The sequence below is a fragment of the Pleurodeles waltl genome, chromosome 2_2 (assembly GCF_031143425.1).
Source record: "Pleurodeles waltl isolate 20211129_DDA chromosome 2_2, aPleWal1.hap1.20221129, whole genome shotgun sequence".
NCBI lineage: Eukaryota > Metazoa > Chordata > Amphibia > Caudata > Salamandridae > Pleurodeles > Pleurodeles waltl.
In genome coordinates this window covers 518,677,432-519,254,147 of record NC_090439.1, presented here as the reverse complement: position 1 = coordinate 519,254,147, position 576,716 = coordinate 518,677,432, and the positions used below count along the sequence as shown (strand labels likewise).

General features: G+C 45.9%; 1 protein-coding gene across 1 annotated transcript; it reads right to left on the bottom strand.

The window, feature by feature from the left end:
• Positions 1 to 141,940: 141,940 nt before the first annotated feature.
• Positions 141,941 to 377,329, bottom strand: HRH4 (histamine receptor H4). The gene is made up of 3 exons (XM_069219203.1): positions 377,044 to 377,329; positions 284,379 to 284,545; positions 141,941 to 142,817 (listed from the first exon to the last, which is right to left on the bottom strand). The coding sequence occupies exons 1-3, from the start codon at positions 377,327 to 377,329 to the stop codon at positions 142,017 to 142,019; spliced, it is 1,254 nt and encodes a 417-aa protein (XP_069075304.1). The 3' UTR covers positions 141,941 to 142,016.
• Positions 377,330 to 576,716: the final 199,387 nt, after the last annotated feature.

Sequence of the window (576,716 nt, the reverse complement as noted above, 5' to 3'; positions counted from 1 at the left end):
ATTACAACATTGTTGCACAGCTCATGTGACATGGTAAGTGAATCTGGGTGCACTCAAGGCCTATATTGCCGAATTCCACTCATTCCCGTCATGCGTTAAAACAAATACGCAAACAGTTCAAATCTACAGTCTGAAACCACAGAAAAATAACGACTGGCCCCTGAGCATCCATCACTCGTCCACAGGCCTTTTCACGCACCATGGGAAAAAATCGATGTATGACCATTGTGCATCTAAAATATAGACGCAAACGCCTAAACCTCATACTTTTCTCCACAAATAAAAGACGATTGGACCCTGAGGATCTATCGCACGTTCACCGGCCTTTTCACGCACAATGAGGAACAATTTGACGCATTACCGTCATGCATCAAAAATGTACACACATACGCACGCACCATACTTTTCTCCCATGTTAAAAGACGCCTAGCCCCTGAATGTCTATTGCATATCCATGGGCCTTTTCACGCGCAATGGGATAAAAATTGGCGCATGACCGTCATGCATCAAAAAAAGACACATGAAAGGAAATGTAATGCACAGGCCCAGGAGGTGATGAAACAGGACATCCTGCCTGCATACACAGTACAGTGAGTCTGCTTTCACTTCACGGTCATATTGTCTGTGACTGTGTGAGGGTGTGTGGAGCTGGTGATGTTGGCGTTTTGCAGTATTTGGAGCATTTTTGTGCTATATCTTGTAGCTGTTGCGTTTTATTTGGCAGTTAATCTGACATTTGTTTTGTAAGTGTTCTGTATCTGTCACTGTATTTTGGGGTGTTTGTCTGGGGTAGTATAGTTTTTTGGGTATTTGGGGTAGTCTTAGGGCATTTGTTTGTCAACGGCATTTGCAGTCCATTATGTCAGGGAAAGGGAGGATGACCAGGATGTCGGCTGATGAGCTGGGGGTCTCATATGGCTGGTAAAACATTAACTCCCCATGATGCAGAGACTGGGCGGGTGTGACATAAAGGGTTTCCCCACAGAGGCCAGGAAGCTGCGGTAGGCAAGGTGCTCCACCACTTGACAATAGATTTTTGCCACAGAAAGAAATAACTATCAATTGAATCACAGCTGGGCTGACCTCATCACAATGGAGCAAGATCTGCTAGATCACCTGGGCATCGAGATTGGTGGAGCAGTTGGTAAGTATCCATTTTCAGTACAAAGTCCATTATTTGCGTGTGCATGACAGGTGCTGATACGGTTGAGTGCATCATGTCATGTTTAAGGATCTGGACATGTCGTATGCTGCCTGTATGACGAGCCCCATTGCCACCTTAGGGCTTACATTCTAATGTACAATAATGAAGTTGAGGCAGGGCAGATGTGCCATCTTCTATGCACAACCATTAAAAGTGTTGTGATGCATGCATAGGGCAAGTCGGTTTTCAGCAGCACAACATGAGGCCTGCACCATGCATCATGTATGGGAGCTGGCCCAAACCTGTTTGGGGGACAAATGTAAAAGCCTCTGGGAAAAATTAGAAATACCTAAATTCTATATCTCATGCACTTTGAATAGCTGTTGAGAGCAGGTCTCTTATGGGGGCATATACTTGTAGGTGATGGTCCCCCATGTACTCAGGAGAAGTTGTGATGATCTATTTTGTGCAACGCCTGCTGAGTACATAATTTTCCTACACATAAATAGATGCAGTTGGATGTTACCTGCATCATTCTGTGCCTTAATTCTCATTAGGCGCACACATGGCAGGGGCAAGGGATGCACGGAGGGCCACAAGGACTGTAGTGATGCACTTGGTGCTGCACCACTGTCATTCTATCTGCCACTTTGTGTCATTGGCCAAGGCCATGTAAGGGAGCTAGACTATGTACTGGGTCCAGACTACTAGCACTTTCCTCTTCCTGTACATTGTGTATCAGATACACCCCAAACTATGGGGGTCATTCTGACCTTGGCGGTCCATGACCGCCATGGCGGAGTGCGGCGGAAGCACCGCCAACAGGCTGGCGGTGCTTCCTGGGCGATTCTGACCGCGGCGGTAAAGCCGCGGTCGGAAAAGGGGAGCCGGCGGTTTCCCGCCGGTTTCCCGCTGGCCCAGGGAACCCGCCATGGCGGCGATGCTTGCAGCACCGCCATGGGGATTCCGACCCCCTTCCCGCCAGGCTGTTTCTGGCGGGGTCCACCGCCAGAACCAGGATGGTGGGAACGGGTGCCGTGGGGCCCCCTAACAGGGCCCCACAAAGATTTTCACTGTCTGCTGTGCAGACAGTGAAAATCGCGACGGGTGCCACTGCACCCGTCGCACCCCTTCAACTCCGCCGGCTCCATTCCGAGCCGGCTTCATTGTTGAAGGGGCTGTCCCGCTGGGCCGGCCGGCGGTCTTCTGGCGGTCGCCCGCCGGCCCAGCGGGAAAGCCGGAATGGCCGCCGCGGTCTTTTGACCGCGGAGCGGTCTTTCGGCGGGAACCGCTTGGCGGGCGGCGACCGCCGACCGCCGCGGTCAGAATGACCGCCTATGTCTATTACCACACACATGTGCTGATTTAGTACCACAGGCCTGCCGCATCTTACTGACAGTATGGGGCTGCTCTTCATCTGCTCCATCACTGGCACTTTATTCAGAAAACCTGTACCAACATATGTATCCTTGGACCACACAGCAAGTGTGTCTGTGTTGAGGCATATTGTTCTTATCCCTCCCTGGACAAATAATGGTATACCATGCCAACAATTCCTGGCCACACACTATCGGCAAATCATCTGTAATTTCAATCAGTCAATGTGCAGATAGGTACAACTATTTAAACATAAGTAAACTCCCATTGCATTATTGCTCATATGTGTGCCTTGTGAAGGCACATATATATTAGTAACTTACAAAGAAGGATGTATCACATCATTCCTCAACACTTTGGAATACCCACACAACCCCTGGACAGTTTTTTGTCAGTTTACAGTTACAATGAGGTAGATGTGTAGAATATGTGGGGTAGGCTCAAATGCTATGGGTGTCACAATGGGATGGGCGCTGCAACAACCAATGCATGCCCCTCAGATGCAGTACACAGTGTCATGCAGTCCCATGGAAATGTAGAGCTAACAAACACCTGCGTGGCAATGCCATGTATATATGGTGCTGTGCAAATCACCATAGAAGTGTCTGGGAAAGTGATGGTGTGTAAGTGCCTGGGTCTCCATTACGTGAGACTATGCCCTCATTATGACCATGGTGGTCTACTGACCGCCAGGGCCACAGTGGCAGTTTAACCACCAACAGGCTGGTGGTGAAGATGCCACATAAGACCACCGGCAGTACATAAGACACAGAAGACCGCCAGCAGTATTAGGAGCCGCCTTTCCCCCAGTGTTTCCGCAGCGGTAGCACCATCACGAAAACCCTGGGGGAAAGGCTGCCGGTGACAGGGAATCTCTTCCCTGTCACTGGCAGACGACTCCCCAACCCCCTGCAAGCAAAATCCCCCCTAAACTCCCTCCCCTTAGCCCCCGCCCTTCTCCAGGTAGATCACCCCCCTCAAGGTAGATCACTCCCCCACCACCCTTCCCCGCATACATGCACATGCACACAGACACCCACACGCACCCGCAAACACTCATTCACCAACACTGACATACACACATTCACTCACATGCATCCATACTCACATTCACCACACCACTCATACTCACATTCACCACAATTCATGCTCGCATTCATCACAACACTCATACTCGCATTCACCAAAACACTCATACTTCCATTCACACATGCATACACACTTACATTAACACATACACTCTCTTCTACATTCATACACACATACAACCGGGCATACACACATTCCTGCACACGCAGACAACACCCACTCACACATGTACACACACCACCCCCCACCCTCCAACCCGGCTCCTCTGTCGGACAATTAACTTACCAGGTCTGGGGAGGAGGTCATCAGCAGGGAACGGGTGCTTCCACCTTTGGCAGTGCCCTGCCAGCGAGACACCGCCAGGCTGTATTATTGCACATAATACAGTGGGCGGACTCCTTCTGGCGGGGCGGGCCGGTGGTGGAACCATCCCGGTGCATCTGCCTGTCTGCACGATTACTGCTGGAATTAGGCCAAAAATATTGTGGAAATCCTGCATTACCCATAATATGATAGGCGGGAGACCCGTCTTCTGTCGCCCGTGGCTTTGGCGGTCTTTAAAAAAGACCGCCAAAGTCACAATTAGGGCCTACGTGTGATTGATTGACCATAGATGTTTGTAAGTTGCTCTGATCTACCACTAGGATGACTTGCTCACCCAGTCTAACAAGTTGATAGTAAACAATGTTGTCCATTAACTGATATATACAAATATCACTAATCAATGTTTTCCATTCATGTCTTGCAGGTGGACCTCCACTCTTCAGCGTTGGTGTGCTGGCCCGATTTGAAGACCCTGATGCAGCCAGTGTCATCATGTGTGTCATGTGTGCCAATCCAGGGTTTGGTGTGAGTCAGTCTGATGTGTGGAACGCTATGACTAATGGATTTATCTGACCAATGATATATCATTGGAGTAAGGATGGTGACATCATGTCTGTTGGAATGTTGAGCATTGAGAATGGCATGCATGTAGCACAAGGGGCAACATGTGCTGGCATGGAATTGTTGGTATTAGGACATGGAATGGCTGTCATATATTCATTGATGTCTATCATGATAGGTGTCAGAGCAGCTGTATATGTAAATAGCATGCTTGTTGACAACAACTTTGTCACAGCACTATTGACAGCACTCTGTGCGGCACATTGCTTACACTTTCTCCGAAAATGCTACAGATGTAAGTTATATCTTTAGAGGTCTCTCTGGGCTTATGTAGGAGACACCTACACCACAGGTGCTATCGTATAGCTATTCTAGCCACATTATATACACTATATTTTAGCACTTTAGCCCAGTTACATTTTATTTAGCATCACTTTATTTTTCTAGCATTAGCCACATTTGCGGTATTGTTTCATTTTCTTATCTGTTTGTTTCTTCACCTAGGAAAGCATCATGTTCTTAGCATTGCACTTTGTGCTTTCCTCAAGGCTGCAGTTAGATAGGGTTGCTGGCAAAAGTGGTAAGCTGTGTGTCAAACATTCACAGAAATATACACATCTTCATGTGGGAACATTTTTCCTAGAAACATCCATTGTTTTATCATAAAAAACACTTTTCTGTCACATACATGTTAGAGGGAGATTTCAGCCAGATGGCCATGACTGCATGCTGATTGCTGATCGTCTTCACTACATCTGCTTGCTTAACTACCAGATCCCTGTCCTATAGGGAGACAGTGGGGGTCATTCTGACCCTGGCGGTAAATACCGCCAGGGCGGAGGTTGGCGGTAGCACCGCCAACAGGCTGGCGGTGCTCCGCCGGGCATTCTGACCGCGGCGGTACAGCCGCGGCCAGAAGCGGAAAGCCGGCGGTGTACCGCCGACTTTCCGCTGCCCATGGGAATCCGCCATGGCGGCGCAGCTTGCTGCGCCGCCATGGGGATTCTGACACCCCATACCGCCATCCGCCGGCGGTATGGGGTGCCGTGGGGCCCCTGGGGGCCCCTGCAGTGCCCATGCCAATGGCATGGGCACTGCAGGGGCCCCCGTAAGAGGGCCCCACAAAGAATTTCAGTGTCTGCTTTGCAGACACTGAAATTCGCGACGGGTGCAACTGCACCCGTCGCACCTTCCCACTCCGCCGGCTCCATTCCTCGTGGGAAGGGTGTTTCCCGCTGGGCTGGCGGGCGGACTTTCGGCGGTCGCCCGCCAGCCCAGTGGGAAACCCAGAATGACCGCTGCGGTCTTTTGACCGCGGTACGGTCTCCTGGCGGTTCCCGCTTGGCTGGCGGCTACCGCCGCCCGCCAAGCTTAGAATCAGGGCCAGTGTCTTTTTAGACAACAGGCTTCCCTGCTGAGGTATGGGGGGTGATGTATTTCCAGGGGGGAAAACTGAAGGGCGGATTAGGGTTTATTATGCTGTACTCTAACATAGCTTAGGTAGGAAAGATATATATCACTCCTAGTGATAGTATGGTGGGACTGTTTTTGTGTTTCACTCTCCTTGACACAATTTAACTTTTATTCTGTTTTATTATCCTAGTTATTGCAATACATGCCATTTTATCTATGATGCAGCTACTTCAATAATCTCTTATTGAACTATATTCTGCCTCAGTTTGTCTTTGAATGTGTGAGTCTAATGTAACCAAGAGAAAGGAGTTCTGATCGACCACGATTCCCCTGAGGATTCTTTCTTGTCATGGTTGCGGTTGCCACAATAATCCCTGCTCAACATTGAGTTGAGGCAGTTCTAGTTAGCCAGAAAACCCGGATTAGGCAGACAGGTTTGTACTCAGTACCCTACAATTCAGGTGATTCTGCCGCCCAAATCTAGTAGCCTCATTTGAATAATAAGCACTCACGTGACATGGCACCCAATGTTTGGTCAGGCACTAACTTTTGGATCCTCCTAAGTATAGCTGTCTCACTAAAGGCTAAAGACACCTCGGTACTTGTGACGGCCCGCTGCTACAGCGAGCGGATCCGTCGTGCTGAGAGAAAACTGCCACTGCCTCTTCCGACCCAGAAGAGCATGAAGCAACGACCAATCCCGTTGCTCTTCTGGGGGTAGAAGGGCAGGAGCAGTCGGTGCGCGCCTTTTTCCGGCGTAAAAGGGAGGACCCTGGGATGGACGGCGGTGACGGAGATTCAGGCAAGGAGAAGGAGACGAGGAGTGCTATCGGAGGTGATCGAAGAGAAGGAGACTTCGTGGCGGCGGAGTATCAACACGAAGACCTGCACGACGAGTCTGAGGCACAGAGGCACCCAGAGCAAGCTCCAGCCACGCTGGAAGGAAGGCGTGGCCACCGCAGGTGCGTGTAGTTACTAAAAGGAGGGAGGGGAGGGAAAAGAGAAGGGGAGGCGAGGGCAATGCAGGAAACAGAAAGAGCCTGAGAACAAATTTGTTGTTTTATTTTAGTTTATTGTTTTTGTTTTTCTTTTCCCCCTTTGTGTATACTGGGGTTTGCAAGGGGACAGGCCACTCAAAACCTGAGGGACCTCAGTACATGGTAGCAAGATATTGACGGGCAACCCAGCAAATTAAGGGGACAGGGAAGAGAGGCAAGAAACAGGAGGGGCTGCTCGGGATACAATGAAAACAGGAAGGAAAATAAGCCCATATTGAAACCCTATAAAAAGAAAAGCGTGGAAAAGGGTATAAAGAAAGGGAAAAAACTGATAGCTATAGAAAGGAAAACCCAAAGCGCCCCACAAGCGAGCATCGAGTGAAGAGAGGAAAAAAAAAGAGATCAACAGCACAGGGAACAGGAAAGGAGAAGGAGGGACAGACAGAGATACAGAAAATACGGAGAAAGACGGAAGAAAAGAAAGAGAGAGAAAAGAAAACAATAGGAAAGAAATAGGAGCATAGCCAAGGATCAAAACACTTACCAGTATTTCTCTCCTTCTTGTTCCCCCATGCGCCTCCTGGGAGCCCTGTAACGAGAAGACGAAGAGAAGAATAAAGAAATATGCAAACACCGATGTGGAAAACCTGAACTGTATGAGACAAAACTAAACAACTAATAAAATCCACCAGCACAACTGCCACTGACTACGTGTCCTCATTGTGCCAACCTGTCACAAGTCGTGTCAGAAGTGGGATCAGGACTTCGATGCAATGGAAGAAAAACCCACCCTTGCAGACATGATAGCTCAGCTGGCAGAAGGACAAAGACACCTCCAGCTGGTATGGGAAAAGCAATTAAAAGAGGCCAAGGAGGAAAGAGAAGCCTTGCAGACAACTCTGAAAAGCCAAGCCACTATCATGGCGACTAACCAATTGGTCCATGAAAACGCGTTAGGAAAACTAACTGAAACCATTGCTTATACCAAAGTCCACCCCAACGTCCCAAGTAGCGTGCTCCAAAAGTATCAGGAAAATGAGGACCCTGATTCACTTTTTACAAACTTTGAATGAGTGGGGAGTTCTGCCAATTGGCCCATGGAGAAATGGGTCCAATACATCGCACCCCCCCTTACAGGACATCTCCAGGCCACATACCAAGCCGTAAACACAGGGGGGGGTGACACCCTATAATGAAGTCAAGAAGGCGATATTGGAACGCATTGGGCTGGATCAAGAAAGCTATAGAGTAAGGTTTCAACAGACCAAATGGCAATCACAGGAAAACCCTTGGACTTTGTACTATCGGGTCCATCATGCAGGTGGGAAACGGCTACACCCTACGGAGACTACAAAAGAGGACATGTTTGACGCCATCATCCTCAAGCAATTCCTGGAAGCTCTCCCAACTACTACCGGCAATTGGGTCAGACAACATCCGGATCTGACCAACCGCACAGCCATAAAACTGGCATGTGCCTTCCACTGGGCACCTGAGTTCCGAGGGACTCATATAAATCCCCCCCCCCCGTCCTCTCGAATGGGCGTAGGGAAAAGTGTACAGCCTCGGCCATTAACTGCTCCTGGTCCGGAACGAGCATCCGCTCTGCATTCTTCTTCTCCGGGGGAAACCCTGACCGGACCACAGTGTTTTCATTGTTCCGAGTGGGGACAGATAGCCCGCCATTGCCCTTTGAAAAAGGAACCCGAGGAACCTATGGAGATAGGTATGATGAAGGGAAGGGTCCTCTGGTCTGGGGGTAAGAAACCACATACATTACCATCCTCGGTCTCAATGGGAAAGCATGAACAGCACTGATAGACTCAGGATGTAGTCAAAGGGTAGTGAACCTGGACCTTATACAACCAGATCAATGGCGACCTAGCACCCAAGTCCTCATAACCTGTGTTCATGGGGATCAAAAACTGTACCCCGTAGCTATGGTATCCATCAATTGGATGGGTTCTGAGGAACACCTCTCTGTGGGATTAATCCCTAATTTGGGAGAAGACATAATAATAGGCACCGACTATGAGGACTTAATGAATTTGTTGACGAAAACCAGTCAGGAACATCCCACTACTACTTGGTGGGAAGAAGCGCCTTTTGTCTCGTCTGAACTAGAAGCACCCAAAGATAGACAGAAACTCAGCAAGAAGAAAAAATGAGAACAGCCCCACCATTGTTTCAATGCTCACAAAGGCGTCTCTACTCACACTTTCCACATACCCATGACAGTGCTAACAGCAGCTGATAGTTTTCTTCAGGCCCAACGAGAAGACCCCACCTTGAAAAATGCCTGGCATCATGCGTTAGCCCTGGACGAACCGTCTGTAGGTCCCACCTTCTCCATCACCAATGATCTGTTGTATAGGACTTGTCCTAGCAACCCGAGAAAACCCCCTCAGTTAGTAGTTCCCCAAACTCATAGACAACAGGTTCTCCATTTGGCTCATGGGGATAGCGGGGAAGGACATCTGGGAAGGGAAAAAACAGAGGCCACCATACTCCACAGATTTTATTGGCCTGGAATATACGGGGACATCAGAAAACACTGTCAGGAGTGTCTGAAATGTCAGCTTATCAACCCCTCACCCAACCGCGTGGCTCCCTTGCAACCACTACCCATAATAGACATTCTATTTACACAGGTGGGTATGGACATTGTGGCACCATTAACTCCATCTGTCAAGGGACACCAATATTTATTGGCACTGGTCGACTGTGCGACCCGATACCCGGAAGCCATACCCATTGCCAGCATGAATACGAAAATCATAGCCCAGGCCATGATTGAGTTCTTCTCGAGAGTAGGGTTTCCTAAAGAGATACTCACTAATCAGGGAACCCCTTTTATGTCCCGCCTTATGACCAAAATATGTCACACTCTGGGGTACAACAGATACGTACCTCCGTATATCATCCCCAGATGGGTGGCTTAGTCAAACAGTCTAATAAAACCATAAAAACACTATTACAGAAGTATTAAGGAAGAGACTGTGAAAAGAAATTACCTTTAGTCCTATATGGCTTGCGTACCCATATACAATCCTCCACTGGGCACAGCCCCTTTGAGTGACTCTTTGGCCTGCAACCACGCACCCTTCTGGAAATGCTAGTTGAACAGTGGGAGGAATCGGAGGAGGAGGTGATGGATCTCCTCACAAACACTAAAGACCTCAGAGACAACCTACACAACCTATGGGAAGAGGCCCACAAAAGGTTAAGAGAGGCATAGACCAAACAGAAAGCCTATTATGACACCCATAGCACACCCCGAAGCCTAAGGGCGGGGGATAGGGTACTCGTATTGTTACCCACCAGTGAAAATAACGTCCTTGCGCATTGGCAGGGTCCCTATACGGTATTAGACAAAATCAACCCCACCACCTATAAGATTGAGATACTTCAGGGGACGGGTAGAGAACAAATTTATCATATTAACCTGTTAAAACAATGGAATGAGAGATCTAAGGCCCACTCCTCTTTTTATATTACCACTGAAACAGACCAAGACATATCCATATATCAAGGCCCAGATACCCGTCAGAAGGAGACTCCACTCCCCATGATGAACAGCTCCCTAACCCCAGAAAAAAACCAACAACTTCAACATCTAGTCCGGTCAGGTCTGGACGTGTTCTCCAAAGTACCCGCTCGCACCCCGTTGATGCAGCACCACATCCGCACCATAGGAACTAAAGTAGCCCACCAAAGACCATATAGGATACCTGAGGCTAAGCGACTGATAGTTGAACAAGAAGTGTAAAACATGTTAAATGCTGGTATAATTGGGCCCTCTTCCAGCCCCTGGTGTTCCCCAGTGGTCCTGGTCCCAAAACCCCATGGGAGCACCAGATTCTGTATTGACTTTAGACAGGTCAGCACATTATCCCATTTTGATTCCTATCCCATGCCTCGCATTGACGAACTGTTAGAACGACTAGGCCAGGCAACTTATATGTCCACCTTAGATTTGACCAAAGGTTATTGGCAGATTCTCCTTAGAGAAGAAGACAGAGAGAAAACTGCATTTGCTACTCCCTCCGGCCTATGTCAGTTTACAGTCCTACCGTTTGGTCTTCACGGGGCCCCTGCTACTTTTCAACGTCTCATTGATATGATTCTCAGACCCTTCCATAAGTATGCAGCTGCATAGCTGGATGATATTGTGGTGTATAGTTCCACTTGGGAAGAGCATCTTGTACATTTACGTCACATCATACAAGCCCTTTGTGAAGCCAAATTAATGGCAAATCCCGATAAATGTAAATTGGGTCACACTGTCATTAAATATCTGGGCTATGTCATAGGGGAAGGGAGAGTACGACCCCAAGTAGAGAAAATCCAAGCCATTACGCAGTTACCACTCCCACGTACCACGAAAGACGTCCGGGCCTTCTTAGGAATGGTGGGTTGCTACCGTCGATTTATCCCTCAGTTTTCCACACTCGCAAGTCCCCTCATAGATCTCTTACAAAAAACCAAACCCAATCGTCTTGACCACCTTTCTCTGATGGAGAGGCAAAGCTTTGAAACACTTAGGTACCTCCTAACCTCTGAACCGGTCCTCTGTTGTCCGTACTTCGCTAAACCATTTCTGGTTCAAACCGATGCCTCTGATGTGGGACTAGGTGCTGTACTGTCGCAGGCAGATGAGGTAGGTTCTTTGCACCCTATTGTGTGCCTCAGCCAAAAGCTGTTGCCTAGGGAACATCACTATCCCACTCTGGAGAAGGAGTGCCTGGCTATCAAATGGGCCATTGAACCCTGTGGTATTATTTGGCCGGGCGGCCTTTTACATTCATTACGGATCATGCCTCTCTGACCTGGCTTGCTCAACATAAAGACACTAATGCTTGAGTTCTCAGATGGTTCCTCTCACTACAACCTTTCTCCTTCCAGGTCTTGCATGCCCCTGGTTCTCGCATGCTCAATGCTGACTTCCTGTCCCGCTATCCTGCTTCAGAGTGGCACTATCAGCCACATGCTAGGGGGAGTGATGGGACGGCCCGCTGCTACAGAGAGCGAATCCGTAGTGCTGAGAGGAAACTGCCACTGCCTCTTCCGACCCGGAAGAGCATGAATCAACGACCAATCCTATTGCTCTTCCGGGTGCAGAAAGGCAGCAGCAGTCAGTGCGTGCCTTTTTCTGGCGTAAAAGGGAGGACCCTGGGATGGACGGCAGTGACGAAGAGGCAGGCAAGGAGTGTTACCGGAGGCAATCGAAGAGAAAGAGACTTTGTGGCGACGGAGTATCAACCCGAAGACCTGCACGACAAGTCCGAGGTGCGGTAGGCGCCCAGCGCAAGCTCCGGCCAAGCTTGAAGGGAAGCATGGCCATCACAGGTGCGTGTAGTTACTAAAAGGAGGGAGGGGAGGGAATAGAGAAGGGGAGGCGAGGGCAACGCGGGAAACAGAAAGAGCCTGAGAACAAATTTGTTGTTTTATTTTAGTTTATTGTTTTTGTTTTTCTTTTCCCCCTTTGTCTATTCTGGGGCTTACAAGGGGGTGGGCCACTCAAAACCCAAGAGACCTCAGTACATGGTAGCAAGATATTGACGGGCAACCCAGCAGATTAAGGGGACAGGGAAGAGAGGCAAGAAACGGGAGGGGCCCCTCGGGATACAAAGAAAACAGGAAGGAAAATAAGCCCATATTGAAACCCTATAAAAAGAAAAGCGAGGAAAAAGGTATAAAGAAAGGGAAAAACCGGATAGATATAGAAAGGAAAATCCAAAGCGCCCCACAAGGGAACAACGAGCGAAGAGAGGAAAAAAAAAGAGGATATCAACAGAACAGGGCACATGAAAGGAGAAGGAGGGACAGACAGAGATACAGAAAAGACGGAGAAAGACAGAAGAAAAGAAAGAGAGAGAAAAGAAAACAATAGGGAAGAAATAGGAACATAGCCAAGGATCAAAACACTTACCTGTATTTCTCTCCTTCTTGTTCCCCCAGGCGCCTCCTGGGAGCGCTGTAACGAGAAGACAAAGAGAAGAATAAAGAGATATGTAAACACCCATGTGGAAAACCTGAACTGTATGAGACAAAACTAAACAACTAATAAAATCCACCAGCACAACTGCCACTGACTACATGTCCTCATTGCGCCAACCTGCCACAGTACTATATACAGAGATGTCCATGGTATTCAGGACTTCCTCCTCAGCTAAGTAGGTAGTACCTATCTAACTCTGTAGGTTGTTCAAGCTTGCACCATAAAAGGATTAATCCCCATTTGCTGTCCTTATCTCTGAACTAATACCTTCACAATAACCTTGGCGAACCCACAACGGGTAGTAATCGCAGTAAACATGCGACCAGCCCTTACTGCACATTTATTGGCAAATGGCCTCACAGGCCAGGGGGGTATAGTCACATTTGTTGTTGAGGCTCATCCAGCCTACAGAACAGAAACATTTTATTCATGAGTCACTTTTCTAGCAGTTGTTGGGAACATAAATACATTTCATCACTACACACGTGCTAACATACTTGCACAATACAGAGCATGTGCATATTTAGAAATACCACTATCTTATTAAAGCCTTAATAATTGGCTTGATGGCGCCCTACCACATACAATATTACACGTTAGCTTAGGTCCTTTCAGCAATGAAGGCCCGACCTGACCTTTTTTTGGCCACATATACACTGCACCCTGATGAAGCGACGACATGTAGTTAAGCCAGGCATTAACCCTGCAACTGTACATTCAATCATGGGCAAAGTACCGACCAAGCGGGTGGAAACTCTGTTTAGGTTAGCTCAAAAAATAAATGCACTGGAAGCAGTTTTTCATTAGATGGGTTCTCAAGATAAACAGAAAATTCTCAATATGTGTTTGCCATCTGGGATGGTTCCTACAGTACTACAACACTTGGGGGATGGTATTTGCCATGCTCCATACTGCCGTACACAGTACACCAACACTTGTCAATCTTCTGGAAGTGTTAAAACAAATTCAAGATGAATATGGGGCTGCCTCGGCCCTGGACTTGGGGATGGAATTAATAGGCAATTTTGCCACTGTGTCTTCAGTTATAGTAAGCTTTAGAAATGGGTATGGTTGGCAGTCAGTTTGTACTCTGTCCAAGCTGGGACCATCATTATAGTCAGGGTACAGGAGAAATACACCTGGGTAACCCCTGCTAACCCCCTTGGTAGCTTGGCATGAGCAGAAAGGCTTAACCCCAGAAGCGATGTGTAAATATTTGTACCAACATACACAGTAATACAGTGAAACACTACAATGTAGACACCACATCAGTTTATAGAAATAGGTAATATTTATCTAAATCCAACAAGACCAAAATGACAAAAATCCAACATACACGAGTCAAGATATGAATTTTAAAAAGAATAAGAGTCTTAGGGCCATATGTATTAACACATTTTCCCATAGACATTGAATGGGTAAAAACATTTGATACATCTGGCCCTTAATCCTTACAAAACATTGAGAATGCTGTGGTTACACAAAGTACCTGGGTAGCATCAAAAATAAAGTCGCAAGGGCGAATGTGTGTCAGAAAACATTGGGTGTTCAAGTTAGGTACCACACTCGGGATCTAAATGATGATATACCTTGGCTGGGCATTGCAGTGGGTTTAAGATAACTCCAGCTCTTCTACATTAGTCTTTTCATAACCATTTTTTCAGAATACATCTGTATCTTGGCAAAAGATAATTACTGGCTTTCTTTCAGGCCTTTTCATTTTTCTTTCTTTATTATGAACTGCCTTTTTTTGGATGTAGCCTCACAAAATTACTTTGTGTTAGAAAAGCCTTTCGCGTACTTTGAATCTTGTCTCAAACACTTACCTTAGAAGTCAGTTCCTTTATTTGGAACCATATTCTGGAGTCCCTTGTTACTCTTTTTTGTGGAAACATTGCCACTATAATTGATGCAGTAAATCGTGAGCTTGGCCCCCTCTGCAATGAGAACAGGAATATGTAGGAGTGACTATTTAGTCCTTTCTTTCTTTTTGTGTCCGACACCATTGTATATCTCCTCCCCCTTATATTCTGATTGGACGCGGAGTGTTTGAGCGTCCTTTCTTTACCTTGGTTACTGCGTCCCTCTACCTACAGAGGTTTGGCGGCATTCGGAGAATCCGTAAAAGAGGTTTCTTCGCTTTAAGTAAACATGTTCTGTTACTTTCTCTGTGATTTTTGCAACCCCGACCTTTCAGGTACGCAGCTATAAGGATTTATGTGGCGAAGAGACGTCCATTGAGGTCGGCACCCTCCGGCACTAGATTGCCTTTATATTGTGTTTGAAACGGACAGGCGGGAACTTCTACCTGACTTGATTAAGAAGAAGGGGCCTCGTCGAGTTTGTTTTGCCCCTCGTATACGGTCATTTTCCTTGCCATTTTGCACCAGCAGTCCCCCATGTGATTTCTATCACTTGTTTATCTTTCTGTACAATGAGTTGGGGAGACAATTTTGGTCTATCCTTTACGACCTCGGCGTTCCCTTTGGCCACTGCTTGTCCATTTTCAATTTAATTTGAATTTGACCATACATTTACGCTTTTGACTATTATAATAATGGATACTGTTGGACTGTGATAGATTTGTTTCACTCCTGTGTGTGGAAGGCTTTAGAATTAGGAATCAACTGTATTATGTGGGTACATATCTGCTTCTCTTTCGCAGGCTCTTTTTAGAAACTATGGCAAATTGTCAGTGTACCCATCCCTGAAAAAGACTGTGCCTACAAATTGGGTGGTAAGCTTTTTTCCAATAATTATCTTCCTTTGAGATTGCTATGATGACTGCATAGTTCCAAAAGTTTTTTGATGTTACATTAATTGTATATATTTCCCCGAACATGGTGGACAGAGAATTTTTGTACTATTAAGTATAACACAAAAAAAAATATCTTTTTGGTTTTTTGACTTTAGGTATGGTTCATTTGTAGGAGCCCAATGAATAACTCTGTGAGTAGAGTCTCACTATGAGATACTCGTGCCAAAAGTATTATCACTATTGAACATTGTGTCTGTTTGTTTTGGTTGGAGAAGACTTTATTCAGTCCTGAAGAAGCACCATTAGATCTGTGAAGACATGGTAAGGCGCGAAACATGTTGACTTTCAGAGTGGTATTAGAAATAGTATTCTCAACCACATTTTTTAAGAGTAAAGGGTCATTAATTCCCTTATACTCGCCTTTTTGTTTTTTCTTCTCTCCACTGTCTTTTCTTGTTCTGCACAGAAGTTTGGCTTAGTGACTCCAATGAGGGTCCCGTCAGACATTGCAGCACCAGTCTGATGTGGAGCAAGCCCAATAATGAGACTTGAGGGCCCTTGCTTCTGAGGGAGCCATACTTGAACAACACCTTAGAGGTTATAGTTGGTGTCACTTTTTTGGAACAGTGTACCTTTTTGATAGAAACAATATGATAAGGGAGGACATACACTGGACCAGTTATCCTCCTTGTCCCCATTATTTTGTAAAGTGGGTACACTTGCCAGGTCGAATTGGCAGTTTAAAACTGCACACACAGACACTGCAGTGGCAGGTCTGAGTCACGTTTACCAGGCTACTCATGTGGGTGGCAAAACCAGTGCTGCAGGTCCACCAGTAGCATTTGATTTACAGGCTTTGTGCACCTCTGGTACACTTTACTAGGGACTTACTACTAAATCAAATATGCCAACTAAGAATAAGCCAATTACACGTACAAGTTACACAGGAACACTTACACTTTAGCACTGGTCGGCAGTGGTAAAGTACCCGGAGTATGAAAAACACCAAAAACAGAGTCCAGCACACAGTCAAAACATGGGAAGCAGAGGCAAAAAAGACAGGGGAGACCACGCCAAAGATGCCAGGTCTAACATTAGGTAACCTTAAAGGGGACACAGTTGTCCAGGACGTTCCTGCACTGGATCAAGAACGTGAGCCGCCAAAGATTATCGCTGAGGCCTACTCTAGTATCGGTCTAGATAGTTTGGGGGCCAGACCCATTAAACCTCAATTGCAGGATAGATCCAATACAGACTCTGCCAAGCAAGCGCCTGAGGGTTCTAAAAAGTGCTGGGATAAAAAAAAAAAACACCTAAAAAAGAAAGGGAAGAATCTTCACATTCAGAGACCCCTCAAAATAGATGTAATCTTAGAAATAGAGATAATTTAAAAATGCCTGACAGATGTCAATATACTGATACATGCCAATCTTGTTCCTTTCAGGACTCACTGGAAAAAAGCAGTGAGAGAGGTGGGTGAACAGATTATGTGAAACCGAGAAAGGACTCACACTACTCGTCTGAAGTTTCTGTTAAGAAAGAAGAGAAACTTCCCCAATAAAAAACCCAGTTTAAAAAGAAAAAAGTGGCAGCAATTGCAATACGACCTGCCACTCAGGAAGAGGGGTTTACTGAAGAAGAAGAAGAAGTGGGCGCTAGCACTGCTAGACAGTGCAGCAGAGATCACAATAGTTCGCCGGGATCTTCAAGACCATCTGGAGGTGAAAGCAACTGATGACTTCTTACAACTTGAGACTGCAGACATGCGTATCTCCACTCCCGACAGGGTGTATAAAGCAGCTATAGAATTAGAGGGAGACATTGAATGCACAATTGACGCTGTCTTTTCGGACCATGTTGTCACTATTTATGATATTTTACTGGCCAAAAAGGATTGACCACCAGACTTTGTCCGTGATCCCCCCTATGGAGAAGAGATTATTGACAAATCTTTTTTGCCCCTAGTTCCCAAAAAGCTTATAGGAATACATGCCATTGATTGGGTAGTGGTGCAGGCACCGACGTTATACCGCAAATATGTAGGGTGGGATAAAGATTCCCCCTATCAATTAATACCAATTAAATCCCAACTTCAACCGCAACCTCAACCCTAGTAGCCAATAAAGCATGAAGCAAAAACACCAGAAAGGGAAATCCTCACACAGTTAAAATGCCACAGTTTAATTGAACCATGTGTCTCACGAATGAACAATCCATTGTTCCCCAAATCTAAACCTGACCATTCATACAGAATAGGTTTAGACTACAGACATTTAAACAGCCACACTCGCACATTTGTTACACAAAATGCACACAGCACAGCACTTACGAGCAATATAGTGTGCAAAAAATACAAAATGACCATGGATATTTCCAACAAGGTTTTCTGCCAAAATACAGAATCTGAAAGTAGGGACCTAAAAAGTTTCAGCACTTTTGGCTCTCAGAAAAATTCTGTTGACTCCCATAGGTGTACAAGAACAGTCCAGGACTGTTTTCAGCTTGTGTTACATCTAATTTACACAACATTGGCCCTGAGGTGTTGTCATACTTGGATGATATCTACCTTATGGAGGACAACCCCATGCAACATATAAGACGGGTAGCCTGCATTGTTGTGGGATTTGCCAACTTTGACTACACATTCAATAAAATAAAATAAAATAGCCTTTCTTAGTGTCCTCTTCTTGGGATATGATGAAGGCAAGAGCCAAGCGCCCCAATTTCTAGAAAAATGCACACATTTACAGCCTCCAAACACAATAAAAAAGCTCCAGTCTTTATTGGGCTTTTAAAATTTTGGCAGAACCTATATTCCAGACTGTGCTCAATGCATTAAACCTTTATATGATTTGATACATCCTGATTTTTCTAGCAAATACTGTACTGTCAAAAGTGCACGCATTCGAAGAGCATTGCAACAATACATGTCTGCAGCAAAAAACCTACATACAAGGGACAACAAAAAACACCTGGTCATCAGAGTAATTGCTGGTGTCATTGGTTTCACCTACATAACGTTCAATGAGGGTGAGACCATCCCAATAGCATACAAATCACATTTGTACTCTACTGCAGAACAACGCTTTGCTCTCACTGAGAAAATTCTCACTGCTGTTCAGATGGCTGTCATCAAAGAGAGAACTCTGGCCCAGGGGAAATGTATCTTTGTTGTATCCCTCATCCTGGCCGTTGAGGCTGTTACCAAAGCTAGCATTTCTAACACTTAAGCATTACAGCCACGTTGGATCCATGTATTTTACCTGCCACTGATGTTGACTACATTTTTGCCTCAAATTCACAAACCCAAGAACTTTTGCAATACGAACTTGAATACCCAGTTCTAGCAAACACATTGCTTATTGAATAATTTCAAACAAATATGTATATTGATGTTTCAGCCCAACCAGCAATAGGCACAAAATATCAATACTCTACCTCTTGCGCAGTCGTGAGTGGCTAAGTAAAGGATGGTGAGTTCCATCTTCAACACACTTACACGCAGACCTTAGGGGACTGCACTGCACAATTAGCAGAGCTCAATGCTCTGGTAATGGCACTGGAACACGCGGATCCTGAGCAGCTGATGCTGGTTATATGTGATTCATACTATTGTGTTCAGTCCTTCAATTAATATATGCAGAATGGGTTCAGAGATTTGAAAGGAAACACCATTAAACACAGATTTTTGCAGGGGTAAGTAGCAGTTCTGAAGGAAATGCTACCCAATGTCCATGTTGTACATAGACTAGGACATCAGAGCGTTGGAATATACATTGCAGGCAACACCTTGGCTGATGAAGCAGCCAAAAAACAGTAGCTACAGCTTCTGTTCCTGCAAGAACTCATTCTAGGATGAATTTGGATGATGAAACGCATCTGTGAAAGATTCAGCTGGCTGTATGCCCTTACCAAAAACATATCCTGCCAAATATTCCTACCACATATCATGCCTCAAATACAGCCCTAGCAGTTAGACTAGGGGTGGGTAATTGTGTGATTTCAAGCAAAGATCAAAGACCAGAATTGATCAAAGCAGCAAATGAGGGGGTTGCTTCTGCCCATGCTGGTGTGGTGGCTACAATATCATTGTTACAAGCATTTTACTGTTGGCCAGGTCTCTACAAACAGACCAAGCAGTATGTCCTTTGTTGTTACGTCTACCAGTGAATAAAATGGTCCACTGACAAACGCCCACCAAAACCCCCCTTCTAATTTCCAACAAACCATTACAATGTGTGTACTTGGACCATTGTGTTCCCCTGACACCTGATAGTGCATACAAATACATTTTAGTCACTGTTGACTCATGCTCCAGATTTGTATGGGTTTCTATGGGTTTGGCTAAAATGCTCAGCTGATGCTCAAACTGTGATTAAAGATTTGCAAGTCTTTATCTGCATATATGCTGTTGTGGCTTTCCACTCAGACCAGAGCCCTGCTGTTGTCAAGGGCTTCCAAAGATGCTATGGCTTCATTAGGGGTGTAACTGCATTACGCATCTCCATTTCATCCCGAAGGAAATAATGTGTTGTGGAGTGAAGAAACCGGGATCTAAAGCAATCCTTAACAGCAAGAGTACTAGGCGCGGGTCGTAGTGGCTTACACACCTGTATGGAGTCCAGAGAGCACTTAATAATCTGCCCAGAAAAGTCCCTGGGAGCATACTCCATACGAATGTCTGTTCAGAACACAAATGTATGTTCCAGACCTTGATGGACCTGGCACAAAGGCGGCGGATACACCTTTTGACATAAATGAACATTTCACTGTCTCACAGGACTTATAACAGTTCCATGATAACAATGCATCTGCCAGTGTTGCCTCCTTGGGATTGAGGGATATACCAATAACATCTACCAACTAGATTCCAAAAGTTGGGGATCTAATGCGTGAAACGATTGCTGTGAAAAAGGAGTTTGGTCCTTCTTATCTTTCACCGCTTCCAGTCCTGGAAATACACGTTACCAGAACTGTCATTCTGCCATCGCTGTCTGGTTCTAAAGAAAATCACTTCATCTCCATTAACAATGTCAAGCTACACCATATGGCCGATCCTGCTCAGCAGACCAAGGGGACTCCTGTGTAGTACCTGAATCCCTCTCACTACAGACCAGGATGTTCCTCTACAGGTTTTAGGCAGGAACGCTGGCACCATTCTGAGCTTGGGGAGGGTGGAAAATGATCATTCATTGGTTCCTCTAACCTCTCCTCCTACAAGTAATACCAACAATATTGATTTAATTCTATTCAAATTCTACACAAAAGGATGGCATAGTCTACTATGAACCACCGAAGAGACTTCTGCAAGTTCTCTTCTTTCAAACACAGCTCAAATTTTTGCTTGAACTGCTGCTGGATATTTTGCTGACATCAATAATACTTTCACCGATTCATCTGTCTCTCCTGCATCAGAACTGTCAAGAGCATGTAAGCTGATAACTTGGCTTGATGTGAACTATTTCATTCTTCCATGGAACTATGGCTTTTATTAACTGTCCTTTGTATTGGCTTTGTCATTGTTTTCTTCTAACTGATACATGGTCATTACCTTCCTGAATGCTGTACAGTTGAACTGGTGAATGAGTTCTTAAAACCACATTTTTTCTCTCAAAGTCCGCAGAGACTTGTCCCTAGTGAACATTTCCGCTATACCAATTCCTGTTGGGATTGTTTGTGATAAAGTGTTATTAGATATATATGGCCCGACGGAGGCCATCCAAATTCCGTTTGTATTCACACTTTCTATGAACAATGTTATAACACCCTGAGTAGTTTCTTTTAATTGGGATGTGAAAACAGTTGATTCTATGATATCTGATCTGCAGTATGTCACTGTATTTAAAAATAAGGATCAAACAAAAAAAATTACGGAGACATGTTCTGTTATAATTATTATGGATATCATTTTATTCACAGATCAAGTACCCCAAAGACTATTTTTAATTATACACAGTGGGAACACTATCCGACTCCACCACTGGGGAATTCCAAAGCATACCCTGAAAAGTTTGCATATTTCTCTGGTCACAATGCTAAAAATCCTCAGTCGTATTATTTTAAATTGCCATTAATGGAAACTCAACATGTTTTGACAGTACAACATTGATTTATTCTGATTCCTTTGTTTCCTGATTAGTTATAGAAGGCTATTAATATTGGTTGAAGTCAATAGACTTGTAAAATGTGTAGGGAACAAAGTAATTGGCAAATAAGGTGAACAGAAGCTTTATTTAGAGCATGCCTGATACCTGTTCAAATAATATTTTTCAATTAAATTGTACAGCAAACAAGTTGTTTAGGCTTGGCAAAAATTAAGGAAATGATTGCGCCCTTTGTTCCTGCCACTGCTTAATTTTATAAATGGCAAACGTATATAAATGCATCTGAAGATAAGCTCAAAGAATGGGTCCAGAATGGAATATTTAACACTTAACTTTCAAGTCCTGGTGGGTGGTTATTCTGGACAGTAGACACCAATGGGTGCCATGCATGATTTGTAAACTCCACAGGGGTTTAAGAACAAGTAGGCCAGACCATCACCATTTGTCCTCAGAACTCTTGGGTATAGTGACGACAGATGTGATAGGGAAATTATGCCAGCAAAGGTTGAAAAGTTCCTCACTAGATGCTGTTAAAGAAAACCTCATTCTCCTGTTTAACTATAGAGATTTGCAGAATTTCCTGTTAGGCCATAAAAGACAACGCAGAAAACGCTTCTTATATGCAGTATGTAATGAACTTTGGAAACTTTCCCTACAAGAAACGGCTGCCTGGTTAAGGCAAATAGATCAGGAAACTTTTCAGAAAGGATTAGCTGTTGTGGATAATGGTATTAACACCTTATCTGACTGAATATACACTTTAAACAACATTGTTTCTTCTGCAATGGACATAGTACAGAGTGATATGTCATCTTTACCCCATGGACAAAGTCAGAAAAGGTCCATTCTGCAGTTAGGTTGGACACTACAAACATTGAAGGCAGATCGCATTCCCTGGCAACACATTAGCGCAAGGAAAATATTTTAAACATTTAATTTAACGTAACAGCAACAAATAATGGCTAAGAAGGAAGCGACTTATGTCATGCTAATCATCAAGAAATTAGAAAAGCTGCCTTTTACTGTGGGTGAAATACCATCTGCTGAATGGTTGATGCACAGGGTTATTAACCTGCCTATTTCAACACTTCAATTTACATCTGTTAGGATTCGCACTCTCACACTTCTTGTTGCTCCCTCAAAAAAGAAATCAGCATGTATTGAAAAAGATGAAACATGTCATGAGTGTGTTTACAGTACAGCACTTCCTTGTAACTTGTGAGCAAAATGATCTTCCGTCTCAAGACCGCATATTACATTGCATGTTTGTTTATATTGATAAAAGCAAGTGTTGTCCCATTTGTGAACTGTGTGCCAAGCAGTTTTTGGAGACATCTAGGCCCTCATTACAACATTGGCGGTAAAAGCCGCTTACCGCCGTGCAGAAGACCGCCAACACACCGCTGCGGCTGCGGAATTCTGCCACAGCTATTATGACCCACATCTCGGAATCCGACAAAATTCAGACACCCACACAAGTCCGCCACACCAAAGGTCAGTGATAAACTGGCGAAAACAAAACCGACACCGTCACGGCAACAGAAATACGCCCACACTATCACGACCCACGAATCCACGCGGCGGTCTTTCAACCGCGTATCCCATTGGCGGTACACACCGCCGCGCTCAAAATACACACACTTTCACAAAACACCGCCACATTGGACAATTCGAAATACACACACCTGATACACATACACACAGCACTCCCACACACCCAATACAATATAAAACACACACCTACATCACCCACAAACCCCTACAACCACAATTACAGAGAGAAGGCCAGAGAGAGGCACTACAAACTACTACCAAGCATCCACAGGCACACCAAACCATCACCCACACTACTTCCACGCACAAAACACCACACACCACTACATATCACCACACTAATCATCACATACACCACCCCACACATCACCTACACCACCCCATGGCACGGCAAAGACACCCCAGGTTCTCGGAGGAGGAGCTCAGGGTCATGGTGGAGGAAATCATCCGGGTAGAGCCACAGCTATCTGGAGCCCAGGTGCAGCACACCTCAATTGCAAGGAAGATGGAGCTATGGCGAAGAATAGTCGACAGGGTCAACGCAGTGGGACAACAACCAAGAAATCGGGACGACATCAGGAAGAGGTGGCATGACCTACGGGGGAAGGTGCGTTCCGTGGTCTCAAGACACCACATCGCGGTACAGCGGACTGGCGGTGGACCCCCACCTCCTCCCCCACAACTAACAACATGGGAGGAGCAGGTCTTGGAGATTCTGCATCCTGAGGGCCTCGCTGGAGTAGGTGGAGGAAAGGACTCTGGTAAGTCAAACCTTTAACTACTTCATCCCCCACCCTACCTGCATGCTATCACAGACCCCCACCCTTGCCCCCTCCCCTATCACTCCAACTCCTCACTAATGTACTAATAACACAAACCACACATCCCAACACCAAGACCTACATGCAACACCAAAGCATGGACACCCATCACTAAAGCATGCCCACTGTACATACCCATAACACCCCCTCAACCATCATCACACAAGCCCCCACACAGGAATTCTAGCACTGGGGTACAGGGTCACCCACCCATTGCACACCATGACACACACAGATGCAATAATCATGCTTTTACACCCCTGCATGACCACTACCCAACGTCACCAGACAGGAGGGTCCAGACATCTCCACCCCACCCACAGAAGAGGCCCACAGTGATGACAGCGGCTCTGTCCAACTGGATCCAGATGACCAGCCCAGACCATCGTGGGTCTCGGGACAGTCGGTTCCCCACACCCAGTCACAGGCCACCACAGACCTTCCACCCTCTGGTAACACCAGCACAGCACCCACTCAGCAGCCCCATTCCTCCGTCCCCAGGACACGTCAATCAGCTGTGTGTCCACCACTATAGGGAACCCAGGATAACCCACCACCCCAACAACAACAGGGACCTGGAGGCAGTGGTAGTGGGCACACGGTCAAGGGGACGGAGGCCCAGGAACACAGGGGAACTGGGAGGGCTGCTGTGCGACAGGGGGCGGACAGGCCTAGGGAACCCACTCTCCACGAGGCCCTCTCCTCCATCATGGGAGCATACCACCACTCCCAGGAGATGATGGCAACGGTCCTGGCCAAGTTTCAGGAGACCCAGCGCATGCAGGAGGAACAGTATTTGGGGTTCAGGGAGGAACTCAGAACCATCTGCTCCGCCCTGGGCACCATCGTAGGGGTGCTGAAGGAAATACTGAACACCAGGAGGGACACTGTGGCACTCCAAGGGGCCCCTGACACTATCATGGACGATGAACTGCCCGCCACCTCTGCCGGCGCTAGTGGACAGGAGGCACCGCCACAGGACCACCACACCAGCACCCCACCCCCTGCAGACAGAGAACCACCCGCAAGCGGTCCCTGAGATCCAGGAACAAGACAGAGCACGATGCCAAGACCGCCGCCAAGAAGTGAGACCACCCTGATTGTCATCCCACTGTCCCACTTTGTAACACTGTCCATATTGAAACTGCCCCAGCTCCACTTTCTATGCCCATATGGGCAATGCACCTGTGAGACTAATAGACTGGACCCTGCCATGGACATTCCTCCACCCTCACCCCTCACCATGTTACAACCCCCCTCCAATATTTAGCACTTAAATAAACACCCTTGAAGCACAACACAATCTGGAGTCAGTCTGTGATTTAGAAAATGTGCATTAGCAATGACAGTGACAAAATGCATTTTCAAATGTAATGTCAACATACCTATGTCACACATCTCAAGTCCATGAGGAATCTAAGCAGATGACACACGTTGTAAACCACACCTGTGAAACCGTAATGAAATGTACAACTCAGTTACCATATACTGGTTGAAATCGACAGACAGGATAGAGGTAGAAGTGTGAAAGTACTTGTAGTAGGCAGGAATGCGTTCTCACCTGTGTGTCACTGGAAATATTGCTGGATAACTGAGTCCCTGTTGTCAATGGCTTCTTCCTCTGCTTCCTCCTCATCACTGTCCACAGGCTCCACAGCTGCCACAACACCGTCATCTGGACCATCCTCCTGCAGAAAAGGCACCTGTCGTGGCAAAGCCAAGTTGTGAAGCATACAGCAGGCCACGATGATCTGGCACACCTTCTTTGGTGAGTAGAATAGAGATCCACCTGTCATATGCAGGCACCTTAACCTGGCCTTCAGGAGGCCGAAGGTGCGTTCGATCATCCTCCTACTCCGCCCATATGCCTCATTGTAGCATTCCTCTGCCCTGGTCCTGGGATTCCTCACTGGGGTCAGTACCCATGACAGGTTGGGGTAACCAGAGCCCCCTAATAGCCACACTCGGTGCCTCTGGAGTTGACCCATCCCATAAGGGATGCTGCTATTCCGCAGGATGTAGGCGTCATGCACCGAGCCAGGGAACATAGCATTTACCTGGGAGATGTACTGGTCTGCCAAACATACCATCTGTACATTCATCGAATGATAACTCTTCCGGTTCCTGTACACCTGTACACCTGTTCACTCCTGTTCACTCCTGTGGGGGGGGACCAGAGCTACATGGGTCCCATCAATGGCACCTATGATGTTAGGGATATGTCCAAGGGCATAGAAGTCACCTTTCACTGTAGGCACATCCTCCACCTGAGGGAAAACGATGTAGCTCCACATGTGTTTCAGTAGGGCAGACAACACTCTGGACTACACGTTTGAAAACATAGGCTGGGACATCCCTGATGCCATGGCCACTGTAGTCTGAAATGACCCACTTGCAAGGAAATGGAGCACTGATAGCACCTGCACTTGAGGGGGGATCCCTGTGGGATGGCGGATTGCTGACATCAGGTCTGGCTCCAACTGGGTACACAGTTCCTGGATTGTGGCACGGTCAAACCTGTAGGTGATGATCAAATGTCTTTCCTCCATTGTCGACAGGTCCACCAGCGGTCGGTACACCGGAAGATTCCGCCATCTCCTCACATGTCCCAGCAGACGGTGCCTAGGAATGACAACAGCAACCACAGAGTCAAACAACTCAGAGGTATGTACCCACAGTCTACACAGAACACCATTCATACACAAAATGTGGCCTGTATTTGTGTTGTGCGACAAGGCCTAGATCTGTGTGACGCAGTTGATAATTAGGGCATGTGGGCCCCTGAAATGGCGGCTGCCTGACCTCTAAAGTGGGACAATGGGATGTGAGGTAACTGTGCTGGCGTTGTACACCGTCGTGGTAGGCGGTCGAAGACCGCGGCGCAATGCTGCATTGGTTAACATTGGACACTATGGGTCCCAGGAGCCAATGACGATGTACGTCAGCGGTGATGGTACGCACCGCCGCGGACGTGACCTCCATTTTCTATCTGTTCACTCACTCGATACCTGATCTTCGACAGGAGAGGACCTACATTGCAAGTGCTGCTGTGAACTCGGTCTGGAAGAGACAATGGCTCATGCGTCTGGGGAAAGGGCCCCTGCCTTCACTGCAGAGGAGTTGGAGAAGCTCGTGGACGGGGTCCCCCCAAGACACGCTACTCTACGGTCCTCCAGACCAACAGGTAAGTACACAGGGAGCATGTTGTATGGGCTATGCCTGGGTGGAGAGGGCTGGTTGTAAGAAGGAACGGGGCACAGTTCTGCGTGCATGAAGGACTGTGAATGCATGTGCCACATGGCAAGGGTAGGGATGGGGGCCAATCACTTAAACGGTACAGTTGTTAATGACTTCTCTTCTTCCCCTGTACATGTCATGTAGGCCAGCGCCCACCAGAAGAAGGATATTTGGCGTGCCATAGCCAAGGACGTCCGAACCCTGGGGGTCCACCACAGACGGAGCACCCACTGACGTAAAAGATGGGTGGACATTCGCCGCTGGAGCAAGGAGACGGGGGAGGTGCAGCTGGGGATGGCCTCCCAACGTGGGAGGGGTGCCCGTGAAACCATGACCCCCCTGATGTTCAGGATCCTGGCGGTGGCTACCCTGAGTTGGATGGGCGCTTGAGGGCATCACAGCAGACACAAGGGGGTGAGTACACTATCATTCAGTGGACTTTGCGTGCAGTGAAGGTGTCTGGGTGGGGGAGGAGGGCTGTGGGTTTCCCTAGGCCAGGGCGAGTTCCGTAGGCTAGGCCCCTCCGTAATGCAGGCCATGTGGCACCCACACCTCTGTAGAGTGCCAAGTACAGGTATTAATGCCCCTGTGACATCTATGTGTGCAGATGTCGACCATAGCCATGTAAGCCATATCCCAGGAATTGCACCTGTAGAGCCTAACAGCACAACGTAGTGCAGGGGGCTGCTGTGTCTGTATTGTCCGCCAACGGTAGTGGTAAGCCATGGAGGCCCACACCACGGACTCAGAATACACCAGTGGGACGGAGGGCGAGGGGAGCACCACGGCGGTCACAGGATCTGCAACCAGCGACACGGACTCGTCCTCCGATGGGAGCTCCCTTGTGGTGGCGGCAAAATCTGTGCCCCCCCACTTCTACAGGTACATCCGCCACCCCCCCTACCAGCACCGCCCTCCCAGCAGCCCCTCAGCCTTCGCCCCATGCCCGCTCACCCAGGAGGGTGGGCATCACCTTTGCCCCAGGCACCTCAGCCCCTGCCCCAGCCACCTCTGCTGCCCTCAGTGAGGAGGCCATTGACCTCCTCAGGTCCCTCACTGTTGGCAGTCCACCATTTTGAATGCCATCCAGGGTGTAGAAAGGGAATTGCAACACACAAATGCATTCCTGGAGGGCATTCATTCTGGTCAGGTTGCCCTTCATCGAACCCTGCAAACTCTGGCCTCAGCACTGATGGCAGCCATTGTCCCTGTGTCTAGCCTCCCCCCTCCAACTTCCTCCACCCGACCCAATCCCCTGTACCTCAGCCTAACCCAAGCACACCTACAGACCAGCATGCACACACGTCAACACACAAGGGAAGCTCAGGCAAACATAAGCACCACACATCCCACAGGCACTCACGCAAGCATCACACACATACAGACACACCAACATCCACTGTGTCCCCCTCCTCCTCGTCTCCCTCCTCCCTCCCAGTCTTGTCTACACTCACACCTGCATGCACTACCACTACAGCCACTACGTCCTGCACCAGCACACTCACCACCACACCCCGCTCACGTGCACTCACCACCCCCACTCCCATTTACACGTCCCCTGTGTCCTCTCCCAGTGTGTCTGTGACGCCCCCTCCGAAGATATACAAACGCAGGCACACACCCACCCAACAGCCATCCACCTCACGACAGCCTCCAGCCCATGCACCTGCACCCAAATCCACAAAAGTTACACCTCCTACAACCACCACCTCTTCCTCCACTCCCAAACCCCATCCATCTACCCGTCCCAGTGTCTCCCCAAAACTTTTCCTGGCCCCCCTTAACCTATTTCCCAACCCCCCCGTCCAACTCATAGGTCCCGTACTAGCACCTCAGCCAAAAAATCTCCGGGACCAGTGGTGCCTGTTGTTACAGGTATGTGGAGTGCACCGGCCACCAGGACAGCCAGTGTGGCACGGAGCCACAGCACAGCCAGTCCCCCCGTGAAGCACCAGAAGTTGGACAGTGCCCGGCAGAAGAGGGGGAAGACTCCAGCCAGCAAAACCGGTCACCAGGGAGCCGGGGAGAGTGTCGACTCAGCTGTGACTCCTCCCAAGGTGGGGAAGAGGCAGAAGAAATCTCCAAAGTCTGGGAGGAGCAGCACGGCGGAGAGGACCGCCATCATGCCCGCTGGCCAGTAGGCCACCGCCAGCCCCATCGTCACTGGCCAGGAGGCAACCGCCAGAGTCACTGCCCAGGAGGCCAGCCCCATCGTCACTGGCCAGGAGGCCACCACCAGAGTCACTGCCCAGGAGGCCACCGCCAGAGTCACTGCCCAGGAGGCCAGCCCCATCATCACTGGCCAGGAGGCCACCGCCAGAGTCACTGCCCAGGAGGCCACTGCCAGCCCCATCGTCACTGGCCAGGAGGCCACCGCCATCCCCAGAGTCACTGCCCAGGAGGCCACCACCAGCCACAGTCCAGCTGGCCAGGAGTCCACCACCAGCCCCAGAGTCACTGGCCAGGAGGCCACCGCCAGCCCCAGAGTCACTGCCCAGGAGGCCACCGCCAGCCCCAGAGTCACTGCCCAGAAGGCCACAGCCAGCCCCAGCCCAGCTGGCCAGGAGGGCCCTGCAAGCCACAGCCCAGCTGACCCATGAAGGACCGCCAGCCGCAGCCCTGCTGGGCAATGAAGGGCCGCCTTGGCAAGCACCGCTGAACAGGCCAGGGACCGCTGAACAGGGCAAAGACCACCATGGAATGACCGCTGAACAGGTCTGACACTGGCAACGCAAGCACCGCTGAACAGGCCAGGGACCGCTGAACAAGGCAAAGACCGCCATGGAATGCACTGCTGAACAGGTCTGACACTGGCAACGCAAGCACCGCTGAACAGGCCAGGGACCGCTGAACAGGGCAAAGACCGCCATGGAATGCACCCCTAGCCCATTTGCGGCAGGGGCAGTGACGCAACTTCGACCGTCACTGGGTGTGTGCTGCACTCTGGGCACAATGCCCCCTCCAGAACCAGTGGAGACATGCATCCACTTGAGAGACTTTGGCTTTGCACTCCCCAGGATGGTACAGTGGGCAACCCACCCACTGTAGAGACTTTAGAGACTGTGGCTTTGCACTCCCCAGGATGGTACAGTGGGCAACCCACCCACTGTAGAGACTTGAGAGACTGTGGCTTTGAACTCCCAAGGATGGTACAGTGGGCAACCCACCCACTGCAGAGACTTGAGAGACTGTGGCTTTGCACTCCCCAGGATGGTACAGTGGGCAACCCACCCACAGCAGAGACTTGAGAGACTGTGGCTTTGCACTGCCCAGGATGGTACAGTGGGCAATCCACCCACTGCAGAGACTTGAGAGACTGTGGCTTTGCACTCCCCAGGATGGTACAGTGGGCAACCCACCCACTGCAGAGACTTGAGAGACTGTGGCTTTGCACTCCCCAGGAGACATCAATGGGCATGCAGCCCCCTCGTGGATCTGGCGTGGTGCACTCAATCTGGCTGAGGTGCCCCCCTTCCCTTCCCCCTGAGGTGCCTGTTGTATTTCTATCTGATGCCCCAGCAGTGTTCTCTCCGTTTTGATCAGGTATCTTGTGTGGGCCTCACCCATGCATTTTGGGCCCAGTGGTCCACGGACAATGAATGGTGCATCACCTGCACTTCTAATCATGGTGTATATTTTGTTGATAGTGTATATATGTATATATTTGCTTCCTGTATTTTGATATATTACAATGGTTCAACTCATTTCCTTTTGTCTTTGCATTCTTCCGGGGGGGTTGGGGGGTGTTACTGTAATGTATAGATATGCATTGGTGTGTGTGTTGTAGTGGGTGAGGGTCGGGTGGGGGTTGGGATGTTGGTTGTGTGTGTCCCTGTTTTTTGCTTCCCCCCTCCCCTATGTCGTAGGTGCAGTACTCACCGTGCTCTTCACCACTGCCGTTGATGATCCTCGTATAGGAGCAGGAAGACTATCGCTGGCAGAATATGGAGTTCCGGCTCCATGGTGTTGTCGTTCCTTGTGCAGTGTGTAGAGGTGAGCGTTTTCCATTTGAAATGGCTGTTTCCGCCGTGTTTTTATCCTCTGTGAATACGCCCCGGAAAAGGTGGCGGATTGGTAGGTTGTGATACTGTGGGTGGTACATTGTCTCCCGCCTGTCTGTTGGCAGTGACCGCCTCGCTTTTTGTCTGTACTGCCGTGGCGGTTGGAGTGTTAAAGTGGCTGTCTTTGTTGGCGGTTCCCGCCACGGTCATAATTCCAATTTGTTTACCGCCGGCCTGTTGGCGGTTTTACTGCTGCTTTAACACCGTCCGCCAGGGTTGTAATGACCACCCTAATTCCTTCATATGAATCACCAGAAGTGTTTGATGACTCATCAACAGCATGTGTCCGATGACTCATCACCAGCACAGCGTCCACACCCCTCATGATTGACAAGTCATCACCAACATGTGCCTGCTGACTCTTCACCAGCTCACCAGTCTATAAATAGAACTGCCAAGGTGTTTCCTGTGCTTGGCTTTTAGTCTTCCTTCACTCGCAGGTGTTCCCGCTTCAGCTGGAGTTCCGTGATTCTTTCGGGAGTTGTCTTTTCAGTGCGGGGCTTTATCGCAGCTTCCCTCTCTGGGGCGGATAACTTTTGCAGTGGCTGGAGAATTTAAAAGCAGTATTCCATCTTCCTAAAATAATCAAAACATTCCAGGAGAAGTCGATTCCTGAGTAATTCCCCTCTTGTATCCCTGTTTTCTGCCTTCTTGAGGTCAGTGGCCTTTTGGTGCATTTTGAAAGACATTCGTTGATGCTGAGAAACCTGTGATACAAGACTATTTTCCAAAGACAGCTTGAGAAGTAGCTTTTAAAAGCAGCATTGAAGTTCAGTGTTGTAAACTCCTGAACGATATCTATGTGAACTTAAAAGTTTATTCTGATTGTTTTGGAGCGAGTCTATTGTGTGAAAACAAATAACAAAGACAAATTCATAAGTTTGATTTTATAACTATTTAGTTGTGAGTTTCAAAAGCGTGCTTAATATTTCAGCAATCGAGCGCTAATAATTATTGTGACTTTGCTGAAAGACTCGGTGATTGTGCAACCGAATGATAATAATTATTGTTATTTTGCTGAAAGACTCAGTGATATTTGTAGTTCTTTTGTTTTTGATTTGTTTTTGGTCTTAGTATTCCTACACCAAGCCCTGAGGCAACTTTCCGAGAACAACAGTGACACTCCTTCAGGAACCAGTGTTTTGTTTCTCTTTCCTTCCCAAATCCCCGTTCCCTATCCCTTTCCCCCAGAGGCTATTCGCTCACTCCCTCTTCATTTCAGATACGAGAGAATAGTGTTTAGGTGTGAGGGTTTTATTCTCTTCTCTCCCGCGGAACCTGGAATTCAGGTGAGTGGACATGGTCTTGCCAGAAAGCCAAGCCCACGAAAATCAAGCCCAGGTCAACATGCAGAATCTTGCACGGGTTCTGACGCAGGTTCCCGCTGAGGTAGCGCAATTGAGGGAGGAAAATTATTCCCTTAAAGAACAACTTGAGAGATACAAGATTAGAGGGGAACCATGGTGAGGTACAATTCCTAGAACTGATAAATCCTTTCTAAAACCACCAACCTTTGTTCCTAATAAACCTACTAAACCTCAGGAAGCAACACACCTATGAAACTCATTGTAGTGACACCTACACCAGTTCCATTGGCTCCGCCCGAAAGATTCACCAGAGATAGTGGTAAATTTGATATATTCATGAACCAATGTTACTTGCAGTTTTTGGGCAGGTCCTCAACTTTTCCGGATGATGCCACAAAAGTTGCTTTTGTCCTTTCGTACCTTGGAGGGAATGCTGCTAATTGGTCTCTCCCCTTAGTCCAAAACGATGACCCTCTTTTGTATAATTTCCCAGAGTTTCAAGCCCAAATGAAGAAACTTTTTTCCTTCATGTAATCCATTGATAGTGAGTTATTGAATTTGAAACAAGGAAATAAAGACCTCTTAACATATGTAACCACTTTCAATAGAATAGAATCAGAAACCCATTGGCCAGAGAGTTAAAGAACCGCATTATTTTATTGGGGACTCCGAGATGGGTTGAAAGACGCTTTGTCTCAGATAGTAGAACTGCCCGAAGATTGTGGCAACTTTCTAGATTTAGGCCCTCATTATGACATTGGTGGTGAATCCCACTTACCGCCACGCTGACTGCTGCCAACATACCACCGCCGCCGTGAATATCCGTTCACCATATTATGACACACACACACCAATCCATCACTATTCATCCACAGACACAAATCCACCACACCAAAGGTCAGTGATAAACTGGCGGTATCAAAACCCACACCGTTAAGCCAACAGAAAAACGCCCATCATATTATGATCCACGAATCACCACGACGGACATTCAATCGAGGTAAACCATTGGCGGTACATACTGCTGCGCTCAAAATACACACACTCAAACAAAGCAACACCACATTGGAGAATTCAAACAACACACACCTGACACCCATACACACACCATTCCCACACACCCACACCACTATGAAACACACAGCCAGATTACCCACAACCCTTTATGCCTATGAACCATTGGAACGAGACAGACACCACGACCACAGACAAAACCAGAGCCACATACTACCTACACCTATATACCACCCACACACCCCACATCACACACTCAGACACATCACCTTCACACCCTTACCTACACAACTCACACAACACCCATGGCACCACAAAGACACCCCAGATAGATTCTCAGAGGAGGAGCTAAGGTTCATGGTGGAGGAAATCATCAGGGTAGAGACACAGCTATTTGGAGCACAGGTGCAGCAGATATTGATAGTTAGGAAGATGGAGCTATGGCGGAGAATCGTGGACAGGGTCAACTCCGTAGGATAGCGCCCAAGAACCAGGGATGACATCAGGAACAGGTGGAACGACCTACGGGGGAAGGTACGTTCCATAGCAGCAAGACTCCAACTTGCTGTACAGAGGACTAGCGGTGGACCCCCACCTACTCCCCCACAACTAACAAAATGGGAGGAGCAAGTCCTGGCAATCATGCATCCTGAGAGCCTGGCCAGGATAGGAGGAGGACTGGAGTCTGGTAAGTCAACTCTATACTACTACTAACCCCCTACCTACATGCCATCACATACTCCCACCCTCAACCTTACTCCCAGCACTCCACTACTTCCCACACAGCCTACTCATCCCAATGCCAAGCCCTGCATGCCATACCAATGCATGGACACCACTCACAGACCTCCATGGACACCTATCACTAAATCATGCACACTAGAGATAATCAGCTAGCCTACCACATACCAACTTACACAAGTGAAAGCTTTCAGGGCAAATAGAACCAAAGAGGGGAAGCCGCTGATGCACAATATGTCACACAAAGAAACAATAACAAAGAATTTACATCCCCACAGGTATCCCAGCCAATATCAGCGGAGAGGAGGTGCCAGCAATATCCAGTCCCCCAACTGAAGAGTCCACTGCTACAGGACCCCAGGGCACACCTTAAACCCATGACAATCAGGGACCTGCGGTCAGTGGCAGTGGGCAAACGGTTCAGGGCGCGGAGGCACAGGACAACAGGGAAACTGGGAGGAGTGCTGTGCACCGGTGGGGGGATGGTAGGACAGGCCCAGGCAACTGACTCCCCAGGAGGCACTTGCAGAGATCCTGGGAGCATACCAACATTCCCAGGACACAATGGGCCAGATCTTGGACAATTTACAGGAGAACAGGCGGCTGCAGGAGGGACAGTACCAAGGGATCAGGGAGGACTTGCAGGCCATCAACATCACCTTGGTCTCCATAGCAGGGGTGTTTGCAGACATGGTCAATATTATGGGGGAAGCAGTCTCACAACAGTGGGCCCCTGCCACTATCCAGACATCTGAACTGCCTTCCACCTCCACGGCCGCTAGTGGACAGGAGGCCCAGCCACAGGACCAACAGGCCACTAGAACCCCTACCCCTGCAGATGAACCACCCCGCCAATGTTCCCTTCGATCCAGGCAGAAGCCAGAGACTATTGCCAAGACCCCCGCCAGGAAATGAGACACTCCTGATTGTCGCTCTTGTGTCCCACTCTGTCACCCTGTCCACCTTGAACTGACATTGCTCCCATGCCTATGTCCCCATGGAGAATGCACCTGTGCTACAGACTGGAACTATACCCTGGAATTTCCTCCATCACCCCATCCCATTGCACTTGCCCCTCAATATCTTAGCACTTAAATAAACACCTTTGAAAAAAATAGAAGTATGGAGTATGCCACCTTTTTTAAGTATGTGAACGTTTAACCATGTACAAACATTGCAATTCAACTGTACAGTAAATGAGCACATATGAAACACCTGTAGTTGGCTGCAGTGATCACATGAGGAGCTATTGTGAGGCACCAACATCTGTAAAATGAATTGCCAAAGGGTACAGTAAGTGGGCATGGAAGTGGGAAATAACAGCATGACAATGCCAAACAATTTCAAAATAATAACAATGAAATGTGAAGTAACACTATCTTACCTGTGTGTCATTGGAAATATTGACTGATCACTGCCGTTCTGTTGTCCTCATCCTCATCCTCTGCCTCCTCATCCTCATTGTCCACAGGGTCTACTGCTGCCACACGGGCATCTCCAGCCTCCTCCTCCTGCAGAAAAGGTACATGGCGTCTCAAGGTAAGGTTGTGCAACATGCAGCATGCCACTATTATCTGGCAGATCTTCTTGGGTGAGTAGCACAGGGACCCACCTGTTAGATGGAGACACTGGAGCCTGGCCTTCAGAAGGCCAAAGGTTCTTTCTATGATCCTTCTGGTTCACCCATGTGCCTCATAACGTTCTTCTGTCCTTGTCCTGACATTCCTCACAGGGGTCAGTAGCCATGATAGGTCGGGTAACCAGAGTCTCCTTAAAGTCCTGAGGGACAACATTTAGCCACACACTGTTGCATATGGCCCACACCTTACCCCAACATCTACTGGGTGGGAACCAGGGTTTACCTATTAGCCACACCCTGTGCCTCTGTAGTTGGCCCATCACATTTGGGATGCTGCTATTCCTCAGGACAAAGGCGTCATGCACCGACCCAGGATAATTATCACTGACATGGGAGATGTACTGGTCCGCCAAGCACACTATCTATGCATTAATTGAGTGAAAACTCTTGCGATTTCTGTACACCTGTTCATTTTAATGGGGGGACAAATGCAATATGTGTTCCATCAATCGCACCAATTATGTTGGGGATATGTCCCATTGCATAGAGGTCAGCCTTCACTGTGGACAAATCTTCCACCGTGGGAAATACGATGTAGCTGCACATGTGTTTAATCAGGGCAGACAACACTCTGGTCAGCACTATAGAGAACATTGGCTGTGGCATTCCTGCTGCCAAGCCCACTGTCACTTGGAAAGAACCAGTTGCCAGGAAATGGAGATCTGATAGAACTTGCACAAGAGGGGGGATCCCAGTGGGATGACGGATAGCAGATATCAGGTCAGGCTCTAATTGGGCACACAGCTCTGTGATTGTGGCCCTGTCAAGTCCATAGGTGAGGATGATGAGCGTGTCCTCCATTGTTGCCAAGTCCACCAAGGGTCTGTTCATAGGGGTATGTCTCCATCTCCTATTTATCAGCAGCAGTAGCAATCTAAGGGACAAAAGAGTGAGGAGCCGGTCACAACCTGAACAATGGGGCTACAACAGTACGATGCATGCTGTCAAATTTTAATGGGTCAGTGAGAATTGTCCTGTACGTCCAAAATTAAACAGTGATGCAGTAATTATCCAGGACCTGCCCCCCCCTCAAATTGCATCTGCCTTTCCTGTGTGGAGGGACAGGTGGAAGTGAGGTAATTCTGCTGACATTGTCCGCCATTGCGGGAGGCAGTCGAGAACCGCTGTGCAAATCCTCATTGGCTATAATTCGGCCCTATGGGTTTCAGTGGACAATGGTGATGTACACCGGCAGGGACGGTATGCACCGCCGTGGATGTGACTGCCATTTTCTATCATATTCCTCACTTGCTACCTGAACTTCAATAGGAGAGGGCCTACACTGCATGTGCTGCTGTGACCTGTGTCTGGAAACTACCATGGCCTGTGTGACTAGTAAAAGGCCCCTGCTTTCACTTAAGCAGAGTTGAAGAGGCTGGGCCGCCAGACCAACAGGTGAGTACACTGTGGGCACGATGCATGTGGCATGAATGCATGGAGTGGGGTGTGAAGGCATCGTGTAAGGGGGGTGGGTGGATGTCCCCTGGGCAGCAGACAGGTTGTGTGCTGGGCCATGTGTGTGTAAATGATGATGTGAAGGGGTATGGTGGGCGATAGGTGTAACAGGCAGGACTGTCTGACTAATACTATTGTCCTTTGTGTTTTCCCTATGCAGGTCAGCGCCTATCAAAAGAAGGGTATATGGTTTATCTTATAGACTGGAAAAGCTACCCACTCGAAGAGCAATCGTGGACACCAGCAGCCCATGTCCAGGCCCCACAATTGGTGCGTTCCTATCATGCATGATACCCCTCCAAACTACGACCAGTGAAAAGGCCTTTGGGGGAGGTTCTGTTAGGACTCGCACTCACACACACACACTTCTTGCAGCTCCCTCACAAAATAAATCAGCATCTATGAAAAAAGATTAAACGTGTTATGAATGTGTTTACAGCACAGCACTTCCTTGGAACTTGTGAGGAAAATGATCCTCCGTCTGAAGACCGCATATTACATTGCATGTTTTTTTTATATTGGTAAAAGCAAGTGTTGTCATTTGTAAACTGTGTGCCAAGCGGTTTATGTAGATATTGAATTCCTTCATCTGAATCATCAGAAGTGTTTGATGACTCATCAACAGCATGTGTCTGATGACTCAGCACCGTCAAAGCATCCACACCCCTCATGAATGATGAGTCATCACCAGCATGTGCCTGATGACTCTTCACTAGCTCACCAGTCTATAAATAGAACTGCCAAGGTGTTTCTTGTGCTTGGCTTTGAGTTTTCCTTTCGCTCGCAGGTGTTCCTGGTTCAGCTGGAGTTCCATGATTCTTTTAGGAATCGTCTTTTCAGTGTGAGGCTTCATCTGAGCTTCCCTCTCTGGAGCGGACTACTTTCACAGTGGCTGGAGAATTTACAAGCAGTATTCCATCTTCCTGAAATAATCGAAACATTCCAGGAGAAGTCGGTTCCTGAGTAATTCCCCTCTCACCTCCCTGCTCTCATCCTTCTTGAGGTCAGTGACCTTTTGGTGCATTATGAAAGACATTCGTCAATGCTGAGAAACCCGTGATGCAAGACTATTTTCGAAAGACAGCTTGAGAAGTATTTTTAAAAGCAGCAGTTCAGTGTTGTGAAATCCTGAAAGCATCGCTCAATATCTATGTGAATTTAAACATTTATTCTGATTGCTTTGGAGCAAGTCTATTGTGTGAAAACAAATCACAAAAGATAAATTCATAAGTTTGATTTTATAACGATTTGGTTTTGAGTTAAAAAGTGTGCTTAATAGTTGAGCAATCAAGCGCTTATTATTGTGCCCAATCGAAGTATAATAATTATTGTTATTTTGCTGAAAGACTCTGTGATATTTGTAGTTCTTCTGTTTTTGATTTGTTTTTGGTCTTGGGGCAACGTTTTTAGAACAACATTGACACTCTTTAGTGAACCAGTGTTTTGTTTCCCTTCCCTTCCTAAATCCATGTTCCCTATCCCTTTCCTCCAGAGGCTATTCGCTCATTCCCTGTTCATTTCAGATAGAAGAGAATAGTGTTTAAGGGTGAGGAGTTTATTCTCTTCACTCCCGCGGAACCTGGAATTCAGGTGAGTGGACATGGTCTTGTCAACATCTTGCTTGAAACACATTCCAGTAGGCAGAAATGAAAGGCTGGGAGATAGTAACATACACGAGGTGTGGGAGCTTCCCTTTTCATACAAATGTTTCAATGGCATGAAGGAGGTCTTTCTTAGTGGCAGTGAATGCAAAGCGTCTGTCAGCCATTCAATGATTTGTAAACAGCTGTCCTTGCGCAGGCATGTAATGGCTCGGCAAAGAACTTGGCTTGTTAACTGAAGGGAGTTCCAGTCCCCTTGATTAGCCTGCATTCCAGGTGCTCTCAAATGGTAGCTGCTATAGCGCTATGTAATCCTAGCTATTACCTCAAACTATATAGTGGATTTCGCGCCTTAGGCAAATGGATCGACACGACATAGATTTGAGTGGATGCAAATGATGAATGTCATAATAAACACCAACAATCAAGTAATCAACAATCTAATCACTACACAATAACCACATCAGTTTATTAAGAATGATTAGGAATTTATTTCCCTATGTTAACTACGCTAAAGTCACGAAAACAACTCTTTAACAAAAAACGCTAAGCATATAGCATTAATAGTGGCTGAATACAACGTCTTATATATCTGAGTATAATCAAAGCAAGTAAGCAAATTATCTCAAGGATCATAACACTAATTAATAACATCAATATTTGCAACAGTGAGATAGTATACATTTGAGCAAAAGATAAAAAAATGTCAATATGAATCATGAGCATGTAACGTCATATTCCCTCACTAACCACTAATTAGCATTAACACGTTGGGCTTCATGTAAAAATAATTTAGAAACACAAATTTATGAAACCATACTAGCTCGGGTTATAATAAAAATTGCTATCATTATGCAGCAATTAATTTATAATTTGCAGCTGGTACCTGTAAAACAAAAGACACATATAACATAACAACATGCAGTCTACTTCAGCTAGGGGACATCATCAGGAAAGTTTCCTAGGGTCTGGTCTACATTGACAACTAAACCCACATCACCAATACGACTTGAAACTCCACTAAAACTCCATAAATACGAAACTTTGGATCAGAACAGAAGAACCCAGAATAAGAACAAGGGCCAAGATTGTACACCAAGAATAAGTGACAGAACATTATATTAATTCTTGAAAAGCTCACGATTGGTTAGTACGTGGGATGTTATACAATTCAGCCATTAAAACTACTGTTAGGTAACTAAACGTTCATTGACAACATCATTAACTAAACAAAATTATAACAATTTCTTCTTCTCTTCAGTCTTGTCTGTGGATCCATTGTTCCATCTCATCAAATTTCACTTCTCAGGAAGAAACGTCTCACAAAGTAACTTCTACTTCCATCCTCGAGGAAGAAAACACACGTTAGTGACAATTTTAAACAATAGAACAGTCAAACTCGAGCAATGACCTAATGAATCTGACTTTATAAGACATAATGCAAAGACCCAGTAGGGGTAGCTGTCTACACATTTATAAGCTATCAATCACACTCTTTTAAGGTAAGCATTGAGCAATGGAAATTAACTGCAATTTTAGCTGACGTTTTCCTAAATAGAGAACAAAATGAATGATGGTGACCATTTACAAAAGACACATGTTTTTCACATATTAGTTCATCAATGGTCAGTACATTATTGATTAATAAAAATCCTTTGTTAGAAATTTTCATTCCTGCATAGCTATTTGCTCCTTAACAGTGAGAGTGGTTGTGGAATATGAGCCGGAATAGCTTATGCTGTTTAAGTCCCCCAAATTGTCACCTGTTGCAGGAATGTCCTCTTCCCCCTACACAAAAAAGGGAAGTAGCAGAGATTTGCCCTCATATTGATACTTCAGATGTGAATGTTGACAAGTTGAGCAGACTTAAGGCTTTATTGTTTCATAAACAAGTGGGCCTTACATCTGCGTGCGAGAAATATGCGCTTTGAGTTGCAGGGTCATCTGCAGAGATTCAGGCCCAGATTTATACTTGCTTGGCGCAGAATTTGCATAATTTTTTTGCGTCATTTATACTTTGGCCCCAGACCCATCTAGCGCCAAAGTTTTTGAGTTAAAGTAATTTTTTGCTTGTGGGAAACTACCTTGCGTCAATGAGATGCAAGGTAGGCATTCACAGGCAAAAAAAAGACGATATGGCCATATCACCATATTTATTCTCCCATGCCAAAATCAAACACTGGGGAAGGGGGATTAAATAATGGGACTAAACGTTCTTAGCGCCATTATTTAACACCTGGGTCAGGGTAGTGCCCTTCCCTAGCCTCAGGGACACCTCACCCACACAAGGGGGACGCCAGAGGATGGGAGAACTCCATCCCAGGTAAGTAAGGTTAAGTACAGGTAAGTTTTTTTTTTTTTAAGTGCCATAGTGGGGCCTAATTTGGGCCCCCCTACATGGCACTGGGCCCAATGGCCATGCCCAGGGGACATATGCCCCCTGGGCATGGCCATTGGGTTGGTGGGCATGACTCCTATCTTTACTAAGACAGGAGTTATGTCCATGGCGGTTTTACGTAAAAAAATGATGCTAGTCTGGTTAGAGGCATTTTTATGCCTCTGTCCATAACAGCGTCATCCTTTGACGCACAACCTCCTGTTCCCCCTACAACACCCCCACCTGGCTAGAGTCCTTTTTTATGATGCTAACCAGGCCTTACCGACAGATAACGTCATTCCATAAATATGGCGCCCGGCCGGCGTCCTGGATTGGCACTAGCCGGCGGTATACTTTTTCACCTAAAACTGCAGTAGCGCAGTTTTGTTTGAAAAATAATAAACAGTCCCTTTTAAGTACAAACTTTCTGAGACACTTTGGGATGAATATTCAATGTGTCCAGTACTTCTGTAATCACACATTTCTTTAAAGCTGCTAGTTCTGGTTTCGTTCACACCTTCTCCTCTATATTTTGCTTAATACCTTCAGCCAGACACACAATATTTTTGAGTATTTTCATGAGATTTACGATTATTTTGGCTATAATAGGTGACTTCTTGCTGTTGCTACTTTTTCTACACAATGGCTGTCCCTTCACAACAAGGAGGATTGAAAGCGCAACTGTGTTGTGAAAGCATGATGCAGTATTTCGGAGCTCCACCCCTGGAGCAACTGGAGTGCGACTGGTCTCTGTCATTTTGATCGGTTTTGGATTGTGTGCAGCCCGTGTTTTGATGCCTTTGGTGCCATTTCAAATGTGCACTGAAAGTCTGTCTTTCTATACAGCGCTTACTTTTATTGGGTGCTGATCTGATGATTTTCTCGCTGAGAGCTCATTACCAGACATGCGCGTTGAGGGTGCGGTTGCTATGGGAAGCTGTCTATGAGTTGCCCTTTGTGGATAGTGCAACTCTCAACTCACCATTGGATACAACACAGAATGCTGCTGCCTCAGCTGGAGCTCAGGCTTTGGAACACGAGTGCTTAATGGTTTTCCTTGGCAACGATTTGGATATTTTACCACCAGTCGAAGTGGAATATTTCTTGGCTTCAATTGTCTTGGATATAATTGGCAATTTTAAAAGTGACACTGACTTTTGAATTTGGTTTAATTGAGGCCACGTTTGAAGTTTTAAATTGCCCTTTTTACTGCATGCTCAAGTGTCTTTTAACTTGTCATTATTGACATTCATGTCTATATGCTTTTATAAATAGATTTTATTTGGTTTTTATTTCATTTTAGTCTTTGAACCACCTTTGAACCAGCAAAGGGGGGGTGGGGGGGGTGCTGTATAGATATTTTAGCCATATTTTATACACATTGTTTTAGCAAACTAGGTCTGCCGTTGTGCACTTTAGCCCAGTTACATTTTACTAGGCATTGATTTTATTTAGCATTGCTTTATTTTTCTAGAATTAGCCACATTAGTGGTATTGTTTTATTTTCTTTTCTATTTGTTCCTTCACCTAGGAAAGCATCATGTTCTTAACACTGCAGTAGTGTCAAAATAAATCACAAAAGCAGGAAAGAGTGCAATTGCAACAGAAGATGGAATCAACAGGCCAGTAGAGACTCTAGGGAGACTAAGTGCAGCCTTAATGAGGAGGAGCACAACTTCCTGGTCAGAGAGGTAAAGGAGCACCAACATCAGCTATTCGTCACCTCCAAATTGTCAATTGGGAAGAGAGACACATTATGGCAGCAAACAGTAAACAAAATAAACAGTGTTGCAGAGATGAAGAGAACTGTCACTGAGGTCAAGAAGCGCTGGCATTATTGTAAGCGAAGAAGTTAGGAGAAACTTGCCAGGAACCGTAAGGCACCACTGCAGACTGAGGTGAAAGTCCTGCATCACAGGAGGACCTGGATGAGCTGGAGGAGACAGTTGCAGTGGTCATCCTGGAGGAACTGGTCACTGGAATCGCAGGACAGGACAGCAGACTACCAGGAACCACCATAAATGCTGGGAGGCATATCTGGAACTCCACTAATTGAAGAAGGGGGAGGCACATCGGACACACTCATTCCATGCCAAAGAGTTGCATCTGGAGACATAGGCCCTCATTTTGACTTTGTCTATCTTTTACAAAGACTGCCAAAGCTGTGGGCGCCAGAAGATCGCCAGTGCTGGTGGTCTTCAGCCTACCATATCATGAGTACTGAAAGATTTCCACCACATTTTGGACGGAAATCCTCCAGTAGTCGTGTTGGTGGTCGGGGGCATATGGGCGGTTTCACTACCGGCCCCACCCAGCCACAAGGACTCCACCAGCTATATTACGAGGAGTAATACAGCCTGGTGGTGTCCTGATGGTGGGGCGCTGCTGGCGATGGAAGTGCCGTTCACTGCAGGATGACCTCCTCGCCGGACAAGGTAAGCCGATTGTCTGAGAGGGGAGGGAGGTGGGAGGGTTGGGGGTGTTGTGTGTGCGTGTGTGAGTGGGTGCTGTCTGCATGTGTGCATGTATGTGTGTATGCGTGTGTGTATGGATGCGTGTGTGCATGGGTGTGTGTATGCGTGTTTGAATGCGTGTATGGATGTTGAAGTGAGTGCGTGTATGAATATTGAGGTGAGTGCCTGTATGAATGTTGAGGTGAATGTGTGTATGGATGCTTGTGAGTGTATGCATGTATGGATGCTTGTGAGTATGCTTGCATGGATGCTTGTGCATGAATGCGTGTATGTCAGTGTAAGTCAGTGTTGGTGTATGAGTGCATGCGAGGTGCATGACGGTGTCTGTGTATGTACATGCGGGGGTGGGGGTGCTGTACTAGAAGCGGGGTGGGGAAAACCGGCTCGATCTCTGGCCTGGCAGGTCCAACCGCCCTGGGGGTACAAGCGGGGATATGGCTTGTTGGCAGAGGCTAACAGTCCAGACTCATAACATGGCGGTCTCCCTCACCAGCCCGTCGGCGTGAAACCGCCAGGGTTATAATGAGGACCATAGTCTCTGAGTAAAGACGTACCATCATCACCAGAGCCACTTATGTACTGATGCTGTGTTTGTGCTATGCACATCAGCATATACACAATGTCAGCAGAGGCCAATCACTATGGCTATACTTCACCATGTAAATATGCACCACATTGCTTGGTAGGCATGTGCAAATAGTGTGGCTGTGCCATCACAACACCCATTGCATATAGGCTAACCACCTGTACCAACACAACGTACACACCAGAGACTAAGATGAAAGTCAATACCACCCCAGGGGGGGTGTCAGGGTGGTCTATCAGGCCAAAATGCTTCCCTAACTCAATGTCATATTGCCTATACTCATGTAAATGCCATCTCCCCCAAAATAGCTTGTATGTGTGCAGGAAAGGGACACCTCCCTGCACATGAACAAATCATCACTTCAAGGCAGCCACCCCGTCATCATGCTGCAATAATGCCTGTGTTGGTGCGGGGAGCACTAATCTCTGCAGGTGCAGGGGGAATCACAGGGCTGTACTGTATACAGGAAAATATGGCACAATGGTGCAAGGATGCCTGCGTTGGTGCTAGGCAGCTCTATGTAGTGCCAGCACAGGGGACAACATAGGGGTGCGCAATTGCATACGGCGCATCCCTGCATTGCGCAATTGACACAGCGGGGCCCTGCCACTCTGAGCATAACGTTGCACTCCGTCATATTCCATTACTAGTGAGGTTGACCCATGTGTGATGCACAATGCCACATATAAGTACAACCACAATTTTGGGTCAGTGACATGTCAGTGAGCCTCCAATTGCAAATACATGATGTCCCATGTCTACAGCCGATGCAACAGAATATTTATTTTACAGTAGATCATTGCAGAGGATGATGGCTTAGTTCCTGCCGACCTGCCTGCCCTGAATTTCCCTGATGACATGGATGACCAGCTGCCAAGCCTCAATGAACAGACCCTCCAGGATGTCCTAGGAGCACTCCATACACCACCTCCAGTTGCAGGGAGGACACACAGCATTGTGGGGTCTCCATAGGGACCACCCAGCCACCAACACACGCCACCAGCCAGTACTCACACAGCCCTGGACTCCAAGGACCCAGAAATCAGCTTTCAGAGAACAGTGGTAGGAGTCCAGCAGGAGCTGACAAAGCAGGTTTGAGTGGGGATACAGACCATGGCAGGCAGTCTAAAGGGAGTGCGGACTTGCCTCAGCCCAAATAAGGACAACTCAGATGCCATCAGAGGCGCCCACTACCCGCTACATGGCGTTCAGCATTCTCTGGTGGACATAGCTGCTGTCATGAAGGAGAGGCTATGGTAAATGCCCTCCCTCAATGCCAGCAGCATGCAATATACCCTGGACTCCATACAGCGGGAAGTGGCCTCCTTGAGAGAGAACTGTGATGTTGTTACGGTCTTGACGAATCAGCAGTTCCTCTTTGCAACAGTGATGCATTATGTGTCACCACAAATGGCAGATGCTAGGTCCTTTGACTCCACATCTATATCTCTTGAAGTGTGTGTGGCCCCCTCTACCTCTACAACAGCATCAGTTATAGCACAGGAGGCACCACACACATCAGAGGTTGAAGATGTGGAAGGAATAACATTCACAAGGAAAAGCACCCAGAAGCACCAGTCTGTGCCACATGGACAGTTTCTCCATAGTTCTGAGCTTGAGATCATGCCAGTGTTATGACAATATGAAATGTGCCCTCTTCACCTAACCACTATGGAAAGGTATGCTAGGTGCTGTCATTGTCTCTATCATACCAAATGTAAATGTTATGCACTCCTTACTAATGCACAGTACTCCTAACCATTTCTCATGACATGCCCCTCAACCCTGGACTCCGATTGTGCTACATATGGCAAACGTTCGCTCATAGGATCTATGAAATGGATATTGTATAGAAATCACTATAACTATTGCACCTGTAAATAAAGCACCTTCTACACATGTAGCATTTCTATGTTTACTGTGATCCATCTGCCCAGCTAAAAGTTTCCATTGTGTCAATCCATGTCAGTTTGTACAGAATATCAGTACATGAGTGCATGACTGTCAGACACTAAGCCACACACTAGGATCCAACCAAGAGGAAGCTTAATGGTGATGTTGTGGGCAACAACCAACTAACTGTGTTTACTAAATGCTTTGGGACCCCTATCCTTTGAAGTAGACATAAGGCATGTAGGTCTCATTATCCAATCAATTATTATTACCCAGATGAGAGTACCAGTACAACTGTTTTGTGTAGAACAAGAAAACCTAACATAATCAGTGATGGTCACCTGTCAGTGTTGCAGAATACAGTTCCAAAATTGGAGTTGTCAGATGTAGCACCCATTGAAATAGCAGGACCCCACCAATTACAGGTGAATTACCACATTTACCTGTTCAAGATAAAGATTTCATACACATTGTGAATGGCTGGAACACAGGATGGCAAATGTATGCACTAGTAGACATTGAGAAGCTGCCATTCTGACAGCTCCTTGGTCATGGGTATGCATATGGGAAACCTGGGAACTCAAGACAGTAAGCATACCCTAGGCCATTCCCCCAACTTGGCCTGTGCACTCATGACAAACCACAGACCCAATAAATTACAAAACTAATTAGGCTAAGATGAACAGTAGTTAATATCAAAACCATCAAACAAATGAAAACTTAAAACCTACCCTAATTTAAACTAACCTGTACTAGCTATCCTTAACTTATAACTACACCTATCTACCTATACTAAACTTATATTACACATGTAACACCACACTCTTAACATTGGTCGCCACCCCCCTTAGGAGATGAGATACAAGTAGGACAACATAAGCTATGACTACACATGTAATAACCTATCCTATGGCCTAAACATATATATATTTTCCTGGTATACCCCAACATAACCCCCACCCAACCCCCAACAATGAAAAAATGTCGGAAAAAAACCACCCCCACTATACTTCACCTAACCTATGCCTACCCTACACTAACCTAACACTAAACATCTAAAACCCCATATATACTATAAAAAACAGTAAAAGGGAGGGAAATGAACTGGGATGTTGTACCACAAGTTAATTGTTCATTTCTTGCTTTTTAAAACTTTTTCTTGATATACTTCAATAACTTGTGGTCCTCTGCAGCATTCTTCTCCAGTTTGGTGAGTCTTGCCAAAATCCTTCCAATGTCCCTCCTCAAGTCCTCCTCTAATTGACTGGGCACTACTGCTGCAGGTGGCTGTGGTGGTGGCTGTGTTGTCACTGTTGCAGCTGATGTTGAGGGCTGTGGTCCAGCTATGGCCCCCTGCACCCCTGACGGCTTGTCTCCAGTGTCCTGTTGTGGCTGTCTTGGAGGTTCCCCATGGGGAAAGGCACGCCATTCCCCTGATGCTTTGTCCCATCGGAATTTCCTGCCCATTCGGTGGTAGGCATCATCAACCTCCATTATGTGGCGGTATCATTCGGCCCTCTTATGGAAGCCTCACCTCTGTGACTCGGTCATGTGGGCCGCTGAAACATGAGAAAAAGCAAGCATCAGTATTAGCATTGGGTGTAGGTGGTACATACATTCTGGCCCTCATTACAACCCTGGTGGTTGGTGTAAAAGTGGCAGTAATACCGCCAACAGGCCGGAGGTAATTACAGCCAAATTATGACCATGGCGGTGTCATCTATGATTGACAGCCAATGTACCAAACCGATCGCCAGGGCGGAAACAACAGCCACCACGGCGGTAGCCGCCTACAGCCAGGCGGAAGTCAATGTCCCTCCCACCATATTATCATCTAGGTAACCGCCACCTTTTCTGGGGCGGTACCAATGACATCAAAAGCCTGACAGAAACAGAGCTCAGAAGGGAAAGGACTTACCCTTGGGGACACAGGGAACAACCATGCCACCATGGAGCCTGAGCTGTGGGTCTTCCCCATGGTCTTCTACGTGCTGCTCCACCACGAACACCAACAACAGCTTAGACGATGACGGTGAGTACAGCCACCTAGCACACAAGGGGGGCCAGGAAAATTACAGTGACACACACAAGCACAACACCCCCCCAACATCATAAACACAAATCAGCTGCATTACTAAAACATTTTTACCCCATACCTCAGATGAATAATACAAGGACAAAACGTTTTAGAAAAAGTGAATGTAATGAGAGAAACACATCAAGATAAATAAGTGAGGCAAGATGATAATATAAACATATGTGCATAAAAAGGGACACAGCCCAGTCCACAAAGTACGTTGTCCACATGGCCACAGGCCAAATTCCAAGGCCACACAAGGCACCTGCCTCAACACTGAGAGAACACTGCAGGGGCATCAGTTTGGAAACAGGCAGGCACCTCAGGGGGACGGGAGATGGGGGCCCCTCAGCCAGCAGATGGAACAAGACCACTGACTCTGAAGGGGGCAACATGCCCTGTGCTTGGTCCTGGGGAGTGCAAGGCCAAGGTCTCTCAAGTAGGTGACTTGCCCACATGCTCTGGAGGGGGCAGTATGCCCTGTGCTTGGTCCTGGGCAGTGCAGGCCACATCCTCTCAAGGGGGTGACTTGCCCACATGCTCTGGAGGGGGCAACATGCCCTGTGCTTTGTCCTGTTGAGGCTGGGGTAGGTGGGTGTCTTACCTACTGGTTCTGGAGGGGGCATAGTGCCCTGTGCACTTGATCCTGGTGAGTGCAAGGTCACAGTCTCCCAGGTGGGTGTCATACCCACTGGATTGGCAGGGGCAGGCTGCACAGCAGCCCATAGAGACAGGATTACATACTGTCCACCGGCGGTGATGGCTGCTCAGTGGTGGTGGTGGTGCTGCTGTAGCCGCTGGTGGGGGGAGCCCCCTGCCCATCTCCTGCAACCTCGGACGGCTGCTCAGTGGTGGTGGTGCTGGTGGGGGAGGCTCCTGCCTGTCCCCTGCAGCCTTGTACGGCTCCTCATTGGTGGTGCTGCTGGGGGGAGGCTCCTGCCCATTCCCTGCAGCCTCGGACGGCTGCTGAGTGGTGGTGGTGCTGCTGCTGCTGGGGGGAGGCTCCTGCCCATCCCCTGCAGCCTATGACGGCTGCTCAGTGGTGGTGGTGGTGCTGCCGCTGCTGCTGCTGGGGGGAGGCTTCTGACCATCCCCTGCAGCCTCGGAAGGCTGCTCAGTGGTGGTGCTGCTGCTTGGGGGAGGCTCCTGCCCAGCTCTTGCAGCCTTTGATGGCTTCTCAATGGTGGTGGTGGTGGTGCCGCTTCTGCTGGGGGGGAGGCTCCTGCCCATCCCCCGCAGCCTTGGATGGCTGCTCAATGGTGGTTGGTGGTGGGGGCTATGGCACAGTTCCAGCCCCGGGCCCCTTGCTCTTCTTGCCTGCTGGTGCGGGCTCCTTGCTCTTCCTGGCAGCAGCTGGGGCATGCTCTTTAGTCTTCCTGGTAGCAGCTGGGGCAGGCTCCTTTAACTTCTTACCAGCAGCTGGGGAAGGCTACTTAGTCTTCCTGGCAGTAGCTGGGGCAGGCTCCTTAGTCTTCTTGACAGCAGCTTGGGCAGGCTCCTTGATCCTTCCTGCAGCTGTGGCAGGCTCCTTTACCTTGAAGCTGCCTGGTGCAGGCTCCTTCACCCTCAGGACATGTGCCCTGGATCCTTTCCCACCACGAGTAGGTATAGTGACGACTGGGCCATGGACTGGATGGCTGAGGTGCTTGGCTGGCTTTTTGCCACCATGGGCAGACGTGCATGATGGGGGGGGTAGGGAATAGGTCATTGGTAGATAGGAAAAGTTTTTTAGGGACACTGGGGCGGGAAGAGGGAGAAGGTTTGGGAGTGAAGGAAGAGGGAGTGGTTGTTGGAGGTGTCTGTATGCTGATTTTGGGTGAAGGTGCATGGGCTGGATGTTGTTGTGAGGTGGATGGCTGTTGGGTATCTGAGTGCTTGTGTCTGTGTACCTTGGGGGGGCAGACACACTGGGAGAGGACACAGGGGACATGTGCATGGCTGTTGTGGAGGTGTCTGCCAGTGAGGTGTGTGTTCTGCCTGGTATGGTGGGGATGCTGGTAGTGGATGATGGTGTAGTGCATTCAGATGTGAGTTTAGATGGAACTGGGAGGGAGGTGGAGAAGGAGGAGGAGGGGACACAGTGGAAATTGTGGATGTAGGTATGTCTGCATCTGGCTGGTGTTTGTGTGAGCCTGAACCACTCTTGTGTGTTGTCTTGTGTGCATGCTCATCTGCCTGTGTGCTTGAGATAGGTTGGGGTTGAGGAGAATGGGATTGGGAAGAGGAAGTTGGAAGGGGGAGAGTGGAAACAGGGACAATGGCTGCCATCAGAGAGGAGCCCAGAAACTGCATTGATCTCTGTTGGGCCCCCAAGCCAGTGTGAATGCCCTCCAGGAATGTATTAGTCTGTTGCATCTGGGCTGCCAACCCCTGGATGACATTCACAATGGTTGACTGCCCTACAGAGATGGATCTCAGGAGGTCAATAGCCTCCTCACTCAGGGCAGTAGGGCTCACTGGGACAGGGCCTGAGGTGCCTGCGGTGAAGGAGATGCCCACCCTCCTGGGTGAGCGGGCACGGGCAACTCGATGAAGGGCTGCTGGGAGGGGGGTGCTGGTACGGGGGTGACAGCTGTACCTGTAGCTGGGGTGGTCCCATAGGTGTCTGCCACACCAGGGAGCTTCTATCGGAGGAGGTATCTGTGTCAGAACTGTCCCCTCCAGTCTCCGCCGTGGTGCTCCCCTCGCCCTCTGTCCCACTGGTGCCCCAGCGTTGGTGGACTCTGCCTCCTGGGTCCTGTGGGATGCAGCTCCCTCTGTCGCCGGTGCCTCTGCTCCTCCGCCAGATGATGCTAACATGGAGTGACAAAACAAAAATGGGGGGGGGGAAGAGACAAAGGATACACTTTTTCACTGGCTGCACCAACACCACCATTGGCGTACACAACACCCTCACACACAGGGAACAGGCCTTCGCACTATGCATTGCACTACCAGTGATATTGCTAGCCACCAAGGCATGAGGAGGGGCACACACCAGTAAATCCAGCACAACTGGGACCCATGCAGCCCTGACCGGTAGTAGATACCTACGAGCTAGGTAGCAGGACTATCCCTTCAAAACCCTGGCCACCAGAGTACCTACACTCCAATGTCAGGCCTGGCCTAGGGACACCCACTGACACACATCCACCACCCGGATATCACCCCACCAGGCGTTAGTAGTAATGATGGGCACTGTACTCACCCTCTCGTGGCTGCTGTGATGCCCTCAAGTGCCATCCAGCTCTGGATAGGCCACCACCAGTATGCGGGTCATCAGGGGGCTTAGGGCTCGACAGGCACCCCTTCCTTCTTGGGAGGCCATCCCCAGCTGGGCCTCCGCCGTCTTCCATGCCCAGCGTTTCAGGTTCTCCCACCGTTTCTGACAGTGGGTGCTCCGCCTGCCTTTGCCCCCCAGGGTATGCACGTCCTTGGCGATGGCACGCCATATATCCTTCTTTTGATGGGCACTGACCTGCAGAGGAAATACACACAGTAAAATAGTATTAGTCAGACAGTCCTGCCTGTAGCTGGGGTGGTCCCAGAGGTGTCTGCCACACCAGGGAGCTTCTATCGGAGGAGGTATCTGTGTCAGAACTGTCCCCTCCAGTCTCCGCCGTGGTGCTCCCCTCGCCCTCTGTCCCACTGGTGCCCTCAGCGTTGGTGGACTCTGCCTCCTGGGTCCTGTGGGATGCAGCTCCCTCTGTCGCCGGTGCCTCTGCTCCTCCGCCAGATGATGCTAGCGTGGAGTGACAAAACAAAAATGGGGGGGAAGAGACAAAGGATACACTTTTTTACTGGCAGCACCAACACCACAGTTGGCGTACACAACACCTTCACACACAGGGAACAGGCCTACGCACTATGCATTGCACTACCAGTGATATTGCTAGCCACCAAGGCATGGGGGGGGCACAAACCGGTAAATCCAGCACAACTGGGATCCACGCAGCCCTGACCGGTAGTAGATGCCTACGAGCTAGGTAACAGGACTATCCCTTCAAAACCCTGGCTACCAGAGTACCTACACTCCAATGTCAGGCCTGGCCTAGGGACACCCACTGACACACATCCACCACCCGGATATCACCCCACCAGGTGTTAGTAGTAATGATGGGCACTGTACTCACCCTCTCGTGGCTGCTGTGATGCCCTCAAGCGCCATCCAGCTCTGGATAGGCCACCGCCAGTATGCGGGCCATCAGGGGGGTCAGTGTTCGACAGGCACCCCTTCCTTCTTGGGAGGCCATCCCCAGCTGGGCCTCCGCCGTCTTCCATGCCCAGCCTTTCAGGTCCTCCCACCGTTTTTGACAATTGGTGCTCCACCTGCTGTAGACTCCCAGGGTATGCACGTCCTTGGCGATGGCACGCCATATAGCCTTCTTTTGATGGGAACTGACCTGCAGAGGAAATACACACAGTCAAATAGTATTAGTCAGACAGTCCTGCCTGTTACACTTATGGCCCACCATACACCTTCACATCACTATTTGCACACACACGGCCCAGCACACAGCCAATACACTGCCCAGAGGACATCCACCCACCCCCCTAACATGAGGCCTTCACATACACTACCCCATGCATTCATGCCACATGCATCGTGCCCACAGTGTGCTCACATGTTTGTCTGGAGGCCCATACAGCAGTCCATACTGGGGTAGGACCCCATCTACCAATCTCTCCAACTCCACCGAAGTGAAAGCAGGGGCCCTTTCCCCAGTCACACTGTCCATGGTAGGTTCCAGACACAGGTCACAGCAGCACATGCAGTGTAGGTACTCTCCTGTTGAAGATCAGGTAGCAAGTGAGGGATATGATAGAAAATGGTGGTCACGTCTGCGGTGGTGCATACCGTCACCGCTGGCGTAGATCACCATTGGCCACTGTACCCTATAGGGCCCAATGTTAGCCAATGAGGAGTTGCACGGCGGTTCCTAACCGCGTCCCGCAACAGCGCACAATGTCAGCGGAATTACCTCACTTCCACCTGTCCATCCACACAGGACAGGCAGATGCAATTTAAGGGGTGGGCGGCAAGCCCTGGATAATTGCTGCATCACTGTTTAAAGGATATTCAGGACAATTCACACTGACCTATTACAAATTACCAGCATGCAATGTTCTGTTGTAGCCCGATTTTTCAGTTTGTGACCAGCTTCTCACTCTTTTGCCCCATAGATTGCTACTGCTGTGGATGAATAGGAGATGGAGACATACCCCCGTGTACAGACCCCTGGTGGACTTGGCAACAGTGAAGGACAGACACATAATACTCACCTGTAGACTTGACAGGGCCACAATCACAGAGCTGTGAGCCCAATTGGAGCCTGACCTGATATCTGCTATCTGTCACCCCACTGGGATCCCCTCTTTTGTGCAAGTTCTATCTGTGCTCCATTTCCTGCCAACTGGTTCTTTCCAAGTGACAATGGGCTGGGCAGCAGGAATGTCACAGCCAATGTTCTCAGTAGTGCTGACAAGAGAGTTGTCTGCCCAGATTAAACACATGTGCAGCTACATCGTATTTCTGCAGGTGGAAGATTTGGCCACAGTGAAGGCCGAGTTCTATGCAATGGGACATAGCCCCAACATAATAGGGGCGATTGATGGAACACATATTGCATTTGTCCCCCATCAAAATGAAGAGCTGTACAGAAAGCGTAAGGGTTTCCACTCTATGAATGTACAGATGGTGTGCTTGGCTCCCACGTCAATGCTAAATATACTGGGTCGGTGAATGATGCCTTTGTCCTGAGGAATAGCAGCATTCACATTGTGATGGGCCAACTACAGAGGCACAGGGTGTGGCTAATAGGTGAGCCCTGGTCTCCACCTAGTATATGTTGGTGTATGGGTATGCTGTGGGCCATATGGGATAGTGTGTGGTTAAATGTTGTCCCTCAGTAGTTGCAGGTGACTCTGGTTACCCCAACCTATCTTGCTGCTAACCCCTGTGAGGAAAGGACAAGGGTAGAAGAATGTTACAATGAGGCACATGGGCGAACCAGAAGCATCAGTGAAAGGAGCTTTGGCCTCCTGAAGACCAGGTTTCGGGGCCTCCATCTAATAGGTGGATCCCTGTGCTAATCACCCAAGAAGGTCTGCCAGATAATAGTGGCATGCTGCATGTTGCACAACCTTGCCCTGAGACGCCATGTGTCATTTCGGCAGGAGGAGGAGGCTGGAGATGCCCTTGTGGCAGCAGTGGACCCTGTGGACAGTTAGGATGAGGAGGCAGAGGAGGAGGAGGAGGACAACAGAACAGCAGTCATCAGACAGTACTTCCAATGACACACAGGTAAGACAGTGTTACTTCACATTTCCTTGTAATTAATTTTAATATATGTGGCACAGTCATGCTGTTATTTCCCATTTCTATGCCCACATACTGTACCCTTTGGTTATTCATTTAACAGATGTTGGTGCCCCACAATAGATCCTGGTGTGATCACTGCAGCCAGCTACAGGTCATTAACATGTGATCATTTACTGTACACTTGAATTGCATTGTTTGAACCTGGTTACATGAATACATATTTGAAAAATTTGACATACTCCATACATCTATTTTTTCCAAGGCTGTTTATTGAAGTGCGAAGAAAAAGAGGGGCAAGTGAAATGGATGGGGTGATGATGGAGGAAAGCCCTGGGTATCATTCCAGTCTATTTGCAGCACAGATACATTGTTCAAGGGGACATAGGAAGGGGAGCAATGGCAGTTCAAGGTGGACAGGGTGGCTGAGTGGGACAAAAGGGTGACAATCATGAGAGTCTCATTTCCTGGCGAGGGTCTTGGCAAGTGTCTCTGGCTTCTGTCTGGATCACAGGGAACGTTTGCAGGGTTGTTCTCCTTCTGCAAGGGGAGGGGTGCTGGTGGCCTGTTGGTCCTGTGGCGGGTCCTCCTGTCCACTAGAGGCTGCGGAGGTGGAAGGCAGTTCAGAAGTCTGGCTAGTGGCAGTGGCCCGCTGTTGTGAGACTGCCTCCCTCGCAATATTGGCCATGTCTGCCAGCACCCCTGCTATGGAGACCAGGGTGTAGTTGATGGCTTACAAGTCCACCCTGATCCCCTGGTACTGTCCCTCCTGCAACCACCTGTTCTCCTGCACATTGTCTAGGATCTGGCCCATCGTGTCCTGGGAATGTTGATATGCTCCCAGGATCTCTGCAAGTGCCTCCTGGAGAGTCGGTTCCCTTGCCCTGTTCTCCCCCTGGCACAAAGCAGTCCTGTTGTCCTGTGCCTCTGTCCCCTGAGCCGTGTGCCCACTGCTACTGACCCAAGGTCCCTGATTGTCTTGGGTATGAGGTGTACCCTGGGGTCCCTGTAGAGGTGGACACAGTGCTGATTGATGTGTCCTGGGGACAGAGGTATGGGTACGCTGGATGGGTGGTGTTTCCTTATGGGGGAGGCTCTGTGGTGGTGTGTGATCGGGCCAGGAAAACCAGTTGTCCAGTGGTCCCTGATGGGCCAGGTTGGTCATCCAGATCCTGAAGTCCAGAGTTGCTGTCATCACTGTGGGCCTCTTCTGTGGGGGACTGGATATTGCTGGCACCTCCTCTCTGCTGACATTGGCTGGGGTACCTGTGGGGATGTAAATGATGTATTATGGTTTCTGTGTCTGACATATTCTGGATCCGTGGCTTGCCCTCTTTGGTTGCATTTGCCCTGGCAGATTTCACTTGTGTAAGTTGGTATATGGTGGGTTAGCTGATTCTTTCTAGTGTATATACTTTAATAATAGGTGTCCATGTAGGGCGGTGAGTGGTGTCCATGCATTGGTATCAAACATGTCAGAATCTTAACCCAATACTGTTGCAACTATTGGAAGTATGATTCCATGCACTCTTGGGGCTCCTTAGAGGACCCCCATCATTGCTACCACCAGTCTTACAGGGTTTTCTGGGCAGCCTACCTGCTGCCACCCCTCAGACAGGTTTCTGCCCTCCTGCTGCTTGATCTCATCAAGCCCAGGAAGGCAGAACAAAGGATTACCTTTGAGAGAGGGAGGTTAAAACCTCTCTGTTTGGAAATAAGTGTGACTGGCTTGGCAGGGGTAGCCTCCCCAAGCCACTGGATTGTTTTAAAGGACACATTTGGTGCCCTCCGTGCATAAACCAGTCAACACTGGTTCAGGGACCCCCAGTCGCTGGCTGGCATGAAACTGGACAATGGAAAAGAGAGTGACTACTCCCCTGTCCATCATCACTCTAGGGGTGGTGCCCAGAGCTCCTCCAGAAGGTCCTGGGTTCTGCCATCTTGGTTCTAAGGTTGGCAGGGAACTCTGGGAGCATCTGAGTGGCCAGGCCAGGCAGGTGACGTCAGAGCCCTCTCCTGATCAGTGCTTACCTGGTTAGGTGACCAATCCCCCTTTCAGGACTATTTAGGGTCTCTCTCTTGGGTGGGTTCTCAGATTCAGCTTGCAAGATTCCAGCAGGACTAGTCTGCAACCTTCACTTTAACTTCTGGCCTTGGTTCTGCGAATGGAACCTGCAGGACCCAACAAGCTGCTTCCAAGAAGAAAGGACTCTTTAGCAACATTGTTTCCAGGGCTCCTGCCAGCTTTGCAACAATTTCCTCGCTGTGCATCCTCAGAAGACTGCAGCTCTTCAGCCTGCACTAGAAGAAAAACAAATCTATCTTGGAGTGAAGGAATCACTTCCCTGCAACTGCAGGCACCTACAACAAGCGACAATCGTCTGCATGGATCCCCTCTCCTGCTGAGCTGCGTTGATCCTGCGTCACTGGTGGTAATCCCAAGTAGTCCTCTTGTTCCTCTCTGCGAGCTGTCCAAATTTGGTGGTGGTAACTCTTTGTCTTCCTACGCAGGACAGTACCCCCTTGCACCACGTCTCTTGCAGCTGCCAAGGCTTCTTTGCACATCCTCCAAGGGATCTTCAGGTGACATGTAGCTCCAGACCCCAGCGCTCCATCCTGCCAAGCACAGCCTCCTGCATGTTTCTCCTGCGGCGTGGGATCCACTTTTGTAGCGCTGCATGGAATTCTTCTGCCACTCCTGTGTCCCCATCCTGTGGGACTCCTGTGGGTGTTGCCTCTGCTGCTGTGGACTCTCTGTGATACTGAGGGTCCCCTGTGACTCCCCTTCCTGAGTTAAGCCTTCCTGGGCCTTGCTGGTCCCTGGCAGCACCTCTTTTCCACTAATCGTGAGTTTGCCTTTACTAAGGCATGTTGGTGGTAACCCTGCACCGATACCAGTTTGCAATCTTCCTTCTGGCGTGGGACACCTTCTACATCCATCTGGAGCTCTTCTCCGGCTCCTGGGCTACAGTGCTGACCTGTTCTGTAGTACTGTCAACCATCTCTTCCATCCAGAGCTGAATGACTCCACTGTGAATCTTCAACTTGGTCCCCTCTCTCCACAGGTCTTCGTTTCTTCAAGAACCCACCACTGGTTTTCTTGCAGTCTACTCAGGGTATCTTCTTTTTCTTCTTTTTCTCCTTTTTGGTGGTTTGGGGAAAAATCCAGTGTTTTACTCCTGCATTCCTGGTCACTGGGGGGTACTGTATTACTTACCTTTGTGGTTCTCAAGTACTCCCATCTCCCCTCTACACATTTCACTTACCTTGGTGGGTGTACCTTCTTCGCATTTAATTTTTTTAGTATATGGCTTGTGCTCCCCCTAGGCACACTATTGGTTATTACTGATTGCACTTGTTTCTAACATTTTCTATGCCTATTTCTGATTGCTAGTGTGCATATTTAGGGGCATATTTATACGTGTTTTGCGCTGACTTTGCATTTTTTTTTTACTCAAATTCAGTGCAAAACTAACTCCATATTTATACTTTGGTGCTAGACCCGTCTAGTGCCAAATTTATGGAGTTAAAGTCATTTTTTGGACGTGGAAATCTACTTTGCGTCAATGAGATGCAAAGTCGGCGTTCCCATGCAAAAAATGACTCTATGGCCTTAGCATCATATTTATCCCCCGTGCTAAAATCAAGCACAGATGGGAGGAGGAGTCAAAAAATGGTGCAACGCCTTTTTAAAGCCTCGGTCCTGTCAGGCGTTAGGGGACCTTGGGCCTTTTTCCATGGTGGAACACCATGGAAAAATCCAACAGGTGCCCTCCCCAGGCCTAAGGGACACCTCCACCCACACCAGAGGGACAGCGGAGGATGGGGGACCCCATTCCAGTTAAGTATAGGTAAGTACAGGTAAGTATTTTTGTTTTTTAAAGTGCCATTATGCGCCCTGAAATGGGCCCCCATAGATGGCACTGGGTGCAATGGCCATGCCCAGGGGACCCTGGTTTTCTGTGCTGGACATTGGGGTGGTGGGCATGACTCCTGTCTTTTCTAAGACAGGAGTTTTGTGTTATGGATGGTTTTGCGTCAGAAAATGACTCTTGGAAGGTCTTTTACTCTAACCTGCCTAATGTCATTTTTTGGTGCAAAACACCCTTCTTCCATACCACCAACACCACCCGACGAAAGTCAGATTTTTTTACGCTAGCCTACCCTTTGCACCGGCTTGCACCATTCCATAAATATGGTGCCCGGTTGGTGCATAGAAATGGTGCAAGCCGGTGCTAAACCTTTTGGTGCAAAACTGTGTTAGTGCAGTTTTCCAACAAAGTGTATTACTTACCTCCTAAGGGTGGGTCACCTGTCTAGTATTAGTAAAGTACCTTTATTTCTCTACAATTGAGTGTTTTCTTTCATGTGGGTTAGTGCTGTGTGATACAGTAGTATTGCATGAGCTTTGCATGTCTCCTAGATCAGCCTTGGCTTCTCATCCACAGCTACCTCTAAAGAGCCTGGCTTCTAGACACTGCCTACTCTTCACTAAGAGGGGATACCTGGAGCTGGTATAAGGTGTAAGTACCATAGATACCGACCACACACCAGACCAGCTTCCCACACACCCCCAGTCACAAAGATCTGGGTTTAATTCATTGTTAATTTAGCAAAACATGCCACCCCACTTTGGACCAAGCCATATGCAAAGCAGTTTTCACCCTGTCCCTCATTGGAATAGTCCCACCCAAACTGCCAAGCCAGGTCCTTCCTGGACAGAAAACAAGCATCCTGGGACCTGATTCAGAATATCGCTCTTCGTCAGCCAGGCTAGCTTGAATCCAGTGTCACAGTGAGTACGGGACCCATGGCAAGGCATACCCTTCCCACTTAGGGGAACAAAAGCAAAAAGAACAGATGATGGACTGAACGATGAACAAAGCAAACATTCACCCCCAGTTACAAAACTCTGGGTTTAGTCCATCTTTATTTTGCCCATCATGCCAACCCAGTTAGGACGAATCCATATGCAAATCAGTCTTCTTCCTGTCCCCAATGGGAAGTGCCCAGGATGAACTGCCGAGCCAGGTCCTCCTTGGACCGGAAAAAAGTATCCTGGAATCAGTTTGAGTGTATCACCCTTTATCAACTGTGCTAGCTTGAATCCAGTGGTGCAGTGAGTACGGGACCATGTCTGGGCATATCCTTCGCACTTAGGTTGACAAAAGCTATAATAACAAATGATGGATGAAATGCTGAATAATGCAAACATTCTCCCCGTCACAAACATCTGGGTTTAATCAATTGTTATTTTTAACACCATGCCACACCTGCTTAGACCCAGCCATATGCAAATCAGTCTTGACCTTGTCCCTCATGGGAACAATCCAGCCCAAACTGCCAAGCCAGGTCCTCCGTGGCCTAGAAACAAGCATCCTAGGACCGGTTTCTAGGTATCACCCTTCATCATCTGGCTAGCTTGAATCCAGTGGCACAGTGAGCACAAAACCCATATCTGCACATAACCTTCCCACTAAGGGCAACAAAATCAAAAAGAACAGATGGTGTGAGGAATGCTGAACAATGCAAACATTCACCCCAGTCTCAAAGATCTGGGATTAATCAATCATTGTTTTGCTCACCATGACACCCCAGTTTGGACCCAGCCATATACTTATCAATCTTGACCCTACCCTGCATGGGAACAGTCCAGCCCGAACTCTAAGCCAGGTCCTCTCTGCACCAGAAGCAAGCATCCTGGGATCAATTTCAGGATATCACTCCTTCATCAGCCTGACTAACTTGAATCCATTGGCGCAGTGAGCACGGGACCCATATTTGGACACCCCCTTCTCCCTTAGAGTGACAAAATCAAAAAGAACAGATGATGGACCGAATGTTGAACTATGCAAACATTCACCCAGAGATACAAAGAACTGGGAGTACTTTATTATCATTTTGCCCACCACGCCACCCCAGTTTGGACACAGCCATATGCAAATCAGCCTTGAACCTGCCCACTATGGGAACCGGTCAGCTCGAACTGACAAGCCAAATCCACCCTGGACCCGAAACAAGCATTCTGGGACCAGTTTCAGAGTATTACTTCTCCTCAGCCAAAGTACCTTGAATCCAGTGGTGCAGTGAGCACTGGACCCACATCTGGACATACTCTTCCCACTTAGGGCAACAAAAGCAAATAGCACAGATGATGGACAGAATGCTGAACAGTGATAACATTCACCCACCAGTATCAAAAATGTTGGTTTAATCCATGGTTATTTTGCCTTCCACACCACTCTAGTTTGGACCCAGCCATATGCAAATCAGTCTTGACCCCGTGCCCCTACGGGAACTGTTGAGGCTTAACTACCAAACCAGGACCTCTTTGGACCAGAAGCAAGCATCCTGAGACCAGTTTCAGGGTATCACACTTCATCAGCCAAACTAGCTTGAATCTAGTGGTGCATTGAGTACAGGATCAACGTTTAGGTATACACTTCTCACTTAGGGCAACAAAAGCAAAAATAACAGATGATGGATGGAATGCTGAACAATGCAAACATTCACCCCAGTCACAAAGTTCTGAATTTAATCCATCATTTATTTGCCCACCATGCCACCCCATTTGAACCCAGCCATATACAAATTAGTCTTGACCCTGTCCCTCATAGGAACAGTGTAGCCCAAACTGCCAAACCAGATCTTCCCTGAACCAGAAACAAACATCCTAGAACCAATTCTAAAGTATTACCCTTCATCAGCCAGGCTACCATGCATCCAATAGTCCAGTGATCACAGGACCCCTGTTTGGGCATACCCTTCCCACTTAGGGCAATAAAGGCCCAAAAAAAGAACAGATGATGGACAGACTGCTGAATAATGCAAACATTCATCCCCAGTCACAAAGATCTATGTTTAAGCCCAGTTTGGACCCAGCCATATTCAAATAAGTTTTGAGACTGTCCACATGGGAACAGTCCACCCCCAACTGCCAAGTTACATCCTCCCTGGACCGGAATCAAGCACCTTGGGATCGGTTTCAGAGCATCACCCAGCATCAGCTAGGCTAGCTTGAATCCAGTAGCTCAGAGAGCACGGGACCCACATCTGGGCATCAAAAACAAAAATAACAGATAATGGAGGGAATGCTGAACAGTGCAGACATTCACCCACCAATCTAACAATTCTTGGATTAATCCATCCTTATTTTGCACACCCTTTGGACCCAGCCATATGCAATTCAGTCTTTACTCTGTGTTCTGGGGAGGGAGGGGAACAGTCCACCCCAAACTGCCAAACCAGGTCCCCCCTGGACTGGAAAAAGCATCCTGGGACCAGTTTCAGGGAATCATCTTTCATCAGTCAGGATGGCTTGAATCCAATGGTGCAGTAAGCACGGCACCCACGTCTGGGCATACACTTCCCACTTATGGTGACATAAACAAAAGAACAGATGATGGACAGAATGTTTAACAATGCACACATGTACCACCAGTCACAAAGATCTGTATTTAATCTATTGTTATTTTGTCTACCATGCCACCCCAGTTTGAACCCAAACATAAGCAATTCAATTTTAACATTGTCTCACATGGGAACAGTCCAGCTCAACCTGCCAAGCCAAATCCTCCCTCGAAAGGAAACAAGTACCCAAAGACCGATTTCAGAGTATCAGCCTACATCATTGAGGCTAACATGAATCCAGTGGTGCAGTGAGCATAGGACTTACGTCTGGTCATTCCCTCCGACTTAGGGATAAAACAGATGATGGAAGGGATGCTGAACATTGCAAACATTCACCCCAGTCACAAAGATCCGGGTTTATTTTGTTCTAGACTGTTCCCTTGGGGAACAGGGGCAAGACTGATTTGCACATGGTTGGGTCCAAACTAGGGTGTTGTGGTGGGCAAAAAATAAAATGAGTATTCAAACCCAGATCTTTGTGACTGGGGGTGAATGTTTGCATTTCTCAGCATTCTGTCCAATATCGCTTCTTTTTGCTTTTGTCACCCTAAATGGGAAGGGAATGCCTAGACGTAGGTCCCATGCTCACTGATCCACTAGATTCAAGCTAGCCTGGTTGATGAAGAGTGATACTCTGAAACCTTTTCCAGAATGTTTGTTTTCAGGCTATGGAAAATTTGGCTCGGCATTTTGCGATGGACTGATCTTGTGGGGGACAGTGTTAAAACTAATTTGCATATTAATGGGTTGAAATTGGGGATGTGCAGTAGGCAAATAATTAATAGATTAAACCATGATCTTTTTGATTTGGGTGAGTGTTTGCATTGTTCAGCATTCTGTCCATTATCTGTTCTTTTTGCTTTTGTATTCCTAATTGGCAAGGGTATCCCAGATGTGGGTCCCATGCTCACTGAGCCACTGGGTTCAAGCTATACTGGCTAATTAAGGGTGATATTGTGAGACTCGTCCCAGCATGCTTGTTTCCATTCCAGGGAGGACCTGGCTTGACAGTTCAGGCTCAACTTGTTTCACATGGGGAGCAGGGTCAAAACTGATTTGCATCTGGCTGGATCTAAACTGGGGTGGTGTGGTGGACAAAAAACAATGGGTTAAACCAAGATCTTTGTGACTGCGGTTGAATGTTTGCATTGTTCAGCATTCTGTCCATCATCTGTTCTTTATGTTTTTGTCACCCTAAGTGGGAAGGGTATGCCCAAACGTGGGTCCTGTGTTCAATGTGCCACTGGATTCAAGGTAGTGTTACTGATTAAGAATGAGGGGCATATTTATACTCTGTTTGCACCGAATTAGTGTATTTTTTTTAAACTCTAATTCGGTGCAAAACTAACTCCATATTTATACTTTGGTGCTAGACCCCTCTAGCACCAAATTTATGGAGTTAAAGTCATTTCTTGAAAGTGGAGACCTACTTTGCCTTAATGAGATGCAAGGTAGGCGTTCCCGTGCAAAAAATGACTATATGGCCTTAATGCCATATTTAGGGGCATATTTATACTCTGCGGCATATTTATACTCTGTTTGCACCGAATTAGCGTCATTTTTTTTACTCTAACTCGGTGCAAATCTAACTCCATATTTATACTTTGGTGCTAGACCCATCTAGCACCAAGGCCCTGATTTTAAAAAGAATTTGCACTGCATTAACGTCATTTTATGACGCAAAAGTGGCGCAAACTTACAAAATATTGGCCCTTATTTATACTTTTTGCTGCAAAACTGCACTAACTCAGTTTTGCACCAAAAAGTTTAGCACCGGCTTGTACCATTTCTGTGCACCAGCCGGGCACCATATTTATGGAATGGTGCAAGCCGGTGCAAAGGGTAGGCTAGAGTTTTAAAAAATGACTTTAGTCGGGTGGGGCTGGCAGTATAGAAGAAGAGGGTTTAGCACCAAAAAATGGTTTTAGGCAGGTTAGAGTAAAACAAAAATGACTCTAACCAGATTAGCGTCAGTTTATGGTGCTAAACCTACCCTGCCACATGACTCCTGCCTTAGAAAAGGCAGGAGTCATGCCCACCACCCCAATGGCCAGCACAGAGGACAGGGGTCCCCTGGGCATGGCCATTGCACCCTGTGCCACGTATGGGGGCCCATTTCAGGGCCCCCTATGGCACTTTCAAAAATAAAATGCACTTACCTGTACTTACCTGGGATGGGGTCCCCCATCCTCGCAGTCCCTCTAGTGTGGGTGGGGATGCCCCTAGGGCCTAGGGAGGGCACCTCTGGGCTTATTCCATGGTGTTCCACCATGGAAATAGGGCCACAGGTCCCCTAATGCCTGCCCTGACCCAGGTCTTAAAAAATGGGGCAAAGCAAGCTTTGCCCCATTTTTTGACCCCTCCTCCCTCCCTTGCACCATTTTTACATGGGAGTATAAATATGGTGTTAAGGCCATAGAGTCATTTTTTTGCACGGGAACGCCTACCTTGCCTCTCATTAAGGCAAGGTAGGTTTCCACTTCCAAAAAATGACTTTAACTCCATAAATTTGGCGCTAGACGGGTCTAGCACCAAAGTATAAATATGGAGTTAGTTTTGCACTGAATTAGAGTTAAAAAAAAATGACGCTAATTCAGTGCAAACAGAGTATAAATATGCCCCTTAGCGTAAAAAAATTATGCTAATCTGGTCAGAATCATTTATTTTGACTCAAAACTGCCTAACGTCATTTTTTTTAAAGCTAGCCTACCCTTTGCACTGGCTTGCACCATTCCATAAATATGGTGCCCAGCTGGTGCTAAAAAATGGTGCAAGGCGGTGCAAAACTTTTTGGGGCAAAACTGCCTTAGCGCAGTTTTGCACCAAAAAGTATAAATAAGGCCCTGAGGCCCTGAAACTAGTCCCAGAAAGATGGATTTTGATATAAGAAGGATCTGGCTTGGCAGTTCAGGCTGGACTGTTCCCATGGGGACCAGGGTCAAAACTGATTTGTATATGGCTGGATCTAAACTGGGTTGAAGTGGTGGACAAAAAAAGCGATGGAATAAACACAGATCTTTTTGATTGGGGGTGAATGTTTGCATTGTTCAGCATTCTGTCCATCATCTGTTCTTTTTGATTTTGTCACCCTGAGGAGGAAGGATATGCCCAAATGTGGGTCCTGTGCTCAGTGTGCCACTGGATTCAAGCTAGCCTTGCTGATGAAGGGTGATACCCTGAAACCGGTCCCAGAATGCTTGATTCTGACCCAGGGAGAATCTGGCTTGGCAGTTCGAGCTGGACTGTTCCCATTGGGAACAGGGTAAACACTCATTTGGATATGGCTGGGTCCAAACTGGTGTGGTATGGTCGGAAAAAAAATAATGGAATAAACCCAGATCTTTATGACTGGAGTGAACGTGTGCTTTGTACAGCAATCCATCCATCATCTGTTCTTTTTGCTCTTACCAGCGCGCCAAGGATTTTCCCAGCATCGCAGTGAGGAACCAAGCCTGCGGTTCTAGAATTCGACGCATCACCTTGCAGCGTGGAAGGAAACAATGCATTGTTTGTGCCACCCCGGAAAATCTGACACAGCACCATATTTTTCGATGCTTCTCCTCCTCTGCATCCCCATACGTCATTATGTTTTACGCATCCCAAGTACTGTGTGGTACAAGGATACTACCACTGATTCTTAAGGATTAAGACTCATTTAAACCTTTAAAAAGTAATATCTTGACAGGTGCTTACTAGATTTTTGTTGTTTTGGTCTTATTTTATTCAGATGGTTATTCTCTATGTTCCTTAACTGGTGTGGAGGACTTTTTGTGGTATTTTTACTGTGTTACTGTATGAGTTGTTTCAAAAGTACTTTACACATTGCCTTCTAAGTTAAGCCTGCATGCTTTGTGGCAAGCCAACACATGGTGACCACAGGATAATTTGGAATGTGTTTGGACTTACTCTGAGTAGGCTTGTGGTCCCTGCTTGGACAAGGGTGAATACCTCTGCTAACTCGTGACCAAATTTCTAACAATCTTCCACACTGGCCTCAAGTTGCTTTGTCGTGAGGAGTAATTTACTGATGAAAGACTAGAGTGATGTCTTCTCATTCTCTAAGGTTGATCCCTGGTCCTCCGCTTCCGCCACTTGATTCAGCACATTCCAGAGGTCTTGTCTGAGCGATGTCACATCTATCCTCACTTCCCCTATCTTGGTCTCAAAAGCCTCCTTTAAGGGTTGAATTGCCTGTAGGTTGGGCAGGGTATCAAGTGACTCCATTGTGGTTGACCGGTAAGTTTGTCCTGAATTCTTCTGCTGCTCAAAGAGGGAGCTTAAAGCGGTTCATTTTGGTTTATGCATGCAACATGATTCCTCTGTCTTTGCCCATCACCGCTACCTGAGAGCGTAGACAACCATAGGTATTGCCTGTCCATGTGGGCACTCTGCCATGCCTCCTGGTGTAGAGAGGACCGGTTCGGTGCAGTACCAGGTCTGGCAAGTTGTCTCACTGACCCGCTTGCCCCAGCCATGGGTGCCAAGATCAGTTAGGCAGCAGTTGGCAAACCCAGGATATCGGGCAACAACACAAATCGGCTCCAGCAGATGTCTTTTTGGACCCTCAGGCGATCTTGCCTGGGTTAAGTCCCAGGACTACAACCACTCAACCCATCCAAAGTCTGTCTGGTGTAGCAGTGGGCCAGGTGCAGGGCAGCATGCACAATCTGTCTATTAGCTGTAATCGTCAAGGCCAGTTGATCTCTCGCAAGTCCCCTCCCCTTCAACCAGTGCAGATGGCGATATGCGTGTCCATATGGGCCCAGGAGATTTGTGCAGAGTCTCTGTATACTACATCTACAAAGGGGGGCTCCTCCATCAGATCTTTCCTATTTGGACCCCCCACCAGAGTGTCACCAGCAGCCCACGTGGGGCTCACACTCCCCATAATCTCCAGGTCAAGCTCTAGTCCAGGGCGGTGAGGGAGCCAGTGTGCACTATCTTGTGACAACACTAGTGGCTTAACTTAGCAGGATCTGTCCCTTTCACCGAGGCCTCCTGGCCTCAAACCAGCAATCTGGGCCCTCAGGTGGCCACCCTTGAAGCAAGAGAGAGACTATATCAGCAGGGAAAGGCAACTCATCCCCAGGGGCTACCCTCTGCCAGGGCAGACCCCTTACCACGCAGTACTTGGTCCTAGCGACCGGGGGCAGGAAAGGCCCTCTGGCCCAGCTTCCAATAGCCCCAAGGCCGTGTATTATCCCTTGTCCAGTAAGTGGGGGGAAGCAGCTCCAACCACAGCCTTCAGGCCTCTGCAGCAGCTCAGCAGGCCCATGAAAAAGGTGGCGGTCAACTGTATCATCAGTCACAGTCTGGCCCAGGCCCCTTGCCGGCCCCCAAGGCACTGCAGACACACTAAGCGAAGGCACCCACAAATGTCAGAGTCAGCACAAGCCTTGCAACTCTCAAGGGAGAGGATTGTCTGTACTTAGGCCATAACTGCAATGCCCAATGAGGAAACATAAGCTGGAAGTATGGGGAGTTCTCTCAAAAAGAGTCCACCATCTTGGCCAGGCTAGTCACACCCCTTCCACGCATGACCTTTACCACACAGTCTTTAACATCTAGGTAAGTACCAGGCAGGCAAACATATACTATAAATATTACCTTTACAAAGCATCTTCACACACAGGAAAGGATTTTTTTCCTTTTTAATGATAATATCGTTATTATAAAAAGTTTTAAGGTACGGGAAGAGGTAAAGGGTGGTAAGGGTGATTTTAGGGTTAAGGGGTGGGTACAGGTAAAGGGAGGTAAAGGCGATTTTAGGGTTTAGGGATGGGTAAAGGTAAATGGTAGTAGAGGTGGTTTTAGGGTTGGGTAGAGGTAATGGGTGCTATGGTTGATTGTAGGGTTTAGGGGTGGGTATAGAGGCAAAGGGAGATAGCAATGATTTTAAGGTCCAAGGTTGGGTAGAGATAAAGGATGGTAAGGGTGGTTTTAGGGTTTAGAGTTGGGTACAGGTAAAGGGAGGTAAGGATAATTTTAGGGTTCAAGGGTGGGTAGAGGTAGAAGGTGAGGTAAGGCTAATTTTAGAATTAAAGGGTGGGCAGAAGTCAAGGGAGGTCCAGGTAATTTGTGGAGTTTCTGTTGGGTAGAGGCAAAGGAAGGTAAGGGCAAAATATGGTTTAAGGAAAACAAGAGAGAGATTAGGGGCAGGGCAGGGGATTTGGGGGTGTAAGTCCCCCCAAAAAACATAGAGAAAGGATGGGTTGGGAATTACTCCAAAATAAAAAATATATCAAAAAATATAAAGCTAAATAACACTGGAATTCCCTAGCTATAAGTAAGTAACATAAGTATAAAATGCACTGCTATGATGCATGCCTAATGACTTCACATATTGCTACACTGATAGCATCTGAAATCTATGGCAGTGAAAGTGATACTTAGGTCAGTTAAGTATAACTGGCAAATTTCATTGTTTTCAACTGTGTTCGTTTTTTATTATTAAAAGGCATACATACAACTCCAATTTAAACTGTGTTTTGTTCTGTGAATATATACATATATATATATATATATATTCACAGTACAAAACATAGTTTAAATTGGAGTTTTATGTATGTCTTCTAACTATATATATGTATATTTATATATATATATATATATATATATATACACACACAGATACATATATCATACATACACACACACATATATACATATCTATATATATATATATATATATATATCTATCTATATATATATATATATGTATATATATATATATATATATATATATATATATATATAAAAATATATAGTTAGGACCTAGTTTCTATAGAAAGATTGTTTTTGTTTTGCCCATAACTTTGAGGCCACTTGATGAATCTCTGTGATATGTTCAAAACTGATACTTTGATAAGTTCAGCTTCTGCCTTGAAAGTTTCAGGGTGATTTGTCAAGCAGAAGCCGAGAAAAAGGTGGAGTCCCAAAACACGTTTTCCCTATTAATTTTTACTAGTGCATTCAGACACGCTTACAGCCCAAACCACTGGACGGAATTACACCAAATTTGTCATGAAGCTAGAATCTGCTATGCAGATCATGCTTTTTGTGATTTGTTGCAAATCTGGTAGTTTCTGATACATTTAAGGCCAAAAAATATAGCTATATAGGGACGCAGATCCTCAGTGGATCCAACTGTCCCAGTGCTGATATCTGATTGCCTGCCAACACCTCAGCCAGGAAGTGTTAGCAGCCATCTTGGGACTCAGCTTCAACAGAACTCCCAAAAAAAAGACAAAAAAATAAAAGGGGCCAGAGTTGGGTCACCCTGACCCATCTGCCCTGGTGCTTGGGTCCTGAGGGATCCCGTCAGGGCAAAAAAGCATTAAAAAAAAAAAATCTCAGAAAAAAGCTGCGGATGTACAAGCACATTTTTCAGAGATTTGTGAAAAAAAACGCCATCTCCCATTTTTTTTGTTAATTGCCTCCAAGTAGGCCAGGTTCTGGGGGCATCATAGAGGAGGGGGGTGCATGGAGTCCCCCTCCTTGGGCTTTAATAAGCTCTGGGGACTGCCAACTCTCAGGCGTGAATGTCCAAACAAGAGCAGTAGCCCGCGGCACCTCAGAAACCACCAACCCTGGGCCAAAAATATTTAGTAAGTCGGGAGGCCCAGGGACCACCACCTCCTCAGTTCTATCAACTTAATTAATGCTCAAGCCCTAGGCGAAGTCACAACAAACACTCTGATGTTTGACAGGGAGACCTTTAAAGTATATAGATATATATATATATATATATATATATATATATATATATATATAAAACTAATGCAAGACTATATTTATATATTTCTAGAAATCTATATATTTGCAACTTTAATTAAGGAAACTACATTGTGAAACAGCCCAATGTGTTCATCTACTCTAGACCTAGTGTGGGTAAACTTTATTTGTGTACGGCTCACCCACATATGAAGCAAAGTTGCACACAGCCCTTGAAAAAATTCCATCGGCTATCATCCACTAATATGTTTTTGGGTTTCCATTTATCGTACCCACCTCTCAACTCAGACCTGAATTCGGCTTAATAAATCTTTCCACGATAGCTGATCTCAAGTTTACAAAATACTGTGTGAGACAGAAAAACTTGATGGAAGCTCTGTGATCAACCAAAAAATCGTACCGTCAATGGCATCTAAAAAGTTGCACAGAATTCTTAATATGATGCATCTAATGGATGAATGGAACTATACAGTGTAGTGATTTTAAAGTTTGTTCTAGAAAAGTCATATTGGAGATGTCCTTTGGTAAGAATATTGAGGAACTGTCAAATTGCTCATGACAGAAAATGTTATCACCCACTCTAACCCTGTTTGTGTACCAGAACTATTTGAGAAAGAATCTTTAACAATCAATTAGAACTTAGTAGATGAGACTTAGGCCTGATTTAGAGTTTGGCAGATGGATTACTCTGTCACAAACATGACGGATATTCCATCCTTTGTATTATGATCTCCATAGGATATAACCCCCTCTGTCTAACTGTCAGGCCCTAAGGTTTCTACCTGTGCAACCTTTAAATCTTGGGCTGTATCACAAAAACAGTACATTTTCCTTGTTTGTACCTGGCACACCTTCGTGTGCCATGCACAAACAATATAATGCTCCATATTAGTATGGATGCTCTACCCCCAGGGCAGCCGTGAACTTGCGCTGCCCTTGGGGCAGTGCATGGAGGAGAAATACGGACCAGCTGTTTAAAAACTGCTCTTTGCTTCTCCGTGCAGGCGGCAACCTGCCTGCACTTTTAATGGGGATTAGAGATCCAGTTGCAGGCGGGTTCAGTAAGTGAATGGGATGTCTGACCCCCTTTCCCCTCTCTGGAGGGCTTCTATCAGGGGCCGCACTGAGTGTGCCACTTTTTAGGTGGTGCACTATCAGTATGCATCCTAACAGCTTCTTTGCCTATTACTCCACATCTATAAATCGTCACAGGAACAGAGGGAAAGAGAGTCCCTCATTTTCATTGAGCCACACCCCCATGCAAATGAGGTAACACCCTCTGGTGATAGTGCTGGCACTATATGTGTGCCAGAACTATCCCTATTACAGTAAGGGCTGAACAAGTGTCTGCAGCCTTTTCTGTAATACCAAAGTGCCCTGGCATCCCACAAAGTGGATTCACATGCCTGTTGCACACCCAGGGAACTTCAGTAATAGGACTCCAGGATGGAAATCGCAAAGTTTTATGCCTTGTAAATGCTGCAGAGGATGTGACTATGATCTCGAATCCCTGATGCATTTAATTTGCTTAGGTCTAGATCTATTGGATGTTTGAAAACTTGGCTGATTGCAGAAGACCCCTAACTTTTTGCCTTCATTTTTTACTTATACTGGTATTTTTCTGATTCTTATGGTGCCCTGGGTACTGCTACACAGTCCCAGGGCCTGTGCTCTGAATAAAATGCATATGCAAATTAGGCTAATTACAAAAGGCTGTACCGTCCTACCTATAAGTCCCTAGTATATGGTAGGGCATGTAGGTTTAGGGACCCCAGCATAGGTAGTACACCCATAGGGGCACTGCTGTGGTGCCCAGTGTCATTGTAAAGGCAGGCCTGCCATGCTGGCTGCTTTTAAATCAAAGTGAACCCCAAATTCGACTTTGGAATACAAAGTACTTACAAAGTGCTAAGCTACCTTATTTTTACATATACGTGACACCTAAGATGTTCCCTAGGTGCCCCCATCGCTAGGTGCAGTGTAACTATAAGCAGCAACTTTATAAAAAATGTTTTATCAGCCCTGGTGAAGGAAAATAGCTACATTCATTTTTCCCCATTTTAGTGAATGGGATCCCTAGGCTAATATGGGAAGACTTTATTTTAAAATAATCAACTCTTATTTTCCATAGAAAGGAGCTAAATATGGTATCAAATTAAAAGTTATAATAAATCCAACAACTTGCCACTGTTGAATTTTGTTGGAAAGTGGATTACTGCTGTGGGCAAGGAAGTGCCTAAACTTAGCAATAGGCCACTAACCCCCACTAGGTCCAGTTATGTCTCAATAAATTGACCCCAGCTCAACCCTTGGTAGCTTGGCAACAAGCAACCAGGCTTAATTTAGGAGACAAAGGTCCTGAGTGTAGGGGTCTATAGACCGCCACACTAGCAGTGGAGGTCTGGACTGCTGCCAATGCGATCGTCTGACCGCCACATTACAATCCTGGCGGTCGGTCTGCCACCTCCGCCAAGATCTCAGGTCTCAGCGGTCTGGAGGATAGTGGCGATCCTAATCCATCAATGCAGCACTGCCCTGGGGATTCCAACCCCCCCTTCTCCACCAGTGGTTTCATGGCATTAGCACTAGCACCGACCTAGCAGGAAACTCTTAATTACTCTGGCGGGGAGGTAGCCGCATAGGTGGTAGCCACCATATCTGGAATTTGGCAGACGGGCAATAGGGCTCAAAGTGTGCAAAGCATTCAATTATCACAAAACAGTAATAAAAAAAAACCAAAGGAAACAGTTTAAAAATCCCAAACCAATTTATAAAAATAGGAAATATTTGTATCTTTAATTTTACACCACAACAAATAAAAACGGAGAAGGGGAACTGGAGTTATGAATTTTTAAAGAATTCGTGTTTTTTAGCACATAGAAACTTAAAACACTGCTTGGGATATCTGGTTGCACCTCGACCAGGACAATCAAAGTTAAAGGCCGATCGCGATGAAGCCCTGCTTGGTTACAGTAAGCAGGAGGCCCCGGTCAAAAGTTTAACATCAGACTTAGGCCCTCACTGTGGCGGTCGGGTGGCCGACACCCTCCAGGTTGCTGCCAGCTGGCGTCCCTCCAAATTACGAGTCCACATACCACCAGTGTTTTCATGGAAAGGCTGGCAGAATGGGGGTGTCTGGGGCACCCTGGCCCTGCCCATGCACCTGGCATGGGGAGTGCACAGGCCCCCCATGCACAGCCCTGTCATGCATTCCACTGCTCGAATTACGGGCAGTGGAATGAGCGACGGGTGCTTCTGCACCCAACACACCGCCACATTGTCGTTGGCTTGATTACGAGCCGGCTGCAATGTTAAGCCACTGCGGTGAACTCCAAATAGGGCTAGCAGTGTTTGGACTACACAGGCAGTCTCTCGACGGTTTGATTTTGGCAGGCGTCCTCTGCCACTCGCCAAACTCATAATGAGGGTTTTAGTCTTTTTCTTGAAGATTTTCTTCAGTGGGATGAGGTCACCAATCCGATCTGACCTCACTGGAGCCCTCTTTGGATATGTGGGTGTGTGGGTCTGTGAGTGGGTGCAAGATGATGTCAGTGGGTCTGTGAGTGGGTGCATGAGTGTCTGAGTGGGTCTGTGAGTGAGTGTGTGAGTGGGAGAAATTGATTGAAACAGAGACAGAAAGAGAGAAAGAAAGTGAAAGAGAAAGCGATACCTTTTTTAAGGCTTTAATATCTCATATCCTTAAAATTAGATATTTGTTTTCAATTTAAAATAAAAAATGTATTTATTATTTAAAAAATGTTTTTTTTTTTATTAAAAAAGAAAAAGAGGGAAATGAATCTAGCTAGACTCGAGCCTCCACACCTCAAAATGAAGGTCTGCGACCTTCAGATTAACTATGTGGGTTTCTTTTTTTAAAGTTTTTTAGCCCTTTATGGGCTTTCTGGGACCATGAGGAATCCCTCAAGTGCTCCGCCACAATCCCTATATACATGTTTTTATTTGTATATTTTATTTAAAATAAATAAATACTCAAAAGCCCTTCTGGGCTGCCTGACACTGCGGAGGACGCCTTAAGTATTCCCTCACAGTGCCATTGCTTCAGCAAGCACGGAGCTGCTTTGACATCACCTCCATGCTTGCTGAAGCATTTCATCTCTTTCCCCTACATGCCTCCATGGGACAGGGATGAAAGCTTCGGATTTTGAAAGCGGGACCTGCTTGACCGTTCCCTCTGTCAAAACCAGAAGCATATGAAGTGACTTGGCTGCAACTGCAGAGCCAAGCCACAGCAAACAGCTATGCCCAGAGGGTGAGCACCCTGGGAAAAAACATGAGCTGGCACTTGGGGGTGGCAGTTACCAGGGCCATCAGTGGCTGCAAGAGTGGGGGCCGCATTGCCCCCCTCCAACGCAGGCATAGCTCTGGGGTGTGGTGGTCCCCAGGGCTTGGGAATGTGTGCGGTCCCCTGCTCCAAATACAGTATTGCCCCAGGGATGATGGTCTCTGGGGCAGCGGATGGCCACGTGGCCCCCCTGCACATAAATTGCATTTTGCCCCAGGGGTTGTGGTCCCCAAGGCAGGAGGAGGGGGGCAAGGGCACTGTGACCAAGACTCCTTGGGGAGTTGAAACGCGTTGGTGGTTGTTATTTTGGCATAAATAAATAGGCACTATTGAAACTTCATGGAATGCAGTGAATACTTTTGGTTATTTGTATTCCTCGAGATTGGTCCTCTCCGTCACTGGCACCGGCAGTGGAGTGCACCACCCAGCAACCTTTAGACCATCCTTGTAAGAATATATATATATATATATATATATATATACATAAATCACTCTGTTTTAGTCATGTGTAGTTTCTGTGGGGGCCACAGCCACAAACGGGAAACTGCACATATATTAAAAAGTGATCTCTCTAGCTCTCTCTCTCACTTTATACTCTATATATATCTATATATATCTATATATATATATATCTATATATATATATATATGCAAAAAAGAGAATAGAGAACTCTGGGTAGTTCCCAAGTTTAGGTGGAGAGCAGCTCTAGTAAGAAGCACCCTGCAACACCAGCGACACTCTAGATTTGCTCACCTCAAATGTCTGTTTATCTAGCAAAGTATTTAAGCATTGGATCAGCACAGTGCTATCCACGCCGAGCTAGATAGTGACAAAGGGGGTTATTCTAACTTTGGAGGAGGTGTTAATCCGTCCCAAAAGTGACGGAAAAGTGACGGATTTACCACCAGCCGTATTACGAGTCCATTATATCCTATGGAACTCGTAATACGGCTGGTGGTATATCCATCACTTTACCGTCACTTTTGGGACGGATTAACACTCCTCCAAAGTTAGAATAACCCCCAAAGTCTTTTGCCATTTATACAGCAAAGTCTTTAAGCGTAGGTTTGACACAGTATCAACCTTGCCGAGCTGTAAAATGACAAAAGCCATTTACCACTCCAGGCACAGTATCTTTTTTGCATAATTTATGCGTCACTCTAACCCTGAAAGGGATTTGTTTTGACTTATACTGGGTGCTCCCTTGTGTCTGGACAAAGCTAAACCTCTCTGATGAGCTCTAATGAGAGCGAAACACGTGTCAGGGGTTGCTTTTACTCATTTCAGGTTGGCTTGGATGGTATTTTATCAGTCCAAAGCTGTAATACTGTGCCTGGAGTGGTAAATGGCTTTTGTCATTTTACAGCTCGGCAAGGTTGATACATGAGCAGAGATTGTTTTACGCTACTGCAGCACATGCTGCATTCCCATGACATTTCTGCTGCTTTGCCTCAGTACCATCAATACCTATGAAAGGTTGTTCCAAATTTGGCCTATCAAGGAACATTTTTCTGCCAGGTTTCCGGAGATTTACACACCAGGAAAGCATATAGCCGTTGATGAGTCATTGATCTTTTGCAAAGGGTGACTACTATTCAGACAGTACATTGAGAGCAAAAGATCTAGCAAGGGCATCAAGCTGTACATGCTGTGTGAGACTTCTGCTAGCTATGTACACATCTTGAAAGTGTATACATGGAAGAACTCCATTCTATACCCTGTAGGTCCCAGCTAGGTGTCACAGGAAAGATTGTATAGGAGCTTGTCTAGTCACTCTTTCTCAAAGGTTATAACCTTTATGTTGACAATTTCTATACAGGAGTACAGCTGTTCAGTGAGCTCTACAAAGCTGACACTGTAAGCTGCAGTTCGATTTGTTGTTGCTGCAAAGGATTCCCACATATGCTTGGTTTTTTTCAAGAAGCTCTAATAATCCCAGAGTACTGTGTTGCTTTCCATTGCTGAATTCCAATTAACTGCTCGCAGTCAAGTTCTCCAATAGACGTGATGTGTATATGCTAACTACAATTCATGATGAGAGCACTTCCCCCATCATGGTTTGGGGTCAGATGGCTGAAGTTCACAAGCCCACCTGTATTCTTGATTGCAACAGGAACATGAGTGGAGTGGACAAGAACAACCAGGTTTTCAAGCCATACAATGCGAGTCGTAAAACTCGCACTTGGTACTATAAACTATTTACCCACCTGATCCAGATGGCAACATACAATGTCAATGTTATTTATTATCAGACAACCACAGAAATACTCACGTCTTTCCTTGGCTTTCAGTTGTCTGTGATTGAAATTCTTATGATACATAAGCATCAGCCTACACTTCATATGTTCTTAAGGACTTGGCAAGGCTGCAAGAGTAACAAGTTGCTGATTGCATTCCTAAAACACCCAAAAAGGATCGACCATATCATTGTTGTGAGGTGTGGTCGAAGCAGAGGAAGAGACAGGAGAGTCATGTTTTCTGTCCTCAGTGCTCATCTTAGCCAGCCCTGTGTTTTCCTACTTGGTTTATGTTGTATCTTACTAAAGCAAACTACTGGAAAATTGACTGAGGTGGAGCTGCCATAAGATAAAACTTTCAATGGCTGTGCATGGATACCTACGGTCCTTGGGACACTACTTCTCTAGGAATGCAGATGCAGATTTTTAGTTTCTCTACTTCAGGAAATCATGGACTTCCTTATGACCTGCTTGACACCTTTATCTGCTGTTTTGTTTGCCTACTGTTTGCCTAAGTGCATTATAGTCCCCACACTGCACATACTGGTAGACAGAATTATTGCCCCTTTGTCATGGAGTAACCTGTTTGTCAAAATGTTAAAGGTTTGACTGGATTTTGAGGTGCTTGTTAGTGAACCTATGTATACTGCACAAAGACCACCCTGGTTTCCCACGAGAACCAAAGTGTAATGAGTCAAAGAAAGGTCCCGTGGGACTTATTCACCAACATTTCTACTTGCTTTGAAAGTGTGAAAACCTAATTAGTAACTTGTATCAAAACCACTGTTATTGAAAAGGGATGCCGGGCACAATACATTGTATGATGATTGTTTTCACATCTTTATTATAAGATGTGAAAACAATCATCATGCAAGATATTGGGTCTGGTACCCTTCAAAAATAACACTGGGTATGATACAAGTTAGTAATTGAGTTTTCTCACTGTCAGTGCATAAAAGAAGTGTTTCTGAATGAGCCATACAGGAAACTTGTTTGGCCTATTACTTTAGGGAAGTTAGGCAGTATACCCCAGCATGTTTACCTTAGTTTCAACAGTAGATATGTTCACTCACTTCAAGGAATGAGCCTCAGGGGCATACTCGGACATCCCCAAGTTACATCCACAAATTGGACGGAGCTAGATTTAGTGCAGTAAATGCGCTGATTTTACATGAAAGAAATGTTTTCTTGAGCTTCAAGTAGCTAGGGACGTAAGGCATTAATATAGGTTCACTTGCCAATTATACAGAATTAGTCGGGATTCGGATGAGCACAGAGAGAGGAACGGGTAAGAAAAGCTTACAGTATGTGTGTTTACCCAGGGATATTGAATAGGTAGCAGGCAGATAGTAAAGGTGGCACAGATACACGCCATGATTTCATCTTCACCTATGGATTCCAATCCTTTGGTGTCGCACTTACCCTGATCCTGACTTACTATGGCACATGTGGGCCAATGCTTGACCTGCGTGCCATGTTCTTCCTCTGTAAGAATTTAGTAGATGATCAGTTAGCTTATATGATGAGTGCTTTACAGCCACAGCACTTCACACAACGGTTGATGGGGCATATGCTATGTTCTCTTGGACTACCCTGTGTGGCAAAAACTTCTGTTTTTCAAAGGTCATGACGTTCTCTTTAGTGAACTTTGAAAAATCTTCCAGCTTGTTTGCCTAAGTATCAAAGGCAGATATGCTTACTCAGTTCATGAAATGAGCCTCAGGGGCATACTCAACACCTCCTACTTGCATCCACAAACTAGACGGAGTTGGATTTTCCACAGCGAGTGAACTAAAGTGCATGAAAGACATGTCTTCCTGAGCCTCATGTGGCTATCCTGGGAGCCATTAGTAAAGGTTCATTATGCATGCGTTAATGTTCAGGAGGAAGGAGGTGGTTACTTGACAGGTGGTAAAATGTAGTCAAACTTATTTTGCCCTGTGGTGTATGAATGTGATGGGCCCTTGCATGGTGGTGGTAAGTTGATGTGAGTGCACTGATTGGTTGGATTGGGCCCGTGGTCAGAGGAATGAAAGTCTTGTGTGTGGTGCCTAAATGGCGTATAAATGGACCATCAAGCGGTTGGTGCTGTGAAAAGGCTTTATGACTCACCTTCAGGAGGCTTGGTTTCAATATTCAGATACTTTGATAAGTATGTATGCCTCAAAACCAGAATTTCTGGAGGTGCTAACATTAACCAGTATAAGAAGTAGATTAACTTTAACAAATGAGTACCAGAGTTATATCTGTGGCGGTAAGATGGCCCTTACTAAGAACTCCTTGTTTTCTTTTTTTGTCAGGATCAACTCATGAAAGCAGTACTGTTGACCCCTGTGTGATCCATCCCTGTCGTGGGCACTAGGCTCAGGCACACCAGTAGCACAGCGTTTTTATCAGGACAAGTTGGGGAATGTCGTTTGGTAGGGATCCCTGTATATTCCTATAGCTTACATCACAGAAATGCAAGGAAAAATAGCTTTTTAATTCAATGCAGGTTATTCTGGGTAAGAAAACTTTGGGGGATTCACACAAGTGACACCTCCCTGGACTCTCCTTCATCTGTAATCTTCAGATATGCCTGGATTTGATAGGTTTCCCTACATTGTTGCCGAACCCAGGACTAATTGAAACACATACCATAGTTATCATTATCGCCACAATGCATTTTGGGCCGTTCACTGCCACAGGCACCTGGACCACCCACACAAATGAAGCACCATTTTTCTCAGAAGATTTGGAGGAATGCTGGGTGGAAGGACATTTCACTGCCTGCAGATTCCTAGACATTTTCTCAAGGAAATGCAAGGAAAATGTGTATTTTAGGCAAAGTTTCAGATTTGCATGAAGTTCAGGGGCACAAAACCTAATGTGAGCCACACAAGTCAGGTCACCCTAGATACCCCTAGGTGTCTAGTTTTAACAAATGTACAGGTTTACCAGTTTTGCCTAGGAGCGGACTGAGCTAGGGTCCAAAATCTCAAGCTACCCACATTGGAAAAAAGAGTCAGTTTTCAGTGGAGAAATGTTCTGCGTCCATGTTGCGTTTTGGCCTGTTTCCTGTTGTGGACATTAGGTCTACCCACACAAGTGAGTTATCATTGTTATTGGAGGTCTGGGGGAATGCTGGGTTGAAGAAAGTTTGTGGCTCACCGAAGATTCCAGAACTTTACGTCACAGAAATGTGAGAAAAATGTGTTTTTAGTCAAAGTTTGAGGTTTGCAAGGGATTCTGGGTCAACAAACATAGTGCAAGCCACACAAGTCATTACACACTGGATACCCCTAGGTGTCTAGTTTTTAAAAATGTACTGGTTGGCTAGGTTTCACTAGGTGCCAGCTGAGCTAGAGTCCAAAATCTCAAGCTACCCACATTGGAAAAAAGGTCAGTTTTCGATGCAAAAATGTGCTGCATTTATGTTGCATTTTGGGCTGTTTCCTGTGGTGTGTCTACCCACACAAGTGATGTAGCATTTTTATTGAAAGACCTGGGAGACGTTTGTGGCTACTCACAGATTCCAGGACTTTCCATCACAGATTAAAGGAGAATGGCTATCTTAGATTAGCACCTGAGATCCCCATAGACCACTCACCCCTGGTTTCTGCTTTGCATGATGCAATCAGAACTGGCACTAGTGTTTCTTTTATTCCTGTCTTTGAGCTCCTCTACTTTTGACAGTCCTTGCCAGATAACTCAGAGCCAGTCAGTTAATTGTGCTATTACTATACCCACGTTGCACCCAGCATCCCAAAATGTTGGGTTGCGTTTCGTCTCTTGGAATGTGTCATGTTGTTTCCTTACCAGCTTTTACTCAATTCATTGAGGATTATGATATCTGTCTTTTTGAGGAGACATGGGAAATGGATTCACATTTTTAGTCTGGTTACTTGAACTTCATTATTCCAGCACTCCCTAGTAAGAGGGGCAGACCTTCTGGCTGCCTAATCACTTGGGTTTAAAAAACATGAAATTGCTGAATATCACAGCTATCCATTGCTTTTCCTGATATACTAGTCATCCAGTAATCATTTGGGTCAAATTCAGGAGTGATAATTATTAATATCGATCCAAGAGGGGTCAGGGTGGGCTTAGCCTCCAGTACGCCCCTCGTATTTCAAACGCTACTTACGCAGTGACCTCAGCATTTGAAAATCATTGTGGCAGGTGACTTTGATGTCACTTTCGAGCCTTTAGACTGGGATGATCTTGGTTTCACGTGCGAGGAGGATCGGGTGTGGTCTGTTCCTTCTCTAGGTATCCCTCCCATTAATAGGTGGTCACAAGTAGCTGTTCAGTTAAAAGCTTTGATCATAGAATTTGGGCTTAGAGCACTTAATGGTAGGACTAAATCAGATGTAAAGGATTGCCATACATATAATAAGGTTAATCATACAAGTAGAATTGATTATTGTCTAGTTGATGTGAGATTGCGGCCTTCTGTAATCAACATGATAGTCATTGAGAGGATAGAGAACCCACTTTCTGTCCAAATGCTTGCCTTGTGTAATCAATTGTCTATGTGTACCATTTCTATTACACCTCTAATGGACATCAGCATGACCAACGATAAACGCCACTTAGAGAGGCAACAGTTAGCAGCTTGGCCAGACATTTTAAGTTCTGTCAATGCTGTTTTGAGTTCTTTGCTGGTGCACTTAGTTGTGGGTCTCATAACTAACAATGTGCAACTGATCACATCTCATGTCTTCTGTTTTGAGAGCATCGCATCCCATTTTATCGTAGGCAGTGAATCTGGCAGCAGAAGACCTAAAAGGAAACATCTCTGGTTTAATAAGGAACGTTGGACTTTAAATAAATTATTGGTTAAAGCCATTAAATCCAAGTATATAATCTTCATCCGTATAGCTTTGAAGTCTTATAAGGCCACCATTTGTAAAGACAAACGCGAGCAGGAAGAACAGTGGTAGACTGTATTAAATGAAGCATAACTCGAGAAGAACTGTTTATAGTTCTTTCTTTGGCTGCGTGTGGTCCCATTAATGGTGTATTGAAGATAACAATGAATATTGCTGCAGCAGACGGTGCAGGCCACTTTAGTCAATTGCACTCTGCCAATTATTCTAGCATGGCATGTGAGCCTAACTTGGCTTTTCCTGCAACTAATAACCAAGTGCCTAATTCTCCAACTTCTCAAATGTTTACTCTTCCTGATGTCGTGCATTCACTAGGCGTGCTAAAGTGTGGTAGGGCGTATGGTCCAGATGGTGTTCCGGCTCATTTGTTCTTGACAGATATGGATGCCTGTTCTTGATACATTCTTATTATATCTAAGGCTATATCGGCGGGGATCAATTCTCGATTACTGGAAGGGTGCTGTTCTTGTACCTATTCATAAAAAGGGTGACAACTACAGGCCTATTAGCTTACTTGAGAATGCCAGAAAGTTTTCTGTCACTGTATTTTGGGGAAGATTCAGGATTGTATGTTTGAACACAATGGGCTGATTACAACTTTGGCGGAGGGGGTTAATCCATCCCAAATGTGACGGATATCCCTCCCACCGTTTTACGAGTTCCATAGGATATAATGGACTCATAATACGGCGGCGGGATATCCATCACATTTGGGACGGATTAACCCCCTCCGCCAAAGTTGTAATCAGGCCCAATATACTTAGTCCATTACAAGCCAGCTTTCGCTGGAAACTTTCTACTATTGATCAAGTTTTTAGGTTTTTGCTTTTATATTGCAAAATGATTTTAATTGGTAAGGGGAATCTTTATGTTGCTTTTGTAGGCTTAAAATCTGCATTTGATCTAGTACCTTGTAATAAGCTGTGGAAAGTTCTATCTGACATGGCAATGTCTATTCTCTCTTTACTAGTTTGTCTCCACGAGGGCAACTATGCACGTATTAGGTGGAGTGCAGTTTACTCATAAAATTCCAGTGTTAAGAGGAGTACAACAAGGATGTGTCCTTGCTTCAACTTTATTTTCATTGTACATCAATGATATTGCTCCTTTTTAGCACAGGTGCAAGCAGATGCACTATCCATAGGCGCATGTAAGGCCTGTTTTGCTATTTGCGGATGACACTCTCTTTATCTCCAAGACCCGAGTGTTTACAGAATTTCCTAATGCACTTTGAGGAGTTCTGCTCATCTCGGGGACTGAGGTCGATACTTCTAAAACTAAATTTACGTTGTTCAATCCCCACAGATCATTTAAAGGGAATATTGTACTTGGAGGCATCACACTTGAGAAGATGAACTTTGTCTTGGAAAGCACACATTGCCAAAGTGGCGTTGAAACGAAAACAGATCACAGGGGTCTTAATTAAGGACTTTGGTGTCTCGTACATCAAACCGATTCGCCCAGCACTCCAAATCTATGGGACCAAGGCAGTGAGTTCTGTCTTTTATGGTGTAGAGCTATGGCGTTATGCTAAAGCTCAAGAAATATCCATAGTTGAAAATACTTTTCTGAGGAAGTTTGTTTCTCTTCCACTAAGCACTCCGTTGTTCCATTTTTTCAAGAATTCAGGCATTAAGGGAATAGGCCCCAAAGCTTGCTTGCGCCCTCTTATGTATTGGAGACAGCCTTGGACTACTCAGGAGCTTGCCTTATACACTGCAGCCCTTCAGGCAGTGGTGGAAGCCAATCACTCTTTCAGCTTTCCTTGGCTTAAGTTTATCGAGGAGTCATTGTATTTGCTTGGTTTGTGTGAGTCCTGGGACTGTCGAGCCACTGCTTTCTTTCCTTCAAAGTACGATTTAAAAAAGCACTATTAGAGAGTGGTAGATTCTGAGGAGTTGCGTGTAGTGATACACTCTAAGTCGCCACATGATTTTGTCAATCTGAAAGACGTGTGCATATATGTGACATTTTGGGATGTAATTTTGGCCCCTGAGGACAGGAAGCTGTACTTCCAGTTTTGTGTAGGGATCTTACCATTAAGATCGTTACCCAACAATTGGTTGTCTGAGGGGGTAACCGCCTGTCCAGCCCGTAATGTTCTCATTGAAAATCTGCCCCATGTTTTGTTTATTTGTTTTGTCTACGCAATTCCTCGCAGGAAGTGCCTTGCTCCAGCTTGTAGATTGCTGGTCATTCATAGAAATGCTGTTGCTCTTCGTGTTCTTAAGTCGGACACCTATCAGGCTTTGGTTACTGATGTTGCTAAGTTTCTTGGAGCCATGTGGATTCATAGAACAAAAATGTGATCTTCACTCAGGTGATATTGCACTTGTATGTATAACTATTATGTAACTGAAGGATGTTTTTATGAAGAGTATCATGCATTAGTTTATTTTGCAAAATGTATCCCCAAGTAATTCTTTTTATTTATAACTTTTATTGTGCAGTCTTGTACTTTTATGGTCTTAGAGGCCAAAATAACGTTTTAAGAAAGAAAGAGAAAAATTTGTCCTTAAGTCAAAGTTTGAGGATTGCAAGGGATTCTGGGTCAAAAAATGTAGTGAGAAACACACAAGTCAGCACATCCTTGATACCCCATGGTGTATAGTTTAAAAAAATGTACAGGTTGGCTAGGTTTCTTTAGGTGCTGACTGTGCTAAGGTCCAAAATCTCGAGCTACCCACATTGGACAAAAAGGGTCCGTTTATGGTGGAAAAATGCACTGCTTCCATGTTGAGTTTTTGGCCCTTTTCCAGTTGTTGGCATTAGTCCTACCCACACAACATAGATCAAAATGACATTATTCATAAACACTGTGCTCACTATGCCAATCCTGAGTTAGTACTCTTTATCTCGGCTAGGCAAGAATAAGTTTGTCATCCTTCGCAAGATCAGGGCATGATACACAGTAGGTAGATTATAGCAGAATACACATAAATATCCATGTACCCCAACTACTGTGTATATTATGAAATTCTTATTAAAGCACCCAGTTACCCATACCAATGTGCAGCAAAAAGACATATATCAGTGAATACGTTGGGCATACCAAGTAATTTCTGTAAGTTGACTCAGTTCCTTAGCACAGGACTGAAGCAGCTTCATAAGAAGAGTAAATACAACACATATCCATCTCAATTATGCAGTTAATGCCAAAACATTTGGAGAAAGACACTAGATGTCCCCATAAGTGCAGCCATCAGAGCTCCCACTGAAAATGATGGCATTCATGTAAAGTAAAATAGTATGACGCAGGAGCGCCCACTGTAGGACCATGTGGGGAGACTTTGTTTGGTCCCCAGCAGTCCAAAAGAGGCACCTGCCCCCAAGGCACAATCTGGGAGCCTGTAGAAGACCTCTCCGGGTACTGGGGCGCAGTGCCCTCATTTTGCAACCCCCAAAGGGTCCCCAGGAAAGGAGTATTGGAGTCTCCACCCGGGCCTTGGCAACCAGATCTCCTGCTCCTAGTACTCACACGCAGTATTACAGTCCCTCGACTCACATGGCTAGTTCACAAATCTGAGCTGCTGATGAGGATGCACTGGGCTGTGGTGCTTTCCTTGTGGCCTCTAGTGGACCATCTTCTTGGCAAAGGAGAGACTTCTGCCATGGGAGAGTTTCTGACATGGATTTGTGGTCCGATGTCTTCTCTGCAGCGCGGCAGTCCTACCAAGTGTGGCACAACTACTCTCTCGACAAAAGGGCCTTGCTGCGGGGTTTCCTACAGGACAGGGGTCACTGCTATAGGAAGGATCCTTCAGCACTGTACCAGCCCCCGGTTGGATGCACGTTGCAACTCCCTCTTCAGGTGGGCGCCAGAGGAAAAACACTTGCCACAACTCCTGAATGAAGTTAAGAGCGCTCCGTTGTGCTATCTAGGAAGTCCCTGTCAGTGCTCACCACATGCTGTGTACAGCAGGGTAAAGAATAGAGACCTCACTAGGTGCAGGACACAGTGAACAAAAAGACTGAAATGTTCACTATGCGCTATTTGGGAGCAACTTGAGTGGGCAGACTCAGAGTCCTACGGCCACTTCTGGGATAGCCCAATCCCAGGAGAACACCTGAAGGCACCAAGGGTAGGCAGGCCAGCACATCAGGGCCAACAATGTTGGTTCCTCCTGGCAATCCAATAGTGCCTGGTGACCCCACAGGCAAGGAGCAACTGGCAACAAGCAGAAAAGAAATCCAGTGAGTCCTTTACACCACCCTTCTGACAGGAAATAGCAGGGCAACAACAGAAGAGCAGTCCACATGAGTCCTTTTGAGCATTGCAGCCATCCTTCTGACAGGGGTTCAGTCCGAGTTCCAAAAGTGCTCTAAAATCATGGGGTCAGAAAACTTTACTTTACTTCAAAATGTCTTTGTTTGCGATTGACTTCAAAGGAACCCTGTCAAGTATAACACAACCCATTTCAACCCAACCCCAGCTCCAGACATCAGTAGGGGGTATACCAGCCCATTGTTTGATGCAGTGACATAGCCTATACAAATGTAAGTGTGTCCTGTCTGCCTCTCCCCAGTCTAGGAAGACTATTAGTATGTATATAGATGCAGATGCCTCTTCTGTCACACTCAGCCCCTCCTGTGTTGTGGCTATCTGGAAAGTGTGCACATAGGGTAGCTGTCATTCTGCCCTAGACTTGGATTGGAGTCAGGCTGCAAAACACTAGAGTCAGGACCACAGACAAATGCCCACTTTCCAAAAGTGGCATTTTTAAAGTACTAATGCAAAATCCAACTACACCAGTAAGCAGGATTTCTCACTACCATTCCAAACATACCAAATATGCCCACGCTACTCTTTTCAGATCAGAATTTACCTCTAAGATACATATGAGGGAATTCCCAATGCTAACCTACCATATACATACACAGTACTCTGCTCATAGGGCTATCTAGGGCCTACCTTAGGGGTGACTTAGGTGTAGTAAAAAGGGAGTTTAGGCCTTTGCAAGTAGTTTGAATTGGCAAGTCAATGTGGCAGTAAAATGAGGATGCAGGCACTGCAGTGGCAGCCTTCAGACAACTTTGAAAGGCTGCTTCTGTGGGAGGTGCAATAAGTGCTGCAGGCCCACTAGTAACATTTAGACCCATATTTATACTTTTTGACGCAAAACTGCGCAAACTCAGTTTTGTGTAAAAAAAATTTGCGTGGGCTTGCAACATTTTTTAGCGCCATCCAGGTGTCATGTTTATATTATAACTCACACTGGCACTAAGAAATGGTTAGTCGAACATTTTGACGTAAACCCTTGCGCCCTGTCATAAGGCAAATTGATGTTAATGCTGCAAAACTGTCTCTAACTCATTTTTCGGAACGTGAACATGTCGCAAAAGGATATGCACCATTTTAACCCCGCATTTAAGTCAACTTTAGACGCAAAAGCAGGAAAGGTTGCAAAGCAGAGGGACGATGGAAGCAGCAGGCCAGGAGAGACCCCAAGGTGACCACATATGCCCAGGAACCAGCTAGGAGGAGACACAGAAGACCCAGGGGAAGGAAAAGAAAAAGTGCAAGTGTAGGTTTAGTGAGGACAAGCATGAGATCCTTGTGAAAGAGGTGAGGGTGCACTCACACCAGTTATTCATCACCTCCAAGTTGCCAATTTGCAAGAGAGACGATATGGCAGCAAATAGTAGACAAAATCAACAGTGTGGCAGAGGTGAGGCGAACTGTCACTGAGTGCAAGAAATGCTGGCATGATTGTAAGCAAAGAACTAAGGAGAAAATGGCCAGGAACAGAAAGGCAGCACTGCAAACTGGAGGTGGAAGTCTTGTACCACAGGATGACCTGGATGGGATGGAGGAAATGGTTGCAGCGGCCATCCCAGAAGAGCTGGTCACAGGAATCTAAGGAGAAGACAGTGCAGACTTTGAACAACCACCACAAATGCAGGGTAAGTTTCGTGAAGGAAATAACTGCAAATTTTACAAATGCTAGAATGAGGAGGCACATAGGACACACTCAATGAATGTGAAAGGAGTGCAGTAGAATAAACTGCCCATGAATCAAGTTGCACCATTCCAACATAAGCAACACATGTACACCCGCCTTGGTCGTGCTTTAGGAGGCTGGCCTAGTGTGTGGTGGGTACCCATGGTACTTACAACTTATAACAAGACCAGGTATCCCTTATTAGTATAGTGCAGTCAGTGTCTAGAAGCCAGGATCCCAAGAGGTAGCTGCATATGAGCAGCCAGGGCTTATCTAGGAGACATGCAAAGCTCATGCAATACCAATTTAGTCATACTTAGTACTTTCACACATAAATGAAGAAACACTCAGTGTTACAACAATAAAGGTAGTTTATTTTGGTGACACAAACACCAAAAATACCACAGAAATTATACCCCCCTAGGAGGTAAGTAATACACAAATTATATACACTAGTATGCAGAAATAGACATAACAACAATTAGAAAACAGTACAATTAGTGAAAATCCCAATAGTTAGAATTAGGCCTAGGGAGAGCACAAACCATATACTAAGAAAGTGGATTGCAAAATTCGGTCCCCCACCTAGGTAAGTGTAGTGTGTAGATTGGAGCTGGGAGTACTAGGAAAGCCCAAAGGTAAGTAGCACAACCCAACCCAGCGACCAGGAAAGCAGAAGTAAATACTGTAAATCCCCTGATCACACACAGAGAAGTGAAGAAGAATTATGCAAAACCCAGAAGAGATGCAAGACAGTGGATTCCTGGACAGGAAGACCTGTGGAAGAAGGGAAGGAACCACGTTCAAGAAGCACAGCAGAGTCCAGGAAGGGCGGAAGCCCCTACCCACCAGAATGAAGGTGCAAAAGGAGAACCAGCGGTGAAGAAGAAAAGTCAGCACTGCATCCAAGAAGACGCAGGATGCCAACAAGCCTTGGCAGCTGCAAAGGATGCAGTCCACGGGCATACTGCCCTGTGTGGGTAGGTAAGGGCTTACCTCCACACAAGTTGGACAGTTGGAAGAGAGGCCCATCATGACCATTTCAGTTTACCACCCGGGTTGCAGGATCCACACAGCTCAGTAGGAGAGGGGATCCATGCAGCAGGTCATTGTCGCAGTTGGTGCCTGCAGAAGCAGGGTAGTGACTCCTTCACCCCAAGGGAGATTCCTTCTTCCTCCTGATGCAGGCTGAAGATGGGCTGTTCTCAGAGGATGCACGACCAGGGAACTGTTGCAGTTGCTGGAAGGGGCCGGAGGTACAATGTTGCAGGAGGTGTCTTGCTTCTTTGTTGCAGCTTGTAGGGTTCTGAAGAGTCCAGATGCAGTTTCTACTGTCAGAAGTCGAAGTGGAGGTTGCAGATGATTCCTGCTGGAGTCTTGGAATCCAAATTTGAGGAACTACCCAAAGGAGAGACCCGAAATAGCCCTGAAAGGGGGATTGGTCATCTAGCTGAGTGACCACATATCAGGAGGAGGCTCTGAAGTCACCTTCTGGCACTGGCCACTCAGATGCTCCCAGAGTTCCCTGCCAACCTTAAGTCCAAGACAACCAAATCCAGGGACCCTCTGGAGGAGCTCTGAGCACCACCCCTGGGGTGGTGATGGACAGGGGAGTGGTCACTCCCGTTCCTTTGTCCAGTTTAGCACCAGAGCAGGGACTGGTGGTCCCTGAACCAGTGTAGACTAGTTTATGCAAGAAGGGCACAAAATGTGCCCTTCAAAGCATTTCCAGTGGCTTGGGGAGGCTACTCCTCCCAAGCCTGTAGCATCTAATTCCAAAGGGAGAGAGTGTAACAGCCCTCTCCCAAAGGAAATCCTTTGTTCTGCCTCCCTGGGCTTGAACTTCTCAAGCAACCGGAGGGCAGAAACCTGTCTGGGAGGTGGCAGCAGCTTGAGTTGCCTGGAAACCCTCAGAAGGGTGTAATGGCAATGCTGGGGGTCCTCTAAGGAGCCCACGGAGTGCATGGAATCCTACAACCAATGCTTGCAAAAGCCTTTGGGTATGATTCCAACAAGTTTGATACCAAATATGCCTATGTTCAGAGTTACCATTATCTAGCTGGACATAGGTGTCTATGTCAAGTACACGTGTACAATGGCATCATCGCACTCACAAAGTCTGGGAAAATGGGCCTGGAGTCTGTGGGACCACCTCAGCTAGTGCAGGGGTGCCCTCACACACACACAGGTACTTGGCACCCTGCCCTTTGGTCTGGAAGGCCTGCAATGGGGGTGACTTATAAGTGACCTGGTGTGGTGAAAAGTGGCAGTGAAAAGGTGCTTGCACCTTTCCACGCAGGTGGCAATGTCAGTCCTGCATAACCCTTTGCTTGGGCTCCCTATGGGTGGCAAAACATATGTTACAGCCCATAGAAGTCCCCTGGAACCCTTGTGTTGTCACCTATGCCTGGGCACATATTGCTTACATACATCAATCCAGAGACCCTAGCCCCATGGTGCATAGATGGCTGTGTTTAGGGTGAGATTGCTTTTGTACTGGAAGGACACCTTCCAACACAATTAAGTAGCCGACAAAGAGTCTATACAATTTAGATGTGTGCTGCCTAATGCATCACCCATTGAAAGATCCAAAACGGAGACACATAAGAGTATTCATCCTTATTGCGCATTGCTAAGGCCCACCCTTGGGGTGTGTGCAGAATTTGGCACTGCCTCTGGTGTGAGCAAATCTGTAAATCTGGGACTGCGTCTAAATGCAATGGGTGTTGCTGTGGGTGTGCCACAGCACCACCCATTGCAGTTTATTATGCTGCCCCAGATAATCGAGTCTACTTACATCTGAGTCAGAGCAAATTTGGCTAACCCCATGCCACGGGTGGTATTAGCAGGGTACAATGAGGAGAAATGTTGTCATATCCTCTTATTTTTGCTCTTTCTATGCATGCTGCACTCTGCAACACGCAGAGAAAGAGCGAATCACATTTGGAGCCAGTTTTTGTGCGCAAGAGTGTCCCTCCTGCACAACAACTATTCCCCCCTCTCAGTGCAGCCATCTGTGCAGCATGGCGCAAGTGTGGCTGCGTTGAAGCTCGGCTGGAAATTTAGCAACAACACAGGGGACAACACAGGGTTGCACTGTATATGATTAAATATGCGGCACCGTGCAATGTGAAAATGATGTAGTGCGGCTCTGCCACTTTTTCCACAGCATTGCACGCTGTCATTTTTAGTTACATATGGGCCTAAATGTGGCTTGACACCACCTTGTATAGATGGTGCTGGCCATAGTGCACCACAAGCCTCCTAAGATGTGGCCCTCTGGTGGTGCTTGTGGCTCTTAAAAATGGGTCATTATATCACCATCAAGCCTACTATGATATTTGATCATTGGACAGTCTAAAACATCCGGCATTGCATTCCACACTCATGACTGACTCACACCAAACCCTGGATTACTTCACAGGACACACCTTCTTACACTTACTGGATGCATCGGGTCTTCAAACCGCACCACTTCACCAATTGTGTTTGGGGGCTAGTCCACCGGTAAGACATGAATGGCAAACCTTGCTTAGTGTAAATTCAAAGTCATTGCAAGTGGAGAACAAAGTTCAGTGTAAACTAGTTCAGCAGAGTGAGCTAGTCATCCTAGTGAAGGACCAGAGCACCAGACAAACCACTATGATAACTCAATAACACATACACTCACATGAGGTAGAGCCACACATATAAACATTAGCAGTGGGCCAGAGACTCCTGTGGTGCTACACCCTGCAACATTTATATGTGGCATTGTCATGCAGCTGTCTGTGAGTACGACACCTCCATTACCAAATGGGACTGTTTGCTCATGTATTTTCCATCTGGGGGCCATGGTATGGTTGTTGCAGTGGAAGGATTATTGTCAGACTCATAGCATTTCTGCCTGCAACAGATGTAGTAAACATCTATGCCATCATCATAGATCACAGACACGCTACTACTTGGGTTTGTGTGGGTATTGCAAGGTGTTGAGGATTGGCATTATACACCCTGCAATGAACAAAGTTAAATGTGTGTGCCATCACAAGGCAGACACATGTTATGAATTGCTATGGCTGTGGACTCATGTGGAGTTGGTTTACCTGAAATGAAACATGTATGTATTGCAAATAGTTGGTGGCCTGCCATTGTTGCATTGTTTACCATTGTTAATCCATTGAGAGAAAAGTACATGGGCATAGGACTAACACTCAACACAGACACACTTGCTCTGTGGTCAGCAAATGCATTTGGTGTTGCAGGTTAGTGAGTGATGTGGCAGAGATGGAGCTGATGCAGTGCAGTCCCATACTGTCAGTGAGGAGCTGTAGGCCAGTGGAACAGACTCTGCACCTGTGTGCGGTGTGGGGGTAGAAGAGGCAATCTGTGATAGATCATGAACTGGAACATGCAACTGCCAGTAGTATCTTCCCAATTCATGTTCAAGCTCCCTTACATGGCCTTGCCTAATGACACGAAGGGGCCAATAGGACTACAGTGGTGCAGCACTTGGACTTTATTAATGAAAAATTAGCACTGCCTTTGCATCATTTTCAGATGCAAAAGCAATGCAAGCTTACAAATCATAAGTGTAATTTGTTATTTTGTGCCACTTATGCGTCAAACATTGATGCAAGGGTGGCACTAACATTTCATAAATGCAGCCCCTAGTGCTGCCCCACATGAAGTGTGCCCTTAGCACACTCCTGACAACACCATGTGTGGACCGTCTTTACAAAACGGCACACCATGGTTTTAGGGGGCATTGTGGTGCAAATACCTGACACTACCCTGGCACTTTGCAAGATCTCTAGTACATATGCTAGCCCTGCAAGGCACCCACAGGCTCTTTGTAATTGAAGTGCTGCTCTTTTGAATGTCTGCAATGATCATGTATTTAAAATTTTGTGACTAATGTGGCAAAGTTATCTCATTGAATCATTTGCGCCATATTAATTGCCCCATTAGGGCGGGAAGACCCCCCTTGCAAATATAATGCCTGGGGCAGGGCTCATGTGTGAACTGTTGACAAAGTTGTGCCATGAATGCATTGCACCACTATGTTGACACAATCCAGGGAAAAATGGTAGGGTGGCAGTGCCTTAGCGTTTCATACATAATACAATGCCGGTGCACAGGTGGAGCTATGGGCTCTGAAATATATGCCTTTGTGATGGTTCTGCAGGATTCATCAAACATCTGACCTGCATTGGTTTCATTGTTGGACATGGGAACTCCATTCCTGAACTGGTCCAAAGACTCTTCATACCGGTTGCATATAACATGTTTACAAGCATTGCATGCAGCACTCCAACATATCTGCTACTGTCATTCAAAAGCAATAAACAGTAAATAGTATGCAAATGGGAGACTTACCAAAAGTTCCACCAATTTCAATCCCCAAGTGATCCAGCAGATCCTGCTCCCTGGCCACCAGATCTGCCCAGCGATGCTTGATCTGGTCGCCATTCTGTCCTGTGTTGTAAATGTTGTCAGGTGGTGGAGCACCTTGCCCCACCGCAGCCACTTGGCCTCCGTTCAGTAGCCGAGGATCACCCGGCCACCCATTTGCAGCATCATTGGCAGGTCATCCTGCTCATCTTCCCTTTGCCAGACATGGCCACTGGTGAATGGAGTTCACCAAAACAAATACGAAAAATCAAAAGAAACTTAAAGCCACTTACTTAACCCAACTACCCCAACCCCAGACAGACACCCCACAGTACAATGACAAAACTGTACAATCACTACACAAAATACAACTTATTTGACCAAATCCACAAAAAAGACACAGAACACAGCACAATGGACACTACAAAATTGAAAGCACACTCAACAGTTGACCACTAGCTCCAATACACATCCACACATAGTCACAAAGGAACAGAATGTAAAGAGAAAATGAAACTACAACCACTGCACCATGCTTGTAGACAGGATTTCCTGTTACATCACTTCCTTGGAGTGGGCATCACGTTTTTCAGTTATGCTTTTTTTTATTTGCTGCATTGGGCTTATGGGTCATTTTCATAGACACATGCCGCATGTGCATTGTTTATATTGACGCATGATGATAATGCGGCGATTCCATCTGGTCCAGGTGTCAAAAAGCATGTGGACGTCCGATTGAGTTTCTGGGGCTAGGCATCATTCTGGTGATAGGACTTGTATTGTTCATGCATATGCATGAAAAATAACGACGCATGACAGTTATGTGTCAATTTCTCATAAGGGTGCATTAAGAGGAGTGTGAGCGTTGAATTCCTGCTAAGGGCCCATGTGTCATTTTCTTTACGTTGGTGGATGTTTTTGATGCATTTGCAGCATATTTTTTGCCTCATTTCTTGTTTGTGTTGTTTTGTGTATTGCCCTTGAGTGCACCCTGATTCACCAAACATATGACATGGGCTGTGCTGCAATGTGGTATATGGGGTCTGGCTACATGTAGAAGCCCATGCAGCAATGTGGTAAGGGTGAGTTTGGTTGGTTCCACCAATAAGTGTGTTTCAGAGTCGACTGCATGCAATAACTCTCTTTGTAAATATATGCATGTATACCTACAGTGTGTCCACATATATTTTGGCACATGTGTGCTCTATGTGTAGATATGTGTAGGCATCTGAATGAGTGGGTATACTACGTAGTAAACTCTGTGACAATAGTGTTTAGACATACCCATAACTGATGATATGTGAAGGCCTGACTCCAATACATGCTCAGGCATGTGTCACCCATTGCAATTTGGACTCAGAGTATGCAGTGTACTTAGACTGCTTTAACATCACATTTCCCCTGATACATTATGTCGCATTGTGTGTTGACTTTGAGTTGCAGGTGATGTTATGTATACCAGTGTTAGTAAAATATGTTATATGCCATGTGTGTAGAAACAGGTGTAAGTGCATTTTAGTAACACATTACGAGATTGGTGTCTCAAGGGGATATTCAAGGTCACATTACAATCTTAGAGCATTGGCAGATTTGGGCATTTAACTATTGCATATATATTCACATCAATGGCACCTATATATTTTGTATGTGAGAACACAAGTGAAGATAATTCATAAATGTCACAGGTGTTTTGCTACCTCTGCCATTATTGTACTGCTAGGTTGTTTTTGGTCCTGAATCCTGACACGTTACCATTCCAGGGCAATTATGGTGGTAAGTGTGCTGAGATATGTTGTATATGTGTGCCAGCCTCCAAATGGGTACTCAAATTTGTCTAGTTCAGGTTTGTCCTTACTGTCACATACTCTGCTGTACCATGGGGTACCAATGTTGCAGTGTGGCACCAATTACAGTCCTACTCTCCATCATCACTATGTGGGTATGCATGGCAACAGAAATACATGTTTTAATGGGAAGCTGCAGGTTTCTGGTGCTCTACTTTGTTCTTGCCCCTGTGCAGATACATCAGGCACCTGACTATTTCATATGTTGATGTAGTCAGGACAGTGGTCCGTGACTTAATAAAGCTGGGATCTTGGCCATTAATGATTGGAACCCAGCAGCCTATGCAGACTCCCCAGTGGTTCTACACATGCACACATGTGTTCATATAGATCAGGATGTGATGCTTTGCTAGGTGGCACTTGATGTCAGGCCTTCCCCTCTCAGGTACAGTGATCAGATGCTTGCACATGTAGGACACATCTCATTCATAGGACTCATTATCTGTTTCCATGTGCAGCATGTGTAGGGATTGTATAAGTGTACTGATCCCAACGATCAACTAATGGCATGGTACAGATGGTGTTGTACGTGAGAGGCTCATGTCATGGTGCCAGGTTAAGGCCAAATACCATGTTATGGTAATCCCAAAGATGTCTGGGTCATGTACATACCTGGCCAGCCTCAGTTTACATACGTGAAGGATAGACCTGCAGGCATTGATGTGCTGCACTGTCTGTTTAGGAGTATGTCTGTTCATTTCTCTATTTTTTCAGGCATTACTGTTAAGATATATATTGTGTCCTCCATTAATCACGGATATTTGGCAGCTACTGCTTTGGACGCATCTTCTACAACCACATTGTGTGGTGATGTAGGAACAGAATCCAACATATGACTTGGGTAATGCTGGGATATTGCCTCCTCCTACTACTGGCAACTTGTTTGTTCCTGTACCACTGGTGGTATTTGTGAGATCTAATGAGTGCCACGCACACATATCATACCCTATGGCAGAGCACCTGTGTAGTCTCCAGGTGGCATGGTGTGTTCTCTTTAGAACTATTAGTGGGAATCTCTGAGCTGTCCATCCACACCCTCCATGGAACATGGTTATACAGTTCTCCCAGCATCCCACAACCTAGCTGACCCTTACCATGACTGAATGGTAAGAAATCATCTCAGTGCTGTATTCCTCTTTTGTAACAACCTACCTACATGGCTAGGTGTACTCGGACTCAATGTGATGTTGGATATCTGATCGTATTGGACATAGCAACACATAGTAACGCACCCACACCAGATTGTGCTTTTGGAGTCCAAAACATGTATGGGATACATTTTTACAGTTAGTACCATGCAATTGTTGTGTATTGTGAGTGAGACTGAGTGCTGTGTTTTTGTATGTGATTTGTGATGTTGTCATACAGAGCATACTATTTAAAGCTTCATGCACAGGTCAGGCATTGTTGATGATTTGCTAACTGTTGCTACCTAGGAGATACAAACACACATCTGTCTCCGTATTTAGACATGTCGTTTCTGGAGACGTGTGAAGACAGCATATTTGTCTAACAAGTGTACATCCTTGGTACATAGTAAGTGTATTACACTCTGCTTACATTCCACCCAGACTATGCTTTGATCACACATTTTGGAATTAACTCACTGCTCTTGCCAACAGTTGTATTTGTATAGTGAACCTGCAGCCTTACCTGCATAGATTCTCATCGAAACCAATGTGCATTCCACAGACGTGTGTGTGCAATTAGTGAGGCCAAATTTGCCCTATGTCAAGGATGTGGCAGTGGCAGGACAGTATCTCATGTATTGACTGTGCAGGCTCTACTTCTTCCATTGGTTACTATCCCTAAGCAAATCATGATGACCATAGTTACCGATGAAGTCCCTCCCTTGTCACACATGTTCCAAGCAGCCATTGCAACTATCACACTGAGTTGTGCCAGTGTTCAGTTCCAACATTATTTAAGTTCAATTTTTTGACATCCCCTACCTAATGTGTGGGCCCCTTGCATACATCCTTTTAGGCCATGAGGTAGTTGGGTGTGATGGGCTATTAAACTGCAAGTTGGCAATGTGAATGTACAAAATACATAGTGGTCCATGGATTGTGTCCTTCAGTTGTCAAATGCCAGTAATAAGGCTGTGAGTGATATTTGTGATGGAGGCAGTATGATCTCTGACAGCACATATTATGTTGCTACAATACTTGTCACTTTAGTGTGTTTTACATGCTACCTGAGTTTAGAGTCACATTCCTATGGTATATTTAGTGGAGATTGAATAGACTAAGGTAGAATTGGTAGAACAATGAGAAGTGTTTATTTACAATATTTACATGGTTATTTCTGTGTTTTTTATTTATAAAAGTTGTCAACATATGTTGTCTCTGGTGTACTCCAGCAGCTGTGTTGCTCCCCCTCCAATTCGTCAGCGCCATCCTCCTCCTCCTTAGACAGGACAGCAACCTGGTCATACAATGGCACGTTCATTCGCACACAAATGATGTGCGGGATGGCACATGTGAAGATTATTTGACACACAATGGGTGGGGCTTAAAGGAGGCTGCCTCCTGCCAGATCCAGGCACCTGAATCTGGATTTAAGGATGCCAAATGTCCTTTCCACCACACTGTGTGTCTGACTGTGTCCCTCATTGTAGGCACGCCCTGCTGCTGTGTTAAGATTAGCAAATGGGGTTATCACTCACGGCTGTATGCCCGAACTCTGATCCGCTGAAAAAGTAGGAGATGAAAATTTTTGTCAAAGCTTGAAACACATTTCTTATGTAGCATGGCAGTTGTTAGTTGGAGTTGGTTGGTGAATCAGACCTGTATGTGGTATGGCGTTTTACTTGCACTTTGTTGTTGGACATGAAAATCTTGTGTATTGGTTCAGGACGCGGGACATATAATTAGGATTCCTAATTGATGCCAAGTATGTATATACCATGTGTTGTGTAGTGCATCTTTGTAGCAGTGTGCTATCACTAGAGGGGACCTGACACATTCTTGCACCACAATGGCATCAGATGTAGAGACAACATAGTAGCCCTACAAAACCTGGCTATCCCAGCTATTTTGCCATGTGGCGGTACAGATTCAGTGCAACACTTAGGTCATTTTAATGGGTAAATGACAGAGCGCAACGCAGCTCCTAAATTGACAGCGCCTTGCTACATCATTTTCACTATGCAGGAATACACCACGTGTAATATGTTACAAGGCAAACCTTTGTTGTCCCCTGCGACGGTGCCAAATATGCAGCCGTGCACCAACTCTGCCAACCTCGTACCAGGGTACTTGAATGGCTGCCCGGAGTGGTGCAGGAACAGACACCTTCCTATACATAAACTAGCTTCATGGGCAATATGCTGTTTCTAAGTGTGAAGCAATATGCAGCACACATATGTGGCACATTCATATGAGGACAAATCAAAATATGTCAACCTCCAAATTCCACCCCTGAGGAGGTATTTGATGTTGGCACTGCCTCAGGTTTTACGAAACACCTACATCTGGGGCAGCATCATCATGTTATGGGTCTTGCCATGGCACACCTACAGCAACATACATTGCACGCCACTTCCATGCAAAGTGCTGCGTGGGAACGTGCCCTATCTACAAGGTGGCATCAAGCTACAAAAGAGTGGTCAGCTGCCAACTTGTACCTACAGTGCAGGGCATGACAATGGCACTAGGGACTTTTACATATGGCCCTTAGTGATCTTGAGTGGCAGCTGATGTTTGTGACAACCAGGGCGTGTATCCCACTGTTTCAGGATGATCAACATTGCTACCGGTCGTTCACCTAGCTTCCAATACATGAATCAGCATTTATACTGTCAACACATGCACAGTGCAGGATACTGGATGGGGCACAACTACTTTACACATGTGTCCCTTAGCACAGTGTAAATAAGGTCATTAATGTCTGCTATACTCCTACAGGGTCCCACTATGGCATCCATGATCTGCACTGTTTGACAATGACTCTGCCCCATGGTGGGCAATGTATTGCCTACAGTACAGACATGATGATGTTGTGGGTCAGTAAGTGGTGCATGTGAGGTGGCACAGGTAGGTGTGGTACCATTTCTCACAAATCTAGCACATGGTATGTAATAGCCGGTAATTTGGTATTCCTATGTGTGTGATCAGGCAGATGTATGTGTACACTACAGGTACCTGCACATCTGTTTTACCCTGGCCATGTGTTTTGGGAGTGGTGTATGTCCTGTGTGTCCTACAGGGTTGATGTGTTGTGTGTATATTACTAGGTTTGTTGACTTACCCACGAGTAGGCCTTTGCCATATTGGCCATCCTGGAAGTGTTTGTTGATCTTGAAGTGCCTGAATATGTAGGCATCATGGACACTACCAGGATACTTGGCTACAATGTTCGTAAATAGCCCACGGTGGTCCACTATGGCCTGCAAATGTATGGAATCCCTATGTTTCTGGTTCCTTTATAAGTGTTCTGTTGCTGCAGGTGGGACAAGTCAGACATGGGTGCAGTCCATTGCACTGAACACACGCGGAAAACACAGCAATTTAGTAAAAGCCTTGTTTGGGCTCTGTAAGAAAACATGGCTGATTGCAGAGGCCCCCTGACATTTTGCTCCCATTTTTCGCTTTTTGCTGGTGTTTTCCTGACTCTGATGGTGCCCTGGGTACTGCTAACCTGTCCCAGGACCTGTGCTCTTTATAAAAATAGTATGCAAATTAGTCTAATTATAATTGGCTAAGTCCACCTACCTATAGGTCCCTAGTATATGGTAGGGCATATAGGTTTAGGGACCCCAGCATAGGCAGTGCACCCATAGGTGTACTGCTGAGGTGCCCAGTGTCATTTTAAAGGCAGGCCTGCCTTGCTGGCTGCTTTTAAATTAAAGTTACGTGCAAACTTGACATAGGAGTTAAAAGTTCTTCCAAAGTCTTAAACTACCTTATTTGTACATATAGGTCACCCCTAAGGTGTGCCCTATGTGCCCCTGTGGCTGGGTGCCATGTGACTATAAGCAGGGACCTTATAAAAGTAGTTTTATAAGCCCTGGAGAGGTAAAACATGCACATTTGTTTTTCCTTCATTGTAGAGAATGGCCTCCATAGGCTAGAATGGGAAGACTTATTTTAATTTATAAAGCCTCCTTATATGACAGATGACTCAAGTTTGCTATCAAATTAGTTGTTATAATGAATCCCATAACTTACAATTATTTAGACCCTGCACCTGATTGGAGAACCAGGACCCATTGCTTTTCACCCAAGAGCAAGGATAAAACTGGCAGAGCTGCACCCACACCTTAGTTCCCTACCAGATCCCAACAAGGAAGAATGTCAGAAGAAGAAGGACTGCCCTGGTGGACCCCTGGCATGCACCTGGACACTGTACTCTGAAGGACTGCACCAGCTACACACTAGGGTTTCACCACTAAAAGGACTTTACCTATCTTCTACTGCATCAAGAAGGGACTCCTTGTTTGCTACAGGTACAAAGGAGCTGCCCAGAGTCCCCTGCATCAAGCCCTGCAAGCAGAGACGAGCTGACCAGCGTCCAGGGGCCATTTTAGGATTCTGACCAGGTGCATTCTGGGAATTGTAGTCCCGCCTCCGAAGGAGCAACACAGAGCTTTTGGAACCTTGGATCAAGCTGTGGACACTTCAAGGACCCATAAAGGATCTCTGGAAGAAGATCCAGAAGTTTGGAGACGTTTGGAGCACCTCCATAAGTTGAAGAGGTGCATTGTGGGAGTTGTAGTCCCAGACCCCAAGAGGCAAACCAGAGCCACTGAACCCTTGGCTGGTGCTGTGGACCACTTTCCAGAATCAAGAAACACTTCTGAAAGTAAGTGTGACAGTGTTACCTCGTGGGTGGCCTGAACTCTGGACTTTGTTCCTTTCCAGTGTGACCTTTTTTAAACCCTTTGAACGCTAGTTGCTTCTATGCGTTAGAAAGCATTACTTCTTTAACAATTCATATCTCCGATTCCCCTTATCTAATTTTAACAGTTTTGGTGTCATTTTAAAGATAAAAATATAATCTATTCTTATAAATTAGTGTTGGATTTTCATAGTGTTTTGTGTTTCACTCATTTACTGTTTTGGGATTTTTAAATGCTTTACACATTTTTCTAAGTTAAGCCTTGTCGCTTGTTGCTAAGCTTTCAAGGGTTGAGCTGGGATTAAGTTATTAAAACCTAACTGAACTTAAGTAGAGGGTAGTGGCCTATTGCTAAGAGTAGGTACTTACCTGCCCTTACCAATAATCAATTTTCCAACAGTCTCTTGCTGCATTTCCTGGATAGTGGGGAAGCGGATGTGGCAGGGTGTCAGGGAGATGATTGCATCTAATGCCTTCGGCAGGAAGACCGAGAAAGGCAGCTGTGACACACAAGCAACCAGTGCACCTGCTGTCTGTAATGAGCCACTTGCCAGCATAGGCAGGACAGCCAGCAGCTTTGTGACAGGTGGTATGTTAAGTGGTGTCTGCAGCCTGGCTGTGATCTCTGGCTCAACGTGGCGCAGCAGGTGTAGCATGGCTTGCCGGTTGAGATGGTAAGTCCTGATGAGGTCTTGTTACCTGAGGCCAAGGAGGGTTGTCCTGTTCCGGAATATCCTCTCCTGCCTTGCCTTTGTGAGTGCTGTGGTGGTGCTTGTGGTTGCTCCGGTGGTGGTGAAGGGTGCTGCTGTGGTTGCTGTCCTCTGCGTTGTGTCCCAAGCTGGAGCAGTAACACTTCCATCTTGTCCTGTGGGTTGCCAATGTTGCTTCTGTGAATTTCAATTAAGTAGTGGTGTGTGGTCTCACAGGTCTGACCAGGCTTTAAAATTGGACGCTAATCGGGGTTTACGTCATCTTGGACGGGAACGCCTACCTTACATATCATTGTTGCAAAAGGATGCAAAGTGTTTTGGCGCATCCAAAAAATGAAGCCAACTCCGATATTTTTGCATTAAACGGTTCTAGCGCCAGAATATAAATATGGAGCACAGTTTGCACCAAATTTGCGCCAAATTAAATGGCGCAAAAAAGGCCCAAAAAATCTATAACTATGCCCCTTAATTTACAGGCCCTGGGTATATGGTATACCACTTTACAAGGGACTGAAAGGTAAATTAAATATGCCAAACAGATGTAAGCCAAACATACCAAGTTTTAGGGGAGAGAGCACATGCACTTTAGCACTGATTAGCAGCAGTAAAGTGACCGGAGTCCTAAAGTCAACAAAATGAAGATCAGAAAAAGAGGAGAAGAAAAGTTAAGCGTTTTGGGGATAACCCTGAAGAAAGGGTTATTTCCATCACTCCCCATTGATTCCAGAGCCTTCCATCATAGAAATGTGAGGAAGATGTGTTTTTGCTGTCAATGTTTGAGGTTTGCAGGGATTTTGAGTCAGTAAATGTGGTGAGATCCACACAAGTCAGCCCACCCTGGATACACACCGGTATCAGTTTTTCAAAAATGTGCAGGTGGCTAGGTTTCCGTAGGTGCTGACTGAGCTAGGGTCCAAAGTCTCGAGTTATGCACATTGGTAAAAAAGGGTTTGTTTTCAGTTGTAAAATGTGCTGTGTCTCTGTTACGTTTTGGGCTTTTTCCTGTCGTGAGCACTAGGTCTACCCACAGAAGTGAGGTACTATTTTTATTGGGAGACCTGGGCAATACCGGATGGAAAGAAGTTTGTAGCTTCCCATGGATGCCACAGGTTTTCATCACAGACATGTAGGGAAAATCGTTTTTTTGGGTGAAAGTTTGAGATTTGCAAGGGATTCTTGGTATAAAATACATGGTGAGAGCTATGCAGGTCAGCCCAGCTGGATACTCCTAGGTGTCTAGTTTTTCAAAATGTGCATGTTGGCTACGTTTCTCCAGGTTACCGCTGAGCTATGGTCCTAAATCTCGAGCTACCCACGTTGTAAAAAAGGGTCAGTTTTTGGCCAAAAAATGTGCTCCATCCATGTTGTATTTTAGGGCTGTTTCCTGTCAAGGGCACTAGGCCTACCCACACAAGTGAGGTACCATTTTCATCAGGAGACTTGTGGGAGCATAGAATATTAGAACATTTGTTTTTGCCTATTGTATTTTGCCTTTCAAATGTAAGCCAGTGCATAAGAAATATGACAGTTTGAAAAATACCTTCCAAATCATACACTAATACGAGTACACACAAATCCAGAAATGTAGAAATAACCACTGCCCCTAAATTTCATATCTTGTGCCCATTTTAGAAATACACAACTGTCCTTGATAACTTTTTTTCACTCTGACAATTTTGGTATAAGCACTGGTGTATATTCAGTATTCAATGAAAAACCATTGTAGAGTGCAGCTTAGTTGCTGGCTGGATTCTAGGAGAACCTAAATACCCTATATATCCCTGTAACTAGGATGGTCTAGCCGACATAATGGTATATTGCTTTTGTCAATTGACCATCATGAAAGAAAGTTAGATGAAACTGTTATTTCAAATGCTTGTTTTTTCCTACTCATTTTCAATATTTCTTTCTTTCAACAGTTATTTTCCTTATTGAAACCTTGAGGGATCTATACATATACCTGTTGCTGAATTCAGATTTTTGTTTACTTTTCAGAAATATATAGCTTTTCTGGATCACCCACAGGTTTTACACTGGTTTGAAACTGGAAGTAGATTGAGAGCACAAAAACTAGGGAAAATAGGCTACCTCTTAGGAAAATTCCCAAACTATGACACAAAATTAGGTTTTTGGATTCATCACTGCATGTTTCTGAAATCTAGAAAGATGTTGACTTTAGGACAGCAAACCGTCCGTGGATGCCATTTTTAGGGAAAAAGAAACACTTTTATTTGGATCACTTTTTCTAAATTTTTCTAAAAAAACACTTAATTTTGATGTATTTTGCCTATTATCTATGCCCTCTTCAAGAGATCTATAAACCCTGGGTACCTTTACAATGCCCAGGATGTTGGAAAAAAAGGATGCACATTTGGCATGGTTACCTTTTGTGGAAAAAAGTTATGGGGCCCTAAGAAAGAAATACCCCAAATAGCCAAAAAAGGGCTCAGCACTGTGGTGGAGAAGGCCCAGCAGCTAAGGTGTTAAAAGATGAAGGCTTTGCATTTAGGTTTGATTATTATGTATTACTGTATTTTGATGGTTACACTTTGGCTTATTGATATAGATCAAACTTCCTTTGAACTGAGCCCCCTGCGCAAGGACTCTGGGAGTGTAGGGGAATGGGAGGGCTGAGTGCTGGGGGCAGTGCTTATGACATAATTTCTGGGGCTTACCTGTGTAATCAACAATAAATGTGAGACTTGTAAAGGAACATATACCAAAAAAAAACACAGAAATTGACCAAAATACCACTTTCCTCATAATCAGGGTATTGTGAGCCCCTCATATTCCGGAGCCTCAATGCACCTGCTGCATTACCAATAGCTGCAGCCCGAGCAGCAGGCTCTCTCCTCTGAGTTTTTCACCCCTGCCCTACCATGCCTGATCATGACTTCAATTTTGCCTAACCTTTCTTTGTGAGTGTCATATAATGCACAATCAGCCCAAGGGTACTGGAGCATTTTACATGAGCACCAGTGATGACGCAGAAAAAGAGGGTCCAACATATATTCACATATTGTATAATCAAAATCGTATGATGTAGTGTGATTTTAGTAAAGAAAATAATGTACAAGGGAAATTGTGCCCTCGGGGTAGTTCGCCATCATTGTAAACGAGCTTTATTAATCATGAAGAGTTTAAAAATGTAGTAATCCGTCATTATTGCGAGTGTATGCCATGATTTCTTGTTTTGAAACTGTTTTGCTTAGCTTAAATTTAGTAGAGGCTTTGGCCTAGTTGCCTGGTCTCAAATTCTAACTGCGTGGCTTTTCCTTGACCTAATGAAACATATATTCTTGCTTGAAGTTGTATTTTTCCAGCAGAGATGACTAATACACTTATCTCTAAGGTTTCATACTAGGCCGGTTTCATCCCCTTTGATACAAGGTCAGTCTCTGCAGGTGCGGACAATGAAGGTACAGATAGTAAAATAATTGGCAACCCATGTTACAACTTGTGTTCCAAGGCTCCAAGGACAGTGTATGCATAAATGAGCGCTAGTAAAAGACAAATTTCATTGTACAATTTGAAGCCAACCTATGAACCCTCCAATGGAAGACCCTGCAGAATTTGGAATGTTTCTTACTTAAACCCACTGGACAAAGAAAAGTCAGCCATTTTCCTTGATGCCAATTTGAAGCCAGATGCCAGACTCCATTTTGGACGACACCCTGATGCCCTTTCTCTATCTGAGAGGAAGAGACTTTAAGAATTCTCACCCTAGAGACTTTAACTTTGATTTGCCCCGTCTTGCCCATGAAGAAACTTTGCCCCATTCTCCTTGCCGCTGCAAGGAAGCTTGCCCTTAACTTTGCCCCTTTTAAACCTGCCCCATGCTGATCGAACCGGTACCTCAGGGACGAAGACTTTTCTTGAATGCTGATTGTATTTGGTAAATATGAAAGGATAATTGTATTATGCATTGTCTTTTCCTTTTAGGTACCAACTGCTATTTTAATAGTGTCTGAGCTAGAAGTTTTCCAAATTTGTGTTGACTAAATTCGTTTTGCATGAAGCCCCACATGCCAATGCTAATTAGAGGTTAGTCGAGGTATTCATTCGATGCACCATTCAAATTAGAAATCTTGTGATGCTGACCAATGTATGAAATTAGTCAAATACAGTTAGTCATATTAGTGATTTACATTGCCATAACTGAGAGTATCATTATTCAGATTTTGCGTAGATTGCGTTTCTTCCGCCGTTATGGACAGCTAGTAATGTTCATATACATATATCATTTGGTTTTGAGACTCATATACATTGTGCTAGCTTTGTTAATATAGGGAAATAAATTCACTAACTTTGAATAAACTGGTGTGGTTATTTATGAATGAAAGGTCATGGTGCACCAAAATATCAACTATTATTGATTTCTGATGTGTTATTTTGATCTATTAATTGGGTATTGATTGTCGATTATAACAGTTATTGATTATTGATCTGAGTGACCCGACTATTCTAGGATGAGGAGAGCCCGACTCAGCTAAAAGATTCACCGACCTCCAACGTGTCCAGGTACAGGTAATTTATAAGGGCTGGACGCGTTATCAGTAGATGGTAGCAGAGATTGATGGTTTAGCCCTTTGGGACCCCATCCGAGCAATAGACGGAGTTAAATTAGAATTTTCTTTGATAAAACAAGTCGGAGGGATGATGATGCCCTAAGTCCCCAATGACTTTCCCAGAATCTCAGAGCTTGGAAATGGAGGACATGGAGGTGTGAGAATGGTTTCAGCGGTTCTAGTGACGGTATGAGTGAAGTTGGGGTTTTTGCGCTTGCACAGCTTATTGCCGCAGATTAATTGAGAAGTTTGTAAGGATTTTAGGGGGTTAAAAGATATTAGAGGAGTGTTACTCCAAAAGTGTGAGAGTAGGGAAGTCGAACTTCACATGTGTGTAGCGCTTTGTGCAGAAAAAATTGTCCATGTGGTTGTTGATGTTGAGACGGGCCCTGCGAGGTCAAGAGACTCCGGAGTATGTTGAAAAGTGTATGAGACACTTGTTTGATGTTGTGATCTGGTCGGTTTAATAGGTTGATCGGGCGTGGTCAACAAGTCGGTATGAATGTTGCGGAGTGGAAGAAAATTTAGACTTTGAGATTTGACGAATTCTAAAGTGCACTAGAATAGTTCATTGATCAGTTGAGAGTAAAGTTTGCATGTCAAATTTTGCTTGCGAAAGCGGGAAACCGAGAAAGATGGAATAACTGCTGAGGCTAGTGAAAAATCCCTAAGGTTTCTGAAGCAATTGTATTATCCTTCCTGTAGTAAACCGACAGATTTGTTTTCTTCTTTTGGTTAAGTGCTCGCGTTATATTGCAGGAATTAGTTTATGAGTGAAGCTGAATAAAAAGAGGACAAGCCGCGGGACTTTGTCATCCGCAGTGTGTGAGTGTGATGTCACTAGGAGCCGCGCTGGGATAGGTCGGTTGGTAAGAAGGGTTGCGCACAGATTGGACACAGTCCGCGAAGCGCAACTGCTAGGGGAAAGGCAAGCGAAGAGTATTCCGGGAATTAAAGTCACTTATTGATTACACATTTTAAGAAAATAAAAGACGGAAAGATGAAATTTTTCAAAGCATTTAAGAGTGCCATGAGGGGAGATGTTTACATTAAAGCAAATGTAGGAGAAGAAACACCGCCTGAGGGTACACCAGCTTACATTGTCATTGAAGAAAAGGGTGTAGCACCATGTCTTTGGTTAAAACAATGGTGCAAATTAACAGAGAAGCATGGAAGTGTAGCGTTCCCTATCCATGGGTCGTTTAATTTAAGGGTTTTAGAAAATCTGAGATTTGCGCTATACAACATGAAAGTACCTCCAAGACCAGCACAGTTTGAGGCACTAGCAATTTGGGACCTAATAGCTAGAAACCAACAACAAAAGAAGTTCGAGACCAGAATAAGAAAAGTAGAAAAGACCCTAGCGGATGCTAGATGGGACAGCACACAAAAGGTTTGGAGATCAGACGTATTGCAGGGGATTCACAAACAGTTAGGAGCGCACCTGCCTAACATCCCAGCAAATAATCTGCCCCGTTGCATCATGATAAATGTAGTTTCCTCAAAAAACGAACTCAGTTACTTTTAAATATTTCACCTCTAAGTAGGTGCAGCCTTTGCTGTGCATCTCTGGACACATGTGTTTCTGGGTTAATCCCTTCTTCAGCAGAGAACAAATTTGCGGGGTGCTGGAAATGCTGCCATTAATCATCCGGTTTCAATACCTCTTCACTGGCATGCAGTGCCTGCTCCAGAGCTCGTCAGCCCAGTGGCTCAAGGGAGCCTTTTTAAAGTCACAAACAGTTAGGAGCGCACCTGCCTAACATCCCAGCAAATAATCTGCCCCGTTGCATCATGATAAATGTAGTTTCCTCAAAAAACGAACTCAGTTACTTTTAAATATTTCACCTCTAAGTAGGTGCAGCCTTTGCTGTGCATCTCTGGACACATGTGTTTCTGGGTTAATCCCTTCTTCAGCAGAGAACAAATTTGCGGGGTGCTGGAAATGCTGCCATTAATCATCCGGTTTCAATACCTCTTCACTGGCATGCAGTGCCAGCTCCAGAGCTCGTCAGCCCAGTGGCTCAAGGGAGCCTTTTTAAAGTCACAAACAGTTAGGAGCGCACCTGCCTAACATCCCAGCAAATAATCTGCCCCGTTGCATCATGATAAATGTAGTTTCCTCAAAAAACGAACTCAGTTACTTTTAAATATTTCACCTCTAAGTAGGTGCAGCCTTTGCTGTGCATCTCTGGACACATGTGTTTCTGGGTTAATCCCTTCATCAGCAGAGAACAAATTTGCGGGGTGCTGGAAATGCTGCCATTAATCATCCGGTTTCAATACCTCTTCACTGGCATGCAGTGCCTGCTCCAGAGCTCGTCAGCCCAGTGGCTCAAGGGAGCCTTTTTAAAGTCACAAACAGTTAGGAGCGCACCTGCCTTACATCCCAGCAAATAATCTGCCCCGTTGCAACATGATAAATGTAGTTTCCTCAAAAAACGAACTCAGTTACTTTTAAATATTTCACCTCTAAGTAGGTGCAGCCTTTGCTGTGCATCTCTGGACACATGTGTTTCTGGGTTAATCCCTTCTTCAGCAGAGAACAAATTTGCGGGGTGCTGGAAATGCTGCCATTACTCATCCGGTTTCAATACCTCTTCACTGGCATGCAGTGCCTCCTCCAGAGCTCGTCAGCCCAGTGGCTCAAGGGAGCCTTTTTAAAGTCACAAACAGTTAGGAGCGCACCTGCCTAACATCCCAGCAAATAATCTGCCCCGTTGCATCATGATAAATGTAGTTTACTCAAAAAACGAACTCAGTTACTTTTAAATATTTCACCTCTAAGTAGGTGCAGCCTTTGCTGTGCATCTCTGGACACATGTGTTTCTGGGTTAATCCCTTCTTCAGCAGAGAACAAATTTGTGGGGTGCTGGAAATGCTGCCATTAATCATCCGGTTTCAATACCTCTTCACTGGCATGCAGTGCCTGCTCCAGAGCTCGTCAGCCCAGTGGCTCAAGGGAGCCTTTTTAAAGTCACAAACAGTTAGGAGCGCATCTGCCTAACATCCCAGCAAATAATCTGCCCCGTTGCATCATGATAAATGTAGTTTCCTCAAAAAACGAACTCAGTTACTTTTAAATATTTCACCTCTAAGTAGGTGCAGCCTTTGCTGTGCATCTCTGGACACATGTGTTTCTGGGTTAATCCCTTCTTCAGCAGAGAACAAATTTGCGGGGTGCTGGAAATGCTGCCATTAATCATCCGGTTTCAATACCTCTTCACTGGCATGCAGTGCCTGCTCCAGAGCTCCCTTGAGCCACTGGGCTGACGAGCTCTGGAGCAGGCACTGCTTGCAGCCCCGCCATGGGGATTCTCACCCCCTTCCCGCCAGCCTGTTCCTGGCGGTAAAACCCGCCAGGAACAGGATGGTGGGAATGGGTGTCGTGGGGCCCCTGGGGGCCCCTGCACTGCCCATGCCACTGGCATGGGCAGTGCAGGGGCCCCCTAACAGGGCCCCACCATGATTTTCACTGTCTGCTATGCAGACAGTGAAAATCGCGACGGGTGCTACTGCACCCGTCGCACCCCTGCAACTCCGCCGGCTCCATTCGGAGCTGGCTTCCTCGTTGCAGGGGCTTTCCCGATGGGCCGGCGGGCGATCTTCTGGAGATCGCCCGCCGGCCCAGAGGAAAAGTCAAAATGACCCCCGCGGTCATTTGACCGCGGTGCGGTCTTTGGGCGGTTTCCGCCCGGCGGGCGGTGCCCGCCGCCCGCCGGACTCGGAATGAGCCCCTATGTTTCCTTGGGAAATGGATGTGCGGATCAAGTCGCAAGGTTTTGCGCATTGAACTGTATATTGCTCAGGGATGAATGGAACTTGATAAATGAGCCAGAACTTGAACCAAGCGAAATCTTTGCTCTAAAGGTTGTAGATACAATGGATGAATTGAAGTCCTTACAAAATGATGTCAGTGAGGATGAGAAACTCTCATGGACCAAATCGCAATGTGTAAAGAGACTAGACAAATTATGGGTTTCAAGTGAAGGGAAATTTGTTCTGCCAAACAGTCTTTTGACACAATTAGCCAGATTCTACCATGGATAAGCCCATCTTGGGAGGGATGCCATGATTAGACTATTTAAAACTGATTGGTTTAACCCCAAATTCCGTCAAGTTGCTGAAGCAGTTTGCCATTGTTGCATCATTTGCCAACAGATGAACGCAGGGAAGGGAACCGTAGTAAATCTGAGCCACATTGGAAGAGCAGGGGGTCCCTTCAGCAGGATGCAAATGGACTTTATTGAGATGCCTGTGCATGGAGGCTTGAAGTATGTGTTGGTGGTTGTGTGCATTTTTAGTCACTGGATTGAAGCATACCCTACATGCAGAAATGACAGTCTCACAGTTGCAAAACTGCTCTTGAGAGAGCTAATACCACGTTTTGGATTCCCGATCTCATTAGAATCAGATAGGGGAAGTCACTTCAATAACGAAGTAATAAAATTGCTTTGTGCAGCGCTGAACATTGAGCAAAAGTTACACTGTAGCTACCGCCCTGAAGCCTCAGGTCTAGTGGAGCAAATGAATGGCACATTGAAATCGAGGATGGCGAAAATATGTGCATCAACAAACTTAAAATGGCCTGACGCATTGCCCTTGGTGCTAATGTCAATGAGAAACACCCCTGACAGAAAGACTGGATTGTCCCCGCACGAGATCCTCATGGGCAGAGCCATGAGACTTCCAGCAGTTCCTGCACATGCTCTTTTGAATATTACAGGTGATATGGTGTTAGACTACTGCAAAGGTCTAGCTGATGTGGTCCGCTCTTTCTCTCACCAGGTGGAGGCAACCACCTTGCCACCGATCCAAGGTCCAGGACACGCCCTGAAAGCAGGTGACTGGGTCGTGATAACGAAGCACGTGAGGAAGTCGTGTTTGGAACCCCGTTGGAAAGGACCTTTCCAAGTGATTCTGACAACTACCACCGCTGTGAAGTGTGCGAGAGTTCCCAACTGGATTCACGCCAGTCACACGAAGAGGGTGACGTGTCCCACAGAGGAGGAAGTTGAAGCGCTGAAATCACCGGTGTCTGATAACAAAGTGCCAAGCGCCGAGACAGAGCGGAGAGGAACTAGAAGCGAACAGGCAGAAATAGAGGAAGGAGAAATATTTTCTGATTCATTTGGGGAAGACCAAGGAGGAGCCTCAGAAAGCGACAAAGGTCCTGAAGGTGACAAAGAGCCTGAAGCAGGTAACGGTGACGAAGAGCTCGAAACAGGTGAAGAAGGAGGAGAGCCTGATCAGAGGAGGGCTTTCCCAGAAGCAGACGATACAGGAAAAGAAAAGGAGAACCTGATTGACTTCCCAGAGGGAGAAGACAAAGCAGGACAGAGCGAAGCAGTTCAAACTCCTCAAGAAGAGGTTGCAGGTCCATCAAGTGGACACAGTGCAAAAAGAAGACAAAGCATATCACCAGTAAAATTAAGAATCAGAGAAACGTTAAACGACAGTGAAGGGCCAAAGGTGAAAGAGAAAAGAAAGGAAGTGTCTGTCGCAATAGCAGCACCAAGTGAAGAGAAAGACTTGGCCAAGGAAGAAAGTTCCAGTGAGAGAGAGTCGAAGAGAGATGCAAAATTGAAAAGAAAAAGAATACAGAGCAAAAGATATTCTGGTCCAGAGTGGGCATACTTAGCCACTAACGATTGGTCAGATGAATTTGTATCCCTCAGTCTCGAAAACGAAGAGGCAGAACTTCACTTTGGCACTTGAGGAGTAAAACTCCATGAACTTTACCGAATAAAGACATTGATAACCTGATTGACTTTTCAACTGGCTAAGACATTGCTAACTTGATTGACTTTGAAACCGATTTTGAGACAACGCTGCTAACCGATAAGAGACTAAGCTGCTAAAAGAAAGCTGTGTGAACATTGAACTTGTTTAGCTTTGTATATATCTGCAAATCCGCTTTGATAAAGTGTCTTCAACTTTCTGATTCTATACCGATCATGACAGGTTACACTACACAAGGGCGTAAAATGAAGTGTTGTAAATACATGTGTATAGGTCTAATAACTGCATGTGTACTAATCATTGTAGCAATAGTTCTTGGAATGCATGGTAAGAATGAGAGTGAGACGAATGATGCTTCTACTTCTAAACCTATTATTATTACTGAACTAACAGCTCTGAAGAGACTCGAACAAGACGAGAGACATTTGCATGATAAGAAGGAACTTTCGTCTAACGTTTTCTATCGCTTGCTGAGTGAGTATGTTGAGACCATGGATGCGAAAGATTGTTATGTGTGCACACAAATACCTACCTCAGTAGTGGAAGGGGTGACATATCACAGCATGCCTCTCACTTACGGAATTACATGTAGTATAATAATGTCCAGATTTTATGGTCAACAGTACATTCATTATTTTTACTCTAATTATGATGTTACATTTGCATATGTCCCCATAATCGAGTACCTGAGCAAAATATCTAGAGATTATTATTTCAAGTTAATGAGAGATTTCTTTGAGCCTTTGTCACCTTTTCACACAGCTCACGCACATAGAGAGAACCTTACATGCTTGCTTTCACCGGTAGAGATAAACTTCTTAGACCGCACTGACGATAGGAGGAAAGAAATGAAGGAGGAATTAGAAAGGGAATTACACAAAAGGACATCTGTAGATAACTATGCTTTTGCCGCAATCAAGACACAAGGGAAAATAGCTTTAGAGACATTGCACGTAGGGAGATTTTGTATACATAGACATAAATCATATTATGACACAGTTTTTGTGGGAACGAGTGAATGTAAACATATGTTTTTGTTTCAACCTAAGTGGACGTTCATGCTGAATGGACAAGACCCAGTTAGTCCTGGGATATATTATATTTGTGGACTCAGCGCCTATTATCGTCTTCCTAAAGGATGATATGGGAGATAATATTTGGGAATAGTGTTCCCAAAGATTTATCAACTGGACGACTTAAAGAAATTTCCAAAGCTGTCTGAATCACATCATGTTCAGAAAAGAGAGACAGCTTCTGGTGTGGTAGGAGATATATTTGGAGCATTGATTCCTTCAGTGGGAGTCATATTGAATTCAATGAAAATACGAAAGTTGTGTACTATTGTGGACAACATGCTGACAAAGTTTTCAGGAGCTATAATCCTGATGGATGCTGAACTTGCTGTAGAAAGAGCTATGACTCTTCAAAATCGGCTTGCGTTAGACATTCTTTTAGCAAAGGATGGCGGCGTTTGCAAAATGCTTGGCACACGTCACTGTTGTACATATATACCAGACAGCAGTGGAAAAATTAGAACGATGCATACAAATTTAACTAATGAAAGTACAGATTTGAAGGAATTGAAAGAACCAGGAGTCTGGGAGAAAGTTGGGAAAGTATTTGCTTCTGTGGGAAATTGGCTCAGCAATGTTTGGAACGGATTGTTATTAAAAATAGTCAAGGGAATATTAATAATATTAATTTGTTTATTAGGCTCTTGGGGAATATGGAAAGCTATCAAAATATTGAAAACAAGGCGCAAAAGAAAAAGAGAAGAAAAGGAAAAAGCCAAAATGGTAGAAATATATAGAGAAAAATCTAAAGGGATTAAAAGAAAAAGGGAATTGACTGAAGTGCCAAATTACTATACAGAATTTTAAGGGAATAAAATTTGTGGGTCGATTTGATGTGATGACATAATTAGTCATCAGAGGAGGGATTGATGACGCAGAAAAAGAGGGTCCAACATATATTCACATATTGTATAATCAAAATCGTATGATGTAGTGTGATTTTAGTAAAGAAAATAATGTACGAGGGAAATTGTGCCCTCGGGGTAGTTCGCCATCATTGTAAACAAGCTTTATTAATCATGAATAGTTTAAAAATGTAGTAATCCGTCATAATTGCGAGTGTATGCCATGATTTCTTGTTTTGAAACTGTTTTGCTTAGCTTAAATTTAGTAGAGGCTCTGGCCTAGTTGCCTGGTCTCAAATTCTAACTGCGTGGCTTTTCCTTGAACTAATGAAACATATATTCTTGCTTGAAGTTGTATTTTTCCAGCAGAGATGACTAATACACTTATCTCCAAGGTTTCATACTAGGCCGGTTTCATCCCCTTTGATACAAGGTCAGTCTCTGCAGGTGCGGACAATGAAGGTACAGATAGTAAAATAATTGGCAACCCATGTTACAACTTGTGTTCCAAGGCTCCAAGGACAGTGTATGCATAAATGAGTGCTAGTAAAAGACAAATTTCATTGGACAATTTGAAGCCAACCTATGAACCCTCCAATGGAAGACCCTGCAGAATTTGGAATGTTTCTTACTTAAACCCACTGGACAAAGAAAAGTCAGCCATTTTCCTTGATGCCAATTTGAAGCCAGATGCCAGACTCCATTTTGGACGACACCCTGATGCCCTTTCTCTATCTGGAGAAAGAGACTTTAAGAATTCTCACCCTAGAGACTTTAACTTTGATTTGCCCCGTCTTGCCCATGAAGTAACTTTGCCCCATTCTCCTTGCCGCTGCAAGGAAGCTTGCCCTTAACTTTGCCCCTTTTAAACCTGCCCCATGCTGATCGAACCGATACCTGAGGGACTAAGACTTTTCTTGAATGCTGATTGTATTTGGTAAATATGAAAGGATAATTGTATTATGCATTGTCTTTTCCTTTTAGTTACCAACTGCTATTTTGATAGTGTGTGAGCTAGAAGTTTTCCAAATTTGTGTTGACTAAATTAGTTTTGCATGAAGCATCACATGCCAATGCTAATTAGAGGTTAGTCGAGGTATTCATTCGATGCACCATGCAAATTTGAAATCTTGTTCTGCTGACCAATGTATGAAATTAGTCAAATACAGTTAGTCATATTAGTGATTTGCATTGCCATAACTGAGTGTATCATTATTCTGATTTTGCGTAGATTGTGTTTCTTCCGCCGTTATGGACAGCTAGTAATGTTCATATACATATATCATTTGGTTTTGAGACTCATATACATTGTGCTAGCTTTGTTAATATAGGGAAATAAATTCACTAACTTTGAATAAACTGGTGTGGTTATTTATGACTAAAAGGTCATGGTGCGCCGAAATATCAACTGTTATTGATTTCTGATGTGTTATTTTGATCTGTTAATTGGGTATTGATTGTCGATTATAATAGTTATTGATTATTGATCTGAGTGGCCAGACTATTCTAGGATGAGGAGAGCCCGACTCGGCTAAAAGATTCACCGACCTCCAACGTGTCCAGGCACAGGTAATTTATAAGGGCTGGACGCGTTATCACCAGTTACATTACAGGAGGTTAGAATAAGTTATTTTGTGATTTACCTAGAATGACAGGATGTTAGGCTAATGCTGGAACTTGAACAGAAGCACCGTTAGACCTCAGGACCCAAGTGCATTTGCACCTTCTTGACTAACGACAGCTACTCCCTTGCAAAGTGGGCTGGCTACTCTGCCCTTTGTTAAAGCAGAGCCTGCCATGGTGCCAATCCTTCTCCCTCTCTTTTCCATCTCTCTGATGCCCAAACTAAAGTGTCTCTTCTGCTTAAATTTTCTATTCCCCTGGGCCCTTGCTATGAGGCTCAAAGCAACGCTCCAAAGCAAACAAGGAAGGATTGTAAAACAGCAATAATCGGGGTACAGTTGGCCCCTCATGAAGCTGAGCCCTGGTGCCCCTGCAGTAGAAATGATACCTACAGCTCTGAAAAGAAAGTTATTTCCACGAGTCCCAGGCCCGTGACACACAGCAGGCATTCTGCCACTTCGTATAAAATGAAAAAGAAAAAAAAAACACATCCCCCATTGCTCGGGTGCTGTTTCATGAACAGTGAGTATACTAGCAAATAGGCCTCACTTTCTTGTAGCACAACAGACACAACTGGGGTGCAATTTTTACCCCTCCCCCATTCCCGGTACCGCGGTTCCTGCTGCACTAATGGTAATGATGGCAATATATCTGCCCCTTTCCCCCGGCTCACTCTCAGAGAAAGCTGACTCCATCTATTTGTATTAAAAGAAAAATGAACCCCACATCTCTTTGACACTATTCATAGACTTGGTTCTCCTTTCCTCTTTCTCCTGGGCCACTAAGAATCAGAGCCTCAGAGAATGCACCCTTCCGAGCTACTTCCAGCCATTCCCCAGACTCACCCTATAACAGAAACAACACTAACCATAACTTAAAGGTTATGGCTGCCCTTGAGATACCTCCGAATGAAAGTGAAAGGTTATGTGGGCTCATGCGCTGTGAAGCTGAGTGACAGTACACTAAAGAAAAAGCACGCCTTCCCATCAGGGGGCCTGCCACCTGAAACAAATGTAAATGTGTGCAATGTGTTAATCACCAAATATAAAGGCTTCTTGAGAACTAGTATATCTTCAACTGATGGAGGAACTTGGAGCTCCACATTGGCATAGATTTCTTCTTATTTGAGGTAAAATGAGGATGTAACCAGCTTAGTTCAGAGGCGCATATTTCTATTGAACATTTAAAGATGTTTCCAAGAGCATTCTGACTATTGCTAAAATATATGGATACAAATAATAACTGACGTACTCACGGTGCTTTCCCTCACAGACTGAGACCTTATAGCCCTATAAACACACAAACCAATATTTCCCACTGTGCCAACTGGGGTTCAACTCTGTGACTCTCTGGTCACAAAGAGACATCTGGAGTGATTGCAATAGCCAACTGAGGTACCGCACAATAAAAAAGCACATTTTCCAATGATTAGTTTAACTTGCACTTATTTCATTTACCCTGTGCATGTTATTTTATTTGCCTTTATCTGGAAGTGAAAAACGAACAAAATACTTACAGAATATTTTACTAGTTTAGCCACAATTCTGACCCTGCCACCCTACTTACTGAACTTGACTGTGACCCTATGGCACCCAAGATCACAGTTCACATACATTTGGTCATCTTCATTTACAAGTAGTTGCAGACCATATGCGCCTCCTTGGAAATGCAGCCACGAAACACCAGGGAGGTAGGGTTACAGTTTGAAGACCTCTGGTATAGATAATGTCTAAAACTAAATGAAGTCTTAACATCTCTTTTAAGTTGAAATTCGAAATAAAAAAACATATTTATTTTCAGAAATGACACACTCAATATCATCTATATTTCCCGGAGAAAATTATTTATTAAGTATGAGGCTTAGGTGGACTACATAGTGTCTGTTGCTCAATATACACTATGCACAAGAGCATACAGGACAAGAACAGGATTATGCACTACAATCAATTTTCGTTATCTTTAGGTATTATAATATCAGGACCATTCAGTAGTAGTTCTTTAGGTATTATGAGATGAACAATTTGTTTCTGGTACGCATTATGGAGTATTTTTTGTTGTTGTTCAGAAATACCTTCCCATCCAAAAGTCACTTACTAATCCTTGTTATGTGCTTTCTCAATAGCTGTTGCATCCCTGCTTCGAATATAAATGAAAGGATCAATGGACAAGGGTTACTATGCAGTAGCTTAAAGCTAGGTACACTTTAAATTTGTCGCTAAAATATTTCAAAGACATTATTTATGCTACTCATAGTTTGGTTTTGAGATAGCATTTTTTTAAGTTGACACTCAAGAAGGAAAGATGAAGCGCGAAATTCACAAATACACACATTTATCCCTGCTATAGATTTGCTACTTATTTCGTTTTGTTATTGTCATGTAGGGGAAATAAACTAATTATATGTTTTTGAAACATATGTGAATCGCTCTATTATGTAATTCATATTTCAACATTTCTAGATCAACCTCACTATAGAATGAGTTTATTCCTAATGGTATAATTTAGTCATATTGTGGTTTACTTTTAAATCCGAGATTGGTAAAAATGTTTTTGGAATATTTGTAACTACAGTAGCCCTGTCCTACGTTGGACAATAAATGTAATATATTACCAAATGAAAGAGGATTTGTGCTTTGTCATCCTTCAGTCCATGCGGATGCCTTTGATTTAATAGTTATTGCTATTTCAGTTGTCAATTGCTGAAATGGAGGATAAAGATGAGAATTGTGAAGCTCTATTGGATTTCCATCTGGTATGACTGTCATTTAAAAAATATAACAGAGTCTCTGTTCTTGGTTTTATGTGAGTCGTGTAATTTCATATAAATGAAAATGAGGCATAAAATAAAATTGTGCATTTGCTTCGCAAAACATACTACCATTTAAATTCTATTCCCTCAGGTTAATATTGCTGAATCATTGGCAATCACATATGCTTTAAATGTCATGTTGTTCAAATTATGAAACTAACAGAAACAAAGATGTGGTACATCTTTTCAATATGTTTATCATGTAAATAACAGATGTGATTCACACCCACGTATATCCACAACTGCTCTTCCCCATGGCAGTATTGAGCTCCTCATGTATGGTAAGCTCAAACCTTCCCTCTTCTTTGAGGCAGGATTCTTCAGGTGTTCCAGGACAGAGAAAAGCTCCAGATCAGACTCCAGGTGATTTTCCCTCAATTCTGAGAGGTTGGCTGTCAGGTTGCACAATAGCTCTCTGGGATACTCTCTGGAACTCCCCCTTGTTGGCCAAAGAGTCTTTGAAACTGGAACAACAAGTGGGTCAACAGTTCTCACTTTAATACAGAAGCAGCATACAGGGGATGCCTATTTTCTGTCAGCAGATTTAGAACCGGTTTGGGTTAGTGCTTCTTTAATGTATCCTTTTGACGGTATCATCCAGAATCACCCTTTATCACGAGTGGTGCTCCTCATAGCATGGCTATCTCTAAGGTGGAGCCCCCGAAGCAAAGAAAACAGCCTGCACCTTGCCATCAGCAGCTACATTTGATAGTGATCAGGAAGTAAGACAAAAGGCTGACACTTTCAAAAGGACCATTCCTACTCTGAACAACAGGAAGGAACTACAGCCCCACCACTCTTCACCCCTACCATCCACTAAATGGTACTCAGGGAGACTAAGTAGCAGACTTCTGCTGCAAAAGGACCTTCTTGACTTTCTAGGAGGAGATGTCTCCTCTTTCCCCACTTCACCGTCTAGATCCCTCCCCTTCTGTCTGTGGAATGTCAGCAATACACTTCCAGTGTCTGTGAAAGTAACCTTACCTCCATCTTGTGCACAGGGACTGTAGTCTCTGGACACTATGAATAACATACTTGGTGTGCCCCTCCTGGTCCTGTAATATACCCACATTAACATGCAGGTTTAGGCCTTCATGCGCTTCATGCACATGCCACATTAGCATGCACATGGGGAAAGAAACTGAAAAACCAGAACACCAGATATTCGCAGTTCGACACTCAAGGCAAGGGACACAGTTGTACACCATGCAGGGGACATTCCATTCCCAACACACTGTGTCGCAATCAGAAACTTTTATAAAAAGGGTTCCTCTTATCTCAAGTGCATACTTATCCAATACACATTGTGAAGACACATTAAGCTTTCCTTTACAACTTCTAGGAGGTCCCGGGCTAGATCACAAAACATATTTACTAGCATTATTTCATTTCTTTCAAAATAGGTTAAGGTGGAGCTTGGTGCAATCATCTTTTATCATCAAATTATGAAAAAAGGTTGCTCGAGGTGGTAATGTAAGCCAAAAATACGCATATTTGTTTTGTAACATTTTGTCATGGTGGTGATGGGATCTGTATTTTTTTGTTCTGTTGTGTTTTGTGCAGAATTATCACATTATAAACTTTTGCAGAGATGGGGGTATGGAACTATACATTAACAAAAAAAGGTTTATGGTTTTAAACCCCAATAAAGTGGTGAGGCCGAACATTTTGGTGCAAGGTGTCCATTTGGAACAAATGCAAGAGTTTGTATATCTGGGGGTTTGTTTGGCAAATAAACTTTATTAGTCTGCACAGCTTAGAAAGAGTACCTTTAACCTCCAGTAAGAGGCTGGTGCTGCAATTAAAATGAGGAAGAAAACATAGGCTAGTCTATTAGCGCATGAGGTGGAGATTTACAATGTTAAACTAAAAAGTACAGTAAAGTATGGTTTAGAGTTAGGAGGACATGTGCGGACTGATGAACTTGTCAAGGTGGAAAATAAGTTAATCAAGAGCTTATTAAGCCTCCCTTCGAGTGCTCTTTTCCTCACCTTCTAGACGTGGGTATTTAGGCAATCAGTTATAGTCTGATGCCCAGACCTATGCCATACTGGCACAGCCTCTGGTCTACAGAGGATTTGGAATTGTACAGACTACCCCTAAAGGTATATCTGAGGTCAAATTGTTTTGAGAGGGTTTTACTGGCTTGGCTTTATGAAATATTTATCTTTTGAGAATGGCTTGATGTAATTCCCACGTTCATTGGTTAAAGAGCACTTCAAGGAATATCTATGGGTGTGGGAACTGAAGAAAGTCAAGTCAGGTAGTCTGACAGATACCTTTCTAGATAACAAAATAATCCCTGCTCATGAATAATTTCTTGCAAAGCAACTCTACTCAAAATGAAGGTACGATGTTTTGCCTGTAAACAGCTTTTGTAAAAAATCGGGTAAAAAGAATTGTAGCAAGCAAGTGCCCTTCTTGTAAATCAAAAGAGGAAACTCTCAAACAATGTGCTTTTTTAAAATGGTTATGCACACCCACATATAGAAAATGCTTAAGCCAGTATGTAAGCTTTTGGGTTTAGCAAATATGCAGTTGCATTAAAAGTTTTACAATTGGACACTACAGAAGTGTTTGTTGTTGTGGTGGCCAAATATGTTTATGTAGCCTTGCTCATTCGTAACCATAGTTGTTGCTTTAAGAACTAGCATAAGGCTCCCACCAGAATTCCTTAATTTGTTCTGGACTTTTCCAGTACTGTAATTCTGAAGTCCAAAAGAATTTAAATCTAATAGACAAGGGACCGGTGGTCAGAGGTGTAGTGGGGCTTAGCCACCTTTTTGCAGCACTTTACTGTTCCGGAAACATTATTTGCAATAATTACCATTTCATTTTTTTTATTGAGCATTTGCACTTTACAATGTGTGTTTGATGGCATTACATTGTAAATATGTTTTATCTATTGCATTTTGAAATTACTATTTGTTATCCCAGCTATAGCTGGTAAGTGTATGAATTGTTTTTTCGGTGGTTGTGTGTATTTTACATCCGAAACAAACTAATTGACTGACTAACTGATATTATTATGTTCTACTATGGTTGTGTAGTTGTGCTTATGTTTTGACTGTTTTCTTCTGTTGAGCACTATTGTTTTTAAATGGTGATATAATATATTTGTATGCTACTGTGTTATGTTCTGGTGTTCACTTTAGAGATGTCAACAAATGCTGATACACTTCCAGCTTATTATAGTACATTTTGTTCAAGCTTATGTGACAAGCAACAACTTACCGCTGCAAATTGGCACACACTATATTGGTATATATAACTGACCTATAAGCCCTAGTATGTGGTACAGAGTGAGCCCACAACTTGTAAAATAAATGTCACCAGTGGAATGCATCACTAATTGTTCCATCCATTACAGTGGCAGTGCAAATATGACTGCAGCTCTAGCATTTGTATCCTGCCGTAGCAGTTTTCAACATGCAAATTTAACCTGTCAAAATAACCCTTTTTCAGAGTTCAAAACCTTCCTCCTAAATATTATTAGGTCACACCCATTACTCATGAGGCAGTGTGCATGTTATTTAAAAGTAGGACATGTAAACATTTAGGCCCTCATTATGAGATCGCTGTGGCAACGGGCGCCAAAAGACCGTTGCCGTGGCTACCATCCGTCTGCTGTATCATGACCACAGCCGGATTTATGCTAGAAGGATAGCGTAAATCCGGCTGTGGCCATGCCAGCGGATGGCGGTAAGGTGGAGATGCTGCCAGCAGCAGCACCACGCCATTAGACAGCCGCCAGCCATATTATGAAAAATAATACGGCCTGGCGGTGTTCTGCTGGAGGATGCTTCTGCTGGCAGCAGTGCCCCATCCCTTCTCCTGCCGGAGGACCCCTGCACACAGGTAAGTGGGTGCTCTGACAGGGGAGGTGGCTGGGGGGTCTTGTGTGTGGGGGTGAAGGTGTGTGTGAATGTGTGTGCATGCGTGTCTGCGGGTGTGCGTTCCGTGTCGTATGTGTGTGCATGTATGGATGTGTGAGTGCATGTATGTTGTGAACTGTGAATGCTTGTCTGCGTGTATGTATGGAAATGTGTGCCGATGTGTGTGAATGGATGTATGCATGCGTGGATGAATGTAGGAATGGGTGTGTGTATGCGTGTGTGCATGTGTGAAGGGAGGGGTGTGAATGAAGGGGGGCTTTGGAGAGGAAGGGGTGGTGGGAGTGAATCTGGGGAGGGGAGTGGGGGTACGGAAGACCTCTATGAGTGACAGTGAAGGGATTCCCTGTAACTAATAGTGCCTACCGCCATGGTTTTCATGGCAGTAAGGAAGCCACGAAAACCATGGCGGTAGGCGGTGTCATTATCCCGAAGGCATTACAGTGACGGCCGCCGGGCTGGAGATTGATATCTCCAGCCTGGCGGCCGTTACCGTTGTGGTGGTCAGTGTGGTACATTGGCGGTTTGGCTTCAGCCAATGTCATAATATGGTGGAAAGTACCGCCAGCCTGTTGGCAGTACTTTCCACCATATTATCGCTGACTGCCAGGGTCATAATGAGGGCCTTAATGTTAAACATGTCCTCACTGTGAAAAAGTCCCCAAAGCTATTTTTACTGCAGCAAGGTTGGCTGTTTGATAATAAAGAATTGTGATAAAATATGGAATTTAATCATATTATCTTCAGCTGGGAAATAGTTGCAAATGTAATTCTTCGATTTTTTGAATTATTTTTTCCACACCCAATTCGCTGGTAATGACAGATTTATAATAAATGTTTTTGAAAAAGTTACTTTTAGAACGTTACCTTTTCCCTACTTGAGCCTCTGGAGGCCGATTTGTATAGCTCCAGCTGTGACCTGGATGTGGAATATCCCCCTTGATGAGTTGTGGGGAGGTATGTTTGTTCCTCTGATAGGATGACCATCGGACTGAGTCAAGGATTAATTAGCTTCAAAGAGGCTTACCCTGTCATAGGAAATTGTTAGTTGATACCTGCCCAGGACCCTTCTTTGTTTCTGCAGTCAGCAAGGTACCAATCCAAATGGGAGAGGAACTGCTACTCAAACTGGTGTAATTTGACATAGAGGTGTGGTTCCTCATTTCTCTGGCAGTTCATCTAAGGAGTGCACAGGAGCACAGCAAGGAGGAAGAAACATTTTGCCATCTTAGTCTTAGATATGGAGGGGTGCTATGGGAGTGTTCACAGTAGGGTACACTCCTGGGAACTAGGAATTGTTGAGGAGTGCAGCCCCCCACAAACATGTGCCAGGCATAATTGTGGCATCCCCAGTATCCTCCCAAAATCACTTTCTGGACCTTTGGACGAACAGAAGAGGACTAGACCTGCTGTCATTGACCTAAGAAGAGCCTATAAGACTGAACCTGCTGTTCCTCTTGCACCCAGGAAAGCAAAGTGAAATCCAAGCGCCATGAGGCTGACCTTCAGCCTTATAACACTGAAGGAATCTAAGCTTTTAAAAAAACGGAACAAGCCAAAAGGCAGAAAATCTCCACTGGGAGAATGTAGCAAAGGCATCCAAACGGGGAAGGTTTTCTCCATTCCGGGCATGCCCAACAAACGCTAATGATTTCACAAATATCTTGTCCAGTGGCTACCCTTGCATGCTAAAGATTTGTGACTTCCATTTCAGAGACTAGATAAAACAGCTGACTAGATTGAACCTGATTTCTGTATTTGAGTTGTGCTCCATCTCAGTCAGCTTTTACTTATGCCTGTGGACCTGTCAAGCACAACCAGATGAACACGATTGCCAGTTCATTCTTTTTGGTGCTATTTTTCTATTTAAAATATTTATTAGCATGTACTCTATTATTCTAGGTTGCTTTGAGTATTTTCTTGTGCTGTGCTTTAACTTTTACTGTTTTACTACTGCATGAATACTTATACACCAATTGCCTCTAAGTTAAGCCTGTCTGCTGTTGTCATAAATATGAGGATATTGATACCAGGCTTATTTAGTGACTTTAATGGTTCACTATGAGAACGATTGTGTTTATTACCTGACCCCCTTGACTCACCGTCTCGGCTAATACCCTAATTTCTTAAAACACCATCAGCCCTACCCTGTAGCAGAGACCTGTCTTTTAAATTAGCATTTGTGGTGCTTGCTTTATGTGACATGGCTACCTAAACTCCACTGGTAGAGGTGAGGCAGCTTCAGCTTTTTGGCAATGAGACCATCAGAATGAAATTGCGTATTACCTAAACACAAGATAGCCCAAGCATCTTAAAATCTAAACATTTTATGCTCAAATGTCTTTCTGTTTTTCGCTTAGTTGAGGCCCCAAGGTGTTACCCAATTATAATCTTTATTTTCTGCTGTACAAGCATACCCCTTTTCTCCTTTTTTCTCCTCTTCCTTTCTGTCTCCCTAAACTCATTGAAATAGCTGTTACAGCTTTACAAGTAAATTGCAAATTAGTAGTAGATATTTGTTTAGAGATCCCATTTGATAGATACCTTTGATCATTTGATTATATATATTAATAGCAAGTTTGTTATTTTTCATAATTGCACATCAGCTTCCTCTTGTTAAATAAAGCCTTTGAGAATTCTTTACATAAATCTCAGTGATTTGCATTGTCATAGAGGTTTATGTAAGGTTGTGATCACCATCTAGTGTCCTGTTATGCATGTTTTACCCAAATCAAAGGGCACATTTAATAAATGGGAAGTTGTGTGAAAGGTAAAGAACAGAAATGCTCCATATTTACAAAGATATGGAGTATTTCTGCTCTCTCCTTGTGCTGGGGCAGTCTGCGAAGTCTAGCAACAATGCAGGCACACTTGCAGCATGGTGCAAAGGTGCCTGCATTACAAGCGAGATTCTTTTTGTGCACCTTCCTACACAAAAACAACCCTTAGAGGAGTGTTCCTCTTTCGATGTATGCTGCAGTATGCAGCACATGTGGACACAGGAAATAACAAGGAGAAATAAAATGTTTTCTCCTTATTACACCTCACTGGGGAAGGCTCCGTATTTTGTTGCATTCCAGTTTTACAAGACTTTATAAATTTGTGAATACACAAACATCCATGGGTAGATGGAAGGGGAATGCTCATGCACCACCGATGGAATGACTCCCAAGTTCAAATGTAATGAAACAGCACAAGCAGCTGCCTTGCGCTATATTTCTTTACAGAGCCTCTCAAGGCCACACAAATCAGGCTTTGCGTGGTTTTGCAAATATTACTGAAATGGGTGACGCAAGGATAACGGAAAGGCTTCATTAATATGAGCACTAGTCTTTACTTTTGCATTTCAGTTCCTGAAACAATCTAATTGTACGTGAACTTGAAAAATAGGAGTCTTCACAACATTCCAAAATGAATTGAGGCAAATTGATGAGGAGTATGTGGAGCAGTACCTATGGTGTGTAATTTATAGAGATATATTTGCAAGTTGAAATCTAAACCAGAGTCTTAATTGAGGATTACTGAGAGATGGTTCAAATATGGGCAAGCAATAAAGCCTTCAAAATGTTGGCACAAATCTTGTAAAGTATTCCCGATTTCGGAGAGATGGTGCTAATTTGTGCATGGTGTGAAACTGCTATGTATTGAAGATTAGTGAGTGATGGTCCAAATTCAAACATTCTTTTAGCGTTTCAGAGTGATGAGTGTAATCTGAATGTGAATAAGAATTGCTAACAGATGCTGCAAATCTGGACGTTCATTTAAGATTACAGATTAAGTGGCAACATCTGCACATACACAAATGATTTCTGGTTGATGTGGCAGATCTGCACATGTACTGAGGATTTCTCAGTGTTGGTGAACATACGGACATGTAGCCAATGTTTCTGACTGATGATGCAATTATTAGCAAACACAGAGCATTAATAAGTGATTATATTAACCTAAATATGCAATAAAATGTGCTGTTTGATGGCGCCAATGAAAACATGCACTAAGTATTCGTGATTGATGGGACAAATCTGAAGGTCCAATAAGGATAATTTAGTTATTGTGAAAATCTGATCATGCACTAAGGATTATGGGGTAATGCTGCTTGACAAAAAAGTAAAATCATTGATGAACGGGGCTTATCTGAACATGCACCAACGGTTAATAAGTGATGCAGTACATCTAAATATGCACTGAGCACCAGTGATTCATTGGGCAAATCTGAACACACACGAAGGATTATTTGGTGGTAGAACAAATCTGATCATGCCCCGACTATTGAGAAATCTGAACATGCTTTATGGATGACATGATGTTGCAATCTACCAGTACATGAATTATGGGCCACGTCTGGACGTTTACTGATAATTAGAGAATGATGAGGCCTATTACATTATGTAAAAATATTTCTAAGAGAGAACCCTCTTTAAAAAATGTATGTATGTATGATGTATGATATGGCAGAAACATAGCTAAAAGATAGCACAGTGCTGTACATGGTCTAAGGCATTGTCACAGTCCTCGTCTGATTGGAGGGATAACTGATTTTATTAGCAAGTAAACTGTTACTGTATCAGGATGTGGTGTTCTTTAAAGAGATCTTTCTTTGATTCATTCTTAAATTGGAGCAGAATTGGAGCTGTTCCGATGGCTACAGTGATGTTGTGCTGGATTATGAGTGCATGGATGGAGATGTCATGTTGCCTTGTTTCTTTTTTTCTTTTTTTGCACTTCTTTGTCTCCAGTCTCATGGCACTCTGCATGCAGGTATACCAAGACCCACTGGAGATGTAAACTTGCAATCCAGACTGAACTATACAAAAAAGTGAACAAAACGTGATGGATGGAATACTTGAAAAAATCTCAGCCACTGGTTATTTTCTTGGGACTGCATTCCAGTCCATTGTTATTTTGCACACCATGCCATCTCAGTTTGGACCCACCCATATTAAAATCAGCCTCGGTCCTGCTCCACTGGGAACAGTCAGACCAAATTGCCAGGCCAGGCACTCCCTGAACCAGAATGCAAGCAACTCAGGACTGGTTTTGCCCTTTTTAGGGCTCATTAGCCTTGTGTAGCTTGATTCCATTGGCACAGTGAGTACTGCACCCACTTCTCGACATGATCAAGCAATCCTCGTTTTCTTGGTAAGATATGTTTATTGAGGATGGGACTGGTGTCTTTTGGTTCAAGAGACTTGGAATTGTGTGAAATTTTGGGTTCATATCAATCCAGGTTCATGTGGCAAAGCCACAACTGGACTAGTTGTTGCATGTTACTTATTGTTCTTGGCAGGAGGAGTTCTACTTTGTTTGGTTAAACTTCTGGTATGTGCTGAACTTATAGATTTCATTTCAGTGCAAGCAGTGTTTGAGGCAATGTATGTCAGGAGCGGAGGTGGTAAATTTTGATCTTAATATCTATAAGTAGAGCACCACGAAGCTCCAAGTAGAGGCTAAGGTAGACAAGGGATAAGATAGAACCATGAAAAAGTCTTCCCGATCTTTAGGGGACTAGAGGTGCCTATGTAAATGAAGTGGTGCTGGTTAGAAAGATAGGAGGAGAAGTAGTGAAGGACATTTCATGTGGATCCTATTCAAAACTTCATTGTATGGAAAAGGATGGGGTGGATAGCATTGTCAAAGTTAGCTGAGAACTCAAGTAATATCAGGATGTAGAGGTTATCTATATCTGTAGTCAGGAGAGCATCATCTGTAATTTGTAAGGTAACCGTCTCCATGCTGCAGCATGATCAGAAGCTTGAAGAATAGTCATGCAGGGAGTGGCTGGTATTGATGTAATTGTGATGCTGTGCATCAACTGCTTTTTTGATAATTTGCCCAATAAAGGTTAGTTGAGTTATTGTCCGGGTGCTGGCAAGGTCATCATGGTCTAATGTGAGTTTCTTCATAAGTGGGAGAAACTAGCGTTCTTAAGTGCATCTGGGAATATGCCTCGAGTGAAGGTTGCTTTCTTGATGGTGAGGAGGGGTGAGAAAGCTTCTCCAATGAGGGCTTTGATGAAAGATGAGCATAAGACATCATCTTCACAGCTAGTGGCTTTGCAGGAGTTGAGCAAGGTGGAGGCAAGGGGTTGATGAAGAAACATTGTGGTATGCAGTGGGAGGAGTGCTGTCAGAGGAGAACTAGGTTTGGTGTAGTTGATGTGCTGTTGCATCTTCTGTATTTTTTCATTGAGAAATGACTGATAGCATTACCTTGTCCATGGCATGTGGAATAAAAGGGTTAGGCTGGGGTTGATCCAGAGCTTGATTATTTTCTGAAAAGTGTTCTGCTTCTGTTGACAGCTTCATTGATATAGTACAAATTTGAATGCTGTGATGAGTTGTCTGTTCAAGTTCAAGTTTATTTTATTAGCATAGTTACTAAAAAACATTGCAATATAAATACACTCATAAAAAGCATATTCAAAATGCACGCTGCCATGAGCAGGGATGTAATCCCTAAAAGTGCCATTTGCCTTCTAAAATCAAGTTTATATGGCATAAAAGTACAATGTGCATGTGCAAAAAGACATTCATCGGCAACCATCTAAAATCTGAGTTAAGTATAATATCAGCCCATTGGCACAGCTTTACATGAGCTATGAGACATAGGCCCTCATTATGACTGCGGCTTTTTTTTGCCAAGGCCTCTGCAGCCGCCAGAAGACCACCAGCGGTCAGATATCTGGTGGCATTCATCACAGCAGTCGGTGGCGCCACGCCAGAAAAAGGCCACCCTCAGAATTACAACCAGTAATTCTGTGTGGGGGTATTCTGGTGGTGTGGGGGTGCTGGCGTTAGGAGCGCCGGTCCTGTCCCCTAATGGAGGAGCACCTCGGCGGATGAGGTAAGTGCTGTCCGCAAGGGGTGGGAGTGGGGGTGTGTGAATGGATGTGTGTGAGTGTGTGAGTGTCTGCATGCCATGAATGGGGGGGAGGAGGAGCGTCTGTACGTGTGTGAGGGTGTGCCTGTGTGTAAGTGTGTTTATGCATGTAGACAGGGTGGGGTTGTGTGCATGGGTGAATTTGGGGGTGGGGGATGAAGAGTGTATGTGTGCGTGTGTGATGTGTATGGGTATGTATGCGTGTCTATGGGGTGAAGTTTGTGAGTGCGTGTGAGAGCGAAGGTATGTCTGTGTGTGATTGTGTGTGTGTTATGCATGATGCACGTCTGCGGTGGTATTTGGGGGGGTTATCCTGGCGACAGGAACGCAAGTTCCTGTCACCGGGATACTTTACCGCCAGCATTTTGTGGCAATGAGACCACCAGGTAAATGCTAGCGGTGTCGCAAGTCAGAATGACCTCGGCGGTCATCCGACTCCCGCTGGGCTGCAGGTAACAATCTCAAGCCCGACGGGCCACGGCAAAGTGCCAGGATGGGCGGGGACGCAGAGGTTTGGCAGTGGCCAAACCACCACTGTCGTAATATGATGGTCGGCACCGCCGTTCCCGCAACAGTGAGACCGCCACAGCGGGCCCGGCAGTCAGGGTCATAATGAGGGCCATAGTGCCTGGCCTAAGACTGGCTCTAAATACAAGTGCAAAAGTGCCAAATGCAGATGGGTTCCTCAGGTGCAGAAGATGCCAAGTGCATACCTAAAGCTGCGACTCATAGGCTGGAGAAAAGGCCTCCACCAGTCAGCCAGGCACAACTCACTTACCGAAAGTACCAGTTTCAAAAGTGCACAAAGGGGCCAAGTGCAAGTCTTAAAGTTTAAAGACAAAGGAACATAATAAAGAAAAGTGGCACTGTACACAGTGTAGCGCCACTTTTCTTGCACCCTTAGCACCCCCCTAATGCCACCATGTGTGTGCCAAATTTAATATATGGCACACAATGGCAGTTGTTAGGGGACTAGGGTCAGATTTTTTTACACTAGCCTGGCGCTTTGCAGGATTAGCGTAAAAAATTCTGATGCTAATCCTGCAAAGCACCCAGAAGCTCATTGTAAGCAATGGAAGCCTCCTTTTAACGCATGCTCTTAGCAGGAATCAAAAGCGCCAAATCCGTTAGATTTCCTTGCACAATTTTTTTGCCCCCCAAATGGAGGAATGCCCCCTTTGCATACACTATGCCTGGTGCAGACATAATGTAGCGCAGAAGGTTGCAAAGAGGTGCAATGCATGCATTGTGCCACTTCGTAAATATGGTGTGGCTTTTTTGGCCTTCTAACACCACATTAGCATTAAAAAATGACATTAATTTGCCATTGAAATGGCGCTTGGGGCTCTTACATATGCCCCAAAATTCCTGCCCACTAGCCAGACTTAGCTCAATTGCAGAAAATGCCAGTTGCAGAGGTTAAAGAAAATCCAGAAGGGAAAAAACCTGAAAGGATGGATCACTGCTTACACCACTCCCTTTTAGAATTTTCTTGTGCACAAATGTTTTACTAATTAACATTTCAGTTCAATATGGCCGGGGCAAAGCAGGCCAGCACTGCCTATCTCCACGACCAAATCCATCTTTGGTTGGAGAGCGGATTTGGCAACTTTCTCCTTTCTACCAACAGCTTAGTGCAAGCGCATAACAAGTGTGGCGGATCTTCTGTACCATTGCCACACAGGTGACAGGCCTCCGTTGGGGATTCTCTCAGCCAAGGGTAAGGTACAGAATGCAAGGTAACAACCCCAAGCGATATTTTTAAAATTGCTCCTTTATGCATCTGGAAAAGGCAAGGCTGAGATATTTCTGAGGTTAGGTGCACTGTAAGTACTCATTGACATCTAGGCATGAACTATCCCAGAAAATACATCCTTGTCTTCCACAAATAACTGGGACTTTATTGATTTTTTCTATACTGGTTTTCTAAACATGGGCTTGCTAATGGAGGCTTCCCATAGATCGGACGGTCCAGTCTTGGTCAGCGATTCCTTAGGAAGGTCCTGGCTGGCGATGAGTCTCTTTGTTGCCGTTCTCGCCAAATCAATCAATCAGTGATTTCTAAACTGCCGTTAATCACCCGTAGGGTCCCAAGGCGCTGTTTGTGGGCATGCTGCTCAGCCGAAGAGTCAGGTCTTGATGCCCTTCCTGGACTGCTTCAGTGATGCGGTGTGCCTGAGTTGAAGAGGTAGTGTTCCATGTCCAGGCTGCGAGGTAGGAGAAGGATCTTCCTCCTGCTGTGCTTTCCTGGATCTTGGGAATGGCTATAAGGGCAAGCTAGGAAGAACGGAGTTGTCTGTTGGGTACGTAGAAGGCGAGGCGGTGGTTAAGGTATGCTGGTCGTATGTTGTGTAGTGCCTCGTAGGTGTGGAACAGGAGTTTGTATGTGATGCGCTTGTTGACTGGGAGCCAGTGTAGGTCTCTGAGGTCGGAGGAGATGTGGCTGTGTCGAGGGATGTCCAGGATGAGTTGGGCTGTTGCATTTTGGTAGCAATTGAGGGTGTCACGAGCAGTATTCCTAACTTTTTCCAAGCATATTATGAAGGTTTCTTGCCTCACCAGAGACTGTTTTTGCAGACCAAAATCCAGTCTGATCTGTGCTGGCGAGGTGCACCTTGGTAGGCTAAATATCACTCTATATGCTTTCATTAGGGTGCTGTCAAGGAATTTAGCATTCTTACCTCTCTGACGTTCACTGCCATACGTTATGGTTGGAAAAGGTGTGGCTTGCACAACTCTGAGAAAGGGTGACAGTGTTAGCCCCTACAATTTTGATTAGAGATTATTTAGTGACATTGCCAATGCCAGCCCTTTTCTTTTTATTACCTCCCTTTGGCTCACAAACACCTTCTTTATCAAGGGTCACCCCTAAATATTTGAATTCTGATGCTGTCTGGATTCACGACTTGCACCAGAACGAGGATGATGGACTTTTCCTTTAGCTACCAATCGTCATAGTGTGAGTTTTGTCAAGGTTGACATTCACTCCATTTCTGTTAGAATATTCTTATGTTCTGTTTAGAAGGTGCTGTAGGCCTTCGTGGGTGTGGCTGACTAAAACCACATTGTCAGCATAGGTGAAGCTTGACAACACTTAAGCCCCCCAACCTTGAGGCATGGGAGTTGCAGGTACTGAGTGCTGTCATAAGGTCAGCCATAAAAAGGTTGAATAAAGTAGGAACCAGAACTCACTCCTGCATCAGTCTCTTGCTTATTGGTATATGCTGTGAGAGGTGCGTTCCTTCTCCTACCTTCACTTGCACCCATGCACCTTCGCTTGCACCCATGCATCTGTATGAGGAGCAATTAGCAGATAAAGCCAGTTTGGTTAAGCTGTATTATTGCTTTCCCCTGTGTCCATGTCTGTAACTCTTCTTGCAGTGTTCCTGCTAAATATTTCACCTTGTTGTCGATGAGGATGGCTAATCAATAGTATTTTTGCAGGGATTTGTCCCCGGTTCTGCATATCAGAGATATTATCACTGCTTTCCAAGAGGACTGGATTAAGCCACAGAGCCTGATTTTGGTAAAAAGGGCTCTAGAGATTCAGCCCAGAATTCTGCATTTTGTTTAAAGATTGCCGGGGGGATGCTGTTGGGACACAGAGACCCTTCTCTCCTGCATTTTCCGATTTGCTGCCTGATTGGGCTTGATCTTGGTGACCTAGGGGAATACTCAGGTTCGATTGGTGTCTGATGAATCGGGCCTGAAAGAGATCCTTCCCTTAGGAAGGTTTCAAGAGAAGAGGTTATTGGTGGCTTGCTGGATGCTGACCCTTTGGGTTCTGAGGTGTCATGCTGGTTAAAGTAGTCCCCAAGGTATGTGGCCCAGGTCTCTTTGGATATAGAAGAAGAATCATGACCATGTAGAAGGAAAAATAGCTCATTGATCATCCCCCGGAAATGTGCTCTGTCTTTGTACTTAATGTCTGTGAGCAGCTTTGTCCAGATCTCCTGTTCTTGCTATCTGTTGGTGGCCCATTTCAGCCTCTTCAATATGTTTTTTGCTGTTGTAGTGATCTTTACAGAGTGGTGTCCTCGGAACTGTGATGGAGAGACCCTAAGTTATGATTTACTGATGTTTTACACTGCTTAAGTTTGATCCATTGAGCCTTTGCGATGCACCCTACATCACTGAGTATAGGGCGAGGTTTGATTATGAAGGGTGTGTCAAACATTGCTGCCAGATTGCCGGTTAAGGACTTCTACCTTCCTATTTCATTTTCTGCTAACACACTTTGTGCTTGTTGAAGTGCCATTGCAGACTGAGAAGTATGTCCTATAGTTGACTGTGTAAGTTTAATTATCTTGTAGTTGACGGTAAAGATGGAAACTGGAGTCTCCAGTGGTCCAAAGAGTGTAGGCGCAGTTACTAATATAGATGTCTCTAGTGGGTGGTGATCACCATTGCCTTTGTCTCCTAAATTGAAAGTGATGACTTGTTGAAACAGTGGGAGGGAGGCAAAGGTGTAATCTAATGTTGTGCTTGCGGTGGAGGAATAATAGGAAGCCGAGAGTAGATTATCTGCGCAAAACCTTCCAATACGGGCCCTTAGATTGAGATGCAGCAGCTCATCCACTAGGTTTATGGCAAGTTTTATCAGTCGATCCTGAGTGTTTACCCCTTGCACAGGTATGTTCCAAATTGAACTTTCGGCTATCACTGCGTCGTTTGAGGAGGAGCCTAGCAATTGTAGAATTAGAATGAAGATTTAAGATATAGATGATATTAGCAGTATCACTGTGGCTTAGATATGCCACAAGTTGATATCCAAACTGTTATAATTCTTTAGCTTTACATTTTGGGTGAATATAGGCATTAATGATTAGCATCTCAGTAGTGGTTTCATGAGGCAAACTGATGCTTTTGACCTCGTTAGTTACTGACGACGTAGAGTGTAGAAAAGATGCTGAGGCTGTACAAGCTGTTGAAACATATGTTGCCACGTCACCTTGCAGATGACCATATTTTGCCCCTTAACTGCTGGCGTGCAGAAGCACATATATCCCTACAGATTCTGCCAGCCAACGTTCCTGCAGAAGAATAATGTCAAAGGCATGTATGTACTGAAGAAAGTCCTAATCAGAGATTTTACTGGCAAGGTAATTAACATTCAATGAGCAAAGGTGCTAGGGAACTATACAGGGCATTGCCAGGCTGCAATCATTTACCAGAGCCTGTCATTGCCCCAAGGTTGGTTGATAATTGTTCTGGTGATCCATCTGAGGTCAGTATCTGGGTAATATGAATCAGTAACCTTCTGGCTGCTCTTATGCGCTATTGGGGTGACCTTTGTTCTCCTCGATGAGTGACCCTGCTTGCCTCTAAAGACTGAGCAGGTACACTTACTAGACCCAGCAGGCCCACTGCCCAGGCCAGATGATAGTAGAGGTGAGGGATAGCCTGGTTTATGGTAGAGGTTGATGTTAATCCCCCTACTTCTCAAATGAAGAACTTTCTGCATACATTTTATGTGCAATTGTAACTGTTCTGTTGGTTGTCTTGGTAGTGTCACACGCCAAGTGTATTTCAGAATGGATGAAGTATATTGACACAAGGTCCTTGAGGAAAAAACAGCTAAAGTTGGGGTGTGTGATAACATTAGTAAGATGTATCCTCTGTTCAATAGGTTGCAGTCCCCTCTGGAGTTTAAAAATGAGAATGTGAGTGGCAGGTTGCAAGTTGTTCATCTCCTGACACTTAGTGGTCACATTTTCCGAGGGGCCAGAGGGTTGTCTTTGACCCACTGGCAATGCTTGTTCCTGAACACCTGATCTCCACTCTCTTGCCGGAATATAGATGGAATTTGATGGAGCGTGATGCTGACAGAGAGTATAATCTGAAAGCCAGGTGGAAAGTCTGTAGCCCTTTAGTAGCGGTGGGCCCCCTCTCCGTGTCCCTTCCAGTTTGTCATTAGGTTGACTGTGTGGTTGGTTGTATGGTTATTTTCTTCTGAACATTCAACAGTCTCCTCAGGGAGAGGTATAACTTCATAGCTATCTTCCCTCTAAGAAGTTCTGAATGCCCTGTGTTATTGTCCCTGTAGTGCTGCAGTGGTGCAGTACTGCCTGCTGTCTAAGGGAAAAGGCAGTTTGCAATGCTCAAGTTAGTGGCTAAATTGTTGTGCATCCCACCCCCTGCTTTTAGGCTCCAGACTGCCCCGGCAGGATCCTATGCTGAGCTTTTCTTCTCAGCAGGCCTGTGTAGAACACCTACCACCGGGGTTTCATTCAAGTGGGTAGTGGCATAGGGGCCTGGGATGTTTCTATCTGTGATTTGCTATTGGGAGACAGCCTCTGTTAGGTGATGCCTGGCAATGGCTGAAGGCTTCTGTGGTTGAGTGACCTGGTCTCCAACTGTGCCTGTTTTTTTTATCTGACTTTTACTTAAAAAGGGGGTAGACATCCGTGTGGTTTAGAACAGGACTTTTGTTCTGTCCATTCCTACTTTGGGTCCTTCTTTATCTTGCATTCATTTTTGCTGCTGAGGCACCTTCCGGGAGCCTATTTGCTATGGTGATTGTGCCAAAACCATTCCTAAGGTCCGATTGGGCGTTGGCTGATGAATCGCTCCTTCGCTGACATTAGCCTGTATCTCCTGGCATGCCGTTGGGGATTTGTTGCTGGTAGCTGTTTATGATGATGGCTGACACTGCCTTCTGCACCTCCTGATTGGGCTTATGCTTTAATAGGAGGGCAATTCTGTCTATAGTAACTTTTTTAAGGTCATCATATAGGTTGCTAATGGTGAGAGAAGATAGTTTGTCTACAATAGGGCCACAGCCGCAATGGAATTGATCTTCAAGGTGGCCAGACTGTGCCTGCTTGACAAAGGAGTTCATGTCCACCAGCTTCCCATCAATGCCCACCACTAAGACTGCTAAGGTATTAAGAATTGTCAGCTGTACATCCATTTTATCTGATTGATATTGAAGAACCTCCACCAGCCCTTGCATGGTATTGAGAAGTGACAGCTATGAGCTGTTTCTGTCCAATCGGTCACCCTTACATGGTTCACACTTGTCCTGTGTGTTTGTGTCCGGTAAGTCCTCCTTACATGGTTCACACTGGCTGGTTGAGGTCGGAGTTGTTGCACCACCTTGAATGTCTCCTGCGCTGTCGGTACCCGGTGGTGAGACTTGTGCATAGAACGCTAGCATGTCCTCCCATTCTTGAGTGCCAAGATATGAAAACAGACCTCTATCATCATCAGGGGACCTTTGAGCTCCCTCTTGTTGCTCTGGCTGCACAGGAGAAGAGTGATACAGCTTATTGCAGTTTTTCATTGGCGAGGACAAGGTAGTTAAAGTTGCCTGGGCCTTGGAAGCCTTAGGGGCTAGCCTAGGTTAAAGTTAGAGACTCATTCATTAGACAGCTGTACAGCCTTATACTAAGTCTACATCACCATCTTGTGCATTACTTGCTTCAATGCCCTTGCACTAGGATGCCTGATTGAGGGAGGGTGAACTATGTTGTTGACCACCACCGCTGGACGAACCAGATCCCGGGTTGTTCTTAAAGGGCTGCAATGATGTCCACCTGTACCTTAAGCCCTGATTACCGTGATGCTAGCAGTTCCTGACTAGGAGTAAGGAGGCTCATAGCAGCAACTGGCCGGAGCCCCAGTCCGCCTTCTGCATTAACATCAGGTAAGTGGAGAGGCATTCCCTCTCTTGACTCACAGCTTCAAGTGGTTGAAGCGGGGGCTGCAAGCCTTGAATCCCACTGCTGCTTGAAAAAAGGGCCAAACCTGCATCTTTCAAAATTGAGAATTTCAAGTAAATTCTTGGCAGAAACAGGTTGAGCAACACTTGTTTGTTGCCTCCATGGCATTGCTGCTTGTTATGCTCTTCTTTCCTGACTCGATTTATATGAGTGAGGAGATTAACTGTGATTGTGGGCAGTTTTGAGCTAGCTGTGGCTCTCTCTTGCATTTCCTACCCTGAGACTTGGAGGGGGAGGCCCCTTTGATCGTCCAGACCTCCTTCAAGACTTGTGCTGTCTTGAGCTATTGGCCACTGAATTTGTAAGGATGTCAGCCTGTCATTGTTTCCTTATGGCTTGGACCGATGAGTTGTCCTTTAGTTGGATAGTGCCACCACACCCCACCCATGTAGGTTGATTCTTGGGGAGTCCAGGGCAGGAGTAAATGAGCATGCGGTCCTTTAGGAGTAGAAACAAGCCAGGCCGTCCTAGGAACTTAGGGCTTCAAACATTGCCCCTAAATTGGATGGTGCCATCTCACCCCCACTCGTGCTAGTGCACGAGCATGCACGTATGGTAAGTGGGTAGAACTGACAAGCCAGAAACAGTATGAGCAGAAATAATCAGAGGCAATGTTTGGAGAATCACATGGCCAGAGTCAATGTGGAAGGCAGTAGTAAGAGAGACACATTTGCAGGCAGAAGTCGGTTCAGGAGGAGGTGAAGCTGCAAGCCTCACCAAGACCCAGTTTGGCCACTTCTGCTCCCACCACACACTCCTTCCTGTGGCACAGACCCCTCTAACAAGTGACTTCCACTTTACGGTCCTGCTTTGCCAAGCAACTCTCACACACTTTCGGTGCTTGTCATGCACTCCTTGTCTTTACCTATTCTTTAGCAGATGAAGCCAGAAGTCCTGATGTGGCCAGTAGAGGTGAGAGCTAATTGTTGTTTGATTTATGCCAGCTGTAAGTTAATTGAACATGCTGCTGAGAAAGACTGTTGTGTCCCAAGTCTGCACCGGCTATTAGCTGAATTCTCCATGGCACTTCAATGCCCCCCCTGTGTGCGGACCCCTGCAGCTTAGGTGTGGCTTGGTGAAGGTGCTTGTGGAACTTGTGGAACTTGTGGTATTCGAGTTACTTAAGGCCCTTGTGGTGCATGTGGTGCAGGTTGAGCAAGTTGCAGGAATGGCAATTGCAGTGAAACAGGAGCATTTGTAATAGCAATGGTGCCAATAAAGAAAGAGAGATTGATAGTAGCAGACCAACGGCAAGTAGGCAGCGGGCATGTGGGAGAATGGGCAGGCAGAGGGCAGTTACATCAGTTCTACTCCTTACAGCCTCGTTGTGATGTCCTGCGATGTCTCCTTCTTCCCTTGAGTACGCTTTTCACAGGTTCTGCACAGGCACCTCCTCTTTCCGCTTCTGGGGCCGGGTGAGACAAGAGGCCCAGGGTGCTGAGGGTGCCTTCCCACTCTCCCAACCCTCCCCCACCTCATCCATGGCCTGCAGTCAGATCTGTGCACTGCCCTCCATCCTCCTTCAGCTTCCTCAGCTTCCTGCACCAGGTGCTGAGCTGATCATGCAGAACGCCAAGTCCTCTTGCACCTCATAGTGAGCCACTCACTTATTCGCCGCTCTGCAGGAGTTTGCATGGAAAGACACTGGCCACCCAAAGCAGTGCATGGTCCAGGCTCCACAGCAGAATAAAGACTCAAGCCCAGAAGGTAGACTGTCTTTTTGTTGTGGAGTGGCACTTTAGTAGCATGAAGTGATTAGGATCCTGTTTTTCTTCCATTTTATTTCTTATCTGTGGGTAGAGTGTTCTCTTTCAGAAAGGTCTTTGGAGTATAACGGTGCTGAAGGTTTTGGCTTGCACATTTGTGTTTAGTTGTGTATACATTCACATGGTTTAACAGAAATGTATTGAAGTTCTTTAAAAAGGTTTATGACATCAGATATGGAGATGACAGAGTGAGAGATGAGTTTGAGCTTTACCTTCCCTACTTTGAAAGATCTTATGACTTGTTTTTCTCTTTAAGAGTGATATCGAGTTGTTGCTTGAAAGCTGAGCAGGGTGATGGAGAGGTGGGTGCTCCAGTCTAGCATAGACTGTATAGTTAGTGATGTCACAAAGATGAGGTCAAAGGTGTGGTCTTTGAAGTGTGTTGATGGGGTGACATGCTGACCATGTTAAATGTGTTGTTGATGTTGAATTAAGGAATTAATGGATGAAGAGATTTCTAGAGCAGGCAAATACCCACAAAGGGTTCCCTACTGCTAGCCCTGGTCAGAAAGTAAAGTAAAATCAAAGTCAAATGTGCAGTCAAGGAGGCAATTAATTAGTTTTGAAAGCTATACAATGAAGCAAAAAATTATATTTTGACTCAACCTATGGAGTGGAAGAGAAGTCCAGTGTCTGAGAACAAGGTGGGAGGAGTGGCCACCTAGACAGGCCTGAATGATCTTAGGAAAAGTCAAAAAATTAAGAGAAGTAGATTGGAATAAGCCAGCAGGATAGTTCGCTGGAAGATAGTTTTACTCCAAACACTCATGTTTCTTACAAACATTTGTTGCAATAGTGCAATCATCAGTGTACCATAGAATGGAAGGCTGTTTCCACACTGAAACAGACTTCTTTGATGGGAAGAGTAGAGAAAAAGGTGGACATGATTCAAGAATTAAAATCATTTTCCAGCTCTTACATTGAGCATTAAAGGAAAAGTGGCAATTCTTGAGTAGGGTTTCCAAATTGCTGCTATTGATGGAAAATCATCAACACACTTGTGGCTTAGGGAGCACCAAAATGTGATTCAAAAAATGGCAAAACTAGGGTCTAGGAGATGGCTTCACAAATAGTAGGAGAGGTGATTTTGAAAGAAAATCTCATATTAATGCAGCAATGGAGGAGTAAGGAAACACCCAAATTAGGCAGGTTTTTGCATCACAGAGTGTTGTTTCCTATAAATGAGAATCCAGAGACTTTTAGCACAAAAGAGGTCAGAATTTTGCCAACGTTTCCACAAAAGTCAGAGTGGTGGCCGGGGGAGCAAAGGCAAAGTGTGACCATGTAGGTTATTAAAGACCTAGAGAAATGGAACAAATTAAGAATTACGCTTAAAAGAAAGGCATCATGAGAGGGTGAGTTAAGGAATATGAGTCATGAAATATAATTGCAACTCTATCTCCAAGATGGTTAAGGTGGTCAAAGTGGAGAATGTTATAGCCTGGGAGTATGCCTCTTGTTTGTTTCATACTTGAGTTGTCTAAGTGATTGAAGTCATGGAGGAGGGTGTTGTCCAGTCCATAGATGAGGTGGGAGATGAGTGGCCAGTGAGTGTGAAGTGGCATGTGAGGAACTCCATGGACTTCAGTGTTTCTTGTTTTTCTAAAGCCCAAAGCCAAGAGGACTTATGGATGACGGTGAGGTCTCTTTTCTTCTTATTATCGTAGTCTGAACACAAGATTTGATAGCATTTGAGAAAAAGAATGTCTAAAGTGTACAAGGATGTGTGGGTGGGTAATTTGTGAACAAAAGTGTATCAAAGTTTCGATTGGTGCGGAATTCAACAATGTTTGCTGAACAGTGTAATGTAAAGTGTGTACTGATGAGAATGATATAGAATGTGTATTCAGTAGTTTGTAGGTGTGTGCTTGTTGTTGGGAGATGTAAGAGGTGGTGGGGTCTTTGTTTTGTAAGGACGCTATGTGAGTGTGGATTCTAGGTCTGGGTGTGAATATTGTGATTGGCAATGCGGTGTGCTGGATAGGTCACATGATAATCTTGTACCTTGATGATAGCAATGGGGCAAGTGTACTGGCCCTACAAGACCAAAACAGACCTTCTCCAATAGACAGGGGCTTCATTTGTAAAACATATAAGTGGAGGGACACAATGATTTTTAGAATCCTACTGCTGGCATTGCTGATAGCGGGGTTGCCAAATACTGAGGCTTTGGCCATCTTCATTCTACACCATGCCTCTTTCTTCTACCATCCTCCTCTTCCAGTCTCTTTATCCTACTATTGAAGATTCATCTTCATCTACAAGTTCTCCTTTTGGCATTGTATTCCTTTGTTCTACTCCTCCTTCTTCACTTTTCTGCCTTTCCCTCTCTTTCTCTCAGTCAAGGTCTTATTGTGAAAAGTCACCTAAAGACAAAGGACCTGATTTAGATCTTGGCAGCCTTTTCGGGTTCACCGATGACATGGCTTGGCGGTATGACTGCCAAGATCTAAATCAGGCCAAACGTTCAACAGACATCTTACATCAGGAAGAGGTACTGAGCTGGGCTGCTGCTCATGCATTCAGGATGACTACTGGCTTCCCTCCTGGTGATGCTGGGCCACTGTTCAAACACTGAGGCCCATATTTATACTTTTTTAGCACCGGATGTGCTTCAATTTTTTACGCAAAACAGGCACAAACTTACAAAATACAATTGTATTTTGTAAGTTTACGCTGTTTTAGCATAAAAAAATGATGCAAATGTGGCTCTAAAAAAGTAGAAATATGTACCTGAGTGTGCACAAAGGCTCCTCTTCTGTTGCTACTCGGCCACTTGTTAAACATTCATCTTGTCTGATGGCACTTTTGCTGCTGCTGGGCCACTGCTCACAAACTGAATGTGCCCAGTATTTCTTCGCTTGCTGTTACCAGGCTGTTGCTCGTAAACTAAATGCATCCAGAAGCTCCCATGATGAGGCAACACATGCTCCCATCAGGCCCTCGTGTAAAAATCAGAGAGCCCTGCAGCTGTTCTTCTGCAGTGGCAAAGCCAATAGTTCAGTCTTTTTTTCCTTTTATTTGAACGTGAAAGCCAAACTTACTGGCTTTGCCAATAATTGTTTACAACAGTGCATGTATTTAATGAGTTCATAGTAGGATTTTAATAGTATCCATAATTTAGCTTAATTTACGTCTAAATGCAAGGTTAGGGCTATAGCCAATGAGCTTTGAAAGTCCAGTAAAACTGTGATGCCATTGTACAGAATATGCATTTTGACAAAGGAAATGTATAATCTGTGCTAGGTCTTATTTTATGTTAAGAAACAAACTTTTAATACAAGCCATTCCCCAAAAGTAGAAGTCTCCAGGTATCATTTAAATTCAGTTCCACTAGGTATTTTTGACTAATGGCTATCATCCATAAATAAATATAAATGTCTAAACATGTTTGAACTAAATAATAACCCATACATTTGTGAATCAATCAGATATTGAACACACAGCTCGGTTTGGGTTTGTCGATATTTTCAGTATGAATATCTAATAACAAATAGTGCAAGAGGGAAGAACACATTCAATTATAAACCCATGTGTTGTTTATTCACTTTTTGTTTCACTGATTCATGTTTGGAGAACCTCATGAGCCTATTAGCAACTCCTCCAATCCCAAGGTTATTGTTAAAACATGCAAACAACATATATGTTAGACACTAGTCTTAAACTGGATACTGAGATTAAAAATACATTATTTCAAAACGAATCTTTAGAAGTGAGAAAAACGTGACAGTAATAAGTGCACAAAAATGCCAGAGATGTAGTAATGACATGGCCATCCTCCTATTATTATGTATATGCAGACATGTTATATGATTTAGGCCTCTTACATTAATTTTTTATAACGCCATTGCATTTAAAAATAGTACCAAAAAGTCACAATAGTATAAGCATATGCAACTGGTGCCAATATTTAGTAAGAATTCATCACTGCTTCAATAACAATCTGGAAAAGGCGTTTTTGAAGCTACTGTGACACAAAGGGTAGAGAAATGGATTAATGAAAGAATTGAACCACAAAAGCCAAAAGGCAATTTCATACCAATAGGGCTCTATGCAAGCACCATGACAGGCAGATCTTATCACCATTAAGACTGAGTATGGTGTCCAGCAGACAGAAAATAGGCAGACTATGATGGAAAGAGACTTCGCAATTTGTATGTCCTTAGATGCTCTTATGTGTGATGAGCCATTTAGGTTGTTGGATTTAATATGGTTGATGTTGAGCACCCTTGATGGAGGATTTGTGTTACTCCTCTTTGAAGAACATAAAAAAGCTGACATTTTTTCCTTCAGGGATACACTGGGACATCTTGAAGTATTCAAGGGGGAAGGTAATTCTGTTATGTTTTCAGAGCCCTGTTGAAGTTTTACAAAGAATAAAGAGTCTGGTTGCGGAGTGGCGGGGTTTGGAAGAATTGTGTTCCTTGTTAGAGGTTGACAACCCCGTCTTTTTTTACTGCTTTCTTTAACTTTCCAACAAATGATTAAGTTAAAATAGCTGACAAGGACGGCTGGTATTATGAGAGAGCATAGTGAAAGTACAAGCAAAAAATTCCAGATGCTATTAAACTCATAAAAACAGGCATCTGTCGGAACAGTGCTTTCTCCAATAATGTACTCCCAGAAAATGATTGGCGGGCAGTACAAAGTGATGGAGCACATCCAAGCACAAAGTATTTTCTTCAGAGCTTTGTGTGACATTTGCTGTTGAATTCTGTACTCCACCTGAGGGGAGAAAAGGTTATTTTAAAAAAAGGAAGCAATATCTTTAAATTTTTATAACTGCTAAAATACATCTACTTACATTTTAAGGGTCTATGGTGAATCACATATATCCGTTATAGTTAAAATGTTGTTCAGATTAGCACTTAAGGCCTGCTTTAGATCTTGGCGGAGGAAGTACTCTGTTACAAACATAACAGATATTCCGTCTGTCTTCTGACGATCCCCATAGGATATAATTGAATCACTATAAGGCTGACCGGACATCCGTCACTTTTGTGAGGCGTATTCCCCTCACCGACATCCAAATCAGGCTCTATTTAGAATTTGGCAGAGGGGGTTACTCCCTCACAAATGTGGCAGATATTCCTTCTGCCGTATTATGATTCAATTACAGCCTATGGAGATCGTAATGCGGCGGATGAAATATCCATCACGTTTGTGACTGAGTCATCCACCAAACTCTAAAGCAGGCCCTAGCTTTTATAATGAATCTCAAGCAAAACCCAGGAAACATGATATTGCATACGTTTTGAAAGAAAGCGCCTTCTCACATTCTAATAAACCACACATGTTCATCTTCACCTGACTCCCACAGGCTTGGGGGCAGGCAGCGGCAGTTATCAACATCCTTGACAATGTACATTCGTTACAAATTACTACACGTCCCAAGTTTCTTGACCTCTTGGGAAAGAGAAGTTAGCATCAACAGTTACCTATAAAGTCTCAAGGAGTGCGAGTGCAAAGTTGACATTCACAGACTTAAAAGATACATCAAGCACGCAATTAGATGAGTCTATAAGTGATGAATTCTTGAAAGATACAGACATTGCGATATTTCGTATCACAGTGTTCCGAGATCTGTATAATATTCACTGGACACTTTTTTCTTTTACAGAAACTACCGGTCTCCAGCGCCACTAGCAAACTGGGTTTGAGAGAGGATGATACATGTGGCAATAGTAACTCATCCTAAGGCACCTTAGTAAATGTGCTGTAAAACGATGCATGACTTGTTCAATTTTCAAAATTATTTCTTTGCTCTGAGAGGGCAAGAATAAACTTCAATTGGCTACCAATCTTACGTTCAGATGAACAAACATTACAATTAAGAGGCATCAGAGGCAATTTCGTGTAGAAGGCCAAATTGATCACCGAAATGATCATTTTAAGTGTATGAAAGAGTAGTAACTCCCCAAGCATTTTGAAGACATAGAAACAGTTTTATCAAAAAAAGTTGTGCTTCTACCATTTTCGATGGCAGATAGGGAGACATATTTTGAAAAATGTACATAGACTGGCATTTTTTTAATTACAACGTCATTGTCACATGCTTTCTTTTATTTGTCTTTAGCATATTGTAATTTATTGGGTTATTCTCTCTAACCCACTTTCATGTCCTCATGTATTGCCACACTTGTATTATTTGTTTCTTGTAATCCAGTCCTGCCCTGTTTTGGAGCCCAATCTTATAAACTGGCTTGTTTATTTCTGTTTTAACCCCTTTAACATTTTTTTATTTGATTGTAGCAATTAGGAAGTGGGGGCCTAACATGTGAATGTACTTATTGTTCGTAGTGATATGTAGGTGCAGTGTTTTATTTCATTCTGTAAATGTTTTTAAATTCCTTCTATTTCAAAGTAAATGAATACAATAGACAATAAAAAAAATTATAATGCTTTTTAAACCTCTTAAAGTCGCATCCTAAAGTTGGTGGATGTTTAGCACCATATGCCATGCATAGAAGACAAATTGCTCTGATTGTAAAATGTCTGTTTTTCGTGAACGGCATAAAGGCCCGTTTGGCAGCTATATAGGTTATTTGAAAAAGTGTATTTAAAATGGGATTTTGAAAATGTATTTTAAAAGGGCTTCAGGACCACCCTGAACGGCCTTGCATTTTATGACCAGGTATTTGAATGTTATGCTTTATCTCCTGTGGCCCGGGGACTGCTTTAAGAATTAGATTTATGTGAATGAACTGGTCTCCAATTGTCCCAACAGCTATAGTCCTTTGATGGACTGGAGACTAAGGACTAGGAGAGAACTTTAAGAACGTGGGTTATTAGTAGGTATGAATGTGGGTCCTTTACAAGTAATATGTCTGCAGCCTTCTTTTGACTGGGAACCAAGTACCCCTTTGTAACAATTCACACAATCGGGGTGGCTACACAGAAATGTCCAAGAGCTAATCATGGTAAGTAGTGTGGGCTAGTGACACAGACCTCAAGCCTGCAACAAACAGTCAATAAATCATAGTCCAACCTATGTGCTACACGACAGCAAGCGAAAACACCTTTGATGACTTCCTCTAAATGTGTACACCATATTACACTAAGACAAGCCCTGAACTCTTAAAACCACACTGTACAACCAATGAAAAACAGAATATCATGGAGTGCATTTATTAAACGTCAGGCCTACTTTCCTACTTATTTTGCCAGAGTGTCAGCATAACAAAAGAAGCAGAAATATATAACCAACAGTCCATTCGACAATATTACACCAGTGCAAAATTGAACTACTTTCAGGAACACAATATAAGGTACAACCTTTGTCATTAATTATAAAGCCTTTTACCACTGAATATTGACTACTATGAGTCTTCTTCTATCTGAACTAACTGGCAAGCATCCTCAAGATCCAACAAAGGTCTCTATGCTCTATAGCAATAACCCAAGAGCACTAGCTCCAGAAAGACGTAACCCTTTTTTGAAAAGTCTCTCCAGGTCACTATTTTCACCACTTGGATTACATAGGATAGAATCTTTAACTTGAAGAGGGGGTTCCTGTAGGGGTCGCTGATCTCCAGGTAGCCCCAAACCACTTGTCAAAACATAGAAATACATATGCAAATTCTGTCACTGCATCCAACAGGATTCTGGGGTGGTCCTTTGCCCAGAGGCAATGTTTTATTCTTCCTCTTTTTTCATTGAGCTTCCTCTACTTTTTGTTTACTACAGAGGGTCTCTTTTGCTGTATTCATTGGGGATGAAAAGGGAGCCCCACAATACTGACAGTCCCTGCTGTTCTGCATTTGTGATGGCGCTAGTTAACTCAATCTAATCCTGTCCAGGGTCTGCGCTAGTGGAAATCTCCTCCTTGGGTGTGTGAGAGCAGAGTTTTGTCATAAATATTTTGTCTTTACATACTTATACCCATATATTAACGTGTGACTTAATTTGATCATAATATTCTGTTTATGAAAAATGTGACCTACTTAATGGCCGCCAACAAGTAAAAGGCCTACATTTGTTTTCCTATTCTAACCTAACATTAAGATTAAATTATTCTGTCTCTTAAAGAGCATGTTCTTTGCTAAAATAAATGCTGAAATAAAATGAGTATTTTGTGGCATTTGCTAGGCAGAAGCAAATACAAGGTCACTGTGCAATGTTATCTGTATTAAATGTTTCTAGTGTGTTCTGTTTTCTTGCTGCATTTCAGCAGCCTAACAGACTTCATTTATTGTATTCGCATATTTGCTTGTAGGTATGTTTCTAACTTATGGTCTTCTCTCGAGGAAAAATGGCGTGACAAGGAAATGTTTCCATATTCTGTAATCACTATCCTGTAATAGCGTAGTCAGAAGATGCCGAACAATGAGTCCACAGATGCAACAGGAGAAGAGGATGTACAAGTTACAAGCGTATTAGTTAAGTTTCGTCAATGGAACAACTGCAAATAGAAGAGCTTACAGCGAACATTTCATGTAATTTTGATATCTGTTAGTGTTCCGATTGAACATAATTTTCTCACCTTATGTTTTAAACCAATCATTAGGATTTAACAAGTTTAATTTAATGTTCATTCATCATTTTGGTTTGGCTTCATTCTTTTGATGCTTCCGTTCGTTATTCTGAGTTCCAGAGATCTTACTTCTTCTGATCTGTCACTTTGATATTTCGTGCTTTGCCAGTTAGTATACTGACATACTGGTGTTTTATTATTTTCTGAGTTTACTACGTCTGTTTGTTACTGAACAAATGCTTTGATGGTTTAGTTATCTTATAGTCCAAATTCTAAACCATACCCCTCATCTTATTCCTGTTTCAATGCTGATGTCTGATGTTGCTGTCCCCCTAATGAAGTAGACGTTGCTGAATACCTTAGTGATTGGGTAAATGTAAGAACTGTGTATTCTTATTTGTTTTTTGTTTTTCAGGTACCAACTGCTAATATTATAATACTGCTGCTATGTTGATAGTGCCTTAGCTAGATGTTTTCTAAACTTATGTTACTAAATTCTTTTACATGAAGTCCAACATGTTAGTGCTAACTTATAGTTAGGTAGATATTTCTCTCATACACATGAATGGTTATGATTCCATTTGTTTTGTTATTTCAATGTATTCTAGTTCTCTTACTCAGATTCTATTGCTATGGTTCTGTATAATAACCATTGAGGTATTATGTCTTATTGCATTGATTAAGGTCGGATTTATACGCCGACTAAATCAGCCTTTATTGTTTCCATACATGTATCATTTGAGTTTGAGAATTATTTTCGTGACTTTAGCATTTTTCATATAGAGAAATAAACCTTTAACTTCTTAACCACATGGGTGCCGCAGGTGAGCTGGTCTCGTCCTGCACCCAGCTCAAGGGGAGAGCGCTAGCGCTCCCCGTGGGCCCCCCACCCACACCCCTCCATCCGGGGTGAAAGGGTAATCGCTTCCCCTTTCACCCCAACCCCCTCTTGCCCCCCCAGTGACGTCTGATGAGGTCACCTCGGATCATGCTGGAAACTTGCTTCCAGCACGGTCCCAGAAGAGAAATGCTTTTGTATTTCTCTTCTGACTGGGAGGTGGGGGCGGGAGAGACAAGAGAGGAAAGGAAAGGCCTTTCCTTTCCTTTCTTGTCTCTCGCAGCATTTCTGCTGCCCGATCGCGATGCGATCGGGCAGAAGAAATGGCCACTAGACACCAGGGAATTTTTTGGGGGGCATATTTCAAATAAGGGGAGCAAATTATTTCTAGGCCATTTCTGCCGGGGGCAGAAAACCACTAGGCACAAGGGATAATTTCTTTTTTATTTTTTTTATTTTTTTATGTCTGGGGAGCGACCCCTTAGGCAATGGTCGCTCCCGGGGGAGGGGAGTAATTATTATAAGGCCATTTCTGCCCCCACTGGGAGCAGATCTGTCCCCGGGGGGGGGAGGGCATAGAACCACTAGACTCCGGGGCAAATTTTTTTTTGTTTATTTTTTTATGTTAGGGGAGCGACCCCTTAGGCAAGGGTCACTCCCGGGGGCCCAAAATATTCTTAGGCCATTTCTGCTCCCCCTGGGGGCAGATTGGCATAATATAATTAGGCCGATCTGCCCCTAGGGGGGCAAAAAACACTAGACACCAGGGATAATTTATTTTTTGTTTATTTTTATTGTTTTATGTTCAGGGAGCGACCCCTTAGGCAAGGGTGGCTCCCGGGGGGGCAAATTATTTTTAGGCCATTTCTGCACCCCCTGGGGGCAGACCGGTCTAATATAATTAGGCCGATCTGCCCCCCGACCACTAGACACCAGGGATTATTTATTTTATTCATACTTGCGCATAAGGGGAGCTGCCCCTTAGGCAAGGGCTGCTCCCCAGGGGGCCAAATTATTTTTAGGCCATTTCTGCCCCACCTGGGGACAGATCGGCCTAATTTAATTAGGCCGATCTGGCCCCAGGGGGGGCAGAAAACCAGTAGCACCAGGGATTTTTTTTTTTGTTTATTTCAATTTTTTTATGTGTGGAGAGCGACCCCTTAAGCAAGAGTTGCTCCCGGGGGGCCAAATTATTTTTAGGCCATTTCTGCCCCCCAGGGGCAGAAACCACAAGACACCAGGGAATTTTTATTTTTTTATACTAACGCATAAGGGGAGCGGCCCCTTTGGCAAGGGCCACTCCCCAGGGTGGGCAAAATATTTTTAGGCCTTTTCTGCCCCCCCCCAGGAGGCAGATTGGCCTAATATAATTAGGCGGATCTACCCCCAGGGGGAGAAGAAACCTCTAGACACTAGATATATATATATATTTTTATTTACTTTATGATTTTATGTTTGGGGAGCGATCCCTTAGACAAGGGTCGCTCCCATGGGGGGAAATTTTATTTAGGCCATTTCTGCCCCGCTTGGGGGCCGATCGGCCTTTTTTTGTTAGGCCAATCTGCCCCCAAAAAGGGGCAGAAACCTCTAGACACCATGGATGGTGTGTGTGTATGTGTGCGTTTTGTTTGGGGGGGTAGCCCCCTGGGCACGGGTCGATCCCCGTGGGGGCACATTACTGTTAGCCATAACTGCCCCCCTTGGGGGCAGATTGGCTTATTTTTGGAGGGCCCATCTGCCCCCAAGGAGGGCAGATAGCCCACCGGAGACCAGGGAAGATTTTGTTTTCAAAATAAGAGGTTGGAGGTATGGCCATACCGCCCCCCCAAATAAATGGGGCAAAATTTGTTCTGCCCACCAGTGGGCAGATTGGGCAATTACCCCCGATCCACACCCCTGGGGGACAGAAAGACTACTAGACGCCAGGGAATAAAAAAATACTAGAAAATAGTGGGGTGGTGGCTACCAACCAGTATGGGCCTGGGTTTGCCCCCACTCGAACTGAAGGGGCTAACAGTCTTTCAGCTCTCCCCCGCACACTAAAACATCTTATCCCATGGCAAGGAAGAGGACATTTGATTATTTTTGGTTTTTGTTTTACCTTTGGGCCATGAGAGCTTGGTAACTCTCAAAATCGTCCCACTTGGAATGGTGAGGGCTGCACTTTTCTTTACTTTGGGACGCTGCCATGTAGAAAAATTCACAAGACCTAGACACATCTGAAAACTAAACATCTAGTTGATTTCAGGGTGGTGTGCTTCACATGTACCCCACACAATTTTCTTACCCACAATGCCCTATAAACCTGCAACTTTGCTGGAAAGCATATATTTTTCCCACATTTTGTGATGGAACCTTCCGTAATCTGCAGGAAACCACAAAATTTCTACCACCCAGCATTGTCTCATGTATACAGATAAAAATTCTACTGCTCTTGTCAGCCTAAAAATGTTTTTTTCCAACTGCCCTTTTGGGCCCACTTTGGTTCCCCCTCAATTTCAACATGTTTTTGGCTCTTCCCTGTCACAAACACTTGGCCCACCTACACAAGTGAGGTATCATTTTTACTGGGAGACTGAGGGGAACGTTGGGTGGTAGGAAATTTGTCCCGGTGCGGTTATCCCACACAGAAATGTGGGAAAATTTTTATTTTTTAGCTAAATTTGAGGTTTGCTGAGGATCCCGGGTAAGAAAACATTGGGGGATCAATGCAAGTCACACCTCCCTGGACTCCCTTGGGTGTCTAGTTTTCAGAAATATCTGGGTTTGGTAGGTTTCCCTAGATGGCTGCTGAGCCCAGGACCAAAAACGCAGGTGCCCCCTCAAAAACAGGTAGTTTTGTATTTGATAATTGTGCTGTGTCGTGATAGTGTTTTGGAGCATTTCCTGTCGCGAGCACTAGGCCTAACCACACAATTGAGATATCATTTTTATCGGGAGACTTGGGGGAATACTGGTTTGAAGAAAATTTGTGGTTCCTCTCAGATTCCGTAACTTTCTGTCACCGAAATAAGAGGAAAAAGTGTTTTTTGGCCAACTTTTGAGGTTTGCAAAGGATTCTGGGTAACAGAACCTGGTTAAAGCCCCACATGTCATCCCATCTTTGATACCCCTAGGTGTCTAGTTTTTGAAAATGAGCAGGATTGCTAGGTTTCCCTAGGTGCCGGCTGAGCTAGAGGCCAAAATCCACAGGTGGGCACTTTGCAAAAAACAGCTCTGTTGTCTTTGGGAAAATGTAATGTGTCCACGTTGTGTTTTGGAGCATTTCCTGTTGCAGGCACTAGGCCTACCCACACAAGTGAGGTACCATTTTTATTGGGAGACTTGGGGGAATGCTGGGTGGAAGGAAATTTGTGGCTCCTCTTAGATTCCAGAACTTTCTGTCACCAAAATGAGAGGAAAAAGTGTTTTTTTGGCCAAATGTTGAGGTTTGCAAAGGATTCTGGGTAACAGAACCTGGTCAGAGCCCCACAAGTGACCCCATCTTGGATGACGGTAGGTGTCTAGTTTCCTAAAATGTGCAGGTTTGGTAGGTTTCCCTAGGTGCCGGCTGAGCTAGAGGCCAAAATCCACAGCTAGGCACTTTGCAAAAAACAGCTCTGTTTTCTTTGGGAAAATGTGATGTGTCCACGTTGTGTTTTGGGGCATTTCCTGTCGTGGGCGCTAAGCCTACCCACACAAGTGAGGTACCATTTTCATTGGGAGACTTAGGGTAACGCTAGGTGGAAGGACATTTGTGGCTCCTCTTAGATTCCAGAATTTTCTGTCACCGAAATGAGACAAAAAAGTTTTTTTTTTTGCCAAATTATGAGGTTTTCAAAAGATTCTGGGTAACATAATCTGGTGAGAGCCCCATAAGTCACCACATCTTAGATTCCCCTAGGTCTCTAGTTTTCAAAAATGCACAGGTTTGGTAGGTTTACCCAGGTGGCGGCTGAGCTAGAGGCCCAAATCCACAGGTAGGCATTTTGCAAAAACACCTCTGTGTTCTGTGGGAAAATGTGATGTGTCCATGTTGTGTTTTGGGGCATTTCCTGTCGCGGGCACTAGGCCTACCCACACAAATGAGGTACCATTTTTATTGGGAGACTTGGGGGAATGCTGGGTGGAAGGAAATTTGTGGCTCCTCTTAGATTCCAGAACTTTCTGTCACCAAAATGAGAGGAAAAAGTGTTTTTTTGGCCAAATGTTGAGGTTTGCAAAGGATTCTGGGTAACAGAACCTGGTCAGAGCCCCACAAGTGACCCCATCTTGGATGACGGTAGGTGTCTAGTTTCCTAAAATGTGCAGGTTTGGTAGGTTTCCCTAGGTGCCGGCTGAGCTAGAGGCCAAAATCCACAGCTAGGCACTTTGCAAAAAACAGCTCTGTTTTCTTTGGGAAAATGTGATGTGTCCACGTTGTGTTTTGGGGCATTTACTGTCGTGGGCGCTAAGCCTACCCACACAAGTGAGGTACCATTTTCATTGGGAGACTTAGGGGAACGCTAGGTGGAAGGACATTTGTGGCTCCTCTTAGATTCCAGAATTTTCTGTCACCGAAATGAGAGGAAAACGTTTTTTTTTTTGCCAAATTATGAGGTTTTCAAAAGATTCTGGGTAACATAATCTGGTGAGAGCCCCATAAGTCACCACATCTTGGATTCCCCTAGGTCTCTAGTTTTCAAAAATGCACAGGTTTGGTAGGTTTCCCCAGGTGCCGGCTGAGCTAGAGGCCCAAATCCACAGGTAGGCATTTTGCAAAAAACACCTCTGTGTTCTGTGGGAAAATGTGATGTGTCCATGTTGTGTTTTGGGGCATTTCCTGTCGCGGGCACTAGGCCTACCCACACAAATGAGGTATCATTTGTATCGGGAGACTTCAGGGACCGCTGGGTGGAAAGAAATTTGTGGCTCCTCTCCGATTCCAGAACTTTCTCTCACCGTAATGTTAGGAAAAAGTGTTTTTTTTGCCAAATTTTGAGATTTGCAAAGGATGCTGGGTAACAGAACCTGGTGAGAGCCCCACAAGTCACCACATCTTAGATTCCCCTAGGTCTCTAGTTTTCAAAAATGCACAGGTTTGGTAGGTTTACCCAGGTGGCGGCTGAGCTAGAGGCCCAAATCCACAGGTAGGCATTTTGCAAAAACACCTCTGTGTTCTGTGGGAAAATGTGATGTGTCCATGTTGTGTTTTGGGGCATTTCCTGTCGCGGGCACTAGGCCTACCCACACAAATGAGGTACCATTTTTATTGGGAGACTTGGGGGAATGCTGGGTGGAAGGAAATTTGTGGCTCCTCTTAGATTCCAGAACTTTCTGTCACCAAAATGAGAGGAAAAAGTGTTTTTTTGGCCAAATGTTGAGGTTTGCAAAGGATTCTGGGTAACAGAACCTGGTCAGAGCCCCACAAGTGACCCCATCTTGGATGACGGTAGGTGTCTAGTTTCCTAAAATGTGCAGGTTTGGTAGGTTTCCCTAGGTGCCGGCTGAGCTAGAGGCCAAAATCCACAGCTAGGCACTTTGCAAAAAACAGCTCTGTTTTCTTTGGGAAAATGTGATGTGTCCACGTTGTGTTTTGGGGCATTTACTGTCGTGGGCGCTAAGCCTACCCACACAAGTGAGGTACCATTTTCATTGGGAGACTTAGGGGAACGCTAGGTGGAAGGACATTTGTGGCTCCTCTTAGATTCCAGAATTTTCTGTCACCGAAATGAGAGGAAAACGTTTTTTTTTTTGCCAAATTATGAGGTTTTCAAAAGATTCTGGGTAACATAATCTGGTGAGAGCCCCATAAGTCACCACATCTTGGATTCCCCTAGGTCTCTAGTTTTCAAAAATGCACAGGTTTGGTAGGTTTCCCCAGGTGCCGGCTGAGCTAGAGGCCCAAATCCACAGGTAGGCATTTTGCAAAAAACACCTCTGTGTTCTGTGGGAAAATGTGATGTGTCCATGTTGTGTTTTGGGGCATTTCCTGTCGCGGGCACTAGGCCTACCCACACAAATGAGGTATCATTTGTATCGGGAGACTTCAGGGACCGCTGGGTGGAAAGAAATTTGTGGCTCCTCTCCGATTCCAGAACTTTCTCTCACCAAAATGTTAGGAAAAAGTGTTTTTTTTGCCAAATTTTGAGATTTGCAAAGGATGCTGGGTAACAGAACCTGGTGAGAGCCCCACAAGTCACCCCATCTTGGATTCCGCTAGGTTTCTAGTTTTCAAAAAGGCACAGGTTTGGTAGATTTCCCTAGGTGCTGGCTGAGCTACATGCCAAAATCCACAGGGTGACACTTTGCAAAAAACACCTCTATTTTCTTTGGGAAAATGTGATGTGTCCACGTTGTGTTTTGGGGCATTTCTTGTCGTGGGCTCTAGGCCTACTCACACAAGTGAGGTACCATTTTTATCGGGAGACTTGGGGTAACATAGAATAGCAAAACAAGTGTTATTGCCTCTTGTCTTTCTCCTCATTTTTTCCTTCCAAATATAAGACAGCGTGTAAAAAAGACGTCTATTTGAGGAATGCCCTGTAATTCACATGCTAGTTTGGGCACTCCAGAATTCAGACATGTGCAAATAACCACTGTTCCTCAACACCTTATCTTGTGCCCATTTTGGAAATACAAAGATTTTCTGGATACCTATTTCTCACTCTTCATATTTCAGCAAATGAATTGCTGTATACCCGGTATAGAATGAAAACCCACTGCAAGGTGCAGCTCATTTATTGGCTCTGGGTGCCTAGGGTTCTTGATGAACCTACAAGCCCTATATATCTGTTAAACCAGAAGAGTTTAGCAGACGTAACAGTATATTGCTTTGAAAAATCTGACATTGCAGGAAAAAGTTACAGAGTAAAACGTAGAGAACAATGGATGTTTTTTTCACCCCAATTTCAATATTTCTTTATTTCAGTTGTTATTTTCTGTAGGAATCCCCTTGTAGGATCTACACAAATTACCCATTTCTGAATTCAGAAATGTGTCTACTTTTCAGAAATGTTTAGGTTTCTGGGATCCAGCATTGGTTTCACACCCATTTCTGTCACTGACTGGAAGGAGGCAGAAAGCACAAAAAAATCATAAAAATGTGGTATGTCCCAGTAAAATGCCAAAATTGTGTTGAGAACTTGGGTTTTCTGATTCACGTCTGCCTGTTCCTGAAAGCTGGGAAGCTGGTGATTTTAGCACCGTAAACCCTTTGTTGATGGCATTTTCAGGGGAAAAAACACAAGCCTTCTTCTGCAGCCCTTTTTAAAAAAAAACAAAATTTTCACTGTATTTTGGCTAATTTCTTGGTCTCCTTCAGGGGAACCCACACAGTGTGGGTACCTCTAGAATCCCTAGGATGTTGGAAAAAAGGATGCAAATTTGGCGTGGGTAGCTTATGTGGACAAGAAGTTATGAGGGCTTAACCGCGCCATGCCCCAAATAGCCAGAAAAGGCATGGCACCTGAGGGGGAAAAGGCCTGGCAGCGAAGGGGTTAATAAACTGGTGTGATTATTGACGTTCAAATTGATTATTATGCGCTTAACTTGATTGTTTATGGTGTATATCCTATGAAATTTTCTTCAAAGCAGATTTAAATCGGTTCATCGACCCAGAGTATGAAATCCGCTATCTTGTCTGCTATGACTAAAATATAGCCAAGATTTCTGCTTTAACAGTTTTGGTAGCAAAGTTTGGTTAGTATCTTTTTAAATTACATAATTGGTTGTGTCATATGTAGTGTAAATTGATTTGTTGGTTTTGATTATTGCTTTTTTGGAGATGTTATCCATTTTAGATAAAATGAGTTCTTAAATGCCCAAAGAAATTTCCACTGGTCTTGGAGTCTGCTTAGGTTGATAGGGAATGTTCTTATCATTCTGTTGTTCGATTGAATGGGAGTAGATTATGCACTTTCACAGCTTTAGCTAATTTGCAGTTGACTGAGTTGTTTGTGAGAATTTAGGGGAGTTGGCGTACTCCAGAAGAAGATAATGTTAAAGAAAGAGTTGCCTTACTCTGATGTGTGAGAGTAGGGAAGTTGGTGAACTTTACATGTGTGTGGCGCTTAGTGCTCTGGAAAAATTGTCCACATGGTTGTTGGTAAGACAGACCTCACTGGGTAGGTCTAAGTCTCCAGAGTATATTAAAAGTGGATGAAGAAAGTTGTTTCTTTTGCAATTTGTCTACTTAGTAGACCAATAGGGTGTGGTTGGTAAGTCGAGTTTGTGAGTTAAGTTGAATATTTTGCATTTTCGACTGAGATTTGGCGAGTTCTATGTGCACCAGAACAGTATCCATTGAACTGTTGAGAGTGAAATTTGCATGTCAAATTTTGCTTGAGAATCTGGGGAATTGTGAAAGAAGAATAGCTGCAAGAGTGAAAGCCATCAGTGGAATTCCGTAAGGTTCCTGAAATGTTTGTAATACCCTACCTATAGTAAACAGACAAATTTGTTTTATTATTGGTTTTGAAGAAGTGCTTGCAATTAATTTTGCATTGGTTTTTTAGTGTTTTTGAGTTTAGGAGGACAATCCGCAAGACTTTGTCAGCCACTGTGTGTAAGTGTGACGTCATTTTTGTGCTGCGCTGGGGCAGGTTGGTTAGTGAGAAGGGTTGCGCACGGATCGGTGGACAACCGTGAAGCACAATTGGTTGAGAAGGAAGACGAAGAGGATTGTGGGATTGTAGTCACTTCTTTATTATTGATTTTTTAAATAAGATGTGTGAAAATTAACTTTTTCAAAGCTTCAAAAAGTGCTTTTACAGGAGATGAGTATATTTCGGCTAGGCAAGGAGAAATTTGTCCGCCAGATGGTACTCCAGCATATGTCGTAGTTGAAGAGAAAGGTACCGGAGCATCTCTTAGGTTAAAACATTGGTTTAAAGATATAAAGAAGGAAGGTTGTCTAGCGTTTCCTGAAAATGGTACATTTAATTTGAGAAGTTTGGAGAATTTGAGACAGGTGATGTATGGTCTAAGACCTACACCAAGACCAGCTCAGTTTGAAGCATTAGCAATGTGGGAGCTTGTACTTAAGCAGCAACAAACATTGAAATTTGAAAGAAAAGTGAGAAAAGCAGAGAAGTCCCTAGCAGAATCTAGATGGGACACTGAGCAGAGACTGTGGAGACTTGATACCTTACAAGGTGTTGGATTGTTTCCTGCAATGACTGAAGATATTGAGAAAGTTTCAAAGAAATCTAAAAAGAGTTCTTCTTCAGCAGTCGAAGAGCAGACATCAAAAGAACCTAAAAGGCCTTTGATTAATGATGAGGAACCAGATGATGATGAGTTTATTACACAGATTTTGAGAAATCATCCGCCACCTTATGTGGTTCAAGAAGGTTCGAGTACTACTGATACAAATCCTCCTGCACCGATACAAGTTGCAGTGACACAGAGTCTAGTATAGAGTAACCAACATGAATCAGAGTTCAGTTCAGACTGGCCCTTCAGTGCAAATACAGATGCAAAGTAGCTTCAATCAGTCGACAGACAATAGACAGCTGCCACAGATTAATGTTCCTGAGATTTATACAAATGTACCAATTGTGAACACACCTACTAATCTAGTAGTATCTTCTGGTCAGAATTCACAGGAGCCAAAATTGATTCAGACGGAGTCCACTCTGATGTTACTGCCTTGAATGCAAAATGCAGAATGCAGAAATAAAGAATTCTCAGAATGTAGAATCCATGAGCCCATATGCTATATCAGTATCAATTACATTTGGTCCACTTGTGCATTTATATGCTCAGGGTAAAAAGAGCGAGGTCAATCAGAGAGTTAAAAATCAGAATGAAAATCTTAGGTTAATGTCACCTATAAGACAGACTTTAAATGGATCAAGGTAATTGTTAAATGTAACTCCAATTAGAAATTCTGAAATGACTGGATTAGGTTACATTCCTGAGTTAAAAATGTTAACACCTCTACGTGTGAGCCCAAAGCAACAGCAATTACCGACTGTACAACTGGATAGTATTTCATTACAGGGTTTGTCTGCACAGCAATTAACAAGGTGGTTGGAAGAAATAAGGCCCTCATTATGACATTGGTGGTGAGTGATAAAGTGACGGTAATACCGCCAACAGGCTGGCGGTAATTACCACCAAATTATGACCATGGCGGTGATAACTCCCACAGACAGCCAATGTACCACACCAACCACCAGGGGGTTAACACCACTCACAATGGCGGTAGCCGTCAACAGCCAGGTGGAAGACAAAGTATCGCCCACCATATTATGACCCAGGAAACCGCCACGATTTCCGGGGCGGTACCAACGCCATTAAAAGCCTGGCAGAAACACTGCACAGAAGAGCAAAGACTCACCATCAGAGACAAAGGGAAGAACAATGCAGCCATGGGACCAGAACTGCAAGTCTTCCCGATGCTCATCTACGCCATGCTCCACCTGGAACACTAATGCCGAAGAAGACAACGAAGGTGAGTGAAGCCACCTAGCATACAAGGGAGGGAGGGAGGAAAACAAGAGTGACACACACATGCATGACACAGACCCGACACACACACACCATACACACTACTAGCTGCAGACGAAAAACAATGGCACACAACACACGGCATAATAATGCAAGGACAACAAGAATGCAGTAATGAGAATGTATTGATTGTGAACAGCTACCAAAAGAACCAATTGCACAAAAAACAGATATGTCTAAATGTACACAAAGGGCCAATGCCCATTCCAAAGTACTAAGGTCCCACATGGCCACAGGGCACAGTTCAAGGCCCAACTCGAATCCTGACTTAATCTGGATAGAACTCTGCAGGGGCATCAGTTTGCAAGTGGGCAGACACCACAGGGGGATAGGGAGTTGGGGGCACCTCAGAAGAATACAGGAACAAGCCCACTGGTTCTGGAGAGGGCTCCCTGCCCATTTCTCTCTGCAGTGAAGTGCAAGGCCACAGTCTGTGAAGTGGGTGACTTTCCCACTTTTTCTGGAGGGGGCTCCATGCCCATTTCTCTGTGCTGGGGAGTGCAAAGCTACAGTCTCTGGAGTGGGAGACTTTCTCACTGTTTCTGGAGGGGGCTTCATGCCCATTTCTCTGTGCTAGGGAGTGCAAGGCCACAGCCTCTCACGTGGGTGACTTTTCCACTATTTCTGGAGAGGGCTCCATGCCCATTTCTCTGTGCTGGGGAGTGCAAGGTCACAGTCTCTCAGGTGGGGAACATGCCCACTGCTTCAGGAGGGGCCCCTTGTACCGCAGTCCCTGGAGGGTGGCATACATGGCTTCTGCTGGTGGGGAGGGCTGCACTGTGTCATCTGGAGGTGAGGGCTGCACTGTGTTAGCAGGTGAAGGTGCCTCCTGGGCAGCCTCTGATGGAGGTGAGGGCTGCACTGTCTCAGTAGGTGAAGGTGCCTCCTGGGCAGCCTCTGCTGGAGGAGTAGGATGCACTTATTCAGCTGGCGTTGAGGGCTACATGACCACTGGTGGTGGTGGTGTCACACTGACAGCCTCTGCTGGAGGTGAGGGCTGCACTGTGTCAGCAGGTGAAGGTGCTTCCTGGGCAGCCTCAGCTGAAGGTGAGGACTGCACTGTTTCAGCAAGTGAAGGTACTTCCTGGGCAGCCTCTGCAGGAGGAGTAGGCTGCTCTTCCTCAGCTGGCGGTGAGGGCCCGTGACCAATGGTGGTGGTGGTGGTGTCACCCAGACAGCCTCCGCTGGAGTCGAGGGCTTCTTTCCCTTCATGGTAGGAGGTGTTGGATCTTTACCCTTCCTGGCAGGGGTTGAGAGCTTCTTCCCCTTCATGGCAGGATGTGCAGGCTCCTTAGTCTTCCTGGCAGGAGTTGAGGGCTTCTTTCACTTCATGGCAGGAGGTGTGGGACCCTTAACCTTCCTGGCTGGTTGAGTGGGATCCTTCACTGACTTCCTACCATGACTAGGTGGTTGGGCAAGGAAAAGCTTCTTAGGTAGGGATAGAGTGGAAGGGTGGGGGCGGAGGGATGGGAGTGGAGGTTGGAGGTGTATATCTGTTGGACTTGGGTGCAGGTGCATGGGTAGTGTGCTGATGTGAGGTGGATGGCTGATGGGTGTGCGAGTGCTTGCGTTTGTGACCTTTAAGAGGGGGGACAGACAGGGTGTGAGAGGACACAGGGGACGCGTGCATGGATGTTGTGGAGGGGTCTGCTAGTGAGGTGTGTATGCTGCTTGGTGTGGTGATGCTGGTGGTGGATGTTGATGCAGTGCACGCAGGTGTGAGTGTGGACATGACTGTGAGGGAAGTGGAGGAGGAGGAGGAGGAGGGGAGACAGTGGAGGCAGTGGATGTGGTTATGTCTGCAACTGTTTGGTGTTTGTGTGAGTGCTTGTGGGATGAAGGGTGGTGCCTGTGTTTGACTGTACCACTCCTGCGTGTTGTCTTATGTGCATACTCGTCTGTATGTGTGCATGGGAGGGGTTGGGGTTCAGGAACCTGGGACTGGGAAGAGGTAGTTGGAGGGAGGATGGTAGGAACAGGAACAATGGCTGCTATCAGAGAGGAGTCCAGACCCTGAATCGATCTCTGTTTGGCCGCCAATTCACCGTGGATGCCCTCCAGGAATGCATTGCAAAGGAGATGCCTTCCCTCCTGGGTGAGCTGGCACGGACAACTCGCTGAGGGGCTACTGGGAGGGCGGTGCTGGTACAGGGGTGGTGGCTGTACCTGCAGCTAGGGTGGTCACAGGGGTGTCCGCCACCACCAGGGAGCTTCCATAAGAGGAGGTATCTGAGTCTGTGTGGTCGCCTCCTGTCTCTGCTGTGGTGCTCCCCTCGCCCTCCATCTCACTGGTTCCCTCGACGTCGGTGGACTCTGCCTCCAGGATTCTGTGGGATGCAGCACCCTCTGTCGCCGGTGCCCCTACTACTCTGCCAGAAGAGGCTAATTCACACGTGGACATGATGACAGAAGAAAAAAGGGGAGGGAGAGAGAGAAAGGAAACACTGGGTCAATTACTGCACCAACACCACAGTTGGCATACACAGCACCGTCACACACAGGGATCAGGATTGAGCACTATGCATTGCACTGCCAGTGATTTGACTAGATGCCACAGCAAGATGAGGGCCACACACCACCAACTGCACCCCTCCTGGTACCCACAGAGCCCTGACTGACATGCAATGCTAACATACTAGGTTACCTGCATTTGCCATTCACCCATTAGCCATGAGCTCTATCACGCTGCAATGTCTGACCTGGCATTAAGGGACAACCACTAATTCACAGCCCCACCTAGATCCCATGCCATCTAGCAATTATTATAGTAATGCACACTGTACTCTCCCCCTTGTGGCCGCTGTCATGCCCACAAGTGCCCATCCAGCTCTGGGTAGGCCACCGCCAGTATGCGGGCCATCGGGGGGTCAGGTTCCGACTGGCACCCCTTCCTCGTTGGGAGGCCATCCCCAGCTGGGCCTCCGTGGTCTTTCATGCCCAGCTTCTCAGGTCCTCCCACCGTTTCTGCCTGCCAAAGACCCCAGGGTCTGCACGTCTTTGGCGATGGAGCGCCATAATCCCTTCTTTTGATGGGCGCTGACCTGCAGAGGTAATACAGACAGGAGGACACCATTACACATACAATCCAGCCTGTCACTCCATTTCTTGGCAACTGGATCTTTCCAAGTGACAGTGGGCGTGGCAGCAAGAATATCACAGCCAATGTTCCCAATCGTGTTGCCAAGAGTTTTGTCTACCCTGGTGAAACACATGTGCAGCTACATAGCTTTCCCCAGGTTGAAGATCTGGCCACGGTGAAGGTCGGGTTCTATGCAATGGTACATATCCCCAATATTGTTGGGGCGATTGAAGGGACACATGAAGGGGACATGAAGGCCAGATTCAGGTGCCTCTATCTGACAGGTGGATCCCTGTGCTACTGACCCAGGAAGGTCTGCCAGATAGTAGTGGCATGCTGCATGTTGCACAACCTGGCCCTCAAACAGCATGTAACTTTTCTGCAGGAGTAGGAGACTGGAGATGTCCTGTGGCAGCAGTGAACCCTGAAGACAGTGAGGATGAGGAGGCAGAGGATGAGGATGAGGACGACCGAACATCAGTTATACATCAATACTTCCAATTACACACAGGTGAGACAGTGAAACTGACCATTCCTCTGACTATTGAAGTTTTCTGTGTGGCTGTAGCATGATGGCATTATCTTCCATTGCATCTCAACTTACTGTCACCTATGGCTTGTCATTTTACAGATGTTGGTGCAATAGCAACTGTGTACTGATGTGATGACTACAGACAGCTACAGGTCATTATTTCTATGCTCTCACAGTGTTTAGATCATTTGCACTAGATGTGACTGTTTCCATAAATGCACATTTTCAACTCATAAAATACTAGTGTTCAAGTTGTGTTCAAGGGTGTCTATTGTAGTGCTATGAAACTGAGGGAAAAGTGCAATGGAATGGGGTGATGATGGAGGAAAGTCTAGGTTTTTTTTTCCAGTCTATTTGTAGCACAGGTCCAGTGTCCAAGGGGACATAGGAAGGGGAGCAAAGGCAGTTCAGAGTGGACAAGGTGATAGTGTGGGACACAAGGGGGACAATCAGGGGAGTCTCATTTCCTGGTGGTGGTCTTTGCAAGTGTCTCTGGCTTCTGTCTGGGTTGCAGGGAACTTTTGTGGGATGGTTTACCTTCTGCAGGGGGAGGGGTGCTGATGGCCTGTGGGTCCTGTGGTGTGGCCTCCTGCCCACTAGCTGCAGCGGAAGTGGAAGGGTGGTCAATGGATTGGCTAGTGGTAGGGGCCCAATGGTGTGCTGTTGCTTCCCTCATGATGTTGGCCATGTCTGCCAGCACCCCTGCTATGGAGATCAAGGTGGTGTTGATGGCCTGCAAGTCCTTCCTGATCCCCTGATACTGTTCCTCCTGCAGCTGTCTGTTCTCCTGCACATTGTCAAGAATCTGGCCCATCGTGTCCTAGGAATATTAGTAGGTTTCCAAGATCTCAGTGAGTGCCTCCTGGAGAGTCGGTTCCCTGGGCCTGTCCTCACCCTGGTGCACAGCGGTCCTTCCAGTGTGCCTCTGTCCCCTGAATGGTGGGCCCACTGCCACTGACCCCAGGCCCCTGATTGTCTGAGGGGCGTGGTGTGGACTGGGGTCCCTGTACAGGTGGGCACACTGCTGATTGACGTGTCCTGGGGACAGAGGTGTGGGTACGCTGGGTGGGCGCTGTGGTGTTGTATACTGACGGGGGAGGCTCTGTGGTGGACTGTGAGTGGGCTGGGGTGACCGACTGTCCAGTGGTCCTTGATGGGCCAGGTTGTTGGTCCAGATCCTGAAGTCCAGAGTTACTGTCATCACTGGGGGCTGTCACGACTCACGTGCTGCTTATGCCTGGAATCCGCAGATCGAGTGGCGTGGGTCTTGAATGTTCGGCCTTGGCCCAGGTAGGGGCAACTCTTTCTGGTAGCCACGGTGCTGTAGGCAATGGAAACGCCAAGAACAGACCGTGCCCTTCAGAAATAGCGCCAGAGAGAAAAAAAAAACCTGAAAAGGGGAAAAAACCTCCAAACAGATAGATTCCTGAAACAGGAACAAAAGAACAGGAATCAACAGAAGCAAAAATACAGGAAATACACTGAACCAACGAGAACCAGCACAGGAAGGCAAAGAAACAGGAGCGAGGACACCATCCAAACAGAAAGTGTTGCAGCGCAAGGAGAGAAAGAATCACAGCCCTTAAATACCAACAAACAGGAAGCGACCGACAGGAAGTACAAAGACACCATCTTAGATAGGGAAAAGATACAAAGAATAGAATGAACTATGAGCCATAGAAAGCAGGGAACAAGGAATGTTGGGAAAAGAAGGGAGATATGGGAAGGGAGAAAAAACATAAAGGAAGGCACAACCAGATAGCCAGGGAAAATCAGAAAAGAAAAGAAAAGAAAATAACAGGTGAGTGGGGGGTTCAGACCTGCCTGTACTCGCGGTGAAGAAAAGGAAAATGAGGTCCCATGCCAATTTTGGGGCCTCGGAGAATGCAGATTAGTCTGGGGGTGCGGCGTGTCTTGTGGCCATGTGCCGCGCCCCGAGCCGAATGTTCGGCTCAAGACGCGTGCGGCGGCGCGACAGTAGGTCCCCCCCGAAGGTCCAGGTTTGTGAGGAAACAAGCGGTGAAAATGGCGAATCAGAAGAGGTGCGTGAACAGAAGATGCACCTTCCCAAGAGCATTCACTGAGAGGATAACCCTTCCAATGAATCAGATACTGAAGTCGTTTGTGAAAGATACAAGAGTCACAAATTTCTTGTACCTCATATTCAGGTACATCATTCACTAACACAGGAGGAGGACAAGGAAACTGATGAGAGTAAGGATCAGGTACGTAAGGTTTGAGCTGGGAAACATGAAAGACCGGATGAATTTTCCAGTTACGAGGCAAGTGAAGACGGACAGTGACAGGATTAATCAGGTGAAGGATACGGAAAGGACCATAGTAACGGGGTGTGAACTTATTCTGAGAAAGGCGCAAAGGCAAGAATCTTGATGAAAGCCAGACTTTATCCTGAAAGTGATAGTCTGGAATGTCCCTACGTTTCTTGTCTGCTATTTTCTTCATATATCTCTTGGTGTTCAACAAGTTAGATCGAATCAATCTATGGATCTGTAGAAGTCGTCTGGAAAGGGAAGTAACAGCAGGCAGAGGAGAGGTAGACTGAGGAGAAGTAGGAAAAGAGGTAGGATGATAGCCATAAGAACAGAAAAAAGGAGTGACCTTGGAGGCACTATGGACAGTATTATTGTAGGAGAATTCAGCGATAGGAAGGTAAGTGTTCCAGTTGCTCTGAGTAGAATTACAAAAACATCGAAGGTACTGCTCTAATCCTTGGTTAAGATGCTCAGTCTGTCCACTGGATTGAGGATGGAAACCCGATGATAGTGCTATATTGATATTCAGTGTCCTACAAAAATGTTTCCAAAACCGGGAGATGTACTGAGGTCCTCTGTCAGATACAATTTTATGTGGAAGTCCATGGAGACGGAAAATATGATGGATAAATATCTGACTTAGTTCTTGGGACGCAGGTAACTTTTTCAGGGCAGTGAAGTGAGCCATCTTAGTAAAGGGATCGATTGTGACCATGATAACCCAGTTTCCTGCTGATGGAGGGAGCGAACATATGAAATCAGTAGAAATAGTGTGCCAGGGAGCTGGTGGACCAGGTAATGGTTGTAGTAATCCTGCAGGTCTGGTACGGGAATCTTTACTTGAGCACATATGGGACAAGCCTGAACGTATCTTTCGACATCCGACTTCCAGGTAGGCCACCAGAAAGATCGCAAGAGAAGTTCTTGCGTAGCCTTGATGCCTCTATGATCAGCAACCGGCGAATCATGGCACATTTGTAGTGCTTTTTCTCTTACTCCATTAGTAGGGAGGAACAACAGGTTCTGATAATAATAATATCCTTGCCTTTTACATATAAGGGGGTTTAATTTCTCTAATTCGTGATCAGACAGGTTGGAATATTCAAGTTGTACCTCATTCAGGAAAGACTGAGCTACTCCAATGATCTTACTAGGCTCAAGTAGATACTGTAATGGGGTAGGAGTACAATCTGGATAACGGCGATACAGAGCATCAGCCAGAATGTTTTGGGATCCAGGAATATAGGTGACGTAAAAATCATACTGACTGAAGAAAAAGGCCCAACGAGCCTGGTGACTATTCTGGCATAAAAAATTACGTAAACATTGTAGATTATGATGGTCTGTTCTCACCTCAAAAGGCTGCTTGGAACCGATAAGAAACTGTCTCCCCCCTAGGCAGGCTGTTTTCAGAGCTAATAACTCCCTTTCTAGTACTGAGTAATGTTGTTCCGACGTAGAGAGTACATGGGACAAATAGAAAACAGGATGTTCAAGACCGTCATCTTCTTGTTGTTGGAGTAAGACAGCTTCGATGGCTCTTTCGGAAGCATCGGTAACAACAATAAATTGTTTGTTGGTATCTGGGTGTCTCAGTATAGGAGCTTGAGTGAAAGCCCTCTTTAGACCTTGAAAAGCAGTTTCAGCCGCCCTAGTCCAAACAAAACCGTTCTTTAAATTTTCCTTCTTTAATGTTTGAGTTATGTGGCTGGTTTGTTTTGCAAAGTCTAAGATAAACTGCCGATAAAAATTTGCTAATCCTAGGAAACATTGTGTTTCCTTAATAGAAGAAGGAGAAGGCCAATCTAGGATGGCTTGTACCTTTTCTTGGTCCATAGCTATGCCAGTGGGACTTAAATGATAACCCAGATATTTGACTTCCGTCTTGTCAAACTCACACTTTTCTGGTTTACAAGATAGTTGATGTTCCCGGAGTCTTTGAAGGACTTGTTTCACGTGAGAGGAATGCAGTTCAGGACGTCTAGAATAAATAAGAATATCGTCTAAGTAGATGACAACCGTTTGGTTCAAAAGATCAGAAAACACAAAGTCCATAAATCTTTGGAAAATGGAGGGGGCATTAGTGAGACCAAAAAGCATAACTCTGTACTCGTAGTGACCAAATGGGGTCCTGAAAGCTGTTTTCCACTCGTCTCCTTCTTTAATACGTAAAAGGTGGTAGGCTCCCCGTAGATCCAGTTTGGTAAATCGTTGAGCCCCTCTGACTGCCTCTAGTATATCCTTGATGAGGGGCAAAGGATAACTGTCCTTTATAGTTATCTTATTCAGGCCTCGAAAATCCAGGCAAGGACGAAGATCCTTCGTCTTCTTGGGTACAAAAAAGAGGGGAGCCCCTGCCGGAGAGAACGATGTTACAATAAGACCGCTCTGTAAGTTTTCTTCCAGATACTCCTTTAGGACTTTCCTTTCGGGTTCTGTGAGTGAATACATCCTCCCAAAGGGAACGACAGTTCCAGGTTCCAAAGGAATAGCACAATCGTAATCTCGATGTGGGGGTAACACAGGTCTAGATGGTTTTTGGAACACATCTTGAAATTCTAAGTAGTGTTCAGGGACTCCTTGGATTGTATTGATGGAACATCCAGTAGTAATTTCAGTAGGCATCAATCTCTTAGGTGACCAATATGTGTCTGAAGCAAAGCAGTTCTCATGTCAAAACTGTGAAGACAAGGAAATAGTCTGGGTTTCCCAATTCACATAAGAATTATGTCTTATGAACCACGGAATTCCTAAAATGATGGTATGGTTGAGGAATGATATGAGATCAAAGGAGATGTGTTCTTGATGGTTACCAAAATTGTAAACTTAGTGTCAGGGTGGCAGTATCGACTGGACCAGAGGATATTAAGGATCCATCCACTGTGTGCACTTGTTCTGGAATTTCTTTGGGTCGTGTTGGTATTTGTTGAGTAGTGGCCCAAGTCTTATCCATGTATATGCCACTAGCACCACAATCAAGTAAAGCCATTGTTCTTTCTTGACGGCCGTCAGGTAGCTGTAACATTACAGGTAACATGAACAAGGTCATGACATTGTCCTTAAATGAACTGATGGAAGGTATAGCCGTTGATCCCGTCCCCTCCCTTCTTACAGAGGACGGGAAGTGGCGTTTCCCGATGGCCTTTGAGGACGCACGGGGCAGGTACAAAGCATGTGGCCAGCAGCACCACAGTACAGGCACAATCCTTTCTTACGTCTGTCTTCCCGCTCGCTAACGGAAAGTGGGCCTCGAGTGGTATCCACTTGCATAGGTTCACCCTCTATGTCTCTGGCAGGAGGACGAGGTTCCTCGGTACGATGCAGAAAAACCCGTGAAGTGCTTGGCTGGGAAGATCCTCTACTCTTTCTCTTCTCCAATCGTCGTTCTAGGAGACGGTATTCGATGGAAAGTGCTTGATCCATCAGACCACGAAGATCTTCAACTCGGGTGGAGTGTACTAACTCATCTTTTATTTCTTCTTTAAGTCCTCTACGGAATAAAGTCACCAGAGTTCGTTCCACCCAGGTGCTCTCCGCCGCTAGCTGTCGAAAGCGAGTAATATATTGAAGGACATCTTGTGAGCCCTGTTGGATGTCACATAAGGCTTCTTCCGCAGAGGCCTCCAATCCTGGACGACTAAACATTTGTTTAAACCGATTCACGAAGGCGGAATAGTCCGACAATACCGGGTCATTGGATGATACCATCGGGGTTGCCCAGGCCAAGGCAGGACCGGATAACGCACTGATAAGATATCCCACCTTTGTCCTGTCGTGGGAGAATTGGGTAGGTCGGAAGGCGAAATACACAGTTAATGCATCGAGGAATTCACGCAGTTTAGTTGGTTCACCGGAGAAACGAGGAGTAGAGGTGGAGACAGTCGGAACATCGCCACTGCGGAAAGCCAAAGCCTGTCGGAAAGCAGCATTCTCATTGCGTAATTGTTGCAGTTCTTGAGCCTGTTGCTGAATAGTTGCCAGAAGAGATTGATCAGGATCTGCAGCAGCCGCCACTGTATCATCCATGGTGTTAGATGACGTCAGGAGAATTTGGCGCTGCAATCTGTCACGACTCACGTGCTGCTTACGCCTGGAACCCGCAGATCGAGTGGCGTGGGTCTTGAATGTTCGGCCTTGGCCTAGGTAGGGGCGACTCTTTCTGATAGCCACGGTGCTGTAGGCAATGGAAACGCCAAGAACAGACCGTGCCCTTCAGAAATAGCGCCAGAGGGAAAAAAAAACTGAAAAGGGGAAAAAACCTCCAAACAGATAGATTCCTGATACAGGAACAAAAGAACAGGAATCAACAGAGGCAAAAATACAGGAAATACACTGAACCGGCGAGAACCAGCACAGGAAGGCAAAGAAACAGGAGCGAAGACACCATCCAAACAGAAAGTGTTGCAGCGCAAGGAGAGAAAGAATCACAGCCCTTAAATACCAACAAACACGAAGCGACCGACAGGAAGTACAAAGACACCATCTTAGGTAGGGAAAAGATACATAGAATAGAATGAACTAGGAGCCATAGAGAGCAGGGAACAAGGAATGTTGGGAAAAAAAGGGAGATATGGGAAGGGAGAAAAAACATAAAGGAAGGCACAACCAGATAGCCAGGGAAAAGCAGAAAAGAAAAGAACAGGTGAGTGGGGGGTTCAGACTTATCAAAAACCAACTAAAAGAGGGGTTTGGAAAAAGGGAGATTTGGATAGAAAAATCCTGGTCCTGTGTATAGAGCTCCCAATACATGTACAAAAACAAGGTATACACAGTTCCACAACGTAAGTATCATCAGGAAAACCACATTGGGTCCTGATCCAAGGAAAATATCGTAAAAAAGAGAGAAAAAAAAGAATCCTGTGCGTACAATTCCTAACCTCAAATTGAGTGAGGAAGTGAATAATTTTTTGGGGAGCGTAGACCTTGTTCTTTTCTCTCCCCGCTCTTTGGTTTTAATCATGACAGTGGTTGGATTATTTAATAAAATTTGCCTAACCTCTAGTTATTTTTAAATAGAATTTTTCCAATCCTATACCCTATTCTTTCTAAACCGGGCATATATCTCAAAAGATCTCCGGCAAAGAGCCCCCCTTGAGGGGCCCGTCAGGCATTGCAGCGCCGGCCTGACGTGGAGCAAAGCCCGAGGATGAAGCATGTCACCTTTGGTGAGTGAGGGCTCTTGTTCCAAAATAATTAATTTTCCAGGGACCTGGGTTCAGACTTGCCTGTACGCGCGGTGAAGAAAAGGAAAATGATGCCCCATGCCAATTTTGGGGCCTCGGAGAATGCAGATTAGTCTGGGGGTGTGGCGTGTCTTGTGGCCTCGTGCCGTGCCCCGAGCCGAATGTTCGGCTCGAGACGCACGCGGTGGCGCGACAGGGGCATCTTCTGTTGGGGGACTGGATAGTTGTGGCACCTCCTCTCCTCTGGGAATGGCTGTAGCACCTGTGGGGATGTAAGTGATGTATTATGCTTCATGTCTGTGACATATTGTGCATTCCTGGCTTCCCCTCTATTGTTGCTGTTGCCCTGCCACCTTTGTTTGTGAATGTTGATGTATTGTGGGATTGTTAGTTTCCCTATGCTGTGCATGCTTTAGTGATTGGTGCCCATGCAGGGTTGGGAGGGCTCTCCATGCATTGGTATAGCATGCAGGATTTGGCATTGGGGTCAGTCAGATGTGTAGGTGCATTGTGTGGGATGGAGTAGAGTGATGGGAGGAAGGGTGAGGGGGTGTGATGACATGCAGGTATGGGGCTGAAAAGTAGGAAATATTGACTTACCAGTGTCCAGTCCTCCGGCTACTCCAGTGAGTCCCTCAGGATGCAGTAATGCCAAGACTTGCTCTTCCTATGCTGTGAGCTGGGGGGGAGGAGGTGGGTGTCCACCGCCAGTCCTCTGTATGGCGAGCTGGTCCCTTGCTGCCACGGAATGTGCCTAACCTCGTAGGTCGTTCCACCTCTTCCTGATGTCATCACTTGTTCTTGGATGCTGTTCCACGGCGTTGACCCTATCCACGATTCTCTGCCAAACCGCCATCTTCCTGGCAATGGATATTTCCTGTACCTGGGCTCCAAACAGCTGTGGCTCTACCCTTGCTATTTCCTCCGCCATTACCCTTAACTCCTCATCAGTGAAACGGAGGTGCCTTAGTGGGGACATGGGTGTTCTGTGGTGTGTGTTGGTGAAAGTGTCTTGAGTAATGTGGTGGGGTGTGTGATATAGGGTTTGTGAGGGATGTATTGGTGTATGTAGTGTGTGTGTCTAGTTGTCTCTGTGCTGTTCGTGTCTATTTCCTGGCAGTAATTGTTGTTCGTAAAGGGTTGTGGGTAATGTGGGTGTGTGTTTTATGGTGCTGTGGGTGGGTGGGTGGGTGTGGTGTGTATATGAGTGGCCGTTTTGTGTTTTAGTATTGGCTGATGTAGTGTTGTTTTGTATGTGGGTGTCCATTCTGAGCTCGGCGGTATGTACCGCCAAAGGTTTACCGCCATTGAATGTCAACCGTGGTGACTCGTGGGTCATGATATGGTGGGCGTTGTTTTGTTGGCATAACAGTATGGGTGTTTGTACCGCCACTTTAGCACTGACCTTTGGGCTGATGGATTTGTGTATGTGTTTGTATTCAGTTGGATTCATGTGTGTGTGTCATAATATGGGGAACGGATATTCGCCACCGCTGCGTTATATTGGTGGCCGTCACTGTGGCGGTAAGCATGATTTACTGCCAACGTCATATTGAGGGCCTAAGTGTTTCAAACATTCCAGAGAGTCAGTTCAAAAGGGTTCCAGAGAGTCAGTTCCTAGGAAAAGGAGTATATAAACAAAACAAGATTGTCAATGGAAGCAGGTGAGCTTCTGGAAGGGATAATGGGAATAAACAGACTTGAATCTTATTTTGAAGCCCAGTTGAGATATTTGTGTCCATTAATTACAGAAGGAGTAGCTGAAGTGCATTAGCAATTACAAGGATTAGCAGATAAATATGAGATAGATGTTACGAAAACAAAAAGCCTGAAGAAAAATTATAGGCTAAGACCAGAAGCTGAAGATTTTGAACACATGAGATCTGCAGGGATACAAATTTAGGGAGCCTTATAAAAATAGGAAGGCAAATATGTCAAGAAAAGAGAAAGGCAGAGGAAGGGTTTAGATACTCCTCCTACAGATGTATCACAAATTAAATAGCCAGTTTTACCAATGAGAGATATTCCAGGAGGTAATTTTGTACATGTCCCTCGGAGCAGAAGTGATATCTTGTCATTTACAAATGACTACCCCAGGTTGAGGGAGAAACCAGTGGAACAGTACCAGCAGACAGATAGGTTTGTGAAACTTGAAAAATGCCTGTGGGAGGATTTGAACACTCTATTGCAGATTGAAGCAGTGGAGGATTGAAAAACCCACATTGTATTCAAATATAAGATTCCAAATTTGTAATTTATGATGATTTGCAGTATAGGATAAACACGTTGAGTTGAGATGGTGAGTCCAAACTTATTTATTGATGTCCATTCAAACAGAAGTCATATAGGTTTGGGCAATGAATCAAGGCTCAAAACAGAAGGTCATACAGGTTTGAGCAAAGAACCAAAAGCCGACACATGTTTCGTCCCCTATGGTAAGTTTACCTAGGGCTTTTTCAAGGCTGTAAGGTAAGTGTAATGATAGAGTCAGTGTTGAGGAGGCTATTGTAAGGAAAGCAGGTTTAATACGTATTAGTGCTTTTGTGTAATTAAGATAGAGAAAGTACCATGAAATACCCTGTAAATTCAGTGCTGTTATTGAAGAGGAAAGATATTCTGAATGGCACCCCAAGTGTAAGTGTGTATAGAGAGAGATATCCAAGAAAAATACTTGTGACCAAGTTACCAACTAGTGTTATCAGTAAGTCATGCACAGTAAGGTGCACAGTCAATTAGTGAATCCCTTCACTAAGTAGAGGTGAGTCATGCACAAGTAGACATGCAATCAGTTAGTAGGACAGATGCTGGCAGATTGTAGTTAGTGACAATGTTTGTTATAGGTGTAATATCACAGGGTAGTATGTTATTGTATAGTACCAATAGGTGTCAGAGAAAGAAAACAACTCATACCTAGCAAGAGTCATCAGTGTAGATCAATTTTTTGAAACACGTATTAACCGGTCAATGTTTTTAGTCTGTGTGGAAGTCATCGTATAGAGTATAGTATTAATAATGGTTCTCTTGGACTAATTATTATTACAGAGAGATACATCATACAAAGGTAAAAGACAAAGGCCCTCATTACAACCCTGGCAGTCGGTGATGAAGCAGCAGTAATGCAGCCAAAAGGTAGGCGGTAACAAAAAAGGAATTATGACCACTGCGGAAACCGCTCAGACAGACAGCAACTCTAACACACTGACTGCCACGGCGGTATCAACAAGCACCACAGCGGTAACTGCCAACAGCAAGGTGGAAGACAATGTACCGCCCACACTATTAGCCACCATTTCTGGGGCAGTACCAACGACATCAAAAGCACGGGGAAACAGAACACAGAAGTTAAAGGATTCACCTATGGAGACTCAGGGAACAACCACGATGCCATGGAGCCCGAGCTGTACATTTTTCCGATGCTCGTCTATCTTTTCCTGCATTCTGAGCAGCAATGCCGGCAAAGACGACCATGGTGAGTACTGCTGCCTAGCACACAAGGGAGGGGAGAGGAAAAAGAGAGTGACACCCACACATGCAACACCCCCACCCCCAACACCATACACACAACCAGATGCACAAACATAACATATCTGTCCCGTACCCCTCAGGAATAATGCAAGGACAAAATGATTGAAAGAAAGTGAGTGTAATACGATAAAATAACATGAATAAGTGCATCAAAATACAAAGGTATATACATATTTACAAATGTAGGGACACTGCCCAGTCCTTAATGTCCGTGGGCCACAGGGACACATCACATAGGCCCAGGCCCCACCTCATTCCTGCAACAACACAGAGACAACACTGCAGGGGCATCAGGTCGAAAATACACAGGAACCTCAGGGGGACAGGGTATGGGGGCACCTAAGCCAGAAGATGGCACAACTCCATTGGTCCTGGATGGGGCTACATGCCCTGTGCGCTGTCCTGGGGAATGCAAGGCCACAGTCTAACAAGTGGGTGGTCTGCCCATTGCTTGGTCCTGGGGAGTGCAAGGCCACAGTCTCTCTAGTGGGTGGTTTGCCCACTGCTTGGTCCTGGGGAGTACAAGGCCACAGTCTCTCAAGTGGGTGGTTTGCCCACTGCTTGGTCCTGGGGAGTGCAAGGCCACAGTGTCTCTAGTGGGTGGCTTCTCCACTGGTTCTGGAGGGGGCCTTCTTCCCAGTGTGCTTCATACTGGGTAGGATGGGGTGAATGGATGGCTTCTTCCACTGGTTCTGGAGGGGGACTTGAACCCAGTGTGCTTCATCCTGGGAAGGATGGGGTGAATGGATGGCTTCTTCCACTCGTTCTGGAGGGGGCATTGTGCCCTGTGATGCAGATCTTGGGGAGTGCAAGGTCACAGTTTTTCACCTGGGTGTAAGACCCACATGCATTGCTGAGGCCAGGACGCACAACATCCCATGGAGGCAGGGCTTCACATTGTCCACCGGCAGTGAAAGCTGCTCAAGGGTGGCAGTGGCGATGCTGGTGTCAGGGGGAGGATCCAGCTCATACCCTGCAGCTTCGGACGGCTGCCCACTGGGGCTGCTGCTGTTGGCAGTGGTGCTGGGGGCGATGCTGGCAGTGGTGGGGGAGGCTCCAGCCCATCCCCTGCAGCCTCGGACAGCTGCCCACTGGGGCTGCTGGCAGTGGTGCTGGTGGCGGTGCTGGCAGTGGTGGGGGAAGGCTCCAGCCTATCCCCTTCTGCCTCAGATGGCTGAACCACCATGGTTGGTGGTTGGGGCTCCGAATGAGTCCCAGCACTAGGCATCCTGTCCTTCCTGCCTGCTGGTGCAGGCCCCTTGCCCTTCCTGTAAGCAGCCAGGGATTGCCCCTTGCCCTTCCCTGTTGCAGCTGGTGGTGCCTCCTTTCCCTTCCTAGACACTGCTGGAGGTGCCTCCTTGCCCTTTCCTGTTGGTGCTGGTGGTGCCTCCTTACCCTTCCTTGATGCACCTGGTGCAGGCACCCTGTCAATGTTGCTGCCTGCTGCCCGGGATCCTCTCCCACCTGCAGTAGCTGTCAACACTACTGTTGTCTTGGACTGGGTGGCTGAGGTGCTCACCTGGGTTCTGACCACCCTAGCCCTACGAGAAGGGGGGGGGGGGGAGTGGTAGGGAAGAGGTCAACGGTGGAGAGGAAAAGCTTCTTAGGGATATTGGGGCGGGAAGAGGGTGAAGTTTTGGGAGTGGAGGAAGAGGAAGTGGTTGTAGGAGGTGCTGTCTGCTGTGTTTGGGTGCAGGGGCATGGGCTGGATGCTGTTGTGAGGTGGATGGCTGTTGGGTGTCTGAGTGCTTGCGTTTGTGTACTTTGGGAGGAAGGGTCACAGACACAGTGGGAGAGGACACAGGGGACGTGTGCATGGATGTGGGGACTGCCAGGGAGGGGCGTGTAGTGATAGGCATAATGGTGGTAGTGGATGAGGATGTAGTGCATGCAGGTGTGAATGTAGATGCTACTGGGAAGGGGGTGGGGGTGGAGGAGGAGGGGGACACAGTGGAGGCAGTGGATGTTGTTATATCTGCATCTGGATGGTGTTTGTGAGAGTGCCTGTGGGATGATGTTTGGTACCTGTGTTTGTCTGAACCACTCATGTGTGTTGTCGTGGGTGCACGCTGGTCTGCCTGTGTGCTTGGGATAGGATGGGGTTCAGGGAAATGGGATTGGACAGAGGAAGTTGGAGGGGGAAGCCAGAAACAGGGACAATGGCTACCATCAGGGAGGAGGCCAGAGCCTGGATTGATCTCTGTTGGGCCCCCATGCCAGAGTGAATGCCCTCCAGGAATGCATTTGTTTGTTGCAAATGGGCTGCCAGCCCTGGATGGCATTCACAATGGTTGACTGCCCAACACAGATGGATCACAGGAGGTCAATAGCCTTCTCACTCAGGGCAGCAGGGCTCACTGGGGCAGGGCCTGAGGTGCCTGGGGTGAAGGAGATGCCCACCCTCCTGGGTGAGCGGGCACGGGAAACACGCTGAGGGCGGTGCTGATACAGGGGTGGCGGCTGTACCTGTAGTTGGGATAGGCACAGAAGTGTCCACCACCACCAGGGAGCTTCCATCGGAGGAGGAATCACTATCAGAACTGTCCCCTCCAGTCTCCACTGTGGTGCTCCCCTCACCCTCCGTCCCACTGGTGCCTCCACCGTCGGTGGATTCAGCCTCTTGGGACCTGTGGGATGCAGCTCTCCCCATCTCCGGTGCCTCTGTTCCTTCGCCAGATGATGCTAATGCACATAAGGACAGGGTGGCAAAACAAAAAGGGGGGAAGAGACAAAGGATACACTTGGTCAATGGGGGCAGCAATACCACCATTGGCGTACATGACACACACACACACAGGGAACAGCCATACACACTAGGCAATGCACTAACTGTCACAATGCTAGTCACCAGCCTATGGACAGGGATACCTAATGCCAATTGCAGCATACCTGAGACCCACAGACACCTGCCCAGTAGTTGATACCTACTACCTTGGTTGGAGGAGGTGTACATCAGACCCTGCCCAATGTGGGCCCTACCCTACAATGTCCGTCCTGGCCTAGAGGCACCCACAGGCCCACATCCCCCACCCGGATACTACCCCACCACGCGCAAGTATTACATTGGGGCATTGTACTCATCCCCTTCTGGCTGCTGTGATGCCCCCAAGCGCCCATCCAGCTCTGGATAGGCCACCGCCAGTATACAGGATATCAGTGGGGGTCAGGGTTAGACGGTCACCCCTTCCTCATTGGAAGGCCATCCCCAGCTGGGCCTCTGCCGTCTTCTGTGCCCAGCATCTCGGGTCCTCCCATGGTTTGCGACAATGGGTGCTCCACCTGCTGTAGACCCTCGGGTCCACACGTCCTTGGCGATGGCACGCCAAATGCCCTTTTTTTGATGGGCGCTGGCCTGCAGAGAAATACACATAGGAAAAGTTATCAATCAGACCGTCCTGCTTGTTACACTCATGGCCCACCATTGCCCTCACATCCCCTTACACACAGACATTGCCCACCATACATGCAGCACGATGCCCAGGGCCCTTCCACCACCCCCACCACATGAGGCCCTCACACACAGCTCTCTATGCATCCATGCCCCATGCATCGTGGTCACAATGTATTCCCCTGTTGGTCTGGAGGCCCATACAGCATTCGGTACCCCATTCACCAGTCTCTCCAACTCTGCAGCAGTGAAGGTAGGGGCCCTTTCCCCAGTGACACGAGCCATGGTCATTTCCGGACAGAGGTCACAGCAGCACATGCAGTGTAGGTCCTCTCCCGTTGAAGGTAAGGAAGCAAGTGAGTGAACAGATAGAAAATGGCGGTCACGTCTGTGGCGGTGCGTACCGTCACCTCCAGCGTACATCACCATTGGCCACTGTAACCCATAGGGCCCAATGGTATCCAGTTGCACGGCGGTTCTCGACCACCTCCCGCAACAGCGCACAACATCAGCTGAATTACCTAATTTCCACCTGTCCCTCCATACAGGACAGGCCAATGCCATTTCAGCGGGGGGCAAGCCATGGCACCTAACTGCATCACAGTACACATAGGCACCATTTGGACCTATCCAACAATATACTGTTACAATCACAACATGCAATGCAGTGTAGTGTTTGGAAATATGGAAAACTGAACAGCTGCTCACCGTTTGCCCCCTAGATTGCAACCGCTGCGGATGAACAGGAGATGGAGACATCCCCCCTGGTGGCAGACAATGATCATATCAAACTTAATTGTGTCACAGCCTAGATTAGCACATACCTTGCCATTACCACCGTCCCATTACATAAATGCACTATGTACACTGAGGTGGTGGTTCCATTGTTCAAATTGTGACAGCCTACTCACTCTTGTGTCCCTTAGATACCTACCGCTGCGGATGAATAGGAGGAGGAGACAAACCCCTGTGTACAGACCCTTTGTGGACTTGGCTGCAATGGAGGACAGGCACATTATCCTCACCTATAGACTGGACAGGGCCACAATCACAGAGCTGTGTGCCCAATTGGAACCTGACCTGATATCTGCTATCCGTCAGCCCACCGGGATGCCCCCTCTGGTGCAAGTCCTATGAGTGCTCCATTTCCTGGCAACTGGCTCCTTCCAAGTGACAGTGGGCTTGGCAACAGGAATGTTTCAGCCAATGTTCTCAATAGTGCTGACCAGAGTGTTGTCTGCCCTGATTAAACACATGCGCAGCTACATCGTGTTCCCGTAGGTGGAGGATTTGGCCACAGTGAAAGCAGATTTTTATGCAATGGGACATATCCCCAACATTATTGAGGTAATAGATGGTCCACATATTGCATTTGTCCACCCCCCCGGAGAAATGAACAGGTGTTCAGAAATTGAAAGAGCTTTCACTCCATGAATGTGCAGATAGTGTGCCTGGTGGACCAGTACATCTCCCATGTCAGTGCAAAGTATCCTGGGTCTGTGCATGATACCTTTATCCTGAGGAATAGCAGCATCCCATATGTGATGGCTCAACTCCAGAGGCACCAGGTGTGGCTAATAGGTGAGCCCTGGTTCCCACCGAGTAGGTGTTGGTGTATGGGTATGGTGTGGGCCCTAAGGGTTAGTGTGTGTCTAACAGTTGTCCCTTGATATGTGAAGGTGACTCTGGTTATCCCAACCTCTCATAACTACTGATCCCTGTGAGGAATCCCAGAAAAAAATGCAGAGGAACCTTACAATGAGGTACATGGGCGAACAAGAAGAATAATAGAAAGGACATTCGGCCATCTGAAGGCCAGGTTTCGTTGCCTCCATCTAACGGGTGGATCCCTGTACTACTCACCCAAGAAGGTATGCCAGATCATAGTGGTATGCTGTGTGTTGCACAACCTTGCCTTACGTCGCCAAGTGCCTTTTGTGCAGGAGGATGAAGCTGGAGATGGGTGTGTGACATCAGTGGACCCTGTGGACAGTGAAGATGAGGAGGAAGAGGATGAGGACAACAGAAGTGCAATAATACGACAATACTTCCAATGACACACAAGTAAGACACTGTAATTTCACTTTACATTGACAGTTTTGTGTTTGACATTGTCACTGGCAGGCTGATTTCCCCACTTCTACGGCCACTTACTGTACCCTTTGGCATCTCTATTTTCAGATATTTGTGCCCCACTATCGCTCGTGGTGTGTTGACTGCAGCCAACTACAGGTCATTCCTATGAAAACATTACTGTACAGTTGTATTGCAGTGTTTAAATCTTGGTAAACAAATACATATTTCAATCATTTGACAGACTCCCTACTTGTATTTATTCAAATGGAGTTTATTTAAGTGCTAATAAGTAGAGGGGGATGTGCAATGGTCTGGGGTGATGGTGGAGGAATCTCCAGGATAGAGTGCAGTCTATTTGTATCGCAGGTGCATTGTCCAAGGGGGCATAGGAAGTGGAGCAATGGCAGTTCAAGGTGGACAGGGTAACAGAGTGGGACACAAGGGTTACAATCAAGAGAGTCTCATTTCCTGGCAGGGGTCTTGGCAATAGTCTCTGGCTTCTGCCTGGATCGCAGGGACCATTTGCGGGGTGCTTCTCCTTCTGCAGGGGATGGGGTGCTGGTGGCCTGTTGTTTTTGTGGCGGGCCTCCTGGACACTTGCAGCAGCGGAGGTGGAAGGCTGTTCATCGGTTTGGCGAGTGTCAGGGTCCTGCTAGTGTGCCTCTGCCTCCCTCATGGCGTTGGCTATGTCTGCCAGCACCCCTGCAATGGTGACTAGGGTGGTGTTGATGTCCTTCAAGTCCTCCCTAATCCCCAGAGAGTGTACCTCCTGCAGTCGCTGGGTCTCCTGCAACTTGTCCAGTATCTGGCCAATGGTCTCCTGGGAATGGTTGAATGCTCCCAGGATGTTGGTGAGTGCCTCCTGGAGAGTCATTGCCCTGGGCCTGTCCTCTCCCTGTCGCACAGCAGTCCTCCCAGCTTCCCTGTTGTCCTATGCCTCTGTCCCCTGAACCGTGTACCCACTGCTACTGACCCCAGGTCCCTGATCGCTCTGTGTTTGTGGGGTGACCTGGGGTTCCTCCAGTGGTGGACACACTGTTGATTGACGTGTCCTGGGGACAGAGGTATGGGCCCGCTGGGTGGGTACTGTGGTGGTGTTTCCTTAGGTGGGAGGCTCTGTGGTTGTATGCGACTGTGCCTGGGTTACTGACTGTCCAGAGATACCTGATGGGACAGGATGGTCATCCACATCCAGGAGTCCAGAGCTACAGATTAATTCTGTAATTTCCAGACAATCATGGTCTGTATCATCCAATTTGTCTGAACCAATGTTTTAAATCGGGAATAAGGTTGCTGGGTTAAGTACTGTACATCTCTTAATTGACAAATTTGGAGACCCCAAGATTGCTGTCTCATATCTAATCAATCTACAACTGGTTAGGTATTAAGTCTTGGACTGTGTAAGCAAGATCTCAATAGATTGAGGTACTGTTATAGTAAGGGGATAGCCCATTACTATACTTTCACTCTGAGCGATGCTCTGCTCATGTGCTGCAACGGACTACAAACAACCAGCTAAAGCTGCTGCGACCGGATCCAAAGTATATGAAAAATATGCTACTGGGCGATTTACACATGAGTCTGAATCAAAAGAGATAAAGAACATGCATCACGTTCATGACAAGGCAACAAGAAAGATTTTTTATAATCAGGCATACCTAAAGCTGCAGCTTGACACAAACTTTCTTTCAGACCAGTAAATGCTTTCATACAAGCTAAATCCAATAATAAAGGATCAAAAACATCTTTATGAGTCAGCTTCTGTAATGTCTTTGATACATTTGGGATCCACTGAGGACAGTAACAACCATTCCTAGAAACATCCTCATATCCTTTTGTGTGCTCAGTACTTCTATTTGCAATAGTGTAGCTACTCTCTCTCCAGATTCTCCTAGTTCCTTTCCCAATCATATGACCCAAATATTTTACCTCTTTTTGAGAATACTGCAATTTAGCAGGGGACACTTTATGGGCCATATGTATGAACACTTTTTCCCATAGACACAGAATGGGTAAAAACCTTTGCTACATCTGGCCCTATGTCCAATGTCTCTCAGGAAATTCAACAAATCAATTGTATCATAATTACACTCTTTTTTATCCTTGATGTGATCAAGTCATCAATGTATTGCACTAATGTCGATTTGTATGGCGTCACTAATGACTCCAAATTCTTTTTCAAGATCTGTTTGAAATCGGATGGTAATGCTGAAAACCCTTGTGGAATTCTACACCAACAGTACACCTTGCTCAAAAATTTTAAACAAAAGAGAAATCTGCTGTCCTCATGAAGAGGCATTGAAAAGAACGCTTGACATAGGTCTAACACAGTAAACCATTCAGCATCACATGGGATCTGAAACGTAATCACCGCTGGATTTGGCACAACTGGACAACACTTAATCATTATGTCATTATTTGTCTTAGATCCTGTACAAGAGGAGTTTTCCCACATGGTTTTCGTAAACCCATTATTGGTGAATTACATGGGCTACTCAACACTTCTTTCAAAATTCCTTTCTTCACAAACTGCTCTATCAAAGGTTTTACACCTTCGATTGCTTCAATTGTCATTGGATATTGTGGAGTCTGAGGGAAAGCTACCTTTGGCTTCACTGCTACTCTGACTGGTTCTACTCCTTTAATCAACCCAATGTCCTTTTCGGAAAGATCCCAATCTTTGGACTAACCAGTCTTATTCAAATCAACAGGAAGGTCTCTCACTTCAAAAACTGGAAAGAAACTAATCAAAGGAGCCTCTTCACTTTCTGGCTCATCAAAACTAATCAAAGAAAACTTCAGACACAGACTCATTGCTGACAGTAAGTGTCGGTCTTCTTCATCATCAATGTTTGTCTGAATTTCAATTCCCTCATCTGAACAGGTAATTCAACATCTTGTCTTTCACAATAAATCTCTTCCCAGTAGTGACACTGGACTTGAATCACAAATAATAAACTTGTGCAAACCTTTAAAATTACCAATTTTAACCAAAACTGCAACTCCAGCAATCTGAATTGTCTTTCCTGATAAAGGCAAATCTGGAACCTCTGATGTATTTCCAAATGTGAACATAAACTATTTGCACAGTAGCTCCACCTGATATTCACTTTCTGCTATTAGATCTGTAATACTTTATGTTTATGAATAGACTACTATATGACTTTGGCCCTCATTATGACATTGGCAGTAAGTACCGCTTACCGCCATGCTGACTGCCGCCAGCATACCACCGCCACAGCGGGTTACTGTCACCCATATTATGACCCACACATAGCAATCCTGTCACTATACAGCCACACACACAAGTCCGCCAGCCCAAAGGTCAGTGATAAATTGGCAGTGGCAAAACCCACACCATTACGCCAACAGAATGAAGTCCACAACATTATGACCCACGAATCACCACTGCTGACACTCAATGGCAGTAAACCATTGGCGCAATATATCGCCGGGATCAAAATACACAAAACCTAACAAAAAACACCACATTGGACAATTTGAATAACACACACCTGACACACATACATATACCACACCCACTTACCCACACCACTATAAAACACACACCCACATTACACACAACCCTTTACCATTACAAACTATTGGCACAAGACAGGCACCATGATCACAGACAAGAACAGAGCCACACACCACCATCACCTATACACCACTAACGTATCTCACAACACACACCCCAACACATCACACTACACACCCTCACCCACACGGCTCACACTACACCCATGGCACCACAACAACACCTCAGATTCTCAGAGGAGGAGCTAAGGGTCATGGTGGAGGAAATCATCCGGGTAGAGCCACAGCTATTTGGAGCTCAGGTGCAGCAAATATCCTTTGCTAGGAAGATGGAGATATGGCGGAGGATCATGGACAGGGTCAACGCCATGGGACAGTACTCCAGAACAAGGGATGACATCAGGAAGAGGTGGAACAACCTGCAGGAGACGGTACGTTCCATTGCACAAAGACACCAACTTGCTGTACAGAGGCCTGGCGGTGGACCCTCACAACTAACAACATGGGAGGAGCAAGTCTTGGCAATCATGCATCCTGAGGACCTGGCAGGAGTAGCAGGAGGACTGGACTCTGGTAAGTCAACTCTCTATTACTATCACCCCCCTATCTGCATGCCATCACATACACCTACCCTCACTCCCATCACTCCACCCCATCCCACACACCCCACCATCATATCTCATTCATCCCTATGCTAAGCCCTGCATGTCATACCAATGCATGGACACCACTCACAGACCTGCATGGGAACTTATCACTAAAGCATGTACACTAGAGAGAATGAGCTAGCCCACCATACACCAACGTACACAAGTGAAAGATGCCAGGCCAAAAACAAGCATAGAGGGCAACCCATTCATGCACAATATGTCACACACAGAAATAATAACACTGCATTTACATCCTCACATGTATCCCAGCTAATGTCACCGGAGAAGAGGTACCAGCAGCATCCAGTCCCCCACAGAAGAGGCCCACAGTGATGACAGTGACTCCGGACAGTCGGTAACCCAGCCACAGTCACACACCACCATAGAACCTCCCCCCTCAGGAAACACCACCACAGCACCCACCCAGCGTGCCCATACCTCTGTCCCCAGGACACATCAATCAGCAGTGTGTCCACCACTACAGGGACCCCAGGGCACACCACAATCCCAAGACAATCAGGGACCTAGGGACAGTGGGCACACCGTTCATGGGACAGAGGCACAGGACAACAGGGAAGCTGGGAGGACTGCTGTGCACCAGGGGGAGGACAGGCCCAGGGAACCGACTCTCCAGGAGGTACTTACCGAAATCCTGGGAGCATACCAACATTCCCAGGATACGCTGGGCCAGATCCTGGACAACGTGCAGGAGAACAGGCAGCTGCCGGAGGGACAGTACCAGGGGATCAGGGAGGACTTGAAGGCCGTTAACACCACTGTGATCACCAATGCATGGGTGCTGGCAGAAATGGCCTAGATTATGAGAGAGGCAGTGTCACACTAGCGGGCCCCTGCCACTAGCCAGACTAATGAACAGCCCTCCACCTCCGCTACCGGTAGTGGACAGGAGGCCCTGCCACAGGACTAACAGGCCCCCAGCACCCCTCCCCTGCAGAAGGAGAACCACCCCACAAACGTTCAATGAGATCCAGGCAGAAACCAGAGACTATTGTCAAGACCCCCACCAGAAAATGAGCCTCTCCTGATTGTCACTCTTGTATCCCACTCTGTCACCCTGTACAACTTGAACTGCCATTGCTCCACTTCCTATGCAACCTTGGACAATGCACCTGTGCTACAAATAGACTGGAACTATCCCCTGGACTTTCCTCCATCATCACCCCAGTCCATTGCACCTCCCCTTTTCTTCTTAGCACTGCAATAAACACAATTTGAAAAATACTATGGAGTTTGTCAAATGAATGAAGTATGTATTTGTTTAACAATGTTTGAACATTGCAATTCAACTGCACAGTAATGTCAACATAGGCTAGACCTGTAGTTGGCTGCAGTGACAACACCAGGAGCGATAGTGGGGCACTAACTTCTACAAAAAGAGTTGTGAAAGGGTACAGTGAGTGGGAATAGAAGTGGGAAATCACAGCCTGCCAGTGACAATGTGAAACAAAAAACTGACAATGAAATGTGAAGTAACAATGTCTTACATGTGTGTGCAGGAAGGTAGCCTCTTTCTAGCATTGTTGCCCCCACTTTTGGCCTGTTAAGAGTAAATGTCAGGGTGTTTTTACTGTCTCACTGAGATCCTGCTAGCCAGGACCCCAGTGCTCATAGTGAAAACCCTATTTGCCAGTGTGTTTCATATGTCTCACTGGGACCCTGAAAGCCAGGGCCCCAGTGCTCATAGTTTGTGGCCTGAATGTGTTCCCTGTGTGGTGCCTAACTGTGTCACTGAGGCTCTGCTAATCAGAACCTCAGTGCTTATGCTCTCTCTGCCTTTAAAATTGTCACTATAGGCTAGTGACCATTTTCACCAATTCTCATTGGCACACTGGAACACCCTTATAATTCCCTAGTATATGGTACCTAGGTACCCAGGGTATTGGGGTTCCAGGAGATCCCTATGGGCTGCAGCCTTTCTTTTGCCACCTATAGGGAGCTCAGACCAATATTCCACAGGACTGTGACTGCAGCCTGAGTGAAATAACGTCCACGTTATTTCACAGCCATTTTACACTGCACTTAAGTAACTTGTAAGTCACCTGTATGTCTAACCCTCACTTGGTGAAGGTTAGGTGCAAAGTTTCTAAGTGTGAGGGCATCCTGGCACTAGCCAAGGTGCCACCACATAGTTCAGGGCAATTTCCCCAGACTTTGTGAGTGCGGGTGTTGGAAAATGGGTTATTGGTAAGGGCAGGTAGGTACCTACACTTAGCAACAGGCCACTAACCTCCACTAAGGTCCAGTTAGGTCTCAGTAAATTAAACCCAGCTCAACCCTTGGTAGCTTGGCAACGAGCGTCAAGGCTTAACTTAGGAGACAGAGTGTAAAGCATTCAAATATCACAAAACAGTAATTAAATAAAACACAGGAAACAGTTTAAAAAACCAAAACCAATTTATAAAAATAGGTTATATTTTTATCTTTAAAATGACACCAAAACGAATAAAATAAGATAAGGGGAACCGGAGATATGAATTTTTAAAGATTTTTTTTTTTTAGCGCATAGAAACAAAAAGCGCCAATCGGGTCATCTGGTTGCACCTCGACCGGGGCAAAGTCAAAGTTTCAGGCCGACCGCGATGGAGCCCTGCTCGGCTACAGGCCGCGGGAGGCCTCGGTTAAAAGTTTACCTTCACACTTAGGGGGTCATTCTGACCTCGGCGGTAAAAGGTGCTTACCGCCGCGGTCGCGGTAAACCGCCACAGTCATTCTGACCCGCAACTGGCAAACCGCCAAACACCCGACATCAACAAAATTTCGCCACAGCAACGGCCAGCGAAAAACTGGCGATGACCAAACCTCCACCGTCACGCCAACAGAAATACGCCCATGCCATTCCGACCCACAAATCCCCGCAGCGGTCTTTCAACCGCGGTATTCCATTGGCGGTACACACCGCTGCGCTCAAAATACACACACCTCTACAAAACACAGCCACATTGGACAATTCAAAATACACACACCTGAGACACATACACACACCACTCCCACACACCCAATTAAATATAAAACACACACCCACATCACCCACAAACCCTTACGAGCACAATTGCGACTGAAGGACAGAGAGAGACAGCACAGAATAGAGTAGACCATCTCACAGATGCAAATCACAACATCACCCACACAATATCCACGCACAAAACAACATACACCACCACACTCACCACACTCTACAACACATACACCACCCCTCACCTCATCCACACCACCCCATGGCACCCCAAAGACACCCCAGGTTCTCTGACGCAGAACTCAGGGTCATGGTGGAGGAAATAGTTCGTGTAGAGCCCCAGCTCTTCGGGACACAGGTGCAGCACACCACCATTGCCAGGAAGATGGAGCTATGGCAAAGAATAGTGGACAGGGTCAACGCTGTGGGACAGCATTCACGAAATCGGGATGACATCAGGAAGCGGTGGAACGACCTGCATCGCAGGAGTAGGCGGAGGAATGGACTCTGGTAAGTCAAATCTTCACTACTTCATTCCCCCCACCCCACCTGCATGCCAAATCATACCCCCACCCCCATCACACCAACTCCTTGCAAATGGCTCACCATCACAACCCACCCATCCCAAAACCTAGCCCTGCATGCGTCCCCAAAGCATGGACACCCATCACCAAAGCATGCCCACTGCACATACCCATCTCCCCCACAAGCCACCGTCACAAAAGCCCCCACAAGGGAATGCCAGCACTGGGGTACACGGCCACCCTCCCATTACACGAAATGGCACACACAGAAGCAATAACCATACTCTTATACCCCTGCAGGACCCGAACGCCACCACACCGCCCAGGAGGGTCCAGAGATGTCCATCCCACCCCCAGAAGAGGCCCCCAGTGATGACAGCAGCTCTGTCTCCCTGGACCCAGATGACCAGCCCGGCACATCGGGGACCTCGGGACAGTCGGTTCCCCACAGACAGCCACAGGCTACAGCAGACCTAACCCCCTTTGGGAACACCAGCACAGCTCCCACCCAGCGGGCCCATGCCTCTGTCTCCAGGACACGTCAATCAGCGGTGTGTCCACCACATCAGGGCACCCAGGTTGACCCACCACCCCAACAACAACAGGGACCTGGGGGCAGTGGTAGTGGGCACACGGTCCAGGGGACAGATGCCCAGGGAAACAGGGGAACTGGGAGGGCTGCTGTGCGACAGGGGGGGGGACAGGCCCAGGGAACCGACTCTCCAAGAGGCCCTCTCCTCCATCATGGGAGCATACCACCGCTCCCAGGAGACGATGGCTACGGTACTGGCCAGGTTCCAGGAGATCCAGGTACTGCAGGAGGAACAGTACATGGGGTTCAGAGAGGAACTGAGAAACATTAGTTCCGCAATGGGGACCATTGTCGTGGCCCTTAACCAGATAGCCACCACATTGCGGGACCATGTGGCACCACAAAGGGCCCCTGTCACTAGCATGGACCCAGACCAGGCTACCACCTCCGCCGGCGCTAGTGGACAGGAAGCCCCCACACAACGACAGGCCACCAGAACCCCACCTCCTGCAGAAGAAGAACCACCCCGCAAGCGGTACCTGAGATCTCAGAAGAAGACAGAGTAGGATGCCAAGACCCCCGCCAGCAAACGATACCCCCTGATGTCATCCCACTGTCCCACATTGTCACCCTGTCCAAACTTAAACTGCCCCTGCTCCATCCTTCCACAGGCATATGGACAATGCACCTGTGAGACTGAAAACTGGACTCTGCCATGGATATTACTCCACCATCACCCATCACCGTTTTACAATCATGTCCCTAAATTTAGCACTTTAATAAAATCACTTATTGCACTTAAAAAATCTGGAGTCTGCTTGTATTTTGAACAAATGTATTAGACATAACGGTGCCAAAATGTTCAGTTACATTGTGAGGACAACATACCACTGTCACACAGCTGTAGTCCATGGGCAAACAAAGCAGAGGTCACGCAGTTGGGCCCACAGCTCTGAAAACGGAAGGGAAAGTCACAACTCAGTTAACAGGAACTGGGGGAAACACATACAGTAGAGAGGCAGGAGACTTTAAGTAAATGTAAAATGGCGGGGTTGATTCGTACCTGTGTGCTACTGAAAATACTGTTGTATCACTGTGTCCCTGTTGTCTGTGTCGTCCCCGCCGTCTTCCTCCTCTTCACTCTCCACAGGCTCCACAGCTTCTACAACACCACCATCTGGACCATCCTCCTGCAGGAAAGGCACCTGGCGTCGCAAAGCCAGGTTGTGAAGCATACAGCAGGCCACGATGATATGGCACACCTTCTTTGGTGAGTACATTAGGGATCCACCTGTCATATGCAGGCACCTAAACCTGGCCTTCAGAAGGCCGAAGGTCCGCTCGATCACCCTCCTAGTACGCCCATGGGCCTCATTGTACCGTTCCTCTGCCCTTGTCCTGGGATTCCTCACTGGGGTCAGTAGCCACGACAGGTTGGGTTAACCAGAGTCACCAATTAGCCACACACGGTGTCTCTGTAGCTGTTCCATCACATAAGGGATGCTGCTATTTCGCATGATGTACGCGTCATGCACTGACCCAGGGAACTTGGCATTTACATGGGAGATGTACTGGTCAGCCAAACAGACCACCTGGATATTCATCAAATGATAACTTTTTCTGTTCCTGTACACCTGCTCACTTTCACTGGGGGGAACCAAAGCCACATGGGTCCCATTAATGGCACCAATGATGTTGGGGATATGGCCAAGGGCATAGAAATCACCCTTCACTGTAGCCAAATCGCCCACCTCAGGGAAAACAATGTAGCTCCGCATGTATTTCATCAGGGCAGACAACACTCTGGACAAAACCTTAGAAAACATAGGCTGAGACATCCCTGATGATATGGCCACTGTTGTTTGGAATGATCCACTTGCCAAAAAATTGAGTACTGACAGAACCTGCACCAGAGGGGGAATCCCTGTGGGTTGGCGAATGGGGGACATCAGGTCTGGCTCCAGCTGGTCACACAGTTCCTGTATAGTGGCTCGGTCAAGTCTGTATGTCAGTATGACATGTCTTTCTCCCATTGTCGACAGGTCCACCAGCGGTCTGTACACGGGAACATTCCTCCATCTCCTCACAAGTCCCAGCGGACGCTGCCTAGGAAGGACAACATGGAGCACAGAGTCAAGCAACCCACAGGTACGTAACCACAGCTTGCACAGAACACGATTCGCTATGCATTGAATGGCTTGTATGAGTGGCAATGCAACACCTAGGCCTGTGTGACGCAGTAGAAATTAAGCCATGTGGGCCCTTGAAATGGCGGCTGCCTGACCTGTGAAGTGTGACAATGGGATGTGAGGTCAATGCGCTGGCGTGGCACACCGTGGCGGTAGGCGGTCGAAGACGGCGGCGCAAAGCAGCATTGGTTAACATTGAACCCTATGGGTCTCAGGAGCCAATGACGATGTGCGCCGGCGGTCGCGGTACGCACCGCCGCGGGCGTGACCGCCATTTTCTATCTGCTTAATCACTCGAAACCTGATCATCCACAGGAGAGGACCTATACTGCAAGTGCTGCTGTGACCTCGGTCTGGAAGAGACAATGGCTGCTGCGACTGGGGAAAGGGCCCATGCCTTCACATCTGAGGAATTGGAGAAACTTGTTGAAGGGGTCCTCCCCCAGTATGCGCTACTCTACGGTCCTCCAGACCAACAGGTAAGTACACAGGGAGCACGTTGTATGGGCTATGCCTGTGTTGAGTGGGGTGGATGTAAGATGGTGGGGAGGGGAGCGAATGAGGAATGCAACGCACACAGATGAGAGCATGTGCCATATGGCAAGGTTGGGGAGGGGGGGCCACTCACATCAACCATGCAGAAAAGTGGTGATATTTCTTTTCCCACCCTGTCCATGTCACATAGGTCAGCGCCCATCAGAAGATCGACATTTGGCGTGCCATCGCCAAGGACGTCCGGGCCCTGGAGTTCCACAACAGACGGGGCACCCACTGCCGCAAGAGGTGGGAGGACATCCGCCGCGGGAGCAGAAAGACCGCCGAGGCTCTGCTGGGGATGGCCTCCCAACCTAGGAGGGGTGCCACACTGCAATTGACCCCCCTGATGTCCCGGATCCTGGCGATGGCCTACCCCGATTTGGATGGGCGCGTGAGGACATCACAGCAGACACAAGGGGGTGAGTCTCAGCACATTCTGCTATATCAGCGCACAGTGGAGGTGTCTGGGTGGTGGAGGAGGGCTGTGGCTATCTCTAGGCCAGGGCGGTTTCTGTAGGCTAGGCCCCTCCGTTAGGCATGGCCATGTGCCCCCGCCCCCCACATCTGTAGGGTGCTAAGTACAGCTATCCATGGCCCTGGGTCACCTATGTGTGCAGTTGTCGTCCATAGGCTTGTAGGCCAAGTCACAATAATTGAGTAGTGTACACCGAGTGCGCGGCGTAGTGCAGGGGGCTTCTGTGTCTGTCCTCTCCGCCAACGGTGTCGCCAATGCATGCACTCAACATGTCATTTTTTCTCCCCCCCCCTTTTTTTTGGTCTTCCTGTTCATGTGTGCATTAGCATCATCAGGCGGAGGAGAAGTGGCATCGGAGCACGAGGGAGCTGCATCTCACATGGCCCCGGAGGGCCATGCAACCGACTCCGAGTTCACCAGTGAGACGGAGGGCGAGGGGAGCTCCACAACGGGGACCCGTGGAGACGTCAGCGACACAGACACGTCCTCGGAAGGGAGCTCCCTTGTGGTGGCGGCAACATCCGTGCCCACCGTTACAACAGGTACACCCACCACCCAGCGCACCAGCTCCGTCCTCCAAGCAGCCCCTCAGCGTTCGCCCCGTGCCCGCTCGGCCAGGAAGGCGGGCATCTCCTTCGCCCCAGGCACCTCAGGCCCTGCCCCAGTTACCCCTGCTGCCCTCAGTGAGGAGATCATTGACCTCCTCCAGACGCTCATTGTTGGGCAGTCTACCCTTTTGAATGCCATCCAGGGTGTAGAAAGGGAGGTGCACCAGAGCAATGCATACCTGGAGGGCATTCATTCGGGTCAGGCTGCCCATCAGCGATCGTTCAACGTTCTGGCCTCCGCACTGACGGCAGCCATTGTCCCTGTCTCCTGCCTCCCCCCTCCAATTTCCTCATCCCAGTCCCACTCCCCTGTTCCAGCCACACCTACAGACCAGCCTGCACACACATCAACACCCAAGGGCAGCTCATCCAGACATAAGCACCACAGATCACACAAGCATTCACACATGCAACATCCACATGCAGACATGCCAGCAGCCACTGCCTCCTCTGTGTCCCCCTCCTCCTCGTCTCCCTTCTCCCTCCCTGTGACGTCTCCACTCACACCTGCATGCACACCACCATCAGCCAGTACGTCCATCACCAGCACACCCACCAGAACACTCCGCACACGTGCAGTCACCACCCCCACTGCCATTTACACGTCCCCTGTGTCCTCTCCCAGTGTGTCTGTCACCCCCTCTTCCAAACCACACAAACGCAGGCAGCCACCCACCCAACAGCCATCCACCTCACGACAGCCTCCGTCACAAGCACCTGCACCCAAAGACACCACACTTGACTCTCCTACAACCACATCCTCTTCCTCCACTCCCATACCCACTGCACCTACCCTTCCCACTGCTCCTAAAAAGTTTTTCCTCTCCAAAATTAACCTCTTTGCATCACCTGACCCACCCCCTCCATCTCGTAAGAGTCCAAACAGCACCTCAGCCACCACAAGCCCTGCACCTACAAGGACCATAGTCCAGGGCTATTGGAGTCCACCAGCTTCTAGGGCAGCAACATCGGCCAGCAGCAAGGGGACAGCCAGCCCACCCCCTGGGAAAAAAACTAAAAAATGGAAGGGCCGACGCGAGAGGCCAGAGACGGCAGCCCCCAAAGGCACTACCCTGGCACCGTCACCTGGCACATCCACAAAGGGAGGCAAGGGCCCCAGAGAATCGGCGAAGGAGGGCAAGGACAGCAGGGCGGACAAGTCCGGCAGCAGGCGAGCTGCCCAGGAGGGCCCCACCAGCCCCATTTCGGGTGTGAAGGAGGACACCCACGGGCCCAGGACTCCAGCACAGGAGGGCCCCGCAAGCGAAAGGTCGGATGGGCCCTTCCTGTCAAGCACCGCTCCGCTGGGCCCTTCCTGTCAAGCACCGCTCCGCTGGGCCCTTCCTGTCAAGCACCGCTCCGCTGGGCCCTTCATCTCAAGCACCGCTCCGCTGGGCCCTTCTTGTCAAGCACCGCTCCGCTGGGCCCTTCATCTCAAGCACCGCTCTGCTGGGCCCTTCATCTCAAGCACCGCTGGCCCATTGGCAGGGCCGGATCTGTGTCGGCCAGGGCTTCACGAAGCACTCTGGGCACCATGCCTCCTCCAGAACCAGTGGAGTCTGTAATCCATTTGATGGACTGTGGCTTTGCACTCCCCAGGATGGATCAGTGGGCAAGCCACCTACTGTAGAGACTTGAGAGACTGTGGCTTTGCACTCCCCAGGATGGTACAGTGGGCAACCCACCCACTGTAGAGACTTGTGAGACTGTGGCTTTGCACTCCCCAGGATGGTACAGTGGGCATGGAGGCCCCTCGTGGATCTGGCATCGTGGACTCAACTGGCTGAGGTGCCCCCCCTTCCCTTCCCCCTGAGGTGCCTGTAGTTTTACTGTCTGATGCCCCTGCAGTGTTCTCTCCAATGGAATCGGGTCTCGTGTGTGGGCTTTGCCCATGTGTTTAGGCCCATTGGCCTACTAACAATGGATGATAGCCAATATGGGCCGGACTTCTGACCTATGTATATAATGTTCATGATGTAATATATTTTATTTATATATTTCATATTTCACTTAACTTCAATTATGCTATAATATACTTCATTTTTAATGATCATTTTATTTTGTCTTTGCATTCTTCCGGGGGGTTTAGGGGATGTCACTCTGACTTGTTGCTCTGCATTGATGTGTGTGTTGTAGTGGGTGAGGGTGGGGGTGGGTGTGTGGCGTATGTGTGTCCCCGTAATTTTTTGCCTCCCCCCTCCCCTGTGTCGTAGGTGCAGTACTCACCGTTGTCGCCTGCGCCGGCGTTCGTGCTCCTGGTAGAGGAGCAGGAAGACAATGGCTGGGAGGATGTGTATTTGCGGTTCCATGCTGTCCAGATTCCTCGTGGAGTGTGTAGAGGTGAGCGTTTTCCGTTAGAAAAGTCTGTTTCCGCCGTGCTTTTATCGGCGGGGCAACCGCCCCGGAAAAGGTGGCGGATTGGTGGGTCGTGATAGTGTGGGCGGTACATTGTCTCCCGCCTGTCTGTTGGCGGTGACCGCCGCACTGTTTGCTTGTCCCGCCATGGCGGTCGGAGTGTTAAAGTGGCGGGCTGTGTTGGCGGTTCCCGCCAGGGTCGGAATTCCATTTTTTGGACCGCCAGCCTGTTGGCGGGTTGGCCGCCGCTTTAACACCGACCGCCAGGGTTGGAATGAGGGCCTTAGTCTTTTTTTCGAAGATTTTCTTCAGCGGGACGAACCTGCCAGTCCAATCTGACCTCCTGGAGCCCTTCTCCAGATACGCGATGCTGGAATCCTCGGTGGAGATTTTTACCTTCGGACTTAGTCGTTTTTTCGAGGTGAAAATCCTTCGACCGGGGTAAACCTGGATCTTGTGCCGACGTCCATGGAGCCCTCCTCGGATACGCTGGCTGCTAGGTCCCGGTCAACTTTTTACCTTCGGACTTAGTCTCTTTTTCAGAGATTTTCTTTACCGGGATGAACCAGCAAATCAGGCCGGGTTGCGGTTGAGGCAAGCCGGCTAGAGTTGCCGCGGCGGGTCGGTCCCTCTATGGAGCTTTTTTTCAAAAGTTGTCCAAACTTCTCCAAACTTCTGGGGCTTCTCCCAGATGTCCTTTTAAGGTTCTTTTGGGGTCCACAGCTCACCCCAAGGGTCCAGAAGTTCTGAGATGGTCCTTGGGGGGTGCGGACTACAACTCCCAGAATGCACCTGGCGCAAACTCCTTTTTGGCCACTGTGCAGTGGTCAGCTGGTCGCTTTCTTCAGGAGTTGGTGCAGGGGACTCTGGATAGCAATTTTTCACCTGTAGCAAACAGGGAGTCCCTCCTTGAAACAGTTGAAGCCAGGCAAAGTCCTTATTGTGGTGAAGCCAAAGTGTGCAGCTGGTGCAGTCCTTCTGAGTGCAGGTTCCAGGTGCTGGCCAGGGGTCCAGCAGGGCAGTCCTTCTTCTTCTGTTGTTCTTCCTTGTTGGATGTGGTAGGGAACTGAGGTGTGGGTGCAGGTCTGCCAGTTTTATCCTTGCTCCTGGGTGAAAAGCAGGGGGGTCCCGGTTCTCCAATCAGGTGCAGGGTCCTTCCCCCTGTGATGACCACTTCCTGGGAAGTGTGGCAAAAATCAATCCCAGGAGGCAACATTCTCCAAAAATCCATCATGGCTGAATCTGATTTTTGGAGGTTACATCTGGCTGAGCCCACCCACTGGTGTGGCTAAAAACACACCCCTCTCCTGCCCTCTCCTAATCTAATCAAGGGGGCACCTAGTTGTCTGGGGTTGCAGGATGTGGGGGTGTTGCTGGTTGCTCCAAATGTCCTTCTCTGCCTTTGAAGACCAGTTTGGCAGCCCTCCCTTTCCTGCCTCACCATCTGCTGAGGGGAGATTCCCTCCCACAGGCACATTCCTTTGTGTGAAGCCAGGCCACTTCACACCTCATCAAGGCAGCTTGGCCAAGCTGCTGAGGCTGGCCAATCAGAGCACAACAGCAAAAACAATGCAGGGCTGAAATTGGCCACTTTTTCAGGTAAAGTTTAAAACTCTTTACCTGAACAAGTTATATTAAATCTCACAACTGGAAGTTGTGGGATTTATTACAACAATTAATTTGATACCAAACTCTTGGTATGCATCATTTAAGGAGACTTTAAAAATTAAAATAAAGTCTCCCCATTCTAGCCTTTGAAGGTCATTTACTACAATGAGGGAAAAACAAATTTGGGTGTTTTTACCTCACCAGGGCTTATAAAACTATTTTTATAAAGTCTCTGCTTATAGTTACATGGCACCCAGCCCTAGGGGCACTTAGGGCACACCTTAGGGGTGACTTATATGTAAAAATAAGGTAGTTTAAGACTTTGGAACTACTTTTAATTCCAAAGTCGAATTTGCATATAACTTTAATTTAAAAGCAGCCAGCAAGGCAGGCCTGCCTTTAAAATGACACTGGGCACCTCAGCAGTGCACCTATGGGTGCACCACCTATGTTGTGGTCCCTAAACCTACATGCCCTACCATATACTAGGGACTTATAGGTAGGTTAACTTAGCCAATTATAATTAGCCTAATTTGCATATCCATTTTACACAGAGCACAGGCCCTGGGACTGGTTAGCAGTACCCAGGGTACCATCAGAGTCAGGAAAACACCAGCAAAAAGTGGAAAATGGGGGCAAAAAGTTAGGGGGCCTCTGCAATCAGCCCTGTTTTCTCACAGCGGGGACACCATAACACGCGTGTACTACATATAGGTCAATACCTATATGCAGCTTCACAAAGGTAACTCCGAATATGGCCATGTAACATGTCTAAGATCATGGAATTGTTCCCCCATGCCAAATCTGGAATTGGGGTGCCAATCCCGTGCATCCCAGGGGCTCCAGCATGGACCCCGGGTACTGCCAAATCAGCTCTCTGGGGTTTTTACTACAGCTACCGCTGCTGCCAACCCACAGACAGGCTTCTGCCCTGCTGGGGTCTGGGCAGCCCAGTCCCAGGAAGGCAGAACAAAGGATTTCCTCTGAGAAAGGGCGTTACACCCTCTCCTTTTGGAAATAGGTGTTAAGGGCTGGGAAGGAGTAGCCTCCCCCAGCCTCTGGAAATGCTCTGAAGGGCACAGATGGTGCCCTCCTTGCAAAAGCAGTCTACACCAGTTCAGGGATCCCCTCGGCCCCTGCTCTCGTGCGAAACTGGACAAAGGAAAGGGGAGTGACCACTCCCCTGTCCCTCACCACCCCAGAGGTGGTGCCCAGAGTTCCTCCTTTGTGTCCCAGACCTCTGCCATCTTGAATGAAGAGGTGTGAGGGCACAATTGAGGCCTCTGAGTGGCCAGTGCAAGCAGGTGACATCAGAGACCCCTCCTGATAGGTGCTTACCTGACTAAGTGGCCAATCCTCCTCTGAGGTCTATTTAGGGTCTCTCCTGGGGGCTTCTCTTCAGATAACGAATGCAAGAGCTCACCAGGGTTCCTCTGCATCTCCCTCTTCGACTTTTGCCAAGGATCGACCGCTGACTGCTCCAGGACGCCTGCAAAACAGCAACAAATTAGCAAGAAGATTACCAGCGGCATTGTATTGCCTAATCCTGCCGGCTTTCTCGACTGTTTCCTGGTGGTGCATGCTCCTGGGGCTGTTTGCCTTCACCCTGCACTGGAAGCCAAGAAAAAATCTCCCATGGGTCAACAGAATCTTCCCCCTGCTAACGCAGGCACCAAACCTCTGCTTCACCGGTCCTCTGGGTCCCCTCTCATCGTGACGAGCGTGGTCCCTGGAACACAGGATCTGGATCCAAGTGACCCCAACAGTCCAGTGGTCCATCTGTCCAAATTTATTGGAGGTAAGTCCTTGCCTTCCCACGCCAGACAGTAATCCTGTGTACTGCGTGAACTGCAACTGCTAGGGCTTCTGTGCACTTTTGCAAGGAATCCTTCATGCACAGCACAGCCCAGGTCTCCAGCACTCCGTCCTGCATTGCTCAACTCACTGAGTTGACCACCGGCTTCGTGGGACCCCCCTTTGTAGTGTTGAGACAACCACTGTGCTCAGTTTTCTTGAACCCATATTCAAGTACTTTTGTGGGTTCTGCCTGCTTCTGCATGGGCTCTCTGTGTTGCTGAGCACCCCCTCTGTCTCCTCCTCCAAGGGGCGATCTCCTGGTCCTTACTGGGCCCAGGCAGCACCCATTTTCTTCAACTGTGACCTTTGCAGCTAGCAAGGCTTGTTTGCAGTCTTTGTGTGGAAACAACTTTGCATCCTCCAGCACGCCGTGGGACATCTTCTGTGCAAAGGAGAAGTTCCTGGCATCTTCCGTTGATGCAGAATCTTCAGCTTCTTCTACCCAGAGGCAGTCATTTTGCACCTTCATCTGGGGTTTAGTGGGCTCCTGCCCCCCCTGGACACTTTCCTGACTCATGGACTTGGTCCCCTACCTTTGCAGGTCCTCAGGTCCAAGAATCCATCTTCAGTGCTTTGCAGTCTTTTGTGGTCTTTGCAGAATCTCCTATCACAACTTTAGTGTGTTTCTGGGAAAGTAGGGCAAATTTACTTCTACTTTTCAGGGTCTTGGGGTGAGGTATCCCTTAGTGCTTTCTTACACTCCCAGCGACCCTCCACACTACACTAGGCCTGGGGTCCCTAAGTGGTTCGCATTCCGCTTTCTTAGTATATTGTTTGTGTTCCCCCTAGGCCTATTGCATCCTATTGTATTCTACAGTGTTTGCACTACTTTTCTAACTGTTTACTTAACTGATTTTGGTTTGTGTGTATATTTTGTGTATTTTACTTACCTCCTAAGGTAGTATATCCTCTGAGATATTTTCGGCACATTGTCACTAAAATAAAGCACCTTTATTTTCAGTAACTCTGAGTATTGTGATTCTTGTGATATAGTGCTATATTATATAAGTGGTATAGTAGGAGCTTTGCATGTCTTCTAGTTTAGCCTAAGCTGCTCTGCTATAGCTACCCCTATCAGCCTTAGCTGCTAGAACACTACAAAATTACATAAAAAGGGATAACTGGACCTGGCACAAGGTGTAAGCACCATCAGGTACCCACTATAAGTCAGGCCAGCCTCCTACAGTGTGTCATTGGAAGTATTGTCTAATGACTGCAGATCTGTTGTCCTCATCCTCTGCCTCCCCATCTTCACTGTCCACAGGGTCCACTGCTGCCACATGGCCATCTCCAACCTCCTCCTCCTGCAAAAAAGGCACATGGCGTCTCAAGGCAAGGTTATGTAACATGCAGCGTGCCACGATTATCTGGCAGACCTTCTTGGGTGAGTAGCACAAGGGTCCACCAGTTAGATGGAGGCACCGGAACCTGGAATTCAGGAGGCCAAAGGTGCGTTGAATAATCCTTCATGTTCGCCCATGTGCCTCAATGTAACGTTCCTCAGCCCTTGTCCTTGGACTCCTCACAGGGGTCAGTAGCCATGAGAGTTTGGGGTAACCTGAGTCACCTGCAAATATCGAGGGACAACTGTTAGTCACACACTATCCCTTATGGCCCACACCATACCCATATACCAACATCCACTGGGTGGGAACCAGGGCTCACCTAATAGCCACACAGGGTGCCTCTGTAGTTGGGCCATCACACTTGGGATGCTGCTATTCCTCAGGATAAAGGGATCATGCACAGACCCAGGATACTTAGCATTGACGTGGGAGGTGTACTGGTCCGCCAAATACACCATCTGCACATTCGAGTGAAAAGTTTTTTGATTTCTGAAGATTCGTTAATTTTGCCGGGAGGGGGACAAATGCAATATTTGTTCCATCAATTGCCCCCAATTATGTTGGAGATATGTTCCATTGCATAGAAGTCAGCATCTACTGTGGACAAATCCTCCACCTGGGGGAAAACGATGTAGCTGCACATGTGTTTAATCAGGGCACCCAACACTCTTGTCAGCTCTATTGAGAACATTGGCTCTGACATTCCTGCTGCCAAGCCCACTGTCACTTGGAAAGAACCAGTTGCCAAGAAATGGAGCACAGGTAGCACTTGCACAAGTGGGGGGGATCCCAGTGCGGTGATGGATAGAAGATATCAGGTCATGCTCCAATTGAGCACACAGCTCCATGATATTAGCCCTGTTAAGTCTGTACGAGAACCTGTCCTCCATTGTTACCAAGTCCACCAGGGGACTGTACATGGGGAATGTCTCCATCTCCTATTCATCCACAGCAGTTGCAATCTATGGGGCAAAATTGTGAGGAGCCGGTCACAAAATGTACATAGTAGCCACTACAGTTCAATGCATGATGTGTATTGTAAATGTATTACTAGCATTTGTCCGGTATGTACAATTGTGATCTGTGACGCAGTTATGTTCCATGCACTGCCCTTCGCCCCCTTGAAATGGCATCCGCTTGTTCTGTATGGAGGGGCAGGTGGAAGTGAGGTAATTACGCTGACGTTGTGCGCCATTGCGGGAGGTGGTTGGAAACCGTCGTGCAACTCCTCATTGGTCATAACTGGTCCCTATGGGTTACAGTGGCCGATGGTGATGTACACCGGTGGTGACGGTATGCACCGACGCAGACGTCACCACCATTTGCTATCTGTACACTCACTTGCTACCTGACCTTCAACAGGAGCGGACCTACACTGCATGTGCTGCTGTGACCTGTGTCTGGAACCTACCATGGCCCGTGTGACTGGGGAAAGGGCCCCTTCCTTCACCTCGGCGGAGGTGGAGAGTCTAGTGGATGGGGGCCTACTCCAGTACGAACTGCTGGATGGGTCTCCAGACCAACAGGTGAGTACACTGTGAGCACGATGCATGTGGCATGAATGCTTGGTGTGGTGTGTGTGAAGGCCTCATGTATGCTGGCCCATATCTGTGCGAAAGGGGATGGGAAGGGCTATGGTGGGCCATGAGTGTAACAGGCAGGATGGTCTAACAAATACCTTTCCCTGTCTGTATTTTCTCTGCAGGTCAGCACCCATCAAAAGAAGGGCATATGGCGTGCCATCGCAAAGGACATGCAGACCCTGGGGGTCTACGGCAGGTGGAGCACCACTGTCGGAAAAGGCAGGGGGACCTGAGACACTGGGCACAGAAGACGGCAGAGGCCCAGCTGGGGATGGCCTCCCAACGAGGAAGGGGTGCCTGTCGAAGCCTGAACCCGCGATGGCCTGCATACTGGTGGTGGCCTATCCGGAGCTGGATGGGCGCTTGAGGGCATGACAGCAGCCACAAGGGGGTGAGTACAGTGCCCATCATTACAACGTATGCATGGTAGGGTGGCATCCGGGTGGGGGATATGTGCCTGGCATCGCTGAGTAGGTCCCATGTTGGCCAGAATTCTGATGGGTAAATCGTTCAACCTAGCTAGTAGTCATCCACTACTAGGCAGGGCTGTGTGGGTCCCAGGTATGCTGCAGGTGGTGGTATGTGGCCCTTCCTATGACCTGGTGACTAGCATTGTTACTGGTAGTGCATTGCATAGTGCGTAGGACTGTTCCCTGTGTGTGAGGGTGGTATGTATGCCAACGGTGGTGTTGGTGCAGCCATTGACCAAGTGTATCCTTTGTCTCGCCCCCACCCTTTTTGTTTTGTCACCCTGTCCTTATGTGCATTAGCATCATCTGGTGGAGGAGCAGTGGCACCGGCAACGGAGGGAGCTGCATCCCACAGGACCCAGGAGGCTGAGTCCACCAACTCTGAGGGCACCAGTGGAACGGAGGGTGAGGGGAGCACCACAGCAGAGACTGGAGGGGACTGTTTGGACATGGATACCTCTTCAGATGGAAGCTCCCTGGTGGTGGCAGACACCTTTGTGACCACCCCAGCTACAGGTACAGCCGCCACTCCTCTTACCAGCACCACCCTCCTAGCAGCCCCTCATTGAGTTGCCCATGCCCGCTCACCCAGGAGGGTGGGCATCTTCTTCGCCCCAGGCACCTCAGGCCCTGCCCCAGTTAGCCCTGCTGCCCTGAGTGAGGAGGCTATTGACCTCGTGAGATCCATCCCTGTAGTGCAGTCAACCATTGTGAATGCCATCCAGGGGCTGGCAGCCCAAATGCAACAGACCAATGCATTTATGGAGGGCATTCACATGGGCTTAGTGGCCCAACAGAGATCAATCCAGGCTCTGGCCTCCTCTCTGATGGCAGCCATTGTCCTTGTTTCCACCCTCCCCCTCCAACTTCCTCAGCCCAATCCCATTCCCCTGAACCCCAACCTATCCCAAGCACACAGACAGACAAGCATGCACACAGGACAACACACAAGAGTGGCACAGGCAAACACAAGCACCACACTTCATCACACATTCACTCACACAAACACCATCCAGATGCAGACATACCAACATCCACTGCCTCCACTGTGGCCCCCCTCCTCCTCATCCTGCACCTCCCTCCCAGTTGCGTCTACACTCACACCTGCATGCACAACATCCTCATCCACTACCTCCATCACCAGCACACCTATCAGAAAACATGCCTCACTGGCAGTCACCACCCCGACATCCATGCACACGTCCCCTGTGTCCTCTCCAACTGTGTCTGTGCCCCCTCCCAAGGTACACAAACGCAAGCACTCAGACACACAAGAGCCATCCATCTCACAACAGCATCCAGCCCATGCACCTGCACCTAAACACAGCAGACAGACCCTCCTACAACCCCTTCCTCTTCCTCCTCTCCCAGACCTTCTCCCTCTTCCTGCCCCAATGTCCCTAAGCAGCTTTTCCTCCCCACCATTGACCCCTTCCCTACCCCTCCCCCCGTCCTTCAGGTCTGGCCAGGGTGTGTAAAACCCAGGCATGCACCTCAGCCACCCAGTCCACTGGCCCAGTAGTGTCCACAGCAACTCATGGTGGTAAAGGATCCCAGGTACCAGGCAGCCACATGTAAAGGGTCCCTGCCCCAAGTGCTGCCAGGAAGGGCAAGGAGCCCTCCCCAGCTGCTGCCTGTAAGGGCAAGGAGCAATCCCCAGCTGCTGCCAGGAAGGGCAAGGTGCAATCCCCAGCTGCTGCCAGGAAGGGCAAGGAGGAATCCCCAGATGCTGCCAGGAAGGGCAAGGGGCCTGCACGAGCAGGCAGAAAGGACAAGAGGCCTGGTGCTGGGACTCAGTCGGAGCCCCCACCACCAACATGGTGGTGCAGCCATCCGAGGCTGCAGGGGATGGGCTGGAGCCTCCACCCACCACCATCAGCATCAGCAGCACTGCCACCACTTGCAATGGGCAACCATCCAAGGCTGCAGGGGATGGGCTGGAGCTGCCCCCACCACCATCAGCAGCACTGCCACCACAAGCAGTGGGCAGCCATCCAAGGCTGCAGGGGATGGGCTAGAGCCTCCCCCCACCACCATCATCAGCAGCAGCACCACCACTGAGCAGAAGTAATTGCAGGTGGACAGTCAATAGTCCTGCCTCCACGGGCTGTTGTGCAGCCTGCCCGATGCATATTCAGTGGGTATTGCACCCACCTGAGAGACTGTGACCTTGCACTCCCCAGGATCAGAAGCACAGGGCACGATGCCCCCTCCAGAACCAGTGGGCATGGCACCCACCCACCCCATCCTCAGCAGGATCCAAAGCACAGGGCGCAATACCCCCACCAGAACCAGTGGGTATGGCACCCAAAAACCCCATCCTCAGCAGGATCCAAAGCACAGGGCACAATTCCCCTCAAGAACCAGTGGGTAAGCCACCCACCAACCCCATCCTCAGCAGGATCCAAAGCACAGGGCATGATGCCCCATTCAGAACCAGGGGGTAAGCCACCCACCAACCCCAGCTTCCCCAGGTTCAAGTGCACAGGGCACGATGCCCCCTACAGAGCATGTGGTCAAGTCACCCACTTGAGAGACTCTGGCCTTGCACTCCCCAGGACTAGGCACAGGGCATGTTGCCCCCTCCTGAGCATGTGGGTAAGTCACCCACTTGAGAGACTGTGGCCTTGCACTCCCCAGGACAAGGCACAGGGCGTGTTGCCTCATCCAGAGCATGTGGGCAAGTCACCCACTTGAGAGACTGTGGCCTTGCACTCCCCAAGACAAAGAGCACAGGGCATGTTGACCCCTCCAGAACCAGTGGGCAAGACACCCACTTGAGAGACTGTGGCCTTGCACTCCCCAAGACAGCGCACAGGGCATGTTGCCCCCTCCAGGACCAGTGGTGCTGTACCATCTGAAGGCTCAGGTGCCCCCCTGTTCTCCGTCCCTCTGAGGTGCCTGCCTATTTTTGAACTGATGCCCCTGTGCCCCTGCAGTGTTCTCTCCGTATTGTTGCAGGAGTCAAAAGGGGCCTTGGACTTTGTAGTGTGGCCCTGTGGCCCACGCAGATTGAGGAATGGGCTGTATCCCTTGTTTGTACATATGTATATACTTTTAGATTTAATTTTCTTATTTCTACTATATTAATATTATTACACTCACTTTCATGTATTCCTGTGGTCCCTGCATTATTCCTGAGGGGTACGGGGTAAATACATTATGTAAGTGCATCTGCTTATGAGTATGGTTTTGGGGGTAGGGGTGTTGCATGTGTGTCTCTCTCTTTTTCCTCCCCTGTGTGCTAGGCGGCTGTACTCACCGTGGTCGTCTTCGCCGGCGTTGGTGTTCGTGATGGAGCAGGATGTAGAAAATAATTGGAAAAATCTGCAGCTTGGGCTACATGGCAGCGTGGTTCTTCCTCGAGTCTCAAATGGTGAGTCGTTTCCCTTCTGTGCAGTGTTTCCGCCATACTTTTAATGTTGTTGGTACAGCCCCGGAAAAGGTGGCGGATTGGCCTGTCATAATACGGTGGGCAGGACATTGGCTTCCGTCTGGCTCTTGGCGGCTACCGCTGTGGTGCCTGTCGATTCTGCCCTGGCGGTCGGTGTGGTGAAGTGGCTGTCTGTCTGAGCTCTTTCCACCATGGTCATAATTTGGCGGTATTTACCACCAGCCTGTTGGCGGTATTACCGCTACTTTATCACCAACTGCCAGGGTTGTAATGAGGGCCTCAGTGCCCACAGCTGCCACAGGTGCATTGTCACCCCCCCTCCTCCTGCAGATAGGGCACATGGCATCTGAGGGCCAAATTGTGCAGCATGCACCACACAACAACAATCTTGCAGACCTTCTCAGGGGAGTAGCATAGGGATCCACCTGTCAGATGGAGGCACCTGAGCCTGGCCTTCAGGAGACTGAAGATCTGTTCAACAATCCTCCTGGTACGCCCATGATCATCATTGTACCTATTGTCAGCCCCTGTTCAAGGGGTCAAGAGCCAGGACATGTTTGGGTAGCTGGAGTCACCTGCAAGAAGTGAGGGACACACATTAGCCATGCACAATGGCATGGGGTATGACTCCCATAGGCATACACTGACATACATTGGGTGGGGACTTTGGCTCATCTATAAGCCACACTCTGTGTCTCTGTAGTAATGCCATCAGCTGTGGGACACTGATATTCCTCAGGACAAAGGCATCATGCACAGACTCAGGATACTTGGTAGTGACATGGGAGATGTACTGGTCAGCAAGGTGCACCATCTGGACATTGAGTAAGTGGAAACTCTTCATCTTCCTGTACACCTGTTCATTATCCCAGGGGAGACTAAGGCAATATGGGTGCTGTCACATGTGGTATGTGTCCCATTGCATAGAATCTAGCCTTCACAGTGGGAAAATCATCAATCTGGGGGAATGCGATGTAGCTGCACGTGTTTGAGCAAGGCAGCCAAAACCATTGCAAGCACAATCGAGAACATTGGATGTGACATTCCTGCAGCCAAGCCCACTGTCACCTGGAAAGAGCCTGCTGCCAGGAAATGGAGCACTGATAGTACCTGCACAAGAGGGGGTATTACTGTGATGCAACGGATAGCAAGTAGCAGATCAGGATGCAATTGTGCACGCTGCTCTGTGACTGTGGCCCTGTCCAGAAGATAGGTGAGTATGATGTGCCTGTCCTCCAGTGTAGCAAACCCACAAGGGGTCTGTACACGGGTTCTTGCCTCCTCCTCCTATTCCTCTGCAGTGGTTGGTACCTAAATGACCTAAAAGTAAGAGTACACAGAGCATGTATGTATACTGGACACTAGAAATGTCTAGGTGCATACAGTCAACACCAATGACGCACTTTTAAATCCATACATGAGTACTCGCAGTAGGAAATGGCAGTGTCTTCACTCCTCCTGCGTTATGCATATGGCGGAAGGCGGTCCGCACCACTGTGCAATTCCTCATTGGCTAACATAGGGCTCTATGGAGTACAGGAATCAATCATGATCAACGCCGGCGGTGGCGGTGTTCTCCACCGCGGACGTGACAGCCATTTTCTTCCTACTTCTTCACTTGATTCCTGACTTTCCACTGGACTACATCTCCACTGCATGTTCTGCTGTGACCTGTGTCTGGTACCTGCCATGGCCCGTGCTCTTGGGGAAAGGGCCCCAGCCTTCATGTCGGAGGAGTTGGAGAGGCTCGTGGATGGGGTCCTACCCCTGTATGGGCAATTGTATGGGCCTCCAGACCAACAGGTGAATACATGGGTACGTTGCATGCAACATGGATGCATGTAGATGTTTGTGTGTGCTGGCAGTGTGTCATTTGGAGGGGTATGGCTGCAGGCAATGTGAATGAAGAGGTACGGGTCATGTATGTGCTTGATATGTGGCAAATGCTGTATGTAGGCCATATGTGTGACAGGCTGGATTGTGTGATTCATGGTGTCCCTTTGTCTGTGTTTTCTCTGCAGGTCAGCACCCATCAGAAGAAGGGGTTGTGGCATGCCATCGCCAAGGACGTGTGGACCCTGGGGGTCCATAGCCGGTGAAGCACCCACTGCAGGAAACGATGGAAAGATCATGAGGCCCTGGGCCTGGAAGACTGCAGAGGCCCAGCTGGAGATGACCTCCCAATGAGGGAGAAGTGCCCGTTGAAGCCTGATCCCCTAATGGCCTGCATACTGGCGGTGGCCGAACCGCAGCTGGATGGGCGCTTGAGGGCAGCACAGCAGCCACAAGTGGGTGAGTACAGTGTGCGTGACATTCATCTTTGTTGCCTGGCATGGGATTTGGGTGCAGGGTTCTAGTCGGTGGATGCCCCAAATTGGCAGTTCAGACATTGCTGCGTGATTCAGATTAGGTATGTTGCTTATTTGTAATTGCTAAATAGCTGGCTTTCTATGGCAGACAGGGATTTGTTGGTCCCAGTAGGTGTGCAGATGGCAGTGTTTGGCTCCTACCTGCTGTAGTACCTAGCCAATGGTATGCCAGTGTGGTCCATACTTCCCATTCTTAGTCCCAGTTAGTGACACTGATGTGTATGTCATCTGTGCTGTTGGTAGTGTGATTGCCCCTGTGCTCCCTTTCTTCCTCCCCCTCTCTCTTTTTGTCACCCTGTCCATGTCTGCATTAGCATCACCTGGCACAGGAGCAGGGGCACCTGTGAGTGAGGGAGCTGCAACTCATGGGATCCAGAAGACAGAGTCCTCCGACGCCGAGGGGACCAGTCGGACGGAGGGAGAGGGGAGCATTACAGGGGAGACAGGAGCGGATACTACTGACTATGATTCTTCCTCCAATGGGATCTCCCTGGTGGTGGCGGACCCCTTTGGCCCAGCCCAGCTACTTCATCTTTCACCACCCTGTACCAGCACTGCCCTCCCAGTATCCCCTCATCCAGTTGCCCCTGCCTGCTCACCCAGGAGGGTGGGCGTCTCCTTTGCCCCAGGCACCTCAGGCCCTGCCCCATTCAGCCCTGCTGCCTTCAGTGAGTAGGGTATTGACCTCCTGAAATCCATCTCTGTATGGCAGTCAACCATAGTAAATGCCATCCAGGGGCTGGCATCCCAGATGCAGCTATGCAATGCCTTCCTAGAGGGCATTCACAGTGGCTTGTTGGCCCTAGAGAGATCGCTTCAGGCTCTGGCCTCCTCTCTGACGGCAGCCAGTGTCCTTGTTTCTTCCGTCCCCTCTCCAACTACCTCTTCCCAGTCCCTGTCTCCTCTCCCCCAGCCCATCCCACAAATACATTCTGACAAGCATGCACCCAAACCAACAGACAAGACTCACACAGACAAACACAGGCACCCCACTTCAGTCCACAAGCACACACACAGCCAACACACAGATGAACAAACAACCTCAGCCACTGCGTCCACTGTCTACCCCTCCTTCCTCCCAGTCACATCAGCACTCAGGCCTGCATGAACAGCAATAACAGTCTGAGATCCTGCCATCTGCACAGCCTTGTTCGCAGTCACACAACAGCAGACCCACAGACATGCACCCCACACACGATACACAGTCACCACCATCACCTCCTCATGCAGCACACCCACCTCATTTGCAGATGCCACCACAACATCCATCCACATGTCCTGTTTGACCTCCCCCACCCTGTCTGCCCCCGAAGACACACAAACGCTCCCACTCAGTCCCCACCTCACACACACACAGTGTCAATGCACCTGCACCCATGTCCAGCACACCTCCTCCTCCTATAACCACTCCCTCTACCTCCACTCCCACACCTCCTCCCACAACCATTGGTCCAAAGAAGCTTTTACTTTCCCGCCTTGACTTCTTCCCTCACCCACCCCTACCCTGCCCATAAGAGGAATGTCACACCCCCAGACCAGTACCTCCAGCATCACATCAAGCTCTGTTCCTCCCCCTAAGACTTCAGCTGCCACTAAGAGGCACAAAAGTGGTGCTGCGGCCCCCCACCCCAAGCCCACTCCTATGCCCCCTAAACGGAAGGGTAAAACTCGCCTCATCCAAAACCCAAGCCCAAGGACCCTCCTCCCAAAAGGAAGCCCCCCACCACCACCCCCAGCCCTCTGCCCCCTGAGGTGCCTGACGGTCATCTCCATAATGCCCCTGCCCAGAGGAGTCCCCTTGTTGTCAAGAGTCAAGTTGGGCCTTGGATGTTGCCCAGTGGCTAATAGCTGACTTTGGGCTGGCCAATGGCCCTTTGTATATAGTTCCCTTAATTGTTGTGGGTGCAGGTCCAGCTAAATACAGAGGTTGGACCTAGGTATGTGTGCTGGTTTTCTTTAATTCTGGATGATGTTGCTGTTGTTTACTCTGCAGATTGTTCTGGGTGTGTGGTGTATGTGTATGATGTGTGTTGTGCGTGTGTGTGTGTTTGCGTGTCACTCTCCCGTCCCTCCCTCCCTTGTGTGCTCAGCAGCTGTACTCACAGTTGTTATGTTTGTCGGCATTGGTGCTCCTGGACTGCCAAGGCGTTGTACAACATCGGAAAGACTTCCAGTTTTGGTTCCATGGCGGCTGCAGACTCCTTTGTGTCCATGGAGGTGAGTGTCTCCTCTTACATGATGTGTTTCTGCCAGACTTTTGGTGGCTTTGCTACTGCCCCAGAAATCCTGGTGTTGTGCTATGTCATAATATGGTGGGCAGATCCTTGTCTTCTACCTGCCTGGAGAATGCTACCGCTGTGTTCAGTGATCGTATCGCACTGGCCGTTGGGGTGGTACATTGGCTGTCTATGGAAGGGATCGCTGCCATGGTCATTATCTGTTGTCATTACCGCCAGCCTAGCGGCGATACTACCGCCATCGCCAGCATGGCGGTCACCTGACTGCCAATGTCATAATGACCACTAATGTTCCTAAAGAGGAACTCAGAGAGTGGCAAAAGCTCAAATGTGTCCTGAGGGATGATGAAGTCTGGATGACAGGCGAATGGAAGGTAGTTCTGCCAAACAGTCTACTGACTCAAATGGCTGGATACTATCATGGACAAGCTCACATAGGGAGAGATGCTATGGTCCGCAGTTTAAATCCAAAATTTACACACGTTGCTGAAGCAATTTGCCATAGATGCATTATTTGTCAACAGATGAATGTTAGCAAAGGGACAGTGGTTAATATGGTACAAATTGGCATGGCAGGAGGACCATTTAGCAGAATGCAGATGGATTTCATTGAGATGCCTGTGTGTGCTGATTTGAAGTATGTGTTGGTAATTGTGTGTATTTTCAGTCACTGGATTGAGGCTTATCCTACAAGGAGAAATGATAGTCTTACAGTAGCAAAGTTACTGCTTAGAGAGTTAATACCACGTTTTGGTTTTCCGGTCTCTTTGGAATCAAATAGGGGAAGCCACTTCAGCAATGAAGTGATTAAGTTTCTATGTTCAGCATTAAACATTGAGCAAAAGCTCCATTGTAGTTACCGCCCAGGTGCTTCAGGAGTCGTAGACCAGATGAATGGCACTCTCAAATCGAGATTAGCAAAAATGTGTGCATCAATGAATTTGAAATGGCCAGATGCTTTGCCGTTGGTTCTAATGTCAATGAGAAGCACTCCTGATAAGAAAACAGGACTGTCGCCCCCAAAAAATCCTCATGTGAAGGGCTATGAGATTACCAGCTGTACCTACAAATGCTCTTGTGAACATTACAGATGATATGGTGTTAGACTACTGCATGGGTCTAGCTGATGTGGTACAATCTTTCATCAGGTGGGAGCTACCACCCTTCAACCATCTCAAGGCCAAGGACACAACATGAAAGCTGGTGATTGGGTTGTTATTCGTAAGCATGTGAGGAAATCGTGCTTGGAGCCAAGGTGGAAAAGACCCTACCAGGTGATAATAATCAAAAATACAGCTGTGAAGTGTGCAAGGCTTACAAACTGGATTCATGCAAGTCATACTCAGAAAGTAAACAATCCAACAGAGCAAGAAACAAAGCTGTTGTGATTACCTGCACTTAAGATTATTCTAGGTCAAGAAAGAGAAAGAGAAGAGCTGGAGGCTGCATCTGGAATAGCTCCAGTTGAATTACTCACTCATGTGTCAGACAAAGTAGAAGGTTGCCTGGAAGAAGAGGGTGAATCTTACTCGAATGAAACAGTAAAAGAACTGGTCCAGGGAGAACAAGAGAGAGTACCGGTCGAGAGAAGACCTGCTCAGAGGAGGGTGTCCTTGGAAGCAGATGGTCTGACAAATGAGACTGAACAAGTGACTGACCCAATGGAAAGGGAGTTGAGACAGATCTAAGACAAAAGGGTTTGACTTCTCCTGAACCAGTTGCGGGAACATCAAAGGAGAAGAGTTCGAGTTCTATTCTGAAAACAGCATTAACGAGAAAGCTAGTGAAAGGTGATAACTGTCCAGAGAAAAGCTCAGAAGCAGGGAAGATCAATGTAGTACCACAAATTTGGGACAAAAACGGGTTGAATGGAGAGGAAGATCTAAGTGAAGGACAAACTAATGATGGTCGTAGACTGAAAATAAAAGGAGTTGCCAATAAGAGATATTCTGGTCCTAATTGGGCATATGCAACTACAAATGAATGGCAAGAAGAGTTTTTTTAATTTTTGTTTTGACAGAGACATTCCAGGATTATATTTTGGTACAAGACTTATTGAGAAAATTGAATTTTAAAAAACAAAGGTGAAAAGACTTTGTTGAAATAGTACCTGAAAAGACTTTGATAACCTAACGTGATAAGCTGCTAAACTGATTTTGACAATTTCTACTAAAATTTGACAAAGGATCTTGATAGCGTGAATGAACTTTTGAAAAAATAAAAAGAACAAAAATTAGGAGGGATCGAATTCGAAGATTGCAAAGTGAAGATTTTTAAAAATGTTGTCCTTTGTTTTTGATTTTTGCTGCATAGCCATATTTTGTTTTTGCTCGTACTATTTGATTCTTTACAGGCCTTGGGAAACTTTATTAATCAACACACTAAGAAGAGTTGTTTAAATTTATAGACATTGGTTTGGCAATTGTTTGTGTAATAGTATGTTTGTTATTGATTGTGAATGTGATTGTCTTTGATTCAAATGGAGCCACCCATACCATAGCTACACCTACAACTGATACTCCTTAAAAATCTATTCCTACTCATTCAGCAATAGATAGGTTTAAAATAGATGAGAGATACTCACAAGAAGAGAAAGAACTTTCTTCTAATGCCTTCTATCTCTTATTAAACATGGGCAATAAAGCTTTTTACACAAATCCAGCTCTTCTGGAAACAATCTCTAGGAAGGACCTGAGCGCTTTGGCATTAAAATATTTAGAAGACCTACGATGGGAGGCTGAATCAAAAAAGCCCACTGTCATTCATAATCAAATAATCCTGTCAACGGAGGCTATTCAGCCTTACCTGATGAACGTGATAAACCCCCGCCATCGTTTTGTGCTCACCAGACTGAGGCTGGATACATTCCATCAACTAGTAACCTTCCCAACCATGAATGATTGGAGCACCACCTTGAAGGCCTGCCCCTGTGACGCAAAGTCACTACAAACCACAATCCATGTGGTTTTATTTTGCAAACTGTATGCCAAGCAAAGAAAGCGCCTAGTAGCCCCTCTCTTAAGGATAATCAACCTCCCTCAGTGTCGTACTGCGTACGCAAGCCTCCAGGTTCTATCATCCATAGAGATGTGTGGAACCTTGGCCAATTTTTTATGCTCCGTACTAAGCACAAGAAAGCACATGGGGGTAGCAATATAACCTGAACTATTTTAGACCTTTATTATTGTAAACCATTAAGATTTTAGCCTATTTATTGTATTTATTTATTGTATATTGTATATTAAAATGTAAATTATTGTTACTTTTATGACTTGTTGAAAGTCGAATAAAGTCTTTGTACTACTACTATCTCTTATTGCGTGAGTATGTTAATGTATGGATGAAAAAGATTGTTATGTCTGTACGCAGATTCAAGCCTTCCATTGAGGAGGGAATTGCCTATCATATTTTACTGCTTACTTATGCCATAAGTTGTAGTCTTTTACTAACACGATTCTATAACCAAGAATATATTCAATATTTCTACTCAAACATAGACATTGTGTTTTCTTTTGTGCCTATCATTAAATATCTTAGTAAGTTAGCCAGGGATCACAATATAGAGATAGTAAAGGGCTTCTTTGAACCTACATTAACCTTTGGGACAGCATTTGCCCATTGGAACAATCTTACCTGTTTACTTACACCTGTAGAGAAGAGTTTTCTAGATAACACAGAGGATAGGAGAAGAGCAAGTAAAGCTAAGATAGATCAGGGATTAGTTTTACAAAGTCCTGGAACTGACCATGCATACACTGACATTACTAAACAAGGGAAGCTGACTTTAGATGCATTACATGTAGGTAAGATTTGTATATACAGGCAGCAGTCTAGTGTAGATAGAGTATATGTGGGAACGAGTGAATGTAGAAATGTGTTTTTGTTTAGGAGTAAATGGACCTTTATATTGAATGGTCAGGATCCTCCTGTGCCTGGTGTCTACTATATTTGTGGGAAAAATGCTTATTACCGTCTTCCTAGAGGATGGTATGGCACATGTTATTTGGGAATAGGCTTTATGAAAATGTACAAACTTGATGACTTGAGTAACTTTCCCAAATTTACTGAAATTCAAACCGAGACACAATCGGGAATCAATTTCTTGCATTCTGGGCGACATATTTGGAGCAATAATTCCTTCAGTGGGAGTTGTTCTGAGTTCAATAAAGAAATAGAAGTTGTCTACAGTTGTGGATCACATGTTAGCGGATCATTCAGGAGCTATATTACTCCTAGATACTGAAATGGCTGTGACAAGAGCTATGACTCTTTAGAACTGCCTTGCGTTAAACATTCGCTTAGCAAAAGAGGGCGATGTTTGTAAGTTTCTTGGTCCGCATCACTGTTGTTCGTGCATACCAGACAATAGCAAGTTAGAGGTTTGATTACCAATTTAACAAAAGATAAAACAGAACTAAAATAATTAACTGAAACTATTATTTTGGAAAAAGCTGGTCACTGCATTGCCTTAGTCGGGCCCGAAGGGGGGGGGCATTCCACAGGCGTTGTGGTGGGTTTTCCCAAGCAACACCCATGGATTCTGATGCTGCCCCCGATTTACTTAATCACAATAACCTGGAGAAGCGCCAAAAACCTTACGCCTCCAGAGGTGAGGCGTAGTGAGGATAAATACTTTTATTTGTCCTTGTTTTTTCCTCTTTCCATGTGTGCTGCATTCTGCAGCATACATAGAAAAAAGGAAAGTGCCTCTCAGGTTGCTTCTATGCAGGAAGGTGACCCTTCCTGCACAAAAACAATTATGCATGCAACAAGGGCACCCCTGCACCATAGTGCAAGGATGCCTGTGTTTGTTGGTAGGCTGCCAAAACAGTGCCAGCGCAAGGGGAAAGGACAGGAATACAGCGTACTACATAAATATGGTGCATTTCTGCCCTTTCACATTGGCGTAGAGTGTAAATGACTTGCAGCACTTCCCTACACCAAGACCCTGTAAATAAGGGGTCTCAGTTACCAAGAATACTCCCAAAATGGGTAGTTTAATATTGCATTGTTGGTCATTCTCAAATGCATGATAACCAGTTATCCACTGGGTGTTGAAGATTAGCTGCAGAAAACATTTCCAATAGCTTGTCCTTCTACCCTAGCCCGTTCCGCCACAGGGACTTAGGAGCAGCAAAAAGGGGAAGGAATGCAGATTGGTAGGGGCACTAAGAGAGAGAAAGCACATTATTTTCTGAAATAATGAACACTTTTGAAGTATTTCCAAACAGATTGAGGGAGAGAGTGTGTGTGTATTTTTATTTGTGTGTGTAAAATTCCTGGTGAAATCCAACATTACACTTCACCATACCTGACTAAAAGCCCCTGTACTCAACTATTATCATAAGCTACATTTGTTAGGGGGGTGTAACCCCCGCCCCATGCATAGCTACACCCCTGCATATTTTGTCGCTTCTTCCTGGTGAACTGCGACCTTCCTAAATTACTTGGATGTTTAATGATCCCATATACTTATTAATTCTGCTTTGTTAGAAACATATGTTTTATTTTATTTTTTTATTTGTCCACTAATTTAATTACAGAAATAAGGCAAACCAAACACATCGACATCTTTAAAATAGGCCCACCAGGTGAATCATAGCATTGAAAGGCACCCACAGTAATTTCAGTTTTGATTTATTTATGTGTTCATATCTTTTAGAAGAATACAACAAGAGGAAGGGATGAAGCTTCCACAGAGTGTATCATGGTGAGCAGTTACATCTCAGCACATCATTTGTCAAGAGAATTGAAAGTATGATTAGCAAATTAGCTTGCATTTGAGTTCCAACTCAACATTCTTTAACATACTGTAAATATACAGTAGCATTGTCTAACAATAGAAATATATACATAATGTGACAGTCAGTACAATTAATGTAGCAATGTTAATGTGATCTTGAGATTATAGCATTTTAGGGGACTTCAGCACATGACCTGGTGCCAGAGCCTCCCTGACAGATCAAGCCTCCACTTGTATGGCTAAATAGTCAGTCAGAGGAGACCAAAAATCCTTAGGCTATGAGAAATCCGGCATCATCTCTTAGTTCACTTCGAGCTGTCCCTGGAAAAAGGCAGCAACTCTCAGTTAACAATTAAGTTGAAGAGTGGGTCACTGGCCCAAACACGGTTGTATGACACAACCACGCATGCCGGAACCAGACCAGGAAAAGACCAGGCCCAAAACTACCCCACCCCTAAAAACCTCCCCCTAAAAACTCTGACCCATGCTTACATAAAAAACTACCCCGATCCTCCCACCTGGTCTCAGCCCTAAAACTTCCCCCACCCCTAAAATCTAAACTATCCGGACACCCCCACCCACCCTGAGCTCTAAAACCTTCCCTCACCCCTAATAACTAAACTACCCTTACCCCCACCCACCCTAAGCCCTAAAAAATAAACTACCTGACCCCCTACCCCTGCCCCTAAAAAATAAACTACCCCGACGCCTCTACCCGTCCTGAGCCCTAAAACCTTCCCACACCCCTACTAACTAAACTACCCTACCCCCACCCACCCTAAGCCCTAAAAAAACCTACCCCTAAAAAATACACTATCCCAACACCCCCACCTGCCCTGAGCCCTAAAACCTTCCCCCACATCTAATAAGTAAACTACCCCACCCCCTACCCACCCTAAGCCCTAAAAAATAAACTGCCCAGACCTGCATGCCCACCCCTAACAAATAAACTACCCTGACCCCACACCCACCATAAGCCCTAAATCCACCCCACCACTAAAAAACTACTCCCAAACCATGCCCCAGGCCCACTTATCTCACTGCATCCTCTCCCAATCCTTCCTCCTCCCCTCTCCTTCCTGCCCTTCCTTAAACCTTACCTACTCCTAAAAAATAAACTACCCCACCCCTAAAAAATAAACTACCCCACCTCACCCCTAAAAAGTAAACTACCCTGACCCCATATCCACCCTAAGCCCTAAAAAATATACTTCCCCACCCCACCCCTAAAAAATAAACTACCCCTAAAGCCCTAAATCCACCCCACCCCTAAAAACTATCCCCCAAACCCTGCCCCATCCCCACTTACCTCACCCGTCCCCTCCCGATCCACTAGACCATTCCCTACCTTTACTCTGCCTTAACCACGCATATGAGTGGTTTAGGCACATGCATCGTTAAGGCAAAGAAAAAGGCATTTGTTGTTTAGTCAAGCAGTGTTCCACTTGAGTGTGAAACATCCACGTTGTTTAGGACGTTTCCCCCAAACCCATGGCTGCTTAGTGCTTGTCCAGGAGCAGCAGCATCATGCCTACTCATCTGGCACCAGACAGGACATGCCTTGCATATCCCAAAATGACCACTATTGGGATCTCTGTGTGCAATGATCTGTAATTGAAGCAATAGTGTTAAAGACATAAAACCAAAACTGGGCTACTGAGGGGCAGTCCCATGCAAGGTATAAAAAATCTGTTATGCTTGCTGCACATCTGAGACATTGAGATTCCCCAGAGAGTCCCATTTGCTATAAGTGAATGGATGTACGCTGTATGTTATGTATAAACTTAATTTGAAGGTGTCTCAACATATAATTCAGTGACAGGGCACTGGACTGTGCATAGCAGTAGCACCATTATTTTGTAGTCAGAGGGGGTTCTAACTCTACTTCCCAAGTAGACTAAGCTTTCAGAACACATGGGAGCTGTGTTCTGCATTATGGCAAATAGCGGAATAATAGATATAGGAGGAGTCAAATTTATTATAAAGGTATTCAAAGAATGTAGCATTGGAAGGCCCAACGGGAAGGTGGCATGGATGGACTGGAAGTTAGCTCACAGCCTATGATATAGATAACAGAAAATCCAAAGTGGTCTGGTGCTAGTTGAAAGTAAATGGGTTGTTGGTTGACTGAGGTGTGAGCCCTGGTCAAGCAGCAACTGCAACCCCTGTCAGAATATAGCACAAGCAAACCCCAAATTAACCTGTACTTAACGCCCTTGTAAATTGACACGTAACAGTCAGGCTTAACATAGAGGCAATATATAAAGTATTTGTGAAACACTCTAACAGTAACACAGTAAAAGCGCACCACAAAAGTAGCCCACAATACTATGAGAAAAATGGAGTGATTTTTAATAAATGAAATGAAAAAGTCATAAAATCATTTAATAGAACTGGGGGTGTTGAATTTAAACATGTTTAGTATAAGTAGCGCCAAAATGCAAAAAAGCACCAATTATGGATATCTGGTCACGCTGGACTGGGACAAAGTCAAAATTATAGCCCAACAGTGATGCTCTGCGGGTCAGCTATAGGGACCCAGTTAGGCTCACTGGACAGAGTACCTTAAACTCACATCCTGGTCTGAGAAGCGTTGAGTGGATCTGAGTCAAAAATGCCTTGTGCAGTCTAAGAAATTTACCGGTTCTATGGAGCTGTAAGGTGGTGATGCGGAGTTCTGCATCATCATGGAGACTGCTATTGATGAGAGATATGAGGGCCTGCACCAAGGAAGCGTTACAGGGCATCGATTCCAAAGGTGGTGCGAACTGTGGTGGCGATGCAAGGTGTTTTGATGGGTCCAATCCATGCAGCAGCAGAGAAATACGTTGGTTCTCTTCCTGGTTTGCGCGGTGCAGCAGAGGAGATGTGTTAGTTACATTGGATCCACAGGGGCTGCCAAAGTACCTTAAGCCCACTCCCAAGTGTTCAGGAGTGGAGTAGAACCACTTTGCAGGGTGAAATCACAAATGGCCAGGTGCAGATGCAAGGTTGTTGGAAGTCGGTTATGTCTACCTTCTCATCCAGGCAACAGGGCAGCAGGTCAGCACAAAAAGCAGAGTGCAGTCCAAAATAGTGGCATTCCTTCAGCAGCACAGCAGTCCTTCTTCCTAGTGGAGTATCCACAGATCTAGGAGTGCACTGAACAATTGGTGTCTGAGGTCCAATATTTATTCCCATGGTTACTTTAAAGAAGGGGAGAAGCTTTCAGGGGTTTCCCTTGAAAATCCCCAGGCATTTGGCCTTCCCTGCCCTGGCTCCAGACTATCTTCAGGGGGTATGCAGCCCTTTGTGTGGAGGCAGAACACAGCCTATTCAGGTGTCAATGGGCCTGCGCCCAACTCCTCTCTCCCATCCTGCCAATGATGGCCCATCCAGGCACATATGAGTGGCGTGATGTGTGTGGCTGCCTAGGAGGACTCGACTGTCAGCTACACCTAGTCATGTGACCAGAGACATGTCTCAGGCACTTAATGGCTAAAGTAAGAAAATACCAACTTTCTAAAAGTGGCATTTTATTTCAAAATCCACCTTCACCATACATTAGGATTTCAAATTGCGATTCTAGAGATACCATACATGAACTGATCATCTCTTCCAATTTGGAAATTACACTTGAAAAACGGAATAACGCAACTCCAATCTAATCCTAAGGGAACTATAGGCCTTGCAGTAGTGAAAAACAAATGTAAGGGTTTTTCAACATTAGGACATGTAAAACGTAAAAGTACGATCCATATTATCCAGGGCGTACGCTAGGAGTGACATATGTATCAAAACAGAAGGGTTGGGCATGACAAAAGGTTTATTTTGCTAAGGCAGAAATGGCAGTTTAAAAGTACACACACAGACTCTGCAATGGAAGGTCTGAGACACGTTTAAAGTGCTATTTAAGTGGGTGGCACATCTAGTGCTGCAGGCCCACCAATAGCATCTAATTTGTGGGTCACGGTTACATTATTAGGGACTTACAAGTACATTAAATATGTCAATGGGGGATATACCAATATTACCCTCTTTAGAGGAGAAAGCACAAGCCCTCTAGCAGAGGTCAGCAGTGGTAAAGTGCTCAGAGTCCTAATGCCAGAGAAAAGGTGATCAGAAAAATGGAGGAGGAAGGCAAAAAGTTTGGAGGAAGACCACCCTAAGGCTGACAGGTCAAACACAAGTCATCTAGGATATGTTGTGCTGTAAGAAACTAGGTAGAAGTCATCAAACATGTGAAGTCATAAATGTGGTAATTGACAGCAAACACCATTATCATTCTTATGCTCGGCGATAAAAAGCGGCCTATTTGAACCACCCATGCAGCCTGTCCCAGGCCCACACTGTGCAGGCCACAGTATCAATCTCCACCTGGGCCATCTGACAGGCAGCTATAGGGCAGTGTGTTAGGGCCAGGGGCCATGGCATCCAACTTGATAGCAGTATGTGGCTTGAACGTGGAGCAGTGCAACCAGATGTGTGCATACTGCACCTGGGAAGCAGTAATAATACAAATCCATGTCAGAGAAACAAAGGCCCCCCCTGCCTGAAGTGGGGAGTCAGTATTTCCCACGGGACTCTAGGCTGTTTGCTGGCCCAGGCCAAGGCTGTAAGATTAGACCAGATCCATCTAAGGAAGTTTGCAATAAGAGGAATGGGGATCTCAACCCCCTCGCTGCCAGGCCTTTTCCCCCTCAGGTGCCAAGCCCTTTTTTGGATATTTGGGGTAGTTCACGGTTAGGCCCTCATAAATTTTTCTCCACATAAGCTACCCATGACAAATTTGCGTCCTTCTTTTCCAACATCCTAGGAATTCTAGAGGTCACCAGAATTTGTGGGTTGCTGTTAGAAATGGGGTCTCTGGTTGACAGTCAGGTTACCCCCTGTTCAAGCAAGGACCCTCACTCTAGTTAGGATAAAAGAGAATCACCCTCAGCTAACCCCCTTGGTAGCTTGGCAGAGCAGTAGGCTTAACCTCAGAGTGCTGGGCGTAAAGTATTTGTACCAACACACACAGTAACTTAATGAAAACACTACAAAATGACACAACACCAGTTTAGAAAAATAGGAAATATTTATCTAGACAAAACAAGACCAAAACGACAAAAATCCAACATACACAAGTCAAGTTATGATTTTTTAAAGGTTTAAAAATAAAAAGAGTCTTTAGGTAGTTGTAACACCACACTAGCGCTGCTAGCGTGAAAATGTACCTGGTTTGCGGCAAAAATAACCCCGCACGGGCGGTGTGCGTCGAAAATAACCCTGCACGGTTATATGTGTCGAAAACAACTCGGCACGGCGATGCGCGTCGAAACAGCCAGCCACGCGACGGTCCGAAAGTCCCGCGGCGCAGGTTGCGATCCCTCAGCCGTCGTCAGCGATGCTGCGCGTCGTTTCTCCTGCTCCGGGCGTCGATTCTCCGGTCGCGTTTCCTGCGGCGTCGTTTCTCAGCTGCGGAGCCGGCGTCGCGTCGTTTTCTCAGCCGCGATCGGATTCGCGTCGATCTTTTCCCCGCACGGCGCTCGGTGCGTGTATTTTTGTCCTTAGGCTGCCAGCCTCTCCTTTCAGGGTCCCAGGAACTGGAAGGGCACCACAGAGCAGAGTAGGGGTCTCTCCAGAGACTCCAGGTGCTGGCAGGAAGAAGTCTTTGCTATCCCTGAGACTTCAATAACAGGAGGCAAGCTCTACATCAAGCCCTTGGAGATTTCTTCTTCAAGATGGAAGGCACACAAAGTCCAGTCTTTGCCCTCTTACTCTGGCAGAAGCAGCACTGCAGGAAAGCTCCACAAAGCACAGTCACAGGCAGGGCAGCCCTTCCTCCTCAGCTAACAGCTCTTCTCCAGGCAGAGGTTCCTCTTGATTCCAGAAGTGTTTCTAAAGTTTGTAAGTTTGGGTGCCCTTCTTATACCCATTTTAGTCTTTGAAGTCACCTTTCTTCAAAGGGGACTCACACCTTCTTGTGAAATCCTGCCTTGCCCAGGCAAGGCCTCAGACACACACCAGGGGGTTGGAGACAGCATTGTCAGAGGCAGGCACAGTCCTTTCAGATGAGAGTGACCACTCCACCCCTCCCTCCTAGCAGAGATGGCTAATCAGGAAATGCAGATTACACCCCAGCTCCCTTTGTGTCACTGTCTGGTGTGAGGTGAAAAACAACCCAACTGTCAAACTGACCCAGACAGGGAATCCACAAACAAGGCAGAGTCACAGAATGGTTTAAGCAAGAAAATGCTCACTTTCTAAAAGTGGCATTTCCAAACTCACAATCTTAAAATCAACTTTACTAAAAGATGTATTTTTAAATTGTGAGTTCAGGGATCCCAAACTCCACATGTCCATCTACTCTCTAGGGGAATCTACACTTTAATCATATTTAAAGGTAGCCCCCATATTATCCTATGAGAGAGACAGACCTTGCAACAGTGAAAACGAAATTGGCAGTATTTCACTGTTAGGACATATAAACCACATTACTATATGTCCTACCTTATCCATACACTGCACCCTGCCCTTGGGGCTACCTAGGGCCTACCTTAGGGGTGCCTTACATGTAAGGAAAGGGAAGGTTTAGACCTGGCAAGTGGGTACACTTGCCAAGTCGAATTTACAGTGTAAAATTACACATACAGACACTGCAGTGGCAGGTCTGAGACATGATTACAGAGCTACTTATGTGGGTGGCACAACCAGTGCTGCAGGCCCACTAGTAGCATTTGATTTACAGGCCCTGGCACCTCTAGTGCACCTTACTAGGGACTTACTAGTAAATCAAATATGCCAATCATGGCTAAACCACTTACATACAATTTAAACAGGAGAGCATATGCACTTTAGCACTGGTTAGCAGTGGTAAAGTGCTCAGAGTTGAAAAGCCAACAGCAACATGTCAGAAAAATATAGGAGGCAGGAGGCAAAAAAGTCTGGGGATGACCCTGCATAAGCAAAAGTCCAACACGACCCCCTACCAGCCTAAAGCCAGGGGAGAACAATCAATACCTTGATGTACTTCCCTGATTGGGGCGATAGAACAGGGACCCAGGCCCACAACAGCAGGGGCATGTTCCAGTTCTACGCCTTCCTGACTCCAGTTGGATCCCTCTATCCATACTCTCAGGGCTCACTAAGCTAACCCATGGGGAACCCTTCTCCACATCTACAGACACCATCTGTGCAACACCTAACTTTACTTTGCTCACAGATGTATTGCAATGGGCAGATAGTACCACCCGGGCCAACACAGTGGTGTGGCCCACTCCACCCCCGGGGTGTGACTCTCGTCCTCCCCCCCCCAGGGGCAACTCTGTCCACCAGGACAGCAAGCCACAGTGGCCCCAGACAACTGTCAGGGATGAGAGCCCGACCTCAGGCCTCTCTAACCACTGTGACTGTGGAGAGTGGGGGGTGGTAGCCCCAGGTGCCTGGCACCCTTTGACCACTCTCTCTTCCACCAGGTCAGGGATGTTAACCTGACCCTGGTCCTCCCCTCTGGGGCTCTGTACCCTCCCTGCAGAAGCGGCACCCCCAGAGTCAAAAACTGTCAGGGTGCTTGTAGAAGCAGTCCTGCACAATTCTTCCATCAGTGCAGGGATGTTAACCTGCAACTGATCCTCCAACCTGGGGTCTGTACCTTCAGGTTGGACCAGGGCCAGGGGTGAGGCTTCCCTCCCCCTGCCCTCTCTTCTGGGGTCCTGAACCACCCAACTAGGAGTGGCCCCCCCAGAAGACAACATGGTAGGGGCACTGTTAGCAGTAGCCCCTTCCTCCAGGTCAGGGGGGACACCCTTAACCTGGCCTCCCAATCCAGGGTCTGTACCCACAGACTGGATCACTGCCTGGCAAACCAGGACTTCCTGGGGGGCATACCTACCCCCTACCAGGTCAGAGTTTACCCTCTGAACCTGGTCATCCAACCCAGGGTCACCACCCTGCGGTTGAACCACTGCCTGGCACACCAGGACTTCCTTGGGAGCACACTTACCCCCCATCAGGTCAGAGTTTACCCCCTGAACCTGATCATTCAACCCAGAGTCACCACCCTGCGGTTGAACCATTGCCTGGCACACCAGGACTTCCAGGGGGGCACACTTACCCCCCTCAAGGGACACACTGTCCCGAAGGGCCACACAAGAGTCTGGCTGGCGCAGGTCTCCTGACCTCTGCCCATCTGACAGAGTCTGGATTCCCCCCAACCTAGAAATGGTCTCACCAAGGTCATTCATGGGGGGCTCTGCTCTCAGAGCTGACCCCTGACCCTCCAGGTTCTCCACTGGGGTCCGCAACCCCCTCTCAACCCTCTGTCTGGACTTCTGCACCCCCTCACTAGGAGTGGTACTGCCAGACACCAGAACTGGTGGGACGCTGGCTACAGCCGCCCCCCCAAGTTCTCCTGACACTGTGGGGTCTCCCTCAACAGATGGCCCTATGGTACAGGCTAGGCTCCCCTCCTGGTGTTCCCGCAGGGAACCCTCCAGGACCTGGGACCGGATCTCGGGCACCTTGGGCCTCAACCCATCCCCATTCCCTCTCCTCTGAGACGGGACATGGGGTCCCTCACCCATCCCACTACACTGGGACCTACCTGGGACACTACAATCCTTCCCTACCTCACCTGGTTGGGAACTACCTAGACCACTCCTCTCAGGAGCACCCCCAAATGCCTCTTCAGACTCTCTGGTACTCACCCAGAAGTCTGCCTCCATTGTAAGCTCCCTGGGGTCAGAGAACTCACACTCCACCTGGTGTTGGCATAGCTCTGGAAAATAAGGACTAGACATATGCTCTCCAGCAATTACATCACTCAGCCCCTCACATGAATTAACCAAAGTACCCTTCACCCAACCATCCAGTGACTCTGCCTTGAAAAAGCACCCCACATCACCCTCCTGAGACTGGTGAGACAGTACCTGACTGTCCCTGACACTCAACCCACACTCTTCTGGGATGTTTTCACACTCCATAACCAGGACTTCTACCTGGGGGGAACCCCTCTCCCTGTCACTCTCACCTAGAGTCAGTAGAGTGTCCCTCCCATCAGTAGGAATATGACTCCCCATGCCAGTTCCCCAATCCACCTCAGGGACCCTGTGCATCACTGGAGCTACCTCATACCCCTGAACCTCCTGGCGTGTGTTAACTCCCTCCTTCAAGTAGGGCACCACCTCTCTGGGCATGTGCACTTCTTCAGCAGTACTGGATACAAGATTTTTGCTGCCACCATCTGAACTGGACTCAGCCCTCATGGCCTCCAGCTTCAGCTCTTCACAGCTCAGCTCTTGAGCTGCAATCCTTTCTTTTTCCAGGACTAAGGCTCTCTTCTCCTCAGCCCTCTCAAGCTCTGCATCTAGCTCTTCCAGACTCCGGATTCGAGCTAGGAGCCAATCATCTCTTTCTGTTCCCTCCTCAGGGCCACTGCCCTCCTCTTCGGAGTAGTCCTCCTCCTCAGAGTAGTTATCCTCCTCAGACTCATTTGGTGGTGTTGCCTGACAACGTTTCAATTCATACTGAAACAGGGCTGACTCAAGATCCTCCCTTCTGGATTTCTTGTTCACAGCCAGTCCCCTTTCCATGCAGAATGCTTTAAGCTGCCACTTTTTATACATAAATAGGTGCCAGAAATTGACTTCCATTCTGCAAAGGCTTCACAACCAAAAAACAAAGTCCAAAAATATTAGCAATACTTCCAGGAGGACATCAGAGAACAAAAAGCAGAATCACAAGACAAGTAGTATGTGGTCACGTAGTGGTCTGAACTCAAAACAGTAGTGTACACTTAATTACTGTATGTCAAGTACAAATACAAGTCCAAATCCCGACCGCTGGTCACCAATGTTAGAAATGGGGTCTCTGGTTGACAGTCAGGTTACCCCCTGTTCAAGCAAGGACCCTCACTCTAGTTAGGATAAAAGAGAATCACCCTCAGCTAACCCCCTTGGTAGCTTGGCAGAGCAGTAGGCTTAACCTCAGAGTGCTGGGCGTAAAGTATTTGTACCAACACACACAGTAACTTAATGAAAACACTACAAAATGACACAACACCAGTTTAGAAAAATAGGAAATATTTATCTAGACAAAACAAGACCAAAACGACAAAAATCCAACATACACAAGTCAAGTTATGATTTTTTAAAGGTTTAAAAATAAAAAGAGTCTTTAGGTAGTTGTAACACCACACTAGCGCTGCTAGCGTGAAAATGTACCTGGTTTGCGGCAAAAATAACCCCGCACGGGCGGTGTGCGTCGAAAATAACCCTGCACGGTTATATGCGTCGAAAACAACTCGGCACGGCGATGCGCGTCGAAACAGCCAGCCACGCGACGGTCCGAAAGTCCCGGGGCGCAGGTTGCGATCCCTCAGCCGTCGTCAGCGATGCTGCGCGTCGTTTCTCCTGCTCCGGGCGTCGATTCTCCGGTCGCGTTTCCTGCGGCGTCGTTTCTCAGCTGCGGAGCCGGCGTCGCGTCGTTTTCTCAGCCGCGATCGGATTCGCGTCGATCTTTTCCCCGCACGGCGCTCGGTGCGTGTATTTTTGTCCTTAGGCTGCCAGCCTCTCCTTTCAGGGTCCCAGGAACTGGAAGGGCACCACAGAGCAGAGTAGGGGTCTCTCCAGAGACTCCAGGTGCTGGCAGGAAGAAGTCTTTGCTATCCCTGAGACTTCAATAACAGGAGGCAAGCTCTACATCAAGCCCTTGGAGATTTCTTCTTCAAGATGGAAGGCACACAAAGTCCAGTCTTTGCCCTCTTACTCTGGCAGAAGCAGCACTGCAGGAAAGCTCCACAAAGCACAGTCACAGGCAGGGCAGCCCTTCCTCCTCAGCTAATAGCTCTTCTCCAGGCAGAGGTTCCTCTTGATTCCAGAAGTGTTTCTAAAGTTTGTAAGTTTGGGTGCCCTTCTTATACCCATTTTAGTCTTTGAAGTCACCTTTCTTCAAAGGGGACTCACACCTTCTTGTGAAATCCTGCCTTGCCCAGGCAAGGCCTCAGACACACACCAGGGGGTTGGAGACAGCATTGTCAGAGGCAGGCACAGTCCTTTCAGATGAGAGTGACCACTCCACCCCTCCCTCCTAGCAGAGATGGCTAATCAGGAAATGCAGATTACACCCCAGCTCCCTTTGTGTCACTGTCTGGTGTGAGGTGAAAAACAACCCAACTGTCAAACTGACCCAGACAGGGAATCCACAAACAAGGCAGAGTCACAGAATGGTTTAAGCAAGAAAATGCTCACTTTCTAAAAGTGGCATTTCCAAACTCACAATCTTAAAATCAACTTTACTAAAAGATGTATTTTTAAATTGTGAGTTCAGGGATCCCAAACTCCACATGTCCATCTACTCTCTAGGGGAATCTACACTTTAATCATATTTAAAGGTAGCCCCCATATTATCCTATGAGAGAGACAGACCTTGCAACAGTGAAAACGAAATTGGCAGTATTTCACTGTTAGGACATATAAACCACATTACTATATGTCCTACCTTATCCATACACTGCACCCTGCCCTTGGGGCTACCTAGGGCCTACCTTAGGGGTGCCTTACATGTAAGGAAAGGGAAGGTTTAGACCTGGCAAGTGGGTACACTTGCCAAGTCGAATTTACAGTGTAAAATTACACATACAGACACTGCAGTGGCAGGTCTGAGACATGATTACAGAGCTACTTATGTGGGTGGCACAACCAGTGCTGCAGGCCCACTAGTAGCATTTGATTTACAGGCCCTGGCACCTCTAGTGCACCTTACTAGGGACTTACTAGTAAATCAAATATGCCAATCATGGCTAAACCACTTACATACAATTTAAACAGGAGAGCATATGCACTTTAGCACTGGTTAGCAGTGGTAAAGTGCTCAGAGTTGAAAAGCCAACAGCAACATGTCAGAAAAATATAGGAGGCAGGAGGCAAAAAAGTCTGGGGATGACCCTGCATAAGCAAAAGTCCAACAGTTGCCCTGACGGAGACCAAGAAATTAGCCAAAATACAGTGATTTTTTTTTGTTTAAATGGGGAGAAAGGGCTGCAGAAGAAGGCTTGTGCTTTTTTTTCCCTGAAAATGGCATCAACAAAGGGTTTGCAGTGGTAAAATTACCATCTTCCCAGCTTTCAGGAACAGGCAGAGTTGAATTAGAAAATCTGATTTTCAACACATTTACTGGGACTTACCCCATTTTTACTATTATTTGTGCTTTCAGCCTCCTTCCAATTAGTGACAGAAATGGGTCCCAGAAAGCTAAACATTTCTGAAAAGTAAACAACATTCTGAATTCAGCAAGAGGTCGTTTGTGTAGATCCTACAAGTGTTTCCTACAGAAAACAACAGCTGAAATAAAAGAATATTGAAATTGATGTGAAAAAAACGCCATTTTTTTTCACCACGTTTTTCTCTGTATCTTTTTCCTGCGATGTCAGAATTTTTAAAGCAATATACCGTTACGTCTGCTGGACTCTTTTGGTTGCGGGGATATATAGGGCTCGTAGGTTCATCAAGAACCTTAGGTACCCAGAGCCAATAAATGAGCTGCACCTTGCAATGGGTTTTCATTCTATACCGGGTATACAGCAATTCATTTGCTGAAATATAAAAAGTGAAAAATAGGTATCAAGAAAACCTTTGTATTTTCAAAATGGGCAAAAGATAAGGTGCTGAGAAGCGGTGGTTATTTGCACGTCTCTGAATTCCGGGGTGCCCATACTACCATGTGAATTACAGGGCATTTCTCAAATAGACGTCTTTTTTACACACTGTCTTACATTTGGAAGGAAAAAATGTATAGAAAAACCAGGGGCAATAACACTTGTTTTGCTATTCTGTGTTCCCCTAAGTCTCCCGATAAAAATGGCAACTAAATTGCGTGGTTAGGCCCACTGCTCGCGACAGGAAACACAAAATGGACACATCACATTTGTACATTGAAATCTGACATGTTTTATGGAAAGTGCCTAGCTGTAGATTTTGGCCTCTATCTCAGCCGGCACCTAGGGAAACCTAACAAACCTGCACATTCTCGAAAACTAGACACCTGGGGGAATCCCACTTGTGGGGCTCTGACCAGGTTCTGTTACCCAGAATCCTTTGCAAACCTCAAAATTTGGCCAAAAAAGCACTTTTTCCTCTAATTTCGGTGACAGAAAGTTCTGGAATCTGAGAGGAGCCAAAAATGTCCTTCCACCCAGTGTTCCCAAGTCTCCCGATAAAAACGGTACCTCACTTGTGTGGGTAGGCCTAGCGCCCGCGAAAGGAAATGCCCCAAAACACAACGTGGACACATCACATTTTCACAAAGAAAACAGAGCTGTTTATTGCTAAGTGCCTAGCTGTGGATTTTGGCCTCTAGCTCAGCCGGCACCGGGGGAAACCTAGCAAACCTGCACATTTTTGAAAACTAGACACCTAGGGGAATTCAAGATGGGATACCTTGCCGGGCTCTGACCAGGTTCTGTTACCCACAATCCTTTGCAAACCTCCAAATTTGGCCAAAAAAACACTTTTTCCTCTCATTTCGGTGACAGAAAGTTCTGGAATCTGATAGGAGCCACAAATTTCCTTCAACCCAGCTTTCCCCTAAGTCTCCCGATAAAAATGGTACCTCACTTGTGTGGGTTGGCCTAGTGCTCGTAAATGACCCAAAACACAACGTGAACACATCACATTTTCACAAAGAAAACAGAGCTGATTTTAGCAAAGTGCCTAGCTGTGGATTTTGGCCTCTAGCTCGGCCGGCACCTGGGGAAACCTAGCAAACCTGCACATTTTTGGAAACTAGACACCTAGGGGAATCCAAGATGGGGTGACTTGTGGGGCTCATCCCAGGTTCTGTTACGCAGAATCCTTTGCAAACCTCAAACGTTGGTCAAAAAAACACTTTTTCCTCTCATTTCGGTGACAGAAAGTTCTGGAATCTGAGAGGAGCTAAAATTTCCTTCCACCCACCATTACCCCAAGACTCCCGATAAAAATGGTACCTCACTTGTGTGGGTAGGCCTAGCGCCCGCGAAAGGAAATGCCCCAAAACACAATGTGGACAAATCATATCTTTACAAAGAAAACAGAGCTGTTTTTTGCAAAGTGCCTAGCTGTGGATTTTGGCCTCTAACTCAGCCGGCACCTGAGGAAACATAGCAAACCTGCACATTTTTTAAAACTAGACACCTCGGGGAATCCAAGATGAGATGACTTGTGAGGCTCTGACCAGGTTATGTTACCCAGAATCCTTTGCAAACCTCATAATTTGGCCAAAAAAACACTTTTTCCTCTCATTTCGGTGACAAAAAGTTCTGGAATCTGAGAGGAGCCACAACATTCCTTCCTTTCAGCGTTCCCTCAAGTCTCCCGATAAAAATGGTACCTCACTTGTGTGGGTAGGCCTTGTGCCCACAAAAGGAAATGCCCCAAAACACAACGTGGGCACATCACATTTTCACAAAGAAAACAGAGCTGTTTTTTACAAAGTGCTTAGCTGTGGATTTTTGCCTATAGCTCAGCCGGCACATGGAGAAACCTAGCAAACCTGTGCATTTTTTAAAACTAGACACCTAGAAGAATCCAAGATGGGGGAACTTGTGGGGCTCTGACCAGGTTCTGTTACCCACAATCCTTTGCAAACCTCAAAATTTGGCCAAAAAAACACTTATTCCTCTCATTTCGTGACAGAAAGTTCTGGAATCTGAGAGAAGCCACAAATGTTCTTCCATCCAGCGTTTCCCCAAGTCTCCCGATAAACATGGCACCTCACTTGTGTGGGTAGGCCTAGTGCCCGTTAATGGAATTGCGCCAAAACACAACGTGGACACATCACATTTTCACAAAGAAAACAGAGCTGTTTTTTACAAAGTGCCTAGCTATGGATTTTGGCCTTTAGCTCAGCCGGCACCTGGGGAAACCTAGCAAACCTGTGCATTTTTAAAAACTAGACACCTAGGGGAATCCAAAATGGGGTGACTTGTGGGGCTCTGACCAGGTTCTGTTACCCAGAACCCTTTACAAACCTCAAAATGTGGCCAAAAATACACGTCTTCCTCTCATTTCAGTGACAGAAAGTTCTGGAATCCGAGAGGAGCCACAAATTTCTTTTCACCCAGCATTCCCCCAAGTCTCGCGATATAAGTGATACCTTACTTGTTTTGGTGGCCCAGGTGCCTGCAGCAGAAAAATGTCAAAACCCTGTCGAGATTGAGGGGACAGCACAGCGACTTGATAACCACATATTTTTCTTTTATACATCTTTTAGGCTGACTCTGCTTTGGGGACCCACACAAGTAAGGTATCATTTTACTTGGGAGACTGAGGGGAACTCTGGGTGGTAGGAAATTAGTGCCATAGAGGTGATCCTACAAAGAAAAGTGAGGAAAATATGCTTTTTTAAACAAATTTTGAGGTTTGCAGAGGAGTCTGGGTAAGAAAGTGTTGGGGGATCCAGGCAAGCCACACCTCCTTGGACTCCTCGGGGTGTCTATTTTTATAACATGTCTGGGTTTGGTAGGTTTCCCTAGACGAAGGACGCACCCGGGACCAAAAACATAGGTGCCCCCCCAAACACAGGTAGTTTTGCAATAGATCAATTTGATGTGTCCACCTACTTCCAAACACTAAAATTGAAAAAAAAGAAAGGCACTTTGGTTATGTTAGAAAGACCCCTCACCCACCAACCAAGTTGGTGGCATGCTTCATCATCGGGGTTCCACCCGAGACACCTAACGTGATACAGGTGTGCTGCGACGCCTGATTACAGCGGAGCAGGTTTTATCATTTTTACCACACATAGTAGTTGGATTTGGCACAAGGGTGAGTGATGGTTTGATGGATCTAATTTTATCAACAAGAGATTTCACAAAAATGAAATGTACTGTTAATAACTGAAAGGCCAAAAAACTGAACCAATGGCTCACAGCTTGTGAGCTGTAAAGCCACGACAAGGCACCAACCGCTTTACAGTCCATTCACACACCTTCCATACATGACATGCACAAGACCATTCATGCCGCCAGCCACGGGCCCAGCACATTACAACACTCGCATCGACAGACAGCGCCACTCCAGGGCCCATCACTTTCATACGCCCACATGCCTGATACAGCAATCACACCAGCTGATGAGTGTGTGAATTTGTGTTTGGCTGGCACCACCAGCCAAACGCCACCCCACCCCACGCACACCACCAGCCAAGTGCCACCCCACTCACACCACCAGCCAAGCGCCAGCCCACTCACACCGCCATCCACCGCCAGCCAAGTGCCACCTCACTCACACTGCCCACCATCCAAGCGCCACCCCACTCACACCGCCAGCCAAGCGCCACCCCACACACACCACCAGCCAAGCACCACCCCACGCACTCTGCCAGCCAAGCGCCACCCCACGCACATTGTCAGCCAAGCGCCACCCCACTCAAACTGCCAGCTAAGCACCACCCCACTCACACCGCCAGCCAAGCACCCCCCCATGCACACCCTCAAATACTGCTCTGCATGCAAATTATTCTGCTCAACAATCTCTCCCAAAAATATATTGTCCATAAACAACTCAAAAACGTTGAGGGCAAAAAGTTTTCCTTATTAACTCAACACCCTGGGAAACCAGTAAACACAGGCAACTGTGGCTGCTCAATGTTTGGTGCAACCCACGTGTCAGGTCTTCCAATGGGAAGCCTTTCAGCCTCTGGCTCCTGCACCATTGGCACATCAGTGTCCTCCTCTAAAACAGGCCCTTCATCAGCACTGAGAATGGCTCAATCATCAGATGATTCCTCTCTGACAGAAAATTACCTTCCAGAATCTTGCACTTCTGCCTCAGATGCAAAGTCAGTCTCATAATCATGGTCATAAGACAACTCAAAAAGCACACCAACAACCTGCTGAGTGGTCATCCTACGGCTAGCCATGATCCTTCCTACAAAAATTGACTGGACAAATGCACAACCAACAACCATCACTGTGTAAGATAAGTAACAAACAAAGTGTAGCTTTATCACTAAGAGTTATAAACTCAAAAACTATAAAGCTCACTTGCCTGAAAAAGCTTGACTCACCAGCAACTACTCTGCACAGCCACAGCAATCACCAATGATATCCCATTAAAAAGAGAAAAAAAGCAAATTAAACATAAGGCAACACAATAATCATTGTGCATAAATCTAAGGACAATTTCACACACAATCCTGCATTCAGTACACCACATACAAACTTGTCATTCATGCATGGCAACAATACTCCTTTGGAGTAAATTTATTTACTTACCTAAAACATGCAACTACGCATACCGCAGGACAACCACTGCCAAAACTGTAACAAGCCACAGCAACGGAAGCACAAGCTTTGAACTAGAACAAAAGGAAGGAATAAACTGTTATTATCATAAATGCGAATACTTTGCCAGTTGACAAACACCCCGCTACCAACCAATTTAAAATGTTCCCTTGTGCCTAGTGTTCTCTGCTTGGGGGCAGATGGGCCTAAAAATAATTGGCCAATCTGCCCCCAAGGGGGGCAGAAATGCCATAGAATATATTTCCCCCTTTGGGGGGGGCGACCCTTGCCCAAGGGGCCACCCCCCCACACAAAACACACACATGATCCCTGGCACAAAGTGGATTCTGGCCCCCTTGGGGGCAGATGGGCCTGAACTTTTTATTTTTTTTTAAATAGGCCGATCTGCCTCCAAGGGGGGCAGAACTGCCCAATAGTGCTTTTTGCCCCTTGGGGGCGACCCTTGCCCAAGGGGGCACCCCTCCAACACAAAAAAAGAAAGAAAAAAAAATCCCTGGCGTCTTCATGGTTTCTGCCCCCCTAGGGGCAGAAGGGACTACAAAAACTAGGCCAATCAGCCCCAAAGGGGGGGAGAAATGGCCTAGATGACATTGCCTCCTTTGGGGGCGACCCTTGCCCAAGGGGCCACCCCCACACAAAGCACACACATACACACACACGATCCCTGGTGCTACGTGGATTCAGGCCTAAAAAAAAATAGGCAGATCTGCCCCTCAGGGGGGCAGAACTGCCCAATAGTACTTTTTGCCCCTTGGGGGCGACCTTGCCCGAGGGAGCACCCCCCGCAATACAAAAAAAAGGGAAAAAATTCCCGTCGTCTTCATGGTTTCTGCCCCCCCCCATAATGGGGGCAGAAATGGCCTAGATTACATTGCCCCATTTGGGGGGCAACCTTGCCAAAGGAGCCAAGCCCCCACACAAAGCACACACACACACCCCCTGACCTGCCTTAGGGCCAGGAGTACACTCGACACGGCAGACAGCTCCACCAGCCTGCCTCCGTGCCCCTGACCCCGCCTTTACTGTAGAAGGAAGTTCGAGGCCCTCCACCACCTGCAGGCACCCGACTGTGCCTCGTCCCTGGTGCCTAGTGGTAGGCATATCTAGTGTGCTTTATACTTTGTATTTCGTTTTTGTAATTTGGATTTCGTTTCTGCAATTTGTATATTGTTTCATGCACTGTTTTTTACTTAACCTGTGCCCAATTTCTTCTCTGCATCGCTTTCTCATTGTGTTTTTGCCCGTTTTTCAAATCTGGCTCTTGCTGGTTCTCCCAACCCTGCCGCTGCGTCCCCTGCGGCCCGCCCCCATCATGCCCCCATTGGCCACTCCCTCCTGCCTCCCAGCTGCTCCTCCCTCCCACCTCCCCTTCTTAATGGTGCCGCTGCACGGTGCAGAGAGTGACCCCCTGACCTGCCTTTGGGCCAGGAGTACACTCGACGCGACAGGCAGCTCTACCAGCCTGCCTCCGTGCCCCAGACCTCGCCTTTCCTGCAGAAGGAAGTTCGAGGCCCTCCACCACCTGGAGGCACCCACCTGCGCCTCATACCTGGTGCCTAGTGGTAGGCATATCTAGTGTGCTTTATACTTTGTATTTTGTTTTTGTAATTTGTATTTCGTTTCTGTAATTTGTATTTAGTTTCATGCACTGTTTTTTACTTTACCTGTGCCCAATTTCTGCACCGCTTCGTTTTCTCACTTGTGTTTTTGCCAGTTTTTCAAATCCGGCTCTTGCCGGTTCCCCCGACCCTGCCGCTGCGTCCCCTGTGGCCCCACCTGCCTCACCCCCATTGGCCACTCCCTCCAGCCTCCCAGCTGCTCCTCCCTCCCACCCCCCCTTGTTAATGGCAGTCTCTGCGCGGCCGCGCCGCTGGCGCGCCAGAGGCAAGCCTGTCTGCGCCCGTCCGCGCCTGGAACACACCCAGCACCCGTCCCCCTGGTCCAGGCTCCTCCGGTACCCCCAAGCGCCACTACCCCTCCACAGAGCTCCTTGCTCTCAACCCTGGCCGGCACACCGCCTGTGTCCAGGCCAACCCCAGACACACTCACGGACCTTTCACATGCCACTCATGCCACTTCTCCTGCACTCACACCAACAAGCACCACAACAACACCAAACACCCCAACCACCTCCTTAACACCTGCTCCATCCACAAGCACACCATCAAGCTTTGGGACCTACTCACAACAAACTCTCCCGACATCGCCTTCCTCACTGAAACATGGATGAACTCAGCATCCGAACCTGACATCACCACAGCCATCCCAGAAGGATACAAAATCATCCGTAGAGACCGCATCAACAAACTAGGAGGTGGAATTGCCATTATACACAGAAATTCCATCAAGATTTCCACCAACACCAACGACACCCTAGACACCGCAGAGCACCTACACTTTCAGGTACACATCAACGCCAATACCACCCTAAGATGAACCCTCATCTACAGACCACCAGGACCCCGCCCCCATTCTGTGACACCATCGCCGACACTATCAGCTCCCACGCCGTCGCTTCCACGGGCTACCTACTCCTCAGTGACCTAAACTTTCACCTGGAGAACTCCCACAACTGCAACACCACTGCCCTGCTGGACAACCTCGCAAACCTCGGCCTCAAGCAACTGGTCACCTCACCCACCCACTCAGCTGGGAACACGTAGACGCCATCTTCTCCTCTCGCAGCCACATCGCCTTCACCCACACCACCGAACTCCACTGGACTGACCACCACTGTGTCTACTTCTCCTTCCTAAAGCCCACCACCCACTACCAACAACATCCTACCCCTTACTGCAAGTGGAACAAGATTTACAAAGAACAACTTATCTCCAACCTTGCACAAGCTCCACCTCCCAGTACCAACGACCCCAACGCCGCTGCCCTCAACCTCACACGATGGCTAGCAGCATGCGCAGACTCCCTCGCCCCACTCAAAATAACCAAAAACACCTGCACCAACAAGACAGCACCCTGGTTCACCGCAGAACTTCAGTCTTCCAAACGAGGATGCCAAAAAATTGAGAAAGCCTGGCGCCAAGAACCCTCAGAGAGCAACATCTTCACCCTCAAATCTGCCATGCGCAGACATCACCAACTCATCCGAACCACCAAACGATCCTTCCACAAAGAATGCATAGACGACTACGCACACAACAGCAAGGAACTGTTTGCCATCATCAAAGAACTCACCAAACCCAAATCCTGCACCACCGACCCTCCACATTCCCAAGACCTCTGCAACTCTCTCTCCAACTACTTCCACTGCATGATCGTAGACATACACAACAGCTTCATACCGTCATCACCCACCATCACCAAGACCGACACAGCCAACACCACAGCACCCCGCCGCACCACCGTACTGAACACCTGGACCCCCACCAACGATGAAGAAACCGGAAAAACCATGAGCTCCATCCACCCAGGCTCCCCAACAGACCCTTGCCCCACCACATCTTCAACAAGGCCAGCCAAAACATCACTCCCCAGCTTTGGACCGTCATCAACAGCTCCTTCGAGACTGCAACCTTCCCAGATATTTGGAAACATGCTGAAGTCAAAGCTATTCTCAAAAAACCCAAAGCAGCCCCTGAAGACCTGACAAACTACTGACCTACCTCTCTACTCCCCTTTCCCGTAAAGGTCATAGAGAAGATAGTAAACAAACAACTTTCCTGCTTCCTGGAAGACAACAACATACTCAACGTCTCTCAGTCTGGATTCCGCAAAAACACAGCACCGATACCGCCCTCATCGCCTGCACAGATGACATCAGGACCAGATTGGACATGGGCAAAACCGTCGCCCTCATCCTCCTAGACCTCTCCGCAGCTTTCAACACGTATGCCACCAAACCCTCCGCACACTCCTCTTCGACGCCGGAATTCGCCACAAAGCCCTGGACTGGCTCACCTCCTTCCTCCCTGAAAAGAACCCAAAGAGTTTGCCTCCCTCCTTTCCGGTCTACAGCCATCAAGACCATCTGTGGGGTCCCCCAAGGATCCTCCCTAAGCCCCACCCTTTTCAATATCCACATGGCTCAACTCGCCAGCATCATCCGCTCCCACGGCCTCACCATCTTTTCATACGCTGTCATCTCCCTCACCAGGAACCCATCTACAGCCAAGAATTACCTACATGACCGACTCCTCGTCATCGCTAACTGGATGACAGAAAGCCACCTCAAATTGAACCCAGAAAAAAACAAGATCATCATCTTCAGTCCCTACAAGACAGCATGGAACGACTCCTGGGGGCCCACCACCATAGGACCACCCCCGATAGCCACCACCCAAGCACGCACTGTTGGCATCATACTGGACTCATCTCTCTCCATGACTCACCAAATCAACGCAATATCATCCTCCTGCTTCAACACCCTCTGCATGCTACGCAAGACTTTCAAATGGATTCCTTTAGAAACAAGGAAAACAGTCACCCACACCCTCATAAGCAGCAGACTGGAGTACGGCAACGCCCTCTACGCAGGGACCACAGCCAAGCCTCAGAGAAAACTCCAGCGCATCAAGAATGCAGCCGCACGTCTCATCCTCAACCTCCCTCACCACAAACACATCTCCGCCCAACTCAGATCACTACACTGGCTGCCCATCAACAAAAGGAAAATTTTCAAAATCATTGTCCACGCTCACAAAGCCCTCCACAACACCGGACCGGCCTACAACCCAACTCAACAGCTCCGCTCCACCGACCTTGCCCTAGCAACAGTCCCCGCATCCAACGCACCACCTCCGGCGGCATATCCTTCTCCCACCTCTCTGCCAAAACCTGGGACTCACTCTCCACCAAGAGCCAGGACCTTCTAACTTTCAGAAAGCACCTCAAAACATGGCTTTTTGAGCAGTACCCCCCAGCGCCTTGAGACCCTCCCAGGTGAGTAGTGCGCTTAAGAAATTTGATTGATTGATTGATTGACACACACACACACATGATCCCTGGAGCTAAGTGGATTCTGCCACCCTTGGGGTCAGAAAGGCCTAAACAAATAGGCCAATAGTGCTTTTGGGCCCTTGGGGGCGACCCTTGCCCAAAGGGCTGCACCCCAACACAAAAAAATGAACAACAAAAAACAATCACTGGAGTCTAGTGGCTTTCTGCCCCCCTTGGGGGCAGATCGGCCTAAAAATAAGGCCAATCTGCCCCCAAGGGGGGCAGAAATGGTGAAAACATTGCCCCCCAAAGGAGAGTGACCCTTGCCCAAGGGGTCACTCTCCCACACAGTAAACACACACACACACTAATTCCCTGGTGTCTAGTGGGCATTCCTGCTGCTCGAACGCATCGCGATCAGGCAGCAGGAATGCTCAAATAGACATTGAGGGAAAGGAAAACCCTTTCCTTTCCCTCAATGCCTCTTTCAGAGGGATCCCCCCCACCCAGAGGTAAAACCTACCTCCTTTCCCGAAGACATGCTGGAAGCAAAGGGCTTCCAACGCGTCTTTGCACCCTTTCATGATGCAGCGCGCGATCATGTGCTGGCGTCATGCGGGGACGGGGAGGGGGGGTGTAAAGGGAAGCGATTCCCCTTCCAGCCCTGATTGGGGGGTGACCCTCAGAAGGAGCGCTAGTGCTTACCCCGAGGGCTGTTAAATGGACGTAATGGTTACGTCCATGGCACCTCACAGGTGCAGCCATGGACATAACCACTACGTCCATGGCGAGCAAGGGGTTAAGGAGCAGATAAAGAAACTCCGGGAGGATTAACATCTTAGCTATGGCCATCCTCCCTGTCATTAGCAGTGGCAGTCTGGACCAAACTGCTTTTTGCTTCCCTGCCAAGTCTTGAGCTTGACATAGTTCATCTTCCACAGTCGTTAATTTTACTAGTAACCAATATCAGGTGCTATATACCAGTTTCAGTTGCCCATTTTAGTGGATAGTCAGATTCAAACACCTCTATTCCTGGAGTAAGGGAAAGGATGGTTGGTTTGAACCAAATAATTGAAATTCCAGTATAGCCACAAAATGTGATTACTGTAATATGGGTAGAGGGTATGTTGTAGAGTCCTTGGAGTTGGGAAGTGTCATAGTATATCTAAGATAGAACTAGGGCGTGTAAAACTTTCCTAAAATATTGTTCAGTGGGAATATTTGGTGTATTTTCATTATTTCGTGTTCTCATGTTTTGTCTTTGCAGTATTCATGACTTATCTGTGTTGGCTGATTCTGATATGAAAGAAAAGGTAAGAAAAATGTATTCAGTTAAGACACAAAGAGGATCATTATGACCGTGGCGGTCTCACGGTTGCGGTCGGATGCTGACCTCCTTACCTTAAGGAAGCTTCTCAAGACCTGGCTGTTCGAGCAGTAGCAACACGCCCCCTACCTTCTCCCACCTCCCCTCCTCAGCACCTTGAGACCCTCACGGGTGAGTAGTGTGCTTTACAAATCCCTGATTGATTGTACTTATATATTTTACAGACTGTTACACGCACACACCATCAAAGAACCTGGCAAAGCATACAGGGGCGGACCATCGCCGAGCTGGAATTCCCGAAGAATAGCACAATATATTGGCGTGGATTCGATAGGAAATCAGTTTCCTAAACCTGTGACGGATTTGCTAAAACTGGGTTTTATTTACAAATTTAAAGAAAAAAAAGACATGTAACAGCATGTCAAAATAATTGGTATACATATGGTAGTCATATAGGTGTAGACTAGTCACGAGAAAGGTTATTAAGAGTCAAAGTACATCATCGTGGTCTAAACTTCTCCAAATATAGTTGTCTATTGAGAAGCTAGCTTTTGCCGCATACCTTCGATGACCCACCAACAGCACCATCTATCACGAAGGGCTGCCTCTTCTTAAGAACACATGATACGTATATCACGAGTTACTTAAAAATATACATGCTAAATTTATTTTTAAACTGTAAACTTTGTCTTGCCTTCAGTACAAGTCAGTAGATGGAAATAGGCAGCCCACTCGGGAGTGCCGATAGCGCCCATGTTTAATGGAGAGAATACTGTAATAGTGGTCGACACATAACAATGTTATAATCATATGAGCCACTGGATGTCAGCATCACTACACAGAATTAGCCCAGAAAACGCAATACAGCGACTCACTACAGATATTAAGGTTCGTATTGCTACCATTTCGTCAAAGTAGTAGTTGAGTGGTGTGTATTGTACCTGTTGAGAAAAACATTGGCACAAATCTATCGATAGTCATGATTCCAAGACAGGAAGGCTGCCCCAGTAAGTTCAGCTTATAGAATTTTAGGTGTGTCGTTAGAAGAAAGAGTTTTTGTCCATTTCGGTGAATGGGATGTTTTAAGACACAGATCTGCCCCTTCAGAACGTTATAGGTGGCGCAATATAATAAAACGAAACATTACACAATTGAGGACATTTGGCAATACCATCACGACCACTGCACGACCAGAATGGCACGTCATTTGTTGTATTAGCATAAAGAACTAGCCAAAACTAAAAATAGTAATGTTTTAGAAATACAGCCATGGTAACTGTCTCCATAGTACTAGAAACCTCCGGACAGCATTTCCTCTGGCCAGCCAATATTAAAACTTAAGCAAATATAATGTACTTACAGCCAGAAACAGCAAACGCAGATAGGTGGCCGCTTGAACATTATTGGATTGAGATTTCATAAAAAGTGATAGACACCTCATATTTCTTGCTTTCAGACATAAACAACATTCCAATAGCCTGCTCCTATTACCCTAAAATTTGATTAGTAAAGTTAGGGATAGGGAGATCTTCCTGGAGCCCCAAAAGGTCAATGCATTGTTACACATAAGCAGGTCTCCGCCGATCCTCACCCCAACCCGAGCACTTACCCTGAGGTCAACTGAGTTTCAGTGAGTCCCGCTTTATGTCAATATGGGAATAGCAGGTCCCAGAAGCCATTCACCAAACCAAAGGGATCCCAGCATCAACCTCCAGCACAGTCCACATAGCCCCTTGCACCCTCAGCTGCGTCCTTTCCTCGAACGTTCTGGCTCTCAACTGGACAGTCTACCACCTGCCACGAGCAAGTAAAGCTGACCCAGTGAGTAGGATTTACCCCTTCTCTGCCTACCCAGGTGTCAAAACTACTTCCAAACGAATCCAAATCCCTCTACCTTGCCATTGAAATGGGGATGCTGCAGGCCAAATATCTTCAAACTTTCTTGCTGTGAATCCCCTAAAGCAAAATGTTTTAAAGTCAGGGCCCCTCTTTAAAACTGTATGGCATGGATTGGGAAACATGCAAGGCAGAATTGAATGCAGGGAGTGGGGCTTATGAGATCATTTCAGGGAGATTTTTCCTATAGTTTGTAATCCACAATAAATGTGAGACTTATATAGATTATGTTCTCCAAACAAAAACAGAAATCAACCAAAAACTCTTCTCCCCATAATTGGGAAATTTTATGCTCCTGACACAATTTGGCCCGAATGCAACTGCACCTACCACCTGTTGTAGTAATGATAGCCGCATATGTGAGCAGCAGACTACCTTGTCTGCCTCTTTTGTCCCTTGCACTCCGTGCCTGATTATCACTTGAATCTTGAAACAGGGTCAGTATCCTTTTTTTGGAGTTTTGTAGAGCACATTTGGCCAAAGGACATTGGAATGTTTCACATGATGTCTAGTAACATTATGCAAGCATTTGGGTGAGGATAACTTTACATGTTGTAATCTGTTCCAGGGCTTTAACCTTGCCCATCTCACACCCATCACTTTCATTTGTTTCTGGGCCTGCCCTTCAAAAATCCCTTGACGTCGTTGGTAAATGCTTTACGTTTTGTCCTGCCTTGAGGCTTTTTTGTTACCGCCTTGGAGACTGACACTGTTACATGGATTATTGCATGATCAGAAAGGTACCTTAGAGTGGCTCACTATTTTTTCTTTCGCCTTGCCACTTTGCTCATGGCGGTATGTTATTTCTTAGTCTGCCTTGGTTTTGGGCATCTTGCTCTTTCTTTGCAATGCCTGTGGGGGCTTTTTTTAATTTTGCATTTTTATGTAGTGCAATCTCGACACAAATGTTTTGGAGACCTTTTTTTATTTTATTTTTTTACAGTTTTATATAGAGCAAACTCAATGCAAAGCTTTTACAGAGCTTTACATGAGCACTGGTTACATTACACAAGAACACATTAATTTATGGTAGCAAGGGGAGATTAATGGATTTGGCCAGAATCACACAATGTTTAGCCGGCGCAAGACTCAAACTGTGTTCCCCAGCTCCAAAGTCGGCAGCTCTGGTCCTTACGCCACATCCTCTTCCAGAGGTTTCTTTGTCTGGTGCATGTTGGGGCAGGATGGGAATAACTCGTTTTTTTAAAATACTACTTGTTAATACAGGTTCAGCCATTTCATAGTGCTGCAAAGCAGGTGGCATTCTTATCAAAATCGCTTTAATTCATTTGCTTCAAACTTGCAAAGATGAAAAAGGTAGGTTAGGATTATTATTTTTTTGCATTTTTATGTAGTGTGACCTCGACACAAAGGTATTGGAATGCTTTATTTATATATTTTTTGCAGTTTTTTATAGCACAAACTCAATACAAAGGTAATACAACACTTTACATGAACACCGGTTACGTTACACAAGAACACATTCATCTTTTGTAGCAAGGGTCCTTTGTCTGGAGTATGTTGGGGCAGTCTGGTAATCACTCTTATTTATAGAATGTTTGGTAATACAGGTTCTTCCATTTCCTAGTTCTGCAAAGCAGGTGCCATACATAACAAAATCGCTATAATTCATTTGCATCAACCTTACAGAGATGAAGAGATGAAACAGTTATATCAGGATTATAATCTGTGACAATTCTTGTTCTGTCAAGGCCTCTGCAGTGGGTGCATTAACCAACTGACATGACTTAAGCTTAACATTAGGTGATAGCACGTGTTCTTGATAAACTCTGTAGGGTCAACAACCAAGCACATAGGCTAGTTCTTGGGAAGAAGATGGCAAAAAGGTGTTGTCTCCAAAATGGTGGAAAAAGAGTCATGAGTCCAGGACCCAAGCACTTCATGGCCTCAAGCTTGTAGCAAAACACATATAGCCTTTGGATGTAAATTAGGCCTCTTCAAACAGAGTTCAGTTAGCATGAACTTGATACAAAAGGTTTTACATGAGCACTGGTTACATTACACAAGAACACATTCATTTTTGGTAGCAAGGGGAGATTAAGTGATTTACCCAGAATCACAGGATGTTGAGCCGGCACCGAGACTCAAACCGTGTTCACAAGCTCCATGGTCAGCAGCTCTGGCCCTTAGGCCACATCTTCTCCCCTCCGGTTTTTTGTCTGGTGCATGTTGGGGAAGTCTGGATATAACTCATTTTTTAATATATATCGCTTGTTAATACAAGTTCTGCCATTTCATAGCACTGCAAAGCAGGTGTCATTCTTAACAAAATCACTATAATTAACTTGCAGTTAAGCTGCCTCTTCTGTTATTCTCTTTGTATACCGTCGTATTACGATGTATACAGTCAATAGTTTGAAAAGTTAGGCTAGTATTGCCAATGTAGAGGAATAATTCTTTTAAAAGTTTAACACACAGAAATATATGGCTGCCCCCTTTTCTTTGCTCCTAACTCTTTTGACCCCCTCACTCTCCAGGTTAAATGCCATGAAGGAGCCTCATTCTGGCTTGTTTGGTGTTATAAACGTTTAGGTAAACACACTAGAAAGGGTTTCATCTCCAGGGTATCACAGCCAGTCAGTAGGAAGGAGGAAAAAACACTCCCAAGATGGCAGCCTTGTTGTGTCCTCTCTCCTACAGCGATTGGCCTGGGAGGGTTGCTGTGGCACCTGGCATACATCCACTACACTCCAAATCAAAACATATATTTAAAAGACTTTGGCCCTCATTACAACCCTGGCGGACGGTGTTAACTTGGTGGTAGCACCGCCAACAGGCTGGCGGTAACTACCGCTAAATTATGACATTGGCAGTTTGGCTCATGCCAAACCGCCAATGTACCACACCGTCCGCAACGGCGGTAATGACCGCCAGGCTGGAGGCATCAGTCTCAAGCCCGGTGGCCGTCACTAGTCTGCCTGCGGGATAATGACCCCACATGGTTTTTGTGGCATCTATTGTATACCGCCACGAAAACCATGGCGGTATGCACTATCAGTGCCAGGGAACTCCTGATAGGGGTCTCCCCTGCCCCCCTCCCCCTCTCCACAGTCGTCCACCAACACCACAGCCCCCCACCACACCCCAAAACTGATAGGGTCCTCGCCCCTCCCCGCCCCCTGAACTCCATGGGTCCCCATACATACCCCCCACTCACGCATGCACTCACCACTCGTGCACACACATGCATGCACACATACACAATACACCCCCGACACACACCACACCCCGGCATTCATACACACACTCAAACATCCCTCTATACACACAGTCACACACCCATTCACGCACACAACACATAACACCCTCCCACCCCTCACCTCCCCATCAGACGATCACCTTACCTGTTTCGGTGGTCGTCCGGAAGGGAACGAGTCCCATGGGTAACGTATTTCGGTGGGCGGTGTTGTGATGACATGGTGGTGACGGAGGATCAACCTCCACTGCACCGCCGACCGCCAGTATGGCTGCTGGCGGCTTTCCGCCCAAATTATGGTGGAGAGACGCCAGCAGTCATAATATGGTGGTCGGAAGACCAACAACACTGGCGGGCTTCAGTCTGGAGGGACTTCGGCGGTCTTCATAGAAGACCACCAAAGTCATAATGAGGGCCATTGTCATTTACAACACCAATAGTTCTAACTCTCACAAATGTGAGACCTATTGCATTGCAAATGCTTGTTTTAAGGCACGTGAAGCTTAAGTGATTTGCCAAGAACCACAGGATGTTGAGCCAATACTGGGAATTGAACCTGGTTCCCCAGTTCAAACTTGGCAGCTCTCATGGTTAGTCCACATCTTCTCCTTTTCAGAACGTAAATTACTCCCACTTGTTGCCCCCCCTTTTGCAGCAAAGGTGCCCTTGGGATTAATGCTAGTAAGTAAATTGAGCTCTCACACCTTTTGATGTAAAGAAAGACAGTGTTAATTGTGATACAGTGGTGCTCTCAGACTCATGGACTCCAAGGGCTCTCTATTTGCTTCACTAATAAAAGTTACTGCCTTGCGAAGTGGGCTGGTTCCTCTGCCCTTTGTTAAAAACATGGGCTCCTATTTTGCCCCATCCCTCTACCTGCCATCTCTATGATGCCCAAACTAAGGTGCCTCCTCCTCCTCAATTTGCCCCTCCCCTTGTCTATTTCTGTGAAGCCCAACGCAACAATAGCACAGCAAGTGTGCACAGGTCCCCACTGAAAGTAAGGAAGGGTAGTAAAACAACCATAATCTGCATTTGGTTGGCTCTTCATACCACTGTTCTCTCCTGCCACTGCATCTTCAGCATCAATGATGCCTACAGCTGCATGCCTACAGCTGTGCAAAGCAGGCTGTCTGCTCTGCTCACTTGACTGGGCCATCACTCCTGAGCCTGAGAAACAAAGCTGGCTTTGTGTCCCTCTGTGTAAGAAAAAGGAAAAAAGCCCAGCATCTTGCCCCTTCCCCATTTGCTTGGGCCCTGTTCCATGCACAGCAAGCGAGACCTGAGCCCAAATATAAACAAATAGGCCCCACCCCTCTTTTTCATAGTGCAGCAACCATAAATGGGGTGAAGTGGCCATTCTCATCTCTGGTTAAACTATACAGCACCTGCTGCATGAATGGTGGTGATGCCCGTTAAAAAACCTCAGTGGCATCTCTTAAAGGAAGTTGTTTCTGTCTATTTCTAAAAAAAAAATGAGCCTCTACAACCCTTTGATGAAATATCCATGGATCTGACCCCTTTCCTCTTTCTCATGAGCAATTACTCTGAGGCCCCAGGGGTCCTGAGGATCAGGCCTTCGCATCTGAATGCAACCCTGCAGGCCTCCCCCCTGCAATCCCCTGGACCCACCCTTTTACAAAAACAAAACAAACAATCTTAAAGGATAAGGCACTCTTCCTGTGAACCTCAGGGAGAGACAGAAAACTAAAACCTGCTGCCTGAAAGAAATGCAAATGCATCAAATTAGGTAGTCACAAAATATAGAAGCTGCTTGGGAACCGGTATGTGTTTAACCGATGGAGCCACTTTGAGCTACACACTGACAAAAATGTATTCTTCTTGAGAGGTAATGTGAGGTGTTACTAGTTGATTACTGGAGTGCATCCTTTTAATAAACACATCAATATGTTCCTATGTATAGTCTGATTACTAAGAACTAAAATATATAGGGTCTTATTACAGGTTAATAAACACAAATGATGGTCAGAAAGCAGAACCAATCAAGCATGCACCCCTAGTCACAGATCTGGGTTCAATCCATCAATTCTTTTGCTCACCATGCTAGCCCAGTTTGGACCTAGCCATATGCAAATCAGTCTTGACCCTGTTCCCCAGTGAGAACAGTCCAGCCCGAACTGCCAGGCCAGGTCCTCCCTGGACCAGAAACAAGCATCCTGGGAACAGTTTCAGGGTATCACCCTTCATCAGCCAGACTAGCTTGAATCCAGTGGCACAATGAGCCCGGGACCCACGTCTGGGCATAACCAGCAAACATATGGCGACAAAAGCAAACAAACACAAATGAGGGATGGAATGCGGAACCAATCAGACTTTCACCCCCAGTCACAGATCTGGGTTTAATCCATCAATTCTTTTGCTCACCATGCCACCTCAGTTTGGACCTAACCGTATGCAAATCAGTCTTGACCCTGATCCCCATGGGAACAGTCCAGCCCGAACTGCCAGGCCAGGTCCTTCGGGGACCTGAAACAAGCATCCTGAGACCGGTTTCAGGGTATCACCCTTCATCAGCCAAGCTAGCTTGAATCCAGTGGCACAGTGAGCCCGGGACACACGTCTGGGCATACCCGCTGCACTTATGGAGACAAAGGCAAACAAACACAGAAGGACCTGTCCTGGCAGTTTGGACTGGACTGTTCCAAGCCATATCTAACATTTCCATTTGAAAATAAAGGTTTTCCACAAAAACTCCTAAATTAACCTGTGTGTAACCCTCTGGTAGCTTGGCACTAAAGCAGTAAGGCTTAACTTAGAGGCAATATGCAAAGTAGTTAAGCAGCACACAAACAGTAATAACTTCAAACCACAATACAATATCTAAGATAAATTAAGCACTTAAAAGCACTAAGCACCACCACGCCTATCTGGTCGTGTGAGACCAGGTGAAAGTCACAAGTTCGGGCCAAGTGCAAAAGGCTCTTACAGAATCATGGTTGTCCTGCTAAAAGAGATACCTTCACAAACCAGTCAAAAGAGTTCCTTTTGTAGTGGAAGGGGCCGCAAGTGGCACGGAGAACATTGCAGATGCCTGTCAAAGTAGCAGATAAAGCAGGCCAGGCATCGTGGAAGGTCGTCACTTTAGCTTCACATTGGTGGTCAGCATGAGCTGTCGATGCTGTAGCACCAAAAGCTTATCTTGCGTTGCAAGTCATCGTTGGCAGTCTCTGTAGAGTGAAGAGTTGGATTTGCTGGAACTTCGCGTTGGTGGGTGGTTCTAGGAGGCAGATCTCGGTGTGAATGGGCCTGTTTGCATTCATAAAGAGCCCAAAACATTAGGGAAGCTCAATTGAGGATACACCAAGGGTCCAGGACCCAAGGGGCACCACTAGGAGATCAGGAACTCAGTCCAACAGAGGTCTTCTCTGTTGAACTGAGTGCCCAGGCAGGTCCAGTTGCTGGCCAACATGCAGGTCCAGACAGCAGGTCAGCTGGGCAGTTGCACAGAGCTTCTGGAGCTTGTTATGTCCCTTTAGTTCAGAACAGGAGGTCAATTGACCCTTGTAGTCACTTCAGCCTGGGATGAAGGGTGCAGGTCTTTCTCCCTTGTCAGCAATCAGGGCAGCAAGTAGTGGAGCAGTAAAGAAGCAGGGTAGCAAAGTGACAGTCCTCCTGGCTGCAAAGGCAGTACAGCAGTCCTTCTTCTGTTGCATCCACAGTTCTAGGAGTATATTGATGAGTGGGTCTTAAGGTCCTTTATTTTTAGTCCTTTGTGTGAAGACAGAGCATAGCCTATTTAGTTGCAAGTGGGGCTGTGGCCAGCTCTGCCCCCTCCCATCCTGCAATCAATGGTCAATCCAGGCACATCTAATCTGTCTGTTGTGTGGCTACCTGGGAGGAATAAACAAAGTCCAACCGGCAACTACACCCAGGCATGTGACCCAGGAGAGGCTGCAGGCACCACATAGTTAGGGCAGGAAAATGCCAACTTTCTAAAAGTTGTGTTTTCAAACTTGAAACTTAAAATCCGATTTTTCCAGCAAGGTAGGTCTCACATTAAAAATTACTTCAAGAGATTTTTTTTACTACAATAACAAATTAAAACCTAAAAGTACATGTCCCACCTTTAAAATACAGGCCCTGCCCAATGAGGTACTTAGGGTCTAACATAGGAGCAAATTATATGGAATGGAAGAGAAGTTTAAGGCTTGGCAAGGGATTTAAATTGTCAAGTTGAATTGTTAGTTTAAAACTGCATTCAGGCTGGAATGGCAGGCCTGTGGCATATTTTAAGGAGTACTCAAGTTGGTGGCGCAATAAGTGCTGAAGGCCAACTAATAGCATTAATTTACAGGGCCTGAAAATATGGTGCGCCCCTCTACAATGGACTTATAAGTAAATTAAACATGCGATCAGGTGTTAACCAATTTTACTATGTTTAGGAGAGAGAACACACTCTTTAGCACTGGTTAGCAGTGGTAAAGGTTAGAGTCTTAAGGCCCAAAGAATGACATTTCAGCAAAAAATTGAGAGGATTTTGGGGAAGACCACCCTAAGGCTGGCAGGTCTAATACCTGGGCCCTCATTGATGGGGATTTGGCATAGGGGCACGCAGCAAGTCATCTTTCTGTGCTGTCCTACATCAAACTGAGAGGGTAGGAATGGACCATATGTATTCAAAATGGTGCATTCCTGTTCTTTCCCCCAGTGTTGGTGCTGCTGTGCAGCCTAACGCCAATGCAGACACACTCTGCACTGTAGTCAGGATTGTTTTTGTGCAGAAAGGGGCACCTTCCTGCACAGAAACAATCCAAAGGGGTGCTTTTCTTTTTCTATGTGTGCTACAAAATGCAGCATACAAAGAAAGGGAAAATTAGATGAAATAAAGAAATTTTTCCTCATTACACCTGCCCTGGGGAGGCGTAAGATTTTGACACATCCTCAAGTTTACAGGCTCTCATAAAACTGGGGATGTGTCAAACTCCATTGGTGTTGCGTGGGGAAACCTACCTCAGTGCCCATGAAACTCCTCCCTGGTGCAGTGTAAGGCAACTCAGGAAATTAAGCAGTCTTGCCTTACTCCATATCTATGAGGCCATTCAAAGCCACACAAGGTGGCTTTGAGTGGCCTCATAGATATGGCTGAGAGGTTTGTGCTGCCGCTGCTTAACTTAAAGTGACGCAAATGCAGCGCAAGCCTCTCATGAATGTGCCCTACTAGTGTCTAGTGGGCTGCTTGTTTCACCATGGGCAGACTTTGGTAAACTTCATTCTGCTCCCTGGGAGGGCAAGACGATTACTGGAGCCATTATGGGGTGGGGAACCACTCCTTCCATATTTTTGTGTTATGTTTTCTGGTTTCTGGTAGACGTTCTGCCCCCACAGGGTGGGGAAGCAGAATGACTGTAGTGCTGGTTATGACATTGGTGCACGTCCCATGCCAGAGTGGGCTGCCCCACTCTTTCTTTTTTATTCGCTGGCATCTAGTGTCTGTCTGCCTCCCTTGGTGTATTAAAGGTTAAAGCCACACAGTGGCATAAAGACCGTTTCTTTTTTTATTTGGTGGGAGCACTTGCAAATGCCTAGGGGACAGCTACCCCCTTCTGTCTTGGAGATCAGCCTCCTATGGAGATTTCCAATCAGGGATCCTCTAAGTAACAGTATCACTGGAATGGAGACATTGTTTTCTTTCCATTGGTACCTCTCCATCTTAGAACAGTGCTCGGGGGGAGGAGCTGAGATATGCCTCCAGACCACCAAACCGTGCCTACTGGTTTCACTGTTAAACATCAGAACACTGCATGTTCTGTGCATCACACTGATCCAAAAAGTAATAATCTCTGGAAAGAAGGGAAGTTCTATCCTTGCTTTCTGACATTGTATTTCAATACATCAGAAGGACTTTCTTTAGCACTGTGGTCGACAAACAGTTCACATCTAGCACTCTTTAAAATTAGTCCAGTAGATATGAATGGTTCATCCGCTGCAGTTAAGTGGTCAAATGTGAATATTCAGATACCAAAGAATGTTTAATTTTGGCCATATTATAAAACTTTTAGCTGAGGAAGGAATTTGCTGATTAAAGAGTGGGATTGGAATTATAGCAGAAATGGTGTCAGATTCTGGCCAGATTTTCAGCACACCACTGCCACATAAATAATCTTTGAGAGGAAGTTGATTCTGAACTCCCCCCCACGCTGTTTATGGTTTTGCGCATCATGAGTAATAGGCCTCTAATAGGCCTCAGATGTGAGTATGGCTTACTAACTGAGTCTCACTCACCATAAGCTTCTCTTTAAAATGGTTTAGATCTGTGACTACCAGTGCCCACAATTTAAAATTAAGGCCACCGCTATGCAGCTATAACCTCCATGCGAGTTAAACATGGCTATCTACACATATGAGTGAAGGCTAAGTGAGAAAGACTATTGTCTGACTAAGCCTGACATCTGCACACAAATAGTATATGAGACCCAAATTAAACATGATATATGATATATTCTGCTTAGAAATTATAATACACTGGAGATCCAAAAAATACATCAAAGACCTTTTCATGTGACGTGTTAAATTTGTATTGTTTAAACTGTTTTTTGACGTTTTGACAACATATGCCCAAATCTTTCCCTACCAAAATGTTTGCCCCGAACACATCTTGTCCTATATGTGTTTATATTTGTACTGTAATATTCAGCATATTTCTCTGAGCCAGCCTGAATAGAATTCAGGCCTTGAGCTACCATTATGGCCAATGTAACTACTTTTGTTGGCCAGCTGGCAGTTCACAGACACCCCTAAACAAATACACCCATCATGCAGGATTATCCATCTCCTGGGAGAGGAAGACAGAGGGGAGAAATCTTCACAAAGTAATTAACTGCCTGACAATCAATGTGTAGTCTAGCTGAGGAAGACCCCAGGGGATAAGAAAGACTTCTGGCCCCAGTTCTCAGGGCAGGGGGGAAATCTTTGACGTTTTGGAGGAAAGAATCTGGATCTGCCTAGGTGGAGTGGGCTCAGTGGAAATATTTTCTAATGTAGCTTAATGCTGTTATTTTCAAGCTCCCCAGACTTCTGTAAAGTTGGGTTGGAGAGTCTATGCACTCCTCCCTGGAAGTGACAATGAGGGGTGGAGGGGTGATGTGGCATTTCTGGATTGATTAGGGACTGCTACCTTCTAAAACTCTTCACCTCAATTTTTTAACCCCTATGCAGGGAAGACATTTTGAAAATAAGAAGAGAAACTGAAAGAGGAAGGTGAACCCACAACATTGATGTTACTGTGTTTAGGGTGTAGGGGCACTCTCAACCTGTAACTCTTAAAGTTTTTGCTGGACTTTGTTTCTAGAGCTATAGGCACTGCTTCCTCACTTTTGTGGCCTATAGAAACTGGAACTACTGGGAATCCTGAGGAATGGGGGCCACAATGGAATTCTGTAGGTTGGTCCTGGCTGGACCACACAAGTACCATGCAAGTGGCAAAAGGACTGTGACTGTGGGGCATACATGCACGAAGAGGGGTCTGGCTTAAAAAATGTTAAGGTACTGCTGCCTGGAAGACCCTGGATCAGAAGTCTGTTAGGGCTGGACAGAAGGGCATACCCATAAACCAGCATATAACTCCTGCAGAGAAATGGGTTATTAGTTGTGGAAGATGTGAATCATTCCAAAGAAATAGGTCTCAGAACCCTGTCAGTTTAAACACATAGGGGCATATTTAAGAGCCCCTAGCACCATCTTAGTGCCGCCATAGTGTCATTTTATGATGCTAGGGCGGCGCAAAAGTGGCTTTTTCCACACACTATATTTACAAAGTGGTGCAATGCATGATTTGCACTACTTTATAAACCCTTACGCCACATTATGCCTGTGTTAGGCATAGTGTATGCAAGGGGGTGTTCTGGGGCTATGAGGCCCGCAACAACGGCACAGTAAAATTTAGCAGATTTCACTGAGCCATTTTTGGCGTCATTTTTGATTGACTGCAGGCATTAAATGACACTACCATAGAAACCTGTGGGCCTCCTTGCACTTTGCTACACTAGTGTCAAAACTTTTGACGCTAGCGTAGCAAAGTGGCACAATAGCGTCCAAAATTTGGACGCTATTGTGCTAACAACTGCCATGGTGTGCCGTATTACAAATACAGCACAACTATGGCATCATTAAGTGCCGGTAGGAAGGTGCAGGAAAAGCGGCGCATCAGCTCTGATGTGCCACTTTTTCTTAAATATGGGCCATAGTTTCTATAATTTGAACTTGGACCTGTGGTAGCTTTGGTAGCTGTGGCACAGAACAGACAGGCTTAATTTAGGAAACATGTATAAAGTATTTAGCAGTATCAGAAACAATTAAAAAGTCAAAACACAACATAATAAAAGTCCTAGAACTCATTTTGAAAAATCAAGAACATTATTTTAATGGGAAAAAGAAATGAACATACTAAAATCCAATCAGGGGAAATAGAGATGTGTGTTTTGAAAGTTGTAAAGCAAAATGCGGAAATAAAAGTAAAGCACCAAATTTCAGGACCTGAACGCTTCTTACTGTTGTTATCTGCCAGTCTCTGGACACCACCTGGTTTCTTCCTTGTTCTGGATTGCCCAAGGTAGGGGAGACCCTTTCCAGTAGCCACGGTGCTGCTGATAATATAAAACCAAGCATGCCATAACCTCCAGAAGGAGTCCCAGAGGAAAAAACCCATACTTGGGAAAAACCTCAGATCAAGGAACTCCTGAAAAAGATGTTGAAGAAAAAAGAGAGGCACAAAAAGTCTGGAACAAAAGTGGAGGCAGAGAAAAACAGATGAAGTCCAAAATCACAGGATACGGGAGTGAGGAGCACAACCAGGTCGGAAGTGTTTGCAACGCAAGGAATAAAAGACCAAGGGGGTCATTACAACCCTGGCGGATGGTGTTAAAGCGGCGGTAATACCGCAAACAGGCCGGCTGAAAAAAAAAGGGAATTATGACCGTGGCGGAAACCACCAACAAAGACAGACACTTTAACACTCCGACCGCCACGGCGGTACAGACAAGCAGCGCGGCGGTCACCGCCAACAGACAGCCGGAAGACAAAGTACCGCCCACAGTATTACAACAGGCCAATCTGCCACCTTTTCCGGGGCGGATTTACCGTGGATAAAAACATGGCGGAAACAGCCATTTCAATGGGAAAACGCTCACCTTAACACACTCCACGAGGAAGGAGGGCACCATGGAGCCGGAACTCCCAATACTCCCTGCGATAGTGTTCCTGCTCCTCTACGAACATCAGCAACGCCGGCGCCGAAGACAACGGTGAGTACTGCACCTACGACATAGGGAGGGGGGAGGCAAAAGTCAGGGACACACACACGCAACACACCCACCCCCACCCCCACCCCGCCCCTTGCACACTACAACACACACACCAATGCATTTCCAAACATCACAGTAACAGCCCCCAACCCCCCCGGAAGAATGCACAGACAAAAGGAAATGAGTACAACCATTGTAATGTTTCAAAATACAGTAAGCTAATGTATACAGAAATATATACACATTCCAAAAATATACATCACGATTAGTAGTGCAGGTATGCACCATTCAATGTCCCTGGACCACTGGACCCAAAATGCATGGGCGAGGCCCACACACAATACCTGTCCAGAAATGGAGAGAACACTGCAGGGGCATCAGATAGAAAAACAACAGGCACCTCAGGGGGAAGGGAAGGGGGGGCACCTCAGCCGGATGACAGCACCACGCCAGATCCACGACGGGTCTCCATGCCCATTGATGTATCCTGGGGAGTGCAAAGCCACAGTCTCACAAGTCTTTGCAGTGGGTGGTTTGCCCACTGTACCATCCTGGGGAGTGCAACGCCACAGTCTCACAAGTCTCTGCAGTGGGTGGTTTGCCCACTGTACCATCCTGGGGAGTGCAAAGCCACAGTCTCACAAGTCTCTGCAGTGGGTGGTTTGCCCACTGTACCATCCTGGGGAGCGCAAAGCCACAGTCTCACAAGTCTCTGCAGTGGGTGGTTTGCCCACTGTACCATCCTGGGGAGTGCAAAGCCACAGTCTCACAAGTCTCTGCCGTGGGTGGTTTGCCCACTGTACCATCCTGGGGTGCAAAGCCACAGTCTCACAAGTCTCTGCAGTGGGTGGTTTGCCCACTGTATCATCCTGAGGAGTGCAAAGCCACAGTCTCCCAAGTCTCTGCAGTGGGTGGTTTGCCCACTGTACCATCCTGGGGAGTGCAAAGCCACAGTCTCTCAAGTCTCTACAGTGGGTGGTTTGCCCACTGTACCATCTTGGGGAATGCAAAGCCACAGACTCTCAAGTGGATAACAGTCTCCACTGGTTCTGGAGGGGGACTGGTGCCCAGAGTGCTTCATCCTGTTAAGGACTCAGGTAGTGGATGCTGTTCTCCACTGGTTCTGGAGGGGGACTGGTGCCCAGAGTGCTTCATCCTGTTAAGGACTCAGGTAGTGGATGCTGTTCTCCACTGGTTCTGGAGGGGGACTGGTGCCCAGAGTGCTTCATCCTGTTAAGGACTCAGGTAGTGGATGCTGTTCTCCACTGGTTCTGGAGGGGGACTGGTGCCCAGAGTGCTTCATCCTATTAAGGACTCAGGTAGTGGATGCTGTTCTCCACTGGTTCTGGAGGGAGACTGGTGCCCAGAGTGCATCACTCTCCCCGTGACGGTCCCAGTTCCGTCACTGCCCCTGCCGCACATGGGCTAGCGATGCTTGAGTTGGTGGTGCTTGCCTTGTTCAGTGGTGCTTGCCATGGCGGTCTTTGCCCTGTTCAGCGGTGCTTGCCCTGTTCAGCGGTGCTTGCCCTGTTCAGCGGTGCTTGCTTTGTTCAGCGGTGCTTGCCATGACGGTCTTTGCCCTGTTCAGCGGTGCCTGACTTTGCTGTCTCTGACCTGTGCAGCAGTGTGTGCCATGGCGGTCTTTGCCCTGTTCAGCGGTGCTTGACTTTGCTGTCTCTGACCTGTGCAGCGGTGTGTCATGGCGGTCTTTGCCCTGTTCAGCGGTGCTTGCCCTGTTCAGCAGTGCTTGCTTTGTTCAGCGGTGCTTGCCATGGCGGTCTTTGCCCTGTTCAGCGGTGCTTCACTTTGCTGTCTCTGACCTGTGCAGCGGTGTGTGCCATGGCGGTCCCTCATTGCCCAGCGGGGCTGTGGCTGCCGGGGCCCTCCTGGGCACTGACTCTGGCGGTGGTCCCCTGACCGGTGACGATTGTACTGCCCTCCTGGGCACTGACTCTGGCAGTGGTCTCCTGACCAGTGACGATTGTGCTGCCCTCCTGGGCACTGACTCTGGCGGTGGTCTCCTGACCAGTGACGATTGTGCTGCCCTCCTGGGACTGACTCTGGCGATGGTCTCCTGACCAGTGACGATGGGGCTGGCGGTGGAGTCCTGGGCAGCGGGGATATTGGCGGCCTTCTCCGCCGTGCTGCTCTTCCCAGACTTTGGCGACTTCTTCTGCCCCTTCCCCACCTTGGGAGGAGTCACAGCTGACTCGACACTCCCCCCGGGACCCTTGTAAGCGGCTTTGCCGGCAGGAGTCTTCACCCTCTCCTGTCGGGCACTGTCCAACTTCTGGTGCTTCACGGGGGGGACTGGCTGAGCTTTGGCTCCGTGTCACACTGGCTGCCCTGGTGCCCGGTGCACTTCACATACCTCTAACAGGTACCACTGGTACGGGACATTTTTTGGCTGAGGTGCTACTACGGGACCTATGAATTGGAGGGGGGGTTGTGGGAAAGAGGTCAACGTTGCTCAGGAAAAGTTTCTGACGAACACTGGGACGGGTAGCTAGAGGGGGTCATGGAGTGGAGGAAGAGGAGGTGGTTGTAGGAGGTGTAACTTTTGATGATTTGGGTGCAGGTGCATGTTCTGGAGGCTGTTGTGAGGTGGATGGATGTTGGGTGTGTGTGCCCGCGTTTGTGTACTTTGGGAGGGGGCGTCACAGACACACTGGGAGAGGACACAGGGGACGTGTAAATGGTAGTGGGGGTGGTGAGTGCAGGTGAGCGGGTGTGGTGCTGGGTGTTCTGGTGCGAGTCCTAGTGGCTGTAGTGGTAGTGCATGCAGGTGAGAGTGTAGACGACACTGGGAGGGAGGAGGGAGACGAGGAGGAGGGGGGCACAGTGGAGGCAGTGGATGTTGCTGTGTCTGTATGTGGGTGATGCTTGTGTGAGTGCCTGTGGGATGTGTGGTGCCTATGTTTGCCTGAGCTGCCCTTGTGTGTTGAGGTGTGTGCAGGCTGGTCTGATGGTGTGCTTGGGATAGGCAGAGGTACAGGGGATTGGGTCTGGGTGGAGGAAGTTGGAGGGGGGAGGCTAGACACAGGGACAATGGCTGCCATCAGTGCTGAGGCCAGAGATTGCAGGGTTCGATGATGGGCAGCCTGACCAGAATGAATGCCCTCCAGGAATGCATTAGTGTGTTGCAACTCCCTTTCTACACCCTGGATGGCATTCACAATGGTAGACTGCCCAACAGTGAGTGACCTGAGGAGGTCAATGGCCTCTTCACTGAGGGCAGCAGGGGAGACAGGGGCAGGGGCTGAGGTGCCTGGGGAGAAGGTGATGCCCATCCTCTGGGTGAGCGGGCACTGGGCGAAGGCTGAGGGGCTGCTGGGAGGGCGGTGCTGGTAGGGGGGGTGGCGGCTGTACCTGTAGAAGTGGGGGGCACAGATGGTGCCGCCACCACAAGGGAGCTCCCATCGGAGGATGAGTCCGTGTCGCTGGTTGCTGATCCAGTGACCGCCGTGAAGCTCCCCTCGCCCTCCGTCCCACTGGTGTATTCTGAGTCCGTGGTGTGGCCCTCCATGGCCATGTGGGATGCAGCCCCCTCGTGCTCCGGTGCCACTGTAACTCCACCTGATGATGCTGATGCACACAAGAACAGGGAGAGCACAAAAAGGGGTGGGGAAACAGAAGAAAGACAGTTTGAGTGCATGGCTTACTGCTACCGTTGGCGGACAATACAGACACAGCAGCCCCCTGCACTACGCCGCGCTCTTGGGCTCTACAGATGCAGTTCCTGGGATATGGCCTACATGGCTATGGTGGACATCTGCACACATAGATGACACAGGGGCATGTATACCTGTACTTGGCACTCTACAGAGGTGGGGTGGAGTGGCACATGCCCTGCATTACGGAGGGGCCTAGCCTACGGAACTCGCCCTGGCCTAGGGAAACCCACAGCCCTCCTCCCCCACCCAGACCCCTCCACTGCGCGCAAAGTCAGCAGAATGAGAGTGTACTCACCCCCTTGTGTCTGCTGTGATGCCCTCATGTGCCCATCCAACTCAGGGTAGGCCACCGCCAGGATCCGGAACATCAGGGGGTCATGGTGCGACGGGCACCCCTCCCACGTTGGGAGGCCATCCCCAGCTGAGCCTCGGCTGTCTTCTTGCTCCAGCGGCGAATGTCCTCCCATCTTTTACGGCAGTGGGTGCTCCGTCTCTGGTGGACCCCCAGGGTCCGGACGTCCTTGGCGATGGCACGCCAAATATCCTTCTTCAGGTGGGCGCTGACCTACATGACATGTACAGGGGAAGAAGAGAAGTCATTACCAACTGCACCGTCGAAGTGAGTGGTCCACATCCCTGCCCTTGCCATGTGGCACATGCATTCACAGTCCTTCATGCTCGCAGAACTCTGCCCCCTTCCTTCTTACATACAGCCCTCTCCACCCAGGCATAGCCCATACAACTTGCACCCTATGTACTCACCTGTTGGTCTGGAGGACCATAGAGTTGCATGTACTGGGGGAGGACCCCGTCCACGAGCTTCTTCAACTCCTGTGCAGTGAAGGCAGGGGCCCTTTCCCCAGACGCACGTGCCATTGTCTTTTCCAGACCGAGGTCACAGCAGCACTTGCAGTGTAGGTCCTCTCCTATCGAAGATCAGGTATCAAGTGAATGAACAGATAGAAAATGGCGGTCACGTCCGCGGCGGTGACGTCCGCAGCGGTGCGTATCATCACCTCCGGCGCACTTCGTCATTGGCTCCTGGGACCCATAGGGTCTAATGTTAACCAATGCAACATTGCGCAGCGGTCTACGACCGCCTACCGCGACGGTGTACAACGCCAGCGCAGTTACCTCACATCCCATTGTCCCATTTTAGAGGTCAGGCATCCGCCATTTCAGGGGCCCACATGGCTTTCATTTTAAACTGCGTCACACATACCTAGGCCTGGACTCAACACACATACAGACAACTTTTTGGATTTTGTTTCGTGTTCTGTGTAGCTGTGGGTACATACCTCTGAATTGCTTGGCTCTATGGTCGCTGTTGTCCTTCCTAGGCACCGTCAGCTTGGACATGTGAGGAGATGGCGGAATCCTCCAGTGTACCGACTGCTGGTGGACCTGTTGACAATGGAGGAGCGACATTTAATCATCACCTACAGGTTTGACCGTGCCACAATCCAGGAACTGTGTACCCAGTTGGAGCCAGACCTTATGTCACCAATCCGCCATCCCACAGGAATCCCCCCTCAAGTGCAGGTGCTATCAGTGCTCCATTTCCTAGCAAGTGGGTCATTTCAAACAACAGTGGCCATGGCATCAGGGATGTCCCAGCCTATGTTTTCCAACGTGTTGTCCAGAGTGTTGTCTGCCCTGCTGAAACACATGAGGAGCTACATCGTTTTCCCTCAGGTGGAGGATTTGGCTACAGTTAAAGGTGACTTCTATGCCCTGGGACATATCCCTAACATCATAGGTGCCATTGATGGGACCCATGTAGCTCTGGTCCCCCCACACAGGAGTGAACAGGTGTACAGGAACCAGAAGAGTTATCATTCGATGAATGTACAGATGGTATGTTTGGCAGACCAGTACATCTCGCAGGTAAATGCTATGTTCCCTGGCTCAGTGCATGACGCCTACATCCTGTGGAATAACAGCATCCCTTATGTGATGGGTCAACTCCAGAGGCACCGGGTGTGGCTATTAGGGGACTCTGGTTACCCCAACCTATCATGGCTATTGACCCCAGTGAGGAATCCCAGGACCAGGGCAGAGGAACGCTACAATGAGGCCCATGGGCGGACTAGGAGGGTGATCGAACGCACCTTCGGCCTCCTGAAGGCCAGGTTCAGGTGCCTCCATATGACAGGTGGTTCCCTATTCTACTCACCAAGGAAGGTGTGCCAGATCATCATCGCCTGCTCTATGCTTCACAATCTTGCTTTGCGATGCCAGGTACCTTTTCTGCAGGAGGATGGTCCAGATGACGGTGTTGTGGCAGCTGTGGAGCCTGTGGACAGTGATGAGGAGGAAGCAGAGGAAGAAGACATTGACAACAGGGACTCAGTCATACAGCAATATTTCCAGTGACACACAGGTGAGAACACTTTCTTTACTAGTACATTTACTTTCACACTTCTACCTCTATCCTGTCTGTCAATTCAATTTGAAGCAGTATTTGGTAACTGAGTTGTACATTTCCATTATGGTTTCACAGGTGTGGTTACCAACGTGTGTCATCTGCTTGCATCCTTCATGGACTTGTGATGTGTGACATAGGTATGTTGACATTACATTTTCGAACGGATTTTGTCATTGTCATAGCTAATACACATTTTCAAAATCACAGACTGACTCCAGATTGTTTTGTGGCTCAAGGGTGTTTATTGAAGTGCTAATTATTGGAGAGGGTGGCAAAATGGTGATGGGTGATGGTTAGGAATGTCCATGGCAGAGTCCAGTCTATTAGTCTCACAGGTGCATTGCCCATATGGGCATAGGAAGTGGAGCTGGGGCAGTTCCAATATGGACAGGGTTACAAAGTGGGACAGTGGGATGACAATCAGGGTTGTCTCATTTTTTGGCGGGGGTCTTGCCATCGTGCTCTGTCCTGTTCCTGGACCTCAGGGACCGCTTGCGTGATGGTTCTCCGTCTGCAGGGGGTGGGGTGCTATTGTGGTGGTCCTGTGGCGAGGCGTCCTGTCCACTAGCGCCGGCGGAGGTGGTGGGCAGTTCATTGTCCAGGCTAGTGTCAGGGGCACCTTGGAGTGCCACGGTGTCCCTCATGGTGTTCTGTATGTCCTTCAGCACCCCTACGATGGTGCCCAGGGCGGAGATGATGGTTCGGAGTTTCTCTCTGAACCCCAAATACTGTTCCTCCTGCAGGCGTTGGGTCTCCTGAAACTTGGCCAGCACCGTAGCCATCGTCTCCTGAGAGTGGCGGTATGCTCCCATGATGGAGGAGAGAGCCTCGTGGAGAGTGGGTTCCCTTGGCCTGTCCGCCCCCTGTCGCACTGCAGCATCCCAGTTCCCGTGTTCCTGTGCCTCCGTCCCCTGGACCGTGTGCCCACTACCACTGCCCCCAGGTCCCTGTTGTTGTTGGGGTGGTGGGTTATCTTGGGTTCCCTGTAGTGGTGGACACACAGCTGATTGACGTGTCCTGGGGACAGAGGTATGGGCCCGCTGGGTGGGTGCTGTGCTGGTGTTACCAGAGGGTGGAAGGTCAGTGTTGTGCTGTGCCTGTGCGAGGGGAACCGACTGTCCCGAGGCCCACAATGGTCTGGGCTGGTCATCTGGATCTAGTTGGCCAGAGCTGCTGTCATCACTGTGGGCCTCTTCTGTGGGTGGGGTGGAGATGTCTGGACCCTCCTGTCTGGTGAAGTTAGGTAGTGGTCCTGCAGGTGTATAAAAGCATGATTATTGCATCTGTGTGTGTCATGGTGTGCAATGGGTGAGTGAGCGTGTACCCCAGTGCTAGCATTACTGTGTGGGGGCTTGTGTGGTGATGGTTAGGGGTTGTAATGGGTATGTGCAGTGGGCATGCTTTAGTGATGGGTGTCCATGCTTTATTGTGTCATGCAGGGCTTGGTGTTGGGATGGGTGGTTTGTGTTATTAGTACATTAGTGAGGAGTTGGAGTGATAGGGGAGGGGGTGAGGGTGGGGGGGTGTGATAGCATGCAGGTAGGGTGGGGGATATGATATTTAAGATTTGACTTACCAGTGTCCATTCCTCTACCGACTCCTCCGAGGCCCTCAGGATGCATAATGGTCAAGACCTGCTCCTCCCATGTTGTTAGTTGTGGGGGAGGAGGTGGGGGTCCACCGCCAGTCCGCTGAACCATGATGTTGTGCCTGGAGACCACGGAAAGCACCTTCCCCCGTAGGTCGTTCCACCTCTTCCTGATGTCCTCCCGATTTCTTGGGTGCTGTCCCACTTCATTGACCCTGTCCACGATTCTTCGCCATAGCTCCATCTAGCTATAGAGGTGTGCTGCACCTGTGATCCAAATAGCTGTGGCTCTACCCGTACGATTTCTTCCACCATGACCCTGAGCTCCTCCTCCGAAAACCTGGGGTGTCATTGGCGTGCCATGGGGTGGTGTAGGTGATGTGTGGGGTGGTGTATGTGGTGATGAGTGTGGTGATGTGTAGTGGTGTGGGGTGTTTTGTGCGTGGATGTTGGGTGGGTGATGGTGTTGTGTGCCTCTGTGTGGTGGGGTTGTCTATTGCTGTGCTCTCTCTCTCGCCTTCGTCTCTAATTTTTTGTCGTTGGGGTTTGTGGGTGATGTGGGTGTGTGTTTTATATTGTGTTGGGTGTGTGGGAGTGGTGTTTGTATGTGTATCAGGTGTGTGTATTTTGAATTGTCCAATGTGGCAGTGTTTTGGAGATGTGTGTGTATTTTGAGCGCAGTGGTGTGTACCGCCAATGGAATACCGCGGTTGAAAGACTGCCGCGTGGATTCGTGGGTCGTAATAGCATGGGCGTGTTTCTGTTGCCGTGACGGTGGAGGTTTTGTTTTTGCCACTTTATCACTGACCTTTGGTGTGGCGGACTTGTGTGGGTGTCTGAATTTCGGCGGATTCCGAGCTGTGGGTCATAATAGCTGTGGCGGAATTCCGCAGCCGTGGCGGTGTATTGGCAGTCTTCTGCACGGCGGTAAGCGGCTTTTACCACCAATGTTTTAACCCCTTCGCTGCCAGGCCTTTTCCCCCTCCTGTGCCGGGCCTTTTTTTGCCTATTTGGGGCAGTTCGCGCTTAGGCCCTCATAACTTTTTGTCCACATAAGCTAACCAAGCCAAATTTGCGTCCTTTTTTTCCAACATCCTAGGGATTCTAGAGGTACCCAGACTTTGTGGGTTCCCTTGAAAGAGGCCAAGAAATTGGCCAAAATACAGTGAAAATTTCGTTTTTTTCAAAAAAATTGGAAAAAGTGGCTGCAGAAGAAGGCTTGTGGTTTTTCCCCTGAAAATGGCATCAACAAAGGGTTTGCGGTGCTAAACTCAGCAGCTTCCCAGCTTTCAGGAACAGGCAGACTTGAATCAGAAAACCCAATTTTTCAACACAATTTTGGCATTTTACTGGGGCATACCCCATTTGTGCAATTTTTTGTGCTTTCAGCCTCCTTCCAGTCAGTGACAGGAATGGTCATGAAACCAATGCTGGATCCCAGAAACCTAAACATTTCTGAAAAGTAGACAAAATTCTGAATTCAGCAAGGGGTCATTTGTGTAGATCCTACAAGGGTTTCCTACAGAAAATAACAGCTGAAAAAAAAAAATATTGAAATTGAGGTGAAAAAACCATCAATTTTTCTCTACGTTTTACTCTGTAACTTTTCCCTGCAATGTCAGATTATCGAAAGCAATATACCGTTACATCTGCTGGACTCCTCTGGTTGCGGGGATATATAGGGTTTGTAGGTTCATCAAGAACCCGAGGAACCCAGAGCCAATAAATGAGCTGCACCCTGCAGTGCGTTTTCATTCTATACGGGTATACAGCAATTCATTTGCTGAAATATAAGGAGTAAAAAATTGCTATCAAGAAAACCTTTGCATTTCCAAAAAGGGCACAAGATAAGGTGTTGAGGAGCAGTGGTTATTTGCACATCTCTGAATTCCGGGGTGACCATAGTAGCACGTGAATTACAGGGAATTTCTCAAATAGATGTCTTTTTTACACACACTCCTATATTTGGAAGGAAAAAATGTAGAGAAAGACAAGGGGCAATAGTACTTGTTTTGCTAATCTATGTTCCCCCAAGTCTCCCGATAAAAATGGTACCTCACTTGTGTGGGTAGGCCTAGCACCCGCGACAGGATATGCCCCAAAACACAACGTGGACACATCACAGAAAACAGAGCTGTTTTTAGCAAAGTGACTACCTGTAGATTTTGGCCTCTAGCTCAGCCGCCACCTAGGGAAACCTACCAAACCTGTGCATTTCTGAAAACTAGAGACCTAGGGGAATCCAAGGAGGGGTGACTTGTGTGGCTCGGACCAGGTTCTGTTACCCAGAATCCTTTGCAAACCTCAAAATTTGGCTAAAAAAACACATGTTCCTCACATTTCTGTGGCAGAAAGTTCTGGAATCTGAGAGGAGCCACAAATTTCCTTCCACCCAGCGTTCCCCTATGTCTCCCGATAAAAATGATACCTCACTTGTGTGGGTAGGCCTAGCACCCGCGACAGGATATGCCCCAAAACACAACGTGGACACATCACAGAAAACAGAGCTGTTTTTAGCAAAGTGACTACCTGTAGATTTTGGCCTCTAGCTCAGCCGCCACCTAGGGAAACCTACCAAACCTGTGCATTTCTGAAAACTAGAGACCTAGGGGAATCCAAGGAGGGGTGACTTGAGTGGCTCGGACCAGGTTCTGTTACCCAGAATCCTTTGCAAACCTCAAAATTTGGCTAAAAAAACACATGTTCCTCACATTTCTGTGGCAGAAAGTTCTGGAATCTGAGAGGAGCCACAAATTTCCTTCCACCCCGCGTTCCCCCACGTCTCCCGATAAAAATGATACCTCACTTGTGTGGGTAGGCCTAGCGCCCGCGACAGGATATGCCCCAAAACACAACGTGGACACATCACAGAAAACAGAGCTGTTTTTAGCAAAGTGACTACCTGTAGATTTTGGCCTCTAGCTCAGCTGCCACCTAGGGAAACCTACCAAACCTGTGCATTTCTGAAAACTAGAGACATAGGGGAATCCAAGGAGGGGTGACTTGCGGGGCTCGGACCAGGTTCTGTTACCCAGAATCCTTTGCAAACCTCAAAATTTGGCAAAAAAAACACATGTTCCTCACATTTCTGTGGCAGAAAGTTCTGGAATCTGAGAGGAGCAACAAATTTCCTTCCACCCAGCGTTCCCCCACGTCTCCCGATAAAAATGATACCTCACTTGTGTGGGTAGGCCTAGCGCCCGCGACAGGATATGCCCCAAAACACAACGTGGACATATCACAGAAAACAGAGCTGTTTTTAGCAAAGTGACTACCTGTAGATTTTGGCCTCTAGCTCAGCCGCCACCTAGGGAAACCTACCAAACCTGTGCATTTCTGAAAACTAGAGACCTAGGGGAATCCAAGGAGGGGTGACTTGCGGGGCTCGGACCAGGTTCTGTTACCCAGAATCCTTTGCAAACCTCAAAATTTGGCTAAAAAAACACATGTTCCTCACATTTCTGTGGCAAAAAGTTCTGGAATCTGAGAGGAGCCACAAATTTCCTTCCACCCAGTGTTCCCCCACATCTCCCGATAAAAATGATACCTCACTTGTGTGGGTAGGCCTAGCGCCCGCGACAGGATATGCCCCAAAACACAACGTGGACATATCACAGAAAACAGAGCTGTTTTTAGCAAAGTGACTACCTGTAGATTTTGGCCTCTAGCTCAGCCGCCACCTAGGGAAACCTACCAAACCTGTGCATTTCTGAAAACTAGAGACCTAGGGGAATCCAAGGAGGGGTGACTTGCGGGGCTCGGACCAGGTTCTGTTACCCAGAATCCTTTGCAAATCTCAAAATTTGGCTAAAAAAACACATGTTCCTCACATTTCTGTGGCAGAAAGTTCTGGAATCTGAGAGGAGCCACAAATTTCCTTCCACCCAGCGTTCCCCCACGTCTCCCGATAAAAATGATACCTCACTTGTGTGGGTAGGCCTAGCGCCCGCGACAGGATATGCCCCAAAACACAACGTGGACATATCACAGAAAACAGAGCTGTTTTTAGCTAAGTGACTACCTGTAGATTTTGGCCTCTAGCTCAGCCGCCACCTAGGGAAACCTACCAAACCTGTGCATTTCTGAAAACTAGAGACCTAGGGGAATCCAAGGAGGGGTGACTTGCGGGGCTCGGACCAGGTTCTGTTACCCAGAATCCTTTGCAAACCTCAAACTTTGGCTAAAAAAACACATGTTCCTCACATTTCTGTGGCAGAAAGTTCTGGAATCTGAGATGAGCCACAAATTTCCTTCCACCCAGCGTTCCCCCATGTCTCCCGATAAAAATGATACCTCACTTGTGTGGGTAGGCCTAGCGCCCGCGACAGGATATGCCCCAAAACACAACGTGGACATATCACAGAAAACAGAGCTGTTTTTAGCAAAGTGACTACCTGTAGATTTTGGCCTCTAGCTCAGCCGCCACCTAGGGAAACCTACTAAACCTGTGCATTTCTGAAAACTAGAGACCTAGGGGAATCCAAGGAGGGGTGACTTGCGGGGCTCGGACCAGGTTCTGTTACCCAGAATCCTTTGCAAATCTCAAAATTTGGCTAAAAAAACACATGTTCCTCACATTTCTGTGGCAGAAAGTTCTGGAATCTGAGAGGAGCCACAAATTTCCTTCCACCCAGCATTCCCCCACGTCTCCCGATAAAAATGATACCTCACTTGTGTGGGTAGGCCTAGCGCCCGCGACAGGATATGCCCCAAAACACAACGTGGACATATCACAGAAAACAGAGCTGTTTTTAGCAAAGTGACTACCTGTAGATTTTGGCCTCTAGCTCAGCCGGCACCTAGGGAAACCTACCAAACCTGTGCATTTCTGAAAACTAGAGACCTAGGGGAATCCAACGAGGGGTGACTTGTGTGGCTCGGACCAGGTTCTGTTACCCAGAATCCTTTGCAAACCTCAAAATTTGGCTAAAAAAACACATGTTTCTCACATTTCTGTGGCAGAAAGTTCTGGAATCTGAGAGGAGCCACAAATTTCCTTCCACCCAGCGTTCCCCCACGTCTCCCGATAAAAATGATACCTCACTTGTGTGGGTAGGCCTAGCGCCCGCGACAGGATATGCCCCAAAACACAACGTGGACACATCACAGAAAACAGAGCTGTTTTTAGCAAAGTGACTACCTGGAGATTTTGGCCTCTTGCTCAGCCGCCACCTAGGGAAACCTACCAAACCTGTACATTTCTGAAAACTAGAGACCTAGGGGAATCCAAGGAGGGGTGACTTGTGTGGCTCGGACCAGGTTCTGTTACCCAGAATCCTTTGCAAACCTCAAAATTTGGCTAAAAAAACACATGTCCCTCACATTTCTGTGGCAGAAAGTTCTGGAATCTGAGAGGAGCTACAAATTTCCTTCCACCCAGCGTTCCCCCAAGTCTCCCGATAAAAATGATACCTCACTTGCGTGGGTAGGCCTAGCGCCGGCGACGGGAAACACCCCAAAGCGCAACGTGGACACATCCTAAATTTTGGAAAAAAACAGAGGTGTTTTTTGCGAAGTGCCTACCTGTAGATTTTGGCCTCTTGCTCAGCCGGCACCTAGGGAAACCTACCAAACCTGTGCATTTCTGAAAACTAGAGACCTAGGGGAATCCAAGGAGGGGTGACTTGCGGGGCTCGGACCAGGTTCTGTTACCCAGAATCCTTTGCAAACCTCAAAATTTGGCTAAAAAAACACATGTCCCTCACATTTCTGTGGCAGAAAGTTCTGGAATCTGAGAGGAGCTACAAATTTCCTTCCATCCAGCGTTCCCCCAAGTCTCCCGATAAAAATGATACCTCACTTGCGTGGGTAGGCCTAGCGCCGGCGACAGGAAACACCCCAAAGCGCAACGTGGACACATCCTAAATTTTGGAAAAAAACAGAGGTGTTTTTTGCGAAGTGCCTACCTGTAGATTTTGGCCTCTAGCTCAGCCGGCACCTAGGGAAACCTACCAAACCTGTGCATTTCTGAAAACTAGAGACCTAGGGGAATCCAACGAGGGGTGACTTGCGGGGCTCGGACCAGGTTCTGTTACCCAGAATCCTTTGCAAACCTCAAAATTTGGCTAAAAATACACATGTTACTCACATTTCTGTGGCAGAAAGTTCTGGAATCTGAGAGGAGCCACAAATTTCCTTCTACCCAGCGTTCCCCCAAGTCTCCCGATAAAAATGATACCTCACTTGTGTGGGTAGGACTAGCGCCCACGAAAGGAAAGGGCCCAAAACACAACGTGGACACATCACATTTTTTTATAAAAAGCAGTGCCTACCTGTGGATTTTGGCCTGTAGCTCAGCCGACACCTGAGGAAACCTAGCAAACCAGTGCATTTTTGAAAACTAGAAACCCAGGGGAATCCAAGATGGGGTGACTTGCGGGGCTCTGACCAGGTTATGTTACCCAGAATCCTTTGCAAACATCAAAATTTGGCCCAAAAAACACTTTTTCCTCTCATTTCGGTGACAGAAAGTTCTGGAATCTGAGAGGAGCCACAAATTTCCTTCCACCCAGCGTTCCCCTAAGTCTCTCGATAAAAATGGTACATCACTTCTGTGGGTAGGCCTAGCGCCCACAAAAGGAAATGGCCCAAAACACAACGTGGACACAACATATTTTTTCACAGAAAACAGAGGTGTTTTTTGCAAGGTGCCTACCTGTGGTGTTTGGCCTGTAGCTCAGCCGGCCCCAGGGGGGGGGGGGGCAGAAATGCCCTAAAATAAATTTGCCCCCCCAACCCCCACCCTCCCCCGCCGGGAGCGACCCTTGCCTACGGGGTCGCTCCCCCTGCATGACATTGGCACCAAAAAGCAAATCCCCGGTGCCTACTGGTTTCTGCCCCCTTGGGGGCAGGTTGACCTAAACTCAGCCAATCTGCCCCCAAGGGGGGCAGAAATGGCCTAAATACAATTTGTCCCCCAGGGGAGCGACTTTTGCCTGATGGGTCGCTCCCCATCTCTAAAAAAAAAAAACAAAGAAAAAAAAGAAAAATTCCCCTGGCGCCTAGAGGTTTCTGACCCCCCCCCCCCCCCGGGGGCAGATCGGCCTAATAATAGGCCGATCTGCCCCCCGGGGGGGCAGAAATGGCCTAAAATAAATTTGCCCCCCCAAAACCCACCCCCCCCCGGAGCGACCCTTGCCTACGGGGTCGCTCCCCCTGCGTGACATTGGCGCCAAAAAACAAATCCCCGGTGCCTAGTGGTTTCTGCCCACTTGGTGGCAGGTTGACCTAAACTCAGCCAATCTGCCCCCAAGGGGAGCAGAAATAGGCTAAATACAATTTGTCCCCCAGGGGAGCGACTTTTGCCTGATGGGTCGCTCCCCATCTCTAAAAAAAAAAAACAAAGAAAAAAAAGAAAAATTCCCCTGGCGCCTAGAGGTTTCTGACCCCCCCCCCCCCCGGGGGCAGATCGGCCTAATAATAGGCCGATCTGCCCCCCGGGGGGGCAGAAATGGCCTAAAATAAATTTGCCCCCCAACACCCACCCCCCCCGGGAGCGACCCTTGCCTACGGGGTCGCTCCCCCTGCGTGACATTGGCGCCAAAAAACAAATCCCCGGTGCCTAGTGGTTTCTGCCCCCTTTGGGGCAGATTGACCTAAAATTGGCCAATCTGCCCCCAGGGGGGCAGAAATGGTCTAAATACAATTTGCCCCCCCCAGGGGAGCGACCCTTGCCTGATGGGTCGCTCCCCATCTCTAAAAAAAGAAACAACAAAAAAAAAAAACACAAAAAAAAAATTGCCCTGGCGCCTAGAGTGTTCTGCCCCCCCCCCCCGGGGGCAGTTCGGCCTAATAATAGGCCGATCTGTCCCCCGGGGGGGCAGAAATGGCCTAAAATAAATTTGCCCCCCCAACCCCCACCCCCCCCCCGGGAGCGACCCTTGCCTACGGGGTCGCTCCCCCTGCGTGACATTGGCGCCAAAAAACAAATCCCCGGTGCCTAGTGGTTTCTGCCCCCTTGGGGGCAGATTGACCTAAAATTGGCCAATCTGCCCCCAGGGGGGCAGAAATGGTCTAAATACAATTTGCCCCCCCAGGGGAGCGACCCTTGCCTGATGGGTCGCTCCCCATCTCTAAAAAAAGAAACAACAAAAAAAAAAACACAAAAAAAAAATTGCCCTGGCGCCTAGAGTGTTCTGCCCCCCCCCCCCGGGGGCAGTTCGGCCTAATAATAGGCCGATCTGTCCCCCGGGGGGGCAGAAATGGCCTAAAATAAATTTGCCCCCCCAACCCCCACCCCCCCCCCCCGGGAGCGACCCTTGCCTACGGGGTCGCTCCCCCTGCGTGACATTGGCACCAACAAACAAATCCCCGGTGCCTAGTGGTTTCTGCCCCCTTGGGGGCAGATTGACCTAAAATTGGCCAATCTGCCCCCAGGGGGGCAGAAATGGTCTAAATACAATTTGCCCCCCCAGGGGAGCGACCCTTGCCTGATGGGTCGCTCCCCATCTCAAAAAAAAGAAACAACAAAAAAAAAAAACACAAAAAAAAAAATTGCCCTGGCACCTAGAGTGTTTTGCCCCCCCCCCCGGGGGCAGTTCGGCCTAATAATAGGCCGATCTGTCCCCCGGGGGGGGCAGAAATGGCCTAAAATAAATTTGCCCCCCCAACCCCCACCCCCCCCCCGGGAGCGACCCTTGCCTACGGGGTCGCTCCCCCTGCGTGACATTGGCGCCAAAAAACAAATCCCCGGTGCCTAGTGGTTTCTGCCCCCTTGGGGGCAGATTGACCTAAAATTGGCCAATCTGCCCCCAGGGGGGCAGAAATGGTCTAAATACAATTTGCCCCCCCAGGGGAGCGACCCTTGCCTGATGGGTCGCTCCCCATCTCAAAAAAAAGAAACAACAAAAAAAAAAAACACAAAAAAAAAATTGCCCTGGCGCCTAGAGTGTTTTGCCCCCCCCCCGGGGGCAGTTCGGCCTAATAATAGGCCGATCTGTCCCCCGGGGGGGCAGAAATGGCCTAAAATAAATTTGCCCCCCCAACCCCCACCCCCCCCCCGGGAGCGACCCTTGCCTACGGGGTCGCTCCCCCTGCGTGACATTGGCGCCAAAAAACAAATCCCCGGTGCCTAGTGGTTTCTGCCCCCTTGGGGGCAGATTGACCTAAAATTGGCCAATCTGCCCCCAGGGGGGCAGAAATGGTCTAAATACAATTTGCCCCCCCAGGGGAGCGACCCTTGCCTGATGGGTCGCTCCCCATCTCAAAAAAAAGAAACAACAAAAAAAAAAAACACAAAAAAAAAATTGCCCTGGCGCCTAGAGTGTTTTGCCCCCCCCCCGGGGGCAGTTCGGCCTAATAATAGGCCGATCTGTCCCCCGGGGGGGGCAGAAATGGCCTAAAATAAATTTGCCCCCCCAACCCCCACCCCCCCCCCGGGAGCGACCCTTGCCTACGGGGTCGCTCCCCCTGCGTGACATTGGCGCCAAAAAACAAATCCCCGGTGCCTACTGGTTTCTGCCCCCTTGGGGGCAGATTGACCTAAAATTGGCCAATCTGCCCCCAGGGGGGCAGAAATGGTCTAAATACAATTTGCCCCCCCAGGGGAGCGACCCTTGCCTGATGGGTCGCTCCCCATCTCTAAAAAAAGAAACAACAAAAAAAAAAACACAAAAAAAAAATTGCCCTGGCGCCTAGAGTGTTCTGCCCCCCCCCGGGGGCAGTTCGGCCTAATAATAGGCCGATCTGTCCCCCGGGGGGGCAGAAATGGCCTAAAATAAATTTGCCCCCCCAACCCCCACCCCCCCCCCCCGGGAGCGACCCTTGCCTATGGGGTCGCTCCCCCGGCGTGACATTGGCGCCAAAAAACAAATCCCCGGTGCCTAGTGGTTTCTGCCCCCTTGGGGGCAGATTGACCTTAAATTGGCCAATCTGCCCCCAGGGGGGCAGAAATGGTCTAAATACAATTTGCCCCCCCAGGGGAGCGACCCTTGCCTGATGGGTCGCTCCCCATCTCTAAAAAAAGAAACAACAAAAAAAAAAAACACAAAAAAAAATTGCCCTGGCGCCTAGAGTGTTCTGCCCCCCCCCCCCCCCGGGGGCAGTTCGGCCTAATAATAGGCCGATCTGTCCCCCGGGGGGGCAGAAATGGCCTAAAATAAATTTGCCCCCCCAACCCCCACCCCCCCCCCCCGGGAGCGACCCTTGCCTACGGGGTCGCTCCCCCTGCGTGACATTGGCGCCAAAAAACAAATCCCCGGTGCCTAGTGGTTTCTGCCCCCTTGGGGGCAGATTGACCTAAAATCGGCCAATCTGCCCCCAGGGGGGCAGAAATTGTCTAAATACAATTTGCCCCCCAGGGGAGCGACCCTTGCCTGATGGGTCGCTCCCCATCTCTAAAAAAAAAAAAAGAACAAAAAAAAAAAACACAAAAAAAAATGTGCCCTGGCGCCTAGAGGTTTCTTCCCCCCCTGGGGGCAGATCGGCCTAATAATGGGCCGATCTGCCCCCAGGGGGGGCAGAAAAGGCCTTCCCAAAAAATTGCCCCCCCTGGGAGCGACCCTTGCCAAAGGGGTCGCTTTGTTGCGTGACATTCGCGCGCAAAAACAAACTCCCTGGTGTCTAATGGTTTCTGCCCCCCTTGGGGGCAGATTGGCCTTATCAAAATAGGCCAATCTGCCCCCAAGGGGGGCAGAAATGGCCTAAATATATATTGCCCCGTAGGGGAGCGACCCTTGCCTAAGGGATCGCTCCCCACCTAAAAAAAAAGAATTCATCACAAAAAAAAAAAAAAAAAAAAATGGTCCCTGGTGCCTAGAGGTTTCTGCCCCCCCTGGGGGCAGATCGGCCTAATAATAGGCCAATCTGCCCCCAGGGGGGGCAGAAAAGGCCTTCCTAAAAAAATGCCCCCCTGGGAGCGACCCTTGCCCAAGGGGTCGCTCCCTTTTGGCAATTTCAAGAAAAAAAAAAATCCCTGGTGTCTAGTGGGGTTTCAAAAGCCGGATTGCAAGCAATCCGGCTTTTGAAACCTGTGAGAGACTTCAAAGGGAAGGAAATACATTTCCTTCCCTTTGAAGCCTCTCGGGGCCTCCCCCATGGGATTGAAAAAGAAATGCAAAAGCATTTCTTTTTCAATCGCGCTGGAAGCTCTGCTTCCAGCGCGATGGGGGAGACCCTGTGACTAATCAGCGCGCGCTCGCGCGCTGACGTCACAGGGGGGGTTGGGGGGGGTCGGGGGTGGGAGGGGAAGGGCTTCCCCTTCCATCCCTGACTTGGGGGGGTAGGGGGGAACCCCACAGAGGGAGCGAGAGCGCTCCCTCTGGGCTCTGTGCACAGGACGTAATGGTTACGTCCTGGGCACAGCAGCACTGTGCCTCAGGACGTAACCATTACGTCCTGGGCACAGAAGGGGTTAATGACCCCCCAACTGTGCTTATATACTGACAAACAGGAAGTGACATGCAGGAAGTATTGAAGACACCATCTTGGATTGGGAAAAGCCACATTAAAGTGAATGGGAAAATAGCCATAGTATAAAACGTAGGGAGCTAAGCATGCAGGGGAGGAAACACAGACTCCTGGGAAGGAGCAGATATGGCCAAAGAAGGAAAAAGAAAAGGAAGAAAAAAGAAGAAAAACAGCCAAAAACAGGTAAGGAAAACTAGGAGGGCAAAAAGCGGGCGCGGGGTGAAACAGAGCCTAAATGGAAAGTTTCAGGTCGTGCTGCGGCCCAAAAAAACAGGTTGTGACCTGAAAAGCGTCCCACGGCAGGAATGGCCGTCCGAGAGGCCGACCGCCGATCTAACTCCGGCCTGCAAGTGTGGCGGTGCTGGTCTCTGTGGCGTCATACCAAATAAAAGTCATTGGGACAGGGTCGTAGGCTTGATTTTGTGCTGAATATAATACAGTAGTGGTTGGATACCACCAAGTGAGCCATCCCAGTCAAAGAGTATACCTCCTGAATTAGTCTACTTTTTGAGAGTCTAAATACTTCAGCAAGGAAGCATATTCCTTTCATGCCTTGCCAATTTTTACCTTTGGTCTTTTACTTGGAGCTCAAAATCCTCCAGCAGGATAAGGCTGCATTCAGTATCATAGCATATTCCAGCAATGTTGGATGCCTTTGCTGGGAGGTCCAGCTGATGCTCTAAAAGTCAAAAAAGTATCTAAGTTACATATTTTCCATCTTTCCAGAGTAACTCCTCTTAGTCAATTCTAAGGCTCCCAGCATGGTGGGACATGAATTAGGGGCTAAAACTCACTCCATGTGAAGCCATGAGCAGGGTCCAATTCAGGTCCAGTTGCAACTGGTTAGCTGGTCACTCAAGGAAAAGGGCCTCTTTCAACTTTTGATATCCTGGTAGCCAAAATTTCAGCCAACTGACCCCTGGAACACACTTCTAGTCTTGAGAACAGGTCTGCACACAGTTCATGGACAATAGGTCAGTTTCCCTCTGTTCGTTCAATGAGTTGTAGGTGAGGTGCCACTATTCTACAGTTTAGTAGCTAGTGGTGAGGGGTGACAACTGGACATTCCATAACCAATGAGACAAATGTTTGCAAGGGCAAATCTTCCCCCTTTTGAAATACATCCTGTTTGCTTTACTGCAAATGATCCCACAGTGGACTATTCCTAGTGAAATGCACCATGGCAGAATGCTTCTGCCACTGGAAGAAGCTGATGGTTTAGCCATTGGGGGGCCAAGGAAACAAGCATACTCCTTCTCATCAGCCGTACCCAATCAGTTCTGGGACCAACTCCCCCTTCCACTGAATTCGAGCCAAACTAGATATAATTGGCCCTAGAATACCTCACACCCAGGTCTTCCTGTCAATAGGCCCAAGCCATGTTTTCTGCTCTGTGAGCAGTTATATGTCTTCAAGGGGATATCACTAAGAGGAAGGGCAGCTTCAGGCAGGCTAATAAAATTATCCGACTGGAGCTAAAGGCAACAAAAGTATAACTTTCTAAATGTTACTTCCTGTATATTTATCAAACATCCAACTATACAAATGAATTGAGTTTTAATTAAATATTTAAAACAGTGGTTGAATGGATTCTATAGCCTATTCTAAAATGAAAATAATATTTTAGGAAAATATGAAGCCATTTACAGTGAAAGTATCTTTTGAGGGCTTGTCGCTACAGGAACATGCCAACTTTTAATTCTTACACATCCTTCTTTTAAATATCAGGCATCCCATTTTGTAGGGAAAGAGGCCTATTTAGAGAATAGTTATTTAAGGTGAGTGTATTAGCCCTGTGAGGAAGACAGTTCCCAAAGCAGCAGGAATGCAAGTCTCCTCAGAAAAGCTGAGCAAGAGAACAGGAGAATGTGTCATCCCTGCCCAGGTGCCCCTACGTCTGTACATGTGAACAAGGGAATTAAAATACCATGAAGTACAGAACTGGCCATGTAGTTCACAGAGAGTGTGCACTTGTGCCCAGCATGCAAGGGCACTTGTGTCAGGACCCACCAGTTGGCAGGTGTGTGAAATAGGCTGAAGAGGAAAATAAAAGTAAAACCTTACCAGCCTACAGAGGCCATATCAACAGCTAAAGACATGCCCTGTAAGGTATTGTTGCATCAAGAGCATGAAGATATTTAAGTTGTGGTGTACCAGGAACACAGTAGCACCTCAAATAGCATTGTGTATGGCTCTGTGGGATGCTAGAAGTACAGGAGGCTTCCAGTAGAACCCTCCACACATTTTTGAGATTTTGACACCCTAGTTCTCCCAGTAACCAGCATCAGTGACAAGTTGATCTACCCAGGACAAGCTTGTCCAAGAGCACAAGTGTCCCACTAGGAAGTAATTTTATTTTGTAACAGTTTTTGTACATTTTTCTCCTTTTTGTTTTGAAGGGGATGCAAACAGGCATCTTGATAAAGTTCATCTACATTCAGTTGAAGGGACCACCTGACTTCCGTATGTGACTCAGTGTATTGGTGTTCATTTCCGTACATTAATTTTTTGGCATGTCACACAATGAGGGCACAATTCGTCTGCATGAGCCCTAAATCTAGGATTGAACCAATTTTGTGTGAATGACCTGACCATTGCATCCCTATCTAAATTTTAGGACCATGGTAAATGTTGTGTCATAGGGGATACTAAACTGTCTAATAACACTGGTCTTCCATCTGCTGAAATCCAAATGTCATTAACATCCTTTCTACATCCTGCTCTGATCCAACCCTGCTGCTCTTCTTCTGTGACATTTTCTGATCATTCCTTTAAATCTTCCAATTTGTGAACTATAGACATCAACATTAAAAAGACAGTGTCCTCTTGAGATTCATCTGTGAATGTTCCATTAAATGTACAATCCACAATCACACAACAGCATGCCACTTCGTCTGTATGTATGTTGCCAACTGTGACATAAGAATTGTCACTCCTTTGTGTTGCACATTTTACAACAGCAATTTCAGATGAAGCTGCAATAATTCCTGCAGTCTTATCTCATGTTCCGTATTTCTGATTGGGAAACCAGCAGATGTCATGAAACTCCTTTGTGACCATAATTGTCTGAAATGAAGGACCACACTAAAGTCATACTGACTATCTGTAAGTATAGTCACTTTAATTTGGGCTGTTAAGCTGCATCTATGTGTGTCAGCCTCAGACAAGTTGGGTATCCACTGTCTACAGTAGCCAACCATTCCCCAAAACATTCTGACTATTCTTTGCGCTTTTGGAGAGCTCATCCATAGAATGGCCATGACCCTTTCACATGACACTTTCCTTGTTCCCTTTTCAATAATGTTTTTTAAATATCAGACTTTTTTGACAGTACTGCAATTTACTCAAGGACACTGTATACCCCTTTCCAGCCACATGAATCAGTAGAGCAATAATTTCTTGTTTACCAGCTTCTCTTGTTCTCGATGCCACAAGTACATCATCAATGTATTGCACAAGGAGTGATTTACATACCATGTTCAATGTTTCCAAATTTCTCTTCCGGTTCTGAGTAAAAATTTATGGACTCTCAGAATACCCTTGTGGGACCCTACACCATGAGCAGACCTTCTCTCGAAACATGTAATGCAATCGAGAATAAAGCTTGACAAAGATCTACAACAGTGAACTATTATGCTATGCTCAGAATTTGATAAAGAATGGTGACTGGATTCGGTACCATAGGACAACAAGAGATTACAATATAATTGACTTTTTGCAAATCTTGCACCATCCTAAACTTGCGATTGGGCTTTTGTAATGCCTTAATCAGTGAGGTGCATGGACTCCCAATTATTTCAAAATCCCTTTCTGCAACATATCTTTGATTGGTGTTATACCTGCTATAACTTCTGATTTCATTTGAGTAGGTGGTGTTTTGGGTAAAACTATATGAGGCTTGACTGGGATTCAGACTGTTTCTAGATCTTTAATTAGTCCCATATCGTTCCCTGTCAAAACCCACGCTTCTAGATTGACAATTCTTTTAATTCAGGTGCCAATCCTTCTACTGTTCTCATTGGGTTAAGCCCTACAGTATCTTGTGCCAATTTAAACTCAACAGCTTAATCATGGGTCTAAAATCAGACCCCATTAGGAGTACAATAGATTGTGCAATTTAACTTGCACAATAAGTCACGTCCCAACAGATTTACAGTACTCAAGTCACATACAATGAACTGGCGATTTTCTTCAAATTAACCTATTTTTGCAGGAATTTCTTTTAACACTGGATTTGTAATCTGTTTGTCTGTAACATTTACAATTTGGATCTTCTCTCCTGAAAGGCGTAGGTCTGGGACTTCCATTGTTCTAACATTTGAACGGGTAGCACCCCTGTCAATCAAAAATGACACTTGGTAGCCATTTACCTCATCTACAAGTGGTCCACTTTCATCTACCTCTAAGACTGCACCAAGCATGCAATCTGCCTACCCTCTCAGGAACCATCATTGTGACGTGCCTAAGTAAAGCTCTCATTGTCAATCATTGAAAACTGTTGAAAGCATCTTGATTCTGGACCTGAAATGCAGGGCACCTGGTTTGCATTCATTTTTGGATTACCCACAGTCATATGAATTTGATGTTGCACTGGCATTTGCTTTTTAGGTACATTTTGCATTCGCATATGGTTTCCTCCCTACATTTGATTATTATTTATTCTGTCTCACGAAAGTGGGAGCACCTAAACGCTTACTTTCACCTGTATATTTTGCCAGCTTTCACAAGAGTCTTGCGAGATCATAACACTTAAAAAAAAATAAGAATCATTCATCTACTCATCACAATAATTATCTCATACCTCTTCTCTTTAGAACAAGCACCACAATATCCACTCCTACAAATAGAATGTATTGTGAACTCAACTACTCATTTTCACTATTCACAATCATGCAAAAGTTGCATGAGTCATAAAAATGAGTTAAACACAATATATGTATATCGAATCTTCCCAGAAGTTATCCCTTGGATTTCATGCCCTTCTACTGCCGCCTTATATAGCTTTTTTACTTCATTTCCACAACACTCAAATTTTTCACAGTAACCAGTAATGGTGGGCATTTTGTTTTCTAACATTCCAACATCCAGTCAATCAGAGCGCTCATTCTCAGGATACTCGCAGGACGGAAATGCTCCTGGGAAAAACAGGCCCATCGACCAATCACAAGCCTCCATTTTTAAATTTGTACTCTTTGTGAGCCTAACCATCAAAATATACAATTATTTTTTATGCTTAATTTTTCAAAAACTTCTGAACGCATTTACACTAAATCAGAATATGCACAATCTGCGGACCAAGATCTAGCTTTCTGCGGAGTTTGGTGTAATTCTGTTCAGCCGTGAAAAAGGGAGAGGGGCAAAAAATGTGTGTTTCCATTATAATTCCCATAGGGATTTTGAACATGACTACAGGCCAAACTGTTGGATTGAATTACACCACATTTGGCAGAAAGGTAACTTTTAGTCCAAAAAGAAGTATTTCTGTTGCTTGGTTTAAGTGCATTAAGTGGTTTTTGAGATAATAAAAGAAAACTAAATATGTATATCTGGAGGCATGAAGACTGCGTAAATACTCCTGATCTCATGCAAAGATCTGATTGACTGCCAACACTTCAACCAAAGTAGAAATGCTGAAGGGGGGCTGTGCAGCCACACTCTTGGAGCCAATAATGGCCCTGGGGACCACCCCCCTAGGGTCAGCTCCTGCAATGTCCTGGTATACCCATCCCCGGGACATCTATGCTTTGCTCGGACTAGGTAGAAGCTTTGACAGCTCCTGCCAAGTCAAAGCAAACACTCCCCTTTCAGTGGGCAAGAGCTGTCAAAGTGCTACTGCCCGCTGTAAGCAGAGGTTTCATCTCTTTACCTGCCTGTAAGAGATTAAACAATTGCTCCTGCGCACAGGGAGCTGCATGTTTAGCAGCTCCCTGTATGCAATAGCAATGCCCGCTCCCCCAGGAGGTGGAGAGCCAGCTGGGACTAAGGGGGCATTGAGGTTCCCTCTGCGGTCCCGATCCATCACCCTGGGTGCCAAAGGGCACACAGGAGACATGGACAGGGCCTGGGGGATGGTGTCCCGGGGCTGAAATAGGCCCCGGGGAGGGGAGGCCATGTGGTCCCCTCCCCTATTGAATTGTAGTGGGCTCCAGGAGATGGGGTCCCCAGGGCCAAAATTGGCCCGGGGAGGGAGGCCGTGCAGCCCACTCCCCTATTAAATTGGCACCGCCGGTCCACTCTAATAGTATGCAAAGGGCTTCCCGACTTTTGCCAAAATGATGGAAAGTTTACCAGAGAGCCCCCCAGTGCATTTATCACCAATTTTCGTGGTGTATTCTTGATACCGAGGAATTGAGGACATCCCCACCAAAAAAGAAGCACTTACCTCAAATAGGTAAATGGAAAAATCTAGGTTTGGTGGAGATTTAAGTCTTTGTAGTCTCATTGGCCTCTCTATAGGAGGATTTATATTATCACAGAATTCTGGAGAAAGACGCACGAGGAACAAACACATTGCTAAATGCACACAAGGTCGCTGCAGACTTTTCCTCATGGCCATTTGGCAGCTGTAGTATGAAATACACACTGGGCATTTACCCAATGAGGTAGCACTTACTAATTAACCAGTAGAAAGTACTCCAATTGGGTAGACATTTTGTGCAAAACTGTTGGATAAATGAGCAGGTTAGCTTCCGTTCTGGCCATGATGCTCATTTCACAGAAATTAAACCTCAACTGGAAGCACTTACAAATATAAACATATCAGGTGCCCCAGTTGAAGCTTTATTTCTGGAAAGGACAAATGATCCTAACTCCTGGGCTTGGTGAGGTCAAAACAAGTGTGTTTACTTGGCTATTACATATTGAATAATGACCTGAAATCCTTCATGGAGGTGAATGCATCTTTGATCTATTGGAGAGCAATCTGTATGTGACTGTGCAAAGTGGGTTCCTTCTTGTCCTCTCCTGTCCTGGTGAGAGCAGAGTCCAGAGTTCTCCCATTAAGTTGCTATGAGTATGCAAATACGAGAATCACCTGTAAGCTCCATCTACTTGGCCCCACACCATCCACCTTAGTAGTATGGAAAGGTCTTCCCTCCTTTTGCCAGGAGGATGGACAGCTTACCAAAGGGCCCCAAGTGTGTTTCCTGCCAATTTTGGTGGTGCATTCTTGATGCCAAGGAATATGAGGAAATCCCCACCAAACAAAGAAGCACTTACATCAAATAGCTAAGAGGAAGGACCCTGGTTTTGTGAAGATTTACGTCTTTGTAGTCTTTTTGGCCTCTCTGTAGGAGGATTCATGTTATCATAGAACTCTGGAGAAAGACGCACAAGGAACAATTACATTGCCAAACACACTCAAGGTTGCTGGAGACATTTCCTCATGGTCCATTAAGCAGCTGTAGTATATAAAACACACAGGATATTTACCCAGCGAGGTAGCACTTAGTAACTAACCAGTAGAAAGTACTTCAATTGGGTAGATTTTTTGTGTAAAACTGTGAACTCTTGTTGGATAAACTGGCAGGTGAAGTTCCTTTGTGGCCAAATCACTCACACAGCTGACACACCCACACACTCACACACCCAGTCACAGTATCACTCAGACACTCACGCACCTACTCACAGACCCACTTAGATACTAATGTACTCACAGATCCACTCAGACACCCACGCACCCCCTCAGAGACCCACTAAGACACTCATGCACCCACTCACAGACGCACTCTGACAATCAGGCACCCACTCACAGACCCTCTCACACATTTATGCGCCCAGTCACAGACCCACTCAGGCTCACGCACTCAGTCACAGACCCACTCAGAGACTCATGCACTCACTCACAGACCCACTCAGAAACTCACTCACTCACTCACAGCTGCACTGAGACTCATATACCCACTCACAGACCTACTCAGACATTCACACATCCGCCCACAGACCCACTTAGACACACACACATTCACAGATCTATTAAGACACTCACACATCCACTGACAGACCACTCAGACACTCTTACACCCACTCTCTGACCTACTAAAGCAGGTATGCACTCACTCACACCCTCACTTTCAAAGGTTAGTGGTTATAGTTAGGAAATGATTTTTTTTTTTTAAACCTAGAAATTCATTTACAAAACCAAAGGTTACCAGGACATTATAGTTAGGAAACAACATTAAAAAAAAAACTTAGAACCACACTGAAAAAAAGGTTACAGGGACACCATAGTTACGAAATAGAATAAACAAACCTTTAGTGATTTACTGAAAAAAACAAAGGTTTCAGGAAGGTTATAGTTAGGCTCACATTTCACCAGTACAAAATTGTATAATTCAGTAGTTATAGTTAGCTGAGCTAAATATAAATTATGCCCTGCAATGCACTGCTTATGACCTCACATAGTACATAATTCATGACATGGTCAGTGGCATCGCTGATGACATCACTGATGACATCTCAAATGGCTTCATTGATGATGTCACTGATGACATCATCCACAGAAGCACACACACACCCACTCACACCCTTAAACAACCTCTTATATACCCACTGACATATCCACACAGGCACTCACATACCCATTCACAGACCCATACAAGTACTCACAGAGGCACTCACTCATCCGTAGAGCCACTCACTCATAGATCCACTCACATACTCTTACAAGCACTCACATACCCGCTAACTCACCCATACAGCCTCTCAGCACAGCCACTCACTCACTCACCCATACAAACACTCACACACTCACACACACAACTATTTACATACCCATTCACACATCCATACAAGCACTCACACATCTGCTCACTCACCCATACATCCATTCACACAGATACTTACTCTGTAATATAGCCACTCCCACTCCAATTCACTTAACCATACAGACACTCAAACAGCTAATCACTCATCTATACAGCCACTTACACAGCCAGTCATTTACTCATACAGCCATTCAGACACACTTTCACCCATAGTCACTTACACACCCACTCACCCACCCATACAGCCACTCACTCATCCATACAGCCACTAACTCACCCACTCACTCACCAATATACTGACTCACACAGCCACTCATTCACCCACACAGCTACTCACGCACCACTCACACACCCATACAGGATCTCAGATACCCACTCAGACATGGATACAGACAATCACAAAGCCACTCACATAAAATATGTTAGTAATATATACTATTTCAACTTTTTTAGTACCTTGGTATATATGCATAACTCTCTTAAATGTTTAGAAAACACTCCTATTCCCTGGATGATGTCCTCAGTGATGCCATTTGAGATGTCATCAGTGATGTCACTGACCATGTCATGAGTGATGTAATATGTGTGAAGATGTACATGTAATGCATTGTTCCCTTGAATGCATAACAGCGAGCACTGGGGCGTGAGGAGCGCTGTCCAATTGGGGAAGAAGTACAAAGTTTGGAAAGGTACTGCTGCCCTCCTCCAGAGTGGGAGTCAAGCAAATAGCTATCAGGCATGAACGCTGGCTTCTGAGGTAAGAGGGTTGATGAATGCACATACCGGAGGGTGCTTAGGTGGTTATGAACCCTGCGGAGTGAGCCAGTGGCGTCCTGTGGCGTCTATTGATAGGACACAAGAACGGTGTGGCTCCAGTTCAATTGGAATCAAAGAAATGTATGCAAATTGGGAGTTGAGTGTGTTCAAGTGACTGTGAACAGTCCTGGTGATTCAGCCTTGAAAAACGCATTAAGAGGTGGATTGTTGTATAATGTGTGTCAGTATTCGTACCATGCATTGAGAGACATTAATGAGGGTGAAAGCCGATTAGATCACATGAACATAAAGGATTTGCTGCATGCTAAAAGGAAAATGGAGTTACAATCAGCAAAAATGTAATTACTTACCAGGGACCTCTAGAAAAATAAAGATGAACAGGGTGTGAAAGAGCAGTTGGAGAAAATGGAAGAGCACCCACAGGAATACGGTGTTGATATCATGGAGAGAAAAACAAGAAAGTTTATGAGGGATAAACATGATTATCAATATGGCTGTGTGTACACCTTTGTCAAGAAATCTGATAACTTGAGAGCAAAAGACAGAATGGAAACATTTACTAATAAAGTGCCTACTGATGACAAATTTAACTCAGATCCTGGATCAAGTGCTGATAAATCCTCTGGTCAGAAAGGGGATTTTGAAAGGGAGCTCCACCTTCTGCGTATGAGCAAACAACAAGGGGGAGAGGCAAAGCACAATGGGAAGTCAAAAAAGGCAATGCAGGACAAGGAAGGGCAAGAGGAAGAGGTCAGGCCAAAACAGGAGACAGAAGTATCGATGTTGAAATGAATGTCCTATCCTTGGTTGTGAATATCTCTTCCACCAAGTTCACATCGAATCAGGAAAGAATACTTAGCCTGGGCCTAATGTTCAGCCCCACTGTTGCCCCTGACTTTACAGATCAAAGGATAGAACTGTATAAATACATTAGAAAATTGAACCTTAATAAATACCATCAGATTCAATCTAAGCAGACAATAGTAAGCAGGGATCCCACAACAGTGCCTTCACAATTTATGATTATGGCCATTCCAGATATATTGACCAACCATGAATTACCAATGAGGATTCCCAAGTATACTTCGGGATATGAAGGATATCCCAGGTCTCCGATAAGGAAAGTACAGCGGAAGAAGTAGGCAGCAGGGGAATAGCTGCCTGCAAATCTGGAGCACGAAGTCTCTGCAACAACTTCTCAAAAGGACACTCTAAATGAATTTGGATTTATAACAGATCATTCATTGGGAAGTGGATTAAAATCAAAATCTAGGTTTTGTGCCCAGCTGAAATCCGGAAATAAAATAGATGTATTCCAAGAACTGGTAAATTAATGAAATAAATGGCCTATGATGGGAATGGCAGAATAACAGAAAGAAGAATAATTTTTCACCAAAGGGCTGGAGGGACAGTGCAGCCATGAAAAATAACCCCTCATTGATAATCAAGCCATCTCATAAGAGGGGCAATGTTGTCTTAATGGATCAGGATATGTACCTTATGGAAGTCAGGACACAGCTAAATAATGCAACACATTATAAATGCCTCACCCAAAACACCATAAAACAAATGAAGAATGAATGGAGGAGTGGCGTGAATTTTATTTGTTTGAATGGGATGAATATCAATATCTATGGGTTAAGCAAGGAAGAATTACAACCACTTACCTTCTCCCCAAAATACACAAGAATGAATAGGTGCCACCTAGTAGACTGATAGTGAGTCTGATTAGGTCTTTGCTGGAGAATACCTCACAGTATTTATATTTGTATCTTCAGCATCATGTAACAGTGTTGCCATCATATTTGAAAGATTCAAATGACTTTTTGCAGAAGCTAGATGCAATTCCTTGCAAAGACAACTATATTATGGTGACATTTGACGTTGTGTCCCTATACACATCGATTCATCATGAGCATGGGATCTAAACATGCAAGTATTTTCTCAGGGATAGGCATACATAGTTCTTAGAGCATACACAAATGATGATGAATATACTCAGATATTGTCTCACAAATAATATTTTAATTTTCAAAAATAAGCGCTATTTGCAGCAGCAGGGTAAAGCTAATGGCTCCTCCTTTGCCCCCACCTATGCTAATTTTTTCATAGATTGGTGGGAGAAGTTGGTAGCATGGGCTGAGAAGAATGAACAATACGTGTGAAAGGTGGCATTATGGACACGATTCATAGATGATTTATTTGTGCTATGGGAGGGGAATGAGGTTGATTTGCTCAGCTTTATAGAGAAATTGAATTGTAATAATTTCAGTATTCGGTTTACAAGTGAGCATAGTAGGTCTCATTGCATTTTTGTGGATGTTGAACTTGATGTGATGGATGAGAAGTTGATTACCAGGAGCCATAGAAAGCCAACTGGGACACATTCTGTATTGCATGCCAACAGGGCACACGCTAGGGTATTAAAATGGAGTATCCCCTATAGACAGATGTTGAGGACAAGGAGAATTTGCTCAACGGAGGAGCAGTTTGATAAAGAAATTTATGGAATGATGGAAGATTCCGGACAAGTGGTTACCCACTGATTGTCATAGAAACAGCAAGGGACAGGGTCCTGGAAAAACAAAAGGATCAAGTACTATACCAACAGAAGGTGGAGAAAGGACAAGGTGATGTGAAAAGGTTATTCTTTCAGTATAGTGAGGTGAATTCCAAGGTTAAGTGAATAGTACAGAGAAATTGGCATGTACTGAGTAAGGATAAACACTTGAAAAGTACTGCACATATGGGCCCATGCATAACCTCTAAGAAGACTAGGCCTTTGGGTGATATCTTGACGAGTAGTCATCTAGACCCAGTGACAAACTATTGGTTGCAGCTGAACATCAATGGCTTTACTAAATGCAATAGGTGTAAACTTGTGGATATGAAGTAAATCAAAGAACATACAGCACATTTGAGAGCCATGAGGTTGTAATCAAGGATCGGATTGCGTGCAACACGGATTATGTGGTCTACATTTTGTATTGTCGCTGCAAGAAACAATATGTGGGCAGCAGGATTAATACGGTAAAAATACTTATCTTGCAGCATATGCGTTGTATAAAGCATGGTGAGAAGAACTACCCCATGGCCTCCCACTTTGAATAACATCATGGGCGCTCATTTATGAGCTTCCATTATTATGGTATATAACATGTTAGAGCCCACCAATGGGAAGGAAACAGAGAGAAGGAACTAAGGAAAGAGGAGTCATGCTTAATTGTGGCGTTGGCCACAGAGGTCCCTTTGGGTCATAATATAGATGCTGAACTACATGTCCATTTATAAGATCAGAGTACGAGTGGTGAATAACCTTTAATAAATACATATTGTGCAATATCTGTGTTTTCAACTAATTGACATGACGTCTGGTGACCTGTACTTCAGGAATTATGGCATATTTGTAGAGAATGTTTGGATTAGTTGTGATTACAATGTAGGTTTTTGGAATAGCGTTGATAGTGAAATATCTGATAGATTGCCCCTCTTAAATAGTGAGTATTAGCCTAAGCCAGTGAGAAAATGCCTCCCCTTTTTTATACATTAATGCACTTCATAAAAATGAATTGTTTGATCTATGGCACCTGCACTTTACTTGAGGAGTCTTGATTGTTGCGCTTTTTCTTTATCAAACTCGTCATCCCTTGAGCAAATTCTCCTTGTCCTCAACATCTGGCTATAGGGGATACTCCATTTTTGTCCCAAGGGAGAGGTGTATCATGACTGACTTTATAATCTATGCCTCCAAATGCCCTTGAAAATTGATGTATAATGGCAGTACCAGGCTGCAATTGAAAAAGAGGTTTCTTGAGCATATGTGTGCGATAAAGGACGCTGATTAGAATTACCCAGTGGCAAGACATTTCTATCACAAACATGTGCATAGATAGAACCATAAAACACATTAGAGGAGGTGACTGGGAAAACAGTTGAGAGTGTTGGAACCACGTTACATCATTGAGATGAATACCAAAATCCCTAATGGATTGAAGAGTGGTGAGGAATTAGCAATCCTCATTGGCATGCATGGATTATGCAATATCTGTGAACTGTTTTGCTGTCTCGATTAGTATGTTATGATTTACTAAGAATGCCCCTGTGTTTTCAACTCAATTATGTTCAAATCTCATTTGTAGATGAAAAGACTTAGGATGGTTTACTTCTACCAAAATCTTTATTTCCTCCTCATCTCCTTTTATCTTGACTTGTTCACCTGCTTTAGGCACTGAGTATTCATGTTTAAATTATTTTGTTTGTGCTTATGATTTGGTGTGTATAAGGTCATCATCATGACATGCACTTCAATAATTTGATCTCAGCCCCTTCTCTTCCCTTCCCTCTTCGTCCTCCCTTCCCTTTTTTGAATTTTAATATAGAGAAATAGAAAGAGGAAGTAACGAGAAGAAATATATTACTCCTCATTACGCCTGACCTGGGAAGGTATAGCATTTTGGCACATTCCCAAGTCCTCCACTTTTGGTAAATCTGGGAATGCGGCAAAATACAAGTGTGTGAGTGGAAGCACCCATGCAACACCTCTCTGGGGAAGAGTTACGCAACACAGCAGTTTGCTCTGTTTACGTTACTCTAGATTTTTGAAGCTGCTCAGGGCCATACAAGGTGGTCTCCTGTAGCTTGATAAATCACATTTTGGGCTTGCATGGTGTAGGAGTGACACAACCCCTTTCATAAACATGCCCCTTGGTCTCAAAATGCATTCTGTTGGCTTATTGAAGGGATCATTAAATTTAGTGCAGACATATTAGCATATGAGGCAATGCAGCCAGTTCTCAAAACATGCACACATATACAAAATGTGTAATTTTCTCTGATATCAGTAATACACTAAAATCTAAATTAGCACAGTACATACAGTTAGATTTTATTTCAAACAACTATAAACACATACAATTTTTTTGGTGATTAACACCAAATTGATTGCATTTAAATTACCAGATTCAAGTTTGTGTACTTACTGCTTTGGTAACTGACAGAAATCGATCGTAGCTTATAAGAACAATGGTTCCAATGGATGTCACACACAGCACAGTGTCTACTGACAACCAAAGCTTGCAAAGAAACCTGCCAAGCAGCCATTTTCCAGTTAATACATACGGGATGTAGAGAGGAATTGAGAAACTTCCTTGAGAAATATACAGAAATAAAAATAGGTTTATATAAAATATTTGAGAAAATATTTCTTTTATACTGATGAAGATCATACATAAATATACATTTTTGGGACATAATCAAAATAAAAATAGATTATTAGACAAAGGGCATTAAGTAGAAAAAATATTGTTCACAATTGTGCCAACATTCCTGTGATCTAAACACCAGAATGCCTGTGTACATCATGACTAACGGCCTGTTACAGCAAGTACCTATATAATAAGAATTGAAATAGGAGCCTAAAAGAAAGAGAAGGAAAGAGGTAGCCAAAAAGAGGGAGTGAGGAGAGGAAGCAAGAAACCAAGACATAGCATCACTTAACCTTTTTCACTGAATTTGTAGTTTCAGTAAGATCTTACTACCATATGCAACCTCCAGGCATGGTCAACCATCCACCGCACACCACTGAAGGGCTGTGTACCCCGCCCTGTTTCCAAACCCTTCAAACGCGGCCTATGGCTGTGTACAGTGTGGGTTTGGGCCTAGGGCCTGGCCTGTGGCTTGTCTCATGCACTAGCTCTGCACCCATGCTCCTGTGGGTTGCCAACTCCTTCAGGGACACAAACCCACACTTATTTTATATAATTCATTTTCCCAGTCCCTTGGGAGTTCTGTAGGGTCACATTGACCCCTGCAACATTCTTTCATTTTGGGCTTAGGTGGGTCTCTCTGGGACCCCCACAAGGGTTATGAGACTAGGATACCTCTATCCTGCCCTGTTCTATGGTATTTTTGACAATTTTCAGGACAAGTGGATATGGTCCCTTTATCCAGCAATGACAACGAAACATTTCTTCAGATGTTGGGGCTCGTCAATCAACCTCCTAAGGGACTGATATTGGTCATACAGGAGCAAAATGACCAATATGAATAGGAGACTGCTCAGCCAAGTACAGCACTTTATTTTTTAAATTCCCACTCCCATGGGACTCTCGTACATAGTAAACAAAGTGGACGAAGGAGGGCCCAGTCAGAGTTTAGGCCGCTCTAAGGAGGTGGGTCTTTAAAATAATTCTCTAATGCGATGCATATAATGTAGTCAGGTGTAACATTCCTGAGCTTTGGGGCCAAAAAAGAGAAGAAACATCCACCTGCTCTGGTCTATTTAATCTTGGGAATGCAGAGCAAGCTGTGATTGGCTGAGCGTAAGGAACTGCATGAATTGTATTTTTTTTATTTTGTCACAGAAGATACACACCGGGCCTTTCAATTGAGTGGCCCTGAAAGTTAATGTCACTGCTTTGAATTCTATTCTTTGGTTGACAGGAAGCCAGTAGAGGCTTTTTAGACAATCCTGAATAGATTGTCTTTTAGGAATATCCAGCAGTAGTCTGGCTGCAGGATTCTGGACTTGTAGTCTGTTCTACAGTGCCAGAGGAGATCCTAACAGCAGCACATTGGTGTAGTCAAGTCTGGATGTGATTAATGCATGAACAATGATCTTTTTGGTATGCTCTGGCAAGAATTGTATAGTCTTTCTTAATGTTTTCAGAAGGGAGAAACAGACTCCTGCGGTGGTATTAATAAAATGCTTAATCTTTTCGCTGCCAGACCTTTTCCTCCTCAGGTGCCTGGCCTTTTTTTGGCTATTTGGGGCAGTTTGCGCTTAGGCCCTCATAACTGTTTGTCCACATAAGCTACTCACGCCAAATTTGCGTTCTTTTTTACAACATCCTAGGGATTGTAGAGGTACCCAGAGTTTGTGGCATTCCCTGGAGGACACCATGAAATTAGCCAAAATACAATGAAAATGTTGTTTTGTTTTAAAAAAAATGGAAAAAAAGGTCTGCAGAAGAAAGCTTGTGGTTTTTTCGCTGAAATGGCATCAACAAAGGGGTTTCAGTGCTAAAATGTCCCTCTTCTCAGCTTTCAGGAACAGGCAGACTTTGATCAGAAAACCACATTTTTCAACACAAATTTGGCCCTTTACTGGGACATACCCCATTTTTACTATTTTTTGCACTTTTAGCCTCCTTCCAGTTAGTGACAGAAATGGGTGTAAAACCAATGCTGGATCCTGGACAGCTAAACATTTCTAAAAAGAAAACAAAATTCTGAATTCAGCATGGGGTCATTTGTGTAGGTCCTACAGGGTTTTCCTATAGATAAATAAAGGCTGGAACAAAAGGAATATTGAAATTGAGGTACAAAAACAGCCATTTCTTGCCACGTTTTACTCTGTAACTTTTTTCTGTGATGTTGGATTTTCAAAAGCAATATACTGTTGCGTCTGCTGCACTTTTCTGGTTGTGGTGATATATAGGGCTTGTAGGTTCATTCAGACACCTAGGTACCCGGAGCGAATAAATGCGCTGCACCTTGCAATGGGTTTTAATTGTATACTGGGTATACAGCAAATAATTTGGTGAAATATAAAGAGTGAAAAATAGGTATCAAGGAAACCTTTGTATTTCCAAAATGGGCACAAGATGAGGTGTTGAGAAGCAGTAGTTATTTGCACATCTCTGAATTCCGGGGTCCCCATATTAGCATGTGAATTACAGGGCATTACTCAAATAGATGTCTTTTTTGCACACTGTCATACATTTGGAAGGAAAAAATGTAGAGAAAGACACAAGGCAATAACACTGGTTCTTCTATCCTGTGTTACCCCAAGTCTCCCGATAAGACAGGTACCTCACTTGCGTGGGTAGGCCTAATGCCCGCAACAGGAAACACAACATGGACACATCACATTTTTACATTGAAATCTGATGTGTTTTTTGGAAAGTGCCTAGCTGTAGATTTTGGCCTCTAGCTCAGCCAGCACTTAGGGAAACCTAGTTAACCTGGACATTTCTGGAAACTAGACAGCTGAGGGAACCCTGGATGGGGTGTCTTGTGGGGCTCTCATCAGGTTCTGTTACCGAGAATTCTTTGCAAACCTCAAAATGTGGCCAAAAAACACTTTTTCCACAAATTTCGGTGATAGAAAGTTCTGGAATCTGAGAGGAGCCACAAATTTCCTTCCACCAGGCATTTCCCTAAGTCTCCCGATATAAATGGTACCTCACTTGTGTGGGTAGGCCTAGGGCCCGCGACAGGAAACTCCCCAAAAACACAACATGGACACATCACATTTTTACATTGACAACTGACATGTTTTTTGGAAGGTGCCTAGATGTGGATTTTGGTCTCTAGCTCAGCCGGCACCTAGGAAAACCTTCCAAACCTGTGCATTTTTTTAAACTAGACACATAGGGGAACCCAGCATGGGGTAACTTGTGGTGCTCTCACCAGGTTCTGTTACCCAGAATCCTTTGCAAACCTCAAAATTTGGCAAAAATAAAAAACACTTTAGTGATAGAAAGTTCTGGAATCTAAGAGGAGCCACTAATTCCCTTCAAGCCAGCTTTCCCCAAGTCTCCCGATAAAAATGGGACCTCACTTGTGTGGTAGGCCTAGTGCCCGCAGCAAGAAATGCCCCAAAACACAGCGTGGAAACATTACATTTTCCCAAAGAACAGTAGCCTGTTTTTTGCAAAGTGCCTAGCTGTGGATCTTGGCCTCTAGCTCATCCGGCACCTAGGGAAACCTAGCAAACCTGGACATTTCTGAAAGCTAGACAGCTAGGGGAACCAAGGATGGGGTGACTTGTGGGGCTCTCACCAGCCCATCGCCCTGGACTCACCCAGAGGTTTAGTTTTCAGATGTGTCTAGGTCTTGTAGATTTTTCTACGTGGCTGTGTCCCAAAGTTCAAAAAGTGCAGCCCTCACCATGTGGGACAATTTTCAGAGTTAGACAAGCTCTCATGGCCCAAATGTAAAACCAAAAACCAAAATAAGCAAAAGTCCTCTTGCCTGCTGTGGGATAAGATGTTTTAGTGTACGGGGAAAGCTGAAAGACTATTACCCCCTTCAGATGGGGTGGGGGCATAACCATGCTCATACTGGTAGGTAGCCACCACCCACTATTTTGTTTTTAATTCCCTTGCATTTAGTAGGCTTTCTGGCCCCCTTGGGGTGGATCAGGGGTAATTGCCCCATCTGCTCACTGGTGGACAGAACAACTTTGTCCCACTTTATTTGGGGTGGGGTATGGCCATACCCCCACACTCTTTTTTTGAAAAAAATCTTCCCTGGTCTCTGGTGGACTTTCTGCCTCCTTTGGGGGTACAAAGGCCTTACAAAAATAGGCCAATCTGCCCCTAATGGGGGCAAAAATGGCCAACAGTAATTTGCCCCAATGGGGAGAGACCCTTGCCCAAGGGGCTTCCCCCCCCAAACAAAACACACACACACCAATCCCTGGTGCCTAAGTGGTGTCTACCACTAAGGGGGGCACAAATAGCCTAAAATAAATCCCCCCCCCCTCCCGGGGAGCGACCCTTGCTTAAGGGGTTGCTCCCCTTGTGTGAAACTGAATTAAAAACAAAAACCCTGGTGTCTGCTCCCCTTGGGGGCAGAATGGCCAAATATGCTGCTCTGACCCAAAGGGGGGCAGAAATGGCCTAAAAATAATTTGCCCCCAGGGGAGCGACCCTTGCCTAAGGAGTCACTCCCCACATGTAAAAAAAAACAAAAAGAAATATAGCCCTGCTGTCCAGTGGGTTCTGCCTCACCTAGGGGCAGATCGGCCTAATTAAAATCTGTTGATCTTCCCCCCGGGGGCGGGGGGCAAAAAAGGCCTAATAATAAATTGCCCCCTTGGGGAGGGACCCTTGCCAAAGGGGTCGCTCCCCTTCATTGTTTACTTTATGTAAACCCAAATCCCTGGTGTCTAGTGGGCATTTCTGCAGCCTGATCGCTTCATGATTGGGCTGCAGAAATGCTCAAAGAGCCCTCAAAGGAAAGGAAAGACCTTTCCGTTCCTTTCATGCCTCCCTGCCTGCCCCCACTCCCGATCAGAAGAGAAATTCTTGCATTTCTCTTTTGATGGGGGCAGCCTCTGATCAAGCGCTGATGTCATCAGACATCACTGGAGGGGGTGGGGGTCCGGGGTGGAAGGGGAAGCGATTCCCGTTCCATCCCTGCCCAGGGGAGGAGGGTGGGAGGCCCTCAGGGGGAATGTTAGTGCTTCTCCGGAGGGCAGGATCCAGGACATAACAGTTACGTCCTTGGCATCCGAGTGGTGCAGCCGAGGAGGTAACCGTTATGTCCTTGACACCCAAGGGTTTAAACAAGAGGGCATTGTCGAGGTTGTAACGTCCACCCTAGCCTGGGTACCCACCAATGTATATACCACACACAGAGTTGTAAATCACGTCTTTACATCAACTCCAACATTCTAAACCAAGTTTCCATTCCATTCCATCCTAGTGAATATGTCAGGCTGCTTTGGAGTCCATTTGGAGCCTGAAAGGTTCTGTCCTAAAACATGTAAGACACTACAGCTAACCCTCTGTTAAATGAAAAATTACATATTTTTATGAAATCGGTAAGCAAACACGCACACACATATATATATAAATATGGTTGGTTGGTGGTTTTTGTGCTGAAAACGAATTTAATGGAGCCTAAATAAATTAACCTTTTGAAATACGAGGTCCCGGAGTACGGTCGTTCGTGAAGAATTTCATGGAATGTTTTGTTGATATATATATAGGTATATATATATATCTTTGATTAATCTTGGTGCTTTTGATCGCACAACCTGATGTGAAAGCTGTCATCTTCAGTGTCAAGGACTTTCTAAGATGATAGAGAGGCAGTATCAGTTACTGAGTTTTCAGAGTCAGCCTTTCTTTCACCATTTTGAGTTGAAGATCGATGAAACACCGGCTTAACGTGAGATGAGTCTCTGTCAACAGACTTCCTAGGGCGCTAGGCAGTAGGAATGTGTCCTTTGGTAAACACCACTTGATATGGTTCAGCATCATATGGAGCATTAGTTTTTCTTTGCGAATCTGTCGGGTGATCACTAAATCTACTTTTCTATGTGAAATGTCTTTTACATGGTGCCCCTTATTTGCATAATCCTTCATTTTCTGTTTGTTAACCAAGTCCCTTGTACGAATCATGTTTTCAGTTTTTGTCTCTTTTAATGGTCCATTGCGGTAACTTGGTTGTCATTGATCTCCCAAACATCAGAGTTGCAGAACTTTCAAATATGGTTGAGTGGGGTGTTGAGCGATAAGCTTGCAGAGTAGATTTCACTACTATTTTCAAAATGAGATTCTCAAGAGTTGCATGCTGTACTGCTTTCTTTAGTGTACTCATAAAACGCTCAAAAAGTCCATTGGCCTGTGGTCAGAAAGGTGTAAAATGTTGATGTTTTATGTTACAATGCATCAGAAATTCAATAAATTCTTTACTATTAAATGGTGGGCCATTGACAGACTTTACAATGGCTGGTATGCCCCATGTCACAAAGATGCTATCAAATTTTTCAATGACTCGGTTGTGACTTGTATATGAGGGATCTCCAACCAACGGGAACGTGAGTTTTCATCCCCAATAACCATTAGACAATGTTCATTGTCAAGCGGGTCAAAGAAATCAATGGGTATTCTCTCCCATTCATGTTTAGAAATTTCTGACATGTTCAGAGTAGGTTGAGAAACCTTGGTTGACAGGCAATTGCATATGTGACAGGCTTTGAGTTCCTTATCAACTTTTTCATCTAAGTATGGAAACCAAATTCGGTCTTGGAGAGCTCTTTTTGAGGCAACAATACAACAATGTCCTTTGTGAGTAACTTCAACAACATTCTATCCCAGAATCTCCAGAATCAGGATTCTTGACCCTGGCAGTACAGCTCGCTCATGAGTTGTGGACAATTCATCTTTGACATTTCACATATTCACCATCATTATTGAGAGGTCGAGTGTGTTTATTCCATAATTGTTGTGTAATTTTATCCTTTAAATTCAGCAGGTCACTATCATGGCTCACAGTAGTGACAATCTGGGCTAATGATATAGCAGCTGGTGTACTGGAAAATGTAATTAATGAAGTCCTTAGCCATCTTAAATGGAGTACCATGACCTTGCATATGCACTCTCGAAAAGTAGTCAGCAGAATTCTGATTCTTTCCTGGACAATGCACAAATGTACAATTGTACACCTGTGATTGTAGTCTCCATCGCTTAATACAAGGTGGCATCTTGGCTCTTGGATTGCCAAAGATGGTCAGCAAAGATTGATGATTAGTTACCAGCATAAAAGTTTTTTCCAACCAAACTTTCTTTTTGAGGTTGAGAGTAAGCATGTTCTGTTTGGGACAAACTTCTACTAGCATAGGCCACAATATGCTGTGTAGCATTTGTGCGCCCACTATACTGTGTAAGGATGGCTCCTAACCCAACCGTCCTAACGTCAACAATAACCTCTGTATGATGCTTTGGATTGAAGTATGTCATTTCAATAGCATTTTCAATGAAATGTTTGATTTTCTTAAAACATTTCTCAGATTCTTGTGATCATTGAAAAGAAACATTTTTCTTTGTCAATTCTCATAGTGGAGCACTGACAGTGGCAAAGTCTTGTATGTATTTTGAACAGTAAGAGGCAATGTAAGAAAGGAGCAAACCATAAACATATCTTGTGGAGGGATCAGCATTTGACAGAGACTATACTTTGACAGGATCAGGCGTCATGCCACCATCAGAAAAGATATGTCCAAAGAATTTCAGTTTTGCCTTGTTGAACTCACACTTGTCTGCATTAAAAGTCAAACCTGCATCAGTGATTAATTGACATATTTGTGTGAGAGCTCTATCGTGCTCTTTCTGTTCAGCTCGAAAACTAACATGTTAACGTTCTTATCGGAAATATTCACAACAGGCTGTATGATACATTGGATGATATTTTGGAAAAGTTCTGCAGCCAATGACACACCAAAACTAAGTCTGTTGTATTCAAACAAACCAACATGTATAGAAAAGGTTGTAATGTACCTGCAGCTTTCTTCAAGTTCCAGCTGATGATAGCCTTTGTTTAAATCAAGTTGAGAAAATATCTTGGCACCATTCAGCTGTGCTATCATGTCAGTAATATGTGGCCCTGGATGTCATTCAATTGCTTTGTTTGTCTGAGTAATGTCAATGCATATGTGCACATGGATCCTAATAGAGAAGGAGAAAAAAGTGAACTGTGTGGCTCAGGGGCATTTTGAGTTGTTTTAGTATTATTTTCAGAGGGCTGAAACCTCAGGAGGTGCTGGGTGTATGTAATGATAGCTGTGGTTCAAATGGGCTGAGAATGATTGTTTGATATATGTAGGTGAATGTAAGATTTTTTTGTCGGTCAGTAATGTTCTGAGTGGATGTGTGATTAATTAGTCCAACTGGGTTACATTATAAATGTGATTGAGGTTTTGGAGTGTACTATGAATGTTTGCCGAAATGTAGAAAGAGAAATGGCAACTGACTGTGAATAACATTGCTAAACTAGCATGAGTGGATATGGGGCAGACCAGTGTTGCTGGGGATGTGTTATGGGTGGTGTTGTGGAGGACTGCAGTAAGTAATGAGTGGTGTGAGATGCAAATGTTGTGAAGTAGTTAAAGATTTCTGCAAACGGCAGATCTTTGAGAGTGATTGCAGGTTGGGAAATGAGATATGAAAGAAAAGTTGTGAGTAGCACAGTCATGCTGTGTGAGGCAGTGTAGGGTTACACATAGCTATGGGTGAGATGTGACTAAATGGCTCATGTAAATGATTACATGGGTGAGTGGTGTTTAATATAGCTGAGGTGAGTAAATGGTGGGAGCAAGTTGGACAGTGTGTGAATGGATGCAGCATATTGCTGGTGTGAGCGAAAGATGTGGTTGTGGCTTGTGTTGCTGATCAGTGGTTGGATGACTAGTGCTGCTGAACAGCTGAGAATGAATAATTCGAATAAAAGGTGTTAACGTATGTTCCCACTGAGTTTGCAATCAAGTGATAAGAGTTTTGAGGAGCGGAGTGGTTGTTGAGTGGGAAAATAACCAAGTGTGTGGCTACTGCAGAAGTGTGTAATGAAATTGACTATGTGATTGGTCAAGGGATACAAATGGCATAGTAGTGTGGCAAGGGGTAAAAATAGTGAGTGAGATGGGAAATAGCTGTGTGGGCAAGTTATTCTGTGTTTGTGTAATAGTGTAGGTGGTTGGTGCCGTAAAGAAGTGCAGTTGCAAAAGCCAGAAGGTAAGTGAACAGCGGGGGTGACTGACACAGAAAAAGATGCTTTGAGCATGTATCGTAGTGGAAATTAGGTGTGACTGATTGTGTGCTGTCTAGTGTCAGTGAAGGTGTAATGAAGGCAAGTGATAATGCTTCTTGTATGCGTTTAGTGCCTCAAACTTTAAGGAAAAGGGGCTGCATTTAAAAGTTAAAAGTTACTTTATTGAAAAGAAATCAAAGACAAGGTAGCCTTCTGATACCAGCAGGCCACTATCCAAGTGATGGCCTCCAATTGAAGTAAGTGATAATTTACTAACTAGCTCATTAATATTATTAAGGTAGATCAGACGGTGACCCACTCTGAATCTGAATTTTCTGAACCAACATATTTCTACATACGTCAGCTCGGAAAATGATTTACAGGTCACAAAATGTTTTGCAAGCAGTAAATATCACATTGCTGGTACTAATTTAAATAGTAGGCTACTGCTTCTTATTTTTCCATACTTCATACAGATTTTACCTTTCCATCCTAAAGCTTTACATGAGAACAGGACAGGCCTTGCCAATCACAGCACACATGCAGTTAGGAAATTGAAACAAGGCCTAGAACACAACCCAAATGTAAAGGTTACCTGAGATTGTCTTAGTAGCCAGTCAGCTACTAAATCAGTGTGCCCAGCCAGGGCAGAGGTGGCATTTATAACTGCCTTCTCCTGAAACCTGTGGCCAGGTGAGATAATCCATGAATCTGGCTACTGGCTTTGGTGACTGAACCTAGGTAATAGATGATTGAAAGCACAGCTTATTGATGTGAATTGGAGAAAAGCATCCATAAGATATCATAAAGAAAGTCAACCACCATGCAGGTCTTAGGAGACAGAACAAGGTATGGTGGCACTCTGGAGTTCTAGTTCACATACAAGGCCCACCCAAGTGGCACTTACCTTTTACTATGTTAATGAGAAGGCACATGTCATGTCCTGTAACTGCCCGGTTGCTCATGCTCTCGCACATCCACCAACCCCTGGACTTTTCAGTCATACACCTCAGCTCTCCATCTTTGAATATTGCAAGTGAAGGCCTCTCTTATTTTGAAATGCTGCTTCTACTTTGTATGTAAAAATGTTGGAGGTAGAATTTGTTTTTCATCACAGACGGCCCATGTTTGTTTTCTACAAATGAGCACAAGAACCCTCCAAAAATGGCAAGACTTTACTGATTACATATGCTTTCCTGTCACACCCCTTTCATCCCTTTGCCAACCATCCATCCATCCTGTTTGTGACTGCCTTTTAGCCACACCACCATCAATTACTGCCTACTGCTGCCACTAATACTGGCTAGTTCACTCCAGTCCTGCCTCAGTCTGTCCCATCTCCTTGCAACAAACATCTCCTCTCTCCTTTCATTGCACCACCTCCCGTCATCATTCTGTGATTCTGTCTTGGTACCAAAATCAATACCCTTTTGAAATTCTTTGACCCCCCTCCTGCAAGCCATCCATTCTTGTGCCCTCTCCGGTGTCACCCAAGTCAGCCTTCACCTGTGTTGTGTCCACTCTTCCCACCATTCTCAACAATCCGCATACTGGAGGAAGGAGAGATCGTGAGCGATCCAAATACAGATAGGTTAAACAAGGAAGGAGAAGAGTGAAGAGAACTGGGAAAAGCAGAGATTGGAGGTCAAGAAAGGAATTGGATGAGAATGAAAAGTGGAAAAGGTGGAAAGGATGGAAAGTAGACCTAGAGAGGAGAGCGTCAAATGGAAGGGCAAGGAAAGTGAAAGGGAAAGAAAGGAAGTGAAAAGCAATTAGTGGAAATCAAGAGTGGAGACAAAGAGAAAAAGAGGGCAGAGCATGAAAGGTATGAGGTGAGAAAGGGAGTAAGAAAAGCAGATAGTGAGGAAGAGTGAGAAAGAGTCTATATCTTCGCTTCATAATAGATACATTAATGAAATATGTAAAGTTGAGGGATGACAACTGTATCATTCCTGGGCCTGCCTCACACAATATATATCTTTGCTGTCCAAGACATACGATAGTGATTCTTTCAACGTGCTGGGGTTTCCTACCATCTAAGGGAAGTTTTTGAGGCATCACAATAGGTATTCCTGATAAGAGATGTTTGTCAGTTATCCCATCAAGATCAGGTTTGGATGGAGAATTGCAGTCTGACACTTTAAACAAATAGTCACACAACAAGATCAGGCTTTGAGACATAAATTCCCACTACCACCTCTTTCGAAATCAAATCCCCCATTCAAATGCATTCAGATAGGCTCCCACACACACACTTTCACATTTAGGTGTTGAGAGGCAAGCTCAACCGCCCCTCTCAGTAGTGGTAGGTGAGCCACTGACAGCTCAAGGCAAATTAATCTTGGATCCCTGAGCCTGAACTAAGCTGAACTTTCACAGGAGAAAATATTGTCTAGTGCTTAGAAATGCCAACCTGGCTCATGGGAAACCATCTGTGGCATAGCCCATGTGTCCTAGTGCAAGGAAGTAAGTCCCCCCCACCATAACTGCTGTCTGAATTGTGAAATACAGAAATAATCGGGTTTCGTTGGGACACTCAGGCCCATGTGCCCATAGTGCCACTGCACCTGATGCACCAATAAAACCTATGCCCTCTGGGAGCCAGGTTAGAATCCCAGACTCGGCTCAACTTCTGTGAATCTGTCCAAATGTCTTTGTGCTGAAAAATAAAGTTGTTAATGTAGCCTGCCTGTTTTACTCTATGTCCTTGGGTAAGGACTGCTTTGCGCTATTTTAAATCTATGCTCTACTCACATATGGCAACAAGTAAAGAGTGGGTATCACTTTTGATAGTAAAAAGATTCCCATCTTGTGGCTGGATGGCTGAGTGAAATCCGGAAACGGGGACCATCCTCGTTTCCTAGCTTGACAAAATTGAGTGAGCCTAGATTGAGTGAGTTTAGACAGATTATTTAGTTCTTCTGTTTGAGTCTCCTTTTAGAGACCACATTCAACTAACTACTCGAGTTCAGGATGTGCACTGTAGAAAAAAACTCTTGTGTTTGACTTCATCTACTATGATATTACTCTATGCAGAATAAGAATCCAGGCGACATAAAGAGCATACATGACAGCGTAGTTGCTTGTAATTGTCGTAGTTGCCGTAATGCTGTTAGTTCATTTAGCTGCCATAGTTGTTGAAGGGCAGGAGACACAAATGTTTCTCAGATCACGTCCCTTACACTAAATACTTATCAATGTAGTGATATCTCCTAATGTGATATCTTCTAATGTTATAATAAGAAACGTTTTCACATGTTAAAGAAATACCGTTTTTTACTTATTTTCAAGACACCCTATCATATTCCAGCATTGTATTTTTTGCATGATTCACATAACAACATTTTCAAAGTGTGACTCATACGTGGGTTTTAAAAGCCAAGCCATCTCTTGGCTCATCTCTAGCTCGGCTACCCCTTTTAATTAGTTGGCTCGTCCACCTTTACCCCGCCATGTAAGTGCCTCATTCAACAGTCCATGCAGGGTCGCAAAAGCCCTCCAGTCATGCTCACGCCTTTCAAACAAAGCACAGAACTTACAAGAACCACAAAGGGCAAGACGAGGCGGGAAATCACATCTCCACCGTCCTCAACCCTACAACACCACCAAAAAATAGTGAACGAAATAGAACAATGAATTCTCTTTCTCTGCTTAGAATCCACGCACTGCTCGGTGCAGCAGCACTTTCTGCTCTTCTCTCCATTGGTCACACTGCAACTGTACTTCCGCTTCTGTTCCGATGCACAGGTGTAGTATATGAAATGTATATAAATTGTAATGCGTTGTATGTTTCCCTTTTAAATGTTGCTATTCGGCATTGTAAGCCTTTGTTATGGTTTGATTGGTCTGCGTGGTGGCAGGGATGGTGGGCAAGGATTCCAGTAGTAATGGTCAGTTGCTGTGGGAATCCAAGCTGAATGGACAGTTTGTCGTGGGCGATATTTCAGGATAATAAACGTAAGCATTTTACCTGTCATTGTGCCGGCTGTGGTTTACTAGATTTGGCGATGAGTGGGCGCTCTTTTCAATTGCACACCTACAATTTCGCAATCATTCCTGTGTTTGGATTTTGAGGTATGAATGGTGCGTGGAGCCGGAGTCTGCGTTTCAATTGCCTCATAGCTGGAGTCTATGTTTCACCTGCATCTTGGCTTACTGCTGGATGGTCAGCACTTCGTTTTCATCTTGTGCCTTCTGCAGGGTAACGTGGGTGATTTTGGGCATTTAAGGTTTGGTGCACATGCCCTCTTGCATTGTTGTGCTGCTCACGAGTGCACTGCTACTCATGAGCCTCTTTTGCCACTATCACTGATCTCATCATGCACATCACGTCACGAAATAACACTGTGCATAAATAAGCGCCATCTTGGTCCAGGATTCTTAAGGATTTCAGAAGTTATGGATCAGTACTTCCAGCCAGCTGTTTCTACGAGCGTTCTGATCAAACATGGTCTGTCAACTTTCAAGTGTGAAGAGTTATTTTCAGATTTTGGCTTGCCATAGCATTTCCTTAATACAGATATACGTACTTTTAAAATACCCTGTACTACAGCAAGTGTTCTGTTGTCAATATTCTACTGCTGACAGACTCTTTTATTAATTTGCAATAGTAACCAGTCATGGCAGCAAGTCACCTTACTGCACAACCGCCTCCATTTTTAGCGTGACTGGGTAAACCACATGTGAAATGGTCACAGTGGCTGCATTTATTAATGCTGAGTCTTCTGTTGATGTAGTACATACTGAGGAAGATTGTCAGTTGGATACTGTGAATGTGGAAAACACTAAAACAAAGACAAGTAGAAATATAAACAAAAAGCTTTCAATGTCTTATGGGGTGGTTCCAAAACCCATCTCAGTAATTTTACAAGATGCCCAGCCATTGGGAAAACTCTGTTTATTGAGCAAAAAATATGGCATTTTCAAATTGCATGTAGACGTGGTAAAGATCCCGAGTAAATAGGAAGTGTGGATGGGGAGGCTGAATCTTGGACTTATTGCTGTATTGGTACATTGAAAGGCTTAAAACAACGTATCAAGTTAAAAACACAAGCTTGACATGTTGCTCACAAAGTGCACCATGTTCCATTAAGTGTCAGGGAGGAATTGAAAAACACTTGTCAAATACATATCTAGTGGTAAAAACTTTCGAGTGGATTGTTCGTCAAAGATGCCAGTAGAGTGTTCGAATGAGGAGTGTCTTATGTATGAAATGGAATGCGTGGCTGTGATTGATGCTCCCAATTTCAATACAGTGTGGTTATGAATGAGAAGGATTGGCTTGAAGCCTGTCCGGAAGACGAAGCCTTGTGTAAAGTCAAACTATACATCATCCAGAGTTGGCCTGAGAAAACGTGTTTGACAGGAGAGCTGCTGTCAGAACTGTAAGAACATTGCATTCTAGTTCTCCAAAATCCACTACCCAAAAACCCACTGCTATGTCTCCAACGTCCACAACTGAAACAACCACAACTCAAAAAAACAGTAACCACATGAACGCTGCCAGTACAAGCAGTTCGTCTTTAACAGTATACTCTGAAATATTTGGTTGGGCATGTTCTTGGCTGCAATAACATTTATTCAACATTTAAAGTCATTCAGAGGTATTGTCCAAAACTATTTGAGAATGACTTCTTCCTGTGAATGTTTTAATTGAGAAACTTATTTGAAGGGAACTGCATGTCCCAGGATGCCTTTGTTCTTTCAAGGCACAAGACGAGAAGCACATGTGATGTTAGTATAGGGCTTACAACTCCGGAATAAAACAGGCTCTGCCCACATTCTCAGTGCTTGTTACTCTTCCGTTTATCTTTGGAGGAGGTTTGGTTCTCGTTCAGTCGAGTGAGTTCCTAGTTGCTGAGACATTGGTGCAGTAAGGGTGCAAATGCATTGCTTCCTTCTTCAAAACGTTTCCTTTGAAAACATTTTAGAGGGAGCTTGAGAGAACGCTCCGGTAATCAAGAATTTGAGAGAACCATGTTCGCGGTTTGACACAGCGCGTTATTCATGTACAATAATGATTCTTGTCATGTGTGACATTTGTGAGATAACGCGGGTAGTCTCCACATGTTAATGTTAAATTATTCACACCACGTTATTTGTGTGCAGTAATGATTTTTGTCATTTGTGTGATTCTGAGATAATAAAAGTGGGCCCCGCATGTTATTTTTAGATGATTGATTTATGTTAAGACTGTTAACTGTGTCTTCACAATTTACAGTTTCACGAAAGTTTGCAGTGACAAGATTCACAAATGAGCATCGTTATTCCATGTTGGATGATTGAACATTACTGTGGCTTGCCAGAAATCTTCGTATTTGTTTTATGAATACCACAATGGCCATAATATGGATTTGGTGAATGTTCAATCTAAAAAAAGCTGTTTATACAAATATTGTGTGTCTTATGTTGCTTCACAGGGGAAATTGATATAATGAAAGCTCCTCTGTGATTCCTACAGACAAACAGATAAATAGGAAAGTGAGTTATAGAGTGTTGAGGAGCTAATACTATTTGCACTTAATTTATGCCTCCCTCCCCGCTGTCCCCTTCCCGTCCTCCCTTTCCTCACTTGATAATTTCCACTGACTGTGCTATAAAGGCTAGCAGCAGTGAGTGATATCAAGAGGTGAACATTATTGGCAATGTGTTGGTCCTGAGGATTTCGTCTGGCTGACAGCTGCAGACATTTTCTCAAGTTTCAGGAGAATTGTCTGTTGTGTTTAGTTTGGTTTTATAAGGAGATTTGCATGCTCATTGCTAAATCTCATCATGGTTATCTAGGAAGATCTAAACCTAGCATGTGTGTCCTGCAGAATTACTGGTTGCCTGCCTTAGATAAACAAGCCAGTTCTACAATTGATAAGTGTCCAGAATGTCTACTGTCTGACAAACAGTGGAAAGTCAACAAGTAACCTTTGTAAATCGTTGCTTTCCCAAAAGCAGCGTGGAAAACGTTAGGGGTAGATTTTTGTGGTCTGTTCTTGTAACTTCCTGCTCATACGATATATGTGATATTGGTGATCGATTATTTCTCGAAGTGGATGCACGTCCGTTCAGTCATCTAACACTGAGGCTGCAGTAAAATCTTTGGAGCAATTGTTTTTTTCTAGAAAGTGCATTCAATTGTATTGTATCTGATAACGGTACACACTTCACTACTAAGCACATGAAAGTATTTTGAATAGCCATGATGTCAAACATCTGCAGGTAGATTTATACTCCCCTTGTTTGAATGGTTTGGTTGAGAGGGGAAGCAGAATGATCAAAGATGGTGTGCAGGTTGCCTTGGCATCAGGTTTTACTGTGCTAGAATTTCTCAGAGAAATAGTGTGGTGCTATAACACTACTCCACAGTGTACCCACGGGTGTTACTCTGTTCTCCTTGTTGTGTGGAAGGAAGGCTCAAACCTCGTTTTTCCCTAGTTCGTTGAGAGATCAAGCAGTTAGGGTGACTAAACATGTGGTACATGATATAGAAGATATTCCTTCTACGGTAGCTGCTAAGCAAAACAAAATGAAACATGACTTTGACATGGGACACCATGTTGAAATTCCTAGAGTTTGCAGTTGGAGAATGGGTTTTAGTCAAAAGTCTGATAAAAGTAAGGAAGGGTGAGTCAATTTACTCAACACCTTTAATGGTAAAAAAAAGGTCACCAAGAGTGCAGTGTTGTCAAGAGTAAAGGGTGGTGGAATATGAGACAGCTGGTTGAACTTAAGCTACAACAAGCTGACATTATACACAAGAAAATGGCTCTATTGTCGAGTCTGATTGGGTACTCTGGGTGTTACCCACAAGGGGAACACAAACTCCATGTAATAGTGTGAGTAACAATGTAGAATCATCTGCTGTTGTTCAAGCTAACCCTATTGATTCTAGGAGTCAAGGACATAGAACACCAGCTGGGTCAAGTGAAGTGAAAGTGCCAGAAAAGTTTGAAGATTTTGTAATGTTTTAATAAACTTTATTTTATGTATTTTTCTCATTTTTCTTTTGGGGGGGGAGGTGATGTAGTATATGAAATGTATATCCCTTTAAGATGTTGTTATTTGGTATTTTAAGCACTTGTTATGGTTTGAATGGTCTCCCGGGATGGCAGGGTCGGTGGCTGAGGATTCCAGTAGTAATGTTCAGTTGCTATGCGAATCCGAGCTGACTGCACACCAGTGCATAATTTGTGCTTGTTGTTTCCGATGCTGAGCACCGGCACTTATTTGTGAGGGCCGGGGCTTATTCTTCTGCCTCAAGCATTTGCTGCGAGCAAAAGACACATATGGGACACACGGAGGAAGGGAAAAACGAATAAGCGTCACAAAGGAAGACTGTAGAAAGCTGCAAGAGTGAGCTGGAGGGGCAGGGATTGGCTTTATATGGATTAAGGAGGCCCGAGATGGCTTCAGGATTACGCCGCCTCAGTATTTCCTGCTTTCAAATTTAATTGCAGCAACCGCTCGTTTAGGAGGAAGGCTTTGGGCACCAGCACCTTTTTATTTACAAATTAAGCACTGCTGCACACTGTTTGTCATAGGTGATATTTTAGGACAATAAACTCTCATCGTGCCTGTGTTAGTTTACCACAACAGTCCATACATTTGCATAAAGGAAATAGACAAAGGCTTGCAGCAAATGCACAGTACAATACTTAACTTGGCGGTCATAAAACGGTATAAATGACAATACCAGTGTCATAATAGATTGAAAGTGCTACCTATAACCTCTTTGTGGATGGGCACACCATCTGTATGTAGAAGCCTTTATTTTATTTATTTATTTGAGCTATCGTAGATGTAGGTGAGACACTGCAGACATTTTAATTACTTTGAAAGTGAAAAGTGCCGTCTCAATTAGCACAAATTTAGCCCACTTGGCATCAGAGCGCTTTACGTGAGAACGAGATATTTTTATACTTGAGAGGCAGATTTTTTTAAAGCACAGAGACATTAAGCTATTTACCAAGAATCACGGAATGTTGAGCAGAGGTTAGGACTCGAAACATCGAAGTTGCTTCAAAGATTTATTTGAAATTATATTCTGGGACTTCAACAGTCACGCATTTTATGACTATGTCAGCTACGTATATTTATTTTTAGAGCCATTGGGATTATGCAATAATTGAAAAACGAATTTTGACAAAGTTGACTAAGTTAAGGGCAAGTAAAGGTAACTAAAATGCATTATATGGCACATTCTGTAACAATAATATTTTGTTAGTCTTTTGTGATATTTTACCACACTTTCCTAGAGAAGAGATCCGAACACTAAGGGAGAACAACTACATACATCTTATTGAGGAGGTCATATTCAAAATGTTATTAACAAATATATATATATATATATATATTTTTTTTTTTTGCATCAAGGTAAAGGAGAACCACTGTAAAACAGGGGCTACTTTGAAAGTTGAGGTTATTTGCCCAGTGTTTTTGGTATGAGCGGCTTTTATTGCTCAGGGCAGTATTTTGTATGTATGTACATACTTACATTTGCTAGGAATTAGGTTGAATTAATACAAAAAATTACTATTTATTTTCTTTTATTTTCTATTTAATATAGAATTTAGTTTAAAAGGAATATTTTTAGGGATGCAAAATAAAGGCACTCTTTTTGTAACAAACTGCGATGTGAAGGTACCACGATGTATGGACCTCAATGTGAGCACTTTAGATTTACTGCACAGGTAATTAACTAGTGATATTCTTATTTGCATACATTAGCAAACTTGTGTTATCAGTAACACATCCTCATATCATCTGAAATCATCAGGAACAATCTTGTTTTGCTAGTATTCAGACAGTCATTTTCAAAGCATCCTCAAGCCCTCTGGAACAATCCCACCTTGTGAAGTAAATAAGAAGTCATCTTGAAATCATCAAGCCTAGGTTCAAAAGGTTGCTGATGACTTCAAGAGCTTGATGATGTCGGATGACATGTAAATTACTTCTGAAGTAGTTGGAGATCATCTAATGACTATGAGATGGCTTCTAAAGTAATCCTGTTTGACCTGGGAAAAGAACAGTCCTCCATGCTTTGTGCTTAATCCTGGGACTGATTGCACAGAGGAACCTGGGCTGGTACACAATGGCTATCCCGCCCCACATTTTGCTTATTCTGTCTACATTGGAGATTGAGTATTCATTGGGAAAAGCAAGGGCGAGGTTGGGGCCTGAGCAGGGATTGAGACAGGTTGCTGAGAGAAAATCAATATCCCAATACTTGTCCTGTAGGAAGCTTCAAATTTCAATGTTATGCTTCAGTAGAGATCTTATATTGATTAAGCATGCTCTTAAGATGTTATTTTTGAGCTCCTTGAGATTAATACTTGACGAGAGCTGAAATAAAGCTCTTTGCTTCTCTTGGGACTATAAGACAAATCAATGGAAAAGGAAAAGCCACAGGAAGAGCAGAAAAATGAACTTCCTAATTCAAGAGTAAGGAGTGTGTGTATGTGTGTACACCTGGCAGGTTGCAGGCCTAGAAGGCTTCTTTGTTGTGGAACAGGGTGAAAACTGGCAACATGGCTGACACTGGGTGCCAACTAGGCATGGGTGGCACAGATGGGCTTGCCTTTGGCACACTAATGCGCATGTCCACTACATGTATGCGTTGTGTGCTCAATGTATGGAGGAGGTTGAAACAATGGTCCTTCACCCTTCAACAACTAGAGCGGGCAAGAAGCAGAAACGGAGCTCTAGTCCATCCCGTTATCCCAACATGAAAAGAATTTGCTCACAATTGGAAAACAAAGTGTCACAGTTCCCCAGACTAAAGTGAAACAAGTGCAGTTGTTCAAAACTGAGCAAATAGTGGAAATGACTGCCTAGTCTATAGTCCAAAAATCTCAGCACCCTGGGTTTTAAAAAGAATACTATAACAACAGAAATTTGTAAAACATTTTAAAAGCAGTGAGCGCTTACTGGCAGCGATTACTATTTAGTGTGTACTATATATACACCCCACTGGGGCAAGAATGATACAATATGGGAGTTTTGTGAGAACTATGAGTCAACAAAAGCCCACTGGGGCGATATGTACTTATGAAGTGAATATCATATAATACATAAACTCACTGATTGCATGTGACATAGTATAAAACGAATGTAGGTGCAGACGACTAAGATGCAATTTTGATATATATGGAGTTGTTCAATGGTTATTACTAATAATGAATTTGAGAACATGTGGTTCTCACTACTTTCCAAAATGGCCACCGCATTAGTCCTCTATTAAGCACTGGTTTAGGGATTTGTTTGTCATTTGTTTTTGTTATTTCAACAGAGGTGTGCATTAGGCATTTTCACTTTTACCGTGAACAAGGATACAGCTGAAACACGTTGGTGTGGATTTCTGTAATTCCTATTTTGTATTAAACAGCATTTCGCAGTGCCATGGAGTCGGGACTCTTCTTTACGATACAAAGGTTTTTATTTTGATGAATAGGGTTGCCAGAACCTGTACCAGACCGCCCAGTTACAGCCTCCATACTCCAGATTGTTTTGTGGCATATATATATATATATATTTTTTTTTTCTATAGAAAAGGTTTTTTTGCTTGCCTATATCTTTGGTGCTGCTTCACAAATCTTTAGGAAAATTTCCCCAAAATTTGGAGTCATGCGAGCTTCTGTCTGGAAAGTTTCAGGATGATCAGTGAAGCGGTAGTAGAGATAAAGGGAGGATGAATTTTAGAGCATTTCCAATGTCAATTCCCGTAGGAAAAATCAAACAGCTATAGCGCTAAAACCACTGGAAGGAATTGCACCAAGCTTGGCAGAAAGATAGCTCTTGGTCGCGAAAGTGACCTTTTTGTTATTTGGTGTAAATCCGTTCCTTAGTTTTTAAGAAATTGAAATAAAAACAAATGTGTCTATCTAGTGACGCAAAAGATTTGTGACCCCTTCTGATCTCGTGCTGAGATCTGATTGGCTGCCAACACTTCAAACCAGGAAGTGTTGCCAGCCATCTTGTGACTCAGCTTGAGCTGAGTCCCAGTTAAAAATGTAAAAAAAAAAAAGAAAAGGGGCCAGCGTACAGACACCCTGACCGCTTAGCTCCGGAGGAAAAAAATATGTTTTTAATATATTTTTTTTGCCACGATCTGCGGCAGACCCCTCAATTTCATAAAAAAAAAAACCCAAGCGCAGACCGCCTCGGGTGGCCATATCCCAGGGGCAATGCTTATCGAAGTACGTGCACCCCCCTACAGCCCCGAGGACCACCACCTCCCTGGGCATTCATTAAAATTAATGCAGGGGAACCTCCTGTCCACCTGCAGCCCAGGGGACCACCACTTCCCCAGGGTAAACTGAAAAAATTGAAAGGGGATCCATTTCGGATCCCTCCAGCCCCAGGACCACCACCTCCCCAGGGCTCTTTTTTGCTGGTCCCCTACAGGAGCCACTGATGACCTTGTGACTGAAAGGTCCAAAAGTAATTAAAAAAAATAATGATCTGGGGCCGTGGGGGAGGCCTTGAGGCTCCACTGCATTCCCAGTTAGCACATGAAGGGCAAATAAAAATTGGGAAAACAAAAAAATATAAATAGCTCAAGGGTGAAGGACACAGACCTTTACACTGAGTTTAGTTTTTGAGTCAGGTGTATCCAGGTAATTTCTCTCCTTTACTTTTTTCAAGTGCAAATGTTTTAGGCTCATGCTGAATGGTGATCTTACTCTTTTTAACTAACAGGCACATCTTTCTTTCCAATTTGTGCAGAAATGTTTCATTCTAAATATATCGTCCATTAAAGCCTAAAAAACTTTCTAGCCCTCCTTCTTTCACTCTCTATCTCTCTCTCTCTCTCTTTCAATTTCTTTCTCCCACTCACACACCCACTCAGACACTTATGCAGCAACTCTGAGACCCACTCAGCAACTCACCCACCCAGTCACAGACCCACTCAGACGCTCATGCTCAACTCACAGCCCTACTCCGACTCTCATGCACCCATGCACAGACCCACTCGGACAATCACACAACCACTCAGACTCTCTCACACACATGCCCTAAGGTAACTATAACTCGTGCCCTACCATGCACTTCTAATTACCCCACAAATTATGGCACTTATGACATCTTTGATAACATCATTGATATTATCACTGTAATATTTACAGTAACATTTTTGATGGAAATACTCTGCATGGCAGGGGCGTGAGTTGCAGTTACCTTAGGGCACGAGTTATAGTTACTTGAGATAACTCTAACTATAACTGGTGAATTTCTATGGTTCCGTACATTTAAAAAGTGAGCCTAGGGGGACGTGGTCTGGCCACGGACGACGATGGGCGCCTGAGACAGGAGCTCCGCAGGACGGCGGGATTGGAGCCGGGGGGGAGTGCTATGGAGGCATAGAGCCTCTTCGTAGGAGGTGGGGGAGCGATCGAGATGTACTGCACTGGGGGAAGACCCCCCCGGGGGCGACGCAGACCTGAGGCACCCGGAACTCCAGCGTCCCGGAATCGTGGCCTATACTGAAGGCCCCGGCCGCGACCCCCAGTAGTCAATTTCTCCAACCCCGTCCTCGCAGAGGGTTGGGATGGTGTCGGCGTTGGCCTGCCTGTCTGCGTGGGGCCCTCCACCCCCCCCTATCAGCCTGCTAACACGCCACTAACACGTGGCCTACTGTGATCTGCAGCGGGACCCGGGGTGACGTCCCAAGGAGCAGCCTGTCGCGTACTGCCTGGCACCGCACCGGGGGGCCCGGAGAGAAGCTGGATCCAGGAGTTGTGACATCCTTGTGACTGGTGGAGGTGAGGCGGTGTGGTGAGACTGGTGGTGGGCCGCACCTCCACCCGGGGCACCAACTCTCCCTCCTCTGCTCGGCATTCCCCTTCCCGATGAGAGGGGCCCTCCCTTCTCCCTGCGACAGACTAGGGGACCCATCTGCTCCTGAATTAACCGGTGCTGCACCAGCCCGCCTGGAGATGAGGAAGTGGCAGCCGGATTTAGGAGGTGATCAGCAGATCATTAAAGGTCACAGAATGTCTTCAAACCCCTGTCAAGGTTGCTCGGCATCACTTGCAAACCTTGGTATCACAAGCAAACCTTTCCCCAGGACTAGGGTGTTGGCAGCGGGCTGCCCCCCATGTAATGGCCATGCCTTCCACAATGCTCAAGGGACCCTGAGAGCGTGGTCCCCATCGGATCTGGCTTGACATCGAGGGATGAGGAGCGGGAGTAGTCATCAGTATTGACAGAGCGCAGCATTACTCTCACTGGCGACTACTGTCTTGTTCACCGTGGTGACACTGTTCTGGTCCCCTCCCTGCCCATCCCCATTTGTTGCACCGCTCTTCAGGGGGCACGCCGGAATTATTGGAAGCCTCCTACTGAAACTCTGTACATCGCCCACACCCCCCTTGCCCTTTACCTTACCTCCCCCTCCTTATTGAGTTCAGAGGGCGGAGAGGGTTACACGAGTGGTCAGGACTGGACCCATGACGATCGTAGCGGTAAGTGCTCTAGTGCTCTTTGCCCCACGGAGTACCTGCACCCTCAACCACAGAAGGGGGGCATCCCCTTGCCAGCACCCCCCCCCCCGAAGTAGCCGTCTGTCTGCCCCGCGCCGGTTTGAAGCACCCTATATCTCTGAGGAATTGGGCAGCGCTGCGGGCCCCGCTTGGGGTTGTGCCAAATACCAGACATCCATATGAGAGTGCGGAGCCCACCCCATCCCTTCTCCCTTTCACTTTGGAACGTGAGTTTTGACCTACCTCACCGGTCCAGGAGTATTGCCTGAGGCCCTAATTTCTTGCGAGACTTCATTTAGACTCATTGGCGGAGCAAGAGATGCCAGGCGGTAACTCGTCGACCAAGAACCCAGGTAAATTGGCAAGGCAGCTGCTTTTCTCGGAAGCCTTACTTCATTCAAAGGCATCTCCCCCTGCCCCGGTGACCCAACAGCCCACCCAGCACCACAACATGTCGGACCCAGCCCAGGAGTCCACCATGGATCGTATCCTCCAGGAGATATCGGCGGTGGATCGGAGGTTGGAAGGGATGGACAACACAATGGCCTCATTAACGGCGGAAACAAAATCCATCCGTCTGGACATTGCAGGCTTCCAATCACGAGTGTTGGGGCTGGAGCAACGGGTGTCACTGGTGGAGGCCCACGTTGCCTCCTCCTGGGATCGAGACCAGGAACCTTTGTACCTTCGCAGCAAGATGACAGATTTAGAAGACAGGAGCAGGAGAGACAACGTTCGATTCTTAGGGTTTCCTGAAGCAATCGAGGGCGAGGATATGAACTTGTTCTTGAGGGAGGCACTGCCCAAACTCATGGGCATAACCTTCGACCCTCCACTAGAGTTTCAAAGAGCATACAGGCTCGGTCCTAAGAGACCCGACGCGACTACTCGTCCCCGGACGATCATAGCCTGCTTCCTCCGCCACATGCAAGCTCGTCAGATTATACAAAGAGCACGTACACACGGAACCTGCCAGTTGGACGGTCAGGAAATTCGGATATCAGCAGACTTCTCCCAGGAAACCAGCAACCATAGGAGAGCATTCCTGGCCCTCCGACCCAGATTACGTCAGATGGAGGTGAAATATGGCCTGTTTGAACTGGCAAGAATGTGGGTTATGAAAAACGGCGTATCCCAAGACTTCTACGATCCGGAGGACCTGCAGTCTTTTCTGGATGGCCTACAACCCTTGGACACCTCGATCTCGCTTTCACCTTGAGACTTACATGTAACGGACCAGAATGTCTTACCCCAAGGACCCGCCCCTGGAGGGCCGGGAACAGACCAGCATCCTACAGTGCCTCCTGACATCCCCGGACTAGGAATGACAGACCTTCCGCCACTCCAATGCCTAATGGCTGGATGAGTATAAATACATATTGCTATATAATGTTGATTGTGTTGTAACTGTACTACAATGTTTTTCCGCAGGCCCTATGGAGGTCTCCCATAAGTTTCTAGAGTTGCTCAGTCCCTTTTGGGACAGTTGGTGCACTGGACCCTATATCCTTTTTGGTCCTGATGACCCACCTAATTAGTTAATTTGTGAGCTAATATTATACTGATAATTGGATCACTGATTAATGTTTATTACCTCCACGTACCTCCAGTGCTTATGCGATGAGTGCTTATATAACAATGTTCCTGTGATGATGCTCTGTACCTTCTCTCTATCCTCTACCACTGCCCGAGCTTCGCTCCGCTCCGCCCTCTCCCTCTCCCTTGCCCCCCACCCCTCCTTAGTGTTTTCCTCCTCTCCCCTCTGCCCCCTCCCTCCAGGGGACCTATCGGACTGGCTGCGACGCTCCCCGGCACGCTGGCCCTTCTGTGGCGCAATGCTGCCCCGACACCACTTGGATGCTACCATACGGTGGGACCCTGGTCCCAAGGGTGCGGGGGGTTTGCACCCATGGGCGGATATGGTTTAGCACTGCGCTCCCTCCCCCGTCTGGAATCACATTTGCCGAGCGTAGAGGCTCTTAAGGTTGAGGCGTAGACCCGCAGACTATGGTTTAGAATTTTAGGGGCTCTTCTTTGGCTCCATATCTTTTCCTTCTTCTCCCCCCCTCTCGTTCCCCTACCCTTTTCCTCTTTCCTCCTGCGCTGGGACTGGCACTACTACCCTTGTTATCTTAGTCTTATCTCTCTTGCCACTCCTTTTCTTGCGCTCTCTGCTCCACTCTCCTCTTCTCCCCCCCTTACTCTCCTCTCTTTTCCCTAGCTCTCTATCTCCCATCCTCTTGTGTTTCCCCCTCTTTGTATCTCCCTAAACCCCATCCCTTCTTTCCCCACTCCTTTGCCCTCCTCCCTTCTCTCCCCCCCGGCCTACCCTACCTTTTTCACTCTTCCACATTAATGCGTTTCCTCTCCCCCTCTCTTCTCGACGGCTGGCACCCCTTGGACACCTCACCCCTTCTTTCCTTTCTATTGCCCTGTGTTATTCCCCAGCAGCTCCTTTTTATTACATTTAACCCTATCCTCCTCCCCTCTCCTTATTCCTCTCCTGCACACCACCTACTCTTGTCGTCCCCTCTAGCCCTCCATCATGGCCGTACACTCAGCCCCTTCCTCCGCCCCACTATGGGTCATCTCCTTGAATGTTCATGGCCTCACCCATTTCATGAAAAGGAAAGAAGTACTCTCATACCGCAATACTCAGTGGGCAGATGTGGCTCTCATTCAAGAGATCCATCTGAACAGAATTGAGTCTGACAAGTTACGATGGGACTGGGTGGGGACAGTGTTGTCTGGCTGCAGCCCTCCCCCACAGGACGGCGAAGGAACTGTGCCCCGAAAGTGTGGTGTCGCGATCCTTCTATGGAAAAGCCTACCTCCCACTGTCACTAAGTCATGGGTAGACACGGAGGGATGGTAAGTGTTTGCCAAACTGAAATTGGGAGGCTCTTCGATCTGTGTGGGCTCCGTATGCACCCCAACCGGTTCAAAAAGGCAGTTCTTCCTACGTATCAACCGTCTCTTGATGGAGATAGGGGCTACCCGACACATAATTGGGGGAGACTGGAACCTGCCTAGAGACGCAATGTTAGACAGGACTGGGCCCTTGGATGTCGCCAATAATGGAGACAGGGCCTTGCAATCCGATGTTATACAAGATAATGGCCTAGTAGACTTCTGGAGGCTGATGCATCTGGCAGATAGGAAATATACCTTTTTATCCCCGGTCCATGGTATTCAGTCCCGATTGGATTATTTCCTGATTTCACATAGCACTGTGGCAAACACGCAGGCCACTCACATACTAGACGGAGGTCTATCCGATCACTCCCCAGTTTTTTTAGCCATCCAGCTAGGCCTGATGCCCCCAGGGCGCAAGCCATGGCGATTTGCTGTCCACCGCTACCACACCCCTCAAGGGAAGGCACAACTGCAGACGCACGCATCCACTAACATCCACGATAATCTCGGCTCAGTGACATCCAAAAGGGTCATATGGGTGGCGGCAAAGGCGACCATACGAGGCTGCATGATGCATGACGCCGCGCTGGCGAACAAGGAAAGGAAAGCGCGACAAATGGCCCTGGAAACTGAAATCAGGAGCCTGACACGCCAATATGCAGACCATCCCTCCCTCTTCATTCGTAGACAACTGAGAGAGCCCGTATGGCTCTGAATGAGCTTTTTACCTCTCAGACCAAATTTGCGCTGCAACGCCTACGACATTACGAACAGGGGGAGAAGGCCGGACATTTGCTGGCAGCTCAACTCCGCCAGAGGGAGGCAACCCTAGCCATACCGGCCATTAAGGCAAGTATGGGGGAGGTCCTCACGCACCCACAGCAGATAGTAGAAGAATTTGAGACCTTTTACCGTCACCTCTACGCACCAGAATCACAATCCTCTCCTGCCCAGAGAGAGACTTTCCTTAACAACATCGCTCTCCCCTCGCTATCTGATGAGGGCCGCGGGTTACTGGAGGGGGACATCACCCGGCAGGAGCTCTTACAGGGTGTCTCCAATCTCCCTTATCATAAGTCACCCGGAGAGGATGGATTTCCTGCGGAATTTTATGAAAGGGTGAGGGGAAATACCCTAGATGTCCTGCACGACGCGCTCACTGAGGCATGTCAGACCAACTCTCTAGAGGCGATCTCCAGCACCGCCATCATTGCTGTTATACCAAAGCCTGGCCGAGACCCACTGCTTTGCGGTAGCTACCGACCCATATCCCTCCTGAATGGAGACATCAAGATCCCAGCCAGTATCCTGGCGAACTGACTGTGCAAGGTCTTACCGTCTCTTATCCATCAGACGCAGGTGGGGTTCGTGCCTGGCTGAAACTCACGCAACCACCTCTGTACCCTTTGCCATACCCTATGGAAGGCTCAGGACCTGCCAGAGGCTGCACTGGCATTGTCCCTAGAAGCAGAAAAGGCGTTTGACTGCATAGAATGGCCTTACTTATTCACAACATTAAAGAAATTCAGACTGAGTGACCAATTTATATCCAAAATTCGCTTACTGTTTGAGCACCCCACGGCGCGGGTCAATTGTGGTGGTTTTCTTTCGGATTCCTTCCCGTCTGCAGGGGAACCCAGCAGGGATGCCCTTTATACCCCCTTTTGTTCCTCTTGGCGCTGGAACCGCTGGTGGCTGCCATTCGCGTCTCCCCACTGGTGGTAGGTCTCCCCCTGCTGCTAAGCTTTACCTATATGCAGATGACATCCTGCTAACGCTGACCGACCTTGAGCATTCCTTGCCCACCCTAATGGGGATTATAGATGACTTTGCACCCCTCTCCGGTTATCGGGTAATTTGGAGAAAAAGTGAGGCCCTCCCCCTTTCACAGATGATGACAAAAGCAGTGCTCTTGGAATTTCCATTCTGATGGGCCCGAAGCACCTCAAATGTCTAGGAGTCTTAGTCAATCGTGGCCTAGAACGCATGACGGCAGACAATCTAGATCCCCTCATTGCTCGTATGCGGTTGGACTTCGACAAATGGACCCAGCTGGGTCTCTCCATGTGGGGACGGTTGCAGGCGGTACGGATGGTCACAGTGCCGTGATTCAATAATATATTGGGGCTTCTACCCCTCCAGATACCTCTTACCACGCTACAGTCGATCGACGCTGCAATCAGATCCTTTGTGTGGGGTACTATGCATCCATGGTTGGCGACAGCCAAGCTAATAGCACGTAGATCCCACAGCGGAAAGGGGCTCCCCTTGTTTGAGCATTACGCCCTAGCTCCCCAACTGTCCCCACTGGCGGCAACCCTACCCAGCCATGCGGAAGCACTTCTGTGGGTCCCAGTAGAGAAGGAGCTACTCTCCCATGCTGGAGGCCTTGATGGGTTCTATTGAATGACCCCGCACCCCCTAGTGATTTGAATCCGATACTGAAGGTGACGCGTGTGGCGTGGCAAAGAGCCCATCGTCTCTTGGGGGTTCACCCCTTCCTCCCCGCCCAGGCTCCCTTGTGGCACAATGATAGCCTGCATATAGGTGGAACGGCTTTTGACTGGCCAGAATGGAGGGAAGCTGGGATAGACCGCCTAGCCCAGGTGCTGGAAGAAAATGGGCTCAAACCCTTTGCTAAGCTACAGGAGGAATTCCACCTTCATTCCAAACAAGAGTGGAGATACCTCCAACTCCAGCACTGTCTGCGCCAACATACGGACATGATCCAACGAGGACTCCAGACCTCACCCATAATAGCGTACATGAAGACATGGGGGATACATAAAGGAGTAATGGCTGTCCTGTACGAAGTTATTACAGGTCACCTATACTCGTACCCTGTATTGGACAACCTGCGCCTAGAGTGGCAAACCTGTCTCCAACAAGTATTTGATGCAGAGGACTGGGCAGACATAGTGGACGCACTGGACAGACGTACGCACGAAGCCCGTCTAAAATTCTGCCTCTTCAAGACGCTTCACAACTGGTACTGGACACCGGCGAAGCTACATAGAGCTGGCCTCTTTCCGCACGCATTATGCTGGCATTGCACAGAAGTACACTGTGATTTGCTCCATGTACTCAGTGGCTGTCCATCGGTTCGGCCTCTGTGGAAGGCTGTTGAGGACACCGTGCCGGACTCCATGTCACTGCCATCCCCCTTACCCCCCTCCCTCATCATGCTACATGACACAAATCCCCTTCCGGTCTTAACGCGGCCGCAAAAAAGGCTATTACATACAGCTCTGGCAACAGCAAAAATATGTATCTTGCAGTGCTGGAGATCTGTTGCCCCTCCCACGCCTGAGGAATGGATAGTGGCGATGACTAGTATAGCTCAGCATGAAAGAATCATTTATAATCTTCAAGATCAGTCTGCTGTTTTTGCCCAGGTATGGGCCCCATTCCTCACAGATACTTTAGTCACGCCGCTGCCATTACCGATTTTTTGCTAATTTCTCACGCCTTTGATTACCCCCCTCCCTACTCAGGATTCCCACCCTTTTCTTCTCTTCTTCAGACCCCCCCACCCTCTTCCTTCTTCCTTCTTCTCCCTTTTTCCTTTTCTCCCCCTCTCCCCTACTTTGGAGACGCTATCACTGCTCGCCTGATCCCTTTTCCCCCTCCCCCTCCCTTTCTCCCCCTTTATTCCCCCCATATTTTATTTATACCCTCCTCCTTCTCAGTGATACCAGCCCCCCTACCTTCTTCCCTCCCCATCCCTCTCTTCCCTCCTATTTATCTCTGCTCCCGCTTCTAACCCCCAACCCCCTCTTCTTTCCCCCCTCTCCCTCCCCTTGTCTCTTTTTTCCTGTTATCTCTTTTCTTCTCCTTCCTCACCCAGCAATCCCTGCACTGGCTGGGGATACTCCAATTACTTTTCCCTGCACAGACCTTTACAGGCTCCCCCTCTGAGACAACCAAGAGTCCGGTTCTGCTCTCCCCTGTCCTTGAATGTACCCTATCCGACTAGCTCTGCCAGGGGGCAGAGCACGAGTGTGGGAAGTTTGCAGGACCGCTGTCCATATAGACACTTGTTGAGGGAGGAGATGACACCTAGGAGTCCACTGATCACAGGCTATATACGGCAGACTCATCTTGGACTGGCACCCATCGCACTACTCGATATCTCCTCTGGGTGCACACTGGTCCAAGTCTGTGCTAAATCTCTGACCCTTCTTGTCTCCCATCTATCAATTTACCACTCTATCACTCTATCATGATGGTCTCACCTCTATCAGTACTGCTACCTGTTAGCATTCCTATCTTTTCTTTTTTGTATCTTTCTTTGTTTCTTTTGGCATTGTGCGTATACACTATAGAACGCAAGTGTGTTTTGTTTATCCAGATTACTGTGGGTCAAAGTCTTTCATCATATCGCTTATGGATGACAATATATAGCACTTGTGATCTGCTGTTCCTTGTTTATCTTTGCTTATTATTGTTGGTGTATCATAAATGTACTTATTGACACTCTCAAACCAATAAAAAATTACAACTGAAAAAAAGTGAGCCTAACTATAACGTCCCTGTCACCTTTGGTTTTTAAAGTCAATATGTATATATATATATATCACAGAATCTTGCAATATCTGCAGGCCACTCCAATGTGGTCAGAGTTGCAGTAAATTCCTATTTCCCATAAGCATTGGTGTTCACAGCCATGACGTGTTTCTACCAACACAGCTTGATTGCACGTTTACATTTGTTATAGACAAACTTAGAATAGTAAAAAGTTAGAAAAGATCAAATCTACAGTGCAAAATTGATCCAAAAACTACAAAATGACATGGGGCAATTATGTGATAAAGGCCAAATAGTGCAGCAGTATTATATTCTCTCCTGGGATAAAAGTTACATTCATTCACATCTATAGTAGCCTCTCAACTATAGAATTAATATGTCATCTTGAAGAACAAAAACAATTCATTATAAAGTCATCACCAGGTTTGGACCACAATGAGAAGACTAGAAAAGTTGCATTGTGTTGCACCTCATAGTGTAAACATAATCATGTCCCAAAACAAGAGAATTTCCCTGGCAGACTAGACTTTCCAATAGCATCGGGTCTACTTTATGTCATATTAAGTCATAATGCCATTCTACACAAGAATCACAGAGTGGCAGGAAATAATTACATCATAGTAGCCAATCTGTGCATGACAAATCATTAACCCTCAATGAATGTTCACAATCATTCACAGCTATAGTAGCCTATTCAATTACAGAATTAATACATACACAATGACAAATAATCTCAAGGTCATTAAAAGGAGTAAATGGTTATAAGAGAAACAAAAATATTTCAGCCTATTTCATTGGATTCTACCCCAAAAATGAAAACATATTTGTGTGTGCATAAAATTGAAGTATTATTGCATGAACATATAAAATGTGTATATGTAGGTAAATTTCCTGAACAACGACGTTGGAATGTCGTTCCGCTTGCGTTAACAACTCCCTTTTTTCCTGCCTTAACCACTCATGTGCATCGTTAAGGCAGACAAAAAGGGACTCAGCATCGGTAGAGGACGCAGTCAGGTAAGTGGGGCTGGGGGGTAGTTTTGTTTTTTGGGAAGGGGTGGGGTCGTGGTAGTTTTGTTTTCAGGGGCGGGGTGGGAGGTAGGGGTAATTTATATGTAGGGTGTTTTTTTTGGGGTGGGGTGGGGGTTGGGGTAATTTTGTATTTAGGGCCGGTGGGTGGGTGGGTTTTTAGGGGTGAGGATTGAGGTAATTGTGTATTTAGGGTGGGTGGGGAGGCGGGGTTTAGGGATGGGGTGGGGGTCGGGGTAATTTTGTATTTAGGGGGGTTGGTTTTAAGGGGCGGGGTGGAGGGTCGGGATAATTTTGTATTTAGGAGGTTGGGTTAGGACGCGGTCAGGTAAATGGGGCTGGAAGAGGGTTGGGGTCGTTTTTAGGGGTGGGGTGGTTGGGTTATTTTTTTTCTTTTAAGGGGTGGGGTGGGGGGACGGTTTACTATGGTTTTTAGGATGGGGGTGGGGATTTCAGGGTAATTTAGTTTTTAGGGTTGGGGTAATTTTGTATTTAGTGTTTGTTTTTAGGGGTAGTTTTATTTTTGGGGGTGAGGTCAGTTGTTTTTAGGGCGAGTGGAGAGTTGGGGTAGGTTTTAGGGCTCAGGGTGGGTGAGGGGTATAGGGTAGTTTTTAGGGGCGGATGGAGAGGTCGGGGTAGTTTTATTTTTAGGGCGGGGTGGGGGGTTGGGTGATTGATTTTAGGGGTGGGGTTGTTTTATTTTTGGGGTGGGGTCAGTTGTTTTTAAGGCAGGTGGGGGGGTCGGGTAGGTTTTATGGCTCAGGGTGGCTGGGGGGTATTGGTGTAGTTTTTCGGGGTGGGGGTGAGTGGTCGAGATATGTTTATTTTCATGGAGGGTGGGGGGTCAGGGTAGTTGTATTTTTAGGGCGGGTGGGGGGATGACATCGGAAAACCACACATGCCATTCCACACATGCCTTTACTAGGCATGCCTTTACAATGAAAAATCATTGGAAAGGCATGTGTGGTGATGACATTCGTGGAAACAATGCAGTGGTTGTTCTGACCTCGTTGATCAGGCATGTTTGTTGGCACATGCGTTGTTCCATCATACATCTGTAAATTTCCATCAGAAACACGGTACCTGCTCTTCCTCAATAATGGAGAAGTAGACAACGATCAGGAGCTGTCATTATTTAGCAAGTGTTCTTTTATTGTTGCAATGACCGAACAACTCAACGTGTTTCGGAGCTCCTGCTCCTTGTTCACGAGTTTGAATATCAGCCTTTTGCAATAGTCCCTTTTCTAACATTACCCTGACAAACAAATACATAACAATAGTAAAAGGACTACGTTTTCTGCCTACATGTTTTTCTACATAAACTCTGTCGGCCATTTTAAAGTGGTATATTGAAAATAACATTCCTTATAATCTTACCATTGATATACTGCTACTCAAACCAATTCAATTGTTTGTCAATTCACTTGAAATCCTGTGTCCTACAAGAAAGAACTAAAATATATACACTGCACATGGAAAATGCATAAATAAAATTAAATTAAAATACTGAAAACAACATTTCACAAAATAAAAAAAAAAAAAATAAAAAAAACAATATTCATTTTCAATTAACTAACACCTTGAAATAGAGATATGTGCATACCATGAATTCGCAGACTTACTATACAAAATATATATAAATGTACAAACTTTGTTATACTTATTCTTCATATCGAGTTTCTTGTAATTTTATAAGGTACAGGATACGAGACAAGATATAATAGCTCTCCTGCTTCCATCATCCAAAGCTGCCTCTAAATCAAATACAACATTTTAAATAATTTTATATAATATTTGAATAATATTTTTTGAATAATATTTTTAGGTATTGCATGCATATTATTCTATAGGTCATGTCCTGTATGAACTGATAATCCTTCCATTAAACTATGAGCTTAAACTGTAAATCATACATTTTCCATAATACTGCTGTTGCTTCTTGATACTGCCTTAACCTAAATGAACTGCCAATTCTTCATCCATGTTCAATACTTTCGATTGAAGTGTCCTGTACTTGATAATGAGTTTTGATTCTAGTCTGCGTAATTCTTGTTCTCTATTACCACCTCTAATGTTAATAGGAATGCTATCCAATACACAGACTTTCAACAAATTTATATTCTAATCATGGTACCTACCAAAATGTCTCGCCACTGGATATTGTTTATCTTCATTCTTAACCACCTGAAAATGTTCTAGTGTCCGTTTCTTCGCTCTATGGATTGTACTGCCTATGTAAACTAAATCACACGGGCAATACAACGCATACATTGAATATTCCGTATTACAGGTTAAGTGTTTTCTTATTACAAATGGTTTAATTTCTTTATTCAGTACTATTTCTTGGCAATTCGTACTATGTCTGCAAGTGATGTGTCAAATCAATCTGAAGTTGAATCGGTAAAATCCAACATTTTAAAGGAGTTCGACCTCATGGCACAAGGGAGATTGAGTACGCAGAGAGGCCGGGGTGCACAAGGGTACAGAGGTCGAGGAAGAGGAGCAAGAGGAGGAAACAAAAACAAAAACATAAGAGGTGGCAGAAAACAAGGAGAGATCATGGGTTTCATGGGAATGCGTACAAGAGGTCAGAATGCATCCAATCAAGGAACAAATTGACAGTCGTCAATTTATCGGATATAACTCTTACAAAAAATCAAGAAGAAGTTTTGGCACTCAGTTTGTCATTTTGTCCTATGGCTAACTTTGTACTCAAAGTAGAATTGATTTATTTCATTTTATAAGGAAATTGAAACTTAGATATTGGCATGCCACCAAGTCACCCAGAGAATTGGGAAACGTGAATCTGGAACCATCCAACTTACTAATAAGCGATTTGGATGTTTTACAAACGATGGGTGAATTAGAGGGTGACTTTGGGTGGAATGATGATCCAGTAAAGAGTCTCTATAAGGAAGGATTGAGAACTGATCTGAGGTGTGACACCATTGTAAATTTTCGACCTAAATCAAAATTTTGTCCACAGGTGTCACAGGGTTCTATAGAATCATTTGAGAAATGTATGGTTTTTGAGTTTCAGAGACTTGATAAAAAGAAAAATGTTGGTCGTAAGAATCTTAAAAAGGAGCAAATACAAGCTATTAAGGAGTTAAGCAATTTGAAAAATATTGTTATAAAACAATCAGACAAAGGGGGCAATGTAGTAATCTGGCCCCTTGACATGTACTTAGATGAAGGTCTAAGACAATTGAGAGATAGTGGTCAATATGAGGCTACTACCAGACAGTATTATGTGCAAGCACTGAATAGTTATTGAGAGAGATTGGGTGAATGGAAAGAGAAGTCATTAATTACTAATGAAGAATATCATTTCTTAAAATGTGATTTTCCGAAAATACCTGTATTATATGTATTACCGAAATTACATAAAGACTCTAAGAATCCTCCAGGGAGACCGATTGTGTCTTCAAGAGATAGTGCTCTTGAGAATACCTCTAGATATGTGGATTATTTTCTACGACCTTTTATCTAGTCATTATCATCTTACATTAGAGATTCTAGTGACTTTTTAACTAGAATTGAAGGCATAACTTGGGAGAAACAATATTTACTAGTAAGTTTAGATGTTGAACGTTTGTATGCCTCCATCCCACACAAGCTAGGAGTTCAAGCAAGTCAATATTTTTTGAGAGCTAGATCATTGTCATACTTACAACATACAGAAATGTTATTGAACATGATGGATGTTTGTTTAACCAATAATTTTTTCATCTTTGACAATCAGATTTATAGACAAACCCAAGGAACAGCAATGGGAACATGTTTCGCTCTCAGCTATGCAGGTTTATACCTGGGCTGGTGGGAGGAACAGGTGGTGTATAACAGTCATCAGTTTGACGAACATGTGGTCCTGTGGGTACGTTTCATTGATGATATATTTTGTATTTGGAATGGAAACAAAGTGCAGGCTATGGCATTTATTAATGAGTTGAATCAAAATGATTTGAACCTACGGTTTACAGCACACATTCATGCCACTCAGATTGAGTTTTTAGATCTTAAATTAGAGGTACGTGGCTCAAAGTTGGTGAGTGTGCTGTTCCGGAAGAAAACAGCTGGTAACAGCCTATTACATGCCAGAAGTTGTCATCCAAAAAAGCTCATAGAGAGCATACCATATGGAGAGTTATTAAGAACAAGGAGAAATTGTAGTGAACAGGAAGGCTTTTTGGAGGAAATCAAGATTATGAGAAGTAGATTTTCAGAAAGGGGTTATTCCAACACAACCATAGATAGTGCATGTGATAAAGTTTTGTCAACCAATCGAGAGGAAGCACTAATTCCACATATTAAGAAAAGTTTTTATACACAACAATCGGTTAGATTTATTACAGATTTTCATAATCAATCATGGGAATTAAGAAGAAGTTTAAATAAATATTGGAATATATTACGGGCAGATGAAGTAGTTAGAAATTTTGTGGATGAAAAAGTTCAGATGACTTTTAGAAGAAGCCCCTCATTGAGAGATCAGTTATGTAGAAATTTAGTTCAATCTCGTAAGGCGTGTCAGAGCTCAATACAGGGTTTTTATACCTATGGAACGTGTAAAGCTTGCAGACATAGTACGAATTGCCAAGAAATAGTACTGAATAAAGAAATGAAACCATTTGTAATAAGAAAACACTTAACCTTTAATAAGCAATATTCAATTTATGCGTTGTATTGCCCGTGTGATTTAGTTTACATATACAGTACAATCCATCGAGCGAAGAAACTGATACGAGAACATTTTTGGGCGGTTAGGAATGAAGATAAACAATATCCAGGGGCAAGACATTTTGCTAGGTACCATGATAAGAATATAAATTTGTTGAAATTCTGTGTATTGGATAGCATTCCTATTAACATTAGAGGTGGTAATAGAGAACAAGAATTACGCAGACTAGAATCAAAACTCATTATCAATGGCAGGACACTTCAACCGAAAGGATTGAACATGGATGAAGAGTTGGCAGTTCATTTAGGTTAAAGCAGTATCAAGAAGCAACAGCAGTATTATGGAACATGTATGATTTACAGCATGAAATACCTAAAAATATTATTTAAAAAATATTATTCAAATATTATATAAAATTATTTAAAATGTTGTATTTGGTTTACAGGCAGCCTTGGACGATGGAAGAAGGAGAGCTATTATATCTGTCTCGTATCCTGTACCTGATAAAATTACAAGAAACACAATGAGAAGAATAAGTATAACACAGTTTGTATATTTATATATATTTTGTATAGGAAGTCTGCGAATTTATGGTACGCACATACCTCTATTTCAAGGTGTTGGTTAATTTATAATGAATAATTTTTATATATTTTGTGATTTTTTTTTAATTTTGTGAAATGTTGTTTTCAGTATTTCAATTTAATTTTATTTATGCATTTTCCATGTGCAATGTATATATTTTAGTTCTTTCTTGTAGGACACAGGATTTCAAGTGAATTGACAAATAATTAAATTGGTTTGAGTAGTAGTATATCAATGGTAAGATTATAAGGAATGTTATTTTCAATATACCACTTTAAAATGGCCGACAGAGTTTATGTAGAAAAACATGTAGGCAGAAAACGTAGTCCTTTTACTATTGTTATGTATTTGTTTGTCAGGGTAATGTTAGAAAAAGGACTATTGCAAAAGGCTGATATTCAAACTCGTGAACGAGGAGCAGGAGCTCCGAAACGCGTTGAGTTGTTCTGTCATTGCAACAATAAAAGAACACTTGCTAAATAATGACAGCTCCTGATCGTTGTCTACTTCTCCATTATTGAGGAAGAGCAGGCACCGTGTTTCTGATGGAATTATTTGGGGTTCCCCACCCTCCCAGGAGCTAGCCGCAGTTGTGGCTTCGATACGGTGATAATTGCTGTTGAAGTTTCATACATCTGTATATGTACAATATACATCCATATGTGTATATAATACAATAAGTATTTATTGTTAGGTATCAATTTCCATAGGAAGAGTGTGTTTTGTTTCACTAATAGCAATGGCACTGTTTGACAAACCTTCAATGAACTTAAAAAAAATAGCTCATATAGTTTAGCTCCTGCCTGGAAAATTGCAGAGTAATCCATTGACAGGGTATCAAACAATAGGGATGGATCCTAAACTGCTTTTTCACATTGGAATTTTTAATAGTGTTTAGAATAAATGGCTGAACAGAATTCCACCATATTTGGCAGAAAGCTACCCAAAAAGTGTGCTTTTTGTGATTTGATGTAAATCGTTTCAGCTGTTTTTGGGAAATTATGATTCAAAATATGGTAATATCTGGATGGTTTGCCCCGCAGGAGTGCCACAATACTCCCACTGTCTGCAGATTTAATAAATAGAGCATTCTAACTTATCAAGAGGGTTTTTTGTCCTGTCTGTCAATTTGTTCCTGTGGGACCAGCACCTGTCATGCAAGAATCAGCAAACTGATTAGCAGGCTGTCACACAAACACTGATGTTAAGGTTGCCATTACAGGACATTGGGCTCGGACCCTGTGTCCTGACCCTGGAAATAAAATAAGGTATTATGGGGCAGAGTGATAAAACCCTGGCCCCCCTCATTGTTATGGGGTAGTCCTGGGTATACCTGTCAAGCCCATAAAAAAAAATACATCTTTGCCCCTCATGTCCTGAGGTGCTCCTGCGGAACTCAGCATGGCTCCCCGTGAGGTACTGCAGGGCTACCACACAGACTCACGCGGGAGCTGCGATTGGAGCCACAGGACCACAGAGAGATTTCTGAAAAAGTTAAAAAAAAACACAAACCACTGTCAAGAACTTTGAAAAAAAAAAATGTATTGTATTTTTTTATGGTGAGCTCTGGTAAATTGTCGTCTTGTAGATGTACTCTACTCAACAACAGCAGATATTTTTGCACAAACAGTGCAATAGAAACTCATGGTGACATAGAGCAAATCAATGTCATCTGGCACAGCTGTTATTTTTTCTTTGATGTCATGAGGTGTTAACAGGTCCTGTGAACCTGAAGATGAGGAAGAGGTGGATGATGCACCTTGGTACAATAATCAGCACTTGACTGACACAAATTATTTGTGACACCAAGCATGTACATGCATGTGCATCTCACTGGTGCCAAAGCTATATTTTTTTTATAGTTCCTCTATAAAATATTTGTTACATACTTTCAAGGTAACAATTTGAGCATTAACTCTTTTCTGTCTCTTAAGTATTTTAAACAATAAACCACATACTCTTGTGTGGTTCTGGTGGCTTATTCATCTTCTTCCACATTGTGGGATGGCTGGTTGCCTTGGACTGTCTTCTCAAGAAGCCATTCTTGCTCTTTCTTTCCCAAATAACAAAGAAAACTTAAAAAAAGAACTGCAAGGGACAAAGTCAGTGCTATGTAGTTAAGGATGAGAAGTAAAATGGCTGCTAACAGATGTGAAATAGTAAAATATGCAACAAAAAACTAGTAAGAACAAATGACAAGTCAGTTTACCAGTACACACAGGGATAAGATCACATACCATCAGCCAATCAGATGTGGTTGTATAATTTCAAAGGCACTGCAACACATTAAAAACTCAAAAACAAAAACACTCCTCAACTTCCTTTTTTGCGCCTTTGAGTAAACCTCTAGAGTCCAAACAGAAAAATAACCCCTTCATAGAATTTACACTTCTGTTTTAATCTTTTCAGAGCATCACAGTGTTCCTGTGGGACACAGAATAGGAAGCAAAACATAAGTGGGAGACTCGTGGGACACTTCCATTAGTGCTATGAGTACTGAATTACCTTCTGGAGATAAACAAAAATATAGGTGAAAGCAGCTATTAAACTGGCTGCTCACAAGACACTACTAACAAATGAAAAAGAAAAAGAAAATTGGAAAAAACACATATACAAAATGCATCCTATTCTGTTCATAACCACAAGTTGAGGGTAGAGATGGAATACATGTTCTAAAGGGACATGTACAAGAGTGGATTGCCTGCTACCCATGGGGGTTTGCACACACAGCATGGCTGGACACAAAGCCTTGTTCCCAACTCCCCCTGATGCAAACATGGATGAAAGCTGTTTACAGCTTTGAGTTTGGTGGAAATGGACCAACAACCTTACAAATTCTCTCAATAGGATCCTAGTTTACATTGAAGAATCCCTAGAATATTTGTTAAAAAACCAAAGGTAGAGTGTGTTATATGTAGATATGGCAAAATAATATTACGGTAAAAAAGCACCTGAAATTCACTAAAAACAACTGGGCTAAAATGATGTTATAGTTAGGTATACAAAAAGGGTGTAGCTTAAGTTAACCCCTTCGCTGCCAGGCCTTTTCCCCTCCTGTGTCAAGCCTTTTTTTGGCTATTCGGGGCAGTTTGCGCTTAGGCCCTCATAACTTTTTGTCCACATAAGCTACCCATGCCAAATTTACGTCCTTTTTGTCAAACACCCTAGGGATTCTAGAGGTACCCAGACTGTGGGAAAAAAGGGCTGCAGAAGAAGGCTTGTGTTTTTTTCCCTGAAAATGGCATCAACAAAGGGTTTGCGGTGCTAAAATCACCATCTTCCTAGCTTCCAGTAACAGGCAGACTTGAATCAGAAAACCCAATTTTTCAACACAATTTTGGCATTTTACTGGGACATACCCCATTTTTATTTTTTTGTGCTTTCAGCCTCCTTCCAGTCAGTGACAGAAAGGGGTGTGAAACCAATGTTGGATCCCAGAAAGCTAAACATTTCTGCAAAGTACTCAGCAAGGGGTAATTTGTGTAGATCCTACAAGTGTTTCCTACAGAAAATAACAGCTGAAATAGAAAAATATTGAAATTGAGGTGAAAACAACAGCCATTTTTCTCCACGTTTTACTCTGTAACTTTTTCCTGTGATGTCAGATTTTTGAAAGCAATATACCATTACGTCTGCTGGACTCTTCTGGTTGCAGGGATATATAGGGCTTGTGAGTCCATCAAGAACCCTAGGTACCCAGAGCCAAAAAATGAGCTGCACCTTGCAATGGGTTTTCATTCTATACCGGGTATACAGCAATTAATTGGCTGAAATATAAAAAGTGAAAAATAGGTATCAAGAAAACCTTTGTATTTCCAAAATGGGCCCAGGATAAGGTGCTGAGAAGCAGTGGGTATTTCCACATCTCTGAATTCCGGGGTGCCCATACTAGCATATGAATTACAGGGCATTTCTCAATTAGACATCTATTTTACACACTGTGTTACATTTGGAAGGAACAAATATAGAGAAAGACAAGGGGCAATAACACTTGTTTTGCTATTCTGTGTTTCCCCAAGACTCCCAAGAAAAATGGTACCTCACTTGCGTGGGTAGGCCTAATGCTCGCGACAGGAAACACAACATGGACACATCAAATTTTTACATTGAAATCTGACATGTTTTTTGCAAAGTGCCTAGCTGTAGATTGTGGCCTCTAGCTCAGCTGGCACCTAGGGAAACCTACCAAAGCTGTGCATTTTTTAATACTAGACACCTAGGGGAATCCAAGATGAGGTGACTTGTTGGGCTCTCACCAGGTTCTGATACCCAGAATCCTTTGCAAATCTCAAAATTTGGCCAAAAAAATACATTTTCCTCTCATTTCAGTGACAGAAAGTTCTGGAATCTGAGAGGAGCCACAAATTTCCTTCCACCCAGCATTCCCCCAAGTCTCGCAATAAAAATGATACCTCACTTGTGTGGGTAGACCTAGTGCCCGCGACAGGAAATGCCCCAAAACACAATGTTGACACATCATATTTTCCCAAAGACAACAGAGCTGTTTTTTGCAAAGTGCCAAGCTGTGGATTTTGGTCTCTAGCTCAGCCGGCACCTAGGGAAACTTAGCAAACCTGCACATTTTCAGAAACTAGACACCTAGGGGAATCTAAGATGGGATGACTTGTGGGGCTCTAACCAGGTTCTGTTACCCAGAATCCTTTGCAAACCTCAACATTTGGCCAAAAAAACCACTTTTTCCTCTCATTTCGGTGACAGAAAGTTCCGGAATCTGAGAGGAACCACAAATTTTCTTCCACCCAGTGTTCCCCCAAGTCTCCCGATAAAAATGGTACCTCACTTGTGTGGGTAGGCCTAGTGCTCACGACAGGAAATGCTCCAAAACACTATCTCGACACATCACAATTATCAAATACCAAACTACTTATTTTTGCGGGGGCACCTGGGTTTTTGGTCCTAGGCTCAGGAGCCATCTAGGGAAACCTACCAAACCTAGACATTTCTGAAAACTCTTACGCCCTTCAGTTGGGGTGAGGGCATAACCTGGCCCATACTGGTTGGTAGCCACCACGCCACTATTTTATTTTTCATTTTTTATTCCATGGCATTTAGAAGACTTTCTGCCCCTCAGCGGTGTGGATCGGGGGTATTTGCCCCATCTGCCCACTGGTGGGCAGAACAACTTTGGCCGCATTGTATGAGGCTGGCATGGTTTGTAATGGGTACCTTGGGTACTCACACCTTATATCAGGTCCAGTTATCCCTTATTAGTGAAATGTAATAGTGTTCTAGCAGCTTAAGCTGATAGAGGTAGCTATAGCAGAGCACCTTATTCTGAACTAGGAGACATGCAAAGCTCCTGCAATACCACTTATAGTTACACAGTACTTATACACAAGTAAAGACAATACTCAGTGTTACCAAAAATAAAGGTACTTACTTGGGTGACACAGTACCAAAAATATCTTAAAGACAATACTCCTTCTGGAGGTAAGGATTATACACAATATATACACCAGACACCAAAATGAGACAAGTAAATAGTCATAGAACAATGCAAGCAATAGGAAATTCTATATATTGCAATGGGATAAAATAGGCATTGGGGCAAAACAAACCATATACTAAGAAAGTGGAATTCCCCCCAAGACAAGTGTATTCCTTAGGACACACTACACCTTGTGATTGGGATTTTGCAGCAGCCAACCAAGTCTGCAAAGAACAACTGCTGGATTCCTGGACCCGAAGACCTGCAAATGAAGGGGACCAAGTCCAGAAGTCAAAAGAAGTTCCAGGAAGGGCAGGAGCCCCTGCCAACTCAGAAGAGGGTGCAAAAGAAGAGTCCCAGATTACTCTAAGACTGCAGGATTGCATCCTAGGAAGATGCCAGCAGGTTCCTGCATTACGCAAAAGATCCCCCATGATGTGAAGATCGTTGCTGATGAGATTTTGTGTTAGAAGTCGCCTACAAGCTTTTGCTACAACAAAAGTGCGTTTTGTGACAAAATGGCGCTGGAGGGATCCAGGAGGGACCTGGGGGCCTCAACTCTGTTTGAGGAGGAAGAGGGGGCTCTCAGCACTTTAGAGAGCCCTCAGGATGCCAACCAGCACCCCCAGGAGGTGCAGGTTCTGGGGACAAAGGATGTGCAAAAAGTGGTTGATGCAGCACAACAAAAGAAGGTCCCACGCCGCCGGAGAACAAATAAGCAGGTTCAGCATTGCAGGATGGAGTGCTGGGGACATGGGCCAGGCTGTGCACAAAGGAATTTTGTAAAGAGTGCACAGAGGCCTCATGAGGTGAAGAAGATGCAGTACACAGTGATACGTCGCTCTCAGGGAAGGTAAGGTCTTACCTCCTCCAAACTGCATCAGCAGGACCTCAGGACAGTCTATGTCGATGATGTCCACCCTCTGTGTCCTTAGGTGCATGCTCGTCACTGTGAGAGGAGTCCAAGGCTACAGGTTGTCGTCTTGGAAGGTGCCTGCTTGGAGCAGGGGAGTGACTCCGTCACTCCATGGGCGATTTCTTCAGCCCTTCTGGTGCAGGATGAAGACAGGGAGTCCCCAGAGCATGCACACTGTGGAAACTGTTGCAGTTGCTGACTTCGAGCTGAGGTTACTGAAGAAAAGTGTCTCTTGTAGACATTTTGTTGCAGTTACAGCGTTTCTTGGAGCAGGCTGCATTTGATCCGAGGTCAGAGGAGTCTGAAGTTGTTGCAGAGGATTCCTGAAGGAAATGTGCAAACAGAATCTGAAGAGAACCCACAGGAGAGACCCTAAAAAGCCCTGAGAGGGGGATTGGCTACCTTATCAGGTATGGACCTATCAGGAGGGGTCTCTGACGTCACCTGTTGGCACTGGCCACTCAGAGCCCTGCAAAGCAAGATGGCTGAAGTCTGGGACACACTGGAGGAGCTCTGGGCACAACCCCTAGGGTGGTGATGGACAGGAGAGTGGTCACTCCCCTTTCCTTTGTCCAGTTTCGTGCCAGAGCAGGGGAGAAGAGGTCCCTGAACCGGTGTAGACTGGCTTATGCAAGGAGGGCACCATCTGTACCCTTCAAAGCATTTCCAGAGGCTGGGGGAGGCTACCCCTCCCCAGCCTGTAACACCTATTTCCAAAGGGAGAGGGTGTAACTCCCTGCTCTCAGAGGAAATGCTTTGTTCTGCCTTCCTGGGACTGGGCTGCCCAGACCCCAGAAGGGCAGAACCCTGTCTGTGAGGTGGCAGCAGCTGTAGCTGCAGTGCAAGCCTCAGAAAGCTGGTTTGGCAGTACGGGGGGTCCATGGTGGAGCCCCCAAGATGCATGGAACTGGCTCCCTAATACCAGATTTGGATAAGGGGACAATTTCATGATCTTAGACATATTACATGGCCATATTCAGAGTTACCATTGTGAAGCTACATATAGGTATTGACCTATATGTAGTGCACGCATGTAATGGCATCCCCGCTCTCAAAAAATCTGGGGAAATGGCCCTGCTCTATGCGGGGGCACCTTTGCTATTACAAGGGTGCCCTCACACTTAGTAACATTGCACCTAACCTTCAGCAAGTGAAGGTTAGACATATGGGTGACTTATAAGTTACTTAAGTGCAGTGAAAATGGCTGTGAAATAATGTGTGCGTTATTTTACGCAGGCTGCAATGGCAGGCCTGTGCAAGGGTTTGTCTGAGCTTGCTATGGGTGGCAAAAGAAATGCTGCAGCCCATATTGATCTCCTGGAACCCCAATGCTCTGGGTACCTAGGTACCATATACTAGGGACTTATACGGCGGTCCAGTATGCCAATTGAATATGGTAAATGAAGTCACTGGCCTACAGTGAAAAATTGAAAAGCAGAGAGAGCATAAGCTCTGAGGTTCTGGTTAGCAGAACCTCATTGACACAGTTAGGCACTACACAGGCATCCACATTAGGCCAAAAATTATGAGCACTGGGGTCCTGACCAGCAGGATCCCAGTGAGGCAAGCAAAACATACTGACATACAGGTAAAAATGGGGGTAACATGCCAAGGAAGATGGTACTTTCCTACACCAATTTATTTGGGGTGGGGGTATGGCCGTACCCCCACCCTCTTATTTTGAAAAAAAATCTTCTCTGGTCTCTTGTGGGCTCTCTGTCCCCCTTGGGGCAGATGGGCCTTCCAAAAATAGGCCGATCGGCCCCCAAGGGGGGCAGATATGGCCAAAAGTAATGTGCCCCCATGGAGAGCGACCCTTGCCCAAGTGGTCGCTCCCCATACAGGAAAAACATAAAGTAACCCTTATGGGTTAGTATAAAAAAAAAAACCCTGATGTCTAGTGGCTTCTGCCCCCCCGGGGGCAGATTGGCCTAATTATAGTAGGCCAATCGGCCCGCAGGGGGGGCAGAAATGGCCTAAACATATTTTTGCCCCCCCCCCCCAGGGAGCAGCCCTTGCCCAAGGGGCCAGTTCCCTTATGCGTAAGTATAAAAAAAAGTAAAAATTCCCTGATGTCTAGTGGCTTCTCTCCCCCTGGGGGCAGATGGTCCTAATTACATTAGGCCGATCTGCCCCCAGGTTTGGCAGAAATGGCCTAAAAATAATTTGGCCCCCCATGGGAGCGACCCTTGCCCAAGGGGTCCCTCCCCACATGTAAAAAAATAAAATAAACAACAAAGAAATTATCTCTGGTGTCTATGGGTTTTCTGCCTCCACTGGGGGCAGATGGGGCTAATTATATTAGGCCGATCTGCGCCCGGAGGGGCAAAAATGGGCTAAAAATAATTTGGACCCCTGGGGAGCGGCACTTACCCAAGGGGCCACTCCCCTTATGCGTAAGTATAATAAAAGAAAATCCCTGGTATCTAGTGGTTTCTGCCCCCTCCCCCCAGGGGCAGATTGGCCTAATTATATTAGGCCGATCTGCCTTCGGGGGGGGGGCAGAAATGGCCTAAAAACAATTTGGCCCCTCAGGGATCGAACCTTGCCTAAGGGGTCGCTCTCGACACATAAAAGAAAAAAATATATCCCTGTGTCTAGGGGTTTTCTGCCCCCAGGCGGGGGGAAGAAATGGCCTAAAAATGATTTGGCCCCCTGGGAAGCGGCCCTTGCCCAAGGGGCCGCTCCCCTCTTGACAATTACCAAAAAAAAAAAAAATCGCTGGTGTCTAGTGGGCATTTCTGCTGCGATTGGGCAGCAAAAATGTTTGCAGAGACATGAAGGAACGGCCTTTCCTTTCCTTTCATGCCTCTGCTGGCCCCGTCCTCCCTAGTGGAAGAGAAATGCTGAGCATTTCTCTTCCGTATCACGGTGGAAGCATGCTTCCAGCATGATGGGAGTTGAGAGGTTACTAGGGGGGTCGGGAGTTGAAGAGTAAGCGATTCCGCTTCCAACCCTGCCATGGGGGGTGCGGGGGAAGCCCACGGAGGGAGCGCTGAGCTCCGGTGCCGGGACGTATTGGTTACGTCCCCGGCACAGGAGCACTGTGCCGGCGGACGTAACCGTTACGTCCCCGGCACAGAACAGGTTAATTAAAACCCTGGACATTCACTGTAAAAACCAAAGGTCAAAGTAACATTATAACCAGTTATGGTAATAAGATCTTACCTTATGTTAACAAACCCCTACACATTTATTTAAAAACCAAAGGTCAAAGGGATGTTATAGTTAAATGACATTGTCAGTCATAATTTATGTTTTAAATCCCCAAAATCACTAAATTTCACTGTAGTTCAGCAAGAAATTATAACTTGTGGCCAACTACCTACTGCTTGTGACCTCACATATTACATCACTCATGACATGTCTCATGATATCTTTGATGACATCTCAAATTAAATCATTGATGACATCACTGATAACAATATACAGGCTACTGCTGTTCAAATTAGGCTATAAACCACTACAGCTTTTCAGATAGAAAGCAAGTTTAGAATCATGTTTTGGATAAATTACCTGAAGGAGTCTGCATGTACTAAATAATAGTAGTGTAATCTTGAAGACATGAAGCATTCATCATGATCAAAGTAAAATAGTGCACAGTATCACCACCAGAAATGTTTTTATTTAAACCAATGTTTTAGAAAAACAATGTAAACACTCATATTAAGAGTTGTAGAGAAACGCTTCAGGTAATTTGTATATTAAATTGGCTCATTGCTCTCAAAACGTTAAGAGACAAAATAAAGCTTCTTTTCTCAGTTGCAAATACATTTCTGTGAACAAGGTCATGTGATAGAGTTGTCATGTAGTGCTTTAAACAAATGGAATATACAGTGCACTTTTATAACATACAGATATTTCTGAACAGAAGTTCTGTGAAAAATATGGCGCACCAGATACTGTTCAAGAATATATGATGAGTCACTAATTCATTTGCAAACAGAACAAATCACAGTGTGATTCTAAGCATGTTTAATAATATAGGCTATTCTCATCATATCAGCATCTTTCCTTGCAGTATCCCAAGCCATATGAAGACGCCTATCGCCTATTATCCACAGCCTTTTCCCTAAACCTAACCCTTCTTCGACAGCTGACCTCTTGTGGGCAGTCAAGCACACATGGATGGACATCTATCTGATGTGAATGGTCGTCTTTCTTATACACATTTTCTCATGCAGATCTCACTCCCTTTGAACACTCAAGCCCACTTAGTTGGCCAAGTACCTACAACATACAACCTTCAACCTGAAGCAAACTTTTTATGGATGACTGATGTCATGCACACCCATTCAAAGAAAGCTTTCTCTCTTCAGACACCTAAGATCAAGCATGTTGCGAGAGGCTTCCACATATTAGCAGTCCAAAAGGCTATAGAAAATTGTGTCTAGATGTGCCTTACCAAATACATTCCAGTGTGATAAGCGTACAGCAAAATGTCACTTTCATTAGATGATGTGTAATTAATGATGTCATTAGAGATGTCATCAGTGAAGTCATTGATGATGTCACTGAACATGTCATGAGTGATGTAATACAAGAGTTCATAAACAGTGCATTATGGAAGCACACATTATATTTTGATTGAAGAAATATAACTGGTGAACAGGCCCATATCAGTTGTATTCACAGTGAAGAGGTGTGAGAAAGTCATCTTTTTGGCCCTGATTACTCCCCAAATGTTCTGACTGATATTGGTGATAACTGATTCTGACTGTGCCTGGGCCCTGCTAGTCCACTTCCCAACAAGAGGGCTATAACACATTGTCACCATCACATAAAGTCACTTTTTGCACCAGAGTTCCTGCATTCACTGTCTTTTTTTGTGTTTCAAAGGTGTAGACATGTAATGCATGAGGCTTTTTCTGTATACACTTTGGAGAGTGTGTGTGGTCTGACAGTTTGAAAGAGGGTGTAGGACTGGAGTATTTGGAGGAGAGTGGAGTGGACATCAAGTGAATAAAACTGCCTGGCATCTGTTCCAAGATGACCAGGTATGCTTAGCCTGGTGTTGTAGATGTCAGGAGATTAGACTTTTGGCGTTCATCCATGACTTCTATTACTGCCGCTAGTATAGTCTCCATCTCTGTGAGGTGCAGTACACAAAGGGATTTTGCCAACAGATTCAGAGTGACAAAATAAAAAACGCATAGGAAGCAAGTGAAGGAGCAATATCATTTGTGGGAAAGGGAACTGTTTAATTTTTAGGGTCACAGTGAAAGAAGGAAAAGTATTGTTTAGTCAGGCAGTAGATGTGTTTGCCTGTAAAAGGCCTTTTTCAAGAGTGTACTACTACGCAGTAACCAGTTTCCTATTTACCTTTACTTCTTTATGGACTGCAAAAGATAACAAATGCAGAAGTAGGGACACCAGGGTTGTTGTGAAAATAAGACTAAAAGGGGAACTTTATGAATGAATGCTGGACCCACAAAAAGGGTATTGGGAAATGCCATGTTAATGGGATTTGCAATACACTACTGCAAGACAATGAACAAACAACAACTATGGAAAGGGATGGATTTTTCAAAAGAATAGCAAGCTCATAAAGAAGGTTGTTAAAATATTATTAGGCACAGAGGTCTCCCCTTTTGAAATACAGAAATGTCTGTGACACAGTATGACAGACCACAATATCAGTCATTATATCTATCATACTGGTGACGGCATAAGGACTAAAACTGATGAAACTATGAAATCATAGTTGATACTAATGAATTGACCGGGACAAGAAGAGTTGTTTTAGAATGACACATCCTGGATCCTAGATGGTCAAAATAGAAACCATAGAATTAAAAGAACAACTCCTCTCACCAAGAAGTATTAAGATTGTATCAACGAGAGTTTGCTTGGGTTATGTTTTTCATGTGTGATATCTGTGTATCAGGTGAGACCTACAATTTTGTACATTATTAAGATTCAATATGATCATTAATGCATTATGTGTTTAAGAAAATGATTAAATAAAATATTTTTCTTTTTTCATATAAACCACCTTTCCAACCATTTTTATTCAGCTAATCAAGATGATATGACTTTAATACTGTATTATTTCTATCACAGTGATGGAGCGTTCTTCCCTCCTTTTCATTACTGGGGCAGTAAACTTTCCCTCTGCCCCCTTTCATGTATCTTGTGGTAATGGAAAATTGTTGGCAAAGTGAATAGAAATGCAGGTCATAACATGTAGATTGACAGGAGTTTTTATTGAGCAAGCAGTCAATGGTACAGTAACATAGCTGGTCATTGGCCCTCTGTGGAACCTACTATTATACAAAATTCTATTATGTTTATGTAGCAGAAATGCTATTGCTACCCCTGACATCACAGTGATCATCTATATGTGGCAATCTTTGTGTTATGTTAGTTCTAATAGATTTGTTGTAAAGTGGTTCACTGAAAGCCATATTAAAGTGCATTCACTGTAGGTTACTAGACTAAAGTGTGGTGGTATAGCCCTAAAACCCAATGTGTAACAAATTAATTTAAACCTAAGTGACACTTCATCATGTTAACTAATCAAGTGGAACGCACTCCCTCTTGCCATTAGGCAGGTAGAGTCTTATTTTTGTTTTAGAAAGAAATTGAAAACCTGGCTGTTCTCCCTTTAGGGAGTTTTGGGACCTTGGTGATGGTCCCCTCTCTGCTTCGCATCCCCATAACTCACCGACTCTACTCAGCGCTTCAATGCTACGGCCGGAATGTGCTTTACAAATACAAATACATATATTAATAGTTTGTACTAAAACGACAAAAGCGTTCAAGAGAGTAATGTTTTTAATATTTTATGTTAATGTCAAGATTGCAGTTCTGTATCATACTTAGTGCATAACTGTATTAACAGTTATTTTGTTTTAAATCTACTGTGACATGAATACTGACAAAGCTTAGTAATGTTGAATTCATATTTTGAATGTTATATGTGCCTTATTTAGGATAATTGAATGTGCCATTTTAATTTGCTTTAGTTAGCCTAAGCAAGGCCTGCAAGACCCTGTTTCCTCACTGTGTAGAAGAAATGTTTAGTCATACTTGGTAATTTGAACTTTTAATTCACGCTTCATTCCTATGAAATCCTAGCTTGGTAACAGATGTCCAAAAAGTTTACTTAAAACGAGCCTGAGAAAGTAACCTTCAGCACAGTGAATTCAAACTGTGGAAGCGGACTATGTATATAATTGCTTCAACCCGCACAGATGAGCTAAGATGGATGCCTTCTATATGTTGGCAATGGGAATCTTCAGTGAAGTTGCAGTTCCATGTCACTTGCCGGACTATGATTGAACAACTACACCTTTCGAGTAAAATGGAGTGATGGATGGGCAAATCATCTTGCACCATGGACTTTAATATACCATTCCCCAGTTGGACTTTGGTCAGTCCTCCCCACTCTTCTCTTCTTGTTGAATTCCCTTGTACTCTGAGAGATATAGACCTCTCTACCCATAACCTTTATTCCAATGCTTTGCTGAGATTTAGAATGTTTCCCTTAACCCAGAGAAGAAGACTCCTGTCTGAGCTTATAACACAGTGATGCTTTCTCTTTTTATCTACTTTATTGCCTAATTTTGTTAGCCACCTTTTGCAGCAGATGTAATTTTTCCAAATTTGTTTTGTCCTTTTTCTTTTTACCTTTGTGTCTACATTTATTCAGTGCAGCACATGTTTGCTTTTGAATTGCTAATCTGTAGGCATGTTCCTTGCCCTAATTAGCTAAGCTTAGATGTATTTTGAATTGCCTTAATACTTGACAGAACTGAACAGCGTTATTTTCTGTGAATCAGATTATCCTGCTGATGATTTGTGTTGCTTTTCTTGAATGTTTAGTTCTTTTGATGTTAGTTTGTTTGAATCTTTCCCATCACCTTTGTCAAAAATGGTGATTCTGCATCTTTATAAGTTGTTTTGAGAAATGTCTCCATGGTTCTGAGCTTGTAATGAAAATTATAACTTCATTTCAGACTGGAGTTTTGTTTGTATGACCCGTTTCATCATACTGTCATTCTAAATTGATTTGTTGTGAAATCTTTTGCTGCCTTGTGTTTCCACACCCTTACGCGGCTTGAAAAGATTTATTGACCTCATTGTAAAGCATAACCTTACAAAAAATATGCTTTATCAAATCTGGAAGCAGAGTAGTGGCTTCTCCTATGTAGAGGGAGGCATGGTTAGACATAGTGTTAAGGATCCCTAAAGACTTTTGCCACATGAATTGCCCACCCCGAAAAAATGTTTCCCTTGGTTCGTTCCAAAGACTGATGAAGTTTCAAAATCATTCTTCTGCAGAGTGGATGTGTGAGTCAATACGGTTTGTGGTTGCATTGCTTTGGCCTGAGATTGAGGTGAAGTGTGATGTTGTGAAGTATTTTGCTGGTTTTTGTTTTTTGCACTTGTGTCACTGTTGTGCTTAATGCTAAGCACAGTTAATGTTGTTAAATGGGTCCACTGTGGCCTAAGACACCGGGGTAATGCACAAGTGTAGAAGACACTTGGTTAATTTAGTGTCTGCAGTGAGAGGTGCCTGTAATGAGGCATTGTCATCAGTGCCAATAGTTTTCCTTGAGTGAATGTGGGTAGGTATTAAGTGCACATGGAGGATCTGCATAACCCAGAGTGAGGTTTGCTGGTCAAGTCTCATTCATTGTGTAATTGTGAAAGCATAGTCAGAAGGTGTAGCTCTCTACTGCTTTGAAGTGTTTGGTTACTCTATCATAATACTAAGCAGACAGGTTGTTGTTTTTTGCTCATAATATGGTTTGTGTGAAAGCGATGTGTGAGTAACAGTTGCACAGAAGGATGAGTTGCTGTGAAGAGTGAGATTGACTTTATCGTGTGTGGCACTGGTATAGGTTGGTTGGTGTGAAGCTCTACTGGTATTGGTGGACTATGTCATGGAGTGTAGTGCTGCTATTGATTGTTGACACCAGATGAGAATTGTAAGAACATAACTACTTCCTGATTCAAACAAAAAGTTCATTGTGAATTATTGAATTTGATTGAAAATGAAGTTCTTTAAAGCATTAAAGAGTGCAATGAAAGAAGATGTATTTATCCTAGTTAGAGAGAAATTAGAGACCCCACACAAAGGTACTCTAGGTCATTATGTTTTTCCCAAAAAAGGTTGTCATGCATTATTGTGGCTTGAGAAAAGGCGTAAGGTTAATATATTGAGAAAAGAGAAGATGCATAAGCATTTCCTCATTATGGAGCATTTCATTTGAGAATTATTGAGAACCTTAGGAGAGTACTTTATTAGGTGAAACTGCCTCCATGACCCACATAATTTGAAGCACTTAATACTTGGGAACATATGGGTCATCAGAATCAGAGAGATAAGTACAAGAGTAGAATGAAAAAAGCAATAAGGAGAGTCACATGATGGGATAGTCAGTAAAAAGGTTGGAGAGCAGAAATTATTGCGGGAGTTAGGCTGTATCCAATCATTACTGGTGAAGAAGAAGTACGCACCAGACCAAAGGCTAGGAAATGGACAGATAATGCAAAGCAGACAACAGATATTGAAAAGAAAACTGAGGATTATGAGAGTGATTCTGGCAATGAATGTTATAAATCAGCTATTGTTAAATCATCTGCCATCATACAATTCTGAGCAGACAGAAGCAACAAGTGAGACACCCAGAATTGTGACCTTTGATGTGCCTTCTGCACCAGTTGAAAAGATCCCAAATCAAACAGTGCCAGTCAAACATAAGTTCAGTAGGACAGACTTCTAATGTAAATCAAGTGGTTCTGAATTTTACCTCAAATCAGTCTGCACAGAGTTCTAACATGAATCAGCCAGAACAGATTTTTATTTTGAGTCAGTCTGTAAAGAGTTTTGTTTCAAATCAGCCTGTACAGAATTTTACCCCAAATCAACCAGGACAAGCTTCAAATGTTACTTTCACTGGACAGAGTGTAGTAATGGCAGTTCCACGGAATCCTATGAATAACATGAACCAGATACATTAACAGTTTCAGTGATAATAGGTCCAGTTGTTCCTTTGTATGCTCCAGTCATGACTGGGAACAATCCACACACATTAAATGTCCAAAGCTTTTAGAATGTCCTGAATACCTCAGTAGGCTCTAACAGTGCACAAGTATTTGTGTGAGCCCAAGTGGTTCAGAGATGGAGAGAAAAAAAGTATCTTCCGAGACCATTGACCCCTACATGGATTTCAGATCCAACTTCAGTAGCAAGTCAGACAGGATTTAGCCCCAATGCCAGGTTTCCTTGGACATCCTCACCGTATTCTCTGCCCAAATCAGAACCTCCTAAGCAAATTGACTACAGTGCCCTGAATAGAAGGTTGCCTTTTAACACTCCAGATTCAGGTACCCCGAGTCAATCAATTGCAGGTCATCCAATAATAGAAATGGTAAAGAATAGTCTAATAAATTTGCGAGGCTTTACAGCCCAGCAATTAAATACATGACTGAATAATTTAAGTCCTCAAGGTGCAACTAAAGGAACAAGTTGCAGTGTAAGAGCAGAAAACACCCCAGAGAGAGATGGACCATTGGATATACCCAGATTGAAATTAGAATTAAATGAATAAAATGAGATGATACTGGGAAATATAGACCCAGTTAACCTAGAGATTTGTTCTGAAGATGAATTGAGGTTTGTGTGCTAAGACATTACAAAATGTGCAGGTAAAGTCTATGACAGGATAGCTAAGTTAGCCCAGTGATATGATGTTGATTTGGAGAAATCAACAACCTTAAAAAGAACTTACAAAGTAGAATTCATTGATAAGGATATGTATTGAAAATGAGATCTCCTGGAATGAGATTGCAGATTAGAAAATTGTTTACTTACATGCAAAAATGGGAAGCTTTAGACAAGTGAGAAGAAAGATGGGAAAATAAAAGAGAACAAAATAAAACAAAATTAGATTTGCCTCTGGCAGGAGCTAATCAAGTTGACAGAAATGTAAAAATGCTCTGCATGAGAAAATTCCTAGTGGAGGATATGTTCATGTACCTTAAAGTATGAGTGATATTTTGTCATTGACAAATAATTACTCGAAATTAAGAGAGAAACCAGTGGAATGGTATAAGCAAACACAAAGGTTTGTGAAGCTTTCTAAATGCCTGTGGAAAGATTTGAATACATTGTTTGAAATTGTGGTCCAGAGTGATTCATAGACTGAGTGTAGAGTTACTGTTGATTGGCCTGATAGTGAACCTCCACGAGATCCAGTGACATTTGCGCTATCTGAAGAAGTACTGAGAAAGTGTAAGAAAGTGATTGGCTTTCTGAAAAATAAGGTGTTCCTTAAAGACATTGATTGACTAAGAATTGACAGGACGACTCAGAAATATAAGGAGTCAATTAATTTCTATTATGAGAGATTGTTTCAGGCATTCAAGCATTTCAGTGGTACTGAAGTCATAGAAGCTAACATATAGGTCATTTTGAGTTCAGATTTTTGCAGGGATAGAAGCCAGACATAGGTAACATGGTTCAGCAGCATTTGATTTGTTGGCAGAAGAAACTGATTGATGAGATCCTGCAGTTTGTAAAATACTGCAGTGATGAATTGGAATTGAAGCAGAAAAAGTTGAAGGGGAAATTGATGTTGATGCAGTTGAAAGCTGCACACAAAGTAGTCAGATTCAACAGTTTTCAGGGAATGCTGGTGGAATGCAGAGAGCTTGAGTGATTCAAGGTGATTTCCAGCAGCAAAGAAGAGGATGTGGTGTCCGTTTTGATCAGAGTGGAGTTGTTGAAGTCCAGGCCTTGAAAAGAACCAATCATGTGTCAGAGTTGTGGCCAGTTTGGCCATTGGAGGAGGGAGTGTCACCTTAATGGTGCAAATACTGAGGTACAGAGTAATGGAGTTGTAGAAGCACAAGGTAAAACTCAGGTTCAAATGCAGAGACCCCAAATGCAGTGTTAACGTATGTCCTAGACACAGCAGATGCAAGTTCCACAAGCACAGACGTCCGAACAACAGACAAATATTTCCCAACAGGATTCAAATCAGGTTAAAAATGTGGATGAGAATCAGCTGGCGTCACAATTTCCCATAATCGATAACTGATCTAAGTAATGATGATTTTTCAGACATTTTTCAGTTAAGAGACACAAAAGAAGAAGAGGAATGAATGCTAGGTGCTTCGTTAGAAGTGGATCAATTAGGTCCATATGAGAATGGTGATGTAATGGGTCACCAGGTGTCACTTCTAGTCAACACAGGCACCACACATTCTACTGTCAGAACTTCCGAAGTATCAAGTTTGCCACTTTTAGGAAAGAGAATTTTAGCTGTAGGAGTTGCAAGTAAACAGTTGTCCAAAGTAAAAAAATCTGTCTCTGTAAAAATAGGTTCCTTTGAAAATCAGCATCAATTTGTGGCATCGGATGCAAGTCCTGTAAGTCTGCCTGGACGTGACTTGCTATGCAAGTTGAATTGTTCCATCAGTTGAAACCCACGTGGTACTGAGATCCGCATGACTGATGAAGATGCAGTATTCAAAATCGCAAATCAAAGCCTGAGTGTCACCCAAAGTTGATGTTTAAGATTTACCTGAAGACTTGAAAGGCACTGTATCCTCTGAAGCTTAGGACTTCTCAGGAAAAAATAGGACTCATTAAACCCTTCGCTGCCAGGCCTTTTCCCCTCATGCGCCGAGCCTTTTTTTGGCTATTTGGGGCAGTTCGCGCTTAGGCCCTCATAACTTTTTGTTCACATAAGCTACCCACGCCAAATTTGCGTCCTTTTTTTCCAACATCCTAGGGATTCTAGAGGTACCCAGACTTTGTGGGTTCCCCAGAAGGAGGCCAAGAAATTAGCCAAAATACAGTGAAAATTTATTTTTCTCCAAACAAATGGGAAAAAGGGGCTGAAGAAGAAGGCTTGTGTTTTTTTCCCTGAAAATGGCATAAACAAAGGGTTTGCGGTGCTAAAATCACCAGCTTCCCAGCTTTCAGGAACAGGCAGACTTGAATCAGAAAACCCAATTTTTCAACACAATTTTGCCATTTTACTGGGACATACCCCATTTTTACGATTTTTTGTGCTTTCAGCCTCCTTCCAGTCAGTGACAGAAATGGGCATGAAACCAATGCTGGATCCCAGAAACCACAACATTTCTGAAAAGTAGACAAAATTCTGAATTCAGCAAGGGGTAATTTGTGTAGATCCTACAAGGGTTTCCTACAGAAAATAACAACTGAAAAAAAATAATATTGAAATTGAGGTGAAAAAATCTGCAATTTTTATCTACGTTTTACTCTGTAACTTTTTCCTGCAATGTCAGATTTTTGAAAGCAATATACCGTTACGTCTGATGGACTCTTCTGGTTGCGGGGATATATAGGGCTTGTAGGTTCATCAAGAACTCTAGGTACCCAGAGCCAATAAATGACCTGCACCCTGCAGTGGGTTTTCATTCTATACTGAGTATACAGCAATTCATTTGCTGAAATATAAAGAGTAAAAAATAGCTATCAAGAAAACCTTTGTATTTCCAAAATGGGCACAAGATAAGGTGTTAAGGAGCAGTGGTTATTTGCACATCTCTGAAATCCGGGGTGCCCATACTAGCATGTGAATTACGGGACATTTCTCAAATAGATGTCTTTTTTGCACACTCTCTTACATTTGGAAGGAAAAAATGTAGAGAAAGACAAGGGGCAATAACACTTGTTTTGCTATTCTATGTTCCCCCAAGTCTCCGGATAAAAATGATACCTCACTTGTGTGGGTAGGCCTAGCGCCCGCAACAGGAAATGCCCCAAAACACAACGTGGACACATTCCATTTTTTGACAGAAAACAGAGGTGTTTTTTGCAAAGTGCCTACCTGTAGATTTTGGCCCCTAGCTCAGCCAGCACCTAGGGAAACCTACCAAACCTTTGCATTTTTGAAAACTAGAGACCTAGGGTAATCCAAGATGGGGTGACTTGTGGGGCTCTGACCAGGTTCTGTTACCCAGAATCCTTTGCAAACCTCAAAATTTGGCTAAAAAAACACATTTTCCTCACATTTCGGTGACAGAAAGGTCTGGAATCAGAGAGGAGCCACAAATTTCCTTCCACCCAGCGTTCCCCAAAGTCTCCCGATAAAAATGATACCTCACTTGTGTGGGTAGGCCTAGCGCCCGCGACAGGAAATGGCCCAAAACGCAACGTGGACACATCACATTTTTTTAAAGAAAACAGAGGTGTTTTTTGCAAAGTGCCTACCTGTAGATTTTGGCCTCTAGCTCAGCCGGCACCTAGGGAAACCTACCAAACCTGTGCATTTGTGAAAACTAGAGACCTAGGGGAATCCAAGATGGGGTGACTTGTGGGGCTTTGACCAGGTTCTGTTACCCAGAATCTTTTGCAAACCTCAAAATTTGGCTAAAAAAACACATTTTCCTCACATTTCGGTGACAGAAAGTTCTGGAATCTGAGAGGAGCCACAAACTTCCTTCCACCCAGCGTTCCCCCAAGTCTCCCGATAAAAATAGTACCTCACTTGTGCGGATAGGCCTAGCGCCCACGAAAGGAAATGGCCCAAAACACAACGTGGACACATCCCATTTTTTTCACAGAAAACAGAGTTTTTTTGCAAAGTGCCTTCCCCTGTAGATTTTGGCCTCTAGCTCAGCCGGCACCTAGGGAAACCTACCAAACCTGTGCATTTGTGAAAACTAGAGACCTAGGGGAATCCAAGATGGGGTGACTTGTGGGGCTCTGACCAGGTTCTGCTACCCAGAATCCTTTGCAAACCTCAAAATTTGGCTAAAAAAACACATTTTCCTCACATTTCGGTGACAGAAAGTTCTGGAATCTGAGAGGAGCCACAAATTTCCATCCACCCAGCGTTCCCCCAAGTCTCCCGATAAAAATGGTACCTCACTTGTGTGGGTAGGCCTAGCGCCCGCAACAGGAAATGCCCCAAAACGCAACGTGGACACATCCCATTTTTTGAAAGAAAACAGAGGTGTTTTTTGCAAAGTGCATACCTGTAGATTTTGGCCTCTAGCTCAGCCGTCACCTAGGGAAAACTGCCAAACCTGTGCATTTGTGAAAAATAGAGACCTAGGGAATCCAAGATGGGGTGACTTGTGGGACTTTGACCAGGTTCTGTTACCCAGAATCTTTTGCAAACCTCAAAATTTGGCAAAAAAAACACATTTTCCTCACATTTCGGTGACAGAAAGTTCTGGAATCTGAGAGGAGCCACAAACTTCCTTCCACCCAGCGTTCCCCCAAGTCTCCCGATAAAAATAGTACCTCACTTGTGCGGATAGGCCTAGCGCCCACGAAAGGAAATGGCCCAAAACACAACGTGGACACATCCCATTTTTTTCACAGAAAACAGAGTTTTTTTTGCAAAGTGCCTACCTGTAGATTTTGGCCTCTAGCTCAGCCGGCACCTAGGGAAACCTACCAAACCTGTGCATTTGTGAAAACTAGAGACCTAGGGGAATCCAAGATGGGGTGACTTGTGGGGCTCTGACCAGGTTCTGTTACTCAGAATCCTTTGCAAACCTCAAAATTTGGCTAAAAAAATAAATTTTCCTCACATTTCGGTGACAGAAAGTTCTGGAATCTGAGAGGAGCCACAAATTTCCTTCCACCCAGCGTATACAGCAATTAATTTGCTGAAATATAAAGAGTAAAAAATAGCTATCAAGAAAACCTTTGTATTTCCAAAATGGGCACAAGATAAGGTGTTAAGGAGCAGTGGTTATTTGCACATCTCTGAAATCCAGGGTGCCCATACTAGCATGTGAATTACGGGACATTTCTCAAATAGATGTCTTTTTTACACACTCTCTTACATTTGGAAGGAAAAAATGTAGAGAAAGACAAGGGGCAATAACACTTGTTTTGCTATTCTATGTTCCCCCAAGTCTCCGGATAAAAATGATACCTCACTTGTGTGGGTAGGCCTAGCGCCCGCAACAGGAAATGCCCCAAAACACAACGTGGACACATTCCATTTTTTGACAGAAAACTGAGGTGTTTTTTGCAAAGTGCCTACCTGTAGATTTTGGCCCCTAGCTCAGCCGGCACCTAGGGAAACCTACCAAACCTTTGCATTTTTGAAAACTAGAGACCTAGGGTAATCCAAGATGGGGTGACTTGTGGGGCTCTGACCAGGTTCTGTTACCCAGAATCCTTTGCAAACCTCAAAATTTGGCTAAAAAAACACATTTTCCTCACATTTCGGTGACAGAAAGGTCTGGAATCAGAGAGGAGCCACAAATTTCCTTCCACCCAGCGTTCCCCAAAGTCTCCCGATAAAAATGATACCTCACTTGTGTGGGTAGGCCTAGCGCCCGCGACAGGAAATGGCCCAAAACGCAACGTGGACACATCACATTTTTTTAAAGAAAACAGAGGTGTTTTTTGCAAAGTGCCTACCTGTAGATTTTGGCCTCTAGCTCAGCCGGCACCTAGGGAAACCTACCAAACCTGTGCATTTGTGAAAACTAGAGACCTAGGGGAATCCAAGATGGGGTGACTTGTGGGGCTTTGACCAGGTTCTGTTACCCAGAATCTTTTGCAAACCTCAAAATTTGGCTAAAAAAACACATTTTCCTCACATTTCGGTGACAGAAAGTTCTGGAATCTGAGAGGAGCCACAAACTTCCTTCCACCCAGCGTTCCCCCAAGTCTCCCGATAAAAATAGTACCTCACTTGTGCGGATAGGCCTAGCGCCCACGAAAGGAAATGGCCCAAAACACAACGTGGACACATCCCATTTTTTTCACAGAAAACAGAGTTTTTTTGCAAAGTGCCTTCCCCTGTAGATTTTGGCCTCTAGCTCAGCCGGCACCTAGGGAAACCTACCAAACCTGTGCATTTGTGAAAACTAGAGACCTAGGGGAATCCAAGATGGGGTGACTTGTGGGGCTCTGACCAGGTTCTGCTACCCAGAATCCTTTGCAAACCTCAAAATTTGGCTAAAAAAACACATTTTCCTCACATTTCGGTGACAGAAAGTTCTGGAATCTGAGAGGAGCCACAAATTTCCATCCACCCAGCGTTCCCCCAAGTCTCCCGATAAAAATGGTACCTCACTTGTGTGGGTAGGCCTAGCGCCCGCAACAGGAAATGCCCCAAAACGCAACGTGGACACATCCCATTTTTTGAAAGAAAACAGAGGTGTTTTTTGCAAAGTGCATACCTGTAGATTTTGGCCTCTAGCTCAGCCGTCACCTAGGGAAAACTGCCAAACCTGTGCATTTGTGAAAAATAGAGACCTAGGGAATCCAAGATGGGGTGACTTGTGGGACTTTGACCAGGTTCTGTTACCCAGAATCTTTTGCAAACCTCAAAATTTGGCAAAAAAAACACATTTTCCTCACATTTCGGTGACAGAAAGTTCTGGAATCTGAGAGGAGCCACAAACTTCCTTCCACCCAGCGTTCCCCCAAGTCTCCCGATAAAAATAGTACCTCACTTGTGCGGATAGGCCTAGCGCCCACGAAAGGAAATGGCCCAAAACACAACGTGGACACATCCCATTTTTTTCACAGAAAACAGAGTTTTTTTTGCAAAGTGCCTACCTGTAGATTTTGGCCTCTAGCTCAGCCGGCACCTAGGGAAACCTACCAAACCTGTGCATTTGTGAAAACTAGAGACCTAGGGGAATCCAAGATGGGGTGACTTGTGGGGCTCTGACCAGGTTCTGTTACTCAGAATCCTTTGCAAACCTCAAAATTTGGCTAAAAAAATAAATTTTCCTCACATTTCGGTGACAGAAAGTTCTGGAATCTGAGAGGAGCCACAAATTTCCTTCCACCCAGCGTATACAGCAATTAATTTGCTGAAATATAAAGAGTAAAAAATAGCTATCAAGAAAACCTTTGTATTTCCAAAATGGGCACAAGATAAGGTGTTAAGGAGCAGTGGTTATTTGCACATCTCTGAAATCCAGGGTGCCCATACTAGCATGTGAATTACGGGACATTTCTCAAATAGATGTCTTTTTTACACACTCTCTTACATTTGGAAGGAAAAAATGTAGAGAAAGACAAGGGGCAATAACACTTGTTTTGCTATTCTATGTTCCCCCAAGTCTCCGGATAAAAATGATACCTCACTTGTGTGGGTAGGCCTAGCGCCCGCAACAGGAAATGCCCCAAAACACAACGTGGACACATTCCATTTTTTGACAGAAAACTGAGGTGTTTTTTGCAAAGTGCCTACCTGTAGATTTTGGCCCCTAGCTCAGCCGGCACCTAGGGAAACCTACCAAACCTTTGCATTTTTGAAAACTAGAGACCTAGGGTAATCCAAGATGGGGTGACTTGTGGGGCTCTGACCAGGTTCTGTTACCCAGAATCCTTTGCAAACCTCAAACTTTGGCTAAAAAAACACATTTTCCTCACATTTCGGTGACAGAAAGGTCTGGAATCAGAGAGGAGCCACAAATTTCCTTCCACCCAGCGTTCCCCAAAGTCTCCCGATAAAAATGATACCTCACTTGTGTGGGTAGGCCTAGCGCCCGCGACAGGAAATGCCACAAAACGCAACGTGGACACATCACATTTTTTTAAAGAAATCAGAGGTGTTTTTTGCAAAGTGCCTACCTGTAGATTTTGGCCTCTAGCTCAGCCGGCACCTAGGGAAACCTACCAAACCTGTGCATTTGTGAAAACTAGAGACCTAGGGGAATCCAAGATGGGGTGACTTGTGGGGCTTTGACCAGGTTCTGTTACCCAGAATCTTTTGCAAACCTCAAAATTTGGCTAAAAAAACACATTTTCCTCACATTTCGGTGACAGAAAGTTCTAGAATCTGAGAGGAGCCACAAACTTCCTTCCACTCAGCATTCCCCCAAGTCTCCCGATAAAAATAGTACCTCACTTGTGCGGATAGGCCTAGCGCCCACGAAAGGAAATGGCCCAAAACACAACATGGACACATCCCATTTTTTTCACAGAAAACAGAGGTTTTTTTGCAAAGTGCCTACCCCTGTAGATTTTGGCCTCTAGCTCAGCCGGCACCTAGGGAAACCTACCAAACCTGTGCATTTATGAAAACTAGAGACCTAGGGGAATCCAAGATGGGGTGACTTGTGGGGCTCTGACCAGGTTCTGCTACCCAGAATCCTTTGCAAACCTCAAAATTTGGCTAAAAAAACAAATTTTCCTCACATTTCGGTGACAGAAAGTTCTGGAATCTGAGAGGAGCCACAAATTTCCGTCCACCCAGCGTTCCCCCAAGTCTCCCGATAAAAATGGTACCTCACTTGTGTGGGTAAGCCTAGCGCCCGCAACAGGAAATGCCCCAAAACGCAACGTGGACACATCCCATTTTTTGAAAGAAAACAGAGGTGTTTTTTGCAAAGTGCATACCTGTAGATTTTGGCCTCTAGCTCAGCCGGCACCTAGGGAAACCTACCAAACCTGTGCATTTGTGAAAAATAGAGACCTAGGGGAATCCAAGATGGGGTGACTTGTGGGACTTTGACCAGGTTCTGTTACCCAGAATCTTTTGCAAACCTCAAAATTTGGCTAAAAAACACATTTTCCTCACATTTCGGTGACAGAAAGTTCTGGAATCTGAGAGGAGCCACAAACTTCCTTCCACCCAGCGTTCCCCCAAGTCTCCCGATAAAAATAGTACCTCACTTGTGCGGATAGGCCTAGCGCCCACGAAAGGAAATGGCCCAAAACACAACGTGGACACATCCCATTTTTTTCACAGAAAACAGAGGTTTTTTTGCAAAGTGCCTACCTGTAGATTTTGGCCTCTAGCTCAGCCGGCACCTAGGGAAACCTACCAAACCTGTGCATTTGTGAAAACTAGATACCTAGGGGAATCCAAGATGGGGTGACTTGTGGGGCTCTGACCAGGTTCTGTTACCCAGAATCCTTTGCAAACCTCAAAATTTGGCTAAAAAAATACATTTTCCTCACATTTCGGTGACAGAAAGTTCTGGAATCTGAGAGGAGCCACAAATTTCCTCCCACCCAGCGTATACAGCAATTAATTTGCTGAAATATAAAGAGTAAAAAATAGCTATCAAGAAAACCTTTGTATTTCCAAAATGGGCACAAGATAAGGTGTTAAGGAGCAGTGGTTATTTGCACATCTCTGAAATCCGGGGTGCCCATACTAGCATGTGAATTACGGGACATTTCTCAAATAGATGTCTTTTTTACACACTCTCTTACATTTGGAAGGAAAAAATGTAGAGAAAGACAAGGGGCAATAACACTTGTTTTGCTATTCTATGTTTCCCCAAGTCTCCGGATAAAAATGATACCTCACTTGTGTGGGTAGGCCTAGCGCCCGCAACAGGAAATGCCCCAAAACACAACGTGGACACATTCCATTTTTTGACAGAAAACAGAGGTGTTTTTTGCAAAGTGCCTACCTGTAGATTTTGGCCCCTAGCTCACCCGGCACCTAGGGAAACCTACAAAACCTTTGCATTTCTGAAAACTAGAGACCTAGGGTAATCCAAGATGGGGTGACTTGTGGGGCTCTGACCAGGTTCTGTTACCCAGAATCCTTTGCAAACCTCAAAATTTGGCTAAAAAAACACATTTTCCTCACATTTCGGTGACAGAAAGGTCTGGAATCAGAGAGGAGCCACAAATTTCCTTCCACCCAGCGTTCCCCAAAGTCTCCTGATAAAAATGATACCTCACTTGTGTGGGTAGGCCTAGCGCCCGTGACAGGATATGCCCCAAAACGCAACGTGGACACATCACATTTTTTTAAAGAAAACAGAGGTGTTTTTTGCAAAGTGCCTACCTGTAGATTTTGGCCTCTAGCTCAGCCGGCACCTAGGGAAACCTACCAAACCTGTGCATTTGTGAAAACTAGAGACCTAAGGGAATCCAAGATGGGGTGACTTGTGGGGCTTTGACCAGGTTCTGTTACCCAGAATCTTTGCAAACTTCAAAATTTGGCTAAAAAAACACATTTTCCTCACATTTCGGTGACAGAAAGTTCTGGAATCTGAGAGGAGCCACAAACTTCCTTCCACCCAGCGTTCCCCCAAGTCTCCCGATAAAAATAGTACCTCACTTGTGCGGATAGGCCTAGCGCCCACAAAAGGAAATGGCCCAAAACACAACGTGGACACATCCCATTTTTTTCACAGAAAACAGAGGTTTTTTTGCAAAGTGCCTACCTGTAGATTTTGGCCTCTAGCTCAGCCAGCACCTAGGGAAACCTACCAAACCTGTGCATTTGTGAAAACTAGATACCTAGGGGAATCCAAGATGGGGTGACTTGTGGGGCTCTGACCAGGTTCTGTTACCCAGAATCCTTTGCAAACCTCAAAATTTGGCTAAAAAAATACATTTTCCTCACATTTCGGTGACAGAAAGTTCTGGAATCTGAGAGGAGCCACAAATTTCCTTCCACCCAGCGTTCCCCCAAGTCTCCCGATAAAAATGGTACCTCACTTGTGTGGGTAGGCCTAGCGCCCGCAACAGGAAATGCCCCAAAACGCAACGTGGACACATCCCATTTTTTTAAAGAAAACAGAGGTGTTTTTTGCAAAGTGCATACCTGTAGATTTTGGCCTCTAGCTCAGCCGGCACCTAGGGAAACCTACCAAACCTGTGCATTTTTGAAAAATAGAGAACTAGGGGAATCCAAGATGGGGTGACTTGTGGGCCTCTGACCAGGTTCTGTTACCCAGAATCCTTTGCAAACCTCAAAATGTGGCTAAAAAAACACATTTTCCTCACATTTCGGTGACAGAAAGTTCTGGAATCTGAGAGGAGCCACAAATTTCCTTCCACCCAGCGTTCCCCCATGTCTCCCGATAAAAATGTTACCTCACTTGTGCGGGTAGGCCTAGCGCCCACGTAAGGAAATAGCCCAAAACACAACATGGACACATCAAATTTTTTCACAGAAAACAGTGCCTACCTGTGGATTTTGGCCTCTAGCTCAGCCGGCACCTGGGGAAACCTAGCAAACCAGCACATTTCTGAAAACTAGACACCTAGGGGAATCCAATATGGGATGACTTGTGGGGCTCTGACCAGGTTCTGTTACCCAGAATCCTTTGCAAACCTCAAACTTTAGCCAAAAAACACTTTTTCCTCTAATTTCGGTGACAGAAAGTTCTGAAATCTGAGAGGAGCCACAAATGTCTTTCCACCCAGCGTTCCCCCAAGTCTCCCAATAAAAATGGTACCTCACTTGTGTGGGTGGGCCTAGCTCCCACGAAAGGAAAGGGCCCAAAACGTGGACACGTCAAATTTTTTCACAGAAAACAGAGGTGTTTTTTGCAAAGTGCCTACCTGTGGATTTTGGCCTATAGCTCAGCCGGCCCCAGGGGGGGCAGAAATGGCCTAAAATAAATTTGCCCCCCACCCCCTCCGGGGAGCGACCCTTGCCTACGGGGTCGCTCCCCTTGCGTGACGGTGCAAAAAAAAAGATCCCTGGTGCCTAGTGGTTTCTGCCCCCCTTGGGGGCAGATTGACCTAAAATCGTCCGAACTGCCCCCAAAGCGGGCAGAAATGGCCTAAATACAATTAGCCCCTCCAGGGGAGCGACCCTTGCCTAAGGGGTCGCTCCCCATCTCTAAAAAAACAAACAAACAACAAAAACAAAAAAAAACAAAAACAAAAACAAAAATTGCCCTGGCGCCTAGAGGTGGGGGGCAGAAATGGTCTAAAATAAATTTGCCCCCCAGGGGAACGACCCTTGCCTAAGGGGTCGCTCCCCTTACGTGAAAAACAAACAACAACAAAAAACTCCCTGGTGTCTAGTAGTTTCTGCCCCCCTTGGGGGCAGATTGGCCTCATAAAAATAGGCCAATCTGCCCACAATGGGGGCAGAAATGGCCTAAATATAATTTGCCCCCTATGGGAGCGACCCTTGCCTAAGGGGTCGCTCCCCACACCTAAAACAAAACAAAGAAAAACAAACAAAAAAAATATCCCTGGTGCCAAGAGGTTTCTGCCCCCCCTGGGGGCAGATCGGCCTAATAATAGGCCGATCTGCTCCCATGGGGGGCAGAAAAGGCCTTGAAAACAAATGCCCCCCTGGGAGCGACCCTTGCCCAAGGAGTCGCTCCCTTATGACAATTTCCCCCCCAAAAAAACATCCCTGGTGTCTAGTGGGCGTTTCAAAAGCCGGATTGCAAGCAATCCAGCTTTTGAAACGCTTGGAGAGACTTCAAAGGGAAGGAAATACATTTCCTTCCCTTTGAAGCCTCTCCGGGCCTCCCCAACGTGATCGAAAGAGAAATGCAAAGCATTTGCGATGGGGGAGGCTCTGTGATTGTCAGCGCGCGCTCGTGCGCTGACGTCACAGGGGGGGTGGAGGGTTGGGGTGGAAGGGGAAGGGCTTCCCCTTCCATCCCTGACTTGGGGGGGAACCCCACAGAGGGAGCGCTAGCGCTCCCTCTGGGCTCTGTGACCAAGACGTAATGGTTACGTCCTGGGCACAGCAGTACTGTGCCTCAGGACGTAACCATTACGTCCTGGGCACAGAACCGGTTAAAGGAGTTGAGCCTATCAAGATTACAATGAATCAAAATGCAATGTATCCGAGACCTCTAACATATAACATGACACTGGAAACAATTACCAGGGATCACCCCTATGATAGACTCACTGATAGAACAGGGACTTTTGAGAGAGATAATAGGAAGTCCATGTAACTCTCCCATTATGGGACTGTGATAGCCCAGTGGAAAATGCCCTATCATGCAGTCTTGGTCAAGTACATTGATGACCTACTAGTGTCATCAACCACTCAAGAAGCCTGGAGGAGAGATACTGTTGACCTTGTTGAACCACTAAGCTGAGCATGCACATAATGTTTCCCTGACTAAATTACCATACAGTGAGTAAGAAGTCTTGTACTTAGGACACCACATTGAGAAAGGTGCGAGAAAGGTATCGCAAGAAAGAATCTTAGGAATGTTGAAAATGAATCCCCCAAAGATGCAGAAAGAAGTCAGAATTTTTCTGAGAATAGCTGTCTACTGTCACCAGTGGATTCCAAACTTTTCCCTTTTGGCCAAGCCTTTACAGAGGCTGACACAAAAAGATGTATTTGATTTGGTACCATTGGATGACAAGTGTTAATTCACAAAACTGAGAGAAATTCTCTGTCATGCCACTGCTCTGGGAATACCTGATTACAATAAATGCTTTACATTGTATTGTTGTGAGAGGGAGGGATGGGCTCTCTCAGTTTTGACTCAGTTGCTTAGAAGTGCAAACAGAACTGTGGCATATTTTTCTGCCACTCTTGATCCTGAGGCTTCAGCTTTACCTGGTTATCTTAAAGTTGTTGCTGCAGTCTGCTTTGGCATAGAACAGTCTGAAAGCATTGCTATGTGTAATCCTCTGAATGTTTTTGTCCCCCATTCTGTGGAAATTTTGTTAACACTCACCAAAACTCAGAATTTTGCAAGTGCACATCTGACTCGCTATGAGCAGGTTATACTCGCTGCTCAGAATGTACATCTCAAACGCTGTAACACCTTGAATATAGCAACTTTGATGCCCATTCCTGTGAATGATAAAGATGTTAACAATGATTGTACTGATGAAATTGAGCATGACTGTCTAGATGTTACTGAATTATGCATCAAGCCAAGACCTGACATTCAAGACATTGCCATACCTGAAAACAATTACATTATGTTTGTTGATGGCTCCTGTTTAAGAGACAATGATGGTACTCTGAGAGCAGACAATGCAGTTTGCACAGTCACAGGCATAACTGAAGTCTCCTGGCTTCAAGGACTCTTTTTTACCCAAGTAACTGAACTAGTTGCTCTTATAACACCATGCTGTGCTTCTGAACAGCTGAAGGTGACAATTTTCACAGATAGTCAGTACAGCTTTGGTGTAGTTCATGACTTTGGACAGTTGTGGTCACAAAAAGGCTTTCTGGCCTTTTTTGGCTCACCAATTCACAATGGGTATAAGGTATACAACCTGTTGAATGCATTACAGTTGCCTGCCCAGATTGGGGTTGTGAAGTGCTCTGCATACCGCAAAGCCACTGATTATGTAACTCTCTGCAACAACTATGCCAATGAGGTGGCAAAATACTGTGCATTAAATTGTTCCACCTTTATTGGACGGTACTCCAAGGAGTCAAACGATGAGACATGTTACAGTCTTCTGTTAACTGTTAACTGCTACACATACCTGTGAGGAAGTTAGAAGACTGAAGGAAGAAGTGTCAAAGGAAAAACTACAAAGTTGGATTAGAGCAGGTTGTGTTAAAAGAGATGAAGACGATGTTTGGGTTTTAAGTGATGGAAGAGTTGTGATGCCTAATAGTTTGTTACCACCTATGGCTAGGCATTACCATGGACTGGCTCATGCTGGTCGTGATGCTGTGATTAGAACATTCAGACATACTTGGTTCAACTGCAGATTCAGATTTATGGCAGAGGCCCTATATCACTGATTTGTCAAATGTCAGTAGATGAATGTAGACAAACGTGCAACAGTCACACTAAGTCATATCGGCAGATCAGGAGAACGTTTCCACAGAATGCAGCCCGATTTTATTGAACTAATGGACTGAGATACGTCTTGGTTACTGTACACAGTTTCTTTCATTGGGTTGCGGCTTACCCGACTAGATGAAATGACAGTCTCATAATATCAAAGCTGTTACTTAGGGAGTTAGTTCTGAGATTCAACTTCCCGACTTCTCTGGAGTCAGACCGAGGGACACCCTTCAACAGTGAATTCCTAAAATTCCTTTGTGCAACATTACAGGTTGAGAAAAGACTATATTGCATTTACAGGCCTGACGCTACTGGACTGGTGGAGCAGGTTACATTTTTTTGAAGTCCAGATTGGTGAAAGTGTGTGCCTCCAACTGTGATTATCATGTGCCTGCCATGAGTCTGCGAGCTGAATCTGCAAAGGCACTTCTGAACATCACAGATTATATGGTAATGGATTATTGTAAATAACTAGCTGATGTGGTTCATTCTGTCTCTCATTAGGTTGGAGAAGCTATAGTTCAGCCACAGCAGGAGCTCTGCCAGGACCTGTGCCTAGATGACTGGGTAATGATCAAGAAGCATGTGAGGAAGTCCTAGTTAGAACAGGGTTGGAAGAGGCCACACCAGGTAATGATTGTGACCACAACAGCTGCGAAGTACGCTGGTCTGCCTAATTGGGTACATGCTAGTCACTCTCGCAAAGTTCCAGGTTCCCTTGAAGATACAGCACCTGTCCGTGAAGGGTCAGTTACAATGAGTCAGAGGGATAAGGTTAGTCAAGCTGTTGGGGATGTACAAGTGGGTGACACAACACAAGTGCAGCCTGAAGGGGGTCTGAGCAACTCAACAGCAATGGCTGGTAAAGAAGTGTTGAGACAGAAAGGGTTGTGATGCCTAGTAGTTTGTTACTACAATTGGCTCCACAAAGGCCAGATGCTGACGAAGGACCTAGTGCTATAGCAAAAAGAGTTGTCCCCAGAGACAAATGGTCAAATGAGTAAGCTGTGCCAGTAGTCTAAGTACCCCCAACGATACCAGAAATAACTGAGGAGCCCGGTCAGAGTGACAGTGATACTGATAAACAAGTAGCTCAGAAATCAAAGAGAAAATGAGTTCCTAGTCAAACGTAGACAGCACATAAATGGATATACTTTGCAGCAAATGACTGGGAGAAGGAATTCACATTTTGTTTTAACAATATGCATCCAGTTGAGCATTCTTGAATTCTTTTTTGCGGCAGGACTGAACTTTGAAATTCCAGTGTCATTTGATGAACTGAGACATTATACCCTGGATGTGTTTATTGGTGATTCTTGATCTGCACATTTATTAGAAACATTTGAACTTTTATCACAGGCTTTGTGGACATTGCATAGAAAGACTTGAACTTTCCAGAAGATCAAGAAGATTTTTGCAACTAACTAAATTCAAGAGAAAAACAATATTTTAGTTTTTGATTTATTTTTCTTGCTATTTGCTTTGCTCACAAATTAAAATGGACCGAAAGAGTCAATGGATACTTTTGCTGCAGCAACTTGCATTTTTGTATTTTTTAATTTTTGATTTCTTTACTCATGGAGTCAAATAGAAACAAAAGTAATAAGTGTAAATACACATAAGAACATATGTGTAGAATTGTCAGTTGTAGCATTTCTAATGATTGTTTTGTTGTTCATTGGATTGAGTTTACCAAACCCTATTATTCGATAGAAGGTTAAATCTACAAGTGTCCAGTGTTTAACAAACCCTATTGCAAATAAAAAGCCCTTGGTCAAAGAGAAAGATGTACAAGCAGATGGTTCCAGAGGTGGTCTGTCTACAAATGTATATTACAAATTATTATACAAGTATATAAATACCATAGAAGTTAAGGACTTTTATATTCTGAACCCAATTGCCTTCATCATTTAGTGAGGGAATCACTTATCATAGTATCCCTTAGACTTTTGGAATTTCCTGTAGTTTGTTGCTGACACTTTTATATCAATAAGAGCATTTCCAGTATTATTAGTTGAATTGTAAACTTGTGTTCTCGATTGTCCCCATCAAGAAACATTTGAGCAGCATTGCCAAAGTGAAAATCATTGACACAGCGATAGGTTTCCTTGAATTTAAATTGACACTTGGTACAGTCTAAGCCCATAAAAAACAATCTCACCTGTATTCTTACCCCAGGAGAAAAGGAGTTTATTGGACAACCTGAAGACAGAAGAAGAGCAATGAATGTTAAGGAAGAGAACAGAGTAGTGCTGCACAGTTTGGGTATAGAAGAAGAACCTCATTCATTAGCAGGGAGTCAAGGATCCCTTCCCTTAGATTGGCAACATGTAGGAAAGCTGTGTGTATATGTATATATATATATATATATATATATATATATATATATATATATATATATATATACACAGACCTAAATCAAAGACTGACAGAACATTTGTAGGGACTAGTGAATGTAGACGTGTTTTTTTTAACAGTGTTTGGACATTCATGTTAGCTGGACTAGACCACGCCATACCAGGTGATTATTTTATCTGTGGGAGAAAATGCTTATTATAAGCTACCCAAAGGATGGTATGGGACATGTTATCTAGGAGTGGCCTTGCCAAAGAATTATCATGTGTAGCAATTCAACAATCCTGTTTGGGATGAGAAGCCAAACACCAGAGTAAAACGAAGGTGTCAGTGCTTCAGAAATTGTAGAATACATTTTTGGTGCCACAATGCTATCTGTGGGATTGATCCTGAATGCTCACAAGATAAGAAAGTTGTAAACAATTGTAGAAAAGTTATGTACAGGTAAAGTAGATGCCTGGGAAGAGTTTGCAAAATGTTTATTGGTGCTGCACTTACATTTTTGACAATAATAAGGACCTGAGAAAGTATATTGCACATATGATAAGCTTAAAAAAGGACATGAAGGAGTTAGAGATAACAGGTGCCTGGGAAGCAATACAGAGTGGGTTTTCAGCAGCTGGAAGTTGTTTTAAAAGTTTAGGGAAATAATTTGTTGGTAGTATCCTGAGACTTTTATTGATAACAGCTTTGTGTGCCTTAGTTGCAGTTAGTCTCTACAAGTTTTTCAAGAAGCTGAAAGAGATGAGGGTAAAGAGAGGAATGAGTAAGGAAAAGACTGAGACGGAGACTAGAAGGAGCATAAATGATAGTGACATTAAGCGGTTAGAGGAGTCCAGAACATCTTTCCTGGAACAACCTCAAAGATTTTGACCTCTCTCATTGAAAGAGTGCAATATGTGTGATTGCTTGATTCACCAGCAGCGGGGGGATTGATGTAGCAGAAATGTTATTGATATCCCTGACAACACAGTGATCCTTTATATGTGGCAATATTTGTATTTAGTTAATGAAGTACTAATAGATTTGTGGTAAAGTGGTGCACTGAAAGCCATATTAATGTGCATTGACTGAAGGTTACTAGACTACAATGTGGTGGTATAGCCCTAAAACGTCATATTTAACAAACTAATTCAAATCAATGTGATTCTTCATCATGTCATTTAGTAGTCTGTACTAAAACGACAAAAGATTTGAAGAAAGTAAAGTTAATATTGCATGTAAATGTTGAGATTGGAGTTCTGCATCATACTTAATGCAATGTAGTAACAGAGTTATTTCATTTGAAATCTACTTTGACATGAACACTGGCAAACCTTATTAATGTTCAATTCATAAATTGAATATTATATATGCTTTATTTTTATTATGTGTCATTTTAATACATTTTAATTAGCCTAAGTGAGGCCTGCAAGGGCCTGCTTCTTGACCGTGTAGAAAAATGTTTAGTGATTCTTTTGTAAACATGAACTTTTCTTTCAGGCTTTGTTCCCATTAAATGCTAGCTTGGTAATAGATGCCCTATTGCTTTACAGATAGCAAGCCTGGGAAAGTAACCTTGAGCACAATACATTCAGGAACTTTGGAACCAGACTATGTATACAATTGTTTCAACTTGCATGGATGAACTAAGATGGATGCCTTCTACATGTTGGTAATGGGAATCTTCACTGATGTTACAGTTCCATGTCGCATGACAGACTGTGATTGGATAACTACATCTTTTGAGTAATGTGATATCGTTCCCCAGTTGGACTTTAGTTAGTCTTCCCCACTCTTCTCTTTATGCTGGATCTCTGAGAGGTACAGACTCTCCACCCTTACCTATTATTCCAATGCTTTGCTGAGACTTAGAACTTTTCCCTTAACCCAGTGAAGAAGACTCTTGACTGAGTTTCTGAGATTCTGACACTTTCCCTTTTCACCTACTTGTTGCTTATTGTGATTAGCAATATTTAGCCCCAGATTTCAAATTTTTTTAATTCTTTTTGTACTTTTTCTTTTTACCATTTTGCTCACATGTGTTTAGCTCAGCACATATTAACTTTTGAATTGCTAATCTGTAGGGATTTCCCTTGCCCTAGTTAGCTAGGCTTAAATGTCATTTGAATTGCCTTAATGCTTAAAAGGACTGAACAAAGCTTGTTTTCTGTACATCAGAATATCCTGCTGATGTTTTGTGTTGCTTTTTCTCACAGTTGCGACCTACCCATTGTCAACCCTAAACCTACCCAAAACCCCCACATTTTATTAGTACGTACCTTACCCAACACTTACTTGCTCCACAGCCCACGAATAAACTATGTGTTTCACCCAATTTGGGTTGGAGGATGTATAGTGGGGCTCAGTCTAGACTCAAGGTAAGACTCTGGGAGGAGTGGGATAAGAGCAGGGTAATTGGAATTTATGACATGCCATTAGATGTCACAAAAAGTATGCTGTTCCTCAAGGTTAGCTTAATGAATGTTACATGATATATATGTAAATATTGTGAAATAAATTGTGCAGCAAAAATCTAATGCTCCAATTTATTTCAATGGCATTATATATTTATTTGTTTCAGCACAGTCAATTTTTGGATTACCCTACCCTTTAAGTGTATGGTGAAACTGCCACCACATGAATGTATTTAAACCTCATATCCATTTTAGAAACAAATGTATACTCAATCATAGTGGTGGTCATTAACTAATTCGTACCACATACTGTATGATGTAAATTATAAATGGGAACAAAGCCTTGTGTTAAAAAATCACATAAAAAAAATCCAGTGTCCTTAGTGGACCGACAATGTTACTGACTGACGTTATAAACAAATGTTTGAGAGGAGTACTACAGTTCATGTTCTTTTCTTCTTTTAGTGGATCATCCAACTCCTCCTACCAAGGACCATGCCCAACAATCACAACAGTGGATAGTCATTCAGCTGCACCTTCACAAGATGGAGACCATTGAGTTGGAGTACCATTGACTGGTGGTTCTGAAGGAGAAACAGGAGGAGGCTACCACCACTGAATAGTGTCACCAGACCAGGCCACACTATCACCATAACCTTAGTCAGCTGAGTTCTCAAGTTACCCACCCAGCCATAGATGCCATCCTCCAACAACTGACCAAAGGCCTGGAGGACATTATAGTGGACCAGTGCTGACTAGAAGAAAACCTGCAGTACAGTTTACAGAGGCTAGAGGCCATGGATAGATCATTTCTTTAGGGAGGGTGGGGCCTGCTGTGGCAGGGTAAGGTGAGAAGGAAAGGTTTGAATGTGGCAATTCAGGGTTTAAGGGAAGGCTCTGGGCCTGTGGAAGGTGAGGGTGTGACTTTTGGAAGTTTATGTTACTAAAAGGGAGTTGTTTTTTGCCTTCCATATGTGTTGTTTTTTAATTACCTTTAGGTATTAATTATGTGTGGCATTACCATTATTACCATTGTTTAAAATGGATGCCCCCAAACATAGTGGTAACAAGGGCTAAGCCTAACACCTTGCTATCACAGAACAATTATACAACTGTGTCCATCCCCTTTTGTCCTCTCTTTAGTCACTTTCTAGCTCCCTTGCCACATTAGGTAGGTTATTCACCTCCCTCCTTCAGTCCACCCCTCTGCAATCAGTTTTGAAAGCCTGACCATGACCATACCGAACCCCCAGGCTTTACTGGCTTTATCAGGCTGAGCAGCATCCAATCTCCCATCAGTAATAGTTGTGTAATTTTGGCCCTTGCCCTACCCTCTGTAACTATTGACCTCTAATAATCTCCGCAATACAATAACACAATAACAATCCCTCCTGTCCTCAGAACTTTGTTTCTTATCTAAGTAGTAAATAGTGATGTTTGCCACCTCCCCAATCAACCAGATACCTTAATTAAGGTTTTTTTTCCAAAGGACATTGTTAAGGCTGATGGTAGGTGGCCTGCCACAAATGGAAGATGTCACAGGAAAAGCAAGGTTCTTCTAATTTGGATTGAAGCTCATGAACCAACTGAAGGTTTATCATTCTTCATCACAGGCAACTAGATTAAAAGAAATCACAATGTGAATGGAAAATCCAAGACAGAGACCATCATGATAAATCAACAACTAGCAACATATCGTAGTTTTAGTCACTAAAGTAAGCAAAATGAAGCTCTGAAGCCTTGGGACTCAGGAAATAGTGACTTCAGTTGAATGCATAGGGCAAAATAGGGAGGACCTTCACAATTCAAAATATATAAATGATAAAAACAACATGATAATGTATACAAATGGTTGGTGTACCTGCATTCTTATGACATTGTCCGTCTTGGGTGCAGGACTGAATTATTGAGCAAGAGCACAATGGAGGTTCCTTTCATAACAGAAGGCCAGTGGATTTCAAAAAGAAAATGAAAGTATTGGAGAGTCAAGGTAAGCATTGTTCATGAGGAGTCAATCTCAGAGGATGGCTTTTAGGCTGGTATAGTGGTGCACCATTAACTAAGAGCCAGCTTCATATTGATACCAGAGCCAAGACAACCAAACAGACAATAAGGTGCAGTTACCCACCTGAATACCCAAACAATGAGAAATATAGCTCTACCCCTTTTATGGCATGTCTAAATCTCTTGCACCTAATTAGATTTTGCTAGATGAGCCACTAGGCTGCATTTTCCTAATCAATGCACCTCTCTCCAGTCCTTGGGGGTGTTTGAGTCCTATTATTTCCCATATATGAGAAGTTGGGTTGTTGGTTGACTGGAGTGTGAGCCATGGTCAAGCAGCAACCAAAATCCTCGTCAGGGTGAGGCACAAGCCAACCCTAAATTAACCTGTGCTCAAAACTCTGATATCTTAGCACAGAGCAGTCAGGTTTAAATTAGAGGTAATGTGTAAAGTATTTGTGCAACACTTCAAACAGTAGCAAAGTGAAAAACACCACACAAAAGGATCCCACACTAAGTTATGAAAGTACCAAAAACATCCAATCAGTGGAACCAGAGTTATGTTATTTTTTAAAATTTTGTGAAATTAGTGCAAAAAAAAAGAAAGTGCCAACTTAGCATATCTGGTCACATTGGACTGGGCCAAAGTCACACTTTCAGGCCGAACACGATTGAATGCAAATTGGCTACAGTCACCAGGTTAGTCCCGCTGACGTTTACCTTTTCAAATCTGTACCAAGAGTCTCATACACAATGGAGGGGGCCACGAGGAGCAGGCAAGGTGTCTTGGGAGGCTGTCCGCATAACGTAAACAGCAGGTCAGATGTCAAGGGTGGGCGTTGCTGGAGTTTCACGTTGGCAGTCCTCCGCTAGCGCTTGATGCTTGTAGTGTGACGAGGCGGCTTCCAGAGTTTCACTTTGAATCGCAGTGCGAGAGGCGAGGTCTCAGTGTTAATGGGCTCATTCACTATCGTGAACAGCCCAAACACTTGAATTCAGCTCCCTGAGCCTCACCAAAGGCCCAGGACAGCCTATTTAATGTAAGTGGGGCTGGACCAGCTTCTCCTTCCCATCCTGCCAGTGATGGTCTCTCCAGGCTCGCCTAAGCTCTCCATTGTATGTTGCTGTCTTTGAGGAATACAGAAAGCCCAACAGTCAACTACACCTAGTCATGTGATCTATAGTCAGACGGCAGACACCAAATGGCTAACGCAGGAAAATATCAATTTTCAAGAAGTGGCATTTTCAAACTTATAATTTAAAATATGACTTTTCATTACAATTCCAAAGACACCCAAACATGAACTGGTTGCCTGCTCCTATTAGGAAATTACAACTTATTCAATGTAATAAGGCCATACCAGTACTCTTCTATGTGAGAGGTAGGCCTTCCAGTCGTGAAAAAACTATTTAAGAGTTTTTCACTACCAGGAAATGTAAAACCTAAAAGTACATGTTATACTTTTTAAATACATTGCACACTACCCCCTAGGCTGTCCATGGCCTACTTTGGGGGTAATATTTATGTATTAAAAAGGAAGGGCTGGGCCTAGCAAAAAGTTTATTTTAGCAAGTCGAAATGGCAGCTCAAAACTACACACAAAGGTTGCAATGGCAGGCCCGAAACAGGTTTAAAATGCTACTCAAGTGAATGGCCCAACCAGTGCTGCAGGCCCACTATTTGCATCTAATTTTCAGGCCCTGGGCACAGGTAGTGCCACTTTAATAGAGACTTACAAGTAAATAAAATTTTTAGGAGCAAATTTATGAAAAGTGGTGCATCATATCATGATGCGCCACTTTTCTTGCTCCCCATTGCGCGCCCCTAACGCCACCATGTGTGCCCCATATTTATGATACTGTGCAACATGGCGCACATTAGGGAACTAGCATCATACATTTTGACACTAGTTTGGAGCTTTGCAGGATTAGCGCCAAAAATATTGACACTAATAATGTAAAGTGACAGGAGGCCCATTTAAAACAATGGGAACCTCATTTCAATGCCTGCATTAAGCAGGCATTAAAAATTACACCAGATATGGCACAGTGGAAACTGGTAGATTCCACTGCACCATTTTTTTGGCCTCCTAACACCGGAACGACCCCACTTGCATACATTGTGCATGGCGCAGGCATAATGTGGCACAAGAGTATACAAAGTGGCGCACTGCATGCATTGCACCACTTTGTAAATATGGTGTGTCATTTAGCGTAAAAGAAATGATGCTAATGTGACACAAGGTGGAGTTAAGGACTTCTTAAATACATGTTTTAAGGGGAGCATACAGGCACTTTAGTACTGGTTAGCAGTGGAAAAGTGTGCAGAGTGCTAAAAGGCAAGAAAAACAGGTTCAGAAAAATAAGACAGTGAAGGCAAAAAGTTCTGGAATAATCCTGCAGAAAGGGCCAAGTCCAATACTAGAGAAGTCAATAGGCATTGGTCCTTCTTCTATCTGTTGTCAATGCTAATCCAAGAGTTCATGAAAAGTTGAATAAGAAAATGAAAACCTAGAGAAGATGGACTTATATTAACAAAATAAAGTAGCTATCAAAGTGACAGTTAGAAGGTAAGAATTAATCCATTAATGATCATCCAAATATTACATATCAAGTTTAGTTTTCCTGTAAGCCCTACACATTTATCGAATGAATCATCATTATTTGGTATTCATTATTTCAAGTTACTTGTTCCATGTGTGGTGTCCATTTACCTTTGTGCCTCTCTTTCCCCTGGGAGCAATACACAATACAGTGTGGTTCTTTAAATCTTCACTCGCATTCCAGCCTGGGAATAAAAAGAATGATAGGGATGGGAGGCATCTATTTGTTTGCCTTATGAAATGGAAGCATCCATTGCAGACTGATATCATTACTCGGTTCAAAGTCAACAGTTGAACAGATTGTTCAAATTGTCTTTCTTACCTCTCACTGTCAATCAGCCCCAGCATAAATTTTGCTGTGTAATCCTTGACTGACTATCTGTACCCTGAACACTGGTCTATTTAAGTTTATTTCCAATAACTGAATAAGCTGCACTACTGCCCACTATAACATATATATTAATTAGTGTTGAGCAAAAGATTAAGCCATTCACCAAAGCAGATGCTTCTTCATTGACATTGCTAAATGTTTGTTCCATCTTTACGAAATGTTCCTGCAACAGGTGCAACAACAGAATAACTTGCCTCATTTTATTCTCCTCCTTGCTGACTTCTCATGTCCTGTTCTCAAAAGGGAATGGCATTTGGATAAGGCACTTCACTAGCTCCATTTGCCCACGTCCATCATCATGGTTTTAGCAGTTGCATCCCCTTTTCATTGAATTACATGGTCACTACTGTGCCTGTACTTGTCAAACAGGTGTTGCAGCATGTAGTAGATTGAGTTCGAAGGTGCCAGCAACTCCTGTATGAGGGCTTTTACAGATACTTTATTAGCATGCAGAATGATCTTCAGCAGCTTGCAACATGTCCGTGATTACTTTTAAATAAAGCAATCTTTTTTTTAAATACAGATTGTTTTCCTTGAAGGAAAATGGGATGTGTTTAAAAAGAAAAAAACGAAACTTGGAAGTCTAATTTTTTAAGAGTAGGCAGTGGTTAGTGGAACCACTACCTGTTCCTAAAAAAATTTCACAAACCATTCTCAAAAGGGAAGGGGTCCCTCGGGATCCCCTGGCAATTTGTGAATGGGTTGCCACCATTTTTCAAGTGGTGGTAAATTGTGAAGATATTGCAACCTCATTTTGGTTGCAAATCATTCATATGGTATTAGGAAGGGATGCCCTCAACACGCCGCTTCCAAATACCGAATCACAAAAACTAAATTGTGATTCGGTAACAAGTTACAGAATCGTAATTTGAGTTTTGTACATCCCAAAAAGCTTTTTGGGGGTCGCAAACGACCTGATTGTTTAAATTGGGCTGTTTACAACCTCAAAAATGCTTCATATGTATAGCCCTAAGACAGGTATTTATAGAAACAAAATGTTGAAAAACGTGCCTTTAATTAATTTGATGAGATCAAGACAGTGCAATTAGGGCCAGATGTATCAAAAGTTTTGCATTCGCAAACGGTGCGAATCGCAAAAATCGGCCGTTTGCGAGTGCAAAAACGTAGTCTGCGATGCATGAAAGGCATTCGCAGACCAAAAATAAGAAATCGCAAAATTTGCGATTTTTTTCGTTGCGACCTGGTTTTGTGAGTCACATTTTGCGATTCGGTATTTCCAGTAGGAAATTGCGAGGCGCAAAATGCGATTAGCAAAATCCAAGTCGCAAATAGATGCATCAAAAAATCGCAATTTGCGATTTTTCGCAGAATGGCATTTTGCACATGCAAAATACCACTAAGTGAAACCAGGTGGTAACCAGGTGCAACCTATATAAAGAGGCCCAGAATGCCTCAGACTCTTTTCCACAATGGCTGCACTCTACGTCATGGCGAGGAGGATGAGGATCTTGGCAGGTTTGAGGAGATGGAGGAGGAGACAGGAGCGCATTTTCAGAGTGCGCATTAAACTTTTTGACATGACAGAAGAGGAAGTATATGAGAGGTATAGGTTGAACTCAGCCATGATACTTGATCTGATAGCTGAGCTACAACCCATACTGCAGCGCAGAACACTAAGGACTCACAGCATACCCACCCATGTGCAGGTATTATGCTCCCTACACCTACTTGCCTCAGGGAGCTATCAAGGGGTTATAGCAGCAGCTGGAGGGGTTTCACAGAGTACCCTCTCCAGATTTTTCAATGCATTTATCAACGCATGCTAAGCAAACTCCAACAGTACATCAGATTCCCCCACACCCTACAGGAAATACAGCAGACAAAAATAGAGTTTTACCAGATAGCACAGTTCCCCCACATCCTAGGTGCCATAGATGGCACACATGTGGCAATCTGTCCACCATCAGCCACAGAGTATGTGTACCGAAACCGTGAATACCAACATTCCATGAATATTCAGGTGATATGTAATGCCTCCTATATCATAACTGATCTTGTGGCCAGGTACCCAGGGAGCACACATGATTCGTACATCTTTCGCCATAGCGGCATTCACACAAGACTGCTAGCTGGGGAGTTTGGTGAAGGATATCTACTAGGTAATGTCACTCTGTACACTGGTGCATAGATGGCGAACCCATGTCAGATGGCTCAGTTACTCATCACACCCTCTGTCCCTTCCAGGAGACAGTGCCTACGCAGTGCGCACCTACATGATGACACCCTACCTCAATCCCACAACACCAGCAGAACGGAGATACAATGCAGCACACAGGGCAACCCACAACGTGGTGGAGCGCACATTTGGACTGCTGAAGAGTCGCTTCCGTTGCCTCCACAAAAGTGGAGGGGCACTACAGTACAGTCCAGAGACCACATGTAGAATAGTAGCAACTTGTGCAATCTTGCACAATATAGCTACAACCAGGGGTATACCTATAGAAATCAGTGACACTGAATCAGATGAGGATGACGATCCCATACCACCTCTACAGCCAGCAGACAGGACCAGTGCAGCAGAGGGAAGGCAAAGGCGTGCCGACATCACACACAACCATTTCAGATGTGAGTATGAATGACAAAAATCCACTGACAACTGTACCTGTAGTGATATAATTGTATTACCTTACGTCAGGTAATGAATGATTGTGAAATAAATGAAACAGGTGATGTCACAAACGCAAATAAACTAATGAACAGAGTCACACACTATTCCCTCACAGTGGCAACAGCAGTGTAATGGCGGCAAGAGTCACTTTCTTCTCCCACATACACCACTCAGGTGCCCAATTAAGTCACTGGCACCTTGATTGTCACCTTCAGTGGCAGTGCTGTGCCTGGCACTGCGCCGTCTGGTGTCTGCTGCTGGTACGGCAACACTACTGAGGCTTGAACTGTCCTCAGTGTCCCCCAAGGCTACCTCACTGGGAGTGGCAGATCTTTGCCCCATTATGTGTTCAATCACATTTGTGATGTGAACTAGTCCCTGGACAACGTCCCTGCTGCTATGTGCAGCCTCCACTTGTGCAGCCACTGCGCGACGGGCGATTAGTGCAGTGGAATTAGCCATCCTGTTGGAGGACCTGCAGTAGCTGCCAAACATTGTCCAGAATCTGTGTTCCTGGCTGCGACGGCTAACCCTTTCATGGCGCAGCTCCTGGCAGAGGTCACGGACAGCACTAGTTAGGTCCCAGGTGTCCTTTGAAGCCGGCACCTGTCCCTCACGCAGCTGTAAAATATTGCCATTTAGTGCGTCCATTTGGCGATGCAGGCCCATCATGTTTCGGTTGTGTACTCGCAGGTTCTGGTCTAAACTGAGGATCCGCTTATTTTGCAGACGCTGCTGCTGCAACATAGCAGCCTCAAGGCCCCCGAATAAGGACGGACCCTCACCTGCCTCATGATGATGTTGCTGGGACTCTGTTGCAATCCTGTGTGGTGCTGGCTGACCCCTGCCCTCCGGAATTGGGCTGCGCTTGTCTGGTGCCGACGGTGTGCTTGGCCCTTCCAAGTGCTCATCAGAGTCACTGCTGAACTCTGGCAGTGGTAGTGCCCTGGGCCTGCAGCAGACAGTGGACATGTGGAGGGACCCACTGGTGTTGGTATCCGAGGGCTGATGGGTGTCCGTCTCTCCTACACATGTACTTTGTGTGGCTGCTGGGCCTGGCCCACCTGCAACAACAATATGCAGCATGTCAGTTCTGTATGTTACATTATCTGTCAGAAAATGGCAATAAAGGTACAGGTACTGCTCTACACGGTGTTGTGTGTGCTGTGTTACCTTGGGTGTCACTATACTTCATTACACTGTTATGCTACTGTCTGTACTAGTTTGTGGACTGCCACTCCCATAATGCATTGTTGTGCTGCTTCTATGATGTGGACTAGACTACTTCACACACTGCTTCACATTACATGCTAATTCCTAAGGGGCTTTTGTGCATACACATATAGGGTTCCCAAACATCATTGCACTTACCTTGGCTTGTACTCGGTGTGCCGGAGGTGTCGATGTCTTTGACCCCAGTCACAGCTTCAGGGAGGAGTGTGGATTCCACCAGCTCCTCCAATGGTGTGGATGGTGCTTCTGTGGGTGATCCGCCACCTGTACCCCTGGCCTCCGCAAGTCTCCTTGCCACCCTCTCCTTTGCACGGGAGCGCAAGTCGTACCACCTTTTTTTTATTTCCTCGATGGAGCGCTGTGCCACTCCAATGGTGCAGATTTTGGATTGGATGTCCAGCCATAATCTTCTCTTTTCACTCTCAGGAACCTGGAGTGAACTTTTCCCCAACAGGCGGTCATGGCTCCTCACCACCTCCTCAGTCAGGACCTCAAGCTCCTGTTCACTAAATTTAAGCTTAAGCTTCCTTTCTGCCTTCTCCTGTGCTGGGCCTGGGGTCTCCATCCTGGCTCAGGTGTTTCTGCTCCTGCTGAGTGCTGCTCTGTGTGGCTGGGCTGCTCTCTCTCAGGATGATGGTTTGGGTGTGGCACCTGAAACTGCCTGGGATGACTCATTTCCTGCTGGTGATGTCATCAGGCTCCTCCAGGTGTGCATTCTCGAACTTTCTCGCAATTTGCGATTTTTTACCGAATCGCAAAAAAATCGCAAATTGCGAGAATGCAAATTGCGATTCGGTAAATGGGCCTCGCAAACCATAGTTAGCGATTTTTAAGAAATCGCTAATTCCGAATTGCAATTTTGTTACATGGCCAATTGCGACTCGGAAATAGCGATTTCATATATATGGCCCTTAGTTCTTAAATGTAGTGGATGAAAATTCCAACACCTAGACTAGGACCAGAGAAGGTCTGAATTAAAGTGCAGGACAGATTAAATATAACGTTTTCGTTATTATTTTTATTTTAAAAATGTGTTTTAGGTAATGACATAGAATAATCCAGGTTGTACAGGTTGTCTCTTTTAAGAGGAAAAGAGAAAACAACTTTATAGAATGAGCATCACAGAGATATGGAGAAAGAAAAAATAATGAATCTTTACAGGACAACCAATAGTAACTAGAGTAAAAGGAAATATTCCCAAGTTTTAACTATTACATATTTTTAAACTGTTATCAAACCGTTTTTGTAAGGAGCTCATGGGACCAAAAGAGTCCAAGGCCTGGGAGTTTCATTCGAGCAGTAAATTGTCTGGAAAGTCCTGTTTAGAAGTGACCTTGTCAATGCATTAAAAATCTGCATGTTCAGGTAAATAGCTGGCCTTGTCCCCTTAATCAATAAAACCTGACATGGTTAAGCTGCCGAAATGTAACAAAATATATGGGGCCAGCTGTATCAAGGTGTTTTGCATTCGCAAACGGTGCGAATGCCCGTTTGCGAATACAAAAAGCCATTTCAGAATGTATGAAAGACATTCTGAACGCAATTTTAAGGAATCGCTAAAATAGCGATTCCTTAAAATTAGGACCCTGTTTAGAGAGTTGCAAATTGCGACTCTCTAAATAAGAAATCACAAATAAGGATTCCTTATTTACGATTCCTTAGCACATGTATGAAGCAATTCCTAAATGCGATTTGGGCATTTAGGAATCGCTATTTACCACCAAGTTGAACTTGGTGGTAACCATGTGCAAATTTAAAAAATGCATTTTTAAAATTTAAATGTAAAGCACACATGCCCTTTTGGCATGTGTGCACCTTACATGGTGAAAAACAATAATTTTGGGGTGCAGCAGAGGGGGCCTTAGGCCCCCTGAACCTCGTGGTTTTGCATTTCCAAAATTGAGATTTCTAGTTAAGAAATCGCAATTTTGGAAATGCAAAAAAATCACAGATATGGGCCAACAGGCCCATAGGTGCGAATGGGGCCGGTATCGCAATTTGCGATTCAGTAATAGCATTTGCAATTTTTAAGAAATCGGTATTACCGATTCTCAAATGTGATACATGGCATTTTGCGAGTCGGTAATAGCGATTTCTTAAAAAATGCAAATTCCGACTCGCAAAAGGCCTTCATGATACATCTGGCCCTTTGTCTTTATCGCTCCTGGTAATTAGCGGATGCGATAAACAGAGCACCACTTGTAATCGCGATTCCTGCACAAACAGGTGTTTCACATGGATAGCATTTTAGTATGACAATTGTAATCCGGCTTAAAGAAACTATAGCTTGGCAGCCGAACACAGCAGCTGATGGAATGTAGACATTACAGGTAACAGCAGGGTATTTCGGATTTACTTGGAGCTTCAACAAGCAGGTAATGCAGAGAAGCAAGCATGAGGGAGATCTGTTCCTATTTCTTTGTACTCAGCGTGAGAAAAACAGCCAAGTTTAAGTTGGCTCTAAAAGGAAGGAGGGTATATTTCACGGGCAAGTTAGAAAATTGGTCTCTACATGAATATGCTCAGAACATTGCCTCGCCAAAGGAGGCTGTGGTTAAGTTAGGCAGTTGAGAAATTTTTGTGTGATGGGTGCTTATTTTGTGAACTTGGAATCAACATAGAAAGTAAGTAGTTAAAGCAAATTTGACCATAAAGAGGGTGGCGACATTTCTAGCTAGGCTGGAGGGGAAGGGTTTGACTTAAAGATGTGCCACACTGCAAGACAAGAGAGCAAACTCTGTGCTGGTTGGATTGAATTTTGAACTGGCTGAAAACATCCAGACTTTGATCATGTTCAGGCAAGTTTAAATGTGATAGGAAACCTCTTCTGAAAATACCAGCAGACATAATGGATGTGGCTGTCATAATATTAATTGTTTATGCCAAGCTCAGCCAGCTACAAGATCTACCAATGGCTCTGTATAATGATCCAGATGGAGTAGGCCTAAATTCCTGGATCACCTCCCAACCCACTGGCAGAAATTGCATCATGGAGAACCTCATTTTTACATACAGAGGGCCTCATTTACAAGAAACTGGTGCATTGGAGCTGATGCACCAGTTTCCTTGCGTCGCCCTGCACCCCCTAGCAACACCATGGTAGCTCTGTATTTGAAATTCAGAGCACCATGGCGCTCAATATCAAAACTGTGTCAAAACATTTTACGCACTTGTGGCACTTTGCTGGACTAGTGTAAAAGATGTGGACTCTAGTCCAGCAAAGCTCAGGGAGGCCCATTGAAAGAGCATAGCATCAGTTTAACCCTTGCCCTGGGCAGGCATTTAAAAATTACACTAGGATGTTGCAGTAAAATCTTGTACATTTTTTTGGTCCTTCCTGTGGTGGGAACACCTTCCTTGCATGCATTATACCTGGTGCAGGTATAATGCGGCACAAGAGTTCACAAACTGGCACAATGGTGACATTGCACTAGTTTGTAAATATGGCACGGGTTGAGGGACTGTTTTGTGGCGCCTTAGCGTAAAAGAAAACAAATGATGCTACAGTGGTGCTGGGGGCTTCTAAAGTGGCACTGAGTGCGCCCCACAAGATATTTTGATAATCCAGGATTTTACCTCCGAAACCTATGCCAGAGGAAGGCAAAAATTTGATAAAGTTAATGAGAGATGTATAAATATGAGAGGACCTGGTTGATAGTCAAAGTGCTGTAAGAATGGGATAAGTCAGATGGAGAAGAGTATTGTAAATATCATTCAGGCTTCCAATTGGGGAGATGCTAACCTTTCACAAAAATAAAATTCACCTCACCTGTCAGATATCCACTTGTGATAGCCAACCAATATTAAGGGAATAATGCCCCCATATCCTAAGACGCTCCTGCATCTCTGAGAGATGTTATAAACATAGGGCTCCTGTATCAAGAACTAAGCACCCCAACAATCAAGAAAATAGAAATACTGTGAAGGATTGTGGTTGGTTAGGACTGTGATGGGAAAGGGAAAGTTAGAGTAATAAAAATTCCTGGTAACCTACCCAGTATTTACTTCCAGATAGTCAACTGAATCATGCAACACAATTGTATTTTTCTCTCAGTTCAGATGTATTTGATTATCGCAGTGAAACAAAGGTAATGGCAGGATACTCTTTAGACTTCACTGTCAAACTGAAGTGGGTCCACAGTGCTAACTCCTTATGATGCTGGATGTTTGTGTGCTCTAGAATCATGAGGGCATCACCATAGTACTACTGCAATTGTCACATTCACACCACAGTTAGACCATGGTCTGCGCCACACATGCAGATAACTACCAAAGAACGTTTGAATGAATTTAGGAAGAGCATCATGCCAATACCTTTGTTCATTTATCAAAATAGGCGGTTGGTCCTAACTTTTTGTAGCCTTCGCTTTATTTCAGCCGGCCCTGCTTGGACACCCAGTGCTAGCTCTTAGAAATCAGCAGAGGGCCTGTCATTCAACAGGGAACCCATCCCCTTTCCTCATACCAGTTTATGTATCATAAGACAATTTGATTAAGTCCTTTCACCTTTCCCGGACCGGTTGCCAGGAATCCTTCAGAAATCTGTTAGTGAGGTTTGGCAGTGCCACAGTTATTGGAATGATCAAAGGAAATACATAAGAACCCTACATTGCATTATAGGCTGTGGCCCAAGAGATGGTCCTAGGCAGATACACAAGGCTCAATGTCACTATTGTGCCACCTGGTGGGTCCATCAGTGTCATTGTAGATAGACATTTCACCTTCTGTACCAAGCTGTTGGGGAATGTGTCATATTTTAGTGAAGGAGATTGTACCATCCACATAGGCACATTACCCAGGGGCATAGCTTGGTCAGTGAGATTGGGGGAGTGTGAGCTTCAGATTTTCCAACAATCACGCTGGCATTTATTGTTAAGGTGCATGAGGGGCAGTGGAAAAGAGAAGGAATGCAGATTGGTAGGGGTACTAAGTAAGAGAAAACACAATATTTTGTAAAAATGTGTAAGGTAAGTTAATTTTTACGACTTTCAGAAGAGAGAGAGGGATAGAGGATGTGCGCATTTATGTTTCTGTCTATGTAAAAAATTCTGGTGAAATCCTACAGACAGTTCAACATACCAGAATGAAAGCAACTGTACCCAACTATTTACCAGAAAATACATTTATTAGGAGGGTGTAACATCCCATACACCCCCCTAAAGCTACAACCCTGACATTACCTCGAATTCCATGTATTTGTTTACAGAAGAGTTTTTAATTTTTGGAGTTTAGTCTGATGAAAAAGTGACTGACACAAAAAATTTAAGAATATGCTCTTAAGGGAGACCAGCTGGACACCAGGAGCCTAAACCTGGTGATCCAGGGCAGGATCATAATAGGTGCAATGGCACGCCTTTTCTCCCATTTACAGAAACTTTGAAGAATTCCATTGCCCTCATATGAGAAACTTACTTCAGTGAGCACTCCGTCCAGAACTGTTTTACCAGTGTGTACACCTGTAGTGGTTTATCTGGTTTACTTTACTAAAGCTCTCAGTGTGAGTGACTCGAATTCCTCCTCAGTAAGTCTGCCACCCATTGTTACTGTTAAGGCAGAAGTTTTTAATGAAATTATTAATGATTATTCATGTATCCTGAGTGTTGAAATTGCATAGAAAATGTATTAACAAAGGGAAAATAATGCATGCATTTGAAGGTGCACCCACCAGTGTGGCCACCAATGCTCACGAAGTGTACTTATTAATGGCTTATTAATATGAAATGATGAACTTGTGTTTACTTAATGTAGTAATATGTCATATTAAAGGTTATGCTTTATGTATCCGCTTTATTAATTGTAAGGCCTTAACGTAGTGAGGCCTTGGCCTAGTTGCACGGTCTCATGTCAAGCTGCATTTCTTAGGCGTTTTGTAAAATGGCTGTTTAGAGAATTAAATTGTGATGTTCCACTGTGCTGGCCAAATGCTTGTAGCTATAAGTCTTTCTCATGAGAATTGCTTGTTAGGAGATGATGTATTTGTTAATGCAACAGTGTTTAATGTAACATGTGCGAGACTGACTTTCTCAGGAGAAAATGAAGAATTCACTGACTGGAGTATAAGCTGCAACAATATTGCTACCTGATGAGCGCAATGACAAAAATGAAAGAGATGATAGCCAATCATCGACATGTGAACGATATACTAGTAGAAGTGTAGATTTGATGGTTTAGTTTCATTGGACTAAATGCAAACATGCGATTTTTGAACCAATAGGGACTTGGGAAGTAGCTTTAGGAAATCTAATTTAGCCGGACTGAACTGAGAGGAGACACCCCATTTTGCCCATTTTTCCATCTTGAGAAGAGACCTGCTTAACTTTATTGCTTAATGAGACTTTGCCTTTTCTGAACTTTGATGCTGAATCCCGATGCCTAGCTGAATGAACTGATGTCCTGAGGACGAAGACTGTCACAACTCGCTGATCCAAATTGACGATAAGTTTATTGACTATGATGTTGTTTGCTGTGTTTATTTGCTTCTGTTACTAGGTACCAACCGCTGTTTTGATAGAGCCATAGTTAGATGTTTTTCCTAATTTCTGTAGACTAAATATTTTTGCAATGAGAGGAGACATGCATTTGTAATCTGATGTTAGTTAGGGTTCTCACTAATGAAGTTCAATACATGTTATAACATTAGATGTTTTTTCTTTGCTGAACCTAAATGTATGTAATATTGTTAGCGCAGTTATTCTTGCTATTAATTTGTACTGTAACCTTATAACCTGCAGTAGCTGAAGCTTTGATTAGATTGCAATTATTTCGCCACTTTGGTCAGCCAGTGTTGTTTCTGTATGTTTGTCATTTGATTTTGATATTAATTTACCTGACATTAGCATTGTTAATATAGGGAAATAAATATTCTAACTTTTACATAAAGGTGTAGTTATTCATGATTGTAAGGTCATGGTGAGTGTCAATCAGTGACTCCTATTGATTACTAATGTTATTGATCTGCATGTACGGGATATATGGTGGGAAAACCTTGAAGCGAGTCAAAACTTTAATCGACCTTGTAAGTTTACTTTTTAAGATCCGACACGCTAACATTACCAATATCATAGATACTCACATTGCTGGGTGTTAGAGTTAATAAGGATTGTGGTTTCCCTGTGAAATGTGGTTTTAAGGAGGAATTGGAATTTCACCTGAAATTGTGGCTGCTTTCTGAAGCTGAAATGTCTGGGTAAAAATACACAGATTCTTGATGCTTACATGGTTCTCATAACTTCGATGTGGCTAATAAATGGAGTTACCAGCCCATCAGAATACACTGACAATCTCAATGTAAGCCTAATTCCTGAATGGCAGATTTTCTACTAGTTTTAGGGGGCTATATACATGCTTGACTAACGCAAAATCAGCATTGTATCTTTGGTGCCTATTTTAGCTGGGACAGAGATTGGATATAGCTGCCCATGAGGAAATATGATTTCCATATCTCAATTCATGGAAATGTTCTGTGCAAAGCTCTTTAATTTCATAACAACTCTTTCCCACATTTTACTATGGCAGTCACCGTGGTGCTGTTCATCCATATTTAAGGTGAATTCTAGAAATTTTCCATTCAGATACCTTCTCCAGGCCCAGTCCTTATGTCACTCTGACATGAGCCCGTTAGGCCGCAGGCCAGGGGGGTGATATTGGAGCAGGGTTGGTAACTATTACCCATCCATACCTCTTTTGTCCCTTTCCAACAGTGTCCTCCAGCAGCAAGAGGCTGCTTTGAACATTTTTACTACGGCTGATTTTGGTTTCTAGTCCAGCTTTCCCTTTGACTGGAGTAAAGAAACAGCAGTGCAGAAATTATAAACTCCATTCTTAAACATGAAAAATGAAAAGAATAAGAAGTGAATGAGTATCATTTCTTCTAGGAAAGGTGAGGGCTCCTGGGAATTAACAGAAAGTAAGGCAAGTTGGGTCTGTTGGTCTATAGAATACCGTTCCGTAATATCGCATAATAAATGTACATTCGTGAGAACATCTGTTTACAATAGATAGTGTCAAAATCAGAAACAGTTCGCACTACATCAACACGGATCTTGTGCTCAAACGCACCTATTAACACATACAGAATGGCACATGACCACAATGTATTGTCGTGAAACAACAACTTGCTTTTAGTTTCACCTTTTTCTGGTCTACATTTTTGACAGCCTGACGCATGTCAGTAAAAAATGGGAAACAGTCAAATGGTATGCTATGCACAATTTTTTCCTTCAATCTTTAGGTCCTAACCTGACATGCACTAATGATTCTTTGCACCAAGAGTTTTACATACTCCAGAAGTAAGAAGGAGAGGTCGTAAGCAAACAGGAATGCATAGAAATATGCACGTATGTAATAATAGGAAAGTAAATACAAATATGTTTGAACAAGCCTGTAAATGCAGGAGATCAGGCGCACTTAAATTGGAATATATATATAGAATAGACAAATTTAGAGCCAATAGAGTCATCTACACGTAAAGTCCTCTTAATTACCAACACGGTACGGATAAGGTGCTTCTAAGTAGGCATTGAGTAATTTAAATTATGCTGGAATTATCTGCGTAATTTCAGAAATTTCATGTAACATTTGTTATGCGAAACTCGAAAAATCATACAATTCATTGTAACTATTAGCCACATATGCGCCATTTGAAGTACAACTTACAGCAAGCACACAGGAACAACAGAACCCAAGATTGGTTTGTATGCAGAGCTTTTGTGTTTTTGGACTATTTTTAGTGCAAAATGTGTATTCACATCAAAGTTGCATAGACAACACATTTTGCACTTCAATATACCGCTCAATTACAGATTTGCATTTTGAGTAGTTAAACATAACTTTGTGTAACTTTGTTGATGTCTTTCATAATTATATGATAGCAAATTGCACAAATTTCATACACCTCTAATCTTAAGGAAAGTAATATAGGTCCTGATCAGTGGCGTAACGAAACTTAGTGGTCCACCTGCAAAGTACCTGTAGGGGGCCTCCTTCTCCCTGAACCCAGTCAAGGGCCTGCCACCTGCACTGTGGGGGCTGTGGGGGCCTTTGTTACACCCGTGCCCTGATTACGAGTATGGAGGTCCTGGGACCACTGTACTTGCAATGGTGGTTCGAACGTCGCAACCTCGGCGGTCCAACCGCCAAAATATGAGGATGTGAACAGACCACCACAAGACCGCTGCAATTGCCAGGATCTTTGATCCTGCAGTGGTAGAAGTGGGGAAAGACATGGTCAGTCATGGCAGTGCTGATGCAGGGACTGCCACGCTGATCACGGCCTGCCCTTTTGCAGAACATTTCATGGTGGGGACCCTGCCATGAGAAGCTTAGCAGAAAGTCAGGGAAGGGGACATACACAGGGACCCAGGATGATTTTTTCTCATTGGGCAATGTGGCTAGGAGTATAACAGCAGTGTGGACTGTCAGTGCACACTTCTGCCATGCACAACATTGTGCATGGCAACAGTGTGCCCGAGGTACATCTGCTGCTGCACTGCAACAGCATGTGCTTCAGGCATGCCACTGCAGTGACACCACCACAGACGCTACCGCTAGCCCAGTGATAGTGTCATAATATGGCAGTGTGGATGCCACCGGCTTGGCGGCGTCTTCCTGACCGCTGTACTGGCTGTCCGGCAGTCGGACCGCCAAACTCATAAGCAGGCCCATAGAGTCTGACCATCCAATAGAAGGATTGCTCCTTCGAATTGTGAAATACTGTTCACTCTCTTGAGACTTCTATGCACTATAAACAATTATTAAGGAATAATGAATAATAATAACTTACCAACGCAGAAGTCACAAATGGCTAAATTGAAAAGGAGAAAATTGCTGTGATTTTTCAAGCTTTTATCAGTCACAAAGACGAGTATAACTAGGGCATTCCCGAGAACTATGACGGAGACCATAAAGGACATTAAAATCCCTAATGATATCAGCGTTGCACCTGAGAACTGGTAGACATCATTGGGAGTGAATAGAGATGGACTAGCTTCATCCAGGGGTTCTGTTGAATCTGAAGTGAAGGATGTTGGAGTGATGCTGAAGCTTGAGAAGGAAAGTTCTTTATCCATTTTTTGTGCATGAAAATCCGCCTTCAGGGACTGATAGCTTAATAGACGTACTACAAGTCAGCTACTGCATAATAAATTTGGAAAAACAAGTAATTCAGCATTTTCATTAATTTATGCAAATTAATTGATATAGAATGTTGCGTTTCATTGCACTAAATATCAAACAAAAAGAATTTAATTGTTTGATTTCTTGACATCATTGATTTAGGGCAGGCTAGAGCACTCTCAGTTGCAGCTAAAGGGTGCATTTCTTGAGCCAAAGTATCTCAGTACCAGACTGTCTACAGAACAATAGCTGCTAGGAACAACGCTTTTTATCTTGGACAAAAAATCCAGCAAATCCCTCAAGTCTGCAGCATTATAGAAATAATTGCACGCACCAAAGCTCATTAACTCATTATAATCTTGTTAGCTCAAAGCACGCTATAATATGCACTACTTTGAGTAGATGTTTCCTCTTGAGATCTATTTTGTATACTTTGTTCACCCTGAAAAGATTTTTTGATCTTTTGCATGTTGGCTCTGTAAATCAATGATCCGTTGAGACTTAGGCATGCAAGAAATAAAGATAGCTATACACTGTCTTAAAACATTGCATATTCTATGTGAGATTAAAAAGATTTCACCCAAAATTGGAAATACCTTTTCATGGCACTGGATGTTAACTCATTTTCCTACATTAACTTTTCATTTATTTAGTATTAATTTAATATAGGGAAAATTAATTCTCAGCTTTCTAAAAGTTCAACATTTTCCACAGTGTTGCTTACACTGGAGTGGGAATAGTACTCTTAACCACTCAAAATCCAATATTTTCCCTTCTACCATTCAGGCTAGAGTGAGAATTGTAAACCTGACAGAGACATGTGAAAGCTATAGGCCCTCATTCTGACCTTGGCGGGCGGCGGAGGCCGCCCGCCAAAGTCCCGCCGTCAGGTTACCGTTCCGCGGTCGAAAGACCGCGCCGGTAATTCTGACTTTCCCGCTGGGCTGGTGGGCGGTCGCCTTCAGACCGCCAGCCAGCCCAGCGGGAAAGAGGCTTCCACGATGAAGCCGGCTCGGAATCGAGCCGGCGGAGTGGAAGCTGTGCGACGGGTGCAGTTGCACCCGTCGCGTATTTCACTGTCTGCGCAGCAGACAGTGAAATACATGTAGGGGCCCTCTTACGGGGGCCCCTGCAATGCCCATGCCAGTGGCATGGGCCCTGCAGGGGCCCCCAGGGGCCCCGCGACCCCCCCTACCGCCATCCGGATCTCGGCGGTCCGACCGCCGGGATCTGGATGGCGGTAGGGGGGGTCGGAATCCCCGCGGCGGTGCAGCAAGCTGCGCCGCCGCGGAGGATTCAATGGGGCCGCGGTACACTGGCGGGACCCCGCCAGTGGTGCCGGTCCGACCGCGGCTTTACCGCCGCGGTCGGAATCCCCATTGGAGCACCGCCGGCCTGTCGGCGGTGCTCCCGCGGTCCTCCGCCCTGGCGGTCAAAGACCGCCAGGGTCAGAATGACCACCATAGTGTCTTCAAAAGCGAACAAGGACATGGTAATAAAAAAATCTGATAGAGGTGGGAATGTTGTCATCTGGCTAAAAGATATGTACTTGAAAGAAGGATAAAAACAGTTATCAGACAGTACAAAATATGAGAAAGTAAGTACAAATTGGGTATTGGAAGCCAATCATGAATATGGTTATCAGCTGTTGAATTAGAAAGATCAAGTTTTATTAGAGTGGGATGAATATCTGTTTTTGAAGTGTGAATTCCCAAAGATACCAGCATTATATTTTTTACCCAAGTTACATAAAAATCCTGTGATACCGCCAGGTAGACCAATTGTGTCATAAGAGGAAGTTTATTGGAAAAGACCTCAAAGCATGTGGACTTTTTTTATTCGAGCATTTGTTGAAACCTTACCTTCTTATATTCATGACACAAGTGATTTTCTGAGTCACATTAATGATATTACTTGGGAAGATTATTTTTTGCTGATGTGTCTGAATGTTAATAGTTTATACACTGGTATACCACATGAACTAGGAATAAGAGCAGTGAGATATTTTTTGAGAGCCAGGTCTCTATCATATCTATTTCATGCAGAAAGGCTTCTGGAAATGATAAGGATGTGTCTAAAGAAGAATATTTTTATTTTTAATGGGGAAGTTTATCATCTAACCCAAGGAACAGTGATGGGCACCTGCTCCCCCCCCCCAAAGCTATGCAGTTTCATTCCTGGGCTGGTGGGAGGAGCAGGTAGTTGGGAATATTGACCTTGTAGACAGGCAGGTTGTCTCCTTTAGTCATGCTTTATCGATTGCATCTTCTGCCTTTGGAAGGGTGATAAAAGCTTAGCATTAACATTTGTGGAGAAATGGAATGATAATGACCTAAACCTGAAATTGACGAATGGTATTGATGAAAAAAGAATATAATTTTTGGATGTTGAAGTATGGGTAGAGAATAATAAACTAGAGATGAGGTTACATATGAAGAAAACAGCAGGAAACAGTTTAGTGCATGCGAAGAGCTGCCATCCAGTGAGCCTCATCAATAGCATCGCTCATGGAGAATTTTTGAAAGCAAGATGGAATTTATCAGTGAAAGAGCCTTTGAAGTTGATGTACAAATAATGTCAAAATGATGTAAAGAAAGAGGGTACTCTAAGAAGATTATTAAAAATGCTATGGAAAAGGTAATGCAGATAAAACGAGACGATCTACTAGTATCAAAGAAAGACAAAAGAGGGAAGTTGAAACAATATGATTTGTTACTACGTATCATAGTCAGTCAGGAATGATGAGGAAAATTTTACGTAAGTCCTGGCCAGTATTGAAAACAGATGAAATGTTTGAGAGAAGTTTGGAAGTTTACCCACAAATAACCTTTAGGAAAAGTGCCATCCTAAAAGATTCTTTGAGTCCGAGCAAGATACCACAGCAAAATTAAAAAACGATAGAAGGATTCTACATCTGAAGGAAATGTAAGGCATGTAGATATAGCAAGTATTGTAAAAGGCTACCTTTCCAAAGACACCAAAACCATTTGTGATAAAAAATATTTAACATGTATATAGGGTTTATGCACATAGATGCCCATGCAATAAATATTATGTGGGAAGTGCCATCCACAAGGTAAAAAAGAGAGTATTGGAGCATTTGAGAGGTATAAAACATAAGGACAAGGCATACCCAATAGCAAGCCACTTTAAAGAATATCATGAAAACAAGGTTAATCTCCTGCAATCTATAGCATTAGAGAAAATTCCACCAAAAGAAAGAGGGGGTGATAGGACACTTGAATTGTAAAGACTGGAGTCAAGAATAATTGTAGGGTATCAAACCATGTACCCCATAGGCTTAAATCTGGATTAAGAATAGGAGGGTCATGTAGGCAGGGTATGATAATGTGAAGAATTGCAAAAAATAAATGTTACTTCGTAATGAGTGTGAAGTTGAATTCAAAATCTGATTGGATGTACAATTGCCATGAATGAAATTATAATCAGTGTTATGCTGGATTTAAAAATGTTAATTATTGGATTTCAATTTAAAATTTATGTTTTTCACTTTTTTCTTTTTACTTTCAAATTTTGTTAGAACAGTGTAAACTGGGATGTTCCCAGTTGTAAAGAGAAGAGAAATAATTATTGTATTCTGCATTGCCCACTGGGGCTTAATAAGTTGATTAATAATGTGGCTGAGAATTGATAAAAAGTAGAATTGATATAAATGTGAATACGAAGAGATACCCACTTGGGCTGATCAAGTGGAAGTGAATGCTACGGGAACTGATGACATTTAAAGATGGTGGCCACATTATATGCATTTAGAAGTTAAACAAAGAGTTTGTAGTCCGTATTTTCTGTTGATTATACACAAGGGTAGTGTGTTTAACAATGGAAACTTGCATTTGTAATTGTTACCCTGTGTAGAAACGTACCATCCTTCTTGGCATGTTACCCCCAATTTATACCTGTTTGTCTGTGTGTTTTCACTGTCTCACTGGGATCCTGCTAGTCAGGACCCCAGTGCTCATAGTTTGTGGCCTATATGTCAGTGTGTTTTACTGTGTTGTCAGTATGCCTGACTGTGTCACTTGACGTCCTGCTAACCAGAACTCCAGTGCTCATGCTCTTTCTGTTTCCAAATTTGTCACTATAGTCTAGTGACTCCATATTCTAATCCAGATTGGCACCCTGGACCCCCCTTACAAGTCCCTAGTGTATGGTACCTGGGTACCCAGGGCACTGGGGTTCCAGGAGATCCTTATGGGCTGCAACATTTATTTTTCCAACTATAAGGAGCTCATACAAACACTCCTTCAGGACTGTCACTGCAGCCTCAGTGAAATAATGCAAACTCTATTTCACAGCCGTTTTCACTGCACCAGGTAACTTATAAGTCACCCATATATCTAACCTTCAGTTACTGAAGGCTAGGTGCAAAGTTACTGTGTGTGAGGGCACCCTTGCACTAGGAAAGGTGCCCCCACGTTCTCCAGGACCAATTTCCAAGACTTCGTGAGTGCGGGTACACCATTATAATCGTGCACTGTATTTATGTTAATATATATGTAGCTTCAAATGGTAACTCCAAATATAGCCATGTGAGGTGTCTAAGATTGAGAACGTGTACCCCCAATTCAATTCTGGTATTGGGGGGGCAATTCCATGCACCCTGGGGGCTCCACCATGGATCCCCAGTACTGCCAAACCAGATCTCTGAGGTTTCCACTTCAGCCCCAGGTGCTGTCACCTCACAGACAGGTTTCTGCCCTCCTGGGGATTGAGCAGCTCAATCCCAGGAAGGCAGAACAGTGTACCTCTGGTTCCCAGTACAAGCAAGGCCAGCTTCTCACACCAGTGATCAAGGAGAATAATTCTCGGAAACGCTTTGGGCGTTAAAAGGGCTGTCACAAACTTATGAAAATAAATTGCCACTGAAAGGAGGAGTGGGTGGTCGTGACTGTTTTCTCGGCAGTGCATTGCGAAACAAAGGTTTGTATATATATATATATATATATATTTATATTTATATATATATATATATATATAAATTATCTTTAGACTTTTTTGAACAGTGCTACAGTAGACACTGCTGAATGGAACTTCACCAAATTGGCCAGTAAGCTAGATGTTGGTACACAAAGCCTGCTTTTTGGGATTTGGTATAAATCCGTTCAGCAGTTGTATTTGTTTATTCAAACACTTTCATAGAGGGTTCTAATTGGACAAGGTGTTTTTTTTTTCTCTTGGACCAGTTCGCCACTACAGGAAACACACTCTTGCAGGACCAAGTGCTCTGATTGGCTAACTGTAATATTAAGAAAAATGTTGCGGGCCGCCATTACAGGACTTAGGCACTTAGGGACATATTTAAGAGCTCTTACACCCACCAGAGCATCACTTCTTGTGACGCTCCAGTGGCGTTAAGCCCTTTGCCGCTTTTACAAGGTGGCGTTAAGCCACTTTTTGTGGCTTAATGCCGCCTTGTAAATATGGCTCCTTCACAGGCAGCAGTTTGTGTGGAAGGGACGTGCACAGGGTGTTGCTGTGGGCATGCCACAGGAACACCCATTGTATTTTGAAGCTGCCTCAGAGTATTTGTAAACCTGAGGCAACTCCAAAATCTTTAGTCACCCCAGAAGTAGCGTTAGAGTGGCACAATGAGGGGAAATTCTGTAATTTCTCCTAGTTTTTTGCTCTTTCTATGTGTGCTGCATTTTACAGCACACATAGGAAGAGCAAATCACCATTTAAGTCTGTTTTTGTGCAGGAAGGTGCTCCTTCCTGCACAAAAAAAATCTCCCCCTCAACACAGCCACTGTGCACTATGTGGCAAGGGTGGCTGCGTTGGGGCACAGCAGCAAATTTAGCGCTGGCGCAGGGGTAAACACAGGGGTGTTCTGTATTCTAGTAAATACAGTGCATCCCTGCGTTTTGAAAATGACAGTGCACAACACTGCCAAATTTGACGCAGCACCTTGCACTGTCATTTTCCATTAAATCTGGCCCATAGTTCCCTTTTTTGAGTTTAATTTAAAAAATATATATATAATGAGACAGGGTAGGGATATCCTGCCCCCCAGGCCTTGTGGGAATGTCCCAGAGGGACCATACTTTGACCAAAATATATATATTTTGAAAAAAGAGCTGCATCCTGGGGGACTCCCGCGGGACCACAACTTAAAGAAAAGCCAAACAGTGTTTTCTATCTAGTAATCTTGACACACAGTTTGGGACAGGGACTAGGGGTCATCAATATTATAATTTTGTGGAAGGGGAACAAATGAGGTTCCCCTTCCTGGGCTGTTCAGTACCCTGGAACCCAATCCCCTATGGCCAAATGCAAATTCAAGAGGATGGGGGCTTGTGGACCCACTCTCGAAGACATCAATGGGCCCCAGGTACACCATTCCCCGGTTCAAATGTACTTTGAAGGGGAGAGGTTATGGGGCTCCCTCCCCAAGCCCCTACTGTGCCCCTAGGGCTACAAAAAACTAAAAGGGGAAGGGGCCACACTCACCCCTCCCAGTGGTTGTATCCACCCTCGGGACTTCAACACCTGGGGCATGATACTACACAGTGTGTCAAGGAGGGCACCATAGAATACTGTGGTTGCCTGCCTGGGAGAGTGCAGGCATACCCTACCCACTCTTTCCTGTGCAGGGAACTCCACTTTGATCTTTCCCAGTAGGAGAAGTAGGAAAATGCTGCTCCCACCCAGGCAGGAACAAGGGAAAGGTGCTGACTCCCACCAGCACCCAGTACGGTGCTGGATGAAGATCCACCTGGGCCGTGATGGCCCTGTGGTGTCCCTTGTGGCCCCCAATGTTTTGTTTTGTTGACGTTCTGGTTGGCCACGGGGCATCAATCAGAGACCCTGACGGATGAGGTCCGTGGGGCCATAAGACCACAGAAGTGGGTTTACACACCTCCTCCTCTTAATTTCGAAAGAAAACCCCAGCGAATGGGCTCCCCATTAGTGGTTCTTGGGGGGAATTTCACCCCCCCCCCCCTCTTAATTACAAAAAAACACCCCAGGGATGAAGTCCCTGGGACTCATAGTGGCTCGTGGAGGGGACCATGCACCCCTCTACCCTGATTAAAAAAAAACAGAGCAAGTGGATAGGGTCCCCAGGGCCTGCAAAGGCATGGGGGTACCTGCCCACGCTTATAAAAAATGAGATATAGATGGCCTGAGTGGGCACAGGGACACCCAAAGTGAACTTGAAACAAAATGAATATTGTTGGAGAGGCAGGATCTGCTCATTTATTATTCACTGCTCCTTTCAGGGAAATTGATAGTGATCCTAGAAAAGCAAGGGACGCCACTAATCCTTTTTCAATGTTGTTGATGGCTGAATGGAGTCCAGCAGCCTCTCAGCAACAGATGAAAAATATCTAGTCTCCTGGGTCATTAAATTCATGACCTAAGAGAACTTATCATATATTTTAAGGCACTACTGGCTGGAACTTCTTGCTATTCAGCTAGAATGTAAGGCAATCTTGTGGTAATTTTTATGTTTGCATTTTCTGTGTCGAAAAAAGTTATAACAAACACTTTGAGACATTGGCTTTATTTACTTTTTAAGAACATATATGATATTTATTTTGTCATTTTTCTCAAACAAAATATAATAATAAAAACTATGTAAGAAGAAAGAGGGGTAGGCATGTTTTTATTAAAACGTCATTAAACATTTTATAATAGTCAATATAAAATAAATTGCATTGTGTGAATTATTGAAATATACATTTGATTAAAAACATTGGTGAATTAGGGATAAACAAGATAGATTAGCTTTATAAATATTGATACGCTCACCCATTGTTAAAGTCATAAGGCTCACTTTTTATACTATGGTGTTGTGACTCTTTGACATAGTCAGTAAGTCTGCCTGAATGTGGCAAAGTCCTGTGAAACCAAGCTCACACTGCACATGCCAGAAGGCTGTGCGTGGCGAAGGGCTGACTGCTCGCAGGCCAGGCCCTATGGCCAAACCCATGCCGCACACAGGGATGTCTGCCTGTGGCAGTTGGCCCAGAGGCCAATCCCCGCAGCACATAGCCTTCAGTGTGGGTTGGATTTAGGAGTGTGCACAGTGGGGATTGGCTGCCTATGGGAGTTGGATGCAGAGCCTGACTGCAGGATGTGTGTGGCGGGGTGTTGGCTTTGCATATGGTCATATACTATAACTTTATTTAAAAACCTCTAAAAATGTGCTGAAGAAAACAACGGTTAAAGTGACATTATAGTTAGATGAACATTTCAGTGACAGTATGATGTTTTAAACTCAAAATAGCACTGATATTCACAAGTAACAGTTATCTCCAGTAACTATAACTTGTGTATTAAGGTAACTATAACTATGACCTTTGCCATGCACTGCTAGAGAGAAAGCAGAGAGAGATACTTTTTTTTAGCCATGGGCTATTAAAGAAACACAATACAAGTTAAAACACAATACATAAACTCACAAGAACAGTACGGCGATCTTATGTCAAAAGGTTGCATGTAGTACTCCACTATTGGAATAATTACACAATAAAGAATACACAAGCACAGACTACAAACAAAATCCTAAAGTATCCCACCATGTCTACATGCATATACCAGTAAAAGTAAAATTCCTTAATGGACTCATTAGCATACTGGATAAAACTCATAAATGATAGATATTATCTAAAATATAACTGGGTAACCTTCACATTTGTCACGAAATAATGATGGTGGCTCTCATATCACAACTCAAATACACGTACTTGCCCTACCTAACCCCATAGGTCGGCCAAGGTAAATAAAGTGCAAGTGCTCTAGTACTGAGGCGGGAGACCGAGTTACTTTCTGGTCACTCCCACTGCCAATTTGACTAAAGTGTAAAGCTCCAGTGTTATAGCAGAAAGCTGATTCACTTTCCAATCACACCCACTGCCGATAATAATCTGCTCTGCAGAAAGCAGTTCATTTGCTCATGACTGAGCTCAAGATTTGAAGAACGGGTAAATAGTGTTGGCAATAGAGCTTCAGCCATTTTGTTCTTGCTGAAGAATATAATGGACAGCAACAAAAATATATGTTCTATGGTCCCCTCCCTATCCAAACATATGGAACACACACGCTTTTCACTCTCATGAAGGCTCAACTTGTTCCACCTATATGTATAACTGTTCAATGCTAAGGTGCCAACCCTGAATTTAATAAACAGCATTTTAGCCCACTGCAGAGTGACCTCATCAAGGTAAAATTCAAACTGAGGGGAGGGTTTTATAGACAAAAGCCTTTCAGCACAGCTGTCACTATCAGTGAGTAAAGTGCCATTGTTTAATATGGGATAGCCAAGGAATAGTCATCCTTGTCCAGTAAGATAAGTTCATGAAGGCCGATATGATTCAAGAGCAAGGCAAGACGATATCCAAGAGAGATGTAAATAATGGAAGGTAACACAAAGATGGACATTTGTTGTCCGTAAACTATGGTAATTTGGAAGGCGGTGGAGTTTCCAAGTTTGCAGTGTGGCACTCCCACCTGTCATCCTATCACCCCATGAACAGGACCAGGTAAGTCCATTTGGACACTTTATCTTGCTTTTATTTTGAAAGCACATTCCCTGTGAGCAATTCAGTTTCTTGTATTCCTTAGCTGAGAACTGTACCCAGTGTTATCTGCTTGCTGTTTCTGGTAGTGGTGGGTTACCCGTTAAAGTGTAGACCATGACATAATAGGATTTCTGTAGCAAAACAATTGTTGCTGATTAATTTGTCCACTTGCAGTTTTTGTTTTGCCTGAATGTGAAATTGTAAACGCTAATACAAACCTTGCTTGCTTAAGTATCCATTTTAAACCATGTGCCCTGGCGCTCTCCAGGCACCTGTTTCAACTAGTTAGAATTGCTTACAGCATTAGAGAAAGAATGTTAATGGGCTTAACATCCAAACAGGTTGCCTGGAGCTCCCTTTCTTTCATTATACTGAAGGATGAATATTTGTTAGCCACTTATGCTTCTTCTTTAACAGCCTTTTGTTAAAATTATATTTCTGGATGAAGACATACATTGATAATTCAAAGTTTTATCATTATAGTATTACTTATCCCGAAGCTCGACTGTATTTAGAACAGGTGTATTTGCGAAGCAATTTTATTTACATGTTTTTTTCTTTGAAGAAACAACTATTTACATTAGAGTAACAAGTGGCAATCCGATCCATGGCTACTCTACATAGTATATCTTTTAGATAAAAGACCTTGGGAGGTACCTAATATTTAGTAGTTCGTTCTAAAGGTATATTGGTAAAGCAAGTTTACGATGCAGACTGTCATTGCAACGACCATAGTTCAACATTCTTTTTTCTAAAAGTCACAGTCTGTTTCAATTTTGAAATAGTTGCCGACTGCTCAACAGTTTTGGCTGTTAAGTATGCAGAGATCGTGTGTGAACTCCTGAGATGATCCTTTTCTGATTGGTTTCTAAGAGAGACCGATATGTGTGCCTCATGCTGCATTTGGTTGACGTTTCTTGACCAAATTTAAACATTTTTCTTTTCTTTACTATTACAGTTGGATAGTGGCGGTAACAAGACAATCAAGTCTTGTTTTTCCCAGTTGATTCAGTAAGGTCTAATGGTTTGTTATGTTCAGAGGATTTATTTAGGAGAACATACAAAACTATGGAAGTAGGTAAAATACGTGTGCACACATCACTCACAAATCTACACTGAAGTACAGAGTAGTGCCACTTTTGGTGAAACTAAAAGTTACACAACTTCAAAGTGTAAGACGATAAGCAAGTGTATCCAGTGGATAAATCCCACATCTGATGTTTTTGTGTGATTAATTACGTGTTCTGTTTACTGACATGTATCTCCATTTATTGTCAGTAATCATACGTTTTCCAGCCCAGGTGGGTGGGTAAATTGAAGATGTGATGATATGTCATTTTTTTAAAGTTTGTTTTTTGTGATGACCACCAGCCAGGTTGGTGGGTGGATTCTTTTCCAAGTAATCCGATATTGTGCCACCCATGAATGCTATAACTGCACAGAATCTGTGTTTGGAAGAGAAAGCCCTTATTTTGACATCAGGGCTGTTACGTTTTGGGAAGGAGACATTCTTGCATGCTAGGTGTATTATTGACCAGTTGCACAGCAGGTTTTTTTTTTATCCTGGTACTGGGTAATTTTACATTGCTTTGTCTTTTGCTTTAGTATTTACTGTCTTAGGTTTTGGAAGAGTGTACCACGTTATTTCAGGTATCGGATTGCTGACCTCTAACATTGTTCTTTAAAATACAAGGCCTTAATATGTGTCTAGATTTAGCATTTTCCAGCATCTAATATCTCATTGTGAGCTGCAAAATAACTCTAGAATCACAGTTTATGGATTTAAGACAAACTGTATTTATATCAGGGTATGTTGGAATTTGTTCCATACTTTGAAACTTGTTTATGTTTAATATCAGTAGTTGAATGATTGTAAAACATGGTGGTTTTAGTATTATAAATAGTAAGAACGATTAGTGAGGGCAGGGATGTCTCATGTCCTGCGAACTGACATACCTCCATTCACAAACATACTTGTTTTGATCGCCGTGAAGACCTTTACTATAGGCATGATAAACATCCCAATACCTATTCCAGTACTCTTATTGTGTGGCTTGTGGAGGTTTTCCAAGACCAAATGGCCGCTCCTGTGACCTAGGTGTTGTGTGGAAATTGTAAATAGTAATTTCATTTGATTGTTTATTCTCACTATGTTAAGAAATATTAATACATCAGAAGACAAGCAAAACATATGAGCAGTTAAACAACCCAGTTTAATTGATTGTTCATGCGGCTCCCTGCTAACCTCACAACCTCTTTCCGAGCCTACACGCAGCGTTCCCATTTAGTGTGTGAATGTTATTAGTTGAGAGGGAAGGGGGACACATAGAAACTGAGTAATTATTCTGGCTCATACCTGCAAAACCACTGGAATGGTTTGCAACACAGTTATTCGAACCACCTGCCAAATTTTGCACTTGGTAGTGTCTTTTTTTCCCCAAAGTGAGTTATGGCATAAGTTGCATTCATTGCATAGCCTAACTTTGGCGGCTGACAAATTTCAGTGGATTGCACGTTTGAGCCAGAACAGTAAGTTTCTTATTAGAAAAAAACATTATTCTTGTTTCTTTGTGATTTGCTTAATTTCAACCACCCCGCACATTGTGTGAGACCTTCGGACTGAGACCAGGCCACGTGCCTAATCCTCTGTGGGTGCCAACTGCTGCTGTGCATAGAAGATGGCTAACCAAGCCTGGACAAAGCTCATGCGCTCCTTGGTTGGTTACCATGAACCCTGAAGGAGCATCATGCCCAAGTACCACAAAGCCATGCCTCTCCTTTTGCAATCTGCACTTCTGCAGCCACGACTGCCCAATTTGGAATTGGGAGAAGAGACTGAGGAGAAAGAACCTAAGCCAGTAGAGCCTGGCACCAAAGTTGAAACACTGCCAACACTGGAGAAAAACCCCTTGAACAAAAGAAAATAAAAAGAGGCAAAAAAAACACTTTACGCATTACTCCGTTTCACCCTGTATCTCTATCAATCTATCCTCTATCCCACTCACTGACTCATCCCAAACCTCATTCTACTACTGTGAACTCAAAAATAACCCTTCCTAGACTCTTTCTCACTCTACCCCTCCTGGCTTATCCCAAACCTCAATTTACTACTTTGATCTCCCAAACAATCCTACTAAATTCCCTCTCATGTGTTTACCCTTTGCCTCATCCCAAACCTCATTTTACTACTATGATCTCCCTAATCCTTTTCAACAAACTCTTCCCTCCTCAATCTCTCAATTCCTCATCCCAAACATCATCTGAGTACTATGATCTCCCACTTAACACTTTTGGATTCTTACCTCTTTTATCCCTCCATTATTCTATTCAATCAAACAGATTCACATGTTGACCGCACATATCAACTCATATTTTTCTGTACTAATACTACACTTTTATTATCCTTTACTAATCCACTACTAATCCTTTTGGGTTCCAGAGTGGCGTGCTACTCACCAAAAAGCACTTCAATGCCTCATCAGGGGTAGTAAGCACTATATAAATGCAATTGCAATTACAATATCCTAACGCAGTATACCAAGGTTCTTGGAGTGGCTATATCACCAATCCGCTTTAAAGCTACGGCAAAATACAAGGGGACAAGTGGGGTAGATTGTGGGAGGAATAGTAAGGACCTTATAAAACTATTTTTTCTAGCTGTGAGTGTTTCCAACGGACCTGTAGCCCAAACCTCGACCCTGTAGAATGCAGCTGACTGGACAGCAACTTTAGAGACCTCCATTGCTGGGGATACTCTCCTCTGGGTAGAATCTCTGTGCATCCTTCCAATAGTGGCTGATTTGCATAGTAAATGAGCAGACCATTACATGGAGCTACAGAAACTTATACCAAGGTAATCAAAGTGCTTGTCTTCCTCGAGAAAAAGGGTGCTGTACGCAGCTGTAGGTTGCAGTCAGTCTACACCACTCAAGGATCACTCCTCCCTAGTGCCACCCACCCTCAGTCCGAAACAGCCACCACTCCCTCTAATGCTACAAAAAGCAAGCTGGACCTCAGTATCTGTACTATGGATATCTTGAGCTTCAATGGCCAGCATGCCATCTAGGATCCTATTAGAGGCCACTGATACTTTGATGGAATCACGTGGCTTGAGCTCTGAGGAGTATCTATGGGCATTAAGGATATGTTAAATGGTAATTGACTTGGACTGGTAATTCTCCCTTAGCCAGTGTAGAACCTTGTTATGTAATGACTTGCTGCCCTCAAAACATTCCCTCCCCAATTTTGGTACATTTATCAGCTTGAAGTTGTAATGGCCCTCACTATATCTGGTCTGAGTCCGTCTCTCACTGCAAGTAAAACTACAGATGTCCCTAGCCAAGAACCTAGGCCCTACCCCGCTCTATCTGACATTCCAGGTGGTCTGGGACAATAGATCTACTAGGACATGCTGGGCGAGGAAGACAAGGGAGGTTGTGGCAATGTCTGCAGATCTGCTCAGCAGTTAGTCCTTATGCCTTTCTTGAAGCCTGGTGGTTTGGAGTAGGTGACTGACCAGGGCAGGTTGGTGCTGTCCCTCCAGTATCCAAAGGGTCCCTGATTCTACGCTCTTGAGGGAGTAGGATGGGTAAGAGACAGTGGAGGGGTTAACTGGCTGTATTGCCACTATTTGTGTTGTACTGTGTAATTGACATTCCAAGGATTTACTCACCTTCTTAGGCCAGCTACTTTGTTGCACAGTGCTAGAATGATTTCATACAAATTGGCTGTTGTGTCATGCCGTCGGGTGGTAATGCTAGCCTCCACACCCCCACAAATAGCCACTGGTACCTCTCCTGTAGCAATTTCCATCAAAGGGATGAATCTATTTGAGTGAAACACTTCTGCTTTAGCAGGGACAGATGACACACAGAGGGAATTCACCGTCTATAACAGTGTTAAATACATGAACTGAGCATGCAGGAGATTTATTCCTGCCAATCTGTCACCTATCAGGCTTCTTCCCAAAAATATCAGGTAGGGTAGCTTTTGCACTCTTCTCTGGGTCCCAAGTCGCAGTGGATGCGGGTGGATTCAATATTGTCTCAACCTCCTCAATCAAATCATTAATTTGATTGAGGGTGCTGGAATCCTTAGCCTTCCTAGAACACTTGTTGGGTTTGTTATCAGGAGGGACAACATTAGTGGCTTTCTGCTTACCCATAGCTGGCAATAAATTGGGAGAAAATACAAAAGGAATCTTGTTTACACGCAAATGGGATCAAGAAGACACTGTAATACCCATTCCTCCGAACTGCAGCTCCGACCACCAAACTTGTACAGCAGGGTGCACCCTTCACAATAGTAAAATAGCAATGATGAGTAGCAAATGAACATTGAAAGTCTAGGGGGTGCCCTTGTGATGTAGTTACACGAAGTCATGGGTTAAAAGCCAGCAGCAAGTGAGAAGTAAGCGAGCAAGTTCAAGTTAAAAGGTTTCAGGCCATAGGCCAATCCCTCAAGGTATTGCAGGCAGGCTTTCTCCCCGTTATGGCCTCTAAGGTCACAGGGTGGGCTAATCCTAAAAGCTCAAAGCAGGACAGCACTGGAAAAATACTGCATATGAATAGAGGTAAAACCCTATGAGTTGAGGCATGCACCGCAAGGAGGTGTGCAGCCTAAAACAACCCCTACGGCAGCACACAGCAAATTAATGCCTATAGTCCCAAAAAATGCAAAAGAAGTTACTCAAATAAAGGTCCATAGAGTGTTAGACACAACTCTGCAAAATGCAGGCGATCCCACGTCAACCTGATAGCGTCTCGGAGAGTCAGTACTTACAGAGGGGGAATAGGTTGAGTAGATAATATGGACATAAGTACCTGGAGTGGGATGTAAAATAGACCATCAAAGAATTAACGGACAGCACCTGTCCCAGAACTAAGGGGGAGTGGCCCTGCCCTGGCTCTTCTTGGTGATAACAGGTGCAGGTTCAGCGTACCCTTGCCCCGGGCTTTGCCTGCTAGCAACCCGCACATGTCCTGCGCTGTGGGGAGAGAGGCATCGCTTTATGAGTGATGTCGGGTGTCCCCCTGCAGCAGCTGTGAGTTACAAGATGAACCCTGGGACACCGTGTCCTACCAGGGAGCATGGGCACAAGTACTGGCCAAATGAATAAAATGTTCCCTGCCATGGGGAGAGAGAGGCAGCGCTTTAAGTGCGATGTTGAATGCCTTCCCTCTGCAGCAGCTGTGAGCAGCATGATGAATCCTGGGACAGCAAGTCCCATCAGGGTATGTGGGCAAAAGTATTGGCCAAAGGAAGAAAGTGTCACACAGCACGGGGAGAGAGGCAGCTCTTTAAGCATAATGATGGGCTCCTCTTCCCTGCAGCAACTGTGAGCGACTGAATGAACCCTGGGACGAGTCCCACCAGGAAATATGAGCAAAAGTACTGGCCAAATTAATAAAGTGCGCAGCTAATTACCACACATACTACATCACTGGAACATTAAAAATGACATCACTGGCAACAAGACTGTGCAAGGCGGGATGTGAGTTAAAGTTAATTTAGGACACAAGTTACAGTTATAGTTAATAGAAATAACTATAACTGGTGAACTTCAGTGTCTTTTTAAGATGAGATTAAAATAGGACTCTCTCTCATATATATATATATATATATATATACACAAATATATACAACCACACACACATTTTTGATTGTTATGTCTTTTACTTTTTAACTGTTTTGCTACTGCTAAATGGTTTACACATTTTCATTAAGTTAAGCCTGTCTGCTGTTTGCCATAGCTATCAAGGGTTGAGCTCAGTAATTTTATTATTTGTGGTGGAATAATATCCACCCCAAATAATAACTCACTTTCTTAAATTAGTGTTCAGTGGTGGAATAAAGAACTTGCATTTAGCAGTACCACTTAGTTTTTAAAAGCTGACATCAAAAATCTGTAAATGTAATCAATAGCATCAATTGTGAATTGATTTTTTATTAGCATAAGATCTTTAACTGGGTATGTTTTTATTTTTCCAAAATTATTTCTGAGTCCAATGTTTGCACCTTATATTTTTGTGAGGAACGTGGAGGCGGATCTGGCTATCCCACCTTATCATAAGCAAGGAATCTCAAGATGGGCCTGAATACCAGGTAGGTGGAGTACAAGAAGGCCCTCAACCAGAACAGATTACCTCTGAGGATGAGTTGTATGAAGAGCCAGTGCAAGTGAGGGAGTGACTCCCAAGGGCTAGCATCAAGTGTGAGTCCAGGACTGGAAGCAGTGTACCAATCAGAGCTAGGAAGTCCCAACCTGGAATTAAAAGACATAAAATCCGAGAGAGTTGAAGCTACAGCTGGCTACTCTTGTCCTGAATGAGAAGGAAACAGCTTGAGCACTATAGGAGAAAAGGCTGACACTAGAAGAGAAGGTGGTGACTTTAGGAAAGAAGTCAGGCTTGGGCCTGTCCAGTCCCTTGAAGATGGTGGCAATGATGGTGAACCTAGCTGCATTGTGGTGTAGTATGACATAGATAAATGCGTTACCTCCTACCAAAGGCATTATGGATCACAGAATAGACAAGCGGTACTGGGAAGCATTATTGTGGGGCTTGGTGACTACACTAGGAAGGGATACATACCTAACTCTAGGGGGTGAGGTAGCTGTCTCAAACTCCCACGTGAATGATGCCTTAATGCAGAAATTTGGACTCACAGCTGATGAGAAGTGGAAGAAGTTTGGGATTGTTCTTCTAAGTTAGACCAGCATCTAGTGGATTCCACACTGATGGACCTAAGGCACTTGGTAAAGCAGATGGTGTGTGGGTGCACACTGGGGAGTCTAAAACATCCCAGGGTAGCTGATCCTAAGAAAGGGGGTGCAGCCCCACACAGAGATGGAGGGTAGAAACAAGGATACAAAGAAGGAGTTCTCTTAAGGGCTTATCTATAAGATAAGCAGGGGTGCTGGTTGTGAAAGCTTTGTAAAGTTACAGCAGGTTTTTCATTATGGTGCGGAAGGGAACAAATGAAGTTCCATCATACTGGAGGTGATGGGAATGTTTTTATTAATGACCAGGATGCTATGTGGTGCAGCATGTAGGGTGCACCTAAGGGGTGCCAGTCTGGAGTCTGGGATGCCATACATTCCATGGAGTAGGTCCCTAGCAACTTCCAGGTGTAAGAGTATGACTGCTTAAACAGCAGTTCTGAAGTCGCTATCTGGAAGAAATGGTTTGAGTTTCTCTAGAAGCAAGAGCTGGTCCAAGGCGGTCAAATCCCCTTTAAGAGGGCCATGAGTCAAGCAGGGTTTACTAGGCCAAAACTTGGGGTCTGTGGTCTTTTACTCCTGCCATACTGGGGTTCCAATCTACTGTGGGTCCTGGGTAACCAGGCCAAATACTACCAGTTTCAGCTCTTGGCTCTCACTAATAGCGCAGTTTGAGCAATCTAAGGCTCTTTGAGAGGGTTGACCCAAGAGCTCTTCTGTCAGTCTGCATGAGCTGAAATCAGAGGAATTGCTCTGCCCCTTATGCATCAAAACTACCCACTACCATTAAATATTAATCCTATGATGAAATCACTGTTACTAGCCTGGTGGGCATGACACAAAAAGATGAAGATAGAGCAGATCTTCTCTTATGAGCCCCTATATAGGGAAGCACAGGCATTAAAATAAGCTAGACCACCTACTCAGTGGTGATCCACTGAATATCATTACAGAGCAGAGTGAAAATTGTACTATTCCACAGAGACAGGCTTGGCACTATACACCTGTGTATCATTGTAGGAAGCTGGCTCTTTATATAGTGGACCAAACACGAGGTACACTGTGCAAAGAGTCCAAGCAATCCCCAGTGGTATCACAGAGGCACAAGTGACATCCCAAGTGCTCTCTTTCTGTGTAGTGTGGCCGAACAGTTAGGCATATCAGAGAATAGTGCTAAGAATGTAAGGCACACACTCATGCAATAAGTGAGACACACTCTTAAGAAAGAAATCCAACATCAATTTATAAAAATATCACAGACTTTCATATAATCTTTGATACCAAGATCACTGGAGTCAGGTGAGTACTTTTTAAATTATGAAATTTTAGAGTTTTAAAAGTAGATGCAGTCTTCTTATCCTATTGAGGAAAAGCAAGCACTGCATTCAGGTATAGTATGGTGACTTAGGTGACCAAATGTCTGGACTTAAGGTCAGTATGGGGAAAGGTCTAAGGCTACACTAACAGGTCACCTAGGGCACTACATGGGCGGCCGGGTGCAGTGGTGCAGTTCAGTTTCAGGTGTCTCATACAAGTCTATGAGGATCAGTATGGTCAAAAGGTTTCTGTAGGGGTGGACTGAGACTCCAGTTCAGGTGAACCATAGAGGGGGATTGGTTCTTGTGATGCTCAGGGATGTAGGGACCCCAGTGGTCCTGTTCTCCTCAGTTCAGGACGTCCGGGTGCTGAGATGGTTTAAACCATTGGGTTTACTATCACAGGAGGTGGTCGTGGTGCAGGGGGACCCACTAAAACAGGCTGCAGGTGTAGACTGGGGGGCCAGTCTGGCCAAACCAACAAGTGAGCTGGGTCTCACAAGCCTGCGGCATGTAGGGACACAATTGGTCCTCTTCTCCTCAGTCTGGGTGCAGAAATGGTTTGGACCGTCCAGTTTACCATCACCAGATGCGGTGGTGATGAAGGGGGGTCTGCAGATTGAGACTGCAGACGCAGTTGGGAAGTCCAGAGAGTGCAAGCTTAGGTGGGCTTCATCTATAGAGGTCCTGGGGGCCCTGCTGACACTGTTGGCCCACTTCAGCTCAAGCTACATGGCTTTGGTACAGTGGTGATATCCGGCATCAGGTTTTTGGAAGTCCTTGTCCCCACAGTTCTTTTTTGGGTGCCTCCAGATGCAGGAGAGCACCTCCTCTACTCCGAGAGACTCCTTCTTGGTGATTTGTGAAGCACTGGCAGCTCTCCCAAATTCTTGGAGGCTGCAATGGCAGGACAGGTCAGTTACTCCTCGATGGGCAGGTGCAGCAGGCAGGTTGGCAGGGTTGCAACTAAGTCACTTGTGCTCCTCGGTTCTTGGGTTCAGCAGGCTTCTTGTCCACTCCTTCTTTTGTGTCCATTGAAGCTGTGAGGATCTGGTATCAGGGGTCCCCTAAATACTCAATTTAGTGTGCATAAAGGGGCGTGCAAGGTAGTAGCCAATGAGATATCTACCCTTGGGGTCACTACAACCCCTAGAGGTTCACTTCCTGTGGGGGGTGGGCATCACCCTGTCCAGAGTTCCTGCCACATGCATGATGGTGGAATTTCCTAGGCTCTGTTGACTTCAGGCTGGCCACTATAGGGGTGTTCCCAGTCTGGAAGTGTGACACGCCATCTGCATAGCTGATTTTCCAACCTGTCCAGGTGCCAGAAGGGCCCTAGGGCAGCGGGGCTGGCAGCTTCCTCTGAAGTAGGCCAATTCTGCATATAAAAAGAGTGGTGGGCTTCTTTGAAGCACCTGCCTTGGAATTCAAGCCATCCTGTGGGGAGGGCTGGGTAACACCCCAGTCCAGACAGGCTTTGGTTTCTGACCTCTTGAGAGTGAAGGCTCTCCCCCTGGGAGGTCAGATTCTTGTCTGTTGGTGGCCGGCTGGCCACAACTGGTCAGTGAGCTCACCAGCAGTTGATAGGTTTTTCAGGGGGCATCTCTAAGGTGCATGTATCATTAAATCCATCTCTGTAATCAGTGAGGCTTTATTAATATGAGATGTTTGATACCAAACCTCCCTAGGTTCAGAAAAGCTATCACGTAGCTGGGGAACTCTTAATGATCAGTGTCCAGCACATGTATTTAAAATGGCTTCCCTGTATATTTACTATGTCTAAGAATCAACAAAGACATAGTAAGGGCATATTTGCTGATGCATATGTGCTCTCACTTGTAATATAATGTTCCCTGTCTTAGGACTGAAGGCCTGCTGTGAGGGGCTGACATATATTACAAGCAGTGTTTTAGGGGAGATGGCATACAAATGTGTGCCATGTTCTGTTTTCAATTTTGGGAGCAACTTGTCATGCAGCCTGCAATGGCAGTCTGCAGAAGGCTGCTGCTAGGTCCCTCAGAGTGGGAGCAACTTGTCATGCAGCCTGCAATGGCAGTCTGCATAAGGTTGGTGCTAGGTCCCTCAGAGTGGCATAAGCGATGCTACAGCCCTATTCAGTTCCCATGACCTAATTACCAGGGGTACCATTTACCAGGGACTTACAGAGGTGTTGAAGGGTCTGGTCTATTGGGGAATCAAGTGACAAGGTCTCCCATTTTGGGGAAGGAAAAACTGGCACTTGGGACCTGGTTAACAGGAACCCAGGGCACTTCAGTCAAAGTTGTATCTAAAAGCCAGACAAAAGGTGGCGGGCGGGGTTACTGCAACCAGAATCCAGCTCCCTAAAATCATTGTCACAGAATCACAGGAAGTTGCAGATCTTGAAGCACCTTCAACATGGGGCTCTCCCACAGGCCCAGTATCAGATTAATATCAAACAATTACCAGCATATTGTTCTCTACTCCCACTGTGGCATACTAACAGATTTTCCAAGTTAACTGCCATTGCTCAGGATTACTCTGAAACATACCGAGCACCCTGTTTGACACAGATAATAAAGGCCTAAGAGAGACAACACAGGGTTAAATCTACTTTTGTTAAAATACTGAATAATTGATGCTGGACAACGCAGCGGCTACAAAAAGCAGGCCTCAATGGGGATTAGAAGTGTTAGGGATACAATGTTGCCTAGTGTGACACAATTTATGTTTTGTGGGCATACACACACCTCAACACATGCTAGGAGGGTATTTTGAGTGCACTGAATTAATCTAACATGCAGCGTATAGTACACATCTTCATTAGACTGACTCTAACCGACTAAAAGAAGATGGTTGGCAATAGCACTGGCTATGGCAAAGGTGTGCATACTCTGACAGAGGAGGTAGAGTCGGGCCCAATGTACATGGACTGGCTTAAGGAACTGATCAAGATGGCTTCATATGAAAGGGCTATTTACAGAATACATACAACATGAACAAGGCTAATGTGATGTGATCATGCCCGTCTCCTCTTAGAGTAAATTACACCCACACTGACTTTAAAGTACATGCATGCATCAGTAGGGCAAACTCACACCAAGTGTAGTTGTGGACCCTACTTCACCTTAAACAAACAACCCAACATCATACACCCACTGAAAATATTTTTCTTACACCCAAAATAGACTCCTATACCCTACAACGCATTGGAAACACAGGAACCCTTAACCAAGAGAAGTTATAAGCAGACTCAAGTATTCAAAAGGAGCACAACTCCACATACCCCTACTAACCACGACAGACCCTGAATGTACCAGAAGCATATGAACCCTTAACCATAAAAATGCATAGGTAGAATGAAGTATTAAAGAGGTACACACCTCCACATACCCCTACCAACCACCACCAGCTCCTCTACTACTCCCCTTTCTCATGCTCCATTGTAGATATCAACAATCAAGACAAGGAAACATATGACCACAACATCTCATCATCCCCGTCCCATAACCTGACCTTCTTTTAGGTTATCCCGCAACCTGTGTAATGTAATATGCTACTATTTAACTACAGTTACCCAACCTATGCAAACATGTTCTTTGGTCGCATTTATAAGACTTATCAATCGTTTCAATATGTCTTATTGGTATAAATAAACTGGAAAAGCAGTGCTTAATTTGTAAATAAAAAGCTGCCAGTGCTCAAAGCTCTCCTCTGAAAAACGTGGTTGCTGCAATAAAATGTGCGACCTCGGAATACTGAGGCAGTGTAATCCTAATGCCATCTCGGGCCTCTTTAATTCATTTGCAGCCACTCCCTGCCCCTCCAGCTCACTCTTTCAGCTCTCTCCCTTTGTGACGCTCTTTTGTTTTTCTCTTTCTCCGTCTTTCCCATATGTGTCTTTTGCTCGCAGTAAGTGCCTGCAGCAGAAATCAAAATAAGGGCCGGCCCCCAGATATAAGTGCTGGTGCCCCGTACCGGAAACCACCGGCTTAAATTAAGCGCTGTGGAAAAGTACTTAGTAATCCCATTGCAAAGGTTTCAAGATAGATTACCTACAAACACATACACTAAGTAGATATAGAAAAGTTTGGTTTTTTTTAGATACATCTCCTTCCTTTTCTTCTTGACTTTTTTTGTTTGTTTTGCATGTTTGCCATCAAGTGGTAATTTGTAAAACACAATAAAGATAAAAGTCTGAAAAACTGAGTAACCCGATGAGTTAAATGTTTACGTCAGACACACGTGGCAATGTGCAAGTCAAAACCTAAAATCACAGAAAAACTGATGCAGCCCTCCATCCCTCTGATGTCAACAAATTAGGTAAAAATAACACCAGTCATTTAGAGCACTTAGAAACAACAGAAATGCCACACAACATAGAAATCAGATACATCTATAGGAAGTTAGAGTTTAACTAGTAGATTGAAGTAGCAAATCTACTGACAGTCCCTAATTTTTAATTGAATTCCATAATTAACAAGCTTGATGTTTTTCAGCCTCAAAACAAACCCACACACTGAAACATAGGACACAGTGTTGAAAATTATTTTCCCGGTGCTAGGACAATAGCTACCCAGCTTTTGTAAATCACTTGCATTTTCCTTTCTTAATGACCTCAGCATTCCTACAGGTCCATTAAGAGAACTGCTTTTTAATCACTTGGCCACTCAGTTATGTAGGGGCCGTTTTTAGGGTGGAGCGTGCAAAGAGCTCTGTCCCTGATGTAATCTTTCTGTGGGCTTTTAACTTTAACTAGGCCCATCAGTTTGGTTGGTTTGTCGGCTTGCCTTCTAAAATTTGCTTGATATAATTAGTGAAAGGCATGCATAGGTCATGCCATTTCTGGTGTTTAGCCTGCCTCGAACGCACCAGCCAACTACCGAATACATACAAGGCTCCATGTTTGCCCTATGTTTTCTGGACTACTTTTTCTCTTTATTTCATAGGCAGCGCAATCTTGCTGGGCAGTAGTCGAGCGCTTTGCATGACATTGACCCTGTTACATGGATAATTGCACTCTTGTCATCTACATGGATAATTGCATTTTTGCCGATAAGTTTCACTGCAAGGCAACTTCTGTTTTGCTTTGTGTGTCTGCTTTGTGTTGATGGCGGCCGTCGGCTCGTTTATGTGAAACTTTTACTTTTACTTTTACTTTTCAGTTTATGTGGCAAGAAAGGTTCAGCTAGAACTTTACAACACTACTAGCTCTAACTCGATCAAAAGCGAGACCCATAGCATTGCAAATGCTTGTTTAACATTTGGGATGTTCTTGTTTAAACTGCCATACTTTTTTCCCCCCATAAATGCTATCCCAACCAAATAAGTGTCCTTTCCACCCATATAATAGAAATTATAATGATGCCTACGATTTGTAATTTATCTTTGAAGAGAGTGCCTGGGAAAAGCCAAAATAAAGCAACGTTTTTATTTATTTATTTTCTTAACTGGGAAAAAGTTCTGTTTAGGAAAGCGTTTTTTTAAAAACATTTATGGCATCAACTAAAGATTTGCAGTTTTCAAAGTAGAAGGCAACGTTTCCATTTTTTACAGTTTTTACCTACATTAAACGTTTGGGAAATAGGATTGAAACGCATGGTAGAACCTAGAAACCTATTAATTTTTCAAAACTATACAAAATTCTAAATTTAGCAAGGGGTCATTTTTGTGGGTTAATTCGGCTTTCCTAAAACAACTAATAGTTGCATCCAGAGCAATGGTGAATTTTAATGGGGAAAAAGGACAAACGCTAAATAACATTTCATCTGTACGTTTTATCACAAGAGGCTGATGATTGAAAGTAATATTCTGTTATGACCCCCTAAGACTTCTAGTTGCAAAACTATATAATTTTTGTCAGTTAGCAAAAAATCCACGATTCAAAGAACCACTGAGCTACAGCTTAAAATGATTTTCCCTTTGTACTGATGATGCATACATTCTTAAGTTTATTGTTTATTGTTTCAGCTATCAGCCTTACAATAGTTAAAACTACAGTATAAATTAAAAAACAACTGAGAGAATAAGCTTACTTCTTAGATGCTCTTAAACATGTACAGTACAATCAACTGAACAGCATGGTGGTATACAATAAATAAGCACACATATTCACACTTTCAGCAGCTGCATAACAATGACATTATGTAAACGTGCAAAAAAAAAAGGTGACATAAATACACAAAGAGTAAGCAGTCCCTACAGGTACAGCTCCAATAAAAATGTTTGACTAATAATCCAGTGCAAGGGAGCATTGAAGAAGTAACCAATGCAGGCGAACAATTTATATCTCAATACATCTAATAAAATATACATAAAAATCAAATTTAAAAAATGAATTATCCGCAATGAATTATTTAGTTAATATAATACCTATCACAGTAGACAGCGCTCTCAGATGTGGCCCTGCATCCCATGACTTATAAGCAACCATACAATTCCGGTAAAAACAATCAAGTAATTCATCCGTGCAAAGCAGGGTTATATTAAAGTGCATGTGCAAAGGACAATTAGAAGAGTATACAGTTCAAGCAAACAAAATTCACCCCGTGATTATCTGATTGGTGAAATTCCTAGCTTGATAGGTAAGCCACGTAGGCCATGAGTTAAGGACATACACATCATCGGTCTAGAACAAATTATTAGTGCCTATTTGACACATTTGGCCCAGTAGAATTTAAACAAGCATTGGCATAGCCAACAGGTCTCGCCTTTGGGACCATCTCAGTGTTTAGCCATGCAGCAAATTAGCCTTTACATTACATTAGCCATTAAAGGCATCAAAGTTTGTGGTAAATTAATGGCGGGGCACAAAATTAATATGCTGTCGAAACAAAAGCCATCAAATAAATGAATATGTAAGCACATTAGTAATAATTATTGTTTTGCCAGAAATTGATTGATACCTTGGTTAATTGCCACAAGGCATGGAACCAGGTGTTAAGAATGTGCAGATTTGCTTTAGTGTTCTGGCAACCTCATGCTGCATGGAAGGCACAGGCATACCCATTTATCACCAATTACTCGCCTGTTGGACTTCCAAGCATTGCCAGAACATCTACACTACACAGAAACAGCCTCTGCAGCACTTTGCAGCACTTTGCAGAGCACTTACATTCCATGCCTTTTGCAGCCTAGAGGTGGGACAAATTCATTTGAATAATGGGCGGAGTTGGTTGACCTTTCTGTGTATGGGGGTCTCACTGCCTTTTTTTTAAATAAACTTGTTTATCTAGCACATTTGCACATATTCTTGGCTCTGTAGTGCTGTGAATTAAAGATGTATTACTGAAGTAAGGTAATTGGCGAGTGCCATGAGAGTGAGATGTTTGAGTGTTGTATTGTGGACAGATAGTGGAGGTGTGATCACTGGAGGTTCAACCACGTGCTGGAAAAATATAAAATGGACAGGTTGCTGTTCAGGTATCTGTGACATACACTGGAATAACTAGGAGTGTTGAAAAGCACAAGTGTTTCCTGAGCTTGCAGATGAGTGAGTCGAGATAACCATCTCCACATATAGCACTTTATAGCAGTTTATAAATGTTGCAGTTTGTTGGCAGACAAAGCAACTTTGGTATACGTGCATTATTTGATGCACCCAAGATCTCATGGCAAAACTTGGCAGTGAGGATAAGAAGCGGTGTTTATTTATTTCACAGTTGACTAGTCATTGGATCATATATTTTTCATATCCAGGCTATTAAAGATTAAACAACTGCGAGATCCCCCACTAAGCTTGTGCAGTGCAGCGCCTGGAGGGGCTGCCTTTTGTTCTCATCACCCATACTCATTGCCACAATGCTTTATAAACGGTTGGTTTACGCTTTTGGTGTGTATGTGGTGCCTTTTTGCACGTGTTGTTTAAGGAATAGCTGTTGATCACGATCACGTGCTCGGGTGTAGCCAATGAGATTTACTGAAACTACAGCATCCAGCATGCATCACTTAGGGTGATTGTAAGAAAGGAGCACTTATGCTCGTATCACCAGACAGTGGTTCCAACGCTATTAATGAAGTGAAGAACCATCACTATGCCATTACATATTTGTGGGCTATTGACATTAATGGACACAACATGAAGAACAAAAATTAAACAAAAGTTAGACCGAGCCAACCGTCTTGTGTGACGTGATCTATGTGTGAGCCTTAATGATACAATACCTCCGAAACAAGGCAATGCTGAATCAAACAAAGGTAGCAACCATGCAATATAAACCAAAACGATTCCTGTATTAATCAACTTGACACAAGCCATGGTAACCACAGTGGTCAAAATAGTTGTGCCGAATTAAGGTGGAGGCTGTGGAATAAACAAAGATGCCAAGTTAAACTGCTGGAAAATTATGGTTCTGTTTGACCTGGCTTTTTGACAGGGTCATCCCCAAACTTTTTGCATCCTTCCTCCTATTTTTTCTGACCTGCTGTTGTTGGCTTTTGAACTCTGGGCACTTTACCACTGCTAACCAGTGCTAAAGTTCATATGCTCTCTCTGTAAATTGTACGATTGATTGGTTTATCCATGATTGGCTATTTAATTTACTTGTAAGTCCCTAGTAGAGAGCACTAAATGTGCCTAGGGCCGGTAGATTAAATGCTACTAGTGGGCATGCAGCACTGGTTGTGCCACCCACTTCAGTAGCCCCTTAACCTTGTCTCAGGCCTGCCATTGCCAGGCCTGTCTGTGCAGTTTTACTGCCACTTCGACTTGGTATTTAAAAGTACTTGCCAAGCCTACAACTCCCCTTTTTCTACATGTAAGTCACCCCTAATGTGTGCCCTAGGTAACCCCTAGAGCAGGGTGCTATGTCGGTAAAAGGCAGAACATGTACCTGTGTAGTTTATATGTCCTGGTAGTGTAAAACTCCTAAATTCGTTTTTACAGTACTGTGAGGCCTGCTCCCTTAATAGGCTAACATTGGGGCTGCCCTCATACATTGTTGAAGTGGCAGCTGCTGATCTGAAAGGAGCAGGAAGGTCGTATGTAGTATGGCCAGAATGGTAATACAAAATCCTGCTGACTGGTGAAGTCAGATTTAATATTACTATTCTAGAAATGCCACTTTTAGAAAGTGAGGATTTCTTTGCACTTAAATCTTTCTGTGCCTTTCAATCCACGTCTGGCTAGGTTTAGTTGACAGCTCCTTGTGCATTCACTCAGACACACCCCAAACACAGGGTACTCAGCCTCACTTGCATACATCTGCATTTTGAATGGGTCTTCCTCGGCTGGGACGGTGGAGGGCCTGCCCTCACACAAAGGACTGCCACTCCCCCTACTGGGACCCTGGCAGACAGGATTGAACTGAAAGGGGACCTGGTGCATTTCTTAGCCACTCTTTGAAGTCACCCCCACTTCAAAGGCACAATTTAGTATAAAACAGGGCCTCTGCCCTACCTCATCAGACACTTGCTGGAGAAGAAACCTGAACCAGAACCTGCATCCTGCCAAGAAGAACTGCCTGGCTGCCTAAAGGACTCACCTGACTGCTTTCTACCTGCCTTGCTGTTGCCCTGCTGCCTTGCTGAACTCTTGTCTGGCTGTAACAGTGCTCTCCAAGGGCTTGGATAGAGCTTGCCTCCTGTTCCCTGAAGTCTTAGGACCAAAAAGACTTCTCTTTCTCATTTGGACTCTTCGTGGGCCGAAAATTTCGATGCACAGCTTGCTCCGCGGCGACAAAATCAACGCACACCGACGCTGATCGGCGCGACACCTTCGGGGCGACCGGAACCTCGACGCACAACCTCGCAAGGACAACGCCGCCCGAATTCCAAAGGGGAAATCGATGCAACGTCTGCCGTGAGACCAAGAATTCCACGAACAGCCTCCCGGAACGACACGTAGCCGGAAAACAAGCCGAAGAATCCATTCACAGACCCCGGGACATCTGGTAATCCTGTGACCCACAGAAAGAGACTGTCCGCGTGCCGGAAAACGACACACGACTTCCCCGCGTGAAAAATAACGACGCAAGTCCGTGTGTGCAGGGGAGAAATCGATGCACACACCATTTTTCCACGTATCTCTTCTTCTGCGGCCCTTTGCGGAGATTTTCCACTTTCAGATGGTGGCAGCAAAAATCTTGCATCCAGTACTGCTGAAGAAGGGCACAAGCCCAGAGATGTGGTGCCCAACTTGAAGAAGGGAGTTGACACACCCCAGGCGGTTCAAGGTTATGAGGTAGATCCCGTTATGCACAGGGTCCCTGAGAAGGATTGGGGAACTGGCACAGGGAGTCATATTCCTACTGGGGGCAGGGACACTTTACTGGCTCTAGAAGAGAGTGACAGGGAAAAGGGTCCCCCCCTGGTGGACGTCCTGGATATAGAGTGTGGAGACATCCCAGAAGAGTATGAGTTGAGTGTCAGGGACAGTCAGATACTGTCTCACCAGTCTCAGGAGGGTGATGTAGAGTGCTTTTTCAAGGCTGAGTCACTGGATGGTTGGGTGAAGGGTACTGTGGTTAATACATGTGAAGGGCAGAGTGATGTAATTGCTGGAGAGCATATGTCTGGTCCTTATTTTCCAGAGCTACGCCAACACCAGGTGGAGTGTGAGTTCTCTGACCCCAGGGAACTTACAATGGAGGCAGACTTCTGGGTGAATACCAGAGAGTCTGAAGAGGCATTTGGGGGTTCTCCTGAAGGGAGTGGTCTAGGTGTTTCCTAGCCAAGTGAGGTGGGAGAGGATTGTAGTGTCCCAGGTAGGTCCCAGGTCCTAGAGGGTTCCATGAGGGAACGCCAGGAGGGAAGCCTAGCCTGTACCGTAGGGCCACCTGTTGAGGGAGGCCTGTAGTGTCAGAAGAACTTGGGGGGGTGTGTAGCCATCATCCCACCAGTTCTGGTGTCTGGCAGTACCACTCCTAGTGAGGGAGTGCAGAAGTCCAGACAAAGGGTTGAGAGGGGGTTGCGTACCCCAGTAGAGGTCCTGGAGAGTCAGGGGTCAGCTCTGAAAGCAGAGCCGCCCAGGAATGACCCAGGTGAAACCGTTTCTGGTTAAGGGGAGATCCAGACTCTGCCGGATGGGCAGTGGTCGAGAGACCTGAGCCAACTAGACTCTTGTGTGGCCCTTGGGGATGGTGTGTCCCTTGTGGGGGGTGAGTGTGCCCCCCAGAAAGTCCTGGTGTGCCAGGCAATTGTCCAACCTCAGGGTGGTGACTCTGAGTTGGATGACCAGGTTCAAAGGTTAAACGCTGACCTGGTGGGGGGTCAGAGTGCCCCCCAGGAAGTCTTGGCGTGCCAGGCAATTGTTCAACCTCAGGGTGGTGACTCTGAGTTGGATGGCCAGGTTCAGAGGTTAAACTCTGACCTGGTGGGGCTAGGCGTGCCCCCCAGAAAGTCCTGGTTTGCCAGGCAGTGATCCAGTCTGAGGGTACAGACCCTGGGCTGGAAGACCAGGTTCAGGGTGTCCCCCCGGACCTGGAGAGAGGGGCTACTGATAACAGTGCCCCTACCATGTTGTCTTCTGAGGAGGCCACTCCTAGTTGGAGGGTGCTGGACCACATAAGGGAGGGCAGGGGGAGGGAAGCCTCACCCCGGGCCCTAGTCCAACCTGAAGGTACAGACCCCAGGTTGGAGGGCCAGTTGCATGTTAACAGCCCTGCGCTGGTGGAGGAATGGTACAGGGCGACTTCTATAAGCACCCTGACCATGTTGGACTCTGGGGGTATCGCTCCAAGAGGGAGGGTACAGAGCCCCAGAGGAGAGGACCAGGTTCAGGCTGTCATCCCTGACCTGGTGGAAGGTAGAGGGGTTAAAGGGTGCCCCCCGCTCTCCAAAGCCACAGTGGTGGGAGAGCTTTGAGAGGCCTGGGGCCTGGCTCTCATCCCGGACAGCTGTCAGTAACCACTGTGGCTTGCTGTCCAGGTGGACAGAGTTACCCCTGGGGAGGGGACAAGTGTCACACCCCCGGGGGAAGAGTAGGCAACCCCACTGTGTTGGTCCTGGTGGTACTATCCTGCTCCTGGGATACATCTGTGAGCAAAGTAAGGTTAGGTGCTGCACAGATGGTATCCACAGGTAAGGAGAATGGTTCCCCAGGGGTTGGCTTAGTGAGCCCTGAGAGTATGGACAGAGGGATCCAATTGGAGTCAAAAAGGCAAAGAACTGGAGCATGCCCCTGCTGTTGTGGGCCTGGGTCCTTGTTCTGTCGCCTCAAACAGGGAAGTACGTCATGATAGTGATTGTTCTCCCCTGGCTTTAGGCTGGTTGGGGGTCATGTTGGACCTCGCTTTTTGACAGGGTCATCCCCAAACTTTTTGCCTCCTTCTTCCTATTTTTTCTGACCTGTTGTTATTGGCTTTTGAACTCTGGGCACTTTACCACTGCTAACCATTGCTAAAGTGCATATGCTCTCTGTGTAAATTGTACGATTGATTGGTTTATCCATGATTGGCTATTTAATTTACTTGTAAGTCCCAAGCAGAGTGCACTATATGTGCCTAGGGACGGTAGATTAAATGCTACTAGTGGGCCTGCAGCACTGGTTGTGCCACCCACTTCAGTAGCCCCTTAACCTTGTCTCAGGCCTGCCATTGCCAGGCCTGTGTGTGCAGTTTCACTACCACTTCGACTTGACATTTAAAAGTACTTGCCAAGCCTACAACTCCCCTTTTTCTACATATAAGTCACCCCTAATGTGTGCCCTAGGTAACCCCTAGAGCAGGGTGCTATGTGGGTAAAAGGCAGAACATGTACCTGTGTAGTTTATATGTCCTGGTAGTGTAAAACTCCTAAATTTGTTTTTACACTACTGTGAGGCCTGCTCCCTTCATAGGCTAACATTAGGGCTGCCCTCATACATTGATGAAGTGGCAGCTGCTGATCTGAAAGGAGCAGGAAGGTCATATTTAGTATGGCTAGATGGTAATAAAAAATCCTGCTGACTGGTGAAGTCGGATTTAATATTACTATTCCAGAAATGCCACTTTTAGAAAGTGAGGATTTCTTTGCACTTAAATCTTTCTGTGCCTTTCAATCCACGTCTGGCTAGCTTTAGTTGACAGCTCCTTGTGCATTCACTCAGACACACCCCAAACACAGGGTACTCAGGTCACTTGCATACATCTGCATTTTGAATGGGTCTTCCTGGTCTGGGAGGGTGGAGGGCTTGCCCTCATACAAAGGACTGCCACACTCCCTACTGGGACCCTGGCAGACAGGATTGAACTGAAAGGGGACCTGGTGCATTTCTTAGCCACTCTTTGAAGTCACCCCCACTTCAAAGGCACAATTGAGTATAAAACAGGGCCTCTGCCCTACCTCATCAGACACTTGCTGGAGAAGAAGCCTGAACCAGAACCTGCATCCTGCCAAGAAGAACTGCCTGGCTGTCTAAAGGACTCACCTGACTGCTTTCTACAAAGGACTGTGGCCCTGCTGTTGCCCTGCTGCCTTTCTGAACTCTTGTCTGGCTGTAACGGTGCTCTCCAAGGGCTTGGATAGAGCTTGCCTCCTGTTCCCTGAAGTCTTAGAACCAAAAAGACTTCTCTTTTTCATTTGGACTCTTCGTGCGCCGAAGATTTTGACTCACAGCTTGCTCCACGGCGAGAAAATCGCCACACACCGACGATGATCAACGTGACACCTTCGGGGCGACCAGAACCTCGACGCACGGCCTCGCAAGGACAATGCCACCCGACTTCCAGAGGGGAAATCCACGCAACGCCTGCCGTGAGACCGAGAATTCCACGCACAGCCTCCCGGAACAACGCGCAGCTGGAAAACAAGCCGAAGAATCCACGCACAGACCCCGGGACATTTGGTAATCCCGCGACCCACAGAAAGAGATTGTCCGCGCGCCGGAAAATGAAGCACGACTTCCAAGCGTGAAAAATAACGACGCAAGTCCGTGTGTGCAGGGGAGAAATCGACGCACACACCATTTTTCCACGTATCTCTTCTTCTGCGGCCCTTTGCGGAGATTTTCCACTTTAAACCAGGTACTTTGTGTTTGAAAGAGACTTTGCTTGCTTTTTAAAGACTTAAGACACTTTATATCACTTTTCAGTGATATCCCTACAATTTCACATTGCATCTTTATTCGTTTTGACCTACAATTATCCTGATAAATATTATATATTTTTCTAAACACTGTGTGGTGTATTTTTGTGGTGCTATATTATGTTATTGTATGATTGATTGCACAAATACTTTACACATTGCCTTCTAAGTTAATCTTGACTGCTCGTGCCAAGCTACCAGAGGGTGGGCACAGGATAATTTTGGATTGTGTGTAACTTACCCTGACTAGAGTGAGGGTTTTTGCTTGGACAGAGGGTAACCTGACTGCCAACTAAAAACCCCATTTCTAACAGGTTCCAAAGTTGAAAGAGGCTTGCTCTCGTATAGCGGATTCATTACCTTGCATGTCAATGTAAAGATTACATTACACAACTTGCTGCGAAAGGCAGTACCCAAATGAATTAAATAGCCGTGACCGAAGAAGCGGTGACTGAAAAAAAAAACTTCAGTTAAGGTCAGACTGGTGCTGCAATATATTTCGGAAACTGCAAAAATTTACACTTGTGGTGCGAGTAAAAGTAATTACCCTAGGAGTAAATGTGACGCCTTCTCAATCCCTCCGAACCACCAAAGGGAGTGTCAGTGCCTGAATGCCGAAACCACAGTAGGTTTAAACTAGTGCATTCACATGATCTAACGTAAGAGGTGTAATAGAAGTGGTAGACCAAACCAAATACCAACAAGACCCGGAATTAAAAAGCACTGCACTAAGATCATCTTCGTAAAAGGGTCTAGGCAAAAATTAAGGACAGAGGAAACTAGGCATCAATTCTGTCTACGCGCCTAATGCTCCAACCAATGAACAACTGAGGAGAAATGTTTCATCCATTGCCAACCATGATGCAGTCTTTATCGCCCATAGCCTGTAAGCAAAGAACAAGTTAGCAGTCTGAGAGGACGTGGCGTAACATACAGCGCTGCCAACTGCGCAGCTGCTCCCATGGCTTAAGCTGCACTGGTTGCTATGTGTGGGCTTTGGGCAATGATGGGCTTGTGAGCGAGGTAGGGCTTTGGCGTGTATTTATTGTTTGAATTAAAATAATGCCGTCAGCAGACCGCAACAATGATAATATCTTGTGTGTTTCTTAAATAAAAAAAAATGTGTTTGCAGTGTGTGTTTGAAAAACAAATGCTGCCAGCAGAGCGCAGCAATCAAAGTGACCAGCCTGTTTCTGAAATAAAAAAAGTGTGTGGTTGAAAACATCAGCTGCTCGTGTTTGCATTCTGATATGCGCAGGTTTTTGATCCATGCCCTTTCGAGCTGGTATGATGAGTGTGAAGCATTTTTGTGCTGTGGATCGCAAAAAGCCAAAAGTCAGATGAGTCCTTAGTGTCTCACTTTGTTGATGTGCTTTTGTATGTATGTTTGTGAGCTGGTTGGGATAATTAGAGGTTAGGGGTACACAGGAATAGAGATTCAAGAAAGAGAAGGGATTTGAGGACTGCATTGTTTTTGGGTGTTTCCAACAGTCTACATGGATTAAAACCTGCTAACCCTCTGCTGTTCAACAAAGAAACGTAAACATTCAGCCTCAGTCTTTTTTCTTAACTCTGATGCCCACGTTCTTTGTTGGATCTCCCAGTGTAGAACAAGCAACCGCAAAGGAAAAGAGACGGCCTCGTCATGACGTCAATGAACTCATTGCGCATGACGTGCGGCAGTCATTTTGAATTGGGGAAATTTACGTTCAATTTTCTCTACACATCGGCAGTGCATAAGAAAATTGATTGTCTTTGCACTGGGGAGGCAGGAGGCAGAAATAGGCGCCCTCATAAAACAACCACTAACATTTGACCTCGGTTTTTAAATGCACAGCACGTTTAACCAGAAAAGAACATGATTTAACAAAAACAGACTGGAGCCACTGGAAACATCCAGCGCTCTGGTCAAATGCTATTAGCCTCAGAAAAAGCTGTCACCAAGCACATGCTACATTGGCACAAGTGGAAGAGTACAAGTACTGGGGCCATGCTCCAGGGGAGTGTACAACTGTGGAAAAGGTGGGACAAAGAGAAAGGATTGACCACTAGCAAGCGAGGATTTTTTAAGGACATTGAAACAAACCAATGATAAAGCAGACAGCCCACAAATAAGTATAGAAGTATATACTAAAGTATATACAAGAGGTCTCAAATGCCTAGCCTAAAAAGTATATACAGGAGGTCTCGAATGCTCGACCTAAAAAGGGAAAGAACCACCACCTCCTTATGAAATCATATTTTGTGCAAAACATGACAAAATGAGATAGATTATCCATGTCGCCCAAAATACAGTCACAGTAATCAGACCGAGCAGTAAGCCTGTAGATTCTGGTTACATATATCCCTGGTCAACAGAATACCCAGTCTGTATTTTACATACAACGTTCCTTCACGCTCAGAGTATATCAAATATCATATCCAGGTGACCAAGACGCTTCCTCGACTGCTTGTGTTTACAGTATTGATCTTTAAACAGATCTGCAGTATTTTGCCTCACTCACAAGGACCCTATCTGCAGCTCATTCAAAACATTCTGTAAATGGGACGGCCATGTACTCCCTCCGCAGTCATTGCTGGAGGTTGCATCCTCCAGGGATCTTAAATATATAGCTTTCTTTGGGTTTCTTACCAGCCTGACCCAATAAAGCACTAGCCAGAGGGCTACTCTCTCAGATATTGGAATAAAACTAAGCTCTGCATGGAATGCCAATAGCGGAGTGCCCGGCCCTAATCTCAGCAGGGCTCTAAGGAAGTTGTTTTCGGCCACTTGCAATGGGTGTAAGTTTGCATCGCCAGCCACACAGAGTGTTGCTGCCACTGCCTTTTGTTTATATATTTTCAGAATAAAGCTAATACTTCTGTCAACAGCCTTGTGTCTGAAATTCAAAATTGCCCCAGCCATATGTCTAAAGACTGTAGTTGCCTTCTGTGTGTGGCTACCCTAGTGCTATTTCTCTGCAAACCAAATCCCCAGCTCATCATACTGTTTACCGGTCTCTGTCAGCACGCTGTCAATTAAAAGCTTCCGCTTAAAGCTGAGGGAACGGCCTCAGTGTCATACTCTTTGTTTTACTACATGAGGGTCCTTGATTTCCTGTTGCAGTAATCCACAAAACGCTTTAATAATGTGTGGGTTGCATTTTCTGTTGCTCCAACAATACGGCGTCACCCACAAATAATAGTATCAGATCCCTCCTTCTAGCAGTGTTGCCAAAGTGAAGAGACTTTATAGCCTGTACCAGGGTAATATCAGTCCCTTCGTCTACCAATGATCTCCACAGTTTCATCCAGTCTACTAGGTCAAAGGCTACTTTCAATTCCACAATATCAAATACAGGAAGGATTTTCTGACAACTGTAAATGTGTGCGAAATCATGTATAATCGAAGTGCCTGATCGACGGTACCTATCCGTCACCGAAAGCCACCTGACACTTCTGTCATGATATCGTGGCCATCCACCAGCCCTGTAGTCAGTTAAGCAGGACTTTCCAGAGGACTTTTCCTGCCCATCCAAGAGGGAGACTGGGAGATAGTTGGAGGGACTACCACAATAGCCCTTCTTCGGGATAGGTACAATGATGGCTGAATGCTAGGAGGATGGTATGATGTTACCAACAAGAGCTGAGTAAAATACTTTGGCAAGAACACCAGCCCACAAATGGGCTCCTCAGTGTAAATATCAGTGTGCTCTAGATCAGGTCCTGGTGCCTTATGCTTCTTCATAGTACTCAATGCTCTATCCACTTCTGGTACTAAGATGTCAATTGCACAATGACCCTCGTAGAGATCCTCGTACAGTAGCAAGGGGGTAGGCAGACCTTTGGACATAGTGCTGTAGCAGACACTAAAATGATGGACCCTACCCTGATGGGTTGATGCGATTTTCTTAGGTCTTCACTGCCCCCTCTCCACCCAAGTTACAGGTTCCCAGAACCTTTTAATGTTATTGTAATACAAGGCCTCCCTCTGTTCTTCCCATAACCACATTTGGAGTAGCCATTTCATGGCTTTTAAAAACATTTGTACTTGTGTCTACATTTTCAGAATGACGCTACACTCTGAGGGCTGGAGTGTTGCTGTGTCAGAGCATACAAGGAAACTCTCTTAATACGGAAGCATTCTTTATCATACCAACTATACCCTATGATTAGTCTCCTGCCAGTGTGACCAGCAAGTTTAGGCCCAATAGGCCTGGACCACATAACCTTCAGCTCATTTACGATTCCAACATAGGCTGCTAAGATTGTCCCTCAACCATCGTTCAAGGTGTTTGTGATAATGGCTCCATATTTGGTCACTATCCATTCAACCATTGGGAGTTCAAGAAAGGTATTTCCCACTACTCCACATTATTCTCCTCCTATTATTGGTTGGAGTGATCAAATGGCAGTAACTCCCCTCACTTAGATTGTTCATGCTAACACACCACTTGGGACATAACTTAAGACAGAGAATCACAGGTTATCTCTTCTGATAATTGTCAAATAACACACACATTCCCAACTCTCAATATTAGCTATAATATAGTCCATTAGCAAGAAACTTCTCCTGTTATCAAAGCTCACTTTAGCAGTACTATCTGAAGCAGTATGACCATTAATAAAACACACCTAGTAATTTATCAGCTATTCAGAGAATGCAACGCTTTTCTTGGTTGATTTAGAACAACTCACAGCTGTTTCAGGGATGCCTAGGCAGCAGTCTTCTATTAGGACCTCACTCTTGATAATAGCATCAGATGGTTGTATGTTAAAACCTCCACCGATCAATAACAAATACTTCCTCCTTTCGCTTTTCTCAGCATGCCTGTAATCAGCAGGCAGTATCCCCCCTGATACTTCTGATATAGGAAACACAATCCCCCCAGATTGCTTGAACCTCTGTGGGCCAAGCAGGTGTGATATAGACATTCACAATATCAATCACACCACCATCAAGGCCTGTGAGCCAGACCCACACATGTTGTACATTGGGGGATAGATATGTTACCCCCAATTGCTCTATCTTACTCTTCAATTTACAAGACGCACATACTGCGAGCCCCCCCGAAGGCCCCCTTTCTGGGGCGAGCAGCCTTTGTGCCTTTTACTAGGAACACATACTCTTCAATTCCTTCAAGGGCCCAAGTTTCCTGGAAGCAAAATATAGCATATTGATCGATAAACTTCAGCCAATCTTCGTCCTCCGTTTTGCTACCCAAGCCTGAAATGTTCCATGATAAAGAGTACAAGCATTCTCTGCTAGTGCTGCCCATTTCATTGGTCTTAAGTATTCCGTTTGAGATCATGTCAGCAGGCTGGAGGAACGGGCTCCCCCATACTCAATCACACAACCCTCTGGAAGAAGCTTTGCTGCTCGTAACCAGTCTTGTGTCTGTTCATGACCAGTCTTTGCACTTTGTCTTGGTCTCCTTAACTCCAGGTTTTAATAGCTTGGTTGTCCTGGTACCGGTATTATTACTTGTGGTAATGCCCAGAGTCTCACGGGCCACTCCATTTACAGCTGGGAAATATCTCTTTGCCATTCCCATGGATGAGCTATGATTCAGAAGGTGCTCAGGAACAGGGAGCCCTTCGTATGGCCAGCGTTGCCCCAGTAGTATTGCTTCTTCTCAGCCAAAGTCTGTACACAGCAAGACATCAACCCCGTAATAATAAAGACATCTAAATGGCTAAGCACCAATCTTGTAATGCCAGGCACTGTGAACTCAACTTTGGATGAGAGGCCATTGTTCCCTCCCAATCCCGGCTCAGTTTGCTGGTTAATCAGCTTTACTCTCTTCATTTCACCTGAGGAGACCACTCTTAATTTGGGAATTGCATAAAAAAGGGATAGCAATCTTAAGGGCATTCGCAGAGCCAATGTCAGGAAAGAGATCGATAAATTCCAAACAGCAGTCAGCTGGTATTCAATTATATATGGTAAAGGTGTCTGAGTTAGTACGTTTATTTGCAGTTTGACCTCTCAAATCCTCACCTGCTTTTATGAATATCGGGGTAAAAGGATTAAGGCTGAGAGCTGACCCAGGTTCCTCTAGGGAGCTACTGCAGGAGCTCCAAGACAGGCCTGCTCCAAAGGCCCTGTACTAGAGTTGTTGAGTTATGAGGATCTGGTAGATTAACGGACTGAAGCCCCTTGGCAGCTCTTCTTGCAAATCAATATTTCTACTTGGGTGGTCTTTTTCTTTTACGCTGCACTTGATGCTTGGTCCCTCCATTAGGGTTGTCTAGACCTTGGCCACCATTGCACTGCAAAGTTATATTAGTCTTTGGGTGCATTATGTCATTTACGTTGCCTGTATCCGGAATGGTTGGAGGTTGGGTCTTGGATAAACATGCACTCCATTATATCTGAACTTTCCGAATTGCCACTTGGGACCGTTCCATTATTATGCCACTTAGGACTGGAAAACATCCACTTTAACAAATATACTGAGAAGGTTGGATCCTTCTTTAATTTTGTTTTTGTGTTTACCCTTTGTCACAGTATTCATAGTTCCCGCTTTAATATTTGCACTTTTACCAGAATGAGTTGGCAATGCAGTACTCCCCAAGTTACAGACTGCATAGCTAAAACACCCTTGTACGGCTGCCCCTGACTTGATCTCACTCTCGTTCACAGTACTGATGCATTTTGCCCCTTGGCACTTGGTGTCAATGTTGAGGGGGTCATTGACCATGCAGGCTCTGCTGTCCACATTGTTTGCTTCTTCCATCAGATGGACGTACAGCCTAGGCATGCCATTGCAAATCAGGCAAGTATCAAACATTATGTCAGATTGGGTGGCAGAGGGAGGCTTTTGGGCCACAAGATCTTCTAGCTCACTTTGAATGACCTTCTGAGAGGTTACATCAGAGTTTCTTCCTTCTAGCACTAAGTAGTCAGTATCAGAGTCAGCAATGATCCTATGTGATCTGACCTACCTAATGTCTTCTCCAGTAGTGAGAGTATCGAAGACAGGGCTCTGTTAAGAGCGTTTACAGCTTTGTTTAGGGGTGATACTCCCAGTAAACTGATTCGCTGTTATACTCTGAAAAATTGAGTCATCTACATAGGGGCACCCAATAGAAGTTCTACTACTTTCCACAGGAATTTTGTTGGGCTCACTTTGGGCCTCCCCTGAGTCGTCAATTATAATAAGGCTGTCTAGGTTCCCAGCCTCTTTTATGCTTACCCTCCTGTTAGTTATAGCACATGCTGATACATCAGGAAGTGTATAGTCAAAGAACACTATGGAGCTGGTACTCGAACAATCATTACTCAGGTATTTATTTCCCAGTTGGCTGCACAACGCTACAGGGCCTTTTTTTCACAATCCTGAGCTAGGTGCTTAGATGGTTCTGGAAGGGAAAAGTCATTGGATTTTCTGGGCTTCTTTGGAACGCAAGCACCTGACTTAACAATCTCCTCGCACTCAATCAACGGCAATTCCAGAATAATATTTAACTCAATCATTTTCCTGTATAATTTTACTTGAGCATGTGCATGTGTCTGGGCTATTAGAGCAGCTGGATCTTGCAGGCATCCCCTTAAGGAGGTTTGTGACTGACATGGGTGCAAACCCCTTGCCAATCTTCTGATAGAAGCTTATTATTAGCTTAGGAACGGGTCTGCTAGCATGGGTGGCAATAGAGAGAGCCTCTGCAAGATCAGCCACTGGTTCAGGCCCCTCTGCTGACATGATTATAACTTACTTCTACATACTTCTTTTTCCTTTTGGGTAGGTATCAAGTAATTCATTATATACTCTTAACAAGCATCTTAGGACCACCTGATTCCAGTTAGTGCACCTACTTGTTAATGTCATGGCACTACAGTACAGAATTCTTGATGTGTCCAAATAATTCTGAATGCCTCAAAGGCAACTGTTAAGTCTCCTGCCCTCTTCCTCATGTGTATCCACAGGACCCACAGGACCCAATTATGGCTGTTATGAATGTTGGTAGTAATGCAACTATCAGATTGTCTGATTCTTGCAGAGTGAGTAGCATGGGAGATAAGTAATGCTGCTTGACTTCCCAGTCACTATGACCAATAACCCATGTGCACACAGGGGAAGCAGCATGAGCATGCTACAAGGGATATAAGAAAGTCGCACCAGACTAACGCTGGACATCTCTACTAGTAAAAAGAGTCTGTCCCAGTGCCTAAGCACCTACTGCCACCTTGTTCCTGCCCCTTGGCTCCCCACCGACTCAAGGTGCTTTCTTCCAATCTAATGGCTAGCTCCGAACCCCTCAATCAATCAATCAATCGGGTACTTATAGAGTCTCCAGGTGCTGTAGTGTAGATGTGTATGTCAAGCTGCCAGGTTTTGAGTTGCTTTCAGAACACAGTGAGAGAGGAAGCGGTGCGAAGGCGGAGGGGTAGTTTGTTCCAGGTCTTGTTGGCGAGGTAGGAGAAGGAGCGTCCTCCCTTCACAAATGGCAGCGAGAAAAAACTTGTGCCGTCCTCACACAGTCCTCACACAGCCTATGCACAGTGATTTTACCTTTGCTGATTACACAGAAAGACACCTGTATATGGGAGGGTGGGGCTTATTGCTGTTGAATACAGAGTCACGAAGAACAACCCGGGTAAAGCTCTGTCCTTAAAGGGTGGTTGGCGAGGCAGCAGATATGAGGGTCACTCACAGTAGTATCACAAGGCTATCGCCGGTTAGTAAAACCTTTGCCACCTGACCTGGTCATCTTACATCTGCCCCACTGTGCTGAGCTGTGTTCCTTCTCATCTTCTCACTCTAATGAGGTCCGGGATACCAGACTATGGGAGGTGCTGGCCCTGTCACTGGCCAGCTTGCGGGCAGTTGGGCAGTTTCTTTGGCACCACTGTGCCCCCCAGATAACTCCTTGGCATGACATGGCATCTTCCAATATGTCACTCTGTAGCAGATCAGTATGCCTCCCAATAGCACTGCACAGTCCTCTCGCCTTAGTGTCTCAGCATGTAGAAGGTTCCTAAGGAAAAATGTAAAGATTAAAAAATGGGTAGAAAGGGAAGCAAGGCCTTTTTTACATGTAGTTCACAATCTGAGTTTATGGCTAGAGGATTTTCCTGGAAATCAGAATTTTAGATTACCTATAATGCCAGGTTATTCTGAGGTCTTTTTTTCAAAACGTGCTTTTAGAGCATACTGGCGTACAATTGGGAGCCAACATTTAGAAGAAACTAAATATATAATAACAAATGGTCAAGCATTTGCTGTCTAAGCTGTTCTTTCAATAAAAATCGTACTGAACATGCATGTGTGGAGATATCACATGGGGAAAGCATAACAATGAAGATGACCATGTGAAAGAGGAAATTATATTTGGAGAATGTAGAATTTTGCTGTGGTGACTAATCATAGTCTGTCTGCATCAAAATAAACCTTGGAACAATTCTGAAAATTAGAATCTCAGGGGAATCTAGGGTGGTGTGGCTTTTGTGCCTCCCACCACTTTTTGTTGCTCATGCTCAGCATGCCATACACTTTAAAACCTAATCAATTCCTCACATTTACCTCTTAATTGTGTGGGACACAGACAATAAAAGAATGTACATGTCTGTATGGTTGTACAACATTTTGAGTCATAAAGACTTGCTTGATAAAGGCTTTGTGTAGTAATAGATGTGTGGCAAAGGCAGTGAGCGGTAATGACTGTGTTGGTTCCCTACCTGTATGTATTTGTGGATGAGTGTAAGGTCAATGTGTGTCTGCCTAATGCACAGTGAAGGCCATTGACTATAACCAGCAACCTGGATGTATTCAATGAGCTTATTCTATCGACTCTGGTAGATGTACTTCAACCCAGTTCTCAATAGGAGGTAGGATAGAACATATGTTTTGCTCCTTTCTGAGGCAGTCTGGAGTTATTTTTTTCCAGCAAAATCTCAAAGGTTTTTGACACAGTTTGGAATCTATACAAGCAATGTTTCAGCAAGTACCAGTCTTTTATTACACTTTACTGAGTGACTGGACAGTGTCTTCAGTCCTGAACTTTTTATTTCCAAATCTTAGACTTCAGGCATGGTAGTCTAATTAGTTCAGTTGAAGAAAATCAAGACTATAGCACCCAGATTGCATTGAAAAATCATACAAAAGTCAAGAACTGAAAGCAGTGTCCAGAATGACCTGTATGCAGGAGGTCATGCCCCTGCTGTTGTGGGCCTGGGTCCTTGTTCTGTCGCCTCAAACAGGGAAGTACATCATGATAGTGATTGTTCTCCCCTGGCTTTAGGCTGGTAGGGGGTCATGTTGGACCTCGCTTTTTGACAGGGTCATCCCCAAACTTTTTGCCTCCTTCTTCCTATTTTTTCTGACCTGTTGTTGTTGGCTTTTGAACTCTGGGCACTTTACCACTGGTAACCAGTGCTAAAGTGCAATATGCTCTCTCTGTAAATTGTACGATTGATTGGTTTATCCATGATTGGCTATTTAATTTACTTGTAAGTCCCAAGTAGAGTGCACTATATGTGCCTAGGGCCGGTAGATTAAATGCTACTAGTGGGCCTGCAGCACTGGTTGTGCCACCCACTTCAGTAGCCCCTTAACCTTGTCTCAGGCCAGCCATTGCCAGGCCTGTGTGTGCAGTTTCACTACCACTTCGACTTGACATTTAAAAGTACTTGCCAAGCCTACAACTCCCCTTTTTCTACATATAAGTCACCACTAATGTGTGCCCTAGGTAACCCCTAGAGCAGGGTGCTATGTGGGTAAAAGGCAGGACATGTACCTGTGTAGTTTATATGTCCTGGTAGTGTAAAACTCCTAAATTTGTTTTTACACTACTGTGAGGCCTGCTCCCTTCATAGGCTAACATTAGGGCTGCCCTCATACATTGTTGAAGTGGCAGCTGCTGATCTGAAAGGAGCAGGAAGGTCATATTTAGTATGGCCAGAATGGTAATACAAAATCCTGCTGACTGGTGAAGTCGGATTTAATATTACTATTCCAGAAATGCCACTTTTAGAAAGTGAGGATTTCTTTGCACTTAAATCTTTCTGTGCCTTTCAATCCACGTCTGGCTAGGTTTAGTTGACAGCTCCTTGTGCATTCACTCAGACACACCCCAAACACAGGGTACTCAGGTCACTTGCATACATCTGCATTTTGAATGGGTCTTCCGGGGCTGGGAGGGTGGAGGGCCTGCCCTCACACAAAGGACTGCCACACTCCCTACTGGGACCCTGGCAGACAGGATTGAACTGAAAGGGGACCTGGTGCATTTCTTAGCCACTCTTTGAAGTCACCCCCACTTCAAAGGCACAATTTAGTATAAAACAGGGCCTCTGCCCTACCTCATCAGACACTTGCTGGAGAAGAAACCTGAACCAGAACCTGCATCCTGCCAAGAAGAACTGCCTGGCTGCCTAAAGGACTCACCTGACTGCTTTCTACAAAGGACTGCGGCCCTGCTGTTGCACTGCTGCCTTTCAGAACTCTTGTCTGGCTGTAACGGTGCTCTCCAAGGGCTTTTATAGAGCTTGCCTCCTGTTCCCTGAAATCTCAGGACCAAAAAGACTTCTCTTTTTCATTTGGACTCTTCGTGCGCCGAAAATTTTGACACACAGCTTGCTCCACGGCGAGAAAATCGCCAAACACCGACGATGATCAACGCGACACCTTCGGGGCCCCGGAACCTCGACGCACGGCCTCGCAAGGAAAATGCCACCCGACTTCCAGAGGGGAAACCACGCAACGCCTGCCGTGAGACCGAGAATTCCACGCACAGTCTCCCGGAACGACGCAGCCGAAGAATCCACGCACAGACCCCGGGACATTTGGTAATCCCGCGACCCACAGAAAGAGATTGTACGCGCGCCGGAAAACGAAGCACGACTTCCAAGCGTGAAAAATAACGACGCAAGTCTGTGTGTGCAGGGGAGAAATCGACGCACACACCATTTTTCCACGTATCTCTTCTTCTGCAGCCCTTTGCGGGGATTTTCCACTTTAAACCAGGTACTTTGTGTTTGAAAGAGACTTTGCTTGCTTTTTAAAGACTTAAGACACTTTGGCCCTCATTCCAACCCTGGCGGTCATGGACCGCCAGGGTGGAGGGACACCGAAGCACCGCCAACAGGCTGGCGGTGCTTCCAGGGCCATTCTGACCGCGGCAGTAAATCCGCGGTCAGAAAAGGGGATCCGGCGGTTTCCCGCCGGATTTCCCCTGGCCCGGAGAATCCTCCATGGCGGCGCTGCTTGCAGCACCGCCATGGGAATTCCGACCCCCTTCCCACCAGCCTGTTTCTGGCGGTTTACACCGCCAGAAACAGGATGGCAGGAACGGGTGTCGTGGGGCCCCTGGGGGCCCCTGCACTGCCCATGCCACTGGCATGGGCAGTGCAGGGGCCCCCTAACAGGGCCCCATAAAGATTTTCACTGTCTGCTTTGCAGACAGTGAAAATCGCGACGGGTGCAACTGCACCCGTCGCACCCCTGCAACTCCGCCGGCTTCATTCGGAGCCGACTTCATTGTTGCAGGGTCTTTCCCACTGGGCCGGCGGGCGCCCTTTTGGCGGTCGCCCGCCGGCCCAGCGGGAAAGTCGAAATGACTCCTGCGGTCTTTTGACCGCAGAGCGGTCTTTCAACGGGGTTACTTTGTCAGAATGACCCCCTTTATATCACTTTTCAGTGATATCCCTACAATTTCACATTGCATCTTTATTCGTTTTGACCTACAATTATCCTGATAAATATTATATATTTTTCTAAACACTGTGTGGTGTATTTTTGTGGTGCTATATTGTATTATTGTATAATTTATTGCACAAATACTTTACACATTGCCTTCTAAGTTAATCCTGACTGCTCGTGCCAAGCTACCAGAGGGTGGGCACAGGATAATTTTGGATTGTGTGTAACTTACCCTGACTAGAGTGAGGGTTTTTGCTTGGACAGAGGGTAACCTGACTGCCAACTAAAAACCCCATTTCTAACAGGTTCCAAAGTTGAAAGAGGCCTGCTCTCGTATAGCGGATTCATTACCTTGCATGTCAATGTAAAGATTACATTACACAACTTGCTGCGAAAGGCAGTACCTAAATTAATTAAATAGCCATGACCGAAGGAGCGGTGATTGAAGAAAAAAAAACTTCAGTTAAGGTCAGACTGGTGCTGCAATATATTTTGGAAACTGCAAAAGTGTACACTTGTGGTGCGAGTAAAAGTAATTACCCTAGGAGTAAATGTGACGCCTTCTCAAACCCTCTGAACCACCAAAGGGAGTGTCAGTGCCTGAATGCCGAAACCACAGTAGGTTTAAACTAGTGCATTCACATGATCTAACGTAAGAGGTGTAATAGAAGTGGTAGACCGAGCCAAATACCAACAAGACCCGGAGTTAAAAAGCACTGCACTAAGATCATCTTTGTAAAAGGGTCTAGGCAAAAATTAAGGACAGAGGAAACTAGGCATCAATTCTGTCTAGGCGCCTAATGGTCCAACCAATGAACAACTGAGGAGAAATGTTTCATCCATTGCCAACCATGATGCAGTCTTTATCGCCCATAGCCTGTAAGCAAAGAACAAGTTAGCAGTCTGAGAGGACGTGGCGTAACATACAGCGCTGCCAACTGCGCAGCTGCTCCCACGGCTTGGGCTGCACTGGTTGCTATGTGTGGGATTTGGGCAATGATGGGCTTGTGGGCGAGGTAGGGCTTTGGCGTGTATTTATTGTTTGAATTAAAATAATGCCGTCAGGAGACCGCAACAATGATAATATCTTGTGTGTTTCTTAAATAAAAAAAAATGTGTTTGAAAAACAAATGCTGCCAGCAGAGCGCAGCAATCAAAGTAACCAGTCTGTTTCTGAAATAAAAAAAGTGTGTGGTTGAAAACATCAGCTGCGCGCGTTTGCATTCTGATATGCGCAGGTTTTTGATCCATGCCCTTTCGAGCTGGTATCAAATCAAATCAAATCAAATCATTAACATTTATAAAGCGCGCTACTCACCCGTGCGGGTCTCAAGGCGCTAGGGGAAAAGGGGGGGTTATCGCTGCTCGAACAGCCAGGTCTTTAGGAGTCTCCGGAAAGCGGAGTGGTCATGGATGGTCCTGAGGCTGGTGGGGAGGGAGTTCCAGGTCTTGGCCGCCAGGGAGGAGAAAGATCTCCCACCCACCGTGGAGCGGCGGATGCGAGGGACAGCAGCGAGTGCGAGGCCAGAGGAGCGGAGGAGGCGGGTGGGGACGAACAAGCTGAATCGTCTGTTGAGGTATTCCGGTCCCTTGTCGTGGAGGGCTTTGTGTGCGTGGGTGAGAAGTCGGAAGGTGATCCTTTTGCTGACTGGGAGCCAATGCAGGTGTCTCAGGTGTGCGGAGATGTGGCTGCTGCGGGGTACGTCGAGGATGAGGCGGGCCGAGGCGTTTTGAATGCGTTGCAGGCGATTTTGGAGTTTGGCTGTGGTCCCGGCGTAGAGGGTGTTGCCGTAGTCCAGGCGGCTCGTGACAAGAGCGTGGGTCACGGTTTTTCTGGTGTCGGCGGGGATCCAGCGGAAGATCTTGCGGAGCATGCGGAGGGTGAGGAAGCAGGCGGAGGACACGGCGTTGACTTGCTTGGTCATGGTGAGAAGAGGGTCCAAGATGAAGCCGAGGTTGCGGCCGTGGTCTGTGGGTGTCGGTGCGGTGCTGAGGGCCGTGGGCCACCAGGAGTCGTCCCAGGCGGACAGGGTGTTGCCGAGGATGAGGACTTCCGTTTTTTCAGAGTTCAGCTTTAGGCGGCTGAGCCTCATCCAATCTGCGACATCCTTCATACCCTCTTGTAGGTTGGTCTTGGCGCTGGCGTGGTCCTTGGTGAGGGAGAGTATAAGTTGGGTGTCGTCGGCGTAGGAGGTGATGATGATGTCGTGCTTGCGTACGATGTTGGCGAGGGGGCTCATGTAGACATTGAAGAGTGTTGGGCTGAGTGATGAGCCTTGAGGTACGCCGCAGATGATCTCGGTGGGTTCTGAGCGAAACGGAGGGAGGTAAACTCTTTGGGAACGGTTTGCGAGGAAGGAGGCGATCCAGTCCAGGGCCTGGCCTTGGATCCCGGTGGAGCGGAGGCGGGTGATTAGGGTGCGGTGACAGACGGTGTGAAAGTCAGCTGAGAGGTCGAGGAGAATGAGGGCGACTGTTTCACCGTTGTCCATCAGGGTTCTGATGTCGTCTGTGACTGAGATGAGGGCGGTTTCAGTGCTGTGGTGGGTTCGGAATCCGGTTTGTGAAGGGTCGAGCAGGTTGTTGTCTTCCAGGAAGGTGGTCAGCTGTTTGTTGACGGTCTTCTCTATTACCTTGGCTGGTAAAGGCAGAAGAGAGATGGGGCGGAAGTTTTTCAGGTCGCTCGGGTCAGCCGTAGGTTTCTTTAGTAGGGCGTTGACTTCGGCGTGTTTCCAGCATTCGGGGAAGGTGGCAGAAGAAAAAGAAGAGTTGATGATGGTCTGGAGGTGCGGGCGATGATGTCGTCGGCTTTGTTAAAGATGAAGTGCGGACAGGGGTCCGAAGGGGCGCAGGAGTGGATAGAGTTCATGATTTTTGTGCTGTGGATCGCAAAAAGCCAAAAGTCAGATGAGTCCTTAGTGTCTCACTTTGTTGATGTGCTTTTGTATGTATGTTTGTGAGCTGGTTGGGATATTTAGAGGTTAGGGGTACACAGGAATAGAGATTCAAGAAAGAGAAGGGATTTGAGGACTGCATTGTTTTTGGGTGTTTCCAACAGCCTACATGGATTAAAACCTGCTAACCCTCTGCTGTTCAACAAAGAAACGTAAACATTCAGCCTCAGTCTTTTTTCTTAACTCTGATGCCCACGTTCTTTGTTGGATCTCCCAGTGTAGAACAAGCAACCGCAAAGGAAAAGAGACGGCCTCGTCATGACGTCAATGACGTCATTGCGCATGACGTGCGGCAGCCATTTTGAATTGGGGAAATTTACGTTCAATTTTCTCTACACATCGGCAGTGCATAAGAAAATTGATTGTCTTTGCACTGGGGAGGCAGGAGGCAGAAATATGCGCCCTCATAAAACAACCACTAACATTTGACCTCGGTTTTTAAATGCACAGCACGTTTAACCAGAAAAGAACATGATTTAACAAAAACAGACTGGAGCCACTGGAAACATCCAGCGCTCTGGTCAAATGCTATTAGCCTCAGAAAAAGCTGTCACCAAGCACATGCTACATTGGCACAAGTGGAAGAGTACAAGTACTGGGGCCATGCTCCAGGGGAGTGTACAACTGTGGAAAAGGTGGGACAAAGAGAAAGGATTGACCACTAGCAAGCGAGGATTTTTTAAGGACATTGAAACAAACCAATGATAAAGCAGACAGCCCACAAATAAGTATAGAAGTATATACTAAAGTATATACAAGAGGTCTCAAATGCCTAGCCTAAAAAGTATATACAGGAGGTCTTGAATGCTCGACCTAAAAAGGGAAAGAACCACCACCTCCTTATGAAATCATATTTTGTGCAAAATATGACAAAATGAGATAGATTATCCATGTCGCCCAAAATACAGTCACAGTAATCAGACCGAGCAGTGAGCCTGTGGATTCTGGTTACATATATCCCTGGTCAACAGTATACCCAATCTGTATTTTACATACAACGTTCCTTCACGCTCAGAGTATATCAAATATCATATCCAGGTGACCAAGACGCTTCCTTGACTGCTTGTGTTTACAGTATTGATCTTTAAACAGATCTGCAGTATTTTGCCTCACTCACAAGGACCCTATCTGCAGCTCATTCAAAACATTCTGTAAATGGGACGGCCATGTACTCCCTCCGCAGTCATTGCTGGAGGTTGCATCCTCCAGGGATCTTAAATATATAGCTTCCTTTAGGTTTCTTACCAGCCTGACCCAATAAAGCACTAGCCAGAGGGCTACTCTCTCAGATATTGGAATAAAACTAAGCTCTGCATGGAATGTCAATAGCGGAGTGCCCGGCCCTAATCTCAGCAGGGCTCTAAGGAAGTTGTTTTCGGCCACTTGCAATGGGTGTAAGTTTGCATCGCCAGCCACACAGAGTGTTGCTGCCACTGCCTTTTGTTTATATATTTTCAGGATAAAGCTAATACTTCTGTCAACAGCCTTGTGTCTGAACTTCAAAATTGCCCCAGCCATTTGTCTCAAGACTGTAGTTGCCTTCTGTGTGTGGCTACCCTAGTGCTATTTCTCTGCAAACCAAATCCCCAGCTCATCATACTGTTTAACGGTCTCTGTCAGCACACTGTCAATTAAAAGCTTCCGCTTAAAGCTGAGGGAACGGCCTCAGTGTCATACTCTTTGTTTTACTACATGAGGGTCCTTGAATTCCTGTTGCAGTAATCCACAAAACGCTTTAATAATGTGTGGGTTGCATTTTCTGTTGCGCCAACAATACGGCGTCACCCACAAATAATAGTATCAGATCCCTCCTTCTAGCAGTGTTGCCAAAGTGAAGAGACTTTATAGCCTGTACCAGGGTAATATCAGTCCCTTCGTCTACCAATGATCTCCACAGTTTCATCCAGTCTACTAGGTCAAAGGCTACTTTCAATTCCACAAATATCAAAAACAGGAAGGATTTTCTGACAACTGTAAATGTGTGCGAAATCATGTATAATCGAAGTGCCTGATCGACGGTACCTATCCGTCACCGAAAGCCACCTGACACTTCTGTCATGATATCGTGGCCATCCACCAGCCCTGTAGTCAGTTAAGCAGGACTTTCCAGAGGACTTTTACTACCCATCCAAGAGGGAGACTGGGAGATAGTTGGAGGGACTGCCACAATAGCCCTTCTTCTGGATAGGTACAATGATGGCTGAATGCTAGGAGGATGGTATGATGTTACCAACAACTGAGTAAAATACTTTGGCAAGAACACCAGCCCACAAATGGGCTCCTCACTGTAAATATCAGTGGGCTCTAGATCAGGTCCTGGTGCCTTATGCTTCTTCATAGTACTCAATGCTCTATCCACTTCTGGTACTAAGATGTCAATTGCACAATGACCCTCATAGAGATCCTCGTACAGTAGCAAGGGGGTAGGCAGACCTTTGGACATAGTGCTGTAGCAGACACTAAAATGATGGACCCTACCCTGATGGGTTGATGCGATTTTCTTAGGTCTTCACTGCCCCCTCTCCACCCAAGTTACAGGTTCCCAGAACCTTTTAATGTTATTGTAATACAAGGCCTCCCTCTGTTCTTCCCATAACCACATTTGGAGTAGCCATTTCATGGCTTTTAAAAACATTTGTACTTGTGCCTACATTTTCAGAATGACGCTACACTCTGAGGGCTGGAGTGTTGCTGTGTCAGAGCATCCAAGGAAACTCTCTTAATACGGAAGCATTCTTTATCATACCAACTATACCCTATGATGAGTCTCTTGCCAGTGTGACCAGCAAGTTTAGGCCCAATAGGCCTGGACCACATAACCTTCAGCTCATTTACGATTCCATCATAGGCTGCTAAGATTGTCCCTCAACCATCGTTCAAGGTGTTTGTGATAATGGCTCCATATTTGGTCACTATCCATTCAAGCATTGGGAGTTCAAGAAAGGTATTTCCCACTACTCCACATTATTCTCCCCCTACTATTGGTTGGAATGATCACATGGCAGTAACTCCCCTCACTTAGATTGTTCATGCTAACACACCACTTGGGACATAAAGTAAGACAGAGAATCACAGGTTATCTCTTCTGATAATTGTCAAATAACACACACATTCCCAACTCTCAATATTAGCTATAATATAGTCCATTAGCAAGAAACTTCTCCTGTTATCAAAGGTCACTTTAGCAGTACTATCTGAAGCAGTATGACCATTAATAAAACACACCTAGTAATTTATCAGCTATTCAGAGAATGCAACGCTTTTCTTGGTTGATTTAGAACAACTCACAGCTGTTTCAGGGATGCCTAGACAGCAGTCTTCTATTAGGACCTCACTCTTGATAATAGCATCAGATGGTTGTATGTTAAAACCTCCACCGATCAATAACAAATACTTCCTCCTTTCGCTTTCCTCAGCATGCCTGTAATCAGCAGGCAGTATCCCCTGATACTTCTGATATAGGAAACACAATCCCCCCAGATTGCTTGAACCTCTGTGGGCCAAGCAGGTGTGATATAGACATTCACAATATCAATCACACCACCATCAAGGCCTGTGAGCCAGACCCACACATGTTGTACATTGGGGGATAGATATGTTACCCCCAATTTCTCTATCTCACACTTCAATTTACAAGACGCACATACTGCGAGCCCCCCGAAGACCCCTTTTCTGGGGCGAGCAGCCTGTGTGCCTTTTACTAGGAACCCATACTCTTCAATTCCATCAAGGGCCCAAGTTTCCTGGAAGCAGAATATAGCATATTGATCGATAAACTTCAGCCAATCTTCGTCCTCCGTTGTGCTACCCAAGCCTGAAATGTTCCATGATAAAGAGTACAAGCATTCTCTGCTAGTGCTGCCCATTTCATTGGTCTTAAGTATTCCGTTTGAGATCATGTCAGCAGACTGGAGGAACGGGCTCCCCCATACTCAATCACACAACCCTCTAGAAGAAGCTTTGCTGCTGGTAACCAGTGTTGTGTCTATTCAGGACCAGTCTTTGCACTTTGTCTTGGTCTCCTTAACTCCAGGGTTTAATAGCTTGGTTGTCCTGGTACCGGTGTTATTACTTGTGGTAATGCACAGAGTCTCATGGGCCACTCCATTTACAACTGGGAAATATCTCTTTGCCATTCCCATGGATGAGCTATGATTCAGAAGGTGCTCAGGACCAGGGAGCCCTTCGTATGGCCAGCGTTGCCCCAGTAGTATTACTTCTTCTCAGCCAAAGTCTGTACACAGCAAGACATCAACCCCGTAATAATAAAGACATCTAAATGGCTAAGCACCAATCTTGTAATGCCAGGCACTGTGAACTCAACTTTGGATGAGAGGCCATTTTTCCCTCCCAATCCCGGCTCAGTTTGCTGGTTAATCAGATTTACTCTCTTCATTTCACCTGAGGAGACCACTCTTAATTCGGGAATTGCATAAAAAAGGGATAGCAATCTTAAGGGCATTCGCAGAGCCAATGTCAGGAAAGAGATCGATAAATTCCAAACAGCAATCAGCTGTTATTCAATGATATATGGTAAAGGTGTCTAAGTTAGTACGTTTATTTGCAGTTTGACCTCTCAAATCCTCACCTGCTTTTATGAATATCGGGGTAAAAGGATTAAGGCTGAGAGCTGACCCAGGTTCCTCTAGGGAGCTACTGCAGGAGCTCCAAGACAGGTCTGCTCCAAAGGCCCTGTACTAGAGTTGTTGAGTTATGAGGATCTGGTAGATTAACGGACTGAAGCCCCTTGGCAGCTCTTCTTGCAAATCAATATTTCTCCTTGGGTGGTCTTTTTCTTTTATGCTGCACTTGATGCTTGGTCCCTCCATTAGGGTTGTCTAGACCTTGGCCACCATTGCACTGCAAAGTTATATTAGTCTTTGGGTGCATTATGTCATTTACGTTGCCTGTATCCGGAATGGTTGGAGGTTGGGTCTTGGACCAACATGCACTCCATTATATCTGAACTTTCCAAACTGCCACTTGGGACCCTTCCATTATTATGCCACTTGGGACTGGAAAACATCCACTTTAACAAATATACTGAGAAGGTTGGATCCTTCTTTAATTTTGTTTTTGTGTTCACCCTTTGTCACAGTATTCATAGTTCCCGCTGTAATATTTGCACTTTTACCAGAATGAGTTGGCAATGCAGTACTCCCCAAGTTACAGACTGCATAGCTAAAACACCCTTGTACGGCTGCCCCTGACTTGATCTCACTCTCGTTCACAGTACTGATGCATTTTGCCCCTTGGCACTTGGTGTCAATGATGAGGGGGTCATTGACCATGCAGGCTCTGCTGTCCACATTGTTTGCTTCTTCCATCAGATGGACGTACAGCCTAGGCATGCCATTGCAAATCAGGCAAGTATCAAACATTATGTCAGATTGGGTGGCAGAGGGAGGCTTTTGGGCCACAAGATCTTCTAGCTCACTTTGAATGACCTTCTGAGAGGTTACATCAGAGTTTCTTCCTTCTAGCACTAAGTAGACAGTATCAGAGTCAGCAATGATCCTATGTGATCTGACCTACCTAATGTCTTCTCCAGTAGTGAGAGTATCGAAGACAGGGCTCTGTTAAAAGCATTTACAGCTTTGTTTAGGGGTGATACTCCCAGTAAACTGATTTGCTGTTATACTCTGAAAAATTGAGTCATCTACATAGGGGCACCCAATAGAAGTTCTACTACTTTCCACAGGAATTTTGTTGGGCTCACTTTGGGCCTCCCCTGAGTCGTCAATTATAATAAGGCTGTCTAGGTTCCCAGCCCCTTTTATGCTTACCCTCCTGTTAGTTATAGCGCATGCTGATACATCAGGAAGTGTATAGTCAAAGAACACTATGGAGCTGGTACTCGAACAATCATTACTCAGGTATTTATTTCCCAGTTGGCTGCACAACGCTACAGGGCCTTTTTTTCACAATCCTGAGCTAGGTGCTTAGATGGTTCTGGAAGGGAAAAGTCATTGGATTTTCTGGGCTTCTTTGGAACGCAAGCACCTGACTTAACAATCTCCTCGCACTCAATCAACGGCAATTCCAGAATAATATTTAACTCAATCATTTTCCTGTATAATTTTACTTGAGCATGTGCATGTGTCTGGGCTATTAGAGCAGCTGGATCTTGCAGGCATCCCCTTAAGGAGGTTTGTGACTGACATGGGTGCAAACCCCTTGCCAATCTTCTGATAGAAGCTTATTATTAGCTTAGGAACGGGTCTGCTAGCATGGGTGGCAATAGAGAGAGCCTCTGTAAGATCAGCCACTGGTTCAGGCACCTCTGCTGGCATGATTATAACTTACTTCTACATACTTCTTTTTCCCTTTGGGTAGGTATCAAGTAATTCATTATATACTCTTAACAAGCATCTTAGGACCACCTGATTCCCGTTAGTGCACCTACTTGTTAATGTCATGGCACTACAGTACAGAACTCTTGATGTGTCCAAATAATTCTGAATGCCTCAAAGGCAACTGTTAAGTCTCCTGCCCTCTTCCTCATGTGTATCCACAGGACCCAATTATGGCTGTTATGAATGTTGGTAGTAATGCAACTATCAGATTGTCTGATTCTTGCAGAGTGAGTAGCATGGGAGATAAGTAATGCTGCTTGACTTCCCAGTCACTATGACCAATAACCCATGTACACACAAGGGAAGCAGTATGAGCATGCTACAAGGGATATAAGAAAGTCGCACCAGACTAACGCTGGACATCTCTACTAGTAAAAAGAGTCTGTCCCAGTGCCTAAGCACCTACTGCCACCTTGTTCCTGCCCCTTGGCTCCCCACCGACTCAAGGTGCTTTCTTCCAATCGAATGGCTAGCTCTGAACCCCTCAATCAATCAATCAATCAATCGGGTACTTATAGAGTCTCCAGGTGCTGTAGTGTAGATGTGTATGTCATCCTGCCAGGTTTTGAGTTGCTTTCAGAACACAGTGAGAGAGGAAGCGGTGCGAAGGCGGAGGGGTAGTTTGTTCCAGGTCTTGTTGGCGAGGTAGGAGAAGGAGCGTTCTCCCTCCACAAATGGCAGCGAGAAAAAACTTGTGCCTTCCTGAGTCCTCACACAGCCTATGCACAGTGATTTTACCTTTGCCGATTACACAGAAAGACACCTGTATATGGGAGGGTGGGGCTTATTGCTGTTGAATACAGAGTCACGAAGAACAACCCGGGTAAAGCTCTGTCCTTAAAGGGTGGTTGGCGAGGCAGCAGATATGAGGGTCACTCACAGTAGTATCACAAGGGTATCGCCGGTTAGTAAAACCTTTGCCACCTGACCTGGTCATCCTACATCTGCCCCACTGTGCTGAGCTGTGTTCCTTCTCACCTTCTCACTCTAATGAGGTCCGGGATACCAGACTATGGGAGGTGCTGTCCCTGTCACTGGCCAGCTTGTGGGCAGTTGGGCAGTTTCTTTGGCACCACTGTGCCCCCCAGATAACTCCTTGGCATGACATGGCATCTTCCAACATGTCACTCTGTAGCAGATCAGTATGACTCCCAATAGCACTGCACGGTCCTCTCGCCTTAGTGTCTCAGCATGTAGAAGGTTCCTAAGGAAAAATGTAAAGATTAAAAAATGGGTAGAAAGGGAAGCAAGGCCTTTTTTACATGTAGTTCACAATCTGAGTTTATGGCTAGAGGATTTTCCTGGAAATCGGAATTTTAGATAACCTATAATGCCAGATTATTCTGAGGTCTTTTTTTCAAAACGTGCTTTTAGTGCATACTGGCGTACAATTGGGAGCCAACATTTAGAAGAAACTAAATATATAATAACAAATGGTCAAGCATTTGCTGTCTAAGCTGTTCTTTCAATAAAAATCGTACTGAACATGCATGTGTGGAGATATCACATGGGGAAGGCATAACAATGAAGGTGACCATGTGAAAGAGGAAATTATATTTGTAGAATGTAGAATTTTGCTGTGGTGACTAATCATAGTCTGTCTGCATCAAAATAAACCTTGGAACAATTCTGAAAATTAGAATCTCAGGGGAATCTAGGGTGGTGTGGCTTTGTGCCTCCCATCACTTTTTTTGGTCATGCTCAGCATGCCATACACTTTAAAACCTAATCAATTCCTCACATTTACCTCTCAATTGTGTGGGACACAGACAATAAAAGAATGTACATGTCTGTATGGTTGTACAACATTTTGAGTCATAAAGACTTGCTTGATAAAGGCTTTGTGTAGTAATAGATGTGTGGCAAAGGCAGTGCGCGGTAATGACTGTGTTGGTTCCCTACCTTTATGTATTTGTGGATGAGTGTAAGGTCAATGTGTGTCTGCCTAATGCACAGTGAAGGCCATTGACTATAACCAGCAACCTGGATGTATTCAATGAGCTGATTCTATCGACTCTGGTAGATGTACTTCAACCCAGTTCTCAATAGGAGGTAGGATAGAACATATGTTTTGCTCCTCTCTGAGGCAGTCTGGAGTTATTTTTTTCCAGCAAAATCTCAAAGGTTTTTGACACAGTTTGGAATCTATTCAAGCAATGTCTCAGCAAGTACCAGTCTTTTATTACACTTTACTGAGTGACTGGACAGTGTCTTCAGTCCTGAACTTTTTATTTCCAAATCTTTGACTTCAGGCATGGTAGTCTAATTAGTTCAGTGGAAGAAAATCAAGACTATAGCACCCAGATTGCATTGAGAAATCATACAAAAGTCAAGAACTGAAAGCAGTGTCCATAATGACCTGTATGCAGGAGGTCATCCTAGATGACACCTTTAGGTAGGGGGGAGTGTCTCTTATCATTAGGTAGGATATGATCATTGCAGTGTTCCATGCATGCTTTGTGACTGAGGAAGCATCAGGTGCCTCCCAAGTAATAATATATAAAATTCAAATTTAGCACTCAACCATGCAAAACATCAGGAGAGGTAGCCCACACTCCCACAAAGAAAATGCACTTGCAGAGGTCAGAGACAGAAGGGAAATACGAATGTTCAGGAAAATAACTCAGAGGGTATATGTATAGACTGTAGGCTATCAGTGACTTGCGGGAACGATGCTCTGGTTCAGCGTAACCTGATTTTCAGTAATAAAATGACAGTAGCAAACAGCTTGTTTTAGTCACAGTTTAATATTTGTGTGGCCTCTGGCAGAATAGGAACCTGCAAGGCCTCCCTAAGATGTATCATCAGATTAAGCGACATCACTGGAAGTGACAGCAATTGAACATTAATCATCTAGCATTGTTGTAGCAGCTTTGCAATAAACTACTTACCTGGTGTAGATATCATTAGAATGGCTAAAAATATCAAACATAATCCTAATAAAATAAGCCTGTGTATTTTAAAGCTGTATTAAGTGGAAATGCATTACATTAATCAAACTAGATGACAAAGCATTGGCCTAGGTCACTCCAAAACTGATATGATTAATACATTGTTCATGAATTGTTTCCAGATTATTGCATTCATAACATTTTTAAGTCAGATTGTAGCTGAGACATAGAGCAAGACTTCAAGTGACTCCCCAGCACTCATGTTACGCCAGTGAAACTCAAGATAAGGCATTTAGGCCCTCATTATAACCCTGGCGGTCTGAAGACCACCAGGGCAGCGGTGGCGGTTTCACCGCCGAAGGCCGGCTGTGAAGACTGCCACATTATGATTGTGGTGGTTTGTCCACTGCCAAACCGCCACATCCCCACTTGTTCCACGAGGGCGGTTGGACAGCCAGATCGGAGGTCAGCATCTCTGACCTGGCGATCCACTGAAGACCCCCGGTGGTATGAGTCAACTTTCCACCAGGGTTTCCATGGAGGTAGCACCGTCACAAAACTCTGGCGGAAAGGCTACTGGAGCAGGAAATGTCTTTCCTGTCACTGTCAGATGACTCCCTCAACCCCCCCTTCCAGAAGAGCACCCCCCACCCCTCTCCCCACATGCACGCACACACACATGCACCACACATACACTCATACACTCATTCACCAACACTTACATACACTCATTCACTCACATGCATACATATACACATTCACTCACACGCATACATACTCACATTCACTCACAAGCATACATACACACATTTACTTGCATGCATACATACACATATTCACTCACATGCATACATACACGCATTCACACAAACATTCCAACACGCACTCACTTCAACAATCATACACGCATTCATACACATAGCATACACACACGCATACACACTTACATTCACACATACAGACAACTCCCACTCACACATGCACACACAACACCCCCCAAACTCACACCCCCCTCCCATGTCAGATGATCAACTTACCTTGTCTGGCCAGGAGGTCGTTCGACAGGAAATGGGAGCAGACGCTTCCCCCGCCGGTAGATCGTTGCCTTCTGGACACCACCAAGCCGTATTAAAGGTCGTAATACGGCTGGCAGAGTCCTTTTTGGTGGGACAGGGCCGGTGGTGGAACCACCTCTGCACCTCTGACTGCCAGTACGACTACTGGAGGAGTTGCACCCAAATTGTGGCGGAAATCCTTCAGTACTTGTAATATGGTGGTCGGACAACTGCCAGCACTGGCGGTCTTCTGGCTCCCGTGGCTTTGGAGGTCTTCGAAAAAGACCTCCAAAGTCATAATGAGGGCCTAGGCATTCAGCAGGCATGGGGGGATCAACATAAATAGATACTTACTAGATCAGGTAAGTGACCAGCAAAAGCTGGAGCAAACAACAGAAAGCATAGTTTGCAAAAGATGAGAAGAGGAGATTGTAAAAATGTCATACACAGATGGGGTGGCTAATATATTGGCTGGCAGTAGTACTAAAGGCTGGACTTCATCTGCACATTGAGTACCTAAATATAGCAGTTACTCTCAAACGCCATTGTTAAGAGATGCAAAGAGATTAACTAACTTAATGATACAGTCTGTGGTCAGGGAAAAAAAATGACAGCCAACACTATAATGGGATCCAGCCACTAAAGAGCTACCTTAAAGCAACAAAACAAAAAGGGCTTACTATAGTAGACTCTGCACAGTTTACAGCTATATGAAAAGGAAATGTAGCAACGTGGGGTAGGTTGGGGGAGATGGTGCTTGACTTGCAAAATAAAGCTGAAGTAATACCAGAGAACTACAGTTTAAAACAATTAAGTTACATGCACCTACTATTTGAGAATACACTTGCCAAATTGCAAAGGGTCATAAAACATGCTACTCAACTCATATTTAGCTTAAAAATAATATCAAAATTGTGCCTGCCCCAGGTAAATCTATTGGATCTTGGTTCAAAAATATCATTGAAGGCAAGACCCTTTCCATCATCACAAGTCACTCCAGTTTTTCTCCTTCTATCTAACCAAACATTTTTGGTCCTCCAACCTCTGATGCAAGATCTGCCTCCCTGAACCTACTAGCTACTTACTTGCAGAGTCACAGTGTTTGCAGATCACTCCATGTGCTTTGATGTACTCTATGGAATGCCCAACTCGCTTGTCTGGTGCCATCCTCCCCCGCAGTGCCTTTTTATTCCTCACCACCCACAGGAGGTCAAGACTAATTATGCACCTGAAAAGCAGCCATTTCCACAGACCTCACTGTCCCTCAATGTGCACACCAATCCTAAGGCTGCAGCAGCAATCCTAAGGCTACAGCAGCCATTTGGTTTGTGCACTAGTGGCCGTGTCAGTCCAAGAAAGAAACCCACTTTATCTAGAGAAATAAACAAATAATCTCAGCAACTAGCCCAATCCATAGTCCTATTGGTAACTGTGGATTCTTCGCCTTTCCTATCTGAATATATCCCCTTTCTTTGGCCTAGTAGCACTTAACTCTTACAGAGTGAGTTACTGTCTGTTGTCACTTTGCAGGGCACTTTGAACACGCAAATGCATTGTAAGATGTTTTTGGGCATTGTGGTACTATTAGTCACAAAGCACATTTTTGGTCTTTTATTTCATAACCAACTGCTCTAAATCAGTCCCTCTTATAAGACAGCTAAGCTGGCTTGATCAGGTGCTCATTGGGTATGAATAATTTGAAATACTATTTTTGAGTTCCAATACCTTTATGACCTCCTGGAGTAAACTTTGACTGGTCGATATTGCCGTCTTTGTAGAGACAAGTTTGTAAAGGGAATAACTCTTAGCCAAATGAAGAAGTCAGTTCAAAACCAGCAATCATAAACAAAGGTATCCTCCAGAGATGCTGTCACTTAATCACTTATTGCCCCTGACACAAAGAAAAGGTTTCATAATACTCTTCTGTTTTTTTTTCCTTTTACATATAAATATTGATTAAAAGTTAGCAAGAAGATGTAGAAAGATGCTGAGAAGTATAAAGCATGCAGAAGGTTTTTCGCACAGAGCAATAGGTACAGCCTTTTTCGTATTTAACATTGGTAGGAACTGATGACGAGCCAAGCAAGATATTGCAAAGAGAGGTCAGGACAAAAGTTAAGATCTCTAGATCTCTGTTCAGGACATGTATTGGAAAAGGATTCCCTGTAAGTGAAGTTTAATAGAACGATTAAGAGGAGTAATAGAGTACACAGAGAGCAGGGTGAAACTCAGAAGACACATTGAGGATGGCTCATGATCACAATGCTTTGCGGAGAATGACACATGCACCTCAAAACTAAGACTTTTTTACACTTTTACATGGAAAATAAAGAGATAGGGAATTGAAAACTTCAACAGATGTCGCAACTGGCTTAGAAGATATGTTCACCTTTTCTGCAGCCTCTTACTTACTTATGTTGATTCTGCCTACCTACATCCACCTCTCCCATCTATGTTCTACATTTCACCTCAGCTCTTGCCCAACCTGTTACCAAATTCTCGCTGATTCAGCCCCCTCCTATATACACTTCACCCCTACATTGTCTCCTCTTCACTTCTCATCTCTCCCTAAGCTCCATACCTTCCCCTTTGATTCTGACACTCTTATAGCCTCCTTTCTTCTCAATTTTCTACTCCTTTACTCTCATCTTTCCACCCACTCTCCCACCATTTTTTGCCTCAACTTTTTGTTCTGGGTCTGCCTCTCTTACATCCACACTTCCCCACCATGTACTATGTTTTAGCACTCTTCTCCCCCTAGCTTCTTACCTTGTTTCAGCTGTTCAATACCTTAACATTCATCCCTCCCTTCTACCATCCCACTGTCTGAAAGGTTTTTACATTTGTGCATGGATTCTGCCCCTCCTAACTCTCTCTCTTATGTATCTTACTACAGGTAGGTGAGTGTTGGAAATGGCCCATTTTTGCATGATTATCCACAAACCTTTTGCTTCTGACCCCCTGCTTTTGATCCTGTGCTGCATTTAGTTTCTGCTGGCTTTAGGACTCTGGGCAGTTAATCACTGCTGATCAGTGCTAAAGTGCAAGTGTTCTCTGTCTGAATGGTATTGGTTTACCCACGATTGGCATATTTGATTTACTAGTAAGTCCCTAGTATAGTGTACCAGGTGTGCTCAGGGCCTGTAAATAAAATGCTACTAGTGGGCCTGCAGCACTGATTGTGGTACCCACACGAGTAGCCCTGTACATATGTCTCAGACCTGCCATTGCAGTGCTTGTGTGTGCTGTTTTAAACTGCCATTTTGACCTGGCAAGTGCCCCCACTTGCCAAGCCCAAGCCTTCCCTTTACTACATGTAAGTCACTTCTAAGATAAGCCCAAGGAAGCCCAATGGGCAGGGAACAGTGTATGTAAAAGGTAGGGCATGCACTGGTGTGTTTTACATGTCCTGATAGTGAAATACTGCTTAATTCATTTTTCTCTATTGCAAGGCCTATATCTCCCATAGTATAACAAGGCAATTGACTTCAATTTCCCACTGGGAGCAGATAGAGATGCAGAGCTTGGGTTCTCTGAGCTCACAATTTAAAAATAAATCTTTTGGTGAATTTGTTTTTTAAATTGTAAGTTTGAAAATGACACTTTTATAAAGTGGGCATTTTCCTGCTTAACCCTTCTGTGCCTCTGCCTGTGAAAATACACGTCTGGATCAGGATGACAGTTGGGCTGTGTTAGACTAGGCATCCTTGGTGTGGTCTCTGCTAACATTCTACCTCTGTTTCCCAGGTTGTTGATGTGTGTTGGACCCTATTTTTACTGTTTTTGATACTCTGGGACTGCTAACCAGTTGTAAAGTGCAGGTGCTCCTGTACAAAATGTATGTATAATTGCCTATCCATGTTTGACATATTTGATTTACTAGTAAGTCCCTAATAGAGTGCACTAGAGGTGCCCAGTGCCTATAATTAAAATGCTACTAGTGGGCCTGCAGCACTGGTTGTGCCACCCACATTAGTAGCCCTGTAAACATGGCTCAGACCTGTCACTGCAATGTCTGTGTGTGCAGCTTTAAACTGCCAATTCGACATGGCAAGTGTACCCACTTGCCAGGCCTAAACCTTCCCTTTTTATACAGGTAAGGCATCCCTGAGGTAGGCCCTAGGTAGCCCGCATGGGCAGGGTGCAGTGTATGTTGAAGGTGGGACATGTACTTATGTGTTTTACATGTCCTGACAGTGAAATACTGCCAAATTTGGTTTTAACTGTTGCAAGGCCTTTCTCTGTCATAGGTTAACATGGGGACCACTTTTAAAGGTTATTAAAGTGTAGATTCCCTTTGAGAGCACAAATAAATATGGAGTTTACGGTCTCTGAGCTCACAATTTAAAAATACATGTAGTGAAGTTGTTTTTTGGATTGCTAGTTTGAAAATGCCACTTTTAGATAGTAGGCATTTTCTTACTTAAACCATTCTGTGACTCTGGCTGTTTGTGGATTACCTGTCTGGGTAGTTTGACAGTAGGGATGTTTTTATCTCTCCTCTAGACAGTGACACAAAGGGTGCTGTGGTGTAGCCAACATATCCTCATGAGCCATTGGTGCTAGGAGGGGAGGGAGGAGTGGTCACTCACACCTGAAAGGGCTGTGCCTGCCCTCACACAATGCCATCTCCAACTCCCTGGTGTGAAGCTGGGGCCTGGCCTGGACAAGAAAGGATCTTAAAAACACTTGAGACTTTACTTTGAAGTTTTCTAAATTCAAAGGCAGAGAGGGGTATAAGTATTAGACCCAAACCCCCAGACTTCACATTACTTCAAGTATTAAAGATGAACCTCTGCCTGGAGAAGAGCTGAAGAGCTGAAGAGAAGTGCTTCCCTGGTCTGTGCTGTGCATGTCTATCCTGCAGTTTCTGCTTCTGCCTGTGCAAGGGGACAGAGACTGGACTTTGTTTGCATTCCTGCTTGAGAGGTATCTCCAAGAGCTTGGAGCAGAGCTTACTTCCTGTTTTGAAGCCTCAGGGACAGCAAAGGCTTCACCATCCAGTTCTGAGTCTGCATGCTGTGGAGTCTAGCTTGCCAGAGGGTGCCATTCCAGTTCCTTGGCCCCTGGAAGTGAATTTCTGAAGAATAACCTGTCTAACAATGTCGGATGACGACATGCGATGTCGCAAAGGACACCGCTGCCCGGTACTGCAGAGTGCAAGGACCCCTACAACCCTGTAGGCTTTGTGTCTCTACAGCCACTGATCCCACCGACTTCGCTGACTTCGGAGTGTGGTAAGTCAGAAGTCCATGACATCCGATGCCATTGCAGTGCCTGTGGCCCTGTAATGTCGCCAGACTTCGTGCCTGCCGGAATCGAGAGACCGACTTCGCAACTGACGCCATTTCACCTCCACCGCTCTGCAGTAAGGACCCAATGCTGCAGTGCGACACTTCTGCCCTTCTGCCCTGTAGCACCGGAACCAACGCTGTATCAGATCCAGCGACACCACTCTCTCCGTGCACTGGCCTATTTTCTACTTGGTTGTATGGTGCTGTATCTGGGAGTCGAACGACTCTGAAAACTGCACCATTGGTGCCACCTTTTATGAAACTACTCTATCACAAAGCCCTCAATCTCAACTTGCAGCATTTGTGCCTCTAGGCACTATTTTTGTACCTTCAAGTACTAAATTCATATTTTTAACTGTATATTGTGGATTTTTATCGTATTTGGTCTTATTTATTTAGATAAAATAATTACTATTTTTCTAAACCTGTTTTATGTCATTTTGTAGTGGGTGACTGTAAAACTGTAGTGTCTCCCTATAAAAACGGTAGCTCACTTGTGTGGGCAGGCCTAGTGCCCACAACAGGAATTGCCCCAAAACACTACGTGACACATCAAAATGATCAAATACGAAACTACCTGTTCTTGCGGGTGGGGCACTGTAGGAAAGTACCATCTTTCTTGGCATGTTACCCCCATTTTACCTGTATGTCAGTATGTTTTTGTCTGTCTCACTGGGATACTGCTGGTGAGGACCCCACTGCTCATAGTTTATGGCCTATTGTGTGTGTCTGTGTAGTGCTTAACTGTGTCACTGAGGCTCTGCTAATCTGGACCTCAGTGCTTATGCTGTCTCTGCTTTTAAAATTTGTCACTATAGGCTAGTGACTTAATTTACCAATTTCAATTGGCACACTGGACCCTCCGTATAAGTCCCTAGTATATGGTACCTAGGTACCCAGGGCATTGGGGTTCCAGTAGATTATTATGGGCTGCAGCATTTATTTTGCCACCCATAAGGAGCTCAGACAAACCCTTTCACAGGACTGCCACTGCAGCCTGCGTGAAATAAGGTACACATTATTTCACAGCCATTTTCACTGCTCTTAAGTAACTTATAAGTCACCTATATGTCTAACCTTCATTTAATGAAGGCTAGGTGCAAAGTTACTAAGTGTGAGGGCACCCTTGCACTAGCAAAGGTGCCCCCACATGGTTCTGGGCCAATTCCCCGAACTTTGTGAGTGCGGGGACGCCATTACACGCGTGCACTATATATAGGTCAATACCTATATGTAGCTTCACAGTAGTAACCCCGAATATGGCCCTGTAAGGTGTCTTAGATCATGAAATTGTTCCCCATTCCAAATCTGGTATTGGGGAGCCACTTCCATGCACCATGGGGGCTCCACCAGGGACCACCAGTACTGCCAAACCAGGTCTCTGAGGCTTGCAATGCAGCTACAGCTGCTGGCACCTCACAGACAAGGGTCTGCACTCCTGGGTTCTGAGAAGCTCAGTCCCAGGAAGGCAGAACAAAGCATTTCCTTTTGAGTGGAGTGCTACACCCTCTCCTTTTGGAAATAGTTGTTACAGGCTGGGGAGGGGTAGCCTCCCCCAGCCTGGTTCTGCCAGGCTGAGAAGCTCAGTCCCAGGAAGGCAGAACAAAGCATTTCCTTTGGAGCAGAGTGCTACAACCTCTCCCTTTGGAAATAGGTGTTACAGGCTGGGGAGGGGTAGCCTCTCCCAGCCTCTGGAAATGCTTTGAAGGGCACAAATTGTGCCCTCCTTGCATAAGCCAGTCTACACCCCTTGTCCCCTGCTCTGGCCCGATACTGGACAATGGAAAGGGGAGTGACCACTCCCCTGTCCATCACCACCCTAGGGGTGGTGCCCAGAGCTACTCCAGTGTGTCCCAGACTTCAGCCCTCTTGCTTTACAACAGTGGTCTTCAAACTTTTTAATGCCGCGCCCCCCAGTTGAAAAATAAAAATCATTGGGTCCCCCCTCAGAATTTTTCACAATTATTTTAGAAAGATGGCAACGTTTAAATATGTCTAAACCTATTGAAACTTTGGAGTTAAGTACTGTTACCTTTTTAAAACTGTAATAACATTCTTCTGCTTAAAACAAAGGCATGTTATCTGCATAATTTTTCTTTTGGCCAGAGTTTGGCACCCCCCCTGGGATCACTTGAGGTCCCCCTAGGGAGGCCCGCCCCCCAGTTTGAAGACCTCTGCTTTACAAGGTGTGGGAGCACTCTGGAGGGCTCTGAGTGGCCAGTGCCAGCAGGTGACGTCAGATACCTGTCCTGATAGGTCCATACCTGATAAGGTAGCCAATCCCATTCTCAGGGCTATTTAGGGTCTCTCCTGTGGGTTCTCTTCAGACTCTACTTGCAAGTTTCCAGCAGGAATCCTCTGCAACTACTACTTCATCCTCTGTCCTCAGATCAACTGCAGCCTGTTCAAGAAACTGCTGTAACAACAACAAAATATCCACAAAGGATACTTTTCTTCTGCAACGTCAGCTCCAGCCAGCATCTGCAACAGTTTCCATGGTGTGCATGCTCTGAGGACTCCCTGTCTTCACCCTGCACCAGCAGGATCAAAGAACTCTCCCGTTGGGTGACTGAATCACTCCCCTGCTCATGCAGGGACCTTCTAAGTTGATGACTAGTTCTTTTGGACTCCTCTCCTGGCAACGAGCGTGCTCCATGGATCACAGAGGATGGACCCCTTCAACATAGACTCTCCTGTGGTCCTGCTGTCCCAATTTGGAGGAGGTAAGACCTTGCCTTCCCCCAGAATTACGGTACCCCTGTGCACCACGTCTTGTTCATCTCCTGAGGCCTCTGTGCACTATTTGCAAAATTCCTTCATGCACAGCTTGGCCCCGGTCCCCAGGACTCTATCCTGTGACGCTCAACTCGCTGAGTTGTTCTCCGGCGGAGTGGGACCTTCCTTTGAAGTGCTGCAACAACTTCATTTTGCACCTCCTTTGTCCCCATGTCCTGGGACACCGGTGGGTGCTATCTGGTGCTCTGAGGGCTCTCTGAAGTGCTGATAGCCCCTTCTTCTTCCTCACACAGAGTTGAGGCCACCAGGTCCTTCCTGGGTCCGAATAATGCCTAGTTGATGCAAAACGTGACTTTACCGGAAACAAGGCTTGTTGGAGGAATCCAGCGCCAAAACTTGCCTGCATCCAACTTCATGATCTTGCACATCATTTGCATCATGCAGGAACCTTCTGGCATCTTCCTAGGGTGCATTTCTGCAGTCTTCTTCCAAACGGGGACTCTTCTTTTGCACCCTCTTCTGGGTTGGCAGGGTCTCCTGTTGTTTCTGGAACTTCTTTCAACTTCTGGACATTGGCCGCCTTCTTTTGCAGGTCTTTAGGTCCAAGAATCCACTGTTTGTTGTTTTCAGTTGGTTCTTGCAATAATTCCAATCACAAGGTGTAGTGTGTCCTAAGGAAACTTTCAGTACTTTACTCCTGCTTTTCTGGGCTCTGGGGTAGGGTGATTTACTTACCTTTAGTGTATTCTTACTCTCCCAGTGATTCTTCACATACTACACTTGTCTAGGGGGGAATTTGTGATTCGCATTCCACTCTCTTAGTATATGGTTTGTGTTGCCCCTAGACCTATTTTCTCCAATTGCATTTTTTAGAATTTCCTATTGTTTACACTATCCTATGTCTAATTACTTGACTTATTTTGGTGTCTGGTGTATATATTGTGTATAATACTTACCTCCAGAAGGAGTATTGCCTCTAAGATATTTTTGGTACTGTGTCACCCAAATAAACTACCTTTACTTTTGGTAACACTGAGTATTGTCTTTTATTGTGTATAAGTACTGTGTAACTATAAGTGGTATTGCATGAGCTTTGCATGTCTCCTAGTTCAGCCTAAGCTGCTCTGCTATAGCTACTTCCATCAGCCTAAGCTGCTAGAACACTATCACATTCCAGTAATAAGGGATAACTCGACCTGGTATATGGTGTAAGTACCCAAGGTCCTGGGATCAGCAGCCATCTAGGGAAACCTACCAAACCCAGACATTTCTGAAAACATGGTCCTCGAGGGAGTCAAGGGAAGTGTGACTTGCAAGGATCCCCCAGTGTTTTCCTACCCAGAATCCTTGGCAAACTTCCAATTTAGCTAAAAAAAATCAAATTTTTCCAACATTTCTATGTGGAATCACCACAGCGGCACAAATTTCCTACCACCCAATGTTCCCCTCAGTCTCCCAGTAAAAATGATACCTCACTTGTGTAGGTTGGCCAAATGCCTGTAACAGGGAAGAGCCAAAAACATGTCGAAATTGAGGGGGAACCAAAGTGGGTCCAAAAGGGCAGTTTAGGAAAAAACTATTTTAGGCTGACAAGTGGGGCCGAATTTCATTTGGTATAGATACGACAATGCTAGGTGGTAGGAATTTTGTGGATTCCTGCAGATTCCGGAAGGTTTCATCACAAAAATGTGGGGAACATGTGGGATTTCAAGCAAACTCAGAGGTTTGCAGGGCATTGTGGGTGTGAAGCACACCACCCTGGACTCACCCAGGTGTTTAGTTTTCAGATGTGTCTAGGTCTCATAGATTTTTCTACATGGCAGCGTCCCAAAGTCTAGAAAGTGCAACCCTCAACATTCCAAGTGGGACGATTTTGAGAGTTAGCCAAGCTTTCATGGCCCAAATGTAAAACCAAAACCCAAAATAATCAAATGTCCATGTCCTCCAGCTTGCCGTTGGAATAAGATCTTTTAGTGTGCGGGTGGACAGCTGAAAGACTATCACTCCCGTCAGTTGGGGTGGGGGCATAACAATGCCCATACTGGTTGGTAGCCAACATCCCACTATTTTTTTTTTATTTGTCTGCATCTTGTAGGCTTTCTGCCCCCGGGGAGTGGATTGGGGGTAATTGCCCCATCAGGTTGGCAGAACAACTTTGTCCCCATTTGTTTGGGGTGGGAGTATTGCCATACCCCCACCCTCTTTTAAAAAAAAAAAAAAATCTTCCCTGTTGTCTGGTGGGGTAGAAATGGCTTAAAATACATTTGCCCCCCAGGGAGTGACCCTTCCCTAAGGGGCCGCACCCACTGCGTGAAATTGGTACAAAAAAAAATCCCTGGTATCTAGTAGTTTCTGCCTCTCTTGGGGGCAGATTGGCCTAATTAAAATAGGCCGATCTGCCCCGGGGGGCAGGAAAGGCGTAATAAAAAATGCCCCCCTTGGGGAGCGCCCATTGCCCAACAGGCCGCTCCCCTTCTAAATAAACAAAAACAAAACAAAGTCCCTGGTGTCTAGTGGGCGTTTCTGCAGCCTGAATGCTCAGAAAGACATTAAAGGAAAGGAAAAGCATTTCCTTCCCTTCTATCCCTATTTGCCGTCCCCCACCCTCGACCACACTGGAAGCTCAGGGGGCAGCCTCTGATGAGGTCACTGCGTGATCGCTCACTGACGTCATCAGACATCACTGGGGTGTGCGGGAGGGGTCGGTGTGGATGGGGAAGTGATTCCCCTTCCATCCTTGCCCAGGGGAGAGGGGTAGGAGGCCCACAGGAGGAGCACTAGTGGGCCAAGTGGTGCAGCCGAGGACATAACCGTTATGTCCTTGTCACCCAAGGGTTTAAGCAACAGAGATATCTGAGATTTGTATCTTCTATATCTCCCCATGTTTTAGAGGCTCATTAAGAGTTAAGTGGTACAGGATTGATTAAAAAAAAATGGACAATGTTCTGTTTATCCACCTCTCACATCCCCAACTCATTTAGCGCGGGGGGAGATTATTTTCCTGACAAATGAGCTACCAAATCAGGAACTCTTTAAATTTGGAGAATCTTTACCTGGTATTAGCAGCGTTATAGCAGCTTACATGTTAGTTTTTTCGAGATAGAATTACATTATAAGACAATGGGGTTCAACTTTCTCCTTTTTTCAGTGTATGGCCCATCCTGCACATGAGTTGCTTCTACTTCTGTGTGCTGTGTGCTGTGTTTAATAGCCAGTTATTTTTCAGGTGTACTGCTGAAGCATAGACATAAGATGTTGTGGAGTGGCACTTCTATTGCATCTCACACATGGTGTTCTTTGCCAATTTTGTACTGTAAGAAACTGATTAAGGGTGCTGAAAACTTTACTTAAGTGCCAACCACAATCTTTGTCAGGGTGAGCCACAAAAGTCGCTAAATAATATTTTGCTGAACCCTCTTGTTGTCATCTCTTTAGTGTATGAAGGTCCGGACTGCATTGCAGATCGTCATTGCTAGTCCCCCTTTTTATCGCTGCCTGGGAGGAATGCACAAACCGCAACCGCTAAGCTATTCACAGTCATATGGCCCAGGAAACTGTCAGCAGGAACAAAAAGGATTAGGGCAAGAAAATGCTAATGTTTTAAAAGTGACGTTTTCAGAATTGGGACTTAAAATCAGACTTTACCTTTAAAGGGGATTTAAAATTACAATCCATTTAGATCCAAACATAACATTCTTATCTGCTCCCAATCAAATTTCAGCACTTATTAAATGCAATAAGGTAACCCAATGTTATCTAATTGGAGAGATAAACCTTACAGTAGTGAACAATGAATACAGGAGTTTTTCACTACCAGGAAATGTAAAACTTAAAAGCACGTGTCTTACCTTTCGAAATACAATGCACACTGCCCTTATGGTCTTTACGGTCTACCTTAGGGGTGACATGATTAAAAAGAAAAGTTTAAGCCTTACTGACAGTTTTAAAACTGATACAGGATGCAATAGCATACCTGGGACATGTTTTAAAGAACTAGGTAAGTAAGTGGAACAATGAGTGTTTAGGCCCACTGGTAGCATTTAATTTACAGTATAAGCAAATGAAATAACCAATCAGATGCAAGCTAACTTGAGGGGTGCACAAACACTTTAGCACTGATTAGCTAAAAGCCAACAAAAAAGGGTTCAGCAAACGAAGGGATTAGAGCCAGAAACTTTAGGGGTGGGGTTGGGGGAATGCCAGGTTCAACAACTTGACTCTCCTTTGAGACCAGTGGTGTTATTGATGGAAATCACAATTCTTGGGTAAGAAAACTCAGAGAGTTTTCTTGGTTTTCCTTAGCATTAAGTGCATTCATGGAGTCATCTCATGTCAAGGTTTATCCACCCGAACATCCGATTCATTGGTCAGGATTTTAAGACTCCTCAGGAATCATTCCTTAGACATATCTTTGAAGGGGTTGCCTCCTTTCCATATTAGAATCCCTAGACTCTGTCCAAATCAGTTTCTGTGTACACATGCATACGTGTTCAAGTATGGTACCAACAACATCAGTCAAGTATGCTACCTGACTTGACTGCATGCCTATTTGTGCCTTAGTGATATTTTTGTTAATTTTTAGTTCACGTATGCTTTGTCTTAAAGAAGATAACAATTAACCTTGTTTTTTCTACATGTGTGCCACTGTTTATTTTTGAAGGAGCTGTATGCACATGTAACATTGTACTTCTTCTGGCAGGTGGCCAATCTAGTGCTTGTAATATACAAGTCTTTTTAATTGTTCTGTAGTTAGATTTTTTTTTGCTGTTTGCTCCCCACATTCCTTAATGCTGGCTCTTGTAATATTGCTTGGCTTCTAAACCAAAGGTGCTGCTTTTTAATAGATGACGTGACAAATACATTCATGAATGAACTATCTCCCTTGCATTCTTCTTCTACCATTTCAGTAGACTTCTGTTCATACTGCTTTGTCATTGAGTAGAACTGAGGTTGACTTATAGCTCTTCCTGGTAGAGTGAAGTTTCTTCTGGCATGTGAGGACCATGGGCCTTAATTGGAGTTTGATGCCCTGGGTACTCAGTCAAAAATGTGGTGATATCCAGTCTTTCATATTACAAATATGTGAGACCTGACAGCTGTAGGGCGGTCATCCCACAGCTTTTTGCCTGCCTCCCTCTACTTTTCTGACATTGTTTTTGCTGGTTTTAGGACTCTGTGCACTTTACCAATGTTAACCAGTGCTAAAGTGCATATGTTCTTTCCCTTATACATGGTAACATTGGTTCATTCCCAAATGACATACTTGATTTACTTGTAAGTCCCTAGTAAAGTGCACTAAATGTGCCTAGGGCATGTAAATTGAATGCTACTAGTGGGCCTATAGCACTGGTTGTGCCACCCACATAAGTAGCCCCTTAACCATGTCTCAGGTCTGCCATTGCAAAGCCTGTGTGTGCTGTTTCCCTGCCACCTTGACAGGGCATTTAAAAGTACTTGCCAAGTACCTAAGCTCTCCTTTTTCCACATCTACGTCATCCCTAATGTAGGCCCTAGGTAACCTAAAGGGCAGGGTGCTATGTAGGTAAAAGGCAGGACATGTACATGTGTGTTTTATATGTTCTGGTAGTGGAAAACTCCTAAATTTGTTTTCCACTACTGTGAGGCCTGCTCCTTTCATAGGAGAGCATTAGGACTTCCCTCATATACTGTTTGAGTGGTAGATTATGATCAGAAAGGGGTAACCAGGTCACATTTAGTGTGGACAGAATGGTAATAGAAATTCCTGCTTATTGGTGAGGTTGGATTATATATTACTATTTTAGAAATGCCACTTTTAGAAAATGGGCATTTCTATGCACTTAAAATCCTTCTGTGCCTTACAGCCTTTCTCCAATCAACATATGGACTGGGCTGGTTGACAGCTCCCTTGTGCATTTCACCCAGACATCCACAAACACAGGACACTCAGTCGCACCTGCACTCATCTGCATACTGAATGGGTCTTCTTGGGCTGGATGGGTGGAGGGCCTGACACTTACATTTCAAAGGCTAGTGGCCTGCCTTCACACATTGGACTGCCAAACCCCCTATTGGGACCCTGGCAGACAGACCTGTACTGAAAGGGAAACTTGTTCACTTCAAGACCACTCTTAGAAGTCTCCCTCTCATCAAAGGAATGTTTGAGTATATAAACTGGGTCTCTGACCCCACCAACTTACCTCCTGTTTTCTGAAGTCTCAGGGCCAAAAAGACTTCATCTCTTCAGGAAACTCCTTGTGCCCTGAAAATCAATGCAAAGCCTGCCAGAAGCGACGCACAGCCATATTGTGACTGAGAAATCACCGCACAGCTGAGCCGGAATGATGCAGCCCGACTTCCTGAGTGAAGATTTGACGCAGTGCCTGTCTTGTGAGTGGAAATTTGGCACACGGCCCTATCGGATTGATGCACAGCTGAACTGGAATGACCCGGCCAGTTCCCTGAGTGGAAAATCAACGCAGCGTCTGCTGTGTGACAGAAAATTCAATGCATTGCCACACCAGATCAACGCCTGTGACTTCTTCCCACCTGCCCAGGATTTCCCTGCATCGTTCTTGGATCACAGTGAGGAACCAAGACTGCACACCTAAAAAGAACACAGAGCCCCTTGCAGCATGAGAAGAAATGACTCATCATCTGTGCCATGCCGGAAAATCTGATGCCCACCCTATTTTTCCATGCATCTCCTCCTCTGGGGTCCCCGTGCATGTTATTTTTAATGCAAACTAGCTACTTTGTGTAAACAAGAATCAACTGTTGATTTCTAAGATTTAAGACTCTTTTTAAACCTGCAAAGTGATGTTTCAAATTGTGCTTATTAAATCTTTACCGTTTTGACCTTAATTTAACCAGATAAATATCCTATATTTTTCAAAATCTGTGTGGTGTATTTTTGTGGTGTATTCTCTGTGTTACTGTATAATTCATTGCACAAATACTTTACCTATTGCTTTCTAAGTTAAGTCTTATTGCTCAGTGTCAATCTACCAGAGGGTGGTCACAGGATAGTTTGGATTCTGTGTGACTTACCCTGACCAAAATTGTGGTCCCTGTTTGGACAAAGGTGTATTCTTCTGCCAACTAGAGACCCCATTTCTATCAAAGTACAATGTAGTTATGCTATGTTTTGAATGAGAACCCTGTATGTTAAACTTGAAATAAGGCCCTATGTTTTCTGCCTCAAATTCACTCAAGGTATTACTTTGAATACTGCCTTACTGACCAGAATGTAACTTTCTGGAATCCAAAAAATGGTTTGTTATTTTGTGGCTACCTTTGTTATGATTAGAATTGGTCTCTAACATATTTTTGATGCCAATGCCTTCTTTTCTCAATCTGTTTGATGTGAATTACCCTCAGCCTGCAGATGTGTATCACTACTGGTTAAGATGTCAGTTGTCTTAGCCACAGTTCCGATACCATCATTCCTGAAGGAACGTTGACTAAAGGTTGTGTTTTTGTCCCTATATTTGATAGTTTGGGCCTCCTGATATATTGTTGTCGTTTTTTCTGTTGGCAATATGGGTAATATCAACGTTCTAAAAGAGGCTTGTTCCATCAGTTATCTTGGTCATTGATTTTCATTCTCATCTGAGAGCCACTTCTATTTAGGAGTGGTATTTTTGAACACCAGTGACATGAGCAGTGCACAAGATCTTGGCAAGTGCCAAGAAGTGTCAATCAAAGCCTTTTTATTGCTCTTTATACTTCATAATATACAGACTGTGATGAGAAAGGAGGACATATTGGTGAGGCTGTTAATATTTATTATCAATCCTAAACAGAATCTTAGGGCCAGATTTAAGAAAAGTGCTGCTACATTGCATGTAGCTTCACTTTTCTTGCAGGCCCTTGTGCCCCCCCACCACCATGTGTGCCCCGTATTTAAAATACGGCCAAACATGGCGCAGGGTATGGGGCAGTAGCATCAGAATTCCTGATGCTAAGTTGTACTGTTTAGGGTTAGCACCAAAGTGTTAAAGTGAACACAATGGCATGTCCCCTTTTAATGCCTGCCCCGAGCAGGCATTAAAAATGCAGAAAAAAAACTTTTAGATTTCTTTGCACCAACTTTTCCACTCCTTAGCGGAGGAACGCCCCCCTTGCATACATTATTATTATTATGAATATACAATACAGGCATATTTGTGGTGCAAGAGGCAAGAGGTAACACAGTGGCGCAGTGTATGCATTGCGCCACTTTGCAAATATGGCGGGATGATTTTGGCCTTGTTGGGCGACATTTGTATAAAAATAAATGACACTCATATGGCGCAAGGAGGCGCTAGGGGATCCTAACTATGCCCTCTAATATTCAACACTTACACCAAGGAAGTCTGTGTTTGGCCCTCTTGCTAGTGCTTAAGTGCTAGTGCTTGAGTATTAGGTCTGGACTGTCCGGTGAAAGGTCACATATTTATTTATACCTTCTTCATGGGAAGGTGAAGGGTTGAAATTATATTTTGTGAAATGTAAAGACTAGCACGGTTGCCTGTTTGGTGGAAATGATTCTTCCTCATTTTGTAAAGTCTGTGAAATAAAGTTTAGGATTCAGTTTAAAAAAAATTGCCCTTAAGTAAGCAAACCATGTGAAGTCTCATTGTGAGCCTAGTCGATGTCAGTTTGCTTTCAAAACGGAGATCGCGATAAATGATTGAAGGGGTTTGCAGCTCTCCTCAACCTAAGTGTTTTCCTCTGTTTCCCTGGCATACACTTTTACTATCTCATGGGAATCCGTAGGTCACATGCAGTGCACTGTGTTTCACACCTACATGCGGGGACGTATTTCATATGAGATATGCACATTTGTGATAGTGCTAATTGTAGGAGGCTGGACTGGCTTGTAGTGAGTACCAAGGGGTACTTGCACCTTGCACCAGGCCCAGTTATCCCTTATTAGTGTATAGGGTGTCTAGCAGCATAGGCTGATAGATAATGGTAGCTTAGCAGAGCAGCTTAGGCTGAACTAGGAGACGAGTGAAGCTCCTACAGTACTACAAGTGTCATATGCACAATATCATAAGAAAACACAATACACAGATATACTAAAAATAAAGGTACTTTATTTTTATGACAATATGCCAAAGTATCTCAGAGTGTACCCTCAGTATGAGGATAGCCAATATACACAAGATATATGTACACAATACCAAAATATGCAGTAATAGTATTAGAAAACAGTGCAAACAATGTATAGTTACAATAGGATGCAATGGGGACACATAGGGGTAGGGGCAACACAAACCATATACTCCAAAAGTGGAATGCGAACCACGAATGGACCCCAAACCTATGTGACCTTGTAGAGGGTCGCTGGGACTATTAGAAAATAGTAAGGGTTAGAAAAATAGCCCACCCCAAGACCCTGAAAAGTGAGTGCAAAGTGCACTAAAGTTCCCCAAAGGACATAGAAGTCGTGATAGGAGAATTCTGCAGGAAAGACACAAATCAGCAATGCAACAACAATGGATTTCCAGTCGAGGGTACCTGTGGAACAAGGGGACCAAGTCCAAAAGTCACAAGCAAGTCGGAGATGGGCAGATGCCCAGGAAATGCCAGCTGTGGGTGCAAAGAAGCTGCTACTGGACAGTAGAAGCTGGAGATTCTGCAGGAACGACAAGGGCTAGGAACTTCCCCTTTGGAGGACGGATCACCCACGCCGTGGAGAGTTGTGCAGAAGTATTTTCCTGAAGAAAGACCGCCAACAAGTCTTGCTAGCTACAAATCGTGCAGTTAGGGTTTTTGGGTGCTGCTGTGGCCCAGGAAGGACCAGGATGTTGCCAATTGCGTCTGGGGACAGAGGGGGCATCGAGCAAGACAAGGAGCCCTCTCAGCAGCAGGCAGCACCCGCAGAAGTGCCAGAAACAGGCACTACGAGGATGCGTGAAATGGTGCTCACCCGAAGTCGCACAAAGGAGTCCCACGTCGCCGGAGGACAACTTAGGAGGTCGTGCAATGCAGGTTAGCGTGCCGTGGAGCCAGGCTGGACTGTGCACAAAGGATTTCCGCCGGAAGTGCACGGAGGCCGGAATAGCTGCAAAAGTCACGGTTCCCAGCAATGCAGTCTGGCGTGGGGAGGCAAGGACTTATCTCCACCAAACTTGGACTGAAGAGTCACTGGACTGTGGGAGTCACTTGGACAGAGTTGCTGGATTCAAGGGACCTCGCTCGTCATGCTGAGAGGAGACACAGGGGACCAGTGATGCAGTTCTTTGGTGCCTGCGGTTGCAGGGGGACGATTCCGTCGACCAACGGGAGATTTCTTCGGAGCTTCTAGTGCAGAGAGGAGGCAGACTACCCCCACAGCATGCACCACCAGGAAAACAGTCGAGAAGGCGGCAGGATCAGCGTTACAGAGTTGCAGTAGTCGTCTTTGCTACTTTGTTGCAGTTTTGCAGGCTTCCAGCGCGGTCAGCAGTCGATTCCTTGGCAGAAGGTGAAGAGAGAGATGCAGAGGAACTCGGATGAGCTCTTGCATTCGTTATCTAAGGAATCCCAAGAGACAGAGGGGGTGATTCTCACCCTGGCGGGCGGCGGAGGCCGCCCGCCAGAGTTCCCCCCTCCAAAATACTGCTCCGCGGTCAAAAGACCGCTGAGGGTATTTTGGGTTTTGCACTGGGCTGGCGGGCGACCGCCAAAAGGCCGCCCGCCAGCCCAGTGCAAAACACCCTTCCCACGAGGACGCCGGCTCAGAATTGAGCCGGCGGAGTGGGAAGGTGCGACGGGTGCAGTTGCACCCGTCGCGAATTTCAGTGTCTGCAAAGCAGACACTGAAATTCTTTTTGGGGCCCTCTTACGGGGGCCCCTGCAGTGCCCATGCCATTGGCATGGGCACTGCAGGGGCCCCCAGGGGCCCCACGACACCCCATACCGCCATCCTGTTCCTGGCGGGAGAGCCGCCAGGAACAGGATGGCGGTATGGGGTGTCAGAATACTCCATGGCGGCGCAGCTTGCTGCGCCGCCATGGAGGATTAATTTGGGCAGCGGAAAACCGGCGGGAGACCGCCAGTTTTCCACTTCTGACCGCGGCCGAACCGCCGCGGTCAGAATGCCCAGCGGGGCACCGCCAGCCTGTTGGCGGTGCCCCCGTCATTTTAGCCCTGGCGGTCTTGGACCGCCAGGGTTAGAATGACCCCCAGAGACCCTAAATAGCCAGAAAAGAGGGTTTGGCTACCTAGGAGAGAGGATAGGCTAGCAACACCTGAAGGAGCCTATCAGCAGGAGTCTCTGACGTCACCTGTAAGCACTGGCCACTCAGAGCAGTCCAGTGTGCCAGCAGCACCTCTGTTTCCAAGATGGAAGAGGTCTGGAGCACACTGGAGGAGCTCTGGACACCTCCCAGGGGAGGTGCAGGTCAGGGGAGTGGTCACTCCCCTTTCCTTTGTCCAGTTTCGTGCCAGAGCAGGGCTAAGGGGTCCCTGAACCGGTGTAGACTGGCTTATGCAGAAATGGGCACCATGTGTGCCCATGAAAGCATTTCCAGAGGCTGGGGGAGGCTACTCCTCCCCTGCCTTCACACCATTTTCCAAAGGGAGAGGGTGTAACACCCTCTCCCAGAGGAAGTCCTTTGTTCTGCCATCCTGGGACAAGCCTGGCTGGACCCCAGGAGGGCAGAAACCTGTCTGAAGGGTTGGCAGCAGCAGCAGCTGCAGTGAAACCCCGGGAAAGGCAGTTTGGCAGTACCAGGGTCTGTGCTACAGACCACTGGGATCATGGGATTGTGCCAACTATGCCAGGATGGCATAGAGGGGGCAATTCCATGATCATAGACATGTTACAAGGCCATATTCGGAGTTACCATTGTGAAGCTACATATAGGTAGTGACCTATATGTAGTGCACGCGTATAATGGTGTCCCCGCACTCACAAAGTCCGGGGAATTGGCCCTGAACAATGTGGGGGCACCTTGGCTAGTGCCAGGGTGCCCTCACACTAAGTAACTTTGCACCTAACCTTTACCAGGTAAAGGTTAGACATATAGGTGACTTATAAGTTACTTAAGTGCAGTGTAAAATGGCTGTGAAATAACGTGGACGTTATTTCACTCAGGCTGCAGTGGCAGGCCTGTGTAAGAATTGTCAGAGCTCCCTATGGGTGGCAAAATAAATGCTGCAGCCCATAGGGATCTCCTGGAACCCCATTACCCTGGGTACCTCAGTACCATATACTAGGGAATTATAAGGGTGTTCCAGTAAGCCAATGTAAATTGGTTAAATTGGTCACTAGCCTGTTAGTGACAATTTGAAAGAAATGAGAGAGCATAACCACTGAGGTTCTGATTAGCAGAGCCTCAGTGAGACAGTTAGTCATAACACAGGTAACACATTCAGGCACACTTATGAGCACTGGGGCCCTGGCTGGCAGGGTCCCAGTGACACATACAACTAAAACAACATATATACAGTGAAAAATGGGGGTAACATGCCAGGCAAGATGGTACTTTCCTACACTAATCCTACTATAATACAACTGGAACTAAGAGCGCATTAACATGGATTGACTATTATAATTCATTCACATTTCAAAATACATACTTGTTTCCCACGAAGACGTTTTTGTGATCCGATTTTGTAAATGCATCTCAATATCTTTCAAAGTCCAAGCTATGGTAACTTATGGGCATTTTACCTTCCACTACAATAGTTCTGAGCATTGGAGACAATGCTATACTTTCGGGCTGTTAAGTAAGGCTGGTTGATTAAGAACCTGACAAGCTTGCTGTTTAAAACACAAAGCTCAGTGCGCAAAATAAACAGGAAACATCCATCTGTTTCACTGTCAGTAAGTAATGATGCGGCATTACAAGCCCAGATGCAATTTTACATTCTTGCAGCTGTTGTGGTGGGACTTCCAATGCTCAGAGCATCTGCTCTTGGGAGCAAAGCACAGTGCTTGGTTTTTAGAGGCTCTTAGGAAAGGAACTTTGCTTTTATTGTTTGCAGTAACGCTTTAATGTTGGACGGGAGATTAGTTGGTAGCCCCGTCTTCATCAGGTGCTCAATAAGTCCATGGGTAGTGTACTGTAGGTGCAGCAGGTCTGTGCCGATCACATATCACAGTAGATGCCTACATCTAGCCACAGGCCCTAAGAACTGTGGTGCAGAACGTGAGATGTGTGTAATTAATGGTTTTCTGTCCTTATCTGCTCATCCCATTACGCTGCTCAGTAAAGCTGTGACGCATAATATTTCACGCTCAATGAAGCATTGTCGAAATATGGTAAGTTGGCACAATGTGGAAAAAGCTTTAACCTTTCAGACTTCTACCACTGTAGAACCACCCAAACCATAAACTGGAATGTCGACTCCTAAATATCGTAGCCAAAATATCAAACTACAAAAATATAGTAAAGGCAAGGACATATAGGAAAGTGTGGATTTATATATATGCCTTGGAGATATCTCTCTCTCTCTCTCTCTCTCTCTCTCTATATATATATATAGATATATTTATAGACATATTTTTTCGCTGTAATATTTTTGGAGGACAATATTTTAGGCTATAACATGGTTTATTATTCTATTCACGGATGATTTTATATTATATTATGACTGTAATAATATATACCTTTCACTGTATATGCTTACTTAGTCCACAGGAAAACAAAGTCTTTGGTTGAAAGAATGGCATGTTCTGTGCTCAGACTACTTGTCTTACAGTTCATAAAATCAGCAAGCTTGACGCAGTTGCTCATTTGACGTTTCATTTCACTTGACCCTTCTTTGGAACACTTACAATCCTTCATGGTCATGTTCAGATGCAGCTCCCAGACCGTGATGCAATGCTCTAGACGAGAACATGGCATGCATTTAAATAGGGTAATTACAGTCTCTACTGCGTAATTTTTGACCTTTCATCATACTATTTACCAACCCATTAGCTTGTTTTCTTATTTGGAGTGGCACTCAGCTTCTCTGATCCTTCCAGTCATTGCATACTTTGAAGATATCAAGGGACACATTTATCATTATTTTACACAATGCAACACAGCAAGACACCTTTCTGTGCTGCGAGAAAGGGAGAGGGCAGGAATGTGCCATATCTATCAAGATGTGGTGCGTTCCTGCTCTCTGCCAAACTGCTGCCTAGCACCAACTGCATTACAGACAGGATGCATTTGTGCAAGAAGGGGCACCTTCCTGCACAAAAACAATCCTTTGAGGCATTTTCCTCTTCATGTAGAAAGAGGAACAAAAGTAGAAATAAAGATATTTCTCCTTGTTACGTTTCCTCTGGAAATGTGTAGCATTCTGACACATTCCCAGGTCTATACTACTGGTAAATCTGGGAATGCTTCAGAATCTATGGATGGATGCATGGGAATACCCACACACCACCCATGGAACACCTCCCTGGGGCAGAGTAACGTGAGGAAGCAATTTCCACTGCCTCCAATTACTACCAAATTGCTAGGCTTGGCAAATATCATTATAGGTTTGAGTGGCACAAGTGCGATGCAAAAACTTGATGAGTATGCTCGCTAGTTCAATGCCAGGAGCAGTATTTCGCTTGTAAACATTGAGCATGTTTGACAGATATACTCATATTGCAGGAGGCAAGGGAAATAAGTCCAAATATTTCCTCAGAAACATTTGTGTGAATTGAAATAAAAACAGCCTTTATTGAAGAAAATTATGAAGCAACAGCTTGTGTACATCTTTGAAAACAGCTGAAAGTACCATTTGAGGGCGTTATGTGAGAATGCACCTGGCCTATTTTCTGGTCTCTGTCGTTTCAGCTGACCTTTTCAGGGGTTCTGAGGGGTAAGGAGGGTTAAATCAACACTTTCAAATCAATTGAAAGTGCTACCCATGTGATCGCACATAAAAGTTCGGAGGCAGAATGTGAGAACGTAGCCTCTTTCTAGCATGGTTACCCTCATTTGTGGCCTGTTTGTCAATGTGTTTGACTGTGTCACTGGGATCCTGCTAGCCAGGACCCCAGTGCTTATGGTTTGTGGCCTACTTGTCAGTATGTTTCTATGTTTTTGTCAGTATGCTTGACTGTGTCACCGGAATCCTGCTAAACAGGACCCTAGTGCTTATGCTCTCTATGTTGCCAAATTTGTCACTACATACTGGTAACCCAGTATTTCACTCCAAATTGGCATACTGGTCACCCCATATAAGTCCCTAGTATATGGTACCTGGGTACCCAGGGCATTGGAGGTCCAGGGGATCCCTATGGGCTGCAGCATTACTTTTGCCATCCATAGGGAGCCCATTGCAGCCTGTGTGAAATAGTGCATGGACTAGTTCACAGCCATTTTCACTGCACCAGGTCACTTATAAGTCACCAGGGTTGGAAGACCCTGAAGGCTAGGTGCAAAGTACCTGTGTGTGAGGGCACCCCTGCACTAGCAGAGGTGCCCCCACGTTGTCCAGGCCCATTTTCCCAGACTTCATGAGTGTGGGGATGCCATTTTACGCATGCACTGGACATAGGTCAATACCTATGTCCAGCTTCACAATGGTAACCCTGAATATAGCCATGTAAGGTGTGTAACAACTGGGAATTGTACCCCAATACTGATTCCAGTATTGGTTGCAGAATCAGATGCACTCTAGGGGCTCCACAGTGGGACCCCAGTACTGCCATTCCAGCCTTCTGAGGTTTTCCAGGCAGCCCCAGCTGCTGCCACCTCACAGACAGAGTTCTGCCCTCCTGTTGCTTGAGCAGCTCAAGCCCAGGAAGGCAGAACAAAGGTTTTCCTTTGGAAGAGGGGTCTTACACCCTATCCCCTTGGAAAAAGATGTTACAGGCATGGGAGGTGTAGCCTCCCAGAGCCCCTGGAAATGCTTTGAAGGGTACAGCTGGTGCCCTCCTTGCATAAGCCAGTTTACACCAGTTCAGGGACCCCCAGTCCCTGCTCTGGCGCAAAAATTGACAAAGGAAATGGTAGTGACCACTATCCTGTCCATCACCACCCCAGGGGTGATGCCCAGAGCTCCTCCAGAGTGTCCCTAGGTTTTGCCATCTTGGATTCCAATATGGTGGGGCACTCTGGGAGCATCTGAGTGGCCAGTGCCAGCAGGTGACGTCAGAGACCTCCCCTGATAAGTACTTACCTGGTTAGGTGACCAATCCCCCTTTCAGGGCTACTTAGGGTCTCTCCTTTGGGTGTTTCTTCAGATTCGGATTGCAAGACTCCAGCAGGAATCCTCTGCATCATTTACTTCATCTTCTACTGACGGAACCGCAGCTGAACCCTCCAGGAACTCTACAAACTGCAACAAAGAAGCCAAGCTGACTTCTGCAACATTGTATCTTCAGCTTCTGCCAGCAACTGCAACGGTTTCTAGGTCATGCATCCTCCGAGGACTGCCTGTCTTCAGCCTGCACCAGAAGAACAGAAGGAATCTCCTGTGGAGTGACGGAGTCACTTCCCTGCTTCAGCATGCATCTCTCTGCAGCGACGACCGGTGGCATGGGTCCCCTCTCCAGATGATGGGCATGGATCCAGCAACGCGGGTGGTGGATTAAAGTGACCCCGACAGTCCCAAGGTCCAGCTGTCCAACTTTGGTGGAGGTAAGAGCTTGCTTCCCCATGCAAGACAGTACCCCCGTGCACCATGTAACTTGCAGTTACCAAGGCTTATGTGCAACCTTCCAAGAAGTTCTTCACGCACAGCACAGCTTAGGACCCCAGCACTCCATCCTGCAACGCACAGCTTCTTGAGTGGTTCTCCAGCAGCGTAGGATCCCTTGGGGTTATACTCTGTTGACCTCCATTTGCACCTTCTTTGTCCCCGTGATGTGGGACTCCTGTGCATGCTGCCTGGTCTTCTGAGGGCTCTCTGAGTTACTGAGAGTACCATCTTTCTCCCCCTCCTTGGGAGAGGCCACTAGGTCCCTCATGGTCGTGGGTAGCACCATTTTCTTCTAACTGAGATCTTTGCATGTGCCAAGGCTTGTTGGCATGATCCAGCAATGCAAACCATACTGAAATCATCCATCCGCGTGGGACATCTTCTGCACCAGCCAGGAATCTGCATCTGTCTTCTTGGGTGCATAACAGACTTTGGGGGTCATTCCAACCCTGGCGGTCGGTGTTAAAGTGGTGGCCAACCCGCCAACAGGCAGGCGGTAAAAAAAATGGAATTCTGACCCTGGCGGGAACCGCCAACACAGCCCGCCACTTTAACACTCCGACCGCCACGGCGCGACAAACAAACAGCGCGGCGGTCACCGCCAACAGACAGGCGGCAGACAATGTACTGCCCACCCTATCACGACCCACCAATCCGCCACCTTTTCCGGGGCGGGAGCCCCGCCGATAAAAACACACCGGAAACAGACCACGAACGGGAAAACGCTCACCTCTATACACTCCACAAGGAATCTGGACAGCATGGAACCCGAATTAAACATCCTACCAGCGATTGTCTACCTGCTCCTCTACCAGGAGCACGAACGCCGCCGCAGGAGACAACGGTGAGTACTGCACCTATGACACAGGGGAGGGGGGAGGAGAAAAGATTATGGGCACACACATACGCGACACCCCCCCCCCCCCAAATCCCCACACACCAATGCAGAGCAACAAGTCAGAGTTACACCCTCCAAACCCCCCGGAATAATTCAAAGACAAAATAAAATGATCATTACAATAGAAGTATATTAAAGCATATTTGAACTTAAGTGAAATATGAAATAAAAATAAATAAAAAATCACAACATGAACAATGTATACATAGTCCAAAAGTCTGCCACATCTTGGCTACATGCCATTGTTCGTGGGCCAATGTGCATAAACACATGGGCAAAGCCCACACACGAGACCCGATTCCATTGGAGAGAACACTGCTGGGGCATCAGATAATAAAACCACAGGCACCTCAGGGGGAAGGGAAGGGGGGGCACCTCAGCCACATGAGTCCACAACGCCAGATCCACGAGGGTCCCCCATTCCCACTGTACCATCCTGGGGAGTGCAAAGCCACAGTCAATCAAGTCTACAGTGGGTGGATTGCCCACTGTACCATCCTGGGGAGTGCAAAACCACAGTCCATCTGGTGGATTACAGACTCCACTGGTTATGGAGGAGGCATGGTGCCCAGAGTGCTTTGTGAAGCCCTGCCCGACACAGATCCGGCCCTGCCAATGGGCCAGCGGTGCTTGAGATGAAGGGCCCAGCGGAGCGGTGCCTGACAGGAAGGGCCCAGCGGAGCGGTGCTTGACAGGAAGGGCCCAGCGGAGCGGTGCTTGAGATGAAGGGCCCAGCGGAGCGGTGCTTGACAGGAAGGGCCCAGCGGAGCGGTGCTTGAGATGAAGGGCTCAGCGGAGCGGTGCTTGACAGGAAGGGCCCAGCGGAGCGGTGCTTGAGATGAAGGGCCCAGCGGAGCGGTGCCTGACAGGAAGGGCCCAGCGGAGCGGTGCTTGAGATGAAGGGCCCAGCGGAGCGGTGCTTGACAGGAAGGGCCCAGCGGAGCGGTGCTTGAGATGAAGGGCTCAGCGGAGCGGTGCTTGACAGGAAGGGCCCAGCGGAGCGGTGCTTGAGATGAAGGGCCCAGCGGAGCGGTGCCTGACAGGAAGGGCCCAGCGGAGCGGTGCTTGACAGGAAGGGCCCAGCGGAGCGGTGCTTGAGATGAAGGGCCCAGCGGAGCGGTGCCTGACAGGAAGGGCCCAGCGGAGCGGTGCTTGAGATGAAGGGCCCAGCGGAGCGGTGCCTGACAGGAAGGGCCCAGCGGAGCGGTGCTTGAGATGAAGGGCCCAGCGGAGCGGTGCTTGACAGGAAGGGCCCAGCGGAGCAGTGCTTGAGATGAAGGGCCCAGCGGAGCGGTGCCTGACAGGAAGGGCCCAGCGGAGCGGTGCTTGAGATGAAGGGCCCAGTGGAGCGGTGCCTGACAGGAAGGGCCCAGCGGAGCGGTGCTTGAGATGAAGGGCCCAGCAGAGCGGTGCTTGAGATGAAGGGCCCAGCGGAGCGGTGCTTGAGATGAAGGGCCCAGCGGTGCGGTGCTTGAGATGAAGGGCCCAGCGGAGCGGTGCTTGAGATGAAGGGCCCAGCGGAGCGGTGGAGAGATGGCGTGGCCCTGTTCAGCGGTGCTTGTCACGGCAGGGCCCTGTTCAGCGGTGCTTCTCTTGGCGGGCCCTGTTCAGCGGTGCTTGTCACGGCAGGGCCCTGTTCAGCGGTGCTTGTCACGGCGGGGCCCTGTTCAGCGGTGCTTGTCACGGCGGGGCCCTGTTCAGCGGTGCTTCTCACGGCGGGGCCCTGTTCAGCGGTGCAGAGACGGCGTGGCCCTGTTCAGCGGTGCCTCTCTTGGCGGGGCCCTGTTCAGCGGTGCTTGTCACAGCGGGGCCCTGTTCAGCGGTGCTTCTCTTTGAGGGGCCCTGTTCAGCGGTGCTTCTCACGGCGGGGCCCTGTTCAGCGGTGCTTGTCTTGTGTTCCTAGGGAACCAGATCTGGGCAATCATTCCCGCTCAGTCGCCATCCGACCTATCGCTTGCAGGGCCATCCTGTGCTGGACTCCTGGGCCCGTGGGTGTCCTCCGTCACACCCCAAATGGGGCTGGTGGGGCCCTCCTGGGCAGCTCGCCTGCTGCCGGACTTGTCCGCCCTGCTGCCCTTGCCCCCCTTGGCCGAATCTCTGGGACCCTTGCCTCCCTTTGTGAATGGGTCAGGTGACGGTGCAAGGGTGGTGTCCTTGGGGGCAGCCGTCTCAGGCCTGTCGCGCCGGCCCTTCCCTTTTTTGGTTCTTTTCCCAGGGGGTGGGCTGGCTGTCCCCTTGCTGCTGGCAGATGTTCCTGCCCTAGGAGCTGGTGGACTCCAATAGCCCTGAACGATGGTCCTAGTAGGTGCAGGGCTTGTGGTGGCTGAGGTGCTGTTTGGACTCTTACGAGATGGAGGGGGTGGGTCAGGTGATGCAAAGAGGTTAATTTTGGAGAGGAACAACTTTTTGGGAGCAATGGGAAGGGTAGGTACAATGGGTATGGGAGTGGAGGAAGAGGATGTGGTTGTAGGAGAGTCAAGTCTGCTGTCTTTGGGTGCAGGTGCTTGTGCTGGAGGCTGTCGTGAGGTGGATGGCTGTTGTGTGGGTGGCTTCCGGCGTTTGTGTGGCTTGGAAGAGGGAGTGACAGACACACTGGGAGAGGACACAGGGGACGTGTAAATGGCAGTGGGGGTGGTGACTGCACGTGTGTGGACTGTTCTGGTGGGTGTGGTGGTGATGGAAGTAGTGGATGATGGTGGTGTGCATGCAGGTGTGAGTGGAGACGTCACAGGGAGGGAGGAGGGAGACGAGGAGGAGGGGGACACAGAGGAGGCAGTGGCTGTTGGCATGTCTGCATGTGGATGTTGCTTGTGTGAATGCTTGTGTGATCTGTGGTGCTTATGTCTGGATGAGCTGCCCTTGGGTGTTGAGGTGTGTGCAGGCTGGTCTGTAGGTGTGTCTGGGATAGGCAGAGGAACAGGGGAGTGGGACTGGGTTGAGGAAGTTGGAGGGGGGAGGCTAGAGACAGGGACAATTGCTGCCGTCAGTGCTGAGGCCAGAGCGTTGAACGATCGCTGATGGGCAGCCTGACCCGAATGAATGCTTTCCAGGTATGCATTGCTCCGATGCACCTCCCTTTCTACCCCCTGGATGGCATTCAAAAGTGTAGACTGCCCAACAATGAGCGTCTGGAGGAGGTCAATGTTCTCCGCACTGAGGGCAGCAGGGGTAACTGGGGCAGGACCTGAGGTGCCAGGGGTGAAGGAGATGGCCGGCTTCCTGCCCGAGCGGTCACGGGGCGGAAGCTGAGGGGCTGCTGGGAGGGCGGAGCTGGTGCGCTGGGTGGCGGCTGTACCTGTTGTTGGGATGGGCACAGATGTTGCCGCCACCACAAGGGAGCTCCCTTCCGAGGATGTGTCGGTGTCGGTGACGTCTCCACGGGTCCCCGTTGTGGAGCCCCCCTCGCCCTCCATCTCACTGGTTAACTCCGAGTCGGTTGCAGGGCCCTCCGGGGCCATGTGAGATGCAGCTCCCTCGTGCGCCGATGCCACTTCTCCTCCGCCTGATGATGCTAATGCACACATGAACAGGAAAACCAAAAAAAAGGGGGGAGGGGGAGCAAGAAAGACATGTTGAGTGCATGCATTGGCGGCACCGTTGGCAGAGAGGACAGACACAGAAGCCCCCTGCACTACGCTGCGCACTCGGGGTACACTACTCAATTATAGTGACTTGGCCTACAAGTCTATGGACGACAAATGCACACATAGGTGAGCCCGGGCCATGGATAGCCGTACTTAGCACCCTACAGAGGTGGGGGGCGGGGGCACAGGACCATGTCTAACGGAGGGGCCTAGCCTACAGCAACCGCCCTGGCCTAGAGATAGCCACAGCCCTCCTCCCCCACCCAGACGCCTCCACTGTGCGCTAACATAGCGGAATGTGCTGATACTCACCCCCTTGTGTCTGCTGTGATGTCCTCACGCGCCCATCCAAATCGGGGTAGGCCACCGCCAGGACCCATCAACAAGTTTATCCAATTCCTCAGATGTGAAGGCAGGGGCCCTTTCCCCAGTCGCAGCAGCCATTGTCTCTTCCAGACCGAGTTCACAGCAGCACTTGCAGTATAGGTCCTCTCCTGTGGATGATCAGGTCTCGAGTGATTAAGCAAGTAGAAAACGGCGGTCACGCCCGCGGCGGTGCGTACCGCGACCGCCGGCGCACATCGTCATTGGCTTCTGAGACCCATAGGGTTCAATGTTAACCAATGCTGCTTTGCGCCGCGGTCTTCGACCGCCTACCGCCACCGTGTGCCACGACAGCGCATTGACCTCACATCCCATTGTCACACTTCACAGGTCAGGCAGCCGCCATTTCAAGGGCCCACATGTCTTAATTTCTACTGCGTCACACAGGCCTAGGCCTTGCATTGCCACTCATACAAGCCATTCAATGCATAGCGAATCGTGTACTGTGCAAGCTGTGGTTACGTACCTGTGGGTTGCTTGACTCTGTGCTCCATGTTGTCCTTCCTAGGCACCGTCCGCTGGGACTTGCGAGGAGATGGCGGAATCCTCCAGTGTACAGACCGCTGGTGGACCTGTCGACAATGGAAGAAAGACATGTCATACTTACATACCGACTTGACCGAGCCACTATACAGGAACTGTGTGCCCAGCTGGAGCCAGACCTGATGTCCCCCATTCGCCAACCCACAGGGATTCCCCCTCTGGTGCAGGTTTTGTCAGTACTCCATTTTTTGGCAAGTGGATCATTCCAAACAACAGTGGCCATATCATCAGAGATGTCTCAGCCTATGTTTTCAAAGGTTTTGTCCAGAGTGTTGTCTGCCCTGATGAAATACATGCAGAGCTACATTGTTTTCCCTGAGGTGGCCGATTTGCCTACAGTGAAGGGTGATTTCTATGCCCTTGGACATATCCCCAACATCATTGGTGCCATTGATGGGACCCATGTGGCCTTGGTTACCCCCAGTGGAAATGAGCAGGTGAACAGGAACAGAAAAAGTTATCATTCGATGAATGTCCAGGTGGTCTGTTTGGCTGACCAGTACATCTCCCATGTAAATGCCAAGTTCCCTGGGTCAGTGCATGACGCGTACATCATGCGAAATAGCAGCATCCCTTATGTGATGGAACAGCTACAGAGACACCGTGTGTGGCTAATTGGTGACTCTGGTTACCCCAACCTGTCGTGGCTACTTACCCCAGTGAGGAATCCCCGGACCAGGGCAGAGGAACGGTACAATGAGGCCCATGGGCGAACTAGGAGGATTATAGAAAGAGCCTTCGGCCTCCTGAAGGCCAGGTTTAGGTGCCTGCATATGACAGGGGGATCCCTAATGTACTCACCTAAGAAGGTGTGCCATACCATCCTGGCCTGCTGTATGCTTCACAACCTGGCTTTGCGACGCCAGGTGCCTTTCCTGCAGGAGGATGGTCCAGATGGTGGTGTTGTAGCAGCTGTGGAGCCTGTGGAGAGTGAAGAGGAGGAGGACGACGGGGACGACACAGACAACAGGGACACAGTGATACAACAATATTTTCAGTAGCACACAGGTACGAATCAACCACGCCATTTTACATTTACTTAATGTCTCCTGCCTCTGTACTGTCTGAGTTCCCCCCCAGTTCCTGTTAACTGAGTTGTGACTTTCCCTTCCGTTTTCAGAGCTGTGGGCCCCACTGCGTGACCTCTGCTTTGTTTGCCCATGGACTACAGCTGTGTGACAGTGGTATGTTGTCATCACAATGTAACTGAACATTTTGGCACCGTTATGTCTAATACATTTGTTAAAAATACAAGCAGACTCCAGATTTTTTTAGTGCAAGAAGTGATTTAATTAAAGTGCTAAATTTAAGGAACATGATTGTAAAACGGGGATGGGTGATGGTGGAGTAATGTCCATGGCAGAGTCCAGTTCTCAGTCACACAGGTGCATTGTCCATATGCCTGTGGAAGGATGGAGCAGGGGCAGTTCAAGGTTGGACAGGGTGACAATGTGGGACAGTGGGATGACATCAGGGGGTATCGTTTGCTGGCGGGGGTCTTGGCATCCTACTCTGTCTTCTTGTGGGATCTCAGGTTCCGCTTGCGGGGTGGTTCTTCTTCTGCAGGAGGTGGGGTTCGGGTGGCCTGTCGTTGTGTGGGGGCCTCCTGTCCACTAGCGCCGGCGGAGGTGGTAGGCTGTTCCAGGTCCAGGCTAGTGACAGGGGCCCTTTGTGGTGCCACATGGTCCCGCAATGTGGTGACTATCTGGGTTAGGGCCACGACGATGGTCCCCATTGCGGAACTAATGTTCCTCAGTTCCTCTCTGAACCCCATGTACTGTTGCTCCTGCATGACCTGGATCTCCTGGAACCTGGCCAGTACCGTAGCCATCGTCTCCTGGGAGTGGTGGTATGTTCCCATGATGGAGGATAGGGCCTCTTGGAGAGTCGGTTCCCTGGGCCTGTCCCCCCCCTGTCGCACAGCAGCCCTCCCAGTTCCCCTGTTTCCCTGGGCCTCTGACCCCTGGACGGTGTGCCCACTACCACTGCCCCCAGGTCCCTGTTGTTGTTGGGGTGGTGGGTCAACCTGGGTGCCCTGTAGTGGTGGACACACCGCTGCTTGACGTGTCCTGGGGACAGAGGCATGGGCCCGCTGGGTGGGAGCTGTGCTGGTGTTCCCAGAGGCGGTTAGGTCTGGTGTAGCCTGTGGCTGACTGTGGGGAACCGACTGTCCCGAGGTCCCCGATGGGCCGGGCTGGTCATCAGGTTCCAGGGAGACAGAGCTGCTGTCATCACTGGGGGCCTCTTCTGGGGGTGGGATGGACATCTCTGGACCCTCCGTGGCGGTGTAGTGGCGTTCGGGTCCTGCAGGGGTATAAGAGTATGGTTATTGCTTCTGTGTGTGGCATTTCGTGTAATGGGTGGGTGGCCGTGTCCCCCAGTGCTGGCATTCCCTTGTGGGGGCTTTTGTGACGGTGGCTTGTGGGGGTGATGGGTGTGTGCAGTGGGCATGCTTTGGGGATGGGTGTCCATGCTTTGGGGACGCACGCAGGGCTAGGTTTTGGGATGGGTGGGATGTGATGGTGAGCCATTTGCAAGGAGTTGGTGTGATGGGGGTGGGGGTGAGGGTGGGGATATGATTTGGCATGCAGGTGGGGTGGGGGGAATGAAGTAGTGGAGATTTGACTTACCAGAGTCCATTCCTCCGCCTACTCCTGCGAGGCCCTCAGGATGCAGGATGTGCAAGACTTCCTCCTCCCATGCTGTGAATTCTGGGGGAGTAGGTGGGGATCCGCCGCCAGTCTTCTGCACCGCAATGTTGTGCCTTGATACCATGGAACGCACCTTCCACCGTAGGTCGTTCCACCGCTTCCTGATGTCGTCCCGATTGCGTGGATGCTGTCCCACAGCATTGACCCTGTCCATTATTCTTTGCCATAGCTCCATCTTCCTGGCAATGGTGGTGTGCTGCACCTGTGCCCCGAAGAGCTGGGGCTCTACACAAACTATTTCCTCCACCATGACCCTGAGTTCTGCGTCCGAGAACCTGGGGTGTCTTTGGGGTGCCATGGGGTGGTGTGGATGAGGTGAGGGGTGGTGTATGTGTTGTAGAGTGTGGTGAGTGTGGTGGTGTATTGTGTTTTGTGCGTGGAAATTGTGTGGGTGATGTTGTGATTTGGCTCTGTGTGATGGTGTACTCTATGCTGTGCTCTCTCTCTCTGTCCTTCAGTCGCAATTGTGGTCGTAAGGGTTTGTGGGTGATGTGGGTGTGTGTTTTATATTTAATTGGGTGTGTGGGAGTGGTGTGTGTATGTGTCTCAGGTGTGTGTATTTTGAATTATCCAATGTGGCTGTGTTTTGTAAGTTTGTGTGTATTTTGACCGCGGCGGTGTGTACCGCCAATGGAATACTGCGGTTGAAAGACCGCTGCAGGGATTTGTGGGTCGGAATGGTATGGGCGTATTTCTGTTGGCGTGACGGTGGAGGTTTGGTCATCGCCAGTTTCCCGCTGACCTTTGGTGTGGCGGACTTTTGTGGATGTCGGGATTTTGGCGGTTTGCCAGTTGCGGGTCAGAATGACCGTGGCGGTTTACCGCGGCCGCGGCGGTGTTATGGCGGCCTTCTGGCCGGCGGTAAGCACCTTTTACCGCCAGGGTCAGAATGACCCCCTTTGTCTTCTCAATGGTGGTTCTGCGTTTGCACCTTCATCCAGGTTAGCAGGGGTTCCTGTTCTCCCTGGACTTTCCAGTACTTCTTGGACTTGGTCCCCTTCTTCCAGAGGTCTTCAGGTCCAGAATCTGTCGTTGGTGTCTTGCAGTCTCTTCTGGTTCTTGCATAATCTTCTATGATGAGTTCATTTGTGTTTTAGGAAACTTACTGTGATTTGCTCCTGCTTTCCTGGGCTCTGGGTGGGTTCTATTACTTACCTTTGATGTTTTCTTACACTCCCAGTGCCCCTTTACACACTACACTTGCCTAGGTGGGAAACCGACTTTCGCATTCCACTTTTTAGTATATGGTTTCTGTCCCCCCAGGCCCATTTCTACCTAGTGTGATTTTCACTATTTGCACTGTTTTCTAACTATGTACTCACCTGTTTTTGGTTACTAGAGTATATGGTGTGCTTATTACTTACCTCCTAAGGAAGTATAGTCTCTAAGGTATTTTTATCATTGTGTCACTAAAATAAAGTACCTTTATTTATGGAACACTGAGTATTGTCTTTCATGTGTGTGAGCACTGTGTGACTACAGTGGTATTGCAAGAGCTTTGCATGTCTCCTAGTTCAGCCTTGGCTGCTCCGGTACAAGCTACCTCTAGACAGCCTAGCTGCTAGACACTGACTACATTTCACTAATATGGGATAACGTGACCTGGTATAAGGTGTAAGTACCTCTGGTACCCACTACAAACCAGGCCAGCCTCTTACACAGAAATTCAAATTCAAAGATTTATTAGAAATTCAAGGCCATATTAATATAAATGAGTCTTAGAAACATTCAATATAAGTACAGAATCGCCACAGGTGAAGTAAAGCATTGAATCAGGTTAAATCATACAAGCATAAGGCATACAAGTATTACCGTTGCAGCAAACAAAAGATGAGGAACAATACTTGGTGGTCAGAATCCAAATTGTAATTGTCCTGTCTAATCAGTTGAAATTAATCAAATCTAAATATCCTAACTAAGCTATGGGAAAAATCAAAGCATTCTCCAATAATGCAGGAAATGGTAGTTGTCAATAAAGTGTCAGCATAACAGAAACCCTTGTAGAAGTTCTGCAAGAGAGATGTGCGTAGCATGAAGCTACGCAGTCAAATTAGAGGCATCTTTACCTCTCATTGGGCCACATGTATGATCGCCAGATTTTGCAACTTCCTAACTGCGACTTATTGCGACTCACAATTAGGAAATCGCAAACTGTAATGTACCAGTGTGTCTCAGCCACATATTGCGATTCTCAGTGTGTCACAAAAGGACCTGCCTCATCAATATTCATGAGGCAGGTCGCAGTTTACAACCTATTGTGAATGGCCAAAATCACATGAATGGTGGCCTGCTGCGATCAGCACAATGCCATGTCTTAGATTGCCTTTTCAATACAGCTATTTGTTTTGTAATGCAGCCTGTTTTTCTTAACCCCTTCACTGCTAAGCCTTTCATCCCACCCATGGGCTAAGCCTTTTTGGCTATTTGGGGTATTTTGTGCATAGGCCCCAATAAGTTTTTGTCCACGTTAGCTGTCCACACATTTGTGTCCTTTTTTCCAAAATCCTGATGATTCTGAGGGTACCCAGGGCTTGTGGATTCCCATAGAGGGCACTGAGAAATTAGCCAAAAGACAGCTAAAATTTGGGTTTTGGGGGAAAAGTGGGAAAAAGTGCTGCAGAAGAAAGCATCAGTTTTTTCCCTGCAAATGGCATCAACAAAAGGTTTGCAGTGCTAAAATCACCATCTTCCCAGCTTACAGGAATAGGAAGACTAGAATCACAAAACATTTTCAACACAGTTTTAGCATTTTACTAGGACATACCCCTTTTTTCTTTTTTTTGTGTTTTCAACCTCCTTCCAGTGAGTGTCAGAAATGGGTGTGAAACCAATTATGGATCCCAGAAAGCAATACTTTTCTGAAAAGTAGACAACATTTTGAATTTGAATTCAGCAAGAGGTTATTTGTGTAGTTCCTTCAAGGTTTTCCTATAGAAAGTAACACTTGAAATTAAAAAATATTGACTTTGAGTTGAAAAAATCTTTTTAAATATGGAAGATTTTCAAAAGCAATATACTGGTACGTCCACTAGAACCTTCTTGGTGCAGGGATATATAGGGCTTGTAGGTATTCCGAGAACCCAAGCTACCCAGAGACAATAACTGAGCTGCACCTTGCAAAGGTTTTTCATTGGGTATACGGCAATTCATTTGGTAAAATATCAAGAGTGAAAAATAGATATCATGGAAACCTATGTATTTCTGAAATGGGCACAAGATATGGAGTTTAGAATCAGTGGTTATGTGCTCTACTCTAAATTTGGAGGTACCCATACTAGCATGTGAATTAGAGGGGATTTCTCAAAATGACTTCTTTCTTGTACACTGTCTTACATTTGGAATGCGCAAATGCGGAGAAAGACAATTGGTTATATTACTTGTTCTGCTATTCTGTGTTCCCCCAAGTCTTCCAATAAACATGGCACCTCATTTGTGTGGGTACGCCTAGTGCCCGTGACATGAAACAGCCCACAAGGCAACATGGACACATCACATTTTCCACTGAAACCTGACTCGCTTTTTGCAACATGCCTAGCTGTGGATTTTGGGTCCTAGTACAGCCAGCACCAAGGAAACATAGGAAACCTGTACATTTTTTAAATCTAGACACCTGGGGGTATTCAGGATTGGGTGACTTGTGTGGCTTTCACCAGGTTCTGTTACCCAGAATCCCTTGCAAACCTCAAAATGTGTCTAAAGACACATTTTCATCACATTTATGTGATGCAAAAGTCTGCAATCTGAGGGGAGTTACAAACTTCCTTCCAACCAGCATTCCCCCAAGTCTCCCAATAAAAATGGCACCTCACTTATGTGGGTAGACCTAATTCCTGTGACAGGAAATGCCCCAAAATGCAACGTGGACACATCACATTTTTCCACTGAAAATTGACTTGTTTCTTGCAATGTGCCTAGCTGTGGATTTTGGCCTTTAGCTCAGTTGGCACGTAGGGACACCTAGCAAACTTGTATATTTTTAAAAATTAGACACCTAGGGGAATCCAGGATGGGATACCTTGTGTAGTTCTCACCACATTTTTCTACCTAGAATCCATTTCAAACCTAAAAATGTGTTTAAAAAACACAATTTCATCACATTTCTATGATGCAAATTTCTGGAATCTGGGGTCAGCCACAAAATTCTTCCACCCCGCATATCCCCAAGTTTCCCGATAGAAATGGTACCTCACTTGTGTGGGTAGACGTAATGCCTGTGACAGGAAATGCCCAAAAACACAATGTGGAAACATCACATTCTTCCACTCAAAACTGGCTTCTTTTTTGCAATGTGCCTAGCTGTGGATTTAGGGCTCTAGCTCAGCCTGAACCCAGGGAAACTTAGCAAACCTGTACATTTTATGACACTAGATAACTAGAGGTATACAGGATGGGGTGACTTGCGTGGCTCTCACCACGTTTTCTTACCCAGAACCCTTGCAAACCTCAAACATTGACTGAAAAACACATTTTATTTGCATTTCTTGTGGGAAAGTTGTGGAATCACCAGGCCGACGCAAATTACCTCCCACTGAGCGTTTAACCAGGTCTCCCAATGAAACGTCTACCTCACATGTGTGGGTGGGCCAAAACGTATGGTGGCAATAATAATAACAACTATGGTAGGTGTACTAATTGGTCATGTGGTCAACAACCATATAGGAAAACCTATCAAACCCAGACATTTTGAAAACTAGACAGCGGGGGGAGTCCAGGGAGGTGGGGGTTGAATGGATCCCTCAACGTTTTCATACCTATAATATCCTGCAAAACTGAAACATTGAATAAAAACATGATGTTTTACATTTGCAAGGTTTTCTGGGTATTACCATTGTGTGATCCATTCCTGTTGCGAGCACTAGGCCCAGGCCCCCAAGTGGGTTAGCATGTTTATCAGGACATGTGGGAAAACATTGGCTGGTAGGAATTTTGCAGATCCCTGCTCACTTCTTTAGTTTACGTCACCGAAATGCAAGGAAAAGTTGTGTTTTTATGAACCATTTCACCTTTGGAGGGTATTCTGGGTAAGAAATTTTGGGAGAGCCACTCAACTCACAACTCCCTAGACTCCCGCGAATGTCTAGTTTTCAGAAATGTCTGGGTTTCCCTAGAAGGCAGCTGAGCCCAGGACCAAAAACGCAGGTGCTCCCCTTGCAAAACCAGGTTGTTTTGTGATAGATAATTTTGATGTCTCCACAATACATTCTGGGCCCTTTCCTGTCATGGGTACGTGGCCCACCCACACAAGTAAGGTAGCATTTTCATCGGGATACCTGGGGGAACAGTCAGTGGTAAGAAATTTGAGCTGGCCCAGTCATCCCACATTGTCCCACACAGAAATGTGGAGATTTTGTTTTGTCAATGAATCAAATTTGGAAGGACTTCTTGGTCAGTGAACCTTGAGGTATCCACTCAAAACATACCGCATATTATTCTCTTAGTGACTGGTTTCCAATATGATACGAAGACAGAAGGTGTTCACAACAGAAAGAGTATGCACTTGCAGTAAAAAGCAAAAAAAACACCACAACATTATTGCACACCCATCCACTAGTCAAGCACAGGCATACTGGTTGGATTTTGCACAAGGGTAAGGAAATGGTTAATTAAAAAAAACTTTATTCACTAATGACTTTTCTAAATGAAATCTGCAAAAGTCATTGTTAATAATTTCAACATTTGATTAAAGAACCACTGACTTACAGCCCGTGAGCTATAAAATTACAGCAAGGCACCGACCGCTTTACAGTCCATTTACATACCTGCCATGTGTTACAAACAGAAGTCGATTAACACTGCCAGTTGCAGGCCCAAACCAACACAACACTTACATTTACAAACAGCACCATTCAGGGACCCATCACTTTCATATGCCAACATCTCTAACACACCAATCACACCACCAAGCACCCAAACTTCAGACAACTGCCACACACACCTGAAGCAAGTCAAAGCACATACTGGCTACCTGTCACCAACACACCTCCAATCCATGCACACTACCTGCCAAGCCCCAGTCCATTCACACTGCCAGCCAAGTGCCAGTCCACACACACTGCAAACCAAGCACCAGTCCATGCACTGGGAAAAGAAACATAGCACTTATCATAAGGCAGTAAAGAATGTGCACAAATCAATACATTACTTTGAAAGACAATCACACAGACAGCTAAAGATTCCAAAGTTAGTACACCAATCAAAAAAAATATACAAACAGGCCAAGGATACACATTAGGTGGAAAAATTACAAGATGAGTTGCTTACCAACCACAACTCCACAAACTACAGATCTGCCAAATCTGCAACCACAACCAGAATTCACCAGCAAGACAAAGGAAATGATTGGCTGTACAATAAAAAAGAAAAGAGAATTACAATACAAATAAAAGTAACAAAATATCAATCAAAATACAGCGATATTCCCCCGAAAGGAGGTGTGACAAAGACAAAAAAAGACACCACTAGATGGAAGTAACTCTAACCCCAGAACCTGATCCCCTATCACGTACATAACCTTATTCCCAGGTGACTCAATTGCTACCCACCATCCTGAGGCTCAACCACTCAAACAACCAAACAATATGGCCTCCAAGGGGTGAGACCCTTGCCCAAGGGGTCATTCCATAAATAGATGTAAAATTCCTGACATCTAGTGGGGTTCGACCCCACCATGGAGAAGGATTGGATGAAAAATGGCCAAGCTTATCCCTGGGGGAGACCGAAACACACATAAAATATAATAGGCCCCCAGAGGAGTGACCCTTGCCCAAGGGGTTGCTTTCAGCAATTTCTAAAGGTAAAATTCTAGTGCCAAGTGGGTTTCGACCCCCTTGCGAGGCTGATTGGCTGCAAAAAAGGGCCAAACTTGCACTGGCGGGAGCAAAACATAGATAAAATATATTGTCCCCCAAGGGGTCGCTCTCCACGATTCCTAAGGGTATCATCCCTGGTGTGTAGTCGATTTCGCCCCCCTAGGGGCAAAGTGACAAAAAGAGGGCCGAACTGGCCCCCAGGGAGGGCCAAAAAACACTGATAAAATATATTGGGCCCCCAGGGGAGCGACCCTTGCCCAAGGGGTCACTCCCTGCAGTTCCTAAATCATCAACCCTGGCATCTAGTGGATTTTGAAGCATCCCCCCAGGGTGGCAGATCAGCCAATAAAAATAGCTGCACCAGACCTGTAGGGGCAAAAACAAAATCCCTGGTGTCTAGTGGATTGGATTCCCGCTCAATGTTCGAGGCCCCACCAATGATTGTGGAGCAGGAATCCACTCCAAACAGGCACACTTGGAAAGTAAACAATCTTTCCTTTCCCCCAATGTCTGATTTTTTAAAACAACCCCACACCCCCAGGTGGAGAACTCACTTTTGAGAGTTCCTTTCTCCTGATGCACTGGAAGCAAATTGCTTCCAGTGCGTCCTCAGCCTTTTCTGATGACGTTGGCACACAGGGTGCATGCTGACATCACCAGATCATTGAGGTGGGTTCAGGGGCAGCAGCGGAAATGCTTCCGCTGCCATCCCTGGTGGGGGGGTTTAAAAGGCATACCATGGGGGAGCACCAGGGCTTCCCCCATGGGTGGGACGGTTCCCAGACATCAAACACATTTAAGGGGTTGAAAGAAAAAAGGGTTGCATTTCAAAAACAAAAATGAAAAGTTTTCTTTTCATTTTTTAAGAGTAGGCAGTGGCCCGTGACACCTCAGCCTGCTCCTAAAAAATGTTTGCTCCCACATTCACAAAGGGTTACCCCCAACTTGAAGTTGGTGGAAAGCTATAAATCTTTTGCGAACTTATTCCAGTCACAAAACATTCATACATCCCCTTGTGACTCACTATTAGGAAGGGATGCCCTAACATGCCCCTTCCCAATACAGAGTTGCAAAACTATTTTGCAATTTTGTAATATCGCAAAATAGGGTTAATAAATGTCAAAAGGCTATTTAGTGGTAGCAAAAAGCCCGATTTTCATTTTGCAACCACTAAAACCTTTGGTACATTTAGCCCTAAGTCTCAAGGGAATCTGCTCTTGTCAAAGTGTAGAAAGGGTCTTCCTCACCCAACTAACTGAAAACCCCCTTAGACCTCGTAGAATCATTGAGAATCCATGTCATCATCACTAGTAGTTTTCCATCTCTGTGTGCAGTCTGGAATTTGCAACTCCCATTAGTCTTTCATCCCATGAACCAAATATCAGGACAGCCTTGAGTATCTCCCAGGTCTAGGAGCAAATAAGGAAGTTCTCTATTTCATCCATTTATGAAAGCTCCCTGTCCTTGCCAAAATATCCTCCTGAACCCCTTTATCTCAACCACACAACATGGCTTTCAATAACTGCAGACTTTTGCTGATGCACCTGCATGCAAAGAATAATAGAACAGGAGCAAATCTCCATGTAGAGGGTTAAACACAGAAAAAAACATTACAGGCATTCACATGCATCAACATGACAAACAATTCAATGGACGTTTAAAATGCATAGTTATATGCATATTTCTCCTCATAAGCACAATAAATGGTGAAAAACTGTGAATCTACAACTGTAAATTGTAATACAGTATTCCAAATACATTAAATATAAATGCATACAAGTACTGTATTTCATTCGGTTAATGTCATTATCAACACATTTTATGTTTCTACTTGTGTAAGCACCTTGATTAATATGAATTCAATGCACCACTAAATATCAATACATTTAGTCACAACTTACACATACTGTGCATTACATTTTATGTCACTTCTACAAGGCATAATAGCACAGCCAAAGTTATGCCTTCTCATATGCTATATTTCCAATATAAACTTTGAAACCACTTACTTATTATGAAAACATTTGAGAAAATTGTTCTCTAAAACAAGGAATCTACTTCTCAAACATTTCCTTCTACAACCCATAGATTTCTTACTGCATTTTTAGCAGATGCAGGACATTGTGCTATTTATAGTAACACCCAGGAAGCAATCATGGAAATATATGAAGTAATGGTTAGGTATTTTGTAAATGTTATTTTGCACAGTCATCATTTTTAATGTGTTTTTTTTTCTCCACATCACTTACTGTGGAGAAATGCATTCCATTACTCAGGATGGTAAACACTATGGAAATCCTTTGTAAATACTCACATTGTTCCAACTTTTTTACTTTGTAAGTTGAATCATCCTTTCACCACCTCCTCTAACACATATTAGCACACAGGAACTCGTCAGCTAAGATGGCACCTGTAAATTGTGTACAACCTTTAAGTGTGATCTAGGAATTAGTTTTGCAAAAATATATTCTAACTTAGGTGATAGACACACAAAGGGCCTGATTCTAACTTTGGAGGACGGTGTTAAACCGTCCCAAAAGTGGCGGATATACCACCTACCGTATTACGAGTCCATTATATCCTATGGAACTCGTAATACGGTAGGTGGTTTATCCGCCACTTTTGGGACGGTTTAACACCGTCCTCCAAAGTTAGAATCAGGCCCAAAATCTTTAATGAACGGAGTCCAAAAATTATAGAAATCTGTGTTTTGTGACATCACTATTTCCTTCCAAGTAGAAGCAAGCTTGCTTCAAGCTGATTTTCATAATGCAAATTACATTGCAACAATTTAGATTACGTGTGATACACAATACAGGAATGCCTATATTATATATGGAGTGATGAAAAAAATACTAAATAATTATGGCCCTCATTCTGACCTTGGCGGGCGGCGGAGGCCGCCCGCCAAAGTCCCGCCGTCAGGTTACCGTTCCGCGGTCGAAAGACCGCGGCGGTAATTCTGACTTTCCCGCTGGGCTGGCGGGCGGTCGCCTTCAGACCGCCAGCCAGCCCAGCGGGAAAGAGGCTTCCACGATGAAGCCGGTTCGGAATCGAGCCGGCGGAGTGGAAGCTGTGCGACGGGTGCAGTTGCACCCGTCGCGTATTTCACTGTCTGCGCAGCAGACAGTGAAATACATGTAGGGGCCCTCTTACGGGGGCCCCTGCAATGCCCATGCCAGTGGCATGGGCACTGCAGGGGCCCCCAGGGGCCCCGCGACCCCCCCTACCGCCATCCGGATCTCGGCGGTCCGACCGCCGGGATCTGGATGGCGGTAGGGGGGGTCGGAATCCCCGCGGCGGTGCAGCAAGCTGCGCCGCCGCGGAGGATTCAATGGGGCCGCGGTACACTGGCGGGACCCCGCCAGTGGTGCCGGTCCGACCGCGGCTTTACCGCCGCGGTCGGAATCCCCATTGGAGCACCGCCGGCCTGTCGGCGGTGCTCCCGCGGTCCTCCGCCCTGGCGGTCAAAGACCGCCAGGGTCAGAATGACCACCTATGTGTGCTAATCAACTTCAAATTTCAGAGCTGTGCGTTGCAAGGGATGGCATGTAGGGGGGGACTTTATTTTAAATTGATACTGTCTCAAAAGGAGCTAGGTATATCAAGTTTGGTATGAAACTGAATGTTATAATAAATCCAACAACTTGCCACTGTTGAATTTACTATAATAGAAGCGAGAAAGAGTTTTAGAACTCTTTCTAAAAGTTGCCAGTTTCAGCTCTGTAGTGCCCTTCTCTGATTGGTCAGCCTCCAGCAGCCTGGCCGCACTTCCTTGAACAGGTGTGAAGTGGCCTGGGCTGAACACAAAGGAAGTGGCTGGGGAGGTGATCTGCCTCAGAGGGAAGAGCAGCCAAACTGGACTTCAAAGGAGGGAAGGACATTTCCGGCATCTCTGGACCTCCCCAATTTCCTGGCTTCCTAGACAACCAGGTGCCACCCTAATTAGATTAGGAGAGAGCTGGCGAGGGGTATGTTAAGGGAACTTAACCACACCAGTGGACGGGCTCCGACATACCTAAATTCTAAGATTACATTTTTGCAATCTTGGATTTTGGAAGAATGTTGCTCCCTGAGATTGATTTTTGCCACACTTCCCAGGAAGTGGTCACTCAAGAGAGTGGTGACCTGCATATGATTGGTCAATCGGCCTCCCCTATCTTCCACTCCAGGATCAAGGATAAAATTGGCAGAGCTGCACCCACACATCAGATCCCTACCAGGAACCAGACAAGAAGAAGAAGGACTGCCCTGCTGGACCCCTGACCTGCACCTGGACACTGCACTCTGAAGGACTACACCAGCTGCATACTGGGGCTTCACCACAAAAAGGACTTTGCCGGTCTTCAACTGGTTCAAGAAGGGTCTCCCTGTTTGCTACAGGTAGAAAATAGCTGTCCAGAGTCCCCTGCATCAAGCCCTGAGAAACTGATTAGCTGACCAGTCGCCATTTTTGGATTTGAGCTAGGTGCATTCTGGTAGCTGGAGTCCAATCCCTCATAGGGTGACTTGTGTACTCCTAAAGGACCATTTAAGACATTCTGGAAGGAGAACTAGAAGTTTGGAGAAGACTGGAGAACTTTTGGAAAGTTAAGTGGACCGACCCGACGTTGTGAGTCATGCCGGCTTACGATGACCGTGACCCGGCCTCACTTGCAGGTTCATCCCCCTGAAAAGCTCCAGATCCCTGGACTTCCAGGAATCCACCAGGGGGTTGTGGAAAGGCAATCAAAATCAGCTTGCCTTGGAGGGTCGTCCAACATGGGAGAGAAAAAAGTTCCAAAAAAGTGACATAGTATAAACATAAAATGTTGACTGAGTCTTCCGGGACAGCGTATCCGAGGACAGCCCCAGGGAGGTCGTATCCAATTTCAAGTACAGCTCGAAGATTTGCGTGACAAAAAATCATCTAAATCTGAAGATAGAATTCTTCACTGAGGTTTCTTGCAATGCATTTCCGAAGAGGGCTCCACGGAGGTCGGATCAGACTGCGACTTTGTCCCGGTGAAGAAAATCTGCAAGAAAAAGACTAAGCCCAAAGGTAAACTTTTGACCAAAACCATCCACCTGCCGTAGCAGAGCAGGGCTCCATCGCGGTCGGCCACAAATTTTGATTTTGCCGCAGTCAAGTGCGACCAGATGTCCAGATTGATGCTTTTAGTTTCTATGCACTAAAGAACAAAATTCATATCGCCGGTTCTCTACATTGGAATTTTGTCATTTTTGTGACATTTTAAAGATAAAATATAATCTATTCTTGTAAATCAGTGTTGGATTTTTAATGTGTTTGTTTTTAACTTATTAACTGGTTTGTAATTTTTAGGTTTAAATCTTTTTTATTGATTTTTACCAAAATTTGTAAAACAATACAAAACACTCACCTACAACCTCTGGCCGTGAGGAACAACAGAGAGGATGGTTAGAGATATTTAGGAAGGTAGAGAGACAAAGGATAAATACCTATTTCACTGAGTATGTGTCTACAGCAGTGTAGCTGGTATGTAAAGCGCAATGCCGGTCTAGCGAGATTCCTCCTCTGCAAGATATAAAGTTAGGCTGATACTGAGTGTGAGGCAGGGAACCCGTAAATAGCCAGGGCAGGTAAGTTCCACAAATTCTTGTGAGAGGTAGGACAAACAAGGCACCAGGTCTTATCAAATTGGGGTAATCTGTTCAGCTTCTCCATGCCTATTAAGTCTCAAAGTCTATGCAGCCAATCTACATGTGAGGGTATAGTGTCGGTGCCCCACCGTGTTAGCAAAACTTGCTTAGCTGCAGATATGGCTAATTTGATGGGCTGTCCCTTTTGTGATTTCAAGGGGTAGTTCAAAACATCCGGGAGGCCTAGAAGAATATAGCTCGGAAACCTAGGGGTCGTTATGTTATACATTTTGTCAATGGCATCTAGATCTTCAGACCAGTAGCAGTTGAGTTTCAGACTTTTCCAAAGGAGGTGTGTCAGGGTCTCCTCCTGAGTGCATCCTCGCCTGAAGCCGACATCCCATCCCTCTTCCACTGGGCCACTCATGCCGGAGTGTAGTACTAATAGTGTGCCACCTTTAGTAGCATCTCTTAACCCAAGGCACTTTGTGCCAATGAGTTGGCCCGTTTGAGAATATCTGACCACTCCCTAGGTGTAAAAGGACATTTGCATTCCCTCTCCCAATGGTGCTGTGCTGAAGAAATGGATGGGGCTGGGATAATGTTAAGAAAAGCATATATAGGTCAGAGGGTACGCGTTTGTCGGAACCTCTGGGCAGTAGCCATTTTTCAAATGGGTATTGGGGGCTGCTTGCATGTGGCTTGATGGAAGGCTGAGTAACCCAATGGCATATGGCCAAGTGCTTCCAACGGGCATTGCCAGGGATGCCATAGTGCTGTTATATTTGGGCAAAGGTCAGAAGACCAGATTCCTCAAACAGGTTACCAGTCCTCTTACCACACTGCTGCCACACTGTATAACTGGGACCCTGATATGCGGGAGGAAAGTCTGGGTTACCTGTGATCGTAGTGGGGGGGAGATTTGGGTAGAGTGCTTCCTACTCATCTGTACTTTGTCCTAGGACCCCATTGTGGCTCTTAAAATAGGGGAAATGTAAACTCCTAATAGTCTATGGTGCTTGGGGAGCCACAGTATCTTCCATATGTGTATGCCTGTGATGGCTTAGTCTATGAAGCACCAGCATTTTTCCATGAGAAGTCTAGTCCTCCCCACTAAGTATCACAGTTGGGCTGCCTGATATTTATGAATAAGATGAGGGATCCCCAAACCACCCATCTCCGAAGGCAGGTATGTCTGCTTCTTGGCCATGCATGCCTTTTTCCCTTCCCAAATGTAGTCCACTATGTGACGTTGTAGTTTAGTCAGCACATGGGGAAGAGGCAGCAAAGGTAATGTCTGCATGACGTATAAGATTTTAGGTAACAAGGTCATCTTCACTGTCGCAATGCAGCCCAGCCAGGAGAATGCATAGACTCTCCAGGCATGTAGATGTGCATACATTCTCGACAGCAAGGTGCCATAGTTAGACATTGAGGTTTGAACTGTGGTGGAATGGATATGGAGTCCCAAATATGTCACTCCCTGTGTGGGCCAGGTGAAGTGGCTTTATAAAATAACTTGATTTGCCGCCGAGACCGTCAGGTTTAGAATCAGAGATTTTTGTAGATTCACCTTCAACCCAGAGGCCTTTCTAAAGGCTTCCAAGTCCTCCATCGGCGGAGGCAAAGACTGAGGGGATGAGTCAGGATCACCATGACATCGTCTGCACATAGTGCTAGCTTATGTTCTCGCCCCCTATACGGATGCCAGTTATTATGGGATTTTGGTGAATACACTTAGCAAATGTCTCCCTGTATAGTGGAAAAAGTAGTGGAGATAGTGAGCATCCTTGTCTAGTGCTCAGGAGCAACTTGAAAAGGGGAGGATGTTAGTCCATTACCCTTGGCCACCACCTTAGGGCCATTGTTATTGCACTGAATCCCTCTGATGAACCGTCCGGCCACCCCTGTTCCCTGCAGCACTGTAAACAAATAAGGCCAATGCACCCGATCAAATGCCTTTTGGCATCAATTGATAAAATCAGTGCCTGTATTCAGTATTGTTGAGCCTTATCTAGCAGATGACATATGTGCTTTGTATTGTGACCAAAGCTACGCTTGGTCCGGATCGACAATGTCTTGCACAAGGGGGGCTAATCGATTCACCAGGATGGAAGTAAATATCTTGCCATCCACATTTACTAATGAAATCAGTCGATAAGAGGAGCAGTGCAGTGGATCCTTACCTGGTTTGGGTAAAACTGTGATAGTGGCGAGTTTCATGGAGTCTGTAAGGGAGCCCGTGGCGCTAAAGGAATTATACAGATGATTAAGTACAGGGGCCAGTCATTTAGATAATAATTTATACAATTCTGAGGTATAGCCATCTTGCCCGGGATCCTTACCGGGTTGTAAAAGGGAGATTGCCAATTGTACTTCATCCATCCTGATGTAAACGTAAAGCGTCTGAAGTAGGTAAATACTCTAGTGGTATGTGTGCTAGACAGTTTCCTTCTGCTAAGCAGTCAGCTGAATAGAACTGGGCATACTATTGCTTGAAGGCTTGGGTGATTTGCTCATCCTCGTTTGGTGCTCGCCCTGGGGTCTCTCCATTGCCACTATCTGTTGTCGGACTGCTTGGGCCCACTGGCAGTGCACCAGGAGGCACCCGGCTTTATTGCTCCCCATATAAAACATTAGTGCGGACCAGAATGTATGTTGCTCTGTCTATATCAGCGCTCAGAGTCCTTCACAGGCTATATTTAATTGTGGTGTATCTTATGATACCCTGTCAGTTTGTGATCCATTTCTCGCTCCTTTACCCACCCCTCAAGTGTATCCCTTTTATCCGTCCAATCTCTATGAAGGCGGGTCACCAGGGCAATCAAATGGCTGCGAAGGACTAATTTCAACGTATCCCAAACCATTTGGGTGTGTCTGGGAGGTCATGGTGTTCCAAAAATTCAGTGATGACGCCCAACAATTCTGTGATATGTGCTTTGCTTGTGAGAAGTCGATGATTAAGGTGCCAGGTGCTTTGTTGAGGAACTAGGCCTGGGAGAGATACGGTCATGTGGAGAGGAGTATGGTCCGAGAGTGCTGCCGTTCCAATATCTACTTGAGTGGTGCACTGCAAAAGATGCAGTGTGACTAGATATAGATCAATTCATGCATACTTCAGATGGGCCACTGAGTAGAAGGTGTAATCTCGCTCTGAGGGATGCCAGCTGTGCCAGACATATATGAGCCAATAGTAGGTCAGTTGTTCCAAACCCTGTGTGGAGAATGCCCCTGTCTGTCCCACTGTGCGGATCTGTCCATCCTGTGTCAGGTACTACATTGAAGTCCCCTCCAATTAATACATCCTTATCTGTAGTAGCCATCAATCTACCCAAGGCTTCTGAAATAAAGATTTCCTGAGGTTCATTAGGTGCATAGAGTATAACAAGGGTGAAGGTGTGCTGATGTAATGTGATGTGGGGGGACTGTAGCCTGCCGGGGATGTAAGCCTGTGCCTGAACTACTTTGCCCAGGAAGCGGGAGTCCAAAAGAATAGCTACTACAGACTTTTTAGTTTGTGATTTGTAAATGCTGTTCACACCAGTCTGCTAAAATAAGCCTACGTGCTCGTTGCCAAACTACGAACGGTTGAGCTGGGATTAATTTATTGAGACCTAACTTGACCTAGTGGTTAGTGGCCTATTGCTAAGTGTAGGTACTTACCTGCCCTTAGCAATAATCTACTTTCCAACAACATGGTAGTATACTCTTTAAAAAAAAGACTTCCTTGCTAATCAAACATCCATTATCAGGATGACTACACTACACTGTGGGTACTCACTTGGTCAGGTGAAGGAACCCAGCGACCTGTCATGATTTGTCCTCATCCCTCCTGCAGTTGAGAGAGTTATTCTGTCAAGCTGGAGTTTGCTAACCTGTTGGTGGTTTAGTTCAATTGCTTTAATGATCTCCCAGTGTGTAATTTTCATATGGAATGCAGCTCTTCCAGTAAAAAGAGCCCTAATGTGTGCTCATATTCCCATAACGATGTGGACAGGTGTAATTGCCATCATGAATGTCATGATGGATCGAGAAGACTAACGTGATGCTTGCTGTATGTTAAAAAAACAAATATGTAGACGTATTATGCTAGCGATGCATTTTGCCTTATGTCTCCCAGTAAAAATACGAAAAGATATTACATTTTAGTCAATTTTTGGTAAAAGCTGATACTTACTAGCAAATGTTGCTGTAAATATCTTGCCTTGTGTTATCATGTTGGGGACGGGGCTTATTACTAATGACCAGATATGTGATAGTAAAATACTTCCTACTTCATCAGGATATGGTATAAATACATAGATCTTTCCTATGCCAGGACCAAGGATTTCCTGACATCTGTTCAAGTCAGTTTTAAGTATCCAGCAAGTTGAAAAAGATATGTGACTACAAAGGTTGAAGTTAAGACTGTCTAGACATCGTCCTCATTTTCACTTTTTATATACATTATTATGTGACTGCTGGCAGGGATTGTATACGTTTGTCTATAGTCTCAGTTATCCATTTTGCAGGCTTGCTTTGATACAATGCTTCATGTGACCAAACTAGAAACTTAAAGTCAATCGAAGGATTTTATCATTCAGACCTCATCTCATTGGAAGGTTTTCAGCTGGTAGCTCCACTTTTCTCCTTCTGGAATATGATTCTTTCTGCGCTGGAATCAATATGATCAAGTGTCTCAAGTATCACCCATTCCATTTCACTGTCAGTATGGCTTTCGGTGAGGAAGTGGTTGCTCATTTGTATTGTTACCTTGCCACATCTTATGTCACTGAGATGTACTCATATCCAAGTTCTGGTCTTCCTGCAGGTCATGCCTATATATTTTAGGTGACAAGGGCAGGTAATCGTGTAGATTGAGTTGGTGGTGTTGCAGTTGGTATGTGTTCTCATGGTCAATTTTTAGGTTGGAATCAAAGTCAATGGTCTTGGTTATCTATGTCATGTGGCACACAGAGCAAGTGCTGCATGGGTAATGTCCCAAGATTTGTTGCAGACCCCACAATGTGGATACTGTGTTCTTGAATGATGGATGTTGCATTGGTCTGATATGGACCAGAAGGTCTCATATGTTCCTTCCACATTTGTGTGTGAACCTTGGTTTTGGCTAATTTAGAGTACCTGAAGTAACTATGTTCCACTGTTTGTTAATGGCATTCACATAGTTGGATGCTGTGCAGTAAGTGATCAAGCAGGTCAGGATATCAGTAATCAAGGGTTTTCCCTTTCTTCCACCAGTTTTTTTTTTTAATTTGGATTCCTTGTGTGTTTCTTGCACTTCTGTATGATGTGTGTCGGGTATTTCCTTTCCTCCAATTTGTCCATGAAATTCTTTGCTTGCATTTTATTGTCCTATATGTCACTACAATTTTGGAAGATTCTTAAAAACTGGCTTACAAAAGGTTCTTCTTCAGTGAACATTGATGGACATTTTTGAAAAACAGCAGACTGTTTCTGTCAGATGGTTTGAAATAGGCTCTAGTTCCAAGACCAGCACCCAGACCCCCCTGGCAACCACAAACACCACAGATTCACCTCCGACCAACCTCCTGCTCTCCTAGACCCCCGTCAATGACAACAACACCATTGAAATCATGAACACCATTCACTCCGGCTCTTTATCTGACCCCTGCCCTTACCACATCCTCAACAAAGCAAGCTCCATCATCCCACCCCAACTATGGAAGATCATCAACAGCTCCTTTCAGTCTGCCACCTTCCGAGAGAGCTGGAAACACGCTGAAATCAACGCCCTCCCAAGGCGGACCCAAAGGACCTCAGGAACTTCCAGCCTATCTCCCTGCTCCCCTTCCAAGCAAAAGTCATTGAGAAAGCTGTCAACAGACAACTAACCCGCTTCCTTGAGGAGAACCGCACCCTGGTCCCTTCCCAATCCGGATTCCGCAGCAAGCACAGCACCAAAACCGCCCTCATTGCTGCCACGGACAACATCAGAACCATACTGGACAGCGGCGAAACCGCGGCCCTCATCCTCCTGGCCCTCTCAGGCCACGTTCGACACCATCTGCCACCACACCCTACTCTCACGCCTCAGCAATGCTGGAATCCTCGACAGAGCCCTGGACTGGGTCACCTCCTTTCTCGCAGGCAGAACCCAGAGAGTCCACCTCCCCCCATTCCTCTCGGAGGCCACTGAGATCATCTGCGGCATACCCCAGGGTTCGTCCCTCAACCCAACCCTCTTCAACGTCTACATGTCCCCTCCCGCTAACATCACCCGATCCCACAACCTCAACATCATCTCATACGCCGACGACACACAGCTGATCCTCTCCCTCACCAAGGACTCCGCCAAGACCTACCTCCACGAAGTGATGAAGGTCATCGCCAAATGGATGAAGAGCAGCTGCCTCAAACTCAATTCCGACAAGATGGAAGTCCTCATCTTCGGCTCCACCCCCTCCGCATGGGATGACTCCTGGTGGCCTGCCACTCTCTGAACCACTCCGACTCCCACTGACCACGCACGGAACCTAGGATTCATCTTGGACCCCTCACTAGCCATGACCCAGCAAGTCAACGCCATCTCCTCCTCCTGCTTCAACACCCTCCACATGCTCCGAAAGATCTACAAATGGTTACCCACCGAAACCAGAAGAACAGTCACCCAAGCCCTTGTAAGCAGCAAGCTGGACTACGGCAATGCCCTCTATGCAGGAACGACGGCCAAACTCCAGAAGAGACTGCAACGCATCCAGAACGCCTCCGCACACCTCATCCTGGACACCCCCGCCACTGCCACATCACAGACCACCTGAAAAACATGCACTGGTTCCCAGTCAACAAGAGAATCACCTTTAAACTCCTCTCCCATGCTCACAAAGCACTGCACCACACCGGACCACAACACCTCAACAGACAACTCTCTTTCCACACCCCGACCCGGCATCTGCGCTCCGCCAACCTTGCCCTCGCAACCGTCCCACGCGTCCGCAGAACTACAACCGGCGGTAGATCATTCTCGCACCTTGCTGCCAAAACGTGGAACACTCTTCCTACCCACCTGCGCCAGACCAAAGACCTCCTTACCTTCAGGAAGCTCCTCAAGTCCTGGCTATTCAAGCAGTAGCAGCACCTCCAACCCCCACTCCCCCCTCTCCTCCTCAGCGCCTTGAGACCCTCATGGGAGAGTAGTGCACTTTACAAATTCCTGATTGATTGATTGATCTGAGAAGATGGTAACATTCAGGAAGGCCAGTTCAGTTTGATGTGTGAAACAGGTGAACCTAGGAAAATTGGCCAGATTGATGAGCCAGTCTAAAAATTCCTGGACTGAGTTCTCATCATCTTTCCAAATTATGAATATATTGTTGATACACCATCTTCAGAAGCATATTTCTTGTTTATAAGGATTAATATCTTCCAGTATGTGCAGTTTTTCAAATTGCTTTCATATAGTCCAGCCAAGCTTAGGGCAAATGTGCTGCCCATCGATGTTCCATGCTTTTGAAGGAAAAGAGAGCCTTCATATTAAAAAGAAATTATTTCAAAGCCAGTCTGTAGCATTCTAGAATAAAGTGCCTCGCTGTGTTGTACTTCCAATTTTCATTGAACAGTATGACTGTTTCTAGAGTGGTGTTTTGTGGGAGACCGGTGTTGAGTATTTTGATGTTTAGTCCTACCAAAACAAGTGTAGTGAGGTCATACATCTGATCTTTAATAAGATTAAGTAGATCCCAGGTATCCTTCAGATAGGTAGGGGTTATAGGGCAGAGAAAGTAATCCGCAAATTGAGATAGGTCTTCCAAAATCAAACTAATTCCCAACACTATGGCATCCAGGTGGCAGTAGAGTGATTTTGTGCATTTTAGGAAGATAATAATAACAAAATGGAGATTTTGGGTTTATAGTGAGAAGGAATTCAGCTTCCTTTTTGGAGATCCAATTGTTCAACTCTGCTTCCTCCACCATACTTCCTGTATATAGCTTCTTAGTCTTAGTATTGGGTCCACTGTCAAGGGCTCATAGTATCATGTGTCAGAAAGTAATTTCAAACACTACATATGATAGTCATTCTTCTTCAGGAGAACAATCCCACCTCCTTTGTCTGACAATTCTACCATCAGGCTCTAATTGTCTGTCAGTTGTTTTAAGGCCTGCCTCTCTCTTTTTGTTATATTTTGGAAGGGTTTGAGAACTTTACTATCAATGTTCTCAATCTTTTTGAACAATGCTTGTTCAAAAGTACCAACTTCCACTGGAATGGTCATGGGGCAGAGGGTTGATTTTTTCCAAACATTGGTGTTTTCTTCATTCTCCTGGTTTGATCTCCCTTTAAAATAAGTCTTCAGTTTCATCTTACCACAAAACTCAACCACCTCACTGCGTAATTTGTATTTATGAAGTTTTGGAGTTGGGATCAATCCAAGTTCTTTGTTGAGGGTAGAAAGGTGCGTTTCTGCTAAATCCATGTCTAATAAATCAAACACTAGTGAGTTTGTGCTGGTTTGTGGGAGTGGCTCTTTACTGTGGTTCCTCGTGGTCATTCCATGTTCATGATCATCTCATCTTATGACTTTTTTATTTTTCCTCTGTTGACATCTGGACCCCTCCATATAAAAGACGGTCCAGAGAGAGGGGGGAATCTTGAAGCAGGTCCTGGTGTGTACAGAGGCATCCATCCTCCAAATTGAGGTGGGAAAGGTTGAAAAGCTGGTACCAATGGTCTCTCATACCTTGAGCCTTGCCAGTTGGTGTACCATTCTCGGCATCTCCCTCTCCCTCTGCCTCTGCATTTGTTCCTGTTTTCTTCCCCTTGCTCCACCCAGTGGAGTCTGTTGAGCTCCCTCCTGAAGAGTCATAGTCTGACAGTTCTGACTCCTGGTCTTTTGGGGGTTGTTGTTTGGTTATGTATATGGGTAGATCTTCTCTTGTGGGACTCTTTCTAGGTCCTTGCCTAATTTGTGGATTTAACTCCAGGTTAGGAAATCCTTAATCTCTGTAATTTCTTTGTTTATTTCTTCCAATAGTTTTTTATATGTTGTTAATTGTACCGTCTTTTCAATTTTGTCTCTCTTATCTGTATTTGATAGTTAAGGCCTCTGAAAGTCGCCTGGGTGTTTTAATTATCAACACCAGCCAATCCCGAGTACTATGCCATGAAATTGATGTCCAATCTTTTTAAAGGTTTGGTCATCCAAAATAATTCGGGGAGCATTGCTAACCCAGAGTCCTCTGTATGCAATGTTGCCTCCTAGATACTCCTTCATCATGATCCCACGTATGGCGATCTCTATTTGTTCTTTTTTTAAATCTGTCAAAGCGTCCCAGTGATTTGTCTGGGTTAATGATTAGCTAATGTCCAGATCTTTTAAAAGGGGCGAGCTCATGAGAATGGACTCTACTTCTTCACCCATAAGTTCCAGTCCTGTCCTATATTTTCTGCCATGTTGTTATGTACTCTCAAAGTGACCCTTGACCTTATAGTTCATATAGTGTGAAAAGGCTACCAGTGTATACACGGGTGATAACTATCAATCACGCATGACCAAAGATCCGTCGTTAAGGGTGGGTATAAAGTGAATTTCTAAAAAAACATCCAATCAATTCACATAGAAATACACAAAGTTAGCCTTCAATGTTTTGAGAAATTACTGACATTGGCATGTCCATTGGCAAAACCATTTCTCTTTTTACTGGTTGTAGAAGTAAGACAAAGTGCAGCTCAAAGGGTGCAGCTGATGCAGTCCTTCTAAGTGCAGTGTCCAGGTGCAGGCCGGGGTGCAGCAGTGAAGTCCCTTCTTCTTGTCTTGTTCCAGTAGGGATCTGAAGTGGTGTGCAGCTCTTCCAAATTTATCCTTGCTATTGGGGTGGAAAGCAGGGGGATGCTCCTGTCCAATCACATGCAGGTCACTACCCTCTTGAGTGACCACTTCCTGGGAAGCGTGGCAAAATCAATCCCAGGGAGCAACATTCCTCAAAAATCCAAGATGGGAAAAATTAAATATGAGAGTTTAGATCTGGCTGAGTCCACCCAATGGCGTGGCTAAGTTTCCCTTAACATACCCCTTTCCACCCCTCTCCTAATTTAATCAGGAAGCACCTGGCTATCTGGGTTTGTAGGAAATGGGGGAGGTACCGTTGCTGTCCCAAATGTCCTTTCCTCCTTTGAAGTCCATTTTAGTTGCTCTCCCATACTACCATCTGCTGAGGCAGATCTTCTCTTACCAGATGCTTTCTTTGTTTCAGCCCAGGCCAGTTCACACCTCATCAAGGCAGCCTGGCTAAGGCTGACACAGTTTGGCCTATCATAGAAGAGCACTCTAGGGCTGAAGTTGGTAACTTTTAGCAAGAGTTAGAAAACTCTTTCCAGGTACAAGTTATAATAAATTTAACGGTGGCAAGTTTTGGGATTTATTATAACTTCTAAGTTGATACCGAACTCACCATATTAAGCTCCTTTCTATGTAAAATAAGACTTTGTTATTTTAAAATAAAGTCCATCCATGTCAGCCTATGGAGCCAAGTAACTACAGTTTGGGAAAAGCGAATTTGGTCATTCTTCCCTCACCAGGGCTTATAAAAACATCTTTCATAAAGTCTCTGCTTATAGTTACACTGCACCCAACCCAGGGGGCACTTAGGGCATACTTTAGGGGTTACTTATATATAAAGATAAGGTAGTTTGGGGCTTTGGACGTACTTTTATTTAAAAAGTGGAATTTGGGGTTAACTTTAACTGAAAAGCAGACAGCAAGGCACGCCTGAATTTAAAATGACACTGGGCACCACAGCAATGCACCTATGGGTGTACTATCTATGCTGGGGTCCCTAAATCTACATGCCCTACAATATACTAGGGACTTTTAGGCAGGTTGGTACAGTCAATTATAATTAGCCTAATTTGCATATTCCATTTTACACAGAGCACTGGCCCTGGGAATGATTGGCATTCAGAGTGAGTAACCATCAGTATTAGTCAGAAAGTTTGGCGGTGGCCAGGGCAAAAAGGAGGACTTTCCTACACTGCCAGGCCAAGTCCTCCCTGAACTGAAACACAAGCAACCCGGGCCTGGTTTTACTTTAATGTGGGCTCATCAGCCAGGTACAGCTTGTTTTTAGTGCCACAGTGAGCTCGGGAACCACAAAAGTCACTAAATTAACCTGTGCTTATTCCTCTGCTGCATGCCATAAAAAAGTGAGGCTTAACTTAGAGGTAGTGTGAAAAGTATTTATGCAGCAAACAAACAATATTAAAATGAAATCACAACACTAGAAAAATTCCACATAAATTTAGAAAACCAAACCAGGACAACAAAAACCTAATCAGTAGAACCTGAGATGTTCAGTTTGAAAGATTTAAGTAAATATATCACCTAAAAGCACCAAGGGCCACTTGCAGTCACCTGGTCCTGCTAGACTGGGGGAAAATCACAAATGTAGGCTGTCCCAATGGAGCCCTGGCCTGATGCAGGAGCAAGCTTAGTCTTGCTAAAAACGTTGTGTTTTCAAAGTCTAGCACTAAGAATTCTGTTTGCAGGGGAGTAGGCCGTGAAGAACATGGAATGTTTTGTGAATGGTAATTGCTTTAGCGTGAAGAGCAGGCCGTGTGTCATTGCTGCAAGGCAACAAGCCAGTTGAGCATTGTGGACAATCTTTGTTGGTGCTCATTTTGGCAGTTACTGGAGTATTTTGTTGCTGTAGCGTGAACTGCAGATCTTGCATTGCCAGGCATAGCTGAAGATGGTTGTAGCGTGAACCGGAGTTTTGCAGTGGTAGTCATTGCAGGTGGCAGACTGTCAGAGTGAATGGGCCATTTTGTGGTTGCAAAGAGCCCCAAATTTCAGGATTTCACCTTTTCATATAGAAGAGTGCACTCTGTTTTGAATCAAGAGTCCAGCACATTTTAAGGATCGGAGACTCACTCTAGCAGAGGTCAGCAGGGCTCAAGCTGGTCCAATTGCAGGTACGGCAAGTCCAGTGCAGCAGGTCAGCTTGGCAGGTGCAATGAGGCCTCTGGAGTTTGTTGTGTTCTCTTAGCTTAGACAGGTCAGCCAACTGACCCTGAGAGTGGAGTCATTCAGATTAAACAGGTCCAGTTTTCCCAGCAGAGTGTCAGGAGATTACCCATTAAATCAAACTTCCACAGGAGCAGATGCCTTTAACCCAACTCCCTCCAACAGATGCGTGTTCAGAGTTTACTGATTATCTGAACCCTGCAACCGCTAGGGGGAAAGGGGAATGGGAATAGAATAAGAGAGATCGCCTCCAGATCCAGTTCCAGCCTGTGTTTCCCACTTGAAGATAGGATATTCGGTGTGTGCTTCTTTAACCTGTACCTTTCATCTTATTGGGATTTCTTTAAAGGAAGGACCTGCAGTCGGGTGATAAGAGCATAGATAAGTACATTCCCTCTGCACATTCAACTGTTCGGCCTTTCACATGCACCCAATTCTATCATTCTCCTAACCTGAATCTTTTGAGAGACTAGCCTCTCTCTAAGAGAACAATGTTAACTTAATAGCTTCTTTTGACCAGGAGTCAGTGGTATCCAAGGTTCTCTGGGCCACAGCTCAAAGGTTCACAAATATACAATCTACTAATGTCTTTTACAGGAAACGAAAACTCCTTCTCAAGGTTCAGTTTTCTCATTCACAGTCTCTAGGAATTAGTCTGAGCACTGAGGTTTGTCTCTAAAACTGGCACGTCTGCAAGGCAAAGAGTTTTTGAATATGTATGTACAAATATATATTCCCAAGTCTGGAAATCATACAAATAGATTCCTTGCTGCAGTTGCTTGAAGTCTGTTAAGCCAAAACAAATTCTGATCAGAAAGCCGATATCCAGGTGTTGGAAGAAGTAAGAAATTCAGCTTCTCCAGAATGGACAAAGTAGCTGGTGTGCACACCATAACAAGAAAAAAAAATGGAAGAATTCCCTGTGAAACGAAGTGCCTCAGGAACACTGCTCATTATCCTCAGGATTACAGTTGAAGTGCACAGCTCCCAGAGAGAAACCGCTGGGGGGAACGCTTCAGCATGAGACTAAGGTAGAAACACTAGAGCGCTGACCTCACAAAGAATTGCGGCCACCATCTGGAATGGCAGTTAAACCTGAAGATCCTAGTTCTAAGAACAGCCTCCGCGAGAGCCACCGGGAGTGGGGACGCAGCTGCTACCAACGTGTGTACAAGGAAAAAGGGAATCATTTTTGCTGAGGGAAGAACTTAACAACACTGCCAATAGTTTTCTTGACAGTACCCCCCTCCAAAGAACTCCCTCCCACAGAAGGTTTGTTGGGGAAAGTGTTGTGAAATTGCTTTATCAACCTTGCACATTTTGGAAGGCTTTCCAGGACCTTTCTTCTGGGCCAAAACCTTTCCAATCAATGAGGTAATATATTGTTCCTTTTTTAAACTTTGAGTCTAAAATTCTATTCACTTCATATTCCAAATGTGAATCTTCTTGGATAGGATCTGGAGGGGTGGGTGTCCGAACATTGGGAGGGCTTCTTTTAAGCAGTAAGACATGGAATACTGCATGAACCTTAATCTGAGGAGGCAAAGCAAGTTTAACTGTTACTGGATTTTGAATTTTATTTATTTTAAAGGGCCCTACAAATCTAGGATGGAATTTTCCTTCTTAAATGTAAATGTCGAGTGGATAGCCAGACCTTCTCGCCCTCGCAATAACCAGGATTGCCTCTCATCTTTTTGTCAGCATGCTTCTTGTAAGAGACCTTTGCTTTGGTCAAATCTTCTCTAGCGGATTGTTAGGTCTTTTGAATTTTCTTACTGAACTCATTTGCAATTGGGACCGAGCCTCCCGACCTTCCTAAGATCATGTTTGGGTGCCTACCAGAGTTCAAATAGAATGGAGAATAACCCGTAGACGCATGAATAGTATTGTTGTATGCAAAGTTTGCCATCCAAATGAAATCTGGCCAATCATTATCTTGATCCAGAATATATAAGCGTAGGTACTACTGTATCTCCTGGTGATTTCTTTCTGTCTATCCATCCATTTCCGGATGATAAATAGTAGAATAACTTGAGTCTATTCCAAGTTGTTTCATAAAGGCCCTCCAGAATTGGGAAACAAATGGGAACCTCGATCTGAGATTGCAACCACTAGAATGCCATGCGCTCTCACTATGTGCTGTGAAAATAACTGTGCTAACTGAGAGGCTCTAGGAATCTTCTTCAGGGGGATGAAATGACTCATTTTAGAAAAGGTGTCCACAAAAACTAGGATTGTGTCAAAACCTTGACTTGAAGGTAAATCTACAATCAAATCCATAGTAATGGTGTGCCAGGGATACGGTGCAATGGGAAGAAGCTGAAGCTCCCCTTCAGGAGCTAGTCATGCTGTCTTTCCTCAAATGCATTTATCACAGGTTTGAACGTATTGTCTTATTTGAGGGATCATGGCAGGCCACCAGAAATACCTCTTAATTTATTTGGTAGTCTTCAAAATTCCTTTATGGCCAGCTAAAGGATCATCATGACACGCTTGTAGTGCTAGTTCTTGCAACTCACGAGTTGGCAAATATAAAGCATTTTCAACAAAAGGGAGATTTTCAAGAACCTTTCTTCCTTCCTTTTTGTTGGCCCAATTTGAAATTTCTTGGTCAGACATGGATTCTCGAACCTTTCTTTTTATTTCGGAAAATTGTAAGGTACAAAAAAACTTGTCTGCAGGAATAATTGGAGTCTTTTCAGCTTCTCCAACTCCAGGTATATTATTCATTCTTGATAATGCATCTGCCTTACTATTGTCAGAACCAGGTCGATAGGTAATGGTAAAATTAAAATCTGCAAAGTATAAGGACCATCTCAATTGCCTTGAAGTTAATGTCTTAGCAGTCTTTAAAAACTGAAGATTTTTATGATCGGTGAACAAAGTGACTACATGAGGAGCCCCTAATAAATAATGCTGCCAGTCCTGAAAGGCATTCTTCACTGCCAATAGCTTTTTGTCAGCAATCAGATAATTTCTTTCAGGAGGTGTTAATTTCCTAGATTGAAATGCCAGTGGGTGAAGTTGACAAGTTTTCTTGTACCTCTAAGACAATACACCACTAATTGCTTGGTTGGAGGTGTCAGCTTCCACAAAAAATGGCTCCTCAATGTCAGGATTAAGAAGGTTCAGGGCTGTCGTAAAGGCTCTTTTGAGGAACTCAAAAGATCCCTCAGCATCAGCTGACCAATGAAACTTTTCTCAAAAGTTTTATATTGGGGACCACCTTTTTAGAAAACTCTTTTATAAACCGGTGGTAAAAATTGGCAAAGCCAATAAAACTTTGCACTTCCTTCACCGTTTTAGGAGAAGGCCAATCCAGGATTGTTTGAATTTTAGCAGGATCCATGAAAACTCAATTTTCCGATAAGGTGAATTCCAAGAATTCTACTTCCTTCACATGAAAAGCACACTTTTCCAAGTTCACATATTGGTTATTTTCCAACAATTTCTTTAGAACTGCTGTCACGTGATCTACATGGTGTTGCAGATTCTGGGAGCAGATTAAAATATCATCAACGTAAACTACTACAAATTGATCTAAAAACTCTCTCAGAACATTGTTCACAAAGTGCTGGAAAGCGGCTGGTGCATTACATAGCCCATAAGGCATCACTTGGTACTCGTATAGACCAAACCGGGTGCGGAAGCTCGTTTTCCATTCATCTCCCTCAGCAACTCGAAACAAATCGTATGATCCGCGAAGATCTAGTTTGGTGTAGATTTTTGCGTCTTTTACCTGATCTACCAGTACTGAAATCAAGGGCAGGGGATATCGATTCTTCACCGTAACTTGATTTAACACTCTATAATCAATACAAGTTCTTGACTCATCATTCTTCTTCTTTGGGACGAAAAAAAGGGGGAAGAGACTGGGTATTGCAAGGGACGAATAAAACTGTTTCCCAAATATTTTTCCAAATATTATTTTAGGAACTTGTTCTCCTTTTCAATAAGGGCATATATTCTACTGCAAGGTAGATTCACACCAAGCTCAAGTTCGATGCTGCAATCATAATATCTGTGTGGAGGTAGCTTCTCTGCCTCTGCTTGGTCAAACACTTTAGACAATTCTTTATATTCTGGGGGCATAACAACCTTTCCCAGAGCACAAACCACATTGGATTTAGTAGCGGGAGATGGTGCACTACTTATCTCTTGAGGACCATAACAATGTTTACAACAGTAGCTTGAATTTAATTGGACAGTCCTCTTTTTCCAGTTAATTTCAGAGTTGTACTCCATAGGCCAGGGAAAGCCCAAGATCAGCAGAAATTGAGGAGCATCTACAAGATTGAAAGATATTTTTTCATGTGTCCTAGATGATTTTTCAGAACTATAGGTTCAGTTTCATCTGTGATAGGACCTGAAGACATGTTTGTTCCATCCACCTCACGAACAGGCTCTGAGATTCTTTTTTTGACAAAATGTATTCCCATTGTTGTGGCATGCTGGATGTTGCAGAAATTTCTAGTAACTCCTGAGTCAATCATCACTGAAACTTCCTGCAGCTTCTCTTCTCTGAAGATGAGGTCAAAGGAGATGGTTAGATGAGGAGAAGCAGACTGTAAGGTGTTTGTCACTAATTGGGATTTAGGGGTTGCGTGGTGTTGTGAGTCAACCAGGGTTACTCTCTTAGTACAATGAGTTTTCTCTTTTCCTGAATTATCTTGTTTAGGCTTCTTTGGGCATTCTCTTACAAAATGCCCAGTCAACCTACAATAGAGGTATAGATTCTTAGATATTCGCTTGTCCTTTTCCTCTTTAGACAGGGAACCTCTAACACTGCTGATTTGCATTGGCTTTTCCGAAGAGTGTGTCTCAAAGGTTTTGATACTTTACACTTTGCTCCTGTCGAAGCGCTGTGGGATAGGACGAAATTCTCTCTTTCATTCAACTTTTCTTTCAAACAGATGCTGATCAATCTCTAAGACTAGATCAATTAATTTTGACATATCAGTAGGTCGATCTGGAATTTGGGCTAGTGCATCTTTTAGTTCTTCTCGTAAACCTCAGAAAAAAAAGGCAGACATTTTTTTCTCGGGCCAACCAGTCTCCACAATTAATTTGTTGAATTGGGCCAGATAAGAGACCAAATCCCTATTTCCTTGTTTTAAGTCTAGTAATTCATTATCTGTGGCTTGGGAAATAGTTCTGCAGTCAAAAATTTGAAGGAATTCGATTTCAAAAACTTCAAAATCATATAACATAGGGTCATTTCGTGACACCAAGGCATGGACCATGAAGCTGCATCTCCAGTCAAATAAGACAAAATGAATGCTGTTTTTGACTGATCCTCTGTAAAAATAATGGGTCGACAAAGGAAGTGTAAGGAGCAGTGGGTAAAAAATATCTGTGCCTTGTAAGGATCTCCACTAAAACATTCAGGTGGGGCCAGGGGAGTGATAGGTGAGATGGAATGAATGACTTGTGTGGATATTTCTGAGGTAGAGATAGGGAAGGTTTTACCTGAAACCTCACTAGTCCCAGCGGTATTCCCAGGAGTGAAGTTATTTAATTTGTCCGTGAGCTGTTGGGTCTCAACATGGGATCTTTTTATTCCCTCTCTCAAGTTTTTGTTTTTATCTAGGGCAAGGGATAACTTTTTTTTTTTGTCCATAAGTGCTGCCAAGGCATTTAAATCTAAACCTTCAGCCATTCTGCTCGGGTGGAAGTAAGTATTGTTTAGGCACATCAGTCTGTCAGGAGATTACCCATTAAATCAAACTTTAACAGGAGCAGATGCTTTTTACCCAACTCCCTCCAACAGATGCGTGCTCAGACTTTAATGATTATATGAACCCTGCATCCTCTAGGGGGAAAGGGGACTGGGAATAGAAAAAGAGAGACCACCTCCAGATCCAGTTCCAGCCTGTGTTTCCCACATGAAGATAGGATATTCAGTATGTGCTTCTGTAACTTGCACCTTTCTTCTTATTGGGATTTCTTTAAAGGAAGGACCTGCAGTCAGGTGATAATAGCATAGATAAGAACATTCCTACTGTGCATTCAACTGTTCAGCCATTTACATTCACCCAATTCTATTGTTCTCCTAAGCTGGATCTTTAGAGAGACAAGCCTCTCTCTAAGAGAACAATGTTAACTTAATATCTTCTTTTCTCCAGGAGTCAGAGGTGTCCAAGGTTCTCTGGAGAACAGTTCCAAGGTTCACAAATATACAGTCTACTAATGTCTTTTACAAGAAACGAAAACTCCTTCTCAAGGTTCAGTTTTCTCAAACACAGCCTCTAGAAATTAGTCTGAGCCCTGAGGTTTGTCTCGAAAACTGGCAAGTCTACAAGGCAAAGAGTTTTTGAATATATATGTACATATATATATATATATATATTGGCAATTCTGGAAATCATACAAAAGGATTCCTTACTGCAGTTGCTTGAAGTTCTGTTAAGCCAAAACAAATTCTCCTCAGAAAGCCGATAGCCAGTTGTTAGAAAAAGGAAGAAATTCAGCTTCTCCAGAAGGGACAAAGTAGCTGGTGTGCACACCGTAACAAGAAAAACAATTAATTACTCAAAACTGAAAGATTTCTCCATGAAAGCGCGTCAGGAACACTGCTCATTCTCCTCAGGAGGACAGTTGAAGTGCACAGCTCCCAGAGAGAAACAGCTGGGGAGAAGCTTCAGCACGAGACTAAGGTAGAAACACTAAAGCGCTGACCTCACAAAGATTTGCGGACATCATCTTTAGAGGCAGTTAAACCTGAAGAAGCTAGTTCTAAGAACAGCCTACGCAAGAGCCACCGGTAGTGAGGACTCCTCTGCAATCAACGTGGGTACAAGGAAAAGGGGAATCGTTTTTGCTGAGGGAAGAACTTAACAACACTGGCAATAGTTTTCTTGACACAGTGGTCAGGGCAAGCCTCAACCAGCAAGGCAGTCCTCTAAGGGACAAGTCAGTTCTCAAGACACAGGGTGGTCCACTGGGAATCAAGGAAGGCTTCAAGCAGCAGGGCATTCCCTTGGGAATATGGCAATCCTTCCTCTTGTAACGTCTGCAGGTCCAGGAGTGTACTGAAGAATGGCTCTGGAGGTCCAATATTTATACCTGGTACCAGCCTTTGTGTGTATGGGTACACGCTGCCCTACCCCCACTTCTACAAAGTTCTTCCTATCTCTTGTCAAGGCTCCAAGAAGTCTGGGATGTCAAAATGCTGGTGTCAGGTTCCTTTGTGTGAGCAGGAGGCATTTCCCTTGAAATGCAAGTGGGACAGGGCACAGCTACTCCCCCAGCCATCCTGGCAGGATGGCCCATGCTGTCCACATCCAATCTCCTTTGATTACTGTCTGGGAGGAATACACACACCTCAACAGCAGAGCCATTCACTTTCATGTGCCCCATTACAGTGATAGAAGGCACAAATGGTTAGGGCAAGAAAATGCCAACTTTTGCATTTTCATAACTGTGACTTAAAATCTGACGTTGCCATTAAACATGATTTTAATTACAATCCATTTAAGTGTAAACATCATATTTCTAGCTGCTTCTAATCAAAAGCTGTCACTTATTAAATGTAATAAGGCAACCCACTGTTAGTCAATGGGAGAGATAGGCCTTACAGCAGTGAAAAAAAGGACTTTCGGTGTTTTCCACTGCTAGGACATGCAAAAGGTAAACTCACAAATCCTACATTTTTATATACAATGCACCCTACCCTATGAACCTCTAGCGCCTAATTTAGGAATTATATATGTATTGAAAAGGAATTTTGGGCCTAGCAAAAGGTTTCTTTTCCTAGGATAAAATGTCAGTTAAAAACTGCACTATGACTGCAGTTGCAGGCATGAGACATGCCAAATGGGATAGTTAAATAGGTGGCGCAATGAGTGCTGCAGGCCCACCAGTAGTATTTCATTTACAGGCTCGAGGTACCTGTAGTACACTAAAGCAGGGACTCATAAGTAAATTAAACATGCCAATCATGTACCATCATTTAAGGAGCGAGCACAAGCACTTTAGCAGTCATTAGAGGTGATGAAGAACACAGAGTCCCAATGCCAACAAAAGAGAAATAAATAAAGACTGGAGTTGTGAAGGCAAAACATTTGAGGGTCGGCCACACCAAGGATGACAGGTCTATAATAATGAATGATCTGGGTCTTGTCTGGGTCTTGACTGCATCTCATGGAGCAGCCTGTGCTGTGGGAGACACTGTAGCTCAACTAGGCTGTCTCCTTGGTGAATCTGGCAGGCATTGGCTCTTGCGTTAGCTCTTGTGTTAGCTCTTGTGTGAGGGATAATAAAAGGTGGGACTTCTCTAAAAGGGGTATAGCCGAAGAAGAGTACCTGGGAATTTTTTCTAAGAGGGCTGGGCTATGTAATTGAAGGTGTGGCTTACATAGTGTAGACTAAAATCCTGTGCTTCTAACGGTGTGTCACCTGATCCAGATTTGATTGCCTCTCCAAGAGTTTTCTGTTATTGAACCCAGCCATATCACACAATAACAAACATATGCCTAAAATAAGGCAAACCTGCTGGCTTTTTCAATGCTTGTTAGTATATCAGATACATGAGTAACAATAATTTTGTTGTGAAAATATAGAATTGGAAAATATATCAATACTAAAAAAATAAACAGTAAATGAAACAATGCCAAGGTCTTAAGAGGTGTAGGGGTCTCTGGAGTGCCTCATTCATTCCTATCCTCCCTTCACATGCCTTTCCTCTGCAGTCTCTCACTCTGTAAGTCATTTTTGCCATTTTCCTCTCCACATCTGTCTGAAATCCTCAATCTGCGTATCACAAATCATTTTCTTCCACTTCATCACTGGCTTTTACCTCATTCTTATTTCCATGTACTTCCTTGCATCACCCTCCCCCATGAACACACACACACAGACACACACACACACACAGTGTGTTGGAACTGTGATTGAAGACGGTGCCATGAGAAAAGATAAAGAACGCGTGGAAGGCTTTCTTGTGAAGTTTAGTGACAAGAAAAATGGAAGGGCGAGTTTTAAAATTGTGTTGTCAGCATTTTGACAACTCTATGTTTCTTTCACAAATTTACACCCAAATTGTAATTACAATTACCACATATGTGACTGGTCTTCTATGAGCAGTGCAGAGAGGCCAAAGAATGGATTAGCAAGTAGTAGGAAAACTTTTAAGATCCAGTGACAGGTGCTGAGAGAAACTCGCACTTCTTTGAGCCTCCACTCCAGAGTTGTGCCCCTTCATGAACACCATCCACGGCCTACACTCAAATGGACACATAAAGGCAGCTCAATTCACAATGCGCACTATACAATAGTCCAATGTTGCATGAAAAAACTACTCAAAACAACACCTGGAAAAATAAAAGCAAATACTCAACTGGAATGGAAGATGAAGCAAAACATGAAATACAAGTATGGATTTCCTCGGTCAGCCCTATAGGGACCCATTTCAAGCTCAGTTTTTGATTGCCTAGTCTCAGACCTGTCAAACCCCATCTGTCTCACTACTAGATTTTCTGTTCCATGAGAGAACATGAGGGAGATAGTTTTGGGAGAGCGAATAGTGAGTCTGGCTATCTTTTTTGCAATGAGTCTTCACTGTGCATAGTGGGCAGCTCAATACAAACGCTAGTGACCCCAAAGAAAATGGGGAGAGTAACAGGAGCAATAGAGCCACTGACTGAAAATGTGCAAAGGACCACGAGAGTATGAAATAATACTGGACATTCTACCCCCTGAAGACGTCAATCATAAGGACCAATAAAATACGTGAGAACTGTTATGGGGTGACAAATTTGATGAGCTAATTTAAAGTTAATTGGATAGAGATAGTGGGGTGTAACCTGTTAGCCAATTACATTTTAGGGGAATGGACATCGAAAAAGGGATAAAACCCTTTGACACACGGAAATGAGTTAGTTAGTTAGGGAGATGCTGATGCGATTTGCTATGGTCCAGACACTTTGTCACTTTGTTTAGTGACTTGGTGATTTTACTTAAACCATCCTTGCCCTTATATGTGCCCGTTTACACTTTACCTCCTTATGAGGGAAGTGCCCCTTTACCCAACTTGCTGAGTTCTTGACTGATGGCGAATCGACTGATGTCCTGACGACGAAGACAGAATCTGCTTGCTGACCCAATACGGAGGGTAACTATATGACAATGAAATTGTGATTGTCTATTTGCTTTTCCTTTCTAGGTACCAACTGCTTCTCTTTTGACAGGGACCATAGCTAGATGTTTTCCAAATTGATGTTGCTAAATTGTTTTGCATGAAGCCCAACATGCCAATGCTAATTCGAGGTTAGATGAGGGGTTCACTGACTAGACGAAAATAGACAAATGACTGAACTTATGTTTTGTTGAATAATGTGCTAACATTACCCTGCTGAGAATAATCTATGTTGACGCTGTGTTATGTTCTAATATTCGTGATACTTGCTTTGATGAAGTCTTATCAGAGTTGCCATATTGTGATTATGCTAATGTGCTTCTTGGTTTTGAGATTAATAAACTTGCTAGTAGAATTGTAATCAATAGGGAATAAATATCACAAAATCGTACTAAACTGGTGTGGTTATTCATGACTGAAAGGTCATGGTGGTGTCTTGAGTCTTATTAATGTCTTTGACTAAAGTAAGTTGTTTTATTATGGTGAATATTGATGACGTTATTGACATATTGATTGGCATGTTGATTAGCTATCTCGTCCTAAGGTGTCTTCAATCAGGGTCGAAAGATTTGTTGGCCTAAAACGAGTCCCCAAGTGCATAAATTAATCATAAGGGACGTGTTAGCAAGGTCACCCTCCCTTATATTTGCAAAGCATAAACAATTTTGAGGGGGACACAGTGGGCACTTTATATCCCAAGAATCTGTTCTAGCGCTCCTGCAGCACCATGTATAGTTATGCCGCGACACAGAGTGAGAAATGGAGTTTGAATTTGGTAAACTATGGTTGGTAAACTAGGGATAACAATTTAACAATTTTTTTCCCATATCCATTCCCATCCTTGAAGAAAGTGAAAAGATGACACAGTAGTAACTGGAAAAGAGTCCATTTATAATGATTTAACTGTAAATATTTTAAAGAGTTTTAATTCAGAAAATCTGCATTCCTTAATTTGTGAGTGTTCTAGTCTACATTCCAGTACGTCACCTGATATCTGCCCCTGACATACAATCCTAATTTTAAAAATGACATTCTATGTATCGCATTTCAACTAAAAGGCTTCATTGAAAGATAATAAACTTAAGTCTACTCAGTCAACAGTCTGGCATAGGGGACTTCATTCCTACAGGATGGGACTCCACTTTCTGTCTACGTTGACTACCATCCTCCCATGAACCTTGCTGCTAAGTACTGGGAAAATAATTACCGTTTTCTGAAAAAATTGGACCAGAAGCTGTACAAGATGTTATTTTGCACGTTATCCCTCCAGTGCACTTGCTGAGTGCTATTTAGATAAATTAACCATATTTGTTATGCACATAACTATGACATAGTGAAACATGCAGTAACAAGTGCTATACAAAACACACCAAAGGGCAGATTTGCTAACACTAAGGGCCATATTTACAAGAAAGTGGCGCATCACTAGTGATGCACCACTTTTCTTGCGGCCCCCTTGCAGCCCCTAACGCCACCATGGTAGCGCCGTATTTACAATACGGTGCACCATGGCAGATGTTAGGGGCAATAGTGTCATTTTTTTGACACTATTGTAAAGCTATACTGGATTAGAGTAAAAAAATGAAGCTAATCCAGTATAGTGTTAAGAATCCCATTGAAATTAATGGGAGCCTCGTTTTAACTCCTGTTTTAAGCAGGCGTTCAAATTTATGCCAGAAATAGTGCAATGAAATCTTGTAGAGTCCATTGTACCATTTTTATTAACCCTCTAACGAGGAACAACCCCCTTTGCATACATCAAGCATATATTTTGCATGATGTGGCACAAAGGGTTTACAAGGTGGCGCAAACCTAGGTTGCGCCACCTTGTAAATATGGCACTGTAGAAGTGGCCTGTTAACGTCACATTTGCAGTAAAACTTTTCCAGTAAATGTGGAGCTAAGGGCTCACAAGGCCCTTATAAATTCGGCCCTGCTTTACTAATACTAAAAAGTGTTATTTTGGGGATGTACTTTCCAGTGCAAATCCTGGTTTACATTGGAAATTAGACATAAAGTAATGCAAAATAGTGCTTTGTGCTACTGTGGTCTATTTTGCATTAGAGGGCATTCCATGGGTGATATGTGGGTATTCTCATGCAGCCACCAAAAGATTTCATCACAAAGCCCTGTTTTCTAAGCTACAATCTACTGAGGTAGAAAGCATGTTGAGACAAAAATTAACACCTCATTGAGGCCAGTGTAAAGTTTGACAAAATGATTCTTTCCTCAAACGTTTTACAGCAGGGCAGTCAGACGTGCTCCAGTTCTAGGGCGAGAGCAACAAAGCCAAATCTTATTAGATACAGCCATATTCAGTTTTCTATGATGCACCCCAGCACAGATATTGTGGAACATATTTGTAATCTGCCCCAAAGTATTGTTCTAGTTGCGTGGTCATACTTCAACCTGTCATCATGCGTCACACATTTCATAGCGATAATTCACGGTTTATGTTACTCGGTGGAGCTCCAAGCATCCAGAATCCATGAGCATTATCAAAGTGAGCATAACGATACCGTGCCACAGCTCCAGTCAAGCTTGGTTGGCAGCGCAGCTTGGCGTAGAACCAGCAGGTGGCTTATTCATGAGGCCCGTGAAGCAGAAAGCAGGTGGTGATGCAGAAATGGGTTAGGTGCCAAGTCCTAGGAGACGGCTGTTTCCTATGAAGCTGTCGGGTAGAATCTACAAACAAACTTTAGCCCTTATTTCTCTCTTCCGCTAAAGAACACGCTTTTCCAGGAAACAAACAGTAACTTTTTTTCGATGTGACTATCGCAGAGATGCTTACAGAAGCAAACACAGAGTCTGAAACCCCAAATATCCTGGAAACATCCATCTGTTTTACTGTCAGTAAGTAATGATGCAGCATTACAAGGCCAGACACAATTTTACATTTATGCAGCTGTCTGGTGGAGAGTTTCTATACCCAGAGCATCTGCTTTGGGGACTGAAGCGCAGCTCCCGATTCTTCAGTGACTCTTAGAAAATGCATTTTGTGTGCAGCGTGTATGGATGCCTTTTAATGGTATTACAATTTAGAGCGGGAAACAGGGCCTTTATGTTCTCGTGATTGCACACCAGTGTCCCTTTATTGCCCATATTAACACAATAAGTAGAGGGGATTTCCGACAGTTAGGTGTGCAGTGCCTCAGGACACAATTTGCCAGTACTTTAAATATGACTGCGTACCTACAATGCCGGGAAAGCACGTCACATTGTTTGTTACGGTGGCGACTGTTAACGAAATAAATAATTCATTCGCTGTTCTTTCAAGTATGGTTAACCCTAAAACATATGTTTTACTAAATGCCACGAAGGATTACATATCGTTCAATTAACTAGCGCGTTTTACATGCACATTCGAAGGCTTTAGGGTAATTAGGCGTTCTTTGTTGATCAGAAATCTTGATTGTTCTAGACCTGCATAGCAAATTCCGACTTCATACTTGCTTTGTCTGTTTAGCATATTGTAGGAGGCTGGCCTGGCTTATAGTGGGTACCTTGTGGTACTTACACCTTGTGCCAGGTCCAGTTATCCCTTCATAGTAGATTAGAGGTATTCTAGCAGCTTAGGCTGATAGAGGTAGCTATAGCAGAGCAGCTTAAGCTGAACTAGTAGACATGCAAAGCTCCTACTATACCACTTATATCACTTAGCACTATATCATAAGAAAACACAAAACTCAGAGTTACTAAAAATAAAGGTACTTTATTTTAGTGCCAATATGCCAAAAGTATCTCAGAGGATATACTCCCTTAGGAGGTAAGTAATATACACAAAAAGTATGCACACAAACCAAAATCAGGTAAGTAAACAGTTAGAAAAGTAGTGCAAACACTGTAGGACGCAATAGGAGACAATAGGCATAGGGGCAACACAAACTACATACTCCAAAAGTGGAATGCCAACCACGAATGGACCCCAGGCCTAGTGTAGTGTGTAGAGGGTCACTGGAAGTGTAAGAAAACACTAAGGGTGTCCAAGATACCCCACCCCAAGACCCTGAAAAGTAGGAGTAAAGTTACCCTACTATCCCAGAAAGCCAGCAAAGTCGAGATAGGGGATTCTGCAAAGACAACAACTGACTGCAAAGCACTGAAGACGGATTCCTGGACCTGAGGACCTGTAAAGGAAGAGGACCAAGTCCAAGAGTCACGCAAATGGCCGGGGGGGAGGGCAGGAGCCCACTAAACCCCGGATGAAGGTGTAAAAGGGCTGCCTCTGGGTGGAATAAGCCAAAGATTCTGCAACAACAAAAGGTGCCAGGAGCTTCTCCTTTAGTCAGAAGATGTCCCACGGCGTTCTGGAGGATGCAGAGTGGTTTCCACGAAGAAAGACCGCAAACAAGCCTTGTTAGCTGCAAGAGTTGTAGTTGAGGATTTTGGGTGCTGCCAGGGCCCAGGAAGGACCAGAAGGTCGCCCCTTGGAGGACGAGACAGAGGGGGCGCTCAGCAATACAGCGAGCCCATGCAGAAGCAGGCAGCACCTGCAGAAGCACCTGAACAGGCATTCAGAATATCTGAGCATGGCGGTCATCTCAGCACAACAAAAGGGAGTCCCACGAAGTCGGAGTCTAACTCAGCGAGTTGGGCAATGCAGGACGAAGTGCTGGGGACCTGGGCTGGGATGTGCACAAAGGAAGTCTTGCAAAAGTGCACAGAAGCCCTAGCAGCTGCAGTTCACGCAGTACACAGGATTACTGTCTGGCGTGGGGAGGCAAGGACTTACCTCCACCAAATTTGGACAGAAAGGCCACTGGGCTGTCAGGGACATTTGGATCCAGCTCCTGTGTTCCAGGGACCACGCTCGTCAAGATGAGAGGGGACCCAGAGGACCGGTGATGCAGAAGTTTGGTGCCTGCACTGGCAGGGGGAAGATTCCGTCGACCCACAGGAGATTTCTTCTTGGCTTCCAGTGCAGGGTGAAGGCAGACAACCCTCAGAGCATGCACCACCAGGAAAAAGTCAAGAAAGCCGTCAGGATGAGGCACTACAATGTTGCTGGTAGTCTTTTTGCTACTTTGTTGCAGTTTTGCAGGCGTCCTGGAGCAGTCAGCGGTCGATCCTTGGCAGAAGTCGAAGAGAGAAGTGCAGAGGAACTCTGGTGAGCTCTTACATTCGTTATCTGGTGAGAAACCCACAGGAGAGATCCTAAATAGCCCTCAGAGGAGGATTGGCTACAGAGAGAGGTAAGCACCTATCAGGAGGGGTCTCTGATGTCACCTGCTGGCACTGGCCACTCAGAGGTGTCCATTGTGCCCTCACACCTCTGCATCCAAGATGGGAGAGGTCTGGGACACACTGGAGTATCTCTGGGCACCTCCCCTTGGGAGGTGCTGGTCAGGGGAGTGGTCACTCCCCTTTCCTTTGTCCAGTTTTGCGCCAGAGCAGGGCTGGGGATCCCTGAACTGGTGTTGACTGGCTTATGCAAGGAGGGCACCATCTGTGCCCTTCAAAACATTTCCAGAGGCCAGGAGAGGCTACTCCTCTCAGGCCCTTAACTCCTATTTCCAAAGGGAGAGGGTGCAACACACTCTCTCAGAGGAAATCCCATGTTCTGCCTTCCTGGGACCAGGCTGCCCAGGTACCAGGGGGGCAGAAACCTGTCTGAGGGTTGGCAGCAGCGGTAGCTGCAGAGAAAACCCCAGAGAGTTAGTTTGGCAGTACCCGGGCTCTATGCTGGAGCCCCGGGGATGCATGGAATTGTCCCTACAATACCAGAATGGTATGGGGGGACAATTCCATGATCCTTGACATGTTACATGGCCATGTTCGGAGTTACCATTGTGGTGCTACATATAAGTATTGACCTATATGTAGTGCACACATGTAATGGTGTCCCCGCACTCACAAAGTCCGGGGAAATTGCCCTGAACAATGTGGGGGCACCTTGGCTAGTGCCAGGGTGCTCTCACACTAAGTAACTTTGCACATAGCCTTTACTAAGTGAGGGTTAGACATATAGGTGACTTATAAGTTACTTAAGTGCAGTGTAAAATGGCTGTGAAATAACGTGGACGTTATTTCACTCAGGCTGCAGTGGCAGTCCTGTGTAAGAATTGTCTGAGCTCCCTATGGGTGGCAAAAGAAATGCTGCAGCCCATAGGGATCTCCTGGAACCCCAATACACTGGTACCTAGGTACCATATACTAGGGAATTATAAGGGTGTTCCAGTGGGCAAATCAGAATTGGTCAAATTAGTCACTAGCCTGCAGTGACAATTTTAAAAGCAGAGAGAGCATAAACACTGAGGTTCTGGTTAGCAGAGCCTCAGGGATACAGTTAGGCACCACACAGGGACCACGTACAGGGCATACCTTATGAGCACTGGGGTCCTGGCTAGCAGGATCCCAGTGACACAGGCAAAAACAAACATACATACAAGTAAAAATGGGGGTAACATGCCAGGCAAGATGGTACTTTCCTACACATACACAGTTCAATCAGCAGGCATTAGCCTAGAGTTGGTGTGTCCTCTATTGCAAAAAAATGCAGTACAATTTCATATTAGAACAACTAGGGCACAAGTCTTAAAAATAGAAGTGGGTGACTAACAATCTTAGTCAATGTGCAAGTAACATCACGGTGCATGACAACACAGTGTGTGACATTATGTCACGTGACATCACAAGTAGCATCACAGGGGTGTGGCATCACACCCTATGACCTCACAGGATGTGACACCACAAGAAGTGACATCAGATCTTAAGATCTCACACATCTGTTTTACGTGCCCACTAAATCTCAGGGAATAATAATGGTAAGATAACTCTGATGGTTAATATATTTGCTGCAGAGATCTGTATTTTATCTAGTTCCAGTTTTGAATCAAAGTAGCATAGAGGTTTATTGAGTCTCCTGCAAAGCATACCATGTAACATGTAGATGATAGATTTTGAATTTATGTCGCTAGGTAAGTGGGCTACTGCTTTTCAAACACAGATCCTTTTGCCACTTGCAGTTCATAAATTATAACCGTTCTAATACGGCACAGTGAGCTCTGAAGGACATGTAGCTCCTACACCTTGTAACCCCCATTGTCTTATGCAACACACCCTTTTCATTGATTTACACACATATGATTTATTGTCAATGCATAATGTGTACATGTGATGTAAAGTACTCTAACACCCTGCTTTGGGATAAATAGCGCTATAAAAGAAACAAAACAAAACAGTGGTATTTAAATTGTTATTTATCTAAATACTGGCACAGATCAACACATCTTACATTCTCACAGTGCATACATATGTTTTATATGTGGGGACTGAACAAAGTCAAAACTCTCTGAAGTTCTTGTGAAGTAATAATAAGATGTGTGCCTTTCTTTCTCGTCCATTGCATTTGCATCAAAGTGTGGGGCTCCGCATAGCTCCCACACAGGATACTCAAACAAAAGGAGGCCTGATGGCCCCTTATCTTTGGCCTTAGTTTTGGGCCCAGCTGGAATTTAAAATAAAATAATGAAGTCCCTTTCCCACACCTGCTCTGAATGAAATCAGACAATGTGCAAGCACTTCTGAATGTGTCCTGCTGTCTGAAAATTACACCAGGATGAACTCAGCGTATTTCAGTAGGATCTAACACACATATTGGGTTGAACAGCATCTGCTCTGTGAAAATAGTGGGTGGAGGATGTCTACCAGCGTACACCCCTGAATGGTTCCCTGAGAAAAACTACATTGAAAATGTGTTGGCAGTGGCTGGAGTTAAACCGCTACCAATTAAAATGTAAAAAAATATATATTAAGAATAGATTCAAATTTAATTCCAAATGTGATATAAGTGAATTATGTAATTATCATTTAGTACCAGATGTTTCAACGTGCTTCTAAAACTAAAGCAGCGCAGCACTAAATAGTTTCAGACTGTTCTTTATTATTCTGTTCCCTCCATAAGTTCAGTTAGTAATTCTATGGTAAATGTGCCTCCCATTAAGTTGGTTGGTAGATGTGACCATTTCAACAGGAAAACAGAGTGTATGCACTGTTTGTTTTATTTCAATTATCTCTTTTTGTGATATGGTGCCACTTCTACCAATTACATGGACAGTTTAAGCAAAATCAGGGTAAGACAAATCTTGTTTAACTTCCTCTTGGCAGGGTAACCTAGTGACCAAATTTCTATTCTCATTTTATCCTTTCCATCTCTGTATTCCAAATTATAGAAAACACCAGAAGCTGTCGATTTTGAAATATAGACTATTTAGTGATCGTAAAAATTCTCCATAAAATAAAATGTAACTGTAGGAAAGTACAATTTTTCTTGGCATGTTACCCCAATTTCTGCCTGTTTGTCAATATGTTTGGCCTGTCTCCCTGGGGATCCTGCTAGTCAGAACCCCTGTGCTGTGTGTGTTGTCAGTAGTGCTTAACAGTGTCACTGAAGTTCTGCTAACCAGAACTCCAGTGCTTATGCTTATGCTCTCTCTACTTCCAAATTAGTCACTATTGTTTAGTGACTTCATATTCCAATTCCAAATGGTACACAGGACCCCCCTTATAAGTCCTTAGTATATGGTACCTAGGTACCCTGCACATTAGGGTTTTGGGAGATCCTTATGGGCTTTGCCTCCCATAAGTAGCTCAGACAAACCTTTCTTCAGGACTGTCATTGCAGCCTGAGTGAAATAATGTCCACACTATTTCACAACCATTTTCACTGTACTTAGTAACTTATAAGACATCCAGTATATGTCTAACCTTCATTTACTCAAGGCTATGTGCAAAGTTACTAAGTGTGAGGGTAGACTTACACTAGCAAAGGTGCACCCACGCTGTCCAGGGCCAATTCCCCGGACTTTGTGAGTGTGGGATACCATTACACGCACGCACTACATATAGGTCAATACCTATATGTAGCTTCTCAGTGGTAACTCTGAATGTAGCCATGTGAGGTGTCTAAGCTCATGCAATTGGACCCCCATTCCAAATCTGGTATTGTGGGGCCAATCCCATGCATCCTGGGGGCTTCACCATGGACCCCCAGTACTGCCAAACTAGCTCTCTGAGGTATGCACTGCAGCTCCAGCTGCTGTCACTGCACAGACAGGTTTCTGCCCACCCGGGGTCTGAGCAGCTCAGTCCCAGGAAGGCAGAACAGTGCATTTCCTTTGGGAGGAGGGTGTTACACCCCCTCCCTTTGGAAATAGGTGTTACAGGGTTGGGTGGGGGTAGCATCCCAGAGCCTCTGGAAATGCTTTGAAGGGCACAGATGGTGCCCTCCTTGCATAAGCCAGTCTACACCGGTTCAGGGACCCCCGGTCCCTGCTCTGGCACGAAACTGGACAAAAGAAAAGGGGGTGACGACTCCCCTGTCCATCACCACCCCAGGGGTGCTGCCCAGAGCTCCTCCAGTGTGTCCATGGCATTAGCCATCTTGTTTTCCAAGGTGTGGGGACACTCTGGAGGTTTCTGAGTGGCCAGTGCCAGCAGGTGATATCAGAGACCACTCCTGATAGATGCATACCTGTGTATGTAGCCAATCACCTCTGAGGGCTATTCAGGGTCTCTCCTCTGGTTGTTTCCTCAGATTCAGCTTGCAAGACTGCTCCAGGAATCCTCTGCATCCTCTGCTTCAGCTTCTGACCGTCAGATCAACCCCAGAGTGCTCCAGGAACCACTGTAACTGCAAGTAAGTATCCAGGACGACTCCTGTGACCTGCAACTTCAGCTCCAGCCAGCATTTGCAACAGTTTCCAAGGTGTGCATGCTCTGAGGACTCCCTGTCTTCACCCTGCACCAGAAGAACCGAAGGAATCTCCCATGGAGTGACAGAGTCACTTCCTTGCTTCTGCAGGCACCTTCTGCAATAACAACCAGTTCTCTAGGACTCCTCTATTGACAACGAGCATGCTCCCTGGAACACAAGTGGTGGACCAACACAACCCAAACTGTCCCAAGGTCCAGCTGTCCAAATTTGGAGGAGGTAAGAGCTTGCCTTCCCGGTTTGCGACAGTACCCCTGTGCACTGCATCATCTCCATTTCCTTGGGCTTCTGTGCACTTCTTCCAAGAATCCTTCATGCACAAGGTAGCCCACGTCCCCAGCATTCCATCCTGCGACGCATAACTTGCTGAGTTGTTCTCCGGCGGCATGGGACCTTCTTTTGTTGTGCTGCACCAACCGCACTTTGCATCTTCTTTGTCCCCGTGTGCTAGTACTCCTGTGGGTGCGGCCTGGTCTTTGAGTTGAGGCCCCCAGCTCCCTCCTGGGTCAAGGCAGCGCCATTTTGATGCAAACCGAGACCTTGCTTGTTGGACGAATCCAGCGACGCAAACAGACTGCATCCAACATTTGGACGTGGGACATCTCCTGCACCATGCAGGAACCTGCAGCCATCTTCTTTGGCACTCTTCTGCAGTCTTCTTCTAACTGGAGAATCCTCTTTTGCACCATCTTCTAGGTTGTCAGGGGCTCCTGTCCTTCCTGGAATCTTCTGCGACTTCTGGACGTGGTCTCCTCTCCTCACAGGTCTTCAGGTCCAGGAATCCACCATTTGTTGATTGTAGTCTTGCTTGGTTCTTGCAATATTTCTTACCATGACTTGTAATGTGTCCTGAGGTAACTTGCAGCACTTTACTCCTACTTTCCCGGACTCTCTGGTGGGGTATTTAATTACCTTTGGTGTTTTCTTACACTCCCAGCGCCCCACTACACACTACACTTGCCTAGGGGGGAATTTGTGATTCTCATCCCACTTTCTTAGTGTATGGTTTGTGTTGCCCCTAGGCCTATTGCATTGTATTGTATTTTCTACTGTTTGCACTATTCTATGACTATTTACTTACCCGATTTTGGTCTCTAGTGTATATATTGTGTATAATACTTACCTCCAGAAGGAGTATTGTATCTAAGATATTTTTGGCCTTGTGTCACTAAAATAAAGTATCTTTATTTTTGGTAACACAAAATATTGTCTTTAATTGTGTACTGTGTAACTATGGTGGTATTGCAGGAGCTTTGCATGTCTCCTAGGTCAGCCTAAGCTGCTCTGCTATGGCTACCTCTAGACAGCCTAAGCTGCTTGAACACGCCTACATTCCACTAATAAGGGATAACTGGATCTGGTATAAGGTGTAAGTACCTTAGTTACCCACTACAAACCAGGCCAACGTCCTACAGTAATTGCCTCATCCAAGCAAATATAGATTATGATGCATTCCAGTGAAGAAAGTGCCTGTATCTTTTTACAGGGGGGGTAGTTAAACCAGTGAGGTTGGGGGTGTGAGCTGACTGTTATGTGTATGAAAGGGGCATAAAGGGCAGTGGAAAAGGAAGGACACGCAGATTGGCACGGTTATTAAGTAAGAGAAAACACTAGCAGTAAAAATAACCACCATTTTTAAAGGCTTTCAAACAGAGACAGTCTGTGTGTGCGTTTTTTTCTGTGGGTTGTGGGAGGCTGTCCTGGCTTATAAGGGGTACCTAGAGGTACTTAACCTTGTACCAGGTCCAGTTATTCCTTATTAGTAGATCAGAAGTGTTCTAGCAGCCTAGGCTGATAGAGGTAGCTATAGCAGAGCAGCTTAGGCTGAACTAGAAGACATGCACAGCTCCTACTATACCACTTATATCATATAGCACTATATCATAAGGAACACAATACTTAGAGTTACTAAAAATAAAGGTACTTTATTTTAGTGACAATATGCTAAAAGTATCTCAGAGGATATACTCCCTTAGGAGGTAAGTAAAATACACAAAATATACACACAAACCAAAATCAGGTAAGTAAACACTTAGAAAAGTAGTTCAAACACTGTAGAACACAATTCAATGCAATAGGAGCCAATAGGCCTAGGGGCAACACAAACCATATACTCCAAAAGTGGAATGCGAACCATGAATGGACCCCAGGCCTAGTGTAGTGTGTAGAGGGTCGCTGGGAGTGTACGAAAACACTAAGGGTGTCCAAGATACCCCATCCTAAGACCCTGAGAAGTAGGAGTAAAGTTACCCTACTACCCCAGAAAGACAGTAAAGTCAAGATAGGGGATTCTGCAAAGACAACAACTGGAGCAGTCAGCACTCGAGCCTTGGCAGAAGTCGAAGAGGGAAGTGCAGAGGAATCTAGTGAGCTCTTGCATTCGTTATCTGATGAGAAACCCACAGGAGAGACCCTAAATAGCAGCCCTCAGCGGAAGAATGGCTACAGAGAAAGGTAGGCACCTATCAGGAGGGATCTCTGATGTCACCTGCTGGCACTGGCCACTCAGAGGTCGCCATTGTGCTCTCATACCTCTGCATCCAAGATGGCAGAGGTCTGGGACACACTGGAGGAGCTCTGTGCACCTCCCCTTGGGAGGTGCTGGTCAGGGGAGTGGTCACTCCCCTTTCCTTTGTCCAGTTTCGCGCCAGAGCAGGGCTGGGGGGATCCCTGATCCGGTGTAGACTGGCTTATGCAAGGAGGGCACCATCTGTGCCTTTCAAAGCATTTCCAGAGGCCAGGAGAGGCTACTCCTCTCAGGCCCTTAACACCTATTTCCAAAGGGAGAGAGTGTAACACCCTCTCTCAGAGGAAATCCTTTGTTCTGCCTTCCTGGGACTGGGCTGCCCAGGCCCCAGGGGGGCAGAAACCTGTCTGAGGGTTGGCAGCAGCGGTAGCTGCAGGGAAAACCCCAGAGAGTTAGTTTGGCAGTACCCGGGCTCTATGCTGGAGCCCCGGGGATGCATGGAATTGCCCTCCAATACCAGAATGGTGACAATTCCATGATCCTAGATATGTTACATGGCCATGTTCGGAGTTACCATTGTGACGCTACATTTAGGTATTGACCTATATGTAGTTCACGTGTGTAATGGTGTCCCCGCACTCACAAAGTCCGGGGAAATTGCCCTGAACAATGTGGGGGCACCTTGGCTAGTGCCAGGATGCCCTCACACTTAGTAACTTTGCACCTAGCCTTCACTAAGTGAGGGTTAGACATATAGGTGACTTATAAGTTACTTAAGTGCAGTGTAAAATGGCTGTGAAATATAGTGGACGTTGTTTCACTCAGGCTGCAGTGGCAGGCTGTGTAAGAATTGTCTGAGCTCCCTATGGGTGGCAAAAGAAATTCTGCAGCCCATAGGGATCACCTGGAACCCCAATACCCTTGGTCACTAGGTACCATATACTAGGGATTTATAAGGGTGTTGCTGTGTGCCAATGAGAATTGGTAAAATTAGTCACTAGCCTGCAGTGACAATTTTAAAAGCAGAGAGAGCATAAAACTGAGGTTCTGGTTAGCAGAGCCTCAGTGATACAGTTAGGTACCACACAGGGAACACAGGGAACACATACAGGGCACACTTTATGAGCACTGGGGTCCTGGTAGCAGGATCCCAGTGACACAGGCAAAAACAAACATACATACAAGTAAAAATGGGGGTAACATGCCAGGCAAGATGGTACTTTCCTACAGTTGTTATATAAAAATCTCTGGTGAAATCCGACAGACTCCTTACCAAACCCGACTGAAAGCATTTGTACCCAACTATTTATCAGAAAATATGTTTACTAGGGGAGGTCTAAACCGTCCCCCGAAGCTACTCCTCTGCTTTTTAAAACATGCTAGAAGTCCAGGTTAGCATAAGAAATGGCAGAATGTGGCAGAATTTCAGATTTAACTAGAAGCAGGTTTCCACCATGGATTACCCACTTTGAGAAGAACATCAAAATTACTTTTGCAGTTGCAGCAATTAATATTCTTGTGGTCATGGGCATAGTATAGGTGTCTTGGAAAATGATGCAAGCCATAAAGATGCGAATCTAGCATTGTGGATATTTACTAAAGAATGCTCATAATTACACACATTTAGGGCTTGCACTATCGATCCCTGCAATCGCCATACTTGCTGCACTATTGAAAACCCCATCCTTATATGAGGTGATGTGGGAAGAGCCAAGTAACTATAATTCTGGACTATAGGCGCATATACATCGCTGATTATTCCCAAAATGTAATGTGCCAGCAGACGAATATGTGTGCTCATGGTCTGGGAGTGATGGAAAATGTCTGACAAAGTTTAGCAATACTTAATTGAAGCAGGAAATGTCCTATTGGAAGCACTAGGGAGTATCATATGTGGAGAATTGCTGCAGGCTACATTCAGAGAACTGTGTCTGACAAGGTCAGATGCATATGACAATGTTTCCTTGCAGGCTACCCCTGATGTACCATTAAAGTAAAAGGGATCAAATCATGTACTGAATCCTCTATATTGTGCATGTCTCGAAAAGAATTGAGAGAGACGTGAGAAATACTTCATAAATGACAGAGATGGTTGTGTTATTCACTTCATGACAATTGGAATGCTGTTTCATAAACCATGGACCCACTCACTGTTGGAGCACCATTCATCATCACCGATGTCAGAAGGACATCTTCAAATGACATTACAGATAGAGCCAATGATGATTACAGCAGTTCCATGAAGGGACGAAAGTGGCATCCGCATCAAAGAGGACAAGCTCCATTACAACACCAGGGTCAGTTTTGTGGGAACTGTTTCAGTGATCCCAGGGCATTCAAGGGTTATTGGGCACAATCTTCGTTAATTAGTCATATAACACTGGTCTGCTGGGCCTATAATATTATTGCACTCAATTGGATAACCAATGTTAGACCTCACAGCCTTAGGGTGGTCACCCCTAACCTTTTGCCTGCCTCCTTCCACTTTTTGGACACAGTTTTCGCTGGTTTTAGGACTCTGCGCACTTTACCACTGCTAACCAGGGCTAAAGTGCATATGCTCTCTCCCTTAAAACATGTTGACATTGGTTTATACCCAATTGGCGTACTTAATCTACTTATAATATCCCAGTAGAGTGCACTACATGTGCCCTGGGCCTGTAGATTAGATGTTACCAGTGGGCTTGCAGCACTGTTTGTGCCACTCACATAAGTAGCCTCTTAACCATGCCTCAGGTCTGCCATTGCAAGGCCTATGTGTGCAGTTTCACTGCCACTTCGACTTGGCATTTAAAAGTACTTGCCAAGCCTTAAACTCCCCTTTTTCTACATATAAGTCATCCCTATGGTAGGCCCTAAGTGACCCATATGGCAGGGAGCTATGTAGATAAAAGGCAGGACATGTACCTGTGCAGTTTATATGCCTGGTAGCGTAAAACTCTTAAATTCGTATTTACCTTGCTGTGAGGCATGCTCCTTTCATAGGCTAACCTTAGGGCTGCCCTCCTATACTGTTTGAGTGGTAGATTCTGATCTGAAAGGAGTAACAAGGTCATATTAAGTATGGCCAGCATGGTAATACAAAATCCTGCTGACTGGTGAAGTTGGATTTAATATCATTATTTTACAAATATTACTTTTAGAAAGTGAGCATTTCTCTGCACTTAAATCCTTCAGTGCCTTACAATCCACATCTGGCTGGGTTAGTTGACAGCTCCCTTGTGTATTCCACTCAGACAAACCCCAAACACAGGATACTCAGTCACACCTGCACACATCTGCATACTGAATGGGTCTTCCTGCGCTGGGAGGGTGTAAGGCCTGACACTTACATGTCAAAGGACAGTAGCCTGCCCTCACACAATGGACTGCCACACCCCCTACCGGGACCCTGGCAGACAGGATGGAACTGAAAAGGGACCTTGTGCACTTCTAAGCCACTCTTTGAAGTCTCCCCCACTTCAAAGGGACATTTGGGTATTTAAACAGGGCCTCTGACCCTACCAACTCAGACACTTCCGGACAAGATACCACTGGAGGAGAATCCCTGAACCAGAACCTGCAACCTTCCAAGAGGAACTGCCTGGCTGCCCAAATGACTCACCTAACTGCTTTTCTTCAAAGAACTGCAGCCCTGCTGTTGCCCTTCTGCCTGGCTGCCCTCTTGCTCTGCTGAGAAGGGCTATCCAAGGGCTTGGATAGAGCTTTCCTCCTATTCCCTGAAGTCTCAGGACCAAAAAGACTTCATCCTGCAAAAGAACTCCTTGTGTGGCGAAAAATCAACGCACAGCCTGCATCGCGTTGAGAAAATCATAGCACACCGAACCGGAATGACGCAGCCCGGCTCCCTGAAGTGGAGATCGATGCAGTGCCAGCATTGCAACCGGAACTTCGACACACGGCCCACAGAATTGACGCAGAGCTGAGCCGGAATGACACAGCCTGACTTCCTGAGAGGAATCGACGTAAGCGCCAGCCGTGCAGCAGAAGTGGAAACCAGGTACTTTGTGCTTGCAAGAGACATTTGTTGCTTTTTAAAGACTAAAGACTTCTTTTATCATTCCCTACATTGGTAACTCAAAGTGTATTGTTTCTAAACACTGTGTGGTGTATTTCTGTGGTGTTATACTGTGTTATTGCATGGTTTATGGCACAAATACCTTACACATTGCCTTCTAAGTTAAGCCTGACTGCTCAGTGCTAAGCTACCAGAAGGTGGGCGCAGGATGGTTTGGATTGCGTGTGACTTACCCTGATTAGAGTGAAGGTCCTTGCATGGACAGGGGGTAACCTGACTGCCAACCAAAGACCCCATTTCTGACATTGGTGATCAGCGGTGAGGATAGGACTTGTATTTGTGCAGTGACATGCAATAGCTAAGTGTACACTACCTACCCACAGTTGAAGGTCAACTTGATTTTTTATCCTTTTCTACAATTTCATTCTCTGTCTGATTTTTAACTGAAATCCTCATTCAACATGTCTCTGGCTGGGTCTCAAGCAGGAGCTGAAGATTTTGACCTAGCTGAGCTGGAGACATACACTGTCAAAAAGCTGAAGGGGTTCTGTAAGGTGTTGGGAGTACCCACCCAGGATGCCTACAAGAAGGAGGAGTACCAAAAAGCGCTGAGGGCCTGGGCAGAAGTCCATTCAGAGGAGGATGTTGAGGAGGAGCAAGCGGATGGCCCCTCAGAGTATTTATTGCCAGTAGTGGGGGATGTTACCACTCAAATTGTGCCCCCTAGTAAACAAGGGAGCAGTGTTTCTAGCCATGGCCTGACCCCAGAGGAAAGGAGGGAAGAAAGAGAATTCCAACTACAAATGGCACATTAAAAATTGAAGCTCAACAGCAGGAGAGGAGAGCAGAGAGCGAACTAGGCTGAAGCTGAGAGAGCAGCCAAGCAGATTGAGGCTGAGAGAGCAGAGGCTGCAGCTGAAAGAGCATTGGCTGAAAATAAACTTTTGTTGGCTCATGAACTGAGTCTCAAGGAGCTGGATATTAAGGTGAGACAGTCTGACTCCAGCAGTGATGGTGGCAGCACACATTCAGGACCTGCAGTAGAAGGGAAGGTTCATATACCCAAAAATGTAGTGCCAAATTATGTGGTGGGAGATGACATTGACAAGTGGTTGGCTGCTTATGAAGTTGCACTAAGTGCTCGTGGGGTCTCCGAGGAGTAATGATGGGTGGCCTTGTGGTGGAATGTACCAGTAGTGGGGAGGGACACACTCCTTGCATTATATCCTAAGGATCATAACAGGTACACACCTGTGAAAGCTGCTTTGCTTGTCAAGTTTGGGCTTATACCTGAGAAGTACTGTCAGAGGTTCAGGGACAGCACCAAACTCTCCACACAGAACTGAGTAAACTTTTTTGATTTCTCTACTAAGGCACTGAATGGATGGGTGCAGGGCAGTAAAGTAGATGACTATTTGGGGTTATATAATTTGATCCTGAAAGAGCATATGTTCAGTGTTTGCTTTACAGAGTTGCACCAGCACCTAGTTGACAGTAAGCTGACTGATCCTAGAAAGCTTGCTGAGGAGGCGGACCTCTGGGTTAGCACCTGAGCGTCCAAAAATGTACCTGGGGGGGACGCCCACAAAGGTGGTCAGGGTTCCCAACAAAAGAAATAGGGGGGAGAAAAATGTAAACATTAAGGAGTTCTCAAAAGGTCCCCAAAACAATTCCCAGGGGGTGGGGTGGTGGTACCCAGTCCTAACCTGAGTCTGAGAAGAGACCAGGATACTTTGACAAAAGCAAGGGAGGTTTATCCCCAAATGCTTAGAGTGCTTCAAGCATGAACACTCTAAGGGTGACTCCCACTGTCCCAACAGGGCACAGCCCCCCACTGGAGGGCGGGCACCTGACGTGGCTAGTGTAGAGCTCGGGGAGGAGACATTCCCAGTTAGCTTTTTTGGAACAGATAGAGGTATCACTAGTATCACTGAGAGATAAGGAAATGGTGCCAAAAGCCCACATTCCTGCCAATACTTCCAAGTATGGCAGTGTGTGACCATTGATGGGCAAAGGGGGGTGGTTCTGCGATACACAGGAGCCAGTATGATCACTGACAGGGGTCAGCTGGTGTCAGCAGAGCAAGTCATCCCTAATATATTCCACCAGGTTATAGTCTCTGACAATCGCGAGAGCCACCTACCGGTGGCTCTGGTTCCCTTTGACTGTGGAGGGGGAGTCTCTGGTACTCTAAAGGTTGCTGTGAGTCCAGCCATGCCTGTAGACTATCTATTACACAATGATCTTGAGCATACTTCATGATGTTAGGTTTGCCTGAGTGAGTTTGCATAACCACAAGGTCCATGGCTGCCCAGGATGGGAGTCAAGGGCGTCTGGAGCCGGGAACAATTGTCCAGACAGCTGCACAGAGGAAAGGCAAGGGACACGGGAAACCAGCCCCAGATATTCCCACGATGGTTGACGGGGTCCCAGAGGAAGAGGCCCCTGAGCCAACTGGGGAGGACATTCCCGACCTGGGAAACCTGCCTGAGCTTGCTGGATGGCAAGTGGAGGGTGGGCCAACCAGGAAGGAATTCTGCAAAGCGCAGAAGGAGTGCCCTACTCTTGAGGGTCTGAGGCAACAGGCCTCAGCCCAAGCAGCAGGTGAGGCCTTTGGCGATCACCACATATATTGGGAGAATTATTGCCTCTACAGTGAGCCTAAGGTACCGGCTGCTGGGGCAGCAAGTGTGCTGGTGGTCCCCCAATGTTGCCGGGCCTTCCTACTGAGCCTGGCTCACGACATCCCCCTGGCAGGACATTTGGGGCAAGGCAAGACCTTTGCCAGGCTTGTCACCCACTTCCATTGGCCTAGAATGTGGGTAGCCTCAGATAATTTCTGTAGGGCCTGCCAAACCTGCCAGGCTAGTAGGAAGACAGGGAAAATGCTCAAGGCTCCCCCTGATCCCACTCCCGGTCGTGGACACCCCCTTTGAAAGGGTGGGCATCGATGTCATTGGTCCCTTGGACCCCAAAACCACCATCGGCAACAGGCTCATCCTGGTTTTGCTGGACCATGCCACCCATTACCCAGAGGCAATCCCTCTGAGGACAGTGGCTGCTCCAGTGGTGACCAGAGGCTGATGGGGATATTTACCCGTGTGGGATTCCCAAAGGAGGTTGTGTCTGACAGAGGCACACACTTCATGTCAGCATACATGAAGTCCATGTGGGATGAGTGTGGGGTAACCTACTGGTTTACCACCCCTTATCATCATCAAAACAATGGCTTGTTGAAAGATTCAACAAGACCCTGAAAGACATGATCACTGGCCTGCCTGAGGCCATGATGCGTAAGAAGGACGTCCTCTTGGCATGCCTTCTCTTTGCTTATAGGGAGGTGCCCTAGAAAAGGGTGGGGTTCAGCCCCTTTGAACTTCTCTATGGTCACCCTGTCAGGGGACCACTAAGCATAGTAAAGGAGGGGTGGGGGAAAAGTCCAAAGAAACCTCCCCAGGATATGGTCAGTTACATGCTGCCCCTCCGTAACCAAACACAGCGATTCTGGAAACGGGCTAAGAGCAGCCTCGAGGCCAGTCAAGAGGTGCTGAAGGAGTGGTATGACCAAAAGGCCACTCTGGTAGAATTCTCACCTGGAGACAAAGTATGGGTGATGGAGCCAGTAGAGCCTAGAGCTCTCCAGGACCACTAGACTGACCCATTTGAAGTCAAGGAGCGAAAGGGAGGGGGGCACTTCAAGACCCCTAGGCACCCCCTAAGGGTTCACCACTGTAAGAGGCTGGCCTGGCTTATAGTGGGTACCTGCTGGTACTTACACCTTGTGCCAGGTCCATTTATCCCTTATTAGGAGATTAGTAGTGTTCTAGTAGCTTAGGCTGATAGAGGTAGCTATAGCAGAGCACCTTAGGCTGAACTAGGAGACATGCAAAGCTCCTACTATACCACTTATATCATATAGGTACTATATCATAAGAAACACAATACTCAGAGTTACTAAAAATAAAGGTACTTTATTTTAGTGACAATGTGCCAAAAATATCTAAGAGGATATACTCCCTTAGGAGGTAAGTAAAATACACAAACTATATTTACAGACCAAAATCAGGTAAGTAAAACAGTCAGAAAGTAGTGCAAACACTGTAGAATACAATAGGATGCAATAGGCCTAGGGGCAACACAAACCATATTCTCTAAAAGTAGAATGCGAACCACGAATGGACCCCTAGGCTAGTGTAGTGTTTAGAGGGTCGCTGGGAGTGTAAGAAAGCACTAGGGGTGTCCAGGATACCCCACCCCAGGACCCTGAAAAGTAGGAGTAAAGTGATTCTACTTCCCCAGAAACACATTAAACTTGTGATAGGAGATTCTGCAAAGACCACAACAGACTGCAAAGCACTGAAGACGGATTCCTGGACCTGAGGATCTGTAAAGGAAGGGGACCAAGTCCAAGAGTCACAAAAGTATCCAGGGGGGCAGGAGCCCACTAAACCCCGGATGAAGGTTCAAAATGGCTGCCTCTGGATGGAAGAAGCTGAAGATTCTGCAACAATGAAAGGTTCTAGGAACTTCTCCTTTGTGCAGAAGATGTCCCAGGGAGTGCTGGAGGATGCAGAGATGTTTCTTTGGAGAAAGACCACAAACAAGCCTTGCTAGCTGCAAAGGGTGCTGCCCTGGGAGAGGAGACAGAGGGGGGCATTAGCCATGCAGAGAGCACATGCACAAGAAGGAAGCACCCACAGAAGTCCTTGAACATGGGTTCAAGAAGACTGAGCACAGCAGTGGTCTCAACTCTACAAAAGAGGGTCCCACGAAGCTGTGGTCAACTCAGCGAGTTGAGCAATGCAGGATGGAGTGCTGGGAACCTGGGTTAGGCTGTGCATGAAGGATTCCTTGCAAAAGTGCACAGAAGCCCTAGCAGCTGCAGTTCACACAGTGCACAAGATTACTGTCTGGAGAGAGGAGGCAAGGACTTACCTCCTGCAAATTTGGACAATTGGACCACTGGACAATCTGGGTCACTTGGGTCCACCACCTGTGTTCCAAGGGCCATGCTCGTCAGGATGAGAGGGGTCCCAGAGTACCAGTGATGCTGATGTTTGCTGACTGCTGGAGCAGGGGGAAGATTCGTTGACCCACAGGAGATTTCTTCATAACTTCCAGTGCAGGGTGAAGGCAGACAACCCTCAGAGCATGACCCATCAGGAAACAGTCAAGAAAACCTGCAGGATTAGGTGCTACAATGTTGCTGGTAGTCTTCTTGCTACTTTGTTGCGGTTTTGCAGGCATCCTGGAGCAGTCAGCGGTCAATCTTTGGCAAAAGTCGAAGAGGGAGATGCAGAGGAACTCTGGTGAATTCTTGCAAATCGTTATCTGAGGAAAAGCCTACAGGAGAGACCCTAAATAGCCCTCAGAGGAGGATTGGCCACCTAGTGAGGTAAGCTGCTATCAGGAGGGGTCTCTGATGTCACCTGCTGGCACTGGCCACTCAGAGGCCTCCATTGTGCCCTCACACCTCTGGATTCAAGATGGCAGAGTTCTGGGACAAACTGAAGGAGCTCTTGGCACCACCTTTGGGGTGGTGATGGATAGGGGAGTGGTCACTCCCTTTTCCTTGTCCACTTTCGTGCCAGAGCAGGGACTGGGGGTTCCTTGAACCGGTGTAAACTGGCTTATGCAAGGAGGGCACCATCTGTGCCCTTCAAAGCATTTCCAGAGGCTGGGGGAGGCGACTCCTCCCTAGCCCTTAACACCTATTTCCAAATGGAGAGGGTTTAACACCCTCTCTCAGAGGAAATTCTTTGTTCTGCCTTCCTGGGACTGGGCTGCCCAGACCCCAGGAGGGCAGAACCCTGACTGTGTGTTGGCAGCAGTGGTAGCTGCAGAGAAAACCCCAGAGAGCTGGTTTGGCAGTACCCGGGGTCCATAGAGGAGCATCGGGGATGCATGGGATTGGCACCCCAATACCAGATTTGGCATGGGGGGACAATTCCATGATCTTAGACATGTTACATGGACATATTCAGAGTTTCCATTGTGAAGCTACATATAGGTATTGACCTATTTGTTGTGCACGCGTGTAATGGTTTCCCCGCACTCACAAAGTCCGGGGAAATTGCCCTGAACTATGTGGGGGCCCCTTGGCTGGTGCCAGGGTGCCCTCACACTTAGTAACTTTGCAACTAACCTTCACTAAGTGAGGGTTAGACATATAGGTGACTTATAAGTTACTTAAGTGCAGTGGAAAATGGCTGTGAAATAACTTGTGTGTTATTTCACCCAGGCTTCAGTGGCAGTCCTGTGTAAGATTTGTCTGAGCTCCCTATGGGTGGCAAAATAAATGCTGCAGCCCATAGGGATCTCCTGGAACCCCAAAACCCTGGGTAACTAGGTACCATATACTAAGGAATTATAAGGGTGTTTCAGTGTGCCAATTAGAATTGGTGAAAATGGTCACTGGCCTATAGTGACAATTTTAAAGGCAGTGATATCATAAGCACTGAGGTTCTGGTTAGCAGAGCCTCAGTGACACAGTTAGTCACTACACAGGTACACACATTCAGGCCACAAACTATGAGCACTGGAGTCCTGGCTAGCAGGATCCCAGAGAGACAGGCAAAAACAAACTTACATACATGTGAAGAATGGGGGTAACATGCCAGGCAAGATGGTACTTTCCTACAACCACCACAACAGACTGAAGCCTCATTTTGAGAGGTCTGAGGTCAGCATGCTGCTGGTGACAGATGAAGGCATGGAAGTGGAGAGTGAGTCTCTCCCCGACCTCCTCTCTGCCAAGGAAGGTGGTGGGTCAGTGGAGGGTGTTAATCTCTCTGACTCCCTGACTCTAGATCAGAGGGGAGAGTGCTACGAGTTGTTGGAGCAGTTCTCTTCCCTGTTCTCCCACACTCCTGGGCTCACACACTTCTGTGTCCACAACATTGACACCGGAGACAGTTCACCTTTGAAAAACAAAATTTATAGGGTGTCAGACAAAGTGAGTTACAGCATCAAGGATGAAGTTTCTAAGATGCTGGCTCTTGCGGTGATAGAGAAGTCCAGTAGTCCCTCGTCCAGCCCAGTGGTGTTGGTTCCCAAGGCTGCTGCCCCTGGTGCCAAGCCAGAACTAAGGTTCTATGTGGACTGCCAGGGTCTCAACTCTGTCACAAAGACAGACGCTCACCCCATCCCCAGAGCTGATGAGCTCATAGACAGGCTCGGCGCTGCCAAGTTCCTTAGCACCTATGACCTCACTTCAGGGTACTGGTAGATCACCTTGACTAAAGGGGCTCAACAGAGATCCGCTTTCTTTACTCCTGAGGGCCATTGCCAGTTCAGGGCAATGCCCTTTGGATTGAAAAATGCCCCTGTAACCTTCCAACAGTTGGTTAGGATGCCTTCTGCACAGCCTACCTAGATGACATTGCCGTCTGTAGTTCCAGCTGGGAGGAACACCTGTTTCACCTCAAGGTGGTGCTTCAGGCCCTGCAACGGGCAGGCCTGACCATCAAGGCCAGTATGTGGCAGATTGGGCAGGGTTCTGTGGTGTACTTAGGACACCTAGTAGGTGGGGTGCAGGGTGCAGCCACTCCAGGCCAAGACTGAAACTATCAAGGCATGGCAACCACCTAGAACCCAAAGCGAGGTGAGGGCCTTCTTGGGCCTCACTGGTTATTACCGTAGGTTCGTCATGGGCTATGGAACCATTGTGTCACCCTTGACAGAACTCACATCCAAAAAGCAACCTATGTTGGTGAATTAGACAGAGGCTTGTCAGAAAGTCTTTGACTCCCTGAAGGAAGCCATATGCGTGCCCCCGTGCTCAAGGCACCTGACTACTCCCAGGAATTTATTGTACAGACAGATGCTTCAGAGCATGGCATAGGGGCAGTTCTAGCACAGCTAACCTATGAAGGGCCTAGACCAACACGTAGTCTTTATTAGCAGAAGGCTATTACCACAGGAACAGAAGTGGAGTGCTATTGTGAGAGAAGCATTTGCTGCGTGTCTGGGCCCCTTAGATAGCTCAGGCAGATGAGGGACGAGAATCCTAAACTCTTGAGGTGGTCCATTTCCCTACAGGGGATGGCTTTTACGGTGGAGTATCACCCAGGGATTGGCCACCTACATAAATAGTCTCTTAACCATGCCTCAGGCCTGCCATTGCAAGGCCTGTGTGTGCAGTTTCACTGCCACTTCGACTTGGCATTTAAAATACTTGCCAAGCCGTAAGCTCCCCTTTTTTTTATATAAGTCACCCCTAAGGTAGGCCCTAGGTGACCCATAGGGCAGGGAGCTATGTAGATAAAAGGCAGGACATGTACCTGTGAAGTTTATATGTCCTGGTAGTGTAAAACTCCTAAATTCGTTTTTACACTACTGTGACGCCTGCTCCTTTCATAGGCTAACATTAGGGCTACACTCATATACTGTTTGAGTGGTAGATTCTGATTTGAAAGGAGCAACAAGGTCATATATAGTATGGCCAGAATGGTAATACAAAATCCTGCTGACTGGTGAAGTTGGATTTACAAATAGCACTTTTAGAAAGTGAGCATTTCTCTGCACTTAAATCCTTCTGTGCCTTACAATCCACGTCTGGCTGGGTTAGTTGACAGATCTCTTGTGCACTTTACTCAGACTAACCCCAAACACAGGAGTCTCAGTCACACTTGCACACATTTGCATACTGAATGGGTCTTCCTGGGCTGGGAGGGCCTGACACTTACATGTCAAAAGACAGTAGTCTGCCCTCACACAATGGACTGCCACACCCCCTACTGGGACCCTGGCAGACAGGATGGAACTGAAAAGGAACCTTGTGCACTTCTAAGCCACTCTTTGAATTCTCCCCCACTTCAAAGGCACATTTGGGTATTTAAACAGGGCTCCTGACCCTACCAACTCAGACACTTCTAGACAAGATACCACTGGAGAAGAGTCCCTGAACCAGAACCTGCAACCTTCCAAGAGGAACTGCCTGGCTGACCAAAGGACTCACCTGACTGCTTTCCTGCAAAGGACTGCTGCCCTCCTGTTGCCCTGCTGCCTGGCTGCCCTCTGTCTCTGCTGAGAAGTTCTCTCCAAGGGCTTGGATAGAGCTTGCCTCCTGTTCCTTGAAGTCTCAGGACCAAAAAGACTTCATCCTGCAAAAGAACTCCTTGTACGGCGAAAATTTGATGCACAGCCTGCAAGAAACGACGTACATCCTGCATCGCAGTGAGAAAACCACCGTATGCGGAACCGGAATGATGCAGCTCAGCTCCCCAAAGTGAAGATCGACGCAGCGCCAGAGTTGCGACCTGAACTTCGAAGCACAGCCCATGGAATCAATGCAAAGCCTAGCCGGAATGATGCAGCCCGACTTCCTGAGAGGAATCGACACAAGCGCCAGCTGTGCGGCAGAAGTTTCCACGCATCGCCCACCGGATCGACGCAGCTCCTACAACTTCGTCCTGCACGCCCAGGATTTCAACGCATCGTCCCCGGGGCATCCAAAAACCCTGCAACCTGAAGAGGGTTCCAGTCTACGCGCCGGAAATCGACGCAAAGCCTGCCATGCATGAAAACTCAATGACGCATCATCTGTGTGCACCAGGAAAATCAACACACACCTCCCCGTTTTCCATGCATCTCCCCCTCTGCAGCCCCTTGAGGAGAATTTGAATGCGAACCAGGTACTTTGTGCTTGCAAGAGACATTTGTTGCTTTTTAAAGACTAAGGACTTCTTTTATCATTCCCTATACTGATCACTCAAAGTGTACTTACCAAATCTTAATCGTTTTTGACTTGCATTTAACTAGATAAATATTATATATTTTTCTGGGCATTGTGTGGTGTATTTTTGTGGTGTTGTGCTGTGTTGTTGCATGATGTGTTGCACAAATACTTTACACATTGCCTTCTATGTTAAGCCTGACTGCTCAGTGCCAAGCTTCCAGAGGGTGGGTGCAGGATAATTTGGATTGTGTGTGACTTGCCCTGACTAAAGTGAGGGTCCTTGCTTGGACGGGGGTAAACTGACTGCCAAACAAAGACTCAGTTTCTAACAACCAAGAACTCATATCCAGCACTTGACTCTGTTAGAGCAGCTGCACAGAGCAGCCCAAGGCATGCTCAAGAAGGCTGTGTGAGATAGACATTAAGAGCATAGGAAGACCTCACAGTACACCTTAATATCTGAATGTCCAGTTACCAGGTACCAGGTTCCGGATTCCAGTTACCATTGAACAATGAAAGTAAACAAGGATATAGAAATAGCATCTGAACTTATTAGTGACTCCCCAGCAGAGTCCAAATTACATTATAGCTGGGTTTGGTTCTTGCAAGCTCACATTCTCAGCCTTAGAATGCATTCCACTGTCCTCTACCATCAAAATAACAGTCAGTATCAATGTAACTTCTTTCCTTGTTACTATGTCTGAGGGGAGAAAGTATCTAGGTTTTAAATTATTCAATGTGTAAGGGGATGTTACAATTTTCCAATGTTCTCACGCTGAAATCACTCAGGGCCAAAATGATGCACACCTCCCAAACTGGCCAAATACATTTTACAAAATCTGTTGCAGTTGAAAGGAAATAAATATAAATTGGCAAGTGCCCTATGATCAGCACAGTCCTCAGAAGTCCTCTGTGGTGGGGGACTACAGACATATTTGATGCCTGTACCCTGAAATCTCTGTGGTTTGAGTTAAATCGCTTTTAGGGGTGCCCACAGATCAAAAGACATGGTTCCTGGAGGTCAGGGTGAAGGAGAAGATTAGTGAGCAGGGTTTAAGGGTTGATATCTCATGGACCGCTAAACAAATTCACACATGGTAAACAGTTCCTGGATTAGTGTTGCCCCGTCCAGTGAAGCCCAAAATGTCCTTACATGACCAGATAGAACTAAGAAATCGTTGAGGTTCCTGGACACAAGTAGGGTTTCACACATTTCTCTGGTGCACTGGTGGTGCCAGGGGAAAAGTAGACTCACCAAGAATTGATGCAGGAGATACAACTGCCTCTGGACTATGAGCAATACAGATAGCTGTTGTGGTTTCCTCTTCCTGCACAGCAGTTGGCCACCTTTATTCTAGGGCAGTGTATGACTCAAGACTGCCCCAAAAGGATTTCAGAATTAAAAATTGTTGAACTCATTCTTTTAAAGGATGTAATTCAGGCAACCTCTCCACAGCAGACAAGCCACTTCCTTGTTTAAGGCAATCCAGAAGGACCTTTATTAGGATCAATGCCCTAGACCTGGTTGTAGTGTGTCATGAGCTAACTCTCAGTCAAGACCATAGGGCATATTTACAAGCCCCTTGTGCCTCCTTGCGCCACACTAGCATCATTTTTTATAAGCTAATGTGGCATTCAGGAGTCCATTTCCCTGCGTTATATTTACAAAGTCGCACAATGCATGCATTGTGCTACTTGATAACCCCTTGTGCCACATAATGCCTGCACCAGGCATAATTTATGTAAGGGAGGCGATCCCAAGCAGGGGGGACCAAAATAATGGCGCAGTGAACTGTACAACATTTCACTGCGCCATTTTTTTCCATCATTTGTAATGTCTTCCCAGGGCCTAAAGTAACCTATGGCCCTCCTTGTGCTCTGCTGCACTAGCTACAAAACCTTTGACGCTAGTGCAGCAAAGTGCCACAACAGCATCAACATTTTTGACTTTGTTGTGCTAACGACCACCTTGGTGCGGTGTATTATAAATATGGCACAACCATGGTGTCATTAGGTGGCTGTAGGGGGACGCACAAAAAGTGACGCATCGCGACCGATGAACTACTTTCTTTTAAATCTGCCCCTTTGTCCTTTCATCTCAGTTGTTCTAAGCTGTACTGATAGACAGCTCCTTAACCGGGCATGAGGGATTCTGAAACAAAGTACTAATCAATCTGGCCAGTATTTACCCTGAAAGCACCCCCTTGGATCCTTTAAAATGTGATGCAGGAGTACCAGCCCAATACTTTATGGCCACTGCTTGATCAACTAATGCAAGGGCAGTGAACAACAGATTCAGATGTGGGTCCAAACAATATAGCAGTCTACTCTCTATTAGATCAAATATCACGTGGGCAGGCTGGATAGTGCTCTAACAGAGTGGCAAAACTACAAGGAAGAGGTCTTTATACCTTCACTGATAAGAACATTGTCTTGCATTATTAGAGGCACAGGGAGCTCTTGCAGTAGGCTCCAGGTTCCAGTGATATGAGCTACTTTTCTCAAAGGCTTCCACCATTTGCAGCTGCTTCACTTGTGTGGAGTCCTAAACGGATTCCACCAGGCACTCCTGTCAGTGTGCCCACAGCAGTTATATGCAATCCACAACACACATGATATGTGCACCCATGTGGGTAAAATCTACTTTAAAATATATGATGCAGCAATGTATTCCTCTTTTTGCTTTTCCCATACAACCTAAGGCCATCTGATTAAGAGTAGTGCATTGGTTGACTCTGGAATACCATTCGTAAATCTTGCTTGCTTTTCAGGGATCATGTCTTGGGAGTCAACTCATTTTGTTAAGGCATAAAGCAAGGCTTTTTCAGAGGCCTTGATGTAACAAATTCATCATCCCTCAAGGTCTCCATAGATTTGTTTTCCATTTTATGGTCTGTTTTGTGCTGGCATTAAGACTCTGTATGCCATTACGTTGCCATTTATTGTCACAGCATGCAAGCTCTTCCCCTACAAACTTAAGATAACATTAGTTTCACCGAATTGGCTCTTTACTCTTCATTAAGGCAAGCATAAGCAGACGCAGGAAAGGCACTAGTGGCTTGGGGTTGAAATGGCATATATGGGCAGTGCTGTGCATTCAGGCCACCTTCTTGTATGACTACTCTCAGAGTGAGCCAATTATGTCCTGTCTGGCTGCAGTTTAAAATCACTGCAGCAACAGATGGCAAATAAAAGTGTTCTAATCTGTAGAAAGCCATTATTCCCTCATAACTGGGGAATGCAGAATATAAGAGAACATTATATCCCCACAGAGTACAAATACATACTACTGTTAGTTACTACAAGGGAATGCCTCATTTTGCATGTTCAGCCCCACCTTTTTTAATCTGGTGCTGCTGGAATTTCAACTCTGAGAGTGCAGTGAGGTCTGCTAACCAGACCTCAGTCCCAGTGTTCTAACCTCTTACAAAGAGTATGCTTAAGTGGCTATACTCAATTGACAAGTACTGACTTACTTATGAGTCCTTAGTATATGGTACCCAGAGTACCAAGGACATGTAGGACAGAGTGTCCACCAACGGCTGCAGCATTGAATGTGCCACCATGAGTGTGACAAAAGTACAAAATGGATCCCAGCCTGCCAAAGCAGACTGCAAAGGCAGTGTTCACACTGCTAGTTCGACTTTGCTATTTAAACCAATGGCAAAGTCACCCTTCCTCTAACAATATATGTAAGTCTCCCCTAAGGCAGGGCCGTAGAGCCCTATGGCAGAGAGCTATAGATTATTAAGTAGAACACACACCTCTAAATTGTTGTTTTGCTGTGGAAAATTTAGTAGCCCCATTGGCTAGTATATGTTTACTGGCTGGCTTCCCAGCCTGGATAACTGTTGAATGGGGCTACTAAACTGAGTATTCTAACTTATCAAATTTAGTCTTGGTATTAAACCAGAATTAAAGGTCACTATTAAAGCAATGCAACTTTTAGAAAGTTGCCACTCTATGGCACAGCTGGTTCGGTGTTCTCACATGGGCACTGGCCAGCAGACAGCTTTCTGCCCAGGGAGTTATGTGAATGACTCCAAGGCTTAGGAACAATAGAAGCTTGTTAAAGGCCGAGGTTTTACCTCCCCTTAAAAGGAAGCCATTCAGGTGTTAGCCAAAAAGGTGAGCTTCAAAGGGGAAACCACCTTTGATGGGCAAATGGCGACAAAACTGCTGAGAGGCTCCTCTTTGTTTAGGTCGACAGGCTGAAGACAGTGCCACAGAGGGAAGACAAGTGATCAAACCAGTTTTTCCATGGGCATGTTGCCTCCAGGTAGCTACACCTCTAGGGTGGGCTACCAAGCTCCTCACATTTGAGGAACATTTCAGACATCACAAAGGGACCCCTGTGTACCGCACAGCAACTGAAGCATCCATGAGCATCTTTTCATCCTGCATCCCCAGCATCAGGACCACTGCATAATAGTTTATGGCAATTGTGCTTTGAAGGTTGGAACTGGACCGAAAAACACTCTTGTGGCCAGGTAACTGTCCAGATCTAACCCATTGCTCCCCAGACCTTCATCCTGTTGGATTTGGTCGCCCAAACTGGGCAAGAGTAGCCAAACTAACTTTTGCAAACTTTTGGAAAGTTTACAAACTGTTTATGATCAATGTTTGTCTGCAGCTGGATTTAACAGTTATAAAATCTTTAAAAATCTGTATCTATGGAACCCTCCAGTGGATTTTCCTCATCAAGGTCACTAAAATCCTTAAAAATATAGGCCCCCATTACGACCCTGGCGGACGGCGGTATTATGGAGAAAAGTACTGCCAACAGGCTGGCGGTACTTTTCCCTACAATGTTACATTAGTTGTTTGGCTCACAGCGGTCCGTCTGCTACGGCGGTAACAGCCACTGGGCTGGAGACTTCAGTCTCCAGCAGGTGGCCGTCACTAAGCCACCCACGGGATTATAGCCCGCCTACTGCCATGGTTTTCGTGGCCTCCTTACCGTAGAAATCCCTTCCCTGTAATTGTTAGGGGTCTTCCCCTCCCCTCTCCCCCTCCACAGGCTCCCCCCGACACCCCCTTCCTCTCCAGACCCACCCCCCAACATACACGCATCTTCACGCACCATCACACACACTCATACCCACATGCACTCTCTCATGCATACATCCATTCACACACACATCCAAACACACTGACATACATTCAAGCACACACGCACTCACACAACACACAATACACGCACTCACACGTCCACACATGTGCACACATACCACACGCAATGCACACCCGCATTCACGCACACACAAACATACCCACACACACCCCCACACACACAACTTACCTGATGTCCGGGGATCCTCCGGCAGGAGACAGGACAGGGCGCTGCTGCCAGCAGCAGCGTCTGCCAGCAGAACACCACCAGGCCATATCATGATTCATGATATGGTCTGCGGCTGTCTACTGGCGTGGCGCTGCTGCTGGCAGCAGCACCACCTTACCGCCATCCGCCACCATAACTGCAGCTGGAATTCCGCCATTCTTCTGGCGGAATTCTGGCTACGATCATAATATGCTGGACGGCTGGTAGCCACGGCAACGGTCTTTTGGTGGCAGTCGCCACTACGGTAGGCAGTTTTTACTGCCAGGGTATTAATGAGGGCCATAATGTATTATTATAAATTGATGTACTGGTTCTTTCATGTTGTGTGACTTTCTTCTTGCTTTGTTTGGTACTGTTAAATGTGTTACAATGAGTTATTTGTGCAAGCTTTGCTGCTCAAAAGCCATAGCCCCCAGGGCTGAGGTTTAGATTGTTCCAATGAGCCTGACTGGACCCAGAACAGTTTTTGTGAGTGTATTTCACGATACGGCCCCACAGCTATATCATATAGTACACCCATATCCTCATAGTTACTATTCAGGGCAGGCTCCATTTTCCTTTTAGAGGGCATAATAGTGAATTAAGGCCTACGTCAACAATTTTTCATGAGAAAATAGTAGAAACTTGATCAAAAGTTCTTCTAATTTCTCAAACAATTAGTTCAATGGTGTAAGTAGATGCATGCTACATCTAGTAGAAAAGCAACTGCTAAAAACTATACTTTGTGTTGCCCTAAAGCCATATAGAATTAAACCCATTTTACTGGCATGTCTTTTCCCCTGTGGCTCTAATTATCAATCCAGTTATATATGATGTAGTATGCTGGCAGGAAACAATATAACAAATTCTAAAACCAGGAACTCTGTTGTGATGCAGACACTGACCACTTAGTTGGGTGGGCCATTTGGCCTCAGAAAGGTCATCACACCATTCATCCAGTTCACATTAGTGTATTAAAGGAGGGGTAAGTGACAGAAGCCTTTCATTCAGAGAGATTCAGTTAGAGAGTGGATCTTGGACCCCTCACTATCCATGACCCAGCAAGTCAACACCATCTCCTCCTCCTGCTTCAACACCCTCCGCATGCTCTGAAAGATCTACAAGTGGATGCCCACCGAATCCAGAAGAACAGTCACCCAAGCCCACGTAAGCAGCAAGCTGGACTACGGCAATGCCCTGCACGCAGGAACCACGCCCAAACTCCAGAAGAGGCTGCAACGCATCCAGAACACTTCCGCAAACCTCATCCTGGACATCCCCCACCACTGCCACATCACAGACCACCTGAAAAACCTTCACTGGCTCCCAGTCAACAGGAGAATCACCTTCAAACTCCTCACCCATGCTCAAAAAGCATTGCACAACACCGGACCAGAATACCTCAACAGACGACTCTCCTTCTACACCCCTGACCCGGCATCTCTGCTCCATCGACCTTGCCCTCACAACCGTCCCACGTGTCCACAGAACGCTGATCATTCTTGCATCTCGCTGCCAAAACGTGGAACACTCTTCCCACCCACCTGTGCCAGACCAAAGGCCTCCTTACCATCAGGAAACTTCTCAAGACCTGGCTGTTCGAGCAGTAGCAGCACCCCCGCCTTCTCCCCCTTCCCCTCCTCGGCGCCTTGAGACCCTCACAGATGAGTAGTGTGCTTTACAAATCCCTGATTGATTGATTGATTGATAGTGTCTCTGTCTAAAGCAGGAAGAGAAACTCTTTTGAGGTCTGGTAGAGGAAGGTAGACCTCAATTTCAAAGGTCTGGTTCTGATGGGATCTCATTTCTCCTAACCTCTACCATCTTGAACAGATGCCTCTGAGAAGGTTTATGGTTAGATTAACTAGGAAATGCTGAAGAAGAGGGTTGCTTCTTTGTGGTAATTATTCCAGGTTTTCAATGGTGGTGGCACCTCACCACCAACTCTTTGGAATATTCCTGGACCTGAATTCTACCTGAATTGATGGGGAGATAGCCTGGAGGACTCATGTTTGCTATCAACCTCTATCCATGCATTAGAGTTTCTCTTTAAAGGTCAGTTGGCTGGCCTTCTGTTATCTGCCTCAAGGACACAAAAGGCTGAAGAAGCTCACCATCTTGTGTGCCCAGTTTAGAGGGGATCGTATTGAACTCTGTGGAGCCCTAGCAGAAGCAATGTTCAGACCCTATAAATTTGACCTCGGCACCTGGAATCTGCAGGTTAGACTAGTAGTGACTTTTCAAGCATCAATAAATATTAGCTGCTAATATCCTTTGTGCCTCCTGGAAGAGAGTGCGATGAATGAAAACACTGTGAAAAAGGTACAAAATGGTAAGCTACCTATTGCAAGTTCTGCACTGAGCTTTTTCTCTGGTGTTTAAGGCTCATAAAAGGCTAGGAAGATGAGGTAACCAACCCGCTATGACCCTTCCTCACTGGAGAAATTCTAGAACAGCAAAATTGACTAAGGGCTTCATTTATGGTGCCCTAATAGCACACTGTGCCACCTGAGCATCATTCTTTTGACACTCATGTGGTGCAGTGTGCCAGCCTATATTTACAAGGCCATGCAAAGTCACCTTACATGGCTTTTCGTGGCCTTGTAAATATGGACCCCTTTCACGCATAATATTGAGTGAAAGTGGCATTCCATGGCTGTTGTTTCGGGTGTTCCCACACAACACCCATGGGTAATGAAGAAATCCGATGCATTCCCAGATTTACAAGTCTAGGAATGCGTCAGATTCCTATGAGATTTCAGGGGTGGCATGGGAATGATGCAACAGGGAGAACCACCCTTTGTGATTGTTTTTGTGCATGAAGGTGTCCCTTCCTGCACAAAAGCAATCATCCCCGCAAGGCAGACATTCTAGCACCATGGTGCAAGAGTGCCTATGTTGACGCAAGGCAGCAATTTGTGCGCCAGTACATGGGGAGAGGACAGAAAAGTGCTGTATCTTCTTGATATGGTGCATTTCTTCCCTCTTCCATGGTGCAGGGTGGGCCAGCAAGGCACTTGTGCACCACCCTGTGCCACAGGTCTCGTTAATGAGGACCTAAGTATGAGCGTACTAGAACAGTAGGAAGCGACAAATGCATGCTAGTGGTGAAGTGATCTCAAAGGTTATGAACATTTACTTTATCCTGCTCAGAACTTTGTCACTATAATTATAGGCTGCAGATGTAGTTTGAGATTAATGTATCCCACTTTAAGGACTCTCACTTGCTTCAGCATCCTGTCTTGAGCTGCTGAAAGAAACTTTGACAAAGATAAGTAAAAGCGTCTCAATGTAAATGTTTGGATTGGTGGAATGCACAAGATTTTCCCAACTTGCACAGCAGTGGTCTCAACTCTACAAAAGAGGGTCCCACGAAGCTGTGGTCAACTCAGCGAGTTGAGCAATGCAGGATGGAGTGCTGGGAACCTGGGTTAGGCTGTGCATGAAGGATTCCTTGCAAAAGTGCACAGAAGCCCTAGCAGCTGCAGTTCACACAGTGCACAAGATTACTGTCTGGAGAGAGGAGGCAAGGACTTACCTCCTGCAAATTTGGACAATTGGACCACTGGACAATCTGGGTCACTTGGGTCCACCACCTGTGTTCCAAGGGCCATGCTCGTCAGGATGAGAGGGGTCCCAGAGTACCAGTGATGCTGATGTTTGCTGACTGCTGGAGCAGGGGGAAGATTCGTTGACCCACAGGAGATTTCTTCATAACTTCCAGTGCAGGGTGAAGGCAGACAACCCTCAGAGCATGACCCATCAGGAAACAGTCAAGAAAACCTGCAGGATTAGGTGCTACAATGTTGCTGGTAGTCTTCTTGCTACTTTGTTGCGGTTTTGCAGGCATCCTGGAGCAGTCAGCGGTCAATCTTTGGCAAAAGTCGAAGAGGGAGATGCAGAGGAACTCTGGTGAATTCTTGCAAATCGTTATCTGAGGAAAAGCCTACAGGAGAGACCCTAAATAGCCCTCAGAGGAGGATTGGCCACCTAGTGAGGTAAGCTGCTATCAGGAGGGGTCTCTGATGTCACCTGCTGGCACTGGCCACTCAGAGGCCTCCATTGTGCCCTCACACCTCTGGATTCAAGATGGCAGAGTTCTGGGACAAACTGAAGGAGCTCTTGGCACCACCTTTGGGGTGGTGATGGATAGGGGAGTGGTCACTCCCTTTTCCTTGTCCACTTTCATGCCAGAGCAGGGACTGGGGGTTCCTTGAACCGGTGTAAACTGGCTTATGCAAGGAGGGCACCATCTGTGCCCTTCAAAGCATTTCCAGAGGCTGGGGGAGGCGACTCCTCCCTAGCCCTTAACACCTATTTCCAAATGGAGAGGGTTTAACACCCTCTCTCAGAGGAAATTCTTTGTTCTGCCTTCCTGGGACTGGGCTGCCCAGACCCCAGGAGGGCAGAACCCTGACTGTGTGTTGGCAGCAGTGGTAGCTGCAGAGAAAACCCCAGAGAGCTGGTTTGGCAGTACCCGGGGTCCATAGAGGAGCCTCGGGGATGCATGGGATTGGCACCCCAATACCAGATTTGGCATGGGGGGACAATTCCATGATCTTAGACATGTTACATGGACATATTCAGAGTTACCATTGTGAAGCTACATATAGGTATTGACCTATTTGTTGTGCACGCGTGTAATGGTTTCCCCGCACTCACAAAGTCCGGGGAAATTGCCCTGAACTATGTGGGGGCCCCTTGGCTGGTGCCAGGGTGCCCTCACACTTAGTAACTTTGCAACTAACCTTCACTAAGTGAGGGTTAGACATATAGGTGACTTATAAGTTACTTAAGTGCAGTGGAAAATGGCTGTGAAATAACTTGTGTGTTATTTCACCCAGGCTTCAGTGGCAGTCCTGTGTAAGATTTGTCTGAGCTCCCTATGGGTGGCAAAATAAATGCTGCAGCCCATAGGGATCTCCTGGAACCCCAAAGCCCTGGGTAACTAGGTACCATATACTAAGGAATTATAAGGGTGTTTCAGTGTGCCAATTAGAATTGGTGAAAATGGTCACTGGCCTATAGTGACAATTTTAAAGGCAGTGATATCATAAGCACTGAGGTTCTGGTTAGCAGAGCCTCAGTGACACAGTTAGTCACTACACAGGTACACACATTCAGGCCACAAACTATGAGCACTGGAGTCCTGGCTAGCAGGATCCCAGAGAGACAGGCAAAAACAAACTTACATACATGTGAAGAATGGGGGTAACATGCCAGGCAAGATGGTACTTTCCTACAACCACCACAACAGACTGAAGCCTCATTTTGAGAGGTCTGAGGTCAGCATGCTGCTGGTGACAGATGAAGGCATGGAAGTGGAGAGTGAGTCTCTCCCCGACCTCCTCTCTGCCAAGGAAGGTGGTGGGTCAGTGGAGGGTGTTAATCTCTCTGACTCCCTGACTCTAGATCAGAGGGGAGAGTGCTACGAGTTGTTGGAGCAGTTCTCTTCCCTGTTCTCCCACACTCCTGGGCTCACACACTTCTGTGTCCACAACATTGACACCGGAGACAGTTCACCTTTGAAAAACAAAATTTATAGGGTGTCAGACAAAGTGAGTTACAGCATCAAGGATGAAGTTTCTAAGATGCTGGCTCTTGCGGTGATAGAGAAGTCCAGTAGTCCCTCGTCCAGCCCAGTGGTGTTGGTTCCCAAGGCTGCTGCCCCTGGTGCCAAGCCAGAACTAAGGTTCTATGTGGACTGCCAGGGTCTCAACTCTGTCACAAAGACAGACGCTCACCCCATCCCCAGAGCTGATGAGCTCATAGACAGGCTCGGCGCTGCCAAGTTCCTTAGCACCTATGACCTCACTTCAGGGTACTGGTAGATCACCTTGACTAAAGGGGCTCAACAGAGATCCGCTTTCTTTACTCCTGAGGGCCATTGCCAGTTCAGGGCAATGCCCTTTGGATTGAAAAATGCCCCTGTAACCTTCCAACAGTTGGTTAGGATGCCTTCTGCACAGCCTACCTAGATGACATTGCCGTCTGTAGTTCCAGCTGGGAGGAACACCTGTTTCACCTCAAGGTGGTGCTTCAGGCCCTGCAACGGGCAGGCCTGACCATCAAGGCCAGTATGTGCCAGATTGGGCAGGGTTCTGTGGTGTACTTAGGACACCTAGTAGGTGGGGTGCAAGGTGCAGCCACTCCAGGCCAAGACTGAAACTATCAAGGCATGGCAACCACCTAGAACCCAAAGCGAGGTGAGGGCCTTCTTGGGCCTCACTGGTTATTACCGTAGGTTCGTCATGGGCTATGGAACCATTGTGTCACCCTTGACAGAACTCACATCCAAAAAGCAACCTATGTTGGTGAATTAGACAGAGGCTTGTCAGAAAGTCTTTGACTCCCTGAAGGAAGCCATATGCGTGCCCCCGTGCTCAAGGCACCTGACTACTCCCAGGAATTTATTGTACAGACAGATGCTTCAGAGCATGGCATAGGGGCAGTTCTAGCACAGCTAACCTATGAAGGGCCTAGACCAACACGTAGTCTTTATTAGCAGAAGGCTATTACCACAGGAACAGAAGTGGAGTGCTATTGTGAGAGAAGCATTTGCTGCGTGTCTGGGCCCCTCAGATAGCTCAGGCAGATGAGGGACGAGAATCCTAAACTCTTGAGGTGGTCCATTTCCCTACAGGGGATGGCTTTTACGGTGGAGTATCACCCAGGGATTGGCCACCTACATAAATAGTCTCTTAACCATGCCTCAGGCCTGCCATTGCAAGGCCTGTGTGTGCAGTTTCACTGCCACTTCGACTTGGCATTTAAAATACTTGCCAAGCCGTAAGCTCCCCTTTTTTTTATATAAGTCACCCCTAAGGTAGGCCCTAGGTGACCCATAGGGCAGGGAGCTATGTAGATAAAAGGCAGGACATGTACCTGTGAAGTTTATATGTCCTGGTAGTGTAAAACTCCTAAATTCGTTTTTACACTACTGTGACGCCTGCTCCTTTCATAGGCTAACATTAGGGCTACACTCATATACTGTTTGAGTGGTAGATTCTGATTTGAAAGGAGCAACAAGGTCATATATAGTATGGCCAGAATGGTAATACAAAATCCTGCTGACTGGTGAAGTTGGATTTACAAATAGCACTTTTAGAAAGTGAGCATTTCTCTGCACTTAAATCCTTCTGTGCCTTACAATCCACGTCTGGCTGGGTTAGTTGACAGATCTCTTGTGCACTTTACTCAGACTAACCCCAAACACAGGAGACTCAGTCACACTTGCACACATTTGCATACTGAATGGGTCTTCCTGGGCTGGGAGGGCCTGACACTTACATGTCAAAAGACAGTAGTCTGCCCTCACACAATGGACTGCCACACCCCCTACTGGGACCCTGGCAGACAGGATGGAACTGAAAAGGAACCTTGTGCACTTCTAAGCCACTCTTTGAATTCTCCCCCACTTCAAAGGCACATTTGGGTATTTAAACAGGGCTCCTGACCCTACCAACTCAGACACTTCTAGACAAGATACCACTGGAGAAGAGTCCCTGAACCAGAACCTGCAACCTTCCAAGAGGAACTGCCTGGCTGACCAAAGGACTCACCTGACTGCTTTCCTGCAAAGGACTGCTGCCCTCCTGTTGCCCTGCTGCCTGGCTGCCCTCTGTCTCTGCTGAGAAGTTCTCTCCAAGGGCTTGGATAGAGCTTGCCTCCTGTTCCTTGAAGTCTCAGGACCAAAAAGACTTCATCCTGCAAAAGAACTCCTTGTACGGCGAAAATTTGATGCACAGCCTGCAAGAAACGACGTACATCCTGCATCGCAGTGAGAAAACCACCGTATGCGGAACCGGAATGATGCAGCTCAGCTCCCCAAAGTGAAGATCGACGCAGCGCCAGAGTTGCGACCTGAACTTCGAAGCACAGCCCATGGAATCAATGCAAAGCCGGAATGATGCAGCCCGACTTCCTGAGAGGAATCGACACAAGCGCCAGCTGTGCGGCAGAAGTTTCCACGCATCGCCCACCGGATCGACGCAGCTCCTACAACTTCGTCCTGCACGCCCAGGATTTCAACGCATCGTCCCCGGGGCATCCAAAAACCCTGCAACCTGAAGAGGGTTCCAGTCTACGCGCCGGAAATCGACGCAAAGCCTGCCATGCATGAAAACTCAATGACGCATCATCTGTGTGCACCAGGAAAATCAACACACACCTCCCCGTTTTCCATGCATCTCCCCCTCTGCAGCCCCTTGAGGAGAATTTGAATGCGAACCAGGTACTTTGTGCTTGCAAGAGACATTTGTTGCTTTTTAAAGAGATTTGTTGCTTTTGTTCATTCCCTATACTGATCACTCAAAGTGTACTTACCAAATCTTAATCGTTTTTGACTTGCATTTAACTAGATAAATATTATATATTTTTCTGGGCATTGTGTGGTGTATTTTTGTGGTGTTGTGCTGTGTTGTTGCATGATGTGTTGCACAAATACTTTACACATTGCCTTCTATGTTAAGCCTGACTGCTCAGTACCAAGCTTCCAGAGGGTGGGTGCAGGATAATTTGGATTGTGTGTGACTTACCCTGACTAAAGTGAGGGTCCTTGCTTGGACGGGGGTAAACTGACTGCCAAACAAAGACTCCGTTTCTAACAACCAAGAACTCATATCCAGCACTTGACTCTGTTAGAGCAGCTGCACAGAGCAGCCCAAGGCATGCTCAAGAAGGCTGTGTGAGATAGACATTAAGAGCATAGGAAGACCTCACAGTACACCTTAATATCTGAATGTCCAGTTACCAGGTACCAGGTTCCGGATTCCAGTTACCATTGAACAATGAAAGTAAACAAGGATATAGAAATAGCATCTGAACTTATTAGTGACTCCCCAGCAGAGTCCAAATTACATTATAGCTGGGTTTGGTTCTTGCAAGCTCACATTCTCAGCCTTAGAATGCATTCCACTGTCTTCTACCATCAAAATAACAGTCAGTATCAATGTAACTTCTTTCCTTGTTACTATGTCTGAGGGGAGAAAGTATCTAGGTTTTAAATTATTCAATGTGTAAGGGGATGTTACAATTTTCCAATGTTCTCAAGCTGAAATCACTCAGGGCCAAAATGATGCACACCTCCCAAACTGTCCAAATACATTTTACAAAATCTGTTGCAGTTGAAAGGAAAAAAATATAAATTGGCAAGTGCCCTATGATCAGCACAGTCCTCAGAAGTCCTCTGTGGTGGGGGACTACAGACATATTTGATGCCTGTACCCTGAAATCTCTGTGGTTTGAGTTAAATCGCTTTTAGGGGTGCCCACAGATCAAAAGACATGGTTCCTGGAGGTCAGGGTGAAGGAGAAGATTAGTGAGCAGGGTTTAAGGGTTGATATCTCATGGACCGCTAAACAAATTCACACATGGTAAACAGTTCCTGGATTAGTGTTGCCCCGTCCAGTGAAGCCCAAAATGTCCTTACATGACCAGATAGAACTAAGAAATCGTTGAGGTTCCTGGACACAAGTAGGGTTTCACACATTTCTCTGGTGCACTGGTGGTGCCAGGGGAAAAGTAGACTCACCAAGAATTGATGCAGGAGATACAACTGCCTCTGGACTATGAGCAATACAGATAGCTGTTGTGGTTTGCTCTTCCTGCACAGCAGTTGGCCACCTTTATTCTAGGGCAGTGTATGACTCAAGACTGCCCCAAAAGGATTTCAGAATTCAAAATTGTTGAACTCATTCTTTTAAAGGATGTAATTCAGGCAACCTCTCCACAGCAGACAAGCCACTTCCTTGTTTAAGGCAATCCAGAAGGACCTTTATTAGGATCAATGCCCTAGACCTGGTTGTAGTGTGTCATGAGCTAACTCTCAGTCAAGACCATAGGGCATATTTACAAGCCCCTTGTGCCTCCTTGCGCCACACTAGCATCATTTTTTATAAGCTAATGTGGCGTTCAGGAGTCCATTTCCCTGCGCCATATTTACAAAGTCGCACAATGCATGCATTGTGCTACTTTATAACCCCTTGTGCCACATAATGCCTGCACCAGGCATAATTTATGTAAGGGAGGCGATCCCAAGCAGGGGGGACCAAAATAATGGCGCAGTGAACTGTACAACATTTCACTGCGCCATTTCTTTCCATCATTTGTAATGTCTTCCCAGGGCCTAAAGTAACCTATGGCCCTCCTTGTGCTCTGCTGCACTAGCTACAACACCTTTGACGCTAGTGCAGCAAAGTGCCACAACAGCATCAACATTTTTGACTTTGTTGTGCTAACGACCACCTTGGTGCGGTGTATTATAAATGTGGCACAACCATGGTGTCATTAGGTGGCTGTAGGGGGACGCACAAAAAGTGACGCATCGCGACCGATGAACTACTTTCTTTTAAATCTGCCCCTTTGTCCTTTCATCTCAGTTGTTCTAAGCTGTACTGATAGACAGCTCCTTAACCGGGCATGAGGGATTCTGAAACAAAGTACTAATCAATCTGGCCAGTATTTACCCTGAAAGCACCCCCTTGGATCCTTTAAAATGTGATGCAGGAGTACCAGCCCAATACTTTATGGCCACTGCTTGATCAACTAATGCAAGGGCAGTGAACAACAGATTCAGATGTGGGTCCAAACAATATAGCAGTCTATTCTCTATTAGATCAAATATCACGTGGGCTGCTGGATAGTGCTCTAACAGAGTGGCAAAACCACAAGGAAGAGGTCTTTATACCTTCACTGATAAGAACATTGTCTTGCATTATTAGAGGCACAGGGAGCTCTTGCAGTAGGCTCCAGGTTCCAGTGATATGAGCTACTTTTCTCAAAGGCTTCCACCATTTGCAGCTGCTTCACTTGTGTGGAGTCCTAAACGGATTCCACCAGGCACTCCTGTCAGTGTGCCCACAGCAGTTATATGCAATCCACAACACACATGATATGTGCACCCATGTGGGTAAAATCTACTTTAAAATATATGATGCAGCAATGTATTCCTCTTTTTGCTTTTCCCATACAACCTAAGCCCATCTGATTAAGAGTAGTGCATTGGTTGACTCTGGAATACCATTCGTAAATCTTGCTTGCTTTTCAGGGATCATGTCTTGGGAGTCAACTCATTTTGTTAAGGTATACAGGGAGTGCAGAATTATTAGGCAAATGAGTATTTTGACCACATCATCCTCTTTATGCATGTTGTCTTACTCCAAGCTGTATAGGCTCGAAAGCCTACTACCAATTAAGCATATTAGGTGATGTGCATCTCTGTAATGAGAAGGGGTGTGGTCTAATGACATCAACACCCTATATCAGGTGTGCATAATTATTAGGCAACTTCCTTTCCTTTGGCAAAATGGGTCAAAAGAAGGACTTGACAGGCTCAGAAAAGTCAAAAATAGTGAGATATCTTGCAGAGGGATGCAGCACTCTTAAAATTGCAAAGCTTCTGAAGCGTGATCACCACGAACAATCAAGCGTTTCATTCAAAATAGTCAACAGGGTCGCAAGAAGCGTGTGGAAAAACCAAGGCGCAAAATAACTGCCCATGAACTGAGAAAAGTCAAGCGTGCAGCTGCCACGATGCCACTTGCCACCAGTTTGGCCATATTTCAGAGCTGCAACATCACTGGAGTGCCCAAAAGCACAAGGTGTGCAATACTCAGAGACATGGCCAAGGTAAGAAAGGCTGAAAGACGACCACCACTGAACAAGACACACAGCTGAAACGTCAAGACTGGGCCAATAAATATCTCAAGACTGATTTTTATAAGGTTTTATGGACTGATGAAATGAGAGTGAGTCTTGATGGGCCAGATGGATGGGCCCGTGGCTGGATTGGTAAAGGGCAGAGAGCTCCAGTCCGACTCAGACGCCAGCAAGGTGGAGGTGGAGTACTGGTTTGGGCTGGTATCAGCAAAGATGAGCTTGTGGGGCCTTTTCGGGTTGAGGATGGAGTCAAGCTCAACTCCCAGTCCTACTGCCAGTTCCTGGAAGACACCTTCTTCAAGCAGTAGTACAGGAAGAAGTCTGCATCCTTCAAGTAAAACATGATTTTCATGCAGGACAATGCTCCATCACACGCGTCCAAGTACTCCACAGCGTGGCTGGCAAGAAAGGGTATAAAAGAAGGAAATCTAATGACATGGCCTCCTTGTTCACCTGATCTGAACCCCATTGAGAACCTGTGGTCCATCATCAAATGTGAGATTTACAAGGAGGGAAAACCGTACACCTCTCTGAACAGTGTCTGGGAGGCTGTGGTTGCTGCTGCACGCAATGTTGATGGTGAACAGATCAAAACACTGACAGAATCCATGGATGGCAGGCTTTTGAGTGTCCTTGCAAAGAAAGGTGGCTATATTGGTCACTGATTTGTTTTTGTTTTGTTTTTGAATGTCAGAAATGTATATTTGTGAATGTTGAGATGTTATATTGGTTTCACTGGTAATAATAAATAATTGAAATGGGTATATATATTTTTTTTGTTAAGTTGCCTAATAATTATGCACAGTAATAGTCACCTGCACACACAGATATCCCCCTAACATAGCTAAAACTAAAAACAAACTAAAAACTACTTCCAAAAATATTCAGCTTTGATATTAATGAGTTTTTTGGGTTCATTGAGAACATGGTTGTTGTTCAATAATAAAATTAATCCTCAAAAATACAACTTGCCTAATAATTCTGCACTCCCTGTAAAGCAAGGCTTTTTCAGAGGCCTTGATGTAACAAATTCATCGTCCCTCAAGGTCTCCATAGATTTGTTTTCCATTTTATGGTCTGTTTTGTGCTGGCATTAAGACTCTGTATGCCATTACGTTGCCATTTATTGTCACAGCATGCAAGCTCTTCCCCTACAAACTTAAGATAACATTAGTTTCACCAAATTGGCTCTTTACTCTTCATTAAGGCAATCATAAGCAGACGCAGGAAAGGCACTAGTGGCTTGGGGTTGAAATGGCATATATGGGCAGTGCTGTGCATTCAGGCCACCTTCTTGTATGACTACTCTCAGAGTGAGCCAATTATGTCCTGTCTGGCTGCAGTTTAAAATCACTGCAGCAACAGATGGCAAATAAAAGTGTTATAATCTGTAGAAAGCCATTATTCCCTCATAACTGGGGAATGCAGAATATAAGAGAACATTATATCCCCACAGAGTACAAATACATACTACTGTTAGTTACTACAAGGGAATGCTTCATTTTGCATGTTCAGCCCCACCTTTTTTAATCTGGTGCTGCTGGAATTTCAACTCTGAGGCCCTCATTACGACCCTGGCGGTATAGAACCGCCAGGGCCGCGGCACGCGGGAGCACCGGCGACAGGCCGGCGGTGCCCCGCGGGGCATTCTGACCGCGGCGGCTTAGCCGCGGTCAGTAAAGGGAAACCGGCGGACTCCCGCCGGTTTCCCGCTGCCCCCAGGAATCCTCCAAGCCGGCGCGGCTTGCTGCGCCGGCTTGGGGATTCCGACTCCCCCTCCCGCCATCCAGTTCCTGGCGGTTCTCCCGCCGGGAACCGGATGGCGGGAGGGGGAGTCGCGGGGCCCCTGGGGGCCCCTGCAGTGCCCATGCCAATGGCATGGGCACTGCAGGGGCCCCCATAAGAGGGCCCCTACAAGTATTTCACTGTCTGCTTGGCAGACAGTGAAATACGCGACGGGTGCAACAGCACCCGTCGCACCTTCCCACTCCGCCGGCTCGATTACGAGCCGGCATCCTCGTGGGAAGGGAGTTTTTCCCTGGGCAGGCGGGCGGTCTTTTGGAGACCGCCCGCCAGCCCAGGGAAAAACTCATAATACCCTCCGTGGTATTTTGACCGCGGAGCGGTATTATGGAGGGCTGAATTCTGGCGGGCGGCCTCCACCGCCCGCCAGAATCAGAATGAGGGGCTGAGAGTGCAGTGAGGTCTGCTAACCAGACCTCAGTCCCAGTGTTCTAACCTCTTACAAAGAGTATGCTTAAGTGGCTATACTCAATTGACAAGTACTGACTTACTTATGAGTCCTTAGTATATGGTACCCAGAGTACCAAGGACATGTAGGACAGCGTGTCCACCAACGGCTGCAGCATTGAATGTGCCACCATGAGTGTGACAAAGGTACAAAATTGATCCCAGCCTGCCAAAGCAGACTGCAAAGGCAGTGTTCACACTGCTAGTTCGACTTTGCTATTTAAACCAATGGCAAAGTCACCCTTCCTCTAACAATATATGTAAGTCTCCCCTAAGACAGGGCCGTAGAGCCCTATGGCAGAGAGCTATAGATTATTAAGTAGAACACACACCTCTAAATTGTTGTTTTGCTGTGGAAAAGTTAGTAGCCCCATTGGCTAGTATATGTTTACTGGCTGGCTTCCCAGCCTGGATAACTGTTGAATGGGGCTACTAAACTGAGTATTCTAACTTATCAAATTTAGTCTTGGTATTAAACCAGAATTAAAGGTCACTATTAAAGCAATGCAACTTTTAGAAAGTTGCCACTCTATGGCACAGCTGGTTCGGTGTTCTCACATGGGCACTGGCCAGCAGACAGCTTTCTGCCCAGAGAGTCATGTGAATGACTCCAAGGCTTAGGAACAATAGAAGCTTGTTAAAGGCCGAGGTTTTACCTCCCCTTAAAAGGAAGCCATTCAGGTGTTAGCCAAAAAGGTGAGCTTCAAAGGGGAAACCACCTTTGATGGGCAAATGGCGACAAAACTGCTGAGAGGCTCCCCTTTGTTTAGGTAGACAGGCTGAAGACAGTGCCACAGAGGGAAGACAAGTGATCAAACCAGTTTTTCCATGGGCATGTTGCCTCCAGGTAGCTACACCTCTAGGATGGGCTACCAAGCTCCTCACATTTGTGGAACATTTCAGACATCACAAAGGGACCCCTGTGTACCGCACAGCAACTGAAGCATCCATGAGCATCTTTTCATCCTGCATCCCCAGCATCAGGACCACTGCATAATAGTTTATGGCAATTGTGCTTTGAAGGTTGGAACTGGACCGAAAAACACTCTTGTGGCCAGGTAACTGTCCAGATCTAACCCATTGCTCCCCAGACCTTCATCCTGTTGGATTTGGTCGCCCAAACTGGGCAAGAGTAGCCAAACTAACTTTTGCAAACTTTTGGAAAGTTTACAAACTGTTTATGATCAATGTTTGTCTGCAGCTGGATTTAACAGTTATAAAATCTTTAAAAATCTGTATCTATGGAACCCTCCAGTGGATTTTCCTCATCAAGGTCACTAAAATCCTTAAAAATATAGGCCCCCATTACGACCCTGGCGGACGGCGGTATTATGGAGAAAAGTACTGCCAACAGGCTGGCGGTACTTTTCCCTACAATGTTACATTAGTTGTTTGGCTCACAGCGGTCCGTCTGCTACGCCGGTAACAGCCACTGGGCTGGAGACTTCAGTCTCCAGCAGGTGGCCGTCACTAAGCCACCCACGGGATTATAGCCCGCCTACTGCCATGGTTTTCGTGGCCTCCTTACCGTAGAAATCCCTTCCCTGTCATTGTTAGGGGTCTTCCCCTCCCCTCTCCCCCTCCACAGGTTCTCCCCAACACCCCCTTCCTCTCCAGACCTACCCCCCAACATACACGCATCTTCACGCACCATCACACACACTCATACCCACATGCACTCTCTCATGCATACATCCATTCACACACACATCCAAACACACTGACATACATTCAAGCACACACGCACTCACACAACACACAATACACGCACTCACACATCCACACATGTGCACACATACCACACGCAATGCACACCCGCATTCACGCACACACAAACATACCCACACACCCCCCCACACACACACAACTTACCTGATGTCCGGGGATCCTCCGGCAGGAGACAGGACAGGGCGCTGCTGCCAGCAGAAGCATCTGCCAGCAGAACACCACCAGGCCATATCATGAGTCATGATATGGTCTGCGGCTGTCTACTGGCGTGGCGCTGCTGCTGGCAGCAGCACCACCTTACTGCCATCCGCCACCATAACTGCAGCTGGAATTCCACCATTCTTCTGGCGGAATTCTGGCTACGATCATAATATGCTGGACGGCTGGTAGCCACGGCAACGGTCTTTTGGTGGCAGTCACCACTACGGTATGCAGTTTTTACTGCCAGGGTATTAATGAGGGCCATAATGTATTATTATAAATTGATGTACTGGTTCTTTCATGTTGTGTGACTTTCTTCTTGCTTTGTTTGGTACTGTTAAATGTGTTACAATGAGTTATTTGTGCAATCTTTGCTGCTCAAAAGCCATAGCCCCCAGGGCTGAGGTTTAGATTGTTCCAATGAGCCTGACTGGACCCAGAACAGTTTTTGTGAGTGTATTCCACGATACGGCCCCACAGCTATATCATATAGTACACCCATATCCTCATAGTTACTATTCAGGGCAGGCTCCATTTTCCTTTTAGAGGGCATAATAGTGAATTAAGGCCTACGTCAACAATTTTTCATGAGAAAATAGTAGAAACTTGATCAAAAGTTCTTCTAATTTCTCAAACAATTAGTTCAATGGTGTAAGTAGATGCATGCTACATCTAGTAGAAAAGCAACTGCTAAAAACTATACTTTGTGTTGCCTTAAAGCCATTTAGAATTAAACCCATTTTACTGGCATGTCTTTTCCCCTGTGGCTCTAATTATCAATCCAGTTATATATGATGTAGTATGCTGGCAGGAAACAATATAACAAATTCTAAAACCAGGAACTCTGTTGTGATGCAGACACTGACCACTTAGTTGGGTGGGCCATTTGGCATCAGAAAGGTCATCACACCATTCATCCAGTTCACATTAGTGTATTAAAGGAGGGGTAAGTGACAGAAGCCTTTCATTCAGAGAGATTCTGTTAGAGAGTTCCGGTCTTCACTCAGGAGACGGACGCGTTTCCTGGGATACCCCCAGCGTTCTCTCATTCAAGATTTTGAACTCACACTTTGCTTATATTAATTACAACTATATTGCTACAAATTACTCGCCTTGAGAAAGCCCCGGCTTACGTGCCGCTAGGGGCGAAACACGTGTTGGCTGATGTTTCTGTGCTGTTGCTTCTGACTCACTAATGATGTTTGGGCGACGCTCCCAAATCAATGTAATGGATTCATCACCGATGTTATAAACTTTGAATAAATTAGGATTCATGAAGATCAGCTTGACATCTTAGTGCTGTTACTACGGATTTACCTTGTCTATTTGGTCGGATATCTTAATGTGCTATTTCGGACTCATGTTTCATTACTACTAACGTTGGAATTCTTTAATCATTTCGCTTATGATAAATATGTCAACATTGTTTTAGAGGAACTTTTCCACTATTAGTATATATCTGTTAGAGAGTGGATCTTGGACCCCTCACTATCCATGACCCAGCAGTCAACACCATCTCCTCCTCCTGCTTCAACACCCTCTGCATGCTCTGAAAGATCTACAAGTGGATGCCCACCAAATCCAGAAGAACAGTCACCCAAGCCCACGTAAGCAGCAAGCTGGACTACGGCAATGCCCTGCACGCAGGAACCACGCCCAAACTCCAGAAGAGGCTGCAACGCATCCAGAACACTTCCGCAAACCTCATCCTGGACATCCCCCACCACTGCCACATCACAGACCACCTGAAAAACCTGCACTGGCTCCCAGTCAACAGGAGAATCACCTTCAAACTCCTCACCCATGCTCAAAAAGCACTGCACAACACCGGACCAGAATACCTCAACAGACGACTCTCCTTCTACACCCCTGACCCGGCATCTCTGCTCCATCGACCTTGCCCTCACAACCGTCCCACGTGTCCACAGAACGCTGATCATTCTTGCATTTCGCTGCCAAAACGTGGAACACTCTTCCCACCCACCTGTGCCAGACCAAAGGCCTCCTTACCAACAGGAAACTTCTCAAGACCTGGCTGTTCGAGCAGTAGCACCACCCCCGCCTTCTCCCCCTTCCCCTCCTCGGCACCTTGAGACCCTCACAGATGAGTAGTGTGCTTTACAAATCCCTGATTGATTGATTGATTGATAGTGTCTCTGTCTAAAGCAGGAAGCGAAACTCTTTTGAGGTCTGGTAGAGGAAGGTAGACCTCAATTTCAAAGGTCTGGTTCTGATGGGATCTCATTTCTCCTAACCTCTACCATCTTGAACAGATGCCTCTGAGAAGGTTTATGGTTAGATTAACTAGGAAATGCTGAAGAAGAGGGTTGCTTCTTTGTGGTAATTATTCCAGGTTTTCAATGGTGGTGGCACCTCACCACCAACTCTTTGGAATATTCCTGGACCTGAATTCTACCTGAATTGATGGGGAGATAGCCTGGAGGACTCATGTTTGCTATCAACCTCTATCCATGCATTAGAGTTTCTCTTTAAAGGTCAGTTGGCTGGCCTTCTGTTATCTGCCTCAAGGACACAAAAGGCTGAAGAAGCTCACCATCTTGTGTGCCCAGTTTAGAGGGGATCGTATTGAACTCTGTGGAGCCCTAGCAGAAGCAATGTTCAGACCCTATAAATTTGACCTCGGCACCTGGAATCTGCAGGTTAGACCAGTAGTGACTTTTCAAGCATCAATAAATATTAGCTGCTAATATCCTTTGTGCCTCCTGGAAGAGAGTGCGATGAATGAAAACACTGTGAAAAAGGTACAAAATGGTAAGCTACCTATTGCAAGTTCTGCACTGAGCTTTTTCTCTGGTGTTTAAGGCTCATAAAAGGCTAGGAAGATGAGGTAACCAACCCGCTATGACCCTTCCTCACTGGAGAAATTCAAGAACAGCAAATTTGACTAAGGGCTTCATTTATGGTGCCCTAATAGCACACTGTGCCACCTGAGCATCATTCTTTTGACACTCATGTGGTGCAGTGTGCCAGCCTATATTTACAAGGCCATGCAAAGTCACCTTGCATGGCTTTTCGTGGCCTTGTAAATATGGACCCCTTTCACGCTTAATATTGAGTGAAAGTGGCATTCCATGGCTGTTGTTTCGGATGTTCCCACACAACACCCATGGGTAATGAAGAAATCCGATGCATTCCCAGATTTACAAGTCTAGGAATACGTCAGATTCCTATGAGATTTCAGGGGTGGCATGGGAATGATGCAACAGGGAGAACCACCCTTTGTGATTGTTTTTGTGCATGAAGGTGTCCCTTCCTGCACAAAAGCAATCATCCCCGCAAGGCAGACATTCTAGCACCATGGTGCAAGAGTGCCTATGTTGACGCAAGGCAGCAATTTGTGCGCCAGTACATGGGGAGAGGACAGAAAAGTGCTGTATCTTCTTGATATGGTGCATTTCTTCCCTCTTCCATGGTGCAGGGTGGGCCAGCAAGGCACTGGTGCACCACCCTGTGCCACAGGTCTCGTTAATGAGGACCTAAGTATGAGCGTACTAGAACAGTAGGTAGCGACAAATGCATGCTAGTGGTGAAGTGATCTCAAAGGTTATGAACATTTACTTTATCCTGCTCAGAACTTTGTCACTATAATTATAGGCTGCAGATGTAGTTTGAGATTAATGTATCCCACTTTAAGGACTCTCACTTGCTTCAGCATCCTGTCTTGAGCTGCTGAAAGAAACTTTGACCCAGATAAGTAAAAGCGTCTCAATGTAAATGTTTGGATTGGTGGAACGCACAAGATTTTCCCAACTTCTCTGTGAGAACATGCTTGGACCCATGCCTAACAAAAACCCTGACATTTGTTGGCTTCTTGCTGTTTCTTGGTGCTTTTTCTCTAGTTTCCAAACTTTTATTTTAGCTACTTTTGTGTCTCTTTGTTTAATAAAAATGTCTTGATTTTAATAAATGATTTTGTGATTTTAGTTCGCTGATGTCCTAAGTTTAATGTCAAATCAAATCAAATCAAATCAAATCATTAACATTTATAAAGCGCGCTACTCACCCGTGCGGGTCTCAAGGCGCTATGGGAAAAAGGGGGGTTATCGCTGCTCGAACAGCCAGGTCTTTAGGAGTCTCCGGAAAGCGGAGTGGTCCTGGGTGGTGCTGAGGCTGGTGGGGAGGGAGTTCCAGGTCTTGGCCGCCAGGAAGGAGAAAGATCTCCCACCCGCCGTGGAGCGGCGGATGCGAGGGACAGCAGCGAGTGCGAGGCCAGAGGAGCGGAGGAGGTGGGTGGGGATGTAGAAGCTGAGGCGTCTGTTGAGGTAATCCGGTCCCTTGTCGTGGAGGGCTTTGTGTGCGTGGGTGAGAAGTCGGAAGGTGATCCTTTTGCTGACTGGGAGCCAATGCAGGTGTCTCAGGTGTGCGGAGATGTGGCTGCTGCGGGGTACGTCGAGGATGAGGCGGGCCGATGCGTTTTGAATGCGTTGCAGGCGATTTTGGAGTTTGGCTGTGGTCCCCGTAGTCCAGGCAGCTCGTGACGAGGGCATGGGTCACAGTTTTTCTGGTGTCGGCGGGGATCCAGCGGAAGATCTTGCGGAGCATGCGGAGGGTGAGGAAGCAGGCGGAGGACACAGCGTTGACTTGCTTGGTCATGGTGAGAAGAGGGTCCAAGATGAAGCCGAGGTTGCGGGCGTGGTCTGTGGGGGTCGGTGCGGTGCCAAGGGCCGTGGGCCACCAGGAGTCGTCCCAGGCGGACGGGGTGTTGCCGAGAATGAGGACTTCCGTTTTTTCAGAGTTCAGCTTTAGGCGGCTGAGCCTCATCCAATCTGCGACGTCCTTCATACCCTCTTGTAGGTTGGTCTTGGCGCCGGTGGGGTCCTTGGTGAGGGAGAGTATAAGTTGGGTGTCGTCGGCGTAGGAGGTGATGATGATGTCGTGCTTGCGTACGATGTTGGCGAGGGGGCTCATGTAGACATTGAAGAGTGTCAGGCTGAGCGATGATCCTTGAGGTACGCCGCAGATGATCTCGGTGGGTTCTGAGCGAAACGGAGGGAGGTAAACTCTTTGGGAACGGTTTGCGAAGAAGGAGGAGATCCAGTCCAGGGCCTGGCCTTGGATCCCGGTGGAGCGGAGGCGGGTGATTAGGGTGCGGTGACAGACGGTGTCAAAGGCAGCCGAGAGGTCGAGAAGAATGAGGGCGACTGTTTCACCGTTGTCCATCAGGGTTCTGATGTCGTCTGTGACTGAGATGAGGGCGGTTTCAGTGCTGTGGTTGGTTCGGAATCTGGTTTGTGAGGGGTCGAGCAGGTTGTTGTCTTCCAGGAAGGTGGTCAGCTGTTTGTTGACGGTCTTCTCTATTACTTTGGCTGGGAAAGGCAGAAGAGAGATGGGGCGGAGGTTTTTCAGGTCGCTCGGGTCAGCCGTAGGTTTCTTTAGTAGGGCGTTGACTTCTGCGTGTTTCCAGCATTCGGGGAAGGTAGCAGAAGAAAATGAAGAGTTGATGACGGTCTGGAGGTGCGGGGCGATGATGTCGTCGGCTTTGTTAAAGATGAAGTGCGGGCAGGGGTCCGAAGGGGCGCCGGAGTGGATAGAGTTCATGATGGATTTGGTTTCTTCCGTGTTGATGTGGGTCCAGTTGTTGAGGGTGATGGCCGGGGATGCGGGTTCGGTGGTGTTTGGTTGGGTCTGGTGTCCGAAGCTGTCGTGGAGGTCGCTGATCTTGCGATTGAAGAAAGTGGCGAGGGATTCGCACAAATCCTGTGAGGGCGTGACGGCGTTGGCATTGGCGCTGGGGTTGGAGAACTCCTTGACGATGCTGAAGAGTTCTCTGCTGTTGTGGCTGTTTTTGTCCAGTCTGTAGGTGAAAAAGTTCCTTTTGGCAGCGCGGATCAGGTGGTGGTGTTCGCGGGTAGCATTCTTGAGGGCGGTCATGTTGTCAGCGGTGTGGTCCTTGCGCCAGGCTTTCTCAAGGGCGCGACAATTTTTCTTAGATTCTTTGAGGGTGTCAGAGAACCAGAGAGGTTTTTTGGTGTTGGTCTGTCGATGCGTGCGTTTGAGGGGAGCAAGGTTGTCTGCGCAGTTGGAGATCCAGTTTGTGAGGTTGAGGGCTGCGTCGTTGGGGTCGGTGGTGAGGGTGGGTTGGTTGGCGGGGAGTGCGGAGAGGAGTTGCTCTTCAGGGATCTTGTTCCACTGTCGACGAGGGATGGGTTGAGTGCGGAGGTGGCGGGTCTCGCGTCGGAATGTGAAGTGGACGCAGCTGTGGTCGGTCCAGTGTAGGGCGGAGGTGTGGCTGAAGAAGACGTGTTTGCTGGCGGAGAAGATAGGGTCGAGCGTGTGTCCGGCGATGTGGGTGGCGGTGTTCACCAGTTGTTTGAGGCCGAGGTTGGTGAGGTTGGCGAGCAGGGTGGTGATGTTGGGGTCGTTTTTTTGTTCCAGATGGAAGTTGAGGTTGCCTAGGAGGATGTAGTCCGGTGAGGCGAGGGCGTGCGGGGAGATGAAGTCGGCGATGGCGTCGCTGAAAGGGGCGCGTGGTCCGGGAGGACGGTAGACGAGGGATCCTCTGAGGGTGGTCCTCAGGTCGGTGCGAATCTGAAAATGCAGGTGTTCAGCGGCGAGAGGGGTGTCTTCGGTGGAGGTGGTGACGCTGATGGAGTCTTTGAAGACGATGGCGATATCTCCTCCTGCTTGGTTGGTGTGGTCTTTCCTGGAGATCTTGTAGCCTTCGGGGATGGTGGGGGCGATGTCTGGAGCAGAGGAGGCGTTCATCCAGGTCTCCGTGATGAAGGCAACGTCCGGTGCTGTGGAGTCCAGGAGGTCCCAGAGTTCAACGGCGTGTTTGTGGACGGAGCGAGCGTTGACTAGGATGCACTTGAGGTGGTTGATGGCGCGTGGGCTTGTGGTCGTGGTAGTTGCGTGGTGGAAGATGCGTTTGCAGGAGTTGCAGGCGAAGGGTCCATGGGTGCGTTTGGGGTGAGCTTGGAAGCAGGTGTTGGAGCGTCCTGGGTTGAGGGCGTGGAGGGTGGTGGGGTCGTAGCGGATCAGCGGGGCTTGGGAGAGCTGGGGACCAGGGGTCGTGGCGCTGGGCGCGGGCCAGGCGCGGACGGGCGCAGACGGGCTTGCCATATGAGGTAGGAGGGGGGGGAGGGGTCAGCTGGGGGCGAATGGGAGCTGGGGGGCGGGGGCTTGCAGGAGGTTGCGGCGGGAAAGCGCGAGGGAGGGGGGTACAGGTAGAGTGAGAAGAGCTGGGGGAGGGGGGTTTAAGGGTGGAGGGGGGTGAGTGTTAGGAGGTTTAGGAGATTAGGGAGAAAGATAGGAGTAGGGTTGTGAAGATAGGGGAGGGGGGTTGTAGAGGTGGGTGAGGGTGAGAGGTAGAGTGAGAGGGTAGGAAGATAGGTAATAGAGGGGGTGGCGGGAGGGGGGGAGAGATAGAGAAATAGATAGAGAAAATAGATAGATAGAGAAATCGATAGATAGAGAAATTGATAGAGAGATAGGAAGATAGGAGGAGGTGGAGAGTGAGGGAGTTAGATAGTGGGATAGAGAGATAGAGAGATAGGTAGATAGGAGGAGTGAGGGAGGTAGATAGTGAACGGGTTAGATAGGGGAGATAGAGAGGGGGATGCGAGTGAGGGAGGGGGATGAGGCAGGAGCAGGAGGGCAGGCGCGGGGAGAAGAAGACGGAGGAGGCAGAAGAGCCGAAGGCAGAAGATAGAAGACAGAAGACCAGAAGACCAGAAGAACAGAAGAACAGAAGAACAGAAGAACAGAAGACCGGAAGAACAGAGGAACAGAAGAACAGAAGAACACAGAAAAAGATACAGAAAACGAAGAACAGAGGGCAGAAGACCACAGAAGAAGATGAGGAAGAAGAGAGGCGACAGGAGAGGCTGAGAAGCACACAGAAGAAGAGAGAAGACGGGGAAAAGAAGAGTACAGAAGAAGATTACAGACGAGGAGCGAGGAGGAAGAACAGAGAAGAAGAAAAGAAGAAAAGAAGCAGGAGAGAGGGTGAGTAGCGCGGGGCAGAGCGAGGGGCTGGGAGGTGGGGGGTACTGACTGTGAGGTGGGTCTTCGGAACTCAGGAACCTGGAGGAGCTGGAGGAGCTGCAGCGGCAGGGGGAGCGACCTACCCTTGGGTCAAGGGTCGCAACCACTGTCGTGCAGCGGCCGCCATATGAGGTAGAGGGGGGGGAGGGGTCAGCTGGGGGCGAATGGGAGCTGGGGGGTGGGGGCGTGCAGGAGGTCGCTGCGGGAAAGCGCAGGGAGGGGGGGACAGGTAGAGTGAGAAGAGCTGGGGGAGGGGGGTTTAAGGGTGGAGGGGGCTGAGTGTTAGGAGGTTTAGGAGATTAGGGAGAAAGATAGGAGTAGGGTTGTGAAGATAGGGGAGGGGGGTTGTAGAGGTGGGTGAGGGTGAGAGGTAGAGTGAGAGGATAGGAAGATAGGTAATAGAGGGGGTGGCGGGAGGGGGGAGAGATAGAGAAATAGATAGAGAAAATAGATAGATAGAGAAATCGATAGATAGAGAAATAGATAGAGAGATAGGAAGATAGGAGGAGGTGGAGAGTGAGGGAGTTAGATAGTGGGATAGAGAGATAGAGAGATAGGTAGATAGGAGGAGTGAGGGAGGTAGATAGTGAACGGGTTAGATAGGGGAGATAGAGAGGGGGACGCGAGTGAGGGAGGGGGATGAGGCAGGAGCAGGAGGGCAGGCGCGGGGAGAAGAAGACGGAGGAGGCAGAAGAGCCGAAGGCAGAAGATAGAAGACAGAAGACCAGAAGACCGGAAGAACAGAAGAACAGAAGAACAGAAGACCGGAATAACAGAGGAACAGAAGAACAGAAGAACAGAAGAACAGAAGACCGGAAGAACAGAAGACCGGAAGAACAGAAGAAAGGAAGACCGGAAGAACACAGAAGAACACAGAAGAACACAGAAGAAGATACAGAAAACGAAGAACAGAGGGCAGAAGACCACAGAAGAAGATGAGGAAGAAGAGAGGCGACAGGAGAGGCTGAGAAACACACAGAAGAAGAGAGAAGACGGGGAAAAGAAGAGTACAGAAGAAGATTACAGACGAGGAGCGAGGAGGAAGAACAGAGAAGAAGAAAAGAAGCAGGAGAGAGGGTGAGTAGCGCGGGGCAGAGCGAGGGGCTGGGAGGTGGGGGGTACTTACTGTGAGGTGGGTCTCAGGAACTCAGGAACCTGGAGGAGCTGGAGGAGCTGCAGCGGCAGGGGGAGCGACCTACCCTTGGGTCAAGGGTCGCTACCACTGTCGCGCAGCGGCGCCATATGAGGTAGGAGGGGGGGAGGGGTCAGCTGGGGGCGAATGGGAGCTGGGGGGCGGGGGCATGCAGGAGGTCGCGGCGGGAAAGCGTGAGGGAGGGGGGACAGGTAGAGTGAGAAGAGCTGGTGGAGGGGGGTTTAGGGGTGGAGGGGGGTGAGTGTTAGGAGGTTTAGGAGATTAGGGAGAAAGATAGGAGTGGGGTTGTGAAGATAGGGGAGGGGGGGTTGTAGAGGTGGGTGAGGGTGAGAGGTAGAGTGAGAGGATAGGAAGATAGGTAATAGAGGGGGTGGCGGGAGGGGGGGAGAGATAGAGAAATAGATAGAGAAAATAGATAGATAGAGAAATCGATAGATAGAGAAATAGATAGAGAGATAGGAAGATAGGAGGAGGTGGAGAGTGAGGGAGTTAGATAGTGGGATAGAGAGATAGAGAGATAGGTAGATAGGAGGAGTGAGGGAGGTAGATAGTGAACGGGTTAGATAGGGGAGATAGAGAGGGGGATGCGAGTGAGGGAGGGGGATGAGGCAGGAGCAGGAGGGCAGGCGGGGGGAGAAGAAGACGGAGGAGGCAGAAGAGGCGAAGGCAGAAGATAGAAGACAGAAGACCGGAAGAACAGAAGAACAGAAGACCGGAAGAACAGAGGAACAGAAGAACAGAAGAACAGAAGAACAGAAGACCGGAAGAACAGAAGACCGGAAGAACAGAAGAAAGGAAGACCGGAAGAACACAGAAGAACACAGAAGAACACAGAAGAAGATACAGAAAACGAAGAACAGAGGGCAGAAGACCACAGAAGAAGATGAGGAAGAAGAGAGGCAACAGGAGAGGCTGTGAAGCACACAGAAGAAGAGAGAAGACGGAGAAAAGAAGAGTACAGAAGAAGATTACAGACGAGGAGCGAGGAGGAAGAACAGAGAAGAAGAAAGGAAGAAAAGAAGCAGGAGAGAGGGTGAGTAGCGCGGGGCAGAGCGAGGGGTTGGGAGGTGGGGGGTACTTACTGTGAGGTGGGTCTCAGGAACTCAGGAACCTGGAGGAGCTGGAGGAGCTGCAGCGGCAGGGGGAGCGACCTACCCTTGGGTCAAGGGTCGCTACCACTGTCGCGCAGCGCCCGCCATAAGAGGTAGGAGGGGGGAGGGGTCAGCTGGGGGCGAATGGGAGCTGGGGGGCGGGGGCGTGCAGGAGGTCGCGGCGGGAAAGCGCGAGGGAGGGGGGGACAGGTAGAGTGAGAAGAGCTGGGGGAGGGGGGTTTAAGGGTGGAGGGGGGTGAGTGTTAGGAGGTTTAGGAGATTAGGGAGGAAGATAGGAGTAGGGTTGTGAAGATAGGGGAGGGGGGTTGTAGAGGTGGGTGAGGGTGAGAGGTAGAGTGAGAGGATAGGAAGATAGGTAATAGAGGGGGTGGCGGGAGGGGGGGAGAGATAGAGAAATAGATAGAGAAAATAGATAGATAGAGAAATCGATAGATAGAGAAATAGATAGAGAGATAGGAAGATAGGAGGAGGTGGAGAGTGAGGGAGTTAGATAGTGGGATAGAGAGATAGAGAGATAGGTAGATAGGAGGAGTGAGGGAGGTAGATAGTGAACGGGTTAGATAGGGGAGATAGAGAGGGGGATGTGAGTGAGGGAGGGGGATGAGGCAGGAGCAGGAGGGCAGGCGCGGGGAGAAGAAGACGGAGGAGGCAGAAAAGCCGAAGGCAGAAGATAGAAGACAGAAGACCAGAAGACCGGAAGAACAGAAGAACAGAAGAACAGGAGACCGGAAGAACAGAGGAACAGAAGAACAGAAGAACAGAAGACCGGAAGAACAGAAGACCGGAAGAACAGAAGAAAGGAAGACCGGAAGAACACAGAAGAACACAGAAGAACACAGACGAAGATACAGAAAACGAAGAACAGAGGGCAAAAGACCACAGAAAAATATGAGGAAGAAGAGAGGTGACAGGAGAGGCTGAGAAGCACACAGAAGAAGAGAGAAGACGGGGAAAAGAAGAGTACAGAAGAAGATTACAGACGAGGAGCGAGGAGGAAGAACAGAGAAGAAGAAAAGAAGAAAAGAAGCAGGAGCAGGAGAGAGGGTGAGTAGCGCGGGGCAGAGCGAGGGGCTGGGAGGTGGGGGGTACTTACTGTGAAGTGGGTCTCAGGAACTCAGGAACCTGGAGGAGCTGGAGGAGCTGCAGCGGCAGGGGGAGCGACCTACCCTTGGGTCAAGGGTCGCTACCACTGTCACGCAGCGGCCGCCATATGAGGTAGGAGGGGGGGGAGGGGTCAGCTGGGGGCGAATGCGAGCTGGGGGGCGGGGGCGTGCAGGAGGTCGCGGCGGGAAAGCGCGAGGGAGGGTGGGACAGGTAGAGTGAGAAGAGCTGGGGGAGGGGGGTTTAAGGGTGGAGGGGGGTGAGTGTTAGGATGTTTAGGAGATTAGGGAGAAAGATAGGAGTGGGGTTGTGAAGATAGGGGAGGGGGGGTTGTAGAGGTGGGTGAGGGTGAGAGGTAGAGTGAGAGGGTAGGAAGATAGGTAATAGAGGGTGTGGCGGGAGGGGGGGAGAGATAGAGAAATAGATAGAGAAAATAGATAGAGAAATCGATAGATAGAGAAATTGATAGAGAGATAGGAAGATAGGAGGAGGTGGAGAGTGAGGGAGTTAGATAGTGGGATAGAGAGATAGAGAGATAGGTAGATAGGAGGAGTGAGGGAGGTAGATAGTGAACGGGTTAGATATGGGAGATAGAGAGAGGGATGCGAGTGAGGGAGGGGGATGAGGCAGGAGCAGGAGGGCAGGCGCGGGGAGAAGAAGACGGAGGAGGCAGAAGAGCCGAAGGCAGAAGATAGAAGACAGAAGACCAGAAGACCGGAAGAACAGAAGAACAGAAGAACAGAAGAACAGAAGACCGGAAGAACAGAGGAACAGAAGAACAGAAGAACACAGAAGAAGATACCGAAAACGAAGAACAGAGGGCAGAAGACCACAGAAGAAGATGAGGAAGAAGAGAGGCGACAGGAGAGGCTGAGAAGCACACAGAAGAAGAGAGAAGACGGGGAAAAGAAGAGTACAGAAGAAGATTACAGACGAGGAGCGAGGAGGAAGAACAGAGAATAAGAAAAGAAGCAGGAGAGAGGGTGAGTAGCGCGGGGCAGAGCGAGGGGCTGGGAGGTGGGGGGTACTTACTGTGAGGTGGGTCTCAGGAACTCAGGAACCTGGAGGAGCTGGAGGAGCTGCAGCGGCAGGGGGAGCGACCTACCCTTGGGTCAAGGGTCGCTACCACTGTCGCGCAGCGGCCGCCATATGAGGTAGAGGGGGGGGAGGGGTCAGCTGGGGGCGAATGGGAGCTGGGGGGTGGGGGCGTGCAGGAGGTCGCTGCGGGAAAGCGCAGGGAGGGGGGGACAGGTAGAGTGAGAAGAGCTGGGGGAGGGGGGTTTAAGGTTGGAGGGGGGTGAGTGTTAGGAGGTTTAGGAGATTAGGGTGAAAGATAGGAGTAGGGTTGTGAAGATAGGGGAGGGGGGTTGTAGAGGTGGGTGAGGGTGAGAGGTAGAGTGAGAGGATAGGAAGATAGGTAATAGAGGGGGTGGCGGGAGGGGGGAGAGATAGAGAAATAGATAGAGAAAATAGATAGATAGAGAAATCGATAGATAGAGAAATAGATAGAGAGATAGGAAGATAGGAGGAGGTGGAGAGTGAGGGAGTTAGATAGTGGGATAGAGAGATAGAGAGATAGGTAGATAGGAGGAGTGAGGGAGGTAGATAGTGAACGGGTTAGATAGGGGAGATAGAGAGGGGGATGCGAGTGAGGGAGGGGGATGAGGCAGGAGCAGGAGGGCAGGCGCGGGGAGAAGAAGACGGAGGAGGCAGAAGAGCCGAAGGCAGAAGATAGAAGACAGAAGACCAGAAGACCGGAAGAACAGAAGAACAGAAGACCGGAAGAACAGAGGAACAGAAGAACAGAAGAACAGAAGAACAGAAGACCGGAAGAACAGAAGACCGGAAGAACAGAAGAAAGGAAGACCGGAAGAACACTGAAGAACACAGAAGAACACAGAAGAAGATACAGAAAACGAAGAACAGAGGGCAGAAGACCACAGAAGAAGATGAGGAAGAAGAGAGGCGACAGGAGAGGCTGAGAAACACACAGAAGAAGAGAGAAGACGGGGAAAAGAAGAGTACAGAAGAAGATTACAGACGAGGAGCGAGGAGGAAGGACAGAGAAGAAGAAAAGAAGAAAAGAAGCAGGAGCAGGAGAGAGGGTGAGTAGCGCTGGGCAGAGCGAGGGGCTGGGAGGTGGGGGGTACTTACTGTGAGGTGGGTCTCAGGAACTCAGGAACCTGGAGGAGCTGGAGGAGCTGCAGCGGCAGGGGGAGCGACGTACCCTTGGGTCAAGGGTCGCTACCACTGTCGCGCAGCGGCGCCATATGAGGTAGGAGGGGGGGAGGGGTCAGCTGAGGGCGAATGGGAGCTGGGGGGCGGGGCATGCAGGAGGTCGCGGCGGGAAAGCGTGAGGGAGGGGGGGGACAGGTAGAGTGAGAAGAGCTGGGGGAGGGGGGTTTAAGGGTGGAGGGGGGTGAGTGTTAGGAGGTTTAGGAGATTAGGGAGAAAGATAGGAGTGGGGTTGTGAAGATAGGGGAGGGGGGGTTGTAGAGGTGGGTGAGGGTGAGAGGTAGAGTGAGAGGATAGGAAGATAGGTAATAGAGGGGGGTGGCGGGAGGGGGTGAGAGATAGAGAAATAGATAGAGAAAATAGATAGATAGAGAAATCGATAGATAGAGAAATAGATAGAGAGATAGGAAGATAGGAGGAGGTGGAGAATGAGGGAGTTAGATAGTGGGATAGAGAGATAGAGAGATAGGTAGATAGGAGGAGTGAGGGAGGTAGATAGTGAACGGGTTAGATAGGGGAGATAGAGAGGGGGATGCGAGTGAGGGAGGGGGATGAGGCAGGAGCAGGAGGGCAGGCGCGGGGAGAAGAAGACGGAGGAGGCAGAAGAGCCGAAGGCAGAAGATAGAAGACAGAAGACCAGAAGACCGGAAGAACAGAAGAACAGAAGAACAGAAGAACATAGGAACAGAAGAACAGAAGAACAGAAGAACAGAAGACCAGAAGAACAGAAGACCGGAAGAACAGAAGAAAGGAAGACCGGAAGAACACAGAAGAACACAGAAGAACACAGAAGAAGATACAGAAAACGAAGAACAGAGGGCAAAAGACCACAGAAGAAGATGAGGAAGAAGAGAGGCGACAGGAGAGGCTGAGAAGCACACAGAAGAAGAGAGAAGACGGGGAAAAGAAGAGTACAGAAGAAGATTACAGACGAGGAGGAAGAACAGAGAAGAAGAAAAGAAGCAGGAGCAGGAGAGAGGGTGAGTAGCGCGGGGCAGAGCGAGGGGCTGGGAGGTGGGGGGTACTTACTGTGAGGTGGGACTCAGGAACTCAGGAACCTGGAGGTGCTGGAGGAGCTGCAGCGGCAGGGGGAGCGACCTACCCTGGTGCCAGGTGCTGCTTGAAGCAAGCGGACCACATGCTGTATGTACTATTGCTACCTTCGGAATAAATGCTAATTTCCTGACATTTGCTCATAATAGCTAGCAATAAATCATAAAGGGCATCCTTTTAGAAAATAGGTGTGCGTGTATTCACTTTCTGGGAATCAGAAAACGGAAACACTTGGTAAAACCAAGACAAATGAAATGAGAAAACTGGTGGAGAGTCAGAGCCCTATTTTTAGGAGTGCCTTTAAAACTACCCAGGCATATTGTGTCATAGTCATGTTGAATCAGCAGATCCATGACCAATTGTAAAGAGTATTAAGTTGGTAGTCCATTTCCTTCCAAATAAATGCTCTGACTTTTGCTAATAATAGCCAGCAGAAATCATCAACGGCATCCTTTCAGAAATTAGAAATTACCTTATTTGCTTTCTAATAATCAGAAGACGAAACCACCTAGCAAAACCGGGACAAATATGGAAATGAGAAAACTGGTCCAGAGTCAGAGCCCTATTTTTAGGAGTGCTGTCAAAAGTATCAAGTCATATTGTGTTATAGTCGTGTTGAATCAACAGATCCATGATGAGTTGGAAGTAGTTATTAAACCGTCTTTCTGTCAATATCATCAAGTTTAAGTATAAATCTAATATCTATGTTTGAGTCAGCAATCTCAGTGTATGTTTGAAAGTTGACCTGCTGTTGTGGAGTAGGCTTCGTAAACAGTCGAGCAGGTGAGTTCATATGGCAAGACAATAGAGGCATTTTCCCATATTTTCTCTGGTTTGCCTTTGTGATTGAATGTCCACTTCTGGGAAGACCCTTCCAAAGTGGAAATCATAGGCTCAGAAAGGAATCTTCTTTCGATTGGGTCAAGGTTCATTCAGACTTGAGATTATGATTATTTGTAAGAGGTGTGAAGAGCATCAGGTTCCAGGGTGTCTGGCCTTTTTGGAGATCTACATAGTTCCTAAGTTGCTAAGTAATTTGGGGCCAGATGTATCAAGCTCCCAGTTTACATTTCTTAAATAGCAAATTTTAAGAAATCACTATTTTAGAAATGCTAGATGGGATGTATGAAAACTGCAAGTCGGTAATAGCGATTTCTTAAAATTCACAAATGCAATTTGCGAGTTGCTAATACCGAATCGCTAAAAATAATGAATCAGTATTTACAAATTGTGAAAACAGCAACCCGGAACAGCCTGATGACATCACAACCAAGAAGTGAGTCAGCCTATGCTGTTTCCAGAAGCCACACCCAGGGGAGCAGGCAGAGAGACACAGCCCAGCACCACGGAGGAAGCCTTGAGAGCCAGCCAGGACCAAACAGGAACATGGATACTGATGGGAATGTGAAGGAGAAAGGTTACAGGAAGCGCAAGCTCAAATTCAGTGAGCAGGAATTGGAGGTGCTCACTGAGGAGGTGGTCAGGAACCACGACAAACTTTTTGGGAAGAACTCGCTCCAGGTACCTGAAAGTGAGAAGAGAAAACTGTGGTCAGACATCCAGACCAAAATATGCACAGTGGGTGTTGCGCAGCGCTCCGTTGAGGAGATACACTAGCGACGGTATGACTTGCGTTCCCGTGCCAAAGAGAGGGTAGCCAGCAGGCTAAAGGAGGCAAGGAGCACGGGAGGAGGACCACCCACCCAGACACCGTCCACACCAATGGAAGACATGGTGGAGTCCACACTGGTCCCTGATCTGTCAGTGGTGTCACTGACATTGACACTTCAGGCACACCCAGCACCAGCAAAGGTAAGGGCAGTAATGATGTGTTTCCACATATGTGCATGTACAAATAGCCCTTAGAAAATAGCTACTGGCACTATGCAGTGTGATAAGTAGTCCATGCCACATCTTACATACAACACAATAATGCCTTATGGGAGTGGTAGTCCACACCCCTAAAGTGCAAATACCACATACATATCAAGATAGTGTTAAGCCAAATGGAGAAAAAACACAAAAGACCCTTAGTGGTACTATGGCAGTGTACATTTAATACTATTATGCAACTATTTGAGTACTAATCAAAAATGACATGCTGCACATTGTTGTTTGCTGATGTTCCGGGCCCTGACGCAGCAGAAGGTGGAAATGTGGGAATAGCGAAACTCAGCCACAGCCCGACTCAAACACCAGTGAGTCCTTCATACATGCACCAACTAGACGCAGGCAAAAGTGCTACCACTCCCAGAGTATAACCTGGACTCCGATGAAATACCAGATGAAGAACCCACACCACCCCCAGAGGCTAGAAGCAGAGTAAGAAAGCAGCCCGTGCCCCAGCGTCCCAGCGTCAGTCCATTCCGATCAGGAGGCGCCGCAAAGCAGGCAGTCAGTGCACAGAGGAAGGTGAAGGCCCATCACTCTTTGGCGGCCTTGAGACTTCCATGCTGAAAGTGCAGTACCTGCAATGTAAACACATGAGGTCAATGCACAGGCAGTTGGTGTCAATCGATCATAACATGGGCGCAATGCACAGGCAGTTTGAGTCTCACAATGACAACATGGGATCAGTGCACAAGCAGGTGAATGTACTCAATGAAAACATGGGAGCAATGCCCAAGCAGGTAGATGCACTCAATGAAAACATGGGTGCAATGCACAAGCAGTTCGAATCTCTCAATGAAACCATGGGAGTAATGCAGAAGCAGTTTGAGTCTCTTAATGAAAACATGTGCAAGCTGCATGAGGGACAGCAAACAGCAGCAAAAAACGCAAAGGAGATGACAAACGCCATTTGGAACTCTGCACTGTGATGCAGCAGGAGCATGTCAGCCACCGTAGGCGCCATCACCAATTGATTGACAGGTTGGATGGGTTCTGCAGATCTGTCAATCGGCTCACTACCACAACTGCCTTGCCATCACGACGTGCTGTGGGCATAAAAGTGGAGATGGCACTTTGCAGTCAGGACGTTGCACAAGGATTGGTGCAAATCACCAATGTTTTGGAGACAATGCAGACAGCATGGAGTGCTACAAGCAGCGAACTGGATAGTGGGGATAGTGAGGAGCTCTCTAGCCTCAGCAGTCTCACAGCCCCTGTGATGGATCCTAGGTGTTGCTACAAGAGGTGCCACTGAGGCCACTGAGCACTCAAGTGGGTTGCGTGGATGTAGTAAGTAATGTTGGGAAGGTACAGGAGACTAGCTTAACATGTAGCAAAACAGTTAGACTATGATGCTAATGGTGTGACACTGTTACTCACACCTGATTTTGTATAGTGCATAGCTATGTCCTAATCACACATATATTACCTAAAGTCAAGGCAATAAAGATGCTACCTACAGCAATACATGAAATAGACGTGGTATTGTCATTATTTACATCAGAAATAGTTGTGCGTGATGTCAGCATGTCTTGGTCGGCCCTCTGCTACACTGCTTTTGTCTGCTGGTTGGAGTGGTGGCAAGAGATCATCATCCTCATCTGAGTCCGGCTCGGTGGGTTCTACAGGTATGCCCCTTGTTGTAGCAATGTTGTGCAACATAGCACATGTAGCCGCGATTTTGCATGTTGTTTCAGGGCTGTATTGTAGTGCACCACCACTCTTGTGTATGCATCTGAAGCAGCTCTTCAGCAGGTCAAAGGTCCTCTCCACAAAGCTGCAGGTTGTCCTGTGAACAGCATTATACCTCCTTTTTGCTGTCATTGCAGGACTCAGATAGGGCGTCAGTATGAATGACCTCACGGCGTAGGCACTGTCTCCTGGAATGACATGAGAGTAAAATGAGTAATTGTTATCTGTGACGTCACACATACTTCAATGCGACATTGTCAACTATTGCATTACCCTGTAGGTATCCTTCGCCAAACTCTCCGGCAAGTAGTCTTGTGTAAATTCCAATGTGCCGAAAGATGTAGGAGTCATGTGTGCTACCTGGGTATCTGGCCACTAGATCGGTTATAATGTTGGAGGCATTGCTAGTTACTTGTATGTTCATGGAATGTGAACTTTTACGGTTCAGATAAACATGCATACTCTGTGGCTGATGGTAGACAGATAGCTACATGTGTCCCATCGATGGCGCCTATTACATGTGGGAATTGGGCAATTTGGTAGAAATCGAATTTTGTCTAAAGTAATTCCTGTGGGGTGTTGGGGAATCTTATGTACGGTTGTATTTTGCTCAGCATGGCATTGAGAAATGCATTGAACAATCTTGAGAGAGCACTCTGTGACCCCTCCACCTGCTGCTATGACCCCTTGATAGCTCCCTGCGGTTAATAGGTGCAGGGAGCATAATACCTGCACTTGGGTGGGTATACTATTGGTCCTGTGTTTGTTGCGCTGCAGTAGGGGTTGTAGATCAGCTATCAGGTCAAGTATCATGGCTGACCTTAACCTGTACTTATCATATCTCCTGCTCTGTCTGGTCAAAAAGGGTAATGTGCACTCTAAAAATGTCAAGACGCACAAGAAAATAGTGACCTTTCAGTCAGCAAGGAAATGGATAAAATCTGTCTTCCCCCGTGCAGTGTTGTTAAATCAAAACTAGTAAAAACTACTTCCCAGATCCCTATTGGTCAGTTAATCGCATGTTCACACTTTGTCCAATAAATCAAAAATTCCAAATATATGAATTCTACCATTACTCCGTTCACATGTCGTTGATTGATTGTCCTGTAATGTCCTCATCATCTGGCTTGCCAGGTAACAATATTGTTGCAGCTTCTACTCCAGTCAGTATCTCCATTGTTCTCCTGAGAAAGTCATTCTCACACGCACTACACACAAAATATTACATTAACAAGAACAGCATCTTCTAGCAGTCGGTTCTCATGAGAAAGCTTCCGTTGTGAGCACATTTAAACAAGGCAAAATGAAATCACAGTTTAACTCTCTAAGACAGCCATTTATTAAATGTTACGAAATACAGCTTTGACATGAGGCCTAGCTAGAGCACAATGCATAACCCTTAATACGACATACTACTACATAAGTCAAACATATATTCAACATTTCACAATGTTAATTCACTAGTAAGTACACTTGTGAACATTGGTGGCCACTCTTCGTAATCACATTTTCAATGTGTGCATTATTTTCTACGTTATTATATTTTCTACACAAATCACTTATTCAGAATAAATGAACACTCGTTGATAGTTTTTATTAAAACACCTGCACTAGCAGAGGCATTAGCAATGTAAATTCATAACCAGAATTTTCTTGGAACATAAATTGAAAATGAAAAGTAAAAACAGTTGACATAAGCGAGCTGATTCAAAGCACCACGGGTTGTGGGGAGTTCCTTAGATGAACTGAACTGACAGCAACACATAAGTAATAGGCCATATTTAGTTAAGTACAAATTAAGGATTTTTTTTGTATGGAATTCCTGAAATCCTAAAGATTTTCAAGATATTGGTGTCTCCTAAATTCAGCACATCTAGATGATCACATCTGTGTTTAAAACGATTAGTGTCGGGAAATGGCCTCTGAAGAAGTGACAAAAGTATTTTCAGTTCATTGCATAAACTGGGAAATAGTAGGGGACTGGGAAATAGTTGGTCCTCCATACAGTATACCAGTCTTGAAACTATAGAGCTTAACCATTTTATAGCTTTTTTATGCACCATCACTTTACTCTGTTGTCCTATGGTTATGCAAGCAACTCCCTGCAATGTCATCTATACATTGCTTTATATACTCAGGACGTAGGCCAATGGAAAATTTGCAATTGAACTTACCTAGGCCCTCATTATGACATTGGTGGTAAATCCCACTTACCGCCATGCTGACTGCTGCCAACATACCATGGCAGCGGATATCCGTTCACCATATTATGACACACACACCAATCCGTCACTATTCGCCCACAGACACAAGTCTGCCACACCAAAGGTCAGTGATAAACTGGTGGTATCAAAACCCACACCACTACGTCAACAGAGCAACGCCCACCACATTATGATCCACGAATCACCACTCCAGACATTCAATGGGGGTAAACCATTGGCGGTACATACCACCACGCTCAAAATACACACACACATACAAATAAACATCTCATTGGTCAATTCATACAACACACACCTGACACCCATACACACACCACTTCCACACACCCACACCACCATAAAACACACACCCATATTACCCACAACCCCTTACAAATACAAACCATTGACACGAGACAGACACCACGACTACAGACAAAACCAGAGCCACACACATCTACACCTATACACCACCCACGCACCCCACATCACACACCCCAACACATCACTCTACACACCCTCACCTATACAACTCAAACAACAACCATGGCACCACAAAGACACCCCAGATTCCCAGAGGAGGAGCTAGGGGTCAAGGTGTAGGAAATCATCAGGGTAGAGCCACAGCTATTTGGAGCGCAGGTGCAGCAGATATCCATTGCTTGGAAGATGGATCTATGGTGGAGAATGGTGGAAGGGGTCAACGCCATGGGAGAGCACCCCAGAACAAGGCACGACATCAGGAAGAGGTGGAACGACCTACAGGGGAATGTGCGTTCCATTGCAGCAAGACACCAACTCGCTGTACAGAGGACTGGCGGTGGACCCCCACCTACTCCCCATGGGAGGACCAAGTCTTGGCAAACATGCATCCTGAGGGCCCGGCTGGAGTAGCAGGAGGACTGGACTCTAGTAAGTCAAGTCTTTACCACTATCACCCCCCAACTTCACCCTCACTATCATCACTCCACCACCTCCCACCCCCACCATCACATCTCACTCATCCCAATGCCAAGCCCTGCATGCCATACCAATGCATGGACACCGCTCACAGACCTGCATGGACAACTATCACTAAAGCATGCACACTAGAGAGAACTAATCATCCCAACATACACCAATGTACACAAGTAAAAGCTGCCAGGGCAAATACAAAGAAAGAGGGCAACCCACCAATTCACAATATGTCACACACAGAAAAAATAACACAGCATTTACATCCCCACAGGTATCCCAGCCAATGTCAGCGGAGAAGAGGTCCACTATCCAGTCCGCCCACCGAAAAGGCCCACAGTGATGACAGCAACTCTGGTCACCTGGATCTGGATGACTAACCTGGCCCATCAGGGACCGCTGGACAGTCAATTACCCAGGCACAGTCACACACCACCACAGAGCCTCCCCCACCTGGAAACACCACCACAGCACCCACCCAGCATACCCATACCTCTGTCCCCAGGACACGTCAATCAGCAGTGTATCTACCACTACAGGGACCACAGGACACTCCTCATACCCAAGGCAATCAGGGACCTGGGGTCAGTGGCAGTGGGCACACAGTTCAGGGGACAGAGGCACAGGACAACAGGGAAATTGGGAGGATTGCTGAGCGCCAGGGGGAGGACAGGCCCAGAGAACCGACTCTCCAAAAGGCACTTGTAGAGATCCTGGGACCCTACCAACATTCCCAGGATATGCTGGGCCAGATCCTGGACAATGTGCAGGAGAACAGGCGGCTGCAGGAGGGACAGTACCAGGGGATCAGGGAGGACTTGTAGGCCATCAACCTCCAGCCTGTTCTCCATAGAATGGGTGCTGGCAGACATGGCCACCATTATGAGGGAGGCAGTCTCACAACAGCAGGCTCCTGCCACTAGCCAGACATCTGAACTGCCTTCCACCTCCGCTGCCGCTAGTGGACAGGAGGCCCCACCACAGGACCAACAGGCCACCAGCACCTTTCCTTGTGTGCTGGGCCATGTGTGTGTAAATTGTGAAGTGAAGGGGTATGGTGGGACATAAGTGTAACAGGCAGGACGGTCTGACTGATACCATTTCCTGTGTGTATTTCTCTGCAGGTCAGAGCCCATCAAAAGAAGGGTATATGACGTGCCATCGCCAAGGATGTGCGGACCCTGGCGGTCTACGGCAGGTGGAGCAATCACTGTTGGAAACGGTGGGAGGACCTGAGACTCTGGGCACGGAAGATGGCAGAGGCCCTGCTGGGGATGGCCTCCCAACAAGGAAGGGGTGCCCATCGAACCATGACCCTCCCTGATGGCCCGCATACTGGCGGTGGTCTGTCCAGAACTGGATAGGCGCTTGAGGGCATCACAGCAGCAACAAAGGGGTGAGTACAGTGCCCTTCATTACAAATAACGCCTGGTGGGGTGGTATCTGGGTGGGGGGGTGGTCCTTGTGGGTGCCCCTAGGCCAGGTCTGACATTGCAGAGTAGGTCCCATGTTGGGCAGGGTTCTGATTTGAAGGTCCTCCAAAGTAGGCATCCACAACTGGGCAGAAGTCTGGGGGTCTCAGGGATGCTGCAATTGGCATTAGGTGTCCCTATCCATGGTCTGGTGACTAGCATTCTTACTGGGAGTGCATTGCCTAGTGCGAGGGCTGTTCCCTGTGTGTGAGTGTGTTGTGTATGCCAACGGTGGAGTTGGTGCTGCCATTGACCAGGTGTTTCCTTTGTCTCTTCCCCCCTTTTTCTTTTGTCACCCTGTCCTTATGTGCATTATCATCATCTGGTGGAGGAGCAGAGGCACCGGCGATGGAGGAAGCTGCATCCCTCAGGACCCAGGAGGCCGAATCCACCGACGGTGAGGGCACCAGTGGGACGGAGGGTGAGGGGAGAACCACGGCAGAGACTGGAGGGGACAGTTCGGACACAGATTCCTCCTCCGATGGAAGCTCCCTGGTGGTAGCAGACACCACTGTGTCAATCCCAGCTACAGGTACAGCCTCCACCCCTGTACCAGCACCGCCCTCCTACCAGCCCCTCATCGAGTTTCCTGTGCCCGCTCACCCAAGTGGGTGGGCATCTCCTTCGCCCCAGGCACCTCCGGCCCTGCACCAGTCAGCCCTGCTGCCCTGAGTGAGGAGGCTATTGACCTCCTGCGATCCATCTCAGTAGGGCGGTCAACCATTGTGAATGCCATCCAGGGTCTGGCAGCCCATATTCAACAGACTAATGCATTCCTGGAGGGCATTCACACTGGATTGGCGGCCCAACAGAGATCAATCCAGGTTCTGACCTCCTTTCTGGTGGCAGCCATTGTCCCAATTTCCACCCTCACTCCTCCATATTCCTCCACCCAATCCCATTCCGCTCAACCCCAACCTATCCCACGCACACAGGCAGACGAGCATGCACACAGGACAACACAAAAGAGTGGACATGGCAAGCACAAGCACCGCACTTCATCCCACAGGCACTCACACAAACTCCATCCAGATGCAGACATATCAACATCCACTGCCTCCACTGTGACCCCCTCCTCCTTGTGGTCCACCTCCCTCCCAGTAGCATTTCCACTCACACCTGCATGCACTACATTCTCATCCATTACCACCATTACCAACACACCTATCAGTACACACCCCTACTGGCAGTCACCATCCCCACATCCATGCAACATCCCCTGTGTCCTCTCCCACTGTGTCTGTGCCCCTTCCTCCCAAATTACACAAACGCAAGCACTCAGGCACCCACCAGCCATCCACCTCACAACAGCATCCAGCCCATGCAATGGCACCCAAACACAGCAGACTGACACCTCCTACAACCAATCCCTCTTACTCCACTCCCAAACCTTCTACCTCTTCCCGCCCCAATGTCCCTAAGAAGCTATTCCTCTCCACCGTTGACCTCTTCCCTACCCCTCCCCCCTGTCCCTCACATCAGGCCAGGGTGGTCAAAACTCAGGCAAGCACCTCAGCCACCCAGTCCACGTGCACAGCAGTGTCCCTAGCAACTCCATGTGGGAAAGGATCCCAGCCACCATCCAGCAAGACGGAAAGGGTGCCTGCCCCAAGTGCTTCAAGGAACGGCAAGAAGCCAGCCCCAGCTGCAGGAAGGAAGGGCAAGGAGTCAGCCCCAGCTGCTGCCAAAAGGGGCAAAGAGCCATCCCCAGGTGCTGGCAGGTAGGGCAAGGGGCCTGCACCAGCAGCTAGTAAGGACAAGGGGCCTGGTGCTGGGACTCAGTCAGAGCCTCCACCACCAACCATGGTGATGCAGCCGTCCGAGGCTGCAGGGTATGGGCTGGAGCTTCTCCCCACCACCACCATCAGCACCGCCACCCCCCCCTAGCAGCAGCCCCAGTGGGAAGCCGTCTGAGGCTGCAGGGGATGGGCTGGAGCCCCCCCCACCAGCAGCAGCACCACAAAAGGCAGCGGGCAGCCATCTGAGGCTGCAAGGGGTGGGCTGGAGCCTCCCCCCACCACCACCAGCAGCAACACCACCACCACCCCAGCAGCAGCCCCAATGGGCAGCCGTCTGAGGCTGCAGGGGATGGGCAGGAGCCCCCCCACCACCACCAGCAGCAGTACCACCAAAAGGCAATGGGGAGCCATCCTAGGCTGCAGGGGATGGGCTAGAGCCTCCCCCCACCACCACCAGCAGCAAAGCCACCACCAGCAGCAGCCCCAGTGGGCAGGCATCCGAGGCTTCAGGGAGTGACCTGGAGCCTCCCCCCCCCCCACCAGCAGCAGCCCCAGTGGGCAGCCGCTGGAGCCTTCCCCCACCACCACCAGCAGCACCGCCACCACCACCACCACCGAGGCTGCAGGGGATGGGCCGGAGTCTTCCCCGACCACCACTAGCAGCACCGCCACCAGCACCACCACCAGCAGTCCCAGTGGGCAGCCGTCCGAGGCTGCAGGAGATGGACTGGAGCCTCCCACCACTACCAGCAGCAGCACCACCACTGCCACCACTGAACAGCCCTCTCCGCCGGCAGACAGTGTGTAGTCCTGCATCCATGGGCTATTGTGCGGCCTGGCCCCTGCAAATCCTGTGGGTATGACACCCAGCTGAGAGACTGTGACCTTGCACTCCCCAAGATCTGCATCACTGGGCACGATGCCCCCTCCAGAGCCAGTGGAGAAGTCATCCACTCGAGAGACTGTCGCCTTGCACTCCCCAGGACAGAGCAATGGGCATGTTGCCCCCTCCAGAGCCAGTGGGCAAGTCACCCACTCGAGAGACTGTGGCCTTGCACTCCCCAGGACAGAGCAATGGGCATGTTGCCCCCTCCAGGACCAGTGGCATTGTACCATCTTCCGGCTGAGGTGCCCCCATTCCCTGTCCTCCTGAGGTGCCTGCCTCTTTTTGACCTGATGCCCCTGCAGTGTTCTCTTCGTGTTGTTGCAGGAGTGAGGTGGGGCCTTGGACTTTGTGATGCGGCCCTGTGACCCACGAACATTGAGGACTGGGCATTGTACCTTGATTTGTAAATATGTATATACTTTTTTATTTGGATGCACGTATTCCTACAATATTTATCTTATTACACTCACTTTAATCTATTGGTGTTGTCCTTGCATTATTCCTGAGGGGTGTGGGGTCAATATGTTATGTTACTGCATCTGCTTGTGTGTATGGCGGTGGGGTGGGGGTGTTGCGTGTTACATGTTGCATTGCGTGTGTGTATGTCACTCTCTTTTTCCTCCCACCTCCCCTGTGTGCTAGGCAGCTGTGCTCACCGTGGTTGTTTTCGCCATCATTGGTGTTCATAGTGGAGCAGCGCATAGAAGAGCATGGGGAAGACATGCAACTCGGACTCCATGGCGGCGTGGTTCTTCACTCTATCTTCCGCTTGGCTGTAGGCAGTTACCGACGTGGTGCCTGTTGTTCCTGCCCTGGTGGTCGGTGTGTTAAAATGGCTGTCTGTCTGAGCTGTTTCCACCGTGGTCATAATTTGGTGGTAATTTCCGTCGGCCTATTGGTGGTATTAATGCAACTTTATCACCGACCGCCAGGGTTGTAATTAGGGCCATAGTAGTGTGTTTTATATGTCCTGACAGTGAAATACTGCTAAATTTGTTTTTCACTGTTTCCAAGGCCTGTCCCTCTCATAGGTTAACATGGAGGCTACCTTTAAAGTTGATTAAAGTGTAGATTCCCTTTGTGAGCGGATAGACATATGGAGTTTGGGG

What these genes read in the sequence shown, in the direction of transcription:
- HRH4 (XM_069219203.1), bottom strand. Translation starts at nt 377,329, where the DNA reads ATGGATAAAGAACTTTCCTTCTCAAGCTTCAGCATCACTCCAACATCC. An exon ending in CATTTGTGACTTCTGCGTTG is followed by an intron (nt 284,546 to 377,043) that starts GTAAGTTATTAT and finishes ATATTTCTCAAG; the next exon opens with GAAGTTTCTCAATTCCTCTC. An exon ending in TTCTGTCAGTTACCAAAGCA is followed by an intron (nt 142,818 to 284,378) that starts GTAAGTACACAA and finishes TTCTCCCCTCAG; the next exon opens with GTGGAGTACAGAATTCAACA.